Genomic DNA, 576,716 nt, shown 5'->3' with positions numbered 1-576,716 from the left:
CAGTTGCGCTCCAGTTATTTCATTGTAAAAGTATCAGCTACGATCGGACAATTTCGTTATTTCGTTGTAAACACAACAGTTGTGCTCGGTTCATTTTACTGTAGACACATCACTTAAGTTTGGACCAGTAAACCCATCTGTTGCACTCGGATCATTTCGTTGTAAACACATTTGTTGCGCTCCGAACATTTCGTTGTAAACACTTCCGTTGCGCTCGGACTATTTTGTGATAAACATATAAGTTGCACTTGGGCAATTACGTTGTAAACACATCAGAAGCGTTCGGACTGCCTCGTTTGTAAACATATCTGTTGCGATCGGACAATTGCGTTGTAAACATATTTGTTGTGCTTTGACAATACCATTGTAAAGAAGTCGGCTGGTGGGACAATTTCGTTGCAAACACATCAGTTGCACTCGGATCTTTTCGTTGTGAATACATCAGCTGTACTCAAACCATTTCGTTGTGAACACAACTGTTACGCTCGGATCATGTCTTTGTAAACCCATCTTCTGGGATCGGAAAAATTCGTTGTAAACATATCTATTGAGCTACAATCATTTTATTGGAAGCGAATCTGTTGAGCTCGGAAAATTTCGTTGTTAACAGGTCAGTTGCGCTCGGAAATATTTCGTTGTAAACACATAAGTTGCGCGCTCGGACTATTTCGTTGTAAATACAACTGTTGGACTTGAACCATTTTGTAGTAAACATATCAGATGCACTCGGATCCTTCCGTTGTAAACACATCAGGTGTGCTCGGACAACATCATTGTAACCAACTTATTTGCACTCGGAGCCCAACAAGTGGTAACTCTAACCACTGGAAATGCCGTGATAATATGTGACGACCTTGTCATTTGTTACTATCTGCTGAGAATGTTTGCTAGGATGGCGTTAGTTTTGATACATTATTATTAACTAGCGGACCCGTGCGAGAAATCTATCATGCTCATAAACCACACTTTCCCGAATAGGTTTATAATGAGAGACTTACGGGAAAAGGTTGTTATTTCAGTCTGTCGAATAAACAAGTTCAGTATTAAAATGAAATGAAATGGTGTATGTCTGACGACATGTTCGGTTCACCAGGTGCAGGTCTTTTGATTTGACTCTCGTAGATGACCTGCGCGTAGTGATAAGGATGAAATGATGATGACGACACATTCACCCAGCACCCGTGCCAGCGAAATTAACGAATGATAGTTAAATTTCCCGACATCGTCCATTTAGCCATGGAGCTGGACACTTCAATATTGATACTACACATATAACTTACCTGTAAGAAAACACTATTAAACAAAGAATAAAAATACACACTACTAAACAAATAAGAAAAATACACACTATTAAACAAATAAAAAAATACACACTATTAAGCAAGGAATAAACATACACACTATTAAACAAATAAGAAAAATATACAATATTAAACAAAGAATAAACATACACACTATTAAACAAATAAGAAAAATACACACTATTAAACAAAGAATAAACATACACACTATTAAACAAATAAGAAAAATAAACACTATTAAACAAAGAATAAACATACACACTATTAAACAAAGAATAAACGTACACACTATTAAACAAATAAGAAAAATACATACTATTAAACAAAGAATAAGCATACACACTATTAAACAAAGAATAAACATACACACTATTAAACAAATAAGAAAAATACACACGATTAAACAAAGAATAAACATACACACTATTAAACAAATAAGAAAAATAAACACTATTAAACAAAAAATAAACATACACACTATTAAACAAATAAGAAAAATACACACTATTAAACAAAGAATAAACATACACACTATTAAACAAAGAATAAACATACACACTATTAAACAAATAAGAAAAATACACACTATTAAACAAATAAGAAAAATACACACTATTAAGCAAAGAATAAACATACACACTATTAAACAAATAAGAAAAATATACAATATTAAACAAAGAATAAACATACACACTATTAAACAAATAAGAAAAATACACACTATTAAACAAAGAATAAACATACACACTATTAAACAAATAAGAAAAATACACACTATTAAACAAAGAATAAGCATACACACTATTAAACAAAGAATAAACATACACACTATTAAACAAATAAGAAAAATACACACTATTAAACAAAGAATAAACATACACACTATTAAACAAATAAGAAAAATAAACACCATTAAACAAAGAATAAACATACACACTATTAAACAAATAAGAAAAATAAACACTATTAAACAAAGAATAAACATACACACTATTAAACAAAGAATAAACATACACACTATTAAACAAATAAGAAAAATACGCACTATTAAACAAAGAATAAACATACACACTATTAAACAAATAAGAAAAATACACACTATTAAACAAAGAAGAAACATACACACTATTAAGAAAAGAATAAACATACACACTATTAAACAAATAAGAAAAACACACACTATTAAACAGAGAATGGCATGTTTCCTTCTTAAAAACATCATCAGATTCTACCAAGTCGCACTCAATATTTGGAAATATTTATGTTTATTTCTATCCAAACACCTAGAAGTCTTATATTTGGAACTTATCTTAATGAAGCCCTGCTTTGTCTCCACTGCTGCATACAGTGTGCAGCGTTTATAAACAGTTGCTGTTTCACTGGCTCGAATCCAACCGGCTTCCAGTCCGCTGACACTCCATTACGTCACTCCCCCCACCCTGGTCAGGTCAGGTGCCTCACCGTTAGTGTTTCATTATTATTATCATTGTTGTTACTATCCTTATTATTTCTCGTATTACAATTCGCTTTGAAAACTACGCAAGGATTCTTAATGGGTATTCGATGGTCTCCTTATTATACCGGCAATTTTATTATTAATACTTTCTTTGAATTAGAGAGTTCTTGTAAGATGTTATTTTTAGTGACAAATGGTAAAATAACTTGTGTGTTTTAAGTGACATTTAACTGAGTTGTCACTCGAAAGTATAGCTTTCTTCTTTACAAATTAAACAATAATAATAATTCAGATAATATTAAGATTTTAGCAATTAAATAGTGTCTATTACATGTAGTATATGTTGAACAGAAGTCAAATCTTTCCTGTTGTGGTGTAAATAAATAAATAAATATGGAGATAAAATGACCAACCAGACGCCGGTTGGAACGAAACTGTATCATTCTCATTTCGTGTCCGATGCTGTAGCAATTGAACCACTGTGGCCTTGCCATTTGTGCTATGTTAGCTGAGCTCCCACACTTGTACAGTAATCATTATGACCATCATGGTACTGTCTGACTCTATGGCTAAATGCTTAGCATATTGGTCTTTGGTGAAGAGGTCCCCGGTTCGATTCCCGGTCGGGTCGGGGATGTTAACCTTCATTGGTTAATTCCGATGTTTCTAGGCGGGGTGTGTGTGCCGGCTTCAGCATTAGAATTCGCCATAGTAGGGCCTCATTCTCACACGCGCGCAGGTTGCCTATCAGGTGCCACCTCATAAGACCTGCACCTCACATCTCCACCACTAATCATGTCACTTAATAAGATTGTACAATGAAAGTGATAAGATCTGATAGGCTAATACATGTAGATATAGCATGGACATGATATGTTTCACTTCTTTAAAGAAATCTTGCTAACATTTTAACGTCACACAAATACATAGGAGGAAGAGAAAGGCCTAGGATATGGAAGGTAGTCAGCCGTAGTCTTAATCACGGTACAGCCGCAGCGATCGATTTACTCTGTGTGAAACGTAAGTACTTTCGTATTTATTCCCCTTCTTATAAACATTCGCTTTAACTATACATCCAGGCAACTATCCCGGCAAAGAATAAATCAATATCAAGCGCTTGGTATCAGGGTAGGGGCTGCCTGGCCGAGGCGGTAAAGGAGTGCTCGGTTCGCCCGGGAGGACGTGGGTTCAAATCCCCGTCAGGATGTCGTAAAATTTAAGAAACGAGATTTCCACTTCCGGAGGTGTATATGGCCCTGAAGTTCACTCAGCCTACACCAAAAATGAGTACCAAGTTAATTTCTGGGGGCAAAGGCGGCCTGGCGTAGAGCTAACCACTCTACCCCATCACGTGCCGAGGTTAACAATGGTGGAAGCCTTTACCTTCCCTTCTTCCAAGGGCCTTCATGACCTGTACGGAGGTGACTTTGCTTTGCTTTTTGGTATCAGGGTATGACAGCTCACTAAAGTATGTCATCAGTAAGTTTCGGAAGTTAAGGAAAAGTCATTTCTTTCCTGAGCTCTTTCCTTTACTCAAAATCTGAAAAATAAATGTCAATGACGGGTCCCTGACCCCCATTCAAGCAATTTCATGTTGCGTATAAATGCATATAGCGGCCATTTTTATTGTAATGGTCATATTTTTATAATTTTAGTGATGTAAGGTCATATTTGGTTATAATTTCAGCACTTTCGTTTAAATTGAGGCGTCGTTAACAAGGTACCTGTTGTCTGCGTTGAATTTCAAACACAGCGTTTCCAAATATTGCAGTAGATATAATTATTTTTCTCTCTTTTTCCGGAACAGACAGATAGAAAGTTTAGAAGACCTGATTCCAAGAAGGAGCTGGTGTACGGACGTCTTTTAGCCCATCTTTCTGGACAGGTTAGATTGCGATAGATACGCGTGAGCTCACTGAACTTGACGATGGCGAGTTTCCGCCTTTGAATAGGATGTCTTTGAAGAAGATATATATTTACCGAGCTTGATAGCTGTAGCGGCCAGTATCCAGTAATCGGGAGATAGTGGGTTCGAATCCCGGCAGCCCTGAAGATGGTTTTCCGTGGTTTCCCATTTTCACACCAGGCAAATGCTGGGGCTGTACCTTACTTAAGGCCACGGCCGCTTCCTTCCCATTCCTAGGCCTTTCCTATCCCATAGTCGCCATAAGACATATCTATGTCGGTGCGACGTAAAGCAAATAGCAAAAAAAAAAAAAAAAAAAAAGAAGATATATTTAGCTCTGAAGCAATTAGTAAACAAGTGAATTCCATGTTACTTCTTGTCCAGTTCTTCCTTGAAGAGTCCAGCTACAGCTGCCTTCTCCTTTCACTACCAACAACTTTCAGCAGATTAACCTTGCTAACCCTCCTGTTAGGCAGTGTCTTCTAATATACGCCGACAAATACCATAAGGCATGCTAATACTTCATTTTTTTCGGATTATTTAGAAGAACCGTACGAGAACTGCACTTCAAGGCTATGATACTGAATGAATGTTGAAAGGTTTAACGCACTCTAGCTCTCTGTAAATTGGTATGATTAAATGTGTTTGATGTATTATCGGTGATCACGTTTAATGTAAGTAATACTCTAATACTTGTTACCTATCCCTAAAATTTTATATCCTATTTTATCGTACTTTAGGTCATATTTAATCATATTTTAGGTTATATTTAGCTAGTTTTCAGGGCATGTTTGCATGCATGTTTTGTACATCTTTAGGCCAGAAACCTCCAAAAACTCATCAGCATATGATACGTTTTCTCTTTCTCTTTCAGTGAAGTTTGGGATACAAAAGGGCTAGAATTAGGACAGTAGCAGCTAAATTAAGATCGATAATTTTGCAGGAGCGCAAAATATTTATTCTGGGTGATGTTACGATCAGTAGGGTTACAAAAATGTTGCCGAAAGCTTTGGGAGTAAGGAGACAAGCTACTTGACTAAGTGGTATGTTCCGAGCTGGCAGTGGAGAGATTTTTTAAAAAATTGCTTTACATCGTACCGACACAGATAGGTCTTATAGCGACGATGGGATATGAAAGGGCTAGGAGTGGGAAGGAAACGGCCGTGGCGTTAATTACGGTGTGAAAATGGGAAACCACGCAAAACCACGCAGTGGGGTGGAATATCGTTATCAGAAGAATAAGCTGGACTGGAGTTTTTAAAAGTAGGAAAGATAAAAGATATAAAGATAAAATTGCAAATTAAGAGGAAAAATCGGAACAACTGTTCGTTGGCATAAATGAATTCATGTCAGTTATATTTCAGATTTGATACAGAAAAATTCATAGTTATGGACTGCTAGCTGGTGTAGCTTCCTCTTTGGATCAGTGGTGGAGTGACGGTCTCTCTATCTCACGATCGTGGGCTCAAACCAGGCAGAGGTATTCGGTTTTCAAAAGAGCAGAAAGTAGTCCAGTCGACATTCGACATTCCATGTCGTACGATGCCGGTTTGTAAAAATCTTTTGTGATATATTTAGTGGTCTGCCCGACAGAATTAATTAAATCTCAGCCAGATATCGCCCAGCAGGGCTTCACTTTGTTCTGCCATCTGGCATACTAAAACGAAGTGTTGAAATTTCCGATCAGGCTGCCTAAATGGCATGTTATTGAAACAAATGCGTATGATAACTGGTATCATAAACATATTGTTACAAATAAAACTCCATCTATTTCATTACTCTAATTTATGTCAGGATTATCTAATAAATGCACACACACATTTAAACACAATTACAACCAGTTATGAATGGCCACACTACTAATTACCAGTCTATATAAAATATCTCTACCTTATGGCGCAGCAAGGGTCCAGCCCGTTCCTTTACCTGGGATATTAATCCTTACTTTCACTTTCCCAAAGTCCAGTCACCTCCTACAGCCGCTGTGCGTAGACAGCTGGATTTGAACACGGTGCCACTGGCTATAGAATACACGACGACTGTTTGTTGGTTCGACTCCACTTATACTTTCCACCAGGGCCTCTCAAACGCCCAAAATCTCACGCGTGCAAACAGCGGCGCAGAGTTCCTGATCAAAGTGCAGTGGTCCCACTCGGCTCGGCTCGGACCAACGCTTCGTCTCTGGGCTACTCGGCTAAGCTCGGCTGAACTCGGCTTAACTCGGCTCGGGTTTGGAAAGCTACGGAGCAAGTGAGGAAGAGGGAGACAGGGGGAGCGAGCAAGACAGGCGTGGGGAAAGAAAGAGACAGAGCTATTGCTCCAAATCGAGGAGTGGGGGTCTGCACTCTGGTCAACCAAGTGAAGTCGTCTTTTGCACCGTGCACAATGCATGCACCAGGCGCATGCACCCTGAGAGGCCCTGTTTTACAGTCACATGCAGTGAGCAACCAAACAGCTCAACAGGATTCAACAGCAGGACAATACTCACAACAGTGAACATTAACACAGGACCATGTTACCTTCACACTCGCGACAGCGGCTTCCCTCCTTGACTCACGCATAAATACACGAACACACAGTATAGAATTTCGTTCCGTCGATCCAGTCCACGCACTCACTGGTCTCTCCGACACCACAACAACAGCTCCTCGTTCAAACCTCGGTAGGACACTGGCGACAGCCAACACCTCTGTCTCCCTCAGCCCAACCACTGAACCCCAACTCACTGAGTGTCACACTGGCTCCACCTCGGAGCCCAGCTGTCGCTTACTCTAACACTGACTCCCATACGGAGTCCAACTCTGATTGACTACCCGCGGATGGTCTCCCTTCTTATAGCTCACGTGATTTGTTTCATAAATTTCACGATGTCACTACAGGCAGAACATTCTCGTTGAATCTCCGTAATAATACACAGAAAGGCCGGCCCCACCCCACAGGCCGGCTGGGAGATTCCAGGTCGTCTGAGTCACCAGCCCCTTCCTAGAAGTACCAAAAGGAGCTACCACGGGGCTGGCATGTAACAATATTATTTTTCTAACCATTGTAACCCCCTTTTTATGGTTAGTTTTTATACATTTTCAGCAGTATTGTGTTCTAGCATCCTAAGGCTGGTTGGATCTTTAACAGATCCACAATCAGCTGTCACGGGTAACTTAGGCGTCACCGGAAACGCGTACTAGGGAAATGAAGAGTGGAATAGTTTCCAGTTGCTTTCCTCCCCAAAGAAAAGGGTGTTGTTACATATCAAGCCACTAAAACCAGCAGAGATGAGTAGCAGCAAAAGTGATATAGCACATCTCAACTAACAAAAGTCAGTGTGATTCCATTATTGATTAGTTTTATGGGGACCAAGCAAGTGGCTGTGCGGTTTGGGTCACGGAGCTGTTAGCTTGAATTCCTGGAATAGTTGCTTCGAATCCCATTGTCGAAAGCCCTGGAGACGGGTTTCCATGTTTTCTCATTTTCTTCAGGCAACTGGTATCATAAACATATTATTTTTCTGTACATTAAGGTCAGGGTAGCTTCCTTCCCATTCCCTGCTCCATCGTCACCATATGACCTATCTCTGTCGGTGCAACGTAAAGCAAATTGTAAAAAAGTTTTATGCGCTTAGGATATTTTAGGTCATCACACTTTGATCACAGCTCTCTTGAGAGGATCGTGGCATTATGATGTCGCCACCTCGGTTCAAGATTTCACGGCCGCAAATCAAATATCAATATCACAGTAATAAAACTGGTTATCAGCCTGCGATTTTTCATCCCATTTTCTCCCAATCGAGGTTAAATGCTGATTATTTTTCTCCACATTCCCCACACTCAGCCCTCATTACTTCAACGATTGTGTTGGGACGACAAATGTTTGATAATGGACCATTATTTCTCCCTTAGCGGGTTACCAACTTATATTTGCTAATTTTTAGACGGTCTTCCAGTGCTAAGTAGCGTCTTGCAAAACCATGCCGGTTCAACTAACGAACCCAAGTGGCATGCCCTGGGCGAAACTCTAAGCACACATGGCCTAATAACCCATTCTGCAGCTGTGATTATGATCGATGTTATATGTTTAGACATGTACCAAAGGAACTACGCAGGCATTTATAGTGGATACTTCTAAATGTTACAGAACGAATACCAACTTAATGTTGGATATAGGTACATTTGCCGAATTCTGTCAAATTATCCTAAATATGTCAATAAGGAAAGAAAGGCTGACGACTGCAAGATATTTAGGGAGATCAGGAATCCAGCTGACGCAGTTCTTCTACAGCCCTCCTCTCGAACTGGTGCCGTAGTTGGAAACTTACCCCCAAATCCACAAAAATGCAGCCACATGACCATAATCCTACGTAAACCTCCTCTACCGACATCATATTACCTACTCGACAAGTCCATCGTCGTAGTTACTCAACAGCGTGACTTAGGTGTAATATTCGATACGGAATTACAAACCAAGAACCATGTACAAGCATATAAAACCAAGACTATGGAATTACTAGGCATTCTCTACCGTTTCACATAAATTTCTGATCCCATTGCTCTTCATCACTTCTTTCTCACGAGCTTTCAACCTTTCTTGAACTACTGCTCTCCGATTTGGACAACAGCCTCCCCCTCCAATATTAACCAGTTAGACAGAGCAGTGTCCTTCTTAGCTGCAAAGAACAGAAACCCCAATTTCAGAAATCTGTCTACGGAGCAGGTATTAAGAGCAATAAATGCGTCACCGCTTCACATCAGGCGACAGGTATAGTCCTCTCCGTGTAAGGACGTACCCTAAGGGTGCAACCTTACCCTTTCTCCCCTGTAATATTAAGATATTGATTTATGGTTACTTTTCTTGCTGTTGGGTCTTTTTCAGTGTCGGTAACCATACAGTTTAGGGACCCTACTTGCCGATACGACGTCTTACATTTACCGTTAATCTGGCACGTTGGCAACGGTCAATCACTGCTCTAGCGTGAAGTGCGTGTTGCCACCGCATCGCTTTAAAGTCACTAGTGATACATTTGCGAGAATATTTAAAGCATATTTTCTTTTTCTGTGGGATTGTAAATCTATTTGGCTAATACCAGGTAAGTAGGATTGTGGCATATTCGGATAATGCATTTAATAACATAGTTTGTGTGAAATGATGAAAGTGCTCAAATACGTCAGTCTCATGTCTAGATCTACCGGTACATGAAATAACTCTTGCGGGACGAAATTTTGGCAGTAGAACTTATAACATTATTATTTTCAAATCCGCAGTGAACTTGAAAGCTGACCTAAATACCGTTCACGGAGCTTGGCACATTAGTATTCCTATATGTTTCCTGATAAGCTTGAAGATATAACCAGCCTGCAGGCTGAAAATATGCCCAATAATCTCTCTCCTTACTGGTTACCGGTATTGAAGAGAGAAGGAAATATTCGCGCAAAAGAAAGGGAAGTCATTGGATGTCTGGAACTTTCGAAAATCACACTGCAAAGACTTATTAAATAAATTGCATCGTTTAACACGCCCCTCTTTTCAAGAATATGGTTATAGTACGCCTACTGTATATCAAAATAAAGACAGATAATTTAAGTGAGAAAGTGTGTTTATTTCCTTAATTCCTCATTGAGGAGATATTCATAATTATCTTGATTTATTTCATCTTATCTTTTATCATTTACTAGGGTAGGGAAACATTCATTATCGGTGTTTACATTGAGGTTAGTTTGTTATGGTTATGTCTGATGATTTTAATATGTAACCAGGCAGGTTGGCGGCAGTGATCAGCCATTACAAAAAAGAGAAAAGAAGAGCATCGGGCGGCGATATTTACTTTCTGGGGTATTTCCTTACGTGGCAATTACTATAGATGACTTGTCGTTTCTTCCACGGGATCTAAAATGGGCATTGCCGCTCGGAACATCTTGTCTCACTCTTCTCTCTACGCGTTCTCTCCCTTTCCACCAGAGTCAAAGATTTTCTCCGCATTCCCCACACTCAGCACTCATTAGTTCAACGATATTTTCTAATGCGCCACCCACACTCTTTAAAACTATTAATAGGAGACAAGAGCTTGATATAACATCAAGGAACAGTATGTTCCAGAGGGGTGTAAATAATATCTTAAAGATTAGTTGATGTGAAGTGGTTATATCGCCATCTTGACCCACGATTACTTGGCTTTGAACATGAATATTCTCATGGTTTTCGGTTTGGAAAGTTGTTAATAGTAGGCTGTATATCTAATCTACCTCATTTTGTTATCTTTTGTTATGTTTGTTACATTTTGTAATGAAAGTTTACACACATTTGTTAATTAGTCTGTTGACAGTAGAAGAGAAATGCGCTCTTATGCTTCATGAATAAATAATAAACAAAAGAGTTTTAAACAGAGAACTAAGAGGTGAGGTGTGGTGGATAATGGGAATACAGTATATAAAAATAAGGGTCAGAGCGAAAGAAACGTAACGAAAATAACTGTTTATTTTATGGAAAGATAATGGAAGAGGGGCGTATTTTCAGAGTATGTAGGGAAACACGCGCTTAGAATTAAATATTTGCGTTAATGAATATAAAACACAAATTGAAAGGGAGGAAGAATTCTATACATTTGTTAAATTGTTAACAAATTAAATTATTAAACAAATAGTAAATTTCCGCAAAAGGAAACGAAAAATGTAAGCACTAACTAAAAGAATGAACAGTAAAGATACAGGTTTGTTCTAGACTGTCTACTACATCAAGAACAAAAAGAGACGCTGGTCTTCCTCAAAATTAAGAAGAAAAGTCGAACGCCATCATCCAGACCATAGTAGACTCTGTGCTGAAAATATCCCTAGGGACGCTTAGACGCCGTTTGTACTCTCTGATCTGAAATACCTTGTATTGTTCTTATTTTAGTTTTCATCATCATCATTATCTGTTTACCCTCCAGGTTCGGTTTTCCCTCGGACTCAGCGAGGGATCCCACCTCTACCGCCTCGAGGGCAGTGTCCTGGAGCTTCAGACTCTTGGTCGGGGATACAACTGGGGAGAATGACCAGTACCTCGCCCAGGCGCCCTCACCTGCTATGCTGAACAGGGGCCTTGCGGGGGATGGGGGAAGATTGGAAGGGATAGACAAGGAAGAGGGAAGGAAGCGGCCGTGGCCTTAAGTTAGCTACCATCCCGGCATTTGCCTGGAGAAGTGGGAAACCACGGAAAACCACTTCGAGGATGGCTGAGATGGGAATCGAACCCACCTCTACTCAGTTGACCTCCCGAGGCTGAGTGGACCCCGTTCCAGCCCTCGTACCACTTTTCAAATTTCGTGGCAGAGCCGGGAATCGAACCCGGACCTCCGGGGGTGGCAGCTAATCACGCTAACCACTACACCACTGAGGCGGACATTTTAGTTTTCAATAAATCAGAAAGAGAAAGTCCGCCTGATAATTGTCAATTTCAATTTAAGTCATAACTCAAGTCCCACTTGCATCTAAACAATAGACAAACTAATTAAATATTGTTCTTCATATGAACTCTTTAGGAAGCAGGGCGGGGCTCTATGCAATATCTGAGTTTACTAGTGCTTTACTGTCGTGTTTTTCTCTTGGATTTCTGTCACAACAGGTGCTTCTTAAGAAACGTTCACGCACTCGGTTCCAACCCCAACGCACCCCTTCCACCACAATAAAATATTAATGCATGGACAACCTACTTTGAGCAAGGATACCAGAGTGTTTGTGAATGTCGAAACTCTGGAGGTGCTCCAAAGTAAATGAAGTGCAAGCAATGAAGTCAGTCGTCGACTGTGAAACGAAAGGGGGTACATAACGAAGGCTAAATAATGGGGATAACTATTCCTAAAATCCCGAATAGGCTAGCGAAGTGGAGGCTACTGAAGAATCTGGCAGTGCTGATGTAGGGTTGTATAGAACTAGTTTCCGGGAAATTAAATATTGCCCTACAAATGGAACATTTTCTCATAACGTGCTGAATGCGTTTAAATGACGCTTAGTGGAATTACAGAACAAACTGATGTACGATTTTTGACCTGAAAGTTTTAGGATACCATTATTTTTATGCAAATCTTATGTGCAGTTTGTAAACAAAATGTATTGTAAATTGTAAATGCTTGAGAAAATTCGTAAAAAAATACGTAAAAACTATTCGATCAATGTACATGAAGAGTTTAGAGAAGCAACCTGTATAAATGTCAATTTTCTGTCTTTAATAGATTAAGGAAGAATTTCCCTTAACAATGAACAAAATGAGCACTGGCTTCTCTTAAGTAATGGGCAAGCTTGGCCGATATTGATTAACAGAATACCTTTTGAAGGGGCTACTCGTGTCCACTATTACTGCTTCTACTACTACTACTACTACTACTACTACTACTACTACTACTACTACAAATCGTACAGTACTGATTGTCTAGTCAACCATCCTAATTATTCTTTTCGGTGCATTGGACGATGTTACGTGCAAATATTATTGTCCAAAAGGTCAGTCTTCAGCAAATACTAACCTTGGTCCCCAAACCCCTATTTTCAGAGGGAACGCCGCACCTGACTATATTCTGACTATGCTGTTCAAATGTGAAGTGTATTGTAATATGTATGACCCACTACATCTGCGGGTAGGAGACGCCAAAATAAAGAAACAGTTCTATATGAACATGCATCCCATTGTACTGTGATTACGAGTTATCGTTCCAATTCTCTTTCAGGACATTATAGAAGATACTCAAAATGACCACCTTCAGCTTGAATACATGCATGAATTATCGTCCGGTATAATCCCAGGTTCTTTCAGACGTACTGGGTGTCTGTGGGATTCGTTAGCAGCCAACTTTCATACACTTGTATTTTCTTCAATTTAAAGTCAACGTTTCGGACACAGAAGTGTCCATCACAGTCTTTCACTTACTCTTGAAACGATCCTGTATCTCATAGTGGTTCGTACAATCAATCGCTGGAATGTTTTCTTATCTGGAATATTCCTACTGGGGAAATGATCCGTGTATAGACAGAATAGACAGATGTCTTGTTTCTGCTGCATTTCATTGGTAAGTTCATACATGTCCGCCTCTGTGGTGTAGTGGTTAGTGTGATTAGTTGCCACCCCCGGAAGCCCGGGTTCAATTCCCGGCTCTGCCACGAAATTTGAAAAGTGGTACGAGGGCTGAAACGGGGTCCACTCAGCCTCGGGAGGTCAACTGAGTGGAGGTGGGTTCGATTTCTACCTCAGCCATCCTGGAAGTGGTTTTCCGTGGTTTCCAACTTCTCCTCCAGGCAAATGCCGGGGTGGTACCTAACTTAAGGTCACGGACGCTTCCTTCCCTCTTCCCTGCCAATCCCTTCCCATCTTTCCATCCTTAGCCAAGGCCCCTGTTCAGCATAGCAGGTGAGGCCACATGGGCGAGGTACTGGTCATTCTCCCCAGTTGTATCCCCCGATCCAATGTCTCGGGCTCCAGGACACTGCCCTTGAGGCGGTAGAGGTGGGATCCCTCGCTGAGTCCGAGGGAAAACCAACCCTGGAGGGTAAACGGATTAAGAAAGAAGAAGTTCATACATTAAAATGCATGTCTATCATTTCTTCGTTTAACTAATCCATTCTGTCACACCTGACGCACATCGTACCAACTGCTCTTGTTACACATTAATCTGAAATGACCATATACTGTACCTGTGATTTATTTATTTACTACCGAGCTCGATAGCTGCAGTCGCTTAAGTGCGGGCAGTATCCAGTATTCGGGAGATATTGGAGGTAGAAAGGTAATAATTGACACACATGATTGGCATGAACTGGGCTTTTATTGACACCAAAATAAAGTCGGAAGTCTACCGCGATCGTCCGACTTTATTAGGAATGCTAAAATATTACATCCGAGGGCAATTTCTCACCTTGCTTATGATATGTTGTACAGTGCTGTTCAAAACATTGTCCCTCGACTACAGGTATTGTTAATGAATGACGGCCGACATGATGAGCATGTACCGGGTGAGTTGGCCGTGTGGTTAGGGGCGCACAGCTCTGAGCTTGCGTTCCGGAGGTAGAGAGTTCGGACCCCACTGTCGGCAGTCCTGGGAATGGATTTCCGTGATTTCCCATTTTCACACCAGGCAAATGCTGGGGCTGTACCTTACCACTTCTATGTCTTTCCTATCCCATCGTCGCCATGAGACTTATCTGTGTCGCTGCGACGTAAAGTAAATAAAGAAAAATAAAAAGGAAAAGAAAATCGTCCTTGCTAAACCTCCATTATTATGCTAATTATTGCTTGTGTATCGTATGAAGCGCCATCTGTTGGTCATATTTGTGTACTTTATTTTGGTGTCAAGAAAATCCCGTGACATGCCAATCATGTGTGTCAATTATTGCCTCTCTGCCTACAATATTCCGTAAAGTATTACCTCGGGAACTTTTGATCGCCTCTGTGTGCGTGTCACCCACAGTTGAATTTATTCCGCAGCTATTCGTGAGACTTAAAGTGATATTCCCGGTGTTGACCTAACAAAACGTTCATTCACCATCTGTTTCACCTCTAGAACATTTTAAAACCTTCTAGCGTCTGAGCATCATGTTTCTGCTCTCCATAGTAAAATAAGCATCACATGCAAGAAATGCGATACTTTTGCTCATTCATATTCAAAATCGAAACCACATCTCCCACTGACTGTTACTGAACTTCACTTAGAAATATATCCAAATTTCGTATTTTATTTCCGTACTAATAATGTACTGTTTATACAAAGAGTGTGGTTGCTGGGATTGTGAAGCCTAGGACATATTTCTCTTTCATGTCTTTCGTGGCCTTTACCTTTTAGCTATTCCTTCATTCTTCGAAATGTTGGACCCTTTTCCCTTTCCTTACCAAGTTGTACTTACTGTTAAAACAATAATCACCACCATCACCTTCCTACATGCATTTATCATTTACTTCTTTCTATTTCTTTTTCAAACCACAGTGAGTATTGTTCTTGGTCTATTTCAGGTATGGACCCCGTGGAACTCTGCCAGTCTACTTCTGATGCTGCTGGAAACTCCTGCCGATGTCTGGCACAGTTACAGTAGCAGAAACACAGGAAAACATGCTGGCTTGATTTAAGCGTGGGATAAATACCAAACAATTTAATTTATTTGTACAATATGTGTTATCTATTCTCCCACATCTTTCGGAATATTTATTCTAATTGTATGGTTATGAAAGTACATTATTTTCAATAATGTATAGTTGTGACGAATTTTATTCTCTCACTTCAAAAGCACTTCAGTGATTTATTTCAGTTCCATCAAATGTAGAGAATTTTACCATTACATTTTAGAAATTTTTCACTCCAGATAAAATATATACCTCAACAAAAGTTTGGAATATTGCCGTAAATATGTTGTGGGTTAACACACAAATGAATGAACTCTTATTTGTACTCTCAGGATTAAGATAAGCCCTCTCTATGTATTGAACATTTCAAATGAATTGTCTATATATTAAAAGAGTTTGCTAAACACAGCTTTGGCAAATCCATCCGTCCGTTCTACTGGGCCGATTTGCTTCAGTTCTGGTTTATTCTCTCCAGAATTGCCTGCCGGTGAATGATGAGGCATTGATAGGTCTCTAAGTTCAGCCAACTTTGTGTAATCATAAAAAAATCATTAATGATCAATCCAATCATTGCAGGCGAAGGCTTACCCTAACCCACAATACATTCTGTACTTAGCAGGTTGCAAAGTGACTAGCACTTTTATTAATAATCTAATATATATATATATATTAATTTCATCCTTAGTAATGCTATTGCATGCAGCCATGTTTGATTACTACCTGTCAAGCCAAAGATTATACGTTTCCTCTGATGATGGAAGAATGTTTTTTTTTTTCTACTAGACAATCTTTGATCCTATGACCTTCTCCAGCTTCTGAATATGCTCAACAGATGGCAGAACGTTCCTAATAACTTACATGCTACCAACATAAAACAGTCTACGTACGTACAGACGGGAAAGTATCAAGTCGCCTAGCCTTTTGTACAACCATTAATAAAGCGGAAGGACAAACTCTTTAAAAAAGTGGGTGTTTACTCACCCGAACCAGTATTCAGCCACTATCTCGGGTGAGATCGCTTGAAAATGTTAAGATCCATGTACGGCCGAATGCACGAAGCTCAGGGGATATTGTATGGAAAGAATTGTTATAAACTAAAATACGAATGATTCAGATGTTATGTACCGATATTAAATGTTGCTAAAACTATTGAAAAGGACAGGCAAAACAATACGACTTCGACAGGCATATCACGACGAGTGGAGGAGCACGGGTCCTCCAGTTCTGTATTTAAAAAATTTGGCTTGATTCGATGTATCCTCTTCTTTAACTGGTATTCCAATCTTTTGTTGAGGAGTGTATAATTTCACATACTCTTCCCTCCTTTAATGAAATGGCGTATGGCTTTTAGTGCCGGGATGTATCCGAGGACAAGTTTGGCTTGCCAGATGCAGGTCTTTTGATTTGACTCCCGTAGGCGACCTGCGCGTCGTGATGTGGATGAAATGATGATGAAGACGACACATACACCCAGTCTCCGTGCCAGGGGAATTAACCAATTATGGTTAAAATTCCCGACCCTGCCGGGAATCGAACCCGGGACCGCTCTGATCAAAGGCCAGCACGCTAACCATTTTGTCATGGAGTCGGACTCCTCCTTTAATGGAACAAGGGTACGGTGGTGTGATGTGTACATAATACTCTTCTGTGCAATAATTTACTTAATGAAGTTCCGAATGCAATTCTTGAACTGTTGAGGAGGACAATATCTTACATATACTATCCAAAGAATGTGACAGATTTCGTTGAAATTCTCTTCTTTGTTTTTTTATTGCAATTCTCCTAAATGTATAGTGTATTGAAATTGGTTTGTGTTCATATTGTTTGTAGTTACTTTTATATTAAGGACCAAATATTTTATACTCAAACATTTTATGTAGGGTATCAAAAACTCTTTATCCACATAGCCTACAGTACAGTAAGATTTGGACGAAAATTTAATGACGGTCAATGGCAGCAGTACGGATTTACTTTTGTATCTACCTTCATTTTCCTTGTACTTCCATTGTCAGGTCATAGGAGTCCTACTTCGTGTATTGTAAGTTACTAAAGATCGATTTCATAATATGTTCAGATTAATAATTTATTTCCTGTAAAGGGCCGATGACCTTAGATGTTTGGCCCCTTTAAACATCAAACATCATCATTATCATCATCATCAACATCATCATCATCATCACCATTATTCCTGAAATATTGTTAACGTATTCTTCACTTATTTTTTTTTAATCATTGTTTATTTCTTTGCGACTTGACTCCTACGGCTTGAGAGCAATAGACTACCACACGAAGTAATCCCATATTCTGTCCAATACAATTCGGTACTGCTGCAGTATGCAAGTAAAATAATGTTGTATAAAATATTGTTACATGTTTTGTTCAAGACACACAAGCTAAAATTCTGCATATTTTTCTTGTTGACATCGAAGTTAAAGAATATAATGGACATATATTTGTTTTGTATTCATTACATTTCCTTTGCACAATAAACTGTGTTAATAAAAGACAGAATATTATTGGAATTATTATTATTTCTTCCTTAACCCGGGAGTGATGACTCTGGGTCTTTTGTGACCTGACGCAAATTTATTTTGTTAGATTGCTCATATCATTAAACATAGAGACTTTGGCTGCCACATACCTCTCCCCACATTCCTTGCATTTTGTCTGTGGTCAGTGGCATTGTAGCGAAGTGTGTTCATTCTCAGATATGTATGTTGTGTATTCAGCCCGAAGGCTGGTCTGATCCTCCACAGCTCCACCAAAGGCTATCATAGATAGCCTAGGCGTCACTGAATAGACATACTAGGGAAATGAGGAGTGAGGTAGTTTCCCGTTGCTTTCCTCACCGAGTCAGAAGTTGCTATTGCAGATCAGTCTGCCAAGCCCACTGAAATGCATGCACCAACCGACCCTATGGGCGATATTTTCACACCAATCATAACAGGGGCTGGCTACATAAGGAATGGTATTACTAGCATCGCTCATACTTCGGTCACTTTCATATTGTCAAAGCCAAGGATGAGACTGAGACAGGTCAATGGAAGTCTAGTCCATACCAGAAGACATAGCGCACTGTAAACACTACATCTTGCCAGCAAGGGCTCTCATTCTTAGAAAGAGAGATTATTGTTAAGCTGTGCAATTAAGTTTCTCGTCAGAACCCGCGCAAACAGTCCCGTCCGTCGGAAGTACACCAGCGTCGGCATTGAATGTACCCAGTGAGTTCCTAGTGTAATCATGTTAGGAATTCATTCCGTCAATCCCTTATCGCTGAAATGAGTTATGAGGCAAGGGTCTTACCTCTTTTACAGTCTGAGCAAGAGGAAGAAGTTTTAGTGAGAGTTAGTACAAATTAGTAGATTAACAGTGGTATGGGCAAGTTGGCCGTGCGGTTAGTGGCGCACAGCTGTGAGCTTCTCTCCGGGAGATAGTGGGTTCGAGCCCCACTGTTGGCAGTCCTAAATAAGTTTTTCCGTGGTTTCCCATTTTCACAGTGCTGGTGCTGTACCTTAATTAAGGCTACGGTCGCTTCCTTCGCACTCCTAGGCCTTTCCCATCCCATAGTCACCATAAGACATATCTGTGTCGGTGTGACGTAAAACAAATTGTCAAAAAACAAGTGATACGGACTAGAGCGCTAATGAAGTAGTAAATATTCTTGATGATGATTAACCTATTTCTCAACGTTTCTGGACCATAACTCGAAAGGATGGTGTTACAAAATGGATAAAATTCCTCCTCCTGAAAACACACGTGACCGGGCGAATTGGCCGTGCGGTCAGTAGAGCGTAGCTGTGAGCTCGCATCCGGGAGATAGTGCGTTCGAATCCCACTGTCGTCAGCCCTGAAAATGGTTTTCCGTGGTTTCCCATTTTCACTCCAGGGAAATGCTGGGGCTGTAACTTAAATAAGGCCACGGCCGATTCCTTCCCATCTTTAGGCCGTTCCTGTCCCATCCTCGCCATAAGACCTCTCTGTGTCGGTGCGACGTAAAGCAACTAGCAAAAAAAGAAAAAAATACCCGTACTCGAACCTTCAACATTGTCACTCATTTACCGGGAGTGAAACTCGTAGCAAGAAGTGCATCATCGCCTGAAGAACTTGGAGCATGTTTTCAAGAAAGATAGTATGTTGCAAACCATCGTAAACTGTACCAAACTGAAAAATGACAAAATCAGAGGAAACTGTACTCTCAGACTAATCACATATCACGATATGGATTGTCACGAGGAGGATGATTACTTCCAGTAGCATAATCATTTTAGAAGGACCCCTCCACCTCCCCACCAATACCCAGGGATATACTGAAGGAATAGCATTACGTAGTTACCAGAATCGAAGCCTGTCAGCTGAATTTAGTAAGATAAGGTGTTTAAGAATGATCATTTCTGTGCATGACAAGTTTTTACATATATAACATTCATATGCTGTGAATTTAACTAGTATTGGGTATATACATTTCATTTCGATAAAATATCATGCTATTGTGTTCATATACCTAATACATCAATATATGATACATAACAATGCGTAATTTTGTTATTAGAGTAAGTGGTCAGAAAGTGCCCCATGCCACTTCTCACGTTGCATCAACGAGCCCCACCTGTCCAAGGTTAAATGATGGAGTAATCAATATTTGTGGGGATTATATTCCAACTACTGAGAAAAGACTTCCTGTGCGTGAGGAAACTGAGTTTGTTATTTAATCTTACCAGACTCCGATCCAAGTCCAAAGTATCGTCAACCTCAATCACCGAACTCCAGTACGCACAGGTGACAATATTGTTCAGGCTAATACACATAATAAAGAGAACTTGCAAACAATTCTGAATACATTTAACCAACCATATACCAGCTTCGACTTAGAACTCAACGCCAACAAAACACAAGTTAAGGATTCCTTGGACAGCTCATCGCACGAACACATCAATCCTGAACCAACTTCAGATAAAAGTTGTACGCTACTTTGGACATATAATGCGCCGAGATGGTAGTCTACAAAAGCTGATTGTTGAGGCCAAAGTCCAGGGAACCAAACAACGAGGACGAATACCAAGGCGATGGATTGACATGGTGAACGGCCCCCTACAGTGTTCTCTCAGAGTAACCACATTGAAAGCTTTAGATAGGGAAGAATGGCGGAGTATGGTTCATCGGCTAGAGGGCTGAATATTATGATAGTCACGACGCCTCAGTCATGAGGCAAAACGAAGAAGAAGAAGAAGAAAATAAGGTAGCTCCTTCTATTACAGCCATTGGTGGGAGCCTGACAATACCGTACACTTCTCTTACCTAGCAAGCCACATTTCGACGAATGGAAAAATCAAACGCTCAAATACTTAGATGTTCTAGTGTGGCGTTTGGTCGTCATATTAAAAGAGCCTTCGACTGTTATGACCTCGTTTTCCAGATCAAATTATTTCTTTGCAATGCCATAGTGACGCCAACTGTTACTGTAGGTCTAAGATTTGAAATATAAGGGGTAATCAAATGTAAACCGAGCACTCGCTACAACGTGACCATGAAATGGTTTTATTCAAAAGTAATTACCAAAAGCGTTAATATATTTATGCCTCTTGGAGGCGGGATGACCAATTCCAATTTTGCAGAAAGAGGTAGGTCGCTGACGGATCCACAACCACACCCACTCTTGCACAGCCTCGTCCGAATGAAACCTACGTCCACGAATGTCTTTTTCCACGTCGCCAAAATGTAAAAATTACAAGGTGAAATATCCGGGATGTACGGAGGATTTTGAAATGTTTTCCAACCAAATCGCTGAACTGTGGGGGCGAACATTATCATGCAATTGGATGACTCCGTCCGACAGCATTACAGGGCGTTTTGGCTTTACGACACGTCGCAGTTTCTGCAAAGTGTCTTCATAGCGCTGGGGCACCAGCAAACGAACCAGACGTCTCTGCTCTTCTTTGCTTGCCTCTCTTTCTGCAGCTGGACGAACACACTAGACCAGTCCGCGCACCAACAAAGACATAATCCAACAACTGCGTGCACCTGAGAGTTGTCACTATCCAGTTCTCCTACTACAGCGGTGGCAGTATCGATACGTAACAACAGTGTTGCCACCTTTCGTGTGGTATGTGTGTTATGCAGGGTGTTCGGTTTTCATTTGACTGCCCCTTCTACATACAGGAGACACTCAGAACGTCTTTACAACTACTAGAGCACCATCTTACAATACAGTGAAATGACAGGATCTTTGAAATGACATAGATACTTCAGAGGAGGCAATGCTTGATAAATAAACATCACTTAATTGGCCACACTGTCCTCATGAGCAGCACATACCTTCTAAAGCAAAATGTGTTTTATTCTCCACTGATGCACTGGGAAAGTAAACAGGGAGGCCTACAAGAACGTTACAAGTATATTCTGAAGTGTGATAGGAAGATGTGTCAAATAGATATCAGAAAACGGAAGGATGCAGCATCTGATCACTTGGTGTGACGATGTATTATCCACGGAAGCTCACCACACTTTGAACAGCATCGGCGAAGGCACAGAAACAGTAAGAAAGGAAGCAAAATAGAACGGGAAGAACAATGCAGAAATGTCTGAAGACACTCAAACAAGGAGCTTTTATGAACATAAATTTGATGTCCCAGAATTGCGACAAATCTTGTGGTTCTAGAATTGGTCTCTTCAGCTATCCAAGAACCATAATCAGCTACACCGATGCACTCGAAAGACTATTATTAAACTCATCAGCAAATGAGTCCCGTCGATGATGTTAACTACGAGAAAGGACTATTTACTTGGATTTAATAATATTATGAACCCGCATTCAGGTTACATAACCTTCTATGGTCTTTTAAACGCTGAAACGTCAGATATACTGCATTCATTTATTATTTCTAATGAAGGGCATCGATTTTACCTTGAAGTAAGCTAAGTAATACACCAGGTGTTCTTGAGTTACTTCAAATGTATGTACTTCTTCGTTTAAAGAGGTGAAGCCTGGTGTTAAGATGCACAAATGTTTCATTTCTGTATCCTAATGATGCTTCCTTGACACAGACGTCTGACAGATCCTTGTACATCTGTGTAAGCCTCAAAGGCAGAAGAAGTATTCTGTTGGGCAACCTTTCTTGATGAATCCTTTTAATGTGTCCACTTAAACGTCAGTATCCTTTTCCTCATTGCCGTTGGAATATTTTGAGGGTTTTATAGAGTTCCTAGTTTTATCTCAACGGGAAAGTGTGTTGTTCCTTTTACAACTATTTTGGACCAAAGATTTTTCGAAGGAATCTTCTTTCTCATTTATCAATGACTGAGTCTGCCACCGTTGTCAGTGTTTCCGCTACATGAAAGCACTCCGTTCTGACCAGTGCACAGTAATGTTTTAATTTGGTTTGAATGGAGATGGAGATGGACTTGCAGGTGTCATGGCATAATCTGAAGGCCATCTTCAATCTCCTCAACCTGTCTTCTAATGCCCCCTTTTCATTTCTATTAGGACTGAGAATTTCTCTCGGATATTTATATTTATGAACGCAAAGGATGTTCCAAAATTGTGTTACAATTATGTCCGTGTCATTTGGTTTGTCTAAATCTATGAACGCAGTTCTTTTCAAATTAAATTCTTAATCCTGCTTTAGCCCAAAATTTCTTCTTTTTTTATACTTGCTTCATGGACGTGTGAGGGTTGTCTGTCATCAGAACAACGTCAGCTACAAAGGCTAGCCAATACGACATCAGGGCATTTTTTCCCCACAACCTATATTTACCACGTTCTGAGTTTCATTTTCAGTAATTATCTCCTTTCTTCAGGACTATTTTTATCTCAAATGGATCAGAGAGTTCGCCCATAAATTTAAGTTGGGAAAAAGTGTCTGCGAGAGTTTGTCAAATTATAACGAAGGATACTTATTATTATTATTATTATTATTATTATTATTATTATTATTATTATTATTATTATTATTATTATTAATATCTATCGACAAGCAAGCCTGGTGATTTACTGGCACTGCACAGGCAGCAATTAAGGAGAAGAAGCTGATCAACAAGTCCCGGCAAGCGTCACGCCTCGGTGACCATCACCAGCCGTAAAAGAACATGAAGTCTGCAGGCAGCGAAACGAGCAGTCGCAATAGCTACAGTCCAGCAATACGTGCAACTGTACGAACAGCTGAACACACCGAAGGGGACAAACAAAACCTTCCGACTTGAGAATTACCACTATCGGTAAACCCATCAAGACCTGCAAAATTTGGCTGAAATCCTCAGCAGAAGGAGTAGCTACTTCTCAAAGGTCAGCCAGGAGGTATTACCCGATCCACCGATTCAACGATCCAGAAACATCTATGGACCAGTTTCACCAATCTGAACCGACCCATTTGACTGCTCTGCCATACAATAAACTTCGTTGAGCGCATTCTCGATGGTCGCATCCACAATATCATCAAGATCACGCCTAACTAAGGTTAGATCGGCCACCTTACCATACATCAGGCCAGTCAAGAAATCTGGCCACTTCGAGAGTGTGGTTGCAAGCGTTGCAGGTCATGGGAAACGACTTCTGATGAAGTATTTTGACCTGGGTCAACGTGTTGTACGCACAGACGTGCCTATAGAATAAATCAACCACTTATAAACTTATAAATAAAAGTTCTTATTTTCAATTTGTATTGCATATAGAATTAAACATAATTTAATGGATTTCACGTAATGGGTTACGGAGAAACTGTGATTAAAAAAACACCTATACATGATTTCCTCCCTCAAAAAATTGCGAATGGGTATAAATACAATTTTTTCTGCATAAGATGTGTGCCAAGCGAATTGGCCATGCGATTGGGGGCGCGCAGCTGTGAGCATGCATTCGGGGGATAGTGGCTTCGGACCCCACTGTCGGCAGGCCTGAAGATGGTTTTCCAGAGTTTCCCATTTTCGCACCAGGCAAATGCTGGAGCTGTACCTTAATTAAGACCTATCTGCGTCGGTGAGATGTAATGGAACGTGTATATCATTGTGGAGAAGTACGTGGGGAAGGGTAACTTGTATATAAAGATGCTTTCTAAACAAGTGAAATGACACTGATGTTTGTCCAACACTTGTCCCGTTTCTCTACGGGGTCGAGTATGAGGTGAGATGAATGAGGAGTTAATGAGATGAAAATAATGACGTTATATAAGATAGTAGGAAGGGAGAGGGAGAAACCCGATGCCGGCACATAGCCTACTCCTGTCGAATAGCACCAAGGGGTCTGCTCAAGGATTAACGTCCCCATCCGACGAACGTATCACCATCAACAGCGTCATATACCCTCACTCCATATGAACACTGCGGAGAGGTTTAGAACTGAATCCAGGCTTTTGGTACGCAATGTAGTGGTTAGAAATTGTACACCACCATCTCCCCTATCCTACCGGCCAACAATCTGATGGTGATAATTTCTTCGACCATCGGAACTCGAACTGGGTAACCACGGTGTGTGAACTTTCAGATTTCAAGGCCTTAACGATCATGGCCACCAGACGAGATTTAACTGAAATTATGTTGATCTTATTTCAAAAATATCAGTATTTTATTGAGCAAACATGCACAATAACATATCTTATTAAGAAAGTAATTACCAGGTGAGTTGGCCGTGCGGTTAGAGCTGCGCAGCTGTGGACTCGTATCGGGAGGTAGTGGGTTCGAATCCCACTGTCGGCGGCCCTGAAGATGGTTTTCCGTGGTTTCCCATTTTCACACCAGGCAAATGCTGTGGCTGTACCTTACTAAGGCCACGGCCGCTTTCTTCCCATTCCTACGCCTTTCCTGTCCCATCGTCGCCATAAGACCGATCTGTGTCGGTGCGACGTAAAGCAAATAGTAAAAAAAAGAAGAAATTAGTAATAGAGAAATGCCCTCCAGAAATCACGAATGAATAAGATTTTGCTTTTCTTGAGAAGGAATAGAAACCGTAGACAAATACAGACTAATAAATATCCCTTGTAAAATGAATGAATAGATAAAACAATCACGAAACTTGTTTTTCCCTTGATTGTGTTGATATTTTACACATTTTGTTTCCTCCGTAGTTCCCTGAATAGTTTGTTGTGTATTGAAGGAAATACGTTTGATCATATTACGAGAGGAAAGCCTTTCAAATCTGCCATAATAGAACTGGCTGGCGATAGCTCCTGCCAGTGCCATGTATAGCTGTTCTACATTCACAGCTCCTAGTATAGTAGGCTACTGCATTATCTCACGTTGTAGCCTATATAAAGGACCTCTGGAGCAGCAACCAGGTGCAAAGGAGAATGAATATCGAATTATCGTGGCAATCATTCCTAGAATCAAAGGCCAGAAACTTTACCACTCCGCGGTGGGCGAAGACCTGTAAGTTCCTTCACGTGTGATGTCTCGTCATTATTGAATTATAGTTAGAGTAATTAGAGTCAGACGGATGAATAGGAAGGAGTTATCATATTGGGGGAATCATTTGATTATCCTCATAGTTGTTGCTATAGCGCCAATTGCTCCTTTTAATTGCCAAGGACTGGGGTTAAGTAACAACGGGGCATTCCCTACTCGTCACCACCGATTTTCGCTCAAATTTATAGAACATGCAGGGCTTGGCTAGAAATGAAAGTACCCAAAGTGGGAACACCAGATGGCCAAGCGTATATAAAATAAAAATAAAAATTAAATTTTTGACGTAAGTCTCGCACCGTATAAGCCACTTACGTCCCTCTGCCCGCCGAGCAAATGTTGCCGTAGCGGTAAGAGCTCGGACTGGTAATTCGATGATCGTGGGTTCGACTCCCTGTGTGGAAACTGCTTTTTTTCTGTCAACTTTTATATTATTAATTTTCCAATTAAGCAAAGAGGTGAAAAATTCATTTTATTTATTTATACGCAAAAGGCATAGAAAAGGTAAAAAATTGGGATTTCATTGTCAGACTTTTTTTCTACCTGCGCCAAGAATATATTGTTAGTGTACAGCCGCCAGGAGCAACCTTCACTTGTCAGGTGAAAACGAATCTTACAGCAAAACGATTATTCACGTTTATGGCACATTCTCCAAGGAGGGGAGATAACCAATAAAGGAGAAAAACGAAGAATTTCTGTTTGAAGTTGGGAAAGTTCGCAACTCCAAATTTTCTACAATTGTGCGCTCATTAAAAAAATGACGTCCTATATGCATTTTGCATATAAATAAATGAAATCAATTAAAGTAAATGAATAATATAATGATTGAGAAAAATGTACTCCACACGGGGAGTCGAACCCACGACCGTCGAATTACTAGTCCAAGCTCTTACCGTTACGCCAACTACTGCCCGGCGTGCGCACTAACGGTGCGAGAGCCGCGTTAACATTTTTATTTTTATTTTTATTTTTATTTTCTATACGCTTGGCCATCTGGTGTTCCCACTTTGGGTACTTTCATTTCTAGCCAACCCCTGCATTTTCTATAAATTTGAGCGAAATCGGTGGTGACGAGTAGGGAATGCCCCCTTGTAAGTGATACGGGTGATTTGAATGTGTTACCACAATTTACTTCTCTAGAATGGAGGGTGGCTAGAATAGCAAAAACATGTGATTGAATAATTGCTATTGCTTATTCTAATGTCATTAGGAGTATGTGACCAAGTAGAGCAAGATGTAGATGGCCAACAATCATACTGGCTGCTAAGTGGACAGCTAATATCCCTGGGCGGATAATGTTACTAATTGTTTCGATACGGGAGGAGTACCTTGAGGTACTATACTAGCAAACATATGGTTTGTTATTATTATTATTATTATTATTATTATTATTATTATTATTATTATTATTATTATTATTATTGCTTTCTTTCTTTCTTTGCGTCGCACCGACGCAGACAGTTCTTATGGCGACGATGGGATAGGAAATGCATAGGTGTTGGAAGGAAGCGGCCATGGTCTTAATTAAGGTGTGAAAATGGGAAACTATGGAAACCATCGTCAGGGCTGCCGACAGTGGGGTTCAAACCCACTATCTCCCGGATGCAAGCTCACAGCCGCACGGCCCTAACCGCACGGCACATATGGTTTCTGTGGTTGATTCACCCGTATAAGCCAAGATGACTAGGGCTTGTAAAAATGAAGAGGAATAACCCTAGGAAATTGTTAAAAAGAATAAATGAAGAAGTGAAAGATAAATAACGGTTCTTCTGCTTTGGGTAGCAGGTCCAGTAAGGATTTTGAATTCGGTGTGAATAATTGAGAATTAGGTAATGGAGATTCGTGATGGAATCAATCAATATAGAAGAGGTAATATTAGGAGTCCGGAAAAAGTTGTTAATTAAAGAATAAGTTTACCGGGCGAGTTGGCCGTGCGCGTATAGGCGCGCGGCTGTGAGCTTGCATCCGGGAGATAGTAGGTTCGAATCCCACTATCGGCAGTCCTGAAGATGGTTTTCCGTGGTTTCCCATTTTCACACCAGGCAAATGCTGGGGCTGTACCTTAATTAAGGCCACGGCCGCTTCCTTCCAACTCCTAGGCCTTTCCTATCCCATCGTCGCCATAAGACCTATCTGTGTCGGTGCGACGTAAAGCCCCTAGCAAAAAAAAAGGATAAGTTTATAACACTAGATGTGGGATATTCTGCCTGAAAAAGGAGGCGACTAAAATGGGACCCCAGGGGCTCTCAATCTGGGAGTGTGGGTGGTGACACAGGGTCCTAGCTGAGTCTGCTATTTCTTCCATTTACTAGTGTCAGGCCCCTCACGTCCATCGTTCATATCCGACCACATTTAGTAATCTCTTGTTCTCTTCCGACCCGACGACCTTAGCCCTTTTCTTTCTTTTGCCGGTACCTTCATTCTACGAAGGGTCAGACTGCTTCCATTATTCCTATGATTTGTGTTAAGAGAAGATGGTTACGCAGTTGTATTTCCTCTTAAAAAAATAACCACCCCTACAATCACCGACAAAAATGTTAGGAAGACAAGAAGAAACATGGTGCTAAAATTTTCAGTTTTTGATTTTCATATTCCAAAAATATATGATACAGCTTTTGTAACCGCATCCTGAATCCGTCTTTATATTGCAGCAACTCGAAAGATTTGCGTTTTGATTTCTTTTATTTTTCCTTTCTGATTTTGTTTTTTCTCCAACGTCAATGCCACAGTCAATACTCTCAGTCGGAAAATCAAGAAGTATTTGTAGATGATTTTGCTAGAAGAGAAATAAACAAAGAAACCAACCCGTGGCAAAAACAGCGTATTAACTGCCTTGGTAGCTCATTCTGTAGATTAGCGGTAGAGTATCAGTCAGCCTGTGGTTCCAAAGCGGGTTCAAACTTGGCAGAGGTACTCGGATCCTTGAAGGGAGGAAGAGACACTCCATGTAGGAGATAGGTCCTATAGCCTACGATGTCGGCTTATAAAATATCTCTGATAACAGATCTGGTGTTTTTCGGAACAGATTAATTAAAAACTCGGCCATACATCGCCCAATACAGTTCTGATTTACTCTTCCATCAGTTAGAGTAAAATGGAACTACTGAATTGACACGGAGATCGGACAAGTGGCGTCAAATTAAAATGCTTGCACAAAAAATATCGGTCTGCCAGTCGGCTACAGATATCTTCAGTTGTACTGCTCGACTTTAATGACTTAGAACCCTGTCCACCCTGTCCAGAGCCTTGCTGGCTCTGCCCCCACTCACGATAATAAGAGTTACCACGGAGGCAGAAAGGAAGGAGCAACAGACGGACCCTGAACACCCACTGCACGGCCATCTACCAACCCGACCAAAACTTCGATCCCGTCATAGCATAACGCCTACAGAAAGAAGCGAGGAAGCTTGGAAATTAAAACCTTCAGGGTATGGAGAACCATGAACCTGTTCCCCATCCTTCCATTAAAGCAGCGGCTGGCAGGACTTCAGTTCTGACGTAATACAGGCCATTCCACGCAGGCAGAGAGAGAGTCCCGAAGGAGAGAGAGAGAGCAAATGGGAGGGAAACCGACAGACGGGAGTGAGCTGAAGGGACCGTTCATTTTATGAGACATAAAAAGAATTTAAGAATACAAAATTCGTCCTTCGAAGATTAATACAACAAAATTGGGCAGTGATTTCAAAGTGAAAAATAGAAAGAGTAAACGAATTTTATGCAATTATGAAAATGAAAATCCACAGCCTGTTTCCAGTCATTCGACCGGCTGCCGAGGCCTGTCGCACTCCTCTGGGGCAATGATTAATGAATGACAGATGAAGTGAAATGATATTGGAGAGTGTTGCTGGAATGAAACATGACAGGGAAAACCGGAGTACCCGGAGAAAAACCTGTCCTGCCTCCGCTTTGTCCAGCACAAATCTCACATGGAGTGACCGCGATTTGAACCGCGAACCGAGCGGTGAGAGGCCGCCACGCTTCCGCCTGAGCCACGGAGGCTCTTTATGCGATTATAAAATAATTAAACAAATAGCAAATCGCACCGGGTAGGACAGCAAAATATTTTGTAAATAAACAGCATGTGGAAACAGAGTATTAAAAAAAGAAAGTAAACAATAGTTCAACTAATGGAGGGTAGGATACATGTTGTCTTGGATTATGCATTTGTATTAACATCTAGGACAAAAAAACGTGATCATTCGGAAAGTAAGTGTAAACAGTTATTAAGCTTAATAATTATAACGTTCAATATACGAGTAACAGATGAACTGGTTGCAAGGACAAAATCCATGCCTATATAAACAACCCATATGGATTACAATAACATTTATTGAATATACTAGCAGTTTTCCGCTGTCTCCGCCCGCAATGTACAAAGTATGGTGTTGTTCGTTACTATCCACACGGATGTATTTGCAAAGTTTCGAGTTAATGAAATAAAGCACATGATCTGCTGTGGTAATAGAATGTAATATTATGTCAACAAAACACTTGAAAATACATCACACAAAGAAATTGAATTAAACGTTCCTTGGCACAACACTACGCGCCGAACTGTTAAAAAGTCCTTCAAAGATCTTCGTCACGGAGACAAATGTACTAATAACTTTTCTCATAATCACCAATTTAAGTATTTATTGCCCCAAAAGAAAGCACTTAATCCACTGAGTGTTTTTCGACTAAAACGAACCGTGTATCTCTGTCAGAATGAAAGATACGATTGCTTCAATGAAAAAAAATGTTGAAGAAATGAGACGTCAAATTGAATGTGCACTCATAACTTTCCCCAGAATCAAGCAATTTGAATAATTAAGAGCTGAAATGAAAGAGGTTGATCCACTGAGTGTTCTTAGGCCAAAATGAACTCCGTACCTCAATTAGAACCAAATATATGATTGCTTAATAGAAACAAACAATTGAAAAAATCAAATAATTTGAGGAAGGCGGAAGTGAAGTGATTTATAGTACCTGATGACAAATCTGTGCATGAATACCTTTCAGTTAAAAAAAGAATGAAGAAAATCGACCGGATAGAATGGCCGGACTGACTTACTTTAGTTTTCATAAAAAAAATTAATATATAGATGATTAATCTGTCCCCAGTTTCAGATAATGTCAAACAGGGAATGGGAGTATTCCATTCTAATGCTATTCTAATTATTTCTTCTTCTACCGCTTTTCCCACCGCTGCGTGGTCACGAGTGCGAACTGAGTCGCACATTGGATTTGGCCATGTTTTATGGCCGGACGCTCTTCCTGACGCCAACCCTATCTGCAGGCATGTATCCACTATTGTTTCTATGAGGGTTGGTGCGTTGTCTGAATATTATTTCAGTGGGATTGCAGACTGATATGTAACAACTTCTGGTTCAGTGAGGAAACCACGGGGAACTATCTCATTCTTCATTTTCTTGGCACCGGGCGAGTTGGCCGTGCGGTTAGGGTCGCGCAGCCGTGAGCTTGAACTCGGGAGATAGTGGATTTGAACGCCACTGTCGACAGCCCTGAAGATGCTTTCCGTGGTTTCTCATTTTCACACCAGGAAAATGCTTGGGCTATACCTTAATTAAGGCCACGGCCACTTCCTCCCCTCCCCTAGGCTTTCCCTATCCCATCGTCGCCATGATACCTATCTGTGTCGGTGCCACGTAAAGCAAATAATAATAATAATAATAATAATAATAATAATAATAATAATAATAATAATAATAATAATAATAATAATAATAATAATAATAATAATAATAATAATAACATTTTGCTGGTACGCCTCTTCAGTGATGCCTAGATCATCCATGACAGCTAATGGTGGATCTTTTGAGGATCCAACCAACCTTTCGGTTGAGGACTGTACATACACATATATTAAATGCAAGGAGGCTGCCAGGAATATTATAACGCCACTCTTTCCAAAATGTGTTACACTAAAGCCTTACCACTTGTTTTCGAAAGTTCACTGGAGCCTGCTTAAAATTGACAGAAAAGGGCGTCATGAAAATGTTTAATTCATAGGACATTTCTTCAATAGTATAATAATAGAGAAAAGATTCGCTCAATGTGCAAAGAAAATTTAGCTCTCATTTTCATCGAGACAGGATTTAGTCAGTTACACTAATCTTTTCCAGCATGACATTGCGTGATACCTCTCACATATTTTCCCGCACAATTTGCATTAACACTGTAATTCGTTTGGTTCATGGTAGTTGGCTCTGCTGCATTTGGCTCTGCTGCATATCCCGTGGTGAAATCCGTGAACAGCAAATCGCGTCATTACGTGTCTAAGTCCATATCCGGGCTTTTTCCATTCGCTGTTTAACATAGCGTCTGTAGAGTAGAACTCCAGCCATATTTCTTCACTTTTTCTCTGTAGGTCTATGAGCAAATTCTGATATGCCGGTGTAGAGGGTAGTTGCAGTTGTAGGCGGAGATGTTCTATAAAAATGTTTCTCTTGCCAGCACATATACCAGGCGCGATCGGGTGTACTTTGATACACATAGAGATTTTTTAAAGAATTTGGCTTTCACTTTTTCTATATCTGTTAGATTGCTTTTGGTAAGGTGCTCCCAAATTATTGCCATGCCATATGTTATTATGGGGGTAATTTTCAATTTAAATATTTCCATTGCGGTTGGCAGCGAGATCTTTGGTAGATGTTTTACACTAGTCATGGCTAAAGTTGCGGCTGTTATTCTTTCTTTGACATGCATCGTGAACACAGTTCCATATGTCTGCAAGGTGATCCCTAGGTATTTAAAGTGTGGGTCAATTGCTAGTGGCTCCTTCTTGTACGTGACCTTGTCATTGGCTGCTGATCTGCCTCCTCTCTTGAACGTCATGGTCACGGTTTTCTTTTCGTTAAGTTGCAGTTCATTCCTGGTGGCCCACTTTTCCAGTTGGTCAAAGGCTTCTTGAAGTGTTGTTATGTCGGGTGACATAAGAACCATGTCGTCGGCATAGGTCAGTATTTTGACGTCCGCTTTTATGTATTTGGTGATATCAGATGTAGCTATATTGAGCAATAGCGGGCTAAGTGGATCTCCTTGTAACACGCCATTTTTCTGTTCTAGTGGTCTGGATCGATCAACACTATCCTTTATCTGTACCAGGTTATGTCCAAGTATATTACTAATAATTCTTGTGATGTAATTTTCCCCTGTGTACCCTTCCAGATTTTCTATTATCATGGACGTGCTTATGAAGTCAAATGCCTCGGTATAGTCCACGAACGTCACATGGAGCTTTCCTCTCGGATTCTTCAGAGCTTTCTCAATTTCGTCCATAAGACTTTTCACTGCGTGTAAAGTCGATTTACCCTTGCTGAACACGAATTGATCTTCAGGGATGAATTTCTCTATCATCTTGTAAAGGCGGTTGTTAAGGAGACTCGTTAGGGTTTTGAAGGCTATGCATTAATGCAATGCCCCTGTATGAATTCGGATCTTCAATATCTCCTTTACCTTTACATAACAGCTTCAGCGTGGCTTGCCGCCAGATTTTGGCACTATACCTTGTTTCAGGCATTCGTTAAAGATGTCCGTCAATAGGTCTAAAAAGTATGGCGCCGTGCTTTTGATATGTTCATAGTAAATCCTATCTGGTCCATATGCTTTATTGTTCTGAGTGTTCTTTATTGCTTTATCTATTTCTGTTCCAGTGAAAGGTTCAAAATGCACTTCCACACCACTTGTTGCTTTTGGTCGTGTTTCAAGTGCCTGAAGGACTTTTTTTAAATGGTCTTCCCATACATTCATTGGTATATCTTTCGGGAAATGAGGCTGTTGTGTGTATAGTGCCTTGTACCATTTCTCTGTTGCATCTTCTATCATCTTCTGTTCTTCACTTTTTTGAATTCTTCTTTTGCCCTTTTCACGTTTTCTGTGTATTGGTTCCTGGCATCGTTGTATTGCTGTAAATGAATATCATTGAGTTGTTTTATTGCTTTATGTAGCGCTGTTAAGGCCTCTTTCGTCGCTTGGTTGCATTTTTTGTTGAGCTACGGATTTTTCCTCCGTTTTCATCGAGAGATGTTGACGGTGTTACCTTTGATAAGCTTTTCCACGTTTGCTACTGCTGAGTCCAACTTCCCCATCCGTATTTCCTGCTGTATATAGGCCTAATGCGTGTCAATGTGGGCAGTTGGATCTGTGTCTATTCTTCTGCTGAATTTCTTCTTTTCCTTTTGGGCATTCGCTTGTTGTATGCTTGGCAGATTTACAGTAGTATCCACAGGCAGATGTTTACTCGCAACTACGTTCGTGATGATGATTTGTTGAGCTATACTTGCGTTGCTAAGGACCAGATCTATTGTACTGGCGCCATTCACACCTATATAAGTTTTTTCGTTGCTTTCATTGATTAAAGTTAGACCTTCCGCATTTATATAATTTATTACTGCTTTTGTTTTTGTTTGCTCAAAATCGATTCTGCAGTTCAGATCTCCAGCTAGTATGACTGTGTCTGTACTGGATAACATATAGAAGGCGGTTGCTAGTTCGTCTATTATGTCCTCTTCCTTATATTCTGGTTGAAATTATGCACCTATAATTTTACATGGTTTCATTTTCACAGCTAGAATATTGGCTCCATTCTGATGTGAGGAAAGTTTCAGTTAGTATCACTACGTAGGTCTCTTGAGACGAGTTGGACGGCATTTCTAATTCCTTCAGAATTCCATAAAAATATTCTCACCGTTTCTTTGGGGTGATTCGTTTTACGTTCTTGTATTATTCTCATTAAGTTCATTGGCGTGGTTTTCATTACACATGTGAGACCATGTTGACTTCCTAGTTCTGTCCGACTGAACAACGGCGTGAGAAACGAAAAAGTCTTACTACCACTCCTTGAGGCCAGAAATCTGTTCTTTCAGTTTCCCTGAGGTGTGCCATCGGGAAACCTATCTTGAAGGCTTTATTTAATCCTCTAGTAATCAGTTCTTCACATTCTATATTGTTTGTTATTCATTTTTTGTGGAGGTAGCTTTGGAGTTTTTCACTTGTGACTTGTCTTGCTAGTCTTCCGACATAGAGCCATGCCATTCTTTCTCCTGCTTGAATGGTGTCGTTTCCTTCAACCGAAGACCTTATTATAATTCGCTGCCGTCTTCTTTGTCTTCTCCGTTCTACTTGGGTAACGCTATCCATGTTCTCTTTCTCCTCCTCGTGTTCTTCAATTAATTCTGAATTTTGTCTGTCCTTGCTGAAATATTCTGTGTTTTGGTGATTATCCTCGGTTGATTCTTCTCGTATGGACTCTTCTTGCGTAACTTCTCCTCTTGCAGTATCTTCCCCTCGTCTAATGGGTAAGTCTTCAGATTCTCGGGTGAGTGGTTGTACTCTTGGTAATGGTGTCTTTTATGTTGTAGTTGGTTGTACAGTAGAATTCCATTAGTCCGGCATCTAACAGTCCGGAACGCCCGATGATCCGGCACCATTCCAGGATTTTTGATGTTATTATCTCTTAATAATGATCTCTCGTGAACAATTTAATGCATTATTTGTCGAAAACAATCGAAGTGTATCTTTTACTATTTCAAAGTTAATAGTGAAATGTATCTGATACAATCCATTTGTTATGCATTGACTTACTTAAATATCTCTATCTTTGGAAATATTCAGTCTAGAAGGCTGTGTGCTATACTGAGTACTGGAAAACTAACCATATGATTTAAGAAAAACATATTTCAAAAATTGAATGTATGGGCCACGTTCAAAAACGGGTGGGAACAAGCCTTCAAAAATGGAAGCGGGCAGAAGGAAAAGTGACGTTGTAGATGGAAAGACTCTAAATGTTAAAGGAAGACTTACAGATAAAAACATCGATGAACTCCGGCATTATTATGGAATGGCAATAAGAAACAACACGTTTGAAAAGAGGAGTGTGTTATTAAACTAATGATTCTGCTGATCAACATTTTACTGCAAAACGCCGTGTTACAGCTGTTTTTGCTGTACGTCTTAACCTATATCTTAGTAAGAGGCACCGCCCGATAGTCCGGCATTTTCAGTAATCTGGCACCGGACCGGTCCCGAACGTGCCGGACTATCGGACTTCTACTGTATTTGTTTTCCGGATTTTGTCAGGTTCCATTATGAAAGTGTTGCGCATTAAGTTCTGCATATGACACTCTTCTGTCAGTTTTGCAAGAGCATCTGTCATGTCTCCCAGTTTCTTATTAAAATCAGTTCGCATGTCTACCAGTTCTTTTCCCATGCTCTTTCCTGTTTTATGTACAACTAGCGAATGTACCCGTGCTTCGCTACGGTATTCTACATTGTATTCGAATATCGAAGTAAATAATGTGCATGCAGTAAATAAGATTGTTTTAAAATTGCATGTCTCTTAGCGTTATCCGAGAAAGAGCATGGGGAGGTCCCGTACGTTGTTTCCAATGTAAAGTGTTTGTTATGGATTTGTGATATAACGGCAGGCTCACTTGCCTACTGCCATTCACAATCGAGTTGGGAAGTTTACATTATAATTGCAGGTCCCATTGCCTACTATGCGGACAGAATCGATTTGGGGAGTTTTCGTTAAAACGGCAGCCCCTTCCTACTTCCAGACAGATTACAGTTGAGGAGTTTCTATTATAATGGCAGGCAATTACCCTACTATCACTCGAAATTGAGTTGTGCAGTTATCATTATAATGCCAGGCCCATTTTCCTACTTCCAGCCAGCTTACTGCCAGTCACACCAAGTTGGTGAGTTTCCATCAAAATAGCAGGTCACTATGCCAAATGCCAGTCACATTTTAGATGAGGACATTTCTTTATAATGGCGGGCACCCTTGCCTACTGCCAAACACAGTCGGGTAGGGGAGTTTTAAACAAAACTGCATGCTCACTTGCCTTCTGCAAGTCAAATCGAGAAGTGAACTATTCATTACAATTGTAGACCTTCCTTACTAATGACAGTTACATAGGAGTTGGAGAAGGAACCCTTTCATACTGCCAGTCAAAGTCGGTGTGGGGAGTACTGATTACAATAGCAGACCCACCCTTTCTCGATCGCTACAAATCGACATCAGTGAATATATATAGATGGACATACGAAAGTATATGCGTGTTTACAATATTGAAGACCTTCATTTACAGATTAACTGCTACTAAACGTACGTCATATCGACAAAGGATTATACCATAAGACACGCCGGATTTAGTGGCCTAAATGGCTGGTCCTATGATATGTCATCTATTCTTGGGTCAGATTGAGTTAGAAACGTGGAACAGGGTAACGTTCCTGTAAGATTATCTCACATTACATTACTTTTCGGATAATTATGTGACAGCTACATACATAGCATCTGGCTCATATATGGCTACTGGGTGGGCCAATTTTCGCGAAGAGTTTGATGATTCTGTATTTCATATAAGTAATCGAAGGTATGAATTATGCATGTGAAAATTCCAAATTGACTTAACATCGATTAATAGAGAAAAATCAAACGTAAAAGGGATACAGATACGGCAAAAAGTCATAAGACCAAGGTTGAAGATCATTCCAAATTGAACGGAGATTGTGCAATCTGTTATGTGATAGGAATTTCCGATAGTCTGCACCATCATTAAAATTGCCTGCATATTTCGATGTTCTTCGGGGACAAAAAGTGAAAAATTTAATGATCTTGGATGTTTTCCGTTCGTTACAGGCTAAAACGTATAATTTTGTCAAATTTCAATTATCTTCTTTTTCTTCTGGCAGATTATGCCGCAATCTGGATTTTGGGGAGGCGGGTAAAAATTAGGACTTTCAGGAAACTAAACAAATTATGCAGATGGTCATTATTACCCCTTAAACGGAAAGCTGTACGAAAATTTCGCCAAAATAGTCAGTGTAGAGGCACACAGTCGTTACGATTTGATTTATATAGATAAGGAATTTGCTCCATGTAAAACACCTTTTTGGCTATGTCCGCTGGACTTAACCTGCAAAAGTGACCATTCATGATATCTCCCTTATTAATCCTCCTGACGAAAAAATGCACATGAAAAAAAAGGTTTAGAGGTGGAATTCCATCACGTTTGGTTGATTTCCAGTCAGGTTGGTCTTGTTCTGTATATATTGTGGAAGAATAAAATCACCATTTCGGGTCCTATAAACCACCAGTCCATTCCGGAACATGAAATGTTATTTACGTTTAAAACCTACCTTTGGACAGGTGGATGCTAAATATGAATTTTGGTTCGAATGTCTTCAGTAGTTTTCAAGTTGTAAGGAATACGCTTTACACGCACCCGCTCGTGAGTTAAGTCCGATGGGACTTGTACAAAAAAACGGTCCGTTAATGATATCTCCCTTATTAATCCTCGTATCGAAATGATGCACATGAGAAAAAAGGTTTAGAAATTAATTTCTACCAAGGCAGGTAGATTTAAATTAACGTTGGTTGTGTATATTTTGTGGAAGTGCAAAATCACTGTTTCGGTTTCGTATAAACCCCCAGTCAGTTCAGGGATTTAGAAACAATATTTGCCCTAAAACCTATCAAGGACAGGTGTATTCTAAATATGAGTATTGGTGGAAATACATTCAGTAGTTTGTAGCACTCGCGTACGTAAGGCGTAATTAAGGAAGAAAATAATACAGTTAAGAAGGTTGAAAGTAGTAGAAAATGGATTATAACTGAGGACAGCCGGATAACGACAAATATGTAAATGCCAAGTTAATGTATTGGAAAATCAAATGCCCCTCAATAAATTATGCTAGTGTGACTTATGGATATAATAAAACGGTAACAGAGGAGAAATTTAGGTCCATTGATTCCTAGGCAAACAAATAATAAGAAGATGACTAATTGTGTTATTACTATTCGAAGGCGGTTATAACATCCAACGATATTCCGCCAATATCCCGTTACTTACCTGCTGGCATGCAGTCAGAGACGTTGCCATGGTAACCTGTAAGTTCGTTGTCGGTCTGTCGGTCACTCAATGCAGAGCATGGTACCAGCAGAAAATTGTAAATTTCTCCGTCATGTAAAGAGTAAGGTAAATTATGAACATAACGAAAGTTGTTTATAATGAAGAGACGTTTCACGTACGGTAAACGACGTTTACAGAAAATCAATAGTATAAGAGAAAATGGAGGAAAACCATTCTGGTTTTCCTATAAACACCCCGTCTATTCAGAGATTTTAAAATGATATGCATATTAAACCTTCCCCGCGATGAGTATACTCTAAATGTGAAGTTTAGTTGAGATCTATCCAGCCGTTTCGACGTGATGGTGGAAAAACCATTCTAGTTTTCCTATAAACACCCGTTTATTCAAAGATTTTAAAATGATATGCATATCGAAACCTTCCCCGGGATACGTATACTCCAAATATGAAATTTGGTTGAGATCTATTCAGCCGTTTCGACGTGATGGTGGAAAAACCATTCTGGTTTTCCTATAAACCTCCCGTGTATTCAAAGATTTTAAAATGATATGCATATCGAAACCTTCCCCGGGAGGAGTATATTCTAAATATGAAGTTTGGTTGAGATCTATCCAGCCGTTTCGACGTGATGGTGGAAAAACCATTCTGGTTTTCCTATAAACACCCCGCGTATTCAAAGATTTTAAAATGATATGCATATCGAAACCTTCCCCGGGATGAGTATACTCTAAATATGAAATTTGGTTGAGATCTATCCAGCCGTTTCGACGTGATGGTGGAAAAACCATTCTGGTTTTCCTATAAACCCCCCGTGTATTCAAGGATTTCAAAATGATATGCATATCGAAACCTTCCCCGGGAGGAGTAGGCCTATACTCTAAATATGAAATATGGTTGAGATCTTTCCAGCCGTTTCGACGTGATGGCTGAAAAACCATTCTGGTTTTCCTATAAACCCCTGTGTATTCAAAGATTTTAAAGTGATATGCATATCGAAACCTTCCCCGGGATGAGTATACTCTAAATATGAAATTTGGTTGAGATCTATCCAGCCGTTTCGACGTGATGGTGGAAAAACCATTCTGGTTTTGCTATAAACCCCCGTGTATTCAAAGATTTTAAAATGATATGCATATCGAAACCTTCCCCGGGAGGAGTATACTCTAAATATGGAGTTTGGTTGAGATCTATCCAGCCGTTTCGACGTGATGGTGGCAAAACCATTCTGGTATTCCTATAAACCCCCGTGTATTCAAAGATTTTAAAATGATATGCATATCGAAACCTTCCCCGGGAGGAGTATGCTCTAAATATGAAGTTTGGTTGAGATCTATCCAGCCGTTTCGGCGTGATGGTGGAAAAACCATTCTGGTTTTCCTCTAAACCCCCCGTGTATTCAAAGATTTTAAAGTGATATGCATATCGAAACCTTCCCCGGGATGAGTATACTCTAAATATGAAATTTGGTTGAGATCTATCCAGCCGTTTCGACGTGATGGTGGAAAAACCATTCTGGTTTTCCTATAAACCCCCCGTGTACTCAAAGATTTTAAAATGATATGCATATCAAACCTTCCCCGGGTTGAGTTTACTCTAAATATGAAATTTGGTTGAGTTCTATCCAGCCGTTTCGACGTGATGGTGGAAAAACCATTCTGGTTTTCCTATAAACCCCCGTGTATTCAAAGATTTTAAAATGATATTCATATCGAAACCTTCCCCGGGATGAGTATACTCTAAATATGAAATTTGGTTGAGATCTATCCAGCCGTTTCGACGTGATGGTGGAAAAACCATTCTGGTTTTACTATAAACTCCCCGTGTATTCAAAGATTTTAAAATGATACGCATATCGAAACCTTCCCCGGGAGGAGTATACTCTAAATATGAAGTTTGGTTGAGATCTATCCAGCCGTTTCGGCGTGATGGTGGAAAAACCATTCTGGTTTTCCTATAAACCCCCCGTGTATTATAAGATTTTAAAATGATATGCATATCGAAACCTTCCCCGGGATGAGTATACTCTAAATATGAAATTTGGTTGAGATCTATCCAGCCGTTTCGACGTGATGGTGGAACAAACAGACAAACAAACAGACACGAACAATTTTATTTATATAGATGAAATCTTGTTCACAGTTATAACACAGCCATAGAAGTTTCGATTTCTTTTTGCTTGTCGATCTCAGGGCGTTGAATTGCCCTTGCTGTAATTCCGTGCAAGCTAGGTGATGCCATCTTTCACATAGGCCGTCGCACGATACGGCTGTTTCGTTTTCATCTACTTTCTTGTCACAAACGGGACATATATCTTGCTTGGTGGAGTTATCGCTGGTTGACGAGCTTGGTTGGTTATCGTCGTTGGTCATATCTAACCTATATGGTATGTTGGAAACACGTCATAATATATCTCTGTGTTATTATTCCGATGCGCTAAATTTCCTGACTCCTCACACGATGACGGAGAGCAGGCAATTAAGTATTTTGTTTATTCTTTGAAGAAGTCTGCGATGTTTTCAGTAAGGAAAAATATCAAAATACTGTATGTAAAAGTAGGTACTATTTCCTTTTAGGAATTCTTTCTTACTCCTCAGACTACTTCGATGAGATTATAATGTAGAAAACTAGCACTTTACAATCATAAATCACTCACTCTATCAAACTAGTTGAACTTCATTCACTATGAATAATGGTATAAAATTGCATCCGATTCCACACGTCACTCATTCACTGCCACCATTCAATATCTGTAAACCACAATCGATTTTTTTAACTGGTTGACAGTAACTATCAGAGTTGCAATAAGCCAAATCACATAATTTTAAGCGGGGACGAACGCCTTTGACCGAAAAAAAATGCAATTTTTCATTTTCTTCATTTAGAACTGAACTTTTCTCTTTATAAGAGTGCAAAATTTTTGTTAATACATACATTCATACATACATTATCATTATAGACTGTTATGCCTTTCAGCGTTCAGTCTACAAGCCTCTGTGAATTTACTAAACGTCGCCACAATCCTCGATTTGCAGCTAGTGTTGTGGCCTCATTTTGTTCTATACCTCTTACCTTTAAATCGTTAGAAACCGAGTCTAACCATCGTCGTCTTGGTCTACCTCTACTTCTCTTACCCTCCATAGCAGAGTCCATTATTCTCCTAGGTAACCTATCCTCCTCCATTCGCCTCATATGACCCCACCACCGAAGCCGGTTTATGCGTACAGCTTCATCCATCGAGTTAATTTCTAAATTAGCCTTTATCTCCTCATTCCGAGTACCCTCCTGCCATTGTTCCCACCTGTTTGTACCAGCAATCATTCTTGCTACTTTCATGCCTGTTACTTCTAACTTATGAATAAGATATCCTGAGTCCACCCAGCTTTCGCTCACATAAAGCAAAGTTGGTCTGAAAACAGACCGATGTAAAGATAGTTTCGTCTGGGAGCTCACTTCCTTCTTACAGAATACTGTTGATCGCAACTGCGAGCTCACTGCATTAGCTTTACTAAACCTTGATTGAATCTCACTTACTATATTACCATCCTGGGAGAACACACAACCTAAATACTTGAAATTATCTACCTGTTCTAGCTTTTTATCACCAATCTGACATTCAATTCTGTTGAATTTCTTACCTACTGACATCAGTTTAGTCTTCGAGAGGATAATTTTCATACCATACTCATTGCACCTATTTTCAAGTTCCAAGATATTAGACTGCAGGCTTTCGACCAAGTCGTCAACATAGGCCAGACTGCTTACTACATTTCCACCTAACTGAATCCCTCCCTGCCATTTTATACCTTTCAGCAGATGATCCATGTAAACTATGAACAGCAGAGATGAAAGACTACAGCCTTGTCTAACCCCTGTAAGTACCCTGAACCAAGAACTCATTCTACCATAAATTCTCACTGAAGCCCATTTGTCAACATAAATGCCTTTGATTGATTTTAATAATCTACTTTTAATTCCATAGTCCCCCAGTATAGCGAATATATTTTCCCTCGGTACCCTGTCATATGCTTTCTCTACATCTACGAAACATAAACACAACTGCCTATTCCTCTCGTAGCATTTTTCAATTACCTAGCGGATACTGAAAATCTGATCCTGACAGCCTCTCTGTGGTCTGAAACCACACTGGTTTTCATCCAACTTCCTCTCAACGACTGATCGCACCCTCCCTTCCAAGATGCCAGTGAAAACTTTGCCTGGTATACTAATCAATGAGATACCTCGATAGTTGTTGCAATCCTTCCTGTTCCCTTGCTTATAGATAGATGCAATTACTGCTTTTGTCCAATCTGAAGGTACCTTACCAACACTCCATGCTAATCTTACTACTCCATGAAGCTATTTCATCCCTGCCTTCCCACTATACTTACCATTTCAGGTCTAATTTCATCTATTCCTGCCGCCTGATGACAATGGAGTTTATTTACCATCCTTTCCACTCCCTCAAGCATAATTTCACCAACATCATTTTCCTCTTCCCCATGAGCTTGCTGTATACAAAACCAACAGGATGATTTCCTTTTACACTGAGATGTTCAAAATATTCCCTCCACCTCTCCAGTGATTCCCTGGGATCTATTATGAGTTCACCTGAATTACTCAAAACGCTGTTCATGTCCCTTTTCCCTCTCTTCCTAAGATTATTTATTACTGTCCAGAAAGGTTTCCCTGCTGCTTGACCTAGCCTCTCCAGGTTGTTACCAAAATCTTCCCATGACTTCTTTTTGGATTCAACAACTATTTGTTTCACTCTGTTTCTTTCATCTACATACAAATCCCTGTCTGCCTCGGCCCTTGTTTGGAGTCATTTCTGATAAGCCTTCTTTTTACGTTTACAAGCTGCTCTCTTTTCATCATTCCACCACGATGTTCGCCTTTTCCCATCTTTACACACAGTTGTTCCTAGGCATTCCGTTGCTGTTTCTACTACAGCATCCCTGTATGCCATCCATACACTTTCTATATCCTGCTATTTGTTTTACGTCGCACCGACACAGATAGGTCTTTTGGTGACGATGGGATAAGAAAGGCCTAGGAAGTGGAAGGCAGTGGCCGTGGCCTTAATTAAGGTACAGCCCCGATATTTGCCTGGTCTGAAAATGGGAAACCACGGAAAACCATCTTCAGGGCTGCCGACAGTGGGGCTCGAACCCACTATCTCCCGATTACTGGATACTGGCCGCACTTACGCGACTGCAGCTATCGAGCTCGGTTCTATATCCTGAACCTGCTTACTGTCTGCTGTTCGAAACTTCTCACTAATCATATCCATGTACTTCTGTCTAATTTCCTCGTCCTGGAGATTTTCTACCCTTGTTCGTTTGCAGACAGATTTCACTTTTTCTACCCTAGGCCTAGAAATACTTAGTTCACTACAGATCATATAGTGGTCTGTATCATCGAAACATCCCCGGAAAACTCGTACATTCCTAACATATTTCCTGAATTCGAAGTCTGTTAAGATATAGTCTATTATGGATCTGGTACCTCTAGCCTCCCATGTGTAGCGGTGAACAGCCTTATGCTTGAAGAATGTATTCGTAACAGCTAAACCCATACTAGCACAGAAGTCGAGTAAACGCTTCCCATTCCCATTAGCTTCCATATCTTCCCCACATTTACCAATCACCCTTTCGTATCCTTCAGTTCTGTTCCCAACTCTCGCATTAAAATCGCTCATTAGCACTATTCTATCCTTGCTGTTGAGCCTGACCACGATGTCACTCAATGCTTCATAAAACTTGTCAACTTTAACCTCATCTGCACCCTCACATGGTGAATACACGGACACAATTCTAGTCCTAATTCCTCCAACTGACAAATCTACCCATATCATACGCTCATTTACGTGCCTAACAGAAACTATGTTGCGTGCAATGGTATTCCTGATAAAGAGCCCTTCCCCAGACTCTGCCCTTCCCTTTCTAACACCCGTCAAGTAAATGAATATTGAATTTTCACGACCGCATTGTAATTGAAACCGACTTTCAACTTATTAGGTCGTGTTACGTACATTCAGTACTTGTTGAAGAGATGTTAAGTACAGAACAAAAATGGCCAACCAGACACCAGTGGGATCCGAACCCACAACCTCCGACTTTCAACTTATTAGGTCGTGTTACGTACATTCAGTTTCAATTACAATGCGGTCGTGAAAATTCAATATTCATTGACTTGGCCCTCAACGGGCAACTTAAACGCACTCTACAGTGTGATGGTAGTAGTACCAGACCTGTAGCTTAGATCATTTCCAACAGAACAAAGATGGCCTAGGCCACCATAGCTCAATTGGTAGAGCAACCGACGCGAAATCGAGAGGTTGTGGATTCGGATCCCACTGGTGTCTGGTTGGCCATTTTTGTTCTGTACTTAACATCTCTTCAACAAGTACTGAATGTACGTAACACGACCTAATAAGTTTAAAGTCGGTTTCAACCCGTCAAGTACACTTTATAATCTCCTATCTCTTCCTCGTTATCTCCCCTTACCCGAATATCACTTACTCCTAGCACATCCAGATGCACCCTCTTTGCTGACTCAGTCAGTTCTACCTTCTTTCTTCCATAAGCACTATTAATGTTGATAGCTCCCCATCGAATTCCATTTCGTTCGCCAAGTTGTTTCCAAGGAGTCCCTCGCCTGTCAAATGGGAGTGGGACTCCGTTACTTCCATAGGTCCGAGGTTTGCTTAAAATGTTCTGAGCTCGGTAACTTCATGAAGCAGGATGCTGCCCTACTTGCACATAGTCCAAGTGAGGATCTCTCCTCTAACGGGTTATGGACCACCGGTGAATTGTGTAGTCCTGGCCGCCTGAGCACAAGGAGGGCCACGACTCAGAATATGTCCGAGATGCCCACTCCCATTCCATAGCAACTGGTATCCCGAGTCTCAGGACCACTTACTAGGCCACTCAGCCGTTGCCCATGGTTCACGAACTAGGACGTGACTACAGTAACCCACAAACAAGAACCAACATTTTCGGAATTACAACCAGAAACGTGAATCCCCGCCACCCGAGCAAGTCCTTTATTTGTTGCTTGTTTACCGTGACTTTTGTTTTTCATAACCGTTTCCCAATAATTTTGAAAGTTTTTAAGATACTAAAGTAAAATTGTGCATGCATGTATATTTTATAATGAAGGAGAATATATACTAGAATTATTGTGCTAGATTCATTGATTAAATTTTTTTTAATTTAAATGAAAATTAATGCAACGAATGACTGCTTGAAAAATCATGAAAAACATATTTATACCTGATGGACTTCACTGATTCTAGTACATGTTGCAGCTACAGCATTACTAATAATAATTTTAAAGGAATCATAGGAAAATATTCATGTGTTTGTAAATTACCAGGGAAACGACAAAATAGTGGTCATGATACATCGCTATTTTGAATAATTAATTGTATATAATGGGATAGGTTTATATGATTTTTAAATATGTAGGTATATTACCAGATTACGGAATAACGGTTTGTCATACTAAGTTTCCTTTTAGAAATCATTTTCATTGCTGCGGAAAGAGTTTCATACACCTCATTTTAATATGTAGGTCCGCCTTAAAGATGGAAATGCTTCAAAATATTTACCCTATAGTTGTTTTAATGTTGAATAGTCCGACTCGTTGGCTGAATGGTCAGCGTACTGGTCTTCGGTTCATAGGGTCCCGGGTTCGATTCCCGGTCGGGTCGGGAATTTTAACCTTCATTGGTTAAACATCCCTGCAACTCACACACCACACATAACACTATCCTCCACCACAATAACACGCAGTTACCTACACATGGCACATGCCGCCCACCCTCATCGGAGGGTCTGCCTTACAAGGGCTGCACTCGGCTAGAAATAGCCACACGAAATTATTAATGTTGAATACATTTCTTAGCAAAGTAAGGGTCCCCATAATACTAAAAACGTAAAATTAAGCAATTTCCTAAATTGTTACGAAATTTGAAGGCATAAAGGGCCCGGAAATATTTAAAATTTTGAGTCTTGGATAGCTCTATCAAACTAAAAAATTAAATTTCGAAAATCACTTCCTGCCTAATGTGCTGTCCCGGAAAATCGGCTTAAAATCGCTTGTTTCTTTACTTATTTTCTTTTTTATTCAAATCCTAGGCAAATTAACTTATTTACACAATTATTTCTGTAATGTGTACCTTGATTCAATACCCTCCGGCTTTTTTTTAATATTTGGAAAATATCCACACCGAATGCAGTTACAAGTGCGCAAATTAAATTTTGCATTGGCTCACATTAGCGCTCAATCGACCGGATAACGATGATTAAGAAAATGATTGTAAATTTTGGGAATAAATAAAGAATATATTCTCACACTCTATTATATTTTATTTACCTAAAATTCGTAGCTCATACCCCTAGGTTGTTTTCAACATTGAGTTGCTTGCCCTTGCTGTGTATTTTTCGAAGAATAAAATTACCATCCTAAAATTATTACTAATGTCCAGTATAGAGCACCAATCAACACGTTCTTACTTTGTAAATTAGCTTTCAAATCATTGAAAATGTTTGATTTGTTGGCTAAAAATGCAAGGTCAGCAACCGAGCAAGGTTGTTCTTACATCACCACAGCCGAAGAGACGGACGGTGTGGGGGTGGGCGCTGGGGAGACACATGGCAGCGTCAAAGCTCCGCAACCATCAAACGCAGACTTGAAATGACCTAAACGTAAAAGCGAGTCATGTGGAAACGGCGAGGCAAAGCGAGCGGCGGAGACGTACATTATTACTTCAAATACGAACGGGCCGACTTATGTACAGTTTACTTTGTATACTGTGTATAAGGTAAATACAGGCCTTTGCTGGCAAGATGTAGTATTTACAGTGCGCTGTGTCTTCTGGTATGGGCTAAAATAAAATTGTTCCTTTCATTGACCTGCCTCAGTCTCTTCCTTGGCTTTGACAATATGAAAGTGGCTGAGGTATGAGTGATGCTAGTAATGCCATTCCTTATAGTCCCTACTATGAATGGTGTGAAAATGTCGCTCATAGGGTCGGTTGGTGCAGGCATTTCAGTGGGCTTGGCAGACTGATATGCAGTAGCAACTTCTGGCTCGGTGAGGAAAGCAACGGGAAACTACCTCACTCCTCATTTCCCTAGTACGCCTCTTCAGTGACACCTACGTCATCTATGACAGCTAATGGTGAACCTGTTGAAGATCCAACCAGCCTTCGGGCTGAATACCCAACATACATACACAAGGTAAATACGAAGTCCGTTTTCTCAAATTCCCGCGTAGTAAATGTGTGCCAGTACTGCTTATTAGAACCGTATTAAACAACGTTAGTTTTTGCTGTTATCATAGATTTCCAAAACTCGTATAATGTCATTATCTGGGATAACGCTCACTTCTGTATTCACCACAGAATTTATTATTTCGGTTTACCAAAACTAAGTTTTCGTTTCAATCTGAATTTGAACCGTAATTTTTTTATACTGACGCATGGAAAACAAATGACTACGTGCTGCCGCCACTATCGAAATGTAAACAAGTTTTTGACTCCATTCGGAGTTTGTAAGTAATTTGCATAAATTATGTCCGCTATTGTGCAGAAAGGAAGAAAGAAGCCTAATATGAGTTTCCAAGGGAGTGAATTGTTATTGAATTTGGTTGCAGAAAGTATTAACACCATGGAGAATAAGAAAAAAAATTATAGCCTTCACAATGTATATTGCACTAAAATAGTAAGGCAGTATTCCTTAATTCTTTAGTAAAATGTCACCTAGTCGTGTACCGTACAAGATAGGCGTATAAGCTATAATCGACAATTTACCTTAAGCTTACCTATGTCTTAGGAATTCCAGGTTAGTTTTTTTAAAATTATTAACAAAATACATCGCAATTGGGAAATGTCCCGGTGGAAATGATCATTTAGCCGGCCCTGTGGTGTAAGGGTAGCGTGCCTGCCTCTTCCCCGGAGGCCCCGGGTTCGATTCCCGGGCAGATCAGGGATTTTTACCTGGACGTGAGGGCTGGTTCGAGGTCTACTCAGCCTACGTGATTAGAATTGAGGAGCTATCTGACGGTGAGATAGCGGCCCCGGTCTACAAAGCCAAGAATAACGGCCGAGAGGATTCGTCGTGCTGACCACACGACACCTCGTAATCTGCAGGCCTTCGAGCTGAGCAGCGGTCGCTTGGTACGCCAAGGCCCTTCAAGGGCTGTAGTGCCATGGGGTTTGGTTTGGTTTGGTTTAATGATCACTTACAGTAGTGTGATAATAAAATTAAAACATAATTACCCAACAACAACAACAACAACAAACAACAACAAACAACATCTACTACAAGAGTACAACAAGCAATTCCATGGAAAGAAAATATTACAAGGAATGCTACTACAGTAGATTAACATTCTAAATTCCAGCATCATAACATACAAAATTCACACACAACTTAAGTATTTCAAACTTTTACACTATGACTTACAACAACAACAACAACAAGACATCGGTCTGTCTTCAGACCAACTTTGCTTTACGCGAGCGAAACCTGGATGGACTCAGGATATCTTATTCATAAATTAGAAGTAACAGACATGAAAGTAGCGAGAATGATTGCTGGTAAAAACAGGTGGGAGCAATGGCAGGAGGGTACTCGGAATGAGGAGATAAAGGCTAAGTTAGGAATAAACTCGATGGATGAAGCTGTACGCATAAACCGGCTTCGGTGGTGGGGTCATGTGAGGCGAATGGAGGAGGATAAGTTACCTAGGACAATAATGAACTCAGTTATGAGTGTAAGAGAAGTAGAGGGAGACCAAGACGACGATGGTTAGACTCAGTTTCTAACGATTTAAAGATAAGAGGAATACAACTAAATGAGGCCAGAGCAGTTGCAAATGGAGGATTGTGGCGACGTTTATTAAATTCGCAGAGGCTTGCAGAATGAACGCTGAAAGGCATAACAGTCTATAATGATGAGGTATGTAACATTCTAAATCCAGCATCATCGTATACAAATTCACATACAACTTAAGTATTTCCTGTGCTTAACACTACGGCTTACAATACTGTAAGTTGAGCTTACTACTAGCTTAACATTACAACACCGCCATGTACAAATTCACACGTAGCTTGAGTATTTCAAAATTTTACACTATATCTTACACCAGCAACCACTGAAAATCAGTGTCGTCGTAATCCTCGAAATGTGTGGCACGTTCTTTTACCCACCTAGGACGTTTATTAATTGCATGATCTTGATCATATTCCTCCGTCGCTGTGATTTTCTCTTTTAGTTAATTATTCTAGTCATCCACGAGCTGCCATCTTGAAAGATCTCCCGTTGTACCGGTCAACTAATCTCCGCTAAAATTTTAAACCCATAATAATGTGGTTGGTGAATATAAAACTTAACTGTTATCTCCGTTTACATATCTATAAAATAAGACACAAGTTTTTACTCGTGTTGGTGAATTCGGGCCTCAAAGTATGTTTGTTAGCTGTTCCGCTGTCTCATTTACAAATGACGACGATTCTGCAATTAGCATTATTCTGTAAATAATGCTATTGTAAGTATATTAAATTCTGCCTGTTATGTCCTCTAAGGTTAAGGTCGATAGAATATATTCACGGTATCCCTCGCCTACCGTAGGAGTTGACTGAAGGGACTTTCATCTTGGGAGCATGGATTGGCATCCACTAAGCCCCTAGATGAGTCTCACATTGCTTAAACTTATGCCTTATCTCCTCATCTTCATATTTCCTAGGCTTCCATTTTGCGAGACAATGTTAAATAAATTAAGGTGACTATGAATTGTTTTCTGAGTAATTTGGAGTGGTGAGGCAACTTTTAAATTAGTAGACCATTTCAACAGACAGAACTAATATGTCTTTAAAGCGAACCATACAATTGTTTTTGAAAGGCAGTTTGATCAATCTGATGTTACCGTTTGGGATGACATCTCATGTCGTGGAGTAATTGGGCCTCGGTTCTTTGATGGAACAGTAACTGGAGAGAACAAACGGGAAGTGTTGACAACCAAGCAATTCAACGGCTACAAATAACCTAAGACAACATCAATTCACTTTACTTTCAATATGATGGAGCCCCATCGCATTACGCAACAGCTGTGTGAAACTACGTTGGTGAGGCATTGGGAAAGCTATTGGATGGCGAGGAGCAATAGAAATGCCATCCAGATCTCCTGACTTCACACCAATGTAATTCTTCTTTTGGGGTTTCGTTAAAGATAAAGTGTATGGTACAAAACCGCAATAATCCCTACTGCCTGTTATGTCAGTTTTCGTTACCTACCAATCAGCACTCGGCCCGTCCTTCTGTGAGTTTGAACCTTATGTATCTATCTTGATCTAAACTTGGAGTGTGCGACATAAATGGAGGCTGTCCTCCCAGGAGACGATGACGAAGCCGGGCCAGGCAGTGGTAAGGAAGGCGGCCATTTAAACTAACTTGTGGACTTATCTGCGTGTCGCGAAGGAAAGGTAACAGCGCTCCCCTCTAGCATGTAACCGTTAGGACATGCTGCTACTACCTTTATTCTAATGTAGGGCTTCCCATCTCTTCTGCTAGCTCATATCGTGTAGGTTTCTAGGCTGTCTACGGACATTGTGTAAATCCTTTAAAGGGAATACGTAATTTTAAGGACGTACGAGTGTGAAAACTCGTTTCAATTATTCACATTGCTTTTGGTAGCTAAGTTTTCTAACTCTAAATTTCTATCCAGTGTTCGGAATGCAACTACCTTCTGGTTTTGTCACCATGTAGTATGGCATATTCTCTGTGTCACCGGGCCTTCAGCCCCATTAGGTTTTATGGCAAGTCATGTCACGCGATTGCTTGAGGTGTTCAGCATCCCCTTCATTTTTCCCTCGGTCTTTCGATCCTTTGGTTTTTCTATGAGCTTCGGTTTCAGTGTTACTGGATCTTTCGATTCGGAATTTCTGTGTGGCTCGCTTAAGTAAGAATAGCGAGTGTTAACGCTGATTACCTTTTGATGGATGCTCTCGTGTGAGCTCTTAAATGTAAACGGAGGTACCTGATGTAAATTTGTGGCCCGTTTCGGTCATTGAAAATTGTAAATATGGTTCAGGGTTCGACATCCTACTGAAATGTAACTCTTGAAGTTGAGGGTTCGATTCTTCACCTGATAACTTTGTTTTGGAAGCTTTAGCTTGTTTCTCGATTTAAAAATGTATGGTTCGATATTCCCCTGCAGTGGAACTTCATGTGCAAAGGCTAGAGCCTCGTTGTTCTCTTTCTCTTTAGACTTATTGATCTCGTGAGTACTTAAGGTTGTGTGTTGTTATTGAGGAACTTCTTATGCCTGGTCATAACATATGATATTGTAAGTATCCCTATAAATTCTACTGTCTAAAGGTCGTTACTGTTTGTTAAAGTGTTGCTGCTTTCACAAGATTTTAAAAGAAAAGGGAAAACGTTGATAATTTAATCGAAATTTAAAATGTTAATGGTGTGCTGGCCGTGCCATTTCTTCTCTCTCTCCTGCCACTTGGTGGTATTAATAATAACTGAATGTCCCCAGCTACCCTGTGCGGGCATTTTGTTCTTACATATTCTTACCAGGGATCTTTACAATCAATCAATCAGTCAATCAATCAACCAATCAATCAATCAATCAATCAATCAATCAATCAATCAATCACCACAGAACAGCATTTAGCATTGTCGCCCAGGTGACATATTCTGTATTACTGTAGTTGCCTACCACGTCTTTTCTTAAATGATTTCAAAGAAGTTGGAAATATATCAAACATGTTCCTTGATAAATTACACCAATCCCCAATTCCTCTTCGTATAAACGAATATTGGTTCCATTTTGTCCCTATAAATTTCAATTTACTTTCTTCATATTATTGTAATTTTTCCTAGCATAGTGAGTGCCGAACACATTTTTCTGCATGTTTCAGAAATTAACTGCATCTGCCAGGTTTGAACCCGTGATTTTCCGATTCTGAGACCAATACCCTACTACTCATACGCAGAGGGGGCTTAGAAATGAAGCATCTTCCACGTGTACTCTTTCATGTTCCATTTGCTGCAAAGAAGTTGGAGAAAGTTAGTTTAAAGTAGAGCAGATATTCGAGTTCTCCATATCTCTCACTCTAGTCAATTCAGCCAGGCTTTCTGGACAGTCAAAGTTTGTTTCTGGAACATGTAGGCAGGCTTCAACGAACAAACCTCTACCGCCATCTTCACTGAACTGGCTGTGGAGTGAGACACAGAACACAACAAATATTGGAGCATGCTACAGATGCCAAATTTACATAATCATAGCCTCCGCTTTCGAGCAGGATATCAAAATAAACTTCGGTTAAAAGTGTGGCATGTACATCCTTCTGTTAATGGTAGTCATAATTGAAATTCGGAACTTTTACAATTTACCACTTACCACAAGCAAATACTCAAGCACATATTAATAATGTAGCGGGCGGTACACCTCCACGCCGCTAGTTCAAATATTGCGCCAATTGAAACTCCTCTACAGGAGAAAGCCTGAACTTTAAAAAACTGTATTAACTCAACAGTTTCTCAGAATATGGCTCTGTGTGAATTTTGATGTGTTTTTGTTTGTCATTGATCAAGAAGTGTGGACGTTCTCTACCAGATGTCTCTACAAAAAACTATGATCATGCACTCTGGTGCAAAGGAATGAACCTTCTTGAAGAAATTTTGTATTCAAAAGTTGTTGTCTTTACTAAATTTTGTTCTTTTATTTTCGGGTTGGCAATATTAATCCTTCCTTCCACCAGGTTTGAACTTAGCCAATCCCGAATTTCTTTAATTAATTATCAGCCAATCATGTATGTCTTCTTCGATATGGATATGTAGCTCTAAGCTATCCAATAAAGTTGAGGGGGTGTGTCTACTCATTCTTGAAAGGTCTCGAATTTACCACGAGCGTATAAAAACTGCTGATTTTCTTGTCTCGGGGCCACTAGTATAACATCTAACTCAGTGTGTGAATATGTAGCAGGGGGCGGGAAGCGCCTCGTTCTTCAGACAGCAGATCTTCAACAAGGTAATGGCCTTTTAACATCTTTATTTCGTGCTAGCTCAGCAGTTTAACTCTAGGGGAGGGTTCGAAACCTTTAATATGTAAACTATTAAACATGTAAACCCTTTTCCTGGTAAACTTCAGTTTTCTTGAACTTTAATTCGGGGATAGAGAGTGCTTTACCCTCTCGAGCTCCCCCTCATTTGAAATTGAGGTGACTACGTTTTCGTAACCGTTTCATCTCTTCATTAATGTATTAAAGTTTTCTCATACGAGTCACCTCCCTAGCTTGGGATTAGCCCCTGTATTATCGGCCTAGCGCTACATAGGTTTTAATAACTTTAGTGTAGGAGTGCATGTACTCGCCTGCATTCAATTTTGTATTTTGGGCCATTTAATTAACCCGATGTTTTGTTTTCTTCACGTGAAGGTCCTGTAGGTTGGGTATTAAATGCCCCTGCTTCTTTGTGTGCCTTGAGGGCAGTTAGTAGTAAAGGTTGTTGTGGCCTTTGATAGGCTTGTAAAAATCGAGAGCAGGTCAGCTCTTTCTGGTATTTTGGAAGGTGCCTCTAGGAAGCCTGACATTATTAAGCGGGAGCAAGAGCTCCATGTAATGAAGAGGTTTTCTGCCCTTTGTTAAATTGTGGGTGTGAGCTGAGAGCTCAGACTTTTGGGCTTGTAGCCCAGAATTTGTAAAGTTGCTATGTATCTGATTTAACTGTTGTTATTTGTTGTACGCTCAAAATTCTATGTTACCATTGTTAAGTTTTTAAAATATAACCTTGTTGAAATGTTAATTCATATTTCGAACTTTTGTAGTTGAGACCTATTCTAGCCCGCACCTTCTTTCACCTGCGCCTACCACGGATATTTCCGTAACAAATAACATAGAGCACCACACAAAATTTGAAGCTGATAAGTTAATTTGTTGAAAGTTGCAAATAATGTTTGCTTTTTATATGGTGCATGGCACGGTTTTTATTATTTTCCAGTTCTAATTTGTAAGACTTGTAAAAAATACTCACATACTTAATAATAACTTTGGGTTTTGCAGTCAGAGAGAAACTGTTGGATATATAAGTTTTCAATTTTTCATTATTTATACAACAGGCGAAAGTCTAGTTTCGTGCTATTTTAGGAACGAAAATACGTAGGTAATATTCAACTTATATTAAAAAATGCAGAAATAATTTTAATTTCTATACATACTGAAACTTTATCAGGAAATTCCAGATGAAACTGATAAGAACTCTGACGCAAGGTGCATTTTATACATGGCAATGAGCTGATCATATTTTAAGCAAGAAAAATACAATTGAAAGAAACATACTTGCATTAAGCGACGGGAAACAACCTCAATCCTCATTTCCCTTGTACGCCTCTTCAGTAACGTCTATATCAGCTGATGGCGAAGCTGTAGAGGATCAAACCAGCCTTCAGGCTGATACACATACATACTGTACTTGCATTAAAGCTGCTATGGTAAATATATTCCAGTGGGATGATTGAAATGGTGGTCCGAAAGAACTTTGGATCCAATATTGTCTGACAACGTGAGAGAAAACGGCGTATTCCTGCTCTATCTCCGCCGTACCCCTACACTTAAAAAGGGCAAATGTAATAACGGGATTTCAAAGAAGAAGAATCGGGGTATTTTTAAGGTTTAACATTGAAAATTCACTTTTTGGTAGAAAATAGCAACACTTCAATCAATCAATCAATCAATCAATCAATCAATCAATCAATCAATCAATCAATCAATCAATCAATCAATCAATCAATCAATCAATCAATACCGATCTGCATTTAGGGCAGTCGCCCAGGTGGCAGATTCCCTATCTGTTGTTTTCCTAGCGTTTTCCTAAATGATTTTAAAGAAATTGGAAATTTATTGAACATCTCCCTTGGTAAGTTATTCCAATCCCTAACACCCCTTCCTACAAATGAATATTTGCCCCAGTTTGTCCTCGTGAATTCCAAATTTATCTTCATACTGTGATCTTTCCTACTTTTATAAACGCCACTCAAACTTAATCGTCTACTAATGTCACTCCACGCCATCTCTCCGCTGGCAGCTCGGAACATACCACTTAGTCGAGCAACTCTCTTTCTTTCTCTCAATTCTTCCCAGCCCAAACTTTGCATTTGTCGGAAATCACCCAGAACAAGTCGAGCTGCTTTTCTTTGGATTTTTTCCAGTTCTTGAATCAGGTAATCCTGGTGAGGGTCCCATACACTGGAACCATACTCTAGTTGGGGTCTTACCAGAGACTTGTATGCTCTCTCCTTTACATCCTTACTACAACCCCTAAACACCCTCATAACCATGTGCAGAGATCTGTACCCTTTATTTACAATCCCATTTATGTGATTACCCCAATGAAGATCTTTCCTTATATTAACACCTAGATACTTACAATGATCCCCGAAAGGAACTTTCACCCCATCAACACAGTAATTAAAACAGAGAGGACTTTTCCTATTTGTGAAAATCACAATCTGACTTTTAATCCCGTTTATCAACATACCGTTGCCTGATGTCGATCTCACAACATTTTCGAGGTCACGTTACAGTTGCTCACATTTATTACTCTATAGAGAATAACATCATCCGCAGAAAGCCTTACCTCCGATTCCACTCCTTTACTCATATCATTTATATATATAAGAAAACCTAAAGGTCCGATAATACTGCCTTGAGGAATTCCCCTCTTAATTAATACAGGGTCAGATAAAGCTTCACCTACTCTAATTCTCTGAGATCTATTTTCTAGAAATTTAGCAACCCATTCAGTCACGCTTTTGTCTACTCCAATTGCACTCATTTTTGCCAATAGTCTCTCATGATCCACCCTATCAAATGCTTTAAACAGGTCAATCGCGATACAGTCCATTTGACCTCCTAAATCCAAGATATCTTCTATATCTTGGTGGAATCCTACAAGTTGAGCTTCAGTGGAATAACCTTTCCTAAAACCGAACTGCCTTCTATCGAACCAGTTATTAATTTCACAAACATGTCTAATATAATCAGAAAGAATGCCTTCCCAAAGCTTACACACAATGCATGTCAAACTTACTGGCCTGTAATTTTCAGCTTTATGTCTATCGCTCTTTCCTTTATACACAGGGGCTACTATATCAATTCTCCATTCATCTGGTATAGCTCCTCCGACCAAACAATAATCAAATAAGTACTTCAGATATGGTACTATATCCCAACCCATTGTCTTTAGTATATCCCCAGAAATCTTATCAATTCCAGCCGCTTTTCTAGTTTTCAACTTTTGTATCTTATTGCAAATGCCATTGTTATCATATGTAAATTTTAATACTTCTCTAGCCTTAGTCTCCTCCTCTATCTGGACATTATCCTTGTAACCAACAATCTTTACATACTGCTGACTGAATACTTCTGCCTTTTGAAGATCCTCTCATACACATTCCCCTTGTTCATTAAGTATTCCTGAAATGTCCTTCTTGGAGCCTATTTCTGCCTTAAAATACCTATACATACCCTTCCATTTTCACTAAAATTTGTATGACTGCCAGTTATGCTTGCCATCATGTTATCCTTAGCTGCCTTCTTTGCTAGATTCAATTTTCTAGTAAGTTCCTTCAATCTCTACTTACTTCCACAGCCATTTCTAACTCTATTTCTTTCCAGTCTGCACCTCCTTCTTAGTCTCTTTATTTCTCTATTATAATAAGGTGGGTCTTTACCATTCCTTTCCTCCCTTAAAGGTAAAAACCTGTTTTCGCATTCCTCAACGATTTCTTTAAACCCATCCCAGAGTATGTTTACATTTTTATTTACCGCCGATCATAGTTACTTTTTAGAAACTGCCTCATGCCTGCTTTATCAGCCATATGGTACTGCCTAATAGTCCTACTTTTAAGACCTTCTTTTCTATCACATTTATTTTTAACTACGACAAAAACAGCTTCATGATCACTAATACCTTCTATTACTTCAATTTCTCTATAGAGCTCATCTGGTTTTACCAGCACCACATCCAGGATATTTTTCCCTCTGGTTGGTTCCATCACTTTCTGACTTCAGTCACAACTCCCCTTAAAATTAGCTCGGTTAAACTCCTCACTTGTACGTTTCTTCACTAACATATCAGAATTTCTCTGGTCTCGTATTGTGAAATTTTCTCAAATATACGGTATCTTTAACGTGGAATATCTCTGTAGTTTCCGAACCGTACTTTCGGCTGGTGAGCGTTACAAGAAAGTGAAAGCTCTGCTGAGTAGTTCAGGTGCTCTTGTGAAGTCAAGTTGGCAGGTTCGATCTCAACTCAGTGCGGTGGTATTTGAAGTGCTCATATACATCATCATCGTGTCGGTAGATTTTCCCGTACACAAAATAACTCTTGTAGGGAAAATTTCCAGCACTGCAGTGTCTCTGTAAACCGTAAGAGTAGACGCAAGGCGAATAATATTTAAATAGTGCATACATACATACATACATACATACATACATACATACACACACATACATCATCATAAACCGTTATTACTTTCAGCCTATACCTCTTATCTTTAAATCGTTAGAAACCGAGTCTAACCATCGTCGTCTTGGTCTTCCTCTACTTCTCTTACCCTCAATAACAGAGTCCATTAATCTCCTACGTAACCTATCCTCCTCCATTTGCCTCACATAACCCCACCACAGAAACCGGTTTATGCGTACAGCTTCATCCATCGAGTTCATTCCTAACTTAGTCTTTATCTCCTTATTCCGAGTACCTCCCTGCCATTATTCTCACTTGTTTGTACCAGCAATCATTCTCGCTATTTTCATGTCTGTTACTTCAAATTTACGAATAAGATATCGTGAGTCCACCCAGCTTTCGCTCCCGTAAGGCAAAGTTGGTCTGAAAACAGATCGATTGAAGATAGTTTCGTGCGGGGGCTGACTTTCTTCTTACAGAATACTGTTGATCGCAACTGCGAGTTAGCTGCATTAGCTTTACTGCACCTTGATTCCATTTCACTTACTATATTACCATCCTGGGAGAACACACATCATAAATACTCGAAATTATCTACCTGATCCAGTTTTGTATCACTAATATGACAATCAATTATCTTGAATTTCTCACCTACTGACATCAATTTAATCTTCGAAAGGCTAATTTACATACCATACTCATTGCACCTATTTTCAAGTTCCAGGATATTAGACTGCAGGCTTTCAGCACAGTCTGCCATTATGACCAAGTCGTCAGCATAGCCCGGACTTCTTACTAAATTTCTACCTGCCTGAATCCTTCCCTTGCACTTTATACCTTTCAGTATATGATCCGTGTAAACTGCATACAACAAAGGTGAAGGATTACAGCCTTGTCTAACCCCTGTAAGTACCCTGAACCAAGAACTCATTTTACCATCAATTCTCACTACAGCCCAACTGTCAACATAACTGCCTTTGAATGATTTTGAAAATCTAACCTTAATCCCATAGTCTCTCAGTATGGCGAACATCTTTTTCCTCGGTACCCTGTCATATGTTTTCTCTAGATCTACGAAACATAAACATAACTGTCTATTCCTCTCGTAGCTTTGAGCTTCCACTGGGGAGATAGTGGGTTCGAACCCCACTGCCGGCTGACCAGAAGATGGTAACCCATTTTCACACTAGGCAAATGCTGGGGTTGTACCTTAATTAAGGCAAACGACGCTTCCTTTCCACTCCTAGCCCTTTCCTATCCCATCGTCGCCGTAAAACCCACTGTATGTGTGTCGGTAAAACAGATAGTGAAAAAAAACTAGTCTTGAAAGACCCTGGAAACGTGGTTTACAGTAATTTAAAATTAAAATATTCTTGAAATACAAAATCTTTTATTTTGTAGTGCGTACGCATAGCATAACTTTTCTTTTTTGTTTAACAATTCGCTTTACGTTTCAACGAGACAGATAGGTCGGCGGGATAGCGAACGGTTAGGAGTGGGAAGGAAGCGGCCCTGTCATTTGCCTGGTGTGAAAATGGAAAATCATAGAAAACCATCTTCAGGGCTCCCGAGAGTGTGGTTCGAACCCACTATTACCCGAATGAAAGCTGATAGCTATGTGACTCAGACCTTGCAGCAAAATGTTTGTGGACCTTAATGATCGTATAAACAGTAGTTAATAGAATCTCACTAACAATAAGAAACATGCTACAATTTGATAACTTTTTCTTCCAATGTTAACACACAACAGCAGCAACGCAACAATGGTAAATGCAAGTAGCTGCAACAATAGGGGTTTCGTCCGGCTATATAGTAATTTCCACGTAAGGAAATACCCCAGAAAGTAAATATCGCCACCCGATGCTCTTCTTTTCTCTTTTTTGTAATGGCTGATCACTGCTGCCAACCTGCCTGGTTACATATTAAAATCACCAGACATAACCATAACAAACTAACCTCAATGTAGGAAACACCGATAATCAATGTTTCCCTACCCTAGTAAATGATAAAAGATAAGATCAAATAAATCAAGATAATTATGAATATCTCGTCGATTTCCACGCTCAATGAGGAATTAAGGAAATAAACACACTTTCTCACTCAAATTATCCGTCTTTATTTTGATATACACTAGGCGTACTATAACCATATTCTTGACAAGAGGGGCGTGTTAAACGATGCAATTTATTTAATAAGTCTTTGCAGTGTGATTTTAGAAAGTTCTAGACATCCAATGACTTCCCTTTCTTTTGCGCGAACATTTCCTTCTCTCTTCAACACCGGTAACCAGTAAGGAGAGAAATTATTGGGCATATTTTCAGCCTGCAGGCTGGTTATATCTTCAAGCTTATCAGGAAACATATAGGAATACTAATGTGCCAAGCTCCGTGAACGGAAATTAGGTCAGGTTTCAAGTTCACTGCGGATTTGAAAATAATAATGTTATAAGTTCTACTGCCAAAATTTCGTCCCGCAAGAGTTATTTCGTGTACCGGTAGATCTAGACATGAGACTGACGTACTTGAGCACTTTAATCATTTCACGCAAACAATGTTAATAAATGCATTATCCGAAAATGCCACAATTCTACTTACTTGGTATTAGCCAAATAGATTTACAATCCCACAGAAAAAGAAAATATGCTTTAAATATTCTCGCAAATGTATCACTAGTGACTTTAACGGCGATGCGGTGGCAACACGCAAATCATGCTAGAACAGTGATTGAACGTTGCCAACGTGCCAGATTAACGGTTAATGTAAGACGTCGTATCGGCAAGTAGGGTCCCTAAACTGTATGGTTACCGACACTGAAAAAGACCTGCAAAATACCCGACAGCAAGAAAAGTAACTATAAATCGATACCTTAATATTACAGGGGAGAAAGGGTAAGGTTGCACCCTTAGGGTACGTCCTTACACGGAGAGGACTATAGTTCATTCCACGTTAAGAAAACAGTACTGCTCTTATGAACCTACAAGGAGTGAGCACGCCCCCTCTGAGACACCCATAATTCCTCGTGATTAAGGGATATTATAGAGTAGTTTGCAATGTATTATGAAAGACAGATAAAAAGGATTGGGCATTTTTGCCTGCAAGTTACTAAAATAACTACATAACATTTTATTTTTCATAAATATATTCGTAGGGAGGAAGCATAATGGCAGGAACAGCCATCGCTTCGTTGCCTTCCTTCATTTTTCTTCTGTGTTGCTCTGGTACAAGCCTCGTGTAGTCCCTCACTCTGCGAAACGCCGGCAGCTCACTTCTGTAGTGAAGTCATCTAGAGTATTTATTCGTTGCGTGTGTGTTTTTAGGCTTTAAATCAATGCATACTTCTGTTGAGTGAGAGGTGGTTGTATATTGCATAGTATTTGTGTGTTCTTTTATTTTCGTAGTGTACAGAAGTTGTTAGTGAAGATTTTGTTGTTGTGGTGTGCAGCCATACGTCATGGCATAACTTGTACTGATAAAATATTTCCCATGTGTTTTATTTGTGCTTGATATTGCCATTTAGCTGTTCTTTCTTAATCGTATTTTACTTTTACTACTTCATTTACAACCCCATTTAATTTTTACTCTTCTTTTTGTGAGCGATACAACAGCACAGTCGTACACCGCGTTGCCTGGGGAAATTTATGAAATGCAATTAAAAGCACCCCTCACTCATCGGATCCATAGAAATATAATTTTCTATTTTCTCCCCCAATTTGCCTTACACTTCAATGCTGAGGTTTTTCGTGTGCCGTAGTTTACCTCTGATTCTGTACAAACCAAATATAGCCCCTATAAACCCCCGTCCCCTTTAATTCATAAAAATAATTTTCAGTTTAGCTTCTTGCTCTTTTATTTTGGAACTTAAATACTGAATTTCATAAATGTATATGCCGCTGTTTTCCCGTGATGGTGTTGAGCACAGCCGTTCGATGTTGCAACCCTGTTGTCATAAGAGCAATACTGTTTTCTTAACATGGAATGACCTATAGTGCAGCTGCGGGCTGATGAAAATTCCAGGGTCAAGAAAAACAACAAATAAGGACGATGGTTTGTATACATACAAAATGTGAATTGCGAAACGTCACTTGATCGGTAGAGGTGAAGTACGCAACAGCAGATCTACGCAGACAGCAACTGAATCTGTTATTTTCTTACAATGGTTTCGTTTTACAATGGTCGTGTTCCCGAAACGGTTGCGTTGTATTTGTCTTGGCTCTAGCACCTACCAGGGGTGTAAACAGCAGTGATTACATAATCATTATATTTCAGTAATGTCAAAACCAAAACCAAACCCCATGGTACCACAGCCCTTGAAGGGCCTCGGCCTACCAAGTGACCGCTGCTCAGCTCGAAGGCCTGCAGATTACGAGGTGTCGTGTGGTCAGCATGACGAATCCTCTAGGCCATTCGTCTTGGCTTTCTAGACCGGGGCCGCTATCTCACCGTCAGATAGCTCCTCAATTCTAATAACGTAGGCTGAGTGGACTTCGAACCAGCCCTCAGGTCCAGGTAAAAGTCCCTGACCTGGCCGGGAATCGAACCCGGGGCCTCCGAGTAAGAGGCAGGCACGCTACCTCTACACCACGGGGCCGGCTATTTCAGTAGCCTAATGTATTACCTGTAAATAGTACAGCAGCTGAGTGGCTCAGACACTTGAGACACTGGCCTTCTGTCCCCAACTTGGGAGGTTCCATCATGGCTCAGTCTGGTGGTATTTTGCCCCCTGTGGGTGGGGGCGGTAGAATAACACCCACGGCATCCCCTGCCTGTCGTAAGAGGCGACTAATAGGGGCCTCAGGGGCTCTGAACTTTGGAGCGTGGTTTGGCGACCACGGGGCCATTAGCTGAGTCCTAACATTGCTTCCACTTACTTGTGCAAGGTTCCTGACTTTCATCTATCCTATCCGACCTCTCTTGGTCAACTCTTGTTCTTTTCCGACCCCGACGCTATTAGGTTTGCGAGGGCTAAGGAGTCTTTCATTTTCACGCCCATCGTGGCCCTTTCCTTCCTTTGGCCGATATGTTCATTTTTCGAAGTGTCGGACCCCTTCCATTTTTTCTCTCTGATTAGTGTTATATAGAGGACTAGCTGATGTACCCGTGCTTCGCTACGGGATTCTCAGAAAGACTGATTTTGTGGTTTTCCTAACTGAAATCAACATAGATCATTACAAAAACGTAAGTATGAATGTAGCGATTAAAAGCAATGCTATCATATAAAATACTCGATCAAATGGAAAGCCGCACGTTTTATCACTTTTAACGAACAGTGCTGCGGTTAGATTGCGGTGCCAATCTAATAGTCCAAAGTTCCAGAGCTGAGATGACCAGGCCGCAGATTGCCATGAACACTCATCTGCCCTTATTCCGCTAAATATGCACACTGCTCATTCCAATCAGTGCCTCAGAGTAGGGATTGAATAGCCCGAATGCTATGATGATCCAGTGTGTTACATACCAGTAGTATCAGAAAATTTATAAACCAGGGGAATGGCATGCTAAAGAAGAAAGTTATCTAACTCCCCAGCTACTTCCCATCAATATTCAGGCAGGCTGTTACACTCTGTACGACTGGGCGAGTTGACCGTGTGGTTAGCGGTGCGCAGCTGTGAGCTTGCATCCGAGAGATAGGTGATTCGAACCCCATTGTCGGCAGCGCTGAAGATAGTAATCCGTGGTTTCCCACTTTCATACCAGTCAAATGCTGGGCCTGTACCTTAATTAAGGCCTAAGACACTCCTAGCCCTTTCCTATCCCATCGTCGCCATAAAACATATCTATGTCGGTGCGACGTAAATCAAATAAAAAATACTCTGTACGCAGCAGTAATCCTATCTACCGGAGACGAGGGGCAACAGAAGACACAAAGCACATCACGACAAACAATGGTCAATGTAATGTTATTGTTGATCAATGTTATGAGCTTTCTATATTGTAGGCCTACACATTTAGTTTTCTTTCGACTCTGTGATTTGTAAAATATTTTATACCGTAAACTGTAGTTTCTTATTCTCCGACTTTACATACCGATTTTCATTAAATACTGTTTACCCATTTTCTCGTTACTTGGTGCTGATATGGACTAAGTAACAAAAATTCACATTCATGAATGTATTTGTGATCATAGCCATTTTTGTCAGCGTGAATACAATTATTGACAGCCTAGATTGTAGCAATTTATTCCCCAACTTTACATACCCATTTTCTTTAAAATACGACCAATAATAACATAAATAGTTGAGAATTCAATTTTAAGCCTTCCCCTAAACTACCATTTCACCCAGCGTGAGTAAAATGATTTATAGCCTAGATTGTAGAGCCTCATCCCCCGACTTCACATACCGATTTTCATTAGACTACTAATAATATAAATAGTTGAGAATTCAATTTTAGGCCTTCCCCTAAACTACCATTTCACTCAGCGTGAGTAAAATGATTTATATCCTAGATTGTAGAGGCTCATCCCCCGACTTCACATACCGATTTTCATTAAATTCTCTTCAACCGTTTTCTCGTGATGCGTGTACAGACAGACAGACAGACAGACAGACAGACAGACAGACATTACGGAAAAGTAAAAAGTACATTTTCTTGTTACTATCGACATGACCGATACAGAAATATCATTATTTTCAAATTCTGAGCAATGTACAGACAAAACTCTTATTATATATATATATATATATATAGATGGTTGGCTAGTTGTACTTCCTCTTAAAACATCAATCACCACCATCACCACCTCTGGTGGTATTTGAAGATGCTCGGATTCTTCAGCCTCGTGTCGGTAGATTTACTGGCACGTAAAAGAACTTCTGCGAGAGGCTAAATTTCTGCACATCGGCGTCTCCAAAAACCATAAAAGTAGTTAGTGGACGTAAAGCCAGTAAAATGATTATTATTATTATTATTATTATTATTATTATTATTATTATTATTATTATTATTATTTATAATCGATTTTGGCTAACTATGGACCACGTAAATAACTCTTCATGATTTTAGTTTCGTTTGGCGCCAGTGTTCCTTCATAATCTTACTTACAGTTTCTTTCTTTTCAGCCGTCCAATGTTGTTTCTTCTTGGTCGCTGTTTCTCGCTCTGGGAACTCCTCGAATGTGTGTATCTTATTGTTATTATTGTTTATTAGTATTATTATGAAAAGGGAGAGCATTGAGTGGAGTAGTTAATAACGTCCTCCTCCACTACCCTGGATGACTATAATCTGCGAGTATATTGTTGACCTGGGGAAGAATGTTATTCTTCCAATATTTTGGAGAGGCACAGCGATGTTGCTCCTGGAGTCATGGTGTGGGGAGCCAACAGGTATGACTTCAGGTCATGGCTGGTAATAATTGAGGGAACACCGTGGAGCCATTTTTGAGCAGGACAATGCTCGTCCACACACGGCACGTGTCTCTATGAACTGTCTGCGTGATGTTTAGCTAGTCTACTCCCGTGGCAGCAAGATCCCCAGATCTGACTCCGATAGAACATGTGTGCATGCATCCAGGCCAGAGGAGGTGCAACGTCATACTGATAAGTGGGATCGCACTGCCAATTTCTTTGTAAATATTTCAAGATTTAGTTATCACTGAAATAACATCGCATACACTCTCAGCACGTGAAGCTTCATTTCGTTTCCTCCTCCCTTCTCGGTGCTGCAATTTTTTTGTCACGCAGTGTATATCGTAACTTACATAGCACAGTTAAATCCCTATAAAAATACACAATACAAGAAACATGCGGCATGGTAACTTAGATCCAAAAATATTTATTCCCTGATAAGTAACTTCATTCGACTGGAACTTTTGGTAGATGGAATATCTGAAAGGCAGCCGTAAAGAGATAAAAAGAGTGCTAATCCGGAAGCCTGGACTGTCTCTTATTTGAGGAAAAATTCCAAGCTGTTCAAATGTGTAACTTTTGGCCCCAGAAAATATCGAAATATTGATGCATTTTAATGACGGTGCAGACCTTCGTTTCGGGATAATTGGTGGCTAAACGGTAAGTCATGTTACAAAGCAGATAGCACAATCGCCTTTCAATTTCAAGAGATCTGTAACTTTGGTCCTATGACTTACTGTCATGCCTCAGTTGTTGATATGTTAGATAGCGTTGCATTTCTCGATTATAATCAAATCTCTCCAACTCGATTGTTATTGTCGTTAGGAAAGGGGGCCTCTCTTTATAATGAAAACTCTCCATCTCTATTGTGAATGGCAGTTGCCAAGTGAGCCTGCCGTTATTGTAGAAACTCCTGAACTCGATTGTGATTGGCAGTAGGAAATATGGCCTTCCATTATCCTCAAAACTTCCCCAATACCTACTATACATCTGAAAGAACGTATGGCGTTCTCTCTGTTTTCTTTCTCGGATAGCGCTAAGAGACATGCAATTCAGTGCAATCTTACTCACTGTCTTTAAACTAAACCATATAAAAGATAGAATACCGTAGCGATTCATGGGTACAATTGCTAGTAAGAAATATATTTCCAAATCTGGTACTTATATTTCTTTTCGGCTAAGTCTAACAGATTTGGTTTTTATACGGTGAAACATGGACCAAACTATGTAAAAAATATTTTCCTGGAAAACTACTAGAGAGGAATCAAGTGAATTTCGTTGTGCGAAATTGCATTCTAAGTACTTTTGTAGGCTCCATTGAACAGGACTGACCGTTTAGGCTATGGTCCGGGTGTACATTTTACCCCAACTTGCTTGATATTTAAGACAGATGAGATGTAAGGCTTCTCAGGCGTTTGCTCTATTAACCAGCGTTTCGTCTTAGGTCTGACACTAGACTCATCAGTTCACCTTCATACACCCCAGCGTCAGTGGGTAACGTCTGACACATCCCACTCTGATGAGTCTAGTGTCAGACCTAAGACGAAACGCTGGTTAATAGAGCAAACGCCTGAGAAGCCTTACATCTGATCTGTTTTATTTTTGACATGCTCTATTGGTGAAAAATATCTAATTCCCTCCATGGGAATTTAGAATTTTCCATTGCTTGATATTTTTTATTTGCATAGTCACTGCTTAAAGTGGAACAGAGCAGCACCCATCCGCTGCATGGACATAGTCCTCCTCAGCAACGGCTGAGACCCTGGAAGAACTATCTGATGCGCTTACTGTCTCACCAGAGAAGGCAAGGCTGGAGCTGTGGAAGAAGAGGATCCCTCACCTCCGCGGATGGATGCCAACAGCTGAGCAGTTACCAGCTGGACATAATGAAAGTCGGCCAGGTTACGATCGGGGGTGGGAAGATCCAGAGGTAACTTGAAGAAATGGGGGCTCAGTAGAAGTGACACAAGGTGTGAATCTGGACAAGAACAAACCACGAGTAACATGCTTCAGTGCTGTCTGTGACCGACATCTTGCACAGAGGATGATCTCCTACAAGCCTCTCCAAGTGCACTGGACATTATAAAATATTGGGCATGTGTAATATGATTACATATGTTATGTTTTATGTACTTCAAACTAACTTGTATATTAACTGTAAATTAGTATGTTTTCTGTAATCATGATAAGAGGAAGCCTATTTGTTATCTCAAGTCATATTCCAGTTGTGTGCGAGATTTAATAGAGACGTGATGGTTCTACAAACATTGAAAAAAAAATCACGTTGTATTATATGGGTGAGAATTTTATGACGTATCGAAAGGAATTCTGCTGTAATCCTCTATCGTGTAATAAAATGAATCAAGTTAAATACATTAAACGTAACTAACACTCGCTTGGTGGCCCCGTTGTCACTCGCGGGTGAGCATTATGCAAGCCATGAAAGCTTGAAATCTCTTGTGGTCACAAAACACCTCAACGAACATTGGAAAGTGTTTTGTATGCGGTGAGGCGACGCTGGAAATCAACCAAAAAGAATGTCGGCAATTTGCTTCGTGTCTCCCAGGTACTGAAACGGATGAATGGGAGAGGGAGTGAGATACATGATTCCTCCTGAACCTCAGAGTAAGCACCTTCCAATACATTCACCATTATCATAGTAAGGGCTAGTGAGTTGACTGAATGCACATATATCAGGGAGAGAAAACTACTCCGATCTGTGTTGTTTTAAATACACAGAAACACAGAAATAATATATATAGGGCCCGGATGTTTATGCAGTGATAGGTTAGAATGCAAACTTACTGAAGCGAGTAACAAGTAGAGTCTACCCGCACGAAGGTAATGCTATGAGGTTTGCATAAACATTAGGGGTTCGGCCCATTAGAACCCCCTATAATTTATGCTATTCCCACTACATTACGTTAGAGCGGGCTAGTCGACATTTCCCGCTAACAAAATTATTTAGTAACAAAATTATTTAGTAGGTGATGTCAACTAGCCCGCTCTAACGCAGTGTAGTGGGAGTAACATAAATTCTAGGGGGTTCTAATGGGCCGAACCCCTAATGTTTCTGCAAATCTCATAGCATTACCGTTGTGCGTGTAGACTCTACTTGTTACTCGCTTCAGTAAGTTTACATTCTAACCTATTACTGAATAAATATCCGAGCCCTAATAATATACTCGCATAATTTGACATTTCTTATGGAATGGATGCAAGTGACTACGCGGTTTGATGACGCAGTTATCAGCCAGCATTCGGGGGATAGTGGGTTCGAACCCAACTGGCGGTAGCTCTGAAGATAGTTTTTACCGTGATTTGCAAACAAGGAAAATGTTGGGGATTTACCTTAATCAAGGCTACAGTCGATTCCTTCCCTCTCCAGTCCCATCGTCACCATAAGACCTATCTGTGACGGAGCGACGTAAAGCAAGTTGTAAAAAATAGAATGATTGGGATATGAACAGATGTTAGGATAATCAGTCACCTAGGGAGGTCAGTAAGGGAAGAGGAAGCAACCGAAAGAAGAGACAAAGACAAAACTGAAAACAAAGGAGAGGATAAGAACAGACCGATATCTTCATGTATTGCTGACTTGAAATAATAATAATAATTAATAATAATAATAATAATAATAATAATAATAATAATAATAATAATAATAATAATAATAATAATAATAATAATAATTTTAAGAGGGACTGTGGAAAATCTTTCAAAGACACTTGTGAAGGGTCCGCTCTCCACAAGTGTGTGGGATTCTTACCCACTAAAAACCACACACCCTTTTCCCACGATGTGTATCATCACCCCGGAACCGCTCTCGCATTACTTCAGGGTGAATGCGTGCTTACTTAGTCTTTCAGACTTCTTCTTTCTTTATTTCTCCTTTACGGGCGTTCGTACGCTTCCAAATCCCCCCTGCACAGTTCATAAGCATTTAAGAGTTATTAAAACAGAACAGCTTTCTCAATCTATCAGGCCACTATTGTACCATTTTATTGTCAATATTTTGGCAATTCGTTGTCCTTTATGTAACTTCATATTCCATTGTTGCTATTTATTTTACATTGAGCCGACTCAGAGAGGTCTTATGGTGACGACGGGCTAGGTCAGGGTTAAGACCCGGAAAGAAGCGACCGTGGCCTTATTAAAGGTGTAATCTCAGCACTATCGAGCTCGATAGCTGCAGTCGCTTAAGTGAGGCCAGTATCCAGTATTTGGGAGATAGTGGGTTCGAATCCCACTGTCGGCAGCCCTGAAGATGGTTTTCCGTGGTTTCCCAATTTCACACCAGGTAAATGCTGGAGCTGTACCTTAATTAAGGCCACGGACGCTTCCTTCCCACTCCTAGCCCTTTCCTATCCCATCGTGGCCATAAGACCTATCTGCGTCGGTGCGACATAAAGCAAATAGCAAAACAAAAACTAAAACCCTCAGCATTTGCCTGGTTTAAGAATGGGAAAATACGAGAAACCATGTTCAGGGCCGCTGACAGTGGGATTGGAAACCCACTACCTCCAGAATGCAGGCCAACATCTGCATGCCTCAATTGAACCGGGAAATGTGAAAAGATAAAAAATGTAACTTGCGATGCTCAGTAACACATCTCAGAACCTAAAATAAGTATTTCCTTGAATGTTCTTTTGATATATTCAGAATACATTTGGGAAGAATATGAAGCTTCTATGTTTAATATTTTGTGTCGGAAAGAACATTAATAAAAAATATTTGTTTTTTTAAATATTGTTAAAACGTCCCTTTATGTACCTTTTTCTGAGAAAATACTCAAACCAGACCAAATAAACTTTGCATTCATAATAATGAAACCTTTTTTTGAGATGCTGAAATAAAATCATTGTTATATTGTTTACAGGAGTTGAGAGATTTGTTTTTTTATATCGTAGTTGAAAACTGTAATTTTCCGGAAAATTTTCAGTGCTCTTCAAGCTGGCCTCCATAAATTAATCAGGATATCTGATTAAATTTACTTCCGTAAACAGATCCATATTGTGTCTAAGAGACTACCAAGTTTTTCAATCATTTATGTGATAGTTTCTGAGAAAAAATTACACAAAATTTAAAAAAATATAAATTACGGAAAATCCAAGAAGAATGTTTGGCAGCTGGTATCTAACAGTATTCAGCGTGCAGAGTTATGTTTAGATGTAATTTCATTGCCTCAGATATAACTTCAGCACATTCATTGATACACCAAATTCTTCAGGAAAGACTGGAGATAGTTTAAGCTCCAAAACGAAAATTGACATTTTTGAGCCTATCACACTTGCCGGTTCCCTCAAAACAGTGTAGTTAACTCGCTCGGTATATCGCATTCCATCTTGAGAATTCTTCATGATGCTAAACTGATGTTAGTTTTCTTGTAGATAGTTTTCAGGGAAGTTGCTGGAAAGGTAACAAATATACAATTCGTTTTCTCCCATATGTTTCAAGAGGACTCTGGAAGTACGATTTACTTGCTCTGAAATAGGAGACCTCCACAAAATTTCCCCTTTCAAAAATAAGGATAGTGCTATGATGCTGTTTACGGACACCAAAGGTCTTAAAGTTGTACAACACAACTTTTTCACCTTTGCGCCCACCCGAGGATACATTAAGCAAAGAAATTCGGAAGATAACCTCGTCGGTTGTGGTGAATATATTTTATCTTTGGAGAGGAAAGCGCGAAATCAAGTCCTTGGTCCTCCAGGTCAGTGGTTATCGATGGGCTACCACTTCGTCATCGACGAACTGGTATTGGTGGAAAAGCTTGCCTATTCATACTAAACATATAGAAACTATTTCGATAAGATACTCTTCAAGTATGCAAAATTTCTACGGCTCCTCTTGTCCCCTTTACCCCCTGTGGGAGGGGTGGCAGAATACATCCACGGTATCCCCTGCCTGTCGTATGAGGCGACCGAAAGGGGCCCCAGGGTCTCTTAACTTCGGATCGTGAATCAGCGACCGCGGGCCCTTAGCTGAGACCTGACATTGCTTCCATTTACTTGTGCCAGGCTCCTCACATTTTTCTGTCCTATCCGACCTTCCTCGTCAACTCTTGTTCTTTTCCCAAGCCTAATGGTATTAGAGCATTCCAGGCCTAGGGTGTATTTCAATTTCACGCCCTTCGTGGCCCTTATCTTTTTTGCTGGATATTTTCATTTTTCGAAGCGTCGGATCTCTTCCCTCTGATTAGTGTTAATAGAGGATGGTAGCCCAGTTGTACTTCCTCTTAAAATATTAATCGCCACCACTCTCTTACCCCCTAGTAGTCACTGAGAGCAACAGAAACAGTTACGACTTGAGGAGCTCCTTATTGCTGGGCAAAATCAAGACAGATTCACTGGGAAAAGAATTAATGCTTAACAGCATTATCGTGTGACTTCAGTTTCAAAGGGCTAAAGAACATGGTAGAACGTTAGGGGCTTAACGTTAATACGTTTGAAGATATCATCATATTTATTTATTTATTTATTTATTTATTTATTTATTTATTTATTTATTTATTTATTTATTTATTTATTTATTTATTTATTTATTTATTTAGCGTAAATAGAAATTCTAAAGAAGGGATAAAAATTCAATACAAATATATAAAACGGGAATATAAAAATGAAGATATGACATATCTAAATCTATATATTTTTTCAGATTTGTTGGTTCCCATTAAAAAACCAATGGAGTCCTTTCTATTGACGCTTCTTTTGCTGTAGAGGCAGATAATCTGTCTGTCAACTTCGCATTCACATTTTGATTAATGCAGTTTACCGCACTTGGTTATGACATCTGCGCTCTAGGGTAGTTTAAGCTTTAGTTTCATCGGGTAGCGGTACCATAATCTAGCGGCAGAAATATTACGGTGAGCCACCCAGCGGATATTAAATGACGACCTGCTTGACAGTTAACAGTACGTAAAGCTTAAGGCAAGACTGGTGTGTTATGACGGTGTGTCGTGTGCTAATCAGTTATAATATTAAAGAACATATTTTAAAGTGGATGATCTCGACTTAGCGTTCATAATACAGTACTTTTGATGAACAGTCATACAAGATGAAGTGAGAAGCAACAGACTTTTTTTAAAGCGTGCAACAGAAGATGCCTACGATAGTTTAGTGTGCCATCATGTACAATGAATGGAAGAAAAATCCAGAGAATATTTCCGTTTAACACGATTGTTATGTAATTGCATGTTGAGCTACGTAAAAGAATAGATTGTCACATTATACAATATCTCACAATCTATGTATATGTTATAGTGGAAGTTTTCAGTGAAGGCATACCATCACTGGTTATGGTGCACCTTCACTGGCCCTTTAGTGATACCAGTTCTGCCAAAAATACACATTCACTGAGGATAGTGCACCATCGCTTGTGATGGTATACCTTCACTGCCAAGAGGTAAGGAATATGAACTATGGTGCTGCAATAAAAAAACGTAGTCATTTTACAAAAGTTGCATTTTATGAGCTGCAGTTCGAAAACATAGTCATATTATATAAAATAGCATGAAAAGTATAGGAAATGAACAGAAAAAAATGATTTGCTGCACTGAAAGTTGCATTTTAGTTTATGAAAAGAACAAAAGAAGAAAATTGGACATTCGTTTATTGCAGCAAGGATGTTGCACAACACATTTTTCTTTTAGCAAAAGCACCCCAGAGTCTGACATTTATGGTGGCAGTTGCATTGGAGGAATCCCTGGCCGCTTCCTGTCGACTGAGACGTTGCAACTGCCCTCAAGACAACAGTTTTCTCTGCTGGAACTTCTCCTCTGAGATTATTCTAAGAGAGCAAGTACTGAACTGGGACCTGAAACAAAATGTTGTATCAGTCAAATATCGTATCGTCCCTTCCCAAAATATTTAACAACAAACAATTTATTACCTTGCATAAAGCTGTCTCAGTAGGCCATCTCTCGTCCCGATTCGGTAGAAGCCATCAGCCATTGTCTCGAAGATGGCATCCAAAATCGACCTTGTATCTCCTCTTCCTCGATCGAGGTCGGGAACTGGAACTTTCACTATACATCCCTTTTCCACTGGTGGAAAACGATGGTCTGAGCACAGATGCATTATTTGTGCTTGTTCTTCTAAGCACTTGTACGCCTCAGTTCTGTGCTATTTAATAGCACAAATGGCCTCGTCTAAATCAGTCAGGTAGAATACATTATTGCCTGGATCACATTCTTTCTCTCTGTTCTCAACCTCTGTTCCTGCTGGTATGTTATCCTCTTGCACTGGAAATTTGCTATAATCATTAACCTTGTGACTACTCCACTCACATATAAAAGTATGAAATTGAATTTAAATGAAAAACATATTAAAATTTTCATGAAACACAATACTCAATCGTCGGACTGTGTACTCACACCTTACCTGATTACTTACACATACAATATTTGATGGACGCCAGCTACAACTCAGTGCAGCAATAATAGAATGAGAGTTTTGAATATCTCTAGAGTGTGAGGTATTAAGCTTACTTAGACAGCATAACATATAAGCTCCAGGAAAAGGAGATTGTCATTTTGTTTCCCCATTAAATTTGAGGTTATCTAATTCTACCATTGAAATAAAACGATAAATTAATTTGATACTGAACAAAATATATTCTTTAAATTTTGTCTAAAAATAGTAAGACTTGCTGCGATAAAACAGATGAGAATACAAAATTATGACATTACAACTGAATGAAACTAGACATTAAACTTGAAATCCTATTGACCGGACATTTAAAAGTTGTACAAGAAATTTATCCCTCGCTAGTTCACGAACAGTACGTTCAACACATTCAGTGTTATTACGACGTATTCCTTTCAATTGTTATCCTGTAAGTATCTCAAGCCTAATTAGGTGATGTTTCCTTTTTGTTTCACTGACGACATATAGCATGGTTTGAAATTAGACTCACACTTCACAATCAACTTTACAAGTAATTCACTGATAACTGTTAGTCTCAATGCTGACGATTCAATATTCGGCTGTCATCGAACTGACACAAGAACTCGACTGAATTGATATACGAAACACACTCCGAACATATAATTCATTTGTTCACTGACGATTACGTATCCATATCACTGCTCTTCGTTAGTCTCCTTCCAATAGACTCCATGGCAAGTCTCTCCATTCATCTCCTTCACTGACCATCTGCAGCCTCTCTCTCCAAATGACTCCTCACTATCATCTCACTACAACACTCCTTGGTAAGTCTCTCCATCCATATGACTGACGCTATAATATACGGTCAGCTTATGTAGGCATTAGCTGACACCCACATGTAATCTCCCGGCTACAAATATTGCAGGTTGTTGTGAAAAATCCTAAGGCGGCTGTATGTATATCCTAAAAATGAGCTCATCGCTAAATGCACACAATGACAGAGCGATGACTCGGCAGTTACGCTAGCAGTATTGCAACATGTGTTGCAATGTCAAAAGTTATTTCACACAATTTATCTATATCTGATATTATGCAGCAACTCTTACTTTACATGTCTTTAATGTTAATCTACACACATATATATATACATAACAAATTAACTACAATCACGCAAGTGATAATTACTGCATAGCGAAATCAGATTACAGAATTGAATTAAATAATAATATCACAGATAAAATAATAATAATAATAATAATAATAATAATAATAATAATAATAATAATAATAATAACAATAATAATAATAATATCACAAATAAAATAATAATAATAATAATAATAATAATAATAATAATAATAATAATAATAATAATAATAATAATAATAATAATAATACAGATATAATCTTGTAACGGGATTTGAACCGTTACAACCTGCAACGTTTCAGTCACGTTCTCACTGCTAACACTCACCTGATGAATTATATTTTCAAGGTCGTCCTCACAGTGAACGTTCGCCAATGCTTCAGGAGGTAAACTTGATGAAGACAAACTGTGTTTGGGAGGGCATCCAAATATCGCTTCGCACGGGGACTTTATAATTCCAAAACGTACATCGCTATTCTTCATTAACTGGACAAACCTTAGTGCGCGGCTTCACTCCGCGGTGTTGTGTTCCTGCATCGATGTAGATAGTATATTTTCTATATCTTGATTTGTTCGCTCTACGCTGCCTTGGCTCTGGCCATGCACAATCTTAAAATTGGGCCATAGTTCAGTTAGATCTCAGGTAAACAAAATAGTCAAGATGGCCAAGTCTAGAATCCTCCTTAACCATTCTACCGACTCGGGCATCCCAATCTTAAAACAGGTCGTGAGGACCAAGAAGCCGAACATCCGTTTCAAACATCGCGGCCCTTTTCTAACTTACGACCTGTTTTAACTGGTTACATCCCCATTTTTCGGCCTAATTTGATTTAATAACTTAAATTACTAAGAATCCAAATTAATTCCCCTCCCTGGAAAGGCCCGTTTGTTAAGAAGGGAAGCTTCCCACCCTCTCTAAATTCTTCGTCTAAATTCACTCCGAACCCATGATTAGATTTTTAACAGAGTAGCGAAGAGGGGTTTCTTTTCTGACATGGAGAAAAAAAATTTCTTCATGGCAGAAAGCTTCTTCCTCGCCAGTGTACGTGATGGAGATCTTCCGACTCATCGGCACGTCGCGGAAACAAATGAGTAGGAGGGTATAGTTTTCACCCTGGGACTCACATGTTCCGTACTCGCTCTCAACAGCAACAACAACAACAATAAAGAAACCAGTTAAGCTGCTCATTATTTTGCTAACGAACTCTCGACCATTCTCTGACTTCAACACTGAGGGAGCGCCTAACAACATTAAAATGGCAATAATATTTTCGCTTACCTCCTCTGCTGTTTTGGACTTCAGTGACCTGTGAACAACGAATTTAGTGAGATGGTCCTGATAAGCCATTATGAATTTATAGTCTCCATCTGGTTGTGACTGTAAGTCAATGAGATCAACTTCACATCTGGAATTTAACTCTTTGAACAACATAGGCTTCACTACTATTCCTTTCTTCTGACGTTTTTGTTTTTGTAAACTAAGCTAAGATAAATATGGACATATCTGTACGTCAAAGTACTTTGACTTGAAGCATTTTATCATTCGATCGCGTCCAGAATATCATGCAGTTCTTCATCATAAACATAGTAATCTTATCTTCTTCAGTAAGAGGTTGTGTTAATTTCGGTATTCCATTTACCTCGAGCACTTCATATCTCTACAAAAAATTGTAGTCGTTGCCGTCCCTCTTTCGTCCAGATTTTTGTGATTTAACCTTGCTGACAAGTGACTCGTACTTTTATGTGTCCATGAAGACACAATTATAATTGGGGTTTCCTATTCCATTATAAGATGTTCGTAGAATTTCACTGATTCTACCATAGCTGCACTGTTGTATAGCACAACAATAACCAACTGATGACAATTACATTCATGCCGTTGCCTGGTACCATTGTTGGGCGCCAATAAGAGGTCGTGTTAGAGGACAAATAAATCAGTCAATTATTGTTTGAATCATATGCATGGCCGGTAAAAATTCGCGACCTAATTAAACTAATGAATAATCCGCTACTGTACATATCCACTAACCGGGGCCAGTGATGGTACGGCTTCAGTAGTGGATGTGTTTTATTCATTTTATGGTAAGCTTTCACTGATCATTTTAGTAATGGTATGCATCCACTATAACATAGACTATATAAAATAACATGTCCTGACTGACTGACTGACTGACTGACTGACTGACTGACTGACTGACTGACTGACTGACTGACTGACTGACTGACTGACTGACTGACTGACTGACTGACTGACTGACTGACTGACTGAGATTTATATTACAGTGTAGGTGCTCACTAAGAGAGGATTTTTGGATACTTCGTGGCTAAGGGGGGTGAAAATGGGGGTGAAATTTTAAAATGAGTATATACATGTCTCAAAAACTTGACAGTTTAAAGACTTGAAGGTTTGTATTTGGAATCTCCTTTAAAAAAAGAAACACGTATTTTTCTGTTTTAGGAAAATACACTTAAAGAGGTAAAAATAAGTTAAAATGGAGTTCAATCCTTTTTATGAGAATATGTATTTCTCAAAATCTGAAGATGTCAAAGACGTGAAAATTGGTACTTGGAATATCCTTTACAAAAGAGAAATACGCATTTTTTATGTTCAGAAAATCCACTTAAGTGTGTTGGGGGGGGTGTGGTTAAAGAGGTGAAAAAGGTGAGAATTTTTTAAATGAGTCTATCTCAAAAAACATATTACAGACATGTTTCAAAAAATTCACTTAGGGGGAAAGTTTAAAGAGGTGAAAATGTGGTGAATTTTTAAAATGAGCCTATCTCAAACACTTAACATGTTACAGGCGTAAAAACTGGTACTTGAAATCTCCTATAAAAATAAAGAAACGTGTATTTTTTTGTTTTGAACTTGAGAGAGGACTGTTTCTCACAAGTACAGTTCTATGTCGCATGATCTCCCTAATCCCTAGAAGGCAATACCACAAACGTGCTTTACAAAGAGTTCTGGGGTAAAAGAAACTCAATTTTTCTGGTGAGTTTTTAACTTCAGAGATTTTCAAATAATGTCTAAGTGCAGTACCGAGGAACGATTACTTTCATCAAATTATGATATCCACGCGAAAATCTATAAACAATTCTTCCTGTTCCCTACTCCAATTTGTAATATTATAAATCACAGTATACACAACGTTCACAGTAGTTGCAAGTGTATACCGTAATAAACTTTGATAGAAGTGTTGGGCCGTCGCAGTTATGGCAACAGATGATGCTACCGTTATCTTCTGTGCCGGTGGCAGTTCTTGATTTCTAGGAATCTGTGCCCGTTTCTACATGCGGTAACGTTTTGGTGACACCTTTCAACGTCATATGACGCCGTTAGATTACATTGCCTCTTTTAGAGGAAACCAAAGCTTTAATATATAAAGATTTGTTTAAAACAGACCAGATTCTGTGAGGCAAATTGAAGACAAGTGTTTTCTTGTTTTGCAAAAGAAACTCAGGCATTTTTCCGGGATACGAACCACTGACGCTTTGGTAAGAAGTCAGTGGCGATATCCCATCCCTGAAGAAATCTGTTTTAAGGGGGGGCCTAAACCTTTGAACATAAAAAATGGGGTGTATTCAACTTTTCTCGGCAACAATGGAGTTGAATGCTAAAAGGAAACCTAGTATGACAAACACTTCATTCCTTAATAATATGCCTACATATTTAGAAATCACATACGGTAAACCTAAGGTATTATATAATTCATTATTCAAAATGGGGGCGTATCACGGCCACTACTTTGGAATTTTGCCGTTTCCCTGATAATTTCCATTCTTTATTTATGTATATATATATATATATATATATATATATATATATATATATAATTGCTAGTGGCTTTACGTCGCACCGACACAGATAGGTCTTATGGCGACGATGGGATCGGAAAGGCCTAGGAGTTGGAAGGAAGTGGCCGTGGCCTTAATTAAGGTACAGCCCCAGCATTTGTCTGGTGTGAAAATGGAAAATTCGAACCCACTATCTCCCGGATGCGAGCTCACAGCTGGGCGCCCCTAACCGCACGGCCAATTCGCCCAGTATTTTTAATATCAATAGCGTCTAAGATAATATAAAACTTGCAGATATTTGAGGCCTGAAAGGAAATACAGTACTCGCGAACTAATTAGTTAGCTTACCTTTGAGCGTCTCATCAAGTAATTCCAAAACTATTGTTGGTCAAGATTACTATTTTAGTGCTCTGGACTTGACAGACATTTCATCTATGATAAGGGATCCTAACGTTTCCTCCACGCATGTAAAATTCATCGTTTGGAAATGGAGCCTTTCTTTAATGAGGGATGTTATTCCAGGTTCTCCATTCGAAAAGCCAACGTAATTCTTAAGTGTCTTTTGATGCGGAAGTCGGAGGCAGTGAAGTGATCTAATGAATCTGTAGCCCATAAACTGAAGACTCAATATTTAAAATGTAAATTACAGACTCTGGATGATGTCCCAGGTGACCAAAGGGAACCTAATTTGCTCGCTGTCTGGATATAGCAATTCTCCACTTCTCCTTTAAAACTGGATGGGCAAGAAACGATTGAAAACTGCAATGTTCTCCTTTCTTTGACGAATTGGGCTTACAGTATGATATGACATATTTTATAGTGCATATGAAATATACTTGGAGTTCATTTGAACACTAACAACAAGTGAAATATATACGTAAACGTATTAAAAACACTTTTCTCCATATGTTAATACACCACAGCACAAGCAAACTATAGCACGATGTCGAGACATCTGGCGGCGGTACTGCGAACCTGGTTGGGGACGGCTTTTATGTTCAGAACTGGCACACACTTTCCGGCCTTGTATATCTCCTAGGCAACGCCACACGACACCTCACAATCTGCAGGCCTTCGGGCTGAGCAGCGGTCGCCTGGTTTGTTTTAGTTTTGAGAGGACGTACTTTCTTTTCTGGGAATTCCTTTTCTGGAACGTGCAGTGACGAGTTACTTGACCGTGACTTTGTTCTTTGCTCTTCTGAATTAGTGAAAGTAAGAACTGTTCTGGCACCATTTAGATCACTCATTCCGATTAGTTCTAGTTCGTTCCGTTGCCAATAGAGCCGTCCTCTCATCGATCAGTCTGGTGTCAGGTGATGCGTACATTCCGTCAGTTCCACGCCCTCACTAATTAAAGTCATAATTCCCGTACCAGAATGACAGTCCAAGGCATCTCTGAGGAGATAAGATTCATTCAGTAAATGGTAGGGTAAGACTTCGTAAATACACGAACATTTATTGGAGTACATACTTCCTTGAATAAATATTGTTCACTATTACAGGTATTTTATACTGTTATATTCGTGGTCGACAGACTGAATATCTTATGTTATATTCTTTAATTTCATTGATTATTTTTATGTTTTGTTTCGGTTTGTATTTCTTTCTTTTTCATTTCTTTGTTCTCGCCTTTTTCTTTTTACTTTGAATTTTGTTTTTCTGCTTTGATTTGATTTCATTTATTTTGTTTAGTGTTTGTTTCACATTTGTAGTGTTTTATTATGTTGTGTTTTGCTTTGTTTCTTGTTTTGCTTTGTTTCTTGTTTAGTGTTTTATTATGTTGTGTTTTGCTTTGTTTCTTGTTTAGTGTTTTATTATGTTGTGTTTTGCTTTGTTTCTTGTTTAGTGTTTTATTATGTTGTGTTTTGCTTTGTTTCTTGTTTTGTTGTGTTGCGTTGCGTTGCGTTGTGTTGTGTTGTGTTGTGTTGTGTTGTGTTGTGTTGTGTTGTGTTGTGTTGTGTTGTGTTGTGTTGTGTTGTGTTGTGTTGTGTTTTGTTTTGTTTTGTTTTTATCCCTCCCAGCGCACTGTGCGTGACGGTGGTAGAAGCCACCTTAAGCATCCCGAGATTGTCGTACGATCCGACTAAAAGTGGGACCACAGGCACTCGCGAATTGGGAGACTGGGTTGGCACCATACCATATTGTGTTTTCCTCCTATGGAGGCCTAGGAATTCGTTCAGTTTCACGGACTTCGTGACCCCTTCCTAACTTTTGCCGACACTCTCATGTTTCAACGAGTCGATTCCCTTCCATTCTTTCTTCAGATTAGCGTTACAGAGGGAAAGATTGCCCAGTTATACTTACCCTTAGAATAATTATCATCATTATCATCATCACTACTAATTACCACGGGCTCTCTCGCAGGTGGCGTTGAGTCTGCTTGTAGGCATGATAACGCTGCGGTCTCCCTGCAGGTGCCGTGACTCTGTGTTCATAATTGGTGTGAGTACGTGCATGTTCATATCTGTACATTGCTGTGGTATGCAGTCTGTTCTGTCACATTGCTGGGAATTTTCAGGATCCTGCTATAATAGTTACTGAGCTCGAAATCTGCATGTCTTCCGTACGTTTTCTGCTTTAGTTTCTTGCTTGGCTTTCTTAGCTCTGTTTTGCTACGGATATCTTGTATTTAGGTGAGCCTCCTTAGGCCTAAATGATAACACTGTCGGTCATCTTCTTACTTGAATACTGGAAAATAATTTCTGCTCGTTTATTTTCTGTTACCTTAGAAAACAAAACAGGAAATATCATTCTATTTATCTCGAGGTTCTTCAAAACGCTTACAATTCCCCCCCCCCCCGATCTGTACCTACAACGGGTGTTCACAATTTGTATCCGTGTTATCTCATCGTTGTGGAAATCTCTCCATTTCCTTCAGTGACAGGTAACGTAATAAACATGATATGAAGTCTGTCTTTCTGACTTCCGAAATGACATCATCTGTAAACCACTGCGCAAAATGTCATTAAATTTAGCACAAGACTTCACAGAGGGAGTCCGACTCCTTGGCTGAATGAACAACGTTCAGATCTTCCGTTCAGAGCGCCCCAGGTTCGATTCCCGTTGTGATCGGGGATTTTAATCGCGTCTCATTAATCTTTCTGGCTCAGGGACTGGGTATTTGTGTTTGTCTCAACACTCTCCTCTTTAAATTCAAACAACACAACACACCACACTATCAACCATCACAGAAACACGCAATAGTAATTACATCCCTCCAGATAGGGTCGGCGTCAGAAAGGTTATCCAGCCGTGAAATCCACATGTGCGATACAGTTTTCACCCGCGACTCCCTAAGTATGGGAAAAGCGGCGGAAGCAGAAGAATAAAGAGAAGGTACTGCCACACGGCTTTATTTTATTATTTTAATGTTTCATTGCTAATTACAAGATAATTATTCTCTATTTTTATTATTGCTTTTAGTGTTCATAATAATTACTATTATGGCTAATAGTCGTACATCTGTTAAATTTTTGTAAATACTAATGGTCAAATACTGTACTGGTAGTTAATTAATATAGTTATATATATGTTCATAGTATTAAGGAATGTTTTATACTTGTTTGTGTTATTATCCATATAAATAAAATTGTAACGACCGTGTGTCTGTACATTGAACATTTTGGCGAAGTTATCATACAATTATCCGTTTCAAGTGTTATAATGATAATCTGCATATTCTTTAGCTTTGGTGTCTGTCTGTTTGTCTGAGTTCTTATAACTTGAAAACTACTGGATATATTTCTTCCAAACTTGATATTTAGAATCCACCTGTCCTTGGGTAGGTTTTAGGGCTAATATTATTTCTTAACACCTAAACTGACTGGGGGTTCATACTAAACCGAAACCGTGATTTTGCACTCCCTCAAAGTATACACATCCAAATTTTATGGAAATCTATCTTTCTTAAAGGAAATCACTTTCTAAAACTTACTTATCATGTGCATCATTTCGATAGGAGGATTAAAGGACCGTTCATCAGCACAAGTCCAAGCGAACTTAACTCAAAAACGGGTACGTGTAAAGCTTATTCCTTATAACTTGAAAACTACTGGAAATATTTCAACCAGACTTCATATTTAGCATTCACGTGTCCAAAGGTAGGTTCAAAGGTCCATATCATTTCAAATTCCCGGAAATGACTAGGGGTTTATAGGGTACAAAATACACAAGACTAGCGTGAGTCGAAACCTTCCAACCTCAGAGAAAATCTATTTCTAAAACTTTTTCAAAGACGCAGAGACTACCTTGCTCCCACGGAAGGAGCGGATGAGATCGACAAACAGGAAATGATGCAACCACCAAAGTAACCAATCAGGATAAGGAATTTATCCTCGACTTTCATATTCACCTATTATATTTTATCATATTTTCACCAATCAGAAGTCGCTTCTTTTTTCGCTGACAAATATTCAGAAGAGTTTGTTTACGCAACAGTAAATTCGCCTCTAGAACGGCACGTGAAGGTACACGCTGTTACACAATTTTAACAACAAATTTTAAATTCACAGCTACATGATAATTTTACGCACAAAAAATATTTTTCAAAACATTTTTTGTTCAAAAGTCCGAACCAGATATCTTACACAATATAAATATTTTTATAACAATAAGTGAAGTTTCCATAGTTTCCCCACTGCTAAACATTTTTTGTTCAAAAGTCCGAACTAGATATCTTACACAATATAAATATTTTTAAAACAATAAGTGAAGTTTCCATAGTTTCCCCACTGCTAAACATTTTTTGTTCAAAAGTCCGAACCAGATATCTTACACAATATAAATATTTTTAAAACAATAAGTGAAGTTTCCATAGTTTCCCCACTGCTGGCCTGCCATATATGCACTTGTTTTTAATGAGCCAGAAAACAGCCTTCCTTAGTATGTTACAGTTGTATGTTACAATGACTGTACTTAACCGTAGTAAAACGAACTGCACTTCTCTCAAAGTATTTAATAACTAATAACTTTTCTTAACTAGGATGAAGTTTACACACTATCAAGTCAGTGGTGCCTGGAAACCGCAAATTCTAACTATGTCGCAAACGGCTCGTTTGTGGACGCATGTTTACTAAGACTTTTTTTTCTTCTAGTATCTTGCACTTGCAGCTGTTTCACTCTGTGCAGTTAATTATGATACACCCTGTATAAACATGGACAACAGAGAGAAACGATGAATGGCAACTTTTTATGAAGAGTTGGTTCCCATCTCCGAATGTAGCATCCGTACAATTTACGTTAAGCGGTCAAAGTTTCTTGTTGCGACAAGTTGAAGACGTAAAAGCTTTCCTCTGCAATTTCCTCAACCACTGCCTCTAGTAGCGCTATATTACCACCCAACTGCAGTCGCAATTGAAGTTCAAAATATATGACGTACGTTTCCCGCAGGCATGCTTTTGTATTTTCTGAGACTTCATCTCTCTGTCCTTCTTTTGACGGGAATAACTATGATGGTGCAGCTCTCTTGAAGAGTTTCTCTGCAGGAAGTGTTGTTATTGGCTACCTCTACAGGGAGGTGGTGACAAGGGAGGAAGAAATGTGTCACTTCGGCGTTCATTTCTGTAGTATTGCCGACAGAAGAGAGCAAAGCAAATAGAGGAAAGTAGTAAATCGAGCTCAGTCTGAACAATGAGTGTTTAATTTATACGTAAAAATGAAGAGAAAGAGAAGAAGAAATAGAAACGATAAGAAATTGGAGGCTAATGTAAAAAAGTGTAATACTGTACACATTTGTGTGTATCTTTTTTTTTTTTTGCTATTGGCTTTACGTCGCACCGACACAGATAGGTCTTATGACGACGATGGGACAGGGAAGGGCTAGGAGTGGGAAGGAAGCGGCCGTGGCCTTAATTAAGGTACAGCCCCAGCATTTGCCTGGTGTGAAAATAACAAAGTGTTGGGAACATAATAAATAAATAAATAAATAAATAAATAAATAAATAAACAAATAAATAGGTGTAGTTCTACCTACAAATCAGGAGAAAAGCTCAACCTTGATACAGAAGTTTAGCTTTCGAAAGACCTGTACGAATCTTGTTATTAATGGCGTTTTATTTGTTGTGTTTCTGGCAATTGTATTCAAGTTATATTGTCGTCTTCTTGCCACATGACACTATAGTACTTCCTGATCGCAGCATTGATCTAACACTTGACTTTGACACACTCAACAGTTCGCAGGGGTAGAAACGTGTTACAGGGGGAGAATTATCCCTGACTGGTGTCTTATCTTTGACGTTATGCCGAGTTAACACGTGCATAGATTGACTGGTGTCAGTAGATTACGGTGTGAAAGTAAAAAAAAAAATTAAAAAAGTCTTGCAGGTATAAACTTTAACTGGCGCTCAAGTTCAATCCATGTATGGATGAACCTGAAAAGTTGGTAGCGTTCCAACTTTCCTTGCGCCAGTGATGACTTATCGCGCCACAGGAGATTCCTTAGCAACGTGTAAACAAGAAGAGATTAATATACGCTGAAGTTGCTTTTGTGTGAAGTATTGTATCGTGGGACCAGAATTCAATTAATAATGTATGCAAAGTGGAATTCAGAAAACAATAAATTACAAATTTCGTTCAAACATACGAACAATATCCTTGTTTGTGGGACGTGAAGTGCAGTTTATATAAGAATAGGGATGCTCGAATTGTGGATTTGGAAACTCGATACGAATACTGTAAAGATGCAAAAGAACCTCCAGATGCTATATCAGAGTAATTTCCAGCTTTATTTTTGGCAGAAAAGAATCTCTCATTGAGGTATTCTGCTTTCGTATCATTGTTGTCACACGTTCCAATAAAGAAACAATTTGTGAGTGTGTGTTTGTCATTCGTAAACGATCTTCTTGTGAAAGTTCAGTTAAAACTCGCCAAGATGCACCTATATCATCCCTTCGTGAAATCCAATTTCTCACCCTTACGCGACTTTTACGACGTTTTCGTTTTTCTAGAAAATTTGTCGTGTTATCATGTTCTTACATCCGAAAAGAAATATATGATGTAAATGATAATCTGCCAATGACTGGAGGCCTCAAGATTCAAGGAGAAAGAATTTCCATGCTTCACTTTGCAGATGATATCGCAGTCCTGGCAAAAAGTGATCGGAATTATACATTAACATAAATGGAAACCACCTTGAACAAATATAACATGAAAGTCTACATAATGAAAACCAAAGTCCTTCTCTGTAGCCGGCGGTATAAACCTCCTCGCTGCACTTTAAAACAGTTGACAAATTTACAGGCGTTAACTTATCTTGGTAGCAAAATAACAGCAGATGGAAGAAGTAGAAAAGAAATAGTCAGCCGCATTCCAAGCCAAAATAGCGTTCAACAAAAAAGGAAAGCTCTTTTCATGCTAAAACATGAGTATGAGCCTCAGGAAACGTGTTGTGAAGATATGTGTGTGGAGCGTACTATGAAACCTAGACTCTTAGCTTGACTGATAAGATACGTATAGTAGCCTTTGAAATATGGTGCTACAGCAAAATGCTGAAAATTCCGTGGGTGGACAATATCGCTGATGAAGGAACGCTGAAAAGGATTGGAGAGAAGCCATGTTTATGAACATGGTTACTCACCGAAGAGACAATTGGAGGCTGGACATATCTTAAGGATGAAAATCTTCTGCACACAATACTGGAGGATAGTGTGGAAGGAAAGAACTGTAGAGGGAGACCACGGCTGGGATATATAAATCAAATAATTCACGATAAGAGTTGTGTTAATTACTTGGAGTTGAAGAGACTACCCACAAACCGGAGTTCAAGGAAAGCCGCTACAAACCAATCTTCGGATTGAACACCACAGAAAAAAAACAACAGTGTTGTAACTATTCGGAAGGCGTCACGAATAAGTTAACTTCACTCGACATGTTCTAATAACCTTCACTTGCTAAACCCTCTTCAAAATGACACTGGCGAGACATGCGTGCGAGTAAGACTGGCGAACGAACTGGCCCCAGTGAACCTATGCACGTGTACCATACAGTCACCGTCCAACCTGGGAAGTGAGTGTCGTGAAAAATGCAGAAAAACGACCCTGTAAAACTTTCATCTTTCGAAACAGACTTTCAACGTATTAGATCGTATTACGTACATGTAGTACGTGTTGAAGAGATGTTAAGTACAGAACAAAAATGGCCAGCCGGACACCAGTGGGATCCGAACCCACAACCTCCCGATTTCGCGTCGGTTGCTCTACCAATTGAGCTATGGTAGCCAGGCCATCTTTGTTCTGTTTGAAAGGATCTGAGCTACAGGTCTAGCACTGCTGCTAGCACACTGTAGAGTGCGTTTAAGTCGCCCGTTGTGGGGCATGTTCTGTACTTAACATCTCTTCAACACGTACTACATGTACGTAATACGACCTAATACGTTGAAAGTCTGTTTCGATTACAATGCGGTCGTGAAAATTCAATATTCATTTCATCTTTCGGCTTTTAAGGAAATACACTCCATTGGACAGCCTTTTAGAAAACATTAAGTAGCCATAATACCTGCTATAGTTTAGTGAACAAAGTGTCCTTTACACAAAAAGTGGGTTATTTTTACAGGTTCTCATTCTCAAAATGTTTCAAAAGTTATAACTGATAAACTTCATTCGATATTTCAGCCGTTCGTTTTTTCAAAGTTGTATATCAACACAAAAAGTAAAAAAAAAATCAGACCAAATCATACCATAAATGTCGTACCAGGAGTGCATTAACTGATTTTCGCTGGCGGTCTTCAAGTTTTGTTAGGTACTGTATTATTCCACGTCTTGGCGATAATACTTACAACAGTAAATAATTAACTTGTTGTACTTCTCTAGAAGGGGCGATATTTTGGAACGGTTTTCTGCTAATCAAAATGTATTAACTTGTGCTACACCTGAGCAAATTAAATGAAATCCAGGGAAGCATATGGAATTAGATGCAAGTGTTTAGATAGACTAAACATTCTTTGAGTTTCTGGGGTGGACATATAGGTCTGAAGTGATATTTCATGACATTTGAATGTTTCTTAAATTTTTGACTTATACTGTAATAGTGTTAAACGTTTCATTCTGCATGGGGACGATAAAGGGCCCTAACATCTAAGCCATGGGCCCCGAGAGAATATTTCTAAGAAATATACGTATTTGGTATTTGACACGTGTCAATAACAGGCGAAATAGAATAGGGACGGTATCCTGTTCATGAGCTAAGAGCGGAATTCCACCAGCCTCTGCACATAGCATCACCCGACAAGATTAAATTACCTCAGTCAAGGGAACCGTCCAGTCGAATTCCATCGACCATAGAAATGCCGTAATTACTTGAGAGAGTCTGGAATGTCTTAGACTCTGTGGTTATTATTAACAAGCTGTACCTACCCGTATTTCCCGGTTATTCAGAATGAAGGTACGGTTATACTTAGCGGAATATTCGGGAAGGAATGCCAGGTTCGTGCCACCTATTGTAGAGATCAAAGGAAACTTGATCTCCACCCCTTATTATTTTCGTTTTACTGCTTGAAACAATGTAACATAAGATATTGAATCTATTAATGAAACTATTTAAAATACTTTATGTTGGGTCCACCTTGGCAATACACTTTTAATGAAGAAAATTATTTATTTTAACATACATATTTCAGAAAAATATCCATTCCCTTCATCAGTGATGTCAATTCAAGGAATAAAACAATAAAACACTATATTTTGTTTTTCTTACATTTTAAAGGAGTAGTGTATCCTAATTCAGCATATCAATTAAACTAATGAAATATTATGAAAATTATCATTACATAAAATTTAATACTTTGATGAACTGAAATGAGAATATCTAAATAAATTTAAGATCTTCAAGTTTTTCTCCTTTTTTCTTCTTTTTCTTCCTTAAATGATCAAACGCTAGTCTGTACAGTGGGTTCTCTTCTGTACTTCTTTCCTTTAAGCTTGATTCAAAGTCATTTTTTGTGCAAGGTAAATTTCTAAACTTTCCAAAACATTGATTAATTTTCCCTTTTTGGCCGAATGTATTAACTCTATGTCATTAGAAATGTCTGTAAATTTATGAATCTTTTCAACCATATGCTCTCCCATTGCCGAATATATTTTATGTTTGACTGAATTAACGCCTTCTTTGTACCTTATAGCCAAACTTCTTCCAAACTATCCTATGTATCGTTATCTACATGTCTCGCTTTTCAATTTGAAAATTCCTGATTTATTAAATATACATTTATTATCTTTTTATCTGAAATGAAAATTATCTCATTAGTATTATTGCCAGTTTTGTATGCGACATTGATGTTCCTTTCTCTGAAAATGTTATTCAGTTGATAAGAGTGCTTATTTCGAAAAGTTAGAACTGAAAATTTCTTTTTCTCCTTTACTTCTTCAATTAAAGTTGTTTTGGGTTCAGTTTTCATTTTATTTATCATCTATTAATAAATGTTCTGGAGTATCCGTTATTACGAGCAATTTGGTGGATTATATTTATCTCTCTATTATAATTCTTCATATAAGGAAGAAAGAGAAGAGAAAAGAAGAAAAACTTGAAGATCTTAAACTTATTTAGGTTTTCCAATTTCAATTCATCAAAATATTAAATTTTATGCAATGATAATTTTTATAATATTTCTTTAGTTTCTTTATTCATTGATATGCTGAATCATGATACAATACTCCTTTAAATTGTAAGAAAAACAAAATATAGTGTTATGTTGTTTTATTTCTTGAATTGATATCACTGATGAAGAGAATGTGTATTTTTCCTGAAACATGTATGACAAAATAAATAAGTTTCAATGATTAAAAGTGTATGGACTAGGTGGACCCAACATAAACTATTGCAAATAGTTTCCTTAATAGATTCAGACAAGTCAATACAGGATCAAGTAAATACCTATTATGGTTAAGTTTATCAACAATAAGATATTGATATATACAAAGGGAACGTGACATTTTCGTTGCTGACATACTGAATTTTAGGCGCTTGCATGTGAGTCCAATTCTATTGGAGATACTTGAAGCCCATCGTCGTTCTGTTGCCGTGAGAACAAGCGAATAGTTATTTACTGCTACTTACACGAAAGTATACTGCTTTCATTAAGGTTGGTCGTGAATATATTGTGGAAGTGTAAATTCACTGTTTTCGTCTTCCTATAAACCCCTCTCCATTCAGGAATTCAAAAATCGTATGAAACCTAAAAAATGCCTTTGGATAGGTGGATGATTAATATGAAGTTCGGTTAAAACATGTCCAGTAGTTTTTCAGTTACAAAAAGAATAGCTTTACTAGCACTCACTTTTGGGCTATGTCCGCTAGAATTTAAATAGTAACGCAGACTGTAAAGCATTCCATTAATAATATCTCCCTTAATAATCCCGCTATCGAAAATGTGTTCATGAGAAAAATTTTAGAAATAGATTTACATTAAATTTGATCATGGATATTTTGCGTGAGAGTAAAATCACAATTTCGGTTTTCCTATAAACCCTCAGTCCATTCAGGGATTTTGAAATGTTATGGGCTATAAAGCCTACCTCTTGATAGGTGTATTCTAAATATGAAGTTTGGTTAAATATATATCTAGTAGTTTTCCAGTTATACGAAGTTAGTTCTACGTGTACCCTCATGTGGACTATGTCCGCTAGGCTTAGACTGTAAAACATTCCGTTAATAATATCCCCCTTACTAATCCTCCTATCCAAAAAGTGTACACGAGAAAAAGTTTAGAAATAGATTTCCACTAATGTTGGTATATTTCACCATTCGTATTTGGCCATGGATATGCTGTGGTAGAATAAAATCTCTGTTTTTCTCTTACTATAAACTGCAGTTCATTTAAGGAGTGTGAAATGATATTGTACGTAAAACCTACTCATGAACAGGTAGATTCTAAATAAGAAGTTTGTTTGAAACATCCAGTAGATTTTCAGTTATAAGAACTCAAACAAACAAACAAACAAACAAACAAACAAACAAACAAACAAACAAACAAACAAACAAACAAACAAACAAACAAACAAACAAACAAACAAACGAACAAACGAACGAACAAACAAACAAACAAACAAACAAACAAACAAACAAACAAACAAACAAACAAACAAACAAACAAACAAACAAACAAACAAACAAACACCAAAGCTAAGATGTATGTACATGATCATTATTACACCTAAAACGGTTAATTATACGAAAATTTCACCAAAATAATCAATGTACAGACACACAGTCGTTACGATTTTATTTATGTCGAGGATTACTTGTTTGCTTGTTTCATTGATTTTAAAAAGGCATTTCACAGAGTACATCCAAAACTTGTAGAAGCCCCAAAGGATACAGGAGTTGACAGCAAAGATATCTGCATCATTGAAAAGCTTTACTGGAGACAAAAGGCCGTTGTCCGAATCGGAAATCAAACTACATACGAGAAAGCCATCCAAATAGGAGTTAGACAAGGTTGTGTTTTATCTCCATTGTTATTCAACCTTTACTCGGATAAAATTTTCAAAACAGCCTTAGAATATCACCAATATGGAATAAAAGTAAATGGTGGCATAATTAACAACATAAGGTAGGATGATACAGTCATCTAGTGTGACAATTTTAAAGGTCTCTAACTCCTGATCAATAATATTAGTGCAGTAATTGATGACATGGGACTAAAGACCATGATCTTCAGCAGACGTGCCAATGCTGAGGCAATCTTACAAATAAACAATCGACAGATTGAGAGAGTAACAACTTTTAAATATCTGGGTACCATTGCCACTGAACAACTTGATCCTGAAAAAGAAGTGAAACAGAGGATAGCAATAGCACGAAGAATATTTACAAAAATGAAATCTTCCTTTTGCAATTACTTCTTAAATTTAAAACTTAGACAGAGGATGGTCAAGTGTTATATATGGTCAGCCTTGCTATATGGTGTGGAAACATGGACTCTCAAGAACATATCAGTGAAACGCTTGGAAGCCTTTGAAATGTGCATCCAGTAGAATGCTCAGTATTTCGTGGGTTGCACGACTAACGAACCAAGAAGTACTCAGAAGGGCAAGAGCAAGTCGGAAACTCGTTCAAACATTAAAACACCGGAAGATCTCTTACTTTGGCCACATCCTTAGAAATGACCGTTACCTGTTTTACAGCGGATTGTACAAGGCAAAATATAGGGTCGAAGAGGTGTCGGGAGGAGGCGAACATCATGGCTTGGAAACGTCAAAGAATGGACTGGAATTCACAGTGTTGAAAGACTTTTACACCTAGCAAGAGATCGTACTGCATTCGCCACAGTGATCGCCAACGTCTGGGGGACCTGATATGGTACTGTGAAGAAGAAGAAGAAGAAGAAGAAGAAGAAGAAGATTACTGGTCCATAAGTTCATTTCTTCCAATCACATGATCAGAAAACGAAGAAAATTTGAATTAAAACTATCAACAGTATTTAACCCTTGCAGACCTGAACATTATTCTCAGTTAGAGAAACGGTGTTTAGTAATTTATACCCTCTTCAATGGACACAAAGATAGAAGCATTTGCTGGTGACCTAGCAACCTTGTCCAGAAATATTCATGATGATGATGCTTGTTGTTTGAAGGGGCCTAACATCTAGGTCATCGGCCCCGGAAAAATTGACACCGCTAGACAACAGATAAATCGACTCAAGGAACAAGCACGAAAGGCGGATCTCCAGATTTCCTTTGAAAAAACTAAGTTCATGACAAACACTAAAACTCCACCCCATCATCTAAGGACGAGGTATGGTAGGACTGGGAGAGCTGAGAGGTTCAGACACATCGGTAAAATAATTATCCAAATGAAAACATGTGGAATGGAAGCCAACAACAGTAGGCAAGGAAAGATGGGTAGGTACTGCTCTTCGTAGAACTCACAATCTTTATCAGAAGAAAGCAATCTCATTACAGGCGAAGATCAGACGTTACAACGTTGTGATTAAAACGGGATATCTATATAGCAGTGAGTGCCTCCGAATGACTAGGAAGCCCAAGAAGGTTGAGAGAAAAATTCTTCGCAAGTTAATGGGTAGAAAAATTGTAAATGGACAGTATAGGTTAAATGTACACAACTGAACAGTATCGGGAAAATGAGCGACAGATGGAGGCTATTACGAAAATAAAACTGAAATTCTGTGGACAACTGTTCAGAATGGATGGAAAGCGATTGACAAAACAAATTTTTCAGATACCTAATAGTAGACCTAAAAATTCTGACAAGTGTTTCCGGGAGGTGACGAAAAACTTCAAGGCTGGACTAAGGCAAGGGGACATCTCAAATCGAGCACAGTGCCAGTTACAAATTAATAACTTCAAGGGCTTCCATGAAGAACAAAAGCAGAACAGTGGTTGGACAATGGAAAAACGACAGGCTGACAAGGAAAGAATGCAGCGATTCTGGGCTAAAAGAAACTTCCAAAAATGTTGCTTGATGATGCTTGTTGTTTTAAGGGGACTAACATCGAAGGTCATCAGGCCCTCCAAAAATGTGTAACAGTTATTTAACGTGGTTTATATTGGCAATAAGTGGAAATAATAATAATAATAATAATAATAATAATAATAATAATAATAATAATAATAATAATAATAATAATAATAATAATAATTGTACCGGGCGGTACACCTCTACACCGTTTATTTAAAAGTTGCGCCAGTTGAAACTCCTCTTCTGGAGGAAGGTTGAACTTTATCTATTCTATTAATTCTCTACTTTCTCAGAAGATGTCACCACGTGGAAAATTTTGAGTTTTTGAACTGTGTCACTTTTGATGTGTTTTTGTTTCGCTTGAAGTAAGAAGTGTGAACTTTCTCTTCTAGAGGACACTACTGAAGATGAACAATAGCGCACCCTAGTGCGGAGTCAAAGAACTATTTTGTTGGAGAAATTTTTATTTCAAAAGTTTGTTTCTTGTTAAATTTCTTTCTGTTATTGTTTAAGTTGGCTGTATACCCCTCTTTTTCCCCTTGTTTTAGATTTATCCAATCCCGAATTTCTTTTAGTAATTTCTGACCAATCTGGTGTATCTTCCCCCAACTTGTATCTGCTGCGGGGTCCTATCCAATAAAAACATTGTGGGCGGGTGTTTTCATTCCCCCAACGCCTAGAAACTTCCGCGAGAGTATATAAACTGCTGATTTTGGGGTCTCCGGGCCACTTCTGTTCCATCTTTCAGTGTATTAAGTACATAGCAGGAGGCGGGAAGCGCCTCTTTCTTCTTCAGCCGTTCAACACCAGGTAATGGCCTATTTATAACTTCTTTTCTTGCTAGGTCGGCAGTTTAACACTCGCGGCGGGTTCGAAGCATTTCCATCATGTAACCTTTTCCTAAAATGTAATTACTCTTTTCATCTTTTTCTTGTAAAGCTACATATTGGGATAGAGAGTGCTAACCCTCTCGAGCTCCCACTCACATTTGTTTTGAGGTGAACTTATTTTCTCAAACTATTCTTCGTTTATGTAATGTAAAGTGTTCTTCTCTAAGTCACCTCTGTAGTATGGGATTAGCCCTTGCGTTAGCGGCCCAGAGCCAGATTAGGTTTTAAAAACAAAGTGTATTAGGAGTGCAAGATCGCCTCCTCTCAAATTGTTATTTTAGAGGTCATGTAATCAACCTTCTTTTCATGTAATAGACCTCCGTAGGTTGGGTATTTTACCCCTGTGAATACGTCCTTAGAGGACAGCTTGAAGGTAGAGTTTGGTGTGGCCTTGTGATAGGCTTACAATTTTGAGAGCGGATCGCTCTTTGAAATTTGTTTCTGTATGCCTCGTGCAGGCTTTATGTGAAATGTTTGGAGCCAGTGCTCCTGGGCATGAATGGGGTTTTCTGCCCCTTGGCTAATTTTTTTTTGGAGTAAGGCGGGGCTGATTGCCCAAGAGTTATGAAGTAAGGGCACTGAGCCCGAATTCAGTAATATTGTACCTACTTTTTTGCTACTCTGTACCTGTTATGATTGTTATCTCTTGTTTTTGAAAAGAAAATATAACCTAGTTAAATTTTAAATTAATTTTACATTGCACGTTAATTTCGTAGCTTGAAACCCATTCACACCCGCACCTTCTTTCACCTCTACCTACCACGGATATCTCCGTAACAAGTGGTAGCAGAGCGTGGTTGAATGGGTCTCAATTTAGCCCCTTTTGACGGCTAAACATTGCTTTGATTCGAACTCTAACAATTTTCTCAGTTGCTGGAATTTTTTGAGTTTTTCAAAATTGTTCTGTCATCATGCCCGGCCCTCGCGATGTTCTCCTCCTTAACTACTTGCGCAAAGAGGAGTTGATATACGAGTTAACTATCAGAAATGTGCAATCTGGAGGCACGGTTGCAATCGACACCAACAAGCTTAGAGAGTCCCTTGATTTGCCCATTTCCATCCCCAATTTGTGAGAGAAAGAAATTGATGACTCTCTTTCCACGATCGTCGAGAATATTACTGGGCTAGCATCTGTAGTCAGCTTTTTTGATGAAAACGATCCGTCTCCTAATCAAATTAAGCGTGTGCAAGGCAGGCTGTATCACTTTGCAAATAGAGTTAATGATCTGTTGTCTCTAAAGGTGAATGACGTTCAGAGGAAGGACGCTAATACGCTCCTTGAAACTATTTCTGAATTGTCTAATAAGGTCACTCAATTGCTAACCGGCGAAGTTCCTCCCAAAACTGATCAACCCGCCACGGTGAATGTAGGTAACGAGGAAGAGCCTCCTCAGGGAGAAGTCAATAGGATAACCGTTGCTGCTCATACTATCTCTGCCCCATCGAACAACGAATCTGAACGCCGTGCGTCATTGGGTAACATCCGCTCTGAATTAACTTCTTTGCCATTGAAACCTTTAACGACTATGTCACCTGGGTTCAGTAGCTTGCCTCATCCATTGGCAATGTTGCTTAGAGGTATCTCTAAGTTTTCCGTCAACACCACCAGTGATGTAATTTCATTTTTAAGATTTCTAGTGGAATTTCAGGATCATGCTCTTGTTTTTTCTCTTTCGCCATGTCAAATTTTGCAAATTATCTATCCGTATGCTATTGGTATTCTCTCTGATAAAATCGTAAGAGCCATTGCCGAGCAATCATCCATTGAGGATTTCCATGCCCATTTGCTAGCTAACTTCATCCCGGCTAGGGCCAGGTCCTCCCTGATTCAGAAGTACTATTACCGTGTACAGCGCTTGGATGAAAACTTGGCTGATTTCATTCAAGATATCAAATTCTACACTAGGGTGTTTGCTCTGCACTTTCCTGAAGATCAGATTGTGCAGGCTATTGTAGAAGGTATTTCGCCATCCTACAGGTCATATTTGTGTTTCGCGGCGTGTCCGCAAACCTTCTCTGAACTTGAAGCATTGGCCGTCTCAGCGGAAGGAGTTAGATACGCCGATTCTTTGCGTGTCGCGAAAGAACCCCCGCCTTCCTTTAGTAACACTCGGCCTCCACCTCGCCGACCAGTCAATCCCCGTAAATGTTATGCTTGCGGGTCGCCTGACCATCTGCGGAATAAGTGTCCTCTGATCAAGTCAAGTGGGACAAGGAATGGAGCAGGGTCATCACAAGGCTGTTTTAAGTGTGGGGCCTTCTCACATATCGCCAAGAATTGCCCAAACTCAAATAGCACCCCCTCCTGCTCAACTTCTGGTGCAAATTCCAGCTATGCCAATAATAAAAAGTGACTAGTGGCGTCGGCTGAGCCGACTAATCCATCTTCCCGAGACTTAGCCCCTAGTAAAGAGGTTGTAAATGCAGAGAACGACCAGCCTTCAAATTCAGCTTTTGAATGCCCTAAAGAGTGTCTTAGGATTGCGGCGGATACCCCCGCACCTGTTCCTTTTCTTAAGATTGAGTTAAATAACGAGCCTATAACAGCTCTCTTAGATTCAGGCAGTGTTTGTTCCATTATTTCGGCTGATTGGTATTCTAAATTGAAATCTGTTTGTAAACTCCCTGACTATGACTCATCTCCTGTTAAATATGTTTCGGCTAATTCATCTCCATTAGAAATTCTAGGTTCCTTACATGTCAAAATTCGGGTTTTTAAATTTACATGGAAGATCAAATTGTTTGTGGCCAAGCGTTTGTCTTGCCCCATCATATTGGGAGCGGACTTCATTTCTCACACTGGTCTTGTGCTCGATCTCCAGAGTAGGTCGTGCACATTCAAATTTGCGTCCAATTGTAGAATTCCCTTGTTAAAGTGTAATTCTGTATCATGTTCATCTATTTCGCCTACCCAGGATGAGATGTTGTTAGACCTTAGACATCTACCTGAGGAGCAGGCTGATAGTATTCGGAAACTGTGTCAGTCGTTTCCCGAGGTGTTCTCTGATACTCTTGGTGTTACTGACCTTATTGAATACAAAATCGAGGTCACGGATTCGATTCCTGTCCGTTTTCCACCGTATAGGCTATCTCCACCTAAAATGAAGGCTCTGAAAGAAATCATCGATCAGATGTTGAAGGATGGTATTATTAGGCCCTCTAAGTCAGCGTATTCTTCGCCTATTTTTCTAGTCCCGAAACCCCAAGGAGGCTTCAGGCCTGTCATTGATTACAGGGCTCTCAATCGGAAGGTGGTGTTGCAATCTGTGCCCCTTCCCGACCTTCATTCTTGTTTTTCATGGTTTCGTAAGGCCAAGTTCTTCACGATCTTGGATTTGAATCAGGCCTACAATCAAATTCCCCTTGCCGAAGAGTCTAAACATCTTACAGCGTTTGCCACGGACTGGAATTTATATGAATACAACCGCGTGCCTTTCGGGCTCCCCACGGGGGCAGCTGTGCTCACTAGGCTACTAGATAGGGTCTTTTCCGACATCAAATTTGAGTACTTATATCACTACTTGGATGATGTCGTCGTATTTTCCGAAACCTTTGAAGAACATCTAGATCATCTGCGAGAAGTTCTCAATCGCCTTCGTAAGGCTGGGTTAACTGTTAAGTTGTCCAAGGTTGCCTTTGCTAAGCCCTCTATGTCATTCCTAGGGCATATTGTGTCACCTGATGGTGTAGCAGTCGATCATTCTAGAACACAGGCCATCCGTGATTTTAAACCTCCCAACGACATTAAAGGTATCGCCAGGTTCATTGGCATGGTGAATTTCTTCAGGAAGTTCATTCCTAATTTTGCTAATAGAGCGGCGCCCTTAAACCTTCTCCGTAGGAAAGGCATCAAATTCGAGTGGGGACCGTCTCAACAAGCCGTTTTTGAAGACCTTAAATTAGCTCTCTGTAATGCCCCTGTACTTGCTATGCCTGATTTCTCGAAGAAATTCATCGTCCAAACCGACGCGTCGTCGTCGGCGGTAGCTGCAGTCCTTCTTCAAGAGACTGAACTAGGGAGGCGCCCCATCGCCTATGCATCTAGGACTCTCTCGGCTCAAGAAGCAAAGTACTCCATATATAAGCTTGAAGGTTTGGCAGTTTTATTTGCCTTAGAAAAGTTCCGTCTCTATCTGGAACATGTCAAATTCGACTTGGAGACAGATAATCAAGCCTTAAGCTGGGTCTTAGGTAGGCCGCGTCGTACTGGTCGTATAGCCCGTTGGGCCATCCGTATTTCTGCCTTCCAATTCGATGTACGACATATCAGAGGTACTGAAAATGTTGTTGCTGATGGACTCAGCCGTATGTTTTCTAACGACGTCGAGACCCATGAACCTGTCGACAGTTCATCACCTTCCGAGTCCATACTATCTGAGGTTAATGCCATCCTAACAGATGCTCCCATGCTCTTTAGGGATATCGAGAAATACCAACGTGAAGATCCGACGCTGGGTCCGATAATGGAAACCCTTTCTTCTGGGGAACATGTCGTCCCTTATGTTCTGAGGAATGGTGTTTTATGTTGCCCATCGAGGCATGATAAGATGATGAAGGTTGTCGTGCCAGCGGTTCTTGTGCCTATGATCTTCAAGTATTATCATGAGACCCCATTAGGAGGGCATCTTGGAATCTTTAAAACCCGTGAAAAAATTCGTGAAATGTTCATTTGGAAAGGTATGGACGGTGAAATCCGTGAACTTGTAAAAGCTTGTAAATCTTGTTTGCTTAGTAAACCCACCATGTCCACCAAGGTAGGCCTTTTGTCTTCGCATCAAGCGTCGCGCCCCATGGAACGCCTGTATATCGATTATGTAGGACCCTTCCCCCAGTCAAAGGGTAATGCTAACAAGTTCATCTTTGTGTGCGTAGATGGCTTTACTAGATTTTCTTGGTTATTTCCGACTAAGCTGGCTACCGCTCAGTCCACCATTACTTGCCTAAATTCTATTTTTGCTTCTTTTGGTCCGTGCCAATACATTGTATCTGATAATGCTAAAGCTTTCACATCAAATTTATTTCGTAAATTCTGTTTTGACTTGTCCATCTCTCATGTAACTACTTCTGCTTATTACCCTCAACCATCTCTGGCTGAACGGGTTAACCGTAATCTCAGGTCCGCACTTATTGCCTATCATCATGAAGATCATTCTAGGTGGGACACGTCCCTGCATTGGATAGCTTTTGCTTTGAATTCGGCGGTTCATGAATCACACAAATTTACTCCAGCTTCTTTGATGTTTAAGTTCGTTCCCAACACGCCGCTCTCTAACCTCTGGTCTCTGAATGACATTCTGCCCGAGACAATAGATCCGGACAACATTAAAGATCTTTGAAAGAAGGCTAAAGCTAATCTTAAAGTATCTCATGAAAAGGTTAGGGAAAGGTATGATCGTGGACGGAGACCCACCACTTTGAAGGTAGGTGACCAGGTTATGGTCAAAAATTTTGTTCCCGCGGGCAAGCTTGCCCCCAGATTTCATGGGCCTTGTATCATTCTCGATTTTCTTACGCCGGTTACCTTATTGCTAAGTAATCCAGCCACCGAGAGGATATTTAGAGTTCACCTGTCCCAGGTGAAACCGGTGTAATTTCTGTGTTAACTTGCTTCATATTATTTTGAAAGGATATGAAGGTTATATATTTTTTTTTTTTTTTGAGTTTCACTTTTAAGGCATTCTGCCCCTTCTGTAATATTTTGGTTTTAGATGTAAGCCTTGTGTAAAACCTGCCCCGACCCGTTAAACTGCCATCCTGTACTTGCCTCGGCCATTACCACGCTCCCGTCTCCTGCTCCACCTTACACTGTGGCTTCATAATAGTAAATGCCATGGATATCTACACGCCGCTGGCCCCTCAACCTCTCCACAAGCCTGTACCCTCAAAGAAGATGATAGTCCAACACAATTCTGCCGCCTAGCTTTAATGTTTCAGCGCCCCCGCAGCCGCGCAGCGCCGTGCAGCGACTGGGGAGGGGGATGGGCCCCCTCCTCTCCAGCGAGGACGACATGTGCACGGCGAGCCGGAGCTCTCCTCCCGGCCAAGGCTGATGTGCGGCGCACGATCTGCTACATGCCCGCAGCCTGTATCTGTTCACCGCGGGCGCGGCGTACTTCAACACCTCTGCTCCCCTCATAGTGCGGGCGAGCGGTATCTCAGGGTACTTGAGGGGTCCGAGCGGCCTCCGTTGGACGCAAGCTGCAACGGCCGGTCTGGCCATCCGACTCAATCTACATCAACTACATGGACAGTCACCATAAGCAATAACTACACTTGGGAATTCAACAACAATATTTGGTGGACATTGCAAAATTTTTCTTCACCTTTAAGTATTAAAAGTTTATCTTCAGAAATTCAAATTCTACAAACATAAAGACTTTCATTCACCTGCAACAACAACATTTTGAAACTGAATTAAGAAATCTTGTAAATGCTTCTGCTATCTATCTTCGTATCAACATCATTACTTGGACTTTGTTTCAAACTGATTTCATGTGTCACCCCTGGAGGAACTTTTGGGGGGGGGGGGAGGTCTGTACCGGGCGGTACACCTCTACACCGTTTATTTAAAAGTTGCGCCAGTTGAAACTCCTCTTCTGGAGGAAGGTTGAACTTTATCTATTCTATTAATTCTCTACTTTCTCAGAAGATGTCACCACGTGGAAAATTTTGAGTTTTTGAACTGTGTCACTTTTGATGTGTTTTTGTTTCGCTTGAAGTAAGAAGTGTGAACTTTCTCTTCTAGAGGACACTACTGAAGATGAACAATAGCGCACCCTAGTGCGGAGTCAAAGAACTATTTTGTTGGAGAAATTTTTATTTCAAAAGTTTGTTTCTTGTTAAATTTCTTTCTGTTATTGTTTAAGTTGGCTGTATACCCCTCTTTTTCCCCTTGTTTTAGATTTATCCAATCCCGAATTTCTTTTAGTAATTTCTGACCAATCTGGTGTATCTTCCCCCAACTTGTATCTGCTGCGGGGTCCTATCCAATAAAAACATTGTGGGCGGGTGTTTTCATTCCCCTAACGCCTAGAAACTTCCGCGAGAGTATATAAACTGCTGATTTTGGGGTCTCCGGGCCACTTCTGTTCCATCTTTCAGTGTATTAAGTACATAGCAGGAGGCGGGAAGCGCCTCTTTCTTCTTCAGCCGTTCAACACCAGGTAATGGCCTATTTATAACTTCTTTTCTTGCTAGGTCGGCAGTTTAACACTCGCGGCGGGTTCGAAGCATTTCCATCATGTAACCTTTTCCTAAAATGTAATTACTCTTTTCATCTTTTTCTTGTAAAGCTACATATTGGGATAGAGAGTGCTAACCCTCTCGAGCTCCCACTCACATTTGTTTTGAGGTGAACTTATTTTCTCAAACTATTCTTCGTTTATGTAATGTAAAGTGTTCTTCTCTAAGTCACCTCTGTAGTATGGGATTAGCCCTTGCGTTAGCGGCCCAGAGCCAGATTAGGTTTTAAAAACAAAGTGTATTAGGAGTGCAAGATCGCCTCCTCTCAAATTGTTATTTTAGAGGTCATGTAATCAACCTTCTTTTCATGTAATAGACCTCCGTAGGTTGGGTATTTTACCCCTGTGAATACGTCCTTAGAGGACAGCTTGAAGGTAGAGTTTGGTGTGGCCTTGTGATAGGCTTACAATTTTGAGAGCGGATCGCTCTTTGAAATTTGTTTCTGTATGCCTCGTGCAGGCTTTATGTGTAATGTTTGGAGCCAGTGCTCCTGGGCATGAATGGGGTTTTCTGCCCCTTGGCTAATTTTTTTTTGGAGTAAGGCGGGGCTGATTGCCCAAGAGTTATGAAGTAAGGGCACTGAGCCCGAATCCAGTAATATTGTACCTACTTTTTTGCTACTCTGTACCTGTTATGATTGTTATCTCTTGTTTTTGAAAAGAAAATATAACCTAGTTAAATTTTAAATTAATTTTACATTGCACGTTAATTTCGTAGCTTGAAACCCATTCACACCCGCACCTTCTTTCACCTCTACCTACCACGGATATCTCCGTAACAATAATAATCAAACTCTTGACATAAATCTTCAGATAAAAGCCGATCTAAAAGATCGCTTAAGTCATCCTTTAACACTTATGACTATAAGAACAAGAGGAGTAGTATATGCAATTTACGTAGTATTGGTTCTATAATACCAAATGCAATTCATTTACTCATAATTTAAAATATTTTGTCCGATTTATGTAATAAATAGTCAGCCATTTTGCAAGCTGTTATTCATTTAATCTTCTGATTGTACTAAGTCCAGATAAGTGACATTATGTCTAAGGAAGTCTACAAATAATCGATGGAACGACGGATCCATGAAAAACGCAGAAGTAATTTATAACAAAGTAAATTCAGGCGAAACATTAGAAATAAATGCAAACAGTGGTATATAATATGCTGGACACCGAGTTCGATTGGGGTAATTAGTCTGGCATTGTGAACGATGTGATCGCAGTGCTCTCGAGTTTGACACTGGATACACATTTAATTAGGCATTTACGAGTAAGATGGATTGCCGAAATCACTTTCTGAATACTTCTAGCTGATTTTTATGATGAGCGAAGTGTGAATGAGTGCATGAATGAGCATATTTTTTATAAAAAATTAAAATGTATTTGCTAGTTGTAGGTTTTTAACCGTGTTTCCTTCTGTTATTATTACCATTATTAGTTTTATAATCATTATCATGTTCATTTATTTTGTCAAGTTGTACATTCTACAATTATTTCTAACATTACTATGTCCATATTTGCTATTAGTACCATATTATTTAAAAAAGGTTTTTTTGTATTTATAAAATATATTTCTGTTAATTATTTTAAATGTTGTGGGTAAGTGTCAGAGAGGGCCATGAGCCCTAACTTCTCCACGAATAAAGATGAATTACTTACTTACATTTCATAATCATTTGTCAGACCATTTTTCTAGGTTACTGTGAATACTCCGCTTAGCGCTCCACGTTAATTCAATTTATCACATAAATTAACCTTCTTTCAGCTAATCCTACGGAAATAATGGATGCTTAATTAGTTCTTCTTGAAGACAATATAAATGAATATCTCTTTTCACATAGACATTCATATACGTAATTAACTGTCTTGTTCTCAAGTATCTAGCATTACAGTGAGGATGTTTTTCACTCTGCTTACGAGTTCATTCATGCGGAAGTTCATGATATCATTTTGAATTTAGCAGAGCGACCATTATATATACCAGTAACTCCTACTACCGAGTATAGTTTCCTACTTGTTTCTAACCAATGCTCCGTTCAGTTTAATTGACTGGAGTGTAGATAACAAATTAAATCACAGAGACAGAGTGAATATCTTTTATTAAAATGGAAAGCTGCAGCCGTAATAGCCTTTTGTGTAACAAGGCAAACTGTTAAAATAGAACTGGCATTTCGTGAAGACCATGATTCCAATGGCGGCTCATGTAGACGTCCTGACATGAAAACTGACGGGTGCTAGTAAAGAAAAATCGAAGTCAAAATGTATATACTTTGCCTGTATTCTGATCTTTCGTAGTAAACTATTTCTTGTCTTTGTCCTTAAAGTACATATCTCTAATATATTTTCCCAAAAGACTTGTATAATGCTATATGTTAGGAGATGACAAACCTTGAATCATTTTAGAATAAAGCACAGAAGGATTTGCTATTTAAGTGGAAAGCGATAGCTAATCTCGAGTGTGACTCCGGAGTCCCTTGCTAGACTACTGAGCATATAATACGTGAGTACAAACTGCAGGCCTGGACTGGTGAGTGGATTGATCTCGTCACATTCTCATCAGGTAGATTATTCTCATAGTTGTGCTTAACTAATATTTTATGTTTCCTTACTTGCTTTGACGGGCGCTAAATACGTAAACAAACAAATACATAATACATAAATAATCTCCAAGAATTCGTCAAGAAATTGCTGCTGATCACGAACGACTTACAGCCAACAACAATGAAGCTCACCCAATGTGGATTGACTCTCACCCTTAACACCAAGCTGTACAAATTCCAGCTGTTGCAAGTATCCTTACCCAACCACTTACAGAGGCGACCTGGAAGTAGCGGACTTTTCCGCGACCCTAGATGACATCATGGCAGCCTTCAGGCCCAAAGGAAACATTATTTTGCTAGGGAATTTTAATGCTGAGATTAAGAGCACCGCAACGAGCAATCATTTGAGGGACCGGTGGGGCACTACGGTTTGGAAACGCGTCAAGAAGTAGCCAACAAACTGATCCAATTTGCGACTGATAACACTGATCAACAAAAAATTACTTTCTACGGATATCTCGGAATCCAGAAAGCTTTCTAGGACAACTGAAAAATGTTGATTCATATTATGCAAACTATTTGACTCTATTGCCCACAGTTTTTGAGATATACGACATCAACAATTTACACACTTTACATTGTACCAAGGAAAACAACTCACAGACAGAAGTTTCCCTAGAGTAGTGATTGTTACATGGAGTACTAATGAACATGGCTTTAGCTAGGATCAAGCGTAGCAAAACAGATCTGGTGAAGGTATGCAACCTCTGAAAGCGTTTTCACTGACTATTAAAAAGAAGCGAATCTGATTGTTCAGCTTTATATGAAAAACAACGAAAAACAATGAAAACATTTTCCAATGGGCGCTGTTCATGAAAAATAAAACTTTGTCAAAATCTTCAAAACCTGACGCGTTAAATCAAAACGGTTTTCGGATTTGATATCAGCAAGAAAACCTGCACTAGAAACAGTAAACATCATGTCAGACATCTACCCCTCGTAAATCAGTGCAATCTCTCTCTGCAATCGTTCCACTCATGAGTGAGTATCATGATCCAAGGACTTTGTTGTTTCTTTTATAAGCTGACGTCATTCTGTATGAACTTGCGTTTTCCAGACAGTAATTCTCCATGGTAAGTCCACGATCTCCCTTACTTGATCAACCCATGTTTTTGTTTGACCCGTCCTCGTGACCTTGTGCCAGAAACATTTCCTTGGACAATGAATTTTTGCACGTATAATGTGACCAAAGAATTGCAGGACTCTCTGGTACAAAACTTGGCATAGACGTTCCTGTATTCCAGTTTCCCGGATGACACATCATTTGTTCGCCTGGCTGTCCACAGTATTCGCAACATCCTTCTCCAACATCACATTTCGAAGGCGGTAATTCGGTTCCTCTCTTTAGCTTTTATGGTCCAAGTTTCGCATCCATACAGGAAGATCGAAAACAAAATCGAATGGACTAATATTTTCTTCGTATTCATAGATATTGCTATATGTTGCCAGATCTTCTTTAATTTTGCCATGGTTGTATGTCCCAGAATGATGCAACGCTTGATTTGTTTTTCGCAGCTACTTGTATCCTCGATTATTGAACCAGGATAAGGAAACTGGCAGACTCTTTGGAGATTGTTCAGGTGCTCTGGGAGCTGAATCTCTGCACCATTTTGTTGACAATAACTTGTCCATAATTAATACAATATTCAAACATCACAAGTGTCGCCTCTACAGGTGGACTTCTCCAATATATAACAATATAACAAGCAGATTGACTACACCCTCGCCAACAAAAGATGGACAACCTCCTTCCGCAACATCAAAACCACACCAAACGCTGAAGGCGGCGCTGATCATCGTCTTCTCTGGGCTTGCTTCAAAATTAATCAGTGAAAGCCAGCAACCAATGTAAAATCTCAGAGGATAGTCGCTCCGGAATTACTTGCATTTCGGAAAGCTCTTCAAAAAGGGGCCTCTCAGACCTCGACTGCGATGAAGTTTGGAACAGAGTGGAAAAGTGGATTGATGAAAGAGCAGTACAGTGAAGCAACAACATTGGCTATCAGATGATACCTCTGGACTAGTCCACAAGCGAATCCTAATCGCAGCCCCTGAATAACAGAATCGGATGATGGTGAAAGTGAACAGATACAGCAGGCGTGATTGTAGAAGAAATGAAAATGGACACATTAACAGGTTGTGTATGGAGCGGGAGGGGCATGCAACTGAGAAACACTCCAAAGAGCTCCACGTCAATGTAAAATACCTGGTTCGAGAATTTAAAGCAATGGAAAAAGAACAGGCCAACTTAATCACGAATGCGGAAGGCACATCCAAAGTGTGGCTAGAGTATTTAAAAAGGCTGCTCAACAAAAACAGCAACAACTCACAATTCATGCCTGGCGACGAGGGTGAAGACCTCGAACCAACGATTCTCAGGTAAGAAGTGGAACGTGCAGTGAAAACGTTGCGAAATCAGACAACACGAGGCTTCCATAGAATTACTGCTAAAGCTCTGAAGAACGTGTGTGATCTAGGAGTGGACATCCTCCATAACCTGTGCCAGAAGATATAGACGTCTTAAAACTGGCTGGAGTAGTGGTGACACTCCACTCTCAGGCCAGTGTTCAAGAAAAGCTCCCCAGTCGACTCCGGGAACTATCGTAAAATAGCCTCCATCTCACATACCAACGAAGTCATGATCACGGTACTAAACGAGAGACTAAAAACCTTCCTCCTACCACACATATTGGACGGACAGACGGGATTCGTTCTAGGCAAAGGAACGCGAGAGCAGATCCCGAACGTTCGACATTACTAGTCAAGAAGGATAAAGAGTTCAGTATCATGATGTTCGTGTATTATCCGGATTTTAGGAAAGCTCTCGACGGGGTGAAACGGTTAAGGCTCTGGATAAATCTCATCGAAACTGGGACGCCATGGCACCTCGTGAACCTGACTAAGCAATCTCAAATATGGTGACGGTGCGTCTCAACGATACCCTTTCGGATAACTCCTCAACTGCTGCTGGAGTGAGGCAGGCGTGTATTTTATCAACCCTCCTTTTCAATATCTACAGCGAGCACAATATGAGGGAGGTTCTTTACGACTGGGATGGCGGCATCATAGTTGGTACCAAAAAAATATTAGGAATCTAAGCTCACAGGTCTTGCTGCCTAGCCATCCATAAATGTTTACTTAAAATTCAATAGTCTTTACTTGCTTCAGTACCCATATCACTCATCAACCATACTTCCTCCCCTTTTAAGTTTCCTGCGTTCCTTAGCACAATGTCCGCCATCAGGGTGGATAATAGCGAAACTTTAATGCGCCTGTTGCCCTTCCTTTTCCCCATTCTATACGCATCATCAATGTCCAACTTACTAAAATTAATCTTCATTTTGTTCTGAATCACATCCACCACATTATACACTAGGCCCACTTACTTTCCTCTCACGCTTTTTTGTACTCCATAAATAAAAATTTCTTCCTTCTTCGTTCCTGATAACCATTAGTTCCTTCCCTCTTCACCTTAACCAGCTCCTCCTCCAAGTGTTTTACCTTCTTCCTCAATATTTCTATTTCTTTATTACTTCCCACTTTCACCTTTAGATCTTTCATCTCCTCTTTGATGCACTGCTTTATATCCTTCGACCGCTCGCCTATAAGCTCCCTTACTTTTTCCGTTTGACATGCATCCTTCACCACCTGCTTTATAGCCACGATTTCTTCCCATCCAAGAGAGCCCACTGGGCCTGGACCTGGATTCACCTCTACACCCCTATTGTTAACAACACTGCAACCACCACTGCCAACAACAGCGCTAGAAGTATCCCTTCTTTCACACCCCTCATATTCTTCCTCTTTTCATCTTTACTCTTCCATCTGCTCTGCCAGCTTCCTATCACAGTCCTATGTTGTAGCAATGTGTTCCCCATTCCCCACCACTCACTCAGCACATCCGTACTCCCTACTTGCTCAATCAAGACTGAAAATTAGGAATTTACGATATGCCCTTGGCGCTCTGATAATAGCTAAAGATAAGCATGATCTAGAGACCATCGTGGGGAAACTAGAAAGTCGGAGCAGAGTGTATGGACTTGAAATTAGCAGTTCGAAGACCAAAGTAATGATCGTAGAACGCATAAACAACAACTTCCGAACATCACAAGATTCGCTGGCTACGAGGCCGTCACCAACACTGGCGACTGCGAGCCTGAAGACCGCAACGGTGAGAAATGCAACAGCAAAGCTCAGTCGCATCTGGAAGAACACCTCCATCACCGTCAAGACGAAATTAAGATTGGTGCAAACTCTCATCTTCCCAATCACAATATATGCAGCAGAATCTTGGACTGTGAGGATGGCAGACTGCCACAGGATTGATGCCTTGAAGCTGCGGTGCTATAGAAGGCTGTTACGAATACCATGTTCGACACACCGTACCAACGAGTCGGCGTGAAAAAAACTGTTGACCCTTGTAAACCAACAGTTTTTGAGATTCTTGTGGCATGTTGCCAGGAGACCAGAGCCAATGAAAAATTGATCATCGCCGAGCAAGTGGCTGTGATGTTTGGGTCACGTAGCTATCAGCTTGCATTCGGAAGATAGTGGATTAGAACCGCACTGTCGGCAGCCTTGAAGATGCTTTTCCGTGGTTTCCCATTTTAACACCAGACAAATGAAGGTCCACCCGGAATAAAGGTCTATGCCACAAATCTAAAATGTCCAGGAAACAGAAAATAACTTCTGAATAATGAGAAAATGAAAAATATATATTTTGAAATAAATCAGAATGCTTAAAGGCCACTTGAAAACCGAATTATCACAAATTAACCTTATTAATGTAGTAAAAAAGCACTTTCTCATTTTGAAATCATGGAATAAGGGTCTAAACCACATTTTTACAGTTTAATACAGTGTTACTTATTGCCAGATGAATCACTTCAAATCACTATAGAATCTCCTGAATTCTTGAGATATATAGTCACACATCTCCAGTAGGTCATTCTTTTTTCCTTTCTTAATGGGCAGTGTTGAGCCGTAGAGTTGTGACAATTCTTGAGGCAGGAGGAGTGGCTGATTCCGTCTGTTCTTGACACCTGTAATTAATGTATATCTCTACCGTGGAGCAATCAAATTGTGGGATCTTTCCATAAACATAGATGTGGGATCATTTTCAGAAAAAGTCAGTCACATTGCTTCAGTAACCTTAAATTTAGGGTCTTTGACCAACATTCCGTGTCTTGGAAGTCAGAATTCTGGGCAGACGGACTAAACATGTCTGAAAAAGTTCTTCCTCATACCTGCAGTGAACTACTGTCACTACCTTCAAAAGAATATTTCCGACGTAAAGTGGCATCTGTTCTCTGATTACACCTCCTTTTCGGTTCAGAGATTTTAAGGCACTTATTCACAAGAAACGAAGACTGTTCATTTAGGTCCATGGCATAGTATTCCATACACAATTCCTCCTTTTCACAGTCAGTGAGCTGAATACACCCATTCCTGTTACAGATCTCTGGATCATACACGCGGCCCCTAAACAACGAAGAAGCAGAAAATTATTATAATGTTATACCCTATACCATTTTAGCTTAATGATAATTAAATTAATGGTTTGTGTAATATATTATGTATTTGAAAAGACCAAATTTATTCTAGGGATCTTCCTTAGCTCAACATAACCCATTTATTATAGACCCTTATTCCACTCACCTGTTGTGGCCTCGTTTTTGCTTCTTTTATAACACCTTTCGTTGCTGTATAAGCCTCACCCCTATTTAGTTTCCTTTAACGTTCATTATCTTTACAGTTATTCATATTTATCTTCCTTTTTCGTGTTTTATTCAAGTTTTTTAATTCGTTGGACGAAACATTCAACACACTGGCAGCCATCTTGAATGAGTGGCATAGACCCTTCTTCCAGGCAAAGAAGTGTCTTAACAAACAAATGACCTATTTCTGTTAAAGATATGACTATCATAGTTCGTATACAATAACATAAGATGATATAGACCCTTATTCCGCAAACAACTCAACTTGCTGGAAAATGTGGTTTAGACCCTTCTTCCGGGGGGGGGCCCTTCAAATGCTGGGGTTGTATCTTAATTAAGGCCACAGTCGCTTCCTTCCACCTCCTAGCCCATTTCTGTACCCTCGTCGCCATAGAACCTACCTGTGTCGGTGTGACATATAGCAAGTCGTTAAAAAAATGATCATCGAGGGGAAGTTGACGGCCGAGGACTTGTATCATCGCAAACGGCAAGCCAACTCATGAGCCTCGTGGCCTGCAATTTGCGATTCACCATGCTCAGGATGGGAGTCCTGGAGGAGAACTGTCAGCACGCTTTTGCATTATGATCTCAAGTAGAGTTATGACATGAGGGAAAGAAAGACGGATGGGTGACTGTTGCTGAGATTTATTTATGTCTCCATAGTGCGTTGGTCTAGGTTATGTGTAATAATAATGATAATAATAATAATTATTATTATGTTATTGTGTTTACGTTCCACTAACTACTCTTTGGCGGTTTTTGGAGACGGCGAGATGTCGGAGTTTTGTTCCAAAGGAGTTATTTTTACGTGCCCGTAAATCTACCGACACGAGGCTGATGTATTTCAACAGCTTCAAATACCACCGGACTGAGTCAAGAGAATTAACCATTTCAGATTAAAATACCCGGCCCGGCAGGGAATTGAACCCGAGGCGCACAGGACCGAAGGCCAAGCCGCTGTGAGTACAACTATGGAGCTTTACATGATTCTGTTTAAGGATAGTGAATATTAATCTCATCGGTTTCATAAATTAAGCAGGAAGGAAACACGTTCAAACTTCGTGGCGTTCGTTGGCCTGAAGCACTGCTTCACTAAACTAAAACAGCATTCAGATTGGTTTCAAATGTCCTTTAAGATGAGTCATGACTGAAATTTGGAATTTATACAATAAATTTACCACTTATGACAACCAAATTTAAAACATAAGCATATGTTAGTAAGATAGAGCACTGCACACAATTTGAGGGTGATTACTTAATTTGTTGCAAAGTAATTAACAAGTAATATTTATTTTTCATATGTTGCACGGAATGTGTCCGCCTCTGTGGTGTAGTTGATTAGCTGCCACCCCCCGGAGGCCCGGATTCGATTCCCGGCTCTGCCACGAAATTTGAAAAGTGGTACGAGGGCTAGAACGGGGTCCACTCAGCCTCGGGAGCTCAACTGAGTAGAGGTGGGTTCGATTCCCACCTCAGCCATCATGGAAGTGGTTTGCCGTGGTTTCCCACTTCTCCTCCAGGCGAATGCCGGGATGGTACCTAACTTAAGGCCACGGCTGCTTCCTTCCCTCTTCCTTGCCTATCCCTTCCAGTCTTCCCATCCCACCACAAGGCCCCTGTTCAGCATAGCAGGTGAGGCCGCCTGGGCTAGGTACTGGTCATACTCCCCAGTTGTATCCCCCGACCAAGAGTCTGAAGCTCCAGGACACTGCTCTTGAACCGGTAGAGGTGGGATCCCTCCCTAAGTCCGAGGGAAAAACCGAACCTGGAGGGTAAACAGATGATGATGATGATGATGATGATGATGATGATGCACGGAATGTGCTCCTGGTACAGTGTTCATTCTTTTTCGGTTATAATTTGACAGACTTTGTCAAAAATACTCACATACTTAATAATAACTCTGTTTTTTGCAGTCATATAATAAGCTATTTGAGATATTCTATTTTTCATTATTCATATTATAGGCAAAACTGTAGTTTGATGCTATTTTAGGAATAAAAATATGAAGGTAATATTTAACTGATAATAAAGTGCAGAACTACGTTTAATTCCTGTACGTACTGAAACTTCATCAGAAAACTCCAATTGAATCTGATAAGAACTCTGTCGCAAGGAACATTTAATACATTGCAATGAGCTGATAATATTCTAAACTAGAAAAATGAAAGTTTTGAGAAACAATGAATATTGAATTTTCACGACCGCATTGTAATCGAAATCGACTTTCAACCTGTACTTAACGTCTCTTCAACACACGACCTAATAGGTTGAAAGTCGATTTCGATTTTAAGAAACATACTTGCATTAAAACTAGTCTGGACTGTAAAGTTACTCCCTCAGAATTCTGTCCCCTCGTATGCACATTCTGAACGGTGGATGGGCGGGGAATACAACAAGAAACTGGAGCGCGTTAGACCTAGTTCAACATCCAGTAAAGCGCTAACTTGTGTCAAAGACATTCAGGTACAGAACATCCATTGACTAAAATCATTTCTTCAGTTAGCGTTAGAAGAAAAATAAAGTAAAGCTATAGGAATTTGCTTCGACAACGTCCTACGTTCGCAAAAGATTCCTTCTAGTGAAGCATGTGCCGTTTGGCTGTGTTTCGTCGGTCAGCTCAGCGGTAGGTCACATTGATTGGAATATTCAACCTGGAGCGTGGATTTGAGGACATTAGACCTATCTCAACGGAGAAGAAGAGGTTACATTGATTGTAAGCCAGGACTGAACGATGAGGGACATAGCAGTAACAAATTGCTGTTCTTCCAGTGAAGCAACGCGTGTACCTGTAGGTCTATAGGGATGCCAGTTTATAGGACGTTTTAAAGGTACAAAGTACTCTAAACAATTTCTAAAATTTATTAATATTCGAATATATACAATCAATAGGAATTATTTCACTGTAATTTAAAACTGATATTTTAAAAACATTTATTTACATGCTCAAACGACCGCCAGCCCAGCCTCAGCCTCCTTCGGTATTTCCTGGAAGGGAACAGTGAATGAGATCGGGGACCTCACAGCCGGATTTTCCTTGTATTGCGCTTTTGTCCGGCTTCTCTGTGAGCCTCTTATACGGGAAACGCAAACCCTTCCATCTCTAGCCACACTGCGAAGATTTCAGTACTCCATCACCCGAGATGGTGACGGGGCCACCACGAACGAATTGCTGTTCTTGTTGTTGTTGTTGTTGTTGTTGTGTCGAAGTGTTAAGTTGAGTGATTGGACAGGGATGACAGTAGTACTGGCTATTGCCAGTGCTGCACCGGAGTCAGAGTACTGCCTTGGAGTACAGTGCGTATATTACCGTGGACTGTAGACGAACTTGGAGTCTGTGTGTGTGAAACGGTTGGTGTGAGAAGAGGGATGCAGTTTCCTTGTTGTGAGGAATGTTGTTGTGCTGGTCTGTGCTGTTGAGGTGTTGCTGTTTGTTTGTCAGTGTTAACTAGCTCACTGTGTGGAGCGGCCACGCTAACTGTCTGTGTTGACTGTGTGAGGGGCGGACTTTCTCAGGAGTCGAGCCAAGGAACAGTCGCCGTGTATTGTGGTGGCCAGAAGCCCTGTGTTCGTATCTGTCTGCATCCACCTGCTGTGCGGAACGACTGGACTTGCGAGACGAAGTGAAAGTAAGGTCGGTTGTCAGTCAGGATTACCACCTTCTACGTACTACCGACGAGAAGGACTACCTACTTTGAGGAGGACAGATAATTGTAAATAGACAGTGAAGTGAAGTCTCTCATGCCTGAATATAATTACATGTATGCAATAATTGTGTCATACTCACTGATATTAGAACGATAAAATTTGCAGACCTGGCCAGACATTGAAACATTACAAACTTAAAATCAATAGTAAGAAAACAAAAATATTAGTTGTGAACAAAGATGGTACGAAAGTTAATACAAAAATAAGAATAGGAAATTCCAAAATAGAACAAGTGCAACATTCCTGTTACTAAGGAAGCATTATCACTGAAGACAGTAGATTTATCAAGGAAATCAGAGGAAGAATAGCTCTTGCTAAACATGCCTTTCAAAATAAAAGAATTCTTTTAAGAAATATACATATAAGTTTGGAAACAAGCAAGGTTATTTTTAAAATCCTTTGTATGGAGTGTACTACTTTACAGTTGTGAGAGGTGGACTATTGGAAAAAAGGAAATGGATTCATTGGAAGCAACTGAAGTGTGGATTTGGAAGACAATGACCACGACATGCTGTACTGAGAAAAAAAACCGCATCGAGATGTTGTAAAGGAAATCAATGAACAACGGAGACTGACAAAGGATATGGAATAAATGAAGATAAAACTTGTGGGTCATTTCCTGAGACATAATGACGTCCTAGTAAACGTATTTGAAGGAAAAGTACTAGGAAAGGAAGGAAGAGAAAGACGAAGGAGGACATACTTCGAGGATGCCAGAAACTTGATGGAATGTAAATACTACAAAGAAGTGAAGAGAACAACAGGATTGAGTGGAGAATGGTTGCAGCGACAAGGCTTAGCCTTCCTATGATGGTGATGAAAATTTGAAGTGTTTTTTCATTAAAAAAAATTGAACTGAATTCTCTTCCCCATTGCATTGTGTAATATTTGGATTTATAACTTATGCTTTGATCACATTTCGTAACTGATATCTTATAGTTATTCATGAAAGATACAAGAGGATTGTACATGGAGTTATGAAGTAATCTATATACTGTATATAAAAATGAATGTTTGTTTGTATGTCTCGAATGGACTCAAAAACTCCTGGACCGATTTCGCTGAAAATTTCACCAATTTTTTTTATTACTCCTGGGAGTGTTTAGGAAGTGGTTTGAACGAAATCTGATGGGTAGTTCGGCATAGGTGGTGAGAAAGGTGAAAAAAGGGAAAATAGGGGAAGATAAGTAAACTGCATGACAAGTCTGAGCAGCGGGTTGCCTAATCAACAGCATGCGAAGATTATGATGTGTTTCTGAAGGCCACGGCCGCTCCCCTCCCACTCCAACCCCCTTCCTAACCCATCGTCGCCATAAGACCTATCTGTGTCGGTGCGATGTAAAGCAACTCGTAAAAAAAAAGGTAAAGGCCAGTAAATATTGTTTTACGAATTGTGCGAATTATCAACAAGCCTTGGTAGTTGATTTGTGAATTAGGGGGCTGTTAATGTCCCATTGGATTAAAGTAACCCCAGCGTCACGTTAGGACGTAGAGCTGAATAGGCCAATGTTTACTAATTACTAATGTTTTGGCTATGGGTTTTATGGAGGAGCGTGAGGTCTCCCTGTATTGAGTTTCCCTGTCGACGTATTTCCTGACGTGTCAGATATGTGTATGGCTTCCAAAGAGTGTCTTATGTCGTAAAATATAGGCCTGTGCTGTTATTATTATTATTATTATTAATATTATTATTATTAGGAAATTTGTTCTTCGTCGCACGTGCACATAGGTCATATGGCGACGTGGGGGAATGATTGGGAAGCAAACGACCGTGACTTGAACTGAGGTACTGGCGCAGCATTTCCCTGATGTGAAAATGGGAAACCACGGAAAACCATTTACCACGGCTTTGGAAAGTGGGGTCCGAACCCGTCATCCCCCGAATGCAAGCTGTTAACTACGCAACGCAAACCGCGCAGCGGGATATACAAAAACATTATTATTATTATTATTATTATTATTATTATTATTATTATTATTATTATTATTATTATTATTATTATCCGATAAAACTTAGAATAATAACCAACCACCTGCTAATTACTTAAATATTGTAGTACTTGCATACTTTCTCTTATCGTTGAATGTTCCTGCCTTATATCAGTCGCATGAGTTCTGAGCTATACAGGAGTATTAGTAAATCTTAGGTACATAAGGGGGCACCGTATTTACAGTATTATTATTATTATTATTATTATTATTATTATTATTATTATTATTATTATTATTATTATTATTATTATTATTATTATTATTATTACCTCAGATTTACCTCACACTGGCCGTGTTGCTTCCGAAACTGCGCTCTCCTCAACACCACAACACGAGGCTGAACGTTTTCTCTCTTCCCTTGCATCACAATATTCGGTTCAATGGTTGCTGTAACTCGGTAGCAAAGCGAAAGTGAAAGTTACCGCCACAGTGGTTTGACAGCTTTAAAAGAAATAAATAAAGCGAGAATTTGTCTTAGTAAAAGGAAATAAAACAGAATGTCAACCATCTCTTTCTAAGATTTCTTCTCTAGTTCTTCTTCTTGATCATCAGCTCGTGTGTAGCCTAGTGGCAAGATCCGACGTCTTCATTTCCTTCGGTCGTAGGCCACGTAGTGGTGTAGATTTACTCTCTACATATCATTGTGTAGAACAGTTAAGGCATGCTCAAGTTGCACCTGAACGCATGAAGTGCAAGCATCGAAGTTCAGGGCAGATGAAGCAACAACAGCAGGTTCATCGAGTAGAGACAATGTAAAGCAGTGCAGCAGCTGCGGTTTATGTTGGCGACCAACTTCAGCAGTTGATATAAGTACAACGGCGCGAGATATCGAATTGATAATCCACAGCCTGTTTACAGTCATGTGACCGGGTCAGGAATGGAATGAATGAAACCCCCATCTAGCGGCGAGGAGAAGAACAGTGCCGGCTGCCGAAGCCTGTCGCACCACTCTGTGGCAATGATTAATGGCTGACAAATGTAATGAAATGAAACTGGAGAGTGTTGCCGGATTGACAGATAACAGGGAAAATCAGAGTACCCGTAGAACATTCCGTCCCGCCTCCGCTTTGTTCAGCACAAATCTCAGATGGAGTGATCGGCATTTGAACGACGGAACCCAGCAGCGAAAAGCCGTCGCGCTGCCACCTGAGCCACGGTGACTTTTAGATAACCAATTATTTTTTCAAATGATTTATCAGTATGAACAACCCTCTAACTCTCATATACTCTGTTCACGTTGTTACCGACAAATCTAATAAGAGCATGCTGACATGTCGCGATGACGTAAACTGAATATCTTCAGGTCTTTCAATCGTGTGCTGTGTGGATGACTTCGTGCATTCTGTGCCCAATGAGTGGCTCCACATGGACACCTTTCTCTTGGACATTTATCCTTCATTTTTGCCTCGAGAAGTCAGGTTTTGTCGATTATTGGTTCTTGTAGGAATGTGTCCAAAATATCGTAGAAATTGCTGATCTTGGACAGGTTTGTCGTGATCTCCAGTTGCACATTGATATATTAGCCCGATGCTGCGTCCATTGTATCCTCAGCATCCGTTTATACAACAGTATTTCCAGCATCAGCCTCCTTAGTCCTTTTCATACTTATAGCAACATGACTGAGAAGTTGCTTACCTCCCGCAATGGATGAGCACCTCACAAACATCCCTCCGTATTTACTCCAATGATAGCAAATTTCGTTAGAATATGTTATTTCTGACTGCACTCCTCATTTAACACCCGGACAAAACAGTGTTCATTGGTTTATTTTTGTTTCCATCTTGAAAACATTTCATAGAAAAGTGGCAAAAGCAAAGCAAAATCATCTCCGTACAAGCCATGAAGGCCCTTGGAGGGGTGGAAAGCAAAGGCTTCCACTATTCGTGACCTCGGCACTTGATGGGGGTAGAGTGGTTAGCTCTACTCCCGGCCACCTTTGCTCCCAGGAATTAACCTGGTATTCATTTTTGGTGCAGGCTGAGTGAACCTCGGGGCCACGTACACCTCCGGAAGTGGAAATCTCGTTTCTTAAATTTTACGACTTCCTGACAGGGATTCGAACCCACGTCATTCCGGGCGAACCGAGCACGCCTCATAGCAAAGTGGTGGTCCCCATACCACGAAAAACGTAAAGAAATTTCCTCCTCAATTGTGCCGAAAGTTGAAGGGCTAAAGATCCCAGGAATGATCCAAATTTTGAGTCTTGGATAGCTCTATCAAACCAAAAAATATTCCAAAATCACTTCCGGCCTAAATCCAATTCCGGAAAAGCAGCCTAAAATTGCTTGTTTCTTTTCTCGTTTCTTAATTCAAATCCTAGCCAAATTAACTTATTTATATAATTATTTTTGTAATGTGTTCCTTGGTTCAATACCCTCAGGCGTTTTTCGATTTTGAGAAGTATCCACACCGAATGTAGTTATTAAGGCTTAAGTGAAACAATGCATTGACTCACATTAACGCTCGTAGTGGTAGATAAAGGCAAACTGCTAATCTAATCGACCGGATAACGAAAATTAAGAAAAGGATTGTAAATTTTAGGAATAAATGAAGAATATATTCTCAAACTTTAATATATTTATTTGCCTAAAATTCGTAGCCCATATCCTTAGGATGTTTTCAACATTGATTTGCTTGCTTTAAGGGCCAGAACTGTGCATTTTTCCCTATTTACTTCATGTCATTTATAGAGGGACTCAGTAAATGCTGCATGGTGTCAAGTGTTGGACAAAGTGAATGTGAAAACCTTACATAAGACAAGACACTATGAGGATGTACGAGAATAGACACGTTTTCGAGGTTGAGAGGCTTAACTTACTAGTCCAAGTTAACGGTTCGGTCCAGATTTTATTAAATAGAGAAAACGGCAAAATCTTACTTCATTGGCTATAATTAGTGGGACGTGAAACCAATGATATTTTATTGTTCATCCCTCGAGAGTAGGAGGCGTTTAGAAACTGTAAAATAACGCTAAAATGTTGCAGAATATAAACAATGACTATCAGGCGTAGCTCGTTCGAATTGATCAGACAATGGCGCAGATACGACAAGTACAGTACAATTTTTTGTCCAACCCTTGTCCCGTTTTCCCTACGGGGTCGGGTATGAGGTGAGATGAATTTGTCGTGGCGGTTTTTTTATGACCGGATGCCCTTCCTGACGTCAACCTCATCAGAGGAGTTAATGGGAGATGAAATGAATGACGTGATATATGGTAGTAGGGAGAGGGTGAAACCCGGTGCCGGCACATAGCCTACTCCTGTCGAATAGCACCAAGGGGTCTGCTCAAGGCTTAACGTCCCCATCCGACGGACGAATCACCATCAACAGCGTCATATGCCCTCACTCCATATGAGCACTGCGGAGAGGTTTGGAATTTAATCCAGGCTTTTGGCACGCAATCTAGTGATTAGAAATTGTATACCACCACCTCCCCTACCCTGCCGGCCAACATTCTGATGGTGAAAATTTTTTCGACTCGAACCGGCTAACCTCGGTGTTAGACCGTTTTAGACTTCAGCGCCTTAACGATCATGGCCACCAGGCGGGCTACACGACAAGTACAGTACAATACCCAGACGAAAATTATGTTGCTTGTGAATCACTCACGTAGTGTTTGGTGAAACCCAGCCAGTGTATTTCATTCCAACGTGTGCGGTCTCCGATAACACTCCCGGCAGAATGACGATCTGCCGTTGTTATTCAATATATTTCAGTTGAAAATAAAAATCCACAGCCTGTTTACAGTCATTCGACCGGCGCAGGAATGGAACGAGTGAAGCCCACTTAGCGACGAGGATAGGAATTGTGTCCGCTGCCGAAGCCTATCTTACTCCTCTGGAGCAATGATCAATGACTTGTAGATGAAATGAAAATTGAAGAGTCAATGGAAGACGACAGGGAAATCCGGAGCACCCGGAGAAAAACCTGTCCCGCTTTCGCTTTGTCCAGCACAAATCTCATGTGGAGTGATCGGGATTTGAACCATGGAACCCCGTGGTCAGTGGGCGGTGCGCTGCCGCCTGAGCCATGGAGGATATGTTGAATATATTTATTTTAAAGACATCTATATATTTTCAGCATGTTGCCTCTACAGTGGGGCATATTTTCAGCTCTGAGGTTGACGATGGAGATAAGACAGGGATTTTAAATATGTAGTATGTATACCACCAGCGGTACGTGAATGGTGGGGAAAATTCATAGATGAAATGTAAAAATGTGGTCTGATTTCAAATGCGCACCCAATCTGCAACTAACTTATGCGGAAATTGTTAATGCCATTTTTTTCTATACAAATAAAAATCAAAGGAAAGCGAAGTTATCGCCTGCAGATTACGAGGTGACACGTGGTCAGAAGGACGAATTCTTTCGATCGTTATTCTTGGCTTTCTAGATAGCGACTGGCATCTCATAGCCCGATACATCCTGGATTATTGTGTAAGTACCGCAAAGAGTCACAGTTTCAACCTCTAAAAATATTTTAATCAAGTAGTTTTATTGCTTCGTTGTCCTATTCTTTGGCTGAATGGTCAGCGTCGAGGTTTTCGGTTCAGAGGTCCTCGGGATCGATTCCTGACTGGATGGGATATTTCAGTCGCATATGGTTCATTCCTAACTGAGTTGTTGTGTTTGTCCCATTACTCTGCCCTTCACACACGCACACACACATACATTACACTACCGGGCGAGTTGGTCGTGCGGTCAAAGCCGCGCGGCTGTGAGCTAGCATCCGGGAGATAGTGCCCAATACACTTACCTTCATTCAACACATCACATTCCAATCAACCACAGAAACATACAATCTTCTATTTATTCTATATTCTGTCTATTCTATCTGTCATTCACAGTGATGTTTAGAAAACGACCGGGCGAGTTGGGCATGTGGTTAGGGGCACACAGCTGTGAGCTTGCATCTGGGAGATAGTGGGTTCGAACCCCACCATCGACAGCCCTGAAGATGGTTTTCTGTGGTTTTCCATTTTTGCACCAGGTAAATGCTGGGGCTGTACCTTAATTAAGGCCACGGCCGCTTCCTTCCAACTCCTAGGCCTTTCCTACCCCATCGTCGCCAAAAGACCTATCTGTGTCACTGCAACGTAAATCCACTAGCAAAAAAAAATATTATACTACGAATTGCCACAGAAATACACGCAATAGTGAGTATATCTCCCCACACATGATTCATTACAGGCATTGAGGAATATCGCCGTAAAATACAGCCACGTCCATATGTGCTACGCAGTTTGCACTTGCTACGTCACCAAGGTGCACGAAAGAAGTCCTATTGCTACGTCGACAACATACTATCTAACAATTTCTTTAAAAATATAAAACTCGTGGTCGTGAGAGATTCATTGCTTTTCTTGTAAATAACACATAAAAAAACGCAACTGGTTCCAATTTCAGGTGGTAAAACATTCCCATTTTCTCATTTTATTTCTTTCAATTTGTTTTACATCACACCGACACAAACAGGTCTTATGGTGACGATGGGATGGGAAAGGCCTAAGAGTGGGAAAGAAGCGGCCGTGGTCTTAATTAGGATACAGCCCCACCATTTGTCTGGTGTCAAAATGGGCAGCCACGGAAACTCATCTTCAGGACTGCCGATGGTGGGGTTCGAACCCACTATCTCCCAGATGCAAGCTCACAGCTGTGTGCCCCTAACCACATGCCCAACTTGCCCGGTCGTTTTCTAAACATCACTGTGAATGACAGACAGAATATAGAATAAATAGAAGATTGTATGTTTCTGTGGTTGATTGGAATGTGATGTGTTGAATGAAGGTAAGTGTGTTTAGACGAACAAAATTTCCCAGTCCCCTTACCGATGAAATTAACCATGCAGTTAAAATCCTTGGCCCGGCCAGGAATCCAACGCCGAACTCTCTGAACTGAAGGTCAGCAGGCTGCCCATTCACATAAGGAGCCGGACACTTATGATCTACATGTTAAACGAAATATTGAACAAAGTTGATGGTAGAATTATGCAAATTTTTGCAAGCGTGCATTCTTCAGGACATTTTTCTTATTTACAACAAAATACGAAGTCCGGCTCCATCGCTAAATTGTTAGCGTGCAGGCCTTTGGTTCAGAGGGACCTGGGTTCGATTCCCGGCCAGGTAGGATATTTTAACCATAAATGTTTAATTCCCTTGGCTCGGGGACTGGATATTTGTGCTGTCCCCAACATCCCTGCAACTCACACACCACATATAACACTATTCTCCACCACAATAACACGCAGTTACCTACACATGGCAGATGCCGCCCACCCACATCGGAGGGTCTGCCTTACAAGGGCTACACCCGGCTAGAAATAGCCACACGAAATTATTATACCAAATATGAAGCAAGCTTAAAAAATGTATACTTACCCTATGCAACAGAGACTGGAATATATACGTTGAAAATTTGAAGACAATACCACCATTACTTTCTAAACTGAGTGTTCCAAAATTCCGAAAACCACAACCTGAGAAAAATGAGCTTAAAACTTAAGAAACACAAAATCATATAACATACCTCGATAAGAACTCTCGTCCAGATTAGATCCCTGAAACTTTATTTTAGGTTCTGTAATGTTTTATGACGTCCGCCTCATTGGTGTAGTGGTTACTGGGATTAGCTGCCACCCTCGGCGGCACGGGTTCGATTCCCGGCACTGCCACGAAATTTGAATAGTGGTACGAGGGATGGAATGGGGTCCACTCAGCCTAGGGAGGTCAACTGAGTAGAGGGGTGTTCGATTCCCTCCTGAGCCATCTTCAAAGTGCTTTTTCGTGGTGTCCCACTTCTCCTCCAGGCAAATGCCGGGATGGTACCTATATAAGGCAACAGCCGCTTCCTTCCCTCTTCCTTGTCTATCCCGTTCAAACTCCCTCCCCCCCCCCGACTCCTGTTCAGCTTAGCAGTTGAGGCCGCCTGGACGAGGTACTGGTCATCGTCCCTAGTTGTATCCCCGACTCAAAGTCTCACGCTCCAGGACACTGCCCTTGAGGCGGTAGAGGTGGGACCCCTCGTTGAGTCTTAGGGAAAAACCAACCCTGGAGGGTAAACGAATTGAGAAAGAAAGAAGAAAGAATGTTTTTATCACAGTGCATATGAAATTTTCTCCTTCATGTGGGATACCTTCAGAAACTCTGAGTGGAATTTCTAGCGACCCAAGCTACAAATCTGAAACACTACAAGGATGAATGGGGACGTAACATTGTGCACACAACAAACACAACCAGTTTTAATGCACGTGTAATGCATTCCATAGGACCTCGGAATGTGCTTTAGAAAGGAAAAAAGATATAAAAATAACACACAAAAAACAACAAAAATTTCGAAAATGTTGTCCGACTCGGGATTGGTCCCCTTAAAGATGATGATGTAGCTACATTATCCACATGAATTTATTATTATTATTATTATTATTATTATTATTATTATTATTATTATTATTATTATTATTATTATTATTATTATTATTAACATAATTTGACCACTTCTTCCTTATACATTCTCAGAGTCAAAATAACACTACATTACTTTTTTCGCTGATCTCGTGTAAGATGCTGACTCTAAATTTAAACGGGTACAGACTTTACAATGTTACAAGGTTTATGGAAGAATATCCTTTATTTGTGGGATACCATAAAATCTGTTGTAGAAGGATTAGACAAACAATTCAATGATACAACACCAGTCTGAAGGTAACATAGAACAAAGGGGTACATTTTTGGTAATTCTGAATAGTTCAACCTTTATGCTTAAACAGTCCTTCAAATGGAGGGTGACCTGTATCTTATAACAAAATTAAATTTGAGTGACAAGTTTAAAGTGACATCAAGAAAAATCTTATGGGGGGATTTGGTCATGATTGTTATTGAACAAATAGGGTAAAACAACGAGTTTGTTTTCGTTTAGAGACGTATTTCTTATTTATATGGAGGTGAGAGTTTTCCGGATGGCGTTGTTGCAAATGTGACTTCTGCGCGTCGGCCACTGGAAGAACCTGAAATCCAAGCACACACAGACGTTAGGAAAGATAGACACAATGCATATGAGGGTGAAGTGTCAGGCAATGATACATTTCGAAATTAATTTTTATAAATATTTATATACAGGATGAATCACACAAAACTTACACCCCAAATATTTATGAAATGAAAGGTGCTATTGACGTGCTGTTTTCACAGATATTAAGCGTAACCAAGGACTCATGATTGTAGTACATACACTGATATTACCAGTTAATAGCATGCGTATTAACGCCCAACAGTTGAACAAGCGTGGTCCAAAGTAGGCCCAATCGAACTAAGAATTATAAGAATAAGAAGAAATACACATTTTAATCATTATTAAAATCTGTGTATGGGCTGCAATCATGAGCCCTTGGTTACAATTAATTTCTGTGAAAACAGCACGTCATTAGCACCTTCCACTTCAGAAATGCTGTATTTGGGGTAAAAGTTTTATGTGATTCACCCTACGTGTATGAAAAGTATATTCAATTGGCTAAAAGTAACATTTCTTCAAATGGAACGATATCTATTCACATTAACAGAATAAAAGTAAATTGGAATGCCAATGGTGTACTTTTACAGGATTCCAGTAGAAGTAGATTACTAGCTATCCTAGTTTGAACATTGTAAATACCAGCAGTTGTCTGCTCCATATGTCAGAACTAACTTAAGAAAAAGTTAATAAACAAATTCTTTGGATTCTGAAGAATAGAAATAATAATTAGCCTTCAAAGGTTGTTTTCAAAATGATGACTACCAGCTTGAAATACAAACTTGTAGTCTGCCGTGTAAATATCGCTGCACCCATTCCAGCATTTCAGCGCAGGCAGCAGTAATACGTCATTTCTTATCATCATCTGCAGTCGGTATGCCCTTGTAAACAGTGTCGTTTAGTTTTCTTCAGGGGAAAAATCTAAAGGTCTCAAATCTGGTGAACGGGGCGGCCAAGCTACAAGTACCCTTCGTCCAATCCAACGACTTGGAAACAATCGGTGGAGACAATCTGTAATACGTTGTGCACTATGCGCTGGACAGCCATCATGCTGATACCACATGTTCCTCCTAGACTGCAGTGAAACGTCCTCTAACCTCTGTGGAAATTCGTCTGTTACAAGGTTGAGGTACTTTTGAGAATCCAGTGTTCCTTCCATGAAACGAAAGCCTGTGAACTGATGGCTCACTATTCCTCACCACACATTTGAACTCCATGACATTCCACTTGACGGAGCAAATTGGGGATTGTTTACGGCCCAATAGCGCATGTTTCAGAGGTTTGATTGGCGATGATTTTTATATGTTGTTTCTTCACTAAAAAAGATAATTATAAATCTGGTATACTTTGTCTTAATGCCCATGTACAAAAGTTAACGCGATTCTCAAAATGGTTTCCATTCAGCTCTTTATGGATACAGACATGATTCGGATGGAACTAATGACGGTGTAGGGCGCACAATACACATACCTGATTGATGTCACTTCCTCGTACGATTGCGGATCTACGGCAACAGCTGCTGGAACATTAATTTCACCCTCTTTCAATGTCACTAGTTTGTTTACGTTAAGTTTTACATTTGTTACACTTCGAGGTTCACGTAATAGATTGAAGAGGTTCACCGAGCGAGTTGGACGCGCGGTTAGGTTCGTGTAGCTGGGAGCTTGGATTCGGGAGATGCAGGGCTCGAATCCCACCGTCGGCAGCCCTGAAGATGGTTTTCCGTGGTTTCCCATTTTCACACCAGGCGAATGCTGGGGCTGTTTCTTAAGTAAGGCCACGGACGCTATCTTCCCAGTCATAGCCCTTTGCCATCTTTGGGTCGCCGAAATCCTTGGATGTGTTAGTGCGACGTGAAATCACTAGCAAAAAAGAAAGAGGTTCATAAATAATATTGTCGAAATGGGTCACGTAAACTCGGATAGCGTTCCGCGTACAGAGCACAAGAACGAAAAATATTCTTCCTAAATTCCCCATATAGCATTAACATGTCGGTATTTTCAGGATTGGTAAATACCATCTTCCACTACGTCCTACTTCTGAAACTATAACAAAGTAACTGAGAAGGAAGTCGCAATGCAATCAGTGTAAAACTACTTGCAAACTACTTTCATTAGAATCCTCAAAAAATCACCATTGACATTTTAATTTACTCTACTTATTCCATTGTTCCATTTGAAAAGACTGATCAATCGCCTGTTCATTTTCTGGCAGAACAACAAGATTCGTACTAGTTGGCTGAAAGAAACTGAGAAGGACATTATAGAACTAGGAATATCAGATCTTCAAGATAGATCGTCTGTACGACATACCCATGATTTCAGGAAAACCCCGGAATGAAGGTACCCCTTCGACAGATGAAAGGAAGGAGTTACACCGGCAGAAAATAAGACAATACTGGGCACAGATTAAAGCCCAACAGTTGAACAAGCGTAGTCCAAAGTAGGCCCAATCGAACTAAGAAGAAGAAGAAATACACATTCTAATAATTATTAAAATCTGTTTACGGGCTGCAATCATGAGCCCTTGGTTACAATTCATTTCTGTGAAAACAGCACGTCAATAGCACCTTACATTTCAGAAATACTGTATTTGGGGTAAAAGTTTTATGTGATTCACCCTAGGTGTATGAAAAGTATATTCAATTGGCTAAAAGTATCTTACTTACATTTCCAGGAGGTAAATGTTCATGCTATGCTATCTCTTCCAAATGTTATTTGACAATCCTCTACTCGTTAATATTGTGAACGCATTATAGTATTCAAAAATATTCATTTGAGGAATAATTATTTTTAAACTTAAGTAGATATGAATACAACTGAATGAGGTCTTTATTGTAACATGAGCAGCCAGTTTTATTCACAACAATCACCTCGAAACAGGTAAATTTACAACACTCGAGACAGGCATTTCTTTGATGAAATGAAATGAAATGGTGTATGGCTTTTAGTGCCGGGAGTGTCCGAGGACATGTTCGGCTCGCCAGGTGCAGGTCTTTTGATTTAACCCCCCTAGGCGACCTAGGCGCCGTGATGTGGATGAAATGATGATGAAGACGACACATACTCCAAGTCCCCGTGCCAGCGAAATTAACCAATAATGGTTAAAATTTTCGACCCTGCCGGGAATCGAACCCGGGACCCCTATGACCCAAGGCCAACACGCTAACCCTTTAGCCATTGAGCCGGACATTTCTTTGATGCTCCAAGCTCTTACAACGCTTTAAATACTTGCACGAAAATATTGCCATGCGCATTTTTTTCGTTCCCTTGAATCGCCAGTTTCTTTTCATTTTACCAGGATTTTCGAATGATTGAGCCAACAAACGAAGTTTTTCACTGATCAGTAGTCCGCCTCCGTAGCGTAACGGTTAGTATTATTAGCTGCCGTCCTCGGGTGTCCGGGATTAATTCTCAGTACTGCCAGAAATTTAAGATTGGCAGGAGGACTGCTGTGTGGTTAAAATGGTACACGCAGTTGAAAAGGGCTGCACGCATTTACCTTCTATTGATCAGTAAACCCGGCAAGATGTTCACTAGCATTTTGGAAAGGAGGGTGCGATTAGTGATTGAGATTAAATTTCACTAAAACCAATTTGATTGCAGACCAGAGAGGGGCTGATCAGGGCAAGAAATTTCGTGTGTGCCAATTAATTGAAAAGTATTACGATATGATAGACATTTATGTTCAATTAATTATCATTGATCTGCATTTGCGTCCTGTAGCCCAGGAGGGAGATTCCCTATCAATTCTTTACTTGGTCCTTTCTTAAACGATTTCAACATACGATCATTATAGAGACCGTTATGCCTTTCAGCGTTCAGTCTAAAAGTCTCCGTGATATACTAAACGTCGCCACAATCCTCTATTTGCAACTAGTGCTGTGGCCTCATTTAGTTCTATACCTCTTATCTTTAAATCGTTAGAAACAGAGTCTAACCATCATCGTCTTGGCCTCCCTCTACTTCTCTTACCCTCATAACAGAGTCCATTGTCCTCCTAGGTAACCTATCCTCCTCCATTCGCCTCTCATGACCCCACCATCAAAGCCCATTTATGCGTACAGCATCATCCATTGAGTTCATTCCTGCCTTTATTTCCCCCCATTCCGAGTACCCTCCTGTCATTGTTCCCACCTATTTGTACCAGCAATCATTCTCGCTACTTCCATGTCTGTTACTCCTAACGTATGCAGAAGATATCCTGAGTCTACCAGCTTTCACTCCTGTAAAGCGAAGTAGGTCTGAAAACAGACCGATGTAAAGATAGTTTCGTCCGGGAGCTGACTTCCTTCTTACAGAATACTGTTGACCGCAACTGCGAGCTCACTGCATTGGCTTTACTGCACCTTGATTCAATCTCACTTACTATATTAGCATCCTGGGAGAGCATACATACTGAATACTTGAAATTATCGACCTGTTCCAGCTTTCTATCACCAATCTGACTTTCAGTTCTCTTGGATTTCTTACCTACCGACGTCAATTTATTTTTCGAGAAGCAAATGTTCATACCATACTCATTGCACCTCTTATCAAGTTCCAAGATATTATATTGCAGGCTTTCGGCACAGTCTGCCATTAAGACCAAGTCGTCAGCATAGGCCAGACTGCTTAATACATTTCCACCTAACTGAATCCCTCCCTGCCATTTTATACCTTTCAGCAGATGATCCATGTAAACTGCGAACAACAAAGGTGAAAGGTTGCTCCTTGTCTAACCCCTGTAAGTACCCCGAATCAAAAACTCATTCTACCACCAATTCTCACTGCAGCCCAATTGTCAACATAAGAGCCTTTGATTGATTTTAATAATCTACCCATAGTCTACTAGTATGGCGAATATATTTCCCTCGGTACCCTGTAATATGCTTTCTATAGATCTACGAAACATAAACATAACTGTCTATTCCTCCCGTAGCATTTTTCAGTTACCTGATGCATACTGAAAATCTGATCCTGACAGCCCCTCTCTGGTCTGAAACCACACTGGTTTTCATCCAACTTCCTCTCAACGACTGATCACACCCTCGGTTCCAAGATGCTAGTGAATACTTTGCCTGGTATACTAATCAATGAGATACCTCGATAGTTGTTGCAATCCTTCAGGTTCACTTGTTTATATATAGGTGCAATTATTGTTTTTGTCCAGTCTGAAGGTACATTTTCAACACTGCATGCTAATCTTACTACTCTATGAAGCCATTTCATCCCTGCCTTCCCACTATACTTCACCATTCCAGGTCTAATTTCATCTATTCCTTTTGCTTTATGACAATGGAGTTTATTTATTATCTTTTCCACTTCCTCAAGCATAGTTTCACCAACATCATTTTCCTCCTCCCCATGAGCTCGATTGTTCTTGACACCAGTATGAAAATTTCCTTTTAGGTTGAGAAGATTTTCAAAATATTCCCTCCACCTGTCCAGTGATTCTCTGGGATCTATTATGAGTCCTCCTAAATGACCCAAAACACTGTTCACTTCCATTTCCCTCCCTTCCTAAGGTTCTTCATTACTGTCCCTGCTGCTTGACCTGGCCTTTCCAGGTTATTACCAGAATCTTCCCACGACTTCTCTTTGGATTCAACAACTATTTTTTTCGCACTGTTTCTTTCATCTACGTCTGCATCAGCCCTTGTTCGGAGCCATTTCTGATAAGTCTTCCTTTTACGTTTACAATCTGCTCTCATTTTCCATTCTACCAAGATGTTCGCATTTTCCCATATTTACACACAGTTGTTCCTTGCTGTTTCTACTGCAACATCCGCTGAAAAAGAATTCCATTCTCTATTTCCTCTTCTGTAAATAACTATATGCCTCAATTTGTCCTCATTTGTTTCGTAGGTTAGTACAAAGTGAAATTGAATCAAGGTGCAGCAAAGCTAATGCAGTGACATTGTACTTCAGCAATATTCTTCAAGAAAGTGGTCAGCTGCAGGACAAAAATATCTTTACACCACTCTGTTTTCAGACCGACTTCGCTGTACGAGAGTGCAAGTTGTGTGTACTCAAAATTTCGTATCCATAAGTTAGAAGAAACAGACATGAAAGTAGCAACTATGATCGCAAGTACAAACAGGTGGGGGAGGGTTGTCAATGGCAGGGGGCAGTCAGTTTGAGGAGATAAAGACTAATTGGATGGATGAAATTATACGCATCACCGGCTTTGTCGCACGGAACATATGAGGTGAATAGATTAGGATAAGGTACCTAGAAGAGTAATGAGTTCAGTCATGGAGGGTACGAGAAGTAGAGGGAGATCAAGGCGGCGATAGTTAGACTCAGTTTCTAATGATTTAAAGATAAGAGGTGAGGAACTAAACGACGCCACAGGGCTAGTTACAAATAAAGGAATTGGAGGTGTTTAGTTAATTCACACAGGCTTGCAGACTGAACGCTGAAAGGCATAACAGTCTATAATGAAGATGTATGTATGTATGTTAAAATATTTAAAATTCGGTAATATATTTCTTTTCTACTCGTGGATTAAATTCCAAAAATCCCCGCAGTACTCATATGGTATGAGGGCCTATGACGCTGTTGATGGTGATTCGTCCATCGTATGGGGACCTTGAGCAGACCCCTTGGTGGTATTCGACAGGAGTAGGCTATGTGCCGGAACCGGGTTTCACGCTCTCCCTTCCTACTATTATATATCACGTCATTCGTTGCATCTCATTAACTCCTCTGATGAGGTTGACGTCAGGAACGGCATCCGGTCATAAAACACGCCACGACAGATTCATCTCACATCATACTCGACCCCGTAGGGAAACGGGACATGGATTGAGCAAACGAACATTTCAAGTGGAAAATAACTTGGTCGGATATGCCATATTCTTATCTGGTACTGTTAAATTTTAATCTCATGAACAACTATTTTATTCCTTTTCTTGAGTAAAGAATTAAGTGAAATGTCCCTCTTTTTTTAAAAAATCACATCACCGTATGTTAGGTCACATTATGTGTGAATTCCCTTGCTGTGTTGTAATTATGTTACATTACCAATATTTTATCTTCAGGTTATTTTAGTCCTATGTATGTTAAACACGTGTCCCGTTTCTGAACGGGGTCTCGTGTGAAGTGAGATGAAACTTCTTGGCGAGGTTTAGTACCGGATGCTCTTCCCAATCAGAGGAGTTAACGAGATTAAATGAATGATATATAGCCGCCTCTGTGGTGTAGTGGTTAGCGTGATTAGCTGCCACCCCCGGAGGTCCGGGTTCGGTTCCCGGCTCTGCCACGAAATTTGAAAAGTGGTACGAGGGCTGGAACGGGGTCCACTCAGCCTCGGGAGGTCAACTGAGTAGAGGTGGGTTCGATTCCCACCTCAGCCATCCTCGAAGTGGTTTTCCGTGGTTTCCCCTCTTCACCTCCAGGCGAATGCCGGGATGGTACCTAACTTAAGGCCACGGCCGCTTCCTTCCCTCATCCTTGCCTATCCCTTCCAATCTTCCCATCCCCCTACAAGGCTCATGTTCACCATAGTAGGTGAGGCCGCTTGGGCGAGGTACTGGTCATACTCCCTGGTTGTATTCCCCGACCAAGAGTCTGAAGCTCCAGGACACTGCCCTTGAGGCGGTAGAGGTGGGATCCCTCGCTGAGTCCGAGGGAAAAGCCGAACCTGGAGGGTAAACAGATGATGATGATGATATATGATATTAGGAACGGAGAGGATGAATCCGGATACCGGCACACAGGCTACGCCTGTCGAATAGCACTATGGGCTCTGCTCAAGGGCTTACGAATCTATCCGACGGACGAATCACCATCAACAGCGTCATATCCCCTCACTCCATATTAGCTGCGGAGAGATTTGGAATTGAATCCAGGTTTTCGGCATGCAATCTAATGAAATGGCGTATGGCTTTCAGTGCCGGGGTGTGTCCGAGGACTTCGGCTCGCTAGTGCAGGTCTTTTGATTTGACGCACGCAGGCGACCTGCGCGTCTTGATGAGGATGAAATGATGATGAAGACAACACATACACCCAGTCCCCGTGCCAGGGGGATTAACTAATTATGTTCAAGATTACTGACCCTGGCAGGAATCGAACCCGGGATCCCTATGACGGAAGGCCAGTACGCTAACCGTTTAGCCATGGAGCCGGACATACAATCGAATGATTGAAAATTGTACATTACCACGTCTGTGACAGAATACATCGACGATGTCCCGTATTTGTGGTAAGACGCGATTAAAAGGTGAAACTCCAAGGGCTCCCTACTGGAGAGCATGGGTTGGCGACCGCACGTCCCCTACTTGAGTCTAATATTGCTCCTACCCAGTCGGCCAACATTCTGATGGTGAAATTTGGTTCAACCAACGGGACTCGAACCGGGCATTCACGGTGTCAAATCATGAAGCGACGCTTTAACGATCATGGTCACGAAGGGGTCTGGTTCTTTTAGTCTTGTTCTTTCGTTATTTTGTAACTCCTTGTTTTGGTATCATCATCATCATCATCATCATCTGTTTACCCTCCAGGTTCGGTTTTTCCCTCGGACTTAGCGAGGGATCCCACCTCTACCGCCTCAAGGGCAGTGTCCTGGAGCTTCAGACTCTTGGTCGGGGGATACAACTGAGGAGTATGACCAGTACCTCGCCCAGGCGGCCTCACCTGCTATGCTGAACAGGGGCCTTGTGGAGGGATGGGGAGATTGGAAGGGATAGGCAAGGAAGAGGGAAGGAAGAGGGAAGGAAGCGGCCGTGGCCTTAAGTTAGGTACCATCCCGGCATTCGCCTGGAGGAGAAGTGGGAAACCACGGAAAACAACTTCCAGGATGGCTGAGGTGGGAATCGAACCCACCTCTACTCAGTTGACCTCCCGAGGCTGAGTGGACCCCGTTCCAGCCCTCGTACCACTTTTTCAAATTTCGTGGCAGAGCCGGGAATCGAACCCGGGCCTCCGGGGGTGGCAGCTAATCACGCTAACCACTACACCACAGAGGCGGACTGTTTTGGTATAGTTTCTCTATTATCTCATTGCCGGGCTGAGTGGCTCAGACAGCGCTGGCCTTTGACTCCAACTTGGCAGGTTCGATCCTGGCCCAGTCCGGTGGTATTTGAAGGAGCTCAAATACATCAGCCTCGTGTCGGTAGATTTACTGCCACGTAAAAGAACTCCTACGGGACTAAATTCCGCCACCTCAGCGTCACCGGAAACCGTAAAAGTAGTTCGTGGGACGTAAAGGCAATAACATTATTAGACTATTATTATTTATCATCTTGTTTTCTTGTTACCATTTTGTTGTATTTCTTGTTGTTATTATGTAATGTGTGTTTATTGTTAATAATAATAATAATAATAATAATAATAATAATAATAATAATAATAATAATAATAATTGTACCGGGAGGTACACCGCAACGCCGCGCGTTCACAATAAGCGCTTTAATGAACTACCCTATCGGTCAAAAGATGAAATAGGTACCACATGAAGTTGAAACTTTAATCAGAAGATGTCACCACTGAAAAATCCAGTAATTTTGTTATTGTGAAGTTTCCTAAACTGACTGATTTCCTCCTTGTTTTGTTTGCTATACATCAAGAAGTTTGAACATTTCTCCATAGATGACACTACCAAAAACTCTGATCATGGTGCAAGGTGAAAGAACTTATAAATTTTGTATTTCTAGGTTGTCCATAACTGACTCTATGTGCATTTATTTTTGGATTGGCAACATTTCTTTTTCATTCCGCCAGTTTTGAATCTGGCCAATGAAAAATTTCTATAATAAATTTTCAACCTATCACAGTCTTTTTGTTCGATTTTGAGTGTAACTTTTGAACTTAAAAAATAGAATTGAGAGGGTGTGGCCGGTTTAGTCTTGAATTCTCTCGTACCTTCCCTGAGGGTATATAAGTTGCGGCTTTTCGGGTTTTCTTGTCAATTGAACATCGTCTCTCTCTCTCTCTCTCTCTCTCTGTGTGTGTGTGTGTGTGTGTGTGTGTGTGTGTGTTAAGGCAGGAGGAGGGGCCGCCTCTTTCTTCGGTCAGCAGAACATCTATAAGGTAATGCCCACGTAAAATCTATATTTCTAGCTACCTCTGCAGATTTATTCGAGGGGAAGGTCCAAGTCTTTAACTATGTAACAAACGTTTCTAAAATGTAAATCTTCTTTTGGCTAATGTAAGATTTTCACTAAGTTTTAACTGTAAATCGGGGTTAGAGAGTGAGTTACCCTCTCGAGCTCCCCTTGATTTTGGTTTGAGGTGGCTACGTTTTCGCAGCCTTTCGCTTCTATCTTGTATTAAAGTTATTTCCATTCGAGCCACCTCAGTAGTTTGGGACTAGCCCCAGTTTCATCGGCCGAGAGCCCTGTAGGTTTTTAAATTTTTCATTATCTTGGAGCACTGTGTACGCCTCCATTCAGTTTGTGTTCGGGCCGTTTATTTAACCTGTTCTTTTTCGCAAAGGCCCTGTAGGTTGGGTACTAGATAACCCTGTATAAAATTATTTTCAATTTGTAAGTTGTGCCTTGAGAGGCCAAAGATTGTAAGTTTTGGATGTTGCGTTGAGTAGGCGGGAAGAAACTGAGAGCCTGTTAGCTCTTTTTCTAAGTTTTGTAACAGTAAAGTGTGCCTTTGGGAGGCTAAATATAGTAATTTAGGGAGCAAGTGCTCTTGAATTAGGGGATTTCTGCCCTTAAATGAATAATACCACTTTCAATTGTAAATTTGTAACTTAGGGGCTTGAGCCCAGAATTATCAAGGTCTGAATCTTGAATTTTCCAATTTCTGAAATTGTCATTGTACCTGATGTTTCATTGTTATGAAAAATTGTTAAGTTTGAAGTTATAAAAAATGATAACCTTCAGTTCAAGTTTTAAATTCATTTTGATATTGTAGATAGACCCATTCACCCCGGCACCTTCTTTAACCTCTTTCTGCTCCACGGGTATCCCCGTAACAATAATATTAACAATAATAATAATTCTTTGTACTCACTCACTGCATCACCACATGAACATACAGTGTTTCTACAGACGACAGACGCCGCCTATTCTCGTCGGAGTGTTGCACCAGCCTACAGCTGCCCCACCTTGAGATGAGGTTGTTTCCACACCGATGTACAATTATTACAGAAATAGTAGGATGAGATGATTTCCTATACTTTGTTATTTTACGTCCCATTTTTATTTCTTATTTCACTCACAGAGGCAAAGAATTTTAGTGGATGCAATAACTCAACTAGCTTAATTTAATTTCATCACTGAATGTCTGGAGAGAGCTCTAGGGAGATGTTGGAAGATGCCATAAAAGTAGACGAGTGGCAGTGAATATAGGAAGGAAATGCGAGGAAACGTAAAAATGAGTCCGTCAATAGTCCGACCAAACGTCGCGCAAGGGCCGTTAAATAATAAAACTCCTAGGCTATGAATATTATATTCATTGTAAAATACGCCTCTCACTATCGACTGGGAAGTCTGTAAGCATGCCCAATAAATCAGACGCATTTTGTGTTGTTGTTGTTGTTTGAGTCATCAGTCCTGTGCTAACATTTTCATTCTTACATAACTGATACAGCTTACATCTGTTCTAATCTGCTAGTCATATTTGTACCTTGGTCTAACCCTACCGTTCTTACCACCTACATTTCCCTCAAAAACCAAGTCCTGGATGTCTTAAGATGTGTCCTATCATTCTATCTCTTCTTCTTGCCAAATTTTGCCAAATTGATCTCCTCTTACCAAATCGAATCACTATCTCTTAATTCATGATTCCATCTATCCATCTCACTTTCACCATTCTTCCGTAACACCACATTTCAAAATCTTCTATTCTCTTTCTTTCTGAGCTATTTATCGTCGATGTTTCTCTTCCATACAATGCCACGCTCCGAACGAAAGTCTTCAGAAACATCTTTCTAATTCCTACATCAATGTTCGAAGTGAGCAAATTTCTTTCATTAAGAAAGACCTTCCTCTCTTGTGCTAGTCTGCATGTTGTGTCCTACCATCGTTAGATATTTTACTTTCCCAAGTAACAATATTTATCTACTTCCTTTAAGATTTCGTTTCCTAATTTAATATAACACCGAGCTTGATAGCTGCAGTCGCTTAAGTGCGGCCAGTATCCAGTATTCGGGAGATAGTAGGTTCGAACCCCACTGTCGGCAGCCCTGAAAATGGTTTTCCGTGGTTTCCCATTTTCACACCAGGCAAATGCTGGGGCTGTACCTTAATTAAGGCCACGGCCGCTTCCTTCCCACTCCTAGCCCTTCCCTGTCCCATCGTCGCCACAAGACCTATCTGTGTCGGTGCGACGTAAAGCAACTAGCAAAAAAGAAATAAAATAATAATAATAATAATAATAATAATAATAATATTACCTGCGTCACCTAACTTCGTTCGATTGAAGTCCATTACTTTTGTTTTTGACTTATTTTATTTTCATCTTATACTTCTTATCCAAGACTCTATCCATACCATTCAGCAATTTCTCTAGAACTTCTGCATTCTCAGATAAAATATCAATATCATCGGCAAATCTCAGGGTTTTAATTTTCTCTCCTTGGATTGTGATTTCCTTTCCAAATTCCTCTTTGATTTCCTTTACTGCCTCTTCTATATAAACATTGATGTGGAGGGGAGACAAACTCTCTCACTCCTTTCTGGATTGCTGTTTCTTTTCAAAGCCTGCGATGCATTTTAGAGATATATATTTATTCGTAAATAAAAATACAGAGAGACAGAGAATGTTATATCTCTCATTCTGAGCTTTTTGAATGCTATTGTAACCTGTACCAAGAACGATTTTACGTACACGATCCAGTAAGTTCCTTTTCGTTCTCTTTTGTATATTGTCTGCAGATGAGGGACCATGCACCTTACGCTTACACTGGCTCACCATATTTCACTAGTCACGAACAACGGAGGCCGCTCAGGTGAGATAAGGAAACGCCTTGCCGTGGCCTACGTGGAACTGCAATATATGGAGGGGCAGAACCATCATCAAGAATACGAAACAGAAGCTTGTAAATCTGCTGATATTTCCACATACGCCGCAGAGACATAGACAGTTAAATCAGCTGGCAGGAAGGAAAAGGAAGAGCTGGGAATATGGGTCTATCGCCGAATACTGCGCATATGATGGACGGAACACCGAACCAACGCTTCAGTTCTTGAGGAGATCAGAGTCAAGGGCAGGCTCATGGAGAAGATCGATCGAGCATTCTTCAGATACTTTGGCCATATTTCAAGGAGGAAGGAAGCCATGGGGAAGATGGCGGTTGAAGGGAAAGCACCAGAAGGGCGAGAACCTACGAGATGGGTCTATCAGATAAGGACTATTATAATTAGTGTTCAGAAGTTTATGACCTAAAAAGTACAAAACATGCAAGCAATTATGCAATAAAAATGAGCCAAATATGATAAGAAAAGGTGAAATATGACTTAAGCCTTATAGGTATAGTTAGCAAGTAATAATAATAATGGCATATGGCCTCCGGAGAGGCCTTCTGCAGATCTTTTTCTCGTAGACTGCCTATTTTTTTTTTTTTTTTTGCTATTTGCTTTACGTCGCACTGACACAGATAGCTCTTATGGCGACGATGGGATAGGAAAGGCCTAGGAGTTGGAAGGAAGCGGCCGTGGCCTTAATTATGGTACAGCCCCGGCATTTGTCTGGTGTGAAAATGGGAAACCACGGAAAACCATCTTCAAGGCTGCCGACAGTGGGACTCGAACCAACTATCTCCCGATTAATGGATACTGGCCGCATTTAAGCGACTGCAGCTATCGAGCTCGGTAGACTGCCTATTAGGCGACCTGCATGTCTGTGAAGATGAGGGTCCTACCTAGGACGATTTCTAATGCTGAATACGCCACACAAACCCAGTCCCCGAGCCATTGGAATTAACCAACTAAGGTTAAAATCCTTGACCCGGGCGGGAATCGAATATGGGACCCTCTGGACCAAAGGCCAGCACGTTAACCATCTAGGCATGAAACCGGACAGTTAGCAAGTACTATAGTATTACTAACTAACGTGTCAGAAAATGATAAGAGGTAATACAGCAGACACATTTAATCATGCAAACTGACAGAGCTACTGTAGATAAACGAAAACTTCATTCATTCAGTATCATAGCCCTAAGGCACATTTCTTATTCCGTTTTCCTAAAAGTTAACCAAAAAGTGAACTATTAGCATGCTTTTTTGATATCTGTCGCCGTACGATCGTACATCAACTCTTTCTCGAAATCACATCTTCTAAACCTGCTACCTATCTCTTTCGGGAAAGTAAAGAAAAATTCATTTACTACAGTATTTTGAAATCCTGTGTTTGAAAATCGACGCAGAAAACATGTAGACTACCTCGTCAAAAAACAACGCCTCAATTTGAACAATCATTATCAAAATATAACCTAATATGACCTTGTTTCAGGAAAATTAACAAAAATGACTAAAGCAATAAAAATAGCCGAAATATGCATGTATATGCAGCATAAAATTGCTTTAAACAGTTACTTTTCAGATTTGGGGCAAAGTGACTCCAGGAATGAAATATGACTTTTCCTTAACATCCGAAACTTAATTATAATTATACAATAAATAAATACTTCGATGCTAGAGAAATGTGGACAGCAGATGAGCTATAATTTTAGTGACCTTTGTTTTGCCGCACATAACCTGTAACATTCAGTTGTCTATAATTCAGCATTGATACTCACCAGAGCTGGTCCGCTGTACGAGACACGTCGTAGCTCGAGTAGAGTTGCTGCGAAGACTGTCCCTGGGTTGTGGCTGTCCGTAACTCGATCTCCATTTTAGCGCTATCATCTCCTTGAGATCTGACTGCAACAAAGAATAATTTCCTGTCGACGTTAGAAAAAACTATGTGTAATTTCTCCGCTTCACGAGAAAACATACACTCCGGGAAAATGAATGAAAGAAAGGACACCTTGACCTCAGTGAATAAAGCCAGCCCTACTTTCACGGGACACTACGGGAGGGGAGTGCATGCGATGATCAAACGCGCAGCGCTGCGGACACCCCAGGAACCGAGTTTTCAGCCGTGGAATGTTGCAAGCTGCGCAACAGTTAGTCACCGCCAGAGCTAGTGACAGCCAGTTTGCCGTGGCTTGCGGAGCTCCGCCTGTGTCTGCAACATTGTTGGCATGCCGCGACAGCGTGTACGCGTACCGTTTGTGCAACTGACGGATTTTGAGAGAGGGCGTATAGTGGGCGGGGTGGTCGTACCACAGAATTGCGTAACACGTCTGGTAAGAGGTCTCCACAGTGCATCGATGTTGTTGCCAGTGATCAGCAGAGGGCACACATGCCCGTCGGCCTAGGTCCGGACAACGACGAGACAGAGATACACGCCAAGACCGTCGCATCTTACGAAGTGTCGTATTGGACCGCACCGCGACTTCACAACTAATTTGGGACACTGTTGCTCCGAGGACCATTTTCAGCAGTCTCTGTCAAGCAAGGCTACGATCCTGCTTGCCGTTAATGCGTCTTCCGCTCACGCCCCAACGTCGCGCAGCCCGCCTCCAGCGGTGTCACGATAGGCGCTTATGAAAGGACGTGTCGTCTCAAGTGATGAGAGACGCTTCTGTCTTGGTGCCAATAATGGTCGTACGCGTGTGTGGAATCGTGCGGGTGATCGCCAACGTCTGGGGTGTATACGATAGAGGCACACAAGACCAAAACCCGGCATCATGATGTGGGAAGCCATATCCTACACTGGACGTTCTCCTCTGATGATCGTCGAGGGAACATTGAACAGTGCATGGTACATCCGAAACCATCATTCAACCCGTCGTGCTACCGTTCATGCACCAACAAAGCGATGTGCTTTTCCAACAGGACAGTGTATCTCCACATGTATCCCGTGCCTCTCAACGTGCTCTCCAAGGTGTACGTCAACTACCGTGGCCAGGGCAATCCCAAGATCTGCCCCGCCCCCCATTGAGCATGTTTGGCACTGAAATAAACGTCATCTGATATGGTCTGCACTAGCGGCAGGTGGATATTGCATGGCAGGCCATTCCGCAAGACTACATTCGTCGCCTCTACGATCGTCTCCATGGAAGAATTGCAGCCTGCGTTGCTATAAAAGGAGGGTATACACAGTACTAGTGCTGATATAGCGCACGCCCTTTCGAGTGTGTTCAGGTACGTACGGCTCCGTCGGTGTGGTGTGCCAATAACATTTCCTTCTGCTGTGTTGACGAATTCATGGTGTTCTTTTTTCATTTTCCTGGAGTGTAGAATCATAGATATGTGTTGGGGCTTGTAAGACATGAGAGTGATGACAAATTCTTTGATTGTTCCCCTCTTAGTAGTCTCTTACGGCATCCAGGGGGTACAGATATTGAAAGCATCATTTCACTCCACCCACAAGAGAGATAAAAAGAGTTCCTGAATATTTAATTTTCACGACCGCATAGTAATCGAAATACACATTCACCTTATTAGGTCATGTTCCGTACATATAGTACGTGTTAAAGAAATGTTAATTACAGAAAAAAATGCCCAGCAGGACACCAGTGGGTTCCGAACCCACAATCTCCCGATTATTTTGTAGAGCAACCGACGTGAAGTCAAAAGTTTATTTCGAAAAAAGTTCCGCCAAATCAAAATAAATAAATACATAATTTTCTTTTCCCTTCGCAATGTTCAGCGTTTTAATTAATGTTTTGCTTTGTTTACAGCCTCTCCTTATAGACTTAATACGTCCAACATCAACATCTTCCAAAGACATGCCTTTCCGTCCACAGAAATGGCGTCGTTCTTCCATCGCTGCCTGGTTGCCTCGTTACGCTATCGGATTTTTGTCAACGCAAAACTATCGACTCTAAATTTCTTATGCTAATTTCACACAGACCCCCAGCCCAAAACATATCCATGGTAAAAATGCATATGATATATCGTGAACAAAAATTCAGAGAAGTACTGTATAACAATGATAAGCATAGTAAAGAGAATTAAATGGGATATTCTAAAGAATCTAACTTGAGAAATCCTAAGCAAACTAGAAGTGAGTTAACTGCCTTCATAGTCAGTGATTAACGTTTACATCTCAAGATGCCGGAATGGAATTATTACTAACTAAGAGATACAAATTTATGTTTACGTTTTTTTTAACAATTGGCTTTACGTCGCGCCGACACAGATAAGTATTATGGCGACGATGCGTTAGGAAAGGGCTAGGAGTTGGAAGTGACCGTGGCCTTAATTAAGGTACAGCCCCAGCAGTTGCCTGGTGTAAAAATGGAAAACCACGGAAAAACATCTTCAGGACTGTCGACGTCCCGAATTCAACCTCACAGCAGCGCGCCCCCAACCGCACGGCCAACTCGCTCGGTACTCACCAGAAGAGTAGAAGAGTACCAGTTTCTTCCGAGTTGTGAGTACCTATAACTTTCTTTGTCTCCCAGGCCTTCTCCCAGTTTTTGTTGAGGTCGACAATTGGTGTGAATATGGCCCAATTTTACGGCCAGCTGCCCTTCTTAACGCCAACGTTCAGTTCAAGATATATATCAATATTTCATGTCTGTGTTTTCATTAGTAGTGTGTGTGTGTGTGTGCGTGTGTGTGTGTGTGTGTGTGCGCGCGCGCGCGCGTGTGTGTGTGTGTGTGTGTGTGTGTGTGTGTGTGTGTGTGTGTGTGTGTGTGTGTGTGTGTGTGTGTGTGTGTGGAAGAAGAGAAGGAAATTATTGAGATGAACACACACGCCCAGTCTGCGACCTAGAGCAATTGTACGTACAATATTTTATATATATATTTATGACTTCAGAACAAACAGCTGGTTCCATTTAACGTAGTAATGAAGAATGGTATATTTGCTGTTTATAAAGGTAGACGGTGGTAGTAGATTTGATTGTGTTCGTCAATAAATGCTTGTTTTGAAGTGTAAAGTTTATTCAACCTAAAGGTGTTTTATAAAAAAATACTGCGAGCCAACCGAGACATTTAAATGGATGCTGCAGTAAGGAGGAAACAGGGATCTGAAGCACAACAGGTGAGATATGCTGTACAGATTCGTTAATCACCTTTCGAAATACACCGAGCGACTGGCCACGTGGTTGAGATCACGTAGCTGTCAGCTTGCTTTTGGGAGATAGTGGGTTTAAACCCCACTGTCACCAGCCCTGAAGAGGTTTTCCGTGGTTTCCAATTTTCCAATGTTCACATCAGGCAAGTGCTGGGGCTCCTAAAGCCACGGTCGCTTCCTTCCCACTCCTAGCATTTTATCCCAACGTCGCCATGAGACCTATTTGTTTCAGTTGGACGTAAATCAAATTGTAAAAAAAAAAATCGAAATACAACGATGAACATGTTTCCATATCCAGCAGAATTTATATCCCAGTGAATATTTTAGAGGGTTCCTTGATTCTTGATAGGTATATGAAATAAAATTTGCTTTTGAATAATCTTTTTCATTGCAAGTTATGAATCTCATTCCGTATTGACGGTTATCACTTTACAAAATAAAATATTAATAAAATCCTCCTATCAATACAAGTCAAGTCATCTGTTAGATGAAGCAATGTTTATACATGTTTCAGCCTAATCTCAAGGCCATCTTCAGTAGTAAAACAATGATTACATAATATACAAACAAATTAAAAATCGTAATGATGTGAAGTGACAGTGATCATGATTAGTGAGTTAAAAACACATTGAGGTACAAAGTCCTCTCGTCTAATAGATCTTGCTGACTGTTAAATAAAAACACTATGCTGAGGAGTGTAGTGAGACCGTCAATACTACGAATAAAACGTGTATAACATCTGTAATGAGAAGAAAGGAATATGTGAGTGGATGAAGAACAAGTTAAAAATGATGTACGAAAAGAAAACTCATATGACTTACTTGTAACTAAAAGTTGTCGTCTCGAATGGAGATGACCTTGTCGGTCTCAAGTCACATTGACAACTAAGCCTGTGTGTGGCTTACTGTGTATCTGTGTCGATGTGGTTGGGAGGGGTAATGGAGGGGGAGAGGTAGGGAGGGAGGGACGTTGTGATTCGCGGAAGGAGGGTGTTGATGGAAGGGCGGGTCTTGTTCTAGAATGTCGGTAGTGAAACTCTTTATTATTTTTATTAATGAACTGTTCGCAGATGAGCGGGACAAAGGTTTCCAATAAAATATTTTTCTTTTCGTTGATTTCATTTAAGTTATAGACGGGATTGTTATATTGGTCGATATCTATATCTATATATATATATATATATATATATATATATATATATATATATATATATATATATTCTCTAGTATATTAAGTAAGGGAACTTCCTGTTCGTAATGCAGGATCTTTAAATCTTGATCAATTGTTGTGTATTTATGATTTTTCTCTCTACCATGTTCGCTCATAGCTGAGTAGCGATTATACTTTAGGGCATTAAGATGTTTGGAGTATCTTACATTGAAACTGCGGCCTGTTTGTCCAATATACGTTGAAGGACATGATTGGCATTTTAACTTGTATATTCCGCGAATCACAACGTCCCTCCCTCCCTACCTCTCCCCCTCCATTACCCCTCCCAACCACATCGACACAGATACACAGTAAGCCACACACAGGCTTAGTTGTCAATGTGACTTGAGACCGACAAGGTCATCTCCATTCGAGACGACAACTTTTAGTTACAAGTAAGTCATATGAGTTTTCTTTTCGTACATCATTTTTAACTTGTTCTTCATCCACTCACATATTCCTTTCTTCTCATTACAGATGTTATACACGTTTTATTCGTAGTATTGACGGTCTCACTACACTCCTCAGCATAGTGTTTTTATTTAACAGTCAGCAAGATCTATTAGACGAGAGGACTTTGTACCTCAATGTGTTTTTAACTCACTAATCATGATCACTGTCACTTCACATCATTACGATTTTTAATTTGTTTGTATATTATGTAATCATTGTTTTACTACTGAAGATGGCCTTGAGATTAGGCTGAAACATGTATAGACTTTTCTTCATCTAACAGATGACTTGACTTGTATTGATAGGAGGATTTTATAAATATTTTATTTTGTAAAGTAATCTTTTTCAGCTTATTTAGGCTATAGTATTCACCAGGTACTTGATAAAGTACGTTAGTAAGAATGTTATTAAAGCTTGTTCCAAATTTGAGCAGAAAAGTCTTGTATCCCAGAGCCGTCATGAGGCAGAAGGTTGCTCCAGATATGGGCACTTTTATCATATAATTATTATAGCATGAGAGATGCTATATAATGAGGGTAGGCCTACTGATATTTCCAATTCCTGAGTTTTTTTAAATAGTGGATAAAGTTATGTGTCCACAAACTCACATTAACTGTAAATTTTCTAGCAATTATGTCTGACTAGTTTTGTAACTGCTCGTTTAGGCAAAACTGTTTGTTAGTAAATGTTTCTATTGCAGGTAGTATCTATTTATTTTATTACGTGGTGCGTTTTCAGTATTTTATTGTTCATATTTTTAACTATGTTAATGTAAAGACTAATGAATTAACCTATTTATTGCATTTTTAGTAGGCCTAACCTATATATCATGTTAAATTATCTACGAAGTACCGAACGAGTTGGCCGTGCGGTTAGGGCCGCGCAGCTGTTAGCTTGGATCGGGGAGATAGTGGGTTCGAACCACACTATTGGCAGCCCTGAAGATGGTTTTACGTGGTTTCTTATTTTCACACCAGGCAAATGCTGGGGCTGTACCTTAATTAAGGCCACAGCCGCTTCCTTCCCACTCCTAGACCTTTCCTTTCCCATCGCCGCCATAAGGCCTATCTGTGTCGGTGCGACGTAAAGCCAATCGTATCTACAAAATACATGCTTTTCATATTAATCTTGTAGTTTCTGGAGGGAATGAATCTAAAATGCGAAGGTTTCACGTCTAAATGAAGTTATTTAGATGACGCCCTAACCTTGAACTGTCAGCAGCTGATCCCCAATGACTTCTGTCATATTTGTTTTGATATTATCGTCTGAGATATTGTAGTCGGTCTTGGCTGGAAGAGTGCACGATGTAATGCATTTCCGTTTCAGAAAACTATAAATATGATGCCTGACTATGGATTGCCCCGGTTATAATTTTACTACATTATACTATTATCATCCCAGCAGATTCTATCTATCCGTCCATCTACCCATCTATCACCCTTTGTACATCAATAGTCACTTGGACTCTTAGAGCAATCGTGACGTCAACTGAGTAAATTCAGTAATGGGTTGGAGTTTATATGGGAATAACCTGCCTGGCCGATACGGTAAATGCGTGTTCGGTTCACCTGGAATGACGTGGGTTCGACTCTCCGCCAGGAAAACGAAAAATTTCAGAAACGCGATTTCCATTTCTGGAGGTGCGCATGGCCCTGGGGTTCTCTCAGAAAATTGAGTACCAGATTAAATCCTGGGAGCAAAGGCGGCCAGGTATAGAACTAACCACTCTACCTCACCTAGTGCCAAGGTTACGGATAGTAGAAACCTTTACCTTCCACCCCTCCAAAGGCCTTCATGACGTGTACGGAGATGACTGCTTTACTGCAACCCAGTTGAGGTCAATAGAAAGACAAAAAGCAAGATATCTTCAAAGGATCATGGGGGTCTCGAAGTTCGCTCCTTTGAGATTAGTTTAACCTCTAGCAAAGGAATCTGAGATTAAAATTCTTATTACCAAATATAAATTGCTTCAAGCAACTGCTGGAAGAATTAAAGAGGAGGAAGGAGGAAATTTGGGAATCGTTCTATTCGACGGTCGCAATGGTGCTGTGGGAGTGGGCGGAAACAGAGCACGAGATGCGACGTGTCACAATAGGGCTAGCGCTGCATAGCTTTCACCACGGGTTATATATGGACAAAACGTTTCCTGAGGATGAAGCAGTGGAAGCAACATAAGCTATTGAATTTCAAACCAGCACGAGCGTCATATCCTTAAAATACTCTACATAATATTAGTTACAGCAATATAGCTTTTTACAGCCTCTTACGTCTAATGATAACTACGTATGTGAATGTAAAATATTTACCTTAAAATTCTCACTCATGAAACAGTACACCAAGGGATTTACAAGGCTGTTCGCGTTTGCCAGTTTGTCACTTGACAGTTGAGTTTACTGAACAGAGCACAGAGTGAGTGGATCGGAGACCTTGACAATGTCATATGTTTTCAAAGCATTGATAGAGGGTTATCATAACCTAGCTTTATTTCAAATAAAAATTATTCATTGTACAGTTGGTGAAGTGAATTTGCGGTAATGTGCCGTGTGGTTGTGGAATATTGGAAGTAGAAGATGTATTGATGAAATGGCGTATGGCTTTTTAGTGCCGGGAGTGTCCGAGGACAAGTTCGGCTCGCCAGATGCAGGTCTTTCGATTTGACACCCGTAGGTGACCTGCGCGTCGTGATGAGGATGAAATGATGATGAAGACGACACATACACCCAGTCCCCGTGCTAGGGAAATTAACCATTTAAGGTTAAAATTCCCGACCCTGCCGGGAATCGAACCCGGGACCCCTGTGACCAAAGGCCAGCACGCTAACCATTTAGCTATGGAGCGGTGTATTGATGTTAATATGTGTGTCCGACATGTTTGATTTTGGAAACAAGTGCGAAGCTAGTGCGTTGAGCGCAGGTGCGATGCTATCCTCACCTAATTGGTCAAACAGTTGTACAGTAATGGAAATCTGAACTCTGATAGGTAGAGAACCTGTATTATAATGAAACTTGAATTATAATGAGCCGTCGAGCCGAAATATAAATCATCATCATCATCATCTGTTTACCCTCCAGGGTTGGCTTTTCCCTCGGACACAGCGAGGGATCCCACCTCTACCGCCTCAAGGGCAGTGTCCTGGAGCTTCAGACTCTTGGTCGGGGATACAACTGGGGAGAATGACCAGTACCTCGCCCAGGCGGCCTCACCTGCTATGCTTAACAGGGGCCTTGTGGAGGGATGGGAAGATTGGAAGGGATAGGCAAGGAAGAGGGAAGGAAGCGGCCGTGGCCTTATGTTAGGTACCATCCCGGCATTCGCCTGGAGGAGAAGTGGGAAACCACGGAAAACCACTTCCAGGATGGCTGAGGTGGGAATCGAACCCACCTCTACTCAGTTGACCTCCCGAGGCTGAGTGGACCCCGTTCCAGCCCTCATGCCACTTTTCAAATTTCGTGGCAGAGCCGGGAATCGAACCCGGGCCTCCGGGGGTGGCAGCTAATCACACTAACCACTACACCACAGAGGCGGACTCGAAATATAAATACAGTATCATATACTGGTACCAGAAAACTGAATCTTAATGAGGCTCTCTTCTTTAACATAAATAATAAACCTTCCAAAATGATGTAATAATAATAATAATAATAATAATAATAATAATAATAATGATAATAATAATAATAATAATAATAATAATAATAATAATAATAATAATGTTTGAGGCACGTAGTTGTCAGCTTACATTCGGGAGATAGTGGGTTCAAACCCCACTGCCGGAAGATCTGTGCATTCTGTACCTGAGAGCTAAACCAACCTAAGCCACATTTTAGTTATTTTACAGGTGGGAGATAAAACGTCAGTTGTGGAGCATTTTTGTTGCAGTATGACTTAGGCAATAAATGTGCATCATTGTTCTTGATATATTTTGTGTAGTTTTGATCACTGAATGCATTCATTAATATAATTTACACTTAAAATGGTTAATTACTATTTTATCTCCATAAAAATAAAATTACAGTAGACTTACGTTTATATGGCTCTAAGTTTCACAAAATGACTAAAATGTGAGATACGTCTTTCTCAAATACGAGCAGAGGGGGTTGTGTCACAATGTAGAGGTTACTTCAAGTGTGCAAAACTATCAATAACCGTTTAAGCTTTGTGTCAAGAACTGACGAAATACTGAACTGAGAATTTTTTTTTTTTTTTTTTTTTTTTTGCAAGTTGCTTTACGTCGCACCGACACAGACAGGTCTTATGGCGACGATGGGACAGGAAGGACCTAGGAGTGGGAAGGAAGCGGCCGTGGCCTTAATTAGGTACAGCCCCAGCATTTGCCTGGTGTGAAAATGGGAAACCACGGAAAACCATCTTCAGGGCTGCCGACAGTGGGGCTCGAACCCACTATCTCCCGAATACTGGATACTGGCCGCAATTAAGCGACTGCAGCTGTCGAGCTCGGTGAACTGAGAATTTCAAACCAGCTCGAGCGTCAGTCATTTCCTTAAAACACTCTACATAATTGTTACAGCAGTATAACGTCCTACATTCTATTATGTCTAATGATAACTACGTATGTGAATGTAAGATACTTACCCTAAAATTCTCACTCATGAAACAGTACACTAAGGGATTTACAAGGCTGTTCGCGTTTGCCAGCCAGTGACAAGCCACGAACGAGAGAGCGTACACCGTCCTTTCATGGTCATTTCTGTAAAATCCGAACCTTGGAACGAAGTAGTAGAGGAGTAGGAATGTTTGCAGTGGAAGCCAGCACACCGCGAACAGAACGACAATCGCAACTAGCATCTTGATGATCTGAAAATGAAAATACACAATGTAATTCTAACTGTACGAGTGGATTTCCTGGTAATTACTGAAAATGTAGACATTTTGACTTGACACCACTTAGGATGCCTGCCTCCCAATTTCGACATTCCATCTTCCTCTTCGAACTCCTAACACCAGATGTGTCACTGAGACCTTTTACGTGCCAAAATTCTACGACGCGCGGAGTGTCAAATGGACATGTTTTCCTCTCTCTCAAGACTCCGATTACCTCAGCAGCGTTTGAGCCCACGATACTGAGATCCGAAGGGAAACTATATAATTTTGAATATTTGAGAAAGACAACACACGTTGCAATACATTCGCCAGGAAGAAATCTTACAATAGATTTAAACTAAAAACTAACTACTTCTATAAAGAACGTAGACTATTATTTTTTTTTTTTGCTAGGGGCTTTACGTCGCACCGACACAGATAGGTCTTATGGCGACGATGGGATAGGAAAGGCCTAGGAGTTGGAAGGAAGCGGCCGTGGCCTTAATTAAGGTACAGCCCCAGCATTTGCCTGGTGTGAAAATGGGAAACCACGGAAAACCATTTTCAGGGCTGCCGATAGTGGGATTCGAACCTACTATCTCCCGGATGCAAGCTCACAGCCGCGCGCCTCTACGCGCACGGCCAACTCGCCCGGTAGGCTATTATTAATCCTATGATATTGATAAAGAGAAGAATACGTACGCATGCACAAAATCTTTAAATATGACTTATCTAGAGTCACAGAGCACGCTGATGGTATGAGCAATATTGCGTATATTCGTTCATCACCATGTTGTGGGCACTTCAGCTTTGAATGCATCGTTAGCACGTAATAATATTTACAGTTCCGTGCGTGCTTTCATATTGAATCGTGTCGGTTAGTGGCTATGTTGTACTATTACATGTGATGGAGTGATAATATATTGCCAGATGTTTTCAGTCAATAAGTGAGAACTTTTGCAGTAGTTAAACTGATGAACAATATTAAAGGTGAGTTATGTTAGGCCCTACTTGTGGAGTGGAAAATTATTCAAGGATGCTGAACCCTTGTTCAGCTTTCAATTCTACAGATCGCTATCACAAGGTATCTGATATGTCTTCACATAAGTGAGTGGAAATTGAACTGTTATGAAATTATTTTCAACAAGCAAATGTTCCCGTGCTTTGCTACGGTATTCTGCATTGTATACGGATTTATCTGTAAATTGCTGTAAAGGCAGTGAGCAAGATTATATTAAATTGCGTCTCTTAGCGCTATTCGAGAAACAAAACGGGGAGGATGCCATACGTTGTTTCTGATGTAAGGTAGGTATTGGGGAAGTTTTGTTGATAATAGCAGGCCACATTTCCTACTGCTTATCACAATCGAGTTCGGGAATTTCTACTATAACGTCAGGCTCACTTGGCAACCGCCATTCACAGTAGAGATGGAGAGTTTTCATTATAAAGAGAGGCCCCTTCTTCTAATGCCATTCACAATGGAGTTATTTGATTATAATCGAGAAATGCAGCGCTATCTAACGCATCAACAATCGAGACACGACAAAAAGGCATAGGACCAAAGTTGTAGATCTCTAAAATTGAATGTCGAGTGTGCTATCTATTTTTAATACGTCTTACCGTTTAGCCACCAATTACCCCAAAACGAAGGTTTACACCGTCATTAAAATTGCATCCATATTTCGAAATTTTCCGAGGCCGAAAGTTATACAATTGAACAGCTGAGAATTGTTCCTGAAAGAAAAAAGTGTCCAAGTTTCGGGATTAGCACTCTCATACATACGGAGTAATTAAGGGAGAAAGTAATACAGTTAAGAATGTTGAATTTAATAGAAAATAGGATTATAACTGAGGACAGCCGGATAGGACATGTATATAAATATCAAGTGGATGCATTGAAAAATATAATGTCCATCAATAAATTGTGATGGAATGAATTATGGATATAAGAAGGTGGTAACAGAGGAGATATTTAGGCGCAGCTATTCTTAGGTAAACGGGGTAAGAAGAGGACTTACGGTGTTATTACATAAGCCTGAAGAGGCAAGGCAAAGGCAAGAAATTAAAGCGGAAAACAGAAGTAGAATAGAAATACAGTAAAAATTATAGCACATGCCAGAAAGCAGGTTACGGTATGAAATAATGTGTTACACTCCGCTGTACTGTTCAAATATTAACAACGCCCCTTAGATTCGAGGACGATTGTAACCTCCAACGATATTCCGCCAATATCCCGGAGAATGGCCGATTGACGTCCGTCTTGCTTTCTACCCAAGGAAAAACCACGAGTTTACTGGAATGACACGTTAATTTCCTGCTGGCAAGCAGTTAGTGACGTTGCCACGGTAACCTGTAGGTTTGTTGTCGGTCATTTGGGCACTCAGTGCAGAGCATGAGATCCGCAGAAAATAATAATTTTCTCCGTCATTTGAAGAGTAAGCGAAATTAAGTACATAAGAAATATTGTTTATAATGAAAGGGCGTTTCGCATATAGTCCACGGTTTTTACGGTTAATCAATAGTATAAGAGAAAATGGAATAAAACTCTTATGGTTTCCCTATGAAATCTATTCAGAGATTTTTAAGTCATATGCACAAAAAAATCTTCCGCGGGATGAGTATACTGCAAATATGAATTTTGGTCGAGATCTATCCAGCCATTTCGCCGTGATGGTAAAACAAACGGACAGGCACGAAAAATAAAAACCACTGATACGGTCTTGAGTTGACCTGAAAGTGATAAATATCTGAAAAATTGGCAAAACAAACGAAGTTACAGACAGAGGACCCTTCTTTCATGGCTCCCTCTTATTCTTATTCTTCAAGCGATCGTTCCTTTACGATCTCTCTTGGTCAACTCTTGTTTTTTCCTCTTCATACCCTTCGTGGCCCTTGTCTTTCTTAGGCCAGTACCTTCATTTTTCGAAGTGTCGGACCCCTTCCATTTTTTTCTCTATGATTATTAGCATTATATAGAGAATTACTTCCTAGTTTTCATTTCTCTTAAAACCACCGCCACCAATCTTATCATAGCTGGTAGGTAAAACTGAGTAAGACATAAATGATCTGAAATTGTATTTTCTATAACTTTTGTTATGCAGTATTTTTCGATGGGACAAACAACATAGCTATTTAAAAATTGAATTCCAGGTGCCTTTGCCTAAACTACCATTTCATCCAGCGTGAATAAAATTACTTATATCCTAGACTGTAGTTCCTTATTCCCCGACTTAACATACCGATTCTCGTTAAATACTGTTCACCCATTTTCTCGTTGCTCGGCGTTGATATGGACTTAGCAACAAAAACCCGAATTCACGAATATCTCTGTTATCATAACCGGTACAGTAAAAATGTATAGCACATAAATGACCGTAAATTTAATTCAGTACAACTTTAGTTGTGTAGTATTTATCGATAGGACCACTTATAACATATATATTTAGGAATAACATTTTAAGCCCTTCACTAAACTACCATTTCGTTTAGCGTAAATAAAATGATTTATAGCCCAGATTGCAGTGGCTCATTCTGCGACTTTACACACCGATTTTCATTAAATTCTCTCAGGCCATTTTCTCGTGATGCCCGTGCATATATACATACAGACAGAAATGGCCTTAAGTTAGGTACCATTCCGGCATTTGCCTGGAGGAAAAGTGGAAAACCACGGAAAACCACTTCGAGGATGGCTGAGGTGGAAATGGAACCCACCTCTACTCAGTTGACCTCCCGAGGCTGAGTGGACCCCATTCCAGCCCTCGTACAACTTTTCAAATTTCGTGGCAGAGCCGCGAATCGAACCCGGGCCTCCGGAGGTGGCAGCTAATCACGCTAACCACTACACCACAGAGGTGGACTCCAATTACTTTATGGATAATAATTTCGACTGTCGAAGACAGGCTTATGTACTAGTATACGAGAGAGAATCAAAAAGTAAGTTTCACTAGCTCGCCGCGAGAGCACACTGTGTTTGGTGACCAAGACCAAAGCGCAGCAAGCTACAGTAACTGCTAACACGTCCGATAAGAAGGTTGGTGTGGTATCCCGTCGTGTTGTTTGTGTACAGAGCGGGTTAGGCTCCATGGTGCGCCAATTGGATGTTCATTTCAAATTAGAGATACGTGCAACTATCAGATTTCTATGGGCAAAACGGCTCAATCGCACGGACATTCATCGCGAAATCACTGCTGTATATGGTGAGCGTGCAATTTATCGCCAAGTATTGTAAACTGGAGTAAGCAATTTGACGCCGGACGCACGGATCTCACGAACGAATATCGCGAAGGCAGGCCCGCAACGTCCAGTACCGTTGCGAATGTTGACCGTGTGGGGAGGATCATTAGAGATATTTGGCACATAACACTGCGGGAAACTGCCAGCGTGCTGAACATTTCGTATGGCAGTGTGTTCTCCATTGTTCTTCAGCACCTTGGATTTCGTAAACTGTGTCAAAGATGGGCCCCACGTCTGCCCACCAGTGTTCACAAGGGACAACATTTGCAATCGTCACTGGAGTTTTTGCAACGGTACTCTGTGGAGAACAACGAGTTTCTGCGGCGAATCATCACAGGGGATGAAACGCGGGTCCACCACTTCAACCCCGAAACAAAGAGAACATCGATGGAATGGCGAACACCACATCACCACAATGAAAGAAGGCCAAGATCCAACCTTCAGCAGGAAAGGTAATGGCGACAGTGTTCTTTGACATAGAGGGTGTGGTGCACGTGGAATTGATGCGTTAAAACTTTCGCAATTAAAGAAAAGCGGCGGGGAAAATTGAGCGCCGGTGTGATTTTGTTGCACGATAACGCAAGACCTCACACGGCCCGCCAACCGTCCGAACTGCTGCAGCGATTCAAGTGGAAGGTATGGTAACATCCTCCATACAGCCCAGATTTAGCGACATGCGATTATCATGTGTTCGGTAAGCTGAAAAAAGATCTCGGTGGACGATGATTCGGAAACGAAGAGGAGCTTAAAGCAGCTGTGTCCAGGTAGTTACATAGCGCTGCAGGTGATGTCTACGCATCCGAAATCGAAAAGTTGGTTGACCGTTCCGAGAAATGTTTGCAGTCTCTTGCGGACTATGTGGAAAAGTGACCTTGCATTGTATGTTGTCATAGCAGTGTTGCCTATATGTTTCATAAATGGCCATAACTTGGAAGTGTAACTTACTTTTTGATTCGCCCTTATCTATATATATAGATTTGAATGACTATTGTTCTTCTTTCAACTTGATTTAGACATTTTTAAACAAAACACAACCATTCCTTGGCAGATACGCAGAAATTTAACATCCAATTGTATAGAATGAAGATACCTTTTTCTTAGATCGAAGCTGTGCCAGATCGCGGTTAGGATCCGCGTTCCCAGGTGAAATTCGAAACCACATCCTGATCACAATGGATGTATAGGTGAAGCTAATAACTAAGAGTGGCAGAGCGAACGTAACGCTGAACACAGCCACGGTATACACTTTGCTGTAGACAGGGGAATCCCATCGTTCCTCACAGGACCAGTGCACTCTGAAACAAGAAGCAGCTGTTAAAGTACAGACGATGTTAATGTTCAAATTTAATTATATTATCTATTATGTAGTTAAACTTTGTCCTTGTGGTAATCCAGAATGTCCGTAAAGTCGTTGATTTTCTCAATAAATACATATCGGCAAGTCAACAAGTATCAGCAATTTTGCTCTAATTGTCTTTAGGTTGGCTCTATGGCGTTGTGTGCTCACCGGCCGCTAGATGGCACCGTTGTCTACGTCTGTGGTAGGTTTCAGCGTCATCAGATCAGTATAGTTTGCGCTCACGCGGCATAAAAATGACCGCACCACTCTCTGTTTGCACCAAGGAAGGACAGCGATCCATAATCCTTTTCTTGTGGTCTGAGGGAGTACCAGGAGTGGAAATTCATAGAAGACTTTCAGCACAAAACGGGGACAATGTTTTGCCATAGCGAAGTTTTACCAGTGGAGTGAAGAGTTCAAAAGGGTTCACACGAGCGTGAAGGATGAGGAAAGTTCTGGGCGTCCATCTACAGCAGTAACTGATGCCAATATTGAACAAGTGCATGTATGATTGTTAATAAGAGACGAGTGACTGTTGATGACATAAATTTCGTGTGGCTATTTCTAGCCGAGTGCAGCCCTTGTAAGGCAGACCCTCCGATGAGGGTCGGAGGCATCTGCCATGTGTAGATGACTGCGTGTTATTGTGGTGGAGGATAGTGTTACGTGTGGTGTATGAGTTGCAGGGATGTAGGGGACAGCACAAACACCCAGCCCCCAGGCCACTGGAATTAACCAATGAAGGTTAAAATCCCCGACCCGGCCGGGAATCGAACCCGGGACCCTCTGAACCGAAGGCCAGTACGCTGACCATTCAGCCAACGAGTCTGATTGTTGATGACATGTCAAACTATAAGCACATTACCCATGGTTCTGGATGTGAAATGATGCATAATAGGTTTAACTTTCACAAAGTCTGTTCGAGATGGGTTCCAAACCAACTCAATGAAGAGCAGAAGCGAAATCGTGTGAGAATCTGTCAGCACCTGCTGGACCGTCATGCTAACGAAGGTGAAACATTTCTGAAACGGACCATCACTGAAGATGAAATATGGATTCACCACTTCGAACCAGACAGCAAATGTCAGAGCATGGAACGGAAACATCCGCTATGGCAAAACAATGTCCCCACATTATACTGAAAGTCTTCTATGAATTTCTGCTCCTGGTACACCCTCAGACCACAAAGAACGTATTACGGAGTGCTGTTCTTGCTTGGTGCAAAGAGAGAGTGGCGTGGCCATCTTTACGTCGTAACAACGCAAGCTGTACGGATCTGATAGAGCTGAAACCTATCACAGACGTAGACAGCGGTGCCATCTAGCGGCCGGTGAGCACACAACGCCACAGAGCCAACCTAAAGAAAATTAGAACAATATTGCAGATACTTATTGACTTACCCTCGTATAATATATGCACTACATCACATACGAAAGCTCAGATCACGGATTAAATTGTGGCTGCGGGAAATGCCTGTTATGGCTACTTATGAAATGGCATAAGCATTAGGAGATGCAAAGACCGGTGCAAAATTAAAGGAAAGATCATCAAGGTAATAAAATTTCATCGCTGTGGGAGTAATACCGCGTATCTGACAACTTACTTCCTATCCATTACTTTCCTCAAGGGAAGACTTGACTGAAATGTTGGGATATTGATACTTTCTCTTCCAAATCCCCAAATCAGTTTTTTCTGTAACGCCATTTTTAAAGCTCTAAAGCTAAGGCAGTAAATACAGTTGCAGCATGCAGCAAAAACTGTACCACGGCAATTGCTGCCGCTGGATGCCACACTGCGCCAGCAAATGCCGTTGTAGCACAGTTACTGCAGAGCAAGCAATCTGTTGTTCCCGAAGATCTAGTTCAGTTATGAATCTTGCAGCGAATGTTGCTTTATTCCGTGTGACTTGTACGAATGAGGCGGCGTTGACCAAAAACGGAAAAGTGGTGGATTCATCCTATTATCAGTAAAAGGTCAAAGAAGGGTAAATTTGCCCTTATTCGTGAGAGCCTGAAACTTTACCCAGACAGACTTTTTAAATAATACCGGATGTCACTGAACTCTTTTCACGATCTATTGTCAGTTATGAGTGGCGAAATGTCATCGTTGATGTTCATTGTACATTCTTGTACTGCGAAATAAACTTGTAACTTTCCTCATCAGGAAACGAGATGCCCACTTTCAATTATTGCGGGGCGGGAGGGGGGGGGGCGAGCTTCTTAGCACCGCTACTGCGCGTATTGTACAAACATGGGTACTCCTCCACTTCCAGAAATGGACTATCGTTATATACGTAATGAACGAAAATGAAATACGCAGTAAATACCGTCTCTTGTGGCCACTATCCAACAGCTTATGCAGTGAAAGAAATGGGCTCTGGTCTATGCCTTCAACAGCAAGACCTTGAACTGTTTCAGGCGAACTGCATTCAAGTGTGGCCCATCACACAAGGTGCACATATTTTCTCCTGTATTTGCTGCCGACTTCTAACAGCAGTAACTGCTCGTGTGGCCGTAGCCTAAATGCCGGATTTACACGGTAGAGGTTCGCCATATATAGCTCATAAACCTTTCCTTCACGCTGCCAACCAAAATTGCTTTCAAAGTGCTTTCGGATCACCATTTCAATAATTCCGCTGGAATATATTTACCTTGTAGAACGCTTACGCTATGCGTGAGAGGAATAAGACATCTGAATGAGAAGTTTATAGACCAGGTCAGTTTTAAAGCAAGTATGTTCCTTAAAACTTCCGTTTTTTATCCACCTTTAATTTTCTTCAGCTCTTTGCCATGCATAAAATGCTCCTGGCGACAAAGTTTTATCAGATTCACTGGAAATTTTCAGAGAATGTTTGAATATGTGCAGAAATTAAGAGTAGTTTTTATCAGCTGAATATTACCTTCATATTTTTACTCCTGAAAAAGCACAAAACTAGATTTTTGTCTACTGAAAGAATAATGAGGAAGTGAAAAAGTTATATCTCCAATAGTTTATACCTAACTGCAAAACCTGGAGTTGTTCTTAAATATAGGATTATTTTTGACAAGTTTACCAAATTATAGCCCGAAAAAACTGTGCTGCAAGGAGCATTTTCCATGCAACGTACAAAAATAAAAATTATTTGTCAACCAGCAAATGTACCCGTGCTTCGATACGGTATTCCATATTATTTTCTGCGGGTCTCGTGTTCTGCATTGAGTGACCGACAGACCGGCAACGAACCTACAGGATACCATGGCAACGTCTCTGACTGCTTGCCAGCAGCGAAGTAACGTATTGCCATTTTCCTCATTGTTCCTGTAACCTCGTGGTTGATCCTTGGGTAGAAAGCAAGAAACGTCATTCGACCATTCTGCGGGATATTGGCATTATACCGTTGGAGGTTACAATTGTCCTCAATTTTGTTATGTACATAATTTCGCTTACTTTTCAAAACTCAATTCAGAGTATGAAACCCGCAGAATGCAGTAATTTTCTCCGGCATTTGAAGAGTAAGCGAAATTAGGCTCATAACAAAAATTGTTTAAAATGAAGGGACATTTCACATTTAGTCCATGGAATTTACAGAAAATAATAGTGTAAGAGGAAATGGAAGAAAATTAATTTGATTTTCCTATAAAACACCCTATATTCAGAGATGTTTAAAAAATATGCATACCATAACCTTCCTCGCGATGAGTATACTGTAAATATGAGGTTTGGTCGAGATCTATTCAGCCGTTTCGCCTTGATGGTGGAACAAACAGAGAGACATGAAAAATAAAAACCACAGACACGGTCTTGAGTTGAACTAAAATGGATAAATATCTGAAAAAATGGCAAAACAAAGGAGAATAAAAACAGCCGATTCCCTATAAGTTTATTTATATAGATAACTTTGCAACCAATTAACTAATCAACTCCAAATTTTGTGTGGTACTATATCCTATTAATATTTGCTTGTTTTAAATTTGTTTCAATAAGTGGAAAATTGTAGAAGCTCAAAATGTCAGTCATGACTCCCCTTAAGACCGTTCACGTCTCCCAGTCACATATGGATTTGCAGTCCATAAGAACAACTTTGTTGTGTTAATTTTCCTATGCTCCCTTGTAAAGGAAAATGAACCTTAAGATCATTGTACCTTAGGAGTGCCTAAATACGCCATTCAAACAAAACTTACATTCCTACAATACGCTACGGTGAGGATAATTTCCCTTTACACGTATGAATAGGACAACGAACACAACGAAAACTGTTCTGATGTACTGCAAATCCATACGTAGCTGGGAGGTGTGACTGGCCTTAGGGAAAATAATGGACAGGAAGAGCGGTAATCCTCCCACAGTGATTTCCTAATGACAAATACAGTAGAGACAATACGCGACACTCTGCGAGGTACAGCGATTAGAGCTCTATCTAGCGGAGTGACCTGAGAGTTACTGATTCTGTCATAAGAGCACGTATATTTGTGTGTGAAGTTTTTGGGGTTATTTATGCGTTTGCATTAAGTTGACGTAAGAAAATAGTAGCGTGTGTCATTCCTTTATATTTCCTGTCAATATGAGCAATATGAGTGGAAAGATATGTGCTGCATTTGGCTGCAATAACTATGAAGTGTAGAAGGATTCACGGTCTTTCTTCCGTTTCCCTCGTGACAAGAAAATGTAAGTAAATACTGTGTTTGCATATATACTCTTCGAGTTACAAAGATGTTTTATAGAAGGCCTACTTCCTAAACTTCTGACCTGCGCGACCCATATTTTAACTGGCTTAAAATATAATAAGCGTATTTTATTTCATTAGTGCAGCAGTTAACCTTCAATACCGATGTGTTGTTGTAGGTGTGATATGTGGGTTTTGATTTAATTCAGGAAAATGCATATGCATATGTATGTGGCTGGTTGTCTTCCAAGTTACCCCATTTGGAATGACGTAATGCGTTGTCAAGCACTGAAGAAAATATGGGTGATTCAAGAAATGTGATGATGATGATGATGATGATGATGCAAATTTGCTTTACCCTGATGTAATGGCAAGTATTGCTTATAGGGAAATTTCAATTTTTCTGCGGCTAAATTTATAGATTTTCTTTCTGTTAGAAGGCTTCAAGTTAAAAGGAAAATTGTCCAGCTCTTAAATGTAAATTCAGTGAATCATGTGTGTAAGGAATGTGCCGATATTTTTATTGACAAGTGTGCTAATGTGATGTACAATGCTATTAAATGAGAAAAAATACAAAGCTAGCCGTGAAAGTTCAGGCAGGTATGCTAAAGCTAAAAAAGTAATGCATAAATGAAAGATCAAGCCCTTTCACTGCAGTCCATTTCACATCTAGATTATGTGTCAAATTTCAGTCTTTAAATAATAACCTGTTAAGTAATTCTTCATTCATGTATCAAGAATTGCTTTACCAACTTTGAGGTTAATATTTTAGCAACACTTTCTTTCTAGACGTAATTTATCCATTTCCGTATTGTACCCGACGTAGTCAGTCTGCGAACACGAGACACCCCAGGGGTGCTCAGTTCGATGGCTGTAGGCTTATAAAATAAATGAATGTGGCAGGATTAACATAGGGTTCATCGAATAAGCACGTTCCAGGTATAGAACAAATGTGACACTTTTATTTAAAATAAATGAAATATTGGCCATCCTGAAGTCTGTGATTATGACTATGATCACTACGTTATGTAATTTAATATGGCTCTTGATGTAACAAACCTAAGTACAAACAAATGGGATGGTACACGGCAGTTGTTTCCCTAATATTCTAACAGAGTATTTTACATTGTTAATTTTTTTATCGTCTTTAAAGTCATTAAATTATTTATATAAAGTTGAATCAAAAATTGTCATTCAGAAAAATGAGGTCTGGGCCAAGCCTTCGTCGACAATCTGGAAAAAATGTAGTAATTGTAAGAACGAGTATAATAAAGAAATATCCAAGATTCAATAAGTTAACAATTATAGCAAAAATAAAATTTACATTCGTTATCTTATCAATTCTGTAGTTGTAAAATGAAAAGTTGAATTTGCCTTGGTTTTCTCTAAGTTAATCCGAGACGTCGGATATACCTGTTCACGTCGTCTCACATCTCTTTTCGTGAGAATTAATACTGAACTTTAAGCATCTGATCAATAATTAAACAAAATAAAACGCCTTCTGAGCTTACGAACATAAGTAAATGGGGAGAATATCATCCATGTGGAAATCCCGTCCACTATCCATCGATAATATCAAAGTGTCACACATTTTCAGAACAGAACACATAGAAAATAATTCTCTAACTACTAGCAAATTACTACATCTACAGCTAACTACGGAAATTATCAAGAAGACTGTGATTACCAAGAAGAAAATATCTACACTATTTGCATGTCGACGAGTGTCGATCAACCATATTACTCTCCTGTTAACAGATTTATCACGTTCTAGCAAGATTGAGTTACCTCATGAGAGCGAAAAATTGCATCAACGAATGAACTTGCATAGTCACGAATCAAATATTATTTAGATATTTCATCGAAGACCTGTTCTTCGGACCTAAGGCCTTCACGAACATTCACCTATACCTTCAACTTGAAATTATTGAATTACTTGAGAAAAGTTGGGATATTCCCACGAATTAAGAAGTACATCGATTAACATGGACTTTCATTTTCTTCATCTGAAGACACTAATATTAGACTACACTGCATTCATCTCGAATAATCATTAACATGTGAAAAGCTCAGTTTCACGAAGATTCATATCATGCGCAATTATTCCATATACTCTACACGTACAGTGTACCACAATTACGACCCTAAATTGTCACATCCTAATCTCAAATATGTGTAGCCACGAAATATCGGGACCTACCATCGTTCTACAAATACATAATATCCACTTAAATGTGTCTCGATGATTAATTACTCCAATTAATTGTCACATGCCCCAATGCACATATTCTCATTAAATTCGTACATAGAATTCGGACTCAATATCCCGATGACACGTTATCTCAAACACGAGGTACAAGTAGAAGTTCCATTACAAGGAAAATATTGAAAATATTGACAAAATATCCTATCATTAAATCCATCGGACATAAATTAACTCATATTCGTGACGAAATTCACTCAATAAGCAAAGATGGTGTCGATAACACATGGATAACTCTATCAGAATCCTCACTGTCAAATTCATGGCCACATGGTCATTAAGCAACCGCATGTGTCAGTTTTACGACATATTCGAGCAAATATACAACCAAAAAAATGTGTCAAAATAGCTTACTAAGAAGAAAGAAAGAATAGAACAAAACTATATAGAACAGATATAAATGAGACGTAATTGACTTAACTTAAGGAGAAATCTTCACGTCTGGAAGTCTGGATTCTCAATCAGCCATGCTAGGATGAAAGAATCTGCATCCCGACGCTGCCGACGGTGGTCGAAGGTTTAGAACTTCATGGTGAGGCGCTGGTAATCCATAATGCGAAGTTCCGTCCTCTTCTGGAAATGATCACGTCCAAGTCTTCCGCGTCCACTCGTGAGAAAGTTAAGGGATTAATATCTGCACATTCGACGTCTGATCACAGCACTGTTCTAAGTTGTATACAATTATCATAAGTGTAGAGCACAGGAGTGAAGCCACTGTTCCTGACGACAGTATTCACGATGTTCCACGTTGAAAATCTTGCTGTCAAGGGCTCTGAGCGACTGAAGGTGATAGTCCAGGAACACGTCCGTATGTGTGTGAGAGTGAGTACTCTTATCACATGACTTAAATATCGTGTCTGGTGCACATGCACGGAAGTAAAGTCAATTTAGATACTAAATTCTTCTACCGTATGAATATACAACTTTATCACCATTTTGGCCAAAAGGTCATGTAAATTATTTCAAAAATTTTAGTTTTATATCCTCTAAATGTGCTATTATTTATCCAGTTGATTTTAATTTAATCCTTGAGCCTTCCGTAAATATGCATGTCACGCCACCAAAGATATTATAAGTATTTCATTCATATCGTTCCTCGCAATGACAAGTGACACGCGCTAGCATCTTTCTTTCTCTCGCCAACCTTCATTTTTTTTTCTGTTAGCCAACCGGCCGCCCTCTTCACGTAAAAAAACTTGTTCTCGTCCTCGCCCAAGGTCGCGCACACCCCATCTCGCCGACAAGCGAACACAAGCCACACCAACACCTGTCTAGTCAGCTGTGACCTCACGGTCACAGTATATACATTTCCATTGATATTTGAATTTAGCGCGAATTTTCAGGTCACGCCACTAGAAGTGCCACTTGCGAATTGTCTCCAATTTTAACAAGGATAAATCAGGAAGTGTCGCGTATTGTCTCTACTATATTTGCTAATGACCATGTAATTATTGCACTTCCAGCCTCGCCGAAGTAAACATTGCAACAACTGTGGAGAGATGTGGCGTGAAGATTAATGTTTCAAACGCCAAGTGAATGATGGTTGAACATTCAGTCTTGAAGTTTCAGTTGGCTAGAACACAGAACAGAACTACTAGCCGTGATCATCTCACTGATGATGGCAAATAGGCTACGGACGTGAAGTGCCGCATTGTGCAAGCCAAGGCTGCATTTACGCAGAATCGCATACTATTGAGCACCAGTGTGTATGGAACGCTGCATTGTATGCTACAGAAACCAGGCGCTTTAAAAGGCAGAAATTGACCTATGGAAGCATTTGAGATGTGGTGCTCCCGTATGATGATGGAAATATCGTGGAAGGATAAGGTTTCTAGCTCCAAGTTCCTTCAGAATGTAAACCAGAGAAGATGCTACACCTCATATGCTAACGGCGTTTGTCCTAGTGGAGATACATGCGATGCACCATTCAGAATTTTTACAGACAATGGAGCAACAGTTTCAGATACCATGTGGATGATCGAGATACAGCTTTATCGAGTAAGTAGTGAATGACATAGGAGCGGTCTGGTATGCGACCACCGAGTAAGTTGGCCGTGCGGTCAGAGTCGTGGAGCTATGAGCTTGCATTGGGGAGATAGGGGGGTCGAACCCCACTGTCGACAGCTCTAAAGATAGTTTTCCATGGTTTCCCATTTTCACATCAGGCAAATGCTGGGGCAGTATCTTAATTAAGGCTATGGCCGTTTCCTTTACGCTCCTAGCCCTTTTCTGTCTCATTGTCATCATAAGACCTATCTCTGTCGGTGCGACGTAAAGCAACTTGTAAAGTAAAATAGAAAATTCTACGTGACCCTGAAAACAATTGCGAAGGACAGCTGGAAATAGAGAAACTTCATGGCATCTGACTAGTCCGAGGACTGATTACTTCTTCTTCTTCTTCTTCTTTTCCTGCCGCTTTTTCCCACACCTGTGGGGTCGCGGGTGCGAACTGCGTCGCACATGTGGATTTGGCCCTGTTTTTACGGCCGGATGCCCTTCCTGACGCCAACCCTCTATGGAGGGATGTAAGCACTATTGCGTGTTTTCTGTGGTGGTTGGTAGTGTAGTGTGTTGTCTGAATATGATGAGGAGAGTGTTGGGACGGACATATACACCCAGTCCCCGAGCCAGAAGAATTAATCAGAAGCGATTAAAATCCCCGACCCGGCCGGGAATCGAACCCGGGACCCTCTGAACCGAAGGCCAGTACGCTGACCATTCAGCCAACGAGTCGGACCCGAGGACTGATTACTACTACTACTAAAATGTTTCCATTCCTCCCCTGAAGGGGAAGGCGGGCCCTTTAGACGGTGACGCCATTTCTCAGGCCGGCAGATTTGTTACGGTGAAGGAGATTTGCGGAGAAGGTGAGAGGTTTGTCGGCCGTGGCCTAAACTAGGAACCGTCCCGGCATTCCCCTTAGTGCAGAAGAATGGAAAACCACGGAAACCCATTCTCAGGACAGCTAAAGCTGGGAAGCAGTCCCTCTCCGTCTCCCAAATGCAGAGACAAAGCCATGGCCACCCCTCCTCTGCTCGGTTGGTCGGTCGGAGTGCAGAGCCGTCGGACCAGTCGAAGCCCACTCTGCATCCGCCGACCGACTGATTACTTATGATATTGTTGCTGATGATGAGTCATGATAGTACTTGGACAGGTAGAACTGGAAACTTGAAAGAGATAACCTTAGCACAACTAAGGGGAAATAATTAAAGACTCAGCTGGGGGTCCCGAGTTCACCGTTCCACGTTCGCAAGTGGCGAGTCCCGGAGTAAAAATAATCCACAGCCTGTTTCCAGTCATCCGACAGGGTCAGGAATGGAATGCATGAAGCCCCACCTAGCGACGAGGATAGGAATTGTGCCGGCTGCCGAAGCCTATCGCACTCTTCTGGGGCAATGATTAATGAATGACAGATGAAATGGTATTGGAGAGTGTTGCTGGAATGAAATACGGCAGGGAAAACCAGAGTATCCAGAGAAAAGCCTGCCCCGTCTCCGCTTTGTCCAGCACAAACCTCACACGAAATGACCGGGATTTGAAGCACGGAACCCAGCGGTGAGAGGCCGGCGCGCTGGTGCCTGAGCAACGGAGGCTCGAGTCCCGGAGTGATATTATGTATTCAATTCCATTCTAGTCCGCCTCTGTGGTGCAGTGGTTAGCGTGATTAGCTGCCATCCCCGGAGGCCCGGGTTCGATTCCCGGCTCTGCCACGAAATTTGAAAAGTGGTACGAGGGCTGGAACGGGGTCCACTCAGCCTCGGGAGGTCAACTGAGTAGAGGTGGGTTCGATTCCCACCTCAGCCATCCTGGAAGTGGTTTTCCGTGGTTTCCCACTTCTCCTCCAGGCGAATGCCGGGATGGTACCTAACTTAAGGCCACGGCCGCTTCCTTCCCTCTTCCTTGCCTATCCCTTCCAATCTCCCCATCCCTCCAGAAGGCCCCTGTTCAGCATAGCACGTGAGGCCGCCTGGGCGAGGTACTGGTCATACCCCTCAGTTGTATCCCCCGACCAAGAGTCTGAAGCTCCAGGACACTGCCCTTGAGGCGGTAGAGGTGGGATCCCTCACTAAGTCCGAGGGAAAAACCGAACCTGGAGGGTAAACAGATGATGATGATGATGAATTCCATTCTCTGTTTTGTTTACTTACTCTAATTTTACACCGGTTCTGTCCCTCAAAACAGTCTCACTTTTCAGTCAAAAGGGGGAAATCGTACTTTTAAAAGTTACTAAACTCACCCCGAGGAACGTTTTTTCTGAAAAATACTCGTATGCATTCTCCATCTGCTAGCATCACACTCTACAACAACTCTCCATCGAGGGAGTTGGCGTGCGGTCAGGGGTGCGCAGTTGTGAGCTTACAATCGGGAGATAGTGGGTTCGAATCCCATTGTCGGCAGCCCTGAAAATGGTTTTCTGTGGTTTCCTATTTTCACACCAGGAAAATGCTGGGGCTGTACCTTAATTAAGGCGACGGCCATATTTTTCTCAGTCTTAGCCCTTTCCTATCCCATAGTCTCTGTAAGTGGTATCTGTGTCGGTGCGATGCAAAGTCAACTTGTAAAAAGAAAAAAACACTCTCCAACTAGCAAGTAAAAATTGTAGCTCCACCTTCAACTCAAGAAGCAGTAGTTTTTCCTCGGAGGACACAGCGAATTGAACGAAAAGAATGAATTGCACCACGGAAAGGCCACACTACAATCTTGATGACGTCATGACCAATAGCGACGTGTCGTTACTGCACATCGATTTGGAACACTGCCAGGCAGACGGACCGCCGCCACGGAAAGCTGCTACAGATTCCGATTTTAATCAGCTAGGAAAATATAGGAGCAGATAAAGATCAATTATGACACTTATTGAAAATTAATTGAATTGGTTTAAAAGGATATAACTCGTATTTTAGACCAATTTGCTTTTTTTCTCATCCCATACTTCTCGGCTTTTACATAGTTATCGACTGCTCTCAAACGGGGATTTGTCTTTCTTCTGACTTGGGGTGTAATAAATGTCAAACTTTGGTTCCTTCCCGAATGGGTAGATGTCAGTGAGAATTGTTCACATTGGTAATTAAAATAAGGTCCAATTACTATTGTACCATACTATTGACTCAAAGAATGCGATTACTACAAAAATTAAGAGAGTGATTGTTTGTTTTCTCCAAAGCTGATGACTGTGTTCGATTATTATACGAGGGCAAGTCATTAAGCATCTTCAATGTTGCTCTAATTGTCTTTAGGTTGGCTCTATGGCGTCGTGTGTTCACCCGCTGCTAGGTGGCACCGTTGTCTACCTCTGTGATAGGTTTCAGCGTTATCAGATCAGTACAGCTTGCGTTGCTGTGACGTAACATGCTGCACCACTCTCTGTTTGCACCAAGGAATAACAACGTTCCGTAATCAGGTTTTTGTGGAGTGAAATTCATAGAGGGAAACCGTCACTCGTCTGTTATTCACGACCATATCACGCACTTGTTCAATATTGGCATCAGTTACGGCTGCAGATGGCCACCCGGATCTTTCCTCATACTTCATGCTCGTGCGACCCCTTTTGAACTATACAATCCACTGGTAAACGCTTCGCTGTGGCAAAACATTGTCCTCGTATTGTTCTGAAAGACTTCTACGAATGTCCGCTCCTGGTACACCCTCAGACAACAAAAAACGCATTACAGAGCGGTGTTCTTCCTTGGTCCAACCAGAGAGTGGCGCAGCCATTTTTACGTCGCAACAGCGCAAGCTGTACTGACCTGATAACGCTGAAACCTACCGCAGATGTAGACAACGGTGCCGTCTAGCACCTGGTGAGTACGCAACGCCATAAAGCCAACCTAAAGACAATTAGAGCAAAATTTTAGATACTTAAAGAAAGAATGGCTAAGGAGTTCAAGTGTAGGAACTGCGGGTGTGGCCAGGCATTAAAGAGTATAAGGGAGGAGTTGGAGAGTTTGAGGGAAATAATTAGGACTCTCTCAATAGACAGGAAAGAAGGTAGGCCTCCCTCAAACAATGTATGGAATACAGTAGGTATGAAAGAGGGATGGGAAGGGAAGGGGGCATTGTAGCAGACAGGTGGTCGAATGTTCTATGCGGAAGGAGATTGTAGGCTAAGGGCTCTAGTCACGATCAGAATTCAGGACAGGTGTCTTTGAGAAATCGGTACGAGTCACTGCAGGTAGAACAACAGAAGGAAGATAAGGAACAGGGATCTCTTGCTGAGAAGTGTAGTAGGGCAAGGAAAATGCAGAGTTAGAAGATAGGAAAAGACAGGTTGAACAGGGTCATGGGAGGGGTTGAGTGGCGAAGAAAAGGGAGGAGGAAGTGACTTCAGCGGCTGTCAAGAAAGATAGGGCTGACCAAGTGTTGAGGGAGATCAAATGAGTTGGGTAGGGTTGAGACTCTGGTCATGGGAGATTCCATTGTTGGACAGGTGAGGAAAGTGTGTGGAGAGGAAAGTGAACCAGGGCAGAATGTTATCCAGGAATTAGGATGAGGCAGATGTTGAAGAAAGTAGAAGAGAAGGAGGATAGAAAGGAGAAGACGGTAGTGTTTCACGTTGGTACCAACAACGTAAGGCAAGCAGGTATAAGTACCAACATATTTGGGGTTGTGTGGGATCTGGTAAATGCAGCACGGGTGAGTTTAAGGAAGAGGAGATTGTTACCAGTGGAATACTGTGTAGAAGGGATACTGACTGGAAGGTGATTGGGGATTTAAATGAGACTATAGAGTGGGTATGTGGGAAACTGGGACTGAGAGTTCCAGATCCGAATGGGTGGGTACAAAATAGGGATCTACGCTCATCTAGGCCTTGACTTAAACCACAGTGGTACTTACAAGTTAGGAAATTTGCTTAGAAGGGTTATAGGGGGGTACATTCAGGGAAACGTGGGAGGGGGGGTTTAGGGAAGGGTGATAAGCGTACAGGGATCTATAAATCAAGTAGGAATGACATAAAAATGTTAGTGTTGAACTGTAGAAGCATTGTAAAGAAAGGAATAGAATTAAGTAATTTAATAGGTATATGCTTTCCAGATATTGTAATAGGAGTTGAATTATGGCTGAGAAATGATATAACGGATGCAGAAATTTTCTCACGGAACCGGAGTGTGTATCCTAGAGATAGGATAGGAATGGTAGGTGGGGTAGTATTCATTCTGGTGAAAGGAGAATTTGTAAGCTACAAAAAAGTTGAAGTTGACAAATATGAAATTCTAGGTGTAAGGCTCATTTCTAAAGATAATAGGCAACTTGATGTCTTTGGAGTGTACAGACCGGGACGCTGATTCAGAATTATTTGATAAGATAATTAGCTATGTGGGAAACGGCATAGAAAGGAATGTTAAATTAGCGGGAGATCTCAATTTACGCAGTGCCAATTGGGAAGATAATGCGAAGGACAGGAAGCATGGCCAGCAAATGGCAAATAAATTAATATGAGAAGGACGGATGATTCAGAAAGTGATGGAATCAACTAGAGGGCAAAATATTATGGACGTGGTCCTGGTAAAACAGGATGAGCTCTATACAGAAACCGAAGTAATAGATGGCATTCGTGATCACGGAGCTGTTCATGTTGTAGTTAAAAATAAATGTGATAGAAAGGAAGGTTTTAAAAGTAGGGCCAATATGCTGTACCATATAGCTGATAAAGCAGGCATGAGGGAGTTTTAAAAAAGTAACTATGATCGGTGGACAACGATAAGTAAAAATTTAACAGACTCTGGGATGGATTTAAAGTAATTGCTGAGGAATGTGAAAACAGGTTTGTACCTTTAAATGTTGTAAGGATTGGTAAAGACCCACTTTATTATAACAGAGCAATGAAGAGACCAAGAAGGAGGTGCAGACTGAAAGAAAATAGAGTTAGAAATGGATATGGAACTAGGGAGAAATTGAAGGAACTTACTAGGAAGTTGAATCTAGCAAAGAATTCAGCTAAGGATAACATGATGGGAAGCATAATTTGCAGTCATACACATTTTAATAAAAAAAAGGAAGGGTACGTACAGGTTCCAAGTAGGACATTCCAGGATTCATTAATGGACAAGGGGAGAGTGTATGCGAAGATCTTTAAAAGGAAGAATTATTCAGTCAGAAGTATGTAAAGATTGTTTGTTACAAGGACAATGTCCAAGTAGAGGAGGAATACTAGAGGAGTATTAAAATTTTCCTATGACAACAACGACATTTAAAATAACATACAGAAGTTGAAAACTAGAAAAGCAGATGGAATTGATAAGATTTCTGGGGATATATAAAGACAATGTGTTAGGATTTAGTACCATACAATCTGAAGTAGTAATCTGATTATTGTTTGCATGAAGAAGCTATACCAAATGAATGGAGAGTTGCTATAGTAGCTCCCGTATACAAACGAAAGGGTGATATACATAAATCTGAAAATTACAGGCCAGTCAGTTTGACTTGCACTGCATGTAAACTTTGGGAAAGCATTCTTTCTGATTATATTAGACATGTTTGCAAAATTAATAAGTGGTTCGATAGAAGACAGTTCGGGTTTAGGGAAGATTATTCTACTGAAGCTCAACTTGTAGGATTCCAGCAACGCATAGCAAATATCTTGAATTCAGGAGGTCAAATGGACTGTATCGCGATTGAAATGTCTAATGCATTTGATAGGGTGGATCATTGGAGACTACTGGCAAAAATGAGTGCAATTGGACTAGATAAAGGAGTGACTGAATGGGTTGCTACATTTCTAGAACATAGATGTCAGATAATTAGAGTAGGCGAAGCTTTACATGACCCTGCAATAATTAACAGGGGAATTCCTCAAGGCAGTATTATTGGACCTTTATGTTTTCTTATAATTATAAATGTCACGAGTAGATAAGTGGAATCAGAGATAGGGTTTTATTGCGGATTATGTTATTCTCTATAGAATAATAAATAAGTTACAAGATTGTGAGCAACTGCAAAATGACCTCGATAATGTTGTGAGGTGGACAGCAGGCAATGGTATGGTGACAAGCAGGGTTAAAAGTTGTGACTTCCCCACTCGGAGAACAATCATCAAATGAGAAATGCAACCATTCAAGCTAAGGGCGCCAATCTTTAAGTTGAGGACTTAAAGATAAAAATTTATAATCAAGCTTGGACGGACTCTTATCACAGGGGTGGGGTGATAGTGCACTAATCATTAAGCAGGAGAATTAAAAATCAAAAGGCTAATTAAGGCAGATTGATTAAAGTGAACAAGAAAAATACTATTTATTAGATTTAATATAAATGACGACGGTTTAACGAAGACTGAATTTAAAATAGAAAATGAATTTAATAAAAAATTGAATGACTCTACTTCGCGAAAACTTGCAATATCTTTAACTCGCTTGCTCACCATTTAGTCTTGTTCTGCTGGTCCTTGGAAGGCTTCCCTCCTTGTAGCTGGAACATCATCGGTCGTCTTTGATATCTCTTCATCTGCAGCGAAGTACCATTCCTGCCTTGCAAATTGCACCCACCACTAATTGGAAGATGACTTCAAAACTAACACTCCCTATTATGCTTTATCCCTTATTTTGGAGATAAGCCCTAAGTCATAGTTAGCAGAACCACCTTGGATTATTTGGAGAGGATACTCAATTAAGAATCCTTCCAACTTTACTGAAAATATTCTCTGAAGTTTCATTTCTATCTAGATTAATACTACCTATTGACTTAGACTGGTTCAACCGGTCTTGTAGCCGTGCTGTACGTAATTACTGATGAGAGTGGCTCTACATCCCTCATTCAGAATTTCTAAGTACCACGTTGTGGTAATGAAGTAGAATGCTAACGCAGAATCAAACGAATAATAATACCGAAGAATGCAGCAGAGTCCAGTAGTAGAGATGAAGCCAAGAGCTCCAGCATGCCCTTTTATAACCTTTACTGGTGCTAATTACAGGTTGCTACACGTGGTCCAATCAGATGACATGTCTCTCCCCACTCCAGATATTAGAGTTGACGGGTCATAACTCTGATATTAACTGTTCTCCTATTGGTCCATTCACTCAGTATCCATGGCAATATGACGCTCCTTTCAAAATATATGCGTTGATCAGTTTAAATAATTCTGGTCGAAATACGGTAGCTTACGTTGGGACGCGTGAACACGTGCTCGCTTTCCCAGAACTTGATGTCTAAATTTGTCCTTTCTCCCTCCTCGGTGATGTGGCAAGATAGCGGAAATCTACTGCAAGTTAATTTTAAACAAATGTCGCAAGAATCTAAGTGAATATTAGAATATTCAGCCCTCGTTTACAAGTCGTAGTTACAAAGTAATGAAATGATAGTGAGCAAATGATTAAACATGAATTATAATACAATTACATACCAAAATAAATATTATGACGTTAAATTTCTAAATTAATTACACATAATAAAATTAATATAATTACACTGTAACGTCTGGAACGTTACAAAGTCAGGTTGTAAGTTTCACAAATAGGAAAAGTCCTCTCAGTCTTAATTACTGCGTTGATGGGTTCCTTATGGGGATCGCTGTAATTACGTAGGTGTTAATATAAGGAAAGATCTTCATTGGGGTAGTCACATAAATGGGATAGTAAATAAAGGGTACAGACCTCTGCACGTGGTTATGAGGGTGTTCAGGAGTTTTAATATATTTTTTTTGCTAGGGGCTTTACTTCGCACCGACACAGATAGGTCTTATGGCGACGATGGGATAGGAAAGCCCTAGGAGTTGGAAGGAAGCGGCCGTGGCCTTAATTAAGGTACAGCCCCAGCATTTGCCTGGTGTGAAAATGGGAAACCACGGAAAACCATTTTCAGGGCTGCCGATAGTGGGATTCGAACCTACTATCTCCCGGATGCAAGCTCACAGCCGCGCGCCTCTACGCGCACGGCCAACTCGCCCGGTGAGTTTTAATAAGGATGTAAAGGAGAGAGCATACATGTCTCTGGCAAGACCCCAAATAGAGTATGGTTCAAATGTATGGAACCCTCGCCAGGATTACTTGATTCAAGAACTGGAGGAAATCCAAAGAAAAGCAGCTCTATTTGTTCTGGGTGATTTTCGACAAAAGAGTAGCATTACAAAAATGTTGCAAAGTTTGGACTGAGAAGACTCAGGAGAAAGAAGGCGATCTGATCGACTAAGTAGTATGTTCCGAGCTATCAGTGGAGAGATGGCGTGGAATGCCATTAGTAGACGAATAACTTTGAGTGGTGTCTTTAAAAGTAGGAACGTTCACAATATGAAGTTGGAATTCAAGAGGACTAAGTAGGGCAAATATTCGTTTATAGGAAGGAGAGTTAGGGATTGGAATAACTTACCAAGGGAGATGTTCAATAAATTTCCAATTTCTTTGCAATCATTTAATTAAGGCTAAGAAAACAAGAGATACGGAATCCGCCACCTGCGTGACTGCCCTAAATACAGGTCAGGATTGATTGATTGATTGATTGATTGATTGATTGATTGATTGATTGATTGATTGATTGATTGATTGATTGATTGATTGATTGATTGATTGATTGATTGATTGATTGATTGATTGATTGATTGATTGATTGATTGATTGATTGATTGATTGATTGATTGACTTGCCTACGTATTAATTACTATAGTTTTGATGAGGTAGTAATTAGGCCTATGTTAATTTATGCGAAATAAAGTTACAATATTTTAAGGGTTGTTAATTCTTTTCTGTATTATTTTTTCGGCAGAGTTTGTATTGTTTAAAAGGGCATATGTCAAAACTTTGAAATTAGATAAAGGCACTTATTATCCACTTCAATCTGAAAATTACTTGGTAAAGTATCGATTTATAACTACCCAATGAGAAATATAAAATTTTCTTTATCGTATATCGTGCCGGTTTTAAACATTCTTTTGCGTTTCCCTGAAAATTTACTTAATGTGACATACTTCATTAAAAAATCAGGATGATCTATTCGTCACTTCAAACTTCTACGATGTTTGGATAACATGACCGCTCCCGCTCAACTCTTGACAATCCGGTAACGTCTCGGAGAGAAAGGGGATGCTTTGTCTGTCCGGATAAATGATAGGCTGTTAGCTACAATTTACCTTACATCACATCGATACACACAGGTCTTATGGCGACTCGTAATCAACCAGTCCTAGCGTAGTCCTATTGTAACAGTCAAAGGTTATTTCTCCTCAACCGCTAATCCCAGTTGACTGCAAATGCATTCACCGCTACTGACAGATGAACTAAACAGCTTATCAAACAGACGTCATCCATATTATGTGTATAAGAATGATCCCCACTAATTGAAGCAGCAGGAACCACATCAAACGTAGAATACAACCTAATGAAAACGACTTCTAGATGAAAAGAACGTCCTTTTCAAAAACTACTAAAGAACACACTCAGAATCTCAAGTAATCTTAGTACATTACATTCAATAAGTAGTTAAGTAGCTCCATAAAGTGTAAATGCCCATCATAGAAAAGAACAGAACTAAAAAATCCCGGTGTTACAACCTTAATGGATCCTGGCATACCAAATAACTGCTGTTCATCCCCAACACCTGCCCATTACGAAGTGATACGTGGTAGGTGCGATGAACTCTTTCCTTTCTAGACCGGGGCCTCTACCTCCGTCGGATACCTCCTCAATTTTGCTCACGTGGGCTGAGTGGACCTCGATTCTGGCTCTTTGGGACTCTGACCGGAACAGACCAACATCAGGCGGGCATCTGTTATGCGAATACAGTACTTTATATCAATACATTTCACTTGTACCATCCAAATTACACCAGCAGCTCCACGGACGTGATTTCGATGCTCGAGTAATATTTTGTCAATGGCCATTATGCAGTGTAAACATTGATGCAGCTTTGTTTGTCAAGTTCTCAATAAATATCGCTGTGAATAACTTAACAGCCGTAAAGGAAAAAATAGACTGTTTTTCATTTGAATTTTTTTATTTATTACTTTGTTAAATGGCGGCAACCGTACAGACTGGACAGAAATATTCTAGACAAAATTGTTACCACGATTATAAAATTCTCAGTGTTAAAAATGCGGAATTATTTGTATGGAAAACATAGTATCTAATTTCCTCCTGACAGCAAACAAAATGTTCATATTCTTCAGTAGATTGATATTTATTTTCGAAACCAACAATTCCGTTTTTTAAAAAGAATGTGTGAGCTATTCTGTGTCCTTTGAGAAACACGTATTGGTGTCGGAATGAATGATAAATAAGTTATTATTTATTTATTGATTTATCGAGGAAACAACTGCCACTACGATATGATTCATCTATCTCTGTAGTTATCATCAGCCACTTGAATGTAAAATTGTGTTTAACTGATCATCTAACATGTCCTTCATTTCACCCAAAGTCAGCCTCGCGCCGACGACGTTGTTAAGGAAACCCAGTGGGACAATTGTTCCCCTGGCCGCGCCCGAACTTTTGTAAAGAAGGATTACGTAATCAGGACACTCAAGAATGGGTTAAATTAGAGGTCCCGTACTTATAATTACGATATCAACTATCGAGGAAACTTCAATATTAGGCCTACTATTTTAAAACACTTGGCATTCCAGAAAAGACATTAGTTCCCCTCTGTTTTATACGGACAATATATCTGCTAACGAGAAACCCATTCCTCCTTACGATGGGTAAGAAATATTTCTGTTATCGTTAAGAGTACTACATACTATCTAGCGTACAATGTAAGCTACTTTACTGCTCAGATTGTACAAGCGCTGGCCTGCTGAACCCAAGATGGCAGGTTCGATCCAGGCTCAGTCTAATTGTACAGGAAGGTGCTCAAATACAGCAGTCTCGTGTCTGTACATTTACCGGCACCTAAAAGAACTTCTACTGGACAATATTCCACTACTTCGGTGTCCCTGAAAACCGTAGAAAAGCATCCGCAATGATCCACATTAAGTTACTTACAGTGAGGGCATAGATTAGTTAAATAATATTAAATAATCATTTTAACTTACTATGGAAAACTTATCTGCGACGAAACGGTACAAGATTTACGTTTACGTGGTGCGAAAAACATCTGCCTTTTAATAGGAAAATGCTTACAAGAGATACAAGTTATCTTCCACAAAGCGGCATCATCAGAGTTCACAAGTGGACCTTCAGTAGTCATAAGCATCTTTTTCGAATAGCCACGAGGTGCTCTAGTTTTACCATTAATTTTTACATTTTAGGAGGCTCATCATTTGGAGAATTCATTTATGCAAATTTAGTATCCCTGGTCGTTGCGATATTCCGTGAATACGATAATCCAAGATTTTGATTTAGGTTTCATTCGACGGGGCAGATCCAGCCGAGTTGTTGACACCAAGAACAGTGAATCAGCACGGCGAGACACGAAGCTGTACTAACTCACCGCCCACGACCATTTTGGACATGTTTATCGATTACGCGCTATCAAGGTCGGAGGGCGTCACAGAAGAGTGGAAAAGATCTCAAATGAACGTACACGCGACAAAAGAAACGATGCACACGAAAGGAAAGTATCAAATACCCGCCAGTCACTGGGAGGTAATTGGCTCTTCAGTGCTTGACGATCTGTCACAAAATTCTCAGTTAATTTCTTCCTTCCTTTTGGTATTCCTGTTTCGTTTTTAAAAGATATTTGTTTAGATGTTTTACGTAATTCACTGCCAATAGTAAACCACCATTTATACGGTAAGAAAAATAAAGTATATCTCCTCGGGGATGGTTGTACATCGGTGGAATTTCAAAATTTAAAAATAATAAAAGTTAATTTTATCGTAAGATAAAAAGTGTGGAAATTGATGGCATTGATTACATGACTAACACTTTGATGCACTTACCGTACGGTACCACTTGTTCTAGGGCAGCTATCCTTAGTAGATTATTAATTATTATTAATTATTATTATTATTATTATTATTATTATTATTATTATTATTATTATTATTATTATTATTATTATTATTATTATTATTATAGGGTCCTAGGAGTCAACCTAGGAGGGGTCTTCACAGCCCTGGCAAATGGGAGTGAAATGCGTCGTTGCGACCATCTGCAACAATAAACTATTGGATTCAGCAAGAGAATAAAACTAGCCTCTTTCACTCCAACTCCAGCACGTAACCTACAAGAGGTGCCCCTGTTAAGCCGAGCAACCCAGTGGAAGGTTGGGTAACCAATCCCAGCGGGAAACTGGGTCGGTGAACCGATCAGTGCAGGGGGCTCCAAGGCTCACAACCTTGGTAGTACCTTAGTCGGTGCGAAATATCACCGACCCCAGTCTACAGTTTTTCAACTGTGAAAAAAACATGGAGAAAATTTCAGCTAAAGCTACTACCCCAGGTGGTAACCAATCCACCGTCGTCTTGTACGACGTTAGCGGGCCTTCGGATCCTGGGGAGCCTGCACCGACATGCTCGGAGGTATCGGTGACTCCACGAAAGATCAAACATAGAGCCAAGAATTTCTTTGCTACCTTTAATGCCAATTCTCTCCAGAAGGTAGGAAAACTGAAACAGCTCACGGATATCCTATCAGAACAGCAAATTTTGGTTGCAGCTATTCAGGAAACGATATTTACAGATGAGCAGGCCTTTGAATCTGAAGGTTACAGGATCTTGAAGGGTAAACCTCGTAAACGTGTCATACAAACTGTCCCCCACCTTGGCATAGCATTTGTAGTCAACAAAATGATTCTGGACTCAATAAAAAAATTCACCTCTGTGAATAGCAGAGGCACGACTCTGTCCTTTCGAAGCACAAACAAAATGTATACTATTGTGAACGTTCATGCGCCGATCAACCAAGCGAACAAGAGAGACCCAGAAGGAACTGATAGATTCTGGGAAGAACTTGAGGAGATTTTATCCAAGATTCCAGACAAACATACCATAATCATGCTTGGAGATTTTAATGCCAAGGTAGGCAAAGAGAGAAAGTTCCGAAACATCGTTGGAAACTATCCTGCTCACCAGAGAACAAATCATAATGGAGAAAGGCTAATAGAGCTGTGTAAGGCATTTAACCTCGTAATGAAGTCTACTGCTTTTAAACACCTGCCCAAGAAACAGAAGACCTGGAAATCCCCAAATCACCACCTTGGTGAATTCCAGATTGATCATGTCGCGATTGCACGGAAGGCTCAAAGAGAAGTTCTAAGACAAGCAAAACTGGATTCAGATCACTATTTATCCAAGATAAAAATCAAACTGCTCCCGAGAAACACAAGGAGAGTTCGAGCCAAAAGGATTGAAAGATTTGATAGAGAAAAACTAGGATCTAACCATGAGTTCACTCAGAAACTAAAATCGGTGGATGCAGAGAACTGGGAACAACTGCGCGAGGCCCTGGCAAAACAGCTAAAGAGACGGTTCAGCTTACTAAGCCCAGGAAGCATGTTTGGTGGAACAGTGAATGCGATGCAGTGATAAGGCAAATACAGTTCGCCTGGCAGAAATGGAACTCGCTAAAGAACCAAGTCAACTGGACAAACTTCTTAAATGAGAGAAAGTGTGCAGCAAAAACCATCCGCAGTGTTAAACGTGCTTTTGATAAACACCAGCTGGCTGAAATTGAGGAGGATTTCAAGAAGAACAATACACGCGACTTTTATAAAACATTTAAAATCAACTTGAGGAAATACGACCCACCGAGCCTACAGTTCAGAGATTCTAATGGAAACCTAGCCCATAACGACAAGCAAAACTGCCGGATCCTTGCAAAATACTTCGAATCCCTTCTTAACTGCGAGGCCCCAATGTCCAGGTTCACATTTGAAGATAAAACAACAGTCCACCGAGATTCAGATTGGGCGTAGAGGGCCAGTGCCCCAACCGTCTGATTATTACAGTATGTTCAGACGGAATAAATACGTGTCGGGCTGAGTGGCTCAGACGGTTGAGGCGCTGTCCATCTGACGCCAACTTGGAAAGTTCGATCCTGGCTCAGTCCGGTGGTATTTGAAGGTGCTCAAATACGTCAGCCTCGTGTCGGTATATTTACTGGCACGTAAAAGAACTCCTGCGGGACAAAATTCCGGCCATTCGGCGTCTCCGAAAACAGTAAAAGTGTAGTTACTTGGACGTAAAGCAAATAACATTATTATTATTATTATTATTATTTAATAAATACGTTATTATACGAAGTTTTTCTGTTAACTTTTGCCGTTTTAGAAATATTTTAAAAAAGAATAAATTTAGCACCTTTTAGCACTGGAACTTTAAATACTTCCACCTGAAAGGACTGAAGTAATTAGAAATCTCGTTGCATTTAAATATACAATGATCCACATTAAGTACTTTATTTATTTATTTATTTATTTATTTATTTATTTATTTATTTATTTATTTATTTATTCTATGCCTTTGTATGTGGCGAAGTTAGGGCTCACGGCCCTCTCTTAACCACAGCATACAGTACATAGTCACACAACTAGGAAAAATAACATTAACAGTCTCTAGGAACTACTTACAGTGGAGGCATAGATTTGTTCAAATTATATCATCGAACACAACAATGTAAATTAAACAAAATATAATTTTGCTATTGGTCATATGCCCAGGAAAGTTCTCCTTATTGGCCAATTCACCCCGTGGAATTTAGTGCTTAGTGCTATCAAACGTGATATTAATGCCGTTTTTTTTTTTTGGCATGGATTTTGGGCCGATTTTACGTTCTGTTTTCTTTCATATTATGGAGCTTCCTACCAAAGTATGTTTCCATAATCATCATCATCTCAATTTTTAATTTTCGGATTTGATACCTTTCGAAAATAAGTGCCTCATATATCCTGTCGAAAAACAAAGAGAAGATAGCATATTGTAATGTGACAGATTCCTCATAATTATAACATAAAGGCAGATATTTCAACAACGTTATCAAGTGTTGTCCATAACCTTATCCAGGTTATTTTGAAAAGCCTTATTTGATCAAGAAAATATGAACAACTCTATGCAGTTCATCGTAATATTGTTTTATATTTCCCTAGATAACACTTATTTACAACAGATAGATATCTGACACGATGTTTTCTGTTTCTAGTGCAGGTTTTTAATGCTTATTTCAAATCTGAAAACCGTTTTCCTCTATCACGTCAGGTCTTGAAGATTTTGACAAAGTTTTATTTTCCATGGATCAGCGTTCATTGAAAATTGTTTTCATTGTTTTACGTTATTTTTCAAACAAAGCCGAATATTTTCATTTGTTTCTTTTCTGTTGTCAGTGTTTTACAAAGTGTGCGGCTATCTAAGACACAAATCAAATTCGTTACATGTGGTGCATTTGAGCTCATCTTAGCTGAAGTCATGTTATCAGTAATCCATGTAGCAATCAATGCTCTAGTGAAACTTCTGTCTGTGAGTTGTTTTGCTTGACACAATGTTAAACGTGTGTAAACGGTTGATGTATGTCTAAAGAACGATGGGTTTACATGTTTTGAATCACCATGTTTAAGTTGTCTTAGAACGCGTGTTGGATACCGAGATTTCCGCCGAAAGTAATTTTTTGTTGATCAGTGTAATTCAATGCATACTACACATCGTAAACTTTTCCCTCCTCAAAAGACGCACAATTATGATTCGTAATACCAAATGAGTACTTACAGTAACAACAAAAACGAAGAAACCCTAACCATTTTTTTTTTTTACATGTTGCCTTAAGTCGCACCGACACAGTTAGGTCTTACGGCGACGATGGGATAGGAAAGGGCTAGGAGTGGGAAGGAAGCAGCCGTGACTTTAATTAATGTAGGGCCCCAGCATTTACCTGGTGTGAAAATGGGAATCCACGAAAAACCATCTTCAGGGCTGCCGACAGTGGGGTTCGAACCCACTATCTGCCGAATACTGGACACCGGCTGCACTTAAGCGATTTCAGCTATCGAGCTCGGTGGTAATAATTCCAATATACAGTTCTATACATAACATTACTCATTTTTAATACATTTCTCTCCATAGAATTGATAGTTTTGTTACAGTATTAGACAAAGTTATGAATTCAACTTGTGTGTCGTGAAGTTATTTTACTCATGTAACATTTCATTACAAAAATATTCACTTTATGCTCGAGTTTCACAGATAAACACTTTGTTCGACTTCTAATGCGTCTTTAAATACCTTACACATTATGTACATTGCTATGAAATCACGCCCCACCTGCACTATTTATAACATAGATCTTATTTCTGTTTTCGAAGCTTCGTAAATACCTCTTTGGCATTGAGCTTGAAATAAGCTTTTATTTATTGGATTAGTCTACATGTCATCCTCGCTTCGTTACTTGAAAATCTCAGTAGCAAAATTAATTTACTTCCTTTGTGAGTGCAATTCCTTAGTTGCCAATTCAACAACATCCCATTGAAATTCACCATGATCCCTTATCTACAGTACGTTAACATTCAGCTTCTATTTCGCTTCTTATCTTCTATCCATACTAAACTATTCAACACATAGAATTCTGTGTAGTAATTGGGGTATGCTTAACTGCAATTTAGAATTGTGTTATTCTTGTGTATTCCTTTCGGTGTTCAGTAATTGACGGCAGTTTTTACGCTGTTACGGTGTTATAGGATAGAAATATAGTATGACTAAGTAGTGTTGTAGTGTAGCATTATATAAAATACGTACCTTATTTTCGTGTGATCCTTGTGCATTATCCTAGAAAATACTTCTTTCCTTTCATTTTTTGCACAGAATAAGTTATTTTATTTTCCTTTTCGTTTCATTTTTCCGTAAAGAATGACTAAGGAGTGCAAGTGTAGGAACTGTGGGTGTGGTCAGGCATTAAGGAGTATGAGGGAGGAGTTGGAGAGTTTGAAAGAGATAATTAGGATTCTCTCAGAAGACAGGAAGGAAGATAGGCCTACCTCAAACAATGCACAGAATACAGTAGGTGCAAAAGAGCGATGGGAAGGAAAGGGGGCAATTGTAGATGACAGGTGGTCTGATGTTTTAAGGGGAAGGAGATTTCAGGCTAAGGGATTTATTCAGGATCAGAATTCAGGACAGGTGTCTGTGAGAAATCGGTACGAGTCATTGCAGGTAGAGCAACAGACGGAAAATGAGGAACAGTGAACTGTTGCTGAGAAGTGTGGAAGTAGAAGGAATGTAAAAAGTAGGAAAGGGAAATGTAGAGTAGAGGATAGGAAAAGACAGGTGGAGCAAGATCATGGGAGGGAGAAAAAGGAGGAGGAAGTAACTTCTGCAGCTGTCAGGAAATATTTTTTTTCTTACACGTTGCTTTACGTCGCTCCGATACAAATAGGTCTTATGGAGACGATGGGACAGGAAAGGGCTAGGAGTGGGAAGGAAGCGCCTACGTCCTTAATTGAGGTACAGCCCCAGAATTTGCCTGGTATGAAAATGGGAAACCACGGGAAACCATCTTCAGGGCTGCCGACAGTGAGGTTCGAACACATTATCTCCCGAATACTGGATACTGACCGCACTTAAGCGACTGCAGCTATCGAGCTCGGTGTCAGGAAAGATAGGGCTGAACAGGAGGGGAAGGGGACCAAATGAGGTGGGTAGGGATGAGGCTCTGGTCATGGGGGATTCCATTGTTAGACATGTGGGGAAATAGTGTGCAGGAATGGGAACCAGGGTAGAGTATTATCCAGGAACTAGGTTGAGGCATATTTTGAAGAAAATGGAAGAGAAGGAGGAGGGAAAGGAAAGGCTGGTAGTGGTTAACTTTAGTACCAACAACGTAAGGCAAGCAGGTGTAAGTACCAACATACTTGGGGATGTGTGGGATCTGGTGAATGAAGCACGGGTAGTTAAGGAAGCGGAGATTGTTATCAGTGGAAACTGTGTACGAGGGATACTGACTGGAAAGTGATTGGGGAATTAAATGAGACTATGGAGTGGGTATGTGGGAAACTGGGATTGAGAGTTCTAGATCCCAATGGATGGATAGGAGATAGGGATCTGCGCTCAGATGGCCTTCACTTAAACCGCAGTGGTACGTGTAAGTTAGCAAAATTGTTTATAAGGGTTATAGGGAGGTGCATTCAGGGAAAGGAGGTGGTCTAGGGAGGTGTGACAAGAGTACAGGGATCTGGAAGTCAAGTATAGATGACATAAAAATGTTAGCGTTGAACTGTAGAAGTATCGTAAAGAAAGGAATAGAATTAAGTAATTTAACAGATTATATTAGTGATCACGAAGCTGGTTCTTGTCGTAGTTAAAAATGAATGTGATAGAAAGGAAGGTCTTGAAAGTAGGACTATTAGGCAGTACCATATGGCTGATAAAGCAGGCATGAGAGGGTTTATAAAAAGTAAGTATGATCGGTGGAAAACGGCAAATAAATATCTAAACAGACTCCGGGATGGGTTTAAAGCAATTTTTGAAGAATGTAAAAACAGGTTTGTACCTTTAAAGTTGGCAAGGAATGGTAAACATACATACATTATCATTAAAGACTGTTATGCTTTTCAGCAATTTATTTATTTATTTATTTATTTATTTATTTATTTATTTATTTATTTATTTATTTATTTTATTTATTTATTTATTTATTTATTTATTTATTTATTTATTTATTTATTTGGCAGCTGATAAAATGACAACGGCGAAAGTTATCTAATTATTTTTTTCCAATTATTTATCAGTATGACCAACACTCTAATGTTCATATACATAGTTCACGTTGTTTCCGACCATTCTGTATATATTATATTTCATGTGGTGAAAGAAATTTCAAAATAAGTCCCATAGTTTATGAGTTTATGCGTTGTACATAAACTCACAGTGTCTCCTTATATATTAGTATAGATTACAGACTTTCTTGTTCTATACCCTTTACCAACAGAGTGACAAGTAAGGGAAATATTAGTGCCGGACTTCTGAAAGTTCATGTCAAAGAGCCGGTAACAACCTCTGTGGGGGGTTGCTATGGAAATTACTATGGCAACGTTTAAAGTCTTTGTACATCTATCTGCAGTCTACTTTTTTAGTACTAACATGATACTTTTCTTTTTACTACAAGGGAAAGATCAATAAAGAGCAGCATAATGCAAAAAAAAAAAAATTAACTACTAAATGCCACAGAGAGTTAGGAAGTGAATAGTCTACGTCGCAAGCCTTGTGCCAATCTCCGTGTCTCAGAATCTCAGTAGCAACTAGAGGGGTCAACAAAAATGCAATCAACCACTTGCTAAATGATTGTCTCGTCAACAAGGGGGAACAATAATAAATTAGTATATATACAGAGTGATTCATCAGCCCCTTATTTTTTCGGAAGTGCAGTAAGTAACTCAACTAACGCGTATATCACACTCATCCGAAAAACATTAGTAGCTGCTGGCCTTAGTACAACTATACCGTTAATATAATGCTCGCGAATTAGGTATAAATCATTAGCGGCAGTGTTATTTCTTTTACTTAAATTACAATGAATGTGGAAAACGATCACATTTGCGAAAAACACTATCTTCCGTTTGGAAACGAAATGTGTATGAGGACTATAATGTGCTAGCAACGTACCGAGACTCGCCACAGCTAAGGTGCCTAAAGCACGCATCATCGCTGTTGCATTAGTCCAGGTGTGTGGTAGTAGGTTCGAATTACAGGCTGATACACATTCGTTTTCGATTAACGCTGTTTACAGTGACTGTAATCTGGCCGCATATCATCCTATTCGAAAGAGTGAAATTGTATCTAGTCCTGAAAAGGACCGTTTTTATCCGATGTTACGCAACCAGGTTGGACTACGACGTGATGGTCTGTTTTTTTCTTTGCTATTTTTGCTTTACGTCGCCCCGACACAGATAGGTCTTTTGGCGACGATGGGATAGGAAAGGCCTAGGAATTGAAAGGAATCTGTCGTGGCCTAATTTAAGGTACAGCCCCTGCATTTGCCTGGTGTGAAAATGGGAAACCACGGAAAACCATCTTGAGGGCTGCCGATAGTGGGACTCGAACCCACTATCTCCCGATTACTGGATACTGGTAGCACTTAAGCGACTGCAGCTATCGAGCTCGGTATGTGATGGTCTGTATGCAGGAAGAAGGGTACCGTACATATTCAGAGTAACAAGTGTTCGAAATGTTGACAACTTTACAGTGTTCATTTAACTTTTTACCATTACGAGGCACGAGGCATACATTTTAATTCGACCGTACTTTCTCCATAAATTAGCAACAATTCAACGTACTCTTCATAGGAATACATCGTGACGAAATGAATAAGTGCTGTGATATGACCCGGTAGGTGTGGATTATTATTTCTGTGCGTTGGATTCGGTAGATTGTGGATTCGAATACCACGATGGCCGTCCTTAAAACGGTTTTCCTCGGTTTCCCACTTTCACCACCAGACGAACGACGGGACGTTACCAAGGCCGATTTACTTCCCAGTCCTTCCCATATCCATCCTTAAGTGAAAAACGCCAAATTAAAGCGCATCCCTTAAAACCAACAGTAAAAAAATGTATTATTATTGTATCCTCGCTAAAATGTAGCACCTCTGTCGTACAAAGAATTTACCTTATACTGGGTTTGAACCACTACGCCGCTGATACTCACGCATCCTCTGCTCCAGCCCTTAACCGATGCACCCACGAAGTCAACATGCATGATGCTTCCTAGAGGTTTCGTTCTTAAGTACGGCCGTTCCGCCTCGAAAGTTAACATACCTATTAAAGTCTTCAATGAATGTTTAGTGTTCATTTAACTTCATTACGTTACAGAGCCCGTGGCATAACCTATTAATTCGATCGTCTTATGGGTACCTGTGTTATTTCAAGGCGCAATAAATCACATGTTTGTAGAATGGTCCTTAGTGTTTGGCGCGGAATTGTGCAAAGTAGTTTTTCCTTTTTACTAGGTCCATGTATCAATTTACAGTGATGAGACACAGGTAGGGGAGAGCCCTGTTGACCATAATGAGAAATTTCAAGTTATTTGGTGTTCATAAAACTAAATTATAAGGATATTAAGGTTATATGCGTTATTTGGGTTGCCTGTCTCCGAAAAAATAAGGGGCTGGTGAACCACGCGTTATATATACGAGGGCTGATCAATAAAGACCGCGATATACTTTTTCCTGTAGCTTCCATGATAGTTTCCTATCTGTGACATAAATATTTGAAAAGAGCGGGTTTTTATGTATAATCTCCGTAGGCGGCAGCACTCTCCTATCAATAGGTTGGTAGTAATGCTCTATTTTGTAGACGTTACGTGCATTTCGCATACCAGACAATGGAGCTGACGCGAGAGGAGCAGTACAGCCCAATCAAATTCTGTTTTCTTTTAAACCATACAGCCACTGAAACTTACGAAAAGCTGAAGCATCATTATGTCCCTGAAGGTAAACTAGTCAGCACAGTGTGGAAATCACCAAAAAGGGCAAAAGTTGTTCACTCTGCAGTGGTGGTTATCACATTTTGTGACTGTAATGGAATGATTTACCAGCAGGCAGTTCCCCCTCACACTACTGTTACTAACGTCAGTATTGGCCACACTGAGGAAGCACATTGCAAAGAAACGACCAGAGCTTTCTCGGACTGGATGGCGACTTCATCATGACACTGCACGGCCTCACGTCGCAAATCAAGTCATGCAATTTCCGCCTCGATTCAACATTACCTGTGTACCGCATCTGCCTTATAGTCCTGAACTTGCACCCCGTCATTTTTTCCCATCACTAAAGGCACAGCTTAGGGGCATTCGATTTGAGAACTCTAAAGCAATGCTCAAGAAAAGTGAAGCGATTCTCAAGGATCTGACAAAGAATGGTCTTCAGCATGTGTTCAGGGACTGGCAGAGACGCTATAAAAAGTGCATTGAAGTAGGAGAGGACTACTTTGAGAAAGATCATGTAAACATTGAAATGGAGTAATAAACATCTGTGAAAAAATCAGTCTCAGTCTTTGTTTATCAGCCCTCGTATATACGTAGGCAAGTCAATAAGTATCCGCAACTTTGCTCTAATTGCCTTTAGATTTGTTCTATGGCGTTTTATGCTCATCAGTCACTAGATGGCACAGTTGTCTATATCTGTAGTAGGTTTCAGCGTTATCACGTCAGTGCAGCTTGCGCTGTTGCGACGTAAAGGTGACCGCGCCACTGTCTATTCACACCAAGGAAGAACAGAGTTCTGTAATCCCTATTTTTTTTTGGCCTGAGGGTGTACCAGGAGCGGAAATTCATAGAATACTTTCAGCGCAATACGGGGACATTTTTTATCACAGCAAAGTGCTTACCAGTGGATTGAACAGTTCAAAAGCGGGCGCACGAGCGTGAAGAATGAGGAAAAATCCGGGCGTCCATCTACAGCTGTAACTGATGCCAATATTGAACAAGTGCGTTATATGATCCTGAGTAAGAGATGAGTGACTGTTCTATGAATTTCCGCTCCTGGTACACCCTCAGACCACAAAGAAACGGATTACGGAACGCTGTTCTTACTTGGTGTAAACAGAGAGTGCCGTGGCCGTCTTTACCTAAAGACAATTAGAGAGAAATTGCAGAGACTTATTGACTTGCCCCCGCATATATTCTCAGTGCACGATAACCTTGCGTTGCGCCCAATTATTATCTCTTTTAACTTGCTGTTAGTGAGGACTGGATTTATAAGTAGGTTGTCCAAGTTCCAGACTGGGGATACACAAGATATTATACTACGGGTGATTGTTTGGTCCGCCCTGTCAATATATTATCAGTTTCTAATTTTGTACAATGTTTCACAAGTACATGTTTCGGGAGCCCCAACTCCCTTCAACAGCGATTTGTACGTCATACTTCAATATTCTCCATAATAAGATCTAACATTATTCAGTTGTACATGATACATCGTCAATATATAACATTGTTTTTCACTCATGCACACAAAATGACCATTTGTTGATAATATTTGTTGTCATATAACACTTTGAAACACTTGTAAAATGTTCAACTGACTATTGCTATGTTTTATAACACTTTAAAATACGTACTAAAACGTCAGATGGTTTCCTTAGACAATCGGTCAAAGATAAAAATTTTCTTGCTACTGTTTGTTCTGTTGTAGCCCAGTTAAGCGTAGACCTATTAAAAATCAACTATTATATTGAGCCATATCACGATATGCCTCAATATATTAATTGTAACACTGCTACATAATTGTATTACCGTAAATATAGCAGGGAGTAGCTGGAGACAGAGACATGAGCCCTGGGATGCCGTGGCATAGACACAGTGGACCCCATATATATAACCAGTACAAACGTACATTTCAAGTTTGAATTGGGCCGTTCGTTGTGTATTTCGTTGTGTAGACCCCCACTCTAGATTTAAAACCCAACGACTTCGAGCTGAAGGGGCGTTAATTTAAACCTTGGGAACCACTCAACAACTACTCCAGGCTGTCCATCTTCGCTATACCAAGACTGAGATCCTGTAAAATTAAATTGATATATCTGCCAGCAAGCTTAACTTCACAGGTCTAAATATATACGAGGGCAGATCAGAAAATGAGATGCACTTCCCAGTTATGGCCATTTATTACACCACCTATACAACAACAACACGACTATAACGACATACACTGTAACGTCACTTTTCTACATAGTTTCCAAGAGACTCCAAACATTTCTGCGAAAGCACAACCAACTTGTCGATGCCGGATTCATAGAAATTTCCTCCAGCGTTCTGCAACCACTCACCTCCTCATCGGTCTGGAAACGTCGACCACCGAGCTCCGTTTTTAGCTTACCGAACAGATGAAAGTCACATGGCGCTAGGTCGGGACTGTAGGGTGGATGTTGCCAGACTTCCCACTTGAAACGCTGCAGCAGTTATCTCGTTTGGCAGGCCTTGTGAGGTGTTGCGTTATCGTGCAACAAAATCACACCGGCGTCCAATTTCCCCCGGCGCTTCTCTTTAATCGCTTTACGCAACCGGTGCAACGTTTGACAATACGACGCCGCGTTGATCATCGTTCCTTTCGGCATGAATTCCACGTGCAGCAAACCCTCCATTTCAAAGAACACTGTCGCCATAACCTTACCAGCTGAAGGTTGAACCTTAGCCTTCTTTCGTTGTGGTGATGAGGGGCACACCCATTCCATTGATGTTCGCTTCGTTTCGGGTGTGAAGTGGTGGACCCACGTTTCGTCGCCTGTGACGATTCGCAGCAGAAACCCGTTGCCGTCTGCGGCATAGCGTTGCAAAAATGCCAGGGAGGATTGGAAACGTTGTCCCTTGTGCTCATCGGTGAGAAGACGTGGGACCCAGGTTTGACACACCTTACGATATCGAAGGTCCTCGTGAACAATGGCGTACACACTGTCATACGACATGTTCAGCTGCGTCGCGATTTCTCCCAGTTTAATGCACGGATTCTGTCTAATGATCACATTCACACTGTTGACCTTTGCACGGGTCCTGGACGTTGCGGGCCTGCCTTCGCGATGGTTGTCCGTGATATCCGTGCGTCCGGCTCCGAATTGCTGACACCACTTTACGATACCTTGCCGGGAAATGGCCCGCTCCCCATACACAGAACTAATTTCACGATAAATGTCCGTGCAATTCTTCCTTTTGGCCCATACGAATCGGATTGCCGCACGCACCTCATATTTGGAGTGAACGTCCAGTTGACGCGCCATTGCATTTGGCCGCTGTTCACACAGTACTAGACGAGACACCACAGCGACCTGCCTAACAGACGTGTGGAATGTGTCTGTCCCTTTCTCCGCTGTGCCCACGTTTGCGACACACAGCGCACTGCTGCGGCGCGTTAGTGCAACTAACCTTTTGATCCACCTACACATTAGAAATTATAGAATGAATTAACAAGCACCACGAATGAATAATAGTCTGTACTTGTGATAAGTTAAATGTTCTGCTCTTTGAAATAAAAGTTCGTTGAGTCTCTAACAGCCGTTAGTAGCCAGAGTTCAGTGTTTACTGGGGAAGAACCGAGTCAAACGGTCTCAGTGATAGGCTATTTAAACCAGCGTGGAGAGGGAAGCGCTCTCATTCATCTATGTTTGGTCGGTCTCATCCTATTAGAACGCGCATTCGCTGTATGAACTGGGGTAATGGTCGTTTGCGTGGACTTGCTCAATATTCTCTTTGTGCCGGAGTATTTTTTAATTTAGCTGAACAGCGTGCATACATATTTTTGTTATTATTATTATAACTGTGAGACTAAATGTAATAAGAGACCGTGAGTTCTCTGTTGACTTATACAATGTTAAATTAAGCCAAGTGCGGCAATGGCAGATATGTGAATTTTTCACTAAGTACATTTCAGTTGGGATTTTATCAGATTCGAATCCAGTAACTGTGAGCTTGTTTACGCAAAACTATATTGCTATCTAGCAATGCAAATTCTCTATACGCGTTCGAGAGTCGCGATTTAACGTGTGCATTCCGTATCTACAAATACCGCTGTGAAGGACTGGTGTTGACTGGGAGTACTCCCTTAATTAAATGACGGGCAAATCGGACTAACATTTGCACGTTGACTGAATCAAAGTATGGTCTATCATTTAGATCTATATCTAGTGGACGTGCACGCTAAGCGGTCCAGTTGATATCCAGATATTTCAGCATCGTTCCAGACGGCTCCAACCTCAAGAAGACGGCATCTATGGAATCTCCAGGAGTCGAGATGAAGACTGTTCAGCCCATATTCTGTGCAGTGATGTGCGGCTAACTTAACATGACGTAGTGGTCATGTGATTCGTCGCTGATGGCAGAAGAAGTGAAAGTTAAGTTTCCTTTGTCTTTTTAGCATGCCAACGTAGTAAATGTATAATAGTTATTGGAAATTTCTATCATTTCTAATTGAGTTAACCTAGGCCAGAGCGGCATTAGCTTTGTTTTTTTTTTTTCATTAATGTACATGGTGTTCAGGACTGAAATTGCATGTTCGAGCCCCGAGGCAACTGTGTATATATTTTAAATAGATGGGATGAGGGATAAATGCAGGACTATTTAGTTAAATAAGTGTTTTTCTTTGTGATTTTAGTGTTTTATTCCCATGTTTTATTGAGTATGACAGAGTTTGATATAGTCTTAGCCATAGTAGTAGGCTACACGTCTTTCAGCGTTGCGTGTTTAAGGACAGATTAAGTACATAAATAGAGCAGGTTGTATTTTCTTTGCATGACGCATGATCAATTTCAGCTGTAAACTACGGTGCGACAAGGTTCCATTCGTCGTTGTCGTTAGAGTAAAATCTTCAATATTCAGGGCAGGCAGGTACAAGGAATTCTAGGGCATCGAACCAATGAGGATTCATATGCGAGGCTTGAAATGCCACGAGATATTATTTGGGTTAAATGTGTGTTACATAGGTGTGAAGCCGTTATATTTGCCTGGAAATGTAAATTTGAATATGTTAAAGAGCAAGCCTATGAATAAGCTCGATTATGCTTTGGGCTGTGATATTATGTGAAAGAAGGTTTTCCTCGTTGTCGAGAAGAAGTCGGTCGTAGCCCCACTTGGTTTATTTTTGTTAGTTCCGAGAGAGTCAGGTAGTTTTTTCACAGCTAATTGCGCTGTGAGCCCATTAGAAAGAGAGGATATTCTACGCGGGTGACCACTAGATTCCTGGAATACCGCTCCCTCGCTCAGTTACTTGCTTGTTGTCCCTTACAGCTGATTTGCCAGAGCCACGTGGGGAGATATGTCAAAGTGGTGTCTAGTAAAGATACGAGCCTGCGTAACCTGTGAGAGTAGAGGTCGACTTCCATCTATTCTATCTTCGACAGTGTAATTATATGTGTGTTTATTTCGGATGATCTTCATGTGTGTGTTTTGTGGTGTTTTTTATTTTTGTTTTGTCATGTGTGTGTTGTCATATTGTCTGTTTATTGCATAAGGGGATTATTAGCCCATAAGGCTACAATGAGGGAAGTTCAGGTTACAAACCTGATCTATTTCCAATGGGATCGAGCCCATTAATAGAATCTGTGTATTTTGGAGGGAGATGTGAGGGACAGCCCTGAATTAGTGTTGATATTTTGTGTATCCGAATTGTCGGACTGTAAATAATGTTTAATCAAACCAACAACTAGTTATATCGATTATTACGTGCGCATTTACAGAGACGGTATCATATCGCGCCTTAGGGCTACTGACAGAATGGATCAGTCTACACCATGAGCGAATGTAGCGCGAATCCAAATTTTCAGTGTAAATATAATGTATTTGTGATGTAATTTGCGGGATGTACCTGTGTTGCTTTGATCGATTTTCTTTGATTTGTGTAATTATTTGGGTGCGTGTCACCATTACAGACGGTTTCACGTAGTTTTTTCTTAATTTTGCACATATTAGTATGAGCCATATACATCTTTTTGGGATAATAAATCTATTGTACCCGATCACTCGTGCATTATTCAGTAGCTATGTATCCACTTTTCCTGTCTATATACTATTAGTATGATTTAATTAGATTTCTTCGTGTTGCCCTTTATTTTTCGAACTTCACCATATGCTTCTAACTTGAGCTTAGCCCAATTTGGAGACAGGAAATGTTGCAATATTACTAGCTGCTACCAGATTGTCAGTGCGATAGTTGGCATCATAATTTACATGAATTTTATTATTTCCACAAGTTCACATTTATTCATAGAGGGTTGCCAAATAATATTTGTCTCTGTCAACCAAGCTTGAATAACAGGTTTCGTGGCACTTTTTGTGGACACACGCTCGATTTTCACTGAATGATATGAAGCATTATCTAGGAGAATAACTGAATTAGGTGGTATGTTCGGTAATAGTTGCTTCGTGAAATATTCCTCGTATCGCTCACCGTCCATTTCCCCATGATAGTCGCATGTGTTCTTGCCCACGAATATAAGATCCGCTCCCTCAATGAACCCACATTCAGTCCCTGCATGAATCAGCAGTGCACGCCCCCCCCCCCCCCTTTTCTCGAGGGTGCCTTGCTACCTGTTGTGAGGCCCTCTATCAACGCAAACCCTGGACATGGTGTGGTCAGCGTTTGCTCATGTCTCATCTGTGTACACTACAGCTTTTCCCTTGGCCCTTACTTCGCGAATACTTCGTAAATACCTATGACGCCATGCAACAATGTCTTCCCTGTCAATTAACAATGATTCTCTCCTTCGCTTTATATACTTCAACCCAATATCTAAAAGTAGCCTCCGCATGGTTGTTTTAGAGAACTTTGGAAGTTTCTTGTCCTCATTAACAATTGATACCACTTTATTTAATGTTGGTAGATCGTTCCCTCTGTACAAGACGTCGATTTTTCTCCTTATTGCCGCTCGAGTAAAGGAATCGTACTTCTGAAGACGAGTTACTTTCCTTTCTGTTCCTCTATGCTTTCGAGGTGTCTCCAACCCTTTTCCGGTTTTAGCATCGGCTTTTGCCTTGAGCACGGTTGTATATGAATCTCCCACTGCCTCTGCTGTCTGTCTTGCTGCTTCATGAACAGTAGTAATCCCGGCGTCAATAGCTTTCGCTCGGAAATGCTTATAAACAGACAGAATCATGTTTATCTCGCCGGACGTAAAAATCTTGCGTTTCTTCTTCAACTGATAACAGTCTGTGTTGGGATCCATTGCAAAATAATATCCAATAACGAGTAAGAAGAAACCTAAAAACGTACAAGAGACTACAAGAATATTGAATTAGCACACAATACGCACATACACTCTTTTCGTAAAAGCGAAGCACACTGATAATTCTCTCATTGCTGTTTTAAAGAGACTATTATTGGAACTGCACCCACGTGCTCAAAACATCCACTGAGTAAGTCAGCATGGCAGCTCCGCATTGACGGCACCATTGCCATAACTCTCGGTCAGTAGTGCGTTCCCTTGCCCCCTCACGAATCATTTGACAACACCGTAGGCGCTGACCCTGTCAACCGCGCCATCCCCTGGTCCATACACTCAGTTCCACTTTAATCTGTTTTCAAAAGGTGGTCCGGAGAATAGTACATATGGTTGTAGGAACCTGAGACTACAAGTGGATAAAAGAGGGCTTTGACACTTAACCTTGACCGCCTGAAAAGAGGTGGGGGAGGGGTGTGGGCCAAGAAGTTAGAGTTGATGTTATCTATTTATCCTCTTCTTTTTTTTACATATTGGTTGGCCAACTTAAATAATGGATTTTCTTAATTGAAATGCTCATTTAAATTTTTGTCTATATTTTTCTGTTTTAAGTAAATTTTCGAATTTCTCCAGGACATCCATATATTTCCCTTTATTTGCCGAATGTATTAATTTCATGTCTTGTTCCATAAATAATAATAATCGTATGGCCTCAGCTACCGTTTGCAGACATTTGAATTTGACGCCATCTGGCTGTCTGCTCGTCAATTTCGACGTTCCGGTTTACTCTGTCTGCCACCTAGCGGACCTAGAGTAAACCGGATCTCCCTTGGGCGTCTATGGCTGAGATTTAATTAATTTTGTCGGGTAAATACCAAATGTATCACCAGAGATCTTTTACATGCCGACATCGTACGACATGGAGTGTCAAATGGACTTTTTCCCGCCCTTCAAAAATCCGACTACCTCTGCCGGGTTTGAACCCGCTATCTTGAGATCCGGAGGCCAACACTCTACCACGGATCCACAGAGGCAGCTATGTCTTGTTCCATGATGGTAAATGAATGATTATTTTCGTGTATATATTCACATATGGCCAAATATTTCCCGTACATTTTGGCGTTTATATGCTCTTTATATCTAACTGATATATTTCTTACTGATTGTCAAATCTAAATTTGGACGTCCTAGAAAAATTAGAAATTTACTTAGCACAGAAACAAAATTTAGACAACAATGTATTTAAATGAACATTTCAATGAAGGAAATCCGTTATTTAAATTGGCCAAACAATACATAAAAGAAAGAAGCCGATAAATAGATAAGATCAACACAAACTTCTTGGCCCACACCCATCCCGTCCCCTCTTCTCAGGTGGACAAGGTTAAGAGTCAAAGCCCTCCCTTATCCACTTGTAGCCTCAGGTTCCTACAACAATAGGTACTAGTACGTGTTGGGCTGATGTGCTCGTAGACTTCCTCCGCTTCAAAATTTTACGTAATTTCAGTTGCTTTCATAAATACTATGTGTTTTTGTACTTGTTTTAATCCGTTTAAACCGAGCTCGATAGCTGCAGTCGCTTGGTCAGTATCCAGTAATCGGGGGGTAGTGGGTTCGAGCCCCACTGTCGGCAGCCCTAAAGATGGTTTTCCGTGTTTTCCCATTTTCACACCAGGCAAATGCTGGGGCTGTACCTTAATTAAGGCCACGGCCGCTTCCTTCCACTTCCTAGGCATTTCCTATCCCATCGTCGCCATAAGACATATCTGTGTCGGTGCGACGTAAAGCAAATAGCAAATAATAATAATAATAATAATAATAATAATAATAATAATAATAATAATAATAATAATAATAATAATAATAATAATAATAATAATAATAATAATCCGTTTAACATAGTTTCTTTTTATTTTAGAATAAGAAGAGCAAGTAAGAGCAAGGACATTACGGGAGATTTGATCCGCTCTGTCGAAAGCCCATCACCAATAAAGTACGATTTCGCCTGACCTCATATAATCAATTACACATTATTAGAGCTTAAGGAGTCAAATAATTTATTGGTAAACCAGTCTAGCCAAGAAAGCTTTCTTAAGAATAACAAGGTGAAGATTTTAACTCTGATAATATAATAGTTGGTTTTTTAATAGGCCTACGCTTAAGTGGGCTACAACAAAACAAACAGTAACAAGAAACATTTTATCTTTGGACGATTTTCTAAGGAAACTATCTGACGTGTTAATACGTATTTTAAAGTGTTATACAACATAACAATAACCAGCTGAACTTTTTATAATTATTTTAAAGTGTTCCATGGCAGGAAACATTATCAAGAAATGGTCATTTTGTGTGTATGAGTGAAAACCAATGTTATATATTGACGATGTATCATGTAAAAGTGAATAAAGTTAGATGTTAAGATATGTTGAATTTGCTAGTCAATACGGTACGATGTAGAAATCGCTCCCGAAACATGTACAAGTGGAACATTGTACAAAATTAGAAACTGATAATAAATTGACAGGGCGGACTAAACAATCACCCGCAGTATATTATACACTGACTGACAGAGCAAATGCAACACCAAGGAGGAGTGGTTCGAAAGGGATGAAAGTTGGGGAAAAAACAGAGACGGCACGGACGAATAATTGATGTTTATTTCAAAGCGATATGCAGGTTACACAATGCGCACGGCATCGACTCAGTAGGATGTAGGACCAACGCGAGCGGCGATGCACGCAGAAACACGTCGAGGTACAGAGTCAATAAGAGTGCGGATGGTGTCCTGAGGGATGGTTCTCCATTCTCTGTCAACCATTTGCCACAGTTGGTCGTCCGTACGAGGCTGGGGCAGAGTTTGCAAACGGCGTCCAATGAGATCCCACACGTGTTCGATCGGTGAGAGATCCGGAGAGTACGCTGGCCACGGAAGCATCTGTACACCTCGTAGAGCCTGTTGGGAGATGCGAGCAGTGTGTGGGCGGGCATTATCCTGCTGAAACAGAGCATTGGACAGCCCCTGAAGGTACGGGAGTGCCACCGGCCGCAGCACATGCTGCACGTAGCGGTGGGCATTTAACGTGCCTTGAATACGCACTAGAGGTGACGTGGAATCATACGCAATAGCGCCGCAAACCATGATGCCGCGTTGTCTAGCGGTAGGGCGCTCCACAGTTACTGCCGGATTTGACCTTTCTCCACGCCGACGCCACACTCGTCTGCGGTGACTATCACTGACAGAACAGAAGCGTGACTCATCGGAGAACACGACGTTCCGCCATTCCCTCATCCAAGTCGCTCTAGCCCGGCACCATGCCAGGCGTGTACGTCTATGCTGTGGAGTCAATGGTAGTCTTCTGAGCGGACGCCGGGAGTGCAGGCCTCCTTCAACCAATCGACGGGAAATTGTTCTGGTCGATATTGGAACAGCCAGGGTGTCTTGCACATGCTGAAGAATGGCGGTTGACGTGGCGTGTGGGGCTGCCACCGCTTGGCGGCGGATGCGCCGATCCTCGCGTGCTGACGTCACTCGGGCTGCGCCTGGACCCCTCGCACGTGCCACATGTCCCTGCGCCAACCATCTTCGCCACAGGCGCTGCACTGTGGACACATCCCTATGGGTATCGGCTGCGATTTGACGAAGCGACCAACCTGCCCTTCTCAGCCCGATCACCATACCCCTCGTAAAGTCGTCTGTCTGCTGGAAATGCCTCCGTTGACGGCGGCCTGGCATTCTTAGCTATACACGTGTCCTGTGGCACACGACAACACGTTCTACAATGACTGTCGGCTGAGAAATCACGGTACGAAGTGGGCCATTCGCCAACGCCGTGTCCCATTTATCGTTCGCTACGTGCGCAGCACAGCGGCGCATTTCACATCATGAGCATACCTCAGTGACGTCAGTCTACCCTGCAATTGGCATAAAGTTCTGACCACTCCTTCTTGGTGTTGCATTTGCTCTGTCAGTCAGTGTATGAACCTAGTCAATACGGACCAATTAAGGGACCGAAAATGGTCAAATTTTTCGATTCTACACACCATAAACTAACAAGAGTGAGAATTAAGTGCAGGAACAGGAATTTGTGTCATTTAGTGGAATGAAGTTCTCAGCACAAAAGAGTGAAGTGCTGGTAACGACACGAAACAAGGACCGAGCGTATAATGGCATGACATCAAGACGGGAGCAGTTGAAAAGAGCTCTAAGGACCTGGAAAGTGTAATTGAAGAAAATGAAGGAAACAGGATGGAAATCAATGAAAGAGAAAGTTGTGCAAATGGATTATTTAAAAGTGTGGAAGGACTGATACAGAACAGGGATGAACCACAGAAATAATAATAATTTCGTGTAGCTATTTCTAGCCGGGTGCAGCCCTTTTAAGGCAGACCCTCCGATGAGGATGGGCGGCATCTGCCATGTCTGGCAACTGCGTCTTATTGTGGTAGAGGATAGTGCTATGTGTGGTGTGTGAGTTGAAGGGATGTTGGGGATAGCACAAACACCCAGCTCACGAGCCACTGGAATTAATCAGTAAAGGTTGAAATCCCCGACCCGGCCGGGAATCGAACCTGGGGTCCTCTGAACTGAAGGCCACTCAGCCAACGAGTCGGACTAAAAGTAAACTCGTGTCCTCATCCTGAGGAGGTGCAGCTCTTTTTAGGCACGCCCCCAATGAAGGTGAGCTGAATCTACCAATTCAACCACATGCCAGTCCCCTACCATTCGTAAATTTCTGGCAGTACCGGGAATCGAACCCGGGCCGCAGAGGACGGCAGCTAATACCACTAACCGTTACGCTACCGAGGGGGACTCCACAGAAATATAAAGGAATTATCTACAAGATTTATTCTGTGCCAATTTTGACGTATGGATCAGAAACGTGTGCGATGAAGGAGGGGGATATAATCAGTGGAAATGAAGTTTCAAAGCTGTCGAGTAGGTTTAATAAGAATGGACAGAGTAAGAAATGAGAGAGTGCGGGAAATGGTAAATAAGGTACCCCTACGGAAAAAAATAGAAAAATCAAGGCTGCAGTGGTATGGTCAAGTTATGACAGTGTGGGAAGAGAGGATAGCAAGAAAGATGTTAGAAATGGAGTTGAAGGGAAGGAAACGTAGAGAAAGACCGAGGACCAAAGGGCTGAAAGGTGTAAAGTAGAGCATCGAAGCAAGAGGAGGGAACTGGACCACAGTGACAGAAGAGAAGTTGTGAACGGACAGAAAACGATGGACAGTCTTATGTTCCAAGCAGACCCATGCTGTGGTTGGAAACTGCTCCAGATGATGATGATGATGATGATGATGATGATGATGATGATGATGATGATGATGATGATGATGATGATGATGATGATGATGATGATGATGATTTGAAGATATTCATAAGTTGGACATGTTCACAGTTAATAGAATTTACTACTAAAATAATCATGAATATATGTATTCTTACTCAAATAGCCCCTCAATATTATCCATAGAGAAGGCAGGAGATCGTTGTGACTGTCTGACTACTGCTTGTTTAGCACTGCCTAAAGGTCACATATTAGACAATTGTTAAACCTACCGATTTCTGAAGGCAACCGATCAAGCAGGTAAATTTGCTTGCCACTTGGAAATTTTGCTATAATCTTTTAGTCGTATTATGTTTATTTCTTTGTATTAATATATGTACAACCATACATATACTGTAATATTAATAATAATAATATTAATAATAATAATAATAATAATAATAATTGTACCGGGCGGTACACCTCCACTCCGCTAATTTAAAATGTGCGCCTGTGGAAACTCCTCTGCTGGAGGAAGTCTGAACTTTATTTACCCTATTAATTTTCTAGTTTCTCAGAAGATGTCACCACCTGGGAATTTTTGAGTTTGTGAACTGTGTCATTTTCGACGTACTTTTGTTTTGCTTGAAGTAAGAAGTGTGAACTTTCTCTTCTAGAGGACACTACTGAAAAACTACAATAGTGCACCCTAGTGGGAAGAAAAATAACTCTTCTTTGGAGAAAATTTTATTTCAAAAGTTTGTTCTTTGTTAAATTTCTTTCTGTTATTGTTTAAGTTGGCTGTATACCCCTCTCTTTCCCCTTGTTTTGCATTTGACCAATCCCGAATTTCTGTTATTAATTTCTGACCAATCATTGGTATCTTCCCCCAACTTGAATATGTTTCTATACCCTAGCCAATAAAAAGTTTGTGGGAGGGTGTTTTCTTTCCCCTAACACCTAGAACCTTCCGCGAGAGGATATAAACTGCTGATTTTTGGGTCTCCGGGCCACTTTTGTTCCATCTTTCAGTGTATTAAGTACATAGCAGGAGGCGGGAAGCGCCTCTTTCTCCGGCAGCGGTCAACTATAAGGTAATGGCCGATTAATATATTCTTTCTTTGCTAGCTTAGCAGTTTAACTCTCGGGGCGGGTGCGAAGCGTTCCACCATGTAACCTTTTCCTAAAATGTTAATGTAACTACTCTTTTCATCTATTCTCTTGGAAAGCTACATTCTGGGATAGAGAGTGCTAACCCTCTCGAGCTCCCACTCATATTGTTTTGAGGTGAACTTATTTTTCTCAACCTATTCTTCGTTAATGTAAAGCAAATTGTTCTCTTCTTAAGTCACCTCTTTAGTATGGGATTAGCCCTTGTATTAACGGCCTAGCGCCAAGTAGGTCTTAATCTAGTGTATTAGGAGTGCAAGTTCGCCTCCTCTCAAATTGTTATTTTAGAGGTCATTTAATTAACATTCTTTTCGTTTAATAGACCTCAGTAGATTGGGTATTTTACCCCTGTGTTTATGTCCGTTGAGGACAGCTTGAAGGTGGAGTTTGGTGTGGCCTGGGAGAGGCTTAAATTTGAGAGCGAGTGGCTCTTTTGAAAATTGTATGTTGTATGCCTCGAGGAGGCTTTTCAGTGTAATTTGGAGCAAGGGCTCCTAGGTATGAATGGGGTTTTCTGCCCCTCTGTTAAAACTTGTGTTTGGGGTAAAACTGAGCTGATTGCCCAAGCATTGTGAAATCGGGGCGCGAAGCCCAAATTCTGTAAATATTGTAACTACCTTATTTTGACTTGCTATTCTGTACCTGCCATGCTTGTTACTTATTTATTTTGAAAAGAAAATATAACCGTATTAAATTTTAAATTTACTTTACGGGCACTATAATTTCGTAGCTTGAGATCCATTCACACCCGCACCTTCTTTCACCTCTACCTACCGCTAGAACACGGTAACAAGTGGTAGCAGAGCGTGGTTGAATGGGTCTCAATTTAGCCCCTTTTGACGGCTAAACATTGTTTGTTCCGAACTCTAACTATTTTCCCAGTTGCTGGAATTTTTTGAGTTTTTCAAAATTGTTCTGTCACCATGCCCGGCCCTCGCGATGTTCTCCATCTTAACTATTTGCGCAAGGAGGAGTTGATCTATGAATTAACTATCAGAAATGTGCAATCTGGAGGCACGGTTGCAGTAGACACTAACAAGCTTAGAGAGTCCCTTGATTTGCCCATTTCCATCCCCAATTTGGGAGAGAAAGAAATTGATGACTCTCTTTCCACGATCGTCGAGAATATTACTGGGCTAGCTTCTGTAGTTAGTTTTTTTGATGAAAATGATCCGTCTCCTAATCAAATTAAGCGTGTGCAAGGCAGGCTATATCATTTTTCGAATAGGGTTAACGATCTGTTGTCTCTAAAACTGAATGACGTTCAGAGGAAGGAAGCTAGTACGCTCCTGGAAAATATTTCCGAATTATCTAGTAAGGTCACTCAATTGTTAACTGGGGAAGTTCCTCCCAAATCTGATCAACCCACCATAGCGAATGCAGATAGTGAGGAAGCGCCTCCCAAGGGAGAAGTTAATAGGATAACCGTTGCTGCTCAAACTATCCCTGCCCCATTGCACAACGAATCTGAACGTCGTGCATCTTTGAGTAACATCCGTTCTGAATTAACTTCCTTGCCATTGAAACCTTTACCTACTATGTCACCCGGGTTTAGCAGCTTGCCTCATCCATTGGCAATGTTGCTCAGAGGAATCTCTAAGTTTTCCGTTAATACCACCAGTGATGTAATTTCTTTTTTAAGATTTCTAGTTGAATTTCAGGATCATGCCCTTGTGCTTTCTCTTTCTCCACGTCAAATTTTGCAAATTATCTATCCGTATGCTATTGGTATTCTCTCAGATAAAATCGTAAGAGCCATTGCCGAGCAATCATCTATTGAGGATTTCCATGCCCATTTGCTAGCTAACTTCATCCCGGCTAGGGCCAGGTCCTCCCTTATTCAGAAGTACTATTACCGTGTACAACGCTTGGATGAAAACTTGGCTGATTTCATACAGGACATTAAGTTTTATACTAGGGTGTTTGCTCTTCATTTCCCTGAGGATCAGATTGTACAAGCTATTGTGGAAAGGATTTCACCACCCTACAGGTCATATTTGTGTTTCGCGGCGTGCCCGCAAACTTTCTCTGAACTTGAAGCGTTGGCCGTCTCAGCGGAAGGAGTTAGATACGCCGATTCTTTGCGTGTCGCGAAAGAACCCCCGACTTCCTTTAGTAATACTCGGCCTCCACCTCGCCGACCAGTCAATCCCCGTAAATGTTATGCTTGCGGGTCGCCTGACCATCTGCGCAACAAGTGTCCACTGATCAAGTCAAGTGGGACAAGGAATGGAGCCGGGTCATCACAAGGCTGTTTTAAGTGTGGGGGCCTTCTCACATATCGCCATGAATTGCCCAAACTCAAATAGCACCCCCTCCTGCTCAACTTCTGGTGCAAATTCCACCTATGCCAATACTAAAAGTGACTAGTGGCTTCGGCTGAGTCGACTAATCCATCTTCCCGAGACTCAGCCCCTAGTAAACAGGTTGTAAAGGCAGAGAACGATCAGCCTTCAAATTCATCTTTTGAATGCCCTAAAGAATGTCTTAGGATTGCGGCGGATACCCCCGCACCTGTTCCTTTTCTTAAGATTGAGTTAAATAACGAGCCTATAACAGCTCTCTTAGATTCAGGCAGTGTTTGTTCGATTATTTCGGCTGAATGGTATTCTAAATTGAAAACGGTTTGTAAACTTCCTGACTATGTCTCTTCTCCTGTTCAATACGTATCGGCTAATTCATCTCCATTAGAAATTCTAGGTTCCTTACTGGTCAAAATTCGTATTTTTAAGTTTACATGGAAAGTTAAATTGTTTGTGGCCAAGCAATTGTCTTGCCCCATTATATTGGGAGCTGACTTTATTTCTCACACTGGTCTTGTGCTCGATCTCCAGTCTAGGTCGTGCACATTCAAATTTGCTTCTAATTGTAAAATCCCACTATTAAAGTGTAATTCTGTGTCATGTTCTTCTATTTCGCCTACCCAGGATGAGATGTTGTTAGACCTTAGACATCCACCTGAGGAGCAGGCTGATAGTATTCGCAAACTGTGTCTGTCGTTTCCCGAGGTGTTCTCTGATACTCTTGGTGTTACTGACCTTATTGAATACAAAATTGAGGTCACGGATTCGATTCCTGTCCGTTTTCCACCTTATAGGCTATCTCCACCTAAAATGAAGGCTCTGAAAGAAATTATCGATCAGATGTTGAAGGATGGTATTATTAGGCCCTCTAAGTCGGCGTATTCATCGCCTATTTTTCTAGTCCCGAAACCCCAAGGAGGCTTCAGGCCTGTCATTGATTACAGGGCTCTCAATCGGAAGGTGGTGTTGCAATCTGTGCCCCTTCCTGACCTACATTCTTGTTTTTCATGGTTTCGTAAGGCCAAGTTCTTCACCATCTTGGACTTGAATCAGGCCTATAATCAAATTCCCCTTACCGAAGAGTCTAAACACCTTACAGCGTTTGCCACGGACTGGAATTTATATGAATACAACCGCGTACCTTTCGGGCTCCCCACGGGGGCAGCTGTGCTCACTAGGCTACTAGATAGGGTCTTCTCCGACATCAAATTCGAGTACTTATATCACTACTTAGATGATGTCGTCGTATTTTCAGAGACTTTTGAAGAACATCTAGATCATCTGCGAGAAGTTCTCGATCGCCTTCGTAAGGCTGGGTTAACTGTTAAGTTGTCCAAGGTTGCCTTTGCTAAGCCCTCTATGTCATTCCTAGGGCATATTGTGTCACCCGATGGTGTAGCAGTCGATCATTCTAGAACACAGGCCATCCGTGATTTTAAACCTCCCAAGGACATTAAAGGTATCGCCAGGTTCATTGGTATGGTGAATTTCTTCAGGAAGTTTATTCCTAACTTCGCTAATAGAGCGGCGCCCTTAAACCTTCTTCGTAGGAAAGGCATCAAAGCCGCTTTTGAAGACCTTAAATTAGCACTTTGTAATGCCCCTGTACTTGCTATGCCTGATTTCTCGAAGAAATTCATTGTCCAAACCGACGCATCGTCGTCGGCGGTAGCGGCAGTCCTTCTCCAAGAGACTGAACTAGGGAGGCGCCCCATCGCCTATGCATCTAGGACTCTCTCGGCTCAAGAAGCAAAGTACTCCATATATGAGCTTGAAGGTTTGGCAGTCTTATTCGCCTTAGAAAATTTCCGTCTCTATCTGGAACACGTCAAATTCGACCTGGAGACAGATAATCAAGCCTTAAGCTGGGTCTTAGGTAGACCGCGTCGTACTGGTCGTATAGCCCGTTGGGCCATCCGTATTTCTGCCTTCCAATTTGATGTTAGACATATCAGAGGTATCGAAAATGTTGTTGCTGATGGACTCAGCCGTATGTTTTCTAACGACGTTGAGACCCACGAACTGGTCGACAGTTCATCACCTTCCGAATCCATACTATCTGAGGTTAATGCCATCCTAACAGATGTTCCCATGCTTTTTAGCGATATCGAGAAATACCAACGTGAAGATCCGACGCTGGCTCCGATAATGGAAACCCTTTCTTCTGGGGAACATGTTGTCCCTTATGTTCTGAGGAATGGGGTTCTATGTTGCCCTTCGAGGCATGATAAGATGATGAAAGTTGTTGTTCCAGCTGTTCTTGTACCTATGATCTTCAAGTATTATCATGAGACCCCATTAGGAGGGCATATTGGTATCTTTAAAACTCGTGAAAAAATTCGTGATATGTTCATCTGGAAAGGTATGGACGGTGAAATCCGTGAACTAGTAAAGGCTTGTAAATCCTGTTTGATTAGTAAACCGACCATGTCCACCAAGGTAGGCCTCTTGTCTTCTCAGCAAGCGTCGCGCCCCATGGAACGCCTGTATATTGATTATGTAGGACCCTTCCCCCAGTCAAAGGGTAATGCCAATAAGTTCATCTTTGTGTGTGTAGATGGTTTTACCAGATTTTCTTGGTTATTTCCGACTAAGCTGGCTACCGCTCAGTCCACCATTACTTGCTTAAATTCTATTTTTGCTTCTTTTGGTCCGTGCCAATATATGGTATCTGATAATGCTAAGGCTTTTACATCTAATTTATTTCGTAAATTCTGTTTTGACTTGTCCATCTCTCATGTAACTACTTCGGCTTATTACCCTCAACCATCTCTGGCTGAACGGGTTAACCGTAATCTCAGGTCCGCACTTATTGCCTATCATCATGAAGATCCTTCCAGGTGGGACACGTCCCTGCATTGGATAGCTTTTGCTTTGAATTCGGCGGTTCATGAATCTCACAAGTTTACTCCAGCTTCTTTGATGTTCAAGTTTGTTCCCAACACGCCGCTCTCTAACCTCTGGTCTCTGAGTGACATTCTACCCGAGACAATAGATCCGGACAACATTAAAGATCTTTGGAAGAAGGCTAAAGCCAATCTTAAAGTGTCTCATGAAAAGGTTAGGGAAAGGTATGATCGTGGACGGAGACCCACCCCTTTGAAGGTAGGTGACCAGGTTATGGTCAAGAATTTTGTTCCCGCGGGCAAGCTTGCCCCCAGATTTCATGGGCCATGCATCATTCTCGATTTTCTTACTCCGGTTACATTGTTAGTAAGCAATCCAGCCACCGAGAGGATATCTAGGGTTCACCTGTCCCAGGTGAAACCGGTGTAAATTTGTTTCAACTTGCTTCATATAATTTGATAGGAATATGATGGTTATATATATATTTTTTTTTGAGTTCCACTCTTAAGGCATTCTGCTCTTTCTATTTATTTTATATGTAAGCATTTCTTGTAAACCTCCCCCGATTGTTAAACTGCCATCCTGTCCTTGTCACGGCCATTACCACGCTCCCGTCTCCTGCTCCACTACACACAGTGGCTGGCTTAGATGAAATGCCATGGATATCTGCACGCCGCTGGCCCCTCAATCTCTCTACATGCCTGTGCCCTCAAAAGAAAAATGATGGTCCAACACAATTCTGCCGCCTAGCTTTAATGTTTCAGTGCCCCCGCAGCCGCGCGGCGCTGTGCCGCGGCTGGGTTCGAGGACGGGCCCCCTCGGCCCCAGCGAGGACGACATGTGCACGGCGAGTCGGAGCTCTCCTCCCGGCCAAGGCTGATGTGCGGCGCACGACCTGCTACTTGCCCGCAGCCTGTATATGTTCACCGCGGGTGCGGCGTGCTTCAACACCTCTGCTCCCCTCATAGTGCGGGCGAGCGGTATCTCAGGGTACTTGAGGGGTCCGAGCGGCTTCCTTTGGACGCAAGCTGTAACGGCCGGTCTGGCCATCCAACTTAGCCTACAGCAACTACATAGATATTCCTGTTCAACCTTAATACCGTTTCATGGGAATTCAACAGCAATATTTGGTGGACATTGCAAAATTTTTCTTCACTTTTAAGTATTAAAAGTTTATCCTCAGAATTCAACTACTACAAACAGAAAGACTTTACTTCACTTGCAACAACAAAATTTTGAAACTGAAACAAACCAAATTAAGAAAATCTCATAAATGCTTCTGCAATCTATCTTCATATTCACATCATAACTTGGAACTTGTTTCAAACTGACTTCATGTGTCATCCCTCGAGGAACTTTAGGGGGGGGAGGTCTGTACCGGGCGGTACACCTCCACTCCACTAATTTAAAATGTGCGCCTGTGGAAACTCCTCTGCTGGAGGAAGTCTGAACTTTATTTACCCTATTAATTTTCTAGTTTCTCAGAAGATGTCACCACCTGGGAATTTTTGAGTTTGTGAACTGTGTCATTTTCGACGTACTTTTGTTTTGCTTGAAGTAAGAAGTGTGAACTTTCTCTTCTAGAGGACACCACTGAAAAACTACAATAGTGCACCCTAGTGGGAAGAAAAATAACTCTTCTTTGGAGAAAATTTTATTTCAAAAGTTTGTTCTTTGTTAAATTTCTTTCTGTTATTGTTTAAGTTGGCTGTATACCCCTCTCTTTCCCCTTGTTTTGCATTTGACCAATCCCGAATTTCTGTTATTAATTTCTGACCAATCATTGGTATCTTCCCCCAACTTGAATATGTTTCTATACCCTAGCCAATAAAAAGTTTGTGGGAGGGTGTTTTCTTTCCCCTAACACCTAGAACCTTCCGCGAGAGGATATAAACTGCTGATTTTTGGGTCTCCGGGCCACTTCTGTTCCATCTTTCAGTGTATTAAGTACATAGCAGGAGGCGGGAAGCGCCTCTTTCTCCGGCAGCGGTCAACTATAAGGTAATGGCCGATTAATATATTCTTTCTTTGCTAGCTCAGCAGTTTAACTCTCGGGGCGGGTGCGAAGCGTTCCACCATGTAACCTTTTCCTAAAATGTTAATGTAACTACTCTTTTCATCTATTCTCTTGGAAAGCTACATTCTGGGATAGAGAGTGCTAACCCTCTCGAGCTCCCACTCATATTGTTTTGAGGTGAACTTATTTTTCTCAACCTATTCTTCGTTAATGTAAAGCAAATTGTTCTCTTCTTAAGTCACCTCTTTAGTATGGGATTAGCCCTTGTATTAACGGCCTAGCGCCAAGTAGGTCTTAATCTAGTGTATTAGGAGTGCAAGTTCGCCTCCTCTCAAATTGTTATTTTAGAGGTCATTTAATTAACATTCTTTTCGTTTAATAGACCTCAGTAGATTGGGTATTTTACCCCTGTGTTTATGTCCGTTGAGGACAGCTTGAAGGTGGAGTTTGGTGTGGCCTGGGAGAGGCTTAAATTTGAGAGCGAGTGGCTCTTTTGAAAATTGTATGTTGTATGCCTCGAGGAGGCTTTTCAGTGTAATTTGGAGCAAGGGCTCCTAGGTATGAATGGGGTTTTCTGCCCCTCTGTTAAAACTTGTGTTTGGGGTAAAACTGAGCTGATTGCCCAAGCATTGTGAAATCGGGGCGCGAAGCCCAAATTCTGTAAATATTGTAACTACCTTATTTTGACTTGCTATTCTGTACCTGCCATGCTTGTTACTTATTTATTTTGAAAAGAAAATATAACCGTATTAAATTTTAAATTTACTTTACGGGCACTATAATTTCGTAGCTTGAGATCCATTCACACCCGCACCTTCTTTCACCTCTACCTACCGCTAGAACACGGTAACAATAATAATAGTAATTTTCATCTTCTTCCACCGCTTTTCTTACACCTGTGCGGTCGCGGATGAAAACTGTGCCGTATATACGGATTTGCCCCTGTTTTACGTCTACATGCCCTTCCCGACCCCATTCCTATCTGGAGGGATGTGATCACTATTGCGTGTTTCTGGGGTGATTGGTAGTGAGGTGCTGTGTATGAATATGAAGAGGAGAGTGCTGGAACAAATACAAAATAGCAAGTCCCCGAGCCGGAAGAATTAAATCAGACGTGTTTAAATATCCCTTGTTCGGTCGGAATCGAAGCCGTGACCCTCTGAACCGAAGGCCTCAACGCTGGCCATTCAGATGTAACAATTTTGTTACAGCTACCGGCACAGGAGGGAAGAAGATGAACCCTATGGGTGGCAGAGTTCAGGGTCTTCCTCTGAGGGTGGAATGGCTTCCACTTAATTATGCCAGGACCCTAAATCCTTATTATTTGACTTCCCTTGGTCAACTCCTGTTGTCTTCCGATCCCAACATTATTAGGTTTGCTAGGTTTAGAGAATCGTTAATTTTCATGTCCTCCGTGGCCCTTCCGATTATATAGTCGCTACTCTCGTTCTTCAGAAAACAGAGCTGCTCAGTTGGGCGCCCGTTGAATCTAGCCCAGTGCAGTCGGGCTGGCGTGAGTTAAGTGCGGGCAGCTTACGTAGCAACCATACGTCACACTGAAGCGAGAGAGCAAATATACTTGAGAGGGATGACAAGCAGTGACGTTCGATTGTGACTATGAAGCTCTCCTCGACTACTCAACGAAATGTTGATTGCGGTACAGAATAATATTTAAAAAACAAAACATTATAATGGCCAGAAAGCTCACCTTTTCAAAATATTCCGATTTGATTTATACTGCGCTGAATATAAACAGTCAGTTTTATTTTCTTATACTTATACGTTTTCCGACTCGTTGACTGAATGGTCAGCGTACTGGCCTTCGGTTCAGAGGGTCCCGGGTTCGATTCCTGGCTGGGTCGGGAAATTTAACATTCATTGCTTAATTCCAGTGGCCGGGGGCTGGGCGTTTGTGCTGTCCCCAACATCCCTGCAACTCACACACCACACATAACATTATCCTCCACCACAATAACACGCAGTTCCCTACACATTGCCGATGCCGCCCACCCTTATTGGAGGGTCTGCCTTACAAGGGCTGCACTCGACTAGAAATAGCCACACGAAATTATTATTATTACTGACACGATATAATTTTTGTGTTACAGTTTACAAAGATGTCGGATCTGTTGCCTGTTTGAACTTGCCCTTAAAAAAATGATCACAACCACCACCACAAAGTGACACACTTACGATTTTAAAATGTATGTACGGTTTTTTATAGGCTGATCAGCCTGCCCTCAAAATTCAACGCTCAGACTCGGTGGTCGGACATTTTTTCGAATTAGGTGTTTAATTATTGATGGGTGTGTTAACTGCCACTAATTCGTCTCTAATTGTAGTTTCCATAAACCACTTGTAAATAAGATTCTATTGAATTAACTAATTGAAGCGTGTTTTAATTCACACAAGGTCAGACTTGTATCGGACGACGTTTTCTTGAAAACCCGCCGGGACAGTCAGTTACCAGTAAAAGTTGTTGTTATTATTATTATTATTATTATTATTATTATTATTATTATTATTATTATTATTATTATTATTATTATTATTATTTATTTTTACCATTTTCTTTAGGTCGCACCAACACAGATAGGTCTTATGGCGATAATGAGATAGGAAAAGGTTAGAAGTGGGAAGGGAACGACCATGGCGTTAACTGAGGTACAGCCCCAGCATTTGCGTGCTGTACAAATGTGAAACCATGAAAAACAATCTTCATGGCTGCCGACAGTGAGGTTCGAACCACCTATCTCCCGAATGCAAAAAGCTGATGGTTAAAAATAAATAATAATGTTATTTGATTTACATCCCACTAACTGCTTTTACAGTTTTTGGAGACGCCGAGGTACCGGAATTTAGTCCCGCAGGAGTTCTTTTACGTGCCAGTAAATCTACCGACACGAGGCTGACGTATTTGAGCACCTTAAAATACCACCGGACTGAGCCAGGATCGAACATGCCAAGTTGGGGTCAGAAGGCCAACACCTCAACCGTCTGAGCCACTCAGCCCGGTAAAACTGATAGTTACGTGACCCAAACCGCTCAGACACTTGCTCGGTATTATTATTATTATTATTATTATTATTATTATTATTATTATTATTATTATTATTATTATTATTATTATTCATTTTGTTCAGATTCATCTCGTTCTGATGTTCGAATGTGTCTATTCTCAGAAAAATAATCTTGTAGTCCCAGATCCTATTCTTGAGATGGCTGGAATAGATTATAAGAGACAAGGCGAAGCGTATGACTTCAATCGAAGGCAAGAGTCTCATCAGAAATGCAGGATGCATGAAAGCTTTCGTGTTCTCGCTTTGACGATACGTCGGTAAATAATATTGTATTTCCCCCAGAACTGTGTGATATGAAATATGAACTGTGCTAGTATAGCCTGTAGCGTATGTGCACAGTTCCCGTCCTATTTTCAGAGGGATACAGCCCAAGCAATCTTCAACCGGAGAATGTTTTGTTGAAATAGTTTTACAATGAAAGGGTAGCCCAAGTAATCATGGGCAAGAAGTGAGATGTTGAGTAAAATAATAATAAATTAATAAAATTTAAAAAAGTAAAATTCCTGTTATTCATTCAGTAAAAAATATATTTACATAATTCAACAAGTTTATTGCTTGATTTTGCACAGTGTTGTGTGCCTTTCCCTGTTCACCCAATTTCTAAAAATAGTATCGAAATCTTATCACGCATCCGATAACAATAGCTCGAAAATATCCTAAAAGAAGAGGAAAAATCATGAGGAAAATTTCATGACCAAGACACACGGAAGAAGGGCACCGCCTCCAATTCAGGAAATCCACATAAAAATGCTCTAATATTGCGGCAGACCTCCGGAAAAGAAGGCTAATTTTTTTTTTTTTTTTTTTTTTTTGTTATTTGGTTTACGTCGCACCAACATACATAGGTCTTATGGCGACGATGGGATAGGAAAGGCCTAGGAATGGGAAGGAAGCGGCCTTGGCCTTAATTAAGGTACAGCCCCAGCATTTGCATGGTGTGAAAATGGAGAAACCACGGAAAACCATCTTCAGAGCTGCCGACAGTGGGGTTCGAACCCACTATCTCCCAGATGCGCTAAAATTGTATGGAGATGTTAAGAAGCTTCCAGAAACCAGAGTAACCCAGCAAATTCTTGAAAGAATTGATAAACTGAATAATTTCCCTTGGACACAACAAACAAAAGCGGACATGAAGAACGCACAATTTCAACCTGAAGAATTTTTGAATCGAAATATAAACAGAAAGAAAATTGACAAGTGGGAAGTTACCCCAGAGAATGAAGTACAAAAAAGAGCGGGTACCAAGTGGACCGAAAAAAGGAAGAGGATCTTTAGTGAACAGATGAAAGCATCTTGGATACTCCGCATACGAAAACGTAAATAAAGCCTCGTGTGTTCCGAAAGGAACCATTCACGCAGAATAATTTGGACTTTTACAAATTCAAGAGTATTTTGGAAAATGATAGATATTAGTATATATAATACCGAATATATTCTACACTTACGGGCAAGTTGCAATGAAACTGTTATAACGTAAGGGAGTCAATATTTGACATAAATATAAAGACTACAAAAACTAAGCTACCAAAAATGTGTTCGTAATTTCGTCTCCCACTCAATTTATTAAAAGTACTTTTAATTTTAATATTTTTTCCTTGCTAACCTTACCAAACACTTTCCCTGCAATGAATTATTCGAAGGCCATTTATGAAAAATGTTTTCTTGGTATTCTTTTTAACGCAGTCTTTCAGCGTTGCTCGTGGGATATACAACGCTTTACTTCCATGTTTGTAACCCATTATCTTGCCCCTCACTGCCTTAATACCCTTTTTTCATACCCTCCTTATCCCATTGGTTGCGTTTTACCATCTAAAAATAATAATAATCTTCATAAATAACAAATAAAATGAAGTGGGATGAAATTACGAACACTCCCTGATTTATTGCAACGGCCACTACAGTAAGTCACGCCAGCCACCTCACTGTAGCGATTACACGCCAGGAACTACACCACACAACTGAAATGCAGTCCAGTATTTCATACACATACTGTATCAGTGCTCACTCTAGTAGTAACAGGCTCTTACTTTGAGTGCCACCTACTCAGCGCAGCATGAAAAATGAATCCTCCTTCTACACGGTAACTAAACGTGGTGGAAGCAACCAACTCTCACAACAAGACAACGGTATTAGGTTACGAGCTTGCGCGCGGCTAAACATTAGATACCAACCATGCAAACTGCAAATCCCTAGAGGGACGCAAATAGCTGTGGTGACGGAATTTGGGCTCCTTACCTTAATAATAATAAAACATTCCAATCTTATTTTCTTTCTTCTGATCATTTCCGAAATTATATGGGGTCAGCACCAATGTGTGTTAAGCCTTATTATACGATTGGATGCCCTTCCTGACGCCAACCTTTTGTTGAGGAATGTGCCCACTATTGCATATTTTTATGACGGTTCGTAGAGTGATGTGTTGTTTGTATATGTAGATGTGTACTAGGACGATCACGAACACCAAGTCCCGCGATGGAAGAATGAATCGAAACGCCCGATCGGGAATAGAAGCTGGGTTCCCATGCACCGACTACTCAGCAATGGAACCGGAAGTTGTTCATAAAGCAGAGGTCTAGGTAAACATGAACTAATAACTGGAGGTTTCAACAATAGAAATTGGGTCAAGTATACGTACCTGTACTGGAAAACCCCGTGACGTTAACGCGCTACGGCTATGGAACCAAGTTCTGCACTTGGGAAGTGAGTGGGCTCGATCCCCACTGTCAGTTGTCCTAAAAATGTTTTTCTGTTGTTTCCCATTTTCACTTTAAGTTAGAATGACGGAACAGTTACTAATTCATATGCCACAACCGATTTCTTGCAATTCTTTACCAAATGTCTTTCACCATCATTCATTTCATCTCCACTCGCTTCTCAAATGAGGTTGTCATCGGGACAGAACATGCCAAAAAATATCATCTCACCTCATCCCTGACCCTGTATCAGGAAACAAGACTAAAGCGGAAGACATACACACAGCATATGGACTAAAAATTGGCAGTTACAACAACGAAAGCCTGGTTTACGTTGACTTGAAAGATTAACCCAAACTAATATGAACTAAAACATGAAAGTTATAATAACTAAACAGTGCCCCAAGCTAACTTGAACTAGAAGAATGAAGTTATAATAGTGGAAGAGTAGCCCAAGCTATCGCTATTTAGAATATGGAAGTTATATCAGTGAAAGAGTGGCTAAACCTATCATTAATTATAATATGGAAGTTATAATAGTGAAAGAGTGGTCCAAGCTGACCATGAACTAGAACATGGAAGTTATAATAGTGAAGGAATGGTCCAATCTAACATGAACTAGAATAATGAAGTTATAATAGTGAAAGAGTGGCTCAAGCTATCGTTCATTAGAATATGGAAGTTATAATAGTTGAAGAGTGACCCAAGCTAACATGAACTAGAATATGGAAGTTATAGTAGTGAAAGACTGGCTGAAGCTATCGTTAATTAGAATATGGAAGTTATAATAGTGAAAGAGTGGCCCAAGCTAACATGAACTAGAATATGGAAGTTATAATAGTGAAAGCTGCCTTTGCTAGCGGGAGCTAGTGTTTACAGTGCACTATGTCTTCTGGTATAGGCTAGAGCAATTTTGTTACTTTCATTGATCTGTCTCTGTCTTATCCTTGGCTTTGACAATATGAAAGTGACTGAGGTATGAGCCATGCTAGTAATTCCGTTCATTATGCAGCCAGTCCCTGTTATGAATGGTTTGAAAATGTTGCTCATAGGGTCGGATGATGCATGCTTTTCAGTGGATTTGGCACACTGGTATGTAATAGCAACTCCTGACTCGGAACCATATCATAACATGCTTCAATTTATTTATATTATCACTGTGGAATAATTTTATTTAGCGCATCATAGAGTTATGGGGAGTGAATGAAGGACCCTGGAGGGCCGTGCCATAGGCCGTGTGAACCCCGTATTGCTCAGGAAAAAACTAATTCCTCAAGTTGGAATTGAGCCGCAAGCCATGATTTCAATCATGTAGACCCCTACTATACCATCAAACCCAAGCGCAGCAACCTGGAGGGGGTGAGATTTAACGGTGGGGATGTACAGAACAACTGTCACAGGTTGACAAATTTCTCTTTCCCCGGGGCTGGAATCATCTGAATGTCAATCAATTAATCCGCCACTATTCTAAATTCCACAGATCTGACACTACGCATAAGTAAGATCAGAATTATCGAATCCCAGAAGTCGATGATATTATTTACTTGTGCTGGATTGAGAGAGATGCGTATTTACAGCAGTGGCCGTTGATATTTGGATGGCTGTTACGAAGGGAAACGGTTTATTAGACGGGGAGTTCCCTCGAGGCTAGCGTCCACTTAAGGCTATAAAGGCTACCGGAAGAAAGGAAGAGCTCGCAGTTGATTCTCATTCGCAGACTCACTTGTACCTCGCTCACTTGACTGCTCACTTGTATCTCAGTCAGTCGCGTACTCAGTATCTCATTGTATTATTAACCCGATGTTTTGAAACGCCATGTGCGGCGTGGTGTAATTCGCATATTTATTCGTGAAACTGTTGTCAGACTAATGTACAATCTCCGTGAGTTAGCTCAAAAGAGCCAGTGACGATATAAGATATTACAAGTATTTCTATAACGCGTACGTGGATTGTGTTAATAACGTATTGAGTCTTGTAAGATATAACCGTTGTCAAGGACTGATTACAACCAGGCTGCTTCCCGTTAATTAGTGCCGCACAGACGGGACTCATCTCTGCGCGGAGGCTATAGTCAATAGTAGCCAAACACTAAGGTTGTAGTCGTGTGTACGATCACGCTAAGCGGTGAAGTAGACGTTCTGACGTAACTCTGTTATTCCAGACACGACCAGGATCAAGCAGATGACAACCATGATGTATGCAGGGGTCGAGCAGAGGACCTTCATCCCTGTGCTGTGTGTCATCATCATGGACTAGGCACGCATGACATAGAGGTCGTGTGATTCGTCGCTGATGGAGAGGTTGCTGCTAAGTTAAGTCCTTTTCTTCTATAAGCATGTGAAGTAATATTTGATGCACTAGTTTAGGACACTCTTAAACAAGTTATTTAATTGTTAAATGCAAGTGAGTGCGCCATTTGCTTTGCTCAGTTAAAGCAAAATTAAATACGTTCAGGGCTGTATGCATGTTCAGAGCTAAGTGTTGTATATAAATTAGATGGAAACAAGGGACATAATAGGTTAGATATAGGTGTGTGCATTAGTTATTAGTATTTGATTCCTGTATGAGTTGATTTTTGATAGAGTTGTTGGGAACATACTTCAAAATACCTAATAGGCTGTACGCCTGGTCTGCAATGATAAGAGAAAGACTATGAAAGCCGAAGTGCTTTATTGGGAGCTCCAATGTATATGTGTATAGATAAGCCACCCTGTTTTATGCGAGAGAATGTGCAAGCTGTGAGGTATATTTGTCAGTGAGAATTTTGTGCCATTATGCAGCACTAGCAAGGTCGGCCAAGCCCCGGGATAATTGCTTCCCAGGTAGGGAGAAACCCTCAAATCAGCTGTAGGTTGAGGGCTAAGCATGGTGAGAGTGAAAGTCTTTAAAAACAATACCGTTACTTCCGTGAAATGCTAACCACAAACCCCAACATAATGTTTGTTGCTAACCAGCTCATTTCCCCTGTCGTGACGGGTCATGCTGAATTGTTGTGTCTAAGTGAGACATGCAATCTTCGGAGCTTGGATATGTGGGAATCGAACCCCGGCGCCTTTATCAACTTCAGTGCATATTCTGTGTGTTTTATTTTTCAGGTGTAATACATACTATATTTATCTTGTGTTGTTTATTGTTGTGTGCAGTGTACTTTTTTCTGTGTTGTGATGTTGTCCTTTGTTGATTAACAGGGGAGACTTTGCCCGATAGCTAATTTTGGGGAAGCGATGTTCTGTCCTTATCCTTTGCTCATGGGTACGGACCTGATTAGAATCTGTGTTGTTTTGAATTTAGACGAAGTCCTGAACAAATGTTTTATACATATATTGTGTCCGAGTGTTCGGAATGTACATATGTAAATTAGGCCAATTACTAGTGTATCGGATATTACTATCGCATCTTATGAACGGTTTTAGATCGAGCCTTCGTGCAAAGAACTAGGGACTTAACGAGGTAGTCAACATTCTGAAATAACGTAACCCATACAAATTCCATGTAACTTGATATCCTATTTTCTCGGATTCGTTACCCGTTTCTAATTTGTATACGTTTCTTAAAAATGTCAAATCATGTAAATGTGCGTATCACTTTCTTTTTTTTTTTTTGCTAGGGGCTTTACGTCGCGCCGACACAGATAGGTCTTATGGCGACGATGGGATAGGAAAGGCCTAGGAGTTGGTAGGAAGCGGCCGTGGCCTTAATTAAGGTACAGCCCCAGCATTTGCCTGGTGTGAAAATGGGAAACCACGGAAAACCATTTTCAGGGCTGCCGATAGTGGGATTCGAACCTACTATCTCCCGGATGCAAGCTCACAGCCGCGCGCCTCAACGCGCACGGCCAACTCGCCCGGTGTGTATCACTTTCTTTGACTAACATAATGATCGGTTCTTAGCATTATTTGATAAATTGTTATTTAAGTAGAATGATTTTAATTCATGTTTTAGTTAAATAAGTCAATCATACCCGGTAACCTGCTATCTCATTCACTAGTTTTATATGTACGTATTTCCTGTCCATATACTTTTAGTTTACTTTAGTAAGTAGAGATTTTACTGCCCACCTCCGGACCTACCACGCGCTTCTACCCTGATCTAGGCCGAATTTAAGACAAGATACGGTACACTACACGCACAATAGTGAAAGTGGCCCAAGCTAACATGCACTAGAATAATGAAGTTAAAATAGTGAAAGAGTGGACCAAGCTATCGCGAATTAGAGAGTGAAAGTTATAATATATATATTACATTTCGCTTCATTACCGCGTGAGTTGGCCGTGCGGTTAGGGACGCGCAGCTGTGAGCTTGCATCCGTGAGATAGTGGGTTCGATCCCCACTGTCGGCAGCCTTGAAGGTGGTTTCGCGTGGATTTCCATTTTCACACCAGGCAAATTCTGGGGCTGTACCTAAATTAAGGCCACGGCCGTTTCCTTCCCACTCCTAGGCCTTTCGTATCCCATCGTCGCCATAAGACCTGTCTGTGTGAACAAATTGTAAACAATTGGCTTTACTCAGTTTCCCTCCCGAGGCTGAGTGGACCCCGTTCCAGCCCTCGTACCACTTTTCAAATTTCATGGCAGAGCCGAGAATCGAATCCGGGCCTCTGCGGGTGGCCGCTAATCACGTTAACCAATACACCACAGAGGCGGACATCGTTATATGTACATTGAATAATTCCTTTCATAACAAGCAGCTTATGGAAGTCATATCGAACTTTTTTAATGTGTTATTTATTACAATACAAGCAGGTCGTTGTCTGTCTGTCTGTCTGTCTGTCTGTCTGCTTCTTAGTCACTGAAGACTGAAATAAACACACCAGTAGACTTCCCTCTTCAGCACTACAAGTTATATATCATGGGCCAATTTAATTTCGTGTGGCTATTTCTAGCCGAGTGCAGCCCTTGTAAGGCAGACCCTCCGATGAGGGTGGGCGGCATCTGTCATGTGTAGGTAACTGCGTGTAATTGTGGTGGAGGATAGTGTTATATGTGGTGTGTGAGTTGCAGGGATGTTGGGGACAGCACAAACACCCAGACCCCTGGCCACTGGAATTAACCAATGAAGCTTAAAATCCCCGACCTGGCCGGGAATCGAACCCGGGACCCTCTGAACCGAACGCGAGTACGCTGACCATTCAGCCAACAAGTCGGACTCATGGATCAATGAAACATTAAAAGTAATTTCTCTTTTTCTTCTTTTATCCTTAGTTGGCCTATGGGCTTTGCCCGCAGTGTATCTTGTTGTTTATTGATTTCCCCACGGATGTACGTGCAAAGTTTAGAGGTAATGTAACAATACACATGAACTGTTGTAGTAATATAAGGTAATAGAGTCATAACCGTTTAATTCAACATCGCTTTTAAAGACTAATTAAATATAACGGCGAAATATAACGGTCCACTATGAATTCTATATAAACACTGTACTTTACAAATCGCTTAGTACGACGCCGCTTTTAACGACATATCGTATAAAACGAAGTATTTAAATCCTATTTTCGTATAAATGTATCGCCTATAACGTCGAATGATTCTTTTTTCACGCATTTGGAGATTGCTGAAAACAATGTAACGCTAATTATTGGAGACTACAAACCAGTTTGTGTGTTGCATAGCCAAGGCAAGCATCGCTGTGAAGATGTCGCAAATGGAAAGGAAAGCGTTTAATATTGGAGAAAAGTCACAAATTGGGGAAACAAACGTGAACATCGCCAGGGAATTGGATGTACCACACTGAACGAATACTACAGAGAGAAAATACAGTCTATTTTCTAATATTAAAAAAATTCATGCAGGTCAGATCATTTGAGCACAAAGATAGTGAAGAATCCTGACTTAAATCTTTTAAGCAGCAAAGAACAAATAATGTACCGATCAATGGACCTATTCTTCAAGCGAAAGCCAACGAAATACTTCCCAGTCCCCCTCCACGAATACTGTACTGTAAAAGTACGTATTTCTGTTATGCTTTTTGTAGTTTTAACTTAATATTCTGTTAATTAACCGTGTAAGTGTACAGTCTAAAACTTACAGATATGACGTTTTAGCAACAATAAAACCGATTTATGTGACTATCGGTTACAACGACCGTTGATTCGCAGTCGTTATAACCGTTTTCGACTGTATTATATTTAAAAAAAAACATGAATATGCATCACAAATATAAACAGAAACTGGTATTTGTTTTAATTTATTGAGAGTTATTGATATCGATTGGTTAACTTTGAACATTTTTTATAACTGCGAAAGCACTGATGGAGTTGAGGTGAAGGATTCAGTACAGACTACAATTGCTGCAAAGTACGGCTGTGGTAAAAATATCGTCAAGAGAAAATATTTTTAGTATTGCATTGAAAGTTGCTTACATGTGTTCAAAATTCAATTTTGATGGTAATCTGGTCGCAATCGGTTGATTTACTGTATTTACATATTATATATTATAGTACTAAGGGTGTATGTAACAATAATACGAGATAATCAGAACAAAATAACACTTACATTCTGTAGGCTGAATTGTTTGACAATGAAAACTGTTGAGAAAAGTGCTTATAATGTAACGTTAACACAATTTAACACAAATGCTCCAATTTATTTACATAAAACAAGTTTACAATTCACTGCACTGACCAAGAGATACATTGTACGCCATGATCTACACCGCAACCAAAGATTACACAAACAAGATAAACAGTATTGTGTCACTTGTAATGTTCATAGATATGCCAGTAAGATATGACACGGCAGTCCATGGAATAAATGTGGTTCCGTAACATCCTCCCACCTTGCAATTGTTATTTTCAATTGCAAAATACTCCGTACCACAACTGAAACAAAACACATAACACAATAAATAAATGAACACAAAAGCAAGGTCACATCAAGAGTATTCACAAATCAAGTCTTGATGGCACTTTAATTCTCCGCCCCCCTTTTGACAATTTGAATTCTTCATGTGGAGGCTTTGTCTCAGGCGAAGTGATAGTCACAGTTTCAGGCTGCTTCCACTCCTCTGGAGTTGTGTGCACCTCCAATGGATAGAGACGCTGGAGTGGTCTGATCAGCTCTCCCTCAGATGTCTTCAGTTTGGCTACTCTTGCTACTTCATCCTTCCCTGGATACACTTCCACGACGACCGCGAGGGGCCAGTTGATGCGTTTTGTGGAATCTGCTCCTATCAATACCACATCTCCCACCTTGATGCTGTTGGTCTTCCTCTGGCCGTGGTGAACTAGGAGCGCCAAATATTCATTCCTGAATCTTTGTCGTAGGTCCTCACGTAGTTTCTGGAGGTACCTACATCGTTTAACATAGTCAACCTTGTCAACTGCATCCAAATCTGGAGTCTCATTTGTAGGAATACCCTGCAGAAATGTTGCTGGTGTCAAAGGCTTTAGTTCAGACGAATGGTCCTCAATGTATGTAAGTGGTCTAGAGTTGATCGTCGCCTCGCAATCACATAACACAGTATATAACTCTTCATAGTACACAGAGGCTCGTCCCAAGATTCGACGCAGTAGTTCTTTCACTGTTCTGATTAGTCTCTCCCACCATCCTCCCCACCAGGCTGCTGTAGGTGGGATAAATTTCCAAGTAATCTTTCTCACAGCCGAGTGGGTGACAATCTCATCCCAATCCAACGCTTTCAGGGCATTATTAAGTCCTATGAAATTGGTCCCGTTGTCTGAGTACAGCACAGAAATTCTTCCACGCCGGGCAATGAATCTTCTTAACGCCAGAATGAAAGCATCAGTTGTCGAAGACTGCACCAGCTCCAGATGTATCGCACGATACACCGCACAAGTAAATAATACAACCCACGCCTTTTCTCCAGACTTTAGGTACAGCGGTCCAGCATAATCCACTCCCGAGACCTCGAAAGCTGCTGTTGAGCCCACTCTATCCTTGGGCAAAGGAGCAAAAGCTGGTGCTGTAGGACTAGCCTTGTACCTTTTACATTTGACACATCTTGCAATAATTCTTTTTGCCACTTTCCTAACTCCAAGAATCCAGAATCTTTCCCTGAGTCTAGCTAACAGCGTCAGTAGCCCTGCATGCTGTGACCGATGATGTTCGTCCCAAACCAATCTGGTCACGATGGCATGGTTTGACGGCAACAAGACGGGTTTCGTGAATGCTTCACTTTCTTCCCCAAAGGTAAGTTTTGTTTCAACCCTCAGAACTCCCATTTCGTCCTTGAATACCCTGACTTTCTTCTCAAGTTCCTGCTCGTGATCTCGAAAGCATTCCTGCTGCACAACTCTCAACAAGGTGTTCTCGGCTTGTTGCATTTCTTCACCAGTGAGTTCACCTCTTCTTGCTTGTTTTGCCTTAGTAAGGTTGCGGAAAAATCTGATGATCCAACCAATCATTCTGACTATCTTGACATAACTTGAGAAATACAAGAGACGCGAGCAAAAGTCAGGTGAACTACACGCCACACTCGATATAACTGTCTTCCGTTTCTCAATATTGACTTCGTCTTCAGGTGCGGCAATTTCATAAAAAGGCCACTGCTCTGGATTATCCTTTAGCCACCGTGGTCCTTCCCACCATTTGCTCTCAAAGAGTGCCTTTGGACTGCATCCCCTTGATGGAAGATCTGCTGCGTTCAGAGTCCCCGGTAGGTGGCGCCAATCCTCAGTATTGGTGTACTGTCGTATTTCATGACAACGGTTACCCACGAATGTACTCCAGTTGTCCGCCCGCTTTATCCAAGTCAAGGCTACTGACGAGTCGCTCCAAAAGAATGTTCTGCACCGTTGTAGTCCCAATGCCTCTTTCACTTGGGTAGAAATTCTGGTACCAATGACTGCTGCCAACAGTTCCAAACGTGGTATAGTGACATGTTTGACAGGAGCAATCCTCGCCTTAGCCTGGACCAACTGGACCGATACCTCTGCGCCTCTCCTTGCCCTTAAGAATACACAAGCTGCATAAGCAAGTTTGCTCGCATCACAAAATACATGAAGACTGATATCTTCCGCTCCCCAGTCCACTTGTACCATTCTCCTTGGAAGGCGACATCTAGCTAACCATTGCATCTGCTCCACCCAGTTCTTGAATTTACTTGTAATGCTATCCGGAAGCTCTTCATCCCATCGAAATTTGTGTTTCCATGTTTCTTGCAGCATCAGCTTTGGTAGTAAGGTAGACGGACATGTGAAGCCAGTTGGGTTGAAAACACGCTGAGCCACAGACAACAGATTCCTCTTGGTAACTCGACAAGTGGTCATCGCAATGGTTTTGACATCACAGAGAAGCTCATCTGTAGTGACATCCCATAAGAGACCCAGGACTGGAACAACTCCATCTTGCATAGCAGCTCTGTCTTCTTGATGGACGGGGCTGCTGATCCATCCGCGAAGATCAAATTGTGCTGTAGACATCAGTGCAGTAGCTTCCCTCACAAATTTCTGCAACTGTTCTTCATTGGCTACACTGGTAACACAGTTGTCCACGTAGAAAGAGTCTCTGAGTCGCTCTGCAGTACTATTCAGTTCCTCAGGCGCATGTCTCAAGTGATGTGATATAGTCGCACCCAGTAGAAATGGACTAGACGACACTCCAAAGACAACTCTGCAGTGCCTGAGGATTGCCACCTCTTTGTTACGACAGTCCTTCCACCAAAGAAATCTTAAAAAATCCTTGTCACCTTGGGCTAGCTTGATTTGTAAAAATGCCTTTCTGATATCAGCTGTCACTCCAATAGCATGTTTTCTGAATTGTATCAACAGCTTGGGTATTAATTCCACCAAATTGGGCCCTTTTTCCAGACAGCTGTTAAGTGAGTTGCCTCTTTTATCTTGGGCTGAGGCATCGAACACAGGCCTAATTTTGGTGGTCATACTAGATTCCTTTATTACTGGCTGGTGAGGGAGGTAGTGACCATCATTCTTGCTGGCAGAGGGTATCATTTCCACTATGCCCTCCCGCAGCCATTCACGAAAGATTTCATCATACTCTTTCAACTTGCCAATGGTTTCTAGTCTTTTGCTTACACTCAACAATCTCTTCTCCGCTAAATCGTAGTTGTCCCTCAGCTGCGGGTGCCCCTCTTTCCAGGGAAGGCAAACCTCGTATCTTCCTTCTTGGTCAACTTTCACTGTCTTCTCGAAGAATTCAAGTGTCTCTGCTTCTAGAACTTCTTTGGTTTTGACATCTGCCGGGTCGCTAATGCCTATGGCTTCCAGACGCCACTAATCAGCTACATTAAAACCTGCCATACTAAAGAGGTCAGTTACTGTATTGCAGTTGCTGAATATTCTACGCTGCCCCATCACCGTCCAGCCCAGCTTAGTTTCGAGAGCAACCATCGTGTCATCTAAAACTAATCTGCAGCCTGTTAGCAGTTGCCCCATTACGTCTGCCCCAAGTAATATCTTTACCTCAGGAACATTATAGCCTACATCTGATAAGATTATGTTGTGGTTTCGAAGCACTGGGTAATACCGCTGTGTCTCAAGCCGGGGTACAAAATCACAAATTTTCTGTTGGTCCAACATAGGAATGGTGCACTCAAATTTTTCATCTAAACTTCTAAGTGTAACTTCATAAATACCATGCACTTCTCGCCCTGTCTCTACTCCACCAAACAGATTATGTATTAACGTCTCTTCCCCTATCTTCTTCAGCCCAAGCTTGTGAACACTGTCCTTCGTGATGTATGATCTTTGAGATCCCGAGTCTAGTAACACTCTTGCCAACTTAACAACCTTGTCCACCGACACTTTAACTACCAAAGTTTGCAACAATGTCTGACCCTTTTGATGAGACAGTAAGTTCTCTGTTCTACCTGGTTCGTTTCCTTTCTCAACTGAACTTTTCTTGCTGCTATCGACTGGAATTATATCCTTTAAACCCTTGCACATAATAGTGTGATGCCCCTTGCAACAAATCAAGCACTTGAGCACAACTTTGCACTTTTTTGCACTATGGCCCACCTTGAGGCAATGGAAACATGCTCCTTTCTTTTTCAAAACTTCTTGTTTTTTCTCTGTAGTGAGACCTCTAGCTTTAAAACAGTCCTGAGACATGTGGTTCCCTTTATCGCACCAAATACATGCCCTATCACCCCTTTTCTCTTCACTCGAGAAAATTACTGCTGCTGTCGGTAGCTTTTCTTTGTTGTTTTGCGATGCACTCCCACAGCCACCTAGGAAATTAGAACGAGCCAGAAGGAGACGTTCTTCACTTTCTACCTCTTGTCTCAAAAATCTCAAAAGTGTCTCGAGATAATTAGATTGGTCACCCTTCTTACATGCCTGCGACATACGAGACCGCTCCCATGCTTTCAAAATGTCATCTGGTAGTGCTGATTCTACAAGCGGGTAGAGCATTGCCGCATATTTATCGCTAGTAACCCCTAGTGACTCTAGTGCCCTTAACTGGGTCTCCAGTTTATCAAAAAGACTCCGTAGACTTATATCGTTTAGCATGCTACTCTTTTGAAGTACTAATTGCAAGAGTTCACGAACGTAAATCTCAATCAGAAGTTCATCTCTTGCAAACCTCGATTTTAATTGCTCTATAGCTTTCTGATAATTTGAAGCTGAGGGTGGGAAACTTTCCACGAGTTCTCTAGCTGACGTCCCGGGTACAGTAGCCTGGCAAAGGTATTGGAATTTATCCTCTTCCTCGATTTCATCATCTTCATGTATCTTTCTGAACTGCCCCCAGAAGGCTATCCAGTTGCGCACATCTCCATCGAACTGTTTAAGTTCTAATTTCGGCAATCTTAAATTTCTTTTACTCCTGGATTTACTAGAACTAGTACTAGCAATACTATTTGCCCCATTGTCACTGAGTGTGTCATCATGCAAAAAATTCTCATACCTGGTCTTTAAGGTTAACCACCTTTCGCGGTATCCCTCCGTGATTTCGTATTCGGCAGCGATCTCTTCTTCTTCTTCGTGCTCTCCGGCGTACCAAACATCACGAATTTTTTCATCGAGCACGAATAATCGTTCAGCTTTGTCCTCGAAGATCTTGAATCCTGCGGAGACCTCTTCTCTTGTGGGTTGTTCTGCATTTAACTTCTGTTCAAAGTCATTGCCAGCACGTGTAAACAATCGGCGCAATTGTGTTCGTTCACTTTTCAATTTCATAATTTCTGCCATATTTACGCGGAAACTTATCCTGTCACGGTCGCCAGATGTTGAGAAAAGTGCTTATAATGTAACGTTAACACAATTTAACACAAATGCTCCAATTTATTTACATAAAACAAGTTTACAATTCACTGCACTGACCAAGAGATACATTGTACGCCATGATCTACACCGCAACCAAAGATTACACAAACAAGATAAACAGTATTGTGTCACTTGTAATGTTCATAGATATGCCAGTAAGATATGACACGGCAGTCCATGGAATAAATGTGGTTCCGTAACAAAAACAATGAGTCAGCCTCTGTGGTGTAGTGGTTAGTGTGATTAGCTTCCACCCCCGGAGGCGCGGGTTCGATTCCCGGCTCTGCCACGAAAATTTTAAAAGTGGTACGAGGGCTGGAACGGAGTTCACTCAGCCTCGGGAGGTCAACTGAGTAGAGGTGGGTTCGATTCCCACCCCAGCCATCCTGGAAGTGGTTTTCCGTGGTTTCCCACTTCTCCTCCAGGCAAATGCCGGGATGGTAGCTAACTTAAGGCCACGGCCGCTTCCTTCCCTCTTCCTTGTCTATCCCTTCCAGTCTTCATATCCCCCCGCAAGGCCCCTGTTCAGCATAGCAGGTGAGGCCGCCTGGGCTAGGTACTGGTCACCCTCCCCAGTTGTATCCCCTGACCCAGAGTCTGAAGCTCCAGGACACTGCCCTTGAGGCGGAGGTGAGATCCCTCGCTGAGTCCGAGGGGAAAACCTACCCTGGAGCGCAAACAGATAAAGAAGAAGAAGAAAACAATTAATTTTAAATAACGCAATTTGAAGAAAACAATAAATAATTTTATATTAACGATAGGCGAAAAAGATCTACAAGAGGTGGGCATCACACATGATGATAAACTGGAGCGCAACCCACATTAGGAAAAACGTAAAGACTACAAGAGTTTCCAAGAAAAGCCGAAGCTGAAAACAAGGAAGGCGTGGACCGAAGAAGGAAAGAAAGAAAGAAAGAAAGAAACAACACCGGCGACGAATGCGGGAGTACTGTTCAAATGTTAAATCCCTGGGAAGGAGACAGTTGAAATGACGTGGTCCTTAGTTGGCCTAAACGACAACAATGAAATAAAATTCGCCGCGCTGAGTAGCTCAGACGGTTGAGGCGCTGGCCTTTTGACGCCAAATTTGCAGGTTCGATCCTGGCTCAGTACTTGGTACTGAAGGTGCTCAATACGTCAGTAGATTTACTGTCACGCAAAAGAACTCCTGCGGGACTAAATTCTCGCACCTCGGTGTCTCCGAAAACCGTAAAAGTAGTTAGTGGGACATAAAGCCAATAACATTCTTCTTCTTCTTGTTTCCGAATTTGACCGCCTATGGACGGCATTGAAATTAAGGATTTTTCTTCTTCTTCTTCTTCTTCTCCTTCTTCTTCTTCGTCTTCTTCTCCTTCTCCCAGAACGACTTCATCCTTTCACTTCTGATCTTCCTTTCTTTCTCAGATATGACCAATTTGGGTCTATATTTTGGTGGTTTCTCCTGGAATGTTTTGATGCAGTCCACTCAGCTTCTAAATTCTTTTCTGCTGTGAATCATATCCATTTTATTATTATTTTATTATTATTGAAATGAAATTTAATTATGTACACATAGTATTTTGTGATAAAAATCACCAATCAAGTGGCCGTAGGTTAGGGTAGCGCAGCTATGAGCTTGCATTAGGGTGATAGTGGGTTTGAACACCCCCAGGCAACTACCGGGGCTGTACCTTAATTATGGCCACGACCGCTTCCTTCCCATTCCAAGTCTTTCCTATACCATCGTCGGTGCGACGCAAAACAAATAGCAAAAAAAAAAAAAAAAAAAAAAAAAAACTCTGAGGAGTGCGACAGGCTTCGGCAGCCGGCACAGTTCCTATCCTCCCCTCGGGCTTCATTCATTCCACTCCTGGTTCTATGGAATGACTGGAAAGAGGCTGTGGATTTTACAACAGTACATGACGAGACACGTGAGTGGAGAAGGTTATTCTGGTCATAGAATCTCCGATAGGGGTTCGACATGTAAGATATTTCATGATGGCTTCAGAAACACTTCCTAAACGCTGCCTGAATTATTGGAGACCATTTAGCTCCCTTTGCGAGAGGAGATAGTGGGAAAAATGGGATTCAAATTATTATAAATCATTTTTCGGAAAATAACGTTCAGAGTTCACAGTTGAGAAGCTATTCAATTCAACGAATTCCATTTACGTCACAGCTAGACTGGAACGTGTCACATCTAATCCCATTACCGGCAGCTGGTCTAGCGAATCATTAAAATGCATTGAGAGAACACGCTGTAGACTATTTGATAGTTTGCCGAGAAATAAGTCGACGGTGATGAAATGTGGAAATAAATGGAAATTGAATTCCCGAGAGTAAATACTGAGGGAAAAATACTAAATTTTATTTTATATGATATTGACAATTATTCTTCACTCCAGTGCAGTAGAAGTAAGCTAGAACAACACATGTACTTAAAATTCTTTACAAGTATCGTATTTGTGTCTAACCGCTCATCCGTTTCCTGATACGGGGTTGGGGATGAGGTGAAATGAAATTACATGGCATTTTTATGGCCGGATGCCCTTCCTGGCGCCAACCTCGGTGGTGAAATGAATGATGGTGAATGAAATTGAGTAAGGAAGTGGAAGAAATCGGCTGTGGCCTACGAATAGGAACTGTTCCTGTATTTACGTGGAAGGGAAAATGGGAAACCACAGGAAACCATTCTCAAAACACCCGTCAATAGGGGTTCGAACCTATTCGGCTACAGAATGCAGGACCACTCCGCTCGGGTTTTTTTACCACTAACGTAACCGCAAATATTATTTTACATGCATTACGTTGTCAGAAAACGTCATATTTCAATGGCTTCTTATGACATGCTGAACTAATTCCACTGTTCGCATGTTTATATATGGGTCTGACAAGCGGAGTGGGTCAAGTCGTGCTCGGTTCACTCGGACGGATGGAGATTCCATTTCCTGACAAACAGTCAAAAAGAGAGACAGAGATTTCCATCCATAAAGACACATAACCCTGAGGTTCACTCAGCCTACTCCAAAAATGAGTACCAGATTATTACCGGGAGGAAATGATGGTTGGGATAGATCTAATCATTTTTTCCTTCTTTTGACTTGATAATATTTATTTATTACAATTTGCTTTACGTCGCACCGGCACAGCTAGATCTTATGGTGACGATGTAACAGGAAACGGGTGGGAGTGGGAAGGAAGCGGCCGTGGCTTTATTTAAGCTACAGTTCCAGCATTTGCCTGATGTGAAAGTGGAAAACAATGGAGAACCACCTTTAATACTGCCGACAGTGGGGTTAGAATTACCTATCTCCCGAATGCAAGTCGATAGCTACACGACGCAAACCGCGTATCGAATGACACGTTTGATAGTATCTATAAATTCCAGCTACGTACAGTATTGTGCTGTACATTTGAACTCTAGTGTAGTGAAATCCTGTGCTCATGTTTCGGGCTAATAACATCAGAACTAACGAGTTAATCCAAATGGTTGGGGTACCATTTGACTGAAACTCTTGGATATGAGAAGAATATGACCCTAGATAGCCGGAGGAGAGGAAGGACGTTTTCAAAAAAAGGTGACGGTTTTGAGATAATTTGGTTTCCGATTAATCGCTCCGAAACGAAAAGACATACACACATGGTTAAGATGTATTTGACGGCTTACACTGGCATAGTTAAATGGACTGAATTCCAGTCGAACGGGGAGGGTGTGTCTTGCAAGGGTGTGAAAAAAGAGTACGGTAAATTCAGGGGCGAGCGAAGTCTGTACGAAAATATTTACGTTCATCAGGGTTTTCCGTCATTACCCGAATTGCAAAATCCCAATTAACTTTCTGTTTGGATCTTTCCATATACGTTTTCTTTCTGGCTAAATACAAACAAATCTGTCTCCTTGTTCTTCTTTTGTTGTTCGCGTTCCTCTCTCTTGGAAAATATTATGACCAGTTTTGAAACAAGTCTGCCAAAAGCAAATTCTAATAGTAATAAAGTATGAAGAATAAAATGTATGTACATTTACCTTCACAACTTCCTTCGTTAGAAAATTGGCACCATTTTGCGCCATACATTGCCTATAATGCCTGTATAAAACTTCACAGTTATAATTAATTTCATAACCTCATAGTTCGGTAAGAAGTTTCCCGGACGCATATCAAAATCAGCATTGAGGCAATGTGCCCAGAATTGTCTCATAAATTCTTGGAAGTCCTTCCCCAAGTTAGCATTCGGTCTCTTCCAGGGTCAGGGAAGTTGGCAGTTGTTCTGATATGTAATTTAAATAGATTTTTGGGTATTGCAACTGACTGGTATATATATATATATAACTTCAATGTTGTTATGTCGTTACTTCATTTAATTATGTAAGTTATATTAATTGTAATGGGCTGCGATCATATGAACTGCTTTCGCTCCCTGTGTTGGAAATTATTTTTAATTTTTCAGCCCACGGGCTCCTTATACAGTATAAACTTTGCATTGGAGTTTATGCTTACTATTTGGGAGTGTATAATTCCTCCAATAAATGTAATAATTAAAGTTTACTCATCTACAAGCCAAAAGCACACACTGTACCCATTATTGTATTACTTTTATTTTAATCCTTTATTCCTTCAGTGTAGCCCCTTAAGGGCAAACGCTTAGGGCACCATAGGGTTACAATATTACTTGATATAATTTTATTCATATTGTACTGTTAATTTGTTTATAAAATACTACATCGTGAAGCCTGACATGTTTCAAAGGAGCAGTAGCATTGGGTAAGAGTTGCAGAATCTGTTTTGTTATAGACAGATGGTTCTAAATCTACAGACCAAATTAAATTCGAATCGGCTAACATCGAGGCATGTTTGCAAAGAGCATAAGATTGGTGTTAAAAACTTGTATTTTGTAAATAAAACCCTGTACGAGTTGGCTTTGCTCCGTTTTTGAGGTGATAATCGATTTTGTACCACATAGAGAAGTTGGTAGCGCGCTCGCTCTCCAGCGTGTATACAGTATGTTTCAGAAGATACTGCCCACCATTGTGAAGCAAATATCATACCAATTCGAATGGAAGGGAACAAGAGTCAAACAAAGAGGTAAGTTAGAAAAGATGAAAAGGAAGTTGCTGGCGCAGTTAAGGGGAAGCGAATCATACTCAACTAGGGACCAAGCTCTGAAGTTCAATTACCGCAGGTGTTTCGGTTTAGGCCCTTTTCCCAGACAATAGGAGGGGGATAATTTATTTTTAACGTTCACTCAGTGGGAGGCGTATCAAGAATAATTGTTTTAACGTGTTACGATGAGGGGAGGGTGGTTAAATTTTATAAGCCGGGTTGAGTGGCTCACACGGTTGAGGCGCTGGCCCTCTGACCACAACTTGGCAGGTTCGATCCTGGCTCAGTCCGGTGGTATTTAGAGGTGCTCAAATACGTCAGCCTCGTGACCGTAGACTTACTGGCAGCAGATTTACTGCCACGTAAAAGAATTCCTACGGGACAAAACTCATTCTTAAAATTTTTAGCAGTTTAGCAAACGTATTTCTTATCCCTAAGGATTCATTATTGAAACCTAAGCTCTTATCAGTTTACCGTTGAAGGTTATTTCGGACAACTGGCACTTTTTATAATCAGAAACTGTAGGAGAGTAGATCTGTCTCTTCTCGCAGTCGACTTCAGTTGCCTGTTCGGAATGGGTCCTCGAAATGCACGATGAGATCAATAATCGTCTCAGTCTTTGTTCTCGGTGCGATTTCTATCATATCGATACGGCTGGTGCTTACATTAGCTGTTATACCATGAACTTCTTCGAGTGTAGTTAGGTCTTCCTGTCGAAGGGAGCAAGTAATGAAAGATCTTATTCTGTGGTGTCTTGCATTACGCCGGTTTTCACCGTATGGGCAGGGTGCCAAGACGTGTTCAAGATTGTGAACTAGCGTATCTGTCTGGTCGTCTAGCGACACGGATAGATAATTATAATACCCGGGGATATTATAATTCAATTACTTTATAATCCTATGGTGTAACAGCCCCGAATGGCCATGGGTTACTAAACGACCACTGCTCAGCCCGAAGGCCTGCAGATTACGAGGTGACGTATGGACGCCAGGAAGAATCCTCTCTGCCGTTATTTTTGGCTTCCTAGACCTGGGCCACTATCTCACCGAAAGACAGCTCCTCAACTGTATTCACGTAGGCTGAGTGGACCTCGAACCAGCTCTCAGATCCAGGTACAAATCCCTAACCTGGCTGGGAATCGAACTCTGAGCCTCCAATTAAGCGGCAGGCACACTGCGGGGCCAGCTATTTTACTTTACAGAATGTTGTAGCCCATGGAACTTCTGCCACACGGCGCTCCAAAGTGCATTGAAAGCGCGTAATCCAGCACTCGTAATACGAGGCCCAAATGCGAAGTGATTGCTTCATGGCCTTCGATTAAAGGGTTCGATTCGCTACAGGTTTGGGAATTTTAATATTTATTAGTTAATTTCTCTGGGTCCGACTCAGAGGCCTATATCCGGGTCACGTTATTTTCGTCCTCGCTGTATAGGTTGATTTACGCAACGCCGGCTTGTGGAGTAAGACGTACTCATGCCAAAAGAGAGCATTATGAACTGAATGTAATCATGAGACTCCAGTAGGATCTGGCAAAGAATAGAGATTAATAAATGACAGTAAACTGCGACTCTATGATAATGATCAATCAATCAATCAATCAATCAATCAATACTGATCTGCATTTAGGGCAGTCGCCTAGGTGGCAGATTCTCTATCTGTTGTTTTCCTAGCCTTTTCCTAAATAATTTCAAAGAAATTGGAAATTTATTGAACATCTCCCTTGGTAAGTTATTGCAATCCCTAACTCCCCTTCCTATAAATGGATATTTGCCCCAGTTTTTCCTCTTGAATTCGAACTTTATCTTCATAATGTGATCTTTCCTACTTTTATAAACGCCGCTCAAACTTATTCGTCTACTAATGTCATTCCACTGTGAAGAGATGTGGGCGTTAACACAATGAAACCAGAAGCGTACGCTTCCAAGCACTGAGGGATTCCAAGATAAAAGAAGTATATAGCGACATGCAAGTGCTTTGGCGCGGGAAATGTTTTATTTATGATGTTCGAAAAGTCTTGGGTTGTAATAAAGATAACACAAAAATATTGAATGGGGATTTCTAGCCTACCTGGTGGCCTATTGTTAAGGCGTCAAATCTATTATGGTCTAAAATCGTACAGTAGTTAGCCTGTTCGAGTCCCGTTAATCGAAATAATTATCACCGCCAGAATGCAGTTTTCATATGGAGTGACGGCATATGACGCTGTTGATCGTGATTCACGCGTCGGATGAAGACGTTAAGCCTTGAACAGACTCTTTGGTGTTAATGTACCAGCACGGACTTTTCCCCCCTCCTTTCTACTATTGTATATTAAGTCAATCATTAGCTCCTTCGATGAGGTTGACGGCAGGAAGGAAACTCGCTACGAAGATTCATCTCACTTCATACCCGAACCAATAGGGAACCAGGCAACGGTTATGGTGCTGTATCGGGGTCACGGCCGCAAGTTTTGACTACCAGGTGACATCTAATGTCGAAAAGAAGCACCTAATCAGTGCGGATACTTCCTCTCCATGGATTAGGCTAATAGCCTGTTCCGACATCAGATTTCATTCCATCTCTTCATAGGACCATCAATATCTCTTCCCGTATGATGGTATTCCAGGACAAGTTTTGGGATTCTCTTATTATCCATCCTCAGAAAGTGCTTTTTCCAATTTATCCTGTTTTGTAATATTCTTTCATTCACTGAGAATATATTTAATTGGTGTCTTATCTCTTCATTTCGTATTTTACCTTTTAGGCGGTATCCTTTCACTGATCTTAGGAATCTCATTTCAGTTGATTGTATTTTATTCCTATAGCTTGTTTTATCCACCCAAGTCTCACTTCCATATAAAAAAGTTGGTACCTCCATAGACCTATAGAATTTAAGTTGAGTACCTTCTCTTGCTTTTCCTTTCAGTGTTCGGCGAACTGTCCCACACATGCTGTATATTGAAATCGATGAAGCTTCTTCTTCACTTCGTCATCATCATTATAATATATTTCATAACCAAGGTACTTAAAATTTGAGACTTGCTCTACTGCTTGATTGTCAATTACTATCTTCGTTCTGATAGGATACTTCCGTTGACATGTCATAACTTTGGTTTTCGTTCTTAATAGCTGAAGATTTTAAAATGATGTTTATTTGATGTATTGATTTCTAAAGTTTATCTTCATCATCTTGCAGGATAAAATGATCATCTGCAAAGAGCATAGTAGGTATGTGTCTGCATTCAATTTTATTCCGGAGTGCACAGTTCGTTTCCAGTTTCTGATTATTTCATCGATATATATAAAATGAATAGTGTTTTTGCTAAGAAAATTCAAGACCAAAAGTCCCCCATAGTTAGTTTCCCACAAGAGCAATGTATGGCAGCCATCTAGCTTAAAAGGCCAGTTAGGTTGAGTCTGAGATCGAATCCAAGCCAGTAAGGTTAGATCTAAGCTTGTCATATTCATCTACATCAGCATCACCATCCGCAATATATTCCGAGTTCTCTTGCAGCAGATAGCAGAACAGCCCGCCTTCTTCCTTCTGAAGCAATTCACGCAATCGTTTTAAGTCCTGCAGCTTTACTGGTCGAAGGTGACTGGGAACTCCACTGAATGGGGTTAGTTCTATACTGTGTACGTTTCACCTGTCGCACTGGCCATTTTCAAAAGAAAGGGACAGTCATCTGCTATTTGTATCAGGCGAAGATTTCTGAGATTCAGGGATAGTTTTGTTGTTTTTAAGAAGTAGGGAGCTACTGCAAGTTTTAAATCATGAAACATGTCCTGGGTAACAACAACGACATAAAATGGAGATGATCTGCTGCAGCAACTACGAAATATTTCATTCGAGTCATTTGGTACTTCCCGTGAAGTAGTTCCCTTTTCCTTCTCAATCAATACTAAGGCAGTAACAATTGATAGTCCGAACGCAAGATGGCGGAAAATGTTATGGCTTGCAAGCAAAACAATCAATGTCATTTGATTACAGTTATTCTTGCTGGAGACCCAACTGACATTGGTCGTTTTTACAGAAGTACCAATTTTCCATGCCCCTCTAACTCGGTGAACATGGCTGATCTTGTAGAATACGTTATGCACATACAGTAGAGGGATGAGCATCCTATTATTCCCATTCTACTAATATCTCATTTTTCATATTTTTTTTACGATGGTTGTTTTCGCCAGAAAACCTTCAATTGTTAGCTGCGTGGAACAGTGATTTTAGTTCCTCAAGATGATAGTACACTATTGCATCACCGATGACGTCACACAGAGGTCAAATGTTTGTTGCTAGATACATTCGTCCCTCCTGCTTACAATGCGATATTGAACACTATCGACGCATGCGTTTTCTAGAAAATATTTTCGTTTCAAACATTTTCGTGTTCTTGTAACTCTCACCGTCCCAACTAAGACTCAAAATCTATAGACGTACAGTATTCTACGTCATCAATAATAATAATAATAATAATAATAATAATAATAATAATAATAATAATAATAATAATAATAATAATAATATTAATAATAATAATAATAATAATAATTTTCGTTTTAATTTACGGTTTTCGGAGACGCCTAGGAGCCGCAGTGTTATCCCATAGAATGTATTGTATTTGCCGGTAACTCTACCGTGACAAGACTGGCGTATTGCAGCACCTTCAAATGAAATTGGACTGAGCCGATGTCGAACCCATCAGCTTGGGCTCAGAAGACCAGAATATTGACCAACAAAGGGAAGACTGAATTTGTTATTATTATTATTATTATTATTATTATCATTATTATTATTATTATTCATGCGTATCGGTCATTTTCGAACCACGTCATTTCAACTGGCTACTTCTGGCTTTGATGTCTGCCCAGTACTTTCACATACGTTCTTGGTGTCGTTCTTTCTTCTCCTGTGTCCATGTCTTTCCTGTTTTTAATGTTGGCTTGTATCGGAAACCCTAGAACGCTTGAAGTTTCTTCTTAAGTGGGACACGCTCCTTGATGTAATTACGTGTGATTCTCATTTCTTCAAGGTCTCTATCCACCTCAAGAAACCAAGCCCATTTGGTTTACTTCTGCTGAAGGAAGGTAATGATGCGGCTGGTCAGTCCTGTTTCGTGCATTCGTGTCCCTTTTTATTATTATTATTATTATTATTATTATTATTATTATTATTATTATTATTATTATTATTATTGTTACGGAGCTTTCCGTGGTAGGTAGAGGTGAAAGAAGGTGCGGGTGTGAATAGGTCTCCAGCTACGAAAGCAAAATTAATTTAAAATTTAACAAGGTTATATTTTCTTTTCAAAAACAAGAAATAACAAGCATGGCAGGTACAAAGTAGCAAGTCAAAAAGGGTAGTTACAATATTTACAGGAATTGGGCTTCGCGCCCTGATTTTACACAGCTTGGGCAATCAGCTCAGTTTTACCCCAAACACGAGTTTTAACAGAGGGGCAGAAAACCCCATTCATACCTAGGAGCCCTTGCTCCAAATTACACAGAAAAGCCTCCATGAGGCATACAACACTTAATTTTCAAAAGAGCCACTCGCTCTCAAAATTTAAACCAAACTCCACCTTCAAGTTGTCCTCACTGGACATAGACACAGGGGTAAAATACCCAACCTACTGAGGTCTATTAAATAAAAATTGGCAATTACATGACCTCTAAAATAACAATTTGAGAGGAGGCGAACTTGCACTCCTAATACACTTGTTTTAAAAAACCTAATCTGGCTCTAGGCCACTAATGCAAGGGCTAATCCCATACTACCGAGGTGACTTTAGAAAAGAGCAATTTGTTTTACATTAACGAAGAATAGGTTGAGAAAATAAGTTCACCTCAAGACAATGTGAGTGGGAGCTCGAGAGGGTTAGCACTCTCTATCCCAATATGCAGCTTAAAAGAGAATAGAAGAAAAGATCGTTACATTTTAGGAAAAGGTTACATGGAGGAACGCTTCGCACCCGCCCCGAGAGTTAAACTGCTGAGCTAGCAAAGAAAGAATTTATTAATCGGCCATTACCTTATTGATGACCGCTGCCGAGGAAAGAGGCGCTTCCCGCCTCCTGCTATGTACTTTATACACTGAAAGATGGAACAGAAGTGGCTCGGAGACCCTAAAATCAGCAGTTTATATCCTCTCGCGGAAGGTTCTAGGCGTTAGGGGAATGAAAACACCCTCCCACAAACTTTTTATTGGCTCGGGTACAGAAACATATCCAAGTTGGGGGAAAATACATCGGATTGGTCGGAAATTACTAAAAGAAATTCGGGATTGGATAAATCTAAAACAAGGGGGAAAAGAGGGGTATACAGCCAACTTAAACAATAACAGAAAGAAATTTAGCAAGAAACAAACATTTGAAATAAAAATTTCTCCAACAAAATAGTTCTTTGACTCCGCACTAGGGTGCACTATTGTTGATCTTCAGTAGTGTCCTCTAGAAGAGAAAGTTCACACTTCTTACTTCAAGCGAAACAAAAACACATCAAAAATGACACAGTTCAAAAACTCAAAATTTTCCACGTGGTGACATCTTCTGAGAAGGTAAAGAATTAATAGCGTAGATAAAGTTCAGACTTCCTCCAGCAGAGGAGTTTCAACTGGCGCACATTTTTAATTAGCGGAGTGGAGGTGTACCTCCCGGTACAGACCTCCCCCCCCCCCCAAAAGTTCCTCCCGGGGTGACACATGAAATTGTTTGAAAACAAGGTCCAAGTTTTGATGTAGATATGGAGATTAATTGCCAAAAAAAAATTTATAAGATTTTCTTAGTTTGGTTTGATTTAGTTTCAAAATCTTGTTGTTGCAGATGAAGTAAAGTTTTTGAGTTTGTAGAAGTAGAATTCCGAAGATAGACTTTTAATACTTAAAAGTGATGAAAAATTTTGCAATGTCCACCAAATATTGCTGTTGAATTCCCGAGTGTAGTCATTGCTTATCGTAACTGTCCATGTAGTTGAGGTTGATGAAGTTGGATGGCCAGACCGGCCGTTGCAGCTTGCGTCCAAAGGAGGCCGCTCGGACCCCTCAAGTACCCTGAGATACCGCTCGCCCGCACTATGAGGGGAGCAGTGGTGTTGAAACACGCCGCGCCCGCGGTGAACATATACAGGCTGCGGGCAAGTAGCAGGTCGTGCGCCGCACATCAGCCTAGGCCGGGAGGAGAGCTCCGGCTCGCCGTGCACATGTCGTCCTCGCTGGGGCCGAGGGGGCCCGTCCTCGAACCCAGCCGCGGCACAGCGCCGCGCGGCTGCGGGGGCACTGAAACATTAAAGCTAGGCGGCAGAATTGTGTTGGACCATCATGTTTCTTTTGAGGGCACAGGCATGTAGAGAGATTGAGAGGCCAGCGGCGTGCAGATATCCATGGCATTTCATCTAAGCCAGCCACTGTGTGTAGTGGAGCAGGAGACGGGAGCGTGGTAATGTCCGTGGCAAGGACAGGATGGCAGTTTAACAAATCGGGGGAGGTTTTACAGAAATGCTTACATATAAAATAAAATAGAAGGAGCAGAATGCCTTAAGAGTGGAACTCAAAAAAAAAATATAACCTTCATATTCCTATCAAATTATATGAAGCAAGTTGACACAAAATTTACACCGGTTTCACCTGGGACAGGTGAACCCTAAATATCCTCTCGGTGGCTGGATTGCTTACTAACAATGTAACCGGCGTAAGAAAATCGAGAATGATGCATGGCCCATGAAATCTGGGGGCAAGCTTGCCCGCGGGAACAAAATTCTTGACCATCACCTGGTCACCTACCTTCAAAGTGGTGGGTCTCCGTCCACGATCATACTTTTCCCTAACCTTTTCATGAGATACCTTAAGATTGGCTTTAGCCTTCTTCCAAAGATCTTTAATATTATCCGGATCTATTGTCTCGGGTAGAATGTCACTCAGAGACCAAAGGTTAGAGAGCGGCGTGTTGGGAACAAACTTGAACATCAAGGAAGCTAGAGTGAACTTATGAGATTCATGAACCGCCGAATTCAAAGCAAAAGCTAACCAATGCAGGGACGTGTCCCACCTGGAATGATCTTCATGATGATAGGCAATAAGTGCGGACCTGAGATTACGATTAACCCGTTCAGCCAGAGATGGTTGAGGGTAATAAGCAGAAGTAGTTACATGAGAGATGGATAAGTCAAAACAGAATTTACGAAATAAGTTAGATGTAAAAGCCTTCGCATTATCAGATACAATATATTGGCACGGACCAAAAGAAGCAAAAATAGAATTTAAGCAAGTAACGGTAGACTGAGCGGTAGCCAGCTTAGTCGGAAATAACCAAGAAAATCTTGTAAAACCATCTACACACACAAGGATGAAGTTGGCATTACCCTTTGACTGGGGGAATGGTCCTACATAATCAATATACAGGCGATCCATGGGGCGCGACGCTTGCTGGGAAGACAAGAGGCCTACCTTGGTGGACATGGTCGGTTTACTAAGCAAACAAGATTTACAAGCCTTTACTAGTTCACGGATTTCACCGTCCATACCTTTCCAGATGAACATTTCACGAATCTTTTCACGAGTTTTAAAGATACCAAGATGTCCTCCTAATGGGGTCTCATGATAATACTTGAAGATCATAGGTACAAGAACCGCTGGAACAACAACTTTCATCATCTTATCATGCCTCGAAGGGCAACATAGAACACCATTCCTCAGAACATAAGGGACAACATGTTCCCCAGAAGAAAGGGTTTCCATTATCGGAGCCAGCGTCGGATCTTCACGTTGGTATTTCTCGATATCCCTAAAGAGCATGGGAGCATCTGTTAGGATGGCATTAACCTTAGATAGTATGGACTCGGAAGGTGATGAACTGTCGAACGGTTCGTGGGTCTCGACGTCGTTAGAAAACATACGGCTGAGTCCATCAGCAACAACATTTTCGGTACCTCTGATATGTCTAACATCAAACTGGAAGGCAGAAATACGGATGGCCCAGCGGGCTATACGACCAGTACGACGCGGCCTCCCTAAGACCCAGCTTAAGGCTTGATTATCTGTCTCCAGGTCGAATTTGACATGTTCCAGATAGAGGCGGAACTTTTCTCAGGCGAATAAGACTGCCAAACCTTCGAGCTCATAGATGGAATACTTGGCTTCTTGAGCCGACAATGTCCTAGACGCATAGGCGATGGGGCGCCTCCCTAGTTCAGTCTCTTGAAGAAGGACTGCAGCTACCGCTGACGACGATGCGTCGGTTTGGACAATGAATTTCTTCGAGAAATCAGGCATAGCAAGTACAGGGGCATTACAAAGAGCTAATTTAAGGTCTTCAAAAGCGGCTTGTTGAGAAGGTCCCCACTCGAATTTGATGCCTTTCCTACGAAGAAGGTTTAAGAGCGCCGCTCTATTAGCGAAGTTAGGAATAAACTTCCTGAAGAAATTCACCATACCAATGAACCTGGCGATACCTTTAATGTCCTTAGGAGGTTTAAAATCACGGATGGCCTGTGTTCTAGAATGATCGACTGCTACACCATCCGGTGACACAATATGCCCTAGGAAAGACATAGAGGGCTTAGCAAAGGCAACCTTGGACAACTTAACAGTTAACCCAGCCTTACGAAGGCGATCGAGAACTTCTCGCAGATGATCTAGATGTTCTTCAAAAGTCTCTGAAAATACGACGACATCATCCAAGTAGTGATATAAGTACTCAAATTTGATGTCGGAGAAGACCCTATCTAGTAGCCTAGTGAGTACAGCTGCTCCCGTGGGGAGCCCGAAAGGCACGCGGTTGTATTCGTATAAATTCCAGTCCGTGGCAAACGCTGTAAGATGTTTAGACTCTTCGGCAAGGGGAATTTGATTATAGGCCTGATTCAAGTCCAAGATAGTAAAGAACTTGGCCTTACGAAACCATGAAAAACAAGAATGAAGGTCGGGAAGGGGCACAGATTGTAACACCACCTTCCGATTGAGAGCCCTGTAATCAATGACAGGCCTGAAGCCTCCTTGGGGTTTCGGGACTAAAAAAATAGGCGAAGAATACGCTGACTTAGAGGGCCTAATAATACCGTCCTTCAACATCTGATCGATGATTTCTTTTAGAGCCTTCATTTTAGGTGGAGATAGCCTATAAGGTGGAAAACGGACAGGAATCGAATCCGTGACCTCAATTTTGTATTCAATAAGGTCAGTAACACCAAGAGTATCAGAGAACACCTCGGGAAACGACTGACACAATTTGCGAATACTATCAGCCTGCTCCTCAGGTAGATGCCTAAGGTCTAACAACATCTCATCCTGGGTAGGCGAAATAGAAGAACATGATGCAGAATTACACTTTAATAGAGGGATATTACAATTAGAGGCAAATTTGAAAGTGCAAGACCTACTCTGAAGATCGAGCACAAGACCAGTGTGAGAAATAAAGTCCGCTCCCAATATAATGGGGCAAGACAAGTGCTTGGCCACAAACAATTTAACTTTCCATGTGAATTTAAAAATACGAATTTTGACATATAAGGAACCGAGAATTTCTAATGGAGAGGAATTAGCCGAAACGTATTGGATCGCCGACAAACAATAGTTAGGAAGTTTACAAACAGATTTCAATTTTGAATACCAATCAGCCGAAATAATAGAACAAACACTACCTGAATCTAAGAGAGCTGTTATAGGCTCGTTATTTAACTCAATTTTGAGAAAGGGGACTGGTGCGGGGGTATCCGCCGCAATCCTAAGACACTCTTTGGGACCTTCAAAAGATGAATTTGAAAATTGCTCGTTCCCTGAATTTACAACCTGTTTACCAGGGGCTGAGTCTCGGGAAGATGGATTAGTCGACTCAGCCGAAGCCACTAGTCACTTTTTATTATTGGCATAGGTGGGATTTGCACCAGAAGTTGAGCAGGAGGGGGTGCTATTCGAATTGGGACAATTCTTGGCGATATGTGAGAAAGCCCCACATTTAAAACAGCCTTGTGATGACCCGGCTCCATTCCTTGTCCCACTTGACTTGATCAGTGGACACTTGTTGCGCAGATGGTCAGGCGACCCGCAAGCATAACATTTACGGGGATTGACTGGTCGGCGAGGTGGAGGCCGAGTATTACTAAAGGAAGGCGGGGGTTCTTTCGCGACACGCAAAGAATCGGCGTATCTAACTCCTTCCGCTGAGACGGCCAATGCTTCAAGTTCAGAGAAAGTTTGCGGACACGCCGCGAAACACAAATATGACCTGTAGGGTGGTGAAATCCCTTCCACAATAGCTTGTACAATCTGATCCTCAGGGAAATGAAGAGCAAACACCCTAGTATAAAACTTAATGTCCTGTATGAAATCAGCCAAGTTTTCATCCAAGCGTTGTACACGGTAATAGTACTTCTGAATAAGGGAGGACCTGGCCCTAGCCGGGATGAAGTTAGCTAGCAAATGGGCATGGAAATCCTCAATAGATGATTGCTCGGCAATGGCTCTTACGATTTTATCTGAGAGAATACCAATAGCATACGGATAGATAATTTGCAAAATTTGACATGGAGAAAGAGAAAACACAAGGGCATGATCCTGAAATTCAACTAGAAATCTTAAAAAGGAAATTACATCACTGGTGGTATTAACGGAAAACCTAGAGATGCCTCTGAGCAACATTGCCAATGGATGAGGCAAGCTGCTAAACCCGGGTGACATAGTAGGTAAAGGTTTCAATGGCAAGGAAGTTAATTCAGAACGGATGTTATTCAATGATGCACGACGTTCAGATTCGTTGTCCAATGGGGCAGGGATAGTTTGAGCAGCAACGGTTATCCTATTAACTTCTCCCTTGGGAGGCGCTTCCTCACTACCTGCATTCACTGTGGTGGGTAGATCGCTTTTGGGAGGAACCTCCCCTGTTAACAATTGAGTGACCTTGCTAGATAATTCAGACATATTTTCAAGCAGCGTACTAGCTTCCTTCTTCTGAACGTCATTCAACTTTAGAGACAACAGATCGTTAACCCTATTCGAAAAATGATATAGCCTAGCTTGCACACGCTTAATTTGATTAGGAGAAGGATCATTTTCATCAAAAAAACTAACTACAGAAGCTAGCCCAGTAATATTCTCCGTGATCGTGGAAAGAGAGTCGTCAATTTCTTTCTCTCCCAAATTGGGGATGGAAATGGGCAAATCTAGGGACTCTCTAAGCTTGTTTGTGTCTACTGCAACCGTGCCTCCAGATTGTACATTTCTAATAGTCAATTCATAGATCAACTCCTCCTTGCGCAACTAGTTAAGATGGAGAACATCGCGAGGGCCGGGCATGGTGACAGAACAATTTTGAAAAACTCAAAAAATTCCAGCAACTGGGAAAATAGTTAGAGTTCGGAACAAACAATGTTTAGCCGTCAAAAGGGGCTAAATTGAGACCCATTCAACCACGCTCTGCTACCACTTGTTACGGAGCTTTCCGTGGTAGGTAGAGGTGAAAGAAGGTGCGGGTGTGAATAGGTCTCCAGCTACGAAAGCAAAATTAATTTAAAATTTAACAAGGTTATATTTTCTTTTCAAAAACAAGAAATAACAAGCATGGCAGGTACAAAGTAGCAAGTCAAAAAGGGTAGTTACAATATTTACAGAAATTAGGCTTCGCGCCCTGATTTTACACAGCTTGGGCAATCAGCTCAGTTTTACCCCAAACACGAGTTTTAACAGAGGGGCAGAAAACCCCGTTCATACCTAGGAGCCCTTGCTCCAAATTACACAGAAAAGCCTCCATGAGGCATACAACACTTAATTTTCAAAAGAGCCACTCGCTCTCAAAATTTAAACCAAACTCCACCTTCAAGTTGTCCTCACTGGACATAGACACAGGGGTAAAATACCCAACCTACTGAGGTCTATTAAATAAAAATTGGCAATTACATGACCTCTAAAATAACAATTTGAGAGGAGGCGAACTTGCACTCCTAATACACTTGTTTTAAAAAAACCTAATCTGGCTCTAGGCCACTAATGCAAGGGCTAATCCCATACTACCGAGGTGACTTTAGAAAAGAGCAATTTGTTTTACATTAACGAAGAATAGGTTGAGAAAATAAGTTCACCTCAAGACAATGTGAGTGGGAGCTCGAGAGGGTTAGCACTCTCTATCCCAATATGCAGCTTAAAAGAGAATAGAAGAAAAGATCGTTACATTTTAGGAAAAGGTTACATGGAGGAACGCTTCGCACCCGCCCCGAGAGTTAAACTGCTGAGCTAGCAAAGAAAGAATTTATTAATCGGCCATTACCTTATTGATGACCGCTGCCGAGGAAAGAGGCGCTTCCCGCCTCCTGCTATGTACTTTATACACTGAAAGATGGAACAGAAGTGGCTCGGAGACCCTAAAATCAGCAGTTTATATCCTCTCGCGGAAGGTTCTAGGCGTTAGGGGAATGAAAACACCCTCCCACAAACTTTTTATTGGCTCGGGTACAGAAACATATCCAAGTTGGGGGAAAATACATCGGATTGGTCGGAAATTACTAAAAGAAATTCGGGATTGGATAAATCTAAAACAAGGGGGAAAAGAGGGGTATACAGCCAACTTAAACAATAACAGAAAGAAATTTAGCAAGAAACAAACATTTGAAATAAAAATTTCTCCAACAAAATAGTTCTTTGACTCCGCACTAGGGTGCACTATTGTTGATCTTCAGTAGTGTCCTCTAGAAGAGAAAGTTCACACTTCTTACTTCAAGCGAAACAAAAACACATCAAAAATGACACAGTTCAAAAACTCAAAATTTTCCACGTGGTGACATCTTCTCAGAAGGTAAAGAATTAATAGCGTAGATAAAGTTCAGACTTCCTCCAGCAGAGGAGTTTCAACTGGCGCACATTTTAAATTAGCGGAGTGGTGGTGTACCTCCCGGTACAGACCTCCCCCTCCCCCAAAAGTTCCTCCCGGGGTGACACATGAAATTGTTTGAAAACAAGGTCCAAGTTTTGATGTAGATATGGAGATTAATTGCCAAAAAAAATTTATAAGATTTTCTTAGTTTGGTTTGATTTAGTTTCAAAATCTTGTTGTTGCAGATGAAGTAAAGTTTTTGAGTTTGTAGAAGTAGAATTCCGAAGATAGACTTTTAATACTTAAAAGTGATGAAAAATTTTGCAATGTCCACCAAATATTGCTGTTGAATTCCCGAGTGTAGTCATTGCTTATCGTAACTGTCCATGTAGTTGAGGTTGATGAAGTTGGATGGCCAGACCGGCCGTTGCAGCTTGCGTCCAAAGGAGGCCGCTCGGACCCCTCAAGTACCCTGAGATACCGCTCGCCCGCACTATGAGGGGAGCAGTGGTGTTGAAACACGCCGCGCCCGCGGTGAACATATACAGGCTGCGGGCAAGTAGCAGGTCGTGCGCCGCACATCAGCCTAGGCCGGGAGGAGAGCTCCGGCTCGCCGTGCACATGTCGTCCTCGCTGGGGCCGAGGGGGCCCGTCCTCGAACCCAGCCGCGGCACAGCGCCGCGCGGCTGCGGGGGCACTGAAACATTAAAGCTAGGCGGCAGAATTGTGTTGGACCATCATGTTTCTTTTGAGGGCACAGGCATGTAGAGAGATTGAGAGGCCAGCGGCGTGCAGATATCCATGGCATTTCATCTAAGCCAGCCACTGTGTGTAGTGGAGCAGGAGACGGGAGCGTGGTAATGTCCGTGGCAAGGACAGGATGGCAGTTTAACAAATCGGGGGAGGTTTTACAGAAATGCTTACATATAAAATAAAATAGAAGGAGCAGAATGCCTTAAGAGTGGAACTCAAAAAAAAAATATAACCTTCATATTCCTATCAAATTATATGAAGCAAGTTGACACAAAATTTACACCGGTTTCACCTGGGACAGGTGAACCCTAAATATCCTCTCGGTGGCTGGATTGCTTACTAACAATGTAACCGGCGTAAGAAAATCGAGAATGATGCATGGCCCATGAAATCTGGGGGCAAGCTTGCCCGCGGGAACAAAATTCTTGACCATCACCTGGTCACCTACCTTCAAAGTGGTGGGTCTCCGTCCACGATCATACTTTTCCCTAACCTTTTCATGAGATACCTTAAGATTGGCTTTAGCCTTCTTCCAAAGATCTTTAATATTATCCGGATCTATTGTCTCGGGTAGAATGTCACTCAGAGACCAAAGGTTAGAGAGCGGCGTGTTGGGAACAAACTTGAACATCAAGGAAGCTAGAGTGAACTTATGAGATTCATGAACCGCCGAATTCAAAGCAAAAGCTAACCAATGCAGGGACGTGTCCCACCTGGAATGATCTTCATGATGATAGGCAATAAGTGCGGACCTGAGATTACGATTAACCCGTTCAGCCAGAGATGGTTGAGGGTAATAAGCAGAAGTAGTTACATGAGAGATGGATAAGTCAAAACAGAATTTACGAAATAAGTTAGATGTAAAAGCCTTCGCATTATCAGATACAATATATTGGCACGGACCAAAAGAAGCAAAAATAGAATTTAAGCAAGTAACGGTAGACTGAGCGGTAGCCAGCTTAGTCGGAAATAACCAAGAAAATCTTGTAAAACCATCTACACACACAAGGATGAAGTTGGCATTACCCTTTGACTGGGGGAATGGTCCTACATAATCAATATACAGGCGATCCATGGGGCGCGACGCTTGCTGGGAAGACAAGAGGCCTACCTTGGTGGACATGGTCGGTTTACTAAGCAAACAAGATTTACAAGCCTTTACTAGTTCACGGATTTCACCGTCCATACCTTTCCAGATGAACATTTCACGAATCTTTTCACGAGTTTTAAAGATACCAAGATGTCCTCCTAATGGGGTCTCATGATAATACTTGAAGATCATAGGTACAAGAACCGCTGGAACAACAACTTTCATCATCTTATCATGCCTCGAAGGGCAACATAGAACACCATTCCTCAGAACATAAGGGACAACATGTTCCCCAGAAGAAAGGGTTTCCATTATCGGAGCCAGCGTCGGATCTTCACGTTGGTATTTCTCGATATCCCTAAAGAGCATGGGAGCATCTGTTAGGATGGCATTAACCTTAGATAGTATGGACTCGGAAGGTGATGAACTGTCGAACGGTTCGTGGGTCTCGACGTCGTTAGAAAACATACGGCTGAGTCCATCAGCAACAACATTTTCGGTACCTCTGATATGTCTAACATCAAACTGGAAGGCAGAAATACGGATGGCCCAGCGGGCTATACGACCAGTACGACGCGGCCTCCCTAAGACCCAGCTTAAGGCTTGATTATCTGTCTCCAGGTCGAATTTGACATGTTCCAGATAGAGGCGGAACTTTTCTAAGGCGAATAAGACTGCCAAACCTTCGAGCTCATAGATGGAATACTTGGCTTCTTGAGCCGACAATGTCCTAGACGCATAGGCGATGGGGCGCCTCCCTAGTTCAGTCTCTTGAAGAAGGACTGCAGCTACCGCTGACGACGATGCGTCGGTTTGGACAATGAATTTCTTCGAGAAATCAGGCATAGCAAGTACAGGGGCATTACAAAGAGCTAATTTAAGGTCTTCAAAAGCGGCTTGTTGAGAAGGTCCCCACTCGAATTTGATGCCTTTCCTACGAAGAAGGTTTAAGAGCGCCGCTCTATTAGCGAAGTTAGGAATAAACTTCCTGAAGAAATTCACCATACCAATGAACCTGGCGATACCTTTAATGTCCTTAGGAGGTTTAAAATCACGGATGGCCTGTGTTCTAGAATGATCGACTGCTACACCATCCGGTGACACAATATGCCCTAGGAAAGACATAGAGGGCTTAGCAAAGGCAACCTTGGACAACTTAACAGTTAACCCAGCCTTACGAAGGCGATCGAGAACTTCTCGCAGATGATCTAGATGTTCTTCAAAAGTCTCTGAAAATACGACGACATCATCCAAGTAGTGATATAAGTACTCAAATTTGATGTCGGAGAAGACCCTATCTAGTAGCCTAGTGAGTACAGCTGCTCCCGTGGGGAGCCCGAAAGGCACGCGGTTGTATTCGTATAAATTCCAGTCCGTGGCAAACGCTGTAAGATGTTTAGACTCTTCGGCAAGGGGAATTTGATTATAGGCCTGATTCAAGTCCAAGATAGTAAAGAACTTGGCCTTACGAAACCATGAAAAACAAGAATGAAGGTCGGGAAGGGGCACAGATTGTAACACCACCTTCCGATTGAGAGCCCTGTAATCAATGACAGGCCTGAAGCCTCCTTGGGGTTTCGGGACTAAAAAAATAGGCGAAGAATACGCTGACTTAGAGGGCCTAATAATACCGTCCTTCAACATCTGATCGATGATTTCTTTTAGAGCCTTCATTTTAGGTGGAGATAGCCTATAAGGTGGAAAACGGACAGGAATCGAATCCGTGACCTCAATTTTGTATTCAATAAGGTCAGTAACACCAAGAGTATCAGAGAACACCTCGGGAAACGACTGACACAATTTGCGAATACTATCAGCCTGCTCCTCAGGTAGATGCCTAAGGTCTAACAACATCTCATCCTGGGTAGGCGAAATAGAAGAACATGATGCAGAATTACACTTTAATAGAGGGATATTACAATTAGAGGCAAATTTGAAAGTGCAAGACCTACTCTGAAGATCGAGCACAAGACCAGTGTGAGAAATAAAGTCCGCTCCCAATATAATGGGGCAAGACAAGTGCTTGGCCACAAACAATTTAACTTTCCATGTGAATTTAAAAATACGAATTTTGACATATAAGGAACCGAGAATTTCTAATGGAGAGGAATTAGCCGAAACGTATTGGATCGCCGACAAACAATAGTTAGGAAGTTTACAAACAGATTTCAATTTTGAATACCAATCAGCCGAAATAATAGAACAAACACTACCTGAATCTAAGAGAGCTGTTATAGGCTCGTTATTTAACTCAATTTTGAGAAAGGGGACTGGTGCGGGGGTATCCGCCGCAATCCTAAGACACTCTTTGGGACCTTCAAAAGATGAATTTGAAAATTGCTCGTTCCCTGAATTTACAACCTGTTTACCAGGGGCTGAGTCTCGGGAAGATGGATTAGTCGACTCAGCCGAAGCCACTAGTCACTTTTTATTATTGGCATAGGTGGGATTTGCACCAGAAGTTGAGCAGGAGGGGGTGCTATTCGAATTGGGACAATTCTTGGCGATATGTGAGAAAGCCCCACATTTAAAACAGCCTTGTGATGACCCGGCTCCATTCCTTGTCCCACTTGACTTGATCAGTGGACACTTGTTGCGCAGATGGTCAGGCGACCCGCAAGCATAACATTTACGGGGATTGACTGGTCGGCGAGGTGGAGGCCGAGTATTACTAAAGGAAGGCGGGGGTTCTTTCGCGACACGCAAAGAATCGGCGTATCTAACTCCTTCCGCTGAGACGGCCAATGCTTCAAGTTCAGAGAAAGTTTGCGGACACGCCGCGAAACACAAATATGACCTGTAGGGTGGTGAAATCCCTTCCACAATAGCTTGTACAATCTGATCCTCAGGGAAATGAAGAGCAAACACCCTAGTATAAAACTTAATGTCCTGTATGAAATCAGCCAAGTTTTCATCCAAGCGTTGTACACGGTAATAGTACTTCTGAATAAGGGAGGACCTGGCCCTAGCCGGGATGAAGTTAGCTAGCAAATGGGCATGGAAATCCTCAATAGATGATTGCTCGGCAATGGCTCTTACGATTTTATCTGAGAGAATACCAATAGCATACGGATAGATAATTTGCAAAATTTGACATGGAGAAAGAGAAAACACAAGGGCATGATCCTGAAATTCAACTAGAAATCTTAAAAAGGAAATTACATCACTGGTGGTATTAACGGAAAACCTAGAGATGCCTCTGAGCAACATTGCCAATGGATGAGGCAAGCTGCTAAACCCGGGTGACATAGTAGGTAAAGGTTTCAATGGCAAGGAAGTTAATTCAGAACGGATGTTATTCAATGATGCACGACGTTCAGATTCGTTGTCCAATGGGGCAGGGATAGTTTGAGCAGCAACGGTTATCCTATTAACTTCTCCCTTGGGAGGCGCTTCCTCACTACCTGCATTCACTGTGGTGGGTAGATCGCTTTTGGGAGGAACCTCCCCTGTTAACAATTGAGTGACCTTGCTAGATAATTCAGACATATTTTCAAGCAGCGTACTAGCTTCCTTCTTCTGAACGTCATTCAACTTTAGAGACAACAGATCGTTAACCCTATTCGAAAAATGATATAGCCTAGCTTGCACACGCTTAATTTGATTAGGAGAAGGATCATTTTCATCAAAAAAACTAACTACAGAAGCTAGCCCAGTAATATTCTCCGTGATCGTGGAAAGAGAGTCGTCAATTTCTTTCTCTCCCAAATTGGGGATGGAAATGGGCAAATCTAGGGACTCTCTAAGCTTGTTTGTGTCTACTGCAACCGTGCCTCCAGATTGTACATTTCTAATAGTCAATTCATAGATCAACTCCTCCTTGCGCAACTAGTTAAGATGGAGAACATCGCGAGGGCCGGGCATGGTGACAGAACAATTTTGAAAAACTCAAAAAATTCCAGCAACTGGGAAAATAGTTAGAGTTCGGAACAAACAATGTTTAGCCGTCAAAAGGGGCTAAATTGAGACCCATTCAACCACGCTCTGCTACCACTTGTTACGGAGCTTTCCGTGGTAGGTAGAGGTGAAAGAAGGTGCGGGTGTGAATAGGTCTCCAGCTACGAAAGCAAAATTAATTTAAAATTTAACAAGGTTATATTTTCTTTTCAAAAACAAGAAATAACAAGCATGGCAGGTACAAAGTAGCAAGTCAAAAAGGGTAGTTACAATATTTACAGGAATTGGGCTTCGCGCCCTGATTTTACACAGCTTGGGCAATCAGCTCAGTTTTACCCCAAACACGAGTTTTAACAGAGGGGCAGAAAACCCCATTCATACCTAGGAGCCCTTGCTCCAATTTACACAGAAAAGCCTCCATGAGGCATACAACACTTAATTTTCAAAAGAGCCACTCGCTCTCAAAATTTAAACCAAACTCCACCTTCAAGTTGTCCTCACTGGACATAGACACAGGGGTAAAATACCCAACCTACTGAGGTCTATTAAATAAAAATGGGCAATTACATGACCTCTAAAATAACAATTTGAGAGGAGGCGAACTTGCACTCCTAATACACTTGTTTTAAAAAAACCTAATCTGGCTCTAGGCCACTAATGCAAGGGCTAATCCCATACTACCGAGGTGACTTTAGAAAAGAGCAATTTGTTTTACATTAACGAAGAATAGGTTGAGAAAATAAGTTCACCTCAAGACAATGTGAGTGGGAGCTCGAGAGGGTTAGCACTCTCTATCCCAATATGCAGCTTAAAAGAGAATAGAAGAAAAGATCGTTACATTTTAGGAAAAGGTTACATGGAGGAACGCTTCGCACCCGCCCCGAGAGTTAAACTGCTGAGCTAGCAAAGAAAGAATTTATTAATCGGCCATTACCTTATTGATGACCGCTGCCGAGGAAAGAGGCACTTCCCGCCTCCTGCTATGTACTTTATACACTGAAAGATGGAACAGAAGTGGCTCGGAGACCCTAAAATCAGCAGTTTATATCCTCTCGCGGAAGGTTCTAGGCGTTAGGGGAATGGAAACACCCTCCCACAAACTTTTTATTGGCTCGGGTACAGAAACATATCCAAGTTGGGGGAAAATACATCGGATTGGTCGGAAATTAGGCTACTAAAAGAAATTCGGGATTGGATAAATCTAAAACAAGGGGGAAAAGAGGGGTATACAGCCAACTTAAACAATAACAGAAAGAAATTTAGCAAGAAACAAACATTTGAAATAAAAATTTCTCCAACAAAATAGTTCTTTGACTCCGCACTAGGGTGCACTATTGTTGATCTTCAGTAGTGTCCTCTAGAAGAGAAAGTTCACACTTCTTACTTCAAGCGAAACAAAAACACATCAAAAATGACACAGTTCAAAAACTCAAAATTTTCCACGTGGTGACATCTTCTGAGAAGGTAAAGAATTAATAGCGTAGATAAAGTTCAGACTTCCTCCAGCAGAGGAGTTTCAACTGGCGCACATTTTAAATTAGCGGAGTGGAGGTGTACCTCCCGGTACAATTATTATTATTATTATTATTATTATTATTATTATTATTATTATTATTATTATCATTCTCATGTTGTTCGTAAAAACCAGAACACCTTGAAAGACTAGATATAGGAAGTTCATATTCACAGGACATGTGCATTGGAATGTTCTGAAGAAATGATTAGCAATTAAACCATATCGGCTCTCAGGTTCAAGGTCCATATAAACACCTCGGCGCACCACCACCGACTGGTAAAATGTAACTGCGGCTCTCGTTGTCACTATAAACCGAAGGTAATTGATCAGTGTGAGTTGAGCAGACGTGCAGGATGCCTCGCAGACGTATGCGAGAGCCGTACCGTCAAATGAGTGAGCTTGTAAGAGGACGCATTATTGGCATGAGAGAACGTGCACCCATACGGGAAATAGCTGCTCGTGTGGGATGAGGTATGTCGGCAGTGCAACGGGTGTTGGTTCACAGAAGGCCATAGAACACGACGAGATGGGTCTGGTCGCACCACCCAGACCCTCCCCCCGAGAATATCGACATATCATCCGAATGGCATTACAGGACAGATATGCGTCCTCCTCGGCTCTGGCGCAACAGTGTAACACATTGTACACTATCAGGAGTGACAGTCCGTCGCCGTTTATTACGGTTTCCGCCTACCTTTGACTAATGACATGACATGCTAGACTGCAATGGTGTATGGAACAACGTCACTGGGGACAGGAATGGTAGCAGCAAATCACAGTTGGTGCGTGTCCAGGGTACTGAACCAGTTTGACATACGTGAATGACATCCCGTGACCCGTAGTCATATTCTTACTGCACGAACACATGCCTTCTTGTCGTCACCGAATGTCAGACTGTTGCCCTGGTCCTCCCGATCACCGGACTTTTCGCCAATCGAAAATGTGTGGAATATGGTGAAACTACGGGTGCGGCGCTGAGACCCAATGCCAACCACCAAAGAAGAAATATGGAACCAGGTGAATGCAGCATGGATAGCTATACCACAGGACGCCATTCGCGTCTTATACGCGTCGATGCCATCACGCATGGAACAAGTTATCAGTGCCCATGGAGGAACCAGTGCCCAATAGGCAACAGGACACATGCTGAACCTAGGTGACTGAAATGCTAATCGTTTCTGTAGAACATAATAATGAACATGTCCTGTGGATATGAACTTCCTATCTCTAGTCTTTCAAGGTGTTCTGCTTTTATGAACATGAGTGTATTATTCATTTGATACTACCGAGCGATTTGACTACGCGGTTAGCGACGCGTAGCTTGGAACGGTGCCCCTTACCCAGTGATCAGAGGAAAAAGTTAACAAAATAAACGAAATACAGCAGCGGTATAACTACGCAGTGGTAGCAGTGGAAGGAAAATGCCAATGGTGCCAGTGGCCCTTGAAGTCCGACCAGAACAAACGTGAGACCCGTTTGAAGCTGAACTCGATGTCGTAGGTTAAAACCCAAATAACCTGTCTATGAGACTCTAGTTCCAAATACAAAGGATGAAAAGGAACATAGGGACCGGGCGAGTTGGCCGTGCGGTTAGGAGCGCGCGACTGTGAGCTTGCATTCGGGAGGTAATGGGTTCGAATCCCACTGTCGGCAGCCCTGAAGGTGGTTTTCCGCGGTTTCCCATTTTCACACCAAGCAATAGCTGGGGCTGTCCCTTAATTAAGACCACGGTCGCTTCCTTCCAACTCCTAGGCCTTTCCTATCTCATCGTCGCCATAAGGCCTACCTGTATCGGTGCAATGTAAAGCCACTTGCAAAAAAAGGAAACAGGGTTTATTAATGAAAACAGAGTAGTAACTCCATCTGAAGGTACGCAAATATCTCAGGTGTGTAAGAATTCACCCACAGCGCTGGTTGAATGGCCAGATAATGTTACCTAGCAACTGTGCAGGTTGTGGTATAAAGTATGGATGGATGGCCAGACAATGTTACCTAACAACAGTACAGACTGTTTTGTAAAGTATGGTTGGATATTCAAACAATGTTACCTAGCAACCGTGCAGGCTGTGATGTAAGGTATGGATGGATGACCAGACAATGTTACCTACCAACTGTGCAGGCTGTGATGCAAGGTATGGATGGATGACCAGACAATGTTACCTAGCACCATGTTGGTTGTGATGTAAGGTATGGATGGATGACCAGACAATGTTACCTAGCAACCGTGCAGGCTGTGATGTAAGGTATGGATGGATGACCAGACAATGTTACCTAGCACCATGCTGGTTGTGATGTAAGGTATGGATGGTCACGCAATGTTACCTAGTCAAAATGTGAACTGGACCTTTGTCACTCATTTCATCATTTCTTCCTTTTCTCTTAGTGTTCATCGAAAAAATAAATAGAAAGAACATAGGAGGCTGAATAAATATTACTAAATTCTTGTTGTTGCTTTTTGGGTTATCAGTCCATAGACTGGTATGATGCAGCGCTCCATGCCACTCTGTTTGGGCTAACCTTCTAATTCCTACGCAAATATTACAGCCTAAATCTGCTCTAACCTCTCATATACAGGGTGTAACAAAAATGTGCGGCACAAATTACAGGATGCATTCCTGACACACAGACGACGAAATTATGTTATATGAACATGGATCCGGAAACGCTTTGTTTCCATGTTACATCTCATTTTCTTTAACTCATCAATCATGGTAAACAAGCACTCTTGGTCACATTTAGTAACGGCGTCATTATCGTAGGTGCACTGCCAGCGTTTTGTTTTGTTTTGTTTTATATGTCCATGTTGCCATGCGACCTACGTCATTGCTTGTTTACAGGTAACATCAACTGTTCCAGTGATCAGTATGACTTCGGCAAGCATGTATCAAAGCTAACGGAGGGCGTAATGAACATCTCCTGTGAGAAAGAGTTGCACGTGGTATACTCGTACGTTCTGCTTTTTGTGTTTCCCATGATTAATCATTTGGAGACAATGAGGTATAACATGGAAACAAAACGTATTCGGACCCATGTTCATATGAGATAATATCTTCATCTATGCATAAGGAATGTGTCCGGCAATTTGTGCTGTATATTCTTGTTACACCATGTATATCTCCGTCTACCCCTACCGTTGTTACCACATACAATTCCCTCAGAATATAATTGAAAAAGTCTTGGGTGTCTTAAGATGTTTCCTTAACATTCAATCTCTTCTTCTCGTCAAATTTTGACAAATCGTTGATCTCACACCAATTCGATTCAGTATAGCATCATTCGTGATTCGATCTTCCCATCTCACCTTCAGCATTCTTCTGTAACACCACATTTCAAAAGCTTCTCTTTCTTTCTGTACTGGTTATTGTCCATGTTTTATTTATATACAATGCTGCAGTGAGTAATGGTGATAAGGAAATATTTTTTTAGTGGATGGTGAAATTGATCTGGACACGGAACCTGCAAGAGTAGTTCGACATTGTGATACGGCAAATCTGGTACAGGAAACAAAAAATAGGAATATTTACTCCATGATAATCGCAGAACTTCTGTAAGGAGTCGGCAGCAGGAGAAGCGAAAGAATGGAAGAGGGAAAATTAAATATTGATTAAATATTTTTGCCAAGGAGGCCCTCTTCATCGAGGACTTCCGGATGAAGAGAGGGCTACCATTTACAGACGCCTGGGAGAAAGTAATTCAGGACGGAAGAGTAAAGAGGAGACGAAATCTGGAGCGACTTTTATATAACGGAATCCATGATGAATAGGACACAGACAGACAGTAGCCAAGACCTGCGACACTTTGTGAACTCGATGGCGGTACTAAATACCACCATAAGCTGTGTAACACCCAGTACTTCCATGACCCAGACGAATTAGCTGTGTGCAATGCAGCCGATACCATGTACAAAGTACTTTCTTTTACAAATCAGAGATCTTCTATTGTGATTTTTTGTAAAAGTGAGCGATGACAGTGCACATGATAATTCTAGTTCGTTATCAACTCTATGCATAATTTGTGCGTTGTATCTCCAAATAAAATTATATTTTTGAAAAAAATTAGAAGGAAAGATTCTCGGAAGAAGGGGAGATGAAGACAAAGGATGATTTTTTATTTTATTTTTCACATTTTGTTTTACGTCGCACCGACACAGATAGGTCTTATGGCGACGGTGGGACACTAATGGGCTAGGAGTGGGAAGCAAGTGGAACTGGCCTTAATTGAAGTACAGCCCCAGCATTTGCCTGGTGTGAAGGTGGGAAACCACAGACAACCATCTTCAGGGCTGCCGGCAGTGGGGTTCCAACTCACTATCTTCCGAATACTGGATACTGGCCGCACTTAATCGACCGCAGCTATCGAGCTCGGTATGGGAGATATCAAGAACCAGATGGGTTTTGTAACTTATGTCAAGCTAAAAAGAGGAACAGAAGACCATAATCTCTGATAGTAGTGAGTAGGACTTTAGAGAATGAATATGAGCATGCTTGTTCTAGAGATCCAGAGAGCGTGATTTCATATATTTCGTAACGAAGACAGGTTTATTAAAATCCATTCACACATTTCGAAGTTAAAAACTTCCTTTCTCGAGAGCAACGACCTCTCATCTAAGATATGTTGCTCCTCAATCTCTTCCTCCTGTCTGACACAGCTGTTCAGATAGGATTTCAAGTGAGCCAGACGTTTCCTCGACAGTATTTTCAGGTATTCGCTCGTTTGTACATTTAACGAGCTCTTACTTTGACTTAACTAATGCGGTCTTGCAAATTCAGTCGCTATCCCATTTATTTCCACCTCCTAGCCGTCAGTAGATATCACTTAGTTCTCCTATGGAACGTTGGTCAGAAGAGGGATTTATAGCTGACCTCGTCCCATTTATAATCGAAAATTACTCCATCTACGATCTTTCCTTCTCGAGTGCAAGATTGATGAGGTAGTCGCCCGTTAGTCTTCAGTACGCTAGGATGATAAAACTGTATAAAAAGACCATTCATATTGGATCGAAGCGTCACTGCATTGACATGGCCAAACTAATTAAATCAGAATAGTACGGCTAACCTGGAAGAGTGAACAGTTGATTCCTCATCGGAAAGTTCAGGCGTGCACTTTCTCTCGGAATTCATTCACTCATGTTCCTTCCTTTTCTGTTGTTATTTCCACATCCGTCCGGTGTGTGTGGAGGGTGTAATTTTTGTCATAACTGTGAAATTCACTCACTTCTGCGGCAGACCAGTCCTTCAAGTGTTGACCAAAATGGATTATCAGAGTTGATTCTCAGGACATGAATCAGTATTTGAACTTTCCTGTGTATAAAGGAAAGGGTGATAGACATAAAGCTGAAAATTACAGGCCAGTAAGTTTGACATGCATTGTATGTAAGCTTTGGGAAGGCATTCTTTCTGATTATATTAGACATGTTTGTGAAATCAATAACTGGTTCGATAGAAGGCAATTCGGTTTTAGGAAAGGTTATTCCACTGAAGCTCAACTTGTAGGATTCCAGCAATATATAGCAGATATCTTGGATTCTGGAGGTCAAATGGACTGTATCGCGATTGACCTGTCTAAAGCATTTGATAGGGTGGATCATGAGAGACTACTGGCAAAAATGAGTGCAATTGGACTAGACAAAAGAGTGACTGAATGGGTTGCTATATTTCTAGAAAATAGATCTCAGAGAATTAGAGTAGGTGAAGCTTTATCTGACCCTGTAATAATTAAGAGGGAACCTTTATGTTTTCTTATATATATAAATGATATGAGTAAAGGAGTGGAATCGGAGGTAAGGCTTTTTGCGGATGATGTTATTCTCTATAGAGTGATAAATAAGTTACAAGATTGTGAGCAACTGTAACGTGACCTCGAAAATGTTGTGAGAAGGACAGCAGGCAATGGTATGTTGATAAACGGGGTTAAAAGTCAGGTTGTGAGTTTCACGAATAAGAAAAGTCCTCTCAGTTTTAATTACTGCGTTGATGGGGTGAAAGTTCCTTTTGGGGATCATTGTAAGTATCTAGGTGTTAATATAAGGAAAGATCTTCATTGGGGTAATCACATAAATGGGATTGTAAATAAAGAATACAGATCTCTGCACATGGTTATGAGGGTGTTTAGGGGTTGTAGTAAGGATGTAAAGGAGAGTGCATATAAGTCTCTGGTAAGACCCCAACTAGAGTATGGTTCCAGTGTATGGGACCCTCACCAGGATTACCTGATTCAAGAACTGGAAAAAATCCAAAGAAAAGCAGCTCGATTTGTTCTGGGTGATTTCCGACAAAAGAGTAGCGTTACAAAAATGTTGCAATGTTTGGGTTGGGAAGAATTGAGAGAAAGAAGAAGAGCTGCTCGACTAAGTGGTATGTTCCGAGCTGTCGGCGGAGAGATGTCGTGGAATGACATTAGTAGACGAATAAGTTTGAGTGGCGTTTATAAAAGTAGGAAAGATCACAATATGAAGATAAAGTTGGAATTCAAGAGGACAAACTGGGGCAAATATTCATTTATAGGAAGGGGAGTTAGGGATTGGAATAACTTACCAAGGGAGATGTTCAATAAATTTCCAATTTCTTTGAAATCATTTAGGAAAAGGCTAGGAAAGCAACAGATAGGGAATGTGCCACCTGGGCGACTGCCCTAAATGCAGATCAGTATTGATTGATTGATTGACATGTTAAGGAAATGGTCAGATATAGGACGTTCGACAGTGAAAGTGCTAGATATCGACTGAAGAATGCAAGTATGCCAAATCGTATACTGTATAAAAGTACTAAATGAAAGTACGGCAAATATACTACTTTGTAGGAAAAGAAGAAATCTGAAATTGACAACTGATCTATTCACTGGTTATTGCAGACTAAAGGCACTTCGGTAAAAGACTGGAATCGCTGTGAATCTCTCTTGTGCTAGATGTCATAAAGCAGACGAAACTGCTAAACACGCACTTTATGAGCGTGAAATATTAGCCATACTAAGAGCTTGGAGCCGATGACCTAGATGTTAGACCTCTTTATACAACAAGCATCATCATCAACTAACTCTTGAAGTCCAGTTCCCCTGTGGATGGGGGTGGTGGAATAACACCCTCCGTATCTCCCTGCCTGTCATAAAAGGCGACTAAAAGGGGCTCCAGAGGCTTTCAACTTGGGAGCGTGGGTTGGTGACCACGGGGCCCTCAGTTGAGTCCTAGCATTGCTTCCACTTACTTGCGCCAGGATCCTCACTTTCATCTATCTTATCCGACCTCCCTTAGTCAGCTCTTGTTCTTTTCCGACCCCGATGGTATTAGGTTGTGAGGCCTACGGAGTCCTTCATTTTCATGCCCTTCTTTGATCGTTACCTTCATTTTTCGAAGTGGCGGACTCCTTCCATTTTTTCTCTCTGATTAGTGTTATGTAGAGGATTGTCGCCTAGTTGTACTTCCTCTTAAAACAATAATCACCACCATTACTACGTAGCCCTTTTTTCATTATTGCGTAACAGAAAACCTTCCCTGCGTTAGTACGGCATTTAAACCACTACCACCGGGCAAGTTGGCCGTGCGCGTAGAGGCGCGCGGCTGTGAGCTTGCATCCGGGAGATAGTAGGTTCGAATCCCACTATCGGCAGCCCTGAAGATGGTTTTCCGTGGTTTCCCATTTTCACACCAGGCAAATGCTGGGGCTGTACCTTAATTAAGGCCACGGCCGCTTCCTTCCAACTCCTAGGCCTTTCCTATCCCATCGTCGCCATAAGACCTATCTGTGTCGGTGCGACGTAAAGCCCCTATCAAAAAAAAACCACTACCGGTAGCAAAAAAAAAATACTCTTGGGGATCAATTTATTGATTTAAGGGAAGCCTTTAACGTCCCTCTAGAAGTCTCACAGCAATTTTCACTTAACGTGGAGTTTTACAGGGAGACTGTCGTGACGAAAGCACAGTGTATCTAATTGGTGCCGGTGTAAGTCATGCAGTGGCCTTCTCCTTGTACCCTAACGTGTAAATGAAGATAAACACAAGAACATAGCCTACGAGCTACAGGAATTATGCAGACACGGTTTAAATTTCTCGGCTCGGCCGGGAATCGATCCCCGAGCCCTCTGAACCGAAGACAACTACGATGACCATTAAGCAAAGAAGCCGGACAAAATTGGTTCTCTGGTATCCTGGATTAAATCGATTTAGAATTATACAAAGAGTATTTCTGTCCTTAAAGTAATAATAATGTGTTTTCTTTATTCTGGTGAAGTTAGGAATGCACTCCCTTGCTTACACTTAACCAGTCTTAACCTAGATCAGTCTTAATAATAACTACCACTACTTTTAATTGATGCAAAGTAAAGATGACAGTAAGATGAAACATATTAACAATGATAACAGAAATACTATTGCTAAAATAATCAAACCTAGTGATACTGATGATGATGATGATGATGATGATGATGATGATGATGATGATGATGATGATGATGATGATGATGATGCTTGTTGTTTAAAGAGGCCTAATGTATAAGGTCCATAGTCTCGTCTATATACGTAAAACTCATTGTACGTACTTAAAACATATGGATAATACTTACTACATAAATTATACTAATTTAAAAAGTTTCAAAAATATATATACAGTAATAACGCCTTCAATTGAGATAGGAAGAGAACGAATAGTAAGAAGAAGAAGAAAATAATTAACTTGAAAAGAAAAGGAAGTAGGAAAAGGTGTTTACAGGTCAAAACTAGACGACTCATTCATATTTACCTAGTATTTCGACACAGGCATGTTTAAAAGTTGAGTTGCTAGACATGCTTCTGACGTCCACTGGTAGAAGACTCCATTGTCGGGCTGCGGTAACGGTAATGATTTCGCGTAGATTGTTGTTCTGTGTACACATGGTGCTGCAAGATCGGAATTTCGGACCATCCTGTTTATTTTTTCACTTTCTTTCTATATTCTGAACAAATAACTTTTCAAGGTGACAGCAACCAGTTACAACCCTTCGTCGTTATGTTAATTTGTTATTTTTACATTTTCCAGCTTAGACTCGCACTGTTGTGTCCCAGTATTTGTTGGAAATGCCTTGGTCCACTAGAAGTCCTCCTACCTATGTTTGAGCGAACCACATCTCTATTAGCCATGAGTACGTCAGTGAGAGCTTCTAGTCTTAGAGGAATAAAATTCATAGAAGTCAGATTGCTCCCAAATTCAGATTAACTCTAAGCACACAATGCAAACGGCGAGCGTACTCTTCACCGGACAAAAGCACATTCAATATCTACGGTGGAATATGTACACGTTCCATCACAGAAGATTCGCATAAGCTGGATTTACGGTCACAGCAACACAACCATTGACTTGCCATGCTGCTATGAATAAAGCTTGGATTTATTAGGCAGTAATATGTTAGAGTGCAAACTAATTTTGTCATTAGGAAGTGCCGTCTTGCCGATCTTCCTAATGTAGTGAGAGTAACAAATGTAAGACCTCCCCGGAAAAAGGTACAACCAACGAATCAGTAATTTTTCGGGAGAGGGGAAAATTATTTCTTGTGTTTATTTCATGGTATATACCACATGAACCAATTACATATGTACGTGTACAAATGTGTTCACCTATTAAAAACAATACATCACTTTTATAACCTAAATTTTTGAAAATAATGTATAAATTGGAAGTGAAATAATGGAAGACAATCGGTAAGTATGTATTATCTGAAATGAAAATACACAGGCTGTTTCCAGTCATTCGACCGGGTCAGCGATGGAATTAATGAAGCCCCATCTAGCGGCGAGGATAGGAATTGTGCCGGCAGCCGAAGCCTGTCGCACTCCTCTGGGGCAGTGATTAATGACTGACAGATGGAATGAAATGATATTGAAGAGTGTTGCTGGAATGAAAGATGACAGGGAAAACCGGAGTACCCGGAGAAAAAACTGTCCCGCCTCCGCTTTGTCCAGCACAAATCTCACATGGAGTGACCGGGATTTGAACTATGGAACCCAGCGGTGAGAGGCCGGCGCGCTGCCTGAGCCACGGAGGCTCTTATATCTTATATATATTTTATATTCCGTCACTAAGGAGGTGAAAATAGGGGTGAATTTTTAAAATCGGTGTATCTATATCTCAAAACCTTAACAGTTTAAAGACGTAAAAATTGGGATTTAGAATCTCCTTTAAAAATAAGAAAACTAATATTTTTTTGTTTTCGAGAAATCCTCATAAGCGGGGTGACAAAGGTGAAAAAAAATTTACGAGGATACTTAAATCTCAAAAACTGAAGATGTTACAGTCATTAAAATTGGTATTTGGAATCTCCTTTAAAAATAAAGAAACACGTATTTTTTGTTTTGAGAAAATCTACTTAAGTGGGGGTAAACAGGAGAGACAAAGGGGGTGAATTTTTAAAATAAATATATCTGCAATATATCTCAAAAATGTAACATGTTACAGACGTCAAAACTGTTATTTAGACTCTCCTGTAAAAGTAAAGGAACACGCATAATTTGTTTTCTGAAAATCCACATAAGTGGAAGTGTTAAAGGGGGTGAATGTTTAAAATGAGCATATCTACAATATATCTCAAAAACTTAACATATTACAGACGTGAAAACTGGTATATTTAATCCCTTTTCAATGTAAAGTAACAGGTCCTTTCCTGTATTGTATATAACTGAAGAGAAATCCTGTACATCTATTTGCAACACAAATGACAGCAAATAATATTAGTGAAATGATAAAAATAACAACAATAGCAATAAAAACGTCAAGGCAATATTTGGAAATATAGGTGTCTATGGCTTTTTAAAATGATCTATTACACTTGGTGATGAACCGACACAAGCACTGACTGGTGTTGCCTCTTCACACCACGGAGGGCAAAGTTCTGCTGACTGTAAACCAACGTGATGTTCAAATGTAAGACATAAGATGAGACCACAGCATAGAGGCGTGATGATACACCCTATTTCCACAAAAATCTCACGTTTTAAGCATTTTTTGGTTACATCCTTTTTCCGGGGGAGGTTGTCAATTCTGGGGGTTTTGATCGGCCGTACCCCTAATGTTTATGCAAAACTTACAGCATAACCATTGTGCAGACAAGAGTATATTTGTTACTCGATTAAGTTCGCGTTCAAACCTAACACAGACAAGAATTCTGGTCTCTAGCTATAAAACATACACACGCATATTTCAACAAACATTTGGAATAATACCGTAAAAATGCTTTGCTTTATACCACAATAAAAGAATTTCAGTGGTATATTAAAAATGCAGAATTTTTCATCTAATAGAGTACAAATTGAATAGCTCTGGGAAATTATTGTGCACTATGGGATGAAAGACATGTACACAAAGTCATTTAAAGTGCACCCACGTTGACAATCAAGCTGCAATAAAAGTGGATGGTAGAATATTTACTATTTATTTTGTTTCTGTTTACTGTTTCACGTGGCAGCAGCACAGCCAAATAGAGGCCAATAGTATCGGTAGGAAATAGTTTTGACTAGATATTGGTTTACGTTGTAACGACTCAGACATTTCGGATCGACACAGATAGGTCTTACGGCGACGATGGGGTAGGAAAGGGCTTAATTGAATTAATTTACTTGGAATCCACGGAAGACCATCTTCAGGCCTGTCGATGGTAAGATTAAAGCTCACCTTTTTTATGAATGAAACCGCACTGCTTAGTAACTCGCTCGGACTATAAAAGATTAGAAGTCTGCCTTAATTAAAGTATAAACCCACTATTCGTCTGGTATGGAATGGGAAACTATGTACAGTAAATTCATCTCCAGGACTGCCAAAGAACAGGTTGGAAATCGTTATATTTGAATGGCAAGCTGATAGTTATACAACTCTTACTTACAGTCAGCTCTTTTGGTTGATGCTAGATTTAATAATTTCAATGACATGTTGCCCCCAAAGAGGCCTGGTGTAGGTCTTTCGAGTTGACACCCAAGGACGACCTGCACGTCTGTGATGATACGGCCCTATCTAGAATGAAATATTATGTTGATGACGGCATAAATACCCAGCCCCGAGCCAGAGGAATTAACTCTAGAAAGGTAGAATTTACGACCCAGCCGGAAATCTAACATGAAAACCCAAAAGTAAGTAAACTCGACTCCTCATTACGAGGTGATGCAGCTCTTTTCAGGCACACCCCCAATGGAGTTGAACGGCAAGTACCGTTTTAAAAGACATATCACAATTCTTAAATGTCTGACAGTACAGGAATCGAACACTGGCCTCCGAGGACGGCAGCTAATAGTGCTAACCGTTACACTACAAAGGCGGACATGGATATCCTGGAACGGAGGGCCAGCATGCTAACCGGGTAGTCACCCAGATGAACGATGTTAGAATGAGGATTGTAATAACACAGTATTCGAAATGTGTTATGAAAATGTATTTAATATTAATCTCGTGTTAGCCTTTCTTTCTTTCTTAATCCGGTTACCCTCCAGGGTTGGTTTTTCCCTCGGACTCAGCGAGGGATCTCACCTCTACCGCCTCAAGGGCAGGGTCCTGGAGCTTCAGACAACTGGAGAGGATGACCAGTACCTCGCTCAGACGGCCTCACCTGCTATGCTGAACAGGGGCCTAGATGGGGGATGGGATGATCGGATGGAATAGACAAGGAAGAGGGAAGGAAGCGGCCGTGGCCTTAATTTAGGTACCATCCTGGAATTTGCCTGGAGGAGAAGTGGGAAACCACGGAAAACCACTTCCAGGATGGCTGAGGTGGAAATCGAACCCACCTCTACTCAGTTGACCTCCCGAGGCCGAGTGGACCTCGTTCCAGCCCTCGTACCACTTTTTCAAATTTCGTGGCACAGCCGGGAATCTAACCCGGGCCTCCACGGGGGGCAGCTAATCACACTAACTACTACACCACAGAGGCGGCTGTGTTAATCCTTAATAATTAATATGTATAATTCAGACGTAATATCTATATTGAAGCTGGATACCGTGGATCAAATCCCGGTCACTCCGTGTGAGATTTGTGCTGGACAATGCGGAGGCGGGACAGGTTTTTCTCCGGGTACTCCGGTTTTCCCTGTCATCCTTCATTCCAGCAACACTCGCCATTCTCATTTCATAGCATCTATCAGTCATTAATATAAATCACTTTGAGAGTGGCGACCCCATCGTACTAAGAGCATTTATCTGCTTCATTCATTCCATCCCTGACCCGGTCAATGACTGGAAAACAGGTTGTAGGTTTTTCATTTTTCATCTATATTGTAATTATAGCGTAATATTATTTCTTGAGAGGACTCCGTGGCTCAGACGGCAGTGTGTCGGCCTCTCACCGCTAGAGACCGTGGTTCAAATCCCGCTGACTCCATGTGAGATTTGTGCTGGACAAAGCGGAGGCGGGGCAGGTTTTTCTCCGGGTACTCCGGTTTTCCCTGTCATCTTTCATTCCAGCAACACTCTCCATTATCATTTCATAGCATTTATCACTCATTAATAAATCACCTTCAGAGTGGCGACCCCATTGTAATAACAGCCTATATATGTTTCATTCATTACAACCCTGACCCGGTCAATGACTGAAAAACAGGTTGTAGGTTTTTTCATTATTTCTTAAAGTTCCACTAACTAATTTTACGGTTTTTAATGACTCTGAAATGGCGCAACTTTCGGCCTCACGTGCGTTAGATCTGCTGACCTGTTAGTCAGATGGCCTCCCTGTGGGTCGTATGCTGCGATATTGCAGCAATTCATTTGAAATCTAGGGAGAGGTACATTTTAAAGTACGATTTTTCTTTTCATGAGTTAATATGAGGGACTTGTTTCGTGAGCCCGACACAAGGGACAGTCCGGAAACTGTCAACCTGACTACAGTTCTTGATAACCGATATATTTTACTTTTCTTGGCATAATTTCCCTGGAATATGGAACAGGTCACATCTACTACGTCCATATCAGAATAACTTGTCCCGATCGTCAGACGGCTGTCAAATACATCGTCCCGGAGCGATTCTATTATATTTCCTGCCAAGTAAGCGCACATGATAGTGACAATACGAAATCTAGATTCTTTCACTTTCCAGTTCTACTGATGTGGACATAATATTTAGGCTGAAAACAAGTCGTCTCCTCCTACTTTGTAGAGGAATTATTGCGCAGTGAATTATCTGTTTAGTCTGATAACATTCCATATCCTGGAGAGGACCTGTTCCCTAACTAAACTGGGAAATATTCCGCCATATGGCGGTTGATTCACCATTTTATTTAATGAAAGTGGCTCCACTATCAGTAAAGGAAACATATTCTCGAAAAATTGCCATAAACCAACAGAAAATTGCAGACATTAAAAAGGTTTTAATATATACCAAATTATTTTCTATCTTTCTGCAAAGAAATGTATATGCATCCCAGCACAGATCCTGGATTTTTCAACCTGTAGACTTAGTTTAGTTTTTTTCATTTTACTTTGTTAGCTGGTGATACTATTTGAGTGGCCGAAATATCCATACATTTTAGCAACACGTTAAGATTGTATATTGAGTGTTGATGTAGAAAATATTATATTCTTATTCTGAAGTTAGTCACTGTATAAGTAAAATATTATTAATATTGCTTTGTAATCTGATCAATTTCTAAGTCAAGGATTATTAATATTTCCACCGTTTTAAAATATAATGTGAAGTACATTTTAATAATCTGAACGAAAACAAGTCATCTCAAAATTCCATTCATTTATTTGTATAACAAAGTAAGTATTGTTGTCACATACAGTGATGGAATCTTTAGTAGCCAGACATAATCTAATCTCTTTTTAGATGGAAATGCCCTATATGTCACATTGGTATTGAAAAATTTATTTCCTTGCCTCTCCTGCAGAATTAGCTTCAGTGGAGAAGATTGGTTTTTGAACTCACCAATTCAATTGAAAGGAACATTGTAAATCTTTCCCGAAAGTTTGTTAAGAAAGGTGGCGGGCAGATGAAGCATGTGTAGTTGGGGACTGAGGCTTGATGTTTTCTGAGCTCCATGTTCCAAAATTTTATAACCACCTTGTAGGAGACTTTAAGAACCAATCATCGTCCATGATGAATGCCACAGTTATATAGATAACGGTAGAATGCCAACTTTCTCATTATAATTTTCAGTATACGAATTTTAATCGCAAATTAAACCCTCTTTCTGCTATTTATGGCAAATTTCAGCAAAAATATTGCTCTTTTCTTAAATATGCAGTAAACTACGTTGCTTATAAGACACTTTGTGAACTAAGTAATGATTCTTCTAGGTTGCTACTAGTTGCCGAAATAATCAACATTCGATTAAAGTTAATAGAATGAGTAAAGCTCGTCATGAACGGAAAACTATCACTAGTGAGACTGGCCTTTCTATGAATAGTGTAAAAATATCGCTCATCGTATCGGTTGGTGCATGCATTTCAGTAGGCTTGCAGACTGGTATCTAATAGCAACTTCTGGCCTGGTCAGAAAAGCAACGGGAAACTACCACACTTCTCATTTCCCTTGTATGCCTCTTCAGTGACACCTATACTATCTATGACAGTTGTTGGCGGAGCCGTGGAGGATCAAACCAGCCTTCGGGCTGAATACACAACATACAGTGAGAGTGGATTCGAATCAATTCAAACTCATGTTTACTTATGTGCTATCTAAATTATCAGAAACCAGCAGTTTCCCGCTGGCTCCACCCGCAATGTTCAATGTATGGTGTTGTTACTATCCTCAAGGATGTATTTGCAAAGTTCCGACTAAATGAAATAAAGCACATGATCTGCTGCGATAATAGAATGTAAAATTGTGTCACGAAAACACTTGAAAATACATTACACAAAGAAATTGAATTAAACGTTCCTTGGAACAACACTACGCGCCGAACTATTAAAAAGTCCTTCAAAGATCTTCGTCATGGAGACAAATGTACTCATAACTATTCTTATAATCTACCAATGTAAGTAGTTATTACCTCCAAAGAAAGCGCTTGATCTACTGAGCGTTTTTAGACCAAAACAAACTGCGTACCTCAATTAGAACGAAAGATATGATTGGTTCAATGAGAAAAAATGTTGAAGAAATGAGACGTCAAATTTAATGTGCACTCATAACTTTGCTCAGAATGAACCAATTTGAATAGTTAAGAGCTGAAATGAAAGATCTTTATCCACTGAGTGTTCGTAGGTCAAAACGAACTCCGTGCCTCAATTAGAACCAAAGATATGATTGCTTCAAAGATACAAAACATTGAAAAAATTTAATAATTTGAGGAAGGTGGAAGTTAAGTGATTTATAGTACCTGATGACAAATGTGTGCATGAATACCTTTCAGTTAAAACAAAAATGAAGGAAATCGACCGGATATATATATATATATATATATATATATATATATATATATATATATAATATATAGATGAGCAACTAGTTAATTTTTCAATACTTACTCGCCACCATATCTGAACTGCTCTGCTCTACCAACGTGCATTTGAACAGCAGACAGAAGAAATGCAGTCACCCAAATGCCAGAGACGATCATCTTCGAGCTGGACTTTATGCAGCTCCTCGAGAAAGGGTGCATAATAGCGTTGTACCTGTAAGGAAAACACTACTTAGGCAACATACTGAAAACACCCTTCAAAACAAAACGTTTGTTTTACGTCGCACTGACACAGGTAGGTCTTACGGCGACGATGGGATAGGAGTGCGAAGGAAGCGATCGTGGCCATAATTAAGGTACAGCCCCAGCATTTGCCTGGTGTGAAAATGGAAAATCACAGAAAAACCATCTTGAGGGCTGCCGACAGTAGGGTTTGAACCCACAACCTCCCGAAGACAGAAAATTATTAAAAACAGGTCATAAAATTCTAACAAGGTACTGTGGAGATTAAACCATAATAGACAAGAGCCGTATACCAGAATAACATTGCAAAGTACGAAGTGTTGGTAGCGTGTTCTGGATGCAGCCACTAGAGTTACTTACATGAAAAGTCCACCGTGGCAGGAAGAGGAACTCAGGACACTTGATAGGTTGTATCATTTCCCTGTGGTTTGTAAACGTCTAGGTGAATAAGGACCGACTACATGTTGAGATAAGTACTTCACTTCAACCAGAAATGTAGGCGCAGATAAATGAAAATGTTTTGAAGAGCTAGGCATTCGCAACAGAAATTTGATGTTGGCCAACAGTCTGTATACATGCATGAATGTGGAAGAAGAAGAAGAGGTTCTGTTGCTTCCCTCTAAATATTTTACTGGAAATTGATGCTGTGTACAACTATGTACAATGGAGCGTTGCTTGACTGGTAGAGATTGATGTAGTCTATAGGAAGTCTCTTATACTCTCTCCTGGCTTCTTCTAAACTTCAAGTCTTATAAGATTATGTATAAATTATTATTATATGCGAATAAGCCCATTAAGACTACGCAAAGTACATAGAGGCGTGCATTGGCCTTCCTTTGTGTCTTCAGACCAGGTTGTTCCATTCTTCTCCTTTTGTCTTTCCTCTTGATCAACTTGACTTTGTGAATTTTGGATCTCAAGATTAACCTGTTTTGGACATCTACTGGTGTAATTCCTGCCTGTTACAAATCGGTTTTAATTTCGCCAATCCATTTCATTGTTTCCTGTTTTAGCTTTCCTCCTGTTTTCATAGAATTCGACTTTATGTTTGGTAAGTCTGTCTGGATGAATTCTATATCCATAGAATCTTAGCCTGCTTTTCCTAATGTCATTGTGAATATTTTTGTATTGTTTGATTTCTTGTCTGCCTCTAAGCTGGTATTGTCCGTTGGTGAGTTTTGGGCCTAAAATTGCTCTTATGATTTTGCGTTCCTTTTCCTCAATGTTTCCAATGTATGCTTTCCTGATCAAAATTAGCGTCCCTGCTCCATAAAGATATTCTGATTTAATGACTGTACTGTAATGTCTTAGTTTTGCCGATGGGCAGTCTTCATAAAGAACAGTACCTTTGCCGTTAACACCAGGTCTTAATTTCTGACTTTTGGCCAACATCAAATTTCTGTTGCGAATGCCTAGATCTTCCAAACCTTGTAATGTATTAGCGTCTACATCTCTGGTTGCTGTGAAGTACTTATTTCCGAGAATTTTCTAAAATTTGACATCTACTGAATTGCATTGCTGAATTTCGTGATGAATAAATTATCGCATCTGGGGTGTCAGTCGGCAACTGTAAAATATCCTTGACTGAGCTCTTTTTAATTTTATTAATGGTTGTGAAAAATGATTTATTAATTATTGAAGAGAAAATAAATTCATTAGCGACAGAAAACTTCTTTCTGCCTTTAATAAAGGGCTGCTAATTAGCATGCTCATCAATTTCTTGCGTTGCTTTGTTCTTCATCGAAATCCAACTTGTCTGAAAAATGCACTCAAAAGAGGTCTCAGATTTGTTAGCGGAACGAAATGCAGTACCTGGATTTAGAGTGATTGGAGAGCTATCAAGTTTTCCATGTGAAATCGATTTATGACGACATAGAAGTGAAGGGTCTCATGGTCTGTGCGAGAGGGACAGTCCCTAAGAAGACGATAGAACTGATGAAGTCCTGTAACATCAGTACCAAGGAGTTCATCGACTGGGGGCTGAAAGCGCTCAGGGGTTCTCTTTTGATACTTAGACATCACTTATATTCGCCAGACCGAGACATAATTTACTTATTTTTTATTTCTATTTTTGAATGAAATTGTTTGTGTATTCTTTTTCTTTAGCAGCCTCCGAGTGAAAGAAGATTTTGAAAATAAAATAAAAGTTTTACGACTTTGAAAGGCAATGTTGGCAAGGTTTACGGCTACATCTTTGTTTCTCGCGATAATGACCGCATCATCTGTGAAGTATTGTTAATGTATGTGGAGTAATTAGCTAGTTCATACCGGTATCTTTCAGTAACTGAGGTCTCTGAGAGAGTGTAGTATTTGTGTCGACTTTTCTTTGCAGAGAGGAAACTGAGAATCCATTATACTTGAAGCCGTATGGAGCACAGTATTCGTTTCTGTTCCTGTGAAAGCCCGTAGCCCTTCAGAGATGGAACTAAGGCAGTGAATGTATGAGATGTACGCATCACGGATTAATAATCTGATTTTCTACCTAATCAGTGTGTACTTCCCCCACATTTTGTCACTTGAGATTTATTTCCATTTTCTGCATAAATTATTTCTCTCTGAATTTCCACGTGCTCTTTCGTGATCCATGGCATTTTATAGGCGTAACTCCCTACGCTTCAAATGAAACATTTAAGGAATAACTTTCTCTTTGCAATAAAGACACTTCCCTGTGTTAACAGACTTATTTTCTTGAGAGCTGCCACCTCCCCGGTTTCCTCCATGTCAATATTTACGTTCACTAACAATCGAAATACAGCTACAATGATTGGAGGCAGAAACTGCGAGATGTTTTCTCAATAATATTCCTCGGGCCTATAAACAAGGTAATCCTGGGACTACGAGTCAGTCTTAACTCAGTTACGAGTCAGTCTTGACCCCATCACGAGTCAGTTCGGAGTGAGTTGGAGACGAAACTTTCGGGAGTCCATCCGCGAAGAGTGAAACGGTCTTCATTACTCGAAATGTGGTGTGAGAATTGAGTTGTGGAGTGAACTGCTCTGGGGACGGCACTGCGATGAGAGAGGTCGTGTTGGATAGCTGTAGTATGACGCATTGGAGGGCCATTTTTTCGGCAACATTCGCGAGTACAAACTGTGTGCAACGCGAGTACAATTTAATTCGTAGTTTAATCAATTTAGTCTATAGTAAAATTTCTCAGAGCAAAATATTATGATTTTGAAGAAACTGTGTGAATACGTTTATCATCTCTATAAAACGAACTGAAGGATCATATGCTTCAGATACCTTCACTATGAGCGGAGTGGGACGTGTCAGCTAGCTAATAGGAGAACGCAAGATATTACGAAACATTTTAGACTACAGATGGGTTCATGGACACGTGTGATTGAGATATACTAAGGAATTATACAGAAAGATAGAGCCAATACTATTGCTCAATTTGCTGGGCTGAGTGGCTCAGACGGTTGAAGCGCTGGTCTTCAGACCTCAACTTGGCAGGTTCGATCCTGGCTCAGTCTGGTGGTATTTGAAGGTGCTCAGATTTGTCAGGCTCGTGTCGTTAGATTTAGTGGCACGTAAAATAACTCCTGTGGGACTAAATTCCGGCACCTCGGCGTCTACAAAAACTGTGAAAGTAGTTAGTGGAACGTAAATCAGGTATTATTATGATTATTATTATTATTAATTGTCAATTTAAGAAAACTATACCTGTTTTGCGGGCTCATCTTCCTAATGAGTGATAAGCGACTGACTAAGCTTATCTGGAATTTCAAAAGACGAAAGGTGACAAAGTTGAGATGGTTCTATGAATGTGATAAAGGTAGACATATTGATATCCCAGGAATTAAAATCAGTGGCAGAGATGTATTTAAACGGATGGTCAAAAGATACGAGAAGTTTAAAGTGGAAGAGCCCAAAAGACGGAGAGGAACTCTGTCAGTACAGCGAAGGAAGATAATGGTGGATGGACTGACAGGATGCTAAAGCCGGTAGACTACTGTAGACTGTGAAAATGAGACTGTTTTTTTTTAACACAGAGTTTACAGACGATCAACTTGAAACAATGCATTGCATTGCTCACACTTGACTTACTCTTGACTTACTCTTGACTTACTCTTATTTACTTTTCCTGTACAAGTGTAATGAACAGAGCAGGTTTACAAGCGCGTAAATTGAATTATGTTGTTCATACTGCAAATTATTTTAACAGGGATGGCTTCCATTGTGAATTATTCAATAATAACAATAAACTTATTTGCTTTACTACTTTTACGGTTTTTGGAGACGCCGAGGTGCCAGAATTTAGTCCCGCAGGACTTCCTCTTCGTGCCAGTAAATCTACCGACACGAGGCTGACAAATCTGAGCACCTTCAAATACCACCAGATAGGTGGTATTCAAACAACACCGGACTGAGCCAGGATCGAACCTGCCAACAACAGTAACAAGTAATTTTATGAACACGCGTCTCGATTTATTTCGAGATTTCAAAACATTCCAGAAATTCAACAAAATTGGATACCAAATATGTTTGCAAATATTACTTCAGATTAATTGAAAATGTATCTGTAAAAGAAGTGATTAGAGGATATGAAATCAAAAGAGGCACAACGTTGCGATGAATCCGTGAATGTGAGAAAGATCTGAGACAGGTCAGCATCAATAAGATAAATCCAATGACAGGAAATAATTTAAACGGATGATTAAAAACTAAGGGTGTTTTAAAGTGGAATTAGATATCAATTTTAAATGCCCTTCTATAGAGACTAGGAACAATAAAATGATAATAATAATAATAATAATAATAATAATAATAATAATAATAATAATAAACACAACCTGTACAAGGAAAAGACGATCTCAAGGAAATCTTAAACTTTTTATAAAAATATTTTACGTCGCACCGACACACATAGGTCCTATGGTGACGATGGGACAGGAAAGGGCTAGGAGTGGAAAGGAAGGGGCCCTGGCCTTAATTAAGGTACAGCCTGGTGTGAAAATGGGAAACAACGGAAAACCTTCTTCAGGCCTGGCAACAGTGGGATTCGAACCCACTATCTCCCGAATGCAAGCTCACAGCTGCGCGACCCTAACCGTACGGCCAACTCGGTCGTTAAATCTAAGCTTAGGCAAAGAACACTGTAATTAAAACTGAGTGCAGGTGAGCGCCCCCGAATGACTGGAAAGTTTGGATTAAGAGAAGCCGAGAAGTTTGAGAGAGATCTTTCACTAGATAATAGGTCCTAAGATGGTAAATAAACAATGTAAATGAGGACGAAGCGAGGAAGAGTATCAGAAAAACGAACGAGTGACACATTCAGTGCGGAAAGCAAGGCTGATGTTCTATGGACACCTTTCCAGAATGAATGAAAAGCGGTTGACAAAACAGGTCTTTAAAATACTAAACGTTTCAGATACGTGGCTTTCAGGAGGGCAGAAATGACTTCGGCAGGGTTGGCCTTCGCCAGGAAGACATCTCGGATCGAGCATGATACAGATTACACATTAATAATTTCAAAGACTGCCATGAAGAACTGAAGCAGAATAGAAGATGGACGGTGGATAGAACGCAGTGTCCCACAGAAAAAATGCAATGAATCTGGGCGTCATAAAAGGCTTCCAGAAATGATTTACTTCATGTAGCCTCCAGTTGCCCTAAACGAATAACAATACTAATAACAATAGATGGACCAAAATTCTTGGAAACAGAAATATGACGGATAGAAAGGGTCAAGAAGTTCAAGTACCTTGGTGAGACCATACAGGAGAATGGATTAGAAAAAGCTGCAGTGGAAGATCGTACCTCGAAAATGGAGAGAGCATACGGCTTGACAAAAAAATATCTACAACAAGAAGTGCTTATCTTGGAATTCCAAATTAAAACATTACAACACCCTGGTCAAAAAATAATGCCCGTATGCCAGTGAATGCCTGTCCATGAACTACAAGCTGGAGAAGCTAGGGGTCCTGAAAAGAATAATCCTCAGAAAAATTATGGGAGCTGTCCAAACTGAAAGCGGTTGAAAACTTCGGAGCAACAAAGAAGTTTACCAGAAGGTGGAAAGAATCTCAGAGACCATGAATAAAAGGAGACTGGCGTTTCTCTGACACCTGTACGGAATGAACGCAAACAGAGTTTACAAACAGATATTTGATTACTGCAGGAGAAAAGAGACCACTACAGCATGGATTAAGGAAACGAAGAAGGAAAGGTTAAGAATCTCTGAAGACCAGCTGTTAGAAAGGAATACGTTTAGGAACACAATGAAGAATTTGGAAGGGAAGAAAGGAAGAACTAAGAAGACTGGAAGAGGCTGGGCAGGTGAACAACAGAAGCAGGCCAGCTAACGCATGAAGCAGTATTGGACACAGAGAAAACTCCGCACGAAGAGAAAGAAATGTTGTAGCGTGATCCTTAGTGGTCCATTCGCTTGTAAAAATAATAGTTCCTGAAGTCAAATACTTAGGAGAATGTATTTCAGCAAGTGAGAACGAATCTTTGGCCATAGACACCATGTACACCAAGTTAGAGAGGACCTATCATTCCTCTAAAAGCATCTCCATCTCCAAGAACATAAAGCTGAAGCACTACAACTCAGTAGTAACACCCTCTGTACTCCACGCCTCTGAGGGTCTGTCGATGAATCGAAAGGGCCAACTCAGGAAATTAGAACTTAAAGAGGAAAATGTTGAAGGGGACACTAGCACCCATAAGAGAGGTGGATGGCACCTACAGGATCAGGCGCAACAACGAGCTCCACGAACATCAGGAAGACACAGTCACATAAATGAGGAAACGATGACTGACCTTCTACGGGCACATGACCCGCCTGAATCCTGTAGCCTCACCAACAGAATCCTCACAGTGACAAGTAGGGGAAAGGCTTCCAAGACCAAATGGATCACCTCAGTAACATCAGACATAGAGTAACTACAGATCCCATCAGAAGCCATCCTAAAGAGAGTCTTCCCACCATTCCTCACAAGCAAAAAGAGTACAGGGACCACCAGGCCTAAGTGGACGGACGGAAGGAAGCAGGCTCACAGCCAGAAAATGCAAACGTACTGGGTCGAGATAAAGCAGAAGACTATAGTTAAGAGTTAAGACGAGCACCGTGCTTCCTAGTAGGCCAAAACGAACCAAATAATAATAATAATAATAATAATAATAATAATAATAATAATAATAATAATAATAATAATAATAATAATAATCATCATCATCATCATCATCATCATCATGTCCGACTCTGTGGTGTAGTTGTTAGTGTAATTAACTGCCACCCCCGGAGGACCAGGTTCGATTCCCGCCTCTGCCACAAAATTTGAAAAGTGGTACGAGGGCTCGAACGGGGTCCACGCAGCCTCGGGAGGTCAACTGAGTGGAGGTGGGGAAGGTTCGATTCCCTCCTCAGCTATCTTCGATGTGTTTTTCCGGGCTTTACCACTTCTCCTCCATGCAAATGCCGGGATGGCACCTAACTTAAGACCACGGCTCCTTCGTTCCCACTTCTTTGTCTATCCCGTCCAAACTTCGCATCCCCCAACAATGCCCCAGTTCAACATAGCAGATGAGGCCGCCTGGGCAATGTAATGCTCCTCCTCCCCAATTGTATCCCCGTAACCAAAGTCTCATGCTCTAGGATAGTGCCCTTGAAGCGGTAGAGGTGAGGTCCTTCGCTTAGTCCGAAGGAAAAACCAACCATGAAGGGTAAACGGGTGAAGAAAGTAAAAACGAAAGAAAGAAAGAAAGAAAGAAAGGAAAGAAAAAGAAAGAAAGGAAGGAAGGAAGGAAGGAAGGAAGGAAGGAAGGAATAATAATAATAATAATAATAATAATAATAATAATAATAATAATAATAATAATAATAATAATAATATCCCTAAAGGACTCCTCGAATAACTGGAGAAAAGGGAGCCCAGAATAATTCGGGGAATCATGGGGTCTAACTACAAGAATGGAATCCACCAAAGAAAATCCAATAAGGAAGTCTATAATGAAATAGTGAAAATTACAAACACGATACGCAAAAGACGGGCGCGATTTTGCGGTCATCTCAAACGAATGGGCGGAAATAGGTTGACCGAACAGATCATTCACCTATTTGATTCAAAACCTAAAACCACGATACCTTTGTTTATAAACACTAACACCATTGAAGACCTTCAAGTGCCTTTGACAGAGGTATTTTCCGAATCCAAGGCATCTGATGAATCGCCGCTGAAGGAAATGAATCTGATCAATACAGCCTCGCTGGTAAGGTTACCAAACAACAGTGAGTAACAATTACTACATACTGATATCGATAGAGCGTAATTGAAATCATGTCAAATCAAATCAAAATCACTTTATTTGCAAATGAAGTGTCTACCTCGGTGGCAAATGATACGCAAGAATACATTATTATCGAGTAATACATTTTATTTTATTTTTAAGAAATAAGAAAATTTCCTAAAATACAGTATTATAAATTTACACTAACCATTTTTCTATTAAACACAGCTCATCCTTAAGAAATTTGTATTATTTAAAAAATTCTACTCATAATATCTTCTGTACGTACACATATAATAAACTCAAATACAGTGTATAGAATCACTTCAAATGATTCTACACAATTGCTATAAGATTTCAATTTACATATTACTTTACCCATTTGAATACTTAATAATGCATAACGACCTGCTGCGAAGAAGACGACAAGGAAAGAGAATCAATGAAGACGGAGAAAATTATTATTACCCTGGAATGCTTTCAAATCGTGAGCAAATTCTTACTCGAACTTCAATCTTATTTTTCTCAAAATGCCATTTGTGCTCAGTTATATACCTTTTCCTCGGAAACTACAACGTGTACAGAGGAAAAATCTCTATCACATACTGAGGAAATACCAACACATACACTGTAGCAGAATGGGTTTGATTTCATTAGTAGTTATAAAGAAAATAATTAAATATTAACCCAAAATTGTCTTAAAATGTGTTAAAAAGTTGCTGGAATAGATTTTTAAAATATAATCAACCATAAATTCAATTACTATAAATCTGCTACAGAGTATTAAGAATATATATTTCAATGTATACACCAATATTCATAACTCAGTGTCATATAAATCACAAGAAAAAGGTACACTAAAAAGCAGTGCTTCTTCGTTTTTTAATTGTAAACTTCCTTCACTGCTTACTGGATCAATCAATCCTTACTCATTTTAACTTATGTAAGCCCACAAGTCATTGTAACAATACTACATAATCTCACATAGATTGTTCGAGAGTTCCTCAAGGGCTTTCACATCTACCGTAGCGGTCCCAGCGCAATCGAAGTCCCGGATGTACTTCACCCCTACAGGCAGTCCCCTACTTCGGCTGTTCAATCTCCATGGACAAGGGGATGGAATTAATTTATACACAAAAAATATTTATATACAATAACCTGCACAGGTCGAATGCCCTCTAACATTTCTTTTCTCTGTTGCTATTTATTCTTTTCTTGAATATCTGTACAGATTTTGTAAAAGATACAGTATGGAACAGTGAGCCACGTAAGGCATATTGGGCATCAGAGTTACAGTTCCCAATGGTAACATAAAAGTTACTGTTTCAAATAAATAAATAAAATAGTGTTATAATGAATCGACACTGTACGGAGTACTGCTAAGTTCGAGTATGTACAGTACAGTAGCGGTTCGAGACATTTTACTCTGGCAGAGATGTGCCACGATCTCTTTCCCCTCCCCAATCGACTCTGGTTTCACTGAGCAGCACCACGATACTTTTAGAATAATAATAATAATAATAATAATAATAATAATAATAATAATAATAATAATAATAATAATAATAATAATCCGATTACATTGGCTGATTAGAAATCTTCTCGCACTACAACATTAATTAATTAATTAACTACAATGGCAGTTGTGCACACACATTAATTAGTGCACACACATTAATTAGAGGCTAACAGCTAATGTAATCCCGACTATTATGGCACCGCACTGTTTCACTAATCACAACTGATAACAACATTCATGAAAACAAATAAACAGTGCACTCCCGAATTTCTATCTCCTTGCTCAAATTTCAAAGCATGACAACGTATTTAACAATTTTGACCACCCTACAAATAGTGCCGTCACGTTACGGTTATATTTTGAATCTTTATTTTAGCTTCTTTATTGAACTGAATTGTTTAAATAGTCTGTATAATGGAATTCATTGTTTTGTAAAATGTTTTGGAATTAATATTAAGACGTGGGAGAAAAGGTTTAGGTACATTATGAAGTGGTTGGCAATGTTGCTGAGGGCTCCGCCTTTCAGCGCTTACACCCGCCTGCACTCTTCTTATCTCTGACAAGCCCATATCGTCCTTCCAGGCTCCTCACGCACCCCACATACTTGCAAAATCTGGGGACCTACTAGGAGCTCTGCTGCCACAAGCCTTTGCCATTTTCTTGAAAACAGAAAAGCAAGATGTTTACAGCCGAAATAATAAAGATAACTGAATATCACACTTCATAATTTCGTCTTCGCTACATTTGTCCATTTCTTTATGTAATCATTTACAGAGTGAAATAACGTTAAATGTTTTTGAAAAGGTGGCAGGACGGCACCCGAAAGCCCTTCATCCACGAACCGCCACTGGTACAGTATTAGGGCCTGCTGTATAAATATTGCCTTGTAAAATGCCAATATGGTTCTTACCGATCAAGTCCGATGGCTGCTAGAGTGTACACCGACACGATGACGGAAACATGTTGCATCACAAGGACTACTGTGCAGAAAGATGGATGGAAAATCCATCTACCGAGCAGAAATCTGTCAACAAAGAGGAGAATAATCATTATCATTTGACACGTGTAAGCATAGGTTTGACAAGCGTGAAAATAGTGTATCACATTAAAATGTACAGTCCTTAACCTACTTTTGGTACCAAAGATGTGTTTAAGTGAATAATAATAATAATCGGATGGCCTCGTCTACCGTGTTCAGACATTTTAATTTGGCGCCCACAGGATGTCTGCTCGTCAATTTTGACTACGGGTTGTTTCTAAGCCTACTAGATGGCAAAGTAAACCAAACCTCCCTTCGGCTGCTATGGCTGAGTTTATACATTATTTTTTTGGTTTTCTTTCACCAGGCTGAGTGGCTCAGACAGTTGAGGCGCTGGCCTTCTGACCCTAACTTGGCAGGTTATATCCTGGCTCAGTCCGATGGCATTTGAAGGTGCTCAAATACCTCAGCCTCGTGTCGGTAGATTTACTGTCACGTAAAAGAACTCTTGCGGGACTACATTCCGGCACCCCAGCGTCTCCAAAAACCGTAAAAGTAGTTAGTGGGACGTCAAGCCTATAACATTATTGATAAAAATGAAATGGAGTATGGCTTTTAGTGCCGGGAGTGTCCGAGGACATGTTCGGCTCGCCAAATGCAGGTCTTTTGATTTGATACCTGTAGGCGACCTGCGCTTCGTGATGAGGATGAAATTATGATGAAGACGACACATACACCCAGCCCCAGTGCCGACGAAATTAACCAATTATGGTTTAAATTCCCGACCCTGCCTGGAATCGAACCCAGGACCCCTGTGACCAAAGGCCAGCACACTAACCATTTAGCCATGGAGATGGACAATGGCATTATTATTTCTTTCGGGTAAATACCAAATGTGTCACCAGAGATCTTTTACATGCCGACATCGTACAACATGGAGTGTCGAATGGACATTTTTCCGCCCTTTAAAAATCCGACTACGTCTGCAGGATTTGAACCCGTTATCTTTGGATCCGGAGGCCGACACTCTACCATAGTCCATAGAAACAGCTATGAGAATGATAAACAATGTTTTACGGCGAAAGTGCCTCAATTTTGTCCCGCAAGATTTTTCGTAAGTGCCGATAAAATTACCGACGTGGGGCTGACGTATTTCAGCGCCTTCAAATACCACCGGACCGAGCCAGGAAAGAAACCTGCCAACTTGTGCTCAGAAAACTAGTGCCTTAACCGTCTGAGCCACTCAGCCCGGTTTTCAAGTTAATATACATAGTTTTCACGATCGCACTGTGCTTGATATAAACATTCAACCAAACACACACCTATGGGACCCGAACCCATAATATTCCGTTTTAGCGTCGGACGCTCTACCAATTGAGCTATGCGAGCCTAAGTCATATTTCTTACTTTGGAATTCATATATTTCGAGACGTAACAATTGAATACTACATATTGGTGTCCAGCCCCATGGCTAAATGGTTAGCGTGCTGGCCTTTGCCACAGGGGTCCGGGGTTCGATTCCAGGCAGGGTCGGGAATTTTAACCTAAATTGGTTAATTTCGCTGGCACGGGGGCTGGGTGTATGTGTCGTCTTCATCATCATTTCATCCTCATCATGACGCGCAGGTCGCCTACGGGAGTCAAATCGAAAGACCTGCATCTGGCGAGCCGAACTTGTCCTCGGACACTCCCGCCACTAAAAGCCATACGCCATTTCATTCCATTACTACATATTGGTATCGATACTGGGCAATTCTGTGCAGATGAACGAAATAGTACGCTACTGAGGCAAATAGGACATCATAGTTACAAATACTGTGATAACATTCATGTTAGTATTAAAAATAAATAAAACATGGTTATCATGAATCAACACTGTACCGAATACCGCTAAACTAAGCATTACTCTATACATATCGTTTAGTAGTATGCTATGTTTGTAGAGAAATAGAGTAAAATACAGGAAATACTTGTACGGACTCCGATAATCCTAACTTTGCTTTATCCGAACAAGAAGATATGAAAACTTACAAAAGATTGTTGGAAGTGAATAATCATAGTCTATTTGTTATATAGTTCCGTGTCGATAAGGAGTTTTTTGCAATTGTTGTGGATGCACAGTACGGACAGTTTCCTTTAACCTGTTGGATCAAAGACATCGCGTTCTTTACAATGTACAAAGAAGTACTACACTAAAATTTAACTTGTTATCACTACGTCCCTTAATAAGTCCTCTTCTAGACAAAAACAGAATAAAACGTTTTCAATACTGGAAAAATTAAATGTAATAGCGAAAATTGGAAAGCGTGAATTCATGTCTAATACTTGTGCAGACTTCAGAATCGCAAACCAGTTATATCCGACATTACGGCCGTGAACATTTGTGCTGAAGCGCAACGTGCGAAGAGAAAAATAATAGCCGTTGAAGTGGGAAAGGTAGTAAGTGCTAAAAGCAGTTACTACGTTCTATGTGAAAAGAGACTGGTTCTGAGCAGGAGCGATCCAATGCGAACATTTTCAAGCTGTTCGAATTACCTATGGAATATGTACTTCCTCGGTGGCGTTCGCCTTGGTTCTTACTGCCTTCTGCAGAAAAAAATCATTCTTTGGCACTTAGCACCTTTCCCATGTCAACGCCCGAGAAGCGAAAGGGAACGTTCGCTGCACAAACCCTGGATAATGCGATGTGTAAGTAGTTTACACAACCACTTTCGACTAGATCGTCTGTCAGAAGAACTAAAATTCAAGCTACCTTGGAAAGACTGGAAGATCACTTAGGAATGGACAATTTAGCACGTTCAGGTTGGCTTTTAATGTTTCCAAGACGCCATGGCAATAATCAATGAATGTTTTTAAACCTATGCCCTTTAGTTACACCATTCCCAGAGTAAAATGTGGACAATATTTGACGCCGTGTATCATTGTATCTGTATGCGCTGTTAATGATGATGATTTATTTATTTATTTATTTATTTATTTATTTATTTATTTATTTATTTATTTATTTATTTATTTATTTATTTATTTATTTATTTATTTATTTATTTATTTATTTATTTATTTCAAGTGACGAAGTTAGGGCGCACGGCTCTCTCTTACACTTAACACTTAATGATGAGGTTTGTTGTTTAAAAGGGCCTAACACCTAGGTCATCGGGACCTAATGGTACGAGGTGCAAAGAAATGAAAATTAAAACTTCAAAATGTGTCCATTGACTAGAATTTAAAACGAATGATAATGAAAACATGTTCATGAAACCAAAACAGTCAGTGTATCCAATTCACAATGCCTTAGTTACTGGGATGATGCTTATTATCTAAAGGGATCAAAATCGAATCACCGGCCTCTCACAATGGTACTAATCACTGGTAAAGCAGAACCACGGTGTTCCTCCTATAGTGGTACTAACCACAGATAACGCAGTCTCATGGTCTTTCTTGTATGGTGGTACCAATCATAAGTAATGCAGACCCATGGTGTGTCACACATAATGGCACCACTCACTGGTAACCTAGGTTCATAGTGTTCCTCACGTAAGGGTACTACTCACAAGCAACGCAGATCCATGGTGTTCCTCACATTCTGGGACTAATCACAGAGGCCGACTTTATATGAGGTGTTCCTCACATAGGGGTACTAAGCACAGGCCAGATATTTCATGGTGTTGCTCACATGGTTGTACTCATCATAAGTAATGCAGACCCATGATAAGTCACACACAATGGCACCACTCACAGGTAACATAGATCCATGGTGTTCCTCACATAAGGGTACTACTCACAATCAACGCAGATCCATGCTATTCCTCACATAAGGGTACTACTCACAATCAACGCAGATCCAGGGTGTTCCTCACATAAGGGTACTACTCACAAGCAACGCAGGTCCATGGTGTTCCTCACATCGTGGGACTAATCACAGGCCACGTATACTCATGGTATTGCTCGCATACTAGTACTAATCATAGGCAATGTAGACCCACGGTGAATCACACATTATGGTACCACCCACAAGCAACGCAAATCCATGGTATTCCTCACATAGTGCTACTAATCACGGGCGGTGCACAAACCCGTGGTGTTCGTCACATTGTGGTGCTAATCACACTTCACGGGCAACGCAGACCCGTGGTGTTTCTTATATAGTGGTGCTACTGGTAGGTAACGCAGAGCCATTCTGAACACAGTAGAACAACCCATTCGAGCGTCCGCGCCACGGTGGAATGTACACGATGGTACTAATCACTGGCAACGCCCAGATACCTTGTGTGCCGCACATAATGGCACTGCTTCTAGGTAACGTAGCTCCATGGTGTTCCTCACGTAATGGCACTAATCACAAGTAGTCTCCTGGTTATGATTTCACCATCCCTTGATCGCCCCTTCTAGTCGCATCTTACGACAGACAGGGGATATCGTAGGTGTATTTTTCGTCTGCGTCCCTCACCCACACGGGGTTGTATGTGCTGTTGAAATTGAATTTAGCATGCTTGCAGAGAGCATATTAATCTTAGTGATATTCGTTTCTAAACACTTGAAAATACAGTCAAAACTTTTAACGACGTATTGAACACAGCAGCGAAATCTAACGTTTCCGCCTAGGTCCTATATAAGTAGTATAAAAATCGCATAGTACGACATCACTTATTACGACATACCGTATAAAACGTAAAATAGGCTTGTGTACACAGTTTTAAGAACACATTTCTTTTCGAACCGAGAGCCTTCTACAAGTGGCACACCAACTTGATTGAAGGAATAAAGAAAGAACGTAACACGAGACAAGAGTTATTAAACAATATCAAGGCAAGAAGAAGATACAACAGATAAATCTCGTTCCGTACTCGTTCGAGTTAATTGCCTTCAAAATTTATTTCATTTCCAACTTTGAAGACTCTAATTGACGTATTTCTTCTAGCCAGACACCTTGCCTCGCCTATTCTGCAGACAGATCACCAATACAGACTTTATAAACTCATTACGACTGGTAATTTATATCTGAACTTCTAACAACTACGTCAACAAGCCGAGCTCGTCTTGAGTTTCTACACATGATATATGGAGACCGACTTTCTCTCTGTTCATTTTAAAATTCCGGTCTGTTCTTGGGCGGGTGGTGTCACGATTTGAAATTCCTAGGACGTCTGCAAATTATCGGCAAGCTCTCTCTAATTTTGCTTGGCCGAATGTGATGGATTGGTTGTTTGATTGCTAGTTGTTTTACGTCGTACCGACACAGATAGGTCTTACGGCGACGATGGGACAGGAAAGGGCTAGGAGTGGGAAGGAAGCGGCCGTGGCCTTAATTAAGGTACAGCCCCAGCATTTGCCTGGTGTGAAAATGGGAAACCACGGAAAACCATTTTCAGGGCAGCCGACAGTGGGGTTCGAACCTACTATCTCCCGAATATTGGATACTGGCCGCACTTGAGCGACTGCACCTATCGAGCTCGGTGATTGTTCGATTGATTAGATTTTCAGAATTAATTTTCCTTTCTATAATCTTTGAATAGGATTTTCGATGACAAATTTGAAAAGTTCTTCTTTTTAATGAATTGTGTTGTGTCGTACCGATACAGACAGGTCTTGTGGCGACGATGGGATGAGAAAGCGCAAGGAATGGGAAAGAAGCAATTGTGGCCAGAATTAAGGTACAGCTCGTAATTCCTGTAGTGAACATAGGAAATCACGAAAAACCATCTTCAGGGCTGCCCACAGTGGGGCTCGAACCCAAAATCCCGCAAATGCAAGTTCACAGATACGTGACGGACACCACGTAGTTAACTCGCTTGGTCATCTGAAGAGTAATAGAGAGAGTCCACATCCATGTCGATATGTTGTTATTTTCAACGGTTCTGAGAATTCCCCGAATTAATTTAACTTTGGACTTGATTTCCGTTAGTGTCTTTTTTATGACAGCAGCGATTTCAGCTCTAAACCTTGTTATTTTATCATTATTGTTGTTGTTATTATTCGTTTAGTGCAACTGGGAGGTACATTAAGTAAATTATTTCTGAAAGTGTTTGTTTATACTGCAAATTATTTTAACAGGGATGGCTTCCATTATACATAATTCAAAACACGATTCGCGAAACGTAACAGGTAATTTGATGTTCACGCTTCTCGATTTATTTCGTGATTTCAAAGCACTCCATAGCCAAGACCGTTCGAGACACAATTGATCAATTTTCATTGTTTCTACATCATTCCTCACATATTACTTTATATTTTGTTGACATATCATTACTGTACGTACTGTGTACACATCAGAAGAAAAGTTCCTCTCAGTCTCTCAGTCCCACACCAAAAATACAACACTTATTATTTTTTAAGTTTTAACTTATTATGTTAATTAATCTCTACTTCTGCAGCCTAAAACTTAAAGATATGACATGTTTAGAAAATACAGAAAAAAGACCGGCTTGTGCGACTATCGCCTACAGTATAAGAAAATGTCGTTAGTGCCTGGAGTGTCCGAGGGCATGTTCTGCTCGCCAAGTGCAGGTCTTTTGATTTGAGGCAACCTGCACGTCGTGATAAGGATGAAATGAAGATGAAGACAACACATACACCCAGCCCCTGTGCCAGCGGAATTAACCAATGACGGTTAAAATTCCCAACCCTGTCGGGAGTCGAACCGGCATCCCTGTGGCCAAATGACAGAACGCCAACCATTTAGCCACAGAGCCGGACACCATCGCCTTCGCAGTCGTTATAACCGGTTACGACTTTAATTTGTTTATCAAAGGATGATTAAGATGTTAGTCATAAACTGTATATTCAATTTTTAAAACACATGAAAATATTTTCTTAAATAATAACTGAAATCGAAATAATTGCGTTTAAAAATAATAATGACGATTATTTTAGGTAACTCAGTAATAATATGTCATTGTTTTCAATAAATTCTGCATATAAATTTGTTTAAAAACTTTAAAATATTGTTTCCTAATTATTATTTTTTTGCTAGGGGCTTTACGTCGCACCGACACAGATAGGTCTTATGGCGACGATTGTTTCCTAATTAAAGGATTAATTAAATGTTTAATAGTTAGAAATGCCATATGTTTAGAAAATGTCTACTTCGATAATTGTGCCCGATGATATGACGGAAGCTCGGTTTCTTGGATGAGTTGTCCACTTAGAGTTCTTCGGCTCAGAGGGTCCATGGTTCGATTCACAAGCTGATTTAAGCTTGATTTGGTTCATTCCTGCAACTCTCGGCGGTTCTACTTAATATTCCTTTTCATTTACATTGTTGTATCCACAAGGACGTCAATTGTGTACGCTGTTTTATTTACAAGTTATTTACAGATATTTTAGAAACACGCACTAATAAACTGCCATCTTGAAACAAAACACTACAACGAAGAATAAGAAGAAGACCGGAGACTACAATACTTGCATATCAACCAACCTTCCACCGTAACAAATTCACGTACTCGATTAACGACGTGCAGTCATAACTCTCACTAAAACAATTCAACTCTATCCTCAAGACTGCCTCTTTATATACGTTGCCTGGCCAGGTTTCTAGAAGAATATGACACAATATGTTTTCCCGTAATTTAGAGAGTCTCCAATAGCCTATTTACAATGTAGGGAATTTTATACACAATTCCAGTCGCACATTGCATTGTTCTGGACTTATTACAGTGTGTTGCACAACGTTGCATTTGGATTATAATCATATATACAAGTAAAAGTAAAGTATATACTACCAATTACGTGTTTTTACATTAAATAAACGCATACTAGTGAACATACAGCAGATGTTTCATGACATAACCCCACAAATAATACGATCATGATTTATATCAAACTAAATTTTTACATAATTACGAAAATTCTAATACTATTACTAACACATGTAAACAACTTCATAGCCTCGCCTCACAAACAAAAATAATAATAGTAAATATTTCCATTATTCACGCATGGATTAGAGAATCGTTTCCAAGTTATACTAGTCCATTACAAATGCATCAACATACAACACATAACTTTACGAACTACCACCGGACCTCCATATCCTGTTCAAACCCAGTGTCCACATGTGAGGACAATTATTCTCTGACTATGAATTAAATTTGAATTTCCAAATAATTTTATTCAGATTATGTTCGCAAAGCTTTTCTTCATGACCTATCTATCGGGCAAGTTGCCCGCTCAGTTAAAAGCGCGCAGTTCTGAGCTTGCATCCGGGAGATAGTGGGTTCGAACCCCACTATTGGCAGCCCTGAAGATGGTTTTCCGTGATTTACCATTTTCACACTAGTCGTTACACCTTAATTAAGGCCACGGTCACTTCCTTCCCATTTGTAGCCCTTTACTATCCCATCGTCGCCGTAAGACCTACCTGTGTCGGTACGACGTAAAGCAAAATTGTAAAAATAAAATAAATTACATGCTCTAACTCATCATCAATGTTCGATAACCAGTTTGGAGCCCTTTGAACTGGGCTGAAAAGAGAGCATCAACAATGTCCTCGGCATTTTCTGGTGTAGATTATGTATATGAAGAACGGAGTCACAGAAAATTACAGCATTTCGTAGAAAAAAATATCTTTTTCTTGCTATTTGCTTTACGTCGCACTGACACAGATAGATTTTATGGCGTGGAGTGAGAAGGAAGCAGCCGTGGCCGTAATTAAGACTCAGCCCCAGCATTTGCCTGGTGTGAAAATGGGAAACCACGGAAAACCATCCTCAGGGCTGCCAACAGTGGGGTTCGAACCCACTATCTCCCGAATGCAAACTCGTAGCTGCGCGACCCTAACCGCACGGCCAACTCGCCCGGTAGGAAAAATAAATACTGTCGTAAAACGGATGAAACTCACCTCTTGAATAACGTACTGGCTCATTATAGTTCGTAGTACAAATAAAGTACTGGAACGTAAATTTTGATTCAACATTCCATGGAAATTCTTTGCGTAAAAGGATGACACCAGGCATAAGCTCTAAGAAGACTGCTCTGTCGTCCAAGTTAAGAAAATTACATTTTTCTGTGTGGTATTTTAAAATGAGCCTCGGTAAACATGTTATTTACGAGTTCAATGTAGGATCAGATCTGGAGCCTTTTGGCAAAGATGATGATGAACGGTATTTTCATATATCTTGAAACATTTCTATGATTATGAATTTGTCCACAGACCGTATATCGACATTATAACAAATGGTGCACAGCTATTGCCTATATTTGTGTACAAGTTTAATAGAGAATTATTTCTGTACAGATGCAAACGAGAACTACAGGTGGACATAACGGAAGTGTTGGAACTCCTGAAAGTGATATTTACTGTATTTGTTCATATACGTGAGTTTTGGGTCTGAAGAGGATATAAGAATAGGCCGTTAAATAGGACTTATTCCACATGCGATGCCGGAAACAAGTTACTGGGAAAAGTCAAGGACAAGAAAAAGATTAAGCATTCTCAATGGCGAGGATGGGACAACATAATGATCACCAGATGAACACCCCCTGAACCAGGCTCGTTGCTTGTTTTCTTAACTTGCCAACTCCTCTTCACTCCAGTAAGTCGCCAATGAGCAGCTATCTCCAGAAGATGCTAACAATTTTGTTTGTGTCTTACGTTGATCTCTCTATCTTTGTTAGCATTAACTGTTATGGACCAGTTCGGCTTTAGGACAGGGATGGGAACAAGAGAAGCCATCTTAGCTCTCTGAACAATATCAGAAACGAAGTTTGAGATGAATAGGAACACCTACATAGCGTTTTCAAAAAATGAAAGGGCTTTCGATAACGTGAGGTGGGACAAACTGTTTAAAATTCTTAAATCTACAGGTTTGGACTGGAAAAACAGGAGGCTGATACTGCGATTATATGAAGGACAGACCAAGATGGTAGATATGGAGGAAGTATCCAGACAGCAACAGTCAGGCAGTGTGTAAGGCAGGGCTGTTCTCTCTCATCGTGCATGTTTAATGTATTCATTAAAGAAGCATATATAAGTTTAAGGCAAATACCAAAGAAGTAAAATTAAATGGGCTCCATATTAAATGCATTCGATCTGCATATCGTCCTTGCCGGGGAAAAACCTCCTATGTGAAATATTTTTGCTTAGAACCTTGGCCGGTAAGATTCTTTCATCTAAGACGCAATATTGTGTGAATATTATCAAGGCATTCTCGCTCTTCATAATGTATACGCTGCGGGTCAGTATCTCTACAAATATATTATCACATAGGAGGTTTTGTCCCGGCAACGACGATATGACGTAGCAGACTCCGAGAAAAAGTTATCTAAAATGCTGAATGTATTTTCATCAGCATTGCCAGATTCAACCTTAAATTTTAATGTTAAGAGGAGGGAGGTATTAGTTGTAAGTAAACATCCTGAACGAATTCACACCAACATCAAGCTTACTGATAAGACAGTGGAACAAGTCACCAGTTTCCCTTATCTAAGAAGCTTGATCACCAGTGACAAGAGGTGCAGCAAAGAGATCAAAAGGCGAATAGCGCTTGCCAAACAGGCGTTTAGTAATAAGGTAAATCTTTTAATCGGTGCAAATTTAGGTTTGGGAATTAAGAAGAAATTTGTTATTTCCTTTGTATGAAGTGTGATACAGTATTGTATGGCTGTAAATCCTGGACAATCAGAGATCAGGATTGGAAACGACTGGAAGCGTTTGAGATGTGGGTCTGGAGACGAATGATTCGGATTAAATGGATTGATAAAAGAACAAACAAAAGCGTTCTGCAAGAAATTCAAGGGAAAAGAGAACTACCACACCTTGCGACATAATACCTTTCATACCAAACTGCCGGAAGGAAAAATCACGAGGAAGAAAGGCGGAGGACGACCGAGGAAACAATTCCTTCAAGACTTGCCACAGAATCTTCATTATGGTTTCTCTTACAAAATGAAACGAGGAGCTGAGGATAGAAAACGTTGGTTGCATAGACAAGGCATTGCCTTTAAACACTGATGATGATGATGATGACTAATGGCTATCAGTCTGATAAGATTCCCGTCATCCTTTTACTCATTTTAAAGATAATGGAACGACACTTCGAAATTTGTTTCCTGTACTAAAAGTGTTTAATGAAGTTATTGATTCATTTGATCGAAAAGAGGTGTGAATTACTATTCTATTCTGAACAGATACGAATGGCTCAGAAAACTATGTACAACGATTATTAAATAAAGGATGGCAGAGTTTATGTGTGTAAATCCTTGGCAATTAAATATATTCTTGAATATCGATATCTAAAGCATTTACAGAGGTAGAGAACCTCAGTTTTGTTGGAACACACCTTCCTCCCTCCCCCCTCCCCCAAACAGGAATAAAAGACGACATTTGATATGAAAGCCGTGAACTTAGAGAGCATTATTAACCTTTCAGAACAGATGGTATTCAATTATTCAATAACCGGCCTGAACTGCCTGCGAGAGAAACCTGAACAAGGTGTTTAAATGTTGAGTGTCCAACTGAAACATGTACGTTAAACTCTTCTAACTCTGCTAAAGTTGGGTGCATTTGGATTATTCTTTCATTTGGCAACATACATAACAACTCAATTAGGTGACATAATTAATCGTCCTTAACAGGCTGCACGACCAAATAAATGAATATGACGTCATTGCGCCTGCGAAATCCACTATGTGATAATACTGACCCGCAGCACATATTTCATTCAGGGCTAAAATTCTTTAAAAATATTCGCAGAATCTCACCGGCCAAAGTTTTAAGCTGAAATATTTCGTATAGTAGTCTTTGCATGAGGAACAACGATAAATATTCTATAATATAAATGCCTGGAGTATTTATAACAAAATTAGTCAGAAAAATCTTCGGGTATTCACTTACGTGGAACAGATATGGTGCAGGGCGACCAAGTGTCATTTTGTACGTAGGACATCTATACTTTGTAATATATTTTCTGACTGTCCTACTTCACTGCTACAGAGTCGTACTTTTGTTACCCACATAGCTTCGAGTTTCCTTCTTCAGTCTTATTGACAATTGCGTATGTGCTAATGTACATGCTGTGCCCTTATTAGGTTAGGCGAAAACGTGAGATGGAATCAAGGCGTACTGGATTGAGGTTGCATGATATCAAGCATAACTAACAAAGGGAGTTTATTAACATATCGCACCGGTACACTCATACACAACCGTTCATTCACTCCTGTACAATAAATATATAAATATTCAACTTCCCATGTCAAATTAGCAACTACTTTATATAATAATATATTTTATTGCAGCCAATGGCGAAAATATATTTACATGAATATACAGCATTAATCATCACTGCAGAAGGCTATCATCGAATCATTGAATAGACTCATTAATCAAATAGTTATCACTTCCATTTGGATACATAGCAAAAATTGAGAGTTATTCCAAAAAGTTAATAAATTCTAAATTAACCATATCTCGTAATTTCACTGTTCATTCATTAGTCTGATAGCTAAAATTAACGATAGTAAATAAATTCCACACTTACATATTTTACTCGTAGGATTACGAATTACCATTAATCACTGTAATTACATTTTCCCACTGTAATATCATTTCTCTTACACATGTAATGGTCTAACCTCATCGCCGATATCTACGAGGAATGGAAAAACGCCGCACGCACATAACCTTCATCTTCTTAGCTACTCACGTCCGCTGTGGACAGCCAATTAACTGCTCTCTATTGTCAGCTGATACCCCGATGGCATCACACTGCCCAACTGTTTCAACTGGCGCAGGTTCTCGTAATACTTAAAATTATTCCAGAAAGTGCTTGTCCCTCCTCTCATTATTTCTCCCCCTCCGCACTATCGTATATAACCGCGGCTTCGCTCATATCCAACTGAGATGGACTTCAAGCCTGTGTAGAGGGTGGAACGAGGATTGTTTTCATTCTCCCTTATGGAGCTGTGTCACATAATTTTCTTCTTCCTGCTCCGGTATCATGCACTTAGACTTGAGGTATGACTAACATTTTTAGTTACTTCTAAAAATCTGGCAGTTGAGCAGTTTGATTTATCTAAATACTAATGGGGGAGCATGCCATTTCGAATCTAAGACTTTTTTCTTCACCGGTCTACGCATGATAAATAAGAATGGATAAGGTTTCAAGCTTTCTGAGGTGTGCGTGTTTCATTTCCATTGCTTTAGGAGTCCTCTTCATTACTATGCATGAACTGTGGTTTTGGTCCATTTTTCACCATTCGAGGTTAAGTAAGACTGTCGTTGAACAGACATGTCTAATAATTGGAACTTCCGCTAACCTACTGGAAATCGCTAATATTTATTCCTACATGTCGATAGACTGTCAGTGGATGCAGTTCTCTGTTATATTTAAACTTTAGAACTTTACATTAAGAAGATAAGTTTGAAACCTTCCCCTCAAGTTAACTGCCTGGAGCTACTACATGGAGATGTCTGCCATTACCTTGAGTTGTTGGGCCTTCCGACGACGACAATGTAAGTCGCTATGTGCCTCCTTCCATGTTCGAAGTCTTCATGTGTGTAATCAACGAACTTCATCTTTGAAATGTTCTATGGACATTTCCGCTAGTAACGTTTGATCTCCTTTTTCCGGCTTGATGTTTGAAATTATGTAAAGTGTTGTGGCTATTTTCAGGTTAGTTTGCCGTTAGGCCTGTTTCCCTTCTTTCTCTTTTTCTTATTTGTCCTTTCTATTTGATGTATGTGCGATGGCTGGGAAACAACAATAGTTGTAAAGATCAGTACACTGCTTGTTAAGTTTGCAAAATTTGGTGTTATTCTTTTTTAAACAGGTTGTGTGTCGAAGCTATCGGTGCTCTTTTCTCTTGCCTTGGCAATTCTGCTTCCGAGCCTAAACCGAATCCCTAAGCTCAACGCTTACTTATTGTGTTCCTCATTTGATTCCGACACAGATTTCAAACCTTATTCTTGGTATTCCTAGTCATTGCTTCCACTGCTTTGTTCTTAATTTCTATTTGAGTTGTCATCGGAGTGTACATTATTATTATTATTATTATTATTATTATTATTATTATTATTATTATTATTATTATTATTACCACGGCCTCTTATTCCCCCTCCTTTACCATATGGTAACAGAACATTACACATGAATTTTAAGAATCCATAATTACCATAATGAATATTCAATCAAATTAACAACATCATAAATACGGAAGGTGTATTGAGTCATATCTTTAACATAACTTGAACATAACTTCGTTCTCCCAGTAAATAAGAAACAAGTCATATTGAATTTCACAAGCATGCTTAACCATAATCATTTCCCTATTTGCACGAGATGTTAAGATTATTGCCATTATTATGGTATTTAAAATTAAGTGGAATAGACTTACATTGCTTTATGTGTCAAATCTGGTTCAGCATAATCATTGACATCATCGGATTCTCTCTGCTGGTATTTAATGATGCATTGTGCCGGAATTTAGTCCCGCAGGAGTTCTTGTACGTACCAGTAAATCTACCGACACGAGGCTGACGTAGATGAACACCTTCAGATACCACCGGACTGAGCCAGGATCGAACCTTCCAAGTTGGGGTCAGAAGGCTAGCATCTTAACCGTCTGAGCCGTCTTCCCATAATAAAGGAGGAAAGATTAATGATGTCACAGCTGCCACTTGATAAATCTTAAATGTGTTTTTTGTCGTCACCTTCTAACCTATACATTCAAGAATTGTCGAACTTTTCTTCCAGTACAAATTACGATAAATCCCGGTTAATCGGATGAAATCAACCTGCAGATAATATTCTCGACAGTGTAATAGAAATCAGTAACTATGTGCCTCCTTCCATGTTCGAAGTCTTCATGTTCACTTTCACTTCGGCGAACAATAACACCTTGTAAGGCATCGGCAGGCGCGAGAAATTAACATACATCACGCACCATGACTGCACATATGAGAGGTTTCGAGAACAGCTGTCTGTGTCCGGTTCTAATACAGCACTGCCCATCAAAGAGCATTGCTTTCACAGACACCTTACTCAAATGTTCTCTGCGCAATAACTTCACTTACGAAGATATTTCGCTTAATTCCGGCATGTTATTACAGTTGGTTTTGCCTCGTCTCTAAGAAATCTTTATTGTATGGAAACAACGGCACGATATGTATAATTTATTTTATTGTAAATAAAAGATAGAGATCACAAGTAGTCTTCCAGTCCACCGTGTTATAGTCTTGTGTCAATACTCGATCGAAAGTAATCGATAGTTACTAACTCACTCTTTGATTTTTTTTATTTTTTTTTGCTAGTTGTTTTACGTCGCACCGACACAGATAGGTCTTACGGCGACAATGGGACAGGAAAGGGCTAGGAGTGGGAAGGAAGCGGCCGTGGCCTTAATTAAGGTACAGCCCCAGCATTTGCCTCGTGTGAAAATGGGAAACCACGGAAAACCATTTTCAGGGCTGCCGACAGTGGGGTTCGAACCTACTATCTCCCGAATACTGGATACTGGCCGCACTTAAGCGACTGCAGCTATCGAGCTCGGTCACTCCTTGATAAAGTGGCATTAGCTAAAAGAAAAAAAGTAAATATAAGAAAACGGATGAGTGACAGGTGAGGGAGAGTTCCACTGAGTTTTCGTGACAATGTGAGACAATGAAAGTCTGACCTCCATGAAATGAAAAATATATTAACTAGTTAATTCCATACAATTCCATTTGCAAATGATTGATGCTGAGTAAAGAAATGGAATACGGATAAGGCTATTTGCGGATGATGTTTTACTGTATAGAGTAGTAAATGAGTGTGAGCGACTGCGGTGCAACCTAGACAATGTTGTGAGATGTACAGCACCGGGCGAGTTGGCCGTGCGCGTAGAGGCGCGCGGCTGTGAGCTTGCATCCGGGAGATAGTAGGTTCGAATCCCACTATCGGCAGCCCTGAAGATGGTTTTCCGTGGTTTCCCATTTTCACACCAGGCAAATGCTGGGGCTGTACCTTAATTAAGGCCACGGCCGCTTCCTTCCAACTCCTAGGCCTTTCCTATCCCATCGTCGCCATAAGACCCATCTGTGTCGGTGCGACGTAAAGCCCCTAGCAAGAAGAAGAAGAGATGTACAGCGGAGGAAAAGTCAGGTTGTAATAACAACTACTCCTGGTATTTCGTGGAACTCAGACGTGTAAGGAGGCGCTGGAGTGAATGGGAGGACAGAGAAGTGACAAGAGCTTAAGTTAAAGCATTAAATTTTGAAATTGTATTTATTTCCCTTTCTTTTTTTAATTTAAAATTTGATATACACTCTGAATAAACAACAACATATAACGGTTAACAACAAGCTCGTTAGCTCCCACAATAAAAATAACTTAAGGTCAAAAATCAGGTACAATAGAGAAAATATTGACACAATAACTTTAACAAGCTCGTTAGTTCCCACAATAAAAATAACTTAAGGTCAAAAATCAGGTACAATAGATAAAATATTGACACAATAACTTGCAAGTATTGAGCAATCTAGCTCAAAACAGGTGCACTTTTATAAGAGCATCTTTGCTCCACTCACATTCATTCTAGGAGATTGCGCTCCAAAAGTTACCACACTCCAGCCTCTCAGAGGCACAAGCTTCTAACACAGTACATCTTATAACTTTCAAATATAGTCTTTCCTGTCATTTCGGCTCGACATTCTATTACACACTCGTCTATCAGGAATTTCACTTAAAAACAGGGGCAATGGATGCCCATACTAAAGGGCCTCAATGTACAAAATAAAAGGTTTAAGAAGCTCGACCATGAACAAAATGCTAGGCGGGGAAACACTTGCACTCCTTTTGAAAGGCACTTAAAACCCAAAATGGGCTTGTGACCCGAAGTTGCAGTGGCTAAGGCTATACTACAGAGGGGTGATGGATGCGAAATATTAAGTACCAAAGTAGTGTGAAGAATTTAGAGGTATAGAAAATCTTAGTCGCCCCCATACCCAGCTGAATGGGAATTAACAGAGGGTGAACACTCTTTATTCCTTAAACTTACGGTCGGCAGCCCTGAAAATGGTTTTCCGTAGTTTCTCATTTTCACACCAGGCAAATGCTGCGGCTGTACCTTAATTAAGGCCACGGCCGCTTCCTTCCCACTCCTAGCCCTTTCCTGTCCCATCGTCGCCGTAAGACCTATCTGTGTCGGTGCGACGTAAAACAACTAGCCTAAACTTACGTATTTCCCAGCAGGGATTTGAACAGAGTCCTTAGACTTGCCGAAACTTTACATTAGAACTTTACATTAAGAAGAGAAGTTTGAAACCTTCCCCTCAAGTTAACTGCCTGGAGCTATTACATGTTAAGAGAAATCTGCCATTACCTTGATACTGATGGGCCTTCCGACGACGGCAAGGCTGCCCCTGCCTCCTATTACGCCGTACACACACACTAGGCCTGAGCGATGAACATGTCATCTGATTAGTTAATAACTAAGGAAGAAGGAAGCCGTAGAAGTCTTGATAACCTTAGCACATAAAAAATATTCTAGACACAATTAAGGTTCACAAATATTGAAAATTCCCTTAAAAATTAATTGTCCATACTCCCGCCAGAGGGCGGCACATAGGCCGATAGTAGAGACATCTAAAGATTAAAGGTCCAAATATCTTGTGATACACAGTTTAGGATTCACAGCACGGATGGCCTTCTAAAAGGCGCGCAGTACAGCGGGACGGAGAAGGCGTACCCCCGTTAAAATAATAATAATAATAATAATAATAATAATAATAATAATAATAATAATAATAATAATAATAATAATAATAATAATAATAATAATAATAATAATAATAATAATAGAGACTGGACGGATTCAGAGGCTTAAAAATGTCAAATACCTTGGTGAAATCATACAAGAGAACGGATTAGAGAAAGCTGCTGTAGATGATCGTATCTCAATAATGGAGAGAGCTTACAGACTGACAAAAAACATATCAACAAGAAATGCATGTCATGGAATGCCAAACTAAGGCGTTACAACACTGCAGTAAAACATAATGTCTGGATGCCAACGAATGCCTTTCGATGAATTACAAATTGGGGAAGCTGGAGATCCTAGAAAGAAGAAGAATACGGAAAATCTTGGGCCCAATCTGGACTAAAACCGGCTGGAAACCTCGGAAGAACAATGAAGTCTTAAAAAATGGGGAGAAAATTTCAGAGGCCATGAAAAAGAGAAGGTTATCATTTCTCTGGCATTCGTACAGAATGGACAAAACCAGACTAACCAAAAAGTTATTCGACTACCCATAATAATAATAATAATAATAATAATAATAATAATAATAATAATAATAATAATTTCATGTGCCTATTTCTAGCCTAGTGCAGCCCTCGTAAGGCAGATCCTCCGATGAGGGTGGGCGGCATCTGCCATGTGTAGGTAACTGTGTGTTATTGTGGTGGAGGATACTGTTATGTGTGGTGTGTGAGTTGCAGGGATGTTGGGGACAGCACAAACACCCAGCCCCCGGGCCACTGGAATTAACCAATGAAGGCTAAAATCCTCGACCCGCCCGGGAATCGAACCCGGGATCCTCTGAACCAAAGACGAGTACTCTGACCATTCAGCCAACGATTCGACTACCTGTGGAACAAGAAGACAACGACAGCCAGGATTAAGGAAGTTCGTAAAGATCTAGAGAAGTCTAAAATCCAGGAAGTTCAGATGTTAAGACAGGAAAGAATTTCGGACCATGATTCAAAATTTGGAAGAGTTTCAAGTCGAAAGAAGTGCAAAGACAGCAAGATCCTGGACGGATGAACAGAAGAAGAAACAGCATAGCGCCCATACGAAGGAGTACTGGAGGAAGAGGAAATTTCAGATAAAGAAAAAAATGAAATTGTAGCGTTATTATTAGTGGTCATTTCGCAAATAATAATAATAATAATAATAATAATAATAATAATAATAATAACACAAAATTGATTTTACGCCCCACTAACTACTTTTACGGTTTCTGGAGACGCCGAAGTACCTGAAGTTTGTCCTGCAGGAGAGTTCTTTAACGTGCCAGGTAATCTACGGACACGAGGCTGACGTATTTGAGCACCTTCAAATATCACCGGACTGACTAAGGATCAAACCTGCCAAGTTGAACTCAGAAGACCAACGCTCTATCGTCCGAGCTATTCAGCCCGGCGGTTGGTTGTAAGTTTCAGCAAGATAAAGTCCTCTCAATTTAATTTTCTGTGTTGACGGAGTGATAGCTCCTCATGAGGATCACTGTGCGTACCCAGGTGTTAATATAAGGAATGATCTTCACCTTAATGCGGGATTGGAATAACTTAAAAAGGGAGATGTTCAATAAATTTCCAATTTCTTTGCAATCACTTAAGAAAAGGCTAGGCAAACAACACATAGGAAATCTGCCACCTAGGCTACTGCCCTAAATGTAGATCAGGATTGATTGATTGATTGATTGATTGATTGATTGATTGATTGATTGATTGATTGATTGATTGATTGATTGATTGATTGATTGATTGATTGATTGATTGATTGATTGATTGATTGATTGATTGATTGATTGATTGATTGATTGATTGATTGATTGATTGATTGATTGATTGATTGATACGCCCTCTCATTTACATTCTTACTACAACCCCTAAATACCCTCATATCCATGTGCAGAGATTTGTACCTTTTTTTTACAATCATATTTATGCGATTGCCCCAATGAAGATATTTCCTTCTATTAATACCTAGGTACTTACAATGAACCCCAAAGGGAACTTTCACGCCAAGAACGCAGTAATTAAAACTGAGAGGACTTTTCCTATTTGTGAAACTCACAACCTGACTTAACCCCGTTTATCTTCATACCATTGCCTACTGTCCATCTCACAACATTATCGAGGTCATTTTGCAGTCGCTCACAATCTTGTAACTTATTTATAACTCTATAGAGAATAACATCATCTGCGAAAAGCCTTATCTCTGATTCCACTTCTTTACACATATCATCTATATATATAAAATAACTTGTCCTGACTGACTGACTGATTCATCATCGCCGAGCCAAAACTACTGGACATAAAGAAATGAAATTTTGGGAATATATTCATATTAAGATGTAGGTGCTCGCTAAGAGAGGATTTTTGATATTCCGTCGCTAAGGGGGTGAAAAGGGGGGTGAAATTTTAAAAAGAGTGTATCTATATCTCAAAACTTTAAAAGTTTACAGATGTAAAAATTGGTACTTAGAATCTTCTTTTAAAATAAGGATACACGTATTTTTTTGTTTTCTGAAAACCCCAATAGGAGGGGTGAAAAAGGGTGAAAATGGGGAAAAATGGGTTGAATGCCTTCAATCAGGATACCGGTACTTATATCTCAGAAACTGAAGATATTACAGACCTGAAAATTGGTACTTTTGATCTCTTTTAAAAATAAAGAAACACGTATTTTTTTGTTTTTGGAAAATCCAATTAATGGGAGGGTGAAAAGGGGGTGAATTTTTAAAATGAGTGAATCTCTATCTCCAAACTTTTAAAGTTTGCAGATGTAAAATCTGGTATTTAGAATCTTCATTAAAAATAAAGAAACACGTATTTTTTTGTTTTCGGAAAATCGCAATAGGAGGAGTGAAAAGGGGTGGAAAATGGGTTGAATGCCTTTATTGAGGTTACTTATATCTCAGAAACTGAAGATATTACAGACCTGAAAATCGGTGTTTGGGATCTCCTTTAAAAATAAAGAAACACGTATTTTTCTGTTCCTGGAAAATCCAATTAAGGGAGGGGGTGAAAAAGGGGGTAATATTTTAAAATGAGTGTATCTATATCTCAAAATTTTTAAAGGTTATAGATGTGAAAATTGGTATTTAGAATCTCCTTTAAAAATAAAGAAACACGTATATTTTGTTTTCGGAAAATCCAATTAATGGCGGTTAAACAGGAGTGACAAATTGGGGTGAATTTTTGAAAGACTATATCTACAGAATATCTTGGAAACGTAAAATGTTACAGACGTAAAAAGTGGGTGTTTGGAATCTCCTGTAAATGTAAAGAAACATAGGTGATTTGTTTTTGGAAACTCCACTTAAGGGGAACTCAAAAGGGGTGAAATTTTGAAATGAGAATTTTTACAGTATATCTAAAAATCTTAACATGTTACAGAAGTTAAAAATGGTATTTTTTATCTCTATTAAACATAAAGAAACGTGTATTTTTAGTTTTCGGAAATATCACCTGGGTGGAGGGGGGGGTTAAAGTGACTGAAAATGGTGTTGAATTCTTTTAATTAGGCTACTGATATATCAAAAATGAAGATTTTACAGACATGAAATTTGATATTTTCAATCTGCTTTAAAAGTAAAAATACACGTATTCTCTTAAAATCCAATGAAGCGGGGGGGGGGGGGTGTGTGAAAGAATTGAAAAAATTAATTGGCTTAATTGTATGAGAATACATACATCTAATAAAAACTAAAGTTATTACAGATGTGAAAATTCGTATTTGGATCTCCTTTAAAAACAAAGAAAAACGCGTTTTGGGCGGGAAACCATCTTGGAGGGCGGGAGTGTAAAGGAGTTCAATTCCTTTCATGAGGACACATAAATCAAAAACTGAAGAAGTTAGAGTTGTGATAATTGGTATTTAGAAGATCCTTTACTATTAAAGAAACAAGTATTTATTTCGGGAATTTCACTTGGGGGGGGGGGGGGAGTAGTGTGAAATGAAGTGAGAAAAGTAAATTACTTTTATGGGGATACTTATATCTCAAAACTGAAGGTAATAGACGTGAACATTGGTGTTTGGAATCTCCCTTAAACATAAAAAAACAAGCCTTCTTTTCATTTCTTTTTGTGGGGGGGGGGTGGCGGTAAATAAACTTAACGGCGGTGGGGTGTAGAAGGAGGTGAGACCAGTTGATTTTACTGTTATTAATGTACTTACAAGGATCCTCCGTTGCTCAGGCGGCACCGCGCCGGCCTCTCAAAGCTGGGTTCCGTGGTTCAAATCCCGGTCACTCCATGTGACATTCGTGCTGGACAAAACGGAGGCGGGACAGGGTTTTCTCAGGATACTCCGGTTTTCCCTGTCATCAGCCATTCCAGCAACACATAATAATAATGTTCCGGACCGTCGTCAAATGTGCGGACCGCGCTGGCAACGGCTCCTGGACGGGTAATGACTAAGAATGCAGTCCGACCGCGGGTTCAGTGCCGCCAAATCACCCAATATGACACCACGCCGGATCTCCTGAAGGATTTTATCCATATTAAAAATGATTAAAGGAAAAGATGGCAAAGATTTACGGACCCAACTGACCAGGAGGAATACCTGAGCCTAGCCCGGGAAGTACGAAATCGATTGCTGGAAAGGAATATTGAAAAATGGGAGGAAACGTGCTGTAAAATAATAGAAAACGAGTCAGATTGCGAATTTCGGCGGATTATATATCTAAAACAATAAGCATTCAATTATAAATTTCAGTATAATACCGTAGCGAAGCACGGGTATCTTGCTAGTTGATACATATAAGAAAACATCAAGGTACAATAATACTGCCTTGAGGAATTCCCTCTTAATTATTACAGGGACAGATAAAGCTTCACCTAATCTAATTTTCTGAGTTCTATTGTCTAGAAACATAGATACTCCCATTTAGTCACTCTTTTGTCAAGTCCAATTGCACTCATTTTTGCCATTAGTCTCCCATAAGCCACCCTATCAAATGCCTTAGGTAGGTCAATCGCGAGACAGTTCATTTGACCTCCTGAATCCAGGATATCTGCTATATCTTGCTGGAATCCTGCAAGTTGAGCTTCAGTGGAATAACCTTTCCTAAACCCGAACTGCCTTCTATCAAACCAGTTATTAATTTCGCAAACATGTCTAATATAATCAGAAAGAATGCTTTCCCAAAGCTTAAATGCAATGCATGACAAACTGACTGGTCTGTAATTTTCAGCTTTATGTCAATCACCCTTTCCTTTATACACAGGGCTACTATAGCTACTCTCCATTCATTTGGTATAGCTCCTTCACGCAAACAAAAATCAAATAAGTAATTCAGATATGATATTGTCTTTAGTATATCGCCCAAAACCTTATCAATTCCAGCTGCTTTTCTAGTTTTTAACTTTTTTATCTTACTGCAAATGTCATTGTTATCATATGTAAATTTTAATACTTCTTTAGTATTAGTCACCTCCTCTCTCTGGACATTATCCTTGTAACAACAATCTTTACATACTGCTGACTGAATACTTTTGAAGATCCTCGCATAAACACTCACCTTGTTCATTAATGATTCCTTCAATATCCTTCTTGGAACCTGTTTGTGTAAATCTCTGGTAAGACCCGAATTTTTGAGTATAGTTCCAGAGTATGGAACCCACACCAGGATTACTTGATACGAGAACTGGAAAAGATCCAAAGGAAAGCAGCACGATTTGTTCTGGGTGTTTTCCGACGAAAGAGTGGTGTTAAGAAAATGCTGTAAACTTTGGGCTGGGAAGAACTTCGGAGTAAGGAGACGAGATGCTCGACTAAGTGGTATGTTCCAAGGTGTCATTGGAGAGATGGTATTAAATGAAATTAGTAGGCGAATAAGCTTGAGCGGAGCCTTCAAAAATAGGAAAAATCAAAATATGAAGATAAATTTTGAATTTAAGAAGACAAAAAATTGGGGGAAATATTAATTTATAGGACGAGAAGTAAGGGATTAGAATAATTTATCCAGAGAAATTTTCAATAAATTTCCAACTTCTTTGAAAACATTTAAGAAAACGCTGGGACACAGCCCTAAATTTCATATCTTTGATTGATTGATTGATTGATTGATTGATTGATTGATTGATTGATTGATTGATTGATTGATTGATTGATTGATTGATTGATTGATTGATTGATTGATTGATTGATTGATTGATTGATTGATTGATTGATTGATTGATTGATTGATTGATTGATTGATTGATTGATTGATTGATTGATTGATTGATTGATTGATTGATTGATTGATTGATTGATTGATTGATTGATTGATTGATATAGTGAGAGAAGTATAGCACTACAGTACACATTTATGACGCGAATAAATAAATAAATAAATAAATAAATAAATAAATAAATAAATAAATAAATAAATAAATAAAACTTCTAAAATAATAAAAGGAAGTGTGTGTGTGTGTGTGTGTGTGTGTGTGTGTGTGTGTGTGTGTGTGTGTGTGTGTGTGTGTGTGTGTGTGTGTGTGTGTGTGTGTGTGTGTGTGTGTGTGTGCGATGTCCAGCAAAATCTATAGCACGCAGAGATCTGAAATTTTAACGTAGGTAGATGGAAAGGCGTCCGACTGCACCTCGAAGCCGGATTTTTCATTTTCGCTTTGGTTGGTGAGTTATGAACGAAAAAACATCGGGAAACGTATGTTGGGATATGGCAATCCAACGTGCTGTCACCAAGATAAAATGCATAGATTCACTGTCGCTAGGCAACGTACGTAAGGTTGGTAATACAAGTCGGGGAGCCATTTTATGTACATGGCGTAGGAAACCATTTTCAGTACCAGACACGAAGAACCATATTCAGTCAGTACGTGATATCCGGAAGTGTTTGTATGTGTATGTGTGTGCAATGCGCGGTCAAATCCACGGAACAGGGTTGATGTCATGAAGAGCATTCGGTCGTAAAACCGGGTCGATACACTCTCTAGGTCTCACAAACCTAACAACGTTGGGGTCGGATCAGAGTAAGAAATGGGCATATATATCCTGTGGTCAGGGAGCTATAAAAATTAAAACTCTGGCTAGGTCTCGCAACCTCAATACTGTCTGGATCGGAAGACTATAAGGGTTGACTAAGTGAGGTCCGATAAAAAGATGAATTTGGTGAAGCTAGTATAATTCTATGGAAGCAATGTCAGACATGGCTACGGGCCCGCGGTCTCAAGTTTAGAGCCTAGGTACTCTCAGAAGGCAACAAAAAATTACAGCCATAAGTAACGGAAATCGTAACATCTAAGAAACTACAGCAAGATTAAATTCACAAATTATAGCACAATTTGAAAGGCTGCGATATCTTGCTCTATAGCCTACGAGTGTGAATTTCTCATTGAACTGCTCTACGTGTTATTACCAGACCAAAACAATGAACCAGTTAGAGACAGGCACAACGACGGGTAAACCCTCTCTCAGATACTGGAAGTGGGAATGACATGAAACACATCTTCCTGGAGTGCATGCAACGAGCTGGAATAACATAGAGATGTGGAAGGGCTGCCTGGCTGAAGCTAATTGTACGAACTTCCGTCAAGTTTTCGGTGTCATATAAGCAAGGGGGCGTGGTTCTCGAATGAAGAAAAATGTTGAAAATACGCTCTATATAATCACTGGTGCAAAACTGAAGACCATTAGCCTGAAGCGTAGAGCATTAATAATAATAATAGATTGCGAATACTGCCTCTTCATCCATGTAGCGGCGCAAGGCCAACATCGCGATCAGCTCATTGTAGGGTAGTTCGAAAAGTATAGGCCTATAAGGAGAATCGTCATACAGTGACATACGAAATGGCCACAAAATCGGATCAAGAGCGTTACCCTGCTTAGCTGTTGTGGTTAAGTGTAAATTACAATAAACATTCGTCGACATAAATTAGTATTTATGACGGAAATCCGTAAAACGAAAGGAACCTACGATAGGTCAGAACCTCGTTCTTCCACTGAGCGAGTTGGTCATGCGATAAGGGTCCCGCATCTGTGAACTTGCATTCCGGAGATAGTGGGTTCGAATCCATCGACGGCAGCTCTGGAGATGGATTTCCGTGATTCTCCATTTTTACACCAGTTAAATGCTGGGATTGTAACTTCAGTTCACGACTGATACCTTACAATTCCAGCCTTATCACATCCCTCCATCGCCGAAGCCTTCGAAGTGTTAGTGCGACATTAAAAGAAAGCCACCTCATGCTGATCATATTTTTAAACGTATTGCAACCCCATAAGTACCACTATAATTATTTAACGTAATGGTTTATTATAATGTAGGGGACATGTCATTTTATCCATTACCTTATCATGACGTTCAATCGCCACATACAATCTCCCTGTCACCTGATCATATGTTCTCGCGAAAACTCGTTTTCTTTTGACAACTCAAAACATGGCTGCCCTTTATGAACTTCTTGCTGATGTCAGATATACAGCCTCCTTCTCTCTCTCTCTCTCTCTCTCTCTCTCTCTGTGTGTGTGTGTGTGTGCGCGCGTGCGATGCCCAGCCAAATCTACGGCACGCAGAGATCTGAAATTTTTAACATGGGTAGATGGAAGGAGATCCATATGCAGCTCAAAGCCGGATTTTTAATTTCGGAAAACGTGTGTCGGGTTATGGCAATCCAACGTGCTGCCACCAGGATTAAATGCTTAGATACACCGTCGCTAGGCAACGTACGTAAGATAGGTAACAAGTCCTTGGTGTAGGAAGCCATTTTCGTACGCTGACACGAGGAGCCAAATTCCGTCCGTAATATCCGGAAGTGTTTGTCTGTATGTGTGTGTATGCATGCGATGCCCAGACAGATCTAGGACACGCAGAGATCTGAAATATTTGTCATAGGTAGGCACTGCACTTCACCGATCACGTATGGTTGTGTCAAAGAGAAATTCTTGCTCCAAGAAATGAAGTTGTTAACGTTATCAATAAGTGACCTTTGTAAGAATTACCCGGTGTTCTAGGCTACAAATTTCCAAGTCTATCGACACAACATGTTCCGGGAGATAGTAGGTTAGAATCCCACTATCGGCAGCCCTGAAGATGGTTTTCCGTGGTTTCCCATTTTCACATCAGGCAAATGCTGGGGCTGTACCTTAATTAAGGCCACGGTCGCTTCCTTCCAACTCCTAGGCCTTTCCTATCCCATCGTCGCCATAAGACCTATCTGTGTCGGTGCGACGTAAAGCCCCTAGCAAAAAAAAAGACACAACATGCAATAAAGATGAGGCTGCCAACTACACGACAGAGTTTCTGAACAACTTGGAGTTACCTGGAGTACCCACGAACATCTAGTAGTGGACTATTATCCTTCTCAGGAATATGAATCCTCCTTCCCTCTGCAACGGAATATGACTCTCAATCAAGGAGCCGATGCCGATTAATATTTAAGCCACCATCATGACTGGTCATGCCGCGGATGTAATACTACTCTTTCTTCCTCGGATTCAAATGATCTCTTCGGATATACCGTTTCAATTTAGACATACACAGCTCGCCCATTTGTTGGAGTTTCGATATGTGTGTCAACTCGATAATCGATAATCGGAAATGGTGCTTCTCTTATGGTCAATTGTACGTGGGTTACTCAAGAGTTGGAAAGGAAAGCATATTGTAAAAATAAAATAATTAATATAATTTATGTAAAAAAAACTATGTGTGTTAATAAAAACTTTTGATCTGCTTTTATATGAACGGTTTAGAAACGTCTAACGCCGTTAAATTAATAAACGCAGGAGAAGCCGCGCGCACATGCCAGTAAATAATAAAATAAAAACAGATTAAACATAACTAAATTTATATTTACAGCTTTATTGCCAACGAACGTATCTTGCTGAACGCCTAGTGACAGAGATGGTTATTTTATTAGATCGACGCATAAATTCGTAGCGTTTTGTAAATCAGCGTATCTTTATTTACGTATGTTTACAGTTATAAAATAATAAAGAACACCAGCAGAGTTGGCTGATTTACACCACAACCTTCACTCAGTCAGTAATGAACTTGCCTTCATTTTCAAAGACCATCTGCCTAGGTTGCGGATAGAGCCAATGCCTCACCTGTAGAACTGCTGTGGTTTCGTGATGAAGAAATCAATGATCCAAGTGACAGACTCTATCTTTTGCAATTTTGTTGCCCAGGAAGTTCAATGCTTTCATTTCTGCCAGTGTCTGATTTTCTAGTTCAATTTATGTTCGTTTGTTCACCTCTTTGCTACATACTAGAATCTCATATTTATTTGTGTTTGTTCTTATCCCACAGCTTTCCAAACTGCGTTCAATAATTTCATAAAATCTTGAAAGTCTAGCATATTTTCTACGAATACTGCAATGTCTTCGGTATATATGTACATCTTTCTCACCTCCGATTCTTACACCCCCAGATGTTGATTTTTCTGCTTCATTAACTATTTTCTATAGTGAAACATTTTGGTGGTAAGCAACATAAATGGGATTGTAAATAGAGGGTACAGATCTCGGCACAAGGTTATGACGGTGTTTAGGGGTTTTTAGTAAGGATGTAAAGGAGAGGGCATATAAGTCTCTGGTAAGACCCCAAATAGAGTATAGTTCTAGTGTATGGGACCCTCACAAGGATTACTCGATTCAAGAACTGGAAAAAATCCAAAGAAAAGCAGCTCGATTTGTTCTGGGTGATTTCCAAAAAAAGAGTAGCGTTACAAAAATTTTGCAAAGTTTGGGTAGGAAAGGCTTGGAAGAAAGGAGACGAGCTGCTCGACTAAGTGGTATGATCCGAGCTGTCAGTAGAGAGATGGCGTGTAATTACATTAGTAGGCGAATACGTTTGAGTGCTGTCTTTAAAAGTAGGAAAGATCACAATATGAGGTTAAAGTTGGAACTCAAAAGGACAAATTGGGGCAAATATACGTTTATAAGAAAGGCAGATAGGGATTGGAATAACTTACCAAGGGGGAAGGTCAACATATTTCCAATTCTTTGCAATTATTTAAGAAAAGGCTAGGAAAACAAGAGTTACGGAATCTGCCACCTGGGCGACTGCCCTAAATGCAGATCAGTACTGATTGATTGTACTAACCTTATGTAATGATTTGTGTCTGGAATAATTTACGTCTCACTAGTGCAGTTTGATTTCTGTATGAGTTCCAAACCACCCTTCCATCGTTCAATTTAACACCATTTTATTTCTGGTGGTTTAACGTCACACTAACACATCGAATGTTTTCGGCGACGGAAGAATTGGAAAGGACTAGGATTGGGGGAAGTTAGCAGCCGTGGACTTAATTAAGGTACAGGCCCAGCATTTGCCTGGTGGGAAAATGGGAACCCACGAAAAACCCACTTCAGGGCTGCTGACAGTAGGATTTGAACTCATCATCTCCCGAATGCAGCTCACAGCTACGCGATCCTAACCGCGCAGTCAACTCACTCGGTCCCAATGTTTCTTTAGGTCTCCTTTCTATTTCATCGTACATTATTATAAATCTTATTACTATTTCACGTAATTTATAAATCGCAACGCAGGGCTTATTGAAGGATAACCTCGAGCACTGCAGTACCGTCAGTGGGGGCGAGCGCGTGGTTAGTCCCTTGTCGGCTCTGTAGCATGCTAGTGGAAGGTGCATAAAGACCCGGCTGTAGATTAGAAACCAATGAACCACACACTAGAGTCAATGCTAACTCACTCAGGAATTACAGGCTCGCTCAAAAGCCAGCGCCATGCTGCCCGCCACAAATTTGCATTACCATCATATCTCCCAGAGGAGATCAGAAGCTGTAAAGCCATTTGTTTGATGAGTCGCTGCCATGTAGCTAGCGAAAAGCTACCTCGAATAAAATTCACTGCAAAATACTACTAACAACAGTTGAAAACCTCAGTATTATTCCATGAATGTCATACAAAGCTTTCACAGAATTTTGAAAGAAAAGTGTGATGAAACTTATGCCCTTTAGGATTTCTGTGAGCATTTCGTGTAATTATTCGCCACACTATGGCATGTTTTCGATTTTATTTATTCTTTATTGTCATTCAAATTAATCGCAGACGTTGATACAGCGAAATGATACATATTTTACTTGTTCAAAATGGAGCATGATATATGTAGTGGGCTAACAACTGACTTTACACCTGGACTCCAGTTTCTATTTCCAGTCGAACTAATTTGAAATTTCCCACTGAAAAATAATCAAACGGTGCTGTTTAGGGTCATAGCCACAAGTTTGGAGGTAGAATAGATTTGCGTGATAGAAAATGAATACCTACAACCTGTTTTCCAGTCATTGACCGGGTCAGGGATGTAATGAATGAAGCAGATATAGGCTATTTGAACGATGGGGTCGCCACTACCAAAGTGATTTATTAATGACTGATAGTTGCTATGCAATGAGAATGGAGAGTGTTGCTGGAATGAAAGATGACAGGGAAAATTGGAGTACCCGAAGAAAAACCTGTCTCGCCTCCGCTTTGTCCAGCACTAATCTCACATGGAGTGACCGGGATTTGAACCACGGTATCCAGCGGTGAGAGGCCGACGCGCTGCCGTCTGAGCCACAGACGCTCCTTACGTGATAGGTTTGGTCGAAATTAAGTACTGTATCTAGTAAGTATGGTTTTGAAATATTATCAATATTGTCCGACTCGTTGGCTGAATAGTCAGCGTACTGGCCTTCGGTTCAGACGGTCCCGGGTTCGATTCCCCGCCGAGTCGGAGATTTTAACCTTAATTGGTTAATTCCAATGGCCCTGGGGCTGGGTGTTTGTGCTGTCCCCTACATCCCCGCAATTGACACACCACACATAACACTATCCTCCACCACAATAACACGCAGTTACCTACACATGGCAGATGCCGCCCACCCTCATTGGAGGGTCTGCCTTACAAGGGCTGCACTCGGCTAGAAATAGCCACACGAAATTATTATTATTATTATTACCAATATTAAGTGTTCTATACAAGAAGCACAATATACATAACACAACTTAAAACGTTTATATTCTTGAAATATTTCGCACAATACACAAAATAAATGAACTAGAGGCTTTCTTCTTATTTGGAGCACACACTAAATAATACAGTGAGTAAGTTTGCTGTTTGAATACACTTACACTTATAAAATTTTGTCCTATTAGGTAAAATTGGATCTATACTGACGATGTGGAATGTCACTAACATGTGAATGTCTCTCATAGCTGACGGCTATCTAAAGTCTGGAAGTCTGGCTTGAATGTAATGCAAAGTTCTTCCTAGCAGAATGCTATAAGTGTGTAGGCTGAGTTATAAGGAAGGCGAAAATCTTGAGGTGGTAGTTAGTCCGGAGGTGAGACCTCTCGATCAGAGTTCAGTCCACATTTTTAAGAGGGGCACCTCCGTGTCTGACTTACGGCGTAGAGCTGATCGCTGGACACAGCTGACTGCCTACAGATGTGGAATCGGGCCCCCGATTTATTATTATACTGGCTGGTTGACGTCACAAGTCTTGAGTCAGCGCGCTAGCTGGGCACACCCGCATTCCAGGAACTTAGGAGCTAGAGCGGGTTGCATAGCTCCAAGGCTGAGGACATAATTTGTGCTTACGTTTCACGAACGATATTTTATTGTTTTAGGAGGCGCCGAGGTGCCGGAATTTTTTCTCTCATGAGTTATTTCATATGCCAATAAATCCATTCACTTGAGGCTGACGTGTTTGAGCACCTTCAAATACCACCGGACTGAGCCAGGATCGAACCTGCCAAGTCGGGGTCAGAAGACCAGCGCTCTACCGTAAATGTGCTCGGCTGGTGCTCCAGTCGGGTGCTGCTCACCTCACGACGCTCGGCCGCCTTAACTTTGAGACACTCCCGGTAAGCCTTTCGATGCTCGGCATTGGTGGCTTAGAGCATTTTCCAATCCTTGGTAATTGCATTCGAGCTGTCCTGGAAGTAATCTCGAAAGTGTTTGCCACATGTGGCGTGCGGCACAACATTGCTATGCACTTGAATGGCCCATTTGAGTGTGAGTTGGTATACAAAAGAACCAGAGGACGAGAATTAGGAAGATTTCGAAGAACCTGTTGGTGGACAGCACTAGGACAACGCGACTGACTTTCGTAGTGAAGAGAAGCGCCAATACATGTTCGATTTTATATAGTATTTTGTAATTTAATTATAATTTATATGTATTTTTATACAGTGCCTGGTAGTTAAATAAATAGATAAACTGTTTATAAATATCTCGTAATGAAAATAAAATGTTAAATTTTAAGTTGTACGAGTGCAATAAACAAAAATTAAAATGAAACTCGTTCTGAAAATAGGAAAATTTTAAATTACAATTTAGAAAATGAAAGAAATTTCACGACGCACAAAATTTATGTGACATCACGATTGTTGGGGCATAACAGGAACTATGCCCTCTTATGCGTGACAGTTGGGTAGGCCCTGCTCACTTACATCGCACGGGTCTCATCTTCTACAGTACTGTATTGAGTTCAGTTGTGTTTTTATTACATACATACATACATTACATACATACATTATCATTATAGACTGTTATGCCTTTCAGCGTTCAGTCTGCAAGCCTCTGAGAATTTACTAAACGTCGCCACAATCCTCGACTTGCAACTAGTGTTGTGGCCTCATTTAGTTCTATACCTCTTATCCTTAAATCTTTTATTGTATATTTTCTCCATGTTTAATTTATTTTTGCGCAGACATGGATTGGGGTGAACAATACTTCTTCTTTATCTTTTTACTTTCCAGGGTCGGTTTTTCCCTCGGACTCAGCAAGGGATCCCACCTCTACCGCCTCAAGGGCAGTGTCCTGGAGCTTCAGACCTTGGGTCTGGGGATACGACTGGGGAGGATAACCAGTACCTCGCCCAGGTGGCCTAACCCGCTATGCTGAACAGGAGCCTTGTGGGGGATGGGAAGATTGGAAGGGATAGATAAGGAAGAGGGAGGGAAGCGGCCGTGGCCTTAAATTAGGTACCCTCCCGGCATTTTCCTGCAGGAGAAGTGGGAAACCACAGAAAATCATTTCCAGAATGGCTGAGGTGGGAATTGAACCCACCTCTACTCAGTTGACCTCCCGAGGGTGAGTGGACCCCGTTCCAGCCCTCGTATCACTTTTCAAATTTTGTGGCAGTGCCGGGAATGGAACCCGAGCCTCAGGGGGTGGCAGCTAATCACACTAACCACTACACCACAGAGGCGGACGAACAATACAATACTGTACAACAACTACCGGCTGTGCTGTATCAGATGACGAAGGACAGAGGAGAGAGAGAGAGGGAGGAGGAAGTGTTGTTGACAGGTCGCAACTCGATTTCCTTCAAGCGGAAACCAAGATTTATCTAACTTGTTTACCGGTGGAAAGGATACAACTACCTAGACTTAGCTTCTGTTTATTCACCTGAAAATTAGTTTATGCTAAGTCTAGGCAATAGATTTTACTAGGTAGATTCTACCTTTTATTCACTTCACTTAGTGCTGGCGGGAAGAATACTGACCCGCAACACGTTTCTGTTTGCTGTCATTTCTTGATGGATACAGGCCAGAGCAAGGTGTGTCTTCCACTGAATTTCCAGTCTCATCCATGGCTGTGACAATATGGAAGCTGCTGGGGCGTGGGTGGTGCGCAGTAATGCCATTCACAGCACGACCAGTGCGTCTAAGTGTCATGAAAGATGTTGCTCATAGGGTCAGTTGTGCTACAATAGCACTGTCTGGCCCAGTGAGGAAAGCAATGGCAAACTACCTCACTCGTCATCTTGTCTAGTACGCCTCATTTTGGTGTTGCCATTGGTTTTTGTGATTTTCATATAGTTGCAAAGCCTTTGATGGTGGATCCAACCAGCTTCTGGGCTGAAATCTAACAGACAGACAGATATAGTTCATGCAATACGGAACCTTAGATGACAGAACCTTTCTGGCCATAGTTCTAAACTGAAATATATCACATACAGTAATGGATTTTCTAGGCCCACCGACGACAAACAGGGTGTATCCGTGACGATGTTACAAACTTTCAGGGATAATGCAGGACGGCAAATTGATAAATTTGAGATAAGGAACCGTAGTCCGGAAACGATAGTGTAAAAAGTTAAGCAAAATTCTACTCATTTAAGTCCGGTTACCTGCTCAAATTTCACAAGTTGCTCCATTTCAATCGTGGAAACATGATGTGAGCCGGATGTCTCCTACGTGGACATTTCGTCCTGTACAACCATTTGGCTTCTCTACTGCTAACAATAATGTACAACGGGTGATTGTTTAGTCAATATATTATATATCTATATATCTATATATCTATGACGATGTGATGGACGGTCTGAGGCACATCTGTTCAGTTCCAGCAGGGCGAATAGAACACCTAGTGAAATCACTACCGAGTACAAGCGCGCTCCCGCAGAGTGGCGCTAGTGGAGCCAATTACCAACGCTACACGCTCAGCTGTTGTAGCCGAGGTTACACTGGTTCGAAGTCCGGCTCCATGGCTAAATGGTTAGCGTGCTGGCCTTTGGTCGCAGGGGTCCCGGGTTCGATTCCCGGCAGGGTCGGGAATTTTAACCTTAATTGGTTAATTTCTCTGGCACGCGGGCTGGATGTGTGTGTCGTCTTCATCATCATTTCATCCTCATCACGACGCGCAGGTCGCCTATGGGTGTCAAATCAAAAGACCTGCACCTGGCGAGCCGAACATGTCCTCGGACACTCCCGGCACTAAAAGCCATACGCCATTTCATTACTGGTTCGAAAATAACTAAATACAACACCCAATTCTTTAGACATGAATAATTCTATCAGAGAGTTGTAAATAATATTCTCGGTCCTCATGAAGAAATATCTTTGGACTTAATTAAGAGAACGCACGCGATAAAACGGAACATTACGAAAAGCGAAAGTATTATTATGCTTTACATACTTAAAAAGAAACTTTTTTAAACATAGCACATATAACTTTAAACATTCCGTGTTTTTAATCTGCCCCTGTAGGAAATTAATCGTACCTTTGACTGACGAAAGAGACATATATCTCGCATTAAATTACAAGTTGCGTTCTTTAGTTGCTTTAGGTAGACACTATTGGCTTTTCGGCATCGGTAACAGAACTAAACTGGCCGTGAATTTGACTAGAACTAGACTGACTTGAAACTTACGGCTCACTGTTGCCATCACCGCTTCACTCACATCGTGATTTTTGTTCCTTATCCTCTTGATACTGTCTTCATTTCTTTCCCTACCGGGTGCCTTTTGCGATTTTACCTCAGTGAATAGGTATTTCAGTAAATTTGGAAAAAAAAATGCTGCACCACTCCTGGTTTTAATTTATACCTCACACGAAGAAGTTCAACGTTTTCGCCGTTCACAACTAAACAGCCCTCTTTTATAAGTTAATTAAATCTGCCGGAAAATGCAGGTCAGAGACATATTGTACCGGTTACGACCTGTACATAAGTATTTTTGAGCATAAGTTACGTTTATTTACCACGCGTAATGTTCCGAGCCCGCCTGGTTTATTTACCAGCAGCGAGGACCAGCTAGCGAGTGTATGACGACTGTGAGCTGTGACGTAGCCACAGGGGCTAGCTAGACCGCCCGCTCGTCTCAACACGTGTTACCAGCCTTGACTGGTATTTTCTGGATTCCACGTCACTTATTCTAGAGAGTTCGATGGAGAAAATTTTGAAATTTCTATAATAAGGATGCTAGCGAGTCGAGCGATATGTCATCTTGTTTGGGATCACCTAAACGTTCCAATGCTCGAGTTTCAAGCAAATCCATCGAGGGATTCGGGAGATATTCAATCAAACCGTATTATGACGTAGACGTCCCGAATCGAATAAAAGGAGGACCTACTGTAGCCTATTCACACAGTCTCAGCTGAGTGGTCAGCGGGGACACTCTTGCTGCTACTATCATCGTGGAACTCTGTCATTCTACAAGTGTGGGAAACGATTCTTCCAAGTACTATAAAGTGGACTCATAAGACTTCGAGTGTTGTAGAAAATTTTCTAAGTCTTCGTAATTGAACTTAGAATATTTACAAGTGTTAACTAAATGGACTTGTATTATTTACGTGCCTTCGAGACTGAAACTTTTCTAAGTGTTTGGACTTGTAATATTTACGTGTCTTCGAAGCTGGAATTTTTCTAAGTGTTCGTGAAATGGACTTGTATTATTTACATGGGTTCGAGACCAGAATTCTTCTAAGTGTTCATTGAATGGACTTGTATTATTTACGTGCCTTCGAGACTGAAACTTTTCTAAATGTTCACTAAATGGACTTGTATTATTTACGCGTCTTCGAAGCTGGAATTTTTCTAAGTGTTCACTGAATGGACTTGTATTATTTGCATGTGTTCGAGACCAGAACTTTTCTACGTGATCATTGAATGGACTTGTATTATTTACGAGTATTCGAGATTGGAATTTTTCTAAGTGTTCGTGAAATGGACTTGTATTATTTAAGTGGAATATTTGCGACTGTTGAGGAACTCATCCTTCTAATACACAGTGATTGATTAACATTGCTAGTGATGAACTTTAACTTTCCAACAGCTTTAAACGAAGTTAGGATTTCACTTACATTTACTCAAAGACTTGTACATTTGCCAGTGTTGGTTTAAAAGACTTATAAATTTCGTCAGTGAATTTATTTATGTGGAAGGACTTGTGTTTTCGTCAGTGGTCACTCAAAGACTTTATGAATTTCACCAGTGATTAACTTTAAATATATTCAAACTTCCAAGTGAATGGACTTGTGTTTTCATTCGAGTTTAGGCAAAGACTTGCACCTTCGCCAGTAATGAACTTTGAGTTTAACTATAATTTCACAAGAAGGGACTTGTATTTTTCGTTGCCAAAAGTTATTCAGGGACGAGGATTTTCCTAGTGATGAACTCTAAATTATTAATACCACTCATATCGTTTTAGGAGTGTTGGAAGTCTTGATGTACAATTATCAAGAACTCTGCTTATCAGTTGATCATCCAAGGTTTTCATGGACTCAGTGCTACTAGTGCCTCTCAGTCTCATTGGGCTGAGGTTGTACATGACTATCTACAACATCACCTGGATCACCGGGGTTCAACCCGGGCCTCAGAGTTCGAGACATCTCTACTTGCCGTCAATCCAGACAGTCCAGCTGCCCAGCTGCCTCTGTCTGGAGTACCTGGAGTCCCTGGAATCCCTGGAGTCTTCTGAAACGTGCTTCAACCAGCTTGGCTTGGTGAGCTGGAGAACCCGAGCCATACTATTGGAATACGAGGAAGACAATCCATTTCTACTTAGAGGTGATATGCAAATTCATGACTTATTTGAATAAACTCTTGTGCAGTCAGAGTCAAAGTTTTTCTGTAGACAGGACCCTACCTCCTGTACCGAGCCCTAGCTACAATTAATCCAGTTTTTCGCCCTGAGAACTATAGTCATGCTACTTTAAAATTTAATGTGAAAGTCGGGCTCTTTTACTGGTACAATATTCTGCTTAGCTGACAATTGCTTAACTTTCTGCGGAATAACTCTCGCCACTTCACAAACAGATTAGTTTATTTTGGTGGTATAAAAAATTGTCTATCATCAGGTTTCCTTCCGAAACCCGATTTACAATCTGGAACGAAACAATACATTTTCTCGAAATAATAGAAAACTAGTTGATTGCTCATACAAATATTAATGCAGACTTTTAGAAAATACCAAAACAAACAAATTCCCTCGATAGGCGTTACAATTGTTACCATGACTTCATGCACGCACGCTATTACCTTCGTCGACAGTTTGGCGCACTTTTTGCTGCAGCTGGTTCGTTGCGACTCTAGCGTCACACTCCGGCGGGGCCACCAACGACAATGTTACAACAGAGTGGAGAGATCATACTAGGTATTCTATTCGTCATGGTTACAGTAAGGTAATGAAGGCGGAGAAGAGACGAGAAAATAAATGAAAAGAGAAGAGACTGTACATACTTTATATTCGCATTGCAATATTTTCTGTAATTTTGTCGAACATATCTTGCGTTTCATAGTTTTTACGATAGTACGTCCATTAGTCATTTGAATAATTTCGAACTGTTCGACATTTAACAACGAACGTGTTTATTTACGTTGTTGATTAAAAGTAAACAGAAAAAAAACAGGAGAAATGGAATATTACGCAACCTCTATTCGGTTCGTAGCAAGAATAATCTGCCGACTAACATGATTGTGACACAAAATGTGAACTCAAATATATTTCCGAGGGGATTTAAATAACCGAACTTTTGGTTCCGCTGTGGAACTGAAGTATACCGACACACTGAGAATCTCAAGTGTAAACTTCCATCAGGACGGTCAGACAATTTTGAGGACAATGACGGTCAAAAAGATACATTAATCTCAATACTCTTTAAAACTTAATGCATAACTGACATTTAATGATCAATATAGAACACCTGAATAGAATTTCATTATGCTGTACAAATAATCTAATTATAGAATAAAATTCAGCCAACCAGTTCCTTACCTACGGCTAGGGCCATTGTACTGATAGCAAATTACAAGGGAAAGTTATTCTCTTGTGCATTTCCGACTGTGAGATCCGAATGGGGACCATTTCATCTCCGCAATATATTAGCCGGGAGGAAGCCATCATCAGTACATCACACATTCACACAAAGAGAACTGCATATCCTCGGGATTTACGGCTCTAGTTTTCCGTTAGTATCAGTCATGTAGCAGTATCAACACACCTAAGCCATGTTAAGTATTACTACATGGCCATGTGCTTCAAACACTGACTGCCACCTTTGCAGCTTCCGAAAATCTGATATTTCTTTTTCGACGAACCATTAGTAAGTCTAGTCTCTTCACAGATATCCATCCGTGATGATTGAACCTACGGTTAATTATCTGCTTCACTGTTTCATATCAAACATTTCAACGTGGTCGAAAGTGGACCCATCCAGAATGCGTCCACACCCAGTATTCTTAACTCTGTTTGAAGCGACGTAATTCATTTTGAAAAGTGTCTTTACGTTACAGCGTCCCGTGAGTGCACTTCCTCGGCCTCTTCACTTTAATCCAGTGTTTCGTTATGAGTAAAGCCCGGATTTTCATGAAGTAATAGGTTAGATTGCAAACTAATTTGGTTAGTAGGAAATGCCGGCCACCCGCTGTTCCATAATGTAGAAAGAGTAACATAAATCATAGGGGTTCTGATGGGCCGTAACCCTAATGTTTATGCAAACCCCACAGCATAGTCGTTGTGAAGGTAGACTATACTTGCTTCTCGCTTCGGTAAGTTTGCATTCTAAACTATTAGTGCATAAAATTCCGGGCTCTAGGTATGAGGTTTGCTCTGTGGCTTTGCGCTGGCAATAATAATATGGCGGTGACGTGCTATTCTCTTCGCACTCGGGACTCTTACTGTGCTTACTTACTTAATCTGCTTACCCTCCAGGGTTCGTTTTTCCCTCGGACTCAGCGAGGGATCCCACCTCTACCGTCTCAAGGGCAGTGTCCTGGAGCGTGAGACATTGGGTCGGGGATACAACTGAGGAGAATGACCAGTACCTCGTCCAGGCGGCCTCACCTGCTATGCTGAACAGGGACCTTGGTGGGGGATGGGAAGATTGGAAAGGATAGGCAAGGAAGAGGGAAGGAAGCAGCCGTGGCCTTAATTTAGGTACCATCCCGGCATTTGCCTGGAGGAGAAGTGGGAAACCACGGAAAACCACTTCCAGGATGCTGAGGTGGGAATCGAACCCACCTCTACTCAGTTGACCTCCCGAGGCTGAGTGGACCCCGTTCCAGCCCTCGTACCACTTTTCAAATTTCGTGATAGAGCCTTGAAGCGAACCCGGGCCTCCGGGGGTGGCAGCTAATCACACTAACCACTACACCGCAGAGGCGGACGCTGTGGAGTTAATACTTTTCTTTAACAACGTAACGCAGCACCGGTAACTAATAATACTTCATGACAATCCAAACGAGTGTCGAATCGGAAATACCACGTAATTACTGTTAATTTTTAAGTGCATAACAAATCCCAATAAATGTATGCGATCTGGAGCTGAACAGATCGTGAAGTACAAAAACGAAAGTCGAAAGAAATCAACACGGTTGATATAATTTCTCGTGGCTATTTCTAGCATGGTGAAGTCCTTATAAGGCAGACCCTCCGACGAGTGTGGGTGGCATCTATTGTGTATTGGAAACTGTGTGTTATTGTGTAGTGTGAGTTGCAGGGATATTGGAGAAAGTACAAACAGCCAGTCCCCGAGCCAAAAAGGAATTAACCATGACATTTTAAATTCTCCAAACCGGACGGGAATCGAACCCGGGCCCCTCTGAAACGAAGGCGACTACGCTGACCATTCAGCCGATGACCTGGACAACACGGTTGATTAGAAAAGCTCAAATATGTCACCTCTTATAAAATATTGAATATTCACACTCTTACACATGTTTGGAAATCCCTTCACAAAAATGATACACCTGCACTTAAATTGACTTTCTTAAACTCAATACCATCGCTGGATTCTCAAGAAGGTGGCATTTTTTCAAATCGTGGTCAAAGCACGTGAGATTTAGGAAATAATATGTCACGTTCCAGTTGTTCGGATTTTACGTACAACTGGAGGTCTTGTTGCTAAGAACACGATATCAACAGTCAAGTAGGAGCGCACTCACTCGAGCTCCCGTGAGCCAGCGCAAGAGAGCGGCTTAGCCACGCTGCAACTCCGAAATACTCGCTCTTGTGAGCTGCAATCACCTACTCAGGCTGGAAAACACTTCCGAATCTATCTGACAGCAGTTATCAGTGTAGTGCAGTCATGCTTGAATCAGAAGAAGCTGCAGCTTTGTTAATCCTAGCAATTAATAAGAAGAAACGGGGAGAAAATCGAATATTATGGGTTCATACTACGAGGGCAAGTCAGTAAGTATTTGCAAATTTGCTTTAATTGTATTTAGGTTGGCGCTGTGAATGGCCGCGCCCCTCTCTGTTTGCACCAAAGAAAAACAGCGTTCCATAATCCGTTTTTTTTTTTTTTGGTCTGAGGGTGTACCAGAACAGTCAATCGTCGGTTATTCAGGACCATAGCACGCACTTGTTCAATATTGGCATCAGTTACGGCTTCAGATGGACGTCCGGATCTTCAGCCGGGCCCACCTACATGGCGCGGCTCCTACTCCAACCACAAGAAGATGTCCAACACCTCATACAAGAGGGGATCCAGCTCTTCGGAAGACACTACAGGGTGGAACCATCTCGCTCTCCCCCCACAACCTTACACCCGCCCTAACCCACCTCGCAACCGTCTCCCCTCCCAACACCACCTACCGAATTCACATAGCAATTCCCACTTTCTCCACCTCCTACTCACATCCCTCGCCAACATAACGTTCTTTTACCTGAAAATCCTAAACCTTCTACTCCCTAGCACCCGAACTTCAAGATAATCAACAATTGTAACTCCATAATTGTACTAATCACTTGTAACTTGTAATGTATCCAATAATTGTAACCCAATAATTGCACTAAATACTTGTAACTTGTAATGTAGCCAAGAAAATCTAATAAAAAGCAAAAGAGCTGAACTGCACCCTTAGCCAAGAGGCCATTTCTCCACATACCTTAAGAATTAAAGCTCCCACTTTTTTTCTCCCAACTCCAACAAATCCCCAAACCCCGCCAAATCGCCTGGCCAGAGAGAAGGCGTAACCTTCTAGGTGGCCCGCCCCTTCCCTTCGGGAAGGGGAATGGAAACTTTCCCCTTGGTCCTTTCCTCATCCTTCACGTTGTGGCTAAACATTGTCTCCATATTGTGCTGAAAGTCTGCTATGAATTTCCGCTCCTCGTACTCCCTCAGAACACAAAAACGGGTTACGAAATGCTGTTCTTCCTTGGTGCAAAAAGAGAGTGGAGCGGCCATATTTACGTCTCTCGAGTGCAAGCTGTACTGATCTGATAACGCTCAAACCTACCACAGACGCAGACAATGGTGCCATCTAGCGGCTGGTGAGCACACAACGCCATGGAGCCAACCTAAAGACAATTAAAGAAAAAATTGCAGATACTTATTCATTTGTCTACGTATAATTAGTTAGAGATCGGTAGAAGGGCGTTTTTAAATTCGTTCAATGAGCCAAACGCAGATGAAAGAAATTGTCTCACTTGATTCAGAAATTCCACGTCTTCTCTCGATGAATTGTACAACAGTTTGAGGTTTTCATGCAGTCATAGAAAGGACAGGAAAGCCAATATATATCCAATGAATAATTCAAAATAATATTTGCATCATGATTTTTATTTTTATCTGAAGAGAGAGACAAGGTTATACCCACCGTGAGTTTTATCGGAATCTAAATGCGCTTTAGAAGTAAATAAAGTTTAACTAGCAGTTAACTAGCAGTATGGTGTTGTTCGTTACTATCCTCACGGATGTATTTGCAAAGTTTCGCGTTAATGAAACAAAGCACATGTTCTGCTGTGGTAATAGAATGTAATATTATGTCAACAAAACACTTGTAAGTACATCACACAAAGAAATTGAATTAAATGTTCCTTGGAACAACACTACGCGCCGAAAAAGTCCTTCAAAGATCATCGTCATAGAGACAAATGTACTCATAAATTTTCTCAGAATTTTGCAATTTAAGTAGTTATTACCTCAAAAGAAAGCGCTTGATCCACTGAGGGTTTTAGACCAAAATAAACTGCGAACGAAAGATATGATTGCTTCAATGAGAAAAAATGTTGAAGAAATGAGACGTCAAATTGAATGTGCACTCATAAATTTCCTCATAATGAACCAATTTAAATAGTTCAGAGCTGAAATGAAAGAGCTTGATCCATTGAGCGTTCTTAGGCCAAAAATAACTCCGTACCTCAATTATAACCAAAGATATGTTAGCTTCAAAGAGACAAAGAAATGAAAAATCAAATAATTTGAAGAAGGCGGAATTTAAATGATTTAGAGTACCTGATGACAAATCTGTGCATGAATACTTTTCAGTTAAAAAATGAAGGAAATTGACCGGATAGAATGGCTGGACTGACTGACTTTAGTTTTCATCAATTTTTTAATGTATAGATTTAAGTAGAGACGTCCAACTGCACTTGCGGGTGATGACATGGAGCCGGGAAATGTATCAAACACTTATTTCTATCGAAAGAAAGTTCTACAACAATAATAAAGTACCAATGCTGTCATTAAAATATAAAAATATTAAAAAGTAAAAGAAATCTAAAATAATTTTAAAATTAATATTATCTAACCAAATGTTTGTTTTTAACGTCGCATGAACACACTGAAAGTTCACGGCGACGCAGTGATGATTGGAAAGGTAAGGGGTGTGGCCTTAGTTAACGTAGGCCTAAATCCCCAATATTTTTCTGCTATGAAAATAGGAAACCATATTCAGGGCTGCCAACGGTGGGGTTCGAACCCACCATCTCCTGAATGTGAGCAAACAGTTACGCGCATTCAAAATAAGTGCCTTAATGAACTCCTCTATCGGTCAAAAGGTGAAATTGATACCACACGAGCTTGGAACTTTAATCAGAAGATGTCACCACTGAAAAATTAGTAATTTTGTTATTGTGAAGTTTCCCAAACTGACTAAAATTCTCCTTGTTTTGTTTGCTATATATCAAGAAATTTGAACATCTTTCCACAGATGACACTACCAAAAACTCTGATCATGCATTCTGGTGTAAGGTGAAAGAACTTATAACTTAAAGAAGTTTTGTATTTCTAGGTTGTCCATAACTGAATCTATGTTCATTTATTTTTGGATTGGCAACACATCTTTTCTTTCCGCCAGTTTTGAATCGGGCCAATCACGAAATTTTGTAATAAATTTTCAACCAATCCCGCATTTCTTGTTCACTTTGGATCTGCCAATAAAAAATTAAGAGGGTCCTCATTAGTCTTGAATGATCTCGAACCTTCCCTGAGGGTATATAAACTGCGGCTTTTCACGTTTCATTGTCAATTGATCATCATCTTTCTGTGTGTGTGTGTGTGTGTGTGTGTGTGTGTGTGTGTGTGTGTGTGTGTGTGTGTGTGTGTGTGTGTGTGTGTGTGTGTGTGTGTGTGTGTGTGTGTTAAGGAAGGAGGCGAGGCCACCTCTTTCTTCGGTCAGCAGAACATCTATAAGGTAATGGCCACATAAATTCATTCTTTCTTGCTACCTCCGCAGCTTTATTCGAAGGAAGGTCCGAATCTTTAATTGTGTAACAATACATTTCTAATGTAACTTTTCTTTTGGCTAATGTAAAAACTTCATAAAATCTCTAACTGTAAATCGGGGATAGAGAGTGAGTTACCCTCTCGAGCTCCCCTTCATCTTGCTTTGAGGTGACTACGTTTTGCAACCTTTCTGTAATATGTTAAAGATATCTCCATCCGAACCACCTCAGTAGTTTGGGAATAGCCCCTGTTTCATCGGCCGAGAGCCCTATAGGTTTTAATATTTCATTATCTGGAGCGCAGTGTTTGCCTCCATTCAGTTTGTGTTCGGGCCGTTTTATTTAACCGGTTCTTTTTTCGCAAAGGCCCTATAGGTTGGGTACTAGATACCCCTGTATTAAGCAATTTCCATTTGTAATTCGTGCCTTGTGAGGCCAGATATTGTAATAGTTTGATGTAATATTGCCTTGAGCGGGCTGTGAGAAACTGAGAGCCTGTTAGCTCTTTTCAAGTTTTGGTAATAGTAAAGTGTGCCTTTGGGAGGCTAGATATTATAATTTAGGGAGCAAGTGCTCTTGAAGTAGGGGATTTCTGCATTTAAGTAAATAATACCACTTCCAGTTGCAAATTTATAACCTAGGGGCTTGTAGCCCAGAATTGTCAAGGTCTGAATCTTGTATTTTCCAATTTATGAAATTGTCATTGTACCTGATGTTTCATTGTTATGAAAAATTGTTAAGCTTGAACTTCTAAAAGAAATATAACTTTCAGTTCAAGTTTTAAATTAATTTTGATATTGTAGATAGACCCATTCACCCCGCCACCTTCTTTAACCTCTTTCTGCTCCACGGGTACCCCCATAACAATATTAATGAAGTACATTATGAGAATATTAAGCCTCTTCCTTTAGAAAAAAACCTGGGCATGGGTGTTTTGTCTTTATTTTAAGCATTCTTCCTTTCTTAATCTGCTTACCATCCAGGGTCGGTTTTTCCCTCGGACTCAGCTAGGGATCCCACCTCTACCGCCTCAAGGGCAGTATCCTAGAGCTTCAGACTCTGGGTCGGGGATACAGCTGGGGAGGATGACCAGTACCTCGCCCAGGCGGCCTCACCTGCTATGCTGAACAGGGACGTTAGGAAAGGATAGACAAGGAAGAGGGAAGGAAGAGGCCGTGGCCTTAAGTTAGGTACCCTCCCGGCATTTGCCTGGAGAGAAGTGGGAAACCACGGAAAACCACTTCCAGGGTGGCTGAGATCGGAATCGAACTCACTTCTACTCAGTTGACCTCCCGAGGGTGAGTGACCTCCGTTCCAGCCCTCGTACCACTTTTAAATTTCGTGCCAGAGCCGGGAATCGAACCCGGACCTCCGGGCGTGGCAGCTAATCACACTAACCACTACACCAGAGAGGCGGACATTTTAAGCATTACTGACCAATATCTAGGTTTGAAGTGCTCCATATGTCGGTTAACACATGAGGGACTCAGATCAGCTGCAAGGAGTGGAGAAATTGCATTCAGGGAGGTACGAGGCGAAAAAGGATTGTGGGAAACCGGGTTTAGGTAAAAGGGTCTCAGAATGAGAATAATAATCGTAATACTAAATTATGTATTTCTTAAAGTTTAAAACCCAACCGACACATGCCATACACGGGCGACAATGCCGGTGGCGCAACGGCGGCAATGTGTGCGCGACCAACAGCAAGTAAAATACGGTAATATCCGGCTCCATGGCTAAATGGTTAGCGTGCTGGCCTTTTTGTTACAGGGGTCCCGGATTCGATTCCCGAAAGGGTCTGGAATTTTAACCATCATTGGGTAATTTCACTAGCACGGGGGTTGGGTGTATGTGTCGTCTCCATCGTCATTTCAAACTCATCATGACGCGCTAGTCGTCTACGGGCGTTTAATCAAAAGACCTGCACCTGGCGAGCCAAACATGTCCTCGGACATTCCCTGCACTAAAAGCCATACGCCATTTCATTTACCGCCACTGAATTGTTGGGGCTCGTGACAGTGAAGCTCCGCAGAAGAATCTGGAAGCTGATCAACAATGGAGAAGGCGCCCAGAATTATCTGGATAAGCGAACTGTGTGAATTTCCCGTTGACCTGTATAAAGAGTAAGGCTGTGAGCATAAGTCAGTCTCGAGTCAGTCGCGTGTGAGTACGAGATGGTCGCCAGTCCATGATGAGTTTTCCGGGAGTGCATCAGTACTGAGTAAGACGGTCTTGTAATGGGAAACGCAATGAACCTGAGAATGAGGTTGCACTGCTAGATTTCTGTTGGAGAGCAGGAGTTTGATGTGTCGGAGTGTTGTGTGTTCGATTCTGCCCGTCAGCGAAAATTGTCTCGAATGGAAAATTCAAATGCAAATAATAGTGTAATGAATTTAGTCGATAAAATGACGGTACATCCCTCAGTGGTTATTTTTTGTTTTGCTAGGGGCTTTACGTCGCACCGACACAGATAGGTCTTATGGCGACGATGGGATAGGAAAGGCCTAGGAGTTGGAAGGAAGCGGCCGTGGCCTTAATTAAGGTACAGCCCCAGCATTTGCCTGGTGTGAAAATGGGAAACCGCGGAAAACCATCTTCAGGGCTGCCGATAGTGGGATTCGAACCTACTATCTCCCGGATGCAAGCTCACAGCCGCGCGCCTCTACGCGCACGGCTAACTCGCCCGGTAGCGGTTATTTTAGTTTTAATGATCTTGAGATTGGTGGTAAACAGCGTGAAAAATCAGGTTGTGACTTTCAACATGAGAAGTCCTCTCAGTTTTAATTACTGCGTTCAAGGGGTGAAAGTATCTCATGAGATTCACTGTAAGTACCTGAGTGTTAATATAAGGAACTATCTTCATTCGGGTAATCACATAAACAGGATTGTAAATAAAGGTTACAGATCTCCTCTTATGGTTATGAGGGTATTAGGGGTTGTCGTAAGAATGTAAAGGAGTGAAAGGAAAGGGCATATGTAGGTCTCTGGTAAGATTCCAGTTAGAGTATGGTTCATTTTTTTTTTTTTTTTTTTTTTGCTAGGGGCTTTACGTCGCACCCACACAGATAGGTCTTATGGCGTGAGTATGGTTCTAGTGTATGGAACTCTCACGAGGATTACTTGATTAGAGAACTGGAAAAAAAATCAAAGAAAAGCAGCACGTGTTGTTTCGGGTGATTTCCGACAAAAGAGAACTGTTACGTAAATGTTGCAAAGTTAGGGATACGAAGACTTGGGAGTAACGACACGAGCTGCTCGACTTAGCGGTCTTTCCGAGATGTCAGTGGAGGGATGGAGTGGAACGAAATTAGTAAACGAATAAACTTGATTAGAGCTTTTAAAAGTAGGAAAGGTCATAGTATGAAGTTGGAATTCAAGAGCACAAATTGTGGCAATTATTCGTTTGTAGGAAGAATAATTTACCATGGGAGATATTCGATAAATTTACTCGAATTTATTTAAGAAAAGACTAGGTAAAACAACTGGTAGGGAATCTGCCACCTGATTGATTGATTGATTGATTGATTGATTGATTGATTGATTGATTGATTGATTGATTGATTGATTGATTGATTGATTGATTGATTGATTGATTGATTGATTGATTGATTGATTGATTGATTGATTGATTGATTGATTGATTGATTGATTGATTGATTGATTGATTGATTGATTGATTGATTGATTGATTGATTGATTGATTGATTGATTGATTGATTGATTGATTGATTGATACACGGTATATTCGTTCCTTAGCCTATCATCTGACGAAATATTTCAAGTTAATTAGTTAACCATTAAATGCGCAGCATTTTATAAGTGCCAAGGGGAATGCTTGCGTTACTTTCCTCCAGACAACGGAGTATAGTTATTTCTTTACAAGTTTGAGGAAGTGTACTTTTACTTCTGCCTTGCAGTGGAACTCGCCAGGTATCGCTAGTGTAGTAATAATGAGCAATCATTTGTTTCAAGTCTTTTAATGTTATCTAGTGGACCCGTGGTGTTCTGCAGCATTCCTGATAAACAGGTCACATATCTCGTCTTGATATGCCTGTCGCAGTTATATTGTTTTGCCAGACATTTTCAATAGTTTTATGAACATATAATACCGGTAATATAGTTTATAACAGTTCTTCTTCCCCTTCTTCATCTGTTTACCCTCGAAGGTCGGCTTTTCCCTCGGACTCAGCAAGGAATCCCACCTCTACCGCCTCACGGGCAGTGTCCTGGAGCTTCAGACTCTGGGTCGGTGGATAGAACTGAGAAGAATGACCAATACCTCTCCCAGGCGGCCCCACCTGCTATGCTGAACAAGGGCTTTGTGGAGGAATGGGAAGATTGGAAAGGACAAGCAAGGAAGAGGGAAGGAAGCGGTCGTGGCCTTAAGTAAGGTACCATCCCGGCATTTTCCCGGAGGAGAAATGGGAAACCGCGGAAAACCACTTCCAGGACGGCTGAGGTGGGAATCGAACCCACCTCTACTCAGTTGACCTCCCAAGGCTGAGTGGACCCCATTCTAGCCCTCGTACCGCTTTTCAAATTTCGTGGCAGAGTCGGGAATCGAATCCGGGCCTCCGGGGGTGGCAGCTAATCACACTAACCACTACACCATAGAGACGGACTATAACACTTCTTTCCGTACAATATTCTCTGTGCTTCGACAATTCGACCGTATTTCAAACGATCTTCCTCGAGACAGTGCCACAAACAATATTGGAAGTGGCTGAATACTGGACCGAGCTCGATAGCTGCAGTCGCTTAAGTGCGGCCAGTATCCAGTATTCGGGAGATAGCAGGTTCGAACCTCACTGTCGGCAGCCCTAAAAATGGTTTTCCGTGGTTTCCCATTTTCACACTAGGCAAATGCTAGGGCTGTACCTTAATTAAGGCCACGGCCGCTTCCTTCCCACTCCTAGCCCTTCCCTGTCCCATCGTCGCCATAAGACCTATCTGCGTCGGTGCGACGTAAAACAACTAGCTGAATACTGGTTCCGGTAAGTTGACTACTCACTTTTTCAAGAGTTTGTCCCTTCGCTTTATTAATGGTCATACAGAGGGCTTGACGACTGGATACCTTCCCGTCTGTACATACGTAGATTGCTTTGTCATAGCAGCATGTAAGTTATTAGGAATGTTCTGTTTGAGTATATTAAAAAGCTGGGGAAGGTCAGAGAATCAAAGAATAGGCCTATCTAGCAGAGAATGACATTCTTCCATCATTAGAGGAAGTGTATCCTCTCTGGCTTCAAAGGTAGTAATCAACATGGCTGCATGCAATGAAATATTAGTCACTTATCAACCTGCTAAGTACAGAATGTATTGCGGGTTAGGGTAAGCCTTCGCCTTCAATTACTGGGGTAATCATTTAATGACTTGATTTTATGATTACTCAAAACTGGCTGGACTTAGAGACCTGTCAATGTCTCATGATTCACCGCCAGATAATTCCGGAGAGAATAAGACAGAAACGAAGCAAATCGGCCCAGTAGAACGGACGGACGGATTTGCCGAAGCTGTTTTTAGGAAACTCTTTTAATATATAGAATAGTTGGAGTGAAGTTTCAACTTTATAAGAGTGAAAGTAAATTCAGCACTGAAATGTTCTTTATTGCAGAGCATTCACGAGTAAAGACTTTCCCTAAGACTGAACTGTGGTGGTAGCCTTTCAGCTAATCGTACAGCTTTTCATAATTATACGTATGTAAATCATTTAAAACTCATCGAAATTTGACTTTGAATTGAAGATGATCACGCAGTTTTTTGAATAAAAAACCAATATTTGACCTAGCTCGATACCTGCAGTCGTTTAAGTGTGGCCAGTATCCAGTAATCGGGAGATAGTGGGTTCGAGCCCCACTGTCGGCAGCCCTGAAGATGGTTTTCCGTGGTTTCCCATTTTCACACCAGGCAAATGCCGGGGCCGTACCTTAATTAAGGCCACGGCCGCTTCCTTCCCATTCCTAGGCCTTTCCTCTCCCATCGTCGCCGTAATACATATCTGTGTCGGTGCGACGTAAAGCAAAAAAAAACAAACTTAAAAACAATATTTGAAGGAAATGATAGATTGCACATATTTTCCAATTTATTGCGGTCGGCACGTCATGTGGATTTGGTCCAGATTTATGGCGGGATGCCCTTCCTTACACCAACCATGTGTGGAGGGATGGATTTACTATTGCCTGCTTCTGTGGTGTTTGGTAGATTGATGTGTTGTATGTAAATGAAGATGTGTATTAAGACAAAACAAACACCCAGTCCCCAAGCGAGAGGAATTGACCATACACAGTTAAAATCCCCGACCAGTTGGGAATCGAACCCGGGGCCCTCAGAATCGAAAGTCAGGGCGCTGACCATTCATCCAAGAAGCCGGACTATTTAAGGGTTATAAATATTTTCTGTAACATACATACATACATACATACATACATACATACATACATACATACTGGTTGGTCGAAAACAACGTGAACCAGGTATATGAGTGTTAGAAGGTTGGTCATACTGATAAATAATATGAAAGAAATAATTCGAAATCTCGTGCCGTTGTCGTTTTATCAGTTGCTGAAGTTGGCCAATCAGATCGCTACGCGGGTAAATTCAAATGGGTTTTGCGCGGCGGTGTTGCTAAATCTGCACGTAGCTTAAGACCGGCTGGAGAGAACCAATGGGAGAAAAAGTTGCCATGGAAGGGATTTGAACACTGACCTCAGAGATGAGAGGACGGCGCCATAGCAAGTACACTACGGAGACACCGTCTGTGTTTGTGTTTGATGCTGATTTCTCGGCGTGGCTCTCAGACTGGTGTTCAGTCAAGTGTAGATTTGACAACACTGCCTCGCAAAGCCCAGCTGAGTTCGCACGCGAATCGATATGATAGACTAACTTGAGCAGCTCAATAAATGACAACGTCGCAAGGCATCGAATTATTACTTTCAAATTATTTATCGCCTCTGTGGTGTAGTGGTTAGTGTGATTAGTTGCCACCCCTGGAGGCCCAGGTTCGATTCCCGACTCTGCCACGAAATTTGAAAAGTGGTACGAGGGTTGGAACGGGGTCCACTTAGCCTCAGAAGGTCAACTGAGTAGAGGTGGGTTCAATTCCCACTTCAACCATCCTCGAGGTGGTTTTCCGTGATTTCCCACTTCTCATCCAGGAAAATGCCGGGATGGCACCTAACTTAAGGCCACGGCCTCGTCCTTCCCTCTTCCTTCTCTATCCCTTCCAATCTTCCCATCCCCCCACAAGGCCCCTGTTCAGCATAGCAGGTGAGGCCACCTGGGCGAGGTACTGGTCCTCCTCCCCGGTTGTATCCCCCAACCCAATATCTCACACTCCAGGACACTGCCCTTTAGACGGTAGAGGTCGGATCCCTCGCTGAGTCCGAGGAAAAAACCAACCCTGGAGGGTAAACAGATTAAGAAAGAAAGTAAAAAATATTCATCAGTGTGACCAACCCTCTAACCCTCTAACGCTCACCACCACCCTGTATATGTAAATGTTATTTATCAGTTGTGTAAATGCTGCTAGGAAATGTAAAAGATCAATTTGGAATTTGATCACCGCAGAGCAAATGTGCAACCTAGTTGTTGGTTTTCTGCAGTATTTACTTGTTCAAGCATTACATTACATAGTGCTAAATTTATACCGAAATTAGCTGAAATGTCTATAGAAACAGGCGATAGTCGACAGTGGATGATGGAGGAAGGTCAAACCGCTAAAGTAGACACGTGCAGACAGCTTAGAGGCATTATCGAACAACCAACTGGAACAAGCAAATTGGAGCGGGGTGTGTTGGATAAAGTGGCCTGTAATTCTGGAGTGAGTTTACCACTCTAATAAACAGTGGCTACATTTGAACCGTACACACAGTACATGTACAATATACAACCCCTATTCTGTTTTGCCTTTCACGGAGATATTCAGATAACGGGAAAGTTTCAACAGCTAAAACTGGCAACAGATACAGACTGTTACTTCTCCTTTACATGAAAAATAAATTGAACCTCTCACGACCACGAATTTATTTTGAAAGAAAAATACGTTTCTCTCAATGAAGAGATTGTGCCTTATTTGTAATGTTGACGCGTACTGCTCCAACTATCGGCATGGGTAGGGCTATTTCTTAGTTCTGTACCATTCCACATATACACTGACTAAATGAGAACATTTAGAAGGCTGAAATTTGCAAGTACTGTGTGTAATGTTAAAACTTGAAAAAAAAACTCTAATGATTTAATTCATAGGGAATTATCACACGAAGTAGCATACATTTATAGTTAATATGTGTGATGGATGGTAGAATTGTTTAAATTACCTCGATTGTTTGACCTTCAAGAAAGTAAGTGTGTGTAAATTTATTAAGTATTAGGGTTCCTGTAATACAAGCCACTAAGATGGTAATTGTACCGCGAGGTACAATACACCCGCCCTGTTCATTCAAATGAAGCGCCTTGAGGAATGCCATCTGATATACGAAGATTGCAACAACTAGTGCAAAAATTTTGGACTTTTCTCTACACATGTCTCTACCAAAAAAAACTTATGTTGTTCCCTCTAGTGTGAAGAGGAATTATTAAAATCCCAAATTTTTTATTTATTTTAAGGTTTCCTAAACTGAGTTGATTAGTCTTTGTTTTTTGTGTATCACAGTTTGCTACACTTGTATGTCTTCCCGCCAACTTAAGATGTTGGCCCATAGAAAATTTTGCATATTCATTTTTCTAGCCAATAGGATCCATCTTGTACCTTTTTGATTATCCAATAAAATTTGGGGGTGTGTCGCGCTTTATCCCAGAGCTCTCTAGAACCTTCCTCTCGGGTATAAAAGCTGTTACCTTTTCGAGCCACCTTGTCTTATTGATTGTCCAGTCTACTGAGTGTTGCTACTAGTGGAGGCCGGGGTGTCACGCCCTTCATGGAGTATTCCAGCTGATTAAGATAATGGCAGCCATTTAATAACTATGTGATAGCCTCTGAACGCTAGCTCGAGGGGAAGGTTTCCTATAGTTAATAATGTAACCTTAAGTTTCCAGTCTTCTAAAATGTAAATTTCTACTTCTAATGTAAATTTCAAACAAGCCGAAAAACACTTAGCTAAAACTCGGTAATAGAGAGTGTGACACCCTCTCGAGTTCCCTATCAACTTGACTTCAAGGTGACTTTGATTTTGTAACCGTTTTCTGTCTGTAACTTTTGTAACTTAAATTTTCTCCATCTAGGCACTTCTGTAGCAAGGATTAGCCTCTGTAACGTCGGGCCATGAGCGCAATTGGGGTTTTAAGTTTCTATACTGCTAATAATAAGAGTTGGCGTCTGACAGGTAGGTTGGAGGTGGGAGCACTGCACGTGCCATTTCACGATGTTGCCACATTCCAGCATTCCTTTCTACATGCTCTTACCCCTCGCTTCCGGCTCACTTGTTCCCTCCTTCATTCTGACCGCTGTGATCTGTTGTAGACTACCTGGCCAGGCGGTGTCGTCCCATTTGCGATCACTCTTATACAAACAATCAGGTTCTTATCAGTGTCAGTGACAGGTTTGGCAACTCCCAGCAAGACGAGCTGCCCTGAAGTGTTATCTCCATGGCAACCGCAGTCGCCCCACCCTCGTTTCCATGGCAACCACACAGCCACTCCCTTTATCCCACCTCGGCAGGCAGTAAACCGACCTCCCTCTAAGAAATGTCAGACACCAACTCTTATTATTAGCAGTATAGTTATAAATTTCAAGGAGTGTAAGTGTCTGCCTCCGCATCACTTTGATTTTTTTCTGGGGGGGGGGGCAGTAACTTTAACCTGTGTTTTCTTTTCTCCCACAAAGGCCCGGTAGGATGGGTATTAGATACTCTTGTAAAATCCAATCGTTTAGGTTAGACTGTTGAGTGTTTAAGACAGTGAATACTGTATGAACTGTAAAATGTAGGTTGTGCCTAGAGAAGCCTGGAAAGTGTAAATTTTATTGAGCAAAGATGCTCTTGTAGTAAATGTAAAAATTGAAGGTTGCCTTGAGAAGGCAGTTATGGTATAAGGTTCGGAGTGCAGCCTCCTAGACAAATTCATAGAGCATAGATGCTCTTTCTATTCTTGTAGAGGTGTTAGTGTTGAATGGTGCCTTTTGGAAGGCGGTAACGTTGTGGAGCAAAACGTGCTCGTGGAAGACTGCACGTTGTGAATACTTTGTAAATCAAATTAGGAGAGTTCTCTCCTTGAATATTGACTGGATGCTCAAGTAACGTGTGTAAAATTGGGAGCTTTAAGCTTGTATTGTTTAATGGCAATTTTGTTGTTTTTTTTTTTTTTTAATTTCTGACTTTGTATCTAAGCTAAGAAGCTAGTTCTGTACCTGAAATCTTGTACTTTCACTGAGCGAATTGTTTGTTAACTTTTCATATCTAAAAAAAAAACGGAGGAGGAAAGAATAACTTTAATTTTAAAGCTTTTAATTAATCTTTTGATTGTCGTAGATAGACCCATTCATGCCAGCACCTTCTTTCACCTCTGTGGTCCACAAAAACACGGTAACAGTAATTATTAATAAAATAAAGAGTGAATGGCGCCTCTCTGGTGTAGTGGTTAGTGTGATTAGCTGCCACCTCCGGAGGCCCGGGTTCAATTCCCGGCTCTGCTACGAAATTCGAAAACTGGTACGAGGGCTGGAACGGGGTCCACTCAGCCTCGGAAGGTCAACTGAGTAGACGTGGGTTCAATTCCCACCTCAGCCATCCTCGAAGTGGTTTTCCGTGGTTTCCCACTTCTCCTCCAGGCAAATGCCGGGATGGTACCTAACTTAACGCCACGGCCGCGTCCTTCCCTCTTCCGTGTCTATCCCTTCCAATCTCCCCCATCCCCCCGCAGGCCCCTCTTCAGCACAGCAGGTGCGGCCGCCTGGGAGAGGTACTGGTCTTCCTCCCCAGTTGTATCCCCCGACCCAGGGTCTGAAGTTCCAGGACACTGCCCTTGAGGGGGTAGAGGTGGGATCCCTCGTTGAGCCCGAGGGAAAAACCGACCGTGGAGAGTGAACGGATAAAGAAGAAGAGTGAATGGTCGTGGAAGAAAATTTAGGCCAAAAAAATCCAAAAATGTCCGCCTCTGTGGTGTAGTGGTTTGCGTGATTATCTGCCACCCCCGGAGGCCCGGGTTTGATTCCTGGCTCTGCCACGAAAATTGGAAAAGTGTAACGAGGGCTTTAACGGGGTTCACTCAGCCTCGGGAGGTCAACTGAGTAGAGGAGGGTTCGATTCCCACCTCATCCATCCTCGAAGTGGTTTTCCGTGGTTTCCCACTTCTCCTCCAGGCAAATGCCGGGATAGTACCTTTCTTCAGGCCACGGCCGCTTCCTTCCCTCTTCCTTGCCTTTTCCTTCCAATCTCCCATCCCCCCACCCCACAAGGCCCTTGTTCAGCACAGCAGGTGAGACCGCCTGGGCCAGGTACTGGTCCTCCTCCCCAGTTTTATCCCCCCGCCGAAAGTCTCACGCTCCAGAACACTGCCCTTGATACGGTAGAGGTGAGATTTCTCGCTGAGTGCGAAGGAAAGACCAACCTTGGAGGATGAACAGACTAGGAAGGAAAGAAAGAAAGATAAAAACCTAAAAATAGGAGAAAATAATATATTAAATAATTTGACATCATAGGATATAAAGGTGTCCGAATCTGTGATGTAGTGGTTAGTGTGATTAGGTGCAACCCCCGTTCGTCTGGGTTCGATTCCCGGCTCTGCCACGAAATTTGAAAAGTGGTACGAGGGCTGGAACGGGGTCCACTCAGCCTCGGGACGTCAAATGAGTAGAGGTGGATTCGATTCCCACCTCAGCCATCCTGAAAGTGGTTTTCCATGTGTTGCCACTTCTCCTCCAGGCAAATGCCTTGATGGTACCTAACTTAAGGCCACGGCCGCTTCCTTCCCTCTTCCTTGTCTATCCCTTCCAATCTTCCCATCCCCCACAAGGCCCCTCTTCAGCATAGCAGGTGAGGCCGCCTGAGCGAGGTATTGGTCATTCTCCCCAGTTTTATCCCCGACCCAATGTCTCACGCTCCAGGACACTGCCCTTGAGGTGGTAGAGGTGGTATCTCTCGCTGTGTCCGAGGGAAAAAAACCAACCCTGGAGGGTAGACAGATTAAGAAAGAAAGAAAGAAAGGATATAAAGGTGGTGGAGAATGCTTAACGAGTCTTTGATAATGACTATTATGATGTTGCTAAGTATATTTCTGGGGATACGTAAACCTTTTAAGATATTCCAGATATCTTTTTTTTTTTTTTTTTTTTGCTAGGGGCTTTACGTCGCACCGACACAGATAGGTCTTATGGCGACGATGGGATAGGAAAGGCCTAGGAGTTGAAAGGAAGCGGCCGTGGCCTTAATTAAGGTACAGCCCCAGCATTTGCCTGGTGTGAAAATGGGAAACCACGGAAAACCATCTTCAGGGCTGCCGATAGTGGGATTCGAACCTACTATCTCCCGGATGCAAGCTCACAGCCGCGCGCCTCTACGCGCACGGCCAACTCGCCCGGTATTCCAGATATCGAGTTTCGACCTATTAAGTCGTGTCATACGTACATAGTACATGTTGAAGAGATGTGTGATAGCAGTAGTGCCAGACCTGTAGCTTAGATCCTTTCTAACAGAACAAATACGACCCAGGCCGCCATAGCACAATTTCTAGAGCAGCCGACGAGAAATCGGAAGGTTGTTGGTTCGGATCCCACTGGTGACCGGTTGGCAATTTTTTCTGGACTTAACAATGCGGTCGTGAACATTCAATATTCATATTCCAGATGTATTTTGTCGTACCTCCCATGCTACCAGAGAGCAATCCTTTAACTGAGCAAGTCTAAGTCGGATGTTGTATTCGGATGTTGTATGGTTCATAAATTACAAAAACAATACAATGACAGTTACCACATTTGAAGTGTTTACATGGAAGAAAAGACTTCTTTCAGTGAGGTGAATCAATCGTCTTCACCATTCTTCTTACGTATACAACGGCATTACCTCCATCTATAACCACGATACAGATATCTTAGCGTTGAGTTCGAAGAGTGACATCTAACAAACTGTAATCATGAATAGGGGTCTACTTCGTTGCACTGTAAGTATTTACATGATAGAGGATACGATTCAGCAAGGTGGAAATTCACACCCTTAGTTCCTTCTCAATAAAATGCTTCTCAGATTCTTCATTTACTTACTGAACGGAAAAACGCAACCGTACTCCCATTCAGTACGGAATGAAGTGAAGAACCTAGGTATGACCCTGACTGAATCTCTTTACTGGTTTGTACACGTAAGAAATACATGTAGATAGATATACTCAACGCTGCACCCTTGAAACGACAAAAGGGCATTTTGCAACAAGACGTAAAGATAAAACTTCTCCAAACTTGGATACTATTGCGACATTCTCCTCGTCGATGACTCGTGAACAAACTACGAAACTTCAACGGGCACTGAACTCTGGTCGATTATCTTTTAACTTGAGTTATGATGTTCCCATAACCCCTAGCTACAGTACACAGCTCTTTCCTGGCTGAAACCCGACAGGCGACGAAAGTTTCATATACTTACGTTGATATATCGAACTCTGAAGGAAAATATATCTTCAAAATTCCATTTATTATCCACATTCCATAATTGTAACACTAGATCTGGCACTTCCCTTGCCATTTATTACGATCGCCGAATCTACTCTACATATTCCTACCTTGTTTACTGCTGCTCGCGTCTACTTCCTTCTCGCCGCACCATGCACCTCACTCACCTGTCATCTACTTGACTGATTACGTCATCTTCGCTGCACTTCGCTGTGCCTGTGCGCTCTGTAACCACGTGACATTATGTTTCTAGAACTCACTGGCTTGTAGCCTGCGTTCTTTTTCTGGAATCTTCCTTTCTACTATATATTGCTCTCTCCGCCTTTCCACCGTTGAGTGGGGCTTCGTGGCGGAGTGGTGGACCATACACTAAAACAGTGCTTATTGTAATCATGTCAATTTCATCTGGACTCTATCTACAGCGACTCGGTGAGCAAGACTTATAATATTTATCTGCATTTGGACTCAAAACTTTCATTCGAGCTATTGCCTGCTGTAATACTTTCTTCTGTCGAGTGGTTATGCTTCCCTTTAAAAACTCATAACTTACACTGCTTCTATTCACGCACTGTGCTACGGACGATTGTAAATTATTTTCAGATGTCATCCTAGATCTATGCTATTACTAAACTTCAGCAATACCCGGTGAAGAAAATCCTTTCCCCGTCCTAATACTCATCCTACTTCCCTTCCCCCTCCCTTTCATGTTTTTTCTCTTTCAGGGTTCTGTTTCGATGTATATTGTACACTTCCAATTTGTTCAAGAGGCTTTCCTTTTATGTACCATTGGATAATTATTTGTAAATGTGGCACACCTTTTGGATTTTTCTTCTACTTGCAATTATTTATCTTGTTGTTAAATTATGGTTGTTAAATATATATTCTATTTCGCATTGTTATTTTGGTGATCTTCTATTGGCCTAGCTTCTTCCTTACTGCGCGATTTTCCTTGATGTATACTACTCCACATCATCATTTATTATTTCTAGTACGCTGAGCTCTCTACTGTATCGCTATATATCTTTGCATATTTCACAGCGTACTTCTGATTATTTATCGTTACTTGTACCTTTGTCCAAACATGCTACCACCCCGACAGCTATGGTAGCGTTATTATAGTATGATAGCAGAGGTCCTCCCCCACTACACATTCCCGACAACCATTCTTTGTTGTGACTGGGTGACGACTTTGGAATTCACTTCCAGCTGCTGTCAGGAATTTAAGAGTGCATGCAGAGATTACCTGTTGAATACTGTTGATTGTCTCGTGCGAATGGTGACGTATGATAGCTTGAGTGATGGCTACATTGCCATTTTACTGTACAGCTGAAGAACACTGTTGTTTCTTTTAATATAATCAATATGAGATTATTATTATTATTATTATTATTATTATTATTATAGCTCAAATGTACATAATATTTAGCTTTAAACTCATGTACATATATCAATGTTTATCCCCATACGTGTATTGCGCAACTTTATAATATATTGTGTTCTGTTTATACTTTGGCTTATATTTTGCAGTTTGTATGCTACTTTTTATTATGACATTTTCTCTTTCTTTTTTACTTTTATGCTCTGGATTTATTTTTATTTTATTAGTTGAGCTTTGCTTTCTTTCTTCATTACCTATGCGTTCTTCAAATCAGTTATATAGCTTAGTTATCTTTGATTTTATAATAGAATAGTACATTTCTTTTATATAATTATGTATTATTATGTATTATTTTCTAATTTACGTGGTTAAGTGTAAGTGGCCGAGGCGGTAAAGGCGTGCTCGGTCCGCCCGGAAGAACGTGGGTTCGAATCCCCGTCAGGAAGTCGTAAAAATTTAAGAAACGAGATTTCCACTTCCGGAGATGCATATGGCCCTGCGGTTCACTCAACCTACACCAAAAATGAGTATCAGGTTAATTCCTGGGGGCAAAGGCGGTCGGGCGTAGAGCTAACCACTCTACTCCATCACGTGCCGAGGTTAACAATGGTGGAAGCCTTTACCTTCCACTCCTCCAAAGGCCTTCATGGCCTGTACGGAGGTGACTTTGCTTTGCTTTACTTTGCTTAAGTGTAATAAAGTACCACGAGGCCTAACTTTGCACTGCTATAGGCAAAAAATATAATAAATCAGCGAGGTGAGATTACAATGTAGTTGCACGTAACAACATGAACATCGTGCACTAAAATAGAAAGTTTTTGCGCTATTTATCCACCTGTTTATTTCTATTACAATGACATATTTAACGCTTGCATAACAGGCCGGTGACCATTTGCCGAGAGTACATATTTATAGCTGAATGTCTTTAGTACCCTGACGAGCTGTACAGTTGGGCAGGTGGTTAGGGTGGGAGAAATTGAATCAGAACTCACTATTTTACAAACATTTAGTACTAATTCATCACAATGTTTTCATTGGGACGCCGAAAATTCGAAATTTGTTCTTCCTGTACTGTCAAAGGTCGACCCTGTTTCTCCGAAGTCTGTCTGGTCCAGTCGAAACAGTTCCCTTGTGCAGTAAATGGTTTAATTTTTTTGAAGTGTGTACGATTCTGTTGAGAGCGTACCATATTCTCTTCATTTCAAGAGGTTATTTATCAGCATTTATGTAAAATAATGATTCGGCCGACCCTATCCCTCTTAATTATTTTATTTTATTTAAAAATTTAAGTTGATTTAATAATAAAGGCAACTAATAATAATATTAATACTGTACTTTGATAGTCAAAAGTTAAATAAAAAAAATGTTTAAAGCACTTTGTCGAACATCAAACTAACAAAATATAATTAGTTTATGTGTCTGCACAAAAAATCCAAACTTGATGTTAAATATCCATTATCCCCAGACCATGCTGTCACGCTACGCTAATCCTATGCATTTATGTAAATGTATCACACAATTGTTAAGTTCTGGTACAATAACATAGAAAACATTCATGGAAACCTGGATGGGACATAAGGTTGAGTAGAACTTGGATGTGAAAAGTTTAAACATAAAGTTTAAACAAATAAAATGATCATTTTATCTGAACACTTCATATTTTTCCTCACCCTTAGTTTCTGTCTAGAGTAACGGATACAAAAGTCGAATGTAAGATAAGTTTCGTCTGTCTATCCGTCAATCAGTCTGTTTGTTTGCCAAGATAACAGGGGAAAACGTCTGAACATGATTAGTTGAAACTCGGTACGGTACGTAAGTTCAGTGATAGCCGGGTTGTTGATTAATATACGGTAGCGTAGCAAAATTTTTAAAAAAATGCCCAATTCTCTGCTAATATTAGCATAATGAAAAACTACTGTTATTAAATTCGTACTAAATAAAATCTCCAAAGCTTTATGTTTTACGCGTTTTACCATACGTGGATATAGCTGAAAGACAACAATCGTATTCGTCACACACCTCCGCGACAGTTCAGACCGTTTGCCCATTGTTATAGTTACACGCTGCAGGCAGCGTCTATCAATATTTTGTATTAAACACATTTTGGTCTTAGTATTGTACAGTATTGAGTATTTTATTAAATGTTAAACAAAAGATTGTGTCAAGTTGTTTTTATTCTTGATTTGACTTCACTGATGAAGGGAATGCGTAATGTTCCTGAAATACGTATGAACGAACAAATAAATTTCAATTATAATAAAGTGTATTGACAAGGTGGACCCTACACGAACTATTTTAAATGGTATTTCAATAGATAATCTACACTTCAAACTCAGGCAAAAGATGTTGAAATGTTACATCTGGTCAGTACCGCTTTATGGAGAAGAGACCTGGACTGTAAAAGCTTCCGCAGTGAACAGTTTAGAGCTTTTGGAGAATGGTTACATAGAAGATCATCAGAATATTCCGGACAGATTTCTTAACAAGTAATCAAGTGTTAAGGGGAGACGTCAACCTATATGCAAGTGCACAGAAAATACCATATATCCCCCATACCACAAATCACACATGCACATGAAAATTGACAGGTCTATTGCTAGTACAATTAGGTGCAAGTTTTACAATTTTAGATTTATACCTCAAACTTCCGAGTTTATATTGAAATTGAAAATTTTACTTTTGAATACACATTTATGTACCTTTCTTCAAAAAGCCTTCCAATAAAATTTTCTCAAAATTGAAATTTAATATCTCCAATAGTGTTTAAACAAATAGGTGCAACGATTTTTTTTTTGGTATAATATGAACGTTTTAAAAATCTACATTTAAAAAGTTAGTAAAAATTGTCAACAAATGCCTTTTTAAAATGTTATTTTGTCAAACATACAATTTCTGTTGCAGTAAAATATGTATTATTATCAGTTTATTAAGTGTAAAAAATTTCATTCTGCTGCCTTTCATAGTGGCGGAAAAAAAGGAACACTTATTACAAAATATGGATATACCAGAAATCATCAATGAAAGCTTGTCACTCATAAAACTGTATTTATTGAGCTAAAATGGTCCAGGACTGTAGTCTTTGTCTTCCTCATCTTTTTCTATTCCCTTTTCACCCCTATTCTATTGCATTCTTTGTTTCATTCCGGCCAGAACTTCAGTTTCGGCTGCAGCAACACGTGTTTGGACGATAGTTCTGAGATACAGCATGTGCAGACTCCAGTCTTGAAGCCCATATTCAGAATAATATTAATTCATTCTTCATGTCCATCATTGTAGACCAGAACAGCATCATTTGTTGTAGTTTTGACAGTGGTGAAGGAGAAAAAGGTGATTCTAAGACATATCCATATCATTGAGTTCAGGGATTCATTGGGATTTTGTTTTTTTCCTATGGAGACATCGGCGGATTAGGTCGGGATTTCAAAAGGGCTCGGTAGACCGGCTTTATTGCTAATAAAAACTGGTTCAGGTAGTCTGTGTGACTGGATATCAATTCCTAAATCGACTGTCTTCCTCCAGTTCGTCACTGTAATAATTTGCCACTTTCCAAGCGTTTCTTCAGCTTAGATTTACACGCACTTGGAGGTAAAAAGAAATGGGGTATGGCTTTTAGTGCCGGGAGTATCCGAGGACAAGTTTGGCTCGCCAGATGCAGGTATTTTAATTTGACACCCGTAGGTGACCTGCGTTTCGTGATGAGGATGAAATGATGATGAATACGGCACATACACCCAGCCCCCGTGCCAGCGAAATTAAGGTTAAAATTCCAGACCCTGCCGGGAATTGAAACCGGGACCCCTGTGACCAAAGGCCAGCATGCTAACCATTTAGCCATGGAGCCGGACCACTTGGAGGTGTGGAGGCACTGACCAAAACGTTATTTACGTCACATTTTTCAAGTAAACATTTCGTCCTCCGAATATTCTACTACATCCAGGCATATTAGCTGCTACCATGAACACCGCTCAGATAAACAACCAACAATACACACGGCAACCTCAGACATGTCAATTAAAGCAATACTCGCGCCAATTTCACAGCCCTCTAAATCATAAAGACAGTCGTTGTGAACTTTGTCGGTCACGTTGTAATTATATTACGCCTTCAAGTACAGAATTCTGCTGAAATGAAATGAAATGGCGTATGGCTTTTAGTGCCGGGAGTGTTCAAGGACAAATTAGGCTCGTCAGATGCAGGTCTTTTGATTTGACTCCCGTAGGCGACCTGCGCGTCGTGATAAGGATGAAATGATGATGAAGACGACACGTGCACCCAGCACCCGTTCCAGCGAAATTAACGAATTGTGTTTAAAATTCCCGACCCTTCCGGGAATCGAACCCGGAACCCCTGTGAGCAAAGGCCAGTACGCTAACCATTTAGCCATGGAGCCGGATAGAATTCTGCTAATACGTAAGAATAAATAGCAATAAATGCAAGAAGACTTGAACTGGTACGACTGCATGTTGCGAAAAGTGGGCGTGGGATAGGTCAATTATCAGCAACTTTCAGTTATTTAATAGATTTAGAGAGTTAATTCACATTCCAGACTTTGGGGATATAATCTCTAAAGGCTAAGCAACAAAATATAAGTGTTAAGAAAATAATCGATATTTTGGTGTATTTCATTGACGTCCCTCCGGAGAGCAAGAGCTGGCAAACAACTCAAAGCCAGGAAAACAGCTTATTTAAGCCATGTTCTGCTACAGGATACTACACTTGGTATTACAAGGAAAGATAGAAGGTAAGCGAGGAGGTGGTAGACCACGATGCCATGGCTCCAACAACGCCGAACTACTATTCATACTGAATAAAGAAAGAAGGTGCTATCTCAAGGGTGGCTACCAACGTTTGGGGTACCAGATATGGCACTTGAAGGAGGAAATGAACGTACAATCATAGAGATATGGAAGAATTCAAATATTTACTAGAGGACTCGTGCTGCTACGCAACATTCTTTATAAATAGGTCAGATAACTTCTCTTGATATTCCTGTCTTAGTCACGTTTATTTTCCTGTCCTTTTCAATCGTTTTACGAATACTTAATAAAAAGCGCGTTGTGGAATGCCGCAGTTCGTAGTCAGAATTCAGACGTCATCATGCCATCTGTTTGGTAAAAATCTATCCATATATTCGCTTTTTTATCCTACCGTTCTTGATGTAAAGCTTGGTAGTGCATCGCAGAAGGCAATTATATTTTTAATCGCAGTTCTTCTATGTAGAACAATTGTCTTATGAGCGCATAGGTTAGTTTTGAAGGAGCTTTTTTTCAGGCAGAGAGCGTTTTAAAGATACAAGGCCTTCACTCTTTCTAGTGTAACTAGGTTATCCTTCGATAGGTGTTCCCAGATAATGTCAAAGGCGTATGTAATTATGGGGTCTGTTTTTACGTAGACTTCTTTCTCTTGGCGGCATCTAAGTTATTAGAAGCGCTCTGCCATCTGTTGAATGTATTTGGTAGCTGAGAAAGGTTAGAGAATCAAAGGGTATTTAGCAGGGTATAGTATTCTTCTGTGATCAGAGGAAGTGTATATTTTCAAGCTTGACAGGTAGTAATCAAACATGGCTGCATCCAATAACATTATTAAGGAAGAAAATCACATATCAGAATATTATTGAAAGTGTTAGTCGCTTAGCAACCTGCTGACTACAAAATGTATTGCGGGTTAGGGTAAGCCTTCACCTGTAATTACTGGAGTGATCATTTAATGATTTGATGTTATAATTACTCAAAATTGGCTGAACTTCGAGACCTATCAATGTCTCATGATTCACCGGTAGGTAATTCCGGAGATAATAAAGCAGAGATGAAGCAAATCGGTCCGGTAGAACGGACCAACGGATTTGCCAAAGCTGTTTTTAGTAAACACATTTAATATTTAGATTGCTAAGTCTATCAACGGCGAGTATCACTGGGGTGTAAATATTGTTCAGTTGTGATCGAAACGCACTGTCAATGGTGGTGGTTGTCGTAATATTGCTTTTATGAGCTGCAATTACGCGTTGTCATTATTGATTACGAAGATAACAAGAATGACTATCGAAATGATAGAGCAAAGTGAACGAATGAGTACTCGATAAATGATGCAAAAAGGGATCACAAGAAGGGTCTAGGTCTCGAATGCCCTTAATCCACCGAGCCGGGGGAAAACAAAATATTATTACCTGCAATGTTCTAAGCCCCCAACCCTTATCAATAATGACACTACACTGACCTTATTATTGTTGTTACTTGAGGCTGACCGAGTGAACTAGCCGTGCGCTTAGAGTCACGCAGCTGTGATATTGCATTGGGGAGATAGTGGGTTCAAATTCCACCGTTTTCCATATTTTCCCATTTTCACACCAGGCTCATGATGGGTATGTACTTTAATTAAGGCCACGGCTGATACTTTCCCCGCCCTAGGCCTTTGATGTGTTAGTGCGTCGTTAAACAAGTATCAGAAAGAAAGTTGAGTTTGAGCTTTAATATGTGATCCGCTTTTACCGAACAAAATATAATAATGGATGCAAGTACGAATTTGGATTAATATTGCTAAGTTTACCAGCGACGAGCATCACTGGCTTGTACTGTAGTCGTCTGACGTGGTTGTGGTGTAAGGAGTGCGAGGGGTTTTCATGGCTACCGCGCATGCGAGTACGTCAGGTCTCAAGGCCTGGCAATAAACATTGGCTCCGTCCGTGGTGACTCTTGCGAACTGAGGTGATGTCGTGAAGTTACAGAGTGGTATCCCAATTGTGCCTTAGTTACACATTTACTATAATTAAAATGAACAGTTTAATAAGAAATATGCATTGATTCAGAGAGCTCACATTGTCTGTCATGAGTCATGAATAATGTTTGTAGCTAAGAGTGTAGTATCTGTTACTTGTACCGTACCTACAAACAGCCGGGACTTCTCGTCAGACGCAGATAGTACATATTGTTCAATCGTCATGGTAAGAAACTAACCGGTGGTTGTCATTGATTTTACAACCTGCAAACCGGGGATGTCATTAGCACTTTTTTTTTTTCCTAGTTGCTTCACGTCGCACCGACACAGATAGGTCTTATGGCGACTATGGGACAGTGAAGGGCTAGGAGTGGGGAGGAAGCGGCCGTGGCCTTAATTAAGGTACAGCCCCAGCATTTGCCTGGTGTGAAAGTGGGAAACCACGGAAAACCATTTTCAGGGCTGCCGACAGTGGGGTTCGAACCTACTATCTCCCGAATACTGGATATTGGCCGCACTTAAGCGACTGCAGCTATCGAGCTCGGTAGAACTTATTTATTACGAACATAATCAAGACGAAGTTCAGAATAAGAAAATCATGCAGGAAAGATTACTCGAAGAACGAGGGAATAAATGTATCACGAAAGTGGAGACGAGATTTCAAAGCCTAGGTCTCCAATGCCCACATATCAACAAGCCGGAAGAAAACAGAAAATAATGGTCCAAAATGTCCTAAGCCGTTAAAACACAGTAATAACATTACATTGACGTGACCATTGTGTTACTTGAGGTATACTGTATCTCTGTTCTCGCTACATTGTATTGCTGCTGAAATTACAAGAACTAACCCGTTAAGTACCGGTTCAGAACAGCTGGTACACTGTATATTTTTCAACGCTACATCCCCACATTCACAGTACTCGGCACGTAAGACTAAACACTAAAAGGCAAATATCGCCGTCCTGCTCCCTTCTTCTTCTTCTTCTTCTTCTTCTTCTTTTCTTCTTAATTTGTTTACCCTCCAGGGTTGGTTTTTCCCTCGGACTCAGCAAGGGATTCCACGTCTACCGCCTCAGGGGAAGTGTCCTGGAGCTTCAGACATTCAGTCGGGGATAAAACTCGGGAGGAGGGCCAGTACCTCGCCCAGGCGGCCTCACCTGCTATGCTGAACAGGTGCCTTGCGGGGGGATGGGAAGATTGGAAAGGATAGACAAGGTAGAGGGAAGGAAGCAGCCGTGGTCTTAAGTTAGGTACCATCCCGGTATTTGCCTGGAGGAGAAGTGGAAAACCCAGGAAACCCATTTTCAGAATGGCTGGAGTGGGAATCGAACCCACTTCTACACAGTTGACCTCCCAATGCTGAGTGGACCCCGTTCCAGACCTCGTACCACTTTTCAAATTTTTGTGGCAGAGCCGGGTGGCAGCTAATCACGCTAACCACTACACCACAGAGGCGGACCCTATTCTCTTTCCTTTTTAATAGCTCATCACTGCTGCCAACTTCACTAGTTACATCATATTGAAATCACGGGACGTAAGTCGGCTTTCAAGTTCAATGAGGAATTGAGGAAATACACATACACATATACTGTCTCATGCTCACTTAAATGAACGTTATATATTCCTGCCTTAATTTTGATATACGCATTAGTATAACCGTATTCTTCGGTGTTGGCCTGGTGTAAATAATTCAGCTCCCTATTACTATTACTTGTCGGACTTACGTGAAACCACACAGTAATAATACACACAAGCAAATATATTACATGTACATATGCCGCAAGTCAATAAGAATACACAACGGTTAAGTCTGCAAACCATACAAAAGTCGAGACAAGACAAGGTTAAACAAGATAGAAGGTCTTGATGATTGAGTGACTCCACCTAACGAGATAGCGCAGTGGAAACCGTGCATATGAGTATTAGAAAAACAGGGAGTGTGAAGTCAAATTAGGAATATGATAGGGCAAGATCAGAATATAAGAGAGAAGCATGATAAATTTTGAAGACAGTTGTATTGAAACAAACCAAACCTTTTACAAATTTTCACAAAGAGCAAGAAACATACAAATATGGTGCTTTCCCAACCATTAACCTTAAAATTCGAAACTTATACAAGATAAAAGTTACAAGAAAGAAAGAAACCAAATGAGGAAAAATGAAGCAGGAATTGAAAGGAGAAAATCAGGAAAAAGGAAAAATACGCCTACCTATTTAGAAGTTAAAAGTAACAAGAAATATGAATTTTTTAAAAAGATTTACACAACACCAAAGTTCTTCGAAGTGAAGTCCATGTATAAATCAGAACTGCATCAGTTACCAGTCAGTCACAGCATGAGTTCATACTACGTAAGATTATCAAGCAGGCCGAAATCCCGATTATCCAAGAACGCTGTTCCAAGACAGTCACATTCAAACCTAAACAATTGTAAACATGAATGCGAAGCACTGTTCACGTATAAGCGTGTGTAGGACTCGCGGAGTGCCAGATACCGAACTACCCACAGCTCGAAAGAGAGTTGCAACTAAGTTCATGAATGGAAAACTAAGTAGTTTGAAGGTAGGTATCAATCAATCAATCAATCAATCAATACTGATCTGGATTCAGGGCAGTCGCCCAGGTGGCAGATTCCCTATCTGTTGTTTTCCTAGCCTTTTCCTAAATGATTTCAAAGAAATTGGAACTTGGACTGGAAATGCCATGCTCCCTATTGAAATTTCAAAGGAAAATCGTCCCTTTTGAAGCTGGAAATTTTACAGGAAATAAGTAATTTGTTTGTCATACCTCATCTTGATGTTTGTAGTACTGGCATAGAAAAAGCACTCATGTGCACACGGTCCTCAAATGACGGAGACGACGTTTAGTGTTCCACCCTCCACACAGGCTAAAGTCCATCTCAATTAATCCGGAGAAAGGCCTGGTTTTTATATGTTAGAGTAGAAGGAAATAATTGAGGAGAAATGTCGGGAATGTTCCAGATATTACGGGAGCATGCGCAGCAAACAAAACAGTATCGCATGACGGCAGCCGGCAAGAAGGTGATCAGTTGATAGCAGATAGTAGAGATGGATAGAGCTGAAGCCGTGCAGAGTGTATGATTTTCAATAAATATATTCACTGAGGTATTTGAGTCCCAGTTGGAGAGTAAATTACGACGTGTTATCAAAATGAAGGTGAGTCCATATTAGTAATAGAAATATAAGGGTTATGAGCATGGCGAATTTCGTTGAAGGAGATGCCGGTGAAGTGACGAGTCCGTTACAGTAAACACATGATATTCTTAACACTAAAAAACAATTGCATATCCTTAAAATGTTAAAGAGACAAGATTATTCAATCTGTCACATGTAAACACAGTTTTTCTATATTGTTGAGGCTGACAGTACGGATTAATTATGAAATTTACTCCTTGTGGAAGGCAAGGTTAGATTACTACTACGGAAGTTTACAACCCTAAAGTTGGTTGGCAGCAGTGCTCGAAAGGTTCCGGTTTTGTGCTATTTTCTTCAGTTCTATGTAAGATTGGCATCCCAGCTCCTTCACCACTTGACCAGTTATTCCAGTCTAGGCCTTCCCCTACAATGTATTCCTTCCACACAGCCCTCCATGATGAAGGCTAGTAAACTAGCATGTCTCATTATATGTCCAATCAATGTATTTCTTATTTTCTTCATATCATTGACAAGCTCGAGGTTTCTCCAACACTTTCCATTACTTCCTCATTAGTAACTATATCTGTCAACGGCTGCGGTGTTCATCCAGCCAAGTTTCCTGTCGATATAGAAACGACTTCGAGTTTGTTGCCAAAAAATCAACAACTTCAGCTCGAAAATCAATATGCAGGGCTGAGTAACTCAGACGGTAGAGCTCTGGCCTTTTGAGCCCAACTTGGCGGGTTCGATCCTGCCTCGGTCTGGTGGTATTTGGAGGTGCTCAAGTACGTCACCTCATGTCGGTAGATTTACCGGCACGTTAAAGAACTCCTGCGGAACAAAATTCCGGCACCTCGACGTATCTCAAAACCTTGAAAGTAGTTAGTGGTACGTAAAACTATTATTATTATTATTATTATTATTATTATTATTATTATTATTATTATTATTATTATTATTATTATTATTATATGCGAATAAGCTCATTAACACTACGCAGAATACTTAGAGGCATGGATTTGCCTTCCTCTGTGTCCAAATTTCCTTCATTCTTTTACTGTAGGCTTCTTTTCTGTCTTCAGACCAGGATGTTCCAGTCTTCTTCTTTGGTCTTTCCTCTTGGTCAACTTGCCATTTGTGAATTTTGGATCTGAACATTACTCTGCTCGATAGCTGCAGTCGCTTAAGTGCGGCCAGTATCCAGTAATCGGGAGATAGTGAGTTCGAGCCCCACTGTCGGCAGCCCTGAAGATAGTTCCCGTGGTTTCCCATTTTCACACCAGGCAAATGCTGGGGCTGTACCTTAATTATGGCCACGGCCGCTTCCTTCCACTTCCTAGACCTTTCCTATCCCATCGTCGCCATAAGACCTATCTGTGTCGGTGCGACGTAAAGCAACTGGCAAAAAAAAAAAAAAAAAAAAAAAAAAAAAACCAACATTACCCTGTTTTGGACATCTGCTACTGTAATTCCTGCCTGTTTCAAATCGGTTTTGATTTCACCAATCCATTTCATTGTGTCTCTTTTCATAGAATTTAACTACTTCTTTGATAAGTCTGTCTGGATGCATTCTTTTTAATTTGTCCATGGAATCATCGCCTGCGTTTTTCTAATGTCGCTGTGAATATTTGTGTATTGTTTGATTTCTTGTCTACCTCTAAGTTGGTATTGTCCGTTGGTGAGGTTTGGTGAAAAAAATCTTATGATTTTGCGTTCCTTTTTCTCAATATTTTCAATGTCTGCTTTTCTGATCGAAAGTTAGCATCTCTCATCCATAAAGACACTCTGGTTTAATGACACTACTGTAATGTCTTAGTTTTGTGTGCTTTGAGATACATTTTTGTTATAGTAATTTTGGGTTAGTCGATATGCAGTTTCCGTCTTTTGGCATCTAATTTCATTGCCTTGGGTTTCGAGTCTATTTCCTGAATTCTTTCACCAAGATACTTAATTGTGATACTCGCTTAATTTTTCCATTAGTCTCCATGAATTTTGGTGCATGTTTGTCTTAAGGCCGACATTATTATTATTATTATTATTATTATTATTATTATTATTATTATTATTATTATTGCTGTGAATTGTTGCTCTTCGGGGGATGTTGGGACGCCCTAGTCCCATCCATGTCTACGCCTCAACCAGAATAACTCCCTGTTCTGTCGTAATCCACTCTCTCCTTTCTCAGTTTAATGTAAATTCCTGCCCGCCCACGAAACATTTCCAAGTTACATTGCGCGTATATTAAAGGCGAGACAAGCTACAGGTAAAAAGTGTTTCTATGGAAACCCACGAACTAGGAATGGGAAACATGTTGCCCAGTAATAATAGCATTCTTGCTCTCGGTACGGAAGCAGTGAAAGAAAACATTTACTCTGTTGTTTAATTTATTAAAAAAGAGTGACTCGTAGATTCAACCATACCACCGTTCCAACTCCATGCCCGGATGTTCAGCATAATCGTTTTCAATTCAGATGGTGCTGGGTTCGATTCACGACCGGGAATTCTTCTGGCTCAAGAATGAGTGTTTGCGTATACCCTTAGCCGATTTGACGCAATATGCACGTCTAACACACTGCTACACTCAGGTTTCCTTTTTTTCAAGTGAACCATTGACCTAAATTCTTGTATTTAACTAGATTCGGATCAACATATGTATCCCTTGCTTGACCTCTGTGGACAGTTTCTCGATGTGTCAAATGAATTCAAAAATGCGGCCAGTATCCAGCATTCGGGAGATAGTGGGTTCGAACCCAACTGCCGGCAGCCCAGAAAATGGTCTTTCGTGGGTTCCCATTTTCAAACCCGGCAACTTTTGGTGCTGTACATTAGTTTAGGCCACGGTCGCTTCCTTCCCAATCCTAGTCATTTCCTGTCCCATCGTCGCCATAAGACGTGTCTGTGTCGATGCAACTTAAAGCAAATTGTAAAACATTTTTGAAATCCTACCATGCTGACAGTGGCCTTCGCTTAAACCGCAGTGGTACGTATAAGTTAGGAAATTTGTTTGGAAGTGTAATAGGGAAATGGGGTTGTCTAGGGAGCGTGATAAGGGTACAGAGATCTGGAAGTCAAATAGGAATGACATAAAAATGTTAGAGCTGAACTGTAGAAGTATTGTAAAGAAAGGAATAGAATTAAATAATTTAATATATATATACCAGATATTGTAATAGGAGTTGAACCATGGTTGAGAAATGATATAATGGATGCAGAAATTTTCTCACGGAACTGGAGTGTGTATCGTAGAGATAGGATAGGAATGGTGGGAGGGGGAGTATTCATTCTGGTGAAAGAAGAATTTATAACCTACGAAAATGTTAAAGATGACAAACATGAAATTCTAGGTTTAATAATGTTATTTGCTTTACGTCCCACTAACTACTTTTACGGTCTTCGGAGACGCAAAATTCTAGGTTTAAGGCACATTTCTAAAGATAATAGACGGGGAAAGGGTAGCGCTGACACGGATTCAGAATTATTTGATAAGATAATCATCTATGTGGGAAACGACATGGAAAGGAATGTGATTCTAGCGGGAGATCTGAATTTACCAAATGTCAATTGGGAAGGAAATGCGAAAGACAGGAAGCATGACCAACAAATGGCAAGTAAGCTAATATGGGAAGGACAGCTTATTCAGAAAGTGAAAGAACCAACTAGAAGGGAAAAATATCCTAGACGTAGTGTTGATAAAACCAGATAAGCTCTTTAGAGAAACCGAAGTAATAGATGGTATTAGTGAATACGAAGCTGTTTTTGTCGTACTTAAAAATAAATGTGATAGAAAGGGATGTTTTAAAAGTAGGACTATTAGGCAGTATCATGTGGCTGATAAATAAGGCATGAGGCTGTATGTAAATATGATCGGTGGAAAATGGTCAATAAGAATGTAAACAGACTCTGGGATGGGTTTAAAGCAATTGTTGAGGAATGCGAAAACAGATTCGTACCTTTAAACGTACTAAGGAATGGTAAAGACCCACCTTATTATAATAGAGAAATAAAGAGACTAAGAAGGAAGTGTAGATCGGAAAGAAATAGAGTTAGAATTGGCTGTGGAAGTAAGGAGAAATTGAAGGAACTTAGTAGGAACTTGAATCTAGCAAAGAAGGCACCTAAGGATAACATTGATGGCAAGCATAATTGGCAGTCATACAAATTTTAGTGAGAAATGGAAGGGTATGTACAGGTACGTTAAGGCAGAAACAGGTTCCATGAAGGACATTCCAGGAATAATTAATGAACAAGGAGAATGTGTATGTGAGGATCTTCAAAAGGCAGAAGTACTCAGTCAGCAGTATGTAAAGATTGTTGGTTACAAGGATAGCGCCCAGATAGAGGAGGTGACTAATGCTAAATAAGTATTAAAATTTTCAGATGATAACAATGATATTTACAATAAGACACAAAATTTGAACACCAGAAAAGCGGTTGGAATAGATAAGATTTCTGGGGATATACCAAACACAATGAGTTGGGATATGTAACCATATCTGAAGTACTTGTTTGATTATTGTTTGGTTGAAGGAGCTATACCAGGGGTTTCCAATTTGTAAGGGCTCGAGGGCCATTTTGGAAATCTTAGTCATGTTCACGGGCCGCACTTGAATAGGCCAATTATCGTAAAATTCTGCAAATAATACAGAAGCACCATTATGAAATAATATGCATAATTGAAATGAGGGTTTGATCATTTTAATTGCTTAAAACATTATTTTAAAACTGAATGAAAGAGTGAAATTTGGAGCCGGGCTGAGTGGCTGAGACGGTTGAGGCGCTGGCCTTTTGACCCCAGCTTGGCAGGTTCGAATCTGGCTCAGTCCGGTGGTATTTGAAGGTGCTCAAATACGTCAGCCTCGTACCGGTAGATTTACTGGCACGTAAAAGAACTCCTGTGGGACAAAATTTCGACACCTCGGCGTCTCCGCAAGCCTTCAAAAGTAGTCAGCGGGACGAAAATATAATAACATCATTAGTTGAAATTTGGATTTTAAATGTTTTAAAATCAAAAATAATCTGTTGAGAACAAGTGAATACTTGAAAAAAGGAACTAGTATTAAGGAGTAATTAGTTCTGACTTGGGTCTATAAGGTGTATAAACATTAATATGTTTTTGAACGAGCTAATAATATTTTTGTGACTTTTCTTCACATTATTTCTTACAGTGCTCTCGCGGGCCACAAAAATGGAAACCCCTGAGCTATACCAAATGAATGGAGAGTTGATATAGTAGCCCCCGTGTATAAAGAGAAGGGTGATAGACATAAAGCTGAAAATTACAGGCCAGTAAGTTTGACATGCGTTGCATGTAAGTTTTGTGAAGGCATTCTTTCTGATTATATTAGACATGTTTGCGAAATCAATAACTGGTTCGATAGGAGGCATTTCGGTTTTAGGAAAGGTTACTCCACATAAGCTCAACTTGTAGGATTCCAGCAAGATATAACAGATATCTTGGATTCTGGAGGTCAAATGGACTGTATTGCGATTGACCTGTCTAAATCATTTGATAGGGTGGATCATGGGAGACTACTGGCGAAAATGAGTGCAATTCGACTAGACAAAAGAGTGACTGAATGGGTTGCTATATTTCTAGAAAATAAATCTCAGAGAATCATAAAAATGGTATTGTAAATAAAGGATACAGATCTCTGCACATGGTTATGAGGGTGTTTAGGTATTGTACTAAGGATGTAAAGGAGACGGCATATAAGTCTCTGGTAAGAACCCAACTAAAGTATGGTTCCAATATATACGACCCTCACCAGGATTTCTTCATTCAAGAAATGGAAAAAATCCAAAGAATGATGATTTGCAACAAAAGAGTAGCGTTACAAAAATGTTGCATAGTTTGAGCTGGGAAGAACTAGGAGAAAGAAGACGAGCTGCTCGGCTAAGTGGTATGTTCCGAGCTATCAGCGGAGAAATGGCGTGGAATGTCATTAGTAGACAAATAAGTTTGTGTGGTGTCTTTAAAAGTAGGAAAGATCACAATATGAAGGCAATGTTGGAATTCGAGAGGACAAATTGGGGTAAATATTCATTTAGAGGAAGGGGAGTTAGAGATTGGAATAACTTACCAAGGGAGATGTTCAATAAATTTCCAATCTCATTGAAATCATTTAAGGACAGGCTACGAAAACAACAGGTAGGGAATCTGCCACCTTGGCTACTGCCCTAAATGGAGATCAGGATTGATTGATTGATTGATTGATTGATTGATTGATTGATTGATTGATTTGTACACAATCTCGTGAATATCCAACATGTTATACAAGCCTGCAAAAAATAACTTGTGGAAAACTGTTTAAATATGGCCTCAGTTTTTTCTATCGCGTAAAGTGTTTTTACAAGGAAGTACCGAATTTCATTGCATTTTGACTGTAAAACTGACATAAACGTAACAAAATGAGTCAGGATTGTTTGATAAAGCATCTTGATCCCATCGTACGCCAAACTAAGAAAGTGTAAAAGATACGGCCTTCATCCACCGCATTAGCACTCCGTACGTACGTTTAGTCCTCAGCCCAAAGGCTGGTTGGATCCTCAGCAGCTCCACCATCAGCTGCCATAGATGGCCTAGGCATCACTGAAGAGGCGTACTAGCGAAATGAAGAGTGAGGTAGTTTCCCGTTGCTTTCCTCACCGAGCCAGAAGTTGCTATAAATATCAGCCTGTCAAGCCCACTGAAATGCATGCACCAACCGACCCTATGAGCAACATTTTCGCACCATTCATAGCAGGGACTGGCTGCATAAGGAATGGCATTACTAGCATCGCTCATACCTCAGTCACTTTCATTTGTCAAAGCCAAGGATAAAGCTGAGACAGATCAATGAAAGTAACAAAATTGCTCTATCCCATACCAGAAGACATAGTGCTTTGTAAACACTAGGTCCTGCCAGCAAACGCAATTACCTGCTATACTGCGAAATCATTTTCGTCCTTTGTCATTTTTTACACTCTAACATTAAATGTCACGCACCCTGAAATGAAACGATGAATATTCCCTTAATTTGAATAAACACGTGTGCCTAATTCCTATTTTTGTTAAATTGTTAAAATTGAGCTCAATTTATGGAGAAGGTATACGTAATGGAATTTTTCGATATTTTTCCCGTAATCATAAACAGAAACATTATAAAAGTCACCTAGTAAGTTTAGGACACCTTTACCATTGCAGATCCATGTTGTTTACTATTCTAAAAACGTTATCCTATACTCTCACTTATCGTAACACTGGTGGAATTACTCGTACTTTTCATGAGGGCTTTTCGTTATTAAATAATTAAGAACTGTTATCAGTCGCAATTTATATTAATCTGTATTCCATAGCGCGTTTCGGAACATATTAGCTATCGTCAGGTGCTGAAATGGTGGCAGTTAATTATTGCTCTATTTGATACACAATTGTTTTCAATTACTATTGTACTATTGCATTGAAGAGCAGAGGCTATGTGCATAATGAATAATTTATTACAACTATGTTGGGTGAATTATAGGTGTGTGTCGTCCTAGAAATATATAGTTGCAGCTAAAGCTTCATATTCTTCATAAACATTCATTTTGAATGTTATCATTTAATATGTGTTGAGGACCTATTAATTAATGCCTATACATTTCTAGAGTTTCTAAAATGTTCAGTGTTATCCCGTTTGGAAATGTGTGTTAAGTGGTTAAATGTTAAATGTTAAATGTTTGCATATTTGACATGTTTCATGTAGTCCGTAGCAACTACTGACTTTTCCTGCTTAATAGCCGAAGTGCCTCCAGTTGTTCTTGAAATCGGAAATCAGATCATTTTTCCAGTTTGTCCCATGTAAAACCATTCATAGTTTTCACAGGTGATTTTAAAATATACACCAGTCTGTTTCACTGTATCCGGTGTACTGACTGAATGTGGCAGAATCTGTTCCAGGTTGTTTTTGGTTTGAAAGCTGATGAGTATAGTTTGCTTCAAACATGGTTGCTTTTATCTTCCTCCCGTCTAACATGGATTTAATCCATTTGACGACGGTTTTACTCACCTTGCTCTATTCCAATGCTTTGATCATAGAGTCATAGGTTGTATTGCTGAAGGCTCCTTCTCTATCTAGAAATGCCGCCAGTGCAATTTCTTTATATTCTAGGATTTTAATAATAATAATAATGCTATTTGTTTTACGTCCCGCTAACTACTCTTTTACGGTTTTTGGAGACGCCGAGGTGCCGGAATTTCGTCCCGCAGGAGTTCTTTTAGGTGCCAGTAAATCTACCGACACGAGGCTGACGTATTTGAGCACCTTCAAATACCACCGAACTGAGCCAGGATTGAGCCTGCCAAGTTGGGGGTCAGAAGGCCAGCGCCTTAACCGTCTGAGCCACTCAGCCCGGCTCTAGGCTTTTCTCTAGCTTACACAGCAACTGGTGGAGTGGTACTTCAGTGGATCTGCCAGGTCTATATGCAAACTGATTTTCATGTAACGTTGAGTTCAGTTGCACGGTTCTTCTGATATACTTATCTAGAATTTTCTCCATTGCTTTCAGCATGAAGGAGGTTAAACATAACGTTGGCTGATTTAAGGAGCCTTCCAAACTGTGATATGGGCAATATCTTATTTTGGTTCTTATCAATAAACCAAGCAACTTTTAACAAAAATATTTTTTCTAAAATGAATTCTCGAGCAGTTTTTCGGTTCCGATGCCTCTGGGTTCGATTACTGGCCATGTCGTGGATTTTAACCTTAAATGGTTAACTCCCTTCATTCGGGAAATGGGTGTTTGTGCTATCTCTGATATCCCTGAAATTCTTAGACCACACTCAACACTATCTTCTATGGCACATTCCTCCCTCATCGGAGGGTCTTTCTTACAAGGGCTGCACCATGCTAGCCACACGAAATTACTATTGTCAGAGGAGATAGCAGATGTCTTCTCTCAGTGTAAAGTAGAAATGAATTCCAGAAGAGAAGTAAACCATTGGCGTTTCTCGTGATGTCTATCTATATCATGATCATCATCACTATCATTATCTGCAGCCCAATGTGTGCTTCAAATTCCGGAAAGACCTTTAACCCTGTGCTTGGCAACTGTTCTCCTTATAGGAGAAAGATAGAAGAAAAAAAGGAAAAAAAGGAATGAAACAAACTATACTCATCAGTGAAGAAACGTTTGTTAGTGCCACCCGAGGTTGTGCTCAGGGAGGAGTTCTTTCGCCCCTGCTGTGGAACCTCGTGGTGAACAAAATCATGGCTATGCTCAACGAACAGGGTTTTTATACACAAGGCTACGCAGATGACCTACTGGTTGTGTTACGAGGTAAGGTGATAAGTGTTATACAGGACCTCATGCAAAGATCACTTAACCTTGTGGAGAACTGGTGTCGGCAAGAACAACTATCAGTCAACCCGAACAAGATAACTCTGGCCCCTTTTACAAGAAGGAGAAAATTAGAGGGAAAGAGATCAATGAAGCTATTGGGGCAAGATATATATATGGAAGAACAGGTACTGCACTTAGGTGTAGTGTTAGATAAAAATCTAACCTGGAATCCATATAAAGAAAGGAACATAACCCGGGCCAAGAACTTTCTGTATGCATGTAAAAGAGCCGTCGGGAATACATGGGGCCTAAGACCATCAATGGTAATGTGGATATACACAATGATCATTAGACCGTTGATGGCCTACGCTGCAATCATCTGGGGGCAGACAGTAAGTCAAGGAAAAGTCAGCAGTAGATTGGATAGCGTACAGAGAATGGCATGCATAGCAATAACTGGGGCTATGTGAACTTCGCCGACAGAAGCCTTGAATACTTTAGTAGACCTCCCATCACTATGCAATTTCATAAAAGGACAGGCTAGAATGAGTTCATATAGATTGGGACAATCAGAGTGCTGGAATGCACAAAAGACCCAATCTAGGACACTGTAAAATGAACAGAGTAATAACAAAGGAAGTTCTACACATGCCTTCTGGTCATATGATATCAAAGTGCAACTTTGAAAAACCATTTGAGACTCAGATAACAAAAAAAACTGGGATATCAACAAATGGAATACTGAAAAAAAAAGATATAGTGTGGTGGACTGATGGCTCAAAGACTGCGGATGGCACAGGAGGAGGGATCAACGGGGGAAGACCTGAGAGATCAATCCAGATGAGCCTGGGCAGGCACACTCCTGTCTTTCAAGCTGAAGTGATAGCTATCACAACAATAATAATTCTTGAAGAAAATCTGAAAATGAACTAAAGGAATAAGAACATTTTCATTTTTACGGACTGCCAAGCGACCATTAAGGCACTAGAGGCGGTCCGGATAATATCCAGAATTGTCTGGTATCGCCACTCACTTCTCCTGAAGCTCTCAAAGTACAACATTGTCAAAATAATATGGGTACCAGGCCATGCAGGAACAGAAGGAAATGAAAAAGCAGATAGACTGGCCTGGAAAGGGGCAGAAGCATATTTTGCAGACCCAGAACCTGTATGTGGGATTTCCTATGGACAAGCCCGACATTACATAGGAAAATGGGTACAAAAGAAACAAATGGAAAACTGGAAAAATACTCCAGGATGCAGGCTTGCAAAGGAACTGATAAAAGGACCAAACAAGAAGCATACTAAAGAACTGTTGAAACTCACCAGAGAAAATATAAGACGAGTAATAGGATTGTTGACAGGACATTGCCATCTGAAAAAACACCTACATACAATAGGAGTAATAAGGGACAACATGTGTAGGAAATGCAATGAAGCAGAGGAATCAGCTAAACACATACTTTTCGAATGTGAGGCGCTGGGTAGAATCAGACCCTCCACTCTAGGACTACCAGGTGAAGAGCGAGAAAAATTCAAAGAAGACCCAATAAGAACAACCTGCAACTTTGTGAAGGGGGCAGGTATATCTAGGCGGGAATGAAGGAAAAACATGGTAGCAAAAGATCTTAGAGGTCGACACTAATTAGGAACTAATATTTAGAGGCCCCATGAAAAAAAGAGGAAGAAGAAGAAGAAATCTTACTTTTACTTTAATATTCGCATTTTTAAATTTTATTGTTTAAAGTGGTTAAGTGTAAAAGAGGGCAGTGGGCCCTAACTTCGCCACAAATGTAAGTCGTGAACAAATTAAATGAACTAAATTTATTTTCTTTCGTCTTTCTTAATCTGTTTACCCTCCAGGGTTGGTTTTTCCCTTGGATTCAGTGAGGGATCCCACCTCTACCGCCTCAAGGGAAGTGTCCTGGAGCGTGAGACTTTGGGTCGGAGGATACAACTGGAGAGGATGACTAGTACCTCGCCCAGGAGGCTTCACCTGCTGAACAGGGGCCTTGTGGGGGATGGGAAGACTGGAGGGATAGACAAGGAAGAGGGAAGGAAGTGGCCGTGTCCTTAAGTTAGGTACCATCCCGGCATTCGCTTGGAGGAGAAATGGGAAACCACGGAAAACCGCGTCGAGGATAGCTGAGGTGGGAATCGAACACACCTCTACTCAGTTGACCTACCGAGGCTGAGTGGACCCCGTTCCAGCCCTCGTACCACTTTTTCAAATTTCGTGGCAGAGCCGGGAATTGAACCGAAGCCTCCGAGGTTGGCAGCTAATCACGCTAACCACTGTACCACAGAGGCGGACATAAATTACTTTTAAGGTACAAAATGTTCTACTATGCGTTTAATTTGACTCTCCCTTATCTTTCTTATTTCCATCGTTAATACTTCGTATTGCAAGGCGTACACCACACTGACGTACATTAAATTACCATTTTGTTTAAATCAAAAATGCTCACACAGTCGTAAGAGCTATCTTTCATGAATAAGTGTTGAAAAATGTTACGAGTAAGTTTAGAACTCCTTTGCGGACATCTGACTATTTTTCATTCACAGATAACTAGTTACACTTTATTAACTTGGTTTGAAACTGAAGTGGGGAGATAAATGTTCAGCCGATAAATCCTTCTTCTGAATATTTGTTATTCACAGATATCCAGTAACACTTCACTAACTTGTTTTTAAATCCGATATTTCCTTCTTCTGAAAGTTAGCCTTTGCTAGTCGACACCTTCTTTAACACGATTAAATACCAAAAGATTCTCCTTTCATGGATCATCCTGTCAGTTCCTCCAAAAGTTTGGAAAGTTTTACAAACAGTTCTCACATCCCTGCTGCGTACAGGAACATAAATAAAGTTCCGTAAAACGACGAGCTGGTTGCGCTTTTCTTTAGCTTTTAAGCTTGTAATTTACGAGATGTTAGGTGTTAATGCCGCTGGAGGTAGCACAGAAATGATTTTCACACAACTCAAATGCCGCAGCAATGCCTTAAGCTATATATATTCATAGTGGGGTGTGCGGTAACCCAGCAACACATCAAATTCACACCTCGTGAAAGTTTTTCTTCACATTTCTGCATGAAACTTCACGTAAATTAAATTATGTTGTTAGTTTGTCCGCATCCCTCTCAGAGTCTCAGTTGGTAATAATAAATATACAAGGCCAAATCACTACACATAAGAGTTATTTTTTGTATTAAATAATAATTCATAACTCTTTGTTTCTTCAGTCAACCGGAACTAACCTATAACTTGTATATAAAATAAAAAAAATTGTCTGTACATTGCTCAGAATTTAAAAAGAATGGTATTTCTAATCTCAGTCATATAATCAGTAACACGTTTGAATTTTCCATCATCTTTGTCTGTCTGTCTGTCTGTCTGTCTGTCTGTCTGTCTGTCTGTCTGTCTGTCTGTCTGTACGCGCATCACGAGAAAATGGGTGAAAAGAATTGAATGAAAATCGATACGTAAAGTCGGGGAATGAGGCATTATGATTTCATCTATAAATAATTTTATTCACGCTGAGTGAAATGGTAGTTTAGGGGAAAACCTGAAATTAAATTTACAAACGTCTATGTTAGTAGAGGTGCTATCGACCAATACTACATGGTTATATAGAATTAAATGGCCCATAATTTATGTCTTATACATTTTTTACCGTACCCGCTATGATACAGTAACAGAGATATTCTAGAATTTCGATTTTGCTGATAAGTCCATATCAATGTCGAGCCACGAGAAAGTGGGTGAACAGAATTAAATGAAAATAGATATGTAAAGTTAGGCAATAAAGCGCTACAATTTAAGATATACATAACTTTATTCACGCTGGATGAAATTGTAGTTTAAGGGAAGGCGCCTATGCTAACGACTTGTTCTTAACGGCAGATTGTGCCGAAAGCCTGCAGTCTAATACGAGTAGGTTCAATGAGTATGGTATGAAAATTAGCCTTTACAAGACTAAATTGATGTCAATAGGTAAAAAATCCAAGAGAATTGAATGTCAGATTGATAATACAAAGCTGGAATAGATAGATAATTTCAAGTATTCAGGATGTGTGTTCTCTCAGGACGGTAATATAGTAAATGAGATTGGATCAAGGTGCAGTAAAGCTAATGCAGTGAGCTCGCAGTTGCGATCCACAGTATTCTGTAAGAAGGAAGTTAGCTCCTGGAAAAACCTATCTTTAAATCGGTCTATTTTCCGACAAACTTTGCTTTACGGGAGAGAAAGCTGGGTGGACTCAGGATATCTTATTCATAACTTAGAAGTAACAGACATGAAAGTAGCGAGAAAGATATCTGGTAAAAACAGGTGAGAACAATGGCAGGCGGGTACTTGGAATGAGGATATAAATTCTAAGTTAGGAATGAACTCGATGGATGAAGCTGTACGCATAAACCGTCTTCGGTGGTGGAGTCATGTGAAGCAAATGGAGGAGGATATGTTACCTAGGAGAATAATGGACTCTGTTATGGACGGTAAGAGAAGTAGAGGGAGATCAAGACGAGTATGGTTAGACTCAGTTTCTAGCGATGTATTATTATTATTATTATTATTATTATTATTATTATTATTTAATATGCGATTTTGTAGCCATTTATTTTCAGTTTTGACTCAGATAATTTATAGCTGTTAGTTTCTTCGGTCTGCCGAAACTAATTTTGAGTTAATAAAGGAAGTCGTTAAAGGGCATAACGGTCTATAATGATGATGTATGTATGTAAATACCTATGTTACTATGCAATTTAATAAAATGTTATTCACAACGTGTACACGACTTCACCTAGCACGGGTACACCAACTAATTTTGAATAAATGAATGTATAAACTACCTGAACAAGAAAACATATGGTAATAGAATTATACCTGAAAAGAATGAAGTTGTTCTTTCTTCAGGTATAAAGAATGAATTTTTTTATTTCTTCAGGTATAAAGAGTGAAGTTGTTACTTCTTCATGTATAAAGAATGAAGTTGTTTTTTCTTCAGGTATAAAGAATGAAGTTGTTATTCCTTCAGGTATAAAGAATGAAGTTGTTCTTTCTTCAGGTACAAAGAATGAAGTTGTTATTTCGTCAGGTATAAAGAATGAAGTTGTTCTCTTTAAGGTATAAATCTGTTACCATATGTTTTCTGTCCAGGTTGTTTATAAATTTATTAACTGAAAATTAGTTTCGGCAGACCGAAGAAACTAACAGTTATTAATTATCTGAGTCAAAACTGAAAATAAATGGCTACAAAATCACATATTAAATAATAATAATAATAATAATAATAATAATAATAATAATAATAATAATAATAATAATAATAATTTTAAAGGAGATTCCAAATACCAGTTTTCACGTTTGTAACATCAGCAGTTTTTGAGATATAAGTGTCCTCATAAAAAAATTCAACTCTTTTTCTCACTTCTTTTCATCCCCGTTAAGTGCCGTTTCCGAAAATAAAAAATACATATCCCTGTATTTTTAAAGGACTTTCCAAATACCAATTTTCTTATTTGTAACATATTAAGTTTTTGACATATACTGCAGATATATCAGTACTCAATTTAAAATTCACCCGCTTTTTCAATTCTTTTCAGACCCTTAAGTGGATTTTCCGAAAATAAAAACATTCGTGTTTCTTTATTTATAAAGGCGATCCCAAATACCAGTTTTCAAGTCTGTAACATTATCAGTTTTTGAGATATAAGTATGCTCATAAACAGAACTCTACTTTTTTTAACTTATTTTAACCCCACCCCCTTAAGTCGATTTTACGTTAACAAAAAATACGCTTTTCTTTATTTTTAAAGGAGATTCCAAATAACAATTTTCACGCTTGTAACATCTTTAGTTTTATTAGATATAAGTATCCTCATACAAATAATTCAACTATTTTTTATACTCTTTCCTTACTTTTTCACCCCTGCTTCCATTAGGTGGATTTTTCCGAAAATAAAAAGTGCGTATTTCCTTATTTTTAAAGGAGATTCCAAATACCAATTTTCATGTCTGTAACATCTTTAGTTTTTGAGATATAAGTATCCTCATAAAAAGTTTTAACCCAATTTCCACCTTTTTTCACCCCTCTTAATTGGATTTCCTGAAAACAAAAAATAGGCGTTTCTTTATTTTGAAAGGAGATTCCAAATACCAATTATTATGTCTGTAAACTTTTCAATTGGTGAGATCAAGATATATTCATTTAAACAATCCACCCCCGTTTTCACCCCCTTAGAGACGGGATATCCAAAAAATATCTCTTAGTGAGCACCTACACTTTGATATGAATGTATCCCTATAGTATGCCCTATAGTTTTGGCTCGGCGATGATAAATCAGTCAGTCAGGACATGTTACTTGGCATGTACAATATTTGGCATGTACTGCTCACCACGGAGTCTCAATACACGTTGACGTCCATCACGCTGCGTCAGGGGAAATATATATATATTGAACCCGAGTGACTTAGGCCCAAAGTCAATCATGATTTGATTTATGAAGGGAAATAGTACATTTATTGAAATACAGAAGTGTAGTTGAAAATGTTTCATCTGTGTAGTGTTGAAATATGAGCTAAGGAACACGACAGACTGGAGCCTGACGGATTAGCTCGACACAACAACATTTAGCTGCTTCACAGCAGGGGAGCCCATTAGTTTGGCGACCAGGAAAAATACAAGTCCACAAATAAGTCTTGGTCAGAAAGAGAAGGGGGTAGTTTGACACAAAGGAAGCTTGCAACATGAGTAGTGCGCTGGGATATTTTGGGCGAACGGAAACTTCCGCGACGTCATGAATTCCAGGAAAGGTTGAATGGAAAAGTACAGTGGTTGCGAGGACATTCGCTAGCCTAGGTTATCGCAGGTGGAAACTTAAATCACGTGACCACTTGTAGGCCAATCGCAAAAAGTTATTGGGAGGCTCAGGGATACCATCTTGAGGAATGATGGATGAGATATTCTCGTAACTTCAAAAGTAATCAGTAATAAATTATTGTGAGTACACGGATCGATGTAATGAACTTATTAGATGTCACGCATGGAAAAGTAATCGCTAATTATTGGCAAATTAAATAAATTGAAGGCTGGATTTCTTGGAAACCAGACAGCTTGAATGTCATTGGCTGGACGAAAACCACGTTGTAAGGGACGCTTCCAAAGGCGCGAAATGTGAGGAGCTAAATCCACCCGTATCTCCTAAATCTATGATCGTCAGGAGTTCATATTTAATCCAGCAAATATGCTAGCGGAGTGGATTAATTTGATATAAATTTTAACGTCCAATTCGGAGTGCAAGTGCCGATATTAAAAATCCACCCCCTCCATCATGGATATGACGTCAGTTAATGCGCTAGGGAAAGCTTCGTCAATATATACGAGTGCATGGAACACTCATTACCCCAGTCTTACCAGTCGGAGCAGTCTGAGCAGTTGTGCTAGTCTTACTTGTCTTGAAACTAAACTTCGGAGCGGAAATACCGTCCGCGCTTGGCTTGAAATTGTACTTCGAAGCTGAACGACCGTCCGCAGCTGGATTCAAACTTGTCGTGCTTACAGTAATTCAACATGTATTGGTGCGAGCATCCGCCGGTACTTATAAAATGTGACCGCGCTCGAAAACCGTGAACTGAAAATAGTTAACTTAGGACAGTGTGTGCCCGTTACAAATATCGTAGTAAAGTTAATTAATTGCATTGCAAGAGTGACTAATATAAAATTCAACTGCACAGCACAAAGTGCAAGAATAGAATACTGTGTGACGAACAGTACCTGGGAAATAATAGCCTGTACTTAGGAGAATCGAACCGCTATCATGAACACTTCAAGAGGGAAACCTGCATCGGGCGTATCGCGTCGGACAACATAACTCGTGCCGGGCGAATAATTCGACACCTCGTCGTACGTGTCCAGGTCCTTTTGTGCGGTAATTGGACGAAGCTTAAAACAGTGTAATATAATAAATCTTGGGTCTAGGGCATTAATTTGTTTTGTAAAAGTCAACTTTTCAGTGTTAACATTGTCAATGGTGAAGTAGTGTGATAGTTAAAGTATTTGTGTAAAAATGGTAATGTGCCAGGAAGTCACTTGTGGAATTCCGCCATCAAGAATGAGCGAGTAGTACGGCGGATAGGGGCCGAAAGGATCCTCTCACCTGCCAAGCTGCAATGGATTACCAATAACTAAGATGAGTACCAAAAATGTAAATAATATTTGGGAAATGTTAGCGTGATTGGGAAAATGGGAATAATTTGGTTAGAATTGGTTACCTTCTGTAACAAGATGGGTCGCTTAACGATCCCATCCTAAATTTGTAGCACGGACAGGATTAAGTAATAACAACGTAAATAATCGGGTCTTTTTATGTATTCGGTTTGTTGTAGATGTAAATTTTGTAGATATAGGGTAGTACGTTAAGTCATGCATGCATTCATATTTTCTTTGTAGTCATGAATATTTTTACATTTGAATTTGTTATCATAGTCTAATAGACCCGATCTGTGCTTTTCTGTTAGTCATTTGATGAGTTATGTAATGACATTGAAGGAAAGTCCAGCTTTGTCATGCCAGCTGTGTTTTGTTGTTGATCAGTGTGTTCATATTTTCAAAGTGAAGTTAAATTTGTGAGAAGCGATATTAATAATAATAATAATTCAAGAGATATTGGAATTTTAGTGAGCAGTGCGTAATAATAAAATTCAAGTGATAAGATGTTGAGTTTATCGGGAATCATTTAATGACGGGATGTCGTTTTTAATTCGGAATTAAAGTGTGTGATAATTTAATTTGATCAATTAATAATATTGAAATTTAATATCGGTGCTAATAATCCATACATGTTAATGAACGTGTGGTTTAAATTACGGTCCAATATTTTTTATTTTACGAATAAATGTCGTGTCTCAAATTTGCAATTCAGTAGCCGGAACACGTAGGACTAATGTTACGAAACCATGATTGTCAAATTTTGGTAAATATAATTTCAAAATGTGACGATTATTTGTGGAGAACGAACTAAGGCGTAGATCAAAATGAGACAGAAAAATGTTAAAGAATCTGCAGTCAGATAATAACAGGTCGTACGATGTCAGAAATGGAATAAATAAGTCAGTTGATAATTCTGTGAGAAATAAATGAATCAAGGAATATTGAGATAGAAAGGGATATAAATTCCGTATGAGAAACACTTAGCATATTGAAATGAGTGTAAAATGTACGGGCAGTGTCACAGAGAAATACTGAATTACGTAGCGGGTAGAATTCGAACCCGTGACAGCAGGTACGAAATAAATAGACTGCGAAGCTATTCGTTGAGATACAACGGATTTAAGGATAATGAGAGATTCAGACTCCACATAAATGATCGGATATTGTAATCATTGTAATGACGAGTGATGACAATCATGATGCCGTGATGATAGTAATAAATATTGCAGATAAAGAATTGGACCGCCTTAATTAAATGAGCGTTGATAAAGATGTTAAACGGGAATCTAAATGATAATATGCAACCGATAATAATAATAATAATAATAACGTTAGGACGATGATAAATCATCGCGGTCAGATTAATAATAATTGTCATAATAATAATAATAGTAATGACGTCTTTTGGTTGATCATTGAATAATTGTAATCGCGACCGATATCCTAAGGCATTTTTGGCGGAAGTGATCGGTTCAGTAATAATAATAAAATCTTGAGTGACATTAATAATAATATCTTGAGTCACTTATTCATTATTAATAATAATAATAATAACCACAAGAGGGATATAATAATAATAATAATAATAATAATAATAATAATAATAATAATAATAACAGTAATAACCACTTGCGTTTGCGTCCCGTATAATAATGACGATATTAATCAAACGTGACAGTGCCAGGAACCGTTGAGTAATAATAATAATAATAGTAATAATAATAAGAATAAGAATAAGAATAAGTAGCTAATCATAAATTTAGGGAGAAACCAAAAAAGACAACTGGTAGGAAGTGGTCGACAGAACGCAAGATGCAACACAGTGCATTCATGAAGAGATTTTGGGAGGATAAGAAGGCACAAACCATCAAACCAACTAACAAGTTCAAACGCTCTCTATGAATGGGCATAACGAAGGAAGAAGAATAAGAATAAGAATAATAATAATTTCAAGGATGATAATTTCGTGGATAAATAAATATTCTGACGATAGTGGATTAAATAATTGGTGACAACATCCGCTTCTCGTTATCTCATCCGTGGCAGTAGTTTACTGAGGCTACTTTGTAACATTTCAGATCATGTGTAATTAAAATATAAATGCTAATTCAGTGGTATGGCATCAGCTGGACATCGTAAGATAAAAACTGTCCGTGTAAATACATTTTCATAATTCACGAGAACATTACCCAGTCCGAGTACCGGTCTCGGAAAAATGTATATAGCCGGGGTACGTCATCTTGGTTAAATCGAGAAGCCGACCGTAACATGGGTTATGCTCGGGCTCCCGATAGAAGGAAGCTATATCCTTGAACAACGGTTCGATTCAAATGTAATCGATCCATATGTTTTACCCCATTTGTAATTTCTTTCAGGAGCAACCCAGCAACATATTGATACCACTTGCGGTATAGCAAGTAATTTGTTTATGTAACGTGTGTGAAAATTTAAATATCATTGCCAAATGTATCAAAGTTTCGTACGTCGGATGGCGTAATAAACTGCTCTTCTAGCCATTATTTCAAAGGAAACCATTCTCAATCGTTTTATTGTAGTTAGATGATACCCTTTTTAAAGTTAACTGTCACTTCCTAGTCCTATCATGGAGTCCTTAAATTCAAGTTTACAATCGAGCTTTCCCCATTTTCATTTTAGTTGCTCCGTTCGTTCCCGTGTTCACTGATGCCTCTATATTTATATTTGTTGACTTAAATAATGAACCGACACCCCTGAGATAAATGCTAGTCTGGGACTCGGGAGGTGGACGGGTGCAATATATATATATATACAGTTGAACCTGACTTATACGGATATCAAGGGGAAGAGAAATAACTACTTGTAACTCAGAATTACATAGAAATCAGACTTACACAATACATTACATATTTACTAAAAAAAACCAATGGAATAGACCTACATGTGTAAATCCTTGCAAATAATAAAAACATTAAGACAGAAAATATTATTTTGAACTTGGCCCAGCCTTAAAGAAATCAAATAGTTTGGCTTGCTCCACTTTTCTTGCACTAAGAGTATAAACCTCCTTTTGCAAACATAGTAACGAATTCAAAGCATTTTCATTACAACTTTTCGCACTGATGTAACGCCTACACACACAGACTGCACTTAACACTTCACTCAGTTCAGGTGTTTAAGAATTCAAGTCGTTATCTCCATCTCCATCACTGTCACTATCGCTTGTAGCTGGTCCATCACCACTGCGTTGTTGGCATACGTCAGCAATAATCTCTTCATCCGGTTGTTGTTCACATACAGCCAGATTATCATCGAAATGCACAAAAGTATCGAATTCTACACACTCTGGTAGCGTTAGCTCATTGCCAGACAAAACTTCGTCCCCATAATCATCATTAGAGGCAGCCTCATCTAGTAAGACAGCAGCTTTGCGGAAACAGTTACTGTTTGTGGAGGATGACACCTGCTTCCAGGCAGCCGAAATAAGGTCCAGTGCTTGTAGCAAATTAATGGAGAGAGGTTCATCTCCTGCATCACTCAGTGTTATTAAATGTTGAACCAGCATTTTTCTATAATGTACTTTGAAATTTGCAATGATGCCCAAATCAAGCTGTTGTAGAACACTGGTACGGTTAAGAGGGAAAAATTCCACTCGGACATTCTCTAGAACGATTTGAGGTGGATGTGCTGCACATCGATCCATAATAAGAAGGATCTTCTTCTGTTTCTTTCTTATTTTAATGTCCAGCTTTTCAACCACTGTTCCATTAAAAGTATAGTCATCTGAGAATCTCTGTTGGATTCATATTCCTTAGGTTTTGTTTTCGCACCCTTAAAACACCTCTGATTCTTCGATTTTCCTATCACAAGTGGAGGAAGTTTGTCAGATCCATCTGCATTGGTGGCGAGAAGGACTATTACACGAATTTTACTTTTCTTCCCTCCATGGCATGGGTCACCTTTTTCAGCTAATGTTTTATTAGGAAGGAGATTGTAGAACAGGCCGGTCTCGTCACAATTGTAGTTGTTTGGAGGCTGGTAATCGCCTACGATTCCCGGCAGAACCTCTTCTTTCCAGTGTTGCACCATGACATAGTCCACAGCTTTTGAGTCACTGCAAATTGTTCTCCCTGTGATTTCATGATGATCTTTAAATCCTTGCTACTACCTGATGAAGCCTTGAAATCAGCAGTGATGCTCATCATTTTAGCTAAATCTATCGCCTTTGCCTTCAGCATGTCGCCGCTAATTGGTAGAGCAACGGCCCGCTTTTGCTGGAACAATATGAAAAGTACTTTCTCCAAATCTACGTACCTTCCGTGATATAAGCAATTCGTAAGTCTGAAGCAATTTCAGTTTTTGTTTGGTGTGGATTAGCGTCCACTTCTCGTATACATTTTTTCTTTTTCATCTAGGGTATAACTTTTTCTGTTCTCCATGGCTAATCAAAAGCAACTGAATGACAAAACGACTGTTCAACAGTAAACACCAGATACCGGCAACGTGGACATTTTTGTTCCCACGAAAGAAATTCTGATATTCTCGCAAATTTACTGTATTTTCTTTTGTTTCCGCACCGAAACCGCCCACTTTGCATGTAATGTATCTTAATCTTTGGCGGCTTTGCGAAGGTCAAAAACGAAGAAGGTAGAGGAGGAGCGAGATTGAGAGCGAAGAGGAATCGCTCGGTTGGCCTTTGTTAAGCCGCCAGTAAGTGAGGGTCAACAATGTCACTCTACGAAACTTTTTGTGTTCTGTTTCAGCAACGAAACCCGACCGCTCTATTTCCGCCTACGCCGACCAAGTCGAAACGTCGCAAATCCAGTAGTTTCTTTTAAGAAAGCACGTGCTCATTACAATTACGCAAAACTCAGTTATATTTCACTGACACTTAATACGTATAACAGCGAATTACGTATAAACGGATTACGTATAAATAAGGTTTAATTAACACGCTTTTAAATTACATTTTGCCGGGACCTAAAGGAAATTACGTAAAAATGCGAATTACGCAGAACAGAGTAACGTATAAAGAAGGTTCAACTACATATATATGAAAATCCCGAAAGTATAAAAACTCGCCTAAAATTGAGTATATACATATATACTGTAGGTCAAAATATTAGGGTAACATGCTTTTGAACGTATCCCATGCTCCACAAAAAAACAATACCTCACACCCAGGTGTATTACCAACTAAACTTTTATTCTTTACCGGGGCCGATGACCTTAGATGTTAGCCCTCTTTAAACAACTGGCAAGTATTCTTTACCGTTGAAGTATACAAAAGAACATCGATTGATTTGCGTTCATTTTCAGGACATAAACTGAAATGTCCAAATAGGGGCGAAAACAAAGAGATAACAGTCCTCTAGGGTGGATTTTTATCACAGTTGGAGAGCTTTAGTATGGTGTATGTCCTCCACGAGCATTTATCACAGCTTGGCACCTACGTGGCATGCTACATATAAGTCGACGGAGGTCACGTTGCGGTATCAGGTCCCGTTCTTCAATGAAAGCCTGTTCGATGTCTTGGAGAGTCTGTGGTGGAACAGGACGCCCACGAACACTACTGTCAAGCCTATCCCTCACATGCTCGATGGGATTAAGGTCGGAACTCACTGCTGGCCATTCCATCTCTTGAATGTCCAGTTCTGGCAAGAGAGCTCTGGTGATGCGCGCTATATTAGTCCTGGCATTATCGTGCATGAGTACGAATTCAGGACCAACACCGTATGCAGCAACCAACACATGTTGTAGCAGTATCTGCTCTATGTACCCCGCAGCGGTAAGATTACCACGGACGACGACAAGATCCGTACGGCCATCAATACTGATGCCATCCCACACCATCACAGAACCTTGTTGGAATCGGTCGCCTTCCTGGACAACATTTGGCATGTACTGCTCACCACGGCATCTCCATACACGTTGACGTCCACCACGAGTTGTCAGGGGAAATCTGGACTCGTCTGTGAACAACACAGGTCTCCATTGGGAAAGTTGCCAGTTGACGTGGGTACGGACAAACAGAAGGCGAGCTGCGCGGTGTTGCTGCGTTAAACGGGGCACTCGAACAGGATGTCTGGGTCGTAATGACACTTCTCTTAACCTTTCCCTTACTGTCTGGTCAGACACCTTGACTCCAGTGACCCTCCTGAGGTCTTGCAGGCTGGCAGTTGCTGAACGATGCCGCATCGCACGGATGGTGAGATGTCGGTCAACCTGTGAGGTTATCATGCGTCCACGACCTTGTCCAACCCTCCTTGTGAACTTCTCTGTCTCATTGTAGCGATACCACAAGCTTTGAATAACTGGCGGAGATACGTTGAGATCCACAGCAACACGATCAAAGTGACGGCTCTTGCGACTTGAACCTCGTTAAGATGTCTTATGAGATGTGCTTGTTGACGTACAACGTGCTCAAATGACCGCAGTGGTCTCTGTACCTCACAACGACACACGGACGCACCGCTATTCACTTTTATTTGAGGGGTCACCTGACAGTTTAATGCATGTTTACGCTTACAGATGGAGTATAACTTCGATTTGACATACCCCATTAGCTAAGGTCTCAAGGTATGCTGTACGACCATTGGAACCCCATCTACCAAATTAACGCTCACATACCAGACGTTACAAAACATGTTCCCCTAAATTTTTGAACTGTGTATATACTGTAGATTATCTTATACTATAATAATATGAGCTAACAACATCTTCACTAAATCATCTTGTGAACAGTTTCCTACTTATCACGGTAATAGTTTGTTAAATACCGTTTAAAAAGGTACATATCCATATTTTGCTATTTTCTGGTTATTTGGCTCAAGGGTCATCTGTATGGTCTCCAGTTCAGATAGCTTCAGATAGCGGAACTAACGAAGTGTTGTGTCCTAATAGAATCAATTTTCAGAACTAGACAACACACATATTTTTTATTACAGAAAGCAAGTCTATCCGCATTTACGTTACAAAAATGATACTGATGACGTTCAGAGAGAAGGACATGAAAAGTGAAAGAAAAAAATTCAATAGAACTTTGAATATTTGCAATATGAAAACTTGAAAATAGCAGCGATAATTATACGTTCGTCTGAACAAAACTACTCAAAATATGTTCCACTTGAAAGATGGCCGCGAGAAAATACAAATTTGTAAGAAAACCACAATCCAAAGAAAGGTCATGCGAAATGATTTTCTGGTCTCCAAACTGAAATGGTTGTTTGGCAATAAGTTTTTTCTTATTTTGAAAGGCTTCTTTTGCTACCACTAATCCTTTCTTGATTTCCGAAAGTGACCTGTTATTAGAGGTAATTACACTACCCAAATAGAAGAATTCTGTGACTTGTTCTATCGGTGTGTTATTTACTTTTAAGTTTTTCTACCTGTAGGCTTCCTTTTGCCTAATATCATTCATTTTTAGTTTAAATTTTCAAAGGATTTTTTGAATTTTTTTAGCAGCATCGTACACATATCCTTTTCAAAATTAGCTAAGATAGCAATATAACTTGCAAAGTGGATGCAGTGCACCTGAATACCATTAACACTCACCCCTTTCATTTCCCCAGCTGTATTTTCTTTCCAGTTGCGTGAGCAGTTTCCCGACTGCATGGTAACCATGGCAAACAATAATTCGTCGATGTATACCAGGTCAGCAGCGCCATTTTCTCACTCTGCGCTTTCTTTCTGTAACCTTGAGATAAATCTCAAATCAAGTGAACCCCGTTTTACTCCTCAATCCAGAATTAAAATCGTGGAACTGCTCGCTGCACACAGTTCCGTCTCCGCCTTCCGCTACCTTCCCTTCAGACGGGTTTGCATCATCAATCCACGACCGCAACCAACGACCAGACTCGGGCACTGGAGATAACAAATGTGTGTAACCAGAGGTGTAAGGCAGGGGGCCCACATTTCGTCCCCTTAACAGATTTGGACTTGTAGACATTCATGAATATTATGGACAAGGCTAGAAATCGGTGTATAAATTACTGAATATATTCTCTACTTAGGCGCAAGTTACAATGAGACTGTTATAACTGTTTGACATACACGTAAATACTACAAAAACTAACCTACCAAAAATCTGTTCGTAATTTCGTCCCCTAACAATTTTTATGGAAATTACAATTAATTTTAATATATTTTTCCTTTATAACCTTACCAAACACTTTCACTATAATGAATTACTTGAAGGCATTTATGAAAAATGTTTTCTTGGTGTTCTTTTTAACATAGTCTTTCAGCGTTGCTCGTGGGATGTTAAACTCTTTACTTGCACGTTTGTAACCCATTATCTTGTCCCTCAATACCTTCTTCATAGCCTCCTTATCCCACTGCTTGCGTTTTCCTATCTGAAAATAATAATAAACTTCATAAATAAGCAATAAAATGAGAGGTTATGAACATTACGAACATTTCCTGATGTACTATAATGGCTGCTGCAGTAACTCACGCCAGCCACCTCTCTGTAGCGATTACATGCCAGGAACTGCACCACACAACTGAAATGCAGTCCAGTGGAGTAACAGGCTCTTAATTTGAATGCTGCACCTACTCAGCGCAGCATGAAAAATGAATCCTCCTTGTACACGGAAATTAAACGTGGTGCACACAACCAACTCTCACAACAAGACAACGGGATGAGGTTACGAGTGTGCGTGCGGCTAAACATTAGGTACCAATCATGCAAGCTGCAAATCTCTAGGGGGACAAAATAGATGCGGGGACGGAATTTGGCCCCACTACCGTATTTAAGTACAGAAATCTCTCTCATATATATCAAAGTGTAAATAACTGCCTTCCATATTCGTATAATTTGTCACACTTGCTCATAATGGGGTTAACGTAGCTTGAGGAACTGGATCGGAATGTATCTTTAGGTTTCTAAGCGAGTAAAAATAATACACTGAGCTATTGTAAAAGTGTAGCTTTCCTCTTCGTATCAGGTGACTGTCGAGATGATGGATGCCTAAAATCTATCCCGCAGCCACTTTATTATCAGTCATAACTCTACATCGAGAGATATTATCAGTTTAAACTTCTCACATGAACTGAAATGAAATGGCGTACGGCTTTTAGTGCCGCGAGTGTCCTAGGAGAAGTTCCACTCGCCAGATGCAGGGTTCTTGATTTGACGCCCAGAAAACGTCACATACATCCAGCTCCCGTGCCAGCGAAATTAACCAATAATTGTTAAAATTCCTGACCCTGCCGGGAATCGATCCCGGAACCCCTGTGACCAAAGGCCAGCATGCTAACCATTTGGCTATGGAGCCGGACTCACACGAACTAAATGTACGTGACTGACGATAAAATTGCCCTTATCTCCTTACATGAACCAAACCAAACTCCATGGCGGTACAGTCCTCATAGACCTTCGCCTACGAAACGACCACTGCACAAACCGAGGTCTGTACATTACAAGATGATACGTAGCCAGAGTGCCGAATCCTCACAGCTATCATTCTTAGATTTCTGGATCGGAGCCACTATCTAACTTACACATAAAGTATCTCATAGATAAGATGAGGCAACTTGTCATTTCTTCCCCCTTCCGTTTTATTACACACAATGAATACATCATGAACGAAGTAGCCTACTTGAAGACTGGATTAATGGCACCAACATTGGTAGTATAAAAATCTCAGATACGTGGATGAGACTCTGATAGGTACATCACATGAATAGAAACCAATAAGCGGGGGTTAGAAGAACGGAGCAGCGCATATGGTATTGAAATAAACATTATGATGATTGTTGACCGTGTGGATAATAACCGATCTGACATCAATACAATTACCAATATTACAAGATCAACAGTCGCTTGGAGTACCTGGGATCTGTTGTAACTGATAAGAGATACTGTAAGCCTGAGATGCATTCTGATGGTCATGAATTCAGCAGCAAAGCTTACTCGAATTTAGGACACCTCAATCAATATCAAGGTGAAACTCATCCTCGATGTGCTTATTCCTTGGACGTCACACCTGATCACCATAATAAAACTGTCCATCTTTATTAGCCAAAGACAATTCGAATACTTTCGTCACATTAACAGGAGACCAAAAGCAATGGAAGTCGACAGAGGACGACTTCCTTCACGAAGGATGGATCAGATCAAGAAGGTGATCGCGATGAGCCTAGACCAAGCAAATCATCATGCCCAAAATAAAGACTCGCGGATCAACAGGATTACACTATAATGACACTGCATCCTCACGTAGAGTTGCACTGAGAGTGACAGAATCAGTGCACCACGAACTAGCCCACCAATCCAAGTAAAAATCACTGACATCGCTAACAATCGAACCCGAGGCCTCCATGAGCGAAGGAGGCTTACTACCGCTGGGCCAGATTCACCTCATATGAAGGAACAACGCTTTTATTCAGCGTTTATGGATGGGTTCACATTGTCCGTCGTTTTTCTTCGTAGTTCTTTGTCCGGCTGAATTAACCCTCCATGTATGGTCGTGACATATCCTTAAGTGGTAGCAGCTCATTTACTGTGCTTAACGGGCTGCATGCACAACATATATCAAGGGTTTACTGCAAGTGACAAAGGAAGAACAGAGCACGGCATGTCTCCTTAGTCGTGAACAAAGTAGAATTGTTAAAGCAATTACGTTCTAATTCACTTCAGCCAACTTCCCTCATCCCACGCACGGGCCCTGGGCATCTTGCACTCCGAAGGATGAATGCCGTAATTGATTTTAGAATGAGGTTTTTCATCCTCGTGGAACCACCTGAATTGTAGAGGGGGAAAAGGGTAATATTATGCAAGATGGCTATTTATACTGTGATAGCTAATTTTTACAAAATTGTTATCAATGGGGCATAAGTAGAGGCATGATTACTTCATATTAATTTGTGTTCGATTTCGCGAAAACGAAACAATTTCTCACGTTATTTCGCGAAATAGGGCTGACCCCAACGCTTTAATTTCGCATTAATCATTTCCTAAAATTACTCATAAAAAGTTTAATTCGTGAGATTTGTGAATTGTTCATGTGAAAGATAATATAGATAAAGAGAAACAATATTGATAATAATTCATTATTTAAGAGAGGTTCGTAAGCCCTAACTTCGCCACATATAAAAAAATAAAAATGAATAATAAACATAATAAAAATAATAATCATAATAATAATAAATAACAAATATAACAAACATAAAAAATCATGAAAATAAATACATAAATAAATAAGTAAATAATTACAACTACAAAATATCCCTAATCAAGGTTAATAACAAATAGCCGTTTCACTCTACATGACCGTAGGTTTCACCCTATGTGGCTATACTATTAAGGGATTTTATAGCATATTAATATGAAACGATAATTCTGTAGAAATGAGAAATCCTTATTCTGTCTTTTGTTTCCCTTCACACATGTGATAATAGAATACAATTTCAAGGTCTTTATTTTCCATGAATTTCTATGCATTTTCGTACTTATCGCAATACAAGTAAATTTTGCTTTAAATTCGCCTTTTCGCTTTAATTCGCTGTAATTCGCGTAAACAAAATCACTAATTTCTTAACCAGAATCATATGATTCGTTAAGATATCTCACAATCGCTTCAAAATATTTTTGTCGCGCTTATCGTTAATGCGATAAAAACATGCCTCTAGGTGTAAGTTATGGCAACTACATTTTTTCCCTCACATGTGCTCGGTGCTACGTTATAATGGTCACAAATCTTGAGGAGCATGTCACTTACAGTAGTACAGGTACCACGCGCAGGGCGACGGAACTGCAGTAGTGAGTCAGGCTCCGTGCAGAATGTACGTGACGAGGCAAGAACAGCGTGCCAAGTACTGGAACACCTGCCAAATTCATCGGACCTATCTCTTTGCGATTTTGACCTCGTCCCCAAAATGAAAGAACCATTGCGTGGGAGATGGTTTGGGGCGCGAGAGGACACCGCTAACGCTGTGAATAATGGGATTACCGGGCGAGTTGGCCGTGCGCGTAGAGCCGCGCGGCTGTGAGCTTGCATCCGGGAGATAGTAGGTTCGAATCCCACTATCGGCAGCCCTGAAGATGGTTTTCTGTGGTTTCCCATTTTCACACCAGGCAAATGCTGGGGCTGTACCTTAATTAAGGCCACGGCCGCTTCCTTCCAACTCCTAGGCCTTTCCTATCCCATTGTCGCCATAAGACCTATCTGTGTCGGTGCGACGTAAAGCCCCTAGCAAAAAAAAAATTATGGGATTGCAAAATTCACACGTTGAGAGACGACTGGTATCCGACTTTCCCGCATGTTGTGCACAATCTAGAGGACTACTATGAGGGTTCACCATAAATTTTACCGTACTAGATGGGAATAAACTTAATGCAGCACAAGGATTTCAAGCCTGACAGCTTCCTACAACTGATAAACCTGCTCCACATTATTCATACATTCCACAGCACCTTAAGCTCCCCACTCCCATCTCCATCTCCACTTGTCTGGTAGACCTCGCATTCGTGCCAAAAAAAAAAAAAAGAAGTTGTCATGACTTATGCGCCAACCCTCGTACAATTTACTGAATATAGAGGGAATATTCCAATCAAGGTTCATTAATGGAACTGGTCATGAAGTTTTGATCAATTAGAAGAGAGATAACGTCCTCTGAATGGTAAGTACCTTGGACTTTTCTCAGAGGGCCCCAGGTTCGATTCTCAATGGACTGGGGATTGTAATTGCTTACGGTTAATTCTTCTGTCTCTGGTACTGCGTGTTTGTGTTCGTCTTAAATACGCTTCTCCTCATACCGAGCTCTATAGCTGCAGTCGCTTAAGTGCAACCAGTATCCAGTATTCGGGAGATAGTAGGTTGGAACCCTACTGTCGGCACCCCTGAAAATGTTTTTCCGTGGTTTTCCATTTTCACACCAGGAAAATGCTGGGGCTGCACCTTAATCAAGGCCACGGCCGCTTCCTTCCAACTCCTAGCTCTTTCCTGCCCCATCGTCGCCATACGACCTATCCGTGTCGGTGCGACGTAAAGCAACTAGCAAGAAAAAAAAATAGCTTCTCCTCATCTATATGCAACACGCCACACTACCGACCGCCACAGATAGAAACAATACATCTCTCCACATACGGCTGGAATACAGAAGGGCTTTGGATCGTAAAACTTGGCCAAGTCCTCATTAGGTACCAACCCCAATCAAATGGGAAAAGGGGCAGGAAGAAGAGAGGTAAACTTACAGGAATGTTAACTTTCCTTCGCTCAAAGTCACATGTTGTTACGTGTGTTTTTGTGGTAATTATTGTCCGACTCGTTGGCTGAACGGTCAGCATACTGGCCTTCGGTTCAGAGGGTCCCGGGTTCGATTCCCGGCCGGGTCGGGGATTTTAACCTTAATTGGTTAATTCCTGCGGCACGGGGGCTGGGTGTATGTGTTGTCTTCATCACGACACGCAGGTCGCCTACGGGAGTCAAATAGAAAGACCTCCACCTGGCGAGCCGAACCCGTCCTGGGATACCCCGGCACTAAAAGCCATACGACATTTCATTTTCATTTTTGTGGTAATTATTATTTTAAGAGAAAACACTACTAGGTAAGCATCCATATTAACAGCGATCACAGCAAAAGTAGTTCCTTTTGTAGCTAAGTGCTGAATTGTGTACGTCCCTGGATCACCAGATCGAAACTGGGTAGAAGTCGTCAGATTGTAAGTTTCACCATGAGGGAAAGTCCTCTCAGTTTTTTTAAAATTGCTGTGTTGATGGGGTGATGGTACCTCATGGGTAAAAATGTAAATACCTAGGAATGATCTTCATTGGGGTAATCATATTAACGAGGTTGTTAAGAGATGTTACAGACCCAGCTCGATAGCTGCAGTCGCTTAAGTGCGGCCAGTATCCAGTATTCGGGCGATAGTAGGTTCGAACCCCACTATCGGCAGCCCTGAAGAAGGTTTTCCGTGGTTTCCCATTTTCATACCAGGAGAATGCTGGGGCTGTACCTTAATTAAGGCCACGGCCGCTTCTTTCCCACTCTTAGCCCTTTCCTGTCCCATCGTCGCCATAAGACTTATCTGTGTCGGTGCGACGTAAAGCAACTAGCAAAAAAAAATGATGTTACAGATCTCTCCGCACGGTTATGACAGTATTTACAGCAGGTGTTGTAGTAAAGGAGAGCGCGTGTATGGGACCCTCACCAAAACTAATTGATACGAGAAAAATCGAAAGGGAAGCAGCACCACTTGTTCTGGGAAATTTCCGACAAAGGAGTAGGGTCACGAAAGTGTTGCAAACACTGGGCTCGGTAGACTTTGGAGTAAGGAGACGAGATGCTCGAGTAAGTGGTATGTTCCGAGCTGTCAGAGGAGAGATGGAGTGGAATGACATTAGTATACGAATAAGCTTGATTGCAGATTTTAAAAGTAGGAAAGATCATAATATGAAGTTAAAGTTGAAATTCAAGAGGATATATTGGGGCAAATATTCATTTATCAAGATAAATGTTCGATAAATTTCCATCTTCTTTGAAAACATCATTGTTGTAACTTATTCCTATTGTGAATATAGTTACATCGAATTCTGAAATCAATAAAAGTACATTATGTCTAGTAATGTCTATACCGAGCTCGATAGCTGCAGTCGCTTAAGTGTAGCCAGTATCCAGTATTCGGGATATAGTGGGTTCGAGCCCCACTGTCGACAGCCCTGAAGATGACTTTTCGTGGTTTCCCATTTTCACACCAGGCAAATGCTGCTTAAATAACGCCACGGCCGCTTCCTTCACACTTCTAGCCCTTTCCGGCCCCATCGTCGCCATAAGACCTAACTGTGTCGATGCGACGTAAAGCAACTTGCAAATATATATATATTGTCTACTCCTGAAGCCCTTGTAAGATGATATTTTAAAAGAGTGGTCGTGTCATGAGGGTAAAATTTCGGAAAATGAACGACGATTCTGGGACATCATGTATAAAATATAATATATAAACATGTTTTATTTATCTTGAGCTTTCTTCAAAATAGTGGTAAATAAATACAAATTATTCGTTTCCTAATAACTGAACACTAATGTAATAAATATTTTTTGGAGGAAATTAATTTTCGGTAAAACAACACACACAGGCATGGAACTAAACACTGTTCACTGTTCTAAGATTCATTCATCTTCCGTATCCTCTTTTTCTTTATTCAGCGAACCAAGAACATTTTTAGAAGTGAATAAATAAAGTACATCATAGAACATTTATATGAAAAAATACTTACATGGTGTATGTGAATGGGATGGAGAAAACTGCCATGGAAATGTCCGAAACAGCGAGATTGATGAGAAATGCTCGAAGATCATTAGACGACCTGAAATGATTAACAAGAATTAGTAGGTATGATTTAAGTCTAGCAAAATCAAATATTTTCGTCATAATTTGCATAACACTCCCTTATGACGCAATGTTTGTTTCGCGGAAGCTCTAGGGTAACATTAGTAGAATTATCTACAGTAATAAAATAAGATCATAAGGATATAAATTGTAACTAAAATGCTATATGAGAGTAGTAATTTGGTGGTTGATTGTAGTATATGTGAACAAAGCCATAAATCAATTAATGTTATGGAATAGAGATATGCAAGTGTCACACCGAATATAAAGGACGAGAATAAACAAGAAAGATCAGAAATAAAAACATACGTGGAAAATATATGTGTGTAAAATTTCAAATGAACTGTAACTTTACATTCTCCTTAAGCTATTAAACAGAAAATGGTAGAAACAAGAGAGAACAGCAAGTCTGGGTAATATTATCAGACTAAAGTGAGAAAGATGAAACAAGAGAACATCTGTGAAGCTAGTTGTAAGGATATGGATGAAGAAGTATCCTAGTTTCTATGACTTAGTTAAAGTGTAGAAAATACCTCAGAATTATCCATGCAATTGTCAAGAAATATCTAGTTTGATTAATTTATTAAAGATCCCAACCACCGCTCGGTATAGGGAATGGGAAGGGATGGCATGTGAAAATAATGGAAAATAACCCATATAAATGTTTAATGCATTGTTTATGTGCCGCTGAGACTAATTGTGACGCTCTGGATAGCGTTTAAGTCCACGTTCAGCCTCTATTGAGACGGGGTGCTGAGAAGGGCTTAAAAGTCAATAGTCTAAAATAGCTGAGATTAGTGTTGAATCCACTGCATTTGGTGTCACAAGGCTGATTGGTGACAGTCTGAATGACATTTGAAATCGTGTACATCATATCAACAGCGCGGTGGGTAAATAGGCCTACAGATTGTTAACCCTTATTATTTTTTTAAAGGATCAAATACTTACCCATCAATTCGAGCTTCCACAAGGACAAAGTTTTACTCGAAAAACTTGAAATCAAACACATCTAAATAACTCTAAAACTACATTGAAAATGAAAACCTACAACCTGTTTTCCAGTCAGTGACCGGGCCAGGGATGTAATGAAAGATGCATATATAGGCTATTAGTACGATGGGGTCACCACTCCCAAAGTGATTTTCATTAATGACTGATAGATGCTATGAAATGAGAATGGAGAATGTTGCTGGAATGAATGATGGCAGGGAAAGCCGGAGTACCCGGAGAAAAAACCGTCCCGCCTCCGCTTTGTCCAGCACAAATCTCATATGGAGTGACCGGGATTTGAACCACGGTATCCAGCGGTGAGAGGCAGACGCGCTGCTTTCTGAGCCACGGAGGCTCTTAAAACTACATTATATACCGTAAAACATCAATCAACACCTCCAAAAGGAATTCTATAAAAATACACTTCACACATAACTAACTGGTAATACAAATCTTAAAGGTAAACATTAAAAAACTAGCCTGGCAACGCCGAGTATTATAGCTAGTTATCATACATTGTAACAGGTTTTTTTTTTTTTCGGAGTCGGTGCCATGCTGTCGGAGTAGAGTGCCTGCCTTTTACACGGAGACCTAAGGTTGTGTTCGCGGCTGATCCAGTCAACCAGTGCGATCACTTAGTCTTAATGTCAGACTGGGCTGAAAACTTGTAATCTTTTATCCTAAAGAACGAAATCCATTACACAGTAATACTGGTTCTACGTTCTACTAACGAGTTTAACCCTTTTCGAACACATCTAGGTCTACTAACGAGTTTAACCCTTTTCGAACACATCTAGGTCTACTAACGAGTTTAACCCTTTTCGAACACATCTAGGTGCCGAAATTTTGTCTCTAATGAGTGGATGAAAATACCGACACGAACCTATAGTATCTGAGCACCTCAGATATCGTTGGAGGTGGTAAGATGATACTTCCGTATTTCCCCGTACTAAACTGAGATGTTGATAATGGCGCACGTAGCGGCCCGACCTTAAACATCAGGCTACAAGATTGAAACTACAAAATCTCCATGTTAAAACTGATAGAAAAAATGAAACTAAGTAATGATTTCATTTTGTCCTAATCCTTGACTGAATGGTCAGCGTTGAGGCCTTCGGTTCAGAAGGACCGGATTCGATTCCCGGCTGGATCTGGAATTTTAATCACGTCTAATTAATTCTTCTGGCTCGGGGACTGGATGTTTGTGTTTGTTCCAACGGGTTTCTCTTCATATTCAGACAACACACTACACTACACTTCCAGCTACCTCGCACTCCCAAATGATGTATTCAGTTACAACATCGGCAACAGCGTAATTTCTCTGACCCCGGCCGCAACTATGGTCTTCTCGTGTCCAAAATCAAATTTCATATGCTTCTATTCTCCTTCTTCCTGCACCAATTATTGTTCGTGTTTCACAACCATAAAACTAAATTCTCTGCATGAGAACGTTATAGAAACAGGTACATAAGGGTCTTATGGCGACGATGGGATAGGAAAGGGCTAGTAGTAGGAAGGAAGAGACCGGAAGTGCTATTCAAAATTAGAACCGAGGAAGATATTCATGTCAATGTAGTTATGGGCCTCTAAATCTCACCTCTCAGTGACTACCAAGAACCTTAATGCCACCAAGCATTGTGTGGCTCGCTTCATCTTGCCGTCTTTAATTTCCTTCTCGAGGCCCAGGGCTAGCACCGACGAATGGCAAGGCTATGTGGGTGAATTCTCAATATCTTTATCCGTAATGATTAGCGCTGGCAGTTCAAACCGGAAAATGGTGGGAAGAATAGTGTCGTAAGTAACACAGAAATGACTTTTATTGAAAGAAAAATAGCATGATGCCGGGACCAATAATTATATTAATTAATTAACAACAACTCGCCCCACCAAGTAATATCAAGCAAAGCAAAGAATGTACGTATTTTTTTAGTAATAATGGTATTTATTACTTTACAGATAATTTTACTGTTGATTTGCGTAAAAAAACAATTATTATCTTCAATTTAGGACAAAAATGACAATGACATTTCTTGGATACGATTCGTTCACGTAAACAAAGACCGACCAAGGTACTAATAAATAATTTCAGAAAATTGCTAACACCTCTCCTAGAAATAATCAAATTGTACAAAATGACGGCAGTCTGAGAAATCAGTAAAACTTACGTGCAATTAGAAACAGAATGGCAATTACCAAGGAACTTACCTTTTGCCCAGACTAAGGACCGCTATGACAGTCAGGTTGCCAGCAATGCTGATGACAGCAGTCAAGGTATAGATATACGCAAGCGCTGTCTGCATGGAGGGTTCGAGCATTTCCAACTTATCGGCTGCAAGAAGATCATTCAAATCTGTGGTGAGATTGAATTTCTTTTTCAAGATAAGCGTCAGATTGGTCCAGTCCGTGGAATTATCTACTCCGAGCAGCATGGACAAGTCAGCCATCGTCAGACCCTTTTGGACCATCATCATTAACCTGAAACTGACAACAAACTATGGATAAAGGGAATATTTTGGCAGGAACGGTATTTATTGTTACAAATTTGTCTAATTTGTTCTTTGTACTGCTGTACAAACACTGGTCAAATCTACTAATGACGTCTTCAAGGCGTAACTAACTCACTTAATCAAATTTCATCTCTACAGAACTACTGCATACTACATCGACTGTAATACGTTGGAATATCCTCAATCCTTGTACATTTCTCCAAAAATCAGTTCTAGGTGTCTTGAGGTGTGTCCTATTTCCGAACAAACTTTCACCGGATCGGTCTATCGGAAATTTGAGTTTCTTGTCACTTGTAAACCTATCTAAACCGGCGGCCACGTACGTACTTAGGCAGGTGAGGAAAACTGCGCTGTCAGACAAGGGAACGACAAAGCGACAGGTGGTCGAGTGTCGCTCACCTCTGAGCACGGATTGACAACGCTGACCGTGCTGTGCTGTCTAGTCGAAGCCGGTCCGCTCCAGGTCCACGCATTCTTTGAAGTAGTTCTCTTTACCGGGCTGAGTAACTCAGACGGTTGAGGCGCTGGCCTTCTGACCCTAACTTGGCAGGTTCGATCCTGGCTCAGTTCGGTGGTATTTGAAGGTGCTCAAATACGTCAGCCTCGTGTCGGTAGATTTACTGGCACGTAAAAGAACTCCTGCAGGATTAAATTCCGGCACCTCGGCGTCTCCGAAGACCGAAAAAGTAGTTAGTCGGACGTAAAGCAAATAGCATTATTATTAGTAGTAGTAGTAGTTCTCTTTTCTATATTATGCAGTCCAATATATCGTATTCAAGTATTTAAAGTTACATTGTAAATCATAAAAAGAATATTTTAATAAAACTGATACAAAATAATACGTAATCCGAAAGTACTTAACGTGGCCTGCACTGGCGCACTCGACCCAAACGAACTCAGCTAGCGACATTTTTATGGCCATTTTTCAGGAAAACCAAAAGACCCACAGTAACATGTTTCAGATAAAAGAAATGTATGTCAGATGATTTTCTGCATTTTTCCTGCAGACTGGCTGAAGAAACAAAAACGTGGCCGCTTTCTGAAAATTTTATTACATGATTTCATGGATTTAAATGTACTTGTTCAGGTTTTGGATCTTAATAACTATTTTAACTAGTTTATGTGGAAAATAGTTATACCTCTGAAATTAGCAGGCTTTTCTGAAGCTTGCAGCATAATTTTTTTCAGCATTGTACGAGGTGACATCAGGAGCTTGGGAGAGAACAAACTGCCTCGCACTCCGAAATGATGTGTTCAATTAGACATTTCTCCTCCAGTTGCTACATAACCTTGGCAACAGCGTAATTGCTCTATCCCACCTAATTTGGCGGCCGCGTCTATGGTCATCTCGTGTCCAAAATCAAATTTCACATGCTTCTATTCTCTTTCTTCCTGCAACAGTTATTTTCCGTGTTTCACGTCCATAAAACTAAATTCTCTACATGAAAACCTTTAGGGACATTCTTCCAATAAGTTTTAAGTAGACACATAGTTCCTCATTTAATGTCTTCTTCCCTTCAACTATGTGTATTTTTTGTCATTCATTGCGTATTTTTCTACCTGAATTACAATAACCATCTACTTCCTTTAGAAATCCACTTTCTAGTCTGATATTTCCTACATCACCTACATTCGATTGAGCACATTCCATTACGTTTGGTATAGAGTCATTTTCATTATTTATACGACTAGTATATTCCTCAGTGTTCAAAATGTTGTAGTTCCCCGTGAACAGTACATCACCACATCAACCGATCAGATGCTACTGTACATCCTCCCAGTTGCCGATTGTAATCTGGCAATTCTTCACATGAGACATTATCAATCAAGTAAGCAATCAAGCAAGCAACCAACCAACCAATCAATAAATCAAAACCCATCTGCATTTAGAGCTGAACCCAGGTGGCAGGATTTTTTTTATTTTTACTTACTTACAATTCTGCTTTACGTCGCACCGATACAGATAGGTCTTACGGCGACGATGTGATAGCAAAGGGCTAGTAGTAGAAAGGAAAAGACCGGGGCCTTAATTAAGTTACAACCGCAGCATTTGCCTGGTGTGAAAATGGGAAACCACCTTCAGCGCTGCCGACAGTAGGGATCGAACTTACTGTCTCCCGAATGCAAGCTCACAGCTGCGCAACCCTAACCGCACGGCCACTTGCTCCGTGGTGGCAGGTTCCTTATCAATTGTTTACTTAAATTATATTTCCTTAAATGATTTCAAACAAGTTGGAATTATATCGAACATCCCCGTTCACAAATTATTCCAATCCCTTATTCCTTGTCCTATGAATGAATTTTTGCCCCAAGTTATCCTCTTGAATTCCAACTTTATTTTCAATATTATGATCTTCCCTACTTTTAAAAGTTCCACACAAGCTTATTCGTCTACTTATGTCATGAAACAGATCGTAACATTCCACTAAGTGGAACAGCTCGTCTCCTTACTCCCAAGTCATCCCAGTTCAAAGTTTACTCGTTTTCGGCAATCTCCAAGAGCAAATCATAATGCTTTCTTTTGGATCATTTCCAGGTCTCGTATCAAGACGTAGCTCTGGTGTGGGTCCCATACACTCGAGCCATACTCTAATTGGGGTCCTACTAGAGCCATATACCCTCTCGTTTACATCATGACTACAATCACTAAAAATCATGTGAGGAGATCTGTAATCTATATTTACGACCTCGTTAATGTTGTTACCGCAATCAAGATATTTCCTTATATTAACACCTAGGTACAGTACATACAGTGATCCCCATGACATATTATCACCATCAACGCAGTGATTAAACCCGTGAGGAGTTTTCCCTTGGTGAAACACATAACGTCACTTTTCATCCCGTTTATCATCGTACCATTGTCTGCTGTCCATCTCATAACACTGACTAGGTCTTCTTTGTAGTCGTCCTTTCGCTTGACTGTGACGTACATTTGGTACTTAAGGTGCCCGTTATTTCAGACATGCGAGCCTCTTACATTCCCTTTATGACGACCGCCCTTCAAAACGACCAATTATTTTTTTCATCTGGTTGGCTCGAAACCTTTCCACTACTTGGTTTTCAGTATCTTGTTGGTAGAGGCCATTCTCCTCTGAGAGAATGATGCATTGCACTCCTTTGAACTCTGTCAGCAACCCTCAAGAAGTCTAAAAAGAGCCCTACAACTTTCATGTAACATGTGATATTTGTTTAATCTACATAAATAAAATAGTAACGACCGTGTGTCTGTACATTGGCTATTTTGGATAAATTTTCATTCAGTTATCCGTTTCAGGTGTAATAATGACCATCTGCATATTTTTACCTTTGGTGTCTGTGTGTCTGTTTGTCTTAGTTCTTATAACTTGAAAACTACTGGATATATTTCTACCAAACTTCATATTTACAATCCACCTGTCCTTGGGTAGGCTTTAGGGACAATATTGTTTCTAAATTCCTGAAATGAATAGGGGTTTATACGAAACCGAAACCGTGATTTTGCACTCCCACAAAACATACACAACCAGACTTAATGGAAATCTACCTGCCTTAATGGAAATCGATTCCTAAACCTTTTTTTCTCATGCGCATCATTTCTATACGAGGAATAATAAAGGAGATATCATTAACGGACCGTTTATCAATACAAATCCCACTGGACTTAACACAAGAGCAGATGCGTGTAAAGTCTATTTCTTATAACTTGAAAACTACTAGATATACTGTAGTTCAACCAAACTTTATATTTAGCATTCACCTGTCCAAAGGTAGGTTTTTAGGTCCATACCATGTCAAATTCTCGGCAAGGACGCGGGGTTTATGGGTAACCGAAACAGTGATTTTGCTCTCCCACAATATATACAACACTAACCTGACCGGAAGTCGACCAACCTTGATAGAAATCCATTTCTAAAACTTTTTTTCTTATGTATATTTTTGAATAGAAAGATTAATAAGGGAGATATCTTGAACGGTCGCTTTTCAGACTAAGTCCAGCGGACATAGCCCAAAAGGTGTTGTACGTGGAGCAGATTCCTTCTCTATATGAATTAAATTGTAACGACCGAGTGTCTGTACATCGACTATTTTGGTGAAGTTTTCGTACAGTTATCCGTTTAAGGTGTAATAATGACCATCTGCATATTTGTTAGCTTTAATATCCTGAATACCCTCCCTTATTTTCACCCACCCTCCTCCCAAAGCAAGCTTTGGTACAATCTGCCAGACGAGGCAGAATATTGAAATTGGCTAAATATATGTAACCGACGAAAATCTTCCAAGATCTTTAAATATTTTACATTTTACCCCCGAAAAATATCGAAATATTGGGGAAATTTTAAAGTCGATGCAGACTTTCATTTCGAGGTATTTCGTGGCTAAAAGGTAAGTCGTGTCACAAAACGAATGGCACAATCTCCGTTCAATTTGGAGTGTTCTACAACTTTGGTCCTATGACCTCTTGTCGTATCTCTATTCTTTATACGTTAGATTTGTCTCTATTTATCGATTGTACGTATATTTTGCACTTTGTGCACGTATAATTCATAGTTTGAATCACTTACGAAAGATAGAATCATCTAATTCTAAACGAATATTGGCCCACCCAGTATCTGTATGTGAGGCAAATACTATGTTTTTAGCTGTGGCATAAATATCCAAAAGTAATGCACTGTGAGAAGACCTTACCCAAAGTTCACCCTATTCAACGTTTGTAACTCAATCTAACACATAAATAGATGAGAGGGGAGAAAATATCATATGGTACAATCCGTTTGTCGATATGACGTATCGTTTAGCAGCCCTTAATCTGTGAATGAAGGTTTGCAACATTGTAAACATGCAAATACTTCGTATGTCGATCTATATATATATACATATTCACTGAAGTCGATTTGTAGCGATGTAGAAAGGGTGTGTCTGCCATAATAATTAGTATTTTACAAATCGTTAGTCACTCTCAGCAGGAGGGCTATTGTGATCATTACTCTCCACATCGAATTTGACTGACAGTAGGAATGGGATCCTTCTCGAACTCCTGTGTAACTAGCGTTAGTAACAAGGGGCCACCATTGTTATGAATAATTCCCTTCTCGATTTGACTGGCAGAAGTCAAGGGAGCATGCAATTTTGTTCAAAATCCCTTAACTGATTGTGTTTGTGAGTAGGCAAGTGTGCCCACCAATATAAAAAAATTTACCCGTCTAAAATGTAACTGGCATTAGTCATAGTGGCCTGCTATTAAAATGGAAACTCACCAACTCGGTGTGACTGAGATTAAGAAAAGTGGCCTGTCATTATAGTGATAACGGCACAACTCAGTTTTGACTGGCAGTGAGGAAGGTGCCTGTCATTATAATAAAAACTCCTCAACTTCAATCTGTATGAAAGTAGGAAAGGGGGTCTGTCATTGTAACGAAAACTCCCAAACTCGATTGTAACCGCGCAAGAGGTAATGGAGCCTGCCATTATAATGAAAACTTCCCTACTCGATTGTGAATGGCAGTAGAGAAGTGAGCCTGCCGTTATCATCACAACTCCGCAACGCGCACCTTACATTGGAAACGACGTATGACACCCCCCCCCTGCTGTTTCTGAATAACAATAACAGGCATGCAATTTTTAAAATATGTCCGACTCGTTGGCTGAATGGTCACCGTACTGGCCTTCGGTTCAGAGGGTCCCGGGTTCGATTCTCGGCCGGGTCGGGGATTTTAACCTTCATTGGTTAATTCCAATGGCTCGGGGGCCGGGTATCTGTGATGTCCCCAATCCCTACAACTCACACACCACACATAACACTATCCTCCACCACAATAACACGCAGTTACCCACACGTGGCAGATGTCGCCCACCCTCATCGGAGGGTCTGTCTTACGAGGACTGCACTCGGCTAGAAATAGCCACACGGAATTATAATTATTATATTTTAATATCTTATTCACTGCATGTACAGTAATTTACTTCGATATCCGTATGCAATGTAGAATACCGCGCGAAGCACGGGTACAATTGCTAGTAAATAATAAAACTTTATTGGTAGCTCCACATAGAATCCAAGAAAGACATTAGCATTCAATCAGCGGATTTAGAAATGGCCGTTTTACCCTATTTAAATCTTAAAGCAGATCAGCTCCTTGGCTAAATGGTCAAAGTAGTGGTCATCGGATCAAAGGGCCCCGGGTTCGGTTTGCTTTCCGGGTCAGAGTTTTTAACCTTAAAAGTTTAATTCCCTTGGCTCGAGGACTGGATGTTTGTGTTGTTCCAAACATCTATGAAACTCATAAACTACACACTACACTGTCCTCCACTACAATGTCATGCAGCTTCCCATGCATGGTAAATGCCTTCCATCTTCATCGGAGGGTCCGCCTTACAAATGGTTGCACCAATCTAGCAATAGGCATACAAAATTATTACTAGGTCTTAAAAAATCAAAGGTGGTGATTATTGTTTTAAGAGGAAGTACAACTAGGCAACCATACCCCATATAACACTAATCAGAGAGAAAAATTGGAAGGCCGGGCTGAGTGGCTCAGACGGTTAAGGTGCTGGCCTTCTAACCCCAACTTGGCAGGTTCGATCCTGGCTCAGTCCGGTGGTATTTGAAGGTGCTCAAATACGACAGCTTCGTGTCGGTAGATTTACTGGCACGTAAAAGAACTCCTGCGGGACTAAATTCCGGCACCTCGGCGTCTCCGAAGACCGTAAAAGTAGTTAGTGGGACGTAAAGCAAATAACATTATTATTATTTTAAAAATTGGAAGGGTTCCGACACTTCGAAAAATGAAGGTATCGGCCAAAGGAAGACAAGGGCCACGAAGGGCGTGAAAATGAAAGACTCCCTAGGCCTCCATACGTAACACCGTCGGGGTCGGAAAGGAACAAGAGTTGACCAAGGGAAGTCGGATAGGATAGATGAAAGTGAGGAGCCTGGCACAAGTAAGTGGAAGCAATGCCAGGACTCAGCTAAGGGCCCCGTGGTCGCCAGCCCACGCTCCAAAGTTCAGAGCCCCTGGAACCCCTTTTAGTCGCCTCTTACGACAGGCAGGGGATAGCGTGGATGTTATTCTACCGCCCCCACCCACAGGAGTTAAAAGAATCAAACCCCATGGCGCAACAGCCAGGAAGGGCTATGGCCTACCAAGTGACCGCTGCTCAGCCCGAAGGCCTGCAGATTACGAGGTGTCGTGTGATCAGCCCGAAGGGCCCTCTTGGCCGTTATTCTTGGCTTTCTACACCGGGACCGCCATCTCACCGTCAGATAGCTCCTCAATTGTAATCACGGAGGATGAGTTGACCTCGAACCAGCCCTCAGATGCAGGTAAAAATCCCTGACCTCGCCGGGGATCGAACCTGGGACTTCCGTATAAAAGCAGGCACGCTACCCCTACACCGCGGGGCCGGAACTAGATCTTAAAATAAAATTATGATGTGAAATGCTAAGAATCCACGCCCTAGTTATTACTTTCTTTCTTTACTATTAGCCCATGAGACAGCTCTGCACGTTTTTGTGGAGAAACTACCCGAGTTATTATGACAATAAAGAGTTGTTATGACAATAAATCACAGTGAAAAGAATTCTTTTCACGTATCTTTTCGGTCTCTTAAAACAACGATTAACAATTATCAGCCTTTCTAGTTTTCCAGTACTCCTTTATCTTGATAGAAAATGCAGTTCCTCGCCCTTCAAACCACTTTGCATCAAGTCGTCTTTTCATTCTTTCCGGAATACCCTCTATCCGTGTGCCTTGAACCTGTGTCTTAGATCAGATCCTCCCTCACTGCAATTGCCCATCGAGTAGTACGTTTATCAAGTCAGGAGAAAGTTAAGAATTCTTCGAGACATTCTGGTGTCAGGCGTTCTAGGAAAATGACGGTAAAACAAAAGACGGCATTTCCTTATTACAAGTGAGAGCTTCCCGAATTTAGAGTAGGCTGCAGCAGTACATTTGACCTCAGGCGACGTGAGCCGAGGACTTTCCTTGGGAATGTCCTGTCCTTCATTTGTATTCAGTAGCATATAAGGCTTCAAGACAAGCTACTGTGGAATAGCGGCGGTAATTGGCCTACCATAAGACCGATATGGACTAGCAAATCGTTTTGTAGAGGTGAAAAGCGATTTTCATGCGTTTAGCCTGATATTTCAGAGATTTCTCCGACACAATAAAGGAAATGATCTCTCCAAGATACTTAAAATGAATGCAACTTTTGACTTTACCATGTTTGGTATCGACAAATGCAGTAGTATTATGATGGACATTGTTTTTTCTAAGATATATGGAGACCTATAGCTTCAGCTACTTCTTATAATGTTTCAGTCTGGAGGCAGGCGATGTTTAGGTGATCTGTCATTAGGACCACATCATCTGCAAGGCAGTCAGTGTTATATGCTTTCCATCCAGTGCCAAGCCTAGTAACATTATTTTGGGTAACCTGTTTGTCTACTTACGGATAACGTTTCCAATAACACAATTGAAAACAATCGGTGAGATACTCGCGCCTTGACGAATTCCAGTCTTAATCTCAAAACATCTAGAGATTTCCGCCAGATATTTCACTTGAGATTATGCTCTGTTCAGAGTTTTTTATGATGGAATGAATGTCAAAGTAAAGAAAGGCATCAATGTGGCCTCAGATCACTATATGTCTCTGATCAAATTCACACCAATTCCTTTAAACACAAGGAACACAACCAAACAGATCACACGCTTCGACAACGATACACTTCGGCAAAGGGTCGAGGAGTTCCAGGAGAAGGCTAGACCTAATGACTGTGACTTTAACAACACCAAAAGTCTCCTAGCTGAGGCCGCCAAAGACGTTGCAGAAATCAAGAGAAGCAAACAGCATGCCTGGTGGAATAGTACCTGCGAATCAGTCCTCAAAGAAAGACTCAATGCGTGGAAACAGTACTACTCTACGAAATCAGAAACTGATTGGTAATCCTACAAAACCCAACGTGTCCAAGCAGCTACGGTGTTCAGAACTGAGAAACGTAGATGCGAAAAATCTCTTATTGATAAGATAGAACAAAACTTTAGGAAGAATGAAACCAGAGAGTATTACAGGACCTTCAAACGCAAGCTCACTGGCTATAAAACACCATATCTATGCTTTGAGCAAACGGACGGCACACTGGCGACGTCAGATGAAGAAAATTGTAGTATTCTGGCAGACTACTTCAAGAATGTACTCATTTGCTCTAAACCGCAAAGCCCCATTGAGACCAAGGAATCCTTAATCAGGTACCCAGATTCCAGACCATCCAACAAAGATGAAATCAAGCGCCCCATTGCCCGACTCAAAAATAACAAAGCGCCGGGGGAAGCCTCAGTAGTAGCAGAACTATGGAAATATGCCGCAGAGGAATAACTTGATATCTTGCAAAAAGAAATAGAAGAAATTTGAAGCAAGGAGACCCTACCCGGAGATTGGAAAATAGCTTTGATCCATCCATTACACAAGAAAGGCAGCATGAAGAACATCAACAACTACAGAGGAATATCTTTGCTACCCGTAACTTGCAAAATTCTATCACTTGCCATCCTGGAGCGTTTGGAAGCACAAGTCGAACATCAAATAGGTGAATACCAAGGAGAGTTCAGAAAAAGTCGTTCAACAGCCGAACAGATCTAAAATCTCAAAACGATCAACAGATATTGTACACTAAGGTCCAGGCAGTATGTGTCTGTCTTTGTGGACTTCAAGAAAGCGTACGACTCCATTGACCGGGAAGTCCTGCTAAATATCTTAAATGAATTTGGAGTTGATTTGAAACTGTTGGCATTAATTAGAGTCACCCTGACCGATACAAAATCCAAGGTGAAGTTCCACGGATGTCTCTCGCATTCCTTGGACATCAAAACAGGAGTCCGACAAGGTGATGGGTTATCCCCGATACTCTTCAACTGCGTTTTTGAAAAGATCATCAGAACCTGGCGGGCGAGATTACAGGAAACCAACTACAGTCCACTAAGAATAGGAACCAAATACAAGGGGATCACAACAGACTGCTTAGAATGTCGATGATATTGCCGTTCTCTCAAACGACGTAGAAACCGCTAGAGCTCAATTTGTAATGTTAAAGGAAATTGCCGAACAAACTAGTCTGCAGATATCGTTTGAAAAAACAGAAGTAAAAATAAATTGGCTCCTCGATGATGATGATGATGATGATGATGATGATGATGATGATGATGCCTGTAGTTTAAAGGGGCCTAACATCGAGGTCATCGGCCCCATTGGCTCCTCGAACATGGACAAGATCTTCAGGAAATAGGCATCACAGATAACATTGTATTCGACAATCACCACTTTACACACCACTCGAGCACTACCACCAACTAAACGTGGTAAGAAGATCGCAAGGAAAGCCACAGAGAGAAGGTGAAGAGATTTTGGGAGAAGAAAAAGATAGCGACATCAGCTAAATAAGTTCAATCGCGCTCGTTAGTCGGGCAACGAAGACGTAATAATAATAATAATAATAATAATAATAATAATAATAATAATAATAATAATAATAATAATAATAATAATAGAAAAATGTGACAGAGCGATTTGTCTAGGTGGTATGGGGAACGTAGCTGTTAGTCTGCATCTGGAGATGATGGTAGGCTCCAACCCCACTGTCAACACCAATGAAGATCGTTTTCCGTAGTTTTCCATTTTCACGACGCAGAATTCTGGAGCTGTACCTTGATTATGCCTAAAGTCCCGTCCTTCATAGTCCTAACTCTGTCCTATCCAATCGTTACAATAACACCTGTCTGTGTCGGTGCTGACGATGATGATGTTGCTTGTTGTTTAGAGGGGCCTAACATCTAGGTCATCGGCCCCTATGGTACGAAATGAGACGAAATGCGATTACAATTTAAAAGTACAAAATTCATCCACTGACCAGAATTCAAAACGTGATGATGAGGAATAAATTGATGAATTTGAATTTAAAACAATCAGTGGATAAGACGCGCAGTGCCTCACATTCCCATGAACAATATTACTGACCAAGGGACTGCTTCCAAAGCCCAATCCTGAATCGATGATGCTTGTCTGTGTCGGTGCTGATCCCGTATAATGGCACTTATTTCTACTATCTACTAATATTATAAAGAGGAAAAATTTGTTAGTTTGTAACGAATAAGCTCAAAAACTACTGAACCGATTTTAAAAATTACTTAACCTGTAGAAAGCTACATTGCGAGTGAGTAACATGGGCTGTATTTAATTTTCAAAACAATTCGAGGTGGGGGGGGCACGGGGGGGAGATATAAAAATAATAGGCTAATATAGGCAAAATATCGAATTTGTCGTATAAGGCCGAGGCAAAGCTCAATTTAATCCTCTTGACGTAAAGAACAAAACTCGGTACGCCCTGCGGGCCCAAAAACCATGTTTTAAGGCCCTAAAACCAACCGTTACGGAGATATTGGCATCACACTACCCCTCTTCTAGGAATCGGTTAAAGTAATGAACTGCCGTAAACATGGCAACGTCAGCTCCAGGATTGTACAGCAGCGAAATTATCTACAATAAATCACGAAAACTTAACATGTTACAGACATGAAAACTGATATTTGGAATCTCCTTTAAAAATAAAAGAACACAAATATTCGTTTTCACAAAATCCACTTAAGGGGGTGAAAAGAATAAAAAGCGTGTGAATTTTAAAAACTGAGTATCTTCTTCTTCTATCGCTTTACCCACACCTGTGAGGTTTCAAACTGTGTCGCACATGAGTATTTGACCCTGTTTTGCGGCTGGATGCCCTTCCTGATGGCAACCGTATGTGTAGGAATGTAATCTATACTTCTATTTTAAAGAGGAAAAATTTGCATATTTGTTTGTAAGGGATAGACTCAAAAACTACTGAAACGATTTTAAAAATTACTTCACCTATGAGAGTTACATTGCCAGTGAGTAACATGGGCTGTATTTTATTTTCAAAACAATTCGAAGGGGGGCGACGACGGGAGATATAAAAATATTAAAATAATCTATATATATATATAAAAGTCATTGTATGTATGTGGGTGGGTGGGTTTGTACCACATCTCCTCCCAAACCATTGGAGCGATTTCAACCAAATTTGATACACTTATGACTTGGTATCAGGAGACAAACCGCGTGGGGGTAAGACATCCCAAACACCCCTGGGGGCGGGGGAGTGAGGGGGGTCATATATAAAAATAAATGAAAATAGTGTCGAATCCATACTTTACGGGGTCGCTGAGGTGCATAGTGACACTCTAATTTTTTTATAGTCCAAGTTCAGCCCCCCTTTGGGGTGGGGGCGAGGGGGGAGTGATATATACAAATAATCGAAAATAATGTCGAATACATAGTTTTCGGGGTCGCCAAAGTGAATAGCGACACTCCGGATTTTTAGTATCAGGAGACAAACCACGTGGGGGTAAGACACGCCAGGAACCCTTAGGGGCGGGGGGCGAGGGGGGTCATAAATAAAAATAAACGAAAATAGTGTCGAATCCACACTTTTCGGGGTCGCTGAGATGAATAGTGACACTCCGATATTTTTAAAATTCCAAGTTCAGCCCCCTTTGGGGTGGGGGCGAGGGGGGAGTGATATATACAAATAATCGAAAATAGTGTCAAATACATAGTTTTCGGGGTCGCCAAAGTGAATAGCGACACTCCGGATTTTTGGTATCAGGAGACAAATCACGTGGGGGTAAGACACCCCAGGAACCCTTACCGGCGGGGGGCGAGGGGGGTCATATATAAAAGTAAATGAAAATAGTGTCGAATCCATACTTTTCGGGGTCACTGAGATGAATAGTGACACTCCAATTTTTTAAAGTCCAAGTTCAGCCCCCTTGCCACCTATGATGTGGGGCGAGGGGGGAGTGATATATACAAATAATCGAAAATAATGTCGAATACATAGTTTTCGGGTTCGCCAAAGTAAATAGCGACAATCCGGATTTTCAGTATCAGGAGACAAACCACGTGGGGGTAAGGCACGCCAGGAACCCTTAGGGGCGGGGGGCGAGGGGGGTCATAAATAAAAATAAACGAAAATAGTGTCGAATCCACACTTTTCGGGGTCGCTGAGATGAATAGTGACACTCCGATTTTTTTAAAAGTCCAAGTTCAGCCCCCCTTTTAGGATGGGGGCGAGGGGGGAGTGATATATACAAATAATCGAGAATAATGTCGAATACATCGTTTTCGGGTTCGCCAAAGTGAATAGCGACAATCCGGATTTTCAGTATCAGGTGACAAACCACGTGGGGGTAAGACACGCCAGGAACCCTTAGGGGCGGGGGGCGAGGGGGGTCATAAATAAAAATAAACGAAAATAGTGTCGAATCCACACTTTTCGGGGTCGCTGAGATGAATAGTGACACTCCGATTTTTTTAAAAGTCCAAGTTCAGCCCCTTTTAGGGTGGGGGCGAGGGGGGAGTGATATATACAAATAATCGAAAATAGTGTCAAATACATAGTTTTCGGGGTCGCCAAAGTGAATAGCGACACTCCGGATTTTTGGTATCAGGAAACAAATCACGTTTAGGTAAGACACCCCAGGAACCCTTAGCGGCGGGGGGCGAGGGTGGTCATATATAAAAGTAAATGAAAATAGTGTCGAATCCATGTTTTTTGGGGTCACTGAGATGAATAGTGACACTCCAATTTTTTTAAAGTCCAAGTTCAGCCCCCTTGCCCCCTTTGAGGTGGGGGCGAGGGGGGAGTGATATATACAAATAATCGAAAATAATGTCGAATACATAGTTTTCGGGTTCGCCAAAGTGAATAGCGACAATCCGGATTTTCAGTATCAGGAGACAAACCACGTGGGGGTAAGACACGCCAGGAACCCTTAGGGGCGGGGGGGCGAGGGGGTCATAAATAAAAATAAACGAAAATAGTGTCGAATCCACACTTTTCGGGGTCGCTGAGATGAATAGTGACACTCCGATTTTTTTAAAAGTCCAAGTTCAGCCCCCCTTTTAGGATGGTGGCGAGGGGGGAGTGATATATACAAACAATCGAAAATAATGTCGAATACATAGTTTTCGGGTTCACCAAAGTGAATAGCGACAATCCAGATTCAGTATCAGGTGACAAACCACGTGGGGGTAAGACACGCCAGGAACCCTTAGGGGCGGGGGGCGAGGGGGATCAAAAATAAAACTAAACGAAAATAGTGTCGAATCCACACTTTTCGGGGTCACTGAGATGAATAGTGACACTCCGATTTTATTAAAAGTCCAAGATCAGCCTCCTTTTAGGGTGGAGGCGAGGGGGGAGTGACATATACAAATAATCGAAAATAGTGTCAAATACATAGTTTTCGGGGTCGCCAAAGTGAATAGCGACACTCCGAATTTTTGGTATCAGGAGACAAACCACGTGGGGGTAAGACACCCCAGGAACCCTTAGGGGTGAGGGGCGAGGGGGGTCATATATAAAAGTAAACGAAAATAGTGTCGAATCCATACTTTTCGGGGTCGCTGAGATGAATAGTTACACTCCGAATTTTTTAAAAGTCCAAGTTCAGCCCCCTTTGGGGTGGGGGCGAGGGGAGAGTGATATATACACATAATCGAAAATAGTGTCGAGTCCATACTTTTCGTGGTCGCTTAGGTGAATAGTGACATCCCGGGAATTTTTAAATTCCAAGTTCAACCCCCTTTAGGGTGGGGTACAAGGGGGGAGTGATGTATAAAAATAATCGAAAAGAATGCCGAGTACTCTTCGGGGTCGCTGAGATGAATACTGACACTCCGGATTTTTACTATCAGGAGACAAACCACTTGAGTTAGGGCACCCCAGGAACCCATAGGGGCGGGGGGCGATGGGGTGAGATATAATAATAATCGAAAGTAGTGTCGAATGCATACTTTTGGGGTCGGTTAGATGAATAGTGACACCCCGGGATTTTTTTAAGTCCAAGTTCATCCCTCTTTGGGAAGGGGAGCAAGGGGGGTGAGATATAAAAATAATAGTATTTAGTGTCAAATATACAGTTTTCGGGGTCGCCGAGGTGAATAGTAACACTCCGAAATTTTAATATCGGGAGACAAACCACGTGGGAATAAGACACCCCAGGAACCATTAGGGGTGGGGGGCGGGGAGCTTGAGATATGAAAATCATCAAAGTAGTGTCGAATACATACTTTTTGGGGTTGCTGAGATGAATAGTGACACTCCAATTTTTTTAAGTCCAAGTTCAGACCCTTTGGCGTGGGGGCGAGGGGGAAGTGATATATACATGTAATCGAAAATTGTGCCGAATACGTAGTTTTCGGGGTCGCCAAAGTGAATAGCGAAACTCCGGATTTTTAGTATCAGGAGACAAACCACGTGGGGATAAGACACCCCAGGAACCATTAGGGGCGGGGGGGCAAGGGGGGGTCATATTTAAAAATAAACGAAAATAGTGTCGAATCCATACTTTTTGGGGTCGCTTAGATGAACAGTGACATCCCGGGAAATTTTTAATATCAAGTTCAGCCCCATTTAGGGTGGGGGGCAAGGGGGAGTGATATATAAAAATAATCGTGATTAGTGTCGAATCCACAGTTTTTAGGGTCGCTGAGGTGAATAGTGGCACTCTGGACATTTAAAGTCCAAATTAAGGCCCCTTTTGTGGAGAGTGGTTAGGAAGGGAGTTAGATATAAAATAATCGAAAATAATGTCACATCCATGGTTTTAGGTGTCGCTTAAATGAGGAGTGACACTCCGGTTGTCGTTTAAGTCCAAGTTGATCCCCAATTGCCAGGCGGGTGAGAAGGAGTCAAGAACAGAAAATATCCAAATGACCGAGGTTAGGGATGTTTTTGGTACGTTCCAGTATAACTGTCAGCAGAACTTAATACAAATATTACCTACTACCTGAAAAAAATACTAAGGGGGAAAGACACCCCTTGAAGCCTTAGATAAGGGTACGAAATGTAATTAAGACAGAAAATGACCGATATTAGTGTTGAATCCATACGTTTCGGGACTACGGGAACAATTTCAAACAAACTTGGTCACTTATGACTTATTATCAGGAGACAAAGTGCGTGGAGGTATGACAACCCTAGCACACCTACGACGGGATGAGATGTAGAAATAATCGAAAATAGTGTCGAATCCATTCTTTTCGGGGTCGCTGAGATGAATAGTAACGCTCCAATTTTTTTAGAAGTCAAATTTCTGCCTCCTTGCGCATAGCGGTGAGAAAAAGTGAAAAACAAAATTTCGAAAATGACCGAGAGAATGGACGCATGTGTGTATACTGGACCTACTGCCTGGAGAAATATACGCTAGGGGTAAGAGACTCCTAGCCTCTATAGTAGAGGCGAAATGTAAATATTAACCGAAAATGACCGAAATTTGTGTCTAATCCATAGTTTTCGGGGTCGCTGAGATGAACTGTAACACTCTGGATGCCATTTAAGATAAAGCTCAGTCCTACTCGGCAGGCGGATGAGAACTGGCAAAAAATTGAAAACGTCCAAAGGGACAGAGTTTAAGGATGTGTGTATGTTTTAGCATATCTCTCAATCAAACTTGGTATACACATGACTTACTATATAGAAAACATTACTGTGGGTGTCAGATATACTTAGCCCCCGCTGGTGTTGGAGAATGAGAGGGGCTGACTTGCCAAAATAAGGAAAATAACCAATATTAATGTCGAAATCCATTGTTTATGTGTCGCTGATACGAACTGTGACGCTGTGGATAGCGTTTAAGTCCACGTTCAGCCTCCATCGAGGCAGGAGCTGAGAAGGGCTTAAAAGTAAATAGTATAAAATGACCGAGATTAGTGTCTACTCGAAAATTAAATAATCTAAAACTTGAAATCAGATACATCTAAATAACTATAAAACTACATGATAAGTCGTAAAATCAACATCTCAAAAAGAATTCTATAAGCATTCACTTCACACTCAACTAACTGGTAATACAAATATTAAAGGTAAACATTCAAAAATTATCCGGGCAACGCCGGGTACTACAGCTAGTAGACTATTATAAGCGAAATAGAATTTGTCGTACAAGGACGAGACATAGCTCATTTTAAGCCCCTTGACGCAAAGAACAATACTCGGTAAAACCTTCGGGCCCGAAGACCATGCATTAAGGCCCTAAAACCCACCGTTATGGAGATATTGGAATCACACTCTCCCTTCTCTAGGAATCGAATAAAGAAACGAACGGCCGTAACCATGGCTCCAGCATTCTACAGCAGCTAGATTATGCATGTACGTTTGGGCATAGCTGCCAACCAAAATTGATACACGTATGAATTAATCTGGAAAAAATAAACTGTTGTGTAAGACGCTCATAGCACTCCTTTGGGCGTGGATAGGAAGGGAGTGAAGTATAAAAAGAATACCCCCGGAGATCTCCTTAGTACAGCGACCAGCAGCTGCCGACGGACCTCCGTTTTTACGTACTGGCTTAGGTTTCAGCATTTTGCGGAGTCTGTTACCTATAGTTTAAACTATTTTCTATCAAATAAAGGAGTAGTAGGATCACTGATGTTATTAGTGCCGATATTTTGGTCCACTTTTACGATCATTGTAAGCATAAAAATCCATATACTGTACACAATTGTCAAGATGGTGCGCCCATGACTTGAAAACAATTCTCAACATTTATACTCAGATACATTATATGATGTGCGACATGAGAATTATAATTCTCGATAATTATAGTAGTTTCTTTTATGCATCGCGTATTTCCTTTATCATTTGTAATAGTTACGAAATGTCGGATCAAACAAATACATTCAATAATATTTATATTTGTGGTACTATCTAGCAAAAGTATACTTACATTAAACCTGCAACTTTGTGAAAGTGGGAATGAAGGAAAAACATGGTAGCAAAAATCTTAGTGGTCGACGCTAATTAGGAACTAATATTTAGAGGCCCCATGAAGAAAAGAAGAAGAAGATACACTATAATTCCAAACATGACAAATAATTCCTACGTACTTAAGTAAATACACCAGTGATATAAATATCTAATGAAGTCAGACACACCGACAGTATGAGTAACTAAAGCCAGTTTCTGATAACCCGTACGAAGAACGGGTACTTCTGCTAGTCACTAGTAAAGGAGAACCATGGTATTTCTCAACTTGCGGTACTAATCAAAGGTAGCGTAAACTCACGGTGTTCCAAACATTATGGTACTACTCACAAGTATTGTACGTCGTACAGGTAACGAAGACCTATGGTGTTTCTCACACAATGGCGCCACTCATAGCCAACCCAAACCGATGAGGTTCCTCACCTTGGTATACTAATCACGGGCGCCGGTATTCCCGTGGTGTTCCTCACATAGTGGGTACTAATCACAGGCAACGCAGACCCACGGCGTCGCCCATATAGTGCTACAACTCACAGGCAACGCCCAGACCCGTGGTGTTGCTCACATGGGTACGACTCACGGGTACTGGAAACTCACAGTCTACACACACACACTGCTGCTACTAATCACAAACCTATTGTGTACCTAATATAGTGGTACTACTCACAAGTAAAGGCGACCCATGGTGTTCCCCGCGTGATGGTACTAATCAAAAGTAGTTTCATGGTTCTAAGACAATCATCCCTTGGTCGCCCCTTTTAGTCGCTTCTCACGGCAGGCAGGGGATACCGTGCGTGTATTTTTCGTCTGCGTCCCCCACCCACAGAGGATAGAGAGAGAGAAAAAAGAAGAAGGAAGAAGGGATCTGTCACTTCGAAAAATGAAGTAACGGACGAAGAAAGGCAAGGGATACGAAGGACGTGAAAATGAAAGACTCCCTAGGCCTCGAATGCTCTAATACCGTCGGGGTCGGAAAAGAACAAGAGTTGACCAAGGAAGGTTGGACAGGATAGACGAAAGTGAGGAGCCTGGCACAAGTAAGTGGAAGCAATGCCAAGATTCAGCTAAGGGCCCTGTGGTCGCCAACCCACACTCCCAATTTGAGAGCCCTTTGGGCCCCTTTCAGTCGCCTCTTACAACAGGCAGGGGATACTGCGGGTGTATTCTACATGTGCGCCCCCCACCCGCAGGGGGTCTGTGTCGGTGCAACATAAAACAAATAAGTTAGGAAAGAAAAGGAGAAAACTCGTTTCATTCCTGTAATGGAAAAAACGAGCGTCCATTTATACCATCGAGTGCTAGAATCTGAGCCAGTAACGAATTCAACGACCGAAACTTGGAAATTCAATGCTCGTGAGAGATCGCCTCTAGCAGTTCCCACATCTATTGAATTAAACACAGTGTAAAAGTTCTGTATAGATTTCTGCTCGCTTTTATCTCACCATTTTAGTCACAAGTAACAATGAAAACTTTCAGCTTCTTAACCCTAGACCTGGCGATGTTAAATCTTGAGGTGGCAGCCTTTACTTGTATAAATAAAATACAAAGTATCCGCAAAATACGAAATAAATATATTAAGTTTCATATATCTACATATAGCTGATACACTGAGAATTAACGTGTTAAAACGAAATTGCATAAATATTTTGACTAGAAAAATGTACAGTCTGTTCAAGAAATGTAATTCCTAAATTCAAAATAAAAATAAAAATTTCTGTTATGTAGCGCAAACATATCTACGAAATGTCACTGTAATATTTGTCCCAAATGAAACATAGTAATTGCCTTTACACAAATGAAGTGAAAAATCTGCGGTAAATTAAGAAATACCGTCATTACTAGAGAAATATGTATACGTACTTACGGGCTGTAGACACTCCCTTATGTTGTATTCCGCTGCTCGTGCCGTCTTTTGTTTCTTTCTTGAGGTCCAGGGCTTGCGCCGACGAATGGGAGTGCTATGTCTGTGAATTCTCATTATCTTTGTCCATATGCTAGTGCGGGCAGTTCAAACAGCAAAATAGCATGATCTCTCGACCTATAAATTTAGTCTATTACTTTTTTGTTGAAAGAAAAATAGCATGATCCCTGGACCAATAAATATATCATTTAATAAATGAGTTAGAGAACAAAACGAATGAGCAACATGGAGAAAACGACACCTAATTAATTCAAACAACTTCAGTGAGCAAAGACATCACACACGAAAGTGTTAAACAAACAAAACACACAAGGAAGCGCTACGACATAGCAGAAAAAAATAGTTGTAAGGTAGTAAAGTATGTATCCATATTATTCTCTGCAAGTAAAATATTTCGTACTATTTCTTCATTTAATTCAGATTTTAGACTTTATTTGTGTAAAAGCAATGATTGTGTTCCATTTGGGACAAATATTACCGTGACATTTCGTAGATATGATTGCGCTACGTAACCAAAAGTTTCTATCATATGTACACAAAACTGGAATATGCCACAAACAAACTGAGATATATAGTGCACCCGTCCACCTCCCGAGTCCCAGACTAGCATTTATCTCAGGGGTATCGGTTTATTATTTAAGTCATCAAATATAAATATAGCGGCATAAATGAACACGGGAATGAACAGAGCAATTTAAAATTAAAATGGGGAAAACTCGATTGTAAACTTAAATTTAAGGACTCCATGATAGGACTAGGAAGTGACTGTTAACTTTAAAAAGGGCATCATCTAACTACAATAAAAAGATTATGAGAATGGTTTCCTTTGAAATAATTTGCCAGAAGGAGCAGTTTATTACGCCATCCGACGTACGAAACTTTGATACATTTAGCAACGATATTTAAATTCCCACACATGTTACATAAATAAATCACTTGCTATACCGCAAGTGGTATCAATATGTTGCTGGGTTGCTTCTGAAAGAAATTACAATTGGAGTATAACTTATGGGTCGATTCTATTTGAATCGAACCGTTGTTCAAGGATATAGCTTCCTTCTATCGGGAGCCCGAGCATAACCCATGTTACGGTCGGCTTCCCGATTTAACTAAGATGATGTACCCCGGCTATATACATTTTTCCGAGACCGGTACTCGGACTGGGTAATGTTTCTCGTGAATTACGAAAAATGGATTACACGGACAGTTCCTATCTTACGATGTCCAGCTGATGCCATACCACTGAATTAGCATTTATATTTTATTTACACATGATCTGAGATGTTACCAAGTAGCCTCAGTAGACTACTGCCACAGATGAGATAACGAGAAGCGGTGGGAAATACCGTGCGGAAACCGTACGATAACGAGGTAACGAATGACTATAATCATTCTTATTATTGAAACATAAGAGTAGAGGGATGTTGTCACCAATTAATTAATTAATTCACTATCGTCAGAATATTCATTTATCCACGAAATTATCATCCTTGAAATTATTATTATTATTATTTTTTTATTTTATTATTATTATTATTATTATTATTATTATTATTATTATTATTATTGTTGTTGTTGTTGTTGTTGTTATTATTATTATTATTATTATTACTCAACGGTTCCTGGCACTGTCACGTTTGATTAATATCGTCATTATTATGCGGGATGCAAACACAAATGGTTATTACTGTTATTATTATTATTATATCCCTCTTGTGGTTATTATTATTATTAATGAATAGGTGACTCCAGATATTATTATTATTATTCACGTCACTCAAGAGGTTATTATTATTATTAATGAATAGGTGACTCCAGATATTATTATTATTATTATTATTCACGTCACTCAAGAGGTTATTATTATTATTAATGAATAGGTGACTCCCGCCAAAATATATTAAGATATCGGTCGCAATTACAAATATTTCACTGATCAACCAACGACATCATTACTGTTATTATTATGACAATTATTATTAAACTGACCGCGATGATTTAACATCGTCCTAACATTGTTATTATTATTATCGGTTGCATATTCTCATTTAGATTCCCGTTTAACATCTTTATCAACGCTTATTTACTTAAGGCGGTCCAAACCTTTATCTGCAATATTTATTATTATCATTATTATCACGACATCATGATTGTCATCGCTCGTCATTACAATGATTACACTATACGATCATTTATGTGGACTCTGAACTCTCATTATCCTTAGATCCGTAGTATCTCGACGAATAGCTGTGCAGTCTATTTATTTCGTACATGCTGTCACGGGTTCGAATTCGACCCGCTACGTAACTCAGTATTTCTCTGTGACACTGCCCGTACATTTTACACTCATTTACATCCTAAGTGTCTCTCGTACGGAATTTATTTCCCTTTCTATCTCAATATTCCTAGATTCATTTATTTCTCACAGAATTATCAACTGACTTATTTATTCACTTCTGACATCGTACGACCTTTTATTATCTGACTGCAGATTCTTTAACATTTTCTATCTCATTTTGATCTACGCCTTAGTTCATTCTCCACAAATAATCGTAACATCTTAAAATTATTTTTACCAAAATTTGACAATCATGGTTTCGTAATATTAGTCCTACGTGTTCCGGCTACTGAATTGCAAATTTAAGGCACGACATTTATTCGTAAAGAAAAATATTGGACCGTAATTTAAACCACACGTTCATTAACATGTACGGATTATTAGCACCGATCTTAAATTTCAATATTATTAATTTTACAAGTTAAATTACCACACACTTTAATTCCGAATTAAAAACGACATCCCGTCATTAAATGATTCCCGATAAACTCAACACCTGATCACTTAAATTTATTATTACGCACGGCTCACTAAATTTCCGATATCACATGAATTATTATTATATCCAATTTATAAAAAAAAATCTTCTTAAAAAAAGTAGTTTTATTATATTTATTATTATTATTAATTTTTTTAAAAAAATTCGCCTGTTACACGGTAGTCCACGTTTACTATGTTTAACGCATAACCCCTTTTACAATTTCGATTTATTCTGGCACTAATCAACTCCAGATACGATTTACTTGGAAATTATTATTATCGCTTCTCCCAAATTTAACAACTTCACTTTGGTATGACAAGGCTGGACTTCCCTTCAATGTCATTACATCGCTCGTTAAAATGACAAACAGAAAAGGACATATCGGGTCTATTTAACTATAATAACCAAAATCAAATGTAAAGAAAGTTATTCTTGACTACAAAGAAAATATAAATGCATGCATGACTTAACGTACTACCCTATATCTACAAAATTTACATCTCCAACAAACTAATACATAAAAAGACCCGATTATTTACATTGTTATTATTTACTACTGTCCGTGCTACAAATTTAGGATGGGGTCGTTAAGCGACTCATCTTGTTACAGAAGGTAACCAAGTCTAATCAAATTATTCCCATTTTTCCCATCACGATAACATTTCCCAAATATTATTTACATTATGTACTCATCTTAGTTTCTCGGTATTCCATTACAGCTTTGCAGATGAGAGGCTCCTTTCGGCCCCTCTCTGCATTTTACTCCTCCATTCATGACGGCGTAGTTCCACAAAAGATTTCCTGGCACATTACCATTTTACACTAATACCTTAGTTATCACAAAACTTCACCATTGACAACGTTAACACTGAACACTTTAACTTTTATACAACAAATTAATATCCTAGACCCAAAAATTTAATATTTTACACTATTTTAATCTTCGTCCAATTACCGCACAATGGACCTGGACACGTACGACGAGGTGTCAAATTTTACGCCCGTCGCGATTTATGTCGTCCGACGCGATACGCCCGTTTCATACGGCCTTCTTGAAGTGTTCATGATAGCGGTTCGATATTGCAAAGTACAGGCTATTATTCCCTTAAAGTACTGTTCGTCACACAGTCTGTTATTTACGTACTTATTGCGGTGCAATTTATATTACTCTCTTACAGTGCAATTAATTTATTTCACTGATATTTATAACTGATAAACACTGTCCTACGTTAACTATTTCCAGTTCATGTTGCTTGAGCGCGATCACATTTTCTAAACACTGGCGGATGCTCGCGCCATTAAATGTTGAGTTACTGTACGCCCGTAGAATTCGAAGTTAGCCGCGACCGATGGTTCACCTCCAGAGATTCATTTCAAGTGTGGTCGGCGAGTATCCCTTGTCCCGTATATATGGATGAAGCTTTCCCTCGCGGATTCATTGACGTCATACCCTTGAGGGAGGGGGTGGATTTTTAATATCGGTACTTGCACTCCGAATTGGACGTTAAAATTTATATCAAATTAATCCACTCCGCTAGCATATTTGCTGGACTAAATATGAACTCCTGGCGATCACAGATTTAGGAGATACGGGTGGATTTAGCTCCTCACATTTCGCGCCTTCGGAAGCGTCCCTTACAACGTGGTCTTCGTCCAGCCAATGACATTCAAGCTGTCTGGTTTCCAAGAAATCCAGCCTTCGATTTATTTAACTTGCCAATAATTATTGATTATTTTTCCATGCGTGACATCTAATAAATTCATTACATCGATCCGTGTACTCACAATAATTTATTACTGATTATTTTTGTAGTTACGAGAATATCTCATCCATCATTCCTTAAGATGGTATCCCTGAGTCTTCCATCAAATTTTAGCGATTGGCCGGCAAGCGGTCACGTGATTTAAATCTCCACCTGCCCGAACCTAGGCTAGCGAATGTCCTCGCAACCGCTGTAGTTTTCCATGACGGCACGGGAATCTCCGTCCTGCCAAAAATATCCCAGCGCATTACTCATGTTGCGAGCTTCCTTTGTGTCACCTACCCTTTCTCTTTCTGACCAAGACTTATTTGTGGACTTGTATTTCCTTGTTCGCCAACTAATGAGATCCCCTGCTGTGAAGTAGCTAAAAGTTGTTGTGTCGAGCTAATCCGCCAGGCTCCAGTCTGTCGTCCTTCCTCGCTCCTATTTCGACATTACACAGATGAAATATTTTCAACTACACTTCTGTATTTCAATAAATGTACCATATATTATTTTATCAATCAAATCATGATTGACTTTGGGCCTAATTCACTCGGGTTCAATAGATTGTCAAAAATGTATCTATAATGCACTAACAAAGGTTTAATCACTCTGAGAGGAATATTCTTGAAACTCTTAGAGAAAATGTATTGGCATGAAATCATTTGGAGGCGTGACCTTAGACCACGTTGTTCCGATAGGTTGCTTTGTGGGAGGTTCGTCATCACTTTCACTTTCCGATATTTGATGCGAAGATATACCTGATAAACATTCCAAATCTAACTCATAACCTGTCGGTTTGTTCTCAATAACCTCAAAGTCAGATCCGTCACTTTCATCTTCCAAGAAATTTCGGACTACTTCATACACATTTTCCGTAATGAAATGAAACATTTAGACACACGCTGTACTAAAAATGTATGTAATCAATCAAATAACGACGTATATACAAAAGTAAATATTCTCACCGAACTGAAATCTATGAAACAAAATGGTAGCAAAGCAGAGCCCGTGAAGGTTTGTTTACAAATATTATGGCAATGGCGGTCGGAAAATTGCACTCATTTGTTTCTGTGAAATTGCGCCCAAAGAGGTTGTAAATATGAATGAAACTTAACTCATGGCTGCTGTTAACATTGAGAACGACAAGAAGTTGACTGTTATGACATCTGTTGAAGAAATGTGGAAATTACGAGAAGAAATACGAACATGTCGAATATTCGACAGTTGCCAGTTCTAGGGTTAAAACATGCCAAGCAGTAGAATAAATACATTACGAGAAGCAGTTAAATTTTCTTCGTGCGTTTACGTTGCGAATGGATTTGGTCTTATCAGAATGGATTATATTCTAGTGTGTATTAATAATCATCTGAGTGGAAAAGTAACTTTCTTTGGCTTCAAGAAATACATTATCTGCTAGGAGAAACAAAGAATGTTCCAATACTTGGCAACTTCGATTTTCTTACCAACGTGACGTCAATAAAATCAGGATACTTTTATTCGAGCCTTAGTGTAATAAAATGATGCGCCGACATTAGGGCATATAACTACGAAATTGTCCGACTCGTTGGCTGAATGGTCAGCGTACTGGCCTTCGGTTCAGAGGGTCCCGGGTTCGATTCCCGGCCGGGTCGGGGATTTTCACCTTCATTGGTTAATTCCAATGGCCCGGGGGCTGGGTGTTTGTGCTGTCCCCAACATCCCTGCAACTCACACACCACACATAACACTATCCTCCACCACAATAACACGCAGTTACCTACAAATGGCAGATGCCGCCCACCCTCATCGGAGGGTCTGCCTTACAAGGGCTGCACTCGGCTAGAAATAGCCACACTAAATTATTATACTACGAAATTAAAGATCCGCTTTTGAGGTATTATTTGATTAGAAGTTTGGCTCCATGGTTTAATGGTTAGCATGCTGGGTTTTGGTCCAAGTGGTCCCGGGTTCAATTCCCTAGCAGGTCGAGGATTTTAACTTTCATTTGTTAATTCCTGTGTATCGGGGGATGAGTCTTTGTACCGTCTTCAACAGACGCGCAGGTCGCCTATACAGCGTCTACTCAAAAGATGTGTACCAGCCTCTCGGGAGGCCACACCCAATTATTATATTATTTCATTAGAAATTTCGTCCGGCTCCTTGGCTGAATGGTCAGCGTAGTGCTACTCGCCTCACGGTGCGCCGGGTTCTATTCCCGGCCGGGTCGAAGATTTTAACCTTAAATGGCCCATTCGCTTGCTTCGGAGACTGGGTGTTTGCACTGTCTCCAACATTCCTAACACACACTTCACGTAACTAGCCTCCACTACAATAACACGCAGCATCCTACGCATGACATATGCCACCCACACTCGTCGGAGGGTCTGCCCTACAAGGGCTGCACCACGTTAGAAATAGACATACGAAATAATAATAATAATTATTATTATTATTATTATTATTATTATTATTATTATTTATTTGTATCGGCCTACTAAGGACCACGTTATTTCAGCTGTCTTCTCTGGGCTTTGATATTTGCCCAGTGCTCCGTCATTCATTGCCGGTGATGCTTTTTTTTTTCCTCCGTCCACATCTTTCCCGTCTTCAACTTTGGCATTTTTTGAAAACCCTGGTGGTCATTTAGTTTCCTCCTGAGCGGGTTGCGTTCTTGTATATCTTCATAAGTGATCCCCATCTCCTGTAGGTCCCTTTACATCTCCTGGAACCAAGTTGGCTTTAAAATATATATTGTTATTTCATCTCGGTGTTTTCAAAATGCGTACGTTCCTCATCGCCAGATGTTTCATTCCAGGCTTGTGTCAATGTCATACCCCTGCCAATGTCATATGTCACGTACACATATCATGAGACCCTCATAGACTGATTCTGATGGTTCCGTCAGCCTCCGCCTCGAACGCTAGCGCTGAACCGCGTCCGGGAAGCCATCTGGTGACGAATGAACGTACCATTTCCACTTCTATTATAACTTCTAAATTCAAAAGCTCGTTGTTTAAGAGGCCTTTCTCGTGGACAGTCGAGATTTTCTTCTGATGACGCAGAGCACAGTTCTCTGCGGAACATAAAGAATTTCACCTTATTTTCTTGACACGGCATAAGACCAAAAGCCTATATATGTCATGTCTATAAGCATGGGCCGTGAAAGCATCAATTGCAATATTATTTTTGTATTATTATTATTATTATTATTATTATTATTATTATTATTATTATTATTATTATTATTATTATTATTATTATTATTATTATTATTATTATTATTATTATTATTATTATTAGAAATGTGTTATATGAGAGGAATATTACACTCGAAGATCCTCAGTTAAATACGCTGTTTTGGGCCCGCTTTAAAACAGGTAACGAATTTGAGGTAGGCCTCTATAATTTGACTTGCGGGCAATAGTTCCGCAAATAAAATAGTATACGAAGGTGGTTAAGATTTCTAAAGATAGAGTGCTTGACACCTTACATCCATATAACAAAATGGTTCGAATCCCGAAAGTTAAACACGACTAGGGAACACAGCACAAAATTAGAATTAGAATATTGTTGAAAAACCGACCATCTGGATATAAGTTCTGATCCCTCATATGTGATACCGTTCTTTCAGTTCGGCATGGTAGCAACAGATCAATTTTTCCTACGACCTTCAATTATGTGAGGGTTGAAGATGTGAGAAGGTCTTAATTTGCTTCATATTGGCTTCTGACCCATGATGTGTGTATCATCGGACAGAGAATAGAGACAGTAGACTTGGAACAATCAGGCCAGAAGTTCCGTGGCGTGCAAAATTTCGAAAAATTAACAAATATTTTGAGATGTTACCTTGTTTGGAGTCCGCCTCCGTAGCGTAACGGTTAGTGTTATTAGCTGCCGCCCTCGGGGACCCGGGTTCGATTCCCGGTACTGCCAGAAATTTATGTATGGTATGAGGGCTGGTATATGGTTGAAATGGTACATGCAGCTCACCTCCATTGGGGGTGTGCTTGAAAAGAGCTGCACCACCTCGGGATGAGGACACGAGTTTACTTTTACTTTTACCTTGTTTGGTAGCGATGAAAAGAGATACTCTAATTGCTTTGAACTGTACCATCATAACTCTATCTCTCTCTCTCTCCTTCTTTGCCTATGAACTTATGGAGTGGAAGACCTTCTTGGCAGATTCGATCCTGATTGAGCAGCTCCGGCGTTGGGGCTTCTTGCCAGATTCGTTCCTGGATGAGTAGCTCCGGCCTTGGAGCTCCTTGGCAGATTCGGTCCTGGCTCAGTCCGGTGGCTGAACATTGGACTTCTCGGCAGATTCGGTCCTGGCTCAGTCCGGTGGCTGAACATTGGACTTCTCGGCAGATTCGGTCCTGGCTCAGTCCGGTGGCTGAGCATTGGACTTCTTCGCAGATTCGATCCTGGCTCAGTCCGGTGGCTGAACATTGGACTTCTCGGCAGATTCGATCCTGGATCAGTTCGGTGGTCGAACGCTGGACTTCTTCGCAGATTCGATCCTGGCTCAGTCCGGTGGTCGAACGCTGGATTTCTTCGCAGATTCAATCCCGGCTCAGTCCGGTGGCTGAGCATTGGACTTCTTGGCAGATTCGATCCTGGCTCAGTTCGGTGGTCGAACGCTGGACTTCTTGGCAGATTCTGTCCTGGCTCAGTCCGGTGATAGAGCGCAGGACTTCTTGGCAGATTTGGTCCTGGCTCAGTTCGGTGGTCGAACGCTGGACTTCTTGGCAGATTCTGTCCTGGCTCAGTCCGGTGGTACAGCGCAGGACTTCTTGGCAGATTCGGTCCTGGCTCAGTCCGGTGGTAGAACGCAGGACTTCTTCCGAGATTCGATCCCGGCTCAGTCCGGTGGCTGAACATTGGACTTCTTGGCAGATTCGATCCTGGCTCAGTCCGTGGTAGAACGCAGGACTTCTTGGCAGATTTGAACCTGGATCGGGCCCGGGGATATTTGAAGTTGACCAAATACGACAGCCTCGTGTCGGTATATTTACTGGGACGTACAAGTACTCCTGCAGGACAAAAATTCGGCACCTCTACATCTCCAAAAGCCATAGAAATATAATCCGTGGAACGTAAAGTCTTATTATTATTATTGTCTGGTGTGAAAGTGAGAAACCACGGAAACCATCTTTAGTGCTGCCGCCAGTGGGGTTCAAACCCCCTATCACTCCCAATGCTGGCTGACAGCTATTTGACCCAATGCACGCAACCTCTCGCTCGATAACGTTGAAATAACAATCCTTACTGACTAGATAAATTATTTTGACAATACATATTACGGGGTGCGTATTTACATCATAAATTGCTGGCGTGACCTAGACACAGCGCTGTTCGAGCTGCTTCTTTTTATTTCCGGACACCTATAGTGGGTAACATATATATTCATTTACATCAAAGTATAATTACCTTGCTCACATTTTTTCCGGTTTATATGCGCCAGTGTTTGGCATGATAGCCTATATTAAGACATAATTATGATACATAGGTAATACTTTTCCTTTGTGAACAACAGTAGTAACATAGTGCCAGCAAAATAAGTTGTCAAGCAGTCACCTTGTATAGTTCCAGGTGGGCAAAGTAAAACTGGCCCGGAAATAATTACAATAGGACTGACGCGGGATTGATTCTCATTAAAGAACATCACAGAAGATGCTGGAAATCGCCACTGTGGACGTCGATACAGCGCTGTACTCGATTTATCAACCTGGGAGATGAGCGTAGCTGTAGGATTATTGGAGTACATCGGTTACTCCGTCTTGCTGAAAATATCCATGGAATCGTTCATCTTCCGTGAGTTTATCCAGATGGATTTAAACAGTGTCTTGACACACCGGTTAGCAATAAAAGTTTGGAGAAAGAATCATGTTACCGGGCGAGTTGGCCGTGCGCGTAGAGGCGCGCGGCTGTGAGCTTGCATCCGGGAGATAGTAGGTTCGAATCCCACTATCGGCAGCCCTGAAAATGGTTTTCCGTGGTTTCCCATTTTCACACCAGGCAAATGCTGGGGCTGTACCTTAATTAAGGCCACGGCCGCTTCCTTCCAACTCCTAGGCCTTTCCTATCCCATCGTCGCCATAAGACCTATCTGTGTCGGCGCGACGTAAAGCCCCTAGCAAAAAAAAAAAAAAAGAATCATGTTATGATGCAGACACCAAACATTGAGCACCACACACTAATCTTGAGATTATGCAACAGCTTTTCAACGTACTGATGGGTATTTTCTGATGCACAATGACTCGTGTTCTGTGAGTTCACATACCCTGACAGGCTGACCCAAAGCCTCATTCGATGAAATGAAAAACTGAAGATCCAAAAGTCCTGACTCCACTTCACTCAGAAACCACCGAGAGAACTCAACACGCGAAGGTTCGTCTGGACGCTTTAACTCTTACACAACAGTAAATTTGAAAGCATACAGATGCAGTTTCTTTTTGGTAATGTTTCGACACGGCAGTCTCTTAATTCCTACTTGTACAGATAAACAGCGTTGAGATTACGTCGGACAGCAACTGATTTGTGCATCTAAATCGCTGCTTCCAGCATTTCCTGCGATGGGCAGTTCTCCAGTTCATTAACAAGGGTGAATTCCGCGTCAGTCATATAAATATTTTCCGAGCCTGTCTTGTTTGCCCACCCTGTACGTAATTAACGTTTTTACTAGTCCAGCAAATATGTACGGAATGCATTATTGGTTACAAGCAACAGTACAGTTCAATAGATCACTGACAGGGCGAGTTGACCTCCGGTGCTAAAGACAGACACATTTATTTGTAGCAAGAAAAGTCCAGCAAAAACTGGAAAAGTGCTGTCGAGCTGACTTGATCTCATGCGACGCCACTATCCAGTATGTAAATATGGTCATAACGACGGGATCTGTTGCGAATGTACCGAGATTTGGACGATCTAGAACTCTTAACAGATAGGGAATCGCGGTACATACTGTAGTGTAACAAATCCGAAAGAACTCGCAAATGAGACGAACATATTACGACATCAACGGGCAAGGAAGTGACACTACACACAATAAGAAACTACCACATTCATAAAGCTTCCTCCGAAGGACGAGCAGCAAGAAAGAAAGATATTCATTAGCGAGCTCAGCAGGATGAAAAGAATAAAATTTTCGCGTTCGTATCTCAAGAAACCTTGGCAATCCTGGAAGAGAGCGTTTTTAATGAGCCCAGGTTCAACATATTTGGGTCAAATTGGCGACAGTTTGTGTAGTGTAATAATAATAATAATAATAATAATAATAATAATAATAATAATAATAATAATAATAATAATAATAATAAATATAAGGGGGGATCAAAATTTTTCCGTTCGACAGCCTTACAATCCTAAATCGGGATGCCAATCAGGCAAAACTGCCGTGAGTATTGATTCACTCATCGCACCGACGCACCAGGTTGAAGATCGTCGTGTGATAAAACACCGTGACCTCCTGCGTGAAGAAGTCCGGCTTGCTGCACATCTTCGTCCGACAAGAAGCGTGAACCCTTCAAGGCCTTTTTGAGAGCACCGAAGGTTATGCGACGGTCTCCCCTAATCGCCTCATCCACCACCCACTTGTTATTGTCCGTAATGGATGAGGCTGACCTCCCAGATCGACAGGCGCCTTGTGTCGAAACCTACCCGCACGGAACTTGGTGTACCATTCCACAACGGTGGTTTTCGACAGACATGCTTCCCCATACATAGTCTTCAAGTCCACCAGTGTTTGCCCATCGGCAGCCAAGAACAGAATAACAGCACGTTGGTCCTGTTTGGACGCATTTGGTAATAACGTCACCATAGTTCACGTGGCCGCATTTAACGCACGCACCTCGGCACGACACGACTTCCACACTAATCCCTCTGCCTACATATCAGTGCTTATATCGGAGTCGCACTACGTTGCATGTCCGCTGCAGCAACGCCCTCAAGCGGAAAATTTTTGATCACGCCTTATAATAATGTTTCTTTACGTCCCGATATCTACTTTCGATGGTTTTCGGAGACGTCGAGGTGCCAGAATGTTGTCTCGCAGGAGTTATTTTACTTGCCGGTAAATCCAGCGACACAAGGCTGACGTATTTCAGCACCTTCAAATACCACTGGACTGAGCTAGGATCGAACCTACCAAGTTGGCGTCAGAAGGCCAGCGCCTCAACCGTCTGACGACTCAGCGCAGCGGTTTGTGTAGTTAAGCCTAACGAAGAACTTGACTCTAAGAACATAGTGCCAACCGTCAAACATGGGGGAGAACATGTCATGGGGGGGGGGGGTGTATGAGCTACTCTGGTGTGGGAGAACTGGTAGTTATTGCGGGTAACTTGGATGCCAGATTGTATGTAAAAGTACTCCGCGATGATTTTCAGAACAGTGGTACAAAATCAGGCGACCATTCAAATATTGCAATGACCCAAAGCATCCAGGAGGAGTTGTTGTACAATGTTCGTGAACATTTACAAACACCTCCACAATCAGTTGACGTCAAGACATTTGGAAACTTTGGGGAATTGCAGGAGAGGCGTGTGCGTATCAGGAAATGTTTTTGATGGGGAGATATCATTCAAAATTTATCAGATTGATCAAGGAACGACAGCGAAACTTGTAGGCTCCCTGCCAAGAAGGTTTCAGGCCATAGTGGGCACCAGGGGAATGTATACAAAGATTTGACGTAAGAATTACACTGTTGCTATATACTTACTGAACGAACAGTTGAAAGAGCATGACTGATTGCTGAGAGAAAGTCATTTTTATTTTGTTTCGTTATAAAGACATATAATGTTCTCACAGTGCCTGGTACATGTATAAGGGGCGGTCGAGTGAAAAGCGAACACCCGCCATAACACTCATTCCGCGCGAAAGGTGGGCAACACTGTTGTTATGTATCGATACTGCCATCGCTGTGGTAGGAGAACTGCATAGTGACAACTCACAGATGCACGCAGTTGTTGGGTTATGTCATTGTTGGTGCGCGGACTGACTGAGTGCTGTGTAGTATCAAGTGAGCTTGAAAAAGGATAAAAGGAGAAAAAGGATAAAGGAATAAAAGAAATAAGAAATAAAGAATGAGCTGAACTGAGCTGAGTGGCTCAGATGAACGAGAGCGGCTCTCTGTACCGTAGTTGATGAGTTCGATTCCAACTCAGTCCGATGGTATTTGAAGATGCACAAATGCACCATCCTCGTGTCGCAAGATTTTTCGATACGTAAAGATTAAAAAGTATAAAAGCAAGGAGAACAAAGAGGACAAGAGGACAGACCATTAAAGTACACCTAGTGCCACTTCAAGCTGTTGGCAAATAAGAAAGGAAACGCTTGGAAGACACGTACGTTAACCACCAATATTAGGGTTGAGGAAAAGGTTATTTATTATTATTATTATTATTATTATTATTATTATTATTATTATTATTATTATTATTATTATTATTATTATTATTATTGTACCGGGAAGTACACATCAACGCCGCGCATTCAAAATTAGCGCCTTAATAAACTCCTCCATCGAACAAAAGTGGAAACTACTACAACAGGAACTTGGAACTTTAATCAGAAGATGTCTCCACCGAAATATTAAGTAATTTGGTTATTGTGAAGTTTCCTAAACTGACTGAATTTCTCCTTGTTTTGTTTGCCATTCATCAAGAAGTTTGGACATTTTTCTACAGATGACACTACTAAAAATTATGATCATGCACTCTGGTGCAAAGTGGAAAAACTTATAATTTAAAGAAGTTTTGTACTTCTAGGTTGTCCATAACTGATCTATGTTCATTTATTTTTGGGTTGGCAATACTTCCCTTTCTTTCCGCCAGTTTTAAATCTAGCCAATCACGTAATTTTGTAATTTTCAACCAATCCCGCATTTCTTGTTCACTTTGTGTTTGCCAATACAATTTAAGGGAGTGTGTCCTGATTAATCTTGAATGATCTCGAACCTTCCCTGAGGGTTTATAAACTGCGGCTTTTCACGTTTCCTTGCCAATTGATCGTCGTCTTGCTGAGAGTGTGGGTGTTTAAGCAGGAGGCGGGCAGCCTCTTTCGTCGGCAGCCAGAACATCTATAAGGTAATGGCCACATAACTTCATTCTTTCTTGCTACCTCCGCAGTTTAATCGGAGGGAAAGATCCGACTCTTCAGTTACGTAACAAACTTTTCTAAAATGTAAATCTTCTTACGGCTAATTTAAAAACTTCGTAAACCCTTTAATTGGAAATCGGGGACAGAGAATTACCCTTGTGTTTGGGCCAGTTATTTAACCTGTTCCGTGGAGGCCCCTGTAAAAGTAAGTTCAATTGTAAATGAGTAGGCAGTAAGGAGCCTGTCTGCTCTTTTTCAAAGTTTTTGTAAGATTAACGAGTGCCTCTGGAAGGCTAGAATTTGTATTTTGGGAGCGAGTACTTTGTGAATTAGGGGATTTCTGCCCTTGAATAAATTTGTGCTCTTTTGTAAATTTGAGCTGGGAGCTCAGGAATTGTAAAGCGAGGAGCTTGAAGCCCAGGATCTGTAATAATCTTTAATCTTGGACTTTTCTAGTCTTGTTTCTAGATTACGTTTGTGCCTGACATGTTGTTATTTGTTGAGTTGTTGTTTTCTGAAAAAATATAACCTTCAGTTGAAGTTTTAAATTAATTTTGATATTGTAGATAGACCCATTCACCCCAGCAGCTTCTTTAACCCCTTTCTGCTCCACGGATAGCCCCGGAACAATTATTATTATTATTATTATTATTATTATTATTATTATTATTATTATTATTATTATTATTATTATTATTATTATTATTATTATTTGTGCCAATGGTTCGGTTCCTTTAGTGAATGGTGAACGTCGAGGCCTTCAGTTCAGAGAGTACCGGGTTCCATTACCGGCTCAATCGGGGATTTTAATCGCGTCTGCTTAATTCTCCTGATTCAGCGACTCACCTTCATATACTCCCAAAAAATCGCAGACGCACTTAACAGTGAAAACATCCCTCCATGTTTGCGTCAGGAAGGACGTCTCACCGCAAAAATCCATATATGCGAAACAGATTGTAGCCGAGACCCCATTAGGGTGTTCGAAAAGGGGTAATGGTTTCTTAAGGACGCAAAACCTGGGGCAGATTTCTGACGCCGATGGAATAGAGAAGGGCTAGAGCTCGAAAGGAAGAGATCGCAGCCTTAACTCTACAAAGCACCAACATTTGCCTAGTGCCGATGATGGGGTTCGAACTCGTCATCTCCCGAATGCTAGCTTACAGTTACATCACTTGTATCACGCAGCCGACTCGCTTGGCATTATTATTATTATTATTATTATTATTATTATTATTAGGTAAGGGTGTATTCTGCCCAAAGGCAGGCCCGAACCTCCGCAAAGGTGTGCCTGAGCCGGAGTTTACGTACGGTAGGGTGGCCAGTTCATTTCCGCTCCTCCATTCCCTTACCCACCACCAACAGCGCGTGGCAACCCAATCAAATCTTGACCACGCCCACTGTTGCTTAACTTCCGAGATCACACCGGATCCAGTGTTTCAACACGGCTACGGCCGTTGGTATTATTATTATTATTATTATTATTATTATTATTATTATTATTATTATTATTATTACCTTAAAAGGAGTTTCGCAACATAGCTGTGACTTAGGACGTCATCGACAATGACATCACGATGCTTACATCAGTAGAATCTTGATCATAATCATCTTATTGATTTTACGTCCCACTAACCGCATTTGAATCGTTTTCAAAGGCGCCAATGTGCCTGAATTTTGTCCCGCAGGAATTCTTTTACCTGCCGGTAAAATCTACCGACACGATACTGGCGTACCTGAGCACCTTACGTGGTGACGCGTGATCAGCGCGAAAAATCCTCTTGACTTTCAAGACCGTGGTCACTATCGCTCTGTCAAATAGTTACTCACCAAGCAGGTTGGTCGTGCTGTTAGGGGCGCGCAGCTATGCACTGGCATTCGGGAGATAGTGGGTTCGAACCCCACTGTTGACAGCCCTGAAGATGGTTTTCCGTGCTTTCCCATTTTCACACCAGGCTGTACGTTAATTAATGTCACGGCCGCTTTCTTCCCAGTCCTAGCCCTTTATTATTCCATCGTCGCCATAAGACTTAACTGTGTCGGAGCGTAAAAATAGGCTACCTGATCTAGCCAGGAATCGAACTCTGGGCCTCGTGGTACGGGACAGACTCACTACTCGTAGGCTGCAGTGCGAGCTTGGTCATGATTGCGTTCCATTTATTCTTACATTCTTTCTTATTCACTCCTTTTCTTATTGATGTCAGTAATTATTCTTGTCCCTTAATACATTTAAAGAGGATCGAAAGGCATTTTTGTATTATTATAAGTCGTTTAGGGAGTCGTAAACTTTAATTATTTTTCTCATAATCCAACTGAACCTTAAAAGGTATCATAGGTATAGGACATTCCATGTAGCTTAGAGAAACAAAGTGGTTGGATATATTTATTTGGACGGCATATCAGCTTCTTCTGTTGAAGTCATTATATTAAGTGTTGAATACAGTATATTTCTCCGACATTCATCACTAACAGAAATATTTTGAACAAACGATTTGCTTTCCCATTTTCACTTCCAAGCAAATGCCGGGACCGTTCCTATTCAGAGTCCACAGCCGATTCATTTCACCACTACCGAGCTCGATAGCTGCAGTCGCTTAAGTGTGGCCAGTATCCAGTAATCGGGATATAGTGGGTTCGAGCCCCACTGTCGGCAGCCTTGAAGATGGTTTTCCGTGGTTTCCCATTTTCACACCAGGCAAATGCCGGGGCTGTACCTTAATTAAGGCCACGGCCGCTTCCTTCCAATTCCTAGGCCTTTCCTATCCCATTGTCGCCATAAGACATATCTGTGTCGGTGCGACGTAAAGCAAATAGCAAAAAAAAAAAAAAAAAAAAAATTCACCACTTTACCCAGTTGCATTCGCCATTATTTATTTCATCTTCATTAGCTCTTAAAGTGAGGTTGGCGTCAGGAATGACATCCGGCCGTAAAAACTTACCATGTAAATTTATCTCACCTCATTCCGACCCTGTATCAAGGAACGGGGCTAAGAGGTAGACCTAGATAGATAATGAACAAACTCTCTTTCATGTAACCCTCACTCATTTAAAGATATGAAGATCTACGTACAGGCTGTCCCGCTCCCAGCGGGGCCGGCAGTCGACATGCACATGCACGCTCCTAGCGGTGTATTCAAGACCTCATGCTGACTCACTGCTTAGCCACGAGGCGGTCAGTTACTCGAGTCTGTGTGTCGTGGGAAGCCGTGAAGACGTGAAATAATACGTTTGTTGCAAGAGCACGTGTAGCTGAATTACAGCATAATTAATTTTATTAATTGCATTACTACACTGTTGAATTGCCAGTGAAATTTACAATTGAACAAAGAGTTTCTACGTATGACACATATGTAACAACCGAGTCATGCAGAGTGGTGTGTAGGTGATTTCAGGAGAGATTTCCCGGGGTTCGAGTTCCAGGTAGAGAAATTAACAACGCGATCACTCAATGCTATAAAAAATAAAGTTCACAGAAATAATCCTCACACCATAGATGAGCTTAGAAACAATATAACATCAGTCATTAGGACAATTAATCAACAGGAAATTATGCGTGTGAATAGCAGTTTCATTTGCTCAAAAGACACCACTTTCAATACCGCCTGCAATAAAGGTTAGTAGTCATAATAAGGCTATTGGATGCATAAATGAGCAATAAATGTAATAATATCGATAATAGTTGCCTCCCGATCCCGCTGGGAGTGGAACACACTGTTCAATAGAATACAACAAATGTATTATTATTATTATTATTATTATTATTATTATTATTATTATTATTATTATTATTATTATTATTATTATTATTATTATTATTATTATTGAATATCCAAAGCAGTTTGGAACCCTATTTTACATAGTATACTAGAGTTGTAGTTAAAATACATATTCAGTTTTTCAATGAAAATGAATTCATGCATCTAATCGACGGAAAATGAAGTGGATTAAGTTAATAAAATATTTGTAAGAGCACGGCTTCTTAAACAAAAGATACAGGGGTTTTGATAATGCAATGTTGCAATAATTCAAATGAGAGTTCAAGTCATGCCTTCTTCTTTCAAATGCAGCACACTCAAACAGTCAGTGATCCACCGTTTGTGAGGATCCGCAAACAAACACGTAGCTATCAGGACGATTTGTTCTGAATCGATGAAAATAGTAACCAAATTTGCCATGACCAGTCAAAAATTGAGTAATTTCAAAGCCTGACACTAACATGTTACTTTGCAGGCGTTTGAAAACCTCAGGGAAGAATATTTCTCTGGTGACTTGGCCTCTAGTGGAAGAAGTCCAAATGTTGTTCCATTGATGGATTACGTGCTTCTTTATGAGTTTTTAGCGTAACTAGGTGACGTTTTGTCATAAAAAATTCCAAATTAGATGTAGCCGCTGCTTTCGTCAGTAGATCAGCTTTCTCGTTTCCAGATATCCCACAATGACCGTGAAACCAGTTAAAACAGATGTGCGGACTTTGTTGAGCTGTGGTTCTAATAGCTACAGCTATTGGATTCATATTATATTTATTATTTATCGCATTCAGCGCAGCTTGAGAATCACTTAATAACCGAGATTTCTTATTGTTAGATTTGCACCATTCATCTCAGACTTGATCGTCCACAGTTCAGCCTGAAAATAGAGCACGTGGAAGAGATTTTGTACTGGGATGAGAACACCTCAGAATCGTTTCCAAGAACAACGAAGGCACATCCAACTCTGTCCTGTTCATCCATGCTTGGTTTGCGAGATCCATCTGTGTAAATAAAGCAGTCATGGGTAATTGAATAATTTTCATAAATGAAGTTTTTGAAGAGACTTGGATGATCAGACTGTAGAAAATGACAAGGTTGCTCTAGAGTGGTATTCAGAATTGGCATTGGTGATACTTTGTTTTTCTTCAAAAAAGTGAGTTCAGCTTTTGCTATCGCCGTCAGAAATAGTGGCACAATGACTTCATTAAGAAGAGCTGCATCAGTAGAGGTGGTGCGGTAAACACGGGAAACACGAAGGACAAATCCTCTCTGAATTCGCATCAATTTATACTGAGCCCATTTCTTCTCAAGTGTCATTCGAAAAGAAGAAACACAATACAATATCAGAGGTACAAACGCTGTATCATAAATAATTCTTAGTAACTCTGAATTTAGTCCCCAAGAAAGTCTGCAGGCAATAGCTAAACCTTGCATAAACTTACTGCCTTTCTGTTGTAGTTTGTTGAAATTTGTCCTGAAGGATAACTTCTTGTCAAGTACAACTCCTAGATAAAGAATATGATTATCAATAGTGATATTTTGTCCATTCATTTTAATTTTAGGCTTTCTTAGTTTCCTTCTCCTTGTAACAAGCATGGCCTTCGTTTGTAATTTATTATCACACCCCCAAGTAAATAAAATGTCAAGAGACAAATTTGCTCTTACTCTCAGATCCCGCACATTATCTGCTTTAATTGAAAGAAGGGCGTCATCAGCGTAGGCCACAACTTTACAACCAATAGGAAGACGTAAAATTAGAAGGTCATCGAATAAAATGTTCCAAAAACCAGGACTACAACTAGATCCTTGTGGGCAGCCCCTTTTCAGGATCTTTGAAGAAACTGCTGATCCGACTTGAAGTTTAACGTTCCGATTTGGGAAATAAGATTGTATTAATTTATATAAACGTTTGGGACAGAGCTTCTTTTTCAATTGAGTTAGAACTTTTGGCCACCAGGCATTATAGAATGCACTGGATATATCCAGTGATGTTAGGATAGCTACTTCATGCGTGGAGAAAACACTCTCAGCCCATTCTGCTACACTAAGAACAGCATCTTCTGTCGATTTTTGTGGAGTAAATCCGTACTGGCATTGACTTAAACGATTGTTACTATATAAGTGGCACATGACCCGATCGATTATTAACTTCTCAAAAATCTTCCCCAGAACTGGAAGAAGGCAAATAGTCTTAGGAAATTAGTTACCTATGTTGTTAAAATGTATTAATTAAGTTTGACCGACTTCTCCACATTTATAACATATATTGGAAGTCACTACGGTTTCCTCTTAAGGAAACACGTGCATGAATTCCTTCAAAACTATGTTTTTATTATTCTAATTTATTTTACTTACCTTTTTGCTGAAACCGCTAGCTTATTACGTAGTGAATCTAGTCCCAAAAGTATTTAGTTGAATTCAGTACCTAAGTGCACTAAATTCCTAACACATGCGAGTCAAATGACATGCCCCCTTTTTTCGTACATTAATTTAATTCATTTTCGCTTAAATCTTTATGACAGCTGTGTCAGGCAGTTGACGATATCACACTTAGAAGTATTGAAGAAGGCTGTGAAGCGACATTTCTGGTTGGTCAAGCATGGAGATCACCGCGGAATTTTTGTTTTGATTTGAGAGATACAGTACGAGGTTTCGTGTTGTGAAATTCAATCATTTCCTAGACTTCCTTTTTCCATGACAAATGTACCTTTTCCTCTGGAACTACTAAAGGTATCAATCTGAAACTTGATAAACAGACAGGCCAAATAATTTCACATATTTTCCTGCAAGGAAATTACAAAGTGTGTCATTTTATGGACTTTAAAGTTTAATATATATTATGAAGTTTTCAAATTGAAAAGTTCATTTATTTTTCAAAGCGAAATATTCATAAAAATAAAAACGCCTGCAGGCATTTAATCATCTAGTTCTTAGAAATCACTAAAGAAAATTACTTCGGCGTTTCTGGGAAAAGGTACATCAATATGACCAAAATTCAAATTTGAAAAGTTATTTAGAAAACATTTTGTCTAAATTAACTGATTAATGTTTGTAGCTAAGAACAATGTATTTTTAATCAGTGCGCAAGGATCAATTATTTTAACTCAAATAGTGTCTATGTTATAGAGAATTTATAAAATCAATTAATTTTCGTGAACTTTTGCCCTCAAAAGAAGGAGACGGACTATGTTCACTAAGTTCAGAGGGTCTTCCTGTAGTTGTAAGGAATTGAATTTATTTGTTAATTTCTCTAAACTAGTGGTGGAACTTATGCAAACCAACACGAACTGCAGCCTGTACGCACTTCAGCTGAACATGCGCTGTATTGCTACCTGCTCGCTGAGTAACTACGTGCTTCTTGTAAGATCTCAACCTCATAATAGTATTATTTTATGTTTTTATATATATCATTCACGCCTATAAATGTAACAACCAAATTTATTCTACTGCAGAAATTTGAATTATTGGTGTAGCAGATATATTTTCCAGTGTGAAAGAGAAATAAAATCAACGTTATAATGACTAATGAACAATACATATGATCATTAAATGGTCTATATTACATGTGAGAAAATAAAACCTGATTCTATTTTCTATCTCTAAAGATAATTAAATTACGGGCCTCTGAATTCACGAAAAGAATACTGTACGATAGATTTATTCTTTTCTGTGAGCGCTATTACGGGAAAAATATGATCAGCGTTATCCTGATAATTAAAGCCTTTTTAAATCTATTTTAAATTCTTCATAACTTTCGAAAACCAAAGTTCTTTTTCTGCCATTTCCTGTCTGTCTTGGCGTGGAATATCTCGTATGTACGTTGTAACAAATCCCCTTATGTTATTTCAGTGCACACGACTTTTTTTCCCAGCCCTCAATCACAATATAATACTATATGTACTACAAGACAGTATTCGTGAATATTTAAAAGTAGGATATAATCAGAACTCATATTATTACCTGAGCTATTATCTCCACTACATGTTTCATTTTCATTCCGCCTACGCAACACGTGTTCCATTCCCTTTTTAACTTCAGTAAACTGGGTTTCTCTCATCTTTCATCCTCTGTGTATTATTAAGATTATTCGTTGGTCCTTACTTTTGTTTTTCATTCTAATGTCAACAGCGCACTGCACTTACATAACCCCCGGCGTAATTAACCGTCGTTCTTGAAATGTACAGTACATATGGATGAGCAATACTCACGCACTTCTAGCTAAATTAAGTGCGCGAATTTATGAATATTAACGTCATTTGGAATCTACAAGGCGATCACTGCCTGCTCTTGGCGTCGCTGTCAGTAGTTATAATTGGGGATTCTGTGGCAGCCTCCGCCCCAGCCCCTGGAAGAGGCCTCCACCACACGGAATGTGCTGATTAAGAGTGCATGCTTAACCTCACATGACCACACTTGAAAAGTAGGGCAGATGGATAAGAGCATGTCCTTGGCCTCACATAACGTAACTCTGGCTACGTATCCAGGCTTAACCTCACGGATCCCGGGTTCAACCCCAGGCTTAACGGCGTTGACCTTACAGATATAAGTTCGATGCCGAGGCCAAACGCATAACAGTACAGGCTAACCTTACATGATGTTAATGGCTAAGTGTGTAGGCTTAAACTCACGATGACTAGGCGTTAACCTAACCGGTTGCCCTTCCCTACACCCTGGCTAAGAGTGCAGTCTTGCACTGATCAGGTGTAAACCTATCCGATGGCCATTAGACACTTTGGCTACAGATTCGATCCCAGGCTTGACCTAATTAGACAAGATGAGACATGGTCCGAGGGATTTTCGAGCTGAGCTTGGAACAAGATGGTAGCTACACACATTGTATTAATAGGACTAGAGAGCCGGTGTAAGGCTTAATACATATGTTTTATTCATAGGGGTGTAACATTGGGAAGCGTTTTTGGGGCTCGAAGCTGAGTGACTGCAGAGTAATTCTCTCTCCTCCTCTTCCTCGTAGACTTAGACTTTCTCCTTTTCATCCTCCTCCTCCTCATCATAGACATAAAGGCAAACGGGTTAAAGTGAATGAGCTATGGACTAGGGCACAGAGCTGAACTAGGAAGACGTTAAAGTCAAAAGAGCGAAAGATCTATAGGGCAAAAGGGCAAAATGGCTAAATGGCTAAAGGGCAAAAGGAGAAAAGTGCAAGAGAGAAAAAGAGCTAAAGGGCTATAGGGCATATAAGGGCTAAAGGGCTAAAGGGCATAAAGGGCTAAAGGGCTAAAGGGTAGAGTGGCTAAAGGGAAAAGAGATGAAAGGCAAATGGGCTAAAGGGCAAAGGGACTAAGGGGTAAAAGTGCAAAACACTTAAAGAGCAAAACGGCTAAAGGGCTAAAGGGCTAAAGAGCAAAAGGAAAATGAGCAAAAGGGCAAAAGGGAGAAGAGCCAAACGGCTAAATGAGGAAAAGGGCAAAAAGGGCAAAAGGGACAAGGGCCAAACGGGGATCAACGGCTAAAAGGGCAGAAAGGTTTAAGGGAAAATAGATAAAGGGTAAATGGTATGAACGCCAAATGGTCTAAACGGCAAGAGTGAAAAAAGGGCTAAAGGCAAAAGTGCGAAAGGGCTAAAGGTAAAAATGGCCAAACGGCAAAAAAGCAATAGGGAAAAAACTAAAGGGTAAAAGAAAAAAGGACAAAAGGGATAAGTAGCGAAATATTACTAGAAGGCATGGTGTTCATTACAAGTTCAATTGTCATAATCAAAAATAAAATTCCACCAGGCGTTGTCATCTCATTACACTTTTAAGTTACAGAACAATCCCGATGCTGAAACATACATCACCTCAAACAGATGTTCAGAAGGAACCAACAACACTTGATCCGAGGGGATCTTATGTTATGTCGTCCTGAAGGAACAAAACTGCGAAATTCAGGAAAACATTAATTCATTATGCATTTAGAAGAAATGCCAAAACATTGAAGCTAAATAAAAGTGATAACTTGTAGAGCTGGGATTTTTATGTAGTATCAAGAGGCATAATATGTACATAAATATGTCATAAAAAGCACCAAAATATGTAACAAAATATGTAGAAAGGGAAAAATATGTAATACCAATAATTAATATAAACTCACCATTTTGTCAGTTACAACACACTAAACATGCTTTATATTAACTTACATTTGTAGCACAGTGAACAATAAAGTATTTTCCAATGTTCTTTGGAGTCATATTATATGAATAAATCACACACATATTTTCAACATTCAAAGTACGTTTATTCCCTAAATTTTGTAGCACAGTGAACTATTAAGTATTTTTCGATGTTCACTGGGGTCATGGAAAGGCACTTGTCACTTAGGATGTTCTTATATGCAGAGAAATATCTTTCCACATCACATGATGTAACTGGGGAAAATTTTAGAAGAGGAATTTTCGCTGGAGGAATGTCCTCGGGAGGATCAACGTCATCTCCATTTAGAATTCGGCACACACTGTGAAATGTTGAACAACCAGGATTTCTCTTCAACACTTTTTGCAATTTACTTAATGCACTTGCACCAGTTTCCCCATGCACAGCACTTAGTTTTCCAATAGCATCCTCTGTGATGGTAATATAGTCTTTCAGTGGCAATGGTGATGTTTCTAGACGTTTGATGCTTTCTGGAAGCCAGTAGAAATTGTCCCTGATGTAGGTGACTGAGGAGACCACTTTGGAGTCACTAAAGGCAGTTTGTGATTCACTAACTGATACAGCATTTTCAGTATCAAACGAATCTACCACAGTCTTAATAGCATCTAGATGCTTGCTACAGAAATGAACTGCTTCTATCCATGACTTCCACCTTGTTAACACTGGTTCCAGCGGCAGTGGTATCTCTGGTAATTGCTGTTTGTAAGATAGCACTCGTTGTGGAGCTTTTACAAACAAAATTGTTGCTGAAATTAATCTATTCACTTGTGGAAACTTAGCTCTAATATCTTCAGCAACACGTTGCAGTCCATGAGCCAAGCATGTAAAATGGAGCATATTGGGATTAAACACCTTCACAGCAGTTGCAGCCTTAAGCATACAGTATATGTTGGAGCATCAGAATACATCACTAATACCTTTTCTTCTTTCATCTCAGTCATCCACAGTGTTCTTAATTCATCATTCATAAATCTCGCAATAGTTGAGTATAGTCTAGCTCTTTACAGTAGATCAAACACGATTTTAAGGCGCTGTCAGGCTGTAGCTTCCCCACCACAAGATTTGTAATAAATCTACCCTTAGCATCTGTTTTTTCATCAACAGCAACCCATATGAAAGAATTTTCTATATGCTGTCTTATTTTGTGCATTACCTCGTCGTAGTAGACTTGAAGATAACTCTTGCGTAGTGTCGATTAGTTAGGAAAATGCTGCTTGCAGTATTTTTCCAGAAAAGATGTGAATTCAGGCACTTCAACTTTATACCATGGAATATTGGCTGCAGTCATTGCACTGGATAACTCTTTATAGAAAGGGTTACTTGAAGGTGAAGGCTGCATCTGTGTTAAAAGGATTTGTTTCTTTTGTAGACCCAACTGTTGGATTTTTCTATGCAGAGCACTTCGTGCATGTTGTTCAAGCTGGGATTTCATGGAACAAGCAATATGTTTGTTGGATGCTTGGCAAATCACTACTTTGCTATAAGTTGCAAAAGACTTGTCAGCTGCAATCCATGACTTTAACTTTCAAGCCAGCGAAGACGCTACTGGTGCCATATTGAATCTAGAGGAAACTGATGCTCATGAACTATGTTCTTCAGCTGTTCAAAAGAAACTAAAATCTAACTGAGACATTTCAAAGGAAGACAGCTCTAAGAATAGATTTGGAAATTCCCAAGTACATGAAAAAGAGGTCACAGAAATGTGTTTAGAAAAATATTCCTGGAAACTCCAACATGAAAGTGGCTAATTGTATACCAATTAACTCTAAAAGGGATGAATGATTTAAGACTGGTACATGTAAAGCAACTGTTTTCCTGCAGCTGATTTGAACCTTTAGAAAAAACCTATTTTGCAAGGGTCTCTACCTGCACCTATCATCCTCTCAGATACCTGTCACTTATAATTACCTTAATCCCCCTATTGAGAGGACAGACAACAGCCCCACATTAAGTGTGAAACTTCAATTTAGCAATTTATTTCATATGAAAACAGGAAAACTCAGCCCGGCTCCTGGACTGCACTGCTGAACACATAATTTTATCATCTCAAATTTTTCCTGACGTGATTATTATTATTATTATTATTATTATTATTATTATTATTATTATTATTATTATTATTATTATTATTATTATTATTATTGGATAATTTGACATTTGACTTTATCACGCTCACAACGGATATTTATCGTTATCATTTTCGTAACTTTTATTGGCCTGAACATTATTTCATTGATTTTCATTACAATATTTAAAACTTCACCTTTTACATTTCTCTAAAGAAATTTAAGCGCATTTTAAAGCTTCGCGCACTGACATGAATAATAGACAATTTTCCTCAACATTACAATACACTTAATGTTTACATACGCCACATATTAATTTAACGGGACAAGCCGAGGTAGAATAATTTTACCATGCGGTAAATGGTAAAAGGAAAGTATTAATTGAATTAGTATAGGATTCCTGAACTTCTCAATTGGAAACCGACATAATCGTTTCATAACCTGAAAGTTGGTTGGTTTAGTAAGAATATTTTCAAGTGACTTATCACTAGAGCTGGGATTTCTATGTAATTACATATTTTGTTCCTTGGAAACAGCAAATTCATAGATAGCTTTCGTGAATTACTGTGTATTTATGTAATCGGCAAGGGAACTGTAGACTGACAGATAAGCTTCGGGTTTCACGGCGATATCTTCAAAACACCTGGCCTAAAGGGGAGCTGGAGGCTCTCACAGACGAGAGTTGGTTCCTTGCTATTTAGGAGCTGGGAAAAGTCATATGATTAATTCTTAGAGCTGTCTTCCTTTGAAATTCAGTTATTTTTTAGTTTCTTTTGAACAGCTGAAGAACATAGTTCATGAACATATCTCTCAGGATCTTTAATGCAGTGGTTTCCCATTGCCTTCTGCATCCTAATGCCGTTGACCAAACTGGTTCCTCCGCCTTTGGGAACAATTTCTTATCCCCAAGACAATAGAGTGCCCTTACCCATACCCGCACATCCACTCTCAGAGAGACTATTGGCACTTGGTATAGAGGATCTTCTTATACCAGGAGATAATCGGTCCTTTCATTCGTTAGCCGCGGGGAGGTGAATGTCAGGATTTCACCGTCATTGAAACAAGGACCAAATGGCAGGGTAGAATTATGGGCTCAATACTTGAAAGAAAACTATGCTACAGGTCCATACAACTTTCCTAAGTTGAGGAAGAAGTGTTTGCAGGGGGATCCTTAAGTGTTTCAGCGCATGTGTCATAACGTCTGTTTTTTTTAAAACAGAACCTCACAGAGCACGTCAGGAGGAGCTATGCCAGCCGGAGAGTAGAGTTAGAAGACAGGTTTTGGTTTCAGGTATCCAGTGATAGTTCTTATTTTATGATATGACGAAATACGTTAAATCGTAACTTGAGGAGGACAAGTAGAAACTCTACGGACAGCTGCTCTAGCACTCGTATATTCCCTTGCAAAGTGTCGCGCACCAAAGTGTCACCAACGTGCTCACCTTAGGAGAGTCGACGTTCACCTCTGCAAAACCGTGAGGATAATGTCTGGCGTCCTCGGAACTAACCCAATACCTTGACTTCAAATCACTCTACTGCTGAGACACCGGCAAACACCAATTCATAAAAGGGTGGGATGCAGTAATTTTAAATTCCTGCAACAGGTACAGCCAAGAACCTGTTTTCAATGCGCCAGCCCTTCACCTGCAGTCTAGGAATTTATACTGGACCATTGATCAGGACGAGGGATTTAAGGTCGATGATGAATGGAAGGCCACGGGAAAGAGCATCCCAAATTTCAACCACCATGAGCTTGAAGACCCCACACATAAACCAGGACTTGAGTAACTTGGTTCCGATTGAACCGTTTGAGGACTGGTCATGCCCAACTTAGGGCAACACTACACAAATGTCGAACAACCTACTCCCTGCAATGGGTGACTGTGGATTTTCACAACAGACTGTGGACCACATCTTAAGGAATGCCCCGAGAGACTTTTCGAAGGTAGTGGGATGAAGTGATAGACGCCACCCCAAGAGCACTAGAGTGGATCAAATCGCTGAACATCAATCTTCATCCTACTCAGTGAAAAACTGGTAAGTTATAAAAGGAAAATTGTGAAGAACTGAAATTTATATTTACACTGCTCTCTAAAATGTCTCGAATTAAAGAGCGCTAATAATAATAATAATAATAATAATAATAATAATAATAATAATAATAATGTCCACCTCTATGGTGTAGTGGTTAGTATGATTAGATGCCACCCCCGGAGGCCCGGGTTCAATTCCCGGCTCTGCCACGAAATTTAAAAAGTGATAAGAAGGCTGGAACGGGGTCCACTCAGGCTCGGGAGGTCAACTGAGTAGAGAGGGTTTCTATTCCCTCCTCAGCCACCCTCGAAGGGGTTTTCCGTGGTTTCCCAATTCTCCTCCCGGAAAATGCCAGGAGAGTAGTTAATTTAAGCCCATGGCCGTTTTCTTCCCTCTTCCTTGTCCATCCTTTCCAATCCTCCCATCCCCCAACATGGCCCCTGTTCAGCATAGCAGGTGATGCCACCTGGGCGGGATACTGGTCGTCCTCCTCAGCCGAGGATCCAATTTGGAAATTCCCAAGTACATGAAAAAGAGGTCACAGAAATGTGTTTAGAAAAATATTCCTGGAAACTCCAACATGAAAGTGGCTAATTGTATACCAATTAACTCTAAAAGGGATGAATGATTTAAGACTGGTACATGTAAAACAACTGTTTTCCTGCAGTTGATTGGAACCTTTAGAAAAAAACCTATTTTGCAAGGGTCTCTACCTGCACCTATCATCCTCTCAGATACCTGTCACTCATAATTACCTTAATCCCCCTATTGAGAGGACAGACAACAGCCCCACATTAAGTGTGAAACTTCAATTTAGCTATTTATTTCATATGAAAACAGGAAAACGCGGTTGGTTTTTCCCTCGGACTCAGCGAGGGATCCCATCTCTACCACCTCAAGAGCAGTGTCCTGGAGCGGGGATACAACTGAGCATATACATTTCTAACTACAACATGATATTTAAATTAGACATGTAACTGCGTCGTGGGCACGGAGCTATCTTGGCTCCATTTTGGGCCAGCTCGTCTCAAACCTAACCACTCATGGTTAATTTCGTGCGGGTAATTTCGCGCGCATTTTGATGGCGTTACCTTTACACGCGCTTCCCTCACGGCCACCATAGATGCCAATTTCTCTCCAGGCCTAATTAAACACATTTCCACCCTGTGGACTTTCGCTTCATCAAATATTTCTTAAATTCTTAATTACTTATTTCTTTGTTAATGATAGCGCCAAAATGAAGGTTATTATCTAGAAGTTAATTATTAATTACCCGAGGTCAGCCGATGTGTTCCGAACTCGTTCGAATGGGTGGGCCACTTGTTCCCCACGGTGAGTTGTGATGCCACAGAATGTGAGATCAATAAAGAATTACGGTTGCACTCGTAGTTGCATCTTGTAGTTGCAATTTTCTAGTTGCAATATTTCTTCGTATTAAGACGTCGTCTCAGAATGGAGGTAGACGATCCACACGTGTGCAGTCGCTTAAGTGCGGCCAATATCCAGTATTCGGGAGATAGTGGGTTCAAACCTAACTGTCGGCAACCCTGAAGATGGTTTTCCTTGGTTTCCCATTTTCACACCAGGTAAATATCAGAGCTGTACCTTAATTTAATCCACGGCTGCTTCCTTCCCATTTCTATCCCTTTTATATCCTATCGTCACCATAAGACCTATCTGTGTCGGTGCGACGTAAAACAGTTGTAAAAAAAGAGAACTATACCGGGGAAGATGCAACAATACTGCACTAAGATCAATACCTTGTGCAAAGTAGGCCTACTCATAATAATAATAATAATAATAATAATAATAATAATAATAATAATAATAATAATTGTTACGGAGATTTCCGTGGTAGGTAGAGGTGAAAGAAGGTGCGGGTGTGAATAGGTCTCAAACTACGAAATTAAAGTTAATGTAAAATTTAACAAGGTTATATTTTCTTTCCAAAATTCAGAAATAACACGAATGGCAGGTACAGAGTAGTAAGGCAACAAAAGTACAATTACAGTATTTACAGGATTCGGGCTTCGAGCCCCGACCTCGCAATTCTTGGGCAACTAGCCCAACTTTACCTCAAAACAAGATTTAACAGAGGGGCAGAAGACCACAATCAAGCCCCGGAGCACTTGCTCCAAATTACACAGTAAAGCCTCCTCGAGGCGTACAACAACAACAATTTACACTAAAGAGCGACCCGCTCTCAAATTTAGGCCTCTCCCAGGCCACACCAAACTCCACCTTCAAGCTGTCCTCAACGGACATAAACACAGGGGTAAAATACCCAATCTACTGAGGCCTATTAAGTGAGAAAAGGTTAATTATATGGCCTCTAAAATACCAACTTGAAAGGAAGCTCTCCGCACTCCTAATACACTTTATTTAAAACCTACTTGGCACTAGGCCGTTAATGCAAGGGCTAATCCCATACTACAGAGGTGACTTCAGAAAAGAACAATTTACATTATATTAAGGAAGAATCAGTTGTGAAAAATAAGTTCACCTCAAAATAAATAATATGAGTGGGAACTCGAGAGGGTTAAGCACTCTCTATCGCAATATGTGACTTTAAAGAGAATAGAGTTAAGAGACGTTACATTTTAGGAAAAGGTTACATGGTAGGAACGCTTCGGACCCGCCCCGAGAGTTAAACTGCTGAGCTAGCAAGAAAAGAAGATATTAAAAGGCCATTACCTTGGTGTAGAACTGCTCCCCAAAGAAAGAGGCGCTCCCCGCCCCCTGCTGTGTACTTTACACACTGAAAGATGGTACTGAAGTGGCACAGAGACCCTAAAATCAGCAGTTTATATACTCTCGCGGAAAGTTCGAGGCGTTTCAGGAAGGAAAACACCCGCCCACAATCATTTTATTGGTTCACCGAGAAAACCCCTACACAATACGAAGAAGAAACATATTATTGGTGGAAAATTAATTAAAGAAATTCGGGATTGGCTGGATTTAAAACAAGGGGAAAGAAAGGGTTAATATTGCCAACTTAAACAATGACAGAAGAACAAACTTTTGAAATTAAATTTTCTCCAAAAGAACAGTTCTTTTTCTTCGCACTAGGGTGCACTATTGTAGTTCTTCAGTAGTGTCCTCTAGAAGAGAAAGTTCACACTTCTTACTACCGGTAAAACAAAAATACATCAAAAGTGGCACAGTTCAAAAACTCCAAACTTTCCAAGTAGTGACATCTTCTGAGAAACTTGAAAATTAATACCGTCGATAAAGTTCAGACTTCCTCCAGCAGAGGAGTTTCAACTGGCGCACATTTTAAATTAGCGGCGTGGAGGTGTACCGCCCGGTACAGACCTCCCCCCCCCCCCCAAAAGTTCCTCCAAGGGGTAACACAGAAGAACATAAACTTTTGTTTGAAAATAAGGTTCAAGTTTTGATGTTGATATGGAGACTAATTGCAGAAGTATTTATAAGATTTTCTTAATTTGGTTTGATTCAGTTTCAAAATTTTTGTTGTATCTGGTGAAGTAAAGTCTTTATGTTTGTAGAAGTTGAATTCAGAAGGAAAACTTTAGTTTTTAAAGTTGAGGAAAATTTTCAAAGTCAACCAAATATTGCTGTTGAATTCCCAAGTAAAGGTAGTAAAATTGAACTGGAATGTCCATATAGCTGGATATGTACTTCAAACATTGATGATTTTAACGGCCAGACCAGCCGCCACTGCTTGCGTTCAGAGGAGGCCGCCCGGGCCCCTCAAGTACCCTGAGATACCGCTCGCCCGCACTGTGAGGGGAGCAGTGGTGTTGAAGCACGCCGCGCCCGCGGTGAACGTATACAGGCTGCGGGCAAGTAGCAGGCCGTGCGCCGCACATCAGCCTTAGCCGGGAGGAGGGCTCCGGCTCGCCGTACACTGGTCGACCTCGCTGGAAGAGAGGGGGCCCTTCCTCTGTTCCAGTAGCGGTACAGCGCCGCGCGGCTGCGGGGGCACTGAAACATTAAAGCTAGGCGGCAGAATTTGTTGGTCCATCATCTTTTTTGAGGACACAGACTTGGTGGAGAGGTTGAGGGGCCAGCGGCGTGCAGATATCCATGGCATTTTATATAAGCAAGCCACTGTGTGTAGTGGAGCAGGGGACGGGAGCGTGGTAATGGCCGTATCAAGGACAGGGTGTCAGTTCAGCTGCTCGGGGGAGGTTTACAAACTGCTTACTTATAAAACAAAATATTATAGAAGGGGCAGAATGCCTTAAAGGTGAAAACTCAAAAAAAATATAACCTTCCGATTTCTTTCAAAATAATATGAAACATATTAACACAGAAGTTACACCGGTTTCACCTGTGACAGGTGAACCCTAAATATCCTCTCGGTGGCTGGATTACTTAATAACAACGTAACCGGCGTAAGGAAATCTAGAATAGTACACGGCCCATGAAATCTGGGGGCAAGCTTGTCCGCGGGAACAAAATTCTTGACCATTACTTGGTCACCTACCTTCAAAGGGGTGGGTCTCCGTCCACGATCATATCTTTCCCTAACCTTTTCAAAAGAGACTTTAAGATTGGCTTTAGCTTTCTTCCAAAGATCTTTAATATTGTCCGGATCTATTGTCTCGGGTAGAATGTCACTCAGAGACCAGAGGTTAGAGAGCGGCGTGTTGGGAACGAACTTGAACATCAAAGAAGCTGGAGTAAACTTGTGAGATTCATGAACCGCCGAATTCAAAGCAAAAGCTAACAAATGCAAGGACGTGTCCCACCTGGAATGATCTTCATGATGATAGGCAATAAGTGCGGACCTGAGATTACGGTTAACCCGTTCAGCCAGAGATGGTTGAGGGTAATAAGCAGAAGTAGTTACATGAGAGATGGACAAGTCAAAACAGAATTTACGAAAAAGATTTGATGTGAACGCCTTAGCATTATCAGACACAATATATTGGCACGGACCAAAAGAAGCAAAAATAGAATTTAGGCAAGTAATGGTGGACTGAGCGGTAGCCAGCTTAGTCGGAAATAACCAGGAAAATCTTGTAAAACCCTCTACGCATACAAAGATGAACTTATTGGCATTTCCCTTTGACTGGGGGAAGGGTCCTACATAATCAATATACAGGCGTTCCATGGGGCGCGACGCTTGATGCGAAGACAGAAGGCCTACCTTGGTGGACATGGTTGGTTTACTAAGCAAACAATATTTACAAGCTTTTACTAGTTCACGGATTTCACCGTCCATACCCTTCCAGATGAACCTTTCACGAATCTTTTTACGAGTTTTAAAGATTCCAAGATGCCCTCCTAATAGGGTCTCATGATAGTATTTGAAGATCATAGGCACAAGAACAGCTGGAACGACAACCTTCATCATCTTATCATGCCTCGAAGGGCAACATAGAACACCATTCCTCAGAACATAAGGGACAACATGTTCCCCAGAAGAAAGGGTTTCCATTATCGGAGCCAGCGTCGGATCTTCACGTTGGTATTTCTCGATATCCCTAAAGAGCATGGGAGCATCTGTTAAGATGGCATTAACCTCAGATAGCATGGACTCGGGAGGTGAAGGACTATCGACAGGATTATGGGTCTCGACCTCGTTGGAAAACATACGGCTGAGTCCATCAGCAACAACATTTTCGGTACCTCGGATATGCCTGACCTCGAATTGGAAGGCAGAAATACGGATGGCCCAACGGGCTATACGACCAGTACGACGCGGCCTACCTAAGACCCAGCTTAAGGCTTGATTATCTGTCTCCAGGTCGAATTTGACATGTTCCAGATAGAGACGGAACTTTTCTAAGGCAAATAAGACTGCCAAACCTTCGAGCTCATATATGGAGTACTTTGCTTCTTGAGCCGATAGAGTTCTAGATGCATAGGCGATGGGTCGCCTCCCTAGTTCAGTCTCTTGAAGAAGGACTGCAGCAACTGCTGACGACGATGCGTCAGTTTGGACGATGAATTTCTTTGAGAAATCCGGCATAGCAAGGACAGGGGCATTACAGAGAACTAATTTAAGATCTTCAAAAGCGGCTTGTTGAGAAGGTCCCCACTCGAATTTGATGCCTTTCCTACGAAGAAGGTTTAAGGGCGCCGCTCTATTAGCGAAGTTAGGAATAAACTTCCTGAAGAAATTCACCATACCAATGAACCTGGCGATACCTTTGATGTCCTTGGGAGGTTTAAAATCACGGATGGCCTGTGTTCTAGAATGATCGACTGCGACACCATCAGGTGACACAATATGCCCTAGGAATGACATAGAGGGCTTAGCAAAGGCAACCTTGGACAACTTGACAGTTAACCCAGCCTTACGAAGGCGATTGAGAACTTCTTGCAGATGATCTAGATGTTCTTCAAATGTCTCCGAAAATACGACGACATCATCCAAGTAGTGATACAAATACTCAAATTTGATGTCGGAGAAGACCCTATCTAGCAGCCTGGTGAGTACAGCTGCTCCCGTGGGGAGCCCGAAAGGCACGCGGTTGTATTCGTATAAATTCCAGTCCGTGGCAAACGCTGTAAGATGTTTAGACTCTTCCGCCAGGGGAATTTGATTATAGGCCTGATTCAAGTCCAAGATAGTAAAGAACTTGGCCTTACGAAACCATGAAAAACAAGAATGAAGGACAGGAAGGGGCACGGATTGCAGCACCACCTTCCGATTGAGAGCCCTATAATCAATGACAGGCCTGAAGCCTCCTTGGGGTTTCGGGACTAGAAAAATAGGCGAAGAATACGCCGACTTAGAGGGCCTAATAATACCATCCTTCAACATCTGATCGATAATTTCTTTCAGAGCCTTCATTTTAGGTGGAGATAGTCTATAAGGTGGAAAACGGACAGGAATCGAATCCGTGACCTCAATTTTGTATTCAATAAGGTCAGTAACACCAAGAGTATCAGAGAACACCTCTGGAAATGACTGACATAATTTACGAATACTATCAGTCTGCTCCTCAGGTAGATGCCTAAGGTCTAACAACATCTCATCCTGGGTAGGCGAAATAGATGAACATGATACCGAATTACACTTTAACAAGGGAATTTTACAATTGGACGCAAATTTGAATGTGCACGACCTACTCTGGAGATCGAGCACAAGACCAGTGTAAGAAATGAAGTCAGCTCCCAATATAATGGGGCAAGACAAGTGCTTAGCCACAAACAATTTGGTTTTCCATGTAAATTTAAAAATACGAATTTTGACCAGTAAGGAACCTAGAATTTCTAATGGAGATGAATTAGCCGAAACATATTGAACAGTAGATGAGCCATAGTCAGGTAGTTTACAAACAGACTTCAATTTAGAATACCATTGGTCCGAAATAATTGAACAAACACTGCCTGAATCTAATAGAGCTGTTATAGGCTCGTTATTTAACTCAATCTTAAGGAACGGAACAGGTGCGGGGGTATCCGCCGCAATCCGAAGACATTCTTTGGGGCATTCAAAAGATAGATTAGCAGATTGAACATTCCCTGAATTTACGACCTGTTTACCAGGGGCTGAGCTTCGGGAAGAGGGATTAGTCGACTCAGCCGAAGCCAGTAGTCATTTTTTATTATTGGCATTGGTGGAGTTTCCACCAGAAGTTGAGCAGGAGGGGGTGCTATTTGAATTTGGGCAATTTTTGGCGATATGTGAGAAAGCCCCACATTTAAAACAGCCTTGTGATGAACCGGCCCCATTCCTTGTCCCACTCGGCTTGATCAGTGGACACTTATTGCGCAGATGGTCGGGCGACCCGCAAGCATAACATTTATGGGGTGTGACTGGTCGGCGAGGCGGAGGCCGAAGATTACTAAAAGAGGGAGGGGGTTCTTTCGCGACACGCAAGGAGTCGGCGTATCTAACTCCTTCCGCTGAGACGGCCAATGCTTCAAGTTCAGAGAAGGTTTGCGGGCACGCCGCGAAACACAAATATGACCTATAGGATGGTGAAATTCCTTCCACAATAGCTTGTACAATCTGATCCTCCGGGAAGTGAAGAGCAAACACCCTAGTATAGAACTTAATATCTTGGATGAAATCTGCCAAGTTTTCATCCAAGCGCTGTACCCGATAATAGTACTTCTGAATAAGGGAGGACCTTGCCCTGGCCGGGATGAAGTTAGCTAGCAAGCGGGCGTGGAAGTCTTCAATCGATGGTTGCTCGGCAATGGCTCTAACTATTTTGTCTGAGAGAATACCTATTGCATAGGGATAGATAATTTGCAAAATTTGACATGGAGAAAGAGAAAACACAAGAGCATGATCCTGAAATTCAACTAAAAATCTTAAAAATGAAATTACGTCACTGGTGGTATTAACGGAAAACTTAGAGATACCTCTGAGCAACATTGCCAATGGATGAGGCAAGCTGCTAAACCCGGGTGACATAGTAGGTAAAGGTTTCAATGGCAAGGAAGTTAATTCAGAACGTATATTACTCAACGATGCACGGCGTTCAGACTCGTTGTCCAATGGGGCAGAGATAGTTTGAGCGGCAACTGTTATCCTATTGGCTTCTCCCTTAGGAGGCTCTTCCTCGCTACCTACATTCATCGTGGTGGGTTGATCAATTTTGGGAGGAACTTCCCCAGTTAACAATTGAGTGACCTTGCTAGATAATTCAGAAATACTTTCAAGCAACGTACTAGCTTCCTTCCTCTGAACGTCGTTCAACTTCAGAGACAACAGATCGTTAACTCTATTTGAAAAATGATATAGCCTGGCTTGCACACGCTTAATTTGATTAGGAGAAGGATCATTTTCGTCAAAAAAACTAACTACCGATGCTAGCCCAGTAGTATTCTCGGTGATCGTGGAAAGAGAGTCGTCAATTTCTTTCTCTCCCAAATTGGGTATGGAAATGGGCAAATCAAGGGACTCTCTAAGCTTGTTGGTGTCTATCGCAACCGTGCCTCCAGATTGCACATTTCTGATAGTTAACTCATAGATCAACTCCTCTTTGCGCAAATAGTTAAGATGGAGAACATCGCGAGGACCGAGCATGATGACAGAACAATTTTGAAAAACTCAAAAAATTCCAGCAACTGAGAAAATGGTTAGAGTTCAGAACAAAACAATGTTTAGCCGTCAAAAGGGGCTAAATAGAGACCCATTCAACCACGCTCTGCTACCACTTGTTACGGAGATTTCCGTGGTAGGTAGAGGTGAAAGAAGGTGCGGGTGTGAATAGGTCTCAAACTACGAAATTAAAGTTAATGTAAAATTTAACAAGGTTATATTTTCTTTCCAAAATTCAGAAATAACACGAATGGCAGGTACAGAGTAGTAAGGCAACAAAAGTACAATTACAGTATTTACAGGATTCGGGCTTCGAGCCCCGACCTCGCAATTCTTGGGCAACTAGCCCAACTTTACCTCAAAACAAGATTTAACAGAGGGGCAGAAGACCACAATCAAGCCCCGGAGCACTTGCTCCAAATTACACAGTAAAGCCTCCTCGAGGCGTACAACAACAACAATTTACACTAAAGAGCGACCCGCTCTCAAATTTAGGCCTCTCCCAGGCCACACCAAACTCCACCTTCAAGCTGTCCTCAACGGACATAAACACAGGGGTAAAATACCCAATCTACTGAGGCCTATTAAGTGAGAAAAGGTTAATTATATGGCCTCTAAAATACCAACTTGAAAGGAAGCTCTCCGCACTCCTAATACACTTTATTTAAAACCTACTTGGCACTAGGCCGTTAATGCAAGGGCTAATCCCATACTACAGAGGTGACTTCAGAAAAGAACAATTTACATTATATTAAGGAAGAATCGGTTGTGAAAAATAAGTTCACCTCAAAATAAATAATATGAGTGGGAGCTCGAGAGGGTTAAGCACTCTCTATCCCAATATGTGACTTTAAAGAGAATAGAGTTAAGAGACGTTACATTTTAGGAAAAGGTTACATGTAGGAACGCTTCGGACCCGCCCCGAGAGTTAAACTGCTGAGCTAGCAAGAAAAGAAGATATTAAAAGGCCATTACCTTGGTGTAGAACTGCTCCCCAAAGAAAGAGGCGCTCCCCGCCCCCTGCTGTGTACTTTACACACTGAAAGATGGTACTGAAGTGGCACAGAGACCCTAAAATCAGCAGTTTATATACTCTCGCGGAAAGTTCGAGGCGTTTCAGGAAGGAAAACACCCGCCCACAATCATTTTATTGGTTCACCGAGAAAACCCCTACACAATACGAAGAAGAAACATATTATTGGTGGAAAATTAATTAAAGAAATTCGGGATTGGCTGGATTTAAAACAAGGGGAAAGAAAGGGTTAATATTGCCAACTTAAACAATGACAGAAGAACAAACTTTTGAAATTAAATTTTCTCCAAAAGAACAGTTCTTTTTCTTCGCACTAGGGTGCACTATTGTAGTTCTTCAGTAGTGTCCTCTAGAAGAGAAAGTTCACACTTCTTACTACCGGTAAAACAAAAATACATCAAAAGTGGCACAGTTCAAAAACTCCAAACTTTCCAAGTAGTGACATCTTCTGAGAAACTTGAAAATTAATACCGTCGATAAAGTTCAGACTTCCTCCAGCAGAGGAGTTTCAACTGGCGCACATTTTAAATTAGCGGCGTGGAGGTGTACCGCCCGGTACAATAATAATAATAATAATAATAATAATAATAATAATAATAATAATAATAATATCGAGCTGAGTAGTTTGGGCGGTAGAGCGCTGGCCTTCTGATCGCAACTTCATAGGCTCCATCCTGTCTCAGTCCGGTGATATTTGAAGATGCTCAAATACGTCACACTTTCTATCACGTAAATGATCTCCTACGTCACAAAATTCCTGCATCTCGGCGTCTCCGAAAACTGTAAAGGTAGTCAGTGGGACGAAAAATCAATAACGCTTTTATTTTTTTAAAAATAGTCGTGTTTTTACAGAACGCCAGCCGTGCTGGGTAGGTCAGACGGTAGAGAGGAGGTTTCCTGAGTTCAACTTAGAATATTCGATCCAGGGTCAGTTCAGTAGTATTTGAAAGAGCTCAAATACACCTGTCTCAGAACGCAGCAACAATTAGTTTTACGTCACACCCACACAGCTAGTTCTTATGGTGAAGATGGGATGGGCCTAGGAGTGTGAAAGAAGTGGCCGTGGCCTTAAGTAAGGTACAGCCCCAGCAGTCTCATAACGGTAGATTTATCGGCACATAAAAGAACACCTGCGGGACAAAATTATAAAATGTTGGCAATTCGGGGTCTCCGAAAATTATACAAATATTAAAAGGAACAAAGAACGATTATTATTATTATTATTATTATTATTATTATTATTATTATTATTATTATTATTATTATTATTATTATTATTATTATTATTATTATTATTATTATTATTATTATTATTATTATTGAAAATGAACATCCACAGCCTGTTTCCAGTCATTCGACCGGGTCAGGAATGGAATGAATAAAGCCCCCATCTAGCGGCGAGGATAGGAATTGTGCCGGCTGCCGAAGCCTGTCGCACTCCTCTGGGGCAATGATTAATGAATGACAGAAGAAATGAAATGATATTGGCGAGTGTTGGTGGAATGAATTATGACAGGGCCGGAGTACCCGGAGAAAAAACTGTCCCGCCTCCGCTTTGTCCAGCACAATTACTGTATTATTATTATTATTATTATTATTATTATTATTATTATTATTATTATTATTATTATTATATGTGTAAGTAGATCCCTGGTGTGGCTTATTGTGGTACAGGAACAATTGAATATTATGCTTCATTATCGGTGCAGTTTAGCAATACCGCCTTGGTCGTTTGATGACAATAATCAATCGACTTATTATAATATGACTTGATGTGGACGAATGTTAGCGTGCTGATAAAGAAATCGTTATCACCACTCAATGTGAAATTTAATGAAGCTATATACAGAGCCGCTCTACAATGGCGTTGAGTGGGTGGCCTACGTCCCTCCTACGAGATAAAATTTCAAAATCTGCTTTACTATTGTGCCTTTGCTGGCAGGACCTAATGCTTACAGTGCACTATCTCTTCTGGTATAGGGTAGAGAAATGTTGTTACTTTCATTAATCTGTCTCTGTCTTATCCTTGGGTTTGACAATATCAAAGTGACTGAGGTATGAGCGATGCTAGTAATACCAATCCCTCTGCAGCCAGTTCCTGCTATGAATGGTGTGAAAATGTTACTCATAGGGTCGGTTGATGCATGCATTTCAGTGGGCTTGGCAGAGTGATATGTAATAGCAACTTCTGTCTCGGTGAGGAAAGCAACTGGAACTACCTCACTCCTCATTTCCCTAGTACTCCTCTTCAGTGATGCCTAGGCCATCTATGACAGCTGATGGCGGAGCTGTTGAAGATCCAACCAGCCTTAGGGCTGAAGACTGAACATGCGTTACTATCAGGCTTATATTCTGTTTACAATTACACCGAGATTATGAAACCTATCATGCAGGCCATTAAATCTTTGCGATGCAGTGTTATTAGGAATTACCAGGTACTGCTTAGTGCAGGATTTCTAAGCTTCTCCGTAAGTAGAAATAAGATAAACGTTATACCTTAAATGTACGATTACTTGCAAAATCTTTTTTTATTAAGACTTCCTATCGGGTTTTATGTGCTGTTAGTACAATCGAGGTGGTATGGTTGCAAGGAAATATCATCCAAAGACTGTCCTCTCAATATATTCCACAGACATTTATTTTATATCAATTTATTTTATTCTTTACCCTTTTTTTACAATTTGGTTTACGTCGCACCGACACAAATAGGTCTTATGGTGACGATGGAATAGGAAAGGGCCAGGTGTGGGAAGGAAGCGGCCGTGGCCTTCATTTAGGCACAGCCCCAGCATTTCCTTGGTGTGAAAATAGGAAACCACAGAAAACCATCTTAAGGGCTGCCGACAGTGAGGGTTGAACCCACTATCTCCCGATTGCAAGATCACTGCTGCGCGACACTAACCGCATAACCAGCTCGCTCGGTATTTCACAGAAAATTTGAAGTTGCTGCCATTTTTGTTGATTTATTTTATTCAACGTGAGAGGAGTTTTGTTGTTGGTGATAGTGTTGGTGATTTTTATTTCTGTAAATGGAAATACAAGAGAAATCTCTCCTTATCCCTAGGAACACCAAGAGGGTTGCACGAAGGGTGGGGGTAGGGGGTTGTTATATTCTTTTTACACGCTTTAGAAAATATTTATTGAATATTAGAAATTTCTGCACGCGTTCTATCCAGTTGCCAGTTTTAAATCCTAAGAATGTTATTCACAATGTTCCATAAGAAACTGTTGAATTATTATGTTCTGTATTCGCAGAGTTAGCAGCTTAAAATGACCCAGCCTTGCTAGTACTACGGAGCAAGATGGCTTAGATTATCTCCCGTTTGTTGCATTATGTCGAGGATTATGAGTTCGTGTCCCACTAATGGTAGATGAATTATTTTGCGAGCAAACTACCCCACTCCTCATTATGCTCTTTACACCCCCATTATAGCGCTACAAGATTTTGCGGTTTCCCTATAAAGGAATATTTTTTCGAGGTACTCGTTAATGATCCAAGAAGCCTCGGTACTAGAAACTTATCAAACTAACATCTATAGCATGAGACATTGTAGTACAGAATCGAATCACATCATGTCGAGGAATGTGTGTCGTAATGTTGCTACAAGAAAACGACGACGGTGATTTATCAGAACTCAGTGAGTCTAGTGGTCAATATCTTGAGCTTTGCTCCTCAGGGCACGGGGTTCGATTCCCGGCTGAGTCTTACTGTTCTAATAGTAAACGGATAATGTCCTTGCCTCAGGGACTGGGTGTTTGTGATGACCCCCAACATTCCTGCAACACAACACAATCCTGCACCACAATAACATGAAATGTCCCACGCAAATACCTACCTCATCCGATGGTCTGTCTTATAAGGACTTCATCGCGTTGTAACAGCCACACAAAATTAATATGTAGTGTTATCCACCTAATATGTTACACTGAAATGACTTCTAATCTCTTAAAGATACCCATTTTCTGTGTTCATACTCTTAAGTGGTATTAAGGGACTCTTGAAACGTCCTACTTTTCCGTGGACTTGCTCACGAAGCTATCGAAACAATCGTGATTTTTAAAAGAACTCTTGAAGATGCTTTTACGTGGTTTCCCATTTTCACACCAGGAAAATACCGGAGCTGTACCTTAATTAAGGCCACTACCTCCCCACTCATAGCCGTTTCCTATCCCATCGTCGCCATAACACCTATCTGTGTGGGTGTAATTTAAAGCAAATTGTGGTGGAGTAATTTCTACTAGTAACAGAAAATTTCAAACGTTTATAAATCTTGCCATGTAATCAGTTCATACATCGGACAATTACTCTTTGGAATAACAAGAATTCTTGAACATGCTAGTCTTGTGACTGAGAGCATACGCTGGTCTTGCCGTATCAGATTGCACTCGCAGACGCAAAAACGTGTAGATGAAAATGAAAAATGAAACTCCACAGCCTGTTTCCAGTCGTTTGACCGAGTCAGGAATGGAATGAATGAAGCCCCAATCTAGCGGCGAGGATAGGAATTGTGCCGGCTGCCGAAGCCCTTCGCACTCCTCTGGGGCAATGTTTAATGACTGACAAATGAAATGAAATGATATTAGAGAGTGTTGCTGGAATGAAAATTGACACGGAAAACCGGAGTACCCGGAGAAAAACCTGTCCCGAGTTGTGATCCGTGTCACGCAAATGTTAATATACGTATAAACATGTCTCACAAATACAGGGAGTATAATTTAAGACTTCGCACTTCTGGTCACAGGCCGCGGGAATGCAGCGCCGTGTGGTTTGTGTCAATCTTCGCGTAATAAGTAGTGTTAACAGCTGACGCAGCAAATACTTACTGTAGCTCTCTCGCTCAGTTCGCTGGTAACTATTGGACTTTCGAGGTGTTATAAGATTATAAATAACGCAGTGGTTAACTAGGCCTACACTACAGCACAAGAAGAAGAAACCCGAATATTCCGTAGACAGTTTCCCGGTTCGACAGTACCATCAAAACATTACGTGCAAAACTCGTTCACAAGTGGCATGGTACTAGTTCCGTAACTAATAAGAAGAACACAGGGAAGGATAACAGCTCCCACACAGCAGATGTTAGATATATACAAGCAACACTGCAAGTCAATCCACATAAATAGCTTCGAAGAGTACTTCAGGAAACTGGTACTTTATATTCGTCAGTACGTAATGCAACAAAATTGTTTCATTTTCGATCTTATTGGTCTCATTCAGTCCATAACAGACTAGAATCTTCATTGCAAGAATAAGATGTTGCAAATGGATAATTAAAAGTGTACACGACGATATCGTGGATCCTAACTTTATTTTTAATTACTTATTTACTTATTTGTCTTGGGCACGTACATAACTGGTGAGTTCAGTTTCTTTTAGTTTCTACAGGCGTAGTGATGCCGCTTCACTGAGACGACTCCGGGCACTGCGCTCGCTGTCTGCGCTTTCTTGTGCTCCTATTCCTCGGTACTCAACTACGAAGTCTTAAAACATACTCCCTGTACAATGTGATGTATTCCTTGGGTTCGCAACGTTTTACTGACAGCCGAACCAAAGACAGGAAAGGGAGATTTTTAAAAGAAATGAAACACTGCTGTTGGTTACTAAAGAACTTAACTATATTTTATTGTCTCTTCTTTACCGATATCTTCCATTAATTCAGTTTATTCGGAGTTATATTTTAGATGATCATCCCTGTTGCCTACAGTACGTAAGAACTGAGTGACGGGGAAATTCAAATTGAAGACTATGCAGGTATAAAAGATTGAGATGGTGTAATGGAAACACAACGTGGAGGTATGTGCGAAACTGGGAGTAATTCTGGGGATAGAAATGAAAAATTCTAAAATTTGTTTATCTTTCGGAACCTAATTGTGCATATCGTAGGGGTGTCTGCAACTTAGTTGGATCTCAATAAAGATCAATAGCCCTGGTAGAATATCCTATGAGAGTCCTCTGGTAGCCTTCAGTATTTTTCACCTAGGAATAAAGAATAAAGAATAAGGAATAAAGAGAGAAAACCGGTCCCTGTTGAAAAAACTCTCGTATAAATTGGAGTACCTAAATTTACAGAGCCATACATTTTACTATACCTACTCCTTCTTTACGGTCTAATTTTGTAGGTCGTGGACTTTGTGTCGGTGTTGTGAGCAAAAGCAGGTTCATTCATGTAACGAAGGTCGTAATGTTTCAAAAGTTAAGATTCTAATTGTAAACCGTGATTTATTTTCACCGATTAGGAATATCAAATCGATAAATATAAAGCATTCAGATTTTTTCAGTCGTAAAATAACCAGCGTTTCTCCCCAGAGTAGCTTCGGGCTCATCAGTTGGAATGTTATTACTCTCCCAGGTGCTGGCCAGTATACTACTGAGACACCAGTTCAATACTTTGAAGCTGGGCTGGAAAACTCCTAGAAAGTTTGTTAACTCCAACAAATGACTATGCATACTACTAGACAATTTATCTTGCCGACCTTCAGGGAGGTAAAGAAAACTTCTATTATTAATCAGCAATTACTTCAATGTAATCGCCGAGGAGTACTATGAATTTCAGTACTGTACTGCAATATGAAGCCCCACCAAATTTTACTAGCAAAGAAAATGGCTTCCAAACTTTATCAGACTCAGGGCAGTCAGTTTATTTTTAACTCTTCATGACATGTGACCCCCCGGAAAAACCTGGTGAAGGTCTTTATAGTTGACGCCAGTAGGCGACTTGCACGTCTGTGAGAATAGAGCACTACCCAGGATAAAATCTAATGTTGAAGATGGCAGAAACACGCAATCCCCGAACCGCAAATAATAACCAATGAAGTTAGAAAGCCCAACCTGGCCGACAATCGACCACTTGGACCAAAAGCCAGCTTGCTAACCAGTTATTCACGGAGCTGGATAGGACAGTTGGTGACATATGAGGCATATAAATATCATTATTCAGGGAGTAGTAAAGTATTTCTTTAGAATGACACTGGTGTGATTAGAAAAAATGTGTTTCTCTATCGCTATAGAATAAAACATTTAATTCAACTACAGTTGTAATTTGCAGTTTTCATTTATACTTACAGTATAAAATCTTTTTTTTTGCTAGGGGCTTTACGTCGCACCGACACAGATAGGTCTTATGGCGACGATGGGATAGGAAAGGCCTAGGAGTTGGAAGGAAGCGGCCGTGGCCTTAATTAAGGTACAGCCCCAGCATTTGCCTGGTGTTAAAATGGGAAACCACGGAAAACCATCTTCAGGGCTGCCGATAGTGGGATTCGAACCTACTATCTCCCGGATGCAAGCTCACAGCCACGCGCCTCTGATCTTTTTACTCATTTATCACTAAGAGTACCTTCCCACTTTGACTTTGCATTTCGCACACCCTCCATGGTACAATGGCATACAATTGAAGTTCAAGCTGAGAATGGGATCGATATAATATCGATTTCTCGCACGACGTTGTCGGTGTACCATTGTTGCTTGAAAAGAGCTACGAGTTTGCGTATCACTGGCGATGCATATTTCTAGGAATCTACATGAAATCTTTACCTACAAATCTATCAGACTCACATAATTTCTAGGAGTTTGTATACACACCTTTTAATCCCAATGCAGTGATAGTACGCGGGGAAAGATTCCGTATATGGCCATAAAGTTCATTGGTAATCTTACAAGACCAGCCCGCAAACTTGAGGATAAATCTTCTCCCTTTCGACAAATGTTTGATCTTATGAAGGTAGAGTTTCCGTGTATATCAGAGGAAAAGACTACTTGTAGTGTGAGAAAATGTAAATGTGCAGCTGTTAGAACAATTCCCTCATATACTTCTTCTTCTTCAAGAGTCATCTCCTCTCAGAAGGTCGGCTACCATCATAGACATTCTTGTTTTAGATGATGCAGCGTGCAACAGCTCAATAGTGGAACAGTTGAACCAGATTATCAATCCAAGAAATGCACCTTCTTTCTGGTTTCCTCTTGACTTGTATCTTCCCTTGAATGACCAGCTGCAGTGGATGATAACCCTCTCCTCGCATCACATGACCGAGATACTTGAGATTTATGATTGTGACAGTATTTAATATTTCCATTCTCTTTCCCATTCGCCTCATTACCTCATCCTTTGTGACCTTATCTGTCCAACTCAACCGCAGCATCGTTCTGTACGTCCACAATTCAAATGTCTCTAATCTTTCCATTTCTTCAGTAATCTACAGCGTTTTTGAAAGACGTGGCATTCCAACTGATGGGCCTGCTGCCATACTGGGATGAAACGCTGATGATTTTAAAGATTGTGAGCCAAAACTAAACACTGTTAGTTATTCTACAGGCCTCCAAAATTATTCAAATCTGAAAATACATCTTAAACGAAATATACACGCGCGGAAAAAATATCTAAACACCAAGAAGGGGTTGTGCTAGATTAACGAACGTTGGTAGGCGCATTTATACATCTGAAATATGACGTTCATTCAAATTAGCGCAAATCGCATTAGCGTGGTGCTAGTAGCGGCCCCATGGCGTTGAATATCAGGTTTGCTTTACATACAGGCTGTACTGTGCGAGAGTAATAGTTACCTGTGAGATTGGACGAAGTGACTGTGAGTGGGTCAAGAATGTCTTTACGACGACGAAGAGGCCAGTATCAACAGCTCACTGCGGTTAAACAAGACCGTATAATAGGGCTGTGTGAAGGTGGATTATCCTTCCACGCTATTACAGAACGATTTGGCAGGAATGTCTCCACTGTGCGTGCATGCTGGCAGCAGTGGTTACGAGAAGGTACGCTCGCAAGAAGACCGGGCAGCAGCAATTCGAGCAGCAGTTGGCACCACAGTGACGCGACGAACTGTTCCTAATCTGTTACTTTAAGGACAGCTCCGTACAGACGCCCTGCGGCGTGCATTCCACTTATCCCAAACCACCGCCATCTGCGACTTCAGTGGTGTCAAGAAAGAGTTAATTGGAGGATGGAGTGGAGGTCCGTTGTATTTTCCGATGAAAGCTGGTTCTGCATTGGTGCCAGTAATGGCCGTGTGTTGGATAGGAGGAGGCCAGGTGAACGCCTGCATTCGACCTGTCTGCGGCGTCGACACACTGGACCTACACCGGGATTTCTAATCTGGTGAGCAATTTCCTGTGACAGCAGGAGCACTCTCGTGATTATCCCACGCACCCTGACTGCAGATGTGTACATCCATCTAGTGATTCGACCTGTTGTGATGCCATTCATGAACGGAATTCCTGAGGGTGTTTTCCAACAGAATAATGCACGCCCCCATGCCGCTGTTGTAACCCAGCGTGCTGCACAGAGTATCGATATGTTGCCTTGGCCTGCTCTATCCCCGATCTGTCTCCAATCGAGCACATCTGGGACATAATTGGACTACAATTCCAGCGTCAACCGCAACCGGCATTAATCTTCCCTGTATTGACCGACTAAGTGCAACAGGCATTGAACTCCACCCCACAAGCTAACATCCGGCACCTGTACGACACAATTCATGTACTTTTGCATGCCAGCATTCTACAGTCAGGTAATTGCACCGGTTATTAAAGGACCAGAATAGCATATTTACGATGGCTTTTCTCGCGTGGATATAAATTGTAGTCTTGAACCTTTAATCAATTAAATGTTTCCTCGACAAATATATTGCCAAAATGTTCGTATTCTGCATTCCTTATTTCATGGTGTTTGGATATTTTTCCCGCCAGTATAGCTTCTTCATTTCCAAAGTAATTTAAGATAATTCGTAAAAATTAAATATCAAAAGTCATAGAATTAGAATGGCTATTTCTAATTTTATAACGATCAGTCAATTATCTCGCTGAAGAGCTTTCAACCACTTGCTGAGGACGGTCACTTAGTAAGAGATTGAAAGCGTTCCAGTAAAGTAATTCATTAAGCATTGCAAACGTAATGAAAGTTGGTCTAACTGATGAACGTCAGCTTTGTTGACCTCAATAAATATCAGAGATTTAATGAGGAAATATAAAATTGTCCCGATCGTGAAGGCCTCAGTCCACCCAGTTAGACTTGAGTCTATAGTTATGTGAATACAGTGATAAAGGAAATAACATATAGAAACGCTACTCATCGTAGTTTACAAGTATAAAATAGCTGGAATTTATTCATAGAAACTAATTATAATTTGAAATATGCTGTTTGCTGTTTAAAAAAGTAAAATCTCAATTCGGAGATACGGATTTTCTATAATCATCTGTTGGCATGAGCAAAACATTTATAAAATAAATTTGCCAGTAAAAATTACTATTCCATTAAGAGACATAGTTTAAATCCACCGATTAGGCTTTCAAGCTTCCTTCCAATTTCCTTCGCAATAAACATGAGTGAAGCAAGATAGCGAAAAGACAGAATGGGCAACATTCTTCCAGTTAAGGGTGGTTGCATCGGATTTCTCCTAGGAACGTTATAGCCAATCTGACTGCATTATTTACGAATTTCTAACTGGACTGGGAGAAAAAGAATTTATCGTTATTTACTAATAGCATTGTCAATATCAGAAAAGAAACAAAGTGTTATTTGTATCTGCGTTCAATATTTGATCAAATATCACGTCTGTGTAGGAAGCAGTGTAAAGGTATAACTACGTATACTTTTACCGATCGGATGGCATCAAAGAGTAGGCAGCCCCTTACAGTACTAAATTATGAAGATTGTTATTCCCTCCCTGAACCACACAACTTAATTTTGCAATTACTGTAGTCCCGGGATTCAGGATCATATCAGTGACTTCTGTAAAGTAAAGTATAACATCAAAGAGCAGACTATTTGTAACTATAACCACAGCATCTTTCAGTTGTACGCCTTAATTCTAACACTATAAACATCAAGTGGAACGCTGATTTAAAAAATATCCCAAGTTCAGAGACTAAAACTTTTGAAGAGAAACGAAATCTTGATTTTATTAAAATTGCCGCCTCTGTGGTGTAGTGGTTAGCGTGATTAGCTGCCACCCCCGGAGGTCCGGGTTCGATTCCCGGCTCTGCCACGAAATTTGAAAAGTGGTACGAGGGCTGGAACGGGGTCCACTCAGCCTCGGGAGGTCAACTGAGTAGAGGTGGGTTCGATTCCCACCTCAGCCATCCTCGAAGTGGTTTTCCGTGGTTTCCCACTTCACCTCCAGGCGAATGCCGGGATGGTACCTAACTTAAGGCCACGGCCGCTTCCTTCCCTCATCCTTGCCTATCCCATCCAACCTTCCCATCCCCCTACTAGGCCCCTGTTCACCATAGCAGGTGAGGCCGCCTGGGCGAGGTACTGGTCATACTCCCCAGTTGTATCCCCCGACCAAGAGTCTGAAGCTCCAGGACACTGCCCTTGAGGCGGTAGAGGTGGTATCCCTCGCTGAGTCCGAGGGAAAAGCCGAACCTGGAGGGTAAACAGATGATGATGATGATGATTTATTAAAATTAGTTATTGCAGTCAAGATGTTAACCCCGTACAATAGTGATCCATTCGGTCTCTATTCCTAGAAAATGGGAATTTTGTAAGTTTTACCTATGACCCTCTGTAGGTGTATAAAGCAAGTGGACCTGGCATATTTATTAAATCAATGCTCTTTTTATTGAAGTAACATGAGTTTTACTGTGGTTGAATATTTTTATTGCAAAATTGTGCGTTATTACAAGACACATGAATAAAAATTAAATACTGCTTTTCTTGTAAATATACAGCAACCAGTTCCAGACATACCCACTGCATAATTCTCAAAACATTCCTTAAATTATTCCTTCACGGCTTTAATGCAACAGCACCATAATCACCGTCTTCGCCCTCGTCACATGGATAATCAGACCCAGCAAATGACTTTAAAAACTTCGCATGATGTGGTAATAAATACTTCATCAGAGACTTAACATCATCAAGTTTCTTTTGCTGCATTGGGATTGTTTTGTTGTAAGCCTAAATTCAGGGATAATCAGCTTCATATTAGATTTTAAGATGCGGAAATATGCTGCATCATCCCACTCACTGTTGTTTCTACTCTAACTTCATTCACCTGGCGACTATCAAACTTGAAAACTTTATACTTTCTAAAATAAAACCTCTCTTTGTCTTCTGTTATGCTGGAATGAAATGACTTATGGCTTTTAGTGCTGGGAGTATTCGAGGACAAATTCGGTCTGGTGCAGGTCTTTTGATTTGACGCTCGTAGGCGACCTTCGCGTCGTGATGAGAATGAAATGATGATGACGACCACACATACATCCAGCCCCCGTGCCAGCGGAATTAACCAGTTATGATTAAAATTCCCGACCCTGTTAGGAATCGAACCCGGGATCCCTGTGACCAAAGGCCAGCACGCTAACCATTTAATCCTGGAGCCGTACTATACTGCAATTAAAATATGTCTTTCTTGAAAACATTATTTAAAACCAATATCTTCTTCTGTTTACAAGCATTGCATAGGAAATTTCTTCTTTATTACTTCCAACCATTCTTTGTTTGGTGATAGCAGCGCTATACGAGGCGGAGGTGAGTTCAAGAAGCTCGCAAGTCCTGGACTTGGGATTCTCTTGAAATCGCTGTAACATTCATTTGTCATTATACATGGCAGTGAAATGAAAAGTTGGGTAGTTTTCTCGTCACTGCATGCGGTCCACTTCATACAGCAACGTGCAGCGAAAAGCCCGATTTGGTAAAAAATATCGACTTGGGATGTTCTTGAAATCAAATTACATATATGAATGTTCTTTATCTTGTTGAATAGTTACTCGTTAGCCACAACAGAACGTCGACCACTTATGTTACCACTGACGCTTGTTGTGAAAACATGCAATGGAGTTCATAAAATACTCATTCATGTGGCTACAATCTGGTTACAGATTAATTCAATAGAGAGAACTAGATATAGCGTTCTGCGGTTCAAATTCCGCTTCGGTGCCTATGGTAGTCAATAAAGCAAATACACAGTTGCAAACATTTATGTCTGAGTGCACCAAATGCAAATCGTACCTTGTTCATGTTAGATAATTTGTCCGAAAACATAAACCTCTCTTTTTCTTTTTTGCTTTTTGTTCTGCGTGAGAAGGCATATGGCAGAGTACGCAGGGAAAATATGCTGATTCTAGTGGGGGATTGTGTGACTGAGGGTATATTATTAAAAGCAAACTAAAGCATTTATATTGTCAATTGAGCCGTAGTGAGAAATATGGTAGAATGAGTTCTTGGTTTAAGGTACTTACAGGAGTTAGACAAAGCTGTAATCTTTCACCTTTGTTGTTCATAGTTTACATGGATCATCTACTGAAAGGTATAAAATGACAGGGAGGGATTCGGTTAGGTGGAAATATAAAAATCACGTTTAACTATGGCACCGACTTGATCTTAATGGCACATTGTGCTGAAAGCCTGCAGTCTAATATCTTGGAACATGAAAATAGGTGCAATGAGTATGATATGAAAATTAGCCTTTCGAAGACTAAAGTGATGACAGTAGGGAAGAATCCTAAGAGAACTGAATGTCAGGTTTTAGTATTTAGGATGTGTATTCTTCCAGGTGGTAGCATAGTAAGTCACATGGAATCAAGGTGCAGCAAAGCTAATGTAGTGAACTTGCAGTTGCGATCAAAGGTATTATGTAAGAAAAGTCAGATCCCAGAAAAAGCTCTCCTTACACCGGTCTCTTTTCACATCACACTTGCTGTAAACGCTGGATGGATTCATTAACGCTACTGTCAAGAGGCGAATATGAAAGTTAGCACCTTCATAATACGTAGTTATGATCAGCTCCACGGTTACTATTCGATAGACTAATAGACTTAAGTGTATTTATATTTTTTATGCTGTAACTATAATAATAATAATAATTCCGTGTGGCTATTTCTAGCCGAGTGCAGCCCTTGTAAGGCAGACCCTCCGATGAGGGTGGGCGGCATCTGCCATGTGTAGGTAACTGCGTGTTATTGTGGTGGAGAATAGTGTTATGTGTGGTGTGTGAGTTGCAGGGATGTTGGGGACAGCACAAACACCCAGCCCCCGGGCCATTGGAATTAACCAATGAAGGTTAAAATCCCCGACCCGGCCGGGAATCGAACCAGGGACCCTCTGAACCGAAGGCCAGTACTCTGACCATTCGGCCAACGAGTCGGACATGCTGTAACTTATATATTGTATCTGACTTTGTCTATTACAACTGTATGTTGTCCGAGGACATGTTCGGCCCGCCAGGTGCAGTTCTTTCGATTTGATTCCCGTAGGCGACCTGCGCTTCCTGATAAGGATGAAATGATGATGAATAAAACACATACACCCAGCCCCCGTGCCAGCGAAATTAACCAATGAGGTTAAAATTGCCGACTCTACCGGGAATCGAACCCAGGACCCCTGCGGCTAAAGGCCAGCTCGCTAACCATTTAGCCATGGAGCCGGACTTTCTCATTCATAATTTAGACTAACATAGCTGAAAGTAGTGAGAATGATCGCTGGTACAAACAGGTGGGAACAATGACAGGGGGTACTCGGAATGAGGAGATAAAGGCTGTCAGAAATGTACTCGATTGATGTATATGTACGCATAAACCGGTTTCGATGGTGGAGTCATGTGAAGCGAATGGATGAGGGTAAGTTACCTAGGAGAATTATCGACTACTGAAGACCTACGAATTCGACTAACGCTGCCCTATACTACGAGCTATGAGGAACTCTTGAATGAAATTAAGCGGAAAAAACATGAAATATGGGACGACTTTTATGTCACTGATGCTTTAACAACAACACAGTAGACAAAGAGTGGATACAAACTGAGACACTCAGCAACTCGTTTTGCCATACATGGATTTCATCAAAAGGTTTGCCAACTCAAGAAGTATCATGTAAGTTATATGCATGTGGTGTCATCGGCAGTGTGACAGATACATGCTCTTAGATGCAATGAAGAAGATCAGTATGTGCAGAATTTATGGTGACAAATTAATGACCAGAAACAGTTTATGGCTGATACAGGAGGGATGAGTAACCGTTATTGGCTAGGCCCATGCACCACAGGATCTTGGTAGACGAGGTCGTAAGTCACCAGCTCTTGAGGAAGTTTCTGATTTACTGCAGCTCGAGAAGCTGGATCATAAGATAGCACAAGCTGCTCCTTATCATCTAACATACTGACGAGGAAATAACGAGGACAAACTTACGTAGAGGGATTTCTACAACTGACATAAGAGCTCCTAATTTCTCTAAAATTGTGAGGAAGGTCTTCCCCCTTATCACAAAACTAAAAGTCACTTAATAAACGTTTTTGACATTAATGAACTGAGTTAATTAGTTGATTTGATATTTAATAATTTCCTGCATTCGAGGCTTTAGGAAAAGTAGTAGGCTTTTATATATGCAGAGCAGTCAAATTAAAATGGGTAGGTTTTGTTGACCGGGTCCACTGCCTCTCATATCACATGGTTGCTCGGATTGCCCTCCTGTTAACGGCAATATACTATATTGTATTGTAATATAAGTAAATCTTATTCATAAATTAGACTAGCAGAGATGACAGTAGCCAGAACGATCGGTCGTGCAAACAGATGGGAACAATGACAGGAGGGTACTCCGAGCGATTGAGTCTTTTCATGACGGATCTTAGCTTTACAAAAATTACTGGTGTCTGAGAAACCAATAGTATTCCATACTCCTCCATGTGTTTCGAAACTAACACAAAGCCAGCAAAATAAGTTATCTTTAGATTGGTATACAGTCAGCCATTTTGAAGAATCATAATTTTCAGTCTTAATGACGAACCTCTCTGTGTCGGTGCGACGTAAAGCAACTTGCAAGAATTTTTCGGATAATCCTCCTTTCCTTAATTGGAAGTTTTCAAGCCGACCACGTGTTCGAAGTGTTAAATATTCTGCTGCATATAATTCTTTAGGTCAAATTACAGTTCCATAATGTCTCATTATTTTCATTTCGAGAGATATACTTTTTGTTATATATGTTCTGAGTGAGCCGAAAGGTTGTTTCCAACATGTTGAGATTTGTTAAGACGGCGAACTTCTCAGAATATTGTTGGATTTAACCCATTCACTAAGGTATTTGTATGTTTCCACTTTAAAGATTCTATCGTTGTGATGTTTTGGTCGTCACAGACAGCTTAAGAATTAATGATAAGGTGTAATTAATTTGGTGTATTTAAATATTTTATTGTGTTAGGTCATTTTATATTTATAAAATTCATACCGTTTTTATTCATGTTAATTTTCATAATCATCTGATCATACCGTACAGCTGAACAAGGCATTGCTAGTCTAAAGTCTTGCGGCATCGTGTACGAATATAGCTAGTAGAAATTTTCTAGCCGGGCTGAGTGGCTCAGACGGTTGAGGCGCTGGCCTTCTGACCCCAACTTGGCAGGTTCGATCCTGGCTCAGTCCGGTGGTATTTGAAGGTGCTCAAATACGTCAACCTCGTGTCGGTAGATTTACTGGCACGTAAAAAGAACTCCTGTGGGACAAAATTCCGGCACCTCGGCGTCTCCGAAAACCGTAAAAGAGTAGTTAGTGGGACGTAAAACAAATAGCATTATTATTATTAGAAATCTTCTACCCGTTTGCATCATCGACATGACGTAGCCCATGCTATTTTAGTCCATATTCGCTGGAAAAGACGTCATCCGTACAACGATTTCAACTGTTACCACTTAGCTTGAATTTTATATTTTGAATCGGGTACGGCCCTTCTCTTGGCGTTATGATGCTACCAAGAGCGGGAAATATAACTCAGTAGGAAGACTCATTCCATGACCCAGCGACCAGGACATGGTGAAGAAAGAAGAAGGAACAGACATCGCATCTGATTTGGACACGTAGCAGGACATCAAGAGGAAGAAATATGAATCTATAAATTATGGTGACGAACAACTAAGACACCACTCTGACTATAACTACGACTACCACCACAATTATTCTCCAAGATTACTCTCCACGCAGGATTAGCGTAATGCTGGAAGATCGGAAGAATGCACATGCCCGGTGAGGCACGGGGCGAAGGGGTTTTCACCAGCAGAGCCAGTGAAGCAATGGTGCTACTATCCAGGCGACTTTATATTATCTTCTACTGGCAGCTCATCGCTCTTGTCAGTTGTAATCCAGCAAACTGCAAAGTGTGAGTCAATGTTTTCGTGTAGCAGATACGAGCAGATAAGAGCTGATCTGTCTGGGCAGAACAGGAAGTTCGTGATTGCAGGCCACATTCCTCATTCTTGCATTCTTCTCATCTCTACACAGTACTACTTGTACGAGTTCTCATATTGAGAACTTGTTTCCGCAACGAATTCGAGTCATCACACTGAGACCAGGAAGTATGTTAGAACTTTAAAAAGATCAGTTTGCACCAGTCCTAAAGCTATATAGGCTTGAGTTATAGATATACAGGAATATATTTCAGTAAATTGGAAGAAATGCCATTGGATACTCTCTCATTAATTTCAACCAATGGCGGTTTTTCCTTGGTTCATTAGGGTTCATCTCCTAATTATGAGACTGAGTATTATAGGGAGTGATTGGATTAGAGAAGACATCACAGAATTAGTGGGTGATGCATGAGACTGGGGTAGGAATGGTACCATGCATCAGATGACCAAATCTACGATGAGAGATGACTGAGATGATCCCTGGACCAAGGAATGAGATAAAGTTTACAAGTCTTCAAATGGTGAGCAAATGAGTCATTACTGCAAGCCTGCGCGAAATAAATACATGTTAAAGTTTTCCCTTATCTTAAATATAATATACACGTCCAGTTCTCGCGAAATCGTCGTCATCAATTTAAATTCCAATAAACCGTTATTTTAATCGCACCTTTAATTAATTCTCATCCATTTTCCTTGTTTCCCTGGAAAGCGTAGTTAATGATTAGTGTCTTGCCACCTCACCCCAGGGAGACTCAAAGTCTACGGTTTTTTTTTTTTTTTTTTTTTTTTTTTTTTTTTTTTTTTTTTTTTTTTTTTTTTTTTTTTTTTTGCCACAAGCTTGAAGGCTGGCGCCCAGTACAAATTACTTTAAGAGCTCTAAAGTGAAGCATATTTTTTATGCGAGGTATTTAGTGACACAGAATCGTCACATATGTCGTACAACTGTGGAGCTAGTTGAGCTTGTACGTCACGCCGTGGGTAGACAGGAGATGTGGTGGAGCATGTATGATGTTAGAAATTAAGTGGGTTTTGGTGTAGGAGATTCTGAGACTACTCATAACTGCGCATTCATGCAGGTGATTGATTTGTTGAGCAGCTAGTTCAAGAGAGCGAGGTCATATGCAAAACCAAGGCAATCAATACTGATACCGTCACGAGGTCGTCCTATTTGAACTCCAATTAGAAATTCCTTCAAATTGGAGAACATATCTCCATGCCCGGTTGACCCTCTCGAGAGCACAGTTGAAAGGTAGTGGTGATAGTCCATCTCCCTGCCGAACTCCTGTTTGGATTTGAAAATCTTCAGAAATCTGAGATCTGAATTTCATTTTGGAAGACGTACCAGTGAGTATACGTTGGATGTTCTGCTCACTGGCAAGAAATGCTGAAGTTTTGACTTGACACATCTGAATGCCATTTCTATTCTTATTCCGAATTGGTGAAAAATAAATATTTCCTCAAGAAAACTCAATTTTATATCAGACTAGCTGATGTACCCGTGCTTCGCTACGGAATTCTAAACTGTAGGCTATACAGAATTCTAGGTTAGGTAGTGTAAACGTTGTGAGCAAGATTGTATTAAGCTCTTAACTTTGCCCTAGAAACACGACGGGGAAGTCACCAACGTCTTTCCTCATATGAAGACTGGGTTAGGGAATTTTCATTGTAGTGGTAGGCCAGCTTGCCTACCGTCAGTCACAATCAGGTTGGGGAGTTTTCATTATAATGGCAGACACTCACTCTCTGCCTGCCTTTATAGATTCTCAGAAAGACTCTCTAAGTGGTTTTTCCAACTGAAATGAACATGGGTCATTACAATGACGTCAGTAGGAATGGCGCGATTCAAAGCAATGCTTTCATATGAAATACTCGATCAAATGAGAAACCACACATTTTCTCACTTTTAACGAACAGTACTATGCTGCCGAACTAACAGTCCAAAGCTACAGAGCTGGAATGACCAAAACGCAGACATCCGTGATCCGTGAACAGTCTTCGTTTTTTTCCGGCGGGGGGATTCGAATAGTGGATAGTCCCGGGGCAAAAACTATGCCCGTTTACTTATGTTTCCTGGGAGTACCCGATGAGTCGGAAAATTTCAATTCACTACACTGGCGGGGGAAAGAACTATCTGACGTGGAGGCAATTTTTCCTCCAAGCCAGAGAAGAAACCACATCTTCGCTGCAAATTTGGAATAAAATTAATGTACATTTAATAAAAGTGAAGAGGAAGACGCTTTTCTTAAGAAACGGCTCATTTCAGGGTTGAATTTTGAGTTATTTAGTGTGTGGTACTTCAATTTGGAAAAGGCCTAAATTGTAATTCTAGACCAGTTCATACTACTACTCCTACAACTACTAACTGATCCTCTGACTTATGTGCGCACACTGCTCATTCGAAACAGCGCGTCAGAGTAGGTATCGAATAGCTGGCATACTATGATGAACCAGTGTGTTACGTACCAGCAGTATCAGAAAATGTATGAACCAGAGGATTGGCATGCTAAAGAAGAAAGTTATCTAACTCCTCAGCTATTTGCCGCCAATATTCAGTTAGGCTGTTATACTCGGTGCGCAGCAGTAATCCCATCTATCGGAGCTGAATGTCAGCATAAGAGGCAAAGAACATTACAACAAACAACGGCCAGTGTAATGTTATTGTTGATCAATGTTACGCGCTTTCGATTTTGTAGGCCTTCACATTATTAATTGTCTTCCGGTTCTGAAATACCACTCTTATCATAGTCGGTACGGTAAAACTGAATAAAACATAAATGATCGGAAATTGTATTCTCTATAACTTTTGTTATGTAGTACTTTTCCATAGGACGAAGAACATACGTATTTAAAAATTAAATTTTAGGTGCCTTCCCGTAAACTACCATTTCACCCAGGGTGAATAACATTGTTTATAGCTTAAACTGTAGTTTCTTATTCCCCGACTCTATACACCGATTTTCAATAAATTCTGTCCACCCATTTTGTCGGTACTCGGCGTTGATATGGACTTAGCAACAAAAATCCAAATTCATGAATATCTGTGTTATCATAGCCGGTACGGTAAAAATGCTTAAGACGTAAATGATCAGAAATTTAATTCAATATAACTTTAGTTATGTAGTATTTATCGATATGAACACTAATAATATAAATATTTGAGAATTGAAGTTTAGGCCTTCCCCTAAACTACCATTTCACTCAGCGTGAATAAAATGATTTATAACCTAGATTGTAGCGGCTCGCCCCCGGACTTTACATACCGATTTTATTAAATTCTCTTCAGCCGTTTCCTCGTGATGCGTGTACATACATACAGACAGACAGACAGACAGACAGACAGACAGACAGACAGACAGACAGACAGACAGACAGACAGACAGACAGACAGACAGAAATTACGGAAAAGTAAAAACTGCATTTTCTTGTTACTGTGGACATGATCGATACAGAAACACAATTATTTTCAAATTCTGAGCAATGTACAGACAAAACTCTTATTTTATATATATAGATGCCTAGATAATATACATATTACCGGTATTATTATTATTATTATTATTATTATTATTATTATTATTATTATTATTATTATTATTATTATTATTATTATTATTATTATTATTATTGTACCGGGCGGTACACCTCCACGCCGCTAATTCAAACATTGCGCCTGTTGAAATTCCTCTACTGGAGGAAGCCTGAACTTTAACCACCATGTTAATTCTAAAGTTTCTCAGAAGATGTCGCTATTGTAAATTTTGAAGAGTTCTGAACTGTGCCTTTTTCGATTTATATTTGTTTTCTCTGCAGTAAGAAGTGTGAACATTCTCTTCTAGATGGCACTACTGAAGAACTACAATTGTGCACCCCAGTGCGAAGTGAAGGAACTGTTTTTTGAGAAATTTTGTGTTCATAAGTTTGTTCTTTGTTAAATTTCTTTCAGTCATTTTTTGGGTTGGCAGTATAACCCTTCCCTTTCCGCTTGTTTTGAATTTAGCCAATCCCGAATTTCTCTAATTTTTGACCAATAACGTATGTCTTCTCCGATATGGATATGTTGCTTGATCCTAGCCAATAAAATTGAGGGGGGTGTGGGTTCTCATTCTTGAAAGGTCTCGAATGTTCCACGAGGATATTTAAACTGCTGATTTTCTGGTCTCCGGGCCACTTCAGTAACATCTATCCTAGTGTGATTATGTAGCAGGGGGCGGGAAGCGCCTCTTTCTTCGAGCGGCAGTTCATCCATCAGGTAATGGCCTTTTAATAACTTCTTTGCTCGCTAGCTCAGCAGTATAACCCTCGGGGCAGGTTCGAAACATTTATCATGTAACTTTCCTTTAAAATGTAAAAGACACTTGGTATAAAATTCTGTCTCTTTAACTACCAATTGGGATAGAGAGTGCCTAACCCTCTCGAGCTCTCACTCATAGTGTTTTGAGGTGGCTACGTTTTCATAACAGTTTCCCTTCTCTTTGTAATGTAATAAAGTTTTCCTATCGTGTCACCTCCGTAGTATGGGATTAGCCCTTGCATAAGCGGCCTAGTGCCAAATAGGTTTTTAAAAGGTGTGTTAGGAGTGCAAGTTACGCCTCCACTCAAGTTGGTATTTCGGGGCCACGTAATTGTCCTGTTTCTTTAGTGAATAGGCCTCAGTAGGTTGGGTATTTTTACCCCTGTTCTTGTGTGCCTGGAGGGCGGCTTGAAGGTTGAGTTTGGTGTGGCCTTTGATTAGGCTTGAACTTTGTGAGCAGGTTGCTCTTTCTTAAATTTGGTTTATGTGTGCCTCGAGCAGGCTTAACTGGGTAATTGGGAGCTAGTGCTCCTTGGCATGATTGGGGTTTTCTGCCCCGTTGTTGAACTTTGTTCATGTGTAAAGTTGGGCTCATTGCTCAAGGATTGCGTGTCTGGGGGCTCGAAGCCCAAATCCATTAACAAATTGCAATTGTACTTTCTTAATTTGTTGATATGCCACTGAGTACCTGTCATACTTGTTATTTCTTGATCTTGAAAAGAAAATATAACCTTTGTTAAATTTTAAATTAACTTTAATTTCGTAAGTTGAGACCTATTCATCCCAGCACCTTCTTTCACCTCGGCTGTTCCACAGATACCTTGGAACAAGTGGTAGCAGAGCGTGGTTGAATGTGTCTCAATTTAGCCCTTTTGACGGCTAAACATTGCTTTGCTTTCGAACTCTAACAATTTTCTCTGTCGCTGGACTTTTCTTTCTAATTTTTCAAAACTGTTAAATTTTTTGTCAGTATGTCCGGCTCTCGCGAAGTCCTCCACCCCGGCTACTTGCGCAAGGAGGAATTAATCTATGAATTAACCATTAGAAATGTTCAATCTGGAGGCACGGTTGCGATAGACACTAATAAGCTAAAAGATCCCCTTGATTTGCTTATTACCAGCCCGACCTTGGGAGAAAAAGGAGATTGATGACGCTCTCTCCACGATCAATGATAATACTACTGAGCTAGCATCTGTAGTTAGTTTTTTGAAGTAAGTGATCCATCTCCTAATCAACTCAAAAGAGTACAGGCCAGGTTGTACCACTTTTATAATAGGGTGTGTGATCTATTGTCTCTGAAGTTAAATGACGTTCAGGGTAAGGAAGCCAGCGACCTTGCCGAAAACTTGTCTAAAATGTCTAGTAAAGTTAGCCATTTGTTATCTGGATTTGCTATTCCTAAAGTCGACCAGCCTATGGTAGTAAATATTGTAAGTGGGGAGGATTCCTCTAAAGAGGAAGGAAGTAGTACTGCGGCGGCTACCCAACGAACATCTGCCCCATTAGAAACGGAGTCCGGTCGTCGCACGTCCATTCCACCCTTTGTGTTAAATAATGCGCCCTCTGAAACAGCTTCTACACCCCATAGGCCGTTACCTACTATGTCACCCGGGTTCAGTAGTTTGCCTCATCCATTAGCAATGTTGCTCAGGGGTATTTCTAAGTTTTCCGTTAATTCCACAAGCGACGTTATTTCATTCCTAAGATTTTTAGTTGAGTTCCAAGATCATGCCCTGGTTTTTTCTCTTTCTCCGTGTCAAATCCTTCAGATTATTTACCCGTATTATATTGGTGTTCTATCGGACAAAATAGTTAGGGCAATTGCCGAACAGTCATCCATAGAAGACTTCCACGCCCATCTGTTAACTAATTTTATTCCAGCTCGAGCTAGGTCATCTCTAATTCAGAAGTATTATTATAGAGTGCAGCGACTTGATGAAAACCTGGCAGACTTCATACAAGACATCAAATTCTATACTAGGGTATTTGCCCTTCATTTTCCCGAAGATCAAATTGTTCAGGCCATAGTGGAAGGTATTTCTCCATCATACCGATCATACTTGTGTTTCGCGTCGCGTCCGCAAACTTTCGCCGAGTTAGAGGGGATGGCTGTCTCAGCCGAAGGAGTTAAGTACGCAGATACCTTGCGTGTCGTGAAAGAACCCCCTCCGTCCTCTAGTAGTTTTCGGCATCCTCCTCGCCGATCCATCACACTCCGTAAATGTTACGCTTGCGGGTCGCCTGACCATCTTCGCAATAAATGTCCATTGATCAAATCTAGTAGGACTAATAATGGAGCAGGTTCATCCCAAGGCTGCTTTAAATGCGGCGCTTTCTCCCATATTGCCAAGAACTGCCCTAATGCTAACAGCACCCCCTCCTGCTCAACTTCGGGTGCAACCTCCACCAACAATCATAAGTGACTAGTGCCCTCGGCTGAGTCGGCTAACCCATCTTCCCGAGGCTCAGCCCCAAGTAAACATATCGAAATTTCAGGGAAAAGTCAGGCTTCAAATTTATCTTTTGAAGGTCCCAAAGAATGTCTTAGGATTGCGGCGGATACCCACGCACCTGTGCCTTTTCTCAAAATTGAATTAAATAATGAACCTGTAACGGCTCTATTAGATTCTGGCAGTGTTTGTTCTATTATTTCGGCTGAATGGTACTCCAAATTGAAAACTGTTTGTAGTCTTCCTGATTTTTGTTCGACGTCGGTTCAATATGTTTCCGCAAATTCCTCTCCATTAGAAACTTTAGGTTTTCTGTACGCATAACTTCGTATATCTAAATTTACTTGGAAATTTAAACTGTGGCCAAGCACTTGTCTTGCCCCATTATATTGGGAGCTGATTTCATTTCTCACACCGGTCTAGTGCTCGACCTTCAGAGCAAGTCGTGCTCTTTCAAATTTGATAGTAATTCCAAAATCCCTTTGTTAAAATGTAGTTCTATAACATGTTCGTCTGTTTCGCCTACCCAGGATGAGATGTTATTAGATCTTAGACATCTACCTGAGGAGCAGGCTGATAGTATTCGTAAGTTGTGTCAGTCGTTTCCAGAGGTGTTCTCGGATACTCTTAGTGTTACTGACCTTATTGAATACAAGATTGAGGTTACGGATTCGATCCCTGTCCGTTTTCCACCTTATAGGCTATCTCCACCTAAAATGAAGGCGCTGAAAGAAATCATTGATCAGATGCTGAAGGATGGTATTGTTCGGCCCTCTAAGTCGGCGTATTCTTCGCCTATTCTTCTAGTCCCGAAACCCCAAGGTGGCTTCAGGCCTGTGATTGATTATAGGGCTCTTAATCGGAAGGTGGTGTTACAATCCGTGCCCCTTCTAGACCTTCACTCTTGTTTTTCTTGGTTTCGTAAAGCTAAGTTCTTCACCATCTTAGATCTTAACCAGGCGTATAATCAGATACCGTTAGCAGAGGAATCCAAGCACCTGACAGCGTTAGCCACGGATTGGAATTTGTATGAATACAACCGCGTGCCTTTCGGGCTCCCCACGGGAGCAGCTGTACTCACTAGACTGCTAGACAGGGTCTTCTCCGACATCAAGTTTGAGTACTTGTACCACTATCTTGATGATGTCGTCGTATTTTCGGAGACCTTCGAAGAACACCTAGATCATCTGCGAGAAGTCCTCAATCGCCTCCGTAAGGCTGGGTTAACTGTGAAGTTGTCCAAGGTTGCCTTCGCTAAGCCCTCCATGTCATTCCTAGGGCATATTGTGTCGCCCGATAGTGTTGCAGTCGATCACTCTAGAACACAGGCCATCCGTGATTTTAAGCCTCCCAAGGACATCAAAGGTATTGCCAGGTTCATTGGTATGGTGAATTTCTTCAGGAAATGTATGCCAAATTTCGCCAATAGAGCGGCGCCCTTGAACTTACTTCGTAGGAAAGGCGTCAAATTTGAGTGGGGACCTTCTCAACAAGCCGCTTTTGAAGATCTCAAATTAGCTCTGTGTAACGCCCCTGTTCTGGCCATGCCCGATTTCTCCAAGAAATTCATCGTCCAAACCGACGTGTCGTCGTCGGCGGTAGCTGCAGTCCTTCTTCAAGAGACTGAACTAGGGAGGCGACCCATCGCCTATGCATCTAGGACTCTATCGGCTCAAGAAGCCAAATATTCCATCTATGAGCTCGAAGGTTTGGCAGTCTTATTTGCTTTAGAAAAGTTAAGTCTCTATCTGGAACATGTCAAATTCGACTTGGAGACCGATAACCAAGCCTTAAGTTGGGTCTTAGGTAGGCCGCGTCGTACTGGTCGTATAGCCCGGTGGGCCATCCGAATTTCGGCCTTCCAATTTGATGTTAGGCATATCAGAGTTTCTGAAAACGTGGTTGCTGACGGACTAAGCCGTATGTTTCTAATGATGTAGAGACTCCTGATCTGGATGATAGTTCTTCACCTCCCGTGTCCATACTATCTGAGGTTAATGCCATCTTAACAGATGCTCCCATGCTCTTTAGGGATATTGAGAAATATCAACGTGAAGATCCGACGCTGGCTCCGATCATGGAAACCCTTTCTTCTGGGGAACATGTCGTCCCTTATGTATTGAAGAATGGTGTTTTATGTTACCCGTCGGGGCATGATAAGAGGATGAAGGTAGTGGTTCCAGCTGTTCTTGTACCTATGATCTTCAAGTACTATCATGAAACCCCATTGGGGGGCATTTAGGCATCTTCAAAACTCGTGAAAAGATCCGTGAAAAGTTCATCTGGAAAGGTATGGACGGTGAAATTCGTGAACTAGTAAAGGCTTGTAAGCCTTGCTTGCTTAGTAAACCCACCATGTCCACCAAGGTAGGTCTATTGTCTTCTCATCAAGCATCGCGCCCAATGGAACGTCTGTATATCGACTACGTCGGACCCTTGCCCCAGTCGAAGGGGAATGCCAACAAGTTCATCCTTGTATGTGTAGATGGTATTACTAGATTTTCTTGGTTATTTCCGACTAAGCTGGCTACCGCTCAGTCCACCATTACTTGTTTAAATTCCATTTTTGCTTCTTTCGGTCCGTGTCAATATATTGTGTCTGATAATGCTAAAGCTTTCACATCCAATCTCTTTCGTAAATTCTATTTTGACCTGTCCATATCGCATGTAACAACATCTGCTTACTATCCTCAACCATCTCTAGCGGAACGGGTCAACCTTAATCTGAGATCGGCCCTTATTGCCTATCATCACGACGATCATTCTAGGTGGGACACATCCCTGCATTGGTTAGCTTCTGCTTTGAATTCGGCGGTTCATGAATCCCATAAATTTACTCCAGCTTCTTTGATGTTCAAGTTTGTTCCAAACACGCCGCTCTCTAACCTTTGGTCTCTGAGTGACATACTACCTGAGACAATAGATCCTGATAATATTAAAGATCTTTGGAAGAAGGCTAAAACCAATCTTAAATTATCTCATGAAAAGGTTAGGGAAAGATATGATTGTGGGCGGAGACCCACCCATTTGAAGGTAGGCGACCAGGTTATGGTCAAGAATTTTGTTCCCGCGGCAAGCTTGCCCCCAGATTTCATGGGCCATGTATTATTCTTGATTTCCTTACACCCGTTACCTTATTATTAAGCAATCCAGCCACCAAGAGGATATTTAGGGTTCACCTGTCGCAGGTGAAACCTGTGTAACTTCCGCGCTAACTTAGCTCGTTTTTATTTTTTGTTACATTTTGAAAGAAATCTGAAGGTTATATTTTTGGTTTCATTTTGAGGCCTTCTGCCCTTGGAATTATGTTCTTTGTTTCCTAATGTTCATTGTGCAACCTCCCCCAACCAGTTAAACTGCTATCCTGTCCTTGCCATGGCCATTACCACTCTCCCGTCTCCTGCTCAAACACACCAGTGGCTAATTAAAATGAAATAAATATTTCCACGCCGCTGCCCCTCAGCTCCACCACAAGTACTGTACCCGAAAATCATTATGGTCCAACAAATTCTGCCGCCGAGATCTTAATGTTTCAGTGCCCCCGCGGCAGCGCGGCGCCGTGCCGCTACTGGAGTAGAGCACGGGCCCGATCTACTTCAGTGAGGTCAACCAGTGTACGGCGAGCCGGAGCCCTCCTCCCGGCCAAGGCTGATGTGCGGCGCACCACCTGCAACTTGCCCGCGGTCTGTAAACGTTCGCCGGATGTGCACCACTACCCCTCTCATAGTGCGGGAGAGCGGTATCTCAGGGTACTTGAGGGGTCCGAGCGGCCTCCTCCAGACACAAGCTGCTGCGGCTGGTCTCGCCATCAAGTAATAGGCAACGAATGTACTTAATCAGCTACATGGACATTTCATATCAACAATTACTACATTTTTGGATTCAACTGCAACATTTGGTGGACTTAGAAATTTTTTTTTCTTTCAAGAATTAGAGGTTTTTCCTTCTGAATTCAACTACTACAAGCATAAAGACATTTCATCAAAAGTTACTACAAAGAATTTTAAAACTGGATCAAACCACTTTAAGAAAACTTGTTGTAAATCCTTCTGCAATTAATTTCCATATCAACATCGTAACTTAGACCTTGTTTTAAAACAAAATTTGGTGTTCTTCTGTGTTACCCCTTGGAAGGACTTTTTGGGGGGGGAGGTCTGTACCGGGCGGTACACCTCCACGCCGCTAATTCAAACATTGCGCCTGTTGAAATTCCTCTACTGGAGGAAGCCTGAACTTTAACCACCATGTTAATTCTAAAGTTTCTCAGAAGATGTCACTATTGTAAATTTCGAAGAGTTCTGAACTGTGTCTTTTTCGATTTATATTTGTTTTCTCTGTAGTAAGAAGTGTGAACATTCTCTTCTAGATGGCACTACTGAAGAACTACAATTGTGCACCCCAGTGCGAAGTGAAGGAACTGTTTTTTGAGAAATTTTGTGTTCATAAGTCTGTTCTTTGTTAAATTTCTTTCAGTCATTTTTTTGGGTTGGCAGTATAACCCTTCTCTTTCCGCTTGTTTTGAATTTAGCCAATCCCGAATTTCTCTAATTAATTTTTGACCAATAACGTATGTCTTCTCCGATATGGATATGTTGCTTGATCCTAGCCAATAAAATTGAGGGGGGTGTGGGTTCTCATTCTTGAAAGGTCTCGAATGTTCCACGAGGATATTTAAACTGCTGATTTTCTGGTCTCCGGGCCACTTCAGTAACATCTATCCTAGTGTGATTATGTAGCAGGGGGCGGGAAGCGCCTCTTTCTTCGAGCGGCAGTTCATCCATCAGGTAATGGCCTTTTAATAACTTCTTTGCTCGCTAGTTCAGCAGTATAACCCTCGGGGCAGGTTCGAAACATTTATCATGTAACTTTCCTTTAAAATGTAAGAGACACTTGATATAAAATTCTGTCTCTTTAACTACCAATTGGGATAGAGAGTGCCTAACCCTCTCGAGCTCCCACTCATAGTGTTTTGAGGTGGCTACGTTTTCATAACAGTTTCCCTTCTCTTTGTAATGTAATAAAGTTTTCCTATCGTGTCACCTCCGTAGTATGGGATTAGCCCTTGCATAAGCGGCCTAGTGCCAAATAGGTTTTTAAAAGGTATGTTAGGAGTGCAAGTTACGCCTCCACTCAAGTTGGTATTTCGGGGCCACGTAATTGTCCTGTTTCTTTAGTGAATATGCCTCAGTAGGTTGGGTATTTTTACCCCTGTTCTTGTGTGCCTGGAGGGCAGCTTGAAGGTTGAGTTTGGTGTGGCCTTTGATTAGGCTTGAACTTTGTGAGCAGGTTGCTCTTTCTTAAATTTGGTTTATGTGTGCCTCGAGCAGGCTTAACTGGGTAATTGGGAGCTAGTGCTCCTTGGCATGATTGGGGTTTTCTGCCCCGTTGTTGAACTTTGTTCATGTGTAAAGTTGGGCTCATTGCTCAAGGATTGCGTGTCTGGGGGCTCGAAGCCCAAATCCATTAACAAATTGCAATTGTACTTTCTTAATTTGTTGATATGCCACTGAGTACCTGTCATACTTGTTATTTCTTGATCTTGAAAAGAAAATATAACCTTTGTTAAATTTTAAATTAACTTTAATTTCGTAAGTTGAGACCTATTCATCCCAGCACCTTCTTTCACCTCGGCTATTCCACAGATACCTTGGAACAATTATTATTATTATTATTATTATTATTATTATTATTATTATTATTATTATTATTATTATTCCGATGAGGCGTGCTAAGGACCACGTGCCAATTTCAATTCAGTTCTTCATACTTTGTTGTTTTCTCTTCCGCTCCTTCCAATACTCATTCATCCTTTCACTATGTTGTTTCCTTCTCTCCTCGGACCATTTCGCACCAGGCTTCTCGTTCAATCTTCATTGGAATCCTTCCATACTTACTACCCTCTTTCCAAAAATTTCTCTGTCCAAAGTTTCTTCTTCTCTTATGTTATTTCTTTCTAAATCTTTATTTACTTCTTGAATCCAGCTTGTTGTTGCCTTTTTGTCCCAAAGGTACTTGAAAATCCTTTTTGTTATTTTGAAATCATCAATTTTTTAAATATGTCCGAAAAATTACAATCTCCTTTTTCTTATGGTTTCTGTTATGTTTTCTGTGTTCCTGTATATTTCATAATTAGATCTTAATTTCCATACTTCTGTTGTTTTCACAGGACTTAAGATGTTTCTCATGATTCTCCTTTCTAGTGCCTCAAGTTTGTCTAATCTATAATTTAGTACCAGGCATCCACTTGCATATGAGCATTCCTCTTTCACCACTGTAGTGTAGCGCCTTATTTTAAGATTTTTAGATAGACACTTTATTATTATTATTATTATTATTATTATTATTATTATTATTATTATTATTATTATTTTATGGTTCCCTGTCCTCGCAGATGGTCGGTGACAGTCATAAAGTACTTATTCCTACTTTGTACTTTTCGTATCATGCATGTCGAACCAGTGCCGCAGGTTCGTGCCAAGGGTAATATTCTCTGCCCGAGTCTACGTCTCCCTTCTACTTCTTCTTCTATAAGTAGTTGTTTCATGCCATATTTGTATTTTCGTAAGATGTGACTAAAATACTCGTACGTAACTTTCCTACGTTTTGAACTTCAATAATTTTCCGACACGGTGGAGTATTTCCACTTTGTGACACCGTAAAACAGCACCGATAACATATCACATCACGACATGCGAATGAGTTTCGAATTGGAAGTGACAGTTAACACAAGATGTATTAATTTCAGAAACTTGACTCTACCAACGTCAATTCTTGCTTTGATTTGTACATTCGGAAGCCATCCTTCTTTTCTCCAACATCCTAGTCACCTGAAATGTGACACTCTTTCAATGGACTTAACGTTCGTGATTTATCCATCGACTAACCAAGTCTGCTGCTTATCCCATGCATGCAACCGTGAATCGAGGAGAGACCTGCATGTCTTTGTTGCGGTCAGCAGTTATAATACTGTTTCAATCTAAAATATCTGGAGGTTACTAAAGATAGGCAACAATTTTTCAACACAAGAAATAAGTTTATTACCAAATCAAACCCCTGTAAAAACTTACGGGGCAAACGTAGAGAGCTCAGCCAGCAGTACTAAGTCCTGCCACTCTCTTCCACTGAAATCTAGTATGCTGCTCCCGTATGGAATACATCAAATCATGCAAACTAGGTTGACATAGCCTACAAACAGACTGTTCACCTCATTAGGGGCTGCCTCTAAGCTACTCCCGTCCACCTCCCTTACTCGCTTGCTGGCAATGTGTCACTCTAGATAAGAAGATACCTTGCTGCAGAGTAGAAGAGGTGGACCCTACCCACCCAATGTATGGCCATCAATCAACCAGACTTGGACTTCAATCCCGTCATAACTTGCTGGCACTAACAACACCTGTAGAAGGAAATAAGGAAGCCAGAAAGAGCCTCTAACCATTTTTCCATCGTTCCACCAAAGGAACAACTTTCACCGGAACACAATTTGCCTTTATCTGTTAGGAATATTTTGAATCTGCTCCACACAGGGTTTTCAGCTTAGGAAACTAATTTAGAAGGGGAGGAGATGCTCTGGGAGGGATAAAATGACCTCTGTTCCTGTGGGACAACGCAGGACTCCCGGCACTTGATGACGTGCAAGTCTAGACAACCCTTGCTTGCTAATGAGAAGGCAATTAACGTAGCAACGTTTTGGATGGACATCATGCATCCAGATGCGAAAAGTAAAGAGAAAAGAACAACGTTGGTGATTCTCTGCTTGCTTATTAAAATGACTTATTTTCTTATTTTAAGGCCGAACGTCTAGCTTATTTCTATGATCCTCTTCAGCAGGAATTGAAGGTAGATATATTCAGTAAGTAGTATCAGTATTTCCCTAAGTGCATTGTCCCTGCACACTACTTGATAAGGAAGCTTGGAATGGAAACCAACAGCTACCTTCCACCCAACTTCCCAATATCTTCAATCCTTCATTAACCTAACCTCCACGCCTAATTTCTTCTGGCCAGAGTTTAGGTTTAACATATTAGAATGGGATTGAAATCATTTTCCTTGTCGTCGTAATTAAAGAGGATTTATATATACGTAGTATATAAAATTTGCTTTACGTCGCACCTGCACAGACGGGTCTTATCGCGGCGGCGGGATAGGAAAGGCCTGTGAGTGAGAAGGAAGCGGCCGTGGCCTTAATTAAGGTACAGCCCCTGTATTTACCTGGTGTGAAAATGGGAAACCACGGAAAACCACCTTCAGGGCTGCCGACAATAGGGCTTGAACCCACTATCTCCCGGATGCAAGCTCACAGCTGCGCGCACCTAACCGCACGGCCAACTCGCCCGGTAAACGTGCTTTAGCCAGCGACTTTGGAAGGTGCATTATTCCATTCAAAGAGCGCAATATCACGCTGGATTTTCAGAAGCCAAAAGTTTATATCCTCTAATTTAATAATTAGTAGCTCCTTGCTGGAATAGAATTTTAGTGAGACTAACAACGAATGTCTTATACTTTAAAGTGTATTTTATTACATCACGACTTCTTTCTATCCTCATTTGCAAAAATATTTGCGCACCATGAAGGAGCAATCGCAGTGGCACGTAACTGCGTACAGACACAGGACATGGTCATATAACGATAAAGGATAACATCAAAATATTGTACATACCAAGCATTTATTGCAGTGTAACAAGCTCTAACGGGGTGCACTTAGTACGGTGTTGGACCACCGGGGACAGACGATGATACGGTGGGGAATGGACGCATACAGACGTCGGATGTTGTCCTGGGGAGGATTCCCCTCCAAACTTGCGCAATTGCAACTGGCAAAAGTTGCTATCAAATCTGGTGCTTGACGTTCTTGATGGACGAGGATCCTGGAGAACTTGTTGGCCAAGGAACCACGTTGACTTCACGAAACCAGTCTATAGATACCTGTGCTGCATGAGGCCAAGCATTGTGCTGATAGAAAATGGGGTTGTCAAGCTGCATCACGAAGGAATGGTCATATCACCGCGTTCCAGAAATCACCACCAGTGGGGAGCGGAAATCCTAAGAAATGGCACCCCAGTACATGACACCTCTCGTTGAGGCGGTGTTCCACTTTACACTTTACTTTACGTGTAGATCACTGTACTGGCCAGAACGTCTCCAAACTCAAAATTCGTTGGTCGTTTGCAGCCAGATAAAACAGTGATTCATCACTGATTATCACTCACCGTTAAACTGCAAGTTGTTACACTGCCCGTTGTCGATAGGTCATATGTGCTCGGCGATGCTCAGATTGTAATGTTAGACGTGCTGAGAGACACCACGACGACGGATTCTGTTTTGGTATCCATCTGGATATGGTTCTAGTGGGCACACTTGTTTCCCCACATGCTTCTGGTCGATGAGCAGCGAAGCCCGTGGAATGCTTACAACCTGTCGAACGATGAAAAGACACACCTTGCTGATGGACCGCTGAGCCGAGTATTCTTGATGCATGTGTCCACCTTCACGTTCCTACTGCATCCAGCACCGACGCACCATTTAGTGAGAATTGATCAAGTGGCGAGCTATGCACCGAAACTTCCAACCTGCCTAGGAAAAGTCCCCACACGTTTAATTACTCTGTTTTCTCTTTTTTAATTTCGTGTGGCTATTTCCAGCCGAGTGCATCCTTTGTTGGGCAGACCCTCCGATGAGGGTGGGTGGCATCTTCCATGTTAGGTAACTGCGTGTTATTGTGGTTGAGGATAGTGTTATGTGTGGTGTGTGAGTTGCAGGAATGTTGGGGACAACACAAACACCCAGCCCTCGGGCCACTGGAATTAACCAATGAAAGTTAAAATCCCCGACCAGGCCGGGAATCGAACCTGGGACCCTCTAAACCGAAGGCCAGTACGCTGACCATTCAGCCAATGAGTCGGACAATTACTGTGTTGATGGGGCGAAAGTTCCTTACGAGGATCACTGTAGGTACCTAGGTGATAAAACAGTATAAGGAATGATCTTCATTGGGATAATCACCCAAATGGTATTGTAAATAAAGGGTACAGAACTCTACACATGGTTATGAGGGTATTTATGCTTTCTAGTAAGGATGTAAAGCAGAAGGCATACAAGTCTCTTGTAAGACCCCAACTAGAGTATGGTTCCAGTGTACGGGACTCTCAACAGGATTACTTGATTCAAGAACTGGAAAACATCCAAAGAAAAACAGCTTGATTTGTTCTGGGTGATTTCCGACAAAAGAGTAGCGTTACTAAAATGTAGCAAAGTTTGGGCTGGGAAGAGTTCGGAGAAAGGGGACGAGCTGCTCGACTAAGTGGTATGTTCCAAGCTGTCAGTGGAGAAATGGCGTGGAATGACATTAGTAGACGAATTATTTCCAGTGGTGTTTTCAAAAGTAGGAAAGATCACAATATGAAGTTGAAATTCAAGAGGAAAAATTGAGGCAAATATTCTTTTATAGGAAGAGGAGTCAGGGCTTGGAATAATTTACCAAGGGACATGTTCAATAAATTTCCAAATTCTTTGCAATTATTTAAGAAAAGACTAAGTAAAAACCAGATAGGGAATCTGCCACCTGCGCGATTGCCCTAAATGCATATCAGTGGTGATTGATTGATTGATTGATTGATTGATTGATTGATTGATTGATTGATTGATTGATTGATTGATTGATTGATTGATTGATTGATTGATTGATTGATTGATTGATTGATTGATTGATTGATTGATTGATTGATTGATTGATTGATTGATTGATTGATTGATTGATTGATTGATTGATTGATTGATTCACACACACCCGCTTCTCCTGTGGGTAGGGGCGGTAAAATAACACCCACGGTATCCTCTTTCTGTCGTAAGAGGCGACTAAATGGGGCCTCGGGGCTCTGAACTTGGGAGCGTGGGTTGGCGACCACGGGGCCCTCAGCTGAGTCCTGGCACTGCTTCCAATTACTTGTGCTAGGCTCCTCACTTTAATCTATCCTATCCTACCTCCCTTGGTCAACTCTTGTTCTTTTCCGATCCCGATAGTATTAGCTATGGAGGCCTAGGGTGTCTTTCATTTTCACGCCCTTTGTGGCCCTTGTCTTTCTTCGACCGATACTCTCATTTTTCGAAGTGTCCTATACCTCCCATTTTTCTCTCTGATTAGTGTTATATAGAGGATGGTTGCCCAGTTGTGCTTCCTCTTAAAACAATAATCACCACCACCACCACCTAGATAATAAACGCAAAGCATCTGTCGTGTATAGCAAACTGCGTGTTGTTGTGGTGGAGGACAGTGTTGTGTGTGAAGTATAAGTGTTAATGATGTTGGGGACAGCACAAACATCCAGTCCCCCGAGACAAGGGAATTAACCATTCAGCAAAGGAACCAACAACATTCGATGAGTAAGGTACAGAAACTAGGTATATGGGCACCACATTTCCCAAGTGACAATAACAAAAATCAACGAGTAAACATCTGTTCGTCATTGCTTGCCCAGCACCGGTTGGCTTGTGATAGGCACGAAGCATTCCTTTCGAACATTGTCACCGGTGACGGGAAATGGTGCCTGTATGAAGAAGAGGAAAGAGTGGCTTAATCCATCAAAAAATGCAACTCCCCGTGCCAAGGATAGTACCCATCCACAGAAAATCATGTTGTGTGTCTGGTGGAACAAAGATGGCATTCTTCACCATGAACTTCTTCCGTAAAACGTAACGATTACCTCTGCTGCGTATAGTGACCAGCTAAGACAGCTTGCCGTTGCTATTGACAACAAAAGAGAAAGACAACAACCAGTCTTATTGCTCTATGATAACGCTCGTCCGCATGCGGCGCAAATGACCAAAGGTGTGATTGCTGAACTTGGCTGGGAACCTTTTCCTCATCCTCCGTATCCCCTGACCTTGCCCCCTCAGATTTCCAGCTTTTCCGCTCTCTTTCCAGCCACATTCAGAGGCAAGTGTTTCCTGGCGAAGCTTGCTTTGAACGGTGGCTAACAGATTTCTTCCAGTGAAAACCAAAACAGCTCTACAGGCGAGGCATTCAAATGCTACCTGAAAGTTGGCAGGTCATAGAGAGTGGAGGTGAATACATCACTGAGTGATTGTGATTGTGAGTTACAGTGCGTGACAGTGACATTAAAATAAAATAATATAAAATATAAAACATAAGACCCGCACGAACTTACACATCGAACCATCGAAAATAATTATGAGTACTACAGCAAGGCTGCTTCTAAATCACTTGCGTCAGCATTTTTGTGCTGAATCAGTACCCGAGGTCATTGACCCCTAGTAGTGTACCTAGGGTGTTCAGACCTCGAGGTCATTGACTCCTAGATGAGTACCAGGGCAATGGGGATTCGCGGATTTTGCGTACGAGAGCAAGCCTAACCTAACAGTCGCCATCTTGGAGAGGCCTAACCTCACAGGGCGTAGTTTCACGAGCAGATGCCCTTCCTAATCTCACAGGGTACAGTTTTACGGCCAGATGCGCTTCCTAACCTAACAGGGCATCGTCTTACGGACATATGCCCTTCCCGGAGCCATCTTAGAGGGACCTAACCCTAAAGAGCTCAGTTTTACAACAGTCGCCCTCTTGGGCCCAGTTTTACGGTCAGATTCCCTTCATTCCTCACAGTCACCATTTTTGAGGGGCCTAACCACACAGTCGCCATCTTGGGGCACAGTTTTACGGTCAGATGGCCTTCCCGTCGCCATTTTGGAGGGGCTTAACCAAACAGTCACCATCTTGGGCCCAGTTTTACGGTCAGATGCCCCTTCCCTCCTCACACACGCAATTTTGGAGGGTGTTATCCTCACAGTTGCCATCTTGGGCCCAATTTTCCGGTCGGATGTCCTTCCCATCTCACAGACGCCATTTTGGAGGGGCTATCCTCACAGTTGCTATCTTGGGCCCAGTTTTACGGTCAGATACCCTTCTCCTCCTCCTCCTCCTCCTCCTCCTCCTCCTCCTCCTCCTTCTCTTCCGGCCCAGTGTTACGGTCAGATACCCTTCCCTCCTTCTCCTCCTCATATGGCCAAGTTTTACGGTCTGATGCCCATCCCTCCTCCTCATCTGGCCCAGTTTTACGGTCAAACGCCCTTCCATCCTCCTCCTCATCTCGCCTAGTTTGTTACGGTCAGATTCCCTTCTCTCATCGTCATCTGGCCTAGTTTTACAGACTGATGCTCTTCCCTCCTCCTCTTCTTCTGGCCTAGTTTTACGGTCAGATCCCCTTCCCTCCTCATGTAGCCTAGTTTTACGGACAGATGCTCTTCTCACATGCTCATCCTCCTCCTCCTCCTCATCATCATCATCATCATCATCATCATCATCATCCTAGTAGTGTACTCCTCCTGATATGGCACAGTTCTTACGGTCAGATGCCTTTCCTCATCTGACCTAGGGTAACAGAGGTTTGCTGTTAACATTGAGAATACGTGTAGACAGTTGATACGTAGGAAAAGGAAGAACTTGTTTTGATGTAGTATGTGCTTTTGCAATGTCATCTGTAGATAAAAACTTAACACGGTTTGATTGTGAACAAGCGGTAAAATCTTCTTCTTTTATTTTATCTTCTACTACCACATCTTGCTTCTCTTCGTTGAAAATTGTCCGGTCTTGAAAAAATCACACTACAAAGATCACACATACACATAATAGATGTTTTAATATTATCGTGCACACTTAGGTAAATATGATGTATAGTTTTACACTGCAGCCGACAATAACAACAACTATCCATCTGTTATAAGTAGAACTGATTGTCATGTGAATATAAGTAATAACACATTTCCTCTTCTTATAGAACTACAACGTCTATAAGGTGAAGAGTGAACAGCGTTGTGGTCTTCGGTTCAGAGGGTCCTCCGGTTCGAATCCAAGCCGGGCTCGAGAGCCACAACCGTCAGAGTGACTCACCCTGGTTATTATTATTTTGCACGGCTGAATGTTCAGCGATTGAAACCCTATGTCGGCAGTCGTGAAAATAGTTTTACGTGGTTTTCCCATTTTCACACCAGGCACATACTGGAGCTGTACCTTAATTAAGATTACAGCCGCTTCCTTTAGATTCCTAGGCCTTTCTTGTGACCTTCGGTTCAGAGGGTCCCTGGGAGCATATGTGCCCCTTTTAGTCGCCTCTTACGACCTTACGTGTTCATCTCCTTCAAGAGCAAACAATAAAGATAATGTGTATGTCGACAGGCGTGAAGATGGTTTTACGTAGTTTCCTATTTTCTTTCCAGGCAAATACTGGGGCTGTATCTTAATTAAGACTACAGCCCCTTCCTTTACATTCTTAGACCTTTCTTGCAAACGTCGGTTCAGAGGGTCTCCGGGTTCGAATACAAGCCAGGTCGAGAGCCACAACCGTCAGAGCGACTCATCCCTAGTTATTATTATTTTCTACGGTTTAATGGGTCAGCGTTGAGTCATGAGAGGATCTAGGGGTTCAATTCGCCACCGAGTCGGGGGATTTGAATTATTCTGAGTTAATTAGTAATAATAATGATATTGGCTTTTCGTTCCCACTAACTAAAGTGGCTTAGAAATGTATAAGGACACCTCTTTATATATGTAGATGGTCATCTGCCCTTATACATTTCTAATATTAAAAATGTGATATATATATATATACCGGGCGAGTTGGCCGTGCGCGTAGAGGCGCGCGGCTGTGAGCTTGCATCTGGGAGATAGTAGGTTCGAATCCCACTATCGGCAGCCCTGAAGATGGTTTTCCGTGGTTTCCCATTTTCACACCAGGCAAATGCTGGGGCTGTACCTTAATTAAGGCCACGGCCGCTTCCTTCCAACTCCTAGGCCTTTCCTATTCCATCGTCGCCATAAGACCTATCTGTGTCGGTGCGACGTAAAGCCCCCAGAAAAAAAAAGGTTATAAGCTTGTGGTTATTTGTATTAAAACTGAATTGTATTGGTGAAAACTAGAACTCTCTAGGTCTTAAAGATAAAAAGTCATTGATTACTTTGTGTTTTTCTGTGTGCATAAAATTAACAAAGTATTTTAATGTGAAAAATAACTTACCAACCAACTGGAGTACAATTTTCATTTTTGGTAAAAATGAAGCTGTATCAGAAAGATTTCAGCATTAGAATCAAGTTTATTCTAGAACTGGTTCTGATAGACCCATCTGGGTTGGAACTTCAAAGTTTGAAAGAAAAAAAACATGAATTGGCCAAGGTCCTAAAATAATTTAAATTTACCTCCTCTTTGACTTGCGATTGCACATCCTTCTTTATAATGTTCCTTTCCACCTGCTCAACAGTTGGAAACAACAATGAACTTTCAATAGTCCGTCAGTGAGTCACTGTTGCTGGTCTTTGTTTTGCAACATGCCCCGTGCCAGTGTCAGTGGAAGTGTGAAGTGGGTGATTATTAACATGCATACGGCTGGTCAGTCTCTTAGGAGTATAGGAAGGAGATAAAGAGAGCGAAACTTTCGTTGAACAAATCGTTAAGAAATTTAAAGCGATCGAAAGTTTAGCTAATGGTCACAGATCTGGACGACCTAAGAGAACTTCACCACGACAGGACAGACTTTTGATCCTCAAAAGCAAAGCAAATCGTACGGCTACTTTGCCTGAATTGTGTGCGGATATGAGAAGAGATTTTGGTGTGGAAATCAGCACTTTCACTGCATGAAAACGATTCCAAGATGCTGATTTGTTGTCTTGCGCTGCTTTACGCAAAGCACTACTGAGCAACCTTCACAAGGAAACGCGTCTTGAATGGTGTAGAGAACGAAAGAACTGGATGTTGTAGAGTTGTATTTTCCGATGAAAGTCGGTTTGAACTGTACACACGAGAGCGGAGAAAAAAACCGAGAAATGTCCGTCTGTTTTTCTAGTTCTTGCCGATCAGCAAGGTGGCGAAGATGTGATCATTTGGGGATGTATCACCAGTGAGGGCCCAGGAGAGGTCAAGCTTGTTGATGGAACCATGAATTCCACTGAATATTGTGATACTATGGAAGAGGTTATGTTACCATCAATTAATGAGCTATTGCGTGAGAATTTCTTGTTCCAACAAGATAACGCATCATGTCATAAGTCCAAGTCTACGATGGCATGGTTCCAGAATCATGGCGTCGAGGTCCTACCCTGGCCTGCTAAGTCCCCCAATCTAAACCCGATGGAGAACTTGTGGAATTCCATGGCAGCCAGAATTCAGGAAAGAATGCCCAAAAACAAGGAGGATATGAAGCATCAACTCGTTGAGCTCTGGCGTACTATTTCCAAGGATCAATGCCGAGCCATGATTGACAGTATGCCACAACGTGCTGACCCTTGCAGGAGGGCTCGTGATGGTCACATTAATTACTGAATGTATAGGGAATTCTGCGTAACATGTTCGAGACTTTTTGTAATTTCTTTGTCATAAAATTTACTGAGTAATGTGAAAAAAGAGAAGCAATTTTTGCTTGGTGTCCTTATACATTTCTAAGTCACTGTACATTTGTCGGTTTCGGGAGACGCCGAGGTAGCGGAATTGATCCCGCAGGAGTATTTCTATATACTAGAAAATCTATCAGCTAGCACCAAGCAAATGCTGGGGGCTGTAACACTCAGACCGACAATTATTATTATTATTATTATTATTATTATTATTATTATTATTATTATTATTATTATTATTATTATTATTATTATTATTATTATTATTATTATTATTCAAATGCTGGGCTGTAACACTCAGCTCCGACAATTTTTATTATTGTCCAACTCCTTGGTGAATGTACAGCTTTGCGGTCTTCGATTCTGAGGGTCCCCCGGGTTCGAATCCAAGCCGGGTCGAGGATTACAACCATGTACGCTATGTAGACCACGAACTAGCCCTCAGATGCAGGTAAAAATCCCTAACCTGACCGGGAATCGAACCCGACCACGAACTATACAATGCATGCTGTGTAGACTACGAACTAGCCTTAGATGCAGATAAAAATCTCTGACCAGACCAGGCATCGAACCCACCCATGAACTATCACCTCAGATGCAGGTAAAAATTCCTAACCTGGCCGGGAATCTAACCCGAGGCCTCTAGATAAGAGGCAGGAAGGCAACACCCTACACCGCACGGCCGGTGCAACATTTTAAAATAGTAGTATCTGTTAATTATTTTATAATTCTGTTCTACTAGTAATGTATGTCGGAGATTGTAACACAGGAGTCTGTACAAGTGCGCTGTCACGATGAAATTTAAAACGTCCGTTTCCTGTTGCGGCAGCAGACGGGCACAATGTTGAGCAAGTCACATTCATTTCTTAAGATATTTGACTAACTGCAGTCGACATACAAAAATTTTATTTAATTCCTTTATTTTTCATATGTAAGTATGGTAATCTGAGGTAAGCAATTATTTACTAAAAAAGTGATTGAAGTGTGTGTGTGCAGAATTAAACACGTTAATTCTTCTGTAAATATGTAGTTTTCTAGAAGATGCTATTTCAAATCAGTGTTTTAAGCCTAATGTGTCATATCTCAATGTAATGTGGTAACCTACTAAAGTCTAGAATATTACTCATAGTATCCCCTGCCTGTTATAAGAGGAGACTAAAAGGGACACCCATGGGCTTACAGATTGAGTGCGCTGTTTGACGACCACGGTGCACTTAGCTGAGTCGTAGCTTATCACATTTTCCACTACAAAACAGAGGCAGAAATAATAATAATAATAATAATAATAATAATAATAATAATAATAATAATAATAATAATAATCGTATTGTCTCAGCTACTTGGGTGCGCTTTGTACGTGCTATAATCCATTTCTTTTCTTCAAAGTTTATATTACGGTTTTTTTTTTCTTTGCGTCGCACCGACACAGATAGGTCTTATGGCGACGATGGTATAGGAAAGGCCTAGGAATTGGAAGGAAGCGGCCGTGGCCTTAATTAAGGTACAGCCCCGGCATTTGCCTGGTGTGAAAATGGGAAACCACGGAAAACCATCTTCAGGGCTGCCGACAGTGGGGCTCGAACCCACTATCTCCCGATGACTGGATACTGGCCGCACTTAAGCGACTGCAGCTATCGAGCTCGGTTACGTTAATTAAGGTAAGTAAAAGTGTGTATAATTTCTTCAATATAATCTGCGATTATACACCATTACATGTGTTCCGTGTTCGTAGTAAACTTATGTTGTGTTATGCTGTGAATAATATCAATATATAATGTCTAAAGCGAGAGCTATTATCGATTTTTTCACTGTCCCAGAAGATGCTATTTCATATCTGTTTTATACCCTAATGTCTCGTTTCTCAATGTTGTGTGGTAACCTACTAAAGTCTAGAATATCACTTATAGTATCCCCTGCCTGTTATAAGAGGAGAATAAAATGGGCACCCATGGGGTTACAGCTTGAGTGCGCTGGTTGTCGACCACTGTGCACTTAGCTTAGTCCTAGCTAATCACATTATCCACTACACAAGAAAGATAGAAATCATAATACGAAAATCGCGTTGTCTCAGGTACTTGGGTGCGCGGTGTGCGTGTCTATTCTTCTTACGATATAGTTAAATCGTATTCAATAATGCCGGGATAGTACCTAACTTAACGTCACGGCCTGCTATCTCTAGAGGCCCGGGTTCAATTCCCGGCTCTGCCACGAAATTTGAAAAAGTGGCACGAGGGCTGAAACAACGTCCACTCAGCCTCGGGAGGTCAACTGAGTAGAGGTGGGTTTAATTCCCACCTCAGCCATCCGCGAAGTAGTTTTCCGTGGTTTCCCACTTCTCCTCCAGGCAAATTCTGGGATAGTACCTAACTTAACGCCACGACCTGCTACCTATAGAGGACCGGGTTCGATTCCTGGCTCTACCACGAAATTTAAAAGTGGTACGAGGGCTAGAACGGAGTCCACTCAGCCTCGGGTGGTCAATTGAGTAGAAGTGGGTTAGATTCCCACCTCAACCATCCACGAAGTAGTTTTCTGTGGTTTCCCACTTCTCCTCCATCCGAATGTCGGGTTAGTACCTAAATTAACGGCACGGCCTGCTACCTCTAGAGGTCCGAGTTCGATTCCCGGCTCTGCTACGAAATTTGAAAAATGGTACGATGGTTGGAACGGAGGCTACTCCGACTCTGGAAGTCAACTGAGTAGAGGTGGGTTCGATTCACGCCCCAGCCATCCACAAAGTGGTTTTCCGTAGTTCTCCGCTTCTCCTCCAGCAAATACCGGGATGATACCTAACTTAAGGCCGCGGCCGCTTCCTTCTTTCTTCCTTGCCTATCCCTTCCAATCTTCCCATCACTTTACAAGGCCCTGTAGTTATTTGTCTGTCGGATGGAGACGTTAAGCCTTAAGCAGACCTCACGATGACCTAGGTGCACAACTAAGTAGAGATGCGTTTTAGGAGAAGGAGGAGGAAGATGTTCATAGTTATTTGCCTGTCGGAGAGAAACGCAAAACCTTGAGCTGACCTCTCGATGGCACAGGTGTACAACTATGTAGTCCGTCGGATGGCGACGTAAAGCCTTGAACTGACCCCTCGATGGTATTCAACAGGAGAAGGCTAAGCGGATTCACATTTTCACACCAGGTAAATGCTAGGACTGTAGATCTTTATTGTCTCCCCTTGAAGGAGTTGCACGTGTAAGGTTTCTTGTAGGTGTGCCTCAAATGTGCCTCAATTAACGACTTTTTTTTTTTTTTGAAAAAAATGGTTGGGGATGATTCACCACAAATATAGGTTGCATGCATTGAAAATTGTCAGGCGTAACGACATCTTGCTCACTTGACGATAGAATGTTATTATGATATTATAACCTAACTCTGTTCTTGTAGGTGTGTTTAACTCACCCTTTCAATGTCCCTCAATTACTGACATATTTTTAGAAGTGATAAAATGGTCATTCGCCAAAAAATATGTAGATGTTCTTTTTCTGTTCAGAACACGATAGAATGTATGCTGACTGTTCAAATCGTTTCTGGTCATTACAAAATACAGATGTGAAAATTGAAAACCACGTAAAACCATGTTCATGGCTGCCGACATGAGGTTCGAATTATGTCTGACACGATGTGTCTCACAGCTGTTACATATAATGATAATTATTAAATTATAATTTCGTTTGGTTAATTATAATAATTTATTTAGTTTATTTTCCGGATTTACCTCTAAGATAATAACAATATGTTTTCTACTTTTCCGAAACCTGTTATCTGCTACGACCAGAGGCCTGGGTTCAATTCTCAAAAACATTTTATTAGGTAGCGAATCAATTGTAATGCTAATTACTAAAACTATAATTCCGTTTAATCAATCATTTATAACAGTCCGACTCGTTGGCTGAACGGTCAGCGAACTGGCCTTCGGTTCAGAGGGTCCTGGGTTCGATTCCCGGCCGGGACGGGGATTTTAACCTTAATTGGTTAATTCCAACGGCACGGGGGCTGGGTGTATGTGTTGTCTTCATCATCATTTCATCCTCATCACGACGCGCAGGTCGCCTACGGGAGTCAAATAGAAAGACATGCACCTGGCGAGCCGTACCCGTCCTGGGATATCCCGGCACTAAAAGCCATACGATATTTCATTTCATTTATGCACTTGCATATAGGTTGACGTCTCCCCTTAACACTTGATTATTTGTTAAGGGCATCTGGCCGTAAAACTAGGCCCTGTGGGGTTAGGCCCCTCCAAGACGGCTTCGGTAAGGGCTTCTGGCCGTAAAACTGCGGCCTGTAAGGTTAGGCCCCTCCAATATGGCGCCGAGAAGTGAATCTGGTCGTAAAACTAGGCCCTGTGAGATTAGGCCCTCCAATGTGGCGTCGGGAAGGGCATCTGGCCGTAAAACTAGGCCTTGTAAGGATAGGATAGGAAGGGAGTCTGGCCGAAAACTAGTCCCTGTAAGGTTAAGCCCCTCCAGGATGGCGTCGTTAAGGGAATTTGGCCGTAAAACTGCGCCCTGTAAGGTTAGGTCTCTCCAACACGGTGCCGGAAAGGGCATCTGTCAGTCAAACTGGGCCCTGTGAGGTTAGGAAGATCTGTGAGGTTAGGCCCCTCCAGGATGGGGACTGTGATGTTAGGCTTGGTCTCGTACGCAAAATCCGCGAATCCCCATTGCCCTACTACTCAACTAGGGGTCAATGACCTCGAGATCAGAACCCCCTAGGAATACTACCAGGGGTCAATGACTTCGGATGCTGACTCAGCACAAAATATGCTGACGCAGGTGATGTAAAATCGGCCTTGCTATACTACTATCATGAATGTATGCCTCTTTCAGCAAAATCCGCCCCAAGGTGCTAGATGTTCGCGTCTATATTAGTGAAATTCTACATCACATTAATGCAGCAACTTTGTGTCCATAATTATGGAGATGTGAATATGAGAAACTACCGGTAACACAAATGGAACAGTACTGAGTGATGTTGATTTAACAAGCTCATTAAATGTTCACAGAGTTTGGGAGTTCGTCAGTAAGGCGTGGGAGTCCTCACTGTGTAGTCACAGGTGTTATATAAATAACGGGGCAGAGTTTCCAACTAATAAACCAATCCAAAGCAGAAGAGGTGGGTAAACATTTTTATCAATCAACGTATTATGAAGCCAAAGTAATGAAGTCTCTGATAAATTATAATAATGTTAGTTTAATTTCATCTCAATTACTGTAATTGTTAAAGAAACACGGGAGTTAAGGAAATTTTTCCTGCAGTAATTCCTTACTGTGTTAGAGAATAACAACATGGATTATCATATTTAAACACCTGCAATGCCACTGATGTTAATCGAGATGAAACCTGCTAGCCTGGGAGCAGAATAAAGATGATTAGGTACCTTCGTATTTGGTGTTTGCCATAAAGCCTACTTCTTAAAATATTCGAGATGCTTTGGTAATAGCTTCTACGCATTACGTATCGCATATTTTATATCACTGGTTTTAAGTCCGGCTAACTATTATGGTGTTCAGAGACTCCAAGGTGCCGAAATGTTGTCGCGCAGGAGTTCTCTCACTCGCCGACACGAGGCTGACATACTTGAAGATCTTCAAATATCACCAGACTGAGCCAGGCTCGAACCTACTAACTTGGAGTCAGAATGTGGGGATTTCTTTCACGAACTAAAAATATGTGGCAATAAAAGCGAATAAGTCAAAATTATCACCTTTATACTAATACTAGTGCGAAATCACAATATTTAGACTTAAATTCTTATTTTAAGTTTTGCCATCACAATAATAAAACAATTAATATTTTTCTACGAAGACGACTTCCGTGCTCCTTTGTTGTCATCTTCTTCTTCTCTGGGGTCCGGCTCCATGGCTAAATGGTTAGCGTGCTGGCATTTGGTCACAGGGGTCCCGGGTTCGATTCCCGGCAGGGTCGGGAATTTTAACCATCATTGGTTAATTTCGCTGGCATGGGGGCTGGGAGTATGTGCCATCTTCATCATCATTTCATCCTCATCATGACGCGCAGGTCGCCTACGGGAGTCAAATCAAAAGACCTGCACCTAGCGAGCCGAACATGTCCTCGGACACTCCCGGCATTAAAAGCCATACGCCATTTCATTCTTCTTCTCTGGGCCCACTTTCTTCAGCCAAGAGTCATTCTGAGCCTCTGGTGATTCAGTGACCATTTTACTTCAAAAACAAACTAATGACACATTGTAGCGAGATGAAAAAATAAATATTGTTGAACGTTCTGGCCAGTCCTCGTGAGTTCAGTGTAGAGATCTTCCCTCACGTTTGAGAATAGTGAATGCGAACGTTTTTTTCTTCTAACTCAGGGGGCATGAGCGATTTGCATTGCAACATTAAAGAAAATAATGTGAATACTATGGCAATGTTTTCTGCAGGCAAGTAGTAAACGCAAAATTATATATTTTATTTTCATGACAATGCGCCTATTTCAGTGAGAGTCTACATAAGAAACATGTTTTCGTAATTTTAAAAATCATGCTGCCCTTCAATATAATTAATGTATATGCGAAATTGCCTCTAAAATTTCGAAACATTTTTTCGTAAGACCGGAAACCTATTTGATAAATAAACAGGTCACCTTCAAATACACTTAACCTTATTTAAAGGTAACAAAATATTTTTGAAAATAACAATATTCTCCGTCAAAAATAAAATGAGGAACCCAAATATGACGGATTCCGTCTTGAGATCTATGTGTAGAGCATAAATATCGTAAAGTAAAATAAATAAAAGCAAATGCATATCACATGTCGCAGCAGATAAAAACTTCACTTTAAGAAAAGAGTTAAAACACTGACTGATGTGTGCTTCTTGTTGCAAAGTAACTTTGTAATAACCTATGACACACACAATCAGATAGTTTGCTTGGAAGAAGAATGGTCAAGTACACTTACTGACAGAGAAACTGAGCCAGTCTGAGTGTCTCGGGTGGTAGAGTGTCGGCCTGGTGAGCCCTAGTTACCGGGTTCAAATCAAGCTCAGTCCGGTGGAATGTGAATGTACTCAGGTGCACCAGTCTCGTGTTGGTAGATTTAATGACACATCCATGATCTCCTGCGGGGAAAAATTTCCAAAATATTGGTGATCCCGAAAATCATAAAAATATTTGTGGAACGTAAAACTAATACTAATATTAACGGTATTTTTGACATGTCTTTAGAGCTGAGGGTCATTCGAAAAAAATGTGTAACGAAATAGTGTCATGTAATAAAATGTATGACGCAACGTTACCTAGCAACAGTACCTTGAGAGCTGCACAGGCCGAGAACCTGTATGTCATGGCCATCCATCAAGGCTTCACATCACAGCCTACACGGTTGCTAGGTAACATCGCGTCACACATTTTACTGAAAGACATATTTATGATTATTTAATTTCCCCAAAGGGAAATTTAATAACATTGTATTTATTTATTTATTTATTTATTTATTTATTTATTTATTTATTTATTTATTTATTTATTTATTTATTTATTTATTTATTTATTTATTTATTTATTTATTTATTTATTTATTTATTTATTTATTTATTTATTTATTTATTTATTTATGCCTTTGCCACCTTACCATGCCCTGATCGGTTGCTGGTCTAGCCTGTGTCACACATGTGGACTTGGCCCAGCTGGACGACCGGATGCCCTTCCTGACGCCTACCTCAAGTGGATGATATACAGTATTCCTACTGAATGTATGCTGAATGTTTTTTGCTCAAGAAAAGCTCGGAGCCCTAAAGATGCTGGGGCTATACCTTTATTAAGACCACGGCTGCTTCCTTCCCAGTCCTAGCCCTTTTCCATCTTTGCATCGTCGAAAACCTGCCATGTGTTAGTGCGACGTTAAGCCAGTAGCAGAAAAGAAAATCTACTAACAGGGGTCGGCTCATTGACCATCTTTAAATATCACAGGATTGAGCCAAGATCGAACACACAACCTTGGGGCCATAAGGCAAGCCTCTTAGTGTAGCGACAGTGAATATCATTGCCTTTGATATAGTTGTAATTTTAAAATATTACCTTTTTTCTAGTGGTTTAAGGTCCTTCTAACCCACCGAAGGATTTTGGCAATGCAAGGATGGAAAAGGGCTAGAATCCGGAATGTAACGGCCATGGCCTTAATTAAGGTACATTCTCAGCATTTGGCGGGTGTGAAAATTGGAAACCATGGAAAACAATCTTCAAGGCTGCTGTAAACGGGATTCGAAAACCATCTCCCGATTGCATGCTTACAGCCGTGCGACTTTAACCGCATGGCCAGCACGGTAGGTTGTCCAAACTTATACAGAATAAATATATTTATCAAGTACCTGAAGAATCACACATTGAAACATTTAACGTATCATTTAAATTATATCCTTTTCAGGTAAGTTATGCCAACAGCCGTAGCCGTGTTAAAACACCGGATTCCGAAGTTAAGCAACATTGGGCGTGGTCAGGAGTTGGATGGGTTTCCACGCGCTGTTGGTGGGGGGTAAGGGAATGGAGGAGCGGAAAGGAACTGGCCACCCTACCGCACGTAAACTCCGGCTCAGGAACACCTCTGCGGAGGTTCGGACCTGCCTTCGGGCAGAATAACCCTTACCTTACCAGGTAAGTTATAATCTGTGATTAGGCCTACAACCACTATTCCTGTATCAATGAAAATTGAATGGTATTTCTTTCACTAGTACTTTGAAATTCTGAAACATATCACTGAGATACCTGGCACGGGTTCACTTTTGTATCATAAATGGTACGACAGGGTCCCAGGGACCCAGGTTATAATGTTGAATTTAAATACAAAAAAACTTACATTTTATTAACATACAAACTTATTTAGCTCAACACACTGTTTACATCAGAAATAAACAACTTTCAAGTATTCTTAAACTTATTAAACCAATTCATGACTGACTTTTTTGTTTGCATACATTTTTAAAGGACTAATGTTGCCTTGCCAATTTTAATCAATAATCCAGTATTATGATTCAATACTTTTCAATACAATGACACAAAATGACAAAACAATGTCTACATTGATTCATAATAATGTCTTATGGTATAAAACACTTAACAGGAAAATTCTGACAAACCACCAACTTGTGGTTATAGTTGTCTCTTTGATTTCTTACGTCACTCACTATTTGCACATACTTTACACACCTTTTGTTCATATTCATTTCATATTTGTTTGCTGCGCATCCTGCAAACATAGCCGTTTTTCTGTCCTTGCTGTATGGGCAGGTAGAACACCTTTTTCGTTTGGATTTAGGTGTTTCGGGTGCTTGAGCATAGCGTTCCTCTGGCACCTCCATTTGCAGAACTCTTCTAAGTCCTATCTTAATTCCCCTTGAAATATTTCTGGTGTAGAAACGTTTCTGCTTCATCTGAAGAATAGTCAGTTCACTAGAAAGACCCTTCAAGAAATCATTCTATAAGCGAAAATGTGCGAAGAAAAGAGTCAAACATGAACTTGAGAATACCTGAAAAATATTGCATTAATGGTACCCCAGGGTCCCGAGGACCCTGTGTTACTAACTTACCTGGGTGTGCAGAAGAAATTGACCACGTCCACAGCTCACAACTGCTTCTCATCAACTAAAATGAATTTACATGGAACAACAATGAACTACCGTTACAGACGGAAGAGTAACGTAAATTCAAAAGTTGCGCGGGGTCCTCAGGACCCAGCCGTACCAGTTAAGGGTTAAGAACAGTGCCGTATAAAATGTCAAATAAAATTTGCTTGAAGTCTATCCAGGTTTCCTCCCGAATATTAACAAGACCAAGAAATACGCAAACAGACAGAGAGATAGCATTTATAACAACCGCGTGTATTATTATTATTATTATTATTATTATTATTATTATTATTATTATTATTGTTACGGACTTTTCCGTGGTAGGTAGAGGTGAAAGAAGGTGCGGGTGTGAATGGGTTTCAAGCTACGAAATTATAGTGCAATGTAAAATTAATTTAAAGTTTAACAAGGTTATATTTTCTTTTCGAAAACAAAGAAATAACAAGCATGGCAGGTACAAAGTAGCAATTCAAAAGGGGTTAGTTACAATATTTACAGAATTTGGGCTTCGCGCCCTGACTTCACAATGCTTGGGCAATCAGCTAAGTTTTACCCCAAATACTAGTTTTAACAGAGGGGGAGAAAACCCCATTCATACCTAGGAGCCCTTGCTCCAAATTACACTGAAAAACCTCCATGAGGCATACAACCCAGAATTTTCAAAAGAGCCACTCGCTCTCAAAATTTAAGCCTCTCCCAGGCCACACCAAACTCCACCTTCAAGTTGTCCTCAACGGACATAAACACAGGGGTAAAATACCCAATCTACTGAGGTCTATTAAAAGAAAAGCAGGTTAATAAAATGACCTCTAAAATAACAATTTGAGAGGAGGCGAACTTGCACTCCTAATACACTTTGATTAGGACCTACTTGGCACTAGGCCGTTAATACAAGGGCTAATCCCATGCTAAAGAGGTGACTTAAGAAAAGAACAATTTGTTTTACATTAACGAAAAATAGGTTGAGAAAATAAGTTCACCTCAAGACAATGTGAGTGGGAGCTCGAGAGGGTTAGCACTCTCTATCCCAATATGTCGTTTTACATGAGAATAGATGAAAAGAGAAGTTACATTTTAGGAAAAGGTTACATGGTTGAACGCTTAGAACCCGCCCCGAAAGTTAAACTGCTGAGCTAGTAAAGAAAGAAGTTATTAATCGGCCATTACCTTGTGTTGAACGGCTGGAGAAGAAAGAGGCGCTTCCCGCCCCCTGCTATGTACTTAACACACTGAAAGATGGAACAGAAGTGGCTTAGAGACCCAAAAATCAGCAGTTTAAATACTCTCGCGGAAGTTTCTAGGCGTTAGGGGAAAGAAAACACCCTCCCACAAACTCTTTATTGGATAGGACCCCGCAACAGATTCAAGTTGGGGAAGATACATCTGACTGGATAGAAATTAATTGAAGAAATTCGGGATTGGATACATTCATAACAAGGGGAAGAAAGGGGTAAATATTGCCAACTTAAACAATGATAGAAAGAAATTTAACAAAGAACAAACTCTTGAAATTAAATTTTCTCCAAAACAATAGTTCTTTGACTCCGCACTAGGTTGCACTATTGTAGATCTTCAGTAGTGTCCTCTAGAAGAGAAAGTTCACACTTCTTCCTTCAAGCGAAACAAAAACACATCAAAAATGACACAGTTCAAAAACTCAAAATTTTCCACGTGGTGACATCTTCTGAGACGGTAGAAAATTAATACTGTCAATAAAGTTCAGACTTCCTCCAGCAGAGGAGTTTCAACAGGCGCACATTTTAAATTAGCGGAGTGGAGGTGTACCTCCCGGTACAGACCTCCCCCCCCCCAAAAGTTCCTCCAGGGATGACACATGAAATCAGTTTGAAACAAGGTCCAAGTTATGCTGTGGGTATGAAGATTGATTGCCAAAAAATTTATAAGATTTTCTTAATTTGGGGTTGATTTGGTTTCAAAATTTGTTGTTGCAGATGAAGTAAAGTCTTTATATTTGTAGAAGTTGAATTTCTGAAGATAACTTTTTATACTTGAAAGTGAAGAAAAAAAAATTTCAAAGTCCACCAAATATTGCAGTTGAATTCCCAAGTGTAGTCATTACTTATGGTATCTGTTCATGTAGTAGATGGTGATGAAGTGGGATTGCCAGACCGGCCGTTGCGGCTTGCGTCCAAAGGAGGCCGCTCGGACCCCTCAAGTACCCTGAGATACCGCTCGCCCGCACTATGAGGGGAGCAGAGGTGTTGAAGCACGCCGCGCCCGCGGTGAACATATACAGGCTGCGGGCAAGTAGCAGGTCGTGCGCCGCACATCAGCCTTGGCCGGGAGGAGAGCTCCGGCTCGCCGTGCACACGTCGTCCTCGCTGGGGCCGAGGGGGCCCGTCCTCAGCTCCAGTTGCTGCACGGCGCCGCGCGGCTGCGGGGGCACTGAAACATTAAAGCTTGGCGGCAGAATTGTGTTGGACCATCATCTTTTTTGAGGGTACAGGCTTGTGGAGAGGTTGAGGGGCCAGCGGCGTGTAGATATCCATGGCATTTACTATTATGAAGCCACAGTGTAAGGTGGAGCAGGAGACGGGAGCGTGGTAATGGCCGTGGCAAGGACAGGATGGCAGTTTAACAGATCGGGGCAGGTTTTACAAAAGGCTTACATCTAAAACCAAAATATTACAGAAGGGGCAGAATGCCTTAAAAGTTGAACTCAAAAAAAAAAAATATATAACCTTCATATCCTTTCAAAATAATATGAAGCAAGTTAACACAGAAATTACACCGGTTTCACCTGGGACAGATGAACTCTAAATATCCTCTCGGTGGCTGGATTACTTAGCAATAAGGTAACCGGCGTAAGAAAATCGAGAATGATACAAGGCCCATGAAATCTGGGGGCAAGCTTGCCCGCGGGAACAAAATTTTTGACCATAACCTGGTCACCTACCTTCAAAGTGGTGGGTCTCCGTCCACGATCATACCTTTCCCTAACCTTTTCATGAGATACTTTAAGATTAGCTTTAGCCTTCTTCCAAAGATCTTTAATGTTGTCCGGATCTATTGTCTCGGGCAGAATGTCATTCAGAGACCAGAGGTTAGAGAGCGGCGTGTTGGGAACGAACTTAAACATCAAAGAAGCTGGAGTAAATTTGTGTGATTCATGAACCGCCGAATTCAAAGCAAAAGCTAACCAATGCAGGGACGTGTCCCACCTAGAATGATCTTCATGATGATAGGCAATAAGTGCGGACCTGAGATTACGGTTAACCCGTTCAGCCAGAGATGGTTGAGGGTAATAAGCGGAAGTAGTTACATGAGAGATGGACAAGTCAAAACAGAATTTACGAAATAAATTAGATGTAAAAGCCTTAGCATTATCAGATACAATGTATTGGCACGGACCAAAAGAAGCAAAAATAGAATTTGGGCAAGTAATAGTTGACTGAGCGGTAGCCAGCTTAGTCGGAAATAACCAGGAAAATCTTGTAAAACCATCTACACACACAAAGATGAACTTGTTGGCATTACCCTTTGACTGGGGGAAGGGTCCCACATAATCAATATACAGGCGTTCCATGGGGCGCGACGCTTGATGAGAAGACAAAAGGCCTACTTTAGTGGACATGGTGGGTTTACTGATCAAACAAGATTTACAAGCTTTTACAAGTTCCCGAATTTCACCGTCCATACCTTTCCATATGAACATTTCACGAATCTTTTCACGAGTTTTAAAGATTCCAAGATGCCCCCCCAATGGGGTCTCATGATAGTATTTGAAGATCATAGGTACAAGAACCGCTGGAACAACAACTTTCATCAACTTATCATGCCTCGAAGGGCAACATAGAACACCATTCCTCAGAACATAAGGGACAGCATGTTCCCCATAAGAAAGGGTTTCCATTATCGGAGCCAGCGTCGGATCTTCACGTTGGTATTTCTCAATATCCCTAAAAAGCATGGGAGCATCTGTTAAGATGGCATTAACACCAGATAGTATGGACTCGGAAGGTGATGAACTGTCGACCGGTTCGTGGGTCTCTACGTCGTTATGAAACATACGGCTGAGTCCATCAGCAACAACATTTTCGGTACCTCTGATATGTCTAACATCAAACTGGAAGGCGGAAATACGAATAGCCCAGCGGGCTATACGACCAGTACGACGCGGCCTACCTAAGACCCAGCTTAAGGCTTGATTATCTGTCTCCAGGTCGAATTTAACGTGTTCCAGATAGAGACGGAACTTTTCTAAGGCAAATAAGACTGCCAAACCTTCGAGCTCATAGATGGAATACTTGGCTTCTTGAGCCGACAATGTCCTAGACGCATAGGCGATGGGTCGCCTCCCTAGTTCAGTCTCTTGAAGAAGGACTGCAGCTACTGCTGACGACGACGCGTCGGTTTGGACGATGAATTTCTTCGAGAAATCAGGCATAGCAAGTACAGGGGCATTACAAAGAGCTAATTTAAGGTCTTCAAAAGCGGCTTGTTGAGAAGGTCCCCACTCGAATTTGATGCCTTTCCTACGAAGAAGGTTTAAGGGCGCCGCTCTATTAGCAAAGTTAGGAATGAACTTTCTGAAGAAATTCACCATACCAATGAACCTGGCGATACCTTTAATGTCCTTGGGAGGTTTAAAATCACGGATGGCCTGTGTTCTAGAATGATCAACTGCTACACCATCGGGTGACACAATATGCCCTAGGAAAGACATAGAGGGCTTAGCGAAGGCAACCTTGGACAACTTAACAGTTAACCCAGCCTTACGAAGGCGATCGAGAACTTCTCGCAGATGATCTAGGTGTTCTTCAAAAGTCTCTGAAAATACTACGACATCATCTAAGTAGTGATATAAGTACTCGAATTTGATGTCGGAGAAGACCCTATCTAGTAGCCTAGTGAGCACAGCTGCCCCCGTGGGGAGCCCGAAAGGCACGCGGTTGTATTCGTATAAATTCCAGTCCGTGGCAAACGCTGTAAGGTGTTTAGACTCTTCGGCAAGGGGAATTTGATTATAGGCCTGATTTAAGTCCAAGATGGTGAAGAACTTGGCCTTACGAAACCATGAAAAACAAGAATGAAGGTCGGGAAGGGGCACAGATTGTAACACCACCTTCCGATTGAGAGCCCTGTAATCAATGACAGGCCTGAAACCTCCTTGGGGTTTCGGTACTAGAAAAATAGGCGAAGAATACGCTGACTTAGAGGGCCTAATAATACCGTCCTTCAACATCTGATCGATGATTTCCTTCAGAGCCTTCATTTTAGGTGGAGATAGCCTATACGGTGGAAAACGGACAGGAATCGAATCCGTGACCTCAATTTTGTATTCAATAAGGTCAGTAACACCAAGAGTATCAGAGAACACCTCGGGAAACGACTGACACAGTTTGCGAATACTATCAGCCTGCTCCTCAGGTAGATGTCTAAGGTCTAACAACATCTCATCCTGGGTAGGCGAAATAGAAGAACATGACACAGAATTACACTTTAATAGTGGTATTTTACAACTAGAAGCAAATTTGAATGTGCACGACCTAGACTGGAGATCGAGCACAAGACCAGTGTGAGAAATAAAGTCAGCTCCCAGTATGATGGGGCAAGACAGGTGCTTAGCCACAAACAATTTAATTTTCCATGTAAATTTAAAAATACGAATTTTGACCAGTAAGGAACCTAGAATTTCTAATGGAGATGAATTAGCCGAAACGTATTGAACAGGAGAAGAGACATAGTCAGGAAGTTTACAAACCGTTTTCAATTTAGAATACCATTCAGCCGCAATAACCGAACAAACACTACCTGAATCTAAGAGAGCTGTTATAGGCTCGTTATTTACCTCAATCTTAAGAAAAGGAACAGGTGCGGGGGTATCCGCCGCAATCCTAAGACATTCTTTAGGGCATTCAAAAGATGAACTTGAAGGCTGATCGTTCTCTGCATTTACAATCTGTTTACTAGGGGCTGAGTCTCGGGAAGATTGATTAGTCGACTCAGCCGAAGCCACTAGTCACTTTTTATTATTGGCATAGGTGGAATTTGCACCAGAAGTTGAGCAGGAGGGGGTGCTATTTGAGTTTGGGCAATTTTTGGCGATATGTGAGAAGGCCCCACACTTAAAACAGCCTTGTGATGACCCGGCTCCATTCCTTGTCCCACTTGACTTGATCAGCGGACACTTGTTGCGCAGATGGTCAGGCGACCCGCAAGCATAACATTTACGGGGATTGACTGGTCGGCGAGGTGGCGGCCGAGTGTTACTAAAGGAAGGCGGGGGTTCTTTCGCGACACGCAAAGAATCGGCGTATCTAACTCCTTCCGCTGAGACGGCCAATGCTTCAAGTTCAGAGAAGGTTTGCGGGCACGCCGCGAAACACAAGTATGATCTATAAGATGGTGAAATGCCTTCCACAATAGCTTGTACAATTTGATCCTCAGGGAAGTGAAGAGCAAACACCCTAGTAAAAAACTTAATATCTTGGATGAAGTCTGCCAGGTTTTCATCCAAGCGCTGTACCCGATAATAGTATTTCTGAATAAGAGATGACCTCGCGCGGGCAGGAATAAAATTTGCAAGCAGATGTGCATGGAAATCTTCGATAGATGACTGTTCAGCTATGGCTCTTACTATTTTATCTGAGAGAACACCAATAGCATAAGGATAGATTATTTGTAAAATTTGACAAGGGGAAAGCGAAAATACGAGGGCATGATCCTGAAATTCAACTAAAAACCTTAAGAAAGAAATAACTTCACTGGTGGTGTTGACCGAAAACTTAGAGATACCTCTTAGCAACATTGCCAATGGATGAGGCAAGCTGCTAAACCCGGGTGACATAGTAGGTAAAGGTTTCAATGGCAAGGAAGTCAATTCAGAACGGATGTTACTCAATGATGCACGACGTTCAGATTCGTTGTCCAATGGGGCAGGGATAGTTTGAGCAGCAACGGTTATCCTATTAACTTCTCCCTTGGGAGGCGCTTCCTCACTACCTGGATTCACTATGGTGGGTTGATCAGATTTGGGAGGAACTTCCCCAGTTAACAATTGAGTGACCTTATTAGATAATTCGGAAATATTTTCCAGGAGCGTACTAGCTTCCTTCCTCTGAACATCATTCAGTTTTAGAGACAACAGATCGTTAACCCTATTCGAAAAATGATATAGCCTGCCTTGCACACGCTTAATTTGATTAGGAGACGGATCATTTTCATCAAAAAAACTAACTACGGAAGCTAGCCCAGTAATATTCTCCGTGATCGTGGAAAGAGAGTCGTCAATTTCTTTCTCTCCCAAATTGGGGATGGAAATGGGCAAATCAAGGGACTCTCTAAGTTTGTTAGTGTCTATTGCAACCGTGCCTCCAGATTGCACATTTCTGATAGTTAATTCATAGATCAACTCCTCCTTGCGCAAATAGTTAAGAAGGAGAACATCGCGAGGGCCGGGCATGATGACAGACCAATTTTGAAAAACTCAAAAAATTCCAGCAACTGGGAAAATAGTTAGAGTTCGGAACAAACAATATTTAGCCGTCAAAAGGGGCTAAATTGAGACCCATTCAACCACGCTCTGCTACCACTTGTTACGGACTTTTCCGTGGTAGGTAGAGGTGAAAGAAGGTGCGGGTGTGAATGGGTTTCAAGCTACGAAATTATAGTGCAATGTAAAATTAATTTAAAGTTTAACAAGGTTATATTTTCTTTTCGAAAACAAAGAAATAACAAGCATGGCAGGTACAAAGTAGCAATTCAAAAGGGGTTAGTTACAATATTTACAGAATTTGGGCTTCGCGCCCTGACTTCACAATGCTTGGGCAATCAGCTAAGTTTTACCCCAAATACTAGTTTTAACAGAGGGGGAGAAAACCCCATTCATACCTAGGAGCCCTTGCTCCAAATTACACTGAAAAACCTCCATGAGGCATACAACCCAGAATTTTCAAAAGAGCCACTCGCTCTCAAAATTTAAGCCTCTCCCAGGCCACACCAAACTCCACCTTCAAGTTGTCCTCAACGGACATAAACACAGGGGTAAAATACCCAATCTACTGAGGTCTATTAAAAGAAAAGCAGGTTAATAAAATGACCTCTAAAATAACAATTTGAGAGGAGGCGAACTTGCACTCCTAATACACTTTGATTAAGACCTACTTGGCACTAGGCCGTTAATACAAGGGCTAATCCCATGCTAAAGAGGTGACTTAAGAAAAGAACAATTTGTTTTACATTAACGAAAAATAGGTTGAGAAAATAAGTTCACCTCAAGACAATGTGAGTGGGAGCTCGAGAGGGTTAGCACTCTCTATCCCAATATGTCGTTTTACAAGAGAATAGATGAAAAGAGAAGTTACATTTTAGGAAAAGGTTACATGGTTGAACGCTTAGAACCCGCCCCGAAAGTTAAACTGCTGAGCTAGTAAAGAAAGAAGTTATTAATCGGCCATTACCTTGTGTTGAACGGCTGGAGAAGAAAGAGGCGCTTCCCGCCCCCTGCTATGTACTTAACACACTGAAAGATGGAACAGAAGTGGCTTAGAGACCCAAAAATCAGCAGTTTAAATACTCTCGCGGAAGTTTCTAGGCGTTAGGGGAAAGAAAACACCCTCCCACAAACTCTTTATTGGATAGGACCCCGCAACAGATTCAAGTTGGGGAAGATACATCTGATTGGATAGAAATTAATTGAAGAAATTCGGGATTGGATACATTCATAACAAGGGGAAGAAAGGGGTAAATATTGCCAACTTAAACAATGATAGAAAGAAATTTAACAAAGAACAAACTCTTGAAATTAAATTTTCTCCAAAACAATAGTTCTTTGACTCCGCACTAGGTTGCACTATTGTAGATCTTCAGTAGTGTCCTCTAGAAGAGAAAGTTCACACTTCTTCCTTCAAGCGAAACAAAAACACATCAAAAATGACACAGTTCAAAAACTCAAAATTTTCCACGTGGTGACATCTTCTGAGACGGTAGAAAATTAATACTGTCAATAAAGTTCAGACTTCCTCCAGCAGAGGAGTTTCAACAGGCGCACATTTTAAATTAGCGGAGTGGAGGTGTACCGCCCGGTACAATTATTACAATGCACGTCACTTATTATGACCACTTTGGTATGTAGTTAATCTGATAATATTAACTGACTGATAACAATGACGGAATTTTTGAACAGATTGTACAGAAGAGGTTGTGAATGTTGTAGCTTGATTGCTGCATTAATTAGTTTTTTATAATTTCATAACGCTTTGTGATTGAAAAATCTTCAATTTTTACATTGGCCATTATTGCAATGCATCACCCCCCCACAACTACTGTCGGAGCAGAAAGTATGTGCGGTCGAGTTTAAACGCAAATCAAATTTTAACTAGTCCACCAATCTAACATATTATAATCACACCAGCGTAAAGCTTCTTTCATTCTGCGTTCTTTAGTGGTATTTGCAAATGTTTATTCTGTTTTTGAAAGATATTACGCGGTATGCAAGAAGTACCTATTTTCTTGCCCGTTTTTGTAAAAAAGCAAATTACCATTACATGAAAACGCACTGTCCGATTTTCATGAAATTTATGTGGATTATGGAATGCACTAGCCGCCTCTGTGGTGTAGTGGTTAGCGTGATTAGCTGCCACCCCCGGAGGTCCGGGTTCGATTCCCGTCTCTGCCACGTAATTTGAAAAGTGGTACGAGGGCTGGAACGGGGTCTACTCAGCCTTGGGAGGTTAACTGAGTAGAGGTGGGTTTGATTCCCGCCTCAGCCATCCTCGAAGTGGTTTTCCGTGGTTTCCCACTTCACCTCCAGGCGAATGCCGGGATGGTACCTAACTTAAGGCCACGGCCGCTTCCTTCCCTCATCCTTGCCTATCCCTTCCAATCTTCCCATCCTCCTACAAGGCCCCTGTTCAGCATAGCAGGTGAGGCCGCCTGGGCGAGGTACTGGTCATACTCCCCAGTTGTATCCCCCGACCAAGAGTCTGAAGCTTCAGGACACTGCCCTTGAGGCTGTAGAGGTGGGATCCCTCGCTGAGTCCGAGGGAAAAGCCGAACCTGGAGGGTAAACAGATGATGATGATGATGATGATGATGATGATGATGGAATGCACTATTATAAATATATTCCTGAAGTTTAATTACTTTACACGCTTTGGCAAAAAATATTTTATTGTTTTTGTAAAAGGCTGTCCGTTTGATACTGGGTGGTCTTCCGAAATCGAGATTGAGTTCATCAGAAAGGTCTGAAGATTTTTGTTTCAAATCGTTGTATACCGAAAACGTAAAATAATTTCTGTATTTTATACCGAATTTTATCTGAAAGCGAGCGAATAGGCGCTCCGGCGCGAAGTTAGCTTGCTTCGCCAGGGGTAGTACAACTAACAGATAAGGCCAGTTAGCGCAAGCCTGAAAGTGTTCACTTATATTCTAGCGCTCACATGTTACATTAGCGAAAGTTTCTAATTGACTTTGCGGATATTTACAGTTTTCACATTTCCCATCAGTTATTCACACGAGGGCTTTGGACCCCCAACGGTAGTTTTAAAAATATTTTAGTTTTATTTTGTAGAATATTTTCGTTTTTTTGTTTTTCGTATTTTGTAGATTTAGAATATAATGTGTAGTGTATATACAGAACTGTATAATGGTTACTATTTACAATGTAAGCATCTGTTTGCATAAGTCATTTATTCATCTACATCTGACAGGCCTATATCATCACTGAAGTGGAAAATATATCGTCACTTTCGGAATAAGAGTCCTCAAGATCAATAATTACAGGCTGTGTCATTCTTTCTCCCAATAATAATTCTCAATTTTCTGTACGTGCATTACACACTTTTTCCAAAGTTCAGGTGTCATGAAATGTAAAGTTTCCCCACACAGATATCTGATTACATTTTCACGGTTCCCTTTTTCTTGTGCATTTTCCATATTAACGCTTGTTATTTTTCACGAAGTCGAAATGATTTCTATGGTATTTAACTCTCAATGCGCGAAAGGCAAGCACACCAATTCAACACCTTGGTCCAATTCTTTCGTAAATTGGTCAAGTCTCTTTTGCGGAATTCCAAAACAAGGCTTAGCGTGATGAATAAGGGCGGCTTTTGTTAATATATTGAAGTTAGAGGCATCAGGAGACAGATAAATGTTCTTTCTCTCTATCCAGGAAATAATATTTGTCTTCAGCCAAGCCATTGTTGGGTTTTTAGTTTCCGGGTCAAGCATCATATGGTAAGGTGCCCGATATATCACAATAGCCGACTTCGGTGGGAGTTTCATTAAAATCTAGCGAAACCATTCCTCAAAATGCCGAGAATTCATCTCCTTGTGATAGTCTCCAGTCCCCTTCTTTCCTACAAAGCAGAGTTCCGCCCCTTCCAGAAAACCACCTTCACTACCTATATGTAGTACAATTACACGTTTCCCGGCACTAGATGGAGTTCCAAAGCCCCCTCCCCTCCATCCAAAAACCTCCTGTAAATGACCACGATAGTAGTCGTAGTTTGAAGAATTGCAGTTCAAATCTTCTATTACGTTTTCTTGCCAGGCATATTTAACCATGTTAGTTTGACCGCAGCAAGTCGCATCTGTGTAATACACTTTATACCCACTTTCTCTGAGTCGTCGTATTTTTCTTAAAAATGCATGCCGTGAAGCAGCAACAGACACTGATTCCATAAGTACAGGCTTTTTGTTTAACTTTTTAAAACCTACAACCCATGCATGCCTTTAATCAGTTGACGCCGGGCTGAGTGGCTCAGACGGTTGAGGCGCTGGTCTTCTGACACCAAACTTGGCAGGTTCAATCCAGGCTCAGTCCGGTGGTATTTGAAGGTGCTCAAAGACGTCATCCTCGTGTTGGTAGATTTATTGGCATGTAAAATAACTCGTGCGTTACTAAATTCCGGCACCTCGTTGTTTCAGAGAACCAATTAAAAAATACACTCATGCTCAGAAATTAAGGATAATACTGATACATGGTGAAATAACGCTATGGTGGGCGGTTTGCGGCTTTAAATCACCTCGGGGTATGACCATTTGGTGCATTTGACCTGCGGTCGTCGCACGGTGGCGCTGGCAGCAGTCCAAATACGCAGAGGTGTGTTGGTGCATGTCAGAGTACGGTGCAGCGAGTAAGTGTGCAGATGATTTCAGACGTGCTAATGGTGACTGTGTGGTGAAAATGGCTCAACGAACACATATTGATGATATTATGAGGGGTAGAATAATAGGGCGACTGGAGGTTGGTCAAACACAGCAGGTCGTAGCACGGGCCCTCCGTGTTCCACAAAGTGTGATCTCAAGATTATGGCAACGATTCCAGCAGACAGGAAACGTGTCCAGGCGCTACGGTACGGGACGTCCGCAGTGTACAACACCACAAGAAGACCGATATCTCACCATCAGTGCCCGCAGACGGCCACGGAGTACTGCAGGTAGCCTTGCTTGGGATCTTGCCACAGCCACTGGAACACTTGTCTCCAGACATACGGTTTACAGATGACTGAACAGACATGGTTTATTTGCCCGGAGACCTACAAGGTGCATTCCACTGACCCCTGTTCACAGGAGAGCCCGTAAAGCCTGGTGTCAAGAACACAGTACATGGTCATTGGAACAGTGGTCCCAGGTTATGTTCACGGACGAGTCCAGGTATAGTCTGAACAGTGATTCTCGCCGGGTTCTCATCTGGTGTGAACCAGGAACCAGATACCAACCCCGTAATGTCCTTGAAAGGGACCTGTATGGAGGTTGTGGTTCGATGGTTTGGGGTGGGATTATGATTGGTGCACGTACACCCCTGCATGACTTTGATAGAGGAACTGTAACAGGTCAGGTGTATAGGGACGTCATTTTTCACCAATATGTCCGCCTTTTCAGGGGTGTAGTGGGTTCCACCTTCTTCCTGATGGATGATAATGCACGGCCCCATCGAGCTGCCATCGTGGGGGAGTACTGTGAAACAGAAGATATCCGGCGAATGGAGTGGCCTGCCTGTTCTCCAGACCTAAATCACATCGAGCACGTCTGGGATGCTCTCGGTCGACGTATCGCTGCACGTCTTCAAACCCCTAGGACACTTCAGGAGCTCCGACAGGCACTAGTGCAATAATGGGAGGCTATACCCCAGCAGCTGCTCGACCACCTGATCTAAAGTGTGCCAACCCGTTGTGCGGCCTGTGTACGTGTGCATGGTGGTCATATCCCATATTGATGTCTGGGCACATGCGCAGGTAACAGTGGCGTTATGTAGCACATGTGTTTTGGGACGGTTTTCTCAACTTATCACCAATACCGTGTACTTACAGCTATGTTTCGTTTGTGTTCACTAGGTGCCTATGCTATTAGCGCCCGTTTTGTGTAGTTCCACGTTGTGTGGCACCACAATATGCAATTATCCTTAATTTATGAACATGAGTGTAGTTAGTGGGACGTAAATCCAATAACATTATTAATCAGTTGACGAAGCTTTGTACATGACATAATTGGGAACTCCGACATATTATTTTTTCAAGTTTATCCTTCAATTCGTTAATAGTTGGAAAGAGTTCAGCCAGAAAGAACTCGTGAATAGACCTGCGAATTACTCCAATAGTGAATTGATCCACTTGAATACTCGGCCGTTCACCCGATATCCTCTTCCTCTTAGACGGTCGACAAATCAGCACACGAATTTTACGCATTTTCCCCTCGAACTTTCTGTACTGATCGGAGCGAAATAGCAAGACAATCTGCCACTCGTTGACACACAGGATATCGGTTTTCACGTAGCCTATCTCCCTCTAGCGTGAAAAAGCAAATTGCACTTACAATCAATCATACGTGTTTCACCTTCCGTAAAACCTCACCTTGGAGGCATTTTAAACTCTGTCTTAACTGAACATTACAGCCAGTGATACTGAAAGCCCAGATTAAATAACTACACCACAAATAAGTCTGGAAAACCATGATTCACCTGCTTGTCATCTTATCGTGAAAGGGAGCTCATGCAGCTGGTTTTGCCCACTTACTGGACAACCCCTTGCTCAAGCTGCTTGACACGCCTGAGTGCATGTCCCTCGCTCGCATTCAAATAAAAATCGGTATAAAATACAGAGTCCGCCTCTGTGGTGTAGTGGTTAGCGTGATTAGCTGCCACCCCCGGAGGCCCGGGTTCGATTCCCGGCTCTGCCACGAAATTTGAAAAGTGGTACGAGGGCTGGAACGGGGTCCACTCAGCCTCGGGAGGTCAACTGAGTAGAGGTGGGTTCGATTCCCACCTCAGCCATCCTGGAAGTGGTTTTCCGTGGTTTCCCACTTCTCTTCCAGGCGAATGCCGGGATGGTACCTAACTTAAGGCCACGGCCGCTTCCTTCCCTCTTCCTTGCCTATCCTTTCCAATCTTCCCATCCCTCCACAAGGCCCCTGTTCAGCATAGCAGGTGAGGCCGCCTGGGCGAGGTACTGGTCATTCTCCCCAGTTGTATCCCCGACCAAGAGTCTGAAGCTCCGGGACACTGCCCTTGAGGCGGTAGAGGTGGAATCCCTCGCTGAGTCCGAGGGAAAAGCCGAACCTGGAGGGTAAACAGATGATGATGATGATGATGATAAAATACAGAAATCATTGTAAGTTTTCGATATACAATGATTTGAAACAAAAACTTCAAACCTTTCTGATGAACTCAATCTCGATTTCGAAAGGCCACCCAGTATCAAACGAACAGCCTTTTACAAAAACAATAACAACATGTTTCCAAAGTATGTATAGTAATTAAACTTCATTAGTATATTTATAGTAGTTCATTCCATAATCTGCCTAAATGTTATGAAAATCTGACGGTGCGTTTTCATGTAATGGTACTACAAAGTTGTTGTTTGCAAAAAAACGGGCAAGAAAATAGGTACTTTTTGCATTCCGCCTAATATAACATTCATAAAAAAATTAAAATTTGAAAATACCACCAAAGAACGCAGAATACAACAAGCGTTATGACGGTGTGATTGTATTTTAGATTGGTGGACTGGTTCAAATTTTATTAGCGTTTAAACTCGACCGCACATACTTTCTGCCCCAACAGTAGTCATCCTTTTCCCGGAGAAGAGTACTATTGTATCCGGAAGAGAGCGTTACAGTACAGTATGTAATGGCGTATGGCTTTTAGTGCCGGGAGTGCTCGAGGACAAGCTAAGCTCGCCAAATGCAGGTCTTTGGATTTTTGATGCCCGTAGGCAACCTGCTCGTCGTGATGAGGTTGAAATGATGATGAAGACAACACATACACCCAGCCCCCGTGCCTGCAAAATTAACCAATCATAGTTAAAATTCCCAACCCTGCCGGGAATCGAACCCGGAACCCCTGTCACCAAAGGCCGGCACGCTAACCATTTAACCATGGAGCCGGAACACAGTAAAGTAAAAGAAGGCCACAAAAATGAAACTTGCGAAAAAGTACACAACTTGCTCTAATAATACAACATTTGATAATATAAGTGGTTTCCCACTTCTCCTCCAGGCGAATGCCGGGATGGTACCTAACATAAGGCCACGGCCGCTTCCTTCCCTCTTCCTTGCCTATCCCTTCCAATCTTCCCATCCCTCCACAAGGCCCCTGTTCAGCATAGCAGGTGAGGCCGCCTGGGCGAGGTACTGGTCATTCTCCCCAGTTGTATCCCCGACCAAGAGTCTGAAGCTCCAGGACACTGCCCTTGAGGCGGTAGAGGTGGGATCCCTCGCTGTGTCCGAGGGAAAAGCCGACCCTGGAGGGTAAACAGATGATGATGATGATGATAATATAAACCGACACTTTGTTTAGAATAAATAGCGTTTTACCATTTTATTAGTATTAGTCCGTACGGGATTTCATAGTGTGATGAAATTATCAGACTGTTAATTATATCCGCAATTTCTATAACCGGTATTCACTTTATTATTATTATTATTATTATTATTATTATTATTATTATTATTATTATTATTATTATTATTATTATTATTATTATTATTATTATTTCTGGCTCCATGTCGAAATGGTTAGCGTGCTGGCCTTTGGCCACAGGAGTCCCGGGTTCGATTCCCGGCGGGGTTGGGAATTTTAACCATAATTGGTTAATTTCGCTGACACGGGGACTGGGTATATGTGTCGTCTTCATCAACATTTCATTCTCATCACGACGCGCAGGTCGCCTACGGGAGTCAAATCAAAAGACCTGCATCTGGCGAGCCGAACTTGTCCTCGGACACTCCCGGCACTAAAAGCCATACGCCATTTCATTGTTATTATTATTATTATTATTATTATTATTATTATTATGTACGAATACATTAAAACTGGAATATACCTCGGTGGAAGAGTTTACTTACGGTAGTATGACTACGAAGTAAAACTAAAACAAAAATTACGTGACAACGAAAACAATAAAAGTACAACAAACAATTACATGAAAACTAATTATTGCAAGAAGATACATCTCAACGAGAAATTTCATAAAACAAAAATATTACGAAAACATAAAAAGAATGAAGAAAGATGAATTAAAACAACAAACAAAAATTTGATAATTAAAAGTGATTTACGAGTAGTGTAATATAAAGTCAATAGCATAGAAATTAACACGAAATTTGCGGAAAATAACATAAAATTACTCCTCCCATGTAATTAAAATGCATTCACTCAGAACTCCAACTAATGTTTATAAAATATTCCATTACAAGTATTGTAGTAATATAGAAATGCTCCACTGTAAGCAAAGTCATAACGTTAAGAAATACCCCTCCTCTTGTTCACAACGCTTTAATCCCTATTCAGTGAGTCTTAATAAAACTCGTCTGTTTGCAGTATGAGCCTGCAGCATTCTACCGTACAATATTGTAGTAAGAGCAGACTGCCCCGCTGCACAGATAAAACAGGGAGGTTGGAGACAGGTCGGGAGTTTGAACTGAAATCTGCTTTTCTGAAACATGTGTTACATTACGCCATTGGACTTCCTGAGTTGTATGTATCTGGCGCAAGTGGTATGCATTTCTATACGCGTGTATGTAAGCGATATACGAACTCACGATTTTACTGATGTTTATATGGCAGATGCTGCCCACCCTCATCGGAGGGTCTGCCTTACAAGGGCTGCACTCGGCTAGAAATAGCCACACGAAATTATTACTATACTGATGTTTATACTGTACATACCATATAAAGATATCAACTAATATACACCTCAAAAGAAGTTTAGAGTATTGTAAGAATTTTTTTCTTTTTTTCTTTTTTAGAATTTGCTTGAAGTCGTACCGACACAGGCAGCTCTTATGGCGACGATGGGATATGAAAGGCCAAGGAGTGGGAAGGTAACGTCCGTGGCTTCAATGGAGGTACAGCCTCAGCATTTGCCTGGTGTGAAAATGGGAAACCACGGAAAACCATCTTCAGGGCTGCCGACAGTGGGGTTTGAACACACTATCTCCCGGATGTAAGCTCACAATTGTAAGATTAGGCACGTTATATGGAAGGACGTGTGTATCCCCATTTTAAGTAGTAGCGAGCACTGTATTAGACACAAGTACTGTAAGTCAATGACTTGTTTAAAATACAGCAGATATCACTGTCTTCGGTCGGTGTTGAGCCTTAGGTGAATTATGCTATTTCAGATAAAAGCTGGTAGTAGTGTATTCAATGCAGTACGAGCTGTAGATGGTGTTTAGTTTTCATGTGCAATGGTGTATTTTCTACCTTGATCGAGCGAGAATTTTGACATTGATTCAGTGTGGACCTACACAAACATCAGTATCATGCATTGTAGGTGTCACCCGATGTCCAGTGTCAGAAACGTGGAAGAGGTACCGTGAGACCAATGATATGATTGACAGACCGAGGGAGAAAACACCACATTAGGATCAGTATATCTGCGTAACAGCACAGAGGAAACCGACTTCGACTGCTCAACAATTGCGAGTATCACATGACTTCTTGAGGGCAACCGGGAGCTGTGTAACTGCACACAAACTGTACGCAATCGGCTGCGTAGTGCTCAATAGGGATGTATCACGCAAACCTTTTCCGATAGGCAGCATAATGGTAATACCCGGTATGCGCTTTCCACTGCTCGATTGTTTTACATGATACTTATATGGAGTATTCCTACATTTGTGATCATCGAAACAAAACTTTAGCTTTAAATACACGAAAATGGAGTTGCCATATTCTGCTAATGTTTTTAACAAGACAGAAAATGGTATAGGTACAATGCCGATTGTGGATTTGAAAGCAGAATTGAAGAAAAAGGGCGGAAAAATATCCAGAAGAAAGCGAGAGTTGATTGAAAGATAAGGACTAAATGCAGCAACTCCTCCTTTTAGCGTTTTTGTTAAGACTGAATTCTTTAAGTACAAATATCATTTTGAAAACATTCCTAATACCTGTGCAGGTTAGAGGCGTACATAAGGCACGACATTGTTGTGACAGCAGTGCCTGGGGCTACATCCAGTACGACTGAACTTCATTTCACTGCAGCGCACGAGATTCAGAATCTTGTTTCGGACCAAAAGACAAATATAAGGATTTCAAATTTGGAATTAATGAATTATTTCGTCTTCAGGAAGTCAGTTCAGTGTCAAAGTATAGGTCACTGTGTGATTCAAGGTTCCGTACCGCACACGGTGTTATGGCTGTTTTCCTACTTCTATATCTTCTTGCTCTCGGAGTTATTTCCAAGGTGCCTGTGCCACACCATGAAAATATCGAAGATACAGCCTTCTCCTCAAGTCTTCGTCTTTCGCCTAAAATTATTGAAATAGGTCATATTAACTCCTCAGAATGTCACTACCTTAATATAAAATTATTTCTTAATTAGTACTAATTAGCTTACTTACCATGACATAATCTTAAACTGTAAAATGTTTCGAGCAGACCTTGATATTAGGAGTCACATTTTTATTTCGTAGGTCCTCCCTACGACTCGCATGCAACCACCTTTTACGGAAAGGATCCTGCTTAGGAAATTGATTATATGAATACGCTCTACCGGAGACAATAATAGTCACGCATCACAATATTCTTGTTGTTTTTGTTTTCGAAACGATATATTAAATATTTAACTTCATCGTTTGACTAGATAACTTCCATTACAAACACATACAAACAAATGACGATCGACAAGCGCATATCGGGTTCTACTCGTGAGACATCTATCGGTAGTGTTTCAGTACATCCTTATTAACGTCATTTTGACCAACTCGGCTTGTTCTGCTAGAGAATCGCTATCATGTTGAGAGGAGAAGATGGACCATCAAAAACGTTAATTGCGGGTTGAACGAATGACGTAATGTCATGTTTGAAGATGTAAAATGCAAACTGTAAACTCGTGTCGTCATCCTGAGGTGGTGCAGCTCTTTTCAGACACACCCCCAATGGAGGTGAGCTGCATGTACCATTTCAACCACACACCAGTCCTCCTGCCATTCTTATATTTCTGGAGTAAAGGGAATCGAGCCCGAGCCCCTGAGGACGGCATCTAATAATACTACCCGTTACGCTACTGACGCGGACATGTTTGAAGATGACATATCACTTTGGTCAGATACATGACGATAATGGGTCTGAAGACTAAACGGTGCGGTGGAAAGTACAGCGTGTTCAAGAGTTGCATGCATTTGGAGGTGTTAGTGTAAAGGTTTGGGCTGGGATTATGTACGGCTATCGTACATCACTGATGCTAATTCGGGGTGTGTTAACTGCTCAGCGGTACACCGAAGAAATTTCTAATCATTTGTACAACACTTTAGGGATGAATATGGTATTGAATTCAGTTTCTTCGACTACAATACCCGCCCTCATTGAGGTGTATCTATGAGGAACTTCATGAGAGATGTGGGTATCATTAATACGAATTGGCTAGCTAATTCACCGGACATGAACTGCATTGAGCATGCATGAGTGAGGTTGAAAACGACTGTTTTTGACCGTCCATAACTTCCACTTATACGGTGTTTCACAGACATGAACAATGCCAGAGGGAGCCGTACATAGCACTAAAGCAGAGTTAAGAATGGACAACCATCACAAAGAAATAAAAAATAAAACAATACATTTTTAGTATTACCGTTTGTTTGTAAGGACGGCGTGTGAGTTTGTTAAAGCTTATATTCCCAGGATGTGTGTCTCTGTGATACAACATTCTGTAACTTTTTTTATGCATTGCATCCTTGATATTCCAAACTTCTTGTGACGCATTCATCCATTTCTCTTCAATGCGTGGTATTTCATACTTTTTCATTCTCAATAACTAGAAAGAACACCATTCATGAGATGAAGACTTCAGGACCGAGCTCGATAGCTGCAGTCGCTTAAGTGCGGCCAGTATCGGGGGATAGCGGGTTCGAGCCCCACTGTCGGCAGCCCTGAAGATGGTTTTCCGTGGTTTCCCATTTTCACACCAGGCAAATGCCGGGGCTGTACTTTAATTAAGGCCACGGCCACTTCCTTCCACTTCCTAGGCCTTTCCTACCCATCGTCGCCATAAGACTTATCTGTGTCGGTGCGACGTAAAGCAGGTAGCAAAAAAAAAACTTCAGGAGTACAGACAGAACAGTTATTTAAAGACTGCCTTTTCGTGCATCCATGTAAAAATAAGCATGCTTTATGTATGTTTAAATATAGCACGACATATTTTAATTCATATTACGGTCTTACGTAATCTTCAGCCAACCTATATACTAACGTATACACGAACTGGCTCATAACTAGAGAAGTACCTTGTGGTAAATCCTGACAAGTCATATACTGTTAAATGGAAAATGGATATTGCACCTTTAAAGACTTCCCAAGGCTTGTTTATTCAACTTTCGTTATTTTTAGTTTTACAACATGACAAACGTCAGAAAAAAGATAAAAGAGTTCCGATAAATCGAAAGGAAAATGTGTGTATCTATAACAGAATGGTATGGCTCATGAACTACGAGAAAATGAAGGACATTCTAGGCCTCGTAAATATCATATTATTGTTGTTAATATTATTATAATTTCTTTCTTTCTTAATCTGTTTACCCTCCAGGGTTGGTTTTTCCCTCGGACTCAGTGAGGGATCCCACCTCTACCGCTTCAAGGGCAGTGTCCTGGAGCGTGAGATATTGGGTCGGAGATATAACTGGGGAGGACGACCAGTACCTCGCCCAGGCGGCCTCACCTGCTATGTTGAACAGGGGCCTTGCGGAGGGATGGGAAGATTGGAAGGGATAGACAAGGAAGAGGGAAGGAAGCGGCCTGGAGGAGGAGTGGAAAACCACGGAAAACCACTTCCAGGATGGCTGAGGCGGGAATTGAAGCCCCTGTAGTCAGTTGACCTCCCGAGGCTGAGTGGAGCCCGTTTAAGCCCTCGTACCACTTTTCAAATTTTCGTGGAAGAGCCGGGAATCGAACAAGGGCTCGGTAGGCTCGAGAGACTTAACAGGCAAATGTAATATGGGATATTATGAGTCTATAAAGTGAGCAGGACATCCCGTGGTACATACACCCAATTGAGGGCTTTGGCTTGCCAAGGTGTCTGCTACCCAGGCAGGTATAAGAGCCTTAAGAGGTCAGCGTGACGACTGTAATACTTGTTTCTCGTGACACTGCCTTATCAGCAACTCCTCAGTTAGTAATTTTAATGGTATTGGTTTTACGACCAACTAAACTACAGTACTTTTATGGTTTTCGGAGACGAGGTGGTGGAATTTTGCTGGAGTCCTCTCACATTCCGGTAAACCAATGGATACGAGGCCGGTACATTTGAGGACCTTCAAGTATCCCCTGACTGAGTTGGTATTAAACTCATCGCGTTTTGCTCTTTGATCACTCCGCTCTACAGAACGAAAGGGAAGAAATTAGTTTATACTTACAAATGGAACTATTAATTTGCAGTCAGAAAGCTAGCCTATTAAGCTAGCAATTGATGTGTGGTAACGCAACATTCAGGACTAACAGTACAATCGTCTCATCAGTTCTGCTCAACGGCGCTGAAAATTGGTTCCTGAGTAAGAGAAGTGTCCAGTTTACATTTAGTTCGAAAACAACATCATTAGGATTTCCAAATCGATTAAAAAATAAAAGCAAGGTCATCTCCGTACAGGTCATGGAGGCCCTTCGAAGGGTGGAAGGTAAAAGCTTCCACTGTCCGTAATCTCGGCACGTGATGGGGTAGAGTGGTTAGCTCTACGCCTAGCCGCCTTTGCTCCCAGGATTTAACCGGGTACTCATTTATGGTTTAGGCTGAGTGAACTTCAGGACCATATGCACCTTCAGAAATAGAAATCTCGTTTCTATTAAAGAAAACAACACCTTGAAACTTCGCAGCCATCAAGAAATAAGAACATCTAGTAATCAAATGGATAGTATAGTATTTATCCGAAGTGGATGACTAAGAAAGCTTTGCCACATTTGCTATAACTATTATCGTACACACCAAACTTCAACCGGACAACAAGATGGAAAACAACCTACGGACGGATCTCGGCATAGCTACTAACGAGTTCAAGTGGAACTGAACCTGAACGTTCAGGAAGTAGACGGAAAAGAAAACGCCTGTACACGGTAAATGAATTATTATTATTATTATTATTATTATTATTATTATTATTATTATTATTATTATTATTATTATTATTATTATTATTATTATTATTATTATTATTATTATATTAACCTCTCTACATAGGGTTGAAGTCAGGAAGGACAACCGGCCGTATAATAGAGCCAAATTCACATGTGCAACAACCGGGCGAGTTGGCCGTGCGGTCAGTGGCACGCGGCTGTGAGCTTGCATCCGGGAGATAGTAGGTTCGAATACCACTGTCGACAGCCCGGAAGATGGTTTTCCGTGGTTTCGCATTTTCGCACCAGGCAAATGCTGGGGTTGTGCCTTAATTAAGGCCACGGCCGCTTCCTTCCAACCCTTAGGCCTTTCCTGTCCCATCGTCGCCATAAGACCTATCTGTGTCGGTGCGACGTAAAGCAACTAGCAAAAAAAATACATGTAGGGCACATTTCGAACCCGCGAAACCACAGACGTGGGAAAAGGAATAGAAGAAGAAGAAGAAGAAGAAGATTTATTATATTATCTAGATCCTTGGATGAACACTTGGTGCCGAGACACATTCACAGGGTCACGTATTAATATAGTATTGTTAATTCCTCTGGACCAAAGGCTGGAAATTTGTGTTCGTCTTAACATTCATCTCTTCATCTACAAGCAACGTACGGCTCCGTGGTTAAATGGTTACCGTGCTGATCTTTGGTTCACAGGTTTTTGGGTTCGGTTTCCGGCCGGGTCGAGGATTTTAATCTTCATTGATTAATTCCGATGGTTCTGGGACTGGGCGTATGTACCGACTTCGGCCTTAGAATTCATCATAGTTAGGGCTGAATCTCACAGATGTGCAAGTCGTATATAAGGCGTCAACTCGAAAGACCTGCGCCAGGCCTCTCCGGAAGCCACACGCCATTATTATTTTACCACACACAACAAACCACCACAAAAACATGCAATAGGAATTACATCCCCGAACATCGGGTCGGCGTCAGGAAAGGCATCCGTCTATAAAAATTGGCCAAATCCACTTTAACTCATCGGAACTTACATACATAAGTCGATATAAAGCAAATTAAGAAATTCTCAAATGTTACACCCCGCGTAACTTCGTCCCTGACAGTCGCGCGGCGATCGCTGCGGTACCATAATCTCGGACTCATATGGAACTTTCTAGTGGTACCACACAGGAGGGATCGGAATTCATAGTCAGACAGACAATATTTTGAAACAATATTGTTACTTCAGAAAATTTTCAAAATTCACAGTCACTTTTGTTAGCCTGTGAACTAAACGTCGGTTGACATTATCACTCGGTACATCACTCCGAACTGAACTGAGCGTGCATAATCGAGCGCTGACACCACGAGCCTTCCCACTGGATGCCGTAGAATAACATCCACGGTATCCGACTAAAAGGGGCCCCAGGGGTTTCTAACCAGGGGGCGTGCGTTGGCGACCATGGGGCTCATAACTGATTCCCAGCATTACTTCCCCTTACTTGTGTCAGGCTCCTCACTTTCACCAATCCGATCCAACCTCCCTTGGCAACTCTTGTTCCTTTCCGACTCGGACGGTTTTAGGTTTTCCACGCCAAACGAGTCTTTCAATTTCACACCCTTGTCTTAGGCTAAAACCTTCCACTTTTCCTCTCTGATTAATGTTATGGTATCCCAGTTGTACTTCCTCCTAAAACAGTAATATCCAGCCGGGCTGAGTGACTCAGACGGTTGAAGCGCTGGCCTTCTGACTCCAACGTAGCAGGTTCGATCCTGGCTCAGTCCGGTGGTATTTGAAGGTGCTGAAAAGCGTCAGCCTCGTTTTGGTAGTTTGGCACGTAAAATAAGTCCTGCATGACTAAATTCAGGCACCTCAGAGTCTCCGAAAACCGTAAAAGTAATTTGTGGTACCTAAAGCAAATAACATTATCATAATTAGTAATCACCACCAAAACGAAGCTGCTTCCAGGAAGAGGTGGCGTCATCGCAGTGTGGCATTTAGTTAAGACCTTGCGTTAGCAGTCGATATCACCACATCGAATTTATCACTTATGGGTTGTCAGAAACAGCCTGTGATGTACACATATGATGGCCTGCGGTGTGAGACACTGTCACGTCAAAATTTTACTGTTTACCATCGCTGAAAGAGAGCTGTATGTTGCCAAAGCTGATCATTCGCAATTAATAGTATGATCTCATCTGATTCTCTCCTTCTTGTATTTAACGGTTGAAGGGTAGGCTTCGGCCTACAAGTGGCCACGGCTGGTCCGTGGTCCGATAGCTGTGCATTCCAACCGGCCAACCGAGCAGAGGAGGGGTAGCCGCGGTTCTGCCGTGGGTCTATACCTCTGCATTCGTGAGACGGTGTGGGACTGGCCCCCTGGTTTTCCGTGACTTTCCATTCTCCTGTACTAAGACCAACGCCGGGACAGTCCCTAGTAAAAGCCACGGCAGCCAAACCCCTCACGTTCTCCAAACATTTCCTTGGCCTGAGAGACGGCGTTACTGTCTAGAACAGAGGCGCTCAGCTGGGCGGCCCGGCTGGCCTGACATAAATGCGGGCAGCTTACGTAGCAAGAGAGCAAACACACTTTGCAGGGAAGGGAACAGTGACGTTCGATTGTGATTACGAAGCTCCCCTCCACTACTCAGCGAAATTCTGATTAAAAACCAAACCCCATGGCGCAAGAGCCCATTAGGACCATGACCTACCAAGCAACCGCTGTTCACCTCGAAGGCCTGCAGATTACAAGGTGTCGTGTGGTCAGCACGACGAATCCTCTCGACCGTTATTCTTGACTTTCCAAACCAGGGTACCCATCTCACCGTCAGATAGCTCCTCAATTGGTATCACGTAGGCTGAGTAGACCTCGAACCAATCCTCAGATCCAGGTCAAAATCGCTGACCTGGTCGGGAATAGAATCCGGAGCCTATGGGTAAGAGGCAGGCACGCTACCACTGCATCGCGAAGCCAGCAAAATGACGATTGGGATACAGTGTTTGTCCAACCCTAGTCCCGTTTCTCTACGGGGTCGGGTATGAGGTGAGATGAATCTGTCGTGGCGGAATTTTATGACCGGTGCCCTTCCTGGTCGTCAACCTCATCAGAGGAGTTAATGAGATGAATGACGTGATACATGGTAGTAGGAAGGGAGAGGGTGAAACATAGCCTACTCCTGTCGAATAGCACCAAGGGGTCTGCTGAACGCTTAACATCTCCATCCGACGAACGAATCAACATTAAGTGCCATACGCCCCCACTCCATATGAGCACTGCGGAGAGGTTTGGGATTCATTCCAGGCTTTTGTCACGCAATCTAGTGATTAGAAATTGTATACCACCTCCCCTACCTTGCCGACCAACATTCTGATGATGAAATATTTTACGACCAACGGGACTCGAACCGGAGAACCACAGTGTCAGACCGTTTAGACTTCAACGCCTTAAAGATCATGGCCACTAAGTGGGCTGCTGATTGGGGTACAGCAATTAAAGTAAAACCCTATAATCGCAAGAAAGTCGACCTTTTCAAGATATTCCGCTCAATATAAACAGTCAGTTATATACATTATCATTTTTGTGTTACAATCTAAAAAGTTACAGGGTTTATGCACACAGGCTACGGTTTACAATTCCTTTCTTGTGAATGACATTATTTTCACTAAAAAGAAGTAAAATCCTGTTATTCATTAATCAAAAAGTAATATAATTACATAATTCAAAAAGTTTCTTTCTTCTTCCTTGATCTGCTTACCCTCCAGGGTTGGTGTTTCCCTCGGACTCAGCGAGGGATCCCACCTCTACCGCCTCAAGGGCAGTGTCCTGGAGCGTGAGACATTGGATCGGGGATACAACTGGGAGGATGACCAGTAAATTGCCTAGGCGGCCTCACCTGCTATGCTGAACAGGGGCCTTGGTAGGGGGTGGGAAGAATGGAAGGGATAGACAACAAAGAGGGAAGGAAGAGGCCGTGGCCTTAAGATAGGTACCATCCCGGCACTTGCCTGGAGGAGAAGTGGGAAACCACGGAAAACCACTTCCAGGATGGCTGAGGTGGAAATCGAACCCAACTCTACTCTGTTGACCTTCCGAGGCTGAGTGGACCCCGTTCCAGCCCTCGTACCACTTTTCAAATTTCGTGGCAGAGCCGGGAATCGAACCCGAGCCTCCGGGGGAGGCAGCTAATCACACTAACCACTACACCACAGATGCGGACAATTTAAAAAGTTTACTGGTTGATTTTGCACAGTTGTGTAGTGCTGTGTGACTTTCCCTGTTCATTGAATTTCTGAAAATAGTATTTATAACTTAACAGGCGTCCGATGATAACAGCGAAAGAGCTTCATTATGAGTGTGGATATAGGTGTTTACTATCCAAGATTAAAGTACAGTATAAATCTATCTACCAGATAGATGTGCAGTATGCCTTCAAATAAATAACCTACCTGATGTTATATCTGGTAAGCATGATTCAATTGTTGGTGAGTTTTTCAGACAATTTAAACCCAAATAACCACAAGCCACAGCAGATCCACCTTAACTCCGTATTATATTAGAAATGTTTCTGTAGTACCTCTTAAAATGTAATAGAAAACGTTGTAATTCACTACATACATTTTAAAGATATTTGAGGTGGTAGGCCTAATTCTTTATTGTGCCCGGTCAAAATACAGAAACTGCTACGAACAGAAATTACTTATTTCTTTCAACGTAAATCGAAAATGACGTAGTTTTCTTCCCTCCTTCATTCATTATTTTCTGCCTACATTTCAAACTCGGGTATCGCCGCAGTGGTCGAGAGTGACTGGGAGAACTTCGCCCAACTTTCACAGCCTGTGACGTAGCCACTACGTCTCTGTGGTTAATTTAGCATACTCTTATGGCCTGCTTCCCGCCCGCTTTTAGTGCTGGGCGCCCGTGGAACATTCCCAGCGTGAACACCTCTGATCTAGAAGGTCCCTTCAGGGACGGAATGAAAACGTTTTAGTAGTAGTGATTACTTTTAAAACAATTAACACAGAGTCTATCCATCTAAGCATCCACCTTTCTGTTCATTATTGGAGTAGGGGTAACCTACCACAAGAAGGCTTGTATTTTCCGTGACTGTTTACATCGCGAACAGAGTCAGAGGATATCTATTTTGTAGAATCCAAATCAGAGAGTTGTATGTATGAATCCCTGAATGACCGGTCAGCGTCTAGACCTTTGGGCCTCGGGGTCGTAGGTTCGATTCATGGCTGAGTCGAGGAATTTTAATGTCGAATGTTTAATTGATTTAGCTCGAGGCTGGGAGTAAACGCTGTCTACAATAATCCTGTAACTCAAACACCACGCACGACGCTATCTTCCACCATAATAACACGTATTTTCCAATAATCGACCCCCCTCATCGGAGGGTTTACTTTATACGGACTGCACCAAACCAGTAACATCCACACGAAATTTTATTTTATTATTATTATTATTATTATTATTATTATTATTATTATTATTATTATTATTATTATTATTACAAACATGTTATTTTTATTTTTAATATCCCACACCATTTGGGGTAAAATTCGATCTCCAACTGCCTTCGTAAGAAGCCAGTGGCGATATCCATCAGTTACTATAATATTATCTCCCTTCGTCTCTTGCTTCATAGTGTTTAATGCCTCAACTCCGTGTGAATGATTTCTGGTACATTTAAGAACGCATGTCTCGTTTCGTTGGCGTCTCGTATAAAGTGAAGAGATGATAAGAACATGATAATGTATACTGCTCGCAATAGCTGAAACTGTCCGTCTCTAATCACCTTGTTTAAATATATGCATTTAGGTAAACAAGCTTGCAGATTTACGTAACTGTTGATATGGATAACATAGCCAGAGCACCTCCATTTTTGTACTAGCCGGATTACAAGCCTTGGTGGACAGGCCTTTATGTGTTTAGGATGATGGTGATATTATAGAATATTGTAGATTAAACGGAAATTCGTGTCTTCACCCCGAAGTGTTGTAATTCCTTTTTAGGCACACCCAAAATGGAGGTAATCTGCACGTACCATTTTTCCGACATTCCAGCCCACTTGGCAATATTAAATTTCTGACAGTACCGGCAATCAAACCTGAACCATTGAGAGCTAACCGTTATGGTGTGGAGGTAGATTATTGTAGACCAATAAGAACAATCCGATCTACGGACAAGGAGCCTTCTATACGTAAAATTGTGTCCGTTTTACTGATTCATTAAGGTCTACTGTGGTATGTTTCATACTATTTTAAGAAAATTCATATTCCAGATCCAGCTCAAAGCATGTTCATTCCTACCGGCACGGTTGCCATTGACCTCACATTGTACGATTCGGCTATAAATTGTTCCTTTTAAAAGTAATAATTATAACGTCATTGCTCCAACAAAAACCACTAGGTGAAATATTTCAGCTCGGAATTTTCACCTGTTACATTTTCTTTTTCTTTTTAATAATCTCCATTACGTTGCACTGACACAGATAGGTCTGATGGGACGATGGTATAGAAAGGGGCTACGAGTGTGAAAGAAGCTACCGTGGAATTAATTAAGGCACAGCCCCAACATTTGCCTGGTGTGAAAATGGAAAACTATGGAAAACTACCTTCAGGGCTGCCGACAGTGGGGTTCCAACCCACTATCTCCCGACTGCAAGCTCATAGAGTGCGCTCATAGCCGCACGGCCAACTTGCTCGCTGATCTGTCATCTAAGATTCAATATTGTGCGATGATCCTCATAGAATTCTTATTCTTAGTGAGATATGTGCTGCGGGCCAGTATTCCTCCAGCAATATTGTCTCACATAGCGGATTTCATAGGCGCAACGACGATAAATTATTCGGAGAACCTACTTTTAAGTGACACACGAACAATGCTATAAATGGCTATATATTGCATGAGTGTACTTCACCGTGGACATGTTTCAGTACAACTTCAGGGCGTGAGAAATGAGCAAACTTTTATATTATATGTTTTGTTAATCTATTTGTGCATTTTAAACCCCGCTAATAATAATTTTCAACGAAAATAAAATACGAATAGTAGTCATTATTGTAAAAATGGCGTAAATAGTTCTTTAATACTCATAAAACAATAATATATGACCTTAATCTCTTGATACTTGACAATTGGGACAGGTGAAAGTACCTGTCTTTTTTTACAATTCGCTTTACGTCACACCGACACAGTTAGGTTTTATGGCAACGTTGGGATAGGAAAGGGCTAAGAGTGGGAAAGTTGAGGTCGTGGCCTTGATTAAGGTACAGTCCCAGCATTTTCCTGGTGTGAATATGGGAAACCACGGAAAACCATCTCCAGGGCTGCCGACAGTGGGGTTCGAACCCGCTATCTCCCGAATTCAAGCTCACAGCTGTACATTACTAACCGCACGGTCAACTCACTCGGTAGTAAAATGACCTCTAAATTTTATGAATAAAGTGTATTTACATATTCGTGTCGCTAATTTATTATTATAAATCGTATCATATGTATAATGCTTCCATAAAAACTGTTTTATAAATGTATTCTTAATTCAGTTCCAAGATAATGCTAAGGTGTTTTCCGAAAGACCTCATCGGATCCTCTTCAGCGATCAATATTAGACCATGCACTAGTAACGGGTAATGGAAAAAGATAAATCCACACACGCAGGAAGTATACAAGATTAGTTACCACAATATTCATATCCCTTAACAAATGAAATGAAAGCTCCAACTCCTACGACTACTTCCTACCTAAACGTATTCTAAATCTGTATTATATTTAGTATTCACGGAATATTCAATAGATACACTGGCATTCGAAGATGACCGCACGTCAAACTTGGGCTATGTAATTTTTTACAATATTAATAAAAGAAAGGTAGCATGGTGTGTTGGCAAATTTAGTGTCCGAAAACTAAGAATACATTCATACGCCGATAAGAATGAAAATAATAGTCTGTTCCATTGAAAAATAACGCGATCCTAACAATGATGAAGAAAATGAAACTAAGATACTACGAATCTATACCACAACAAACCGAAAAATAATTTGAAATATTGTATTTCATTAAATAACGCGTCATATTAATGCCTAAATTTTAATGTACTTCCACCACTTGCTATGAACAATCCAAACTCTGCGTCTTAAAGAGCTCCTTTTTAGTCTGAGTAAGGTAGATAAAGAAAAAAAATATGATTTCTTTATTCGTATTAATAATATTATTGGCTTTGCGTTCCACTAACTTCTTTCACGGTTTTCATAGACGCCAAGGTGCTTGTATTTTTTCTCACAGGATTTCTTTTACTTTCCAGTAAATATGTTGACAAGAGGCAGGCGTGTTTGATTACTTTTAAATACCGCTGGACTAAACCGAGATTGAATCCGCCACCACCTTAGTCCTTGAGGACCAGTACTTCTAACGTCGGAACCACTTAGCCCAGCTCTTCTCTATTTTTGTCGTAACGAATCCTGACACAGCTATCAGTCACCCAGAGTACCGGTATATGACATTCGGTAGAATAACTTTGTACTGTAACAGAGTGAATAATATTGTTTGCTGAGCGAAGTGGCCGCGCGTGCTAATGTGCTACGCTCTGCATTTGGGAGGCGAATGGGTTCTAATACCACAGTCGACTGTACTGGGAATGGTTTTCTGTGGTTTACCACGTCCAGGTAAATGCAAAAATAGTTCATATAAATAGACCACAAACAATTCCTTCCACTGCCTTACCTAACTTCATTCAGCATTATTTATTTCACCTTCATTAGCTCCTCAACTGAGGTTGGCGTCAGGAAGGGCATCCGTTCGTAAAAATCATGCAATATAATTTCGTCGCACCTCATCCTCGATCTTGTAAAGGGAAAACTGGACTAAGGGGTAGGATGAATAGTATTGTCTACAATCATGCAAACATGCAATCATGCACACACTAAATAAAACCGAGGTTGAGATTTTGCGTGACCTGATATCGTGATCATAGCTACGGAACTTCTAATTTGATACGGAATCCAATCAACAGGGGCGTGGAGTCTCACTTCAAATATCCTGCATATAGTCCGTACTGAAGAGAAACTCACAAAATAAGACACTGATTACGGACATATCCACATACTTCTTTTGAGGAGCAGGTAAAGGATGTTTGAGTTAATTATATACCACTAATGAATCAAGCTTTGGACTATGTAAATCAGTCTAACATTTACTGAAAATTTTATTTATATATATATATAGATGTATCTCTAGATCGTAGGGTTTTGAACGCATAAAATCTAGTAATATCAATTACATTCCTTCCTCAAGGAGAAAAATTCGACAACTTTCAAGGTTAGGACAGGTACTTCATTACACTCTTACATAACACAGTTTCATTGTTTGTTCATCCATAGGACACACTGATTTACGGGAAATTCTAACCATAATATCTCAAGATAGGGCTACCATTTTCAATCACTAGTATGAGAAAAGCAAGTGACAGTGCGAGACACTAAGAATCATAACTCTATAGCAAATTCAGATTTTTAAGTTTTAACCTGAATTGATAAACAAAACACTATAAACCAAGCACGTGACCAGTAATAAATATAAAAGTTTATAAAACCACAAAGGAACTGAAAGTCACATTTCTCCTACCTGTTGTCTTCAAGTATGCTGAATGAATAACTCCCAGTACTCAAGTATAATTGTCTTAGAAATTAGGACGGAATAAACGAGATTCAACTTCACACTGAGATCCTTTCAAATCAACAAACAGTTTTCTTAATATTACGAGCTCATCAATTAGAAAGTTTGTCGAGAAATAGCAAACGCAGGGATGAAGTTCGTATAAGTCTGGAAAGGATTCATATCTGATTACAAAGCCGGACACGCTTAGAAATGATTTCAAACCATTCCTCAAATTGAGGACTTCAGAACGTAACCACTGATAATCAATTGATTGCCCTTGCAGTGTTTATATGTAACGGTTTTTATGAATATACATATTTGTATTTATTCACTCAAATAATGTTGTTATGAATGCATCTTGAGACAGACAGCCTGTAATCGTAGGTACTTGTACGCGTGTGTTACGCGCTTGATAGGCAACCCGGGCGACAAAAGGGGAGAGATACTATCGGCAGGACGTCAGATCCACAACTGATCGCAGCATCGCTCCCTGCGCCCCCACACGAGCGTCTACGGCTCTAGACTGCGCACCGAACAGACCTCGCACTTGATGTAAGGGATGTACAATAGTTGATAGTGATAGCAAAAGGGCAAAAATACGATATTATCAGCAAATCTGAACTTCTTTTTTTTTTTTTTACATAGACTTACGTTCGCCGACAACGGATACACAGAAATAAAATGTTAAGGCGCTTTTAGTGTTTGGGTGGAAAGCGTATATCACCGAGAGTACTTCACTTAAGATTCTGTTTAATGTCTCAGTTGACAGGTAAAAGATGAGGCTACCTGTTGCACAAAGAAAACTGAAAATCTGAAACGTAGTTCTTATTAAATAGCGCTTAAAAGTAAGGTAAAATTTGCGCCACATATGTGACGTCACACGCATACCCTGTTATAAGGTGGCGGTGTGTTGACTCGCGCTCAGTTGCAGGTTATCTGTCGTTGTGAATACATCGTGGTCAATAGTAGAGAATAACAAGTTTAATAATGAAAAAGAAAGATTTTGTAAGGATTGGGCAAAAGCTTGTAAAATAAAGAGTTCAACCAAGAAAAGTGAATGATGGAGGAATAAAATAAGTGAAACGAAAAGAGCGTAATAGGCTTTACTATGAGAAATTGAAACAGCGAAAACAGTTTTAATAAGTAACTACTCTGAAGGAAATGAAGGTGCATCTACATCAAGTAAGACTTTGTTAGAAGATAAGAATTTCTAATAAGTAAGTGTGCGAAAGCCGGCCCCGCGCTGTAGAGGTAGCCTGCCTGTCTCTTACCCGGAAGACCCGGGTTCGATTCTTGGCCAGGAAAGGGATTTTTACCTGGATCTGAGGGCTGGTTCGAGGTCCATTCAACCTACGTGATTACAATTGAAGAACTATCTGGCGGTAAGAAGGGGTCCCCAAACTAGAAGGTTTGCAGGCCTTCGTACTGAGCAACGGTCGCTTGGTAGGCCAAGGCATTTCGGGACTGTTGCGCCATTGGGGGGGGGGGGTCTACGAAACCATCAAAACCCTGCGGTCGTTACAACAGTGACAGCATACCGCCGTTTTTTATCCTGCTGGTGGTTTACCACAGAGCAAGCAAATAGGAAGTTTTATGCTATGTTGTTAATTACAGCCCCAACATTTGCCAGATGTGAAAATGGGAAACCATTGAAAACCATTTTCATGGCTGCGAACGGTGAGATCTGAACCGATTATCTTCCAAATGTAAGCTCACAGTTGCGTGACTTGAACCGCGCAGTCAACTCTCCTCGTATTTCTAGTTTTAATTCGAGAAGGAACTGTTCCGAAACCTCGAAGATTGAAGGTATCGTCTAAAGAAGAGTGGAATACTCCCTAGGGGATGAGAATGAGTAAGAGTTGACTAAGGTTGTTTGTGCAGAAGAGATTAAATGGAAGTGCCTTGCGTAGTTTTTTCTTCTACTTCCTATCCTTCTTGGCCTTTACCCAATTACTAGGGTTCAGTACAATGTCTGGAATAAGCCGAGTTTTGCAGCCGGATTCCTTTCCTGATGCCAAACGCATGTGGAATGCTGTATTTACTATTGCGTATTTCTGTAGTTGTTTGAAGTGAATTGTATGTATGTGACGATGCGTTTTAAGGAGAATACAAACATCTAGCCCCCGAGCTAGAGGAATCGAACCTGGGACAAGAAGCCTTGCACAATTGTTATTTCTGTATGTCTACGTTTACTGATACGGGGTCGGGGATGGGCTGAGATGAAGTTATATGGCATGATTTTAAGGCCGCATACCCTTTCTGAAGCCAGCCTCAGTTGAGGACCTAATGAATATGAAATGATTAATGATGAATATCGTCGGTCGTTGCCGGGACAAAACATCCCATGATATAATATTTTGGAGATCTACTAACCCGCAGCACATACATTATGAAGAGCGAGAATGCCTTGACAATATTCACACAATATTGCACCTTAGATGACAGAACCTTACCGGCCGAAGTTCTAAACTAAAATATTTCACATAGGAGGTTTTGTCCCGGCAGCGACGATATTATGTTATATGCTTACGTCCTACTACCTACTTTTACGGGACACAGTGAAATGCCAGAATTTAATCCCGCAGGAGCTCTTTTACGTGCCAGAAGATCTACTGAAAAGAGGCCGACGTATTTAAGAACCTTCAAATACCACTGGACTGAGCCAGAATCGAACCGACCAAATTGGGGTCAAAAGACCAGTGTCTCAACCGTCTCTAAGGTAATGAGCCTTATAGAGGTTGCCTCAAGATGTTTTCCGGCTGTTATTTTATGGCTTTAAGCCAACCCTACTCTTTTCTCCGGGCTTGGGACCGGCAACAACAACTACTGAGCTACTCAGCCCACTCAGCAAGTAGGCTACTGCAGGCGGAACATGTTCAGTGCCCAGATGACGAGATTCAGGGAGAAGATCAGCTAAATAAGTTCTACCGCGCTCCACAGATGGGCATAACGCTGCAAAAAAAAAAAAAAAAAAACAATAATAATAGATTCGAAATATGAAAATGGAATATGAATGAAAAAGAAGACACCCAGGACTTATTCAGTTGGTTTTTGAAGGAAGTGTAGGCGGTAAGAACTGTAGAGGTAGACCAAGGTATGAATATGACAAGCAGAAAATAAGATGTAGGATGCAATAGTTACGTTACAATGGAAAGTTAGCACAGGATAAGGTGGCATGGAGAGCTGCATCAAACCAGTCTATGGACTGATGACTCAAACAACAACTACGAGAAATTATGCACCTGGAAAGCGAATTCGTGCAGCTATTATATCAAAATCAGAGTACAGATCTCTGCACGTGGTTATGAGAGTATTTAGGGGTTGTAGTAAGGATGTGAAGGAGAGGGCATATAAGTCTCTGGTAAGACCCCAGAATTACTTGATTCAAGAACTGGAAAAAATCCAAAGGAAAGCAGCTCGAGTTTTTTCTGGATGATTTCCGACAAAAGAGAAGATTTTTGTAACCGTCTAAATCACTCATCCCGGCTAATGGTGAATGAAATCGGGTTACGATGAATCGCTGTGGCCTATGAATATAATTATCCCGGGGTTTGCCGGCAAGAGAAGTTGTTACATCGAGATTGATTACAGCCAATCTCCCCAATACTTTCAACTTGTCAGCATCATTATTATTATTGTGACGTATATTATGTGTATTAAACAGAAATCTATACAAATACATCATAACTATATCATTTATAAAAATGGAAAGACCTAATATGCTGAGGGAGAACACAGATGTAAATGTATGTGTATATCCAAGTCTTCTTATCGCTGCGTTATACCGGCGAGGTTTTAGGAAGATCCTCCCGACTACCACAGTCTGCGTGAAGAGAGAACTTCATGACGTGGAACTCTGCTCCACAATCACATCCTGGAGAATTCCTGAAGTCCCACTGATGTACTGTGAAGGCACGTCTTCCATACTTAGTATCGAGTTGTTGAGAGGTGTCCACAGTATTCTTGGAAACTCTGAGACAGCTGCGCAAATGTACTGACATAAGTAGCTGAGTGGTGCGAAGTCTTCGATATCTCCACACGCACATATAAGACGTGAGTCCACGGGGACGACACGAAGTAATAAATCAGCTCTATCTCATGTTACTTTTAAAGCAGATATGCAGGTAGTACATTTTAAGTGTAGGATAGAAAAGCAGAATTCTCATGTTGACAGCTGTCTATTTTGAAATTGCATTATCGTTAATATGGTGGTAGTAGTGATTATTGTTTTAAGAGGAAGTACAACTAGGATACCATCCTCTATATAATACTAATCAGAGAAAAAGGTGGGAAAGATCCGATACTTAGAAAAATGAAGGTATCGGCCAGAGAAATACAAGGGCCACGAAGGGCGTGAAAATGAAAGTCTCCCTAGGCCTCAAGTGCTCTAATACTGTTAGGGTCGAAGAAAACAAGAGTTGACCGAGGGAGGTCGGATATGATAGATGAAAGTGAGGGATCTGGCACGAGTAGGTGGTAGCAATGCCAGAGCTCAGTTAAGGGTCTCGTGGTCGCCAACCCACGCTCCCAAGTTAAGAGCCCTTCGGGTCCTTTTAATCTCCTTTTACGACAGGCAGGGGATACCTTGGGTGTTATTCTACCGCTATCGTTAATATGGTTCCCTTTGTAAATCAGGTAAAAGATCTCTTGTGACATATTCAATGCCTTTTCTTGCTCAGCCCGAAGGCTTGCAGAATATGAGGTGTCATGTGGTCGGTACGATAAATCCTCTCGGCCGTTACTCTTGGGGCAAGAGACCCCTAGAACCCCCAGGGCAGGGACGGCGAACCTATGATACGCGTGCTATTAAGTGACACGCGAACACGACTTATGTGACACGCCACATGTTTGAATGTTTTTAACATGTAATAAATATATCGAAAATCTAGCCTATTTTAACATTACGCTTTAAGGAAGAACTATGTCGCAATTAATTATATGGCCATAGTTTTTACAATTTTTATTAGGTTAAAGCAAAAGTATATTTCATTCTTCAAATTTACCTGTTTTTGAAATGTAATTTTCAATATGTTTGCAAAATAAAATTTATTTATTTATTTATTTATTTATTTATTTATTTATTTATTTATTTATTTATTTATTTATTTATTTATTTATTTATTTATTTATTTATTTCTTCTTCTTCTTCCTTCGTTATGCCCATTCATAGAGCGCGTTTGAACTTGATAGTTGGTTTGATGGTTTGTGCCTTCTTATCCTCCCAAAATCTCTTCATGAATGCACTGTGTTGCATCTTGCGTTCTGTCGACCACTTCCTACCAGTTGTCTTTTTTGGTTTCTCCCTAAATTTATGATTAGCTACTTTGGTTCTAAAAGCTCCACGATTTTCCATGATGTCGTCTGTAATATTTATTTCTTGGAGGTCCGCCTTAGTTTCTTCTAGCCATTTTATTTTGACCTTCTTTGAGTTGATTACTTTGAATAATCTTTTAGTTAGTCTGTCGCTGTTCATTCTGTAGATATGGCCATAGAAATTAAGGCGCCTTTTCCGTACAGCATCAGTAAACCTGTCGGTGAAGGAGTAGAGGTCCGCTGTTTTCCTCTTAATCCACATTCCATTTTCTCTCGTAGGACCATAAATTTTCCTGAGAATTTTCCGCTCCTGCTTTTCAATTTCTGTAATTTTAGAGTGACCACCTAAGCATATGGTTTCTGAGGCATATAAAGCTTCGGGCAATACAACTGTCTTGTAGTGTCGTAATTTTGCATTTATTTATTTATTTATTTATTTATTTATTTATTTATTTATTTATTTATTTATTTATTTATTTATTTATTTATTTATTTATTTATTTACGAAGTACAAGATACAGCTACACTGAGAAAATTTCACTTGTAGTGTCAACAGACTAATTAACACATATAAACTTTCATAATAAAATATAACAGACATAACAAAAAGTAACAAGATCAGGTTCACAGCCTATCAATGACAACTGTCCAAATCGAAAACCACGAGAATGTCCATGCTGATAGCCAAGTCGTCGTGGGTCAAAATGATGGTGTAACCACTTCTCATCAACTTGAGATGCTCATCGGAGGGTCTGCCTTACAAGGGCTGCACTCGGCTAGAAATAACCACATGAAATTAAAACAACTTGAGAGATTTAGACCCCTCTGGAATAAACCTTTATTTAATGCTATATCAATCTCTTGTCTCCTATTAATAGTGTTAAAGAGAGTTGGGAGGTGGATAAGGAAAGATCGTTGAATTATTGAGTGGTGAGTGAGGGGAATGTGGAGAGGGAAAGAAAACAGAGACAGAAGAGTGAAAGAGAAGATGTTCCGAGTGGGAATGTCCTTTTAAAATCCCACGGAGGATACTCAGGTCATCTACCTGTCGCCTGATGTGCAGCGGTGACACTACTACTACTAAAATGTTTCGTTCCTCCCCTGAAGGGGGAGGCGGGTCTCTTAAAACGGCGACGCCGTCTCTCAGGCCGGGAGATTTGTTACAGTGAAGGAGATGCTCGGAGAAGGGGAGGGCATTGGCAGCCATCGCCTATATTAGAAACTTACTTGGCATTCGACTTGGTGCAGGAGAATGGAGAACCACGGAAAACCATTCTCAGGACAGCCGACGGTTGGAGCCAGCCGTGAGGTCCAGCCCTTTCCCGTCTCCCGAACGCAGAGGCGTAGAGCCACGGTAGAGCTGTAGCCACCCCTCCTATGCGCGATTGGCCAGTCAGAGTGGAGAGCTACTGGACCACGAACCAGCCGTGGCCACTTGAGGGCCGAGACCCACTCTGTATCTACCGACGTGTGGTGACACATTTATTGCCCTTAATACTTATGATTTCTGAGCTTGGGGTTTCTGTTCCTAACAATTGCAGCAAAGAAGGGCATTGCTTTGTCTAACTTCTAAGTCCAGGTTGTTTTCAGCTTGTTTAGCCAGATGGTCTGCAAGTTCATTTACTTCATTGCCAATATTAGCCTTTATCCATGTCACATGTATGATCCAGTTTTCATGCTAAAGATATCGTAAAATACTTTGTATTCCTTGTATCAATGTATTGTGCTTGCGGTTGTTTCGTAAAATAATCAAGATAATTTTACTGTTAGTGTGTAATTACAGCAGATTGTTCATGTATATTGTCTATGCCTTGTAACTTCTCAAGGACCTTCAGTACCGCAACTTGCTCAGCCTGATTGAGCATCTGTTATGTAATTTGAACTTAAGTTGACCGAGCTCGATAGCTGAAGTTGCTTAAGTGGGGCCAATATTCGGGAGATGGTGTGTTCGAACCCCAATGTCGGTAGTTCTGAAGATGGTTTTCCGGGGTTTCCCATTTTCACCCCAGGAAAATGCTGGGACTGTACCTTAATTAAGGCCACGGTTGCTTCCTTCCCACTCCTATCCCATCGTCACCATAAGACCTATCTGTGTCGGTGCGATGTAAAGCCAAGTGTAAAAAAACTTATGTTGGTATATTAGGTCAGAGTTTCTATATATATATTGTACCGGGAAAAAAAATGTCTGTCTTTGGGGCCGCTGAAACTAGCTTGCAAAGAATGGAATATTTCTAAGGGTGTGGCACGTAAACATTGGAGTTGGTACAGAGAGGGGTATTAGTTCATTGAATTTATATTTCTTTGAGAATTTGGTTTTATTGTTCATTGGAAACAAATTCATATCACCTTTCATACAAGTTGAGTTGAAGCGTTGTAGCAGGCTGGAATCTCCGGACTCCGGGATGGTCACTGGGCACGGTCTGGGCAGGAACCACGCCCACCCTGTATGTGTTCTCGACTTTCTAGAATTTCTCGAAGTTCTAGAGGATCTGGGAGTTCTCGAATTTCTAGGTACACAAGTTGCGGGGCTCGATCTCACACGATAACACTGAGAGGTGAGGCGTGACGCGCACACAAGTCCCCTGTATGGCATTAACTCACTTGTAGCACTGTTAAATAAATTAACATTGATCTTTAAAAATTGCATTCATTCATTGTAAGTGGGATATGTCAAATGTTAATTAAATTGACACTTGAATCTTGATTCAAACACCTCGTTGAAAGGTTCGTAAATTATCACATGAAAGTAAAACAAACTGAATATCTGACCACATGTTGGATGTCAGCCGAATTAATACTTGGGAAAATTACGTACAATTTATTTATTTATTTATTTATTTATTTATTTATTTATTTATTTATTTATTTATTTATTTATTTATTTATTTATTGTCTTGTTTTATATGGCGGGACTCAGGCTATGAAGCCTGCTATTCTATCCGACCATACATACACCTACATGAAGAGTTAAATATACACTAAATTACCTACAATTTAATATCTTAAGGTAGCAATTAAATGTTTTAATTAATCTAATACTTAACTATGATCTAATCCTACTGTGTTACAAGAAATCATTATTATTTATTAACCAGATTTGACAGAGTTTCTTAAAGCGGAGGTGGTTTGACACGCCCCTAATTTCAGCAGGTAGGGAATTCCAAATTCGGCTGGCGGCGACTATAAATGATCTACTGTAGCCAGTTGAGCGGTGAATGGGAATGCTTAGTACTGCGGTGGATGATGATCTGGTAGGAATACTAGAAGGTGATGCTAGGTAATGGAATTGTGTGGCAAGGTATTCAGGTGTGTTAAGGTTCAGTATACGATGTAACAGGGAAAGAGTGTATAAATTTCGTCGCTCTCTTAAGCATAGCCATGAAAGCCTACCAAATGCGGGAGAAATATGGCTAAACCTTGATATATCTGATATATAATAAGTTCACGAGGTATGTCTGCTAATACTGGCATAACAAACTGGAATGTTCTATGAGATCACTAATCTTTATCATCACAGTTCCTAACTTACTGACTTCGTCAAATTATAATCAGAACACAATATTGAGCGGAATATTCCCATGCAAGTTCAGGACATATTAGCATGTTCGTAATAAATTGAGCAAATTTAACGGCACTCGGAAATGTCCAATTCCGTCTATAAACAAAAATTACGTGTACTTGAAGACTGTTCTGCAATGTCATTAAATTATTATTAAAGTTAAAATGCACTTAGAAAGAGTCTGACACTGTCTGTGAAAAATGGTTATGAAGTAGAAATTATAAGTTCAAATATGGCACTGAAAAATTATATGTTCTCTCGGAACTTCACGAGAGGAAAACACGAATTCTAATATGGGATGGGTATTCTATGTTTCCACAGTCTGTCACGATGACACGAGTTTAAACACAAGTTCAAATGTGACGCTCGGAAAATTTCTATGTTCCCAAAGTCTGCTTACGAAACACACGCTCGAACGCAAGTTCAAATGTAGCACTTGGAAGAGTTACAACACTCACGAGAAAAATTCTATGTTCCTTCAGTTTGTCACTGAAACACAATTCATAATATGACACTTGAAGGAAACTATTAAGTTCCATCTCCGCTGGAACCGAGCACTCGAGATGCGAAGTCTCGTCCGACCATAGGTTCGGTCTGCCGCACTTGCAGAGCTCCACCCGTCACCCGTATCGCAGAGACGGTGGATTATTACTGACCCTGTAGCCTGGATCGCCCTCCTTTTATACATGGATGTGACGAAGCATCTAGAAACGTGGATATTATCCACCTCTATAACTCCCAAATTACATGGTGGATTTTCTCAAGAATTTGATAGATTGCATCTGTTATGATGGTCTCCACGTTGGCGGTGTAAAAACAACATCTTAACTCCAAGTAGGCTTTTACACATGGGTCGGAACATTACCATATATGGTCACGCCTGGCTGCGTGAAGCTAGCTCGAAGCGGCTACGACGGAGCTTGATAGCTGCAGTCGCTTAAGTGCGTCCAGCATCCAGTATTCGGGAGACAGTAGGTTTGAACCCCACTGTGGGCAGCCCTGAAGATGGTTTTCCATGGTTTCCCATTTTCACACCAGGCAAATGCTGGGGCTGTACCTTAACAAAGGCCATGGGCGCTTCCTTCCCATTCCTAGGCCTTTCCTGTCCCATCGTCGCCATAAGACATATCTGTGTCAGTGCGACGTAAAACAAATAGTAAAAAAAAAGAAGCGGCTACGTCACGGCTGTGCACATCAGCGAGTTCGGCGGGCTGCCTATCCTCCACCTCGCGCGAAGATTAACATACATACTTCGAACTTGTTTTCACGTAGCGGTGTTTCCGGTACAATATATATTCCAGGCCCGACACCCCACTCGGTGTGCGCGTGTGAGATAATCTCATTTCGATAATATTTAAGTGATAGTCGAACGTGATTGGTTGAATTTTACACGAACTGTAAATTGAATTGGTCAGTATTCAGTGTGTGAGAGATGAGGTCAATAGAATAATATTGACACACTGATGCTACTGCAGTGCTAGTATGAAATACTTTAAAACAATAGTATCTACTGTATATATTACAAGTGTTTACTAAAACAGCCTTGTCCAGCTCGTCCTCTATTCTACTGGACCAACTTGCTTCATTTTTGTTTTAATCTCTCCAGAATTACCTGCCAGTGAATCATCAGGCAATGATAGGTCTCTCAGTTCGGAAAACTTTGATTAATCCTAAAATCAAGTAATTAAAATTAATGATCGCTCCAATAATTGCAGGCGAAGACTTGTCCTAGCCCGCAATACATTGTGTACCTAGCGGGTTGCACACAGTTAAGGAGCAATATATTGACGTAAAGACATCAGCGAAGCTAAACGATTAAAAATGACAAGCGACTGTAGGCAAACCTGCAATTTCAACCAAACTTGGCACACATATGACTTAATACTATTTGGCGAGAAATGCCGTGGGAGTAAGACACACCTAGCACCCTTAGGAGTGGAGTGGGGAGGGGGTGACATGTATAAATATCGAAAACGACGTATTCTTTTTCTCGTTTCGATCTTCTATGGACCACGCTATTTCAACTGCTTTCTCCTACTAGCTTTCATATTTGCCCAGTGTTCCCGCATTATTCTTTGGTGATGATCCCTCCGTTCTTCGGTCCAATTCCTGCCGTTTTCATTTTGGGTTTTGGTTGAAAACTCTGTACTTCCCCAAGTTTCTTCTTCAAAGAGTCACGTTCCAAGATGTCCTCATGTGAGATCCCCAGTTCTTGTAGGTCTTTTTCCACCTCTATAAACCAGATCCCTTTGGTTTCCTTTCTCGCGAAGTAGGCACAGATTCGCTTGGACTATCTTCCCGAGCTCATCCGTGTCAAGTGGCCATAGAAAGGGATTCTCCTTTTGCGTGTGGTGTCCGTTATCTTCTCCACGTGTAGATACAGTTTATCGTGGTGTCGTCTTCTGTACTCTCCTTCTTCTATGAACCGGCCCAAGATCTTTCTTAAAATCTTCCTCTCTTTGGCTTCCAGTTGTTCTGCCAGGCCCTTCTTATTCATTGCAAGGCATTCTGATGCACATAGCGCCTCCGGTCGAATACCGGTATAGTAGTGCCAGAGTTTGGCCTTGAAGGACTGATCGTTTATTGTAGGTGTCTTTGGTTAGATGGTAAGCGTTTTCCATTTTGTTGATCCTTGACACGGAAGCTTCTTTTTCACGAATGCTGGGCTCTATCCACTCACCCAGGTATTTGAATTCCTCTGCCTTCTTTATTTTTCCTTCGTTCACCGTAAGTTCTCTGGGTGCTGACTCGATGTTCGTTATTAAAAGTGTTTTCTCAAAACGACCTATATTACTGTTGAATCCATAGTTTTCGGGGTCGCTTACATGAATAGTGACACTCCGGATGACATTTAAGTCCAAGTTTAGCCATCATCGGCATGTGGGGTGAGAAGGTTTGAACATTAAAATTTGGAAAATGATCGAGATTATGTATGTATTTTCCAGCATAGCTGTCAACCAAACTTGATACACAAATGACTTACTATCTGGAGCACCCCTTCGTTTGGGGGGGGGGGTTGGAAGGAAATGACATGTAAAAATCATTGAAAACGACCAATATTTGTGTCGAATAATTCTTTTCGGGGTCACTGAAATAAATTATGACACCCTGGATGTAATTTAAGTCCAATTTCAGTCTCCATTGGCATGTGGGTCATAATGACAGAATCGTGTACATCATTTCTATACTGCAACGTGTAAATACATGGAGTTATCATTTATTTTTATTATTTGAAAGGATCAGTTACTGCCCAGACAATCTGGGCTGCCAGAAGGACATAGCGTCACGCGAGTCAAAACAGTCTAAATCAAACACACAACAAAATAGTTCGTTAAAACCGAGCAAGTGGCTGTGCGGTTTGGGTCACGTAGCTATCAACTTGCATTCGTGAGATAGTGGGTTCGAACCCCACTGTCGGCAGCCCTGAAGGTGGTTTTCCGTGGTTTCCTTTTTAGCACCAGGCAAATGCTGGGCCTGTACCTTAATTAGGACCACGGTCGCTTCCTTCCCACTCCAAGCCCTTTCCTATCCCATCGTCACCATAGACCTATCTGTGTCGGTGGGACGAAAACAAAGAGTAAAAGGAAGTTCGTAAATTATCAGTCAACGTCACTAAATAAATCTATAAAAATCACGTCACACATAATTGACAGGTAATATGAATCCTAAAAGTAGAGGGAATTTTTTTTTCGCATTAACGATAAACGCGACAAAAAATATTTCGAAATAGATTTTGAGATATTGTACGGAATCGTATGATTCTGGATAAGAAATTAGTTATTTTGTTTTCGCAAATTACAGCGTATTAAAGCGTCAAGGCCAATTTAAAGCGGAATTTACTTATTTTGCGATAAGTGCAGAAATCGGGCGAAATTCAAGGAAAATAACAATCTTGAAAATGTATTCGAATATCACGTGTGTGAAGGGAAACAGACAGATGTATCTCTTCGTATTGATATTCTATAAAATACCTTAATTGTATGGACATATATAGAGTGAAGGCTACGGCCAAGCAGAGTGAAAGGACAATTTGTTATTAATCTTGATCAGTTAGTTCTAATCAAGATTACAGAAGGAATAATGAATGATTATCAATATAGTTTCTCTTTATTTATCTATCTTTCACATAAATAATTCACAAATCTCACGAATTAAACTTTTTACGAACAAAGTTAGGAAATAATTAAAGCTAAATTAAAGCGATTGGTTCAGCCCTATTTCGCGAAATAACGCGAAAAATTACTTCTTTTTTGCGAAATCGGACATAAAGTACTACGAAAAAATCATGCCTCTAACTAAAAGTAAACGTTCAAAAATGTACCCGGGCAGCGCATGGAATTTTTTTTTCAAGACACGTTAACTGACCTATTTATAACGAATGCTGCGGAGCAGCGCGAGTCCTCTAGTTATTTATTATTTAATTCTTCAATTAATTCACTTAATTTTAATGTAATCAATCGATCAAATTCTAAAGGCCAAACCTTGTCGCTGCAGCCGTAGGTTTCTGTCCCTAGCTACCTTTGCGCCTCGGAGTACAATCTGTAACTCATCCTGTCCAATAAGTTGCTTGATTATCTCTTCCTTTATTCCCAGCCACTCTTCCCTCAAAGATGTTGTAGCAGATCTTGCTGTGCTGTGCGATGTGGCTGGTGAATTTACATCTTCTTTCTCTCGATTCACTGATGATGCTTCTCCTACTTCTTGCAGTTTTTCATTATTGCTTCATTCTTGTCCAGCTTTTGTGATTAATTCAACTCCATAGCCACATTTTTCCTTGTTCGTTCAATCTCCATCTTTCATTCCCGTAAACTCCAGTTAAACATTTTTTACGAAACTTTTCTTTGTTCCTATACTTACATGCTTGTTGGTCAGAAAAATGTCTTATCTTGAAGAGCTTCCTTAGCCACTTGTATCCTTCTTTTAACTTCTGATATGCTAATTTCATCTCATGTGATTAGACTTCCAAGGTAGGAAAACTGGTTTGCTTGCTCATTTTTACCTTTGCCTATTCTCATATACAGAGTGTATCAGAACTACGACAAAAAAATCAGGGATGTATTTGTATTATGATAAGAACGATGGTGCAATCGGATTGTTGGAGAAAATTTTCTTTCCAAAAAATGAGGTTTCTTTGTTATTTCCGGGCGCGCGATTCAAATTGACAAACTCGCCGCATTTGCCATTGTGGTGCTTCAGAGAAGAGAAGGGGAGGGGAGGGAGGGGAAGTGGTGTGTATGATGGAGACAGATATAATGCTCCACGCGTATGCATAAGTTTCCTCGTTCTACTCTCACAGGATTTTCCTTGTCTCCTACAGACAATAAGCACAGTTCGTTTATTAAACAGACGTAATTACACACACAGTACGAGAACACACTGTAATTAAGACACACTTGTCAGTCAAGGAATTCACCAGATCGTTTCCCCTTATGCCACACCCACACCTAAATATCTTCATATTTTATTCTCTGATATCGATGTCATAAATCAGGTAATTGAAAATGGTAAATGTTCTCCAACTTGACGTCTACTTCTTCCCGATGAGACAATTGGCACCACATGTAATTATGAATTGCCAAAGCATTTCTTTCAATCTAAAACTTGCTTTGTATGCTCTCTGACTATAAGATAAGAAGAAGGCTTGGGTAAAAACGATGGAGATGAAAGGCTACGAGATGATTCTCGTATCTTTTAAATAGTATTACAAAAAGATGTATGATTTTTCCCTACGTGATTCTTTGCTTGGAGTCAACTTACATGATTACTTAATATGTTTAGATTCTTATCCTTCGAACTCCAGGTATTTGTTTAAATTTCCTTTTCCTTGGCTTGCCGCAGTTATGCTAGGTTAGTGTACTATGTGATCCCTGTTCTGTATTTTGTTCTTTATGTTTATTGTGGCGGACCTATTTACGTGTCTTTCCTTTTTCTTTATGTTTACTTGATATCTATTCGTTCCTACGTACGGACGAAAGGTAACACTGATCCTTTTTGATAGGTGTGTGTGTGCGATGTGGTTGTTCGTGTATTCTTTTATATTTGAGAACTGTTCACATCCTCTTCGACTGCGACGTCTGGCTTGAGCCCATGTTGTGTAATATGTTGGAAACGCTAATGCTGTACGATTCATGTTCGCCATTTCATGCGATATAAATATGTTTCATAGCGTATGTGTTGTTTGGTTAGTTTGCTGACTGGGTGAGCCTTGCCTACTTAGCGGCCACCCAGATAATCTGATCTGTACTCTCGGATCAAGCTCATAAACCATCGACTGACTTTTATCATGTTGTTACGGTCATTATCGTAACGTGCCTTGATACTACATTTTATTCTACTTTGCACATTTGGTCTCTATGTGTATATGTGTATGAACGTTGTGTGATTGTCGGATTAGTGTTATTTTTCGGTGCCTTATGAATGTTTGCCTTTAGTGTTATTATTATTATTATTATTATTATTATTATTATTATTATTTATTTTATCGAAGTTCCTGGCTTGCTCAGCCATTTTATTTACCTATTTGAGGATCTTATTTTCTATTCAACTTATCGTCTTTCACTCATGTTTAATTTGCTTCGGTAACTATGGCAACGCCCTTTTATCCTCTTTATAACCTCCTGATGTTCTATAATTATTCTTTTCTGCCCCCTTTTCTTCTACTACTTTAATTTCAGAGAGATTCTGACCCTTTGGAAATTGTTGGATGATTTTTGAGAAGGTTTGATGGGTTGTTGGATTACTTTTGTTTTATCTGGAGCGGTGACAATTTTTCTTTCTTCTTTAAAAGCCGTTATATTATCTTTAGTTAATGCTTCGTTCAAATGAAAGAAATGTCTTGCAACAAACCTTATGTACCACTGTCTGGTATTAACTGAACCAATTGGTATTGCCCTTCCCTATGCCTCTGTTGAATAAGATAAATGCAAGAAAGTTATGAGATGGTTATTAAAGAGGCGAAAGACTCGTATGCATTTTAGAATACTTCAAAGACTAATAATAATAATAATGTTATTTGCTTTACGTCCCACTAACTACTTTATAAGGTCTTCGGAGATGCCGAGGTGCCGGAATTTAGTCCCGCAGGAGTTCTTTTACGTGCCAGTAAATCTACCGACACGGGGCTGTCGTATTTGAGCACCTTCAAATACCACCGGACTGAGCCAGTATCGAACCTGCCAAGTTGGCGTCAGAAGGCCAGCGCCTTAACCGTCTGAGCCACTCAGCCCGGCTTCAAAGACTATACACGAGAGTAACTGTTTCCCTTATGTCTCCTCTTTGTTTATTTTGTGCTCATTTTTTATTTGTTTGGGCAACCTTATGATAATAAATCCTATTTATCTTAATTTGATCTCTGCTTTGGGTTCACGCCTTTTATACTTTTAGTCATTAGTGTAAGAGGCCCAATACAGTTCCTGGCTGTCTATAGCCAGTTTAGACCGGTCCACGATATTTCGTTAGTAGCCGAGGTGAGTAGGTGGACCCTCTCGTCTGTTGATCGTAGTAACGTTCTTTATTATTTCATATGCTCAAAGATACTACGCTGCCGCCCCACGATTGTGTATTCCTTCACTCACAACATTGTAAATGGAATGTCATACTGAACGAAGGAAACAATACGCCCAATGGTTTTATTACAGGAGATGTTCAATATGCTCACACCTACTTCGATGCACAGTTCACAACGGTGTAGTAGAGACATTTGGACTCTGTTCAAGATGTGTGGTGTGTCGCAAACGACCTGTGATGATAATGATGATGATGATGATGATGATGATGATGATGATGATGATGATGATGATGATGATGATGATGCTTGTTGTTTAAAGGGGCCTAATATCTAATGTCATAGGCCCCTAGAAAAACCTGTAAAGTTCCCTCTATTCTTGGTGCAAGTGCATCTTCTCTTTCTACGGAGTTCGAACAGTAGTAAATTTGTGCAGAACAAATTGTACACTGCCTACTGGGGCTGGAAAGCGACTATGCGAAACGAACGATAAAATTTGCATTCGCACCGAGCAACTTTTATCTTCCCCTTCCCACTTCCCCTCCCTTCCCTCCCCGGTGTAGGTTCAGCGTGGCCGACGCCACAGACAAGTGGATTGCAGGCGCTTACCTGGCCTCCTTCTGAGCAACACACGCCCATCACTGGTACCAAGGTAAAACCGACCTTCATCGGAAAATTCAACAGACCTCCACTCCATCCTCCAATGAGCTCTCGCTTGACACTACTGAAGTCGCAGAGGGCGGTGATTTGGGGTAAGTGGAATGCACGCCGCAGGGCGTCTGGCTCGGAGCAGTCCTTCAAAAAACCGAATTCGAACAGCTCGTTGCGTCACTGTGGTGCCAACAGCCACCCGAATGGTTACTGCAGACGCAGTCCTCTGCTCCACAGCCATACGCCGAAGACGGCGGTCCTCCTTCTCGGTGGTGCAACGTGGACGTCCGGAGCTCGGTCTTCTAGCGAGCGTACCTTCTCGTGATCAGCGCTACCAGCACGCATGCACAGTGGAGACATTCCTGCCAAGTAGTTCTGCAATAGCGCGGAAGAAAAATCCACCTTCACGTAGCCCTATTATACGGCCTCGTTCAACCGCAGTGAGCTGTTGATTCTGGCCTCTTCATCGTCGTAAAGACAGTCTTGACCAATTTTACAGGTAACTAACGCTCTCGCACAGTACAGCCGGTATTTAAAACAAACCTGATGGACCATGTAATGGGGCCATTACTAGTGCCACGGTAAAGCGATATGCGTAAAATTTGAATCAATGTCATCTTTCAGATGTATAAACACGCCTACCAACGTTAGTTAATCTATCAAAAACCCTTCCTGGTGTTTGGATTTCTTCCGCCAGTGTATATTCAGTATAAGACGCCTGTCTCTCCAGCCAATTCCTATCATTTTCATTGTTCAAAATAGTTGTTGCCAGTCTACATGGTCAACCAAATCAATGAGGATTACGTACACTTCACTGTTTTTCCTGCACCTTTTATATCGTACCGGTTTTACACTCCCCCTGATCTTATGATCACACTTAGCTCGCACTAGATTGCGGTCACTGTTGATATCAGGTCCAGGGTAGCAATTGCTTGACTTAAAATGATTACGGTGTCTCTGCTTAACTAAAATTCGAGGGGCGTTCGATATATAATGTAACACTTTTTATTTCTAGGCCAATATTGGTTTTAAAAATTGGAATTTTGTTTGGGATATCTTTAAGTATTCATGCTTCGTCTCGTAAAGTTTCATTAATTTCCGAGAGGTGGCAGCGCTATAACTAGTCTTCAAAATGGCGTCTCTAATAGAGGTGCGTACCAAACAGAGAGCAGTTATTGAGTTCCTTTTCGCGGAAAACCAGGGCGTCACACATATTCATAGGCACTTGCATAATGTCTATAAAGACCTGGCAGTGGACAAAAGCACGGTGATCCTTCTCCACGACAACATAAGATCTCACACAAGTCTGCGCACCCGACAGATCACAAAACTTCAATAGACTGTTCTTCCTCATCCATCCTACAGCCCGGATCTGACTTCCATCTGTTTGGCCCAATGAAGGGGAAATTACCGATCCAGTACGACTTTGGCTCCAACCAGTCGAGTAGTACTATGTAGGCATAGAAGCCCTCACATTACGCTGAGGAAAGGCCGTAGAACTGAACGGAGATTTTGTTGAAAGTAGAGAGCGTTGTATGGATGGCGTAGCTGTAGCTTGCACTCAGGAGGTAATGGGTTCGAACCCCACCAGCGGCAGTCCTAAAGATGATTTTTTCTGTGGTTTCATTCGGTGCCTTATAGGATTCTTCTACTCTCCATGGAGCATCCTAATTCATACATATTGAAATATTTTTTTTTTAAAGAAAGCTGAAAAACAAAATGTTTCCCAGTTAACGCTCTCTTAAGTGGAGTCTGTACAGCATAGACGTGACCTTTCATTACAAAACTCGTATGGCTGATAACTGAACCGTGACCACCTTTGAGAGAAGCCGGCTAAGAAGCCAATCGCCTGACACGCCCATTCAACTAACTTACAATCTTCTTTCAAACTCTGTAATCTTAAATGTCTATGACTGTGCTTCTTCAATCCCTCCTCTTCAAAGCAAGCGGTAATTTCATTTAGTACTCTGCTACATCTTTTCCATTGTATAAAGCTAACTTCAGTGGCGTAATCGGTTAGCAGTTTTCTTGTATTTCTGAAGATAGACGGTTTGAAACCAGCTGAGGACGATCGCATTTTAGAGTACTTAAAACTGCCCGCTTTGTGTCGTTGTTTTCCGGCGCTTAAAAGAATTATTCATTTGGGATAATATTTCGATACGCTGGCATCCCTTAGAACCTACTTCATTTGAAGGTGTGGTAAGAAAGTAGCAAGTATCATTTTATGATACATCGTCAGTAGGTCTACAGAATTAATGTGTGATGACAAAATGCCTACGTGTTGTCTGCATACAATATTAAGTCCACAAAAATAATATTAAAATGTTGTTTTTACGTCCAAGTAACTACAGTACTTTTGACTGTTTCCGGAGACGCCGGGGTGCCGGAATGTTGTCCTACAGGAGTTCTTTTACGTGTCAGTAAATCTACCGACACGAGGCTGACATATTTGAATACGTTCAAATATCACTGGACTGAGCCAGGGTCGAACCTGCCAAATTGGGGTCAGAAGGCCAGCGCCTCAACCGTCTGAGCCACTCAGCCCGGCATGTGAAAAATTTCTAACAACTCGCAATTTTGACTAAGTAAAATTGATCTGCATACAGTATAAGGTTTATTTAAATGCTATTTGTTCGTGGTGTCGACCTATAGAGATCTTTTGCCCCTACTTGCACCATATGATATTAACCTGCGTGTAGTTGGAATTGGAATGTGAGGAAAGGAACGTTAAGGACGACACAAACACCCAGTTCCCAGGCCACGGATATTAATCATTTACAATTAAAAACACCTGACCCGGCCGGGAATCGAACCCGGCGCCTCCGGGTGACAAGCGGACACGTTGGCCCCTACACCGCGGGGCCGAACCAGTATAAGGTTTAATTCTAGTACGCATACAACACTGCCTTCAGGAGAGAAATGAGTACTGTTAACGGAAGACTGCCAAATAGTTATTATAATGAACTAACATAACAGTTCAGTTATGTGTCTGGATAGATCATCATCATTACCTTCCTCATTTACTACTTGCAGTTTCAATCTATAACTATAAAGTAGGCGATAATTTCACCACGTTCCTTTTATGCTTCATAATTCAACACTATTACCTATCCTCGATTTATTTGGTACACTTTTTAATAGGATAGTGCACTCTTTCGAACCTCTGCCATAAGGTGTATTATTAAAATGTTATTATCCCTCTGTTCTTTTCTAATCTGCTAAAGGAATTGGTGAGTGATTTTCGACAAACGAGTAGCGTTACGAATATGTTGCAAAGTTTGGGCTGGAAAGACCTGGGAGTAAAGAGACGAGTTGCTCCACTACCCCGTAATGTCCAAGATGTCAGTGAAAAGATGGCGTGGAATAACATTAGTGAACGAATATTTTGAGTAGCGGTTTTAAAAGTAGGAAAGATTACAATATGAAGATAAAGTTACAATTCAAAAGGACAAATTGGGGCAAATAATCGTTTATAAGGAATTAGTCCGTCTCTGTGGTGTAGTGGTTAGTTGTGATTAGCTGCCACCCCCGGAGCCCCGGCTTCGATTCCCGGCTCTGCCACGAAATTTGAAAAGTGGTATGAGGGCTGGAACGGGGTCCACTCAGCCTCGGAAGGTCAACTGAGTAGAGGTGGGTTCGATTCCCACCTCAGCCATCCTGGAAGTGGTTTTCCACGGTTTCCCACTTCTCCTCCAGGCAAATGCCGGGATGGTACCAAACTTAAGGCCACGGCCGCTTCCTTCCCTCTTCCTTGTCTATCCCTTCCCATCTTCCCATTCCTCCGCAAGGCCCCTGTTCACCATAGCAGGTGAGGCCACCTGGGCGAGGTGCTGGTCATCCTCCCCAGTTGTATCCCCGACCCAGAGTCTGAAGCTCCAGGACACTGCCTTTGAGGCGGTAGAGGTGGAATCCCTCGCCGAGTCCGAGAGAAAAACAGACCCTGGAGGGTAAGCAGATTAAGAAAGAAAGAAAGAAAGAAAGAAAGAAAGAAAGAAAGAAGAAAGAGGATATATATATATATTTGTATTTATTTTTGCTATTTGCTTTACGTCGCACCGACACAGATAGGTCTTACTACGACGATGGGATAGGAAAGGCCTAGGAGTTGGAAGGAAGCGGCCGTGGCCTTAATTAAGGTACAGCCCCGGCATTTGCCTGGTGTGAAAATGGGAAACCACGGAATACCATCTTCAGGGCTGCCGACAGTGGGGCTCGAACCCACTATCTCCCTATTACTGTATACTGGCCGCACTTACGCGACTGCAGCTATCGAGCTCGGTGAAAGAGGAATTAGAGATTGGAATAATTTACCAATAACCGTTCGATAAATTTTCCAATTTCTTGGAAATCATTTAAGAACAATTGATAGAGAATCTGCCACCTAGGCGACTGCCCAAAATGCAGATCAGGATTGATTGATTGATTGATTGATTGATTGATTGATTGATTGATTGATTGATTGATTGATTGATTGATTGATTGATTGATTGATTGATTGATTGATTGATTGATTGATTGATTGATTGATTGATTGATTGATTGATTGATTGATTGATTGATTGATTGATTGATTGATTGATTGATTGATTGATTGATTGATTGATTGATTGATTGAACACCCTCTGGAACTGCCACAACTGTTTGCCTCTGTGATGCGATACATTGAGGAAAACTGTGGGGCCATTATGGATGAGAACTGCCCACGACAGACGAACCTGAGAGACGAATAGGGAGATCTTTGCTTGATTTGGTTCTGATGATCATCATTATTATGATTATGACCAACTATACAACTTACCGAGATACAAGGAAAATTGTAACTCTCCTTAAAATTGAGAGGTGAGGGTAAGTAAACTTACCGGGATGTTAAAATAACCCTGTTTTGGACGAAACTCGGATATTCTCATGTTTTGCAAGACTGGTAATAGGTAGAGTCGTCTGATCACTCATTACCGTTAATGAGTGTGCGCGCAGGCGGTTCTTGGCATCTGGAGTGCAGGTGTGGGACCGGCAAATGAGAAAGCCAATACTGTACTACACTCACTCTAAAGCACAAGTGTTGATTGTTAGAAAACTGGGATTACAGTTATCCTTCTGATACCAATATTACAACCTTTTTCAATAAACACCGTATAGATTACAACTTATAACCTATCCGGTCTCGGGTTCGAGTTGGCCTAGTTATTCCCACAGCCCACATAAATGTACGTCACTAAAAGGCAGGCCAGAAAACTCTGTACAACATAATTATATAAAAATAGGACACTGTGATCCAAGTTGTTGTACAATGCCACGACCAACCTGAACATATCCTTCTACCAGATTTTTCCCACATCTCTGGTATTCATAATCCTAGACATCAGCCTAAGCTTCACATTACTATAACGTATTAAAGCGAAAAGTAGTGATTTGAAGGACACTAGAAAACTTGACAAAAACATATTGAATATACCACTTGTTTTCCCACTCCCTCTGACGATATTTCACCCCGAACCCTCCATTTCTTCTTGAGCGAGATGTTGAATTCATATACCGGTAATAATAAAAATAATATTAATAATAATAATTGTTACGAGGTATTTGTGGATTTGCAGAGGTGAAAAAGAAGATGCGGGCTTGAATGGGTCTAACTACGAAATTAAAGTTCCTTAAAAACTTTCATGAAGGTTATATTTTTGAACTTAACAATTAATAATCAACAGAGAAACAGGTACCAAGTAGCAAGTTGAGAAATTACATTTGCTGGGCTTCAAGCCCTGGGTGAATAATTCATGAGCTCCAAGCTCCACCTTACCAATATGCAACCAGACTACCTGGGGCAAAATTCCCCTGAAATCAAAGAGCACTTGCTCTCACCTAATACATTCCGGCCTTCTAGAGGCACTCAAAACCTAATTCGAAACGAGCGAACCGGCTCTCAGTTACTCACGCCTATTTAAGGCATCCTCGACTTTTACAATCACTTGCCGGTAGGCACAACTTACAAATTTACACAGCTGTATCATGTACCCAACCTACTGGGCCTACTCAGAAAAGGAACAGGTTAATTACATGGCCCAAAATACCAAATTGACTGGAGGCGTAGTTTGCACTCCTAATACACTTTTAAAACCTACTCGGCACTAGGCCGCTTACACAAGGGCTAATCCCATACTAGGGAGGTGACTCGTATAAGAACTTTATTACATTAAGAAAAGAAGAAAGAACGATTATGAAAACGTAGTCACCTCCTTTTCAAAATGAAGGGGAGTTCGAGAGGGTGAAGCACTCTCTATCCCCGCTTTACAGTAAAAGATATTTGTAGATTTTACATAGACAGAAAAGGAATTTACATTTTAAAAAGATGGGTTACATATTAAAGGATTCGAACCTTCTCCGAGAGTTAAACTGCTGATCTAGCAAGAAATAAAGATGTTAACTGGCCATTACCTTGTTGGAGATCTGTTGCCCGAAGAAAGAGGCGCTTCCCGCCGCTGCTACATATCCACACACTAAGAAAGATGTTACTGAAGTGGCACCGAGACAAGAAAATCAGCAGTTTTTATACCCTCGTGGAAAATTCGAGACCTTTCAGGAATGAGTAGACACACCCCCTCAATTTATTGGATAGCTAAAAGTTACACATCAACATCGAAAAAGAAAGACACTATTGGTCAGAAATTAATTACAAAAATTAGTGATTGGTTAAATTCAAAACAGGCGGAAAGAAAGGATAACTGTTGCCAACCCACAAACCACAGAACAAAATTTAGTAACAACAAAACTTAGGAATACAATATTTCTTCACGAGAATACATTCCTTTACACCAGAGTGCGTTATCATAGTTTTTGGTAGAGACATCTGTTAGAGAATGTCCAAACTTCTTGATACGGAGCAAACAAACACAAATCGAAATAGACACAGTTCAGAACACTTCAAAATTACCAAATTTACAGTAGTGACATCTTCCGAGAAACCGTTGAGTTAATACAGTTTGTTAAAGTTCAGGCTTTCTCCTGTAGAGGAGTTTCAACTGGCGCAATATTTGAACTAGCGGCGTGGAGGTGTACCACCCGGTACAATAATAATAATACAACAATAATATTTCTTATTTCCTTTCATTCTTTCTTTCGTTCTAATCCGTCTGCCCTCCAGGGCTGGCTTTTTCCCACAGGCTCAGCGAAGGATCCCACCTCTACAGCCTCAAGCGCAGTGTCCTGAAGCGTGAGACTTCGGGTCGGGGCATACAACTGGGGAGGATGACCTACCTCGACCAGGCGGCCTCACCTGCTAATGCTGAAGAGGGGCCTTGGGGCGGGGGGAAGACTGGAAGGGATAGACAAGGAAGAGGGGGGGAAGCGGCCGTGGCCTTAAGTTAGGTACCACACCAGCATATTCCTTGAGGAGAAGTGGGAAACCACGGAAAACCACTTTGAGGATGGCTGAGGTGGGAATCGAACCCCTCTCTACTCAGTTGACCTCCCGAGGCTGAATGGACCCCGTTTCAGCCCTCGTACCACTTTTCAAATTTCGTAGCAGAGCCTGGAATCGAACTTGGAGCTCCAGGGTGGCAACTAATCGCACTAATCACTACAACACAGAGGCGGGCATAATAATAATAATAATAATAATAATAATAATAATAATAATAATAATAATAATAATAATACATGACATGTGCATTAGTATGTTATGCAGAAATGATTAGCATTTGAACCATGTCGGCCCTCAGGTTCAAGGTCCACATCGACATCTCGGTGCACAACCATCGACATGTAAAATGTGCCTGCGGCTCTTATTGTCACTATAAACCGAATGTGATGGATCAGTGTGACTTGAGCAGATGTACAGAATGCCTCGCAGATATATACGAGAACCGTACCGTCAAATGAGTGAGTTTGAAAGAGGGTGCATTATTGGCATGAGAGAACGTGATGCATCCATCCGGGAAATTCTTGCTGGTGTGGGACGAAGTGTGTCGGCAGTGCAACGGGTGAGTACAGAATGGTTCACAGAAGGCCGTAGAATACGACGAGATGGGTCTGGTCGCACCACCCAGGCCACCGCCCCCCCCCCCACCCCCTCACCCACCCAGAAAATCAACACTTCATCCGAATGGCATTGTAGGACAGATCTGCGTCCTCTTCGGCTCTGGCGCAACAGTGTAACACATCGTACACTATCAGGAGTGACAATCCGTCACCGTGAATTACGGTCTGGGTTACCGGCGCGTCGTCTACTTCTCTGCCTACCTTTGACTCCTGTGCCCAAATATGCTAGACTGCAGTGGTGTGTGGAACGACGTTACTGAGGACAGGAATGGCCGCAGATAGTGTTTCCAGACGAATCCAGGTTCTGTTCGTTTGAAAATGATGGTAGCACTTTGGTTCGCCGCAGACAGGGGGAGAGGCAACCCACTGATGGCATTTGCACAAGACATACAGCGCCAACTCAAGGTCTTATGGTGTGGGGTGCTGTTGGGTACAACCACAAGTCACAGCTGGTGCGTTTCGAAGGCACTGTGACCAGTTTGATCTATGTGAATGGCATCCTACAACCCGTAGCCATACACTTTTTGCACGACACTCCTGATACCATATTTTAGCAGGACAATACGCGACCACATGTTGCTGCATGAACACGTTCTTTCTTGTTATCACAGGATGTCAGACTGTTGCCCTGGCTCGTCTAATCACCGAACTTATCGCCAATCGAAAATGTGTGGGATATGGTGAAACGACGGGTGCGGTGCTATGACCCAATGCCAACCACCAAAGATGAACTGTGGAACCAGGCGAATGCAGCATGGATGGCTATACCCCAGGACGCCATTCGCGCCTTATGCGCGTCGATGCCATCACACAAGGAAAAGTTATCTGTGCCCATGGAGGATCCAGTGCTTACTAGGCAACAGAACACATGCTGAACCTAAGTGACTAAAATGCCAATCATTTCTGCAGAACATATTAATAAATATTTCCGATGAATATGAACTTCCTATCTCTAGTCTTTCAAGGTGTTCTGTCTGTTTTAACATGCGTGTACTAACTGACGAGCCGGAGCATTCGAGCAGTCACGGCGATACCGGTACTTACCTTAATATCCCACCCAATGTTCCCGGCAGATTGCATTATTAATACCGAGAGAGTTGGTCGTGTGGTTAGGGGCGCGCAGCAATGAGCTTGCTTTCGAGAGATAGTGGGTTCGAACCCCGTTGTCTGCAGCATTGAAGATGGTTTTTCGTGGTTTCCTATTTTCACACCAGGCAAATGCTGGGACTGTACCTTAAATAAGGCCACGGCCGCTTCCTTTCCACTCCTAACCCTCTCCTAGCCCATCGTCACCATAAGACCTATCTGTGCCCGTGTGACGTAAAAGCAAGTTGCGTTATTATTACTTGAAATGCCAAATAATTATATGCATTATTATAGAAGATTTATTTTCCCTCATATTTAGCATTCATTGTGGCATTAAACGTCAGCCCCGTGGTGTAGGGGTAGCGTGCCTGCCTCTTACCCTGAGGCCCCGGGTTCGATTCCTGGCCAGGTCAGGGGTTTTACCTGGACCTGAGGGCTGGTTCGAGGTCCACTCAGCCTACGTGATTAGAATTGAGGAGCTATCTGACGGTGAGATAGCGCTCCCGGTCTAAAAATACCAAGAATAACGGCCGAGAGGATTCGTCATGTTGACCACACGACACCTCGTAATCTGTAGCAGCGGTCGCTTGGTAGGCCAAGGCCCTTCAAGGGCTGTAGTGCCATGGTTCTTTTTGGTTTGGGTTTTTTGTGGTATTAAACACGCTTGTTATTAATTCATTTGTCCGGCTCCATGGCTAAATGGTTAGCGTGCTGGCTTTTGGTCATAGGGCCCCGGGTTCGATTCCCGGCAGGGTCGGTAATTTCAACCATCATTAGTTAATTTCTCTCGCACGGGGACTGGGTGTATGTGTCATCTTCATCACCATTTCATCCTCATCATGACGCGCAGGTCAACTAAGGCCGTCAAATCGAAAGACCTGCACCTGGCGAGGCGAACATGTCCTCGGACACTCCCGGCACTAAAAGCCATACGCCATTTCATTTCATCAATTCATTTAAAATAATACAGATAGGTAACGCAAATGCATTCAAAACTTTAAACGTTTAATTATAACAACCTATTGTTGAGAGGCTGAACAGAATGTTTGCGCATAGTTTCAGAGTTTGAGCAAGAATAGGGTGCATCAAAATATGCTATGATATACTATACGGAACGCTAGTATCTCTCTCATTTTAAGAGTATGGTTCATTTATCCAAGCGCATAAAAGAACGGTGTAATATTTCATGTAAGTAGAGTGTGGCAATATTAAAATTCCCACATCTTTACGATATTCTTGAAAATATTTCCCTTTTTCCTACAATTCCGCAACCAACTTTTTTTTTTTTTTTTTTTCCGTGAGAAATGTCCCTCAATCTAGCAACACTAAACTGAAGCCACGCCGCAGAGTAGCGTTGCCTAGCATCCCCTTCCACGGAGGTTGCAGCATAACCACTGTCCCTGATCGGTGCTGCCCTCTCGGATATAAACACATAGTTTACCTGGCGTTCAAATACACCCTAACGTGAAAAATTTAATGTAAAACATCCGACGCCAAAATCTTCTTCCACCGTATCGGTCAACTCATCAATCATTTCTGCCAAACTCTCATTAACACTGCAACACTATGAGGAGTTACAATTTTAAAATGTCAAATGAATACATTAAAATCCAAGTTAACAGGCAAGGCAAGACGAGAAAAATATGTGTGTGGAAGGTGGGTGGCCTTCACCAGTGGGTCGTAATCTTTGTAGCTGAGACCTTAACTTAAGCAAACAAGTATACAAAGAACGTCTGGATGACGAATCGCCTTTGCCTATCACCAACACTCGCCACACCGCGACGTCACCACTTCCCTACCCTTCACCCCCGCCAATCGTGTCCTACACACCTACTATTACTACTACTACTACTCCTACCACTGCCATCACCACTTTCGCCCATTCCTCCTCCCCGTCCCTAGTTACTATGACTATGTCTCATCCCTCCTCTCTCATGATATCATCTCTTCCTTTCCCTCCCTCAACTCATCTTACCGAAACTTTGAATACTGCACTTCCACCATCCACCGAGGGACGTACATCTCCAGCTCCGGTTGAGAACTTGGACACACCACCATCTAACGGCACTTCTACCTACAGCTGCGTAGTCTGTGGTGTGGACCCCAGCATAACACCAGCTACCATCATCCAGGACCTTCGCCGGACAGGGATTCCCGTGCAACGCGTCTTCCGGATATTCAACGATGATGGTCCAACCTATACTAATTCATCTCCCTACGCTGGAAGACACAGAACGCCTCATTGCCAACGGAATCATCCTCCATGGCCGCCACCATAGAATCTAACCCTACCGCTCACCTCCTCGCACTTCTCCCCACCCTCCACCACGTCTTAGTCGTCCCCGGCCTGCCCCACCTGCCTCCCCACCTCGTTTTTCATTTCCCCCTTTACCACACCCCCTAGCTTCTTCACATCCCCAGCGTCCTTTGACATCCTTCGTCTCATACTTACCTCCCTAGTACACTTCTCCTAGTTATGTCTTGGCATTCTTAATAAAGCATTACATATTACTTAGCCTAGAGGTCGCATCCCCCCCTGCCCAATTCTCCTTATTTCAACACAGCTTCACCCATCTCCTTCCTTGCACGCTTCTCCTCATCCCCGTCACCTCTCCTGGCCAGAGAGAGGGTGTAACCCTCTAGGTGGCCCGCCCCACCCCTAAGGGGTGGGGAACGAAAACTTTTCGCACGCACGCACAAAGAACGTCACCTCTTCCTCCAGCAACTGCACTTTCTTCCGCATTCTTTCCATCTCCTCCCCTTTACTCTAAACTTTTTCTTTTATCTCCTCCACTTCCTTTGTAATGAACTGTCTTAAGTCCTTTAGATCCTTTGCATGATCCCTACTCATTTCCTTTAATTGATCTATCTGGCACTGGAGTCACTAGAGCATCCTTCCAATTGGTCGAAAAAGTTCCTGAGTTTACACAATAATTGAAGATATGACTAATGATCGGTAACACCGCACCGATGGCATTTTTTATGAAGCCAATTGGCATATGATCTGCACCTTTAGCTTGAGATTTAATGGAATTTAAGACTCGTTTTACTTCATTCATTTTGGTTCGATATTCAAGTAATTGCCTTCTTTGTGTGACGGGATTCCGAATTTGGGTCGTGTTCCTTTAATTTGTTTACCAGTGAAGTGAGAGTTTAAGTGTGTCAAGCGATATTGTTGGAATATGTGGTTCTTTAAGTTTTCCTATGCCAATTGAACGCAATTGACTCCACGCATTAGCAGTACTGAGATTTTTAGTTTGATTTCAGATATATTTAAATTTACTGTTTCCAATTAGCTCTAATTAGCTGTTTCGTTTTATTCCGTAAGATAGTCGAAATCTGTCTGCTCCTTTGTTGCTGTGTACCTGCGAAACAAAGCATTACGTCGGGCCATTGTTGCTTTTACCTCAGTGTTGTAACAACGGAGCAGGGGAGCAAGTAACCTTGCCTGCAGAACAGGAGCATGCTTGTCATAGATTCCTAACAATAAGGAGTTAAATGATGTACTTTAACGTCCACATCGTGCAATATTGTGGTATGTCGTCCCAAGGCAAATTATACGCGTCATATTATAGTTGAGATAGTCTATAATTTTCATGTCTCTGGGTACGTTATATACTTAGCTTTATATTTCGACATCCGCAATGAGTAGCTTTTACGTCCAACGAACTACACTTCCACAGCCCTTAGAGACTCCGAGGTGCTGGAATTTTGTCTCACAAGGAGGTATGATCTTCATTGGAGCCATAGTACTGAAACTTTTCGAGTATTATAATACATATTTATAGTGAAGAGCAGTGGTTATATTTAATTATCTGAAGAACTTAATTCTCAATATAGTATATTCCAATGATCTATAAATATATATATAAAATAAGAGTTTTGTCTGTGCATTGCTCAGAATTTAAAAAGGATGGTATTTCTGTATCGGTCGTGTCCATAGTAACAAGGAAATGCACTTTTTAATTTCCGTAATGTCTGTCTGTCTGTCTGTCTGTCTGTCTGTCTGTCTGTCTGTCTGTCTGTCTGTCTGTCTGTCTGTCTGTCTGTCTGTCTGTCTGTCTGTCTGTCTGTCTGTCTGTCTGTCTGTCTGTCTGTCTGTCTGTCTGTCTGTCTGTCTGTCTGTCTGTCTATACACGCATCACGAGAAAAGAGCTGAAGAGAATTTAATGAAAATCGGTATGTAAAGTCCGGTAGTAAGTCGCTACAATCTAGGCCATAAATAAACTTATTTACGCCGAGATAAATGGTAGTTTAGGGGAAGGCGTAAAATTTAATTCTCAAATATTTATATTATTAGTGGTCCTATCTTAATAAAAATCGGTACGTAAAGTCCGAAACTAACTCGCTACAATCTATGCTATAAATAACCTTATTCACGCTAAGAGAAATGGTAGTTTAGGGAAGGGCCTAAAATTTAATTCTCAAATATGTATGTTATCAGTGGTCCTATCTTAATGAAAATTGGCATGCAAAGTTGGGGAATAAGTTGCTATAATCTAGGCCGTGAATAATTGTATTCACGCTGGGTGAAATGGTAGTTTAGGGGAAGGCCTAACATTTAATTCTCAAATATTTGTGTTATTAGTGGTCCTAGCGAAAAATACTACATAACTTATATAGTATTACATTTCCGATAATTTATGTCTTATACAGTTTTACCGTATCCGCTATGATAACAGAGATATTCATGATTTTTTATTTTTGTTGCTAAGTTCATATCAGCGCCGAGTCACGAGAAAATGGGTAAACAGAATTTAATGAAAATCGGTATGCAAAGTCGAGGAGTAAGGAACTACAGTTTATGCTATAGTTAATTTTTTAAGACCCCTTAATATCACAGAGTCGAAAGAAAATTAAATGTGAAAGCCTACAATACAGAAAGCTCATAACATTGATCAACAATAACATTACACAAACCATTGTTTGTAGGGATGTGCTTTGTGTCCCTGTTGTAACTCATCTCCGATAGATGAGATTACTGCTGTATACCGAGTTATTTTTTAATTTGCTTAACATCGCACCGACACAGATATGTCTTATGACGACGATGGGATTGGAAAAAGGCTAGGAGTGGAAAGGAAGCGGCCCTGGCCTTAATTACGGTACAGCCCCAGCATTTTCCTGATATGAAAATGGGAGACCACAAAACCATCTTTAGGGTTGTCGACAGGGGGGTTTGAATCCACTACCTCCCGGGTGCACGTTAACAGCTGCGCGCCCCTAACCGCACGGCCAACTCGCCTGGTCGTGCCAAGGATAATAGCCTGCCTGAATATAGGCGGGAAGTAGATGAGGAGTTGGACAACTTTCTTCTTCTGCATGCCATTCCCCTGGTTAATAAATTTTCTGATATTACTGGTACGTAACATACTGGTTCATCATAGCATTCGAGCTATTCAATCCCTCTGGGGCACTGATTGGAATGAGCAGTGTGCATATTGAACGGAATAATGGCAGAGGAGTGTTCATGGCTCTCTGAGTTCTGGTTAACCAGCACTGGAACTTTGGCACCGTTAAAGTGAGAAAATGTGAGCTTTTTCATTTGATCGAGTATTTTGTATGATAACATTACTTTTAATTACTACATTCCCCTTGAAATTTTTGTAATGGTCTAAGTTGACTTCAGTTAGGAAAACCACGAAGACAGTCTTTCTGAGAATCTCGTAGCGAAGCACGGGTACATCAGCTAGTTCTTCATAAATGTAGCGATAATGATATTAATATGACCTCCCGCTCCCCGTGTCATTTGTTAGTGTGATTCATGAAGTACGCGCTGAATATGACTACAGTACAATGCTGTAATACAGAGGAAAGTTTGGTCGGAAAATGTGTACTATTAAAAACTGAGGAGGCTACAAACATGTCTAACTGGTGTCATTCTTTCCCACTATGATAGTTTTTGCCATATAATAGCTAAACGACATATGGACAAATAACCATTTTCTTATTCCTATGTCTTATATTGTAGCCCTGTGAAGTTCTAAAGCAAATGCTGCATTCTCGGTTTCATTATCCTTGAAAACACAGAGAGAGAGGGACAGACAGAGAGAGAGATTATACTGACATTTCCCCCCAATAGTTACAAACGATGTGTCTCCCAATAATAATAATAATAATAATAATAATAATAATAATAATGGGGCTGCCTGGCCGGGACGGGAAAGGCGTGCTTGGTTCAGCCGGAAGGACGTAGGTTCGATTCCCCGTCAGGAAGTCGCAAACTTTAAGAAACGAGATTTCCAATTGCGGAGGTGCACATGGCTGTGAGGTTCACTCAGCCTGCACCAAAAATGAGTACCAGGTTAATTCCTGGGGGCAAAGGCGGCCAGGCGTAGAGCTAACCACCCTACCCTATCAAATGCCGAGGTTACGGACAGTGGATGCCTTTACCTTCCACCGCTCCAAGGGCCTTCATAGCTTGTACGGAGGTGACTTTGCTTTCTAATAATAATAATAATAATAATAATAATAATAATAATAATAATAATAATAATGGCATGTGGCCTCCGAAGAGGCCTGGTGCAGATCTTGCGAGTTGACGCCGTGTAGGCGACCTGCGCGTCTAAGAGAATCGGGCCCTACCTATAATGAATTATAATGATGAAGGTATACACACCAGCCCCCGAGCCATCGGAATTAACCAATGAAGGTTAAAATCCCCGACCCGGCCGGGAATCGAACCCGGGACCTCCTGGACCTAAGGCCAGCTCGCTAACCCTGTATCCATAGAGCCAGAGTATTTACCAATATAAATACATAAGGAGGTATCCTCTGTAAATTGAATCTACGGATCACTTGGCCAATCCATCACTGATTCCCCGTACTTGGCCACTAGGTTGTCATTTCCTTTGTTTCTAACTCAGTATTCCGAACTATAATCAAGGTACTTCAGCATTAAAGTGAAAACAAGATTCGAGATTATACTAAGAAATACAATACGTTACTGAGAGATTACCACCTGTTGCCATTTCCTGACTTCTTCTTATGACGCCGTCTCCCTCCGAAGGTTGGCGATCCAATTGATTATGATTACACGCGAAACGGCAGCACGGAAGATTTCTATCGACGTATGTCCATACCACTGCCGCAAGACTTTCAGCCAGAAATTTCTCCGTCTTCCCACAGATCTTTTCCCATCAATCTTTCCTTGAATGATCAGTCGGAGAAGTTCGTATTATTCACCTCTCATGATGTGCTCGAGGCAGCTGAGCTTACGCTCCTTGATGGTTATGGGAAGCTCTTTCTTCTTGTTAAAGATGTTGAGGACTTCTTCATTTGTCTTCTTTTCTACCCAAGATATTCGGAGTATTCTTCTGTATAAGTACATTTCAAAAGATTCAATCCGCTTCTCCAATAAAGGGCTAAGCGTTCACCCTTCGAAACCAAACAGAAGGACAGGAAAGACATAACAACGTAGCATTCGAACTCTGAGCTGGAGGTTGAGTTCTCGGCTAGGAATAAGGTCCTCATGGTATTGAACATACTTTTTGCTTGTCCAATCCTGAATAAGATTTCACATTTTGAATCACAATGCTGGTTCACTAGAGTTCCAAGATGTTTGATAGAAGATACTTGTTGGACGATGTTGTTGTTGATGTAAAGGGAGGCCTGTTTTGATGTTTTTTGAGATTACAATCAGCTTGGTCTTGTTAATATTCAAGGATAAACCGTCGGTTTCACTGGTCCTCACAATGTTGTTTATAATGATTTGAAGATCACTAGGGTTGCTGGCTAACACAATCGTGTCATCAGCAAATCGGATGTTATTAATTACATAGCCATTGATCTTGATACTTAGATTAACATCTTCCATAGCCTCTCTGAACACAGCTTCAGAGTAGATGTTGAAAAGGAGTGAGGACAGGACACATCCCTGGCGGACACCTGTTCGTATAGCTATGTCCTCAATAGTAGTTCCTTCTATATGAACCTCTTCCGTTTGATTCCAGTACAAAAGGGTAATGATACGAAGATCACCAACATCTACACAAGTAGATTTTAAAATCTCAACAAGTTTTGCATGAGATACGCAATCAAAAGCTTTTTGGTAGTCGATGGAACAAGCGTGCACATCTACATTCATATCTAGACATCTCTGGGTCAAAACATTCAAGGAGGAAAGAGCCTCACGAGTACCCAGTCCATTCCTAAAGCCAAACTGAGTATGTCCAACTTGGCGTTCGCTTTTGAGGTAGATTCGAGTGTGGATGATATGCAGAAATACCTTTAGCACATGTGACATTATTGCAGTACTTTGCATCTGTCTCTCTTGTCACAGGCCAGAATCAAATGTAGTTTCATGTTTATTTATGGTTGTGGTAGAATGGCAACTGCTGAAGTGTGAGTGGAGAAGAAATGAAAGGAGCGCACCTGTTAAGAGTATGTAGGGCAACCGAAGAACTGAGAGTTAAATACCTGGGAAGTGAATAAAAAAACAAAAATAGAAAGATATAGAGAATTGTTAAACTATTAAATAAAGAGTTGATTGCGCCGTATTTTAAAAAGTATGTGGGAAAAGGAAATAAAAATTCAAAACGAATATGAACGAGAAAAATGATGGGTAAGAGGCATCCCTGTCCTAGAATAATGAATATAATTACTAGTAGGTTAAATACAATATCATAAGTTTTTGTTTGAGTCATCAGGCCATAGACTGGTTTGATACAGCTCCCCATGCCACCCTATCCTGTGCTAATCTTTTCATTTCTACATAACTGCTACATCCTATATCTGCTCTAATCTGCTTGTCATATTTGTACCTTGGTCTAACCCTACCGTTCATACCACCTACACTTCCGTCAAAAACCAACTGTACAAGAACTGGGTGTCATAAGATGTGCGCTATCATTCTATCTCTTATTCTGGTCAAATTTAGCAAAATCGATCTTCTCTCACCAATTTGATTTAGTAACTCTTCATTCGTGATTCTATCTGCCTATCTCACCTTCAGCATTCTTCTGTCATACCATATTTCAAAGGCTTCTAATCTCTTTCTTTCTGAACTGGTTATCGTCCATGTTTCACTTCCATACAATGCCACGCTCCTGACGAAAGTATTCAAAAACATCTTTTTAATTCCTATATCAATGTTCGAGGTAAAATGAAATGGCGTATGGCTTTTAGAGCCGGGAGTGTCCGAGGACAAGTTCGGCTCGCCAGATGCAGGTCTTTCGATTTGACTCCCGTAGGTGACCTCCGCGTCGTGATGAGGATGAAATGATGATGATGACGACACATACACCCAGTCCCCGTGTCAGCGAAATTAATCAATTATGGTTAAAATTCCTGACCCCGCCGGGAATCGAACCCGAGACTCCTGTGGCCAAAGGCCAGCACGCTAACCATTTAGCTATGGAGCCGGACAATGTTCGAGGTGAACAAATTTATTTTCTTAATAAGGCCTTTCTTGTTTGTGCTAGTCTGCATTTTTATGTGCTACTTCTACCATCATTAGTTATTTTACTTCCCAAGTAACAATACTCATCTGCTTCCTTTACGACTCCCTTTCCTAATCTAATATTTCTTCCATCACCTGAATTTGTTCGACTGCACTCCATTGCTTTTGTTTTGGACTTGTTTATTTTCATCTTCCCCAGGACTCTGTCCATACCATTCAGCAATTTCTCCAGATCTTTGGCAGAATCAGATAAAATAATATCAAATGTACTAATATATAAATTGTTGTACTGTCGTATCATTGTCGTCTATCCTTAATTCAGCCGTTAAGTACATGTGAAACGAATGAGAACATTCATTCATTCATGAAACTCTCTCCCTAGTTGGTGGCTACCCATGACTGGAAGAGAATAGTGTTTATCCATTCACTCTGGCATGAAATTCAATCTGGGAAGCATCCATTCATCACTTCATAATGCATGAAAATCTTTGCGCATGTGGTGGTTATCCGCGACCTGGAGAGAGGAGTTGGAGTCCAGTCCATTCACTCATTCATTCTTTTAGGCAGTCAGGATCTCACTCTTAATGGAATGCTCAATGCAGTCCATTACATTTCAACCATGGAACCATTCATTTACCAATTCATGCAGTCATCAACTCATGCATATCAGTCACAAGGCATGTTGTAATGGTAGGGTACTCCATATGACTTGAAACAAAAAAAGTACTAATTAAGCTAAGGAAGAAGATACATGTCCTAGGCCAGGGACGGCGAACCTATGTCACCTAGTGGCACGCGAACACGATTTCGGTGACACGCCACATGGAGTTTTTATATACATCTTTTACTACAGACTATACATATCTCGTGCATCGTATATTCATAGTGTTTTGCGTGTAAAAAATAAATATAGAAAATCTAGCCGTTAGTCAGTCAGTGAGTGAAGTTTAACTTGTGTGAACTAGCCGGTAGCGGGTAATTATTCTTTGTGTATAACTGTTTATTGAATATCGTTTTTATACGGACCTCGCAAACATGTTTCCGGTGCCGAAAAAAACAACAGAAACTTAACAATGGCAGTGACCGTATTCTTCAAGAATAGTGGACAAGGGAATTCGGAGTGATAGAAAGAAGCAATAAAGCTTTGTGTTCCCGCACATTTAATGTCAAGCGCCATTTTGAGACGAATCATTCAAATGTTCGTTACATGTCAAATTAAGAGAGAAGAGAGCTCGTTTCGCAAAAAATCGAACAATACACAAAACAAACTCGTTGTTTTGTATCATCTTTCAGGCCAAGGAATAAGATCAGTGCGGTGTTTCCATCTGTCTCACTGCACAGTACAACATAGAAACCGCTTTTTGACAGCAAGTTCTTGAAAGAGACTTTCTTATTGACGTCCGACAATTTATTTGAAGACTTTCCTAACAAAACACAAATTATTAATAGAATTAAGAAATGCCAGCCGGCAGAAATACTGTCAAGCGTAGAATAATAAGGATGAGTGAAGATGTGAAGCTGATTCGGATTTCTCCCAGATGTATTCATTATGCTTTAATGAAAGCACGTATGTGACCTGACAAGGAAAAATAGCTGTTTTTGTCCGATTTCCTTGTTGAAATGTGGTGAGGGAGGAATTACTTACAGGGAACAGAAAGAATTCCCAGAAAACACGGACCCCATTTGGCTGTGTGTTCAATGTTTCTCCGTGATTTTACAGCAGTATACAATGATATAAATAAGGAACTGCAAGTAAAGGGACATACTGCAGATAGATTGTTTGAGATCATAAAATCATTCCCGACAAAACTTGAAGTATTCGTCTGGGATTTTGAAACAAAGACATTTAAGTGCTTTCCTTTATTTAAAATACAAATTTAATTGATGTCAAAATTTTCAGATCAATTAACTTTTAAGACAAAAAGTATTTGTAAGAAGTATGTGGACGTCTCACAAAATTCAAAACAAATAATTTCCAAGAGATTTCCCCAATTTTGACATTTGGAGAAAACAATACGTATTTTGGTGGTTTCTCTTCCGATATCCTGATGTCAGTTCGGCTTCTGAACTCCTTTGTATTGTTGATCACATTTGCTGTCTCATTTCGTCTGCATCTCGCTTGACCTGTTCATGAGTGACATTAAGGTCACTTTTTTATTGAGCATTTAGATATGAGTTGATTGAATTTCAAGAAAGCAGTGCATGGGTGAACACAATCGTACAACTTGGTGAAGTATTGGTGAAAATCGAGTGTGCTGTTGATGGTGAATACTCTCGCCAGAAGCCAGAGAACTTAATACTTGAACAATGAAACCGCCTCCCACAACAGTTATCGGCCGTGGAAAAACTTACTACAGCGCTACTTACTTTGTTTGGGTCATCGTTCGCCTGAGAGCAGCTATTTTCTACAATGAACTTTGTGAAGGCAACAGTTAAACAGTCTTGTTTCAATCCCAAGTGCTTCTTGTGTGTTTCTGAAGACAACATGCTATGAACCAAACCAAACCAAAGCCCATGGCACTGCAGCCCCTGAAGGGCCTTGGCCTACCAAGCAACCGCTGCTCAGCCCGAAGGCCTGCAGATTACGAGGTGCCGTGTGGTCAGCACGACGAATCCTCTCGGCCGTTATTTTTTGCTTTCTAGACCGGGGCCGCTATCTCACCGTCAGATAGCTCCTCAATTCTAATCACGTAGGCTGAGTGGACCTCGAACCAGCCCTCAGGTCCAGGTAAAAATCCCTGACCTGGCCGGGAATCGAACCCGGGGCCTCCGGGTAAGAGGCAGGCACGCTACCCCTACACCATGGGGCCGGCAAAATACCCCTCACCCAGCCGGGAATCTAACCCGGGGCCTCCGGGTGACAGCCGGACGCGTTACAACCTACACCGCGGGTCCGAGCATACTATGAACCTAACAAAAATGACATAGCTACTAAGATTCGGCAACAAGTTTCACGCTAAATGTGAGAACGATATTTCACTTAAAGTCCATTGGCATATTAGTATTTTTATTGTTATATCTAATAATATTTCATGGAGAAATGTGTTACAACATCCGCTTATTATTCTCAAAATTTACGCATTTAAAAATGTATTTTTGATAAATATGCAAAATACGACCACGGAACATGCAATCAAATGTATTTACAAGATATAATAAATAAATAAATAAATAAATAAATAAATAAATAAATAAATAAATACATTAATAACATGTTATGGAGCATAACTGTGAATTAGGTAAGGAAGTGGGGGGTTAGCCAGTCCTTGAAGGAAAATAACAAGTGGCACGGTGAATGGCTGAGAATAATAAACCAGACTTAAAATGGCACACTAGCTGGAAAAGGTTCGCCATCCCTGTCCTAGACTATATAACACTGTTAATGTTTGGGGCAAAATAAATTATATTCAGTGTAGTAAATTAAAATAATTATAAAAGGAGAAGGTAATGCGTGTATCAAACTCAATGAATTGCAATAAAAGAGTGTTTTGACCCCAGTATCAGGCGATCCGGATCTAGAGGAGGGAAATATTCTATTCTATTCTATCTATTCTATTCTATTCTATTCTGAAATATTAGTGGTACAGAGCAACGACATTCGGAGCTCAACAAGGGCCGTCTGGATGCTGTGAAGAGCATTGCTTATGCAGTAGATTCTGGCCAACTACCTCACTGCTCATCTTGCCTAGTACGCCTCATTGCAGCTCCACCGCCGGTTTTCACCGATTCCCTATTACTGCATTAACTTTGGTGGTACTATATGAGGATCCAATTAGGCTTTGTACTGATAACTTAGCTGACGGACAGACTGAGAGATCACTGGTAGGCGCCTGGAGTCGTGTTCTCATTTGTGCTCCGTTGTACATAAACGTTGCGAGGGTTGTCTCTTCATCCATGTTCAAGGGACATCGCACATAAATACACATGTAAAGCATCTCTCAAGTAAACTCAGACCGAACGCACGGTGTTTGTACTCTGCGCTACGGCAGCTGCCTGAGCCGAACTTTCGTCGCTCGCGGCCGCCCTGCTTTAAGCGTGTATACAATCCTATATGAAATCTTACCTTGTAAAAGATGCTGGAAGTGCTGTCCTTCCTGGGTCACACAGACATTGTATCTGCTAACCACATTCTTGCTGACACAAGTGATTTCCGCCAATGTCATGTTTATGGTTTCATTAGTAATGTTTTCTGTCAGTTCCTCGAATGTGCGTGGATTTATTCGACACACTTTTTCTTTCAGTTTACTCGACAAGTAAATCACACACTGGTAGATCTGGAGAACGAGAAGGAAATAGACCAGCACAGATCACTCTATCTGCAAACACTTCCGAGATTTAAGAAGGGAATTTTCTGCTGTATGAGCAGGGGCTGAATCTTGTTGAAACCACCCACGCAATTTTTCTTCTTCTGTTAACTTACGGAAGAATGGCGTCAAAATGTCATCTTGGTACCTCTCTGCATTTACTGTCGTCTTGAAAAGAGAAAGGCCAAATTATTCGTCTTGCACTAAAACACCAGTACACCAAACACCAATCTTCCTATCATAATGAGGGACTTCATAAATACCATGAGAATTTTCTTCACACCAATAGCGAGAGTTATGACTCTTCGCATGACCATTAAGATGATATGAAATGGCATATGGCTTTTAGTGCCGGGAGTGTCTGAGGACAAGTTCGGCTCGCCAGATGCAGGTCTTTTCATTTGACACCCGTAGGTGACCTGCGCGTCTTGATTAAGATGAAATGACGATGAAGACAACACATCCACCCAGCCCCCGTTCCTGAGAAATGAACCAATCATGGTTAAAATTCCCGACCCTGCCGAGAATCAAACCCGGGACCCCTGTGACCAAAGGCCAGCACGCTAACCGTTTAGCCATGGAGCCGGACACCATTAAGATGAAACCAGATCTTTTACACACGAAAATACGATGCTGCAATGAGAACTGTCTCACCATGTTAACAGTTGAGATTCAGACTGGCGGCTGATGATTGCCAGGTCGATCACGTGCTGACTTCTCACAAGGTCAAGAACTATGCGCGCGCTTCCCATATTGCACCTTACGTATCGGAAAGTAAAAAAGCCGCTTCGACGGTCTTAATTTATATGAGAGACCCTGTACTGCGGTTGTTATCGTACTGGTGATAACATTTACACATTTCTTAAATGAGTTATTCTAATCAATGGAATCTCCGCATTGAAATCTACCTATAGATGTATCAGTAAGGAGCATACGCCAACAATTTCTTAGGATTCCGTGTATAGGAACTACAAATTACATTCAAACCGCGACAGTTCTCCGTGACAGTGAAATGCAAATAGCGATGTGAAATGGAAACAGTACATTTCCATCAGCAAATAGGCTATCCCTAAAAAACTGCAGAAGTGTAAAAGCAGGGATCTGAATAGGAACGCCTCTCATGGGATTGTATTGGGTGAAATATTCAAATTGCAGGGAATCTTTACGTTTCGACAAGACATTTCGTGCTCCACATCTTCAGAAGAGAAACTTGACCGAACACACAATGCTGAAAGGTTTGAAGTCAGTAATTGACCTTTGCTCAGTTGATGAAGGAGTACTCTAATTCGCCACTAGATGCCTCACTCGATAGTATAATATATCGAAATTATTTGCGGAAAATAAGCAAAAGTATAAATAATTCTAATAAGGACTCTGGCTAGCAGTTAAGTAATACCCAGTTGCCAGGTACTAACAATTCTGGGTAGAAAGTTCCCTTCCCTGTCTTCTGCTATCCCTAATTAGTTGCGGTTTTCTAAAATTCCTACTAGATGGTTCAATCAGTGCATGCGCACCCGTTATTTGTGTCCTTTTTCCTATCATGTCTGTATAGTTCTTAACATTCTTTCTATCTCTTCTCCAGTTAGACTTACTTCCCTCTTAATCTCCTTCTCGATGCTATTCCTTTCCCTTTCCTTCTGTTGCATTATTTATGCTTTCTTTTTCATCCTTTTTCTTTTTGCATTCTCCTTTATTTCTTCTTTTCTGCCTTTCATGGTTATTTATGTTTAATTTGTCGAGTTTGTAGTTTTCTTCATCGGAATTTTTCATATTAAAACTGGTACGAAGCACTTCAGTAAAATTGTTGCACTGTTATGCACCGTTGGATTCAATACGTATTTTTAAAGTTGTAAATCTGAGTAAAAGCGAGGTTGGTCATTCTGGATATCTTGCTATTTAAATTGACTACTGACTCGCTCCTGCGACCGAGCACAGTAGGTTCCGGCTCAACTGTGGCTAGTTTTCCTAGCCTTGCATCTCTGCATTCGGGAGGCGGAGGTGCTGGTCCCCACTGTCAGCTGGCCTGAGAATGTTCTTCCGTGGTTTTCTGTTCTTCTTTACGACAGAAAATCCCCGAACAAATCCTTTCATAGGACACATTTCGTGTTCCACATCCTCAGAAGAGAAACTTGACCGAACACACAATGCTGAAAGGTTTGAAATCAGTAATTGATCTTTGCTCAAGTTGATGAGAGAGTACTCTAATTCGTCACTAGGGCCCCGTGGTCTGCAACTCACGCTCCCAACTTCAGAGTACCTGGGGCCTCTTTTAGTTGCCTCTTACGACAGGCAGGGGATACCGTGGGTGTTGTTCTACCACCCCCACCCACAGGAGGGTGATTTCGTTAGAAGTGCAGCTTTTAAACTTCTCCAGAATGAAGAAGAACTGGTTCTGCAGTTTCAGATATTCATTTGGAACTTATTTCTTATACCTTAAAACAATCACCGCATCAAACCTCCTTGACATGAAAGAGCGCGTAACCCTCTAGGAGGGTATTCGTCGTCGTCCCTGTATCATTGTCGTTTGGCCGTTGCTGGAAGCAGTATGTATTTATGTATGTACGGGTCAGTTCTCGGCCGAATCGTAGATGACAAGATTGCCTCTTCCTTGTGTTATAGACGACGTAACTTATGTTCAGCTCATGTAGGTTTTCAATTTCCATTTCAAAATTTGTCAAGGAAAACAGTGCCTAACATTTTCTGTTTGACCTTCATGTGTGTTCTATTCACCAGATTTGCTCATATTCTTGCAAATTCATTAAGGTGTATTTTCCGAAATATGCCTGGTGGTTGTTTGGTGAGTCGCGGGTGGATTATTGTTACATGGAGGATGGTTGTAATTCTCTTGGGACCGATGTTTGACATTGTTCTGTTGGTTATTCAGCCCAAAGGTTGGTTTGATCTTCCACAGCTATGCCAACAGCTGTCTGAGAATGAGTCAAGTACCTCTCGCCTCGAAGTTGGTGACCTGCTTCTGTCGCACCACGGTGCAGTACAATAATGAAATTCACGAAGAGAAGACATTACTTTTTTAAGTAAAGTTATAGAATTTAAAGGACATGCGATAACCGGATTTGATTTCGTTAGAGTGGTGGTGATTATTGTTTTAAGAGAAAGTACAACTAGGCAGCCATCCTCTATATAACACAAATCAGTGAGAATAATTGGAAAGGATCGACACTTCGGAAAATAAAGGTATCGGCCGAATAAAGAGGACAAGGGCCACGAGGGGCGTGAAAATGAAAGACTCGCTAGGCCTCGAATACTTTGATACCGCCAGGGTCGGAAGAGAACAAGAGCTGTCCAAGGGAGGTCGTATAGATACATACACACATACATACATACATACATACATACATACATACATACATACATACATACATACATACATACATACATACATACTGAACCCTTTAGGTCCATATTGAGGGATACCTACCTTCCTTACCTATCAGCAAAGTTCATGAGATCTGTCTCTTGGGTCGTTTCGGGTTCTTCGTCACTTGCTGAGGTAAAGGTAGGGTTCAGTAATTCTAATCTATCTACTGGAATGAAAGGTCTATTTAAAAGATTCCTATTTATTCAGGAAAATTCTGAAGCATCATGGTATGTCAACAGTATCAGAGAAGTCAATTGTGTCCACTGGACACCACAATCACTATTACATAAACGTCAGAACACTGGTGTGAGACTTTAACGTAACTGCCTGACGGGCATTCATACTAGAAACCATTGTCTCAATTATTAATCATTTAAGAAAGGAAAGTCTGGAAATCCTTAAATTCGGCTTCCATGTGAGACCACATGTACCATCATAGTGATTCGTTATGGTCCAGCCCTCGTAACACGAACTCTGGACTCTGGGAATAATTAAGGCCGTCCAATCGGTGTGTGCCACACAGTGGTTCTACGGCATGGACCCTTAATTGAATCGATGTGACCTGCGTCTATGTCATGGACCGACATCTACTCTTCTAAGTTACTTTAAAGTCATTGTGGATGATGACCGCAAGGAAATGATGCTACAATGGCATATGGCCCTAATCTAAGTCACTGAGGTTGATGACCCCCTGACCATCCAAGTTTCTAGGCTGAAGGCTAAACACAATTAAGTTACATCGGTTTATGACCAAAGTTCCACTTTACTATCCCCAGCACATTCACTGCTCAATCAATCAAAGTTCAATAATTACAACAATAGCAATGCTCACAAACTTTGTGGCAGTAAAATCCATTTCCTTCGGATATGTCCCCTTAATCGTTACTTTACATGTTAACATTCCCCAAAAAACAAACTAAAATTTCCAGAATGCATCTCCAAGTTATTCGCTTGATTAAAGTTATTTCAAATGCGGTTTCACTGAATTTAATAATTAAATAAATTTAAATGATTTAACGAAATATTAACGAACAACAAATTTTATCTCCGCGGACTCTGGTTTCTTCACAAATTTCTACGCAGCTGTGATGTGAGTTCAATATTGCGATGTTTATCTGGCTGGAAAAGAATTTTACATAATTCATGTCCAGCTATATATATCCTGTCTCGTGATATCACGCTTAAAAATCTATTCTAGTCCTAACCGTTACTAACACTTGGATATCCTAATAATCTACGTACAAACCAAACAACTCGCCATATAATTACGATGTCATATCTCGTCATTACCATTATGAATTTTGCACACCCCTCACAGACAAATCGATCATCACGACCATCGCTCTATATTTTGGACAACCCTGAAATTGGGTTACTCTGTTCCTTATACTCAAAGTTCGTGATTTCAAATGTTCATTACGTCCCCAATTACAGTATTTCACAATACTTAGATCATTACCGGCTATGAATTTCAACTAAATCCAGCATTTTAACGTTTCCCCTGGCCGAGAATTACAATCTCAATTCCACACGGGTCCCGTTATATCCCCGCTGTCAGCTGAGGCCTCTCATCCCCCCAAGCTCGCTTGGCAGTTACAGGAAACCCCTGGTTTATGCACAGTTGACTGACTTCTCGAAATGCTCCCTTTAAACTCTGCCGACATAATTACACAAATACGATATTCTAACCAACAAAATGCACATATTATGCTTCAAGATGCCCACACTAATTATACGCGTCGCCAATTGATACCGCTATGGATTTCTATGAATTTCTTTCCATTCCCAACATTATAAAATATTCCTCGGGCTATCATGTCCCGGCTTCAAATGACAGGACTCTAACCTGATTCGCACATCTCATCTCAACTCATATAAACATTCCTCGGGCTTCCGTGTCCCGGCTTCAATGACAGGTCCAACCTGATTCACAAAACTAACCTCTGTTTCCCAGCTCCACAATTATCATCGACAAAGAACTGGAATAAAATCCTCACTAGAAATCCCGACGTCTAATATCGCACAATGCATTAATCATGAATAACTTCGCATAAATGATATCGTATTTAATAACTTGATTTTTACGAGAAATGACTGAAACATTCTACTAGATCTTCTATTGACAGTCAGACACAGTTTAAAATGGGCATTAAGAAAAACGTTTCTCTCCGTGACCAAATTCATCACCCTAGGTTCTCACCCGACAGCGCGCTTCCACTCGATTGAAAATGAGTGACCATGGATTATTATTATTAACGTCAAATTGCAGACAGAAAAATTTTACGTCGAATGAACATCTTAATTTGACATCACAAAATATAGGCAGTACACTCACACGGATGACGATCTACATTGGACGTGATATCACTTCGGAACCCTATTCAATAACTTTTTGCAACATTATACGGCACTCGCAAGACTTCAAACTTTTATCCAAGTGGAAAATAAAACAAATGACTCTTTTAGTCGTACTCTCACATTTACAAAACTTAGTAAGGGTGACCACTGCGTCGTATATCCCCATTCAAATACAAGAAATCACGAGACAAGATATAAGAGGTAGTAAGATGGAAAGTCACCTACCTCATGTCGTCACGCCAGTATTCGTCATAGGGCTCACCTGTGACCCTGGCATTTTATTTAGCCATTTTTACATTCATGGCTTCACAGTTCATTATTAATTTTCTTCAGGTTTCCTGGAATAAAGCATAAAAAAAAGAAAATACCCTTCACTTGTTTGTTGAGTGCACACGATGGACTATAGTTATTTACGCACACGAACCACTTAATCACATTAGAATTTATTCAGTACTTTGACCGTCCTATCTGGTACAATTATTTCACTCAAGAAAACTATCTCCTCATGGAGTCAAGACTTAGCCGCAATGGCTAAAATCTGCAGTTGAACTCAGTCTACTTTCGTTGGTTTGATTTCGCAGAGCAGCTCAACAATTTTTCGTCCGCTTTGTATCACAAATGCCGGAGAAGGAGACTTCGTCATGGCGTCCCTTCATATTTATAGCAGTTACCCCCTCTCTTCGGATCTCTCCCTTTGCCGCCAAGAAAATTTCTATAAATTTTCTGACTTACCTAAACTGCAATTTCAAGAGTTTTGAAAGTGACTACATGCTTGCTACATTTCTGGCGGTAGTGTTCACGAACATTTAAAATTTTTACAGGTTCGATTTGTGAGATGATTGACCCCCTTTGATAGGCACTATATTTTTTTGACTTGGCGTGGGTCGCCATGTACACGCGCTTTGAAATAGTTCATAAAAAATGACTTGAGATTCTTCCGCCGTCGACACGTGTGGTTGACGTCACGTACCCCAGAGCGTGGGACCGAAGGTAATCACCCCCTCGTCACGTGTCAAATCCATGCTATCAAGAATCCAAATTTTAGTTTAATTGTTACATTATGCATAATGTTCTTAGGGCACAAAGGTCATGGGTTCAATACATACATACATACATACATATACACATACATACATACATACATACATACATACATACGTACATACATACATACATACATACATACATACATACATACATACATACATACATACATACATACATACATACATGAAAGTGAGAAGGCTGGCACAAGTAAGTGGAAGCAATTCCAGGACTCACCTAAGGGCCCCGTGGTCTCCAACCCACGCTCCCAAGTTGAGAGCACCGGGGGCCTCTTTTAGTTGTCTCTTACGACAGGCAGGGGATACCGTGGGTGTTATTCTACCGCCCCCACTCACAGGAGGATGATGTCGTTAGAAGAGCAGCTTTTTAACTTCTCCCAAATGAAGATGAACTGGTGCTGCAATTTCAGATATTCATTTGGAACTTACTCCTTAAAGCAATCTTATCCTAGATATTTTATGCATTTCCTTTTATATGAATGTTTTAAATTACTGTATATCTTTCAAATTATCTCACTGGATGGAGTCTCTTTCACTAATTCCTTTGTGTTCACTTCGGTAATCATTAGAGCACTCGATACATGTTAGCAAATATCCTTAACTACACCACAAATATCGCTGTTGACTGTTCTGAGTCTGTTTTCAATGAGAAGGAAAATGTTTCTACCTGGACGGCAGAGGACGAATTCCTGTGTTAAAATGCAGATGGAATGGAAATGTCGGCTGAAATTTATGTGATCGTCGGAACTGAATTCATAAATGAAACGGTGTTTGCAAATGAATTCACGAGACCCCAGTTCAGGTATAAGGTCTCTGTTGCCGTCGATCAGTGGTAGAGTGTCGGCCTACGGATCCTAAGGTAGTCGCATTTTTTATGGGTGGAATTAAGTCTACTCGACACTCCATGTCGTAAGATGACAGCATGTAAAAGGTCCCAAGTGACACGTTTGGTGCTCACCCGACAAAATGAATATACAACTCAACCATAGGCAGGGAACCTAGATGGTGTCCAATTATAATGCCTGCACACGGTAATTGAGGCCATACGAGTATTATCTATATAAATAAATTTGTAAGGGTTCCGCTGTCGGTAATCATTTGGCCAATTTTTCAGATATTTATCCGTTTTAGGTCAACTCAAGACCATATCAGTGGTTTTTAGCTTGTCTACAGCTGGATGTATGTCGACCAAACTTCATATTCAGAATATACTCATACAGAAGCAGGTTTAGATATGAATATGATTTAAAAATCATTGAACAGTCTGTTGGTTTATAGGAAAACCAGAACAGGTTTCTCAATTTTCTCTTACGTATTGATTTCCTGTAAAATTCGTAGACTATTTGTGAAACATACCTTCATAATTAAACAACTTTTGTTATGTACAGAATTTCGCTTACTCTTCAAATGACAGAGAAAATTACTATTTTCTGCTTTGGATGACGGACACTCTCGCAGACCCACAACGAACCTACCGGTTACCGTGGCAATGTCTCTGACTGCTTGTCACGAGGGAAGAAACGTAATGCCATTTTCGTCATTATTCCTGTAAACGCGTGGTTGTTCCTTGGGTAGAAGGCAAGAGAGACGTCGAGCTGCCATTCTGCGGTATATTTTCGGAGTACAGTTGGAGGTTACAAGGGTCTTCGAATAGCACTAAGGATGGCTGTTAATATTTCAACAGTGCTGCGGCGTGTTTCTCGGATAGCGCTAAGAGACATGCAATTGAATATAATCTCACTCGCTGCGTGTGCAGTTACACTGACTGACAGAGCAAATGCAACACCAAGAAGGAGTGGTTCGAAAGGGATGAAAGTTGGGGAAAAAACAGAGACGGCACGGACGAATAATTGATGTTTATTTCAAACCGATATGCAGGTTACACAATGCGCACGGCATCGACTCAGTAGGATGTAGGACCACCGCGAGCGGCGATGCACGCAGAAACACGTCGAGGTACAGAGTCAATAAGAGTGCGGATGGTGTCCTGAGGGATGGTTCTCCATTCTCTGTCAACCATTTGCCACAGTTGGTCGTCCGTACGAGGCTGGGGCAGAGTTTGCAAACGGCGTCCAATGACATCCCACACGTGTTCGATTGGTGAGAGATCCGGACAGTACGCTGGCCACGGAAGCATCTGTACACCTCGTAGAGCCTGTTGGGAGATGCGAGCAGCGTGTGGGCGGGCATTATCCTGCTGAAACAGAGCATTGGGCAGCCCCTGAAGGTACGGGAGTGCCACCGGCCGCAGCACATGCTGCACGTAGCGGTGGGCATTTAACGTGCCTTGAATACGCACTAGAGGTGACGTGGAATCATACGCAATAGCGCCCCAAACCATGATGCCGCGTTGTCTAGCGGTAGGGCGCTCCACAGTTACTGCCGGATTTGACCTTTCTCCACGCCGACGCCACACTCGTCTGCGGTGACTATCACTGACAGACTGACAGAACAGAAGCGTGACTCATCGGAGAACACGACGTTCCGCCATTCCCTCATCCAAGTCGCTCTAGCCCGGCACCATGCCAGGCGTGCACGTCTATGCTGTGGAGTCAATGGTAGTCTTCTGAGCGGACGCCGGGAGTGCAGGCCTCCTTCAACCAATCGACGGGAAATTGTTCTGGTCGATATTGGAACAGCCAGGGTGTCTTGCACATGCTGAAGAATGGCGGTTGACGTGGCGTGCGGGGCTGCCACCGCTTGGCGGCGGATGCGCCGATCCTCGCGTGCTGACGTCACTCGGGCTGCGCCTGGACCCCTCGCACGTGCCACATGTCCCTGCGCCAACCATCTTCGCCACAGGCGCTGCACTGTGGACACATCCCTATGGGTATCGGCTGCGATTTGACGAAGCGACCAACCTGCCTTTCTCAGCCCGATCACCATACCCCTCGTAAAGTCGTCTGTCTGCTGGAAATGCCTCCGTTGACGGCGGCCTGGCATTCTTAGCTATACACGTGTCCTGTGGCACACGACAACACGTTCTACAATGACTGTCGGCTGAGAAATCACGGTACGAAGTGGGCCATTCGCCAACGCCGTGTCCCATTTATCGTTCGCTACGTGCGCAGCACAGCGGCGCATTTCACATCATGAGCATACCTCAGTGACGTCAGTCTACCCTGCAATTGGCATAAAGTTCTGACCACTCCTTCTTGGTGTTGCATTTGCTCTGTTAGTCAGTGTATTTATGTAGAAATTCATATACAAGGTAGAATACAGTAGCGAAGCACGGGTACATTTCCTATTTATTAATACGTTCATTCGAATTGGAAACTTTCCTTCAAGATTTAAGAAGTACATTACTCTTAGCAATTATAACATCTTGCAGTGGTAATATTTCTGTAACTGCCTACTACAGAGAGTAGCTGCCGTAGTGTATTTGTAGAATGGGAAAAAACTCGTGATATTTCTTGTATGTGTGATATTTCCGATTCTAATACAGATGTTATACTATTTACAGTGCTTTTGTACTCAAAGACAAGTATTATTGAAAATATTTAATAATAATTATTTCATTTAAATTGAAAATTTAACTGGAACTGTAGCTGAGGCCATATTGCCCTGCTCTTTGGATGAATGGCCAGAGTCGTGAATTTCGGTTCAGAGGGTCTCACGTCCGAAAATCGACCGCAATGGCTCTGGACTTGGTGTTTGGATTTTTCTCAACACATACTTCTTCAATAACACACAAGACTCTACACTGCCAGCCACTACAGAAACATGAAATAGTGAATATATTCCTTCACGTAGGAATGGCGTTAAGGAAGCGCATCCGGCCCTGCATACATGTGTGACACAGATCACACCATCGACCCATCAGAGTATGGAAAAATACCGAGGAAGAAGAAGTTAAATTGCACCGTATGTCTACTAATAGGTTTTTACTAGTATCGAGACCCTACCTAGGATGAGCTAATGTTGAGGACAGCGCACAGTATCAGACCATGCCCCAGGTAAATTAATAATAAACAATAATGTTATTGACTTTACGTCCCACCAACTGCTTTTTTACGCTTTTCTAAAACGCCGAGATGCTGAAATTTAGTCCCGCGGGAGTTCTTGTACGTGCAAGTAAATTTACCAACATGAAGCTGACATATTTCAGCACCTTCAAATACTATCGGACTGAGCCAAGATCGAACCTGCCAAGCTTGGGTCAGAAGGCTAGCGCCTCAGCCGTCTGAGCCACTCAAGTCGGCCAGAGAAATTAATCACTGAGAGTTAAAATCCACGATAACGCCGAGAGTCAAACTCGGGAGCCTTTGGATCGAAACCCAGCATGTTAACCAGTTAACCACGGGGACGGACAGAGTTTTTGATGGCTGATTATAATAAATTATGTCTTGAAAGCGACCTTATGCTACATGATATGAAATATAACAAATGCTGGAGGGTAGTTATTATGAGAAAGAATGTGATTTGTCTCACCACTCATGCGCAGTTTTTCACATCCCACACATTGGTGCCTCTCTTTTTGTGATTCCAATATTGTCATTGGAGAAAAATTAAAAAAGCAAGAAAATGTCAATTCCATCGAACTATGAACAAATCATAACAAATATATTGTACATTTTAATAATAAAAACATCACAGAACAACAACAATATCATAAAACATACATGGGTTGTGGACTTGCAAAATATTTTCGTAATTATCTACCCCAGAGCCACAGCCCACGGAGTGTATGAAAAAAATAGTCACTTGTTATTTCTTTCTTTGCTTTTGCACATTGATTTGGAGTAAATAATAAAATATCTTTCAACCGAGCGGAGTGGTTACGGCTATCGGCCAAGCTCTACATTTGGGAGATGCGGTGGTTAAGGCCTGCAGAGCCTGCAATGCAGGCGGGCCCGGGCCTTTAAGGGGTCCCGCAGCTCTTCTCGAATATATATCTAGCTTAATGTCACTCGGAGCGGAAATGGTCCGAGCAGTTTTGTAGAAATAAGTTTAAATAGTTTGGTTTACAATTTTTAAGTAGAAGGATTGCCATCTAGCAGCAGTTGTAAAGAACCCTTGCTCATGCCATCTCTCACAACACCGTGACACTCTCTTCACAAAAGACCTGCACCAAATTACTTTTAAAAATTACAGCAATGAAAATTGATATCAAAATATCATATTTTAGTTAGAAAATGATACTTTTTTGATGTGTAGTGCATCTGAGATCGTATTATGCACAAATTTTGCTGAAGATCAAACTTTTATCACACGTTTACTCGACAGCAATGTATAATACTAATCAGAAGTATTTTTAGTAAAACTCAGTCAATTCAATTTCGCACGAGCTCTCTTTTAGCGGAGGCTTATCAGTTATAAATTGTGCCGTTTGATAATTGATATTTTTCAAATTTTATTTGAACATTTTTTTATTTAAACGTGTTCGTATATTTGTATGTGTCGTAATCGAATAAATTATTATAACTGAGAATTTGGTATCGGTTACAGTGTATAGTTCTGTAGTTATTGAAAAAATGAAACCAATTTTAAGGACAAAAACTAAGTCGTGTATGGTTTAGCAGCTTAGTCGGTAAACCATGTAGACAATCAAACAAAACGTACTAAATTTATTTTTTAATAAATACCGAATGGTAAAGAATGATCCCTTTGTTTATATAACTTGACAATATATTGCATATTACCTAACCAACCCTAACCTCATGGCACTACAGCCCTTGAAGAGCCTTGGCCTACCAAGCGTCCGCTGCTCAGCCCGGAGGCCTGCAGATTACGAGGTGTCGTGTGGACATGACGATTCCTCTCGGCCGTTATTCTTGGCTTTCTAGACCGGGGCCGGTATCTCACCGTCAGATAGCTCCTCAATTCTAATCATGAAAGCTGAGTGGACCTCGAACCAGCGCTCAGATCCAGGTAAAAATCCCTGACCTGGCCGGAAATCGAACCCTAGGCCTCAGGGTAAGAGGCAGGCATGCTACCTCTACACCACGGGGCCGGCATATTGTCTACCTGCTGTAATTAAATTTATATGTTATTGGTAGGTTTTATGTCTTATTTTAGGGGGCCCGAATTTTTATTTTGGTAGGCGGGGAAAAATGCCCGAAAAGTTCCTATTCCTAGGCCACAGTCCATTCCATCCATCTCCCTACCCAATTTCATTCACCATCATTCATTTCATCGTCATTAGCTTCTCAACTGAGGTTGATGTCAGGAAGGGTATCCTGCCGTAAAAACATATCATATAAATTAATCTCACCTCATCCCCGACCCCGTATCAAGAAATGGGAGTAAGGGGTAGATAAACAAAACAAAAATAATAAAATATTTGGAAATTTCCCAATACATTGTTTTTGTTTTTTGTTTTTTGCTATTTGTTTTACGTCGCAACGACACAGATAGGTCTTTGGCGACGATGGGACGGGAAAGGGCTGGAAGTTGGAAGGAAGCGGCCGTGGCCTTAATTAAGGTACAGCCCCAGAATTTGCCTGGTGTGAAAATGGAAAACCACGGAAAACCATCTTCAGGGCTGCCGACAGTGGGGTTCGAACCCACTATCTCCCGAATACTGGACACTGGCCGCACTTAAGCGACTGCAGCTATCGAGCTCGGTAATACATTGTTTTACCAGCCAAGTTCTCTGATCACATAATCCTTCCCTCTCGTTTACAATTCATTAGAAGCCATAAGAACTGACTCAACACAAAGCCCATATGTGGGCTGTGGACTCTCGGGATTATAGATAACAGCCCACATGTTGGCAGTGGACAGGTCCGTTGCACAGCATTAAAGTAGATATGCGATTTGCAATCACTGAATACCAAGAAATACCGCTAAGTTACCGGGAATTTATGAAAATGATATTTACGTCAGTTGAAAGCACACCAGAAAAATACAGCACATGATACAGTCCAAAAGAAAAGAGCCGTCATTCTAGAAATTGAGACAAGTCGGTCCCGCGCTCTAGATACAGCGAGCCTGACTTTTGCCCAGAGGTTTTGAATGTTGATTCCCAGCCACGGCTCTGATATTTACCTGGATCTGAGGGCTAATTCGAAGCCTATTCAGCCTACGCAAAAACTATAACATACGTGTCATCTGACATGAGATAGCGGCCCCCAGTCTAGAAAGCTCTTTACCGGGCGAGTTGGCCGAGCACGTAAAGGCGCGCGGCTGTGAGCTTGCATCCGGGAGATCGTGGGCTCGAGCCCCACTGTCGGCAGCCCTGAAGATGGTTTTCCGTGGTTTTCCATTTTCACACCAGGCAAATGCTGGGGCTGTACCTTAATTAAGGCCACGGCCGCTTCCTTCCAACTCCTAGGCCTTTCCTATCCCATCGTCGCCATAAGACATGTCTGTGTCGATGCGACGTAAAGCAACTAGCAAAAAAAAAAAGCTCTGCAACCAAACTGTGATGGTAGTGGTATTGGGGGTTAGGTCAGATAATGGTTATAGGCAGAATTCAAATATATTATTAACTTAGTACCATATTTTAAAATAGTGAGAAAGTAAGCAAGAAGAGGAATAAGAAGAACGAATAAGTAGAGTTCGAGAAGCGGGTAAAAACCCAAAGGATTCAAAATTAGGATGTGAAAAGAATCGGTAA

At 40.9% G+C, this 576,716-nt stretch overlaps 1 protein-coding gene across 1 annotated transcript; it reads right to left on the bottom strand.

Annotated features, from left to right (window-relative positions):
• Positions 1-123,348: 123,348 nt before the first annotated feature.
• LOC136879165 (RYamide receptor) lies at positions 123,349-382,064 on the bottom strand. Its single transcript, XM_067152925.2, has 8 exons — positions 381,826-382,064; positions 378,518-378,607; positions 277,087-277,200; positions 266,247-266,393; positions 153,539-153,743; positions 147,985-148,206; positions 138,395-138,518; positions 123,349-123,713 (listed from the first exon to the last, which is right to left on the bottom strand). The coding sequence occupies exons 1-8, from the start codon at positions 382,062-382,064 to the stop codon at positions 123,637-123,639; spliced, it is 1,218 nt and encodes a 405-aa protein (XP_067009026.2). The 3' UTR covers positions 123,349-123,636.
• Between the last annotated feature and the right edge of the window lie 194,652 nt (positions 382,065-576,716).

Source organism: Anabrus simplex, chromosome 8, assembly GCF_040414725.1.
Source record: "Anabrus simplex isolate iqAnaSimp1 chromosome 8, ASM4041472v1, whole genome shotgun sequence".
Taxonomy (NCBI): domain Eukaryota; kingdom Metazoa; phylum Arthropoda; class Insecta; order Orthoptera; family Tettigoniidae; genus Anabrus; species Anabrus simplex.
The sequence above is the reverse complement of the archived record's forward strand: the minus strand, read 5'-3'. Positions and strand labels throughout refer to the sequence as shown.

Coding starts and splice junctions, on each gene's coding strand:
- LOC136879165 (XM_067152925.2), bottom strand. CDS start 382,064: ATGGCTGACTTGTCCATGCTGCTCGGAGTAGATAATTCCACGGACTGG. Junction 378,608..381,825: donor GTCCTTAGTCTGGGCAAAAG/GTAAGTTCCTTG, acceptor TAATCATTTCAG/GTCGTCTAATGATCTTCGAG. Junction 277,201..378,517: donor ATCCCATTCACATACACCAT/GTAAGTATTTTT, acceptor CTTTGTTGACAG/ATTTCTGCTCGGTAGATGGA.